The sequence below is a fragment of the Chrysoperla carnea genome, chromosome 1, assembly GCF_905475395.1.
Source record: "Chrysoperla carnea chromosome 1, inChrCarn1.1, whole genome shotgun sequence".
Taxonomy (NCBI): Eukaryota; Metazoa; Arthropoda; class Insecta; order Neuroptera; family Chrysopidae; genus Chrysoperla; species Chrysoperla carnea.
The window spans coordinates 119946506-120523221 of NC_058337.1; the positions used below are offsets into that span (position 1 = coordinate 119946506).

Below are 576716 nucleotides of genomic sequence, written 5' to 3' on the forward strand. Positions count from 1 at the left end.
TCTGTAAAAATTGTGTAGTGTCGAAAAAATTATACTCGAAAGAGTAACATTGATGCTGTGAAGAGACAGCGCCAAGAAGAAGAAGCTGGTTCATCAAAAATAAGTTCTCATATTTTTACTCGTATAACGGTTCAAAAATATATTACGAAAAAAATAATTTGTATGTTTGTTGTTGTTTGCTATATCACGAAAATGGCAATACTTATGAAAAAAGGTGTAGACACACTTTTGGTAGAGAATCGGACTATCTATAATTTTTGTCTGAACTATTTTTGCTGTGAAACTCATCGTTTTGCTGAAAAACGCGAAAAGCCTATTTTTGCAAACTTCCCCCTTCAATAAAATTTTTTGCACAAGTGGGATTGATGGGGACTTTTCACAATTCATTTATAATAGTATTCTGAACATTCATACCAATTTTTAGCTCTATGGGAATTTTTGTAAGCTTACTCATATTTTATGGACTAATTTGACTGGATAAATACTATCTTAAATAAAAATAAAAACGAATCATTTTAAAATGTAATATGTGTGACTGATTGGACATAAAACAAATGAATGACATTTTTCTTTCTATTTTTTTTTTATAAATAATGAATACATCTTTTTATGTTTTTTTGATTATTTTTTTCTATTTACATTTGAATAATTTGATTTTAAAAAATTCGTCCCATATATGTTCGACCCAATGAATTATCTTGAATAATTTCCACAAAACCTAATTTACTATATAGTGAATGTGTATATGTATCTGTTTGCGGAATTGACACGTGTACTCCAAACGACCCTGAAAATACATAAAAAATTAAGTTGTGTTTTTGAGTCTTTTCAATCAAAATTATAAAATAACGAAGCCTACATTGATGAAAACCTTAATTATGAAACTATGAAATTTGAACATGGGCGTATTGAAAAATCTATTATCTAAGTTTTCTTCACTTATTACTAAAATTGTTGCAAGCAAAATCAATGAGAACCATAAAAAAAAAACTAGGTAAATTTTTGAAACATTTAATGGATCGCTACCAATTTCTAGAAATGTTTGGTATTTTTCAAATTTTTTTTGGAATTTTTATCTGAATTCAGTTCTCGTTTAGCAATAAGTGAAAAAAATGAGCCTTATGATTATTATAATTAGTAATTAGTATCAAATTTATTAGGTCTAGTTTGACAATCGTTTAATTTTCACATTTCTAATTAAATGAGCGCTAAAAATGACATATTTATATGTTAAGGTCTCGTCATAAGTTTAACTAATTGAAATGTTACATAAGTGGCCAATTAAAGAGGATCGGTGTAAGTTATAAAATATTTTCGACGACCAGTTTCTCTAGTTATCATCTAATCATCTTGAAAAGGGGCTCTAATAGTTTTTTCCCTGCAACTCTGTAGTGGGTTTCTTACAAAACAAATTGTAGGTTTTGTTTATAATTAAATTCTTTTAACTTTTCGAAAACCGAATGATTAAACTCGTTAGAAATTAGCAGTTAAAGTTTTTATTCAACAGGCAGAATTGCAGTAATTTTTACTGAATCTATTTTAATCTAAATTTTTTGTAAAGACGTACTGGTGATGATGACTAAAAAAATTAATAAATTTAGTATTTTTATATGAACCAAATTGTTTTTTACTCAGATCACTTTTCCAAATACGTTTCGTTAAACTTAATAGTCCTTAACTATCTGTTTGACTTAATACTCACAGTTGAACTGCCAATTTGATATCTTCTCAGCGCTGTAAAATCCTTCAGAACAAACGAAATTTAAAAAGTTATAAATTATTGATTATGAATCTTCTACAAAAAAAAACATGCTTAAAAAATAATTTCTATCTCGATATTAGATAATCATTTTCAACAACAAAATCTCTACAATTTTTTTTGTAAGACGTGCTGCTGTAAAGTTACAGGGCAAACACTATTAGTAACCTAATTTTCAATATGGCAGCCTTTCCGAAAAAGTAATTTCAAACTTATCCAACCCCCTCTACACACAAAAACAAAAGTGTCCTACTCAAAATGCAAAATCTCCTAAAGTGGGAACAATTAAATGGATTTTCAATGGAAATGGAAATATGACATCGTTTTCGAACGAGTCTGTCAGGGACTTAGTTCATATTTATATTCCTCTTTATATGATCGTAGTATAATGTGATTCATAGATGTTTAGTATACTCGAAAAATATCGGGAAAATGGCCAATGGGTTATCGCCCTCAATTTGTTTCGTATTTGCAAGATTGATGGATTTATTATTTTCAACAGTAGTTCGTACCTCCCATGAACCCGATCCACTAGATAAATAAAATTTGTCTTAAGGTATCTTGAGACCATTATGAAAGAAATGAGAGAATGTGATAAAACCAATGAAAAATTGATAACAATTATATATGATAATGATGTCTATGTGATTGAAGCTAGATGACATAAAAATGATTGAATTCGCACGTGCTATATGTATTATATACAGATCGTTTTCAAAAGCATCTCTAATAGAGAATTAATGTTAAATCAATAAATATAATATTTACTATAAAACTATACATACATCTGGCCATAAGCTTATGATGTATAGTGTTTATTTGATATCATTTAAGAGTGGAGATGTTCTCTATTAGCAGTACTTTTCAACACAATCAGTATGTATTTAATTGCTACCAACTTTAAACAATAAAATATGTCGATAAAGAAAATTGCAATTAATTCTTTTACCGTCCTAAACTACCTTAAACCACCATTAAACAATTTATTTATGCTTACCATTAGCTCGTAACGCTGCTAATAAGCACGTAACCAATCGTTTCGATATTGATTGATCAAGTACACTTGGTAATAAACTGCAAATCATTTCGGATGGATGTTGTGGCGTTAGAATGTCCAAATCTTCTCGGAAATTGTGGAAATATAATAAGGATTCCTGAAAAAAAAATTATTAACGAAACAAATTCGATTTAAAATGTTAAAGTTACGTAAATAAATAAAAATACTAACTTGAACAAATTTTGATAATTCACTAATATCATCGGGTTTCGGATATTTTAAACACATCTCTGGTATCCATGAAAGAGATTGTTTTGTACGGAATTTTCTTGAATCTAAAGCTGCACATCCATAGCCCACAATACCACTTTCATCTTCAACTACCATACATAATTCTGGATTTAAGACAAGATATGGCCCTAGTATTCTAGAAAAGTAATACAATAAAGTATTAATTTTGCCTGTTAATTGTAGGAAAGAATTTTAGAAAAATGTAACAATTTTTGGCTTCCAAAGTCTGTTAACATTTCTGTAAATTGTATTTCCATTATGGCATTGATAATTCATTAATTCATTCACGGACTGGCTTATCATTGTTATCTCCGGACTGCCAAGAGGCGTAGCTAAGTATTCAAAGGCCCTGGTGAAGGAAGAAAAAAAAAAAAGGGTCCAAACTAAACGGTTTAGGTTTTATCAAGTAAATGGAATAACTGTCAAATCTTCTTCAGTGGGCCACATTATCTGAGTCATTATCAATAGAAATTTTTGGGCCAAAACTACTAGTGGAGGGCTGACTAAAAAATTTTGGGTAATTTTAACCACCACTATAATTTTCGTTGCAATAAGTTTTGATTTATTTAACGGATTATTTTTATTGACTGTTTCCTTATTGCCTTAATCTGCTAAATGTGACGGCGAATCTTTCAAGTTGGCAATACATCACAGCACAAACAACGGAAAAATACAGGGGAATTCCCAATAAGTTTCGAACAGAAGTCGATATTTGTTGGGAATTCTACTATATTCTTTCAAATGAGTTGTCATAATTAAAGTCATGTTGCAACCTATTTTATTTACATTCCGAAGATGGGATAATTTTTAGCTAGTTCAACACGAGGTTTTGCTGGTCAGGGCATCGACTCGACCTTCGGTAGCTACTGAATGCCAATATCTAGGAAGCTAAAATTTTACATCAAAGTTCCTGTCATGATCTAGATGTGTAATGAGAAACATTTTTTGAGAAATTCATCATCGTTACAACATGACCACTCTAATTTTTTTAATATTTACCCGACTACAGCGAGGGTTATGATTTTGACCAGTATGTATGTTCATCTGTTCCCTCATAACTTCTAAACTACTTATCATAATTCGAGGTATCGTTGGAAGCGTCTTGATCGTCCACTGGTTACAGACTATGTGACGTCAAATTTAATTAAATATGGCGCCCTCTAGAGGACATAAAATCATGAACTATAAAATTTTCTTAATGTAATGATACCTTGTTGGGTATCAAATGAAAGGGCTTAATAATCAAATTTCCAAAATATATATTATATAATTTATTACGAAATTAAGAAGGCTCAAAATTAATTTAAGGAAAAATAAAGTTAATAAACTAAAACCCGAATACTATAAAATCAGTCTCTAAGATTAAAAAGTGTTCCACAGAACGGTTCCCCTACTGTAAAGACAATTTTATTTGTTATAACACTTTCAGATGAGAATTTCAGAATTTGAACTTAATTTTTATTAAATATTATTTTATTTAATATTATAGTAAAATGCTTTATTTTTCCGGGATAACTTCGTACAAAGAGGTAAAGATTTTCAGATTTTGCTAATTCTAATTTCATAAAATTATTTATCAAATAAAGCTAATATCGATTTTTTTATGTGGAATGCTCTAGGAAATCTTGAAATACATTCATTTTTTTTACCTGTCAGCTGCCAAATCCTGATAAATTTCTGGTAAATTTTCAGTAATTTGTAAACCATCTTTACATGTTTTATGACACACTGCATAAACACCAGCTTCATCTGCATGTGTATACGGTCGTATCGTATAAATTTTACTCGATGGAACTTCCGGTGCTTTATAAATAAATAAATCGTTGCCCGAATCAACAGGTATCAATCTCTACAAAATTGCATAAAAGACATAAATTAGAAAATTTCCAAAATTCTATATTTAAAAAAATAAGTAAAATAATTCGATTTGGATATGATCTGAAACAATTTTACATGCACTTTTAGAAACCCATACAGCAAAACTTCTATCTTTCTCTCTGTCTAACAACTTGGCCAATACAAAATTTGTTTGTTTTATATTGATATTTGATTTGTTTTTGGACTGAAATTACCTGTAAATCGGAAGTAAGACCACCACGAAATACCCATGGTTCTTGTTCACCACTCATAAATGTTTCCTTCCAACCTTTGGAAAACCCTAACGAAATTGTGGAGAAAAAAACAAAAAATGTGAACCAAAATTCAAACACAAGAAACATACAAAAAAATTAATTAAAATGATGTGAACAATTTATTTACGCCAATTGCGAAAGAAAAAACATAGAAAATTTTACGCTCAAAACTTTACGCCTGTAATTTAACGCAATGCTACACAAAAATTTCTAAGAAAAATATGATTACGCAAGCGCATTCAAAATCATACGATGGATGCGTACATGTATAAGTTCCTTGAGTGAATGACGGCATTGTTGATGGAAATTTTCCCAAAGCTGTAGAAAAATATTTTACATTATTAATAATAATTAATTTGATCTTGAACACAAGTTTCCTAAATTTTGTAAATTATTTTTAATTTTTATAATTTTTTTATTAAGGACTTGAAAAGTTATCGTTGTTTCTCTCATTAGCAGATTAGCAGTTAAGTTCCAACATCATTCTCGAAATTTCATACTTATCATTCCGGAAAGTATACAATAATCAATTGATCATTATTTAGTATTAATTATGTCGAATTTCTTTGTTATAAAAAACACTTTTTTCAAGAAAAATCTTTCGGGTTTTACATGCTCCAAAAATAATTATTTTGAACTTGCAGAAATATTAGAATTTGTTCACTCATCAGTTTTGGAACAAATTAGGAATACTTTCATTGCATTTATTTTTATCCGAAAATAATGAAAACTTATTCAAGTTCCTAATATGTTTCTCACTTCAAAATATAATTTCGTTGCTCGAAAATTAATTTTATCTGTGAATTATTTGAATGTGAGAAACTTTTTCCCCAAAAAAGTGTTATCCAGATTAATTAAATTTTTTAATGAATCTAGGTAACAATTATTTGCCAAAACTTATAATTAAAGAATTAGTAAATACAGTAATACTCCATTTTACGCGTTCAAAAACGGATAAATAAAATATAACTTAGACACAAACTTTCAGAAGGAAAACTGCAAAAAACGACTTACAAATTGCCGAAAGAATCTTAAAACTGGCGGAAAATGTAATAGATCAACAAAAAATTGACATTAACACCGACGAAAGCACTGACGTCACTAAATCTGCACGTTTAGTTGTTTTTGCTCGATATTTCGTAGGAAACGCCATTAAGAAACAATTAATTTCGATAACATCGTTACTAAGAACTACAAAGAGCATAAATATTTGTACGGCAGTTAAAAAAAAAATATTTTACTTTTCCAATAATCAAAAATTATTTGACGCCACGGCACGTATATGGCCTCAAAAATATGATACGTTGAGACATAAAAGTCCGATACGCTTGCCCTAGGTCATTTAATAAACGACAAACTGAATAATTTGGTAAAGCACAAATTTCTTTTTGAAAAACTCAAAATGTTTAAATTCCTACAAAAAGGAAGATTGATAAAAGTCTAAATCTAATCAGTAATCGCATTTTTATTTACCATTTTTCACAGTTCTCGATCCGATTTGCGCTTAAGTATTGCTGTATTAACTTAAAAATCGGAAAATGAGTACTAAATTTGTGTAAACTTATTTGAATTCTTTGAGAAATATCACATATGGTCCAAATTTTATGTAGTTAAGATTTTTGGCTAATTACATATGATAGTGAAATAGCAATCTATAAAAGGGCAGTAAATTAAAAATAAATTTTATTCGGATAAAATAAGACCTATTTTTGATTTATTGTCGGTTAGTTTATAACCTTTCTCCCATCATACGAATTCACCTTTTATTTAAAATAAACAATAATATTCGCAAGCGCCTTGTAAAAATAGTTGCTGTTGTCCAAATTGGGTTGATCTCATAAATGTTGTCATCTCTCTGAAAGAAATTTCGCATAATAAATCGCCATTAAAATTTTTTTTGATTTATAAAACTCAAAAATTGAGAAAATTTTATTACGCCAAGCGCTCCTATCCTATTTTTTTATCAAACAATATCGTGAAAATAATTCATAAATTGTTTGATAAAAAAAATTTTCGCCACTCGTTTAAACACAATTACGCCAAACATTGCCTTAATTAGTAGAAAAATGAAAATTTATGACATGATAATTGTTCCCAATACCAATGTGACATTTCTCAAAGTTTGGAACTTTTATAGAGTTCGTTTTTAAAAATTTTCTATTCCAAAAAACCTTGTGAAACCTAAAATTATAAAATTCAAAATACACATCTACATAATGTAATTTACATGTCGCAGCCAAATAGCTTAATTAATCGTTCAATTAACAGGCTAGCCTTTTTACTAAACGGTGCCGTTCTACTAGCGGCCTGAACGATATTGAAACATTCAATCAAACAGCTTGTCAAATGAGTTGGATCCTAAAATTTTTCAGTACTCAGGCACAAACGATGTCAGTCACCTTTTGGTGGCCAGGGATTCTAAAATGTAGCTGCAAGTTTTCTGTCAATCAGTTCCGCAATAATAGATGTGCTTGTTTTAAAAACAAAATTTTTTGCGGATCCAAATGCCATGAAAGTTTAACTTGCGTTAACAAATAATATTTTAATTACTTCCATGTGTACTTTGTTATTGAGTTACGCTACTTTTGATCTCATGATTACCAAATAACAATATATTATATTTTAAATTACGTAAATAAACAATTTCTGTCAGATATTTCATCTTTTTTGTCAAATGGTCACTCTGTTAATATATGAATGGCCTAAGCGTCAGCCAGCCAGTTCATTAAATGTTGTATTAGACGCTACGACTGAATATCATTTAGGCCGCTATTTGAACGGCGCCATTTAGTTGGCTACGACATGTTCATTTTGGTGTTATTTTGAAAGTTTGAAATTTTCCATCGTCATGATGGTTCATCAAAAATAGGACGCATAAAATCATGACGAATGAATCTTTCTCGAAAAATTCTAAATCAAAATTTTATAAACACCGAAGTTTCATTACTTCACAAAATATAATTTTGCACAGGTTTAAGAATAGAGAAAATTTTCTTTAATAATTTAAAACATTTGTATAAACAAATTAGCGTACTCTTTGAGTGTGATTAAAGTTGACAAAAAAAAAACGCACAATAATTAAAACTAAATGTTAAATGAGATAAAATATAAAAAAGACGCACCAAGCCATTTAACATATGAATTCAATAATGAGACGACACCACGCATGTCCCATACATATGCATATAAATCGTATAATAATTCACGATTATTACAATATGTTAAATGTTCAAATAAGCGATTCACTGCCAAACACATTTCGTTCATTTTATTTGAACGCGCAAACCACTCTTGGACCTGAAGTAATAATAGACAAACATATATTCTTTAAATTATATTAAAATTAAAAAGTATACAATAAGGAATATTCATGAAATTTAAATTTGGTTCAAATATTTTTCTTGAATTTTGTACGTTTTCTAATGTGTACGTGTACGATTTAACTAAAATTGGGCGGTTTCCTCTTACAAATATGCTCATGTCTCTAAAACGAATAATCATACACATATGAAATTCTACTAGTATATTAATGTAGATTACTCCACTGTAAATTGATGTTTCGATTGAAGTTTGAAACTTACCTCCGGTTTATTTTGAGCGTTTGGATCATTAGACTGATTCGCTTGTATAACAACATGTGCATTTGATTTTAACCAATTAAATTCTTGTAATAGTTGTAAAGCTTGACCTCCATGTTCAAATGGTAAATAAAATAAATCACATAACAAACTTAAATCTTCTTCAGTCAGTTCTTTTCCACTTCTATGCACAAAAAAAATTTGTAGTGGTTTTAAAATGTTTAAAATGATTAGATTATTATACATTTCTGGCGATGTAAAAGTATTGGAAATTTAAGGGTCATTAAAAATTTCTCCACAAAAATTTGAAATATAGTCCTGTAAATGCAGCCATTTATGAAATGTATTTCCACTGGCTAGTTAGATCTTGAGACGGTTGACCATGAATATTCATCGCTAAAAAACGCGAAATCTTCGATGAATACAACATGGAAATGGTCGCATCAAAATAGACTAAACGCTCGAATGTAAAAACTGATTCAGTTGAAGATTATTTTCGGCACATTTACAGGATCGATTTTTGAATCATCGCATTATTTTATCAAATTTGGCTTGACCCAACAAGCAAAATGAAAAATTGTGATGAAGATTATTGTGCTTAACTTTGGCGAAAACGCATTGCCGAGCGCGACGTCAAAAATTCACTCGAAGAACTCGATATTGTAAAGAATATGCTTAGAAATTATTCGCATATTCATTTCAACTCAAACATTTAGAAAATGTCCCGACTTCTGGCAGATTTACCTGACAACAGCGACGAATGAATTAACTTAATGAAAAATAGTTACTAAATATCACATTTTGATTTAATAAAACGTCCTCTTACTCAAAAAAAGAGTTTCTTGTATTGACTTTATGACCTTACATGATGGACCAAAGTTTTAACCTGTTCCTTGGATGATTTGTGAGCACGGGACTGAATATTCGACTCGATAATTTCACAATTTGTTTTTATTAAGATACACTTTTGATTCAATAGGTAGGGTAGAAACAAAAAAAAGCATGTAAAAATTACTTACGTCTTATCGCCAGACGCCTCTACAATCATTGTATTTGATAAATTTGTATTCGACGGAGGTGTTGTATTTTCAGATGTTTCCACTTGCATACTTCCACTACAAGACTTGAAAATAAACAAAAATTAAAATAGATAAAACTTTAATAATAATAAAGAAGACTTTAATTCTATATAGAATCTTTTGAAACTTTCGAATAGTAAAGACATTCATAAAAAGGAAACACTTAATAATTTTCCCAATTAATGCACCCTCAAATCGTGCATTTTATGAAAATCTTTAATTCAAGCTCGACATTCCTTCAAAAGTACTTTGCCTACTTCCATTTAATAGAAACAAATTCTTGTAATCGATTTCAAAATTTTGCAAGATTAATTCTAACGAAAGTTATGATAATCATTTTATAAGAAATAATTTTCTAATTAAAATAACCCCGAGAGCGATCAAATGAAAAATACTGGATATTATTGAGTGTTTCCTATTTTTAAATTGCTTTTACGAAGCAGATCCCTAGCATCTAGATCAAGGGGTTCTCTGTGCCCTTTTTGAGAAAAAATTGTCACCCGATGGCAAGACGTCTCCAGCTAAGAGATGCTATTTTGAGATTCCACCTACAAGTGAGATCATCAGATATCTCCATGTTATGAAGGTGATAGTTCAATCGACAGTGTCCTGTCAAGAGACTCACCACCCTTTTCGACAGTACTCTAGTGAGTTTTGAGTGTGGATATTCGCAGTTTGGCCTGTCGCATGCCCTGCGCAAAGTTCTAATAATCAAAATGAGCCTGTCGTAGCCATTCTTTGCTTTGGTAAGTAATATCTATCTTTTTATTAAAACTTGTCATTATCCAATTTCATTTTTTCTCGATTGTAATGCTCGGATTACATTTTATACACCTATGAAAAGAAAATAAATAAAATTCTTACAGAAACATTTTCACTCATAGCAACATCCTCAGTTGACGACAAAACTTTCGTTACATGTGCTGGTGAACTCATGGGCGTTGAACTGTTACAATCCATTGGTTCTGTAGGACTTAAACTAGACGATGGACTTAATTCATCCGCACTATCATGTTGTCCATTATTTTTACCATTACATGCACTTGTTTCATTTGTTGCCGCATCCGTACTTTGTTGTGTTTCAATTAAACCATTTTTAGTTGCGTCATTGGTGGCGTCAGACTTATGATTCTCCAATTTGATATGTGTACCACTAATTATTGGTAATTTGGCAGTGGGATCTGGCGTGTTTGTTATTGCACTTAATGGTAATGGTATTACAGTGGGTGTTATTGGATTTGGAATGGAATCGTTACAAACAACTTTTGTTTCTGAGACTAGGGAATTCATTACAGGACCTGGTATTGGATTTATGAAACTATCGTTTCCTGTTACCTGAAAAAAACAAAAATCAACGATTTAACAAAGTGATTTTCTTAAGAAAGCCTAAAAAAGGTTTATTTTCTTTATAGGAATTACTTTTTGAAACTCTATATTTTCCAGGGGTAGAGATTGAATCTTCGAGTTAGTTTATCTCTTGAGCTCTTGAACGATTCAATCATTTGAGGATTGAATCCTTCATAGGAACTAGAAATATTACTCCTGAATGTATTGGCTAAAATTACTGACCGCCTACCTGAAATCATGTTGCGAGTCGGTTTCGTCCAGCATATACTCTTTTAGTAAAAAATTATATATACTAATTTATAAAAAATCTAGATGAGTTAAAAACGGTAGAGTTTTTTCTTAGCTACTCTTGTTTAACTCCCGAGTTAAACTACAGTGCCTACTCGATCTGAGGTTAAGCAAGGAGCGATACAGTAGTGACACCTTTCAGTTAAGTTGTTCCAACTGTTCAATCGTTGAAGGCTAAGATAAGGTTCGATCCTGAGTACATGTGACTGATTCAAATAAGTTAATATTCTTCTCTGGTTCAATTTTTGCTAAAATAATGTATGTTCTCATCGTCATGGTAAAGTACTTATAGATAATCGAAATGTACACTCGAAGATTTGAAGTTAAGAAAGATTTAATAGATCCCTACCCCTGATATTTTTAAAGACAACACTGGGATGCATCGAAAATTATTAAGTCAATAATCTTTTAAATAAGAAATATTACAGAGCAGCGAAAATGTAACTAAAACTATGGAATATCTATAACTATCGAGGGGGGATTTAGGACAGGACGTCTAGCTTAGGCATGTAATAAGTCTGAGCTTGGCTCAAGTAAATGTTTTGTTTTGATACGTTTCAAAGCTTTACAGATTTGACAAATGCATTTCTCCAGATAAAATTTTCCAAAAAAGAGTAGATGATATGGAAAAAGAAAAAAGTAGCATCTAAAATTTAGTCGTACATTTTAAACCAGAATTTACATGGATTCATAAGTGACTGGATCTAGTTAAAATGTGATGAAATATTTGACAATTAAGTGGGAAAATTTATGTAAAATTTACTATAAACAAACAGAAAATTAGATTTAAATAACATAAAGGTACTTGTACACCGTCATTGGAGAGGCCTGCAGTCTAGGATAATTTCTTTAGCTAGAGATGTAGAAAAAAATAATACGCCAATCTAGCTAAATTATTTATCTTCATAAACTTTGCTATTAGACGTTGCGTATTTGAAATTGAAATTTCTAAATATGAATTATTTGATGTCCTACAATAAATACGTATCGTACAGAGATCTAAGTAAATAAATTAAATCTAAACAGTCTGTTCTATTGATTATTAGACCACTCTCTAGCTAAATTTTATTCTACAGTGTACAAGTCCCTTAAAAATCTGACTTACATTGAACAGCGAGTAACTTACATTACTACAAACTTCAGCTAACGCATGTAATTGTGTAGTATTAACAACTGGCAAAGAAGTAATTGATGTAGTGTTTCCACCAGCCGATGATGTGCACGTTGTCGTGGTCGCAGTTGTTAAACTCATACACGTGTTTATGGACGGTATAATTGGTACTGGAACAGCGGCTGCAACAACAGGCTGTGGTTTTGCGATTGGACCCCATGCTGATTTTACACGTGAAAATTCTGTTAACCATTCTGTAATTGCATTACGAAGTGCACGACGTGGATGATACGTATTTGGTGATAGAGTTGTTGGGATGGCTTCACCACCATCTTCGGTTTCTGTTTCTAGTTTAATATCAGCAGAAACTGTATCGTCTGTTAAAAAAAACGAAATAAAATTAATCCTTACTAATATTATAATTGCGAAAGTAACTCTGTCCCCACTTGGAAAGTGCCTACAATTCAGGCTTCCAGACCAGAATACTCCTTTTAAATTAATATCTTTCAGAAAATAATTATACTCTAGTGATATTTCTATCAATTGGGAACTTTATTTTAAACAAAGACGACATATTATACTTACTTAGCGACAAATCCCGCTTTCCATCAACATTGCATCGTGACCATTGAGCCAATGTATGTATAGCCACAAAATTAGCACCATATTCACAATTTGGATTTGTAAGTACACCACGTAACTTAGGAATTAAATCCGGTGATCGACCACTATATGGACCCAAAAATACCCGTTTTTGATCATAATCATTTGCATGTAAATTATCCCATATGACTGGAGGACGTCGTAATACGTCTGTAATTTCTTGTATTGATTCTAAAGTTAATAGTCGCGATATGACTCGTGGTCCCGTCCACATTATATCAATTTCTTGTGCTAATTTCGATCCTAACGTATTTAAATATTCCGAATTTGTTACGTTTGGCATTGCTCGTGTCGAACAATATTGTGTTGGACATAATAAGAAACGTGGTTGTCCTAAATGTTGGAATACCTCGTTTGTGATGGATACTTGAGCATGTGCAAACGATTGAAAGACTTCTTTATCTGCTTCGGACATTTCTGGTTCAATATCATCGAATAATAAGGCAAATGCAGTACATCCAAATTGGGAAACTTGTTCTAATTTACGTTTGAGTGCTCCCACTTCTTTGATACTGCTATACGTAATATCTAAGCCGGGTGAAAGGGCATAATAAAATACAACGCCTTGTTCTTTGGCAGCATTTATTAAGCCAGTTAAATGTTCAGCTTCTTCAACGGTGTATAGTTCTCGCCAATATGCACGATGTTTGTAATCATCTTTTGGAGCATAGACATATGAATCCATACCCCATTTTTTTAACCTTAGAAAAGAAAAAAAATGTTTACGTGCCAAGTAACAACAATTCAAATTATTAAATCTACAGAACTAAACATTGCCAAGTTCGTATATTACAATTTTTTTCTGCGAAAATTTGCAGAGTCGTAAGTTTCTCCCACGTAGCCTGAAAAATTTGTAATTGCTTAACAGACTTAAAATTGATGAATATTGAGGACGGTACTCAAATAAGATAATAAAATAAGAACAGTGTCGAATGGCGGACATCCTTCTTTGCATAATGTCTAACTAAACCATGAGCGAACCGAGAGATAGAGAAGTTTCCTCCTTTCTTGGGCGTGGAATTACCATAGATTTTGTTTATTTACGATATATTCTTTAGGTAATTAGTCATAGGAATATTAAAGGTATATTCCTTCATCCAAGGGTAGTTAGTTAAAAAAAATTATATTTGTAATGAATTTTACTTTAAATAGAAAGATTTTGAGCTCGGACCAATCTACAACACACGCAAAATTCGCTACCCATTTAAATTTTCCCGCAATTGAGAGTGCGAACAGCCGCAGCCAATCAAAAGCAGGCATATTGCTTGAGGCAATCTAAAACCATGGATATAGAAATATTAAAATCTAAAACACACGAAATATTATCGTTCTATTTGAATTTACCGCAAATGAGAGCCGCAGCCAATCAAAAGTAGGCACATTGCTTCCCCCCTGAGTGATACACCCCCCTCGCCTAAAGTAGGACTTTATACGACAACCCTACTATAATTACTAGATCCGTGCTTAAGATGCTTAAGGAGGAAAAGGCTGTGCCTATTCCAGTAGGTTTTGAAATGACTAAAATAAAAAACTACACAGTAAAAGAATCAAGCAACCAAAATACTATGGTTAGTCCGAGGAAGATTGTAGTTATTTTGGTGAAAGGTGAATTTTTAATGTGACCCCTAATGTTTTATTATTATTCAATGTATTAAAAAAAATTTTTAACATTTTCAATTGCCTTAAATATAGCATCCAATAATCCTAAAAAATCACTAGACAAATGAAAAATTCCTAATGAATCGTAAAAAACATGGAAAATTCCAGAAAACCGACTATGCAAACGTATATAATTTAATATAAAATAAAAAATAAAAATCTTACTTTTGAAAAAGATCTTTTCGTTGTTCGGTAGTCCAAGGACGACCATAAAAGCCTACAAAAACAAAACAAAACAAATCAAAATATTTTCCAAATATGAAATTCCAATTTTTCTCATACAAAAACTTAAGTCCGCATTTAAATCATGCGTTCAAAATACAAAAGGAATCAAAATTCAATAAAATATACAAAAAGAAAATTACCTTCTACAACACCACAAATAAAATTTCCATTTTTCGTATTTAAATTTTCAACGGGTTGATTTGGCGTTTCGGCCATTTTTCACAAGATACCGTATTTTTTGTTAACAAGAATAAAATGGATAAATAAAAGTGATTATGGTACGTGTTTTTAATTTAAATGAATATCATTACTATAACGTTTATACTTAAAATATTGATGATTTTAGTCTTATTTTACAAATTTTCTAGATCCAAATTCTGTAAATGTAAATGGAAAAAAATATGCACTCAAAACGACGCAAGGAACAGGTTTTTTAATTTCTTTTTTGTGGTAGTATTTGATAAATATACGTGTACAGGCAGTCTTAATACAAACGTTACATACCGCAAACCACAGACGTTTATTTTAAAATTAGATAGATGACTTAATGTTTAGTTTGTTTTCAAAAACAAACCTCTCATTTGCAAACAGTTTACTTAGAAAGCATTCTAAACAGGAATTAATATCTGGTGAAAAGTTTTTTAGAAGAATACCCATCAAAAGTATAACAAGAAAAATTAATTTTAAACACAAAATTTTTCCTAAATTTTATACTGCTGTATCTTCTCGTAAAAACAAATATGAATCAGCTACAAGTCATTTGAAAGCTTATACTTTCCTACATTCAAAAAATTGAAAATTTTTATCGTCCCCTATCAATTTTTGCTGAGGATTGAATGGACTTTGAAAGCATTTAAAAATTATAACTATTGTTTTCACAAAATCATTTGAAGGCTTTTCTAATAATCTTGTGAATTTATTTCCAAAAAGGAATAGCTTTATAAATAAAGAGAAATTTCGCTGAAACATGTGTATCAGTCATTAATCTACGCACGTTTCAAGTCTTTCAAGCTTTATTTAATAAATATGTATCCACAAAGAAAGGGGAGTAATAAATACAACCCACTTGTTGTCAGTCAATTTATGTTCATAATACATAAAAAAATGATTTGCATAATGCATATTAATTGAACTTTGTTGGAAGAAAAATGGTCATTATATCTTGGCCCAACTATTTATAGTAAAAAAACAATAGCTAGAGTAAATAAAAATTTGGTGAATTCAAAGGTAAGCGAATCGTATTTGTTTTTTAATAATCCTTGCTAGTAATCTAGGTTGAATGCATATATTGTGACATATAAATTTTTTCAGCTCACCCAATATATTTAATGAAATGTCAATTAAACGTCATGTTTAGATAAGTAATAAGCACCAAATATTTGACATTTAATTTGTATCGAAAAGTTAATTTTTTTAACTAAAATGGGTTTATTTGGAAAAACACCGCAAAGAAATCCTAAAGAATTGGTACGCATTTTTTTAATTAAAAAATTTACATTTTTCTAATGACATCGGAAATTTTCAGGTAAATGAATGGTGTCATAAAATACGAAAGGAAGGTTATCAATTAGATCGACAAATTCGAGGTAACAATTATAAGTTTACGCTATTTTCGATAAAATTTATTATTTAATCGTACCTAATTTTGTAGGTATCGAAAGAGAGGAAGATAAAATAAAACGTTCGCTCAAAGAAGCAGCTAAAAAGGGCGATAGAGATGTGTGTGTAATGTTAGCTAAAGAGATTATCCGTTCCCGAAAAGCTATTAACAAAATTCATACAACAAAAGCGCATCTTAACTCTATTTCAATGCAAATGAAAAATCAATTAGGTAATCAATTATCTTTTTTTTTTTAAATTTCCAATATTTTAATTTTGATTGTTTTTAGCCACACTACGTGTTGCTGGATCGCTTGCCAAGTCAACTGAAGTCATGCAAGCCATGCAAAGTTTAGTGCGTATCCCACAAATTTCCCAAACTATGCAAGAAATGTCTCGAGAAATGATGAAAGCTGGAATTATTGAAGAAATGTTGGATGAAACTATGGAAGTTTTAGAAGATACCGAAGAAATGGAAGACCAAGCCCAAAGTGAAATTGATAAGGTATTATTATCAGTTTTTAAAAATAAGTCGCACCTTAATTATTACGTAATCATTATAAAGTGTTTCAAAAAATTGATGTAGGTATAGGTCGTTCAAATATAAAATGACTCCGAACAAGAGAGAGTGTATATAGTGTGTCCCCGGATAGAGGTAACTATACTTGTAAATTGGATGGATTATTAAATCCATATTTTGCATTTTAAGAAAAAAAGTCATTCTTTATAAGAAGTTTTGCTTATTCTGAAAAGTATGTAGGAATATTTCAAACTTCTAAATAATGTACAGGGTAGCCAAAAATTGGGAATCACTATTTTTATTTTTGGTAAACTACCCTTCCTTTTTATAAGTTGGCGAAATGTTACTAAGAAAAGTTACTCGCAGTTAAAAATTATGACTCTATACAAAATATCAAGAAGATCCGTGCACTTTAATTATAGCATCATTTTTTATTTGAACAAAAGCTCCAATTATAAAAAAACGTAACAAAGAAAATAATAATAAATAAACTAACATTTACTATCCGAGAGTGTATTTTTTTGTAGACTAGTTTAGAAAATTAAAGTTCACTAAGAATAGAATTGTCAAAGTTGGAAAGATCTTCTTGATATTTTGTATAGAGTCATAATTGTTAATTTCGAGTAACTTTTTTTTAGTAACATTTTGTCAACTTTTAAAAACGAAGGATAGTTTACCCAAAAAAAAAAAAAAAATAGTGATACCAAATTTTTGGCTACCCCGTACATTATTAAGAAGTTTTAAATATACCTACATAATTTTCGGAATAAGCAAAACTACTTATAAAGAATGACTTTTTTTCTTAAAATGCAAATGCGGGGACACACTGTATGTATATGTATTTGCACTCATATCTACACCCTCTCTTGTATGGTACCATTTCAGTTTGAACGACCTATATTAGTTAACCTGTGCGAAATTTACGCACATTTTATCTTTATTAAGTTAATATCTATCCTTAACAGGGTATCATCGTTAGTCAAAAATAAATCATGAAATTTGAAAAAAGTTAAAATTTATGTAAAAATATACTTAAATATTCTGATTATGAGTTACAAAAGCACTTTTTTCTTTTAAAATATTAAAATTAAAAATCGTAATTTTTAAACTGAATATCACGTGACCTAAAACGCGGGTAAACTCTGCTGTGATGTCATAGCGGTATGAGTCATAGATCATCAGTTAGTTCAGTGTAGACAGTTGGGTATAATATATACATAGATAAGTATTTATATTTATATTATAATCAGATGTCTATGAATATATCTGTCAAAATTATTTGTGTTATTTCGTATAGTGATACCGATATTATGTCATCAAATTGGATGACCGCGTTTTTGACAGTTTAAAAAAGGTTTAAAATTTAATTTAAGTTTTTGGCAAGAAAGCGTGTGTATTTTTCCGAAATAAATTTTTTGTGGCTTTTTATTAGCAAAATCAACATTTTGAAGTACTTTTTCAAAAATAGTAGAATACCCTATTTATCTATTTCCTTATTTAAAAAAAAAAAAAAATTATCCATTCAATGAATCTAAATTTATGTGGATTAACTGCGTAATTTTTCTAAAAGATATGAACAGTTGATCTTAAAGAGATAACTTGTATGGTAATTGTTTTTAGGTGTTGTGGGAATTAACTGAAGGTAAATTAGGGGAGGCTCCAGCTCCACCCGTGGCAACAACTGAAGGACCTTCAACAGCAGCAGAAACTGAACCAAATGTTTTACTTGAGGATAATCCAGAAGAATTAGAAGAAATGCAAAATAGGTTATCCGCCTTACGTTCGTAGTACAAGCTTTCAAAGCATCTATATTTTTTTATTAATTAAATGCACTCGATGTGAGCTTTTTTTAAATTAATTTATAAGTACTAAGATGTAAATAAGTATTTATGAAACACACTGTACTTTTTAAAAACGAATTATTAAGTTTAGATGTCGGCCATTTTTAAATGATGTAATATATCATAGATCCAAATTTAATTAGCCGTTCAGTTAACAGGCCAGCCATTTTAACAAACAGCGCCTCTGGTAGCGTTCAACTAGTGGCCTAAATGATATTCAGCCGTAGCATACAACATTTAAAGAATTGACTGACTACTACTTAGGCCATTCATATATCAATAGAGAATATTCATGAAATTTAAATTTGATTCAACAAAATATCGAAAATTAACACCATTTAATACTTCTTTTTTTTTAATTATTATTTTCAACGATAGATTAATGAAAAAATATTTTTATCCTGAAAATTATTAACTTTTCTAACTTTCTATGATATTTTGTAGCCACAAAGTTGTGAATTTGAATTTTTATCAATCTTTTGAATGTTCTTTGAGGCCTACCATTCTGCGTCATTTTAAAATGGCGAACAATCAATCAATTTTAAATGTATAAATATTTGTGTATTAATAAAATTAATTTATAACGGGTGTTCTAGGAGACACCTAAGAAAAGTGATAAATTTTTGATTAGAGAATGATGTATTCAAATCGATTCAAGTCAAATAAGTCAAAATGGAACAGTAATTTTGGACACGAAAAAATAATTAACAACTTGTATACACTTAATTATTTAAATTTTACTGAAACTAACTATGCTAATTTGTTAAATAAACGTTTAATACAAATTTTTGTGGATTTTTTTAGCGATTTACCTTGAGCTATTTTATGAATGTACATCCTTAAAATTACTCTAAATATATATATATATATATATATATATACAACAAAACTTAATTTTTTTAACCGACTTCGGCCATTTAGGCTCTGGTCCGTTATGTGTAATTATATGTTTCGCGAAATTAATTCTTTTGCTAAACATGTTATTACAAACATTACATACGGTTTACTCCAATATGTGTCAATTTATGATCAACTAAATTGGACCTTTGGGCAAATTTTTTATCACAAATATCGCAGGAATAAGGTTTTTCTCCAGTATGCAGTCGTTTATGTTGATCTAAATATTGCTTTCGTGCAAATTTTTTATCGCAAACATCACAGGAATAAGGTTTTTCTCCAGTATGCACTCGTTTGTGACGATTTAAACCGTCTGTATATTTAAATTTTTTATCGCAAATATCGCAGGAATAAGGCTTTTCTCCAGTATGAACACGTTTATGTTTAACTAAATGGGAACTTACTGTGAATTTCATATTACAAATATCGCAAGTATAAGGTCTTTCTCCAGTATGAAGTCGTATATGATAATTTAAACTTTGTCTGGTAGAAAATTTTTTATTACAAAAATCACATGTAGGTTTATCGACTGTATGGCAGTCAACCATTTTTTTAAAACTTTCAGTTTCTTCGGACATTCCATCATAATCCTCATCTTTTATTATAAGTTCTGAATGCATTTCATCACAATCCTCAGATTTATCGACTGTATGGCAGTCTTCCATTTTCTTAAAACTTTCAGTTTCTTCGAACGTTCCATCACACTTCTCAGCTTTTATTATAAGTTCTGAATGCATTCCATCACAATCCTCAGATTTATCGACTGTATGGCAGTCATCCATTTTCTTAAAACTTCCAGTTTCTTCGGACATTCCATCACAATCCTCAGATTTATCGACTGTATGGCAGTCATCCATTTTCTTAAAACTTCCAGTTTCTTCGGACATTTCATCACAAACCTCATCTTTTGTGATAAGTTCTGAATGCAATTCTTTTTCAATTTTGATTTTATTAGTCTCAACATTGTTACAAATTTCACTCACATACACACGGTTTACTCCAATATGTGTCCATTTGTGGTTAAGTAAATAGGACCTTTGGGCAAATTTTTTATCACAAATATCGCAGGAATAAGGTTTTTCTCCAGTATGCAGTCGTTTATGTTGATCTAAATATTGCTTTCGTGCAAATTTTTTATCGCAAACATCACAGGAATAAGGTTTTTCTCCAGTATGCACTCGTTTGTGACGATTTAAACCGTCTGTATATTTAAATTTTTTATCGCAAATATCGCAGGAATAAGGCTTTTCTCCAGTATGAACACGTTTATGTTTAACTAAATGGGAACTTACTGTGAATTTCATATTACAAATATCGCAAGTATAAGGTCTGTCTCCAGTATGAAGTCGTATATGATAATTTAAACCTGGTCTGGTAGAAAAATTTTTATTACAAAAATCACATGTATAAGGTTTATCGACCGTAAGGCAGTCATCCATTTTCTTAAAACTTTCAGTTTCTTCGGACATTCCATCATAATCCTCAGATTTATCGACTGTATGGCAGTCAATCATTTTCTTAAAACTTTCAGCTTCCTCGAACATTCCATCACACTCCTCATCTTTTATTATAAGTTCTGAATGCATTTCATCACAATCCTCAGATTTATCGACTGTATGGCAGTCATCCATTTTCTTAAAACTTTCAGTTTCTTCGAACGTTCCATCACACTTCTCAGCTTTTATTATAAGTTCTGAATGCATTCCATCACAATCCTCAGATTTATCGACTGTATGGCAGTCATCCATTTTCTTAAAACTTCCAGTTTCTTCGGACATTCCATCACAATCCTCAGATTTATCGACTGTATGGCAGTCATCCATTTTCTTAAAACTTCCAGTTTCTTCGGACATTCCATCACAATCCTCAGATTTATCGAGTGTATGGCAATCATCCATTTTCTTAAAACTTTCAGTTTCTTCGGACATTTCATCACAAACCTCATCTTTTGTGATAAGTTCTGAATGCAATTCTTTTTCAATTTTGATTTTATTAGTCTCAACATTGTTACAAATTTCACTCACATACACACGGTTTACTCCAATATGTGTCCATTTGTGGTTAAGTAAATAGGACCTTTGGGCAAATTTTTTATCACAAATATCGCAGGAATAAGGTTTTTCTCCAGTATGCAGTAGTTTATGTTGATCTAAATATTGCTTTCGTGCAAATTTTTTATCGCAAACATCGCAGGAATAAGGTTTTTCTCCAGTATGCACTCGTTTGTGACGATTTAAACCGTCTATATATTTAAATTTTTTATCGCAAATATCGCAGGAATAAGGCTTTTCTCCAGTATGAACACGTTTATGTTTAACTAAATGGGAACTTACTGTGAATTTCATATCACAGATATCGCAAGTATAAGGTCTGTCTCCAGTATGAAGTCGTATATGAATATTTAAAGTTTGTCTAGTAGAAAATTTTTTATTACAAAAGTCACATGTATAAGGTTTATCGACTGTATGGCAGTCATCCATTTTTTTAAAACTTTCAGTTTCTTCGGACATTCCATCATAATCCTCATCTTTTATTATAAGTTCTGAATGCAATTCTTTTTCAATTTTGATTTTATTAGTCTCAACATTGTTACACATTTCACTAACATCATTATTTGAATCAAATTCCTCCAGCACTTCATTATTATCTTCATGTTTAATTGTCAGTTCTGGGCATAAAAAAAAATGTTAATAGGATATATATACCAATTGCAATATAAAAATTTTAATACTTCCTTACCATTCATTTTTAATGGCTGTGCTCGTTTTCGTTACTATCGAAAAATAATAATAATCACGGTCTTTTAAGTTTTAACAATTAAAGACAGGAAGGGTCTGGGAACCGTAAAAACAATTAATTAAACTTGACAAATCAATCTCAACCACAGATTATAGTTTTTAATTTAAAACAGATCTACAACTCCTTGTAAAATTTTTACTATTTTCGTTCTCTGAAGGTGCCTTTCTCCAGGTGGCTCTACAAGCTTCGTATACTTAGCAGATAAAATTGTTATTTTTCACTCAAACTATTCCCATTCATTTGGGAATCGTTTGGGAGGATTTGGGAATATAATTTTAGAATTTGGGAATTATTAGTTTTCCTGTAATTAATGATTCTTTTTTCAGCGTATAGTTAGCAGGTAGCAAATTAAATCCACTTAATTTTTATGTTATTTGAAAGGAAATCATTTGGGAATTACGATAAAAGCGGTTTCAGAGTTTGGGAATGTATAATTAATTAATTACACATATTTTTTAGTTTATTTATAGGTTATGTTAATTAACCGTACACCTGAACCATTAATTGTTATATGGCAGTATGGCGCCAATATTCAAATATTACTGAATAATTTATTTTTTAATTTATGTACATGTTAAGTTTTATTTTGCATTAAAACTATTCTTATTGAATTGGGAATCGTATGGGAAGATTTAGGAATATAATTTTATTATTTAGGACTGATTAGTTTTCATGTAATTAATTAGTTTTTCAAAGCGTATACTTAGCAGGTCAAAAATTAAATTTTCACCTTTTTTACGTTATTTGATAATAATTTACATGGAGACTAATATAATTTATTTGAGAATTACATTAAACACGGTTTCATCATTTGGGACAGTATAATTATTTAATTAAATACATTTATTTTTTAGTAAATGTTTTATGGTTATATGGATGGCGGCAATATTCAAATGTTACTTCATTTAGAATAATTCGGTTTTTTAAATTTATTTAAATGTTAAGTTTTATTTTTCATTAAAACTATTCTTATTCAATTGGGAAGATTTAGGAATATAATTTTATTATTTAATAATTGAGTTAACTGTGACCCTCGATACTGCTATCTTACCTTAAAGGTCAACTAAGAATACAGCGGTCATGTTCGTGTGGCGATTTATAAATGTTAAATACATAAAAATGAATTAATACTTACCATAATAATCTTTAAAATTCTCGACATTTTATTTACAAACTTGAACAAAACATATTCGTAAATGTTTTCATTATAAGGAGAATTTCGAAAAGGAAGCTAATAGGTAGTAGGAATTTGAAAAAATAAAATAAATTGCAACGATCAAGTAAAAAAATCGGTCTTTATATAATTGTAAGAAATAAAGCACACTTGGTACAAAATATGCTTAAAAGCTGAAAGTAAATAGTGTATATGATTTGAAACGAAAAAAAAACCGAAGAGAAAAAAAAACCCAGAGTACAAATCAATTAAAAAATAAATGAAACATTAATTAAAAAGACTGCAATTATGTGTTTTTTTATTCTTATTTCACAATTATATATCGCTTTCTCATTTTTCTCACTATATTACCATCAGCCATTGTTTTTTTTATCTCATCATAAAATATATAACATTAGATAATCAAAAAATTGGAACAATTCATTATTACAAAATTCATTTTTTATACACAAATGGCACCGCAACGCACAGTACAATACATCACTAGAACGCATCCCATTTGCTAACGGGATACGTTATTTTTTATGTACTTTTTGCTTATTTTTTGTATAAATTTTAATTATTTTTTTAAGTTTTTTTGGTGGGTTTTGAGAATATTAAATTTTTTTTTTTTTTTTTTTTTTTTTTTTCTTTTTTAATTTTATTTTTAATATTTTTTCTATTTTATTTGTTTTATATTATAAATTTATGAAAAGTATTAATTAGGTACATACATGTGTGAATCAGTCTTTAGAATTAGTTTTTATTGTTCGAATCACACACCGCCACCATTGTTTAAACATGCACATAAAATTTAAACAGGAATATTTAACAAAACAAAAAAAATATAATAGAAATTCGATTTCGATTGTCGAATTCGAAACGTAATACAAAAATCATGTTTAAAAAGAGTTAACGTTTTTCTGGACTTAAGACTGATTCGCACAAAAGTTGTAATTATTATTTTTAATAGTTTTTTATATTTTTTTCGATATCAAAAACAAAAAAAAAAAAACTTTTTAAAAAAGTCATAAAAAGCTCAGGGTATATTTTTTTCTTTATTTCGGTATGTCATTCATACAATCAACAGATGTTTCTAGATCGCTAACGATTCAAGATATCTGCGATTATCTTAATACAAATATCAGTAGAGGGGGTCACATATATTATTAACATTACAGAGGGTGTTTAATGAATAATTTTTATATCATATTGTATGAAAAGATATCTGTCATATTTAGGCCCGTTCATTTATTATAACTTTGTCTTTCGTCAACAACCCTGAGAGATATCATTATAAATAAACAAATGAAATAGGATTTTTGATATAAAAACAAAACAAAACAATAAATGCAAGTTCAAAAATTATTCTTCGATAATCAAAAATCTTATTTTATTGCCTTCATTTCGAATGTTTCGATTAAAAAAATATACCGGATGATATTTTTAACTTAAAATGTCGTTTCTCACATATTAAATTTTAAATATACAAAAAAAAAAAAGTAAAGAGAAAATTGATTGAATGTTTTGAATTAATAATTATTCTAGTTTTCCTGAAACTAAAAAATTATTGAATCATAACATTTTTTGGAAGATTAAATACATACAAGAAATTTTATTGTATTTCTACACAGATTATTGTTTTTCAATACTTTACTAATAAAAATATAAAAAATTTTTACAAATTGTTAAGGAGAGGGGGATGTTAATGAAAAGAGGAAAATGATAATATTTACAAATTGAAAGGGTATGAATAATTAAATTAATGATCAATGATTCTGGAAGGATGGAAATTTATTTTGACACAAATCGACAACACATGACAGAGTGGGATCAGGGTGCATTTAATTTTTGCACAAGATGGTTTTGGCAGAAGTTACTACAGTCTTTTTCAATAGGTTGAATCCTCTTTGGTTTAGCATTGATCGCATGTTTAATAAGAACGTTATTACAACATGGGGAGATCATTATCTTGCATCATTGTACGATTGTATATTTCAGATTCACTTGATTACTATCCGCTTTGATAAGAATTTTCTCAGGCAATCATGAAGAAAAAAGTATTTTCCCTCTGTTCTACACTATGTGGCATTTTTGTCAAAAAAAGCCACATCAGGATAGACACAAAGCAAATATAATAATTCCCCATTTACATAGATGTAATACATGTTGCTTGAACTCTTTGAGGAAGATGCACACTATTAATTCCCGCTTTTATCGGATTTGAGTGATTTCTTATTATCATAGATAGGCAACAGACCAAGATTTTAAATTAATAAAATCTGGCAAGATTGCTTTCTGGAAACAGACCAAGATTTTAAATGCATAAAATATGGCAGACATGCTTTCTGTAGATGGAGTGTTCTGATAAAGCCCGATTTTGAAGCAAAAAGCTTGTGACTGCAACAAAATACAATAAATTTTGAAACCTGATGCTTACTATTTAGCGAGGAGTTTTACACAATTTAATGAATAAATTTCTTCATGTTCATTTACATGGTTTTGGAGACGAAATGTCCAAATACTGTCCGAATATGAAATACGATCGAAAAATCACACTTTGACGATAGTTGCCGAACGTGAAGCGTTTAAAAAATACCTTGACGATAATGTTTATCAGTCTAAAGCTTTTTAACGTGATTTAGCCTTCTATGTCATGACATTTAACAATCTATTTTTTTTTTAAACAAGTAACAAAAAACAAGGGAAGAGATACCTGAACGAGATGAAAAAACGTTTGGAGATTTCAGGTTGATATGAAGATGGGGGGTCGATAATTTGATGACGATGATGTTACTTTTATAATAATTAATAATATTAATAAGTTTTTTTGATATAAATCTAAAAGTGTGCCCCAAAAGTTGAATAAATGGTGAATTTTGTTTTTCACGTTTTTCTAATCAACTTTAGAGGCGCACCGCTTTTAGTAATGGACAACAAAGATATTTTTATTCAAAAAATTAGATTTTTTTTGAAAAACTTAATATTGCAGGTACATTTTGTATATCTTGATTCCTACATTTATTATTTTTTATATACATATAATATTTACGCGCATGTGCAGTGTGTTTTTAAACATGCGCAATCATCTAAACAAACAAAAAAATCGCCACTTCGTATTGCGCATGATTGGTATGTATACTAAATAGCACGCAAGACATATAAAAGACTTATTTCCAAAAAAATTAAAAGATGTACAATTTAAAATTTTTATAGACCCCAAAAAATGAAACATACCACCCACCACGGCACTGTTTTGTTATTCATAATCGAAAACACAGAAATTATTGTGCGTGAATATGGGAACCAAAAAAGATTTCCATTTTTTGATATCAGGGCCAGTGATGGAGCAATTTTCTTATTATTACTTGTTTAGGACACATGGTTACAAAAACCAATGTGGCTACCTTTGTTGCCTAAAAATATAAGTTATTTTTTTGGTAATAATTTTTAATGGTAGGTTTTTATAGTATTAAAAAAAATGAAAAAAAAAACTCGCTCATAAAGCTAAATTATTTTACACTTATAGATAACTTTGAGAATTATCGCAATCATTCCATTAATCGATCTTTTTCTTGAAAATTATAATAAAAATATATAATGGGCAATTATTTGTCCGATCTATCCGATTTTTAGTGAAAGTCACCAACTTAGCTCATTATGAAGAGATAATTAATATCTTTTTTTACGACTATCGGAAATAAGAACCATAATTTTGGTAATTTTGATTGTACTTGTGGACAAAAAAATGCGACACTTTGCTGTACCTTAAGATATATTTGGTGGTTCAAAATACACATTAATGAATATGTGTTTTAATGCCACCAAATATATCTGATATATAGCTTTGTCCGCAAGCAAATATACATTGTTAAGATCGTAGGGCATAGGAAAATTCGTTCAACCTGAAAATCGATTTTCTTCGATTTCACAGGTTTTTATTAATTGAATAATTGTGATAGCTTCTCCTTTCTAGAGTAGAGTAATATTTCTTCACATTTTGTTATTTATTTCCATATATTTCATGGTATTTTTTGTGTAATTTTTATTAATATATTTTTTATATAATATATATATTTATTTGTTTTATATGCAATTATCATTTAATAAATTTTTTTTTTTCATTTTTAAAAATTATTTTTTTTATCACAAAGTAGATTGTTTGTTTGAATTTTTGTTTTTTGATAAGATGTTTTGTGTGATTATCCCTGATTTCTAAGCCTAGTCAAACATGTACGTATGTTTATCAGTCAAACGATACAATGACGTCATCAAAAATTCAATATGGTGGATATATTAAATGTCAATTTCTAAAGAAACAATTTATAAATCGAGATATTATTCTAAATCAAAAGTTTTTCAGATAAATAATCTTTCAAAAAATTCTGATAAAAGAAAAATATTAATCTTATTAACATTTCTAGAATCATTGATTCCTAGTCCTTAAGACACATAATTAATGCCTCGAATTTACGAAAATGTTATATCGTAAAAAAAAAACACAAAATGACGTCTAATCGATTGGACTGAATATTCGAATGAAAATTCTTGTCAAGATCAAAATTTTAATTTGGTAGAAAATTGAATAATACATGACCTACACAAAACATCTAAATTACAAAAATTACAAATAACACAGAAAGAAATTTAAATTTAAAAAAAAACAAATTTTTCTCCCTCCCTCTTCTATTTTTATTTTGGCATTAGTAGTCAATAAAATTATTCTGGTTTTCTAAAGAGAAGGGAAAAATCTTGAAAAAAAAACATAATACGATGCGACTCAAAGTTAATTCTTTGAGAACACATCATTCACACAGACAAAATGTTTTTGAGCCAAAACTAAAGCTATAAAAATTTATAAAACCAACTGTTTTTCTTTAAAAGCACTTTCAAGGAATACGCAAGACTATGCTTACTTTTGATTAAAATGAGTCTTCTTAAACTAAGATTTAGTGAATTGTGTTATAAAATGTCTGTGTCCATAATCTTGGATCCATTCGCCTTAGGAAAGCGTTATGGACTTACTTTTTTAACTGTCTTCTAGAAGAAGACGGGTCGCATTGAGGGCGTGGCGAGTTCAGCCCAAGGAACTCGGAAATCGGATTCGATACATTTTATTGTTTTTTATTTATTTTATTGTTAGAATAAAGCTGATTTTATTGTTAGGGGCACCAAAGCTAGGCCATTCGACTGTGTTTGTCTGTAACTCACCAGAGCACAGTTGAGAATGGTGATGAGACTCTTGTCAGGATACTGTCAATTGAACTATCACCTCCATAACATGGAGATATCTGATGATTCCACTTTTAGGACGATGGCGATGAAATCTCCATACAATGTTATTTGAGAAATCTCGAACGAGAAGCTGTGGCTTCGACAGAACCCCACAGCTTCATCTACTTAAAATAACATTTCTTAGCCGGAGATGTCTCGCCTTCGAATTACACAGGTAATTCTTAAGGAGGGCAAACAGCACCCTTTGGTCTAGGTGCTAGGGACCCATATGCGGTACCCCTTTTATGTTTTATAATTATTATTGTTAGGGACTCAGTTAGATTAAGCTACTATAAAAGTTAGAAGGAATATTTTTAAATTTATTTAAAATTATAATGGAAGATTTATTAACTAGAATTTCTTACGACGAAAGGCTTAATTACGAGAAATTTGTAATTAAGGAAGACTCATTTTGGCTTACTTCGAAAAACCTTGTTAGTTTAATTAAAAAAACAGTTGTTGTACTTATTTTTATCGTCTTACTCACTCTCTCTCATTATTTTTATCTCACTTGTCATTAAAAAAAAAAAAAAAAATCAAAACAAAAAAATCTTAAACTTACTCGTTCTTTCGCATTTTGTTAATATAAATCTCAAATTGTACTCTCAATGTTTTTTCATAAAAATACAAAAATTATTATTAATAAATGATTTTTTTTTAAATATAAAAAAATATTTTTTTTTAATTTTATTTTTTTATTTATTTTTTATTATATTTTGAGTTGCAAAAAAATTTTGGATTTTTTTTTTGGAACATAAAATATAAACAAAAATGTTTATTTTACCACAGTGATATCGCAAAGTGTTCTTTGAGGAAGGATTTTTTTAAATTGATGTAGAACTATATTTGATGACGATGACAGTTTTTTTTATAGAACCACCGATTTGAAGTGCGCATATCATCAATAAGAAAATCGGTCATTTTAATATTATTAGTACGGAGCTTTACGAAGTAGTACGAAATACGGATAACAATCCGTCTCACGAAGACACAAGACATACAAAACGCGAACAATTTCTTTGACATATGTGCGTTTTGTTTTTTTTTTTTTTAAATGGCACAAATTTCGAAAGCATCCTTTAATACGATTTTCTTGGATTTTATGTGTACTTTTTTTTCGGAGAAAAGTAGTAACTGGTGGTTTTTAAGTGGCGGTGGTGATGAAAGTTCTCATCATGTTTTTAACACAGTAACACATTGAATTAAAAAAATTGTAGAAAAACAGAACTGTTTTTAATTTTAGCCACTAGGACTTGCAACAGCAATTGCTTGATTTGGTTGCACAATTTTCTGTTCATATTGACAAGAGTTACGCGTTTTCATACGCCGTTGTATTAAATTACTTTCACTTGGTGGACTTAATCCGAAAATTTTTGATGGTTTTTGGTAAGTTGGTATTAATTTTGGTGTTGATTCTAAATGTAAACTTCGTACCGAATCAATTAAATTTGTTTGTCTATGCTTATTTTCGCCATCGTCACCTGGATTTGTTGGTGCATAAATATTTGGACGTTCTTGTACCATATAATCCAAATTCATTGAGAAATGTTGCAATACCACGCGATTCACAGCCATTGCCGACTCAGCGAATTGTGATAATTCACGAGCAGAATTGTTACGTTTAATTACGCTTGGTGTGGTGAGAGGGCGTCCTATTTTAGAACCAGCGTCACCACTACGCTTTACTACGTTTGTTTGTTGTTCTTCTAAACACATACGTAGCCATGGATGTTGTAATACTTCCGCGGCACTAATACGTCCCATTGCGTTCTTTACAAGTAACGAACGTATTAAATCTTTTGCTTCTTCGGATATGGTTGACCATTCACGATCTGGGAATTCATAGCGGCCATCTTGTATTGATGTAAATAATTGATTTTGGCATTGTTGGCAATTGTCACCACGTTCCCAGCCACAATCTTTACCGCAATTCCCATAGAACGGGGGATAACCACATAATAGTATGTATGTGATGACACCTAAGCTCCATAGGTCACATCGTTTGTCGTAATGATTTGCTTCGCCAACAAATGCATCCACAACCTCTGGTGCCATAAATTCAGCACTTCCCACCTGTAAAAAAAAGTTACAATTAATTAAGCAGAATTGGATAGGTATACTTGTTCAAACACTGATACTATCGCGACGATTTTTAGGGCTGTGGGCTTTCTATATGGCGTTTGGTCTTCGCAGAATCCTATCTTCTTCTGATTAAAGTAGCAGTTCTTACTCGGAGAAGTCTGACCTTCGGGTGACAAGTTATTTTCAAGGAGGGCAGAAAGGACCCCTTGGTCTAAGTACTAAGGACCAACTTTCAGTACCTTTCTTTTGTATTATTATTATTAAGTAAAAATTATACGTCTGGAGCTGACATTTATTGTATTAACTCTATGATTTGAAATATCATAATGCATCTTGCAATAATTCACAAATGCATCGGCGAGAGGGGTGTTTGTTACGTCATTTAAAAATGCCCGCCCAATTGATTCCCTTTAACGTAGACAGTATTATTCGTTACTAGTGGATTCGATTCCTCGTTCATAAGCCATCCTTGATCAAAATCTTGAAGCCTCAATAGTTAGGAGTTGAATGAGAAATATGCTGATAACTTGGAAGGAGTAAATGAATCATTGCGATCTTAGCTTTAATTGGTTTTAAAAAATAATAATGAATTATATTTACCGGTGTCAGGAGTTGAGGTGTCGCAACTGGACTGGATAATGAGTTAAATTTAATTCCCGAACCCAAATCAAAATCACAAATTTTAATCGGACATAGTGTATCCTTGTTCACACATAAGATATTTTCTGGTTTTAAATCACGATGCGCTATTCCTTTTGCATGTAAGAAATTTAATGCACTGGCTACTTCACGTACAATTTGGGCAGCTTCAATTTCCGAAAATGCAACATGTTCTTGTATGCGTCTTAATAATTGACCTCCATTTATCTATAAAATAAAATCAAAATTAATAATTCAGTTTGAGAAGAAATTCCAGAAGTTCGTTGGTACAAAAACGGTAATTTTTTTTATTTTTTTCCAAAATATTACCTTTTCAAAAACTAAATAGAATTTTTCATCATCTTCAAAGAATTCTGTCAATTGAATGATATTTGGATGACCTTGGCAATGATGAAAGGTTTCTACTTCACGGAACACCTGTAACAAAAAAATTATAATACAATTAAAAAAAATGAGCAAATTCTTCTAGTTCTAAATCTAGGACAAAAGTATAAAAAATCAAAAAGCAAATATCCATCAGATTTGGCCTAGTGATTTTTGAATCGTTGAAGAGTTTTATTTAACAATTCCCCATTAACAAAAACCTGATGACCAGGACGACCTGGTTGTTGTACACCCCATCTCCAGGATTATCTATAAATTGTTATAAAATGCGTCCAAAATAATTACTCGGGAGTTTTCGAGATCGTTAACCGCGAATATGATGTCTAAAATACGCTTCGGTGTACCTGGAGATCAGAGAGCCGTGGTTGCAAAGCTCATCTCCAAGATTTTTCACAAAATTGGTCACGAAATGCAGCCAAAATCGGTGCTCGATGGTTTTCTAGGTCTTTGATGACGAATTTGATGTCAAAAATAAACCCATATTAAAAGATAAGATATACACAAATCTAAATCGTAGAGGAAAAAGTTATAGGATTTATTTGCATTTATTTTAATTCTCATGTGAATTTGCTGATGGAAGGATTTAATTCAATACAGCCCTGATGTTTCGTTTGAACGTCACAGAGAATCAATTTGTTGGAAATTTGATTTATATTCAAATTAATTCAAAATGCATATAAATTATCCTGCGGTTATAATTTACTGACCACCTACATTTGTCCGTCATGACTATATAAAGCTTAATAGAAATTCAGGCATCTCCTAGACTATCATTAAAATTTCAATTATATATTATAATATTACTAATTATATAATTGTAAAATTTCATTTTAAAAATAAAATATAATCATACATCATTTTATAGTAATGTCCTTGGCGAATGGAGAGAATTGTTCTAGAATTCAGTTTACCGGTCAATGAATCATATACAATATCCTCACCTCAATATGAGTGTTGTTTTTTTTTTAGTTAGTCATTTTTACAGCGTGTTTCGGAACATCTACTTTTAAATTCGAAAGAATTAAAAGATTCCTGCTAAACACTTACTTCGTTTACTTGCAATTGGCGTTCAGAGTTATAATGAGGATTTTTTTGTCACTTCAGGTGAAGAATTCTCACTGCACAGGTAGAAAAGTGAAATTGATTTTTGAGAATCTTAGAAGCACGTAAAATATGAACGTTTAAAACTTCTAATTAAACAAAGAGGAAGATTCTGCAAGAAAGAAACGGGCAACAATCTTTGAATGCTTATAACTTCTTCGTTTTTTAATCAATTTAACTTTCAAATTTTGTTATGGTATCAAGTCTACTTTTACATTTTTATGAGTAATGTGGCAAATTCGACAACAGTCATCTACCCATGTAGTCAAAATATAGGTCTTTGGAGAAGAAAATTGTCGGCTGAACTTCCGTCTTCATAATTTGAGGACCTCAAAGAATTCCACGTTTAGGACGATCTAGATTTGGATTGTTTCAATCGGAAAACCGACTTGAGAAATCTATCCCGAGAGTAATTCAAACAAAGAAATTGAATTTCGTAATTTTATTTGCTTGTTACAACATTTTCTCCATTAGTCAGATCTACCCAGAGTAGTGAGGGGTTGATAGGACTTTACCAAGAATTTAGAACGAATTTTTAAAAGAAATCGTGTATCTAATTTTTGATGAACTCTGTTTAACGGGTTTGGCCCCAAAAATATATAAAAATTTGTATTCCATTTTAAATCTTTGTCGTTGATCTAAACGATAATGAGATTCGAATTACAAGTTGAACATTTCTCAAAGTAATCGTAAAGAAAGAAAATTATTGACGTCCAGACCTGAGCCCTGACCCATATTTCAGACAAAATACTGGTCTATAAAGGTTTATAGGGCTGTATCCTCATCTCGTATCTTAGAGATATTTAATGATTATAGATTGGTAAAACATTGAGTAATACCAACATTTAATAATAATAATAATAATCATATACAAAATGCAGTTGATATTCATAATCAAAGTAAGTATATATATGATGGTATGTATGTATGTATGTTTATTATAAAATGTTACATAAGAGGTCGTTAACACTGTAAATCCCAGTCAAGGATCCCATTTATAACATAACACATACATTCAAACATGATACTAATATAAATAAATATATAACGTTGTATTTGTATATTCAAACTGAATATTATTTATTTAACTTTGCTAGTAATTTTTTTAGCTGATTTTATGCACGTATTTCTCTAGAAATTATTAGTTCTGTGAGTGAACATAGTACAAGGATTTATTTTTTTAAAAGGATAAGTATGTATATGGTAAACAAGTGAACAATTCACCTCATTCAGTTTAATTTGTTTACTCTGTGTATAGGTTTTATCTCAATTTAATGTGTATGTCGCAGCCAACTAGCGTAATTAGCTGTTCAATTAACAGGCTAGCCTTTTTACTAAACGACGCCGTTCGACTAGCGGTCTGAACCATAATCAATCATTCAATTAAGCAGCAAGGCAAAGGACTTGGATTGGACAACGTTTAATTATTTGCCTAGTTTAGTCATTTAAATTTAGTTACACTTTCTGCCACCTGGCGCTGAAATCTATACACTGTAAATTTGGCTTCGACAAGGGACAATATTGTTAGCATTTCTCAGAGCACACTGTAGACAACATATGAATGAATTTCATTTTAGTCTTGTTGGAGGTTTTTAAATTAGAACAAAACTCTATCAGTGACTTTTCTCATCAGGCAAATATGACTCCAAATTTAAGCTTCCAAAGACGTGTATTATACCTATATTTGTTCGATTCGATTTGCTCATAAAGAACTTTGAGTCAGAATTCATTGTTAAAGAAATTTTAAGAAAAAATAATTTTTACTTTTTTAACGTCTTTTAGGGAGATACGTAGAACAATAACTGCTAGAAAACTTGATATGCCTTTTTTTATACAACCATTATTTCTTGATTTTTTTCAAGAATAAAGTTTAAGTACAATTTGAGGCACTTTAATTTCAAATGAATTGCATATGCTGATAATGAGATAATCTTTTTTAAACCAGTGTACAAGGAAATTGGGAAATTTTGTACAGATTATCTAATATTATTTATCTAACTTGAAAACTGTCTGATTAAACAATTATTGTTTTTTGACTATCAACTTAAATCACCAGACCGTAGAGGAAAAGACAATTTTGATAAGAAATAACATGAATTTTGATAATAAAATTTGCTTAGTAGGCAATTTGTTTAAAACAAGATTCATAGCAACTAACACAATAAATTATTTCAATACACTGAATTTACGAAATAGTTTCAGTAAATTGTAAGAATCATCATTTTTTATCTTCTGACTCCAAGGAAGCGTATTTAAAGATTTAATTCGACAAAGTGAATTTTCTGGTTCGTAAATAAAAGTAATGAATTTTATGAGAAACATGGTTTAGTATTTTGTTTGAGACTTCTCTAAATTTCTTTGAGAAAAAAATGTTATCACATCAAGGAAACTGCAAAATACATTTCCTAGTGAATATTAAATATAAACACTAAGAATAATATAATTCTCGACAAAAATAAACATAAATAATCTATTTTCTCGAAGGTTCTAGAAATTTTATCTAATTTTTCGAAGACATACTAACTTATGAAAAAGAATCAAAGTTTCATTACGATTTCCTGGGTGGCAAAATTAAATGATGGTTTTATTAAGAATAACTTTAAGATATCGAAGTCTAATTAAAAATAGAAAACTTACCCTAGCACGAGCGTGTCCTGGAATTTTATCAATAATTTTAACAGCATACTCTTGATCCGTGTAGATATTAACACACGTTTGAACACTAGCATACGCTCCTTCGCCCAATATTTCACCAGTTAATTTGTACAATTCTGTAACACATAAAAAATAAAATCACATTGTATTAATAAAATAAATAAAAATCACCTGATTAAATTCTAAACATTGCACATTATATTATGTAGACTTCTTTTAGAACCAGCGCAGGCGCAGTACAAATATTTATAAAATTGTCTAATTTACATATTAATTATTTTATTTATTTAGTAAATATATTTATAAATTTAATAAATATTTTTTAATTTATGACAAAAAAAGAACAAATATTTGTTAATAATGTAATTGTCTTGCATATTCCCTGTCCTATATCTTTTCGTATATCAAAAAGAAAGCTAACATTGCATACGACCAAGGTAAATATTAGGTTTGTTTTGTATGTAAATTTAAAAAATTTGCTTTTTTCCACAACGAAAGTACAAAAGGTTTAGATCATAAACTAGTATCGATATTTTTTCAACAGGTTTTTCTGTCTTGTAATGAATAATGTATTTGTATTATTAGAATTTTGTGATCAAAAGTCAAGGTATTTTTTTTATTTAAAATGAAATAAACAACAAGTGGTCACATGGCCTTAATATAGACGATAATAAGATGAAATCACTTATTGTGACTTGAGAAAAACTATAGGGATAATTAGAGAAAATTTCAAATACGACGAGCCCTAAAAATCAAAAAATACTTAACGCTCTAAACATGCTTTTACAAGCTTTAATTTAGTTTTATTATTTGTGATTGTAATCAAATTTTGCAATTTAAGTTGGACCCACTTCCCGGTTTCTGATTGAAATTTTGAATGTATTACTTTTATGGTAGGTAAGCCCTGATTTTCCCATCAATTCCACCATATGCGACATACATACGTTCTTTAGTTTTAAATTAAAAATTTAAGTAAATATACTTTTTAGAGACACGCTCTTATTGTACTAAAATAATTTTTATATGAATCACTCATACCTGAGGCTGTTTGTAAAAGCTTGAGGCGCCTCGAATCATCTTTTTAATTGATTGCGTCTAGCTTTATAAAAAAAAAATTATTTTCTACTTTTTAGTACAATAAAAGCTTGTCCCCAAAAAAGTATTTTTTATTTTAAAGCGTGCTTTGTCCAATTTTAGTTATTTAAAGAGAATCAAAAGGAATTTTCTAATATATTAATTATTTATGAAACAATTGTAGACGATAATCTGAAATACTGAATATTTAATTCCGATTTGTAGGAAAATGTTTCATAGATTAAAAAATAAATCAATTCTTAATATGACTAATGGGGTTGGTTATAAATTTTTAATGTGAAAATAAAATTGAAGGTAAAATTTTTTATGCTAAAAGTAAAATTTTAAATATATGGTGTGAATAGCCTCCACACTACCTCTATATATAAACTCCGTCCTTATAATTTCCATATTATTTGTTTGAAATTGATATTAGTCTAAGAAACATAAAGTTGTAGGTAATTAATTTTTTGGGAACCGTACTCTGACAGCATCTGAAAAATTGCATACAAACTTTCATGTGTACCTCCTCCCCTAATTTTTTTTAGAAACGGTGACCTACTTAACGTTGAGAAATTGCTCGTTTCAGATTTTAAAGAAAATACACTAATGACCAATTACTAATGAAACGCTTGATATGAGTACGAGTTTAGAAGGCATTGATTCCAAAGCTCAACAATAGATATAGGATTTTCAAAAATTGGGTGACAAAAAATTCCTGACTGTTTTTGAAGTACCAGTTTTCTTCTATTCGAAAAATGTAGAAATCTGTATTTGGGTCATATTCTGATAAAAACGAAAACATTAAGGTAAATCGAACCTAAAAATGAAGATTTTGGAGTCAAAATTAATGCAGAATATGTAAATTGCGAAATATCGATGAAGAAAGAATAAGATCATTGGAATTCAATTCTAGAGATTTTATTTTTGTATCATTTTTCCTAGTGAAATTAACATGACTTTTTCAGAATCTTAAAACTTCTTGATATTATCTGAGATTTTCTGGATCGGCTAATTTGAAAGCGTAATGATTCGATAAAAACCGATAAAATTATCGAAACTTTCATATTACATATTCTATAATGAACATAGAGGTTAAAATTGTCATTTTTCAATATTCATCCCTTAAAAGAAGAAATAACATGAATAGCACGTTTAAAATTCACGTGGGCATCATCGCCTACGTTTTCACATTTAACAAAAAAAATATCCATGTTAAAAAAGACAATTATTTGTTTTATGAGGATTAAAATTTAACTCTTACATAAATGGAATTTCTCGATGATGCATGCGTGGGAGTATTTCGTGCTTATAAAACAAAAAACAAAATATTTTAATGCTATGAATAGAATTTGCTTTATTCGAGGAAAATTTAAGCAGATGAATATCACGAAATGTTAGGAAATAACCAATGTTTTGATTGCTTTTTAACCGACTTCAAACAAAAAATTAGGAGGTTATCAATTCGACTGTATTTTTTTTTTATTATTTGTTCTGCTACCTCAGAACTTTCGACTGGGTGAACCGATTTTGATGATTCTTTATCTATTTGAAAGCTGGTGCTTCCCGTGTGGTCCCATTTCATTTTGTACAGTTCTGACAACGGCATCCATGAGAAAATCATAAAAGTCTTAAATTTGCATTTAGTATGCACGAAAATAAAATTGTTGTATCTATCATTACCAACGTGACTAAAATAAAATTCGATATTTATTGCTAAAATTGAAAATCAAAATATTTAATAATGCTAACTTTGAATATTAAATTTCATGTGAAATTTTATATAATTTTATCGAAGTCATTTTTATGGAAGAAAATCTGATGTCGCTGTAATAAAATATCAAGTAACTATGCAAGAAAATGTATATTTTACCTTTTAATTTCAATTTGTTACAGACAGGAAATTTAGCCATAGCATATTTGTACCGAAAATATTTATGGAAGAATCAAATGTGTATCTCGAAATAGAATTAAATATCCCGAATGCCGTAAACTTTTCAATAATGAATGAATGATTCAATCAAAATTTGTGTTTTAGAGATATTTTTTCAAAAAATTATGCGATAATGATTCAAATTCGTTAATGATAAATTTTGACTATGAATTCTCTTGACTTGAAAAAGCTTGACGAGATATTCAGCAGCGACCCCATGAAATAAAAATTATTTTATTCTTTTTGAAAAATAAACCTAAATTTGATAATAAAAAGTATTAAGGTTTTAGCCGTGGCAGGAGTATTTCAGCTGATTTATAGAAGTCTCCAAAAATCGTTAAAATAAAATTATATTTTTACGAATTATTTTCATTTTCAAATACCTTGTGTGGGATATCCTTGAATAGAAAATCATAGAAATATTGAAAAATATAATTTTATTTACGGATGTGTCAATAAAAATTTAATATTTTGTTAGTCAAGCCCCTTATTCATTATGTTATTAATAATTTTATTATATTCAAAATAATAAATATTTATTTTAGAAATAATTTTCAAGTTTATAATACCATTCAAAAATAATATAATAATGTAATAAAAATTTTCATGCCTGTTTCCAAAACAAATTGTTAAAATATACTGCGCAATACAAAATATATTATAGGTCTTATGTACATAGTGGGGCTACAGAAGTGTGCGTTTTTGAAAACGATGTAAAACAAAAATCTATCAATTTTTCAAATCATATTTTATTTTAAAAAGCATAAAATTACTTCATAAATTGAATTTTTAACGAAATTAAGTTATAAATTAGTCGGATTTAATAACTTACGACTTTTTTGTGAGTTTAACTAAAATGAAAAGAAACAGGTGTACCAGGATAACCTCTTATCACTAAAAGAACGGAACTGATATTAAAAGGTTCAAATTTTGCGGAAAGTGATCAAGAACTTGGTTGTCTTCGAGATTGTGTTACCCTGAATCGACGTTATTTAAATGAAGTTATTTTTATACTATGTATATATTAAATATACATAGTATATTAAGTTTAGTCCCAAGTTTGTACGCTTAAAAATAATAATGCTAGGAAAAAAATTTTGTCATAGGTGTTCATAAAATCACCTAATTAGTGCATTTCCGGTTGTCCGTCCGTCCGTCTGTGGACACGATAACTAAAAAACGAAAAAAATATCGAGCTGAAATTTTTACAGCGTGCTCAGGACGTAAAAAGTGAGGTCAAGTTCGTAAATGAGCATCATAGGTCAATTGGGTCTTGGGTCCGTAGGACCCATCTTGTAAACCGTTAGAGATAGAACAAAAGTTTAAATGTAAAAAATGTTCCTTTACAAAAATTAAACAACTTTTGTTTGAAACATTTTTTCGTAAACATCACTGTTTACCTGTGAGGGCGCCAATTAGGCGGAAATTTTATAATATGTACTATACTTGATTATCAGTTATGTATGTGTCACATGTTTGTACGTGTAATGTGATAAAGAAATCAACACTGACTATGCATGGTATTTCAACAATTAACTCAGTCAATTGTTTGTTTTCACTTGTTTTAATTAAGTTACATTTAGTTAATTTTCTGGAAAGTTTTTTTTTCCAACAATTTGAGTAGCAAAACGCAATTTACTTAAAAACACAATAAAGGTGTAATTTTCGCAAATAATTTTTTTAAATGTATTCTAAGAAGGTAAAAAAATAATTTGAAAAAGTTAATTGATTTTTGTTTTGTAGAGTTTTCAAAATTGCACACTTCTCTATCCTACCCTGTGTAATAGAGTTATTATTTCATATAAAGCATAAAATGTACATTTTTAAAATAGGATCTCGCCAGTTGGCAACAATCTATAATTGTATAAATATTAAATACAGTAGTTTATTCAACGTTACGTTCAGAACACCTATGTTTATGTGTACAAAACTATTGAGATCAGATACCGAAAATTGTCATTCTATGCTGGAATATATCTAAAATAAGTTTAAAGTTACCCAATTGGGTTTAAATATCTTGAAAATATAATTTTTTCAATTGTAGCTAATCGATAGCCCCTATCAATCTTAAATTAAAGATTCAAACTTTTGTCAAATCCCCAAAAATTCTTAGAACTCGAAAAACAGCACAAGTCAGAAATAAATTTAAAAAAAAAGTAGATAATTCTTCATGAAAAGCGCAGCGCAATGCTTTTTAGCCCTTGGATACTAATTTGCATTCTTTAATTGAGATTTTTTTAAATGCAATTAAGTCTTTTACCATTGTCACGGTTTAATGAGATAGCATATTGGAAAAAAAATTATAGAGTATGAAAACAATTAACTTCTCGGTCAATTGTTTTTGCATCCCTCAACTCTTGTTCTTTTCATTTTGTGTATAACAATCAATCAATTTTTAATAATAAATATTGTCATTTAATTCTTAGTATGAAGGTCACTTTACTGACTCAGTCAAGCAGTTAGTAAAGTCACAAGTTTTAAAATTTTATGTATTTTTGATTACAATCATAAAATATTTCGTGGTGATAAGAACATTTTTTTGTATTAGCTAATATAATTTAATTACTTAACAACACAACTCATTTATGTATTTAACCAATTCGAATTTTATTGTGGATTATGTATTTTTTGAGTATTTTGCAATATTTCAGGGTCGTTTATTTAATAAACGAATTTTTCTCGATTTAGTATATAAATATTTTTTAAAGGATCAATTTATGCGGCAATCAAGGCACTTTTTAAAATTTTCAGAATTGATTTAGACTTAATCAAACTTCATATACAAAAAATCAAGCTTTTTCAATGAAAAATGGCTTGGTGCTCGTACATCCTTAAGTATATTGCAAAGTTAAGAGTTGGATTAAATTTTTTGCTTCGAGGCAATTTTATATAGTTTTATTTATTCATTGAATAGCAAGTGTATTCTCGACTTTATTTTAATCTTGATTACTTCTGATATTTTTCGAAATATACTCCAGACGCTAGAGGAAGGAAATATACTCCAGACTCTTTCACGACTACAGATCCCTTTCTGACGTTTGGAGTATAATATCGAAAATATGCTTTAAGTGCAATTGACATCCTGAGGGTTAGCAACCAAATGTGGGTATCGTAAAAGCTATGACAGCCGGTTAAATTTTTTCCTCGGAAAGATCGAGCCTTAAAAAACAACTAAATTTGAGCTTTGAAATAAAACTAACCTTGGAAACATGAAGATACCAATGATGAACCAGTACGTCGCTTCTTACGACGTTTCCTACGTGCTTCTTCCTTACGACGTGCAAGCTCTTTAGCGCGTGTCTCAGCATCCATACATTCACCACTATCACTTGCACTACCTGGTTCACTGCTACCACCACCATGAACCGCAATACAACCACCACTTCCAACACTACTACTATTACAACCCCCACCACTGCAACCATTCGAAGCACTCCCCTCAGCACTAGCTGTAGTAGCAGCTGTAGCTGTTGGATCGTCATTGTTGGCAGAATCTTTATTATTATTATTATTTGGGCCCATTATTGTGACTGTTGATGAGCCTCCGTCACTAGACGATCCAGTTCCAACGCCAGTAGTCACACCACCACGAGCTAAAGTTGACGAGTTCTCTGCAAAAAGAAACAAAAATATATAATTAATTTTTATTTTATTTTTGGGAACATCGAAAATATTGAGATCTATGTTTTTGTTTGTAATAGAGATCATTTAGTTAAAATGCTCACATGCACAATTGCCATCTTTTGGTACTTAAGTGAACTAAGTCGAACGGATGGACGGATTTTGATTTTGGCACAGAGATATATTTCTCAGAGAATAGAACATATACTACTTTTTATTCCGGTAAAATGTATGGTCCCGTGGGATAGATTTGTTTTAATTTTTCATAGAGCAAAGGATCGCATGATTTTTTTTGCATAGGTAGTGGGGTCAGAAAATGACAATAATCAGAAAATAATTAATTAGATTTTTTCGATAATATATCTATCATGACTGGTTATAATTTAGGTTTCAAATCAATAAATTTTACAACAAGTCATTGCATGTAGATATCTAATTGAGTCCTTTACATTAAAAAGAAAAAAACCACTAAAAAATGAATTCCCCCATTTTAACCCCTCCCATTGCCGACCGGTTACAATACACAAATACTTAAAGTATTTTATATTATCTGTCCTTGAATCTAACAATAAATATGAAATAACACGTTACATGCAGAAACCAAAATTTTTTTTTATTGCGTATTACATAAAAAAAAATATTCCAAACTGAAAAATAACTGTACAGTTTATGGCACGCCATTTTACTATTTAATAGGCTAATTTTTATCGAGAAGAAAATTAATTAATTATTTTTTTTCAATCAGAAATTTTATATTTTATATTTTATATTTTGTAAAATAAATCTTAGTAAAAGAGAGATTGATATAAGATAAGATGAGAAAAGAGAGATGAGAATTAAAATTATGATGATAACATAATAAAAATGTATTATTATTATGTATCATCATAATAATAATGTATTATTATTATGATGATACATAATAATAATACATTTTTATTATGTTATCATCATAATAAAAATGTATTATTATTATGATGATGCATAATAATAAATCAGTTAATTTTATTTGAATTAGATTAAAAAAAAATCATTGAATTAAAATTATGTACATAATGGAAATAGAGAATTAAAATTATGTACATAATAAAAATGATTGAATTAAAATTATGTACATAATGGAAATAGAGAATTAAAATTATGTACATAATAAAATGATTGAATTAAAATTATGTACATAATGGAAATAGAGAATTAAAATTATGTACATAATAAAAATTATTGAATTAAAATTATGTACATAATGGAAATATATGGCAGGCCGTTTTACTATTTAATATGAATTAAAATTATGTACATAATAAAAATGATTGAATTAAAATTATGTACATAATAAAAATGATTGAATTAAAATTATGTACATAATGAAAATGATTATTATTATGATGATAACATAATAATAATGTATTATTATTACGATCATTTTTTTTCGGACATTAAATAGTAAAATGGCGTGCCATAACAGTTTAAGGTAGTTCATTCGTGAAATGGATTTTCTAAGAAATTCAATAACTATAAAATAAAAAAAAGTATTCTGTATTTAATAAGAAAAAAAAAGAAATTTTTTCACCGTCAATAGAATGAGATATTAACCTGTAAAATAAACATGCTAGAGCTAACAAAATATGGATAATTTTCTATATATCTCGAAAACGGTTTTTACCATTTTTTTCAAAAACAATGCATTGAAACATTAATTAATGACAAATTTTTTGGTACCAAGAAAACGGCTCTTGCCCATTATGTTAAAAAAATAAAACACAAAAAACAATTTATAAATATGCAGCTGTGTGTGTACAATTTGTATATGTATATAGATACCTAAAATGTCTTAGTATATAATACAATGTTTTTCACCAATAGTGCATGTATATATAAGAACATAGTTTTTATGAACTTGACTTTAACGATCGAATTCCCTTAACAGAAAAATAAAACACCTACTAAGTTATATGCGTACCTAATTTTTTTCATCTTTGAATATGATAAGAAGCATTTTTTAAAAATTCTCAAGGATATCTAAATAAAAATTCTCTAATTAATTAAAACAGTATAAAAATAAACTACTTAATTATTATTCCTTCTAAACAAAGCCATTAATAAAATGAGTTTGTAAACAAAATTATTATTACAAAACAAATCGATTAAGTGAGAACTAGACTCACGTGGAAGGAGGTTACTAATACATTTGAAGGAATTCCTTAATTAAATATTTTGAAGAATATGATTGTGATTATGTTTTCCAATTTTGATAATGCATTTCCTTAGACATCGGCGAAATTGGAGTATAAAAAGATTGACTCCCTTAATAAAACCATAATAAAGGAAAGCTCTCGATAACTTCTAGCGATGTATTTAGCTTTAGACATAGATCCTTGATCAGTTAAAATTTAATAATTTATTATCAATAATACTTCGGAATTAAAAACATTAGCGATATGGAAAAAAACTCGTCACATGCTTAGGTATATTAATCTAAAGCTTCTGAAATTACTTCTGAATTTAAAAGAGCCATACGGGAAAGCCAAATGCTAACACGTGGGCTGTTTAAAAAACATTATCGAGGTACATTGATTGGCTAATTTCATTTTTATTTCTTTTTCTTGAAATTTACGATTTTTAAAAATAATTATTTTCTCAAAACTTTCAAAAAACTGATATTACTCTCAAAAAAATATGTCCAGCCATACGTTGAGAAGCTTGGATGTGAAAGCGCGTGGTCTGTTAGAAAATTATTATCGAGATATAATTTGAAATTTTTTCCTTTTCCTAATTTTATTTAATTACGCCGAAAACAATATTATTTTTAAAATTCAAGTCTGAAATTAACTCCACCATGCAAAAAAAGTTTCCGTATGTCGAAAACGTGGTCTACCAGAAAATAATTAACATTGTAGTACATTGATAAGACACATCAAATTTAAATTATCGACACATTTTTAGATAGAAATTTGTCTAAATTATCTCATAAAAACTTCAAAACATGATCAAGAGTTCGATTTATTGGATTAGAAAATTGATTGTTCACACTTTTTATTAAAAAGAAAACTGCTGTTATCATTATTTTTTTAAACATATAATTTACGTTAAAAGTAACGACTTTGGTTTTTTTTTCCATTTAAGCTACTGAACCTTAAAAATTTTAGCCTAAAATATGTAACAATTATAATTGAGAACCACGTGGTATTCAAAATTTTAAATAACAGAACGACAAGAAATTTATTATGAATTTCGAAGGAAAAAATATAATATTCTTAGAATGATTCAATATTTTCCATGGAAAATTTATTATATAGAATATTTGGCCTTGGAAAGAAAATTAAAATGTCGGTTCATAATGATTATTGTCGACGTCTACAAGTTAACAAAATTTTCTAAAAAAAAAAGCATTCTGGATCTTCTACGATTCTTTCTTTGACATTATCGTAATAATTATTGAAAAAAAAATTTCATTTATGAATATTTTACCGAAATTTTTCATAAAAATTAAATAAAATCACATACGTTATTGTTGCGTAAGTTTTTCCCATTCAAAATCAGTTCACATTGAACTAAAGATTAAGAATTTTGTTTGTTGTAATGTTATTTTGAAACACAAAATAATTACAATGTGCACCAAAAGTGTTCAACAATAATTTTATTAGATTACTTTTTTTCATGTTACTATCACAAATTTTAACAAACAACTAAATTCATTTATAATTCGAATTTTTTAAAATAAATATTTTTTTACAAAAAAAAAAAATTCTGTTTGTTTATCTGTTTTTAAGAAATTTTTAGCTTCTTTCTTGCTCCGTTCTCGTTCGTTCGCTCGCTTGCTCACTCAGTCTCAGTAAGCTAAGAAGTGAAATAAGAATTTTATAATAATATAAATATCCGGTAAGTGTGAGTTTAGCTTATGTATAATAGGGTTCAATATATCGCAAATGAATAATAATTTTTGGTTGATAAAATTAAATTTGCATACTCTAAAAAAAAGTTAAGGTAGTAGGAGCACCAAGGCAAGTTTAGACTTGTGGTTGAAATTATTTGTACCTTATTTTCAACTTTGATTATGACTTTTGTTATAACTTCATGAATATGGACGAAAAATAGAAGGACTCAAATTTTTCGACATCTTCCTTGATTTTTCGAAACATCGAAAGCTAAATAATTAAACAAAATTTTCTATTTTCAATATTTTGAAAATTACTCCAGATATCGAAAAATTTTATTCTTATTTTTCGTATTATATTGTCAAGTTATAACATAATTCACCATCAAAATTGAAAATATATAATTTTTTAAATTTGTGTCCCCACTACCATGCTCATACCTTCTTTATTAATCGGGCACAACGGTTTTTTTTTTTGTTTTGAAAAATTTATTAAAGTTTTAACTTTAATTTAAATAGTTTTTAATTTTCACCGATTAGTTTTGGAAAAATCTAAGAAAACATAACATCCATCTACCGTTTTCCCATAAGACCACTACTTTTGAAGTCATTTATTTATTTAAATAATCCGGCAACCCCCCCCCCCCAAACAATGTTATAAGGGTTCTTTTGTAAAGATGCTGAACCCTTTGAAAAAATGCTAAAAGTTAATATATTTTGATTTCTACCACCAATCATCAGTTAGTTTTAATATGAACCAGTTGTTTGTTACTTAACAATATTAAATGGCCTTCAAATCATCAAAATACCGGCCGGCCGGCTTACCACTCTCTCCCTCTCTACTTAACTCACGTGATCAATAATTTATCTCTATCTCATTCTAAATTCAAACACCATCTCTCAATATTACCTATTTTATTACGCAATAAGATATTAATTTTTGTTGTTACTTCTTAACAGTGTGTAATATTTGCAACTGTATTATGTAATTAACTATATAACATTGATTTTATTTGATTCACTCTGTACATATTAATAATTTTTTTTGCTCTTTTTGGTTATGCATTTTTAACCAGCATTTTACATGTTTTTCTTCGAAAACAGCTTAAATTTCGAACATGAACTTAAGGTAGTTTGGCCATTATAGAGAAGTTTATTAAATCATGCTCATATATACGTCCCCTTGTATGTTGTGACAATAGTTATGTTACTGTACATAATACTCAGACGTAGTGCGTATACACACACACAGAAACTGAACTCAAACCAAACAATCTGTAATTACTATTCAGAACTTGATAAAAAATGTTTAAAGATTTTGAAAAGCTCAAAAATTTAATTTTAAGCTTTGAAAATAACATTTCTGGAGTTTTCCAAACATTATAAACGGTTAATAATTCACAAACGGTGAACTTTAGGAAAAAATCACAAGGAACCTTTTTGACGTAAAATTACCGAACGAATTTCGGTTAGCTTTATTTGATTCAAAAAATTTACATTTGACTGTTTCTGTGAAAGGGGGTGGGTATACAAAAATTGGACCAATTTGGGTTTCTGGCAACATTCGGAATATTAATCTATAAGCTTTTCTGAACAGGAATCAACTGACAAAATTGGATTCTCGATTTTTGTACATTCAACTCTATCTAGCGCCTGCTTCTTGTATATGGTCAAAATCCCTCAATAATAAATGCTTCTAAAATCTAAAATGGATATTAAATTATTAACATTAACAACATATTTAACATTTCTAGTCTACTAGAAATTCCCCTATTGCAGGAGTGATAAAGAAAAAATTATCATACTTACTTGCTTTTAATTATATGTATTTAAAAAATAAATTATTTTTATTATCAATTGTTTTTAATTCTTGTGAATTTATTTAAGGATTGTTATTATAAATATTAGAATAATGATAATTTTTTATACTCTGTATAAATAAAATATATATCAAGGTATACTAATTTTAGTCCCAAGTTTGTAACGCTTAGAAATATTAATGGTACGAACAAAATTTTAGTATAGGTGTTCATAAAATCATCAAATTAGTTCATTTATATTAGTCAGTCCAGTCCGTCTGTGAGCGCGTTAACTGGTGTACTCAGCACGCACAAAAGAAGGCTGATTCGTAAATGAGCACCATGGGAATGGTCAATTGGGTTTTGTTCCGCAGGATCCATCTTGTAAAAGAGATAGAACAAAAGTTTGAATGTTTTTTTTAGGAAAAATAAACAACTTTCGTTTGGAACATTTTTTTTGTAAATATCATTGTTTTTCCGTTAGAGATCAAATTAGGCCAAATGTTGGTGTCCATTTTCTCCAAAACCATAAAATATAGAGAGTTGAAAATTTGTAGATAGCTGCAAACATTCAAATAGTTAGTCTTGCGTGAAAGGTCTTTGAAAAACGAAAAAAAAAAAGTATTCTAGACAATAATTCGACAGAGGGGATAATCCTGATGTCGAATTGGCCATATTATCCATAAAAATGTAAAACTAGACTTGATGCGATGAAAAAACTTGAAAGTGAAATTAAAATTGATTCAAAAACGAACAAGTTATAAGCAATCAAAGATTGCATTCAAAAGTTGCCCATCTCTCTTTAGCAAAACAAAGTTTTATATGTAATCTCTCTGGCGATATCCACGTATGACGTCCCTAGTGGGCATCTTCCTGTTTGTTTAATTAGCAATTTTAAACGTTCATATCTTGCATACTAGTAAAGATTTTTAAAAGCCAACTTCACTTTTCTATTCGTAAAATGAGAATTCTTCATCTGAAGTGATAAAAAAAAATTTAGTCCGATCCCCTTATTTTTAAAACTAGAACAAAGGTCGGATGGAAATGTGTTGATATTTTTAACTAACTGTCTATACAAGGTATTTCAACAATTAACTCATTCAATTATTTATTTTAATTTGTTTTTATATTTAAAAACGATAATAATTCTCTAAGCGATAATTAAGTTGGCATTTAAAATATAATGTTAGATGACATATCGCGTGTAAGCTATGGAACTAAATTAAACGGAAAGGAAACTATCTTATCGGTAAAAGTTGTTGTTTTTTTTTTATTTATAAATAAATAATGTTTTGTTTATAAACAATTACAAAACCACAATTGATTGTTATTTTATAAAAATTAATTAGATAAATTATATGGTTTTAATTTTTATTAGATAATTAAGTATGATAATATCATCGTATGCAATTTCTAGATTAGTTCTAAATGGCAAGTATTATTTAGCATAATTGGGTGTTAATAAACTTTTTCCAGGTTAAGCTTCCTACTTAGGGATTGTTCCTGTTACGAGATACTTATTATATCGTTAAAAATACACAACATAACACGCGGGGTGCGTCAGAACAATGAAATTTGATTATTTTGCAAATAGTCTTGAATTTTCAATTCCGCTGGGCATACTTTGAGTCTTAGAATATACTGGAGTAGGGCGCATCTTCAAATTTAATAATTTAACCTTAAAATTAACCCTGTGTATTTTTTTAAAGAAACTAAAAGTGTCGGGCTCTTATTTTCTCGAAGTGTGCTATAAACTGAAACCACTTTTGCTTCCAAGATTAAGTAATTGTTTAGTAAAACCGTCTGTTTCTTAGGCAAGAATTTAAAACAGTGATATATTCCATGTTTTCAAGGTTAAAAATGACAAATTTCCTAGCAATTAAATCGTTTTAAATTGATTTAGATATTTTCATGTACACTTAAACACAATTAAATTGCACCTAGCTGACTTATGCCACTAGTAAAATTCCATACAGCCATCGTGGTACAATTTTTTTGAATATCAGTGCACATGAAAAATAAAATAAATTGAGTGATTATTATATCGACCTTGATTTTTATAGGATGAATTTAGATCAAATTTTATTAACTAGAAATAAAGATCGTCAACCAAGTTTCTATCACGAAGTTCAATATTAATTTAAATTTATTTTAATTCAATTAATTTAATCATTTATCATACGGACATCTGGTGATAAATAATTTAACTATATTATTTATGATTTGTAAATTACAAAAATTGGGTGCATTTGACGCTTACTCGAGGTTTTTCTATAGCGTCACCTGATTTCCTCTATGAAATCCTAAATCAACGGGAATTTTTTTGGATTTTATTTTGATTTTCTTTACTATATACAGGGTGAACCATTTGAATATATTATGGCAAATATATCGTTTTGTAGTTAAACAATCAAAAAATAACTTAAACAAAAGTTTTGGAGAGTTTGATGGGGGACATCTCGTTCTGACATCAGATTGGACCTAGTTTTCCTAGTTCCTTTAATAGATAATTTAGATCGTAAAAGGTAAGAGATAGAATAACACTTTAAATCTGCATTTATTCGAAAGAAAACACGCTAGCTACAGAAAAATGATTTAGGCAGAAATTTTCAAGAGAAATTGAGGACTATGTCCTTGACTTTGATTTAAAATTCTAGTTTTATGGTCATTTAACCTTCATCTTCAAATGATCGTCAGAACATGATGTCCTCCATCAAACTCTCTCTGCAACTTTTGTTTAAGTTATTTTTTGATTGATTTCTGCTAATATTCCAGGCCACCCTAGTCTTGTAAAAATATTAGTGCTCAAACAATAGGGTATTCTACTATTTTTGAAAAAGTACTTCAAGATGTTGATTTTGCTAATAAAAAGCCACCAAAAATTTATTTCGGAAAAATACACACGCTTTCTTGGCAAAAACTTAAATTAAATTTTAAACATTTTTTAAACTGTCAAAAACGCGGGCATCTAATTTGATGTCTTAATATCGATATCATTATACGAAATAACACAAATAAGTTTGACAGATATATTCATGACATCTGATTATAATAAATATAAATACTTATTGTCTATGTATACATTATACCCAGCTGTCTACACTGAACTAATTGATGGTCTATGACTCATACCGATATGACATCACAGCAAGGATTGCCCGCGTTTTTGGTCACATGATATACAGTTTAAAAATTACGATTTTTAATTTTAATATTTAAAAAAAAAAGTGCTTTTATGACTCGAAATCAGAATATTTAAGTATATTTTTACATAAATTTTAACTTTTTTCCACTTTCATAATTTATTTTTGACTAACGATAATACCCTATAATTGAACACGGAATAATATAATCCAAATTTTGATTTGACTTATCTGATAAATTAAAATTAGAGCAACCATAAATATTAATGATCTAATTTAATCAAAATAAATTCTTTAAAATTTTCAATTTTATATTTTCACAACAATTGTGACAATACAGACATAACATAAAATTGTTAAATATTTTTAATAAATAATGTATTTAATAAATAAATGAAGTAAAAACATTTATTTTAAAACAAAATATTTATTTAAAATTTTGTTCAAATGTTATTGTTTCTGAAGATTTGTTGTAATAAGTAAAATTTACTAAGTTAAAAATAAAAGTGTAATTATTTTAAAATTTAGGTTAACTTTACAACGCACATAAGTAGAGTAAAATAATTAAATTAAATGTACGGAATAAAAAAAAATGCGAGCAGCAGACCTCTATTATTAGAGTAATATTTCCCTCTCATACTGTTACATGCTTTTTATTGAAATGGGATTTTTCAAAAAAGATAAATGTAAATTAGCAAGCTCCTCTAAATTGCTGAAATGAGCCCCCATTTAACAAGCTTTTATAAGCTTGGCATGTATCTATGCATGTGATTTTACAGGATAACTAAAAAGTAGAAAATAAGTAATAGTAAAAAAAACACACGCTTTTGTAGCTAAATGAACTAAAAAGTGGAAAATAATTTCTATAAATTCAACAACAAAATTATTTTATCGTAAAAAAGGGTGGGTTCTTTTGAAATCTAGCACCCCACGCTTTTTTTTCGATAAAATCATTTTTTCTTAATAATCTTTTTTTTTTAACTTGAACTAAAGAGTCTGGGATGCCCAAAATTAACGAGAAACAAATATATAACATTCTAAATTGTGTTTTAGGGGTCATTAAACGGATTTATAACACACTCCCATTTTTCTTTATTGACCTTCGATACAGTGCATAAGTATATATTTTTGGGAAAAATTAGACTGAAAACAACTGAAAATGATGTGACCGACATATTTTTGGCTTTCAACAAAATTAACATATCGTCTACTACTTAAACTGAAAAATTAGTTTTACCACCTATCAATTAATTATATGTAATTGTTATGCATATATACAGTGCTGTATTCAGAAACATATATCTATACCAATGTAACTTGAAATGATTTAACTAAAAAACTATTTGATGGATTTTGATTATATTGCTTTCTTTTTTTTATCGTTCCAGAATATGTTATGCGTGTACTTTATTCTCTGTATATATTGTGTTGAAAGAATTTAACCTAAAAACTATCTGATGGATTTTGACGAAATTTTAAAAAAAATGCTTTCTTTATAATTTCAGAAGACTATATTAACCTTTTTTAGAGTTAATTTTTAACTTAGATTGTTTTTTACAATATTTGAAAAAGAATAGCACGCTTATTAACTTGAAAAATTAAATATTTTATATTAAATTTTACTGATTCGTAATTTCGCCCATAACTATAAAATTTCATTTAGACACATTTGACCGAATTAGTTTCAATTCTTACTCGTAGAGCAGTGAAAAGTATTTTAGTGTAGATTAGAATAATAGAAAAATGCCGAGGTTTCTGGGTAGATAATATATTGAAAAATGACATTCCCTATTTTCAAGTCTTTAATATTTTGATGAATGCGTATAAGTACCTGCCTTCGTGTCATTTGATTGAAATATGTTTTTTTTAAAGCATTCGATCAAAAAATCCAAAGATAAACAAAGGGACGAAGAAGGGAGGTATACTTTTCCTCCTTAAATTATACCCTGTGTCACAAAAAATGCACATGTTTTAAATATACCATTATGAATCACATGTAATGTTATAGCCATAACACTTAGAATGATTTAAATTTGCGTTTATTTTGACTTAGAGTATATATTAATTTCATTTTATTTAAATAATAATAAATAGTTATCCGTTCCTGTAAAAACACTTTTTTTTTTTAATTTAGCCTTGAACTATATTAAAAATTGACTACTCCAAACACATTAGAATACATTTATTATAAAACATTGCTCTAATACATCTATTAATAAACTTCTATATCAATTTACCAGAAAAACAATACCCAAAAAAAAAACTCGTTTTTTATCAAACTTACACTTTTATTTTCAAAATATAAATATTTTCGTTTGATCTCTTTCTGCCAAGTATTCATAACATATCTACTATTTCTCATGATCCTTCCTTCCTTGATGATGTATTCAACATGTGAAGTACCTACATTTTTTTTTTATATTTGTATGCATGTTATTCGATCTTTTTTACAATGTTTGGATAGTTTGATGTGAAGTGTACGTGACTCATGACACGTTAACAAACAAGACACACACATACACATACGAATGTGTGACGTCAGTGTTGTTATTGTGTATAGTTTGTAATTAATTCTAAATAGAATTTGTTAGCGAAATTTCTGTTTAATTTGGTCGAATTAGTTTCAAGGTGCAAAATAAAATGTTACCAAACAAGTATGAACTCTGTTGATAACACAAGCGAAAATTTAGACTTTATGGAGTGATTAGTGCAAGCGTCAGAAGAAATAGTAAAGAGCCACACAATAAAGTTATAACAATGGTGACTTCGACTTAAAATAATTCACCATGCTTGGTTTTGAGATATCATTTTAATTTGAACTATACCGCCAATAATTAATAATAAAAATTGTAAACTATTGATCGGTACGGATTCCTAATGTTATAAAGTATGTGTACCATGTACCAATATTTTTACATTGTTGTTACTAAGTGTACATTATTTTTTTTATCATGTTTTATGTATTTTAATAATTATTATATTAAAAAGGTATTTACATATATTAGTCATGTAAAAATATTGTAAATTCTATGTACTTTTTAAAAATTATTATATTGTCAAGAAAGATTATAAAAAAATTATTTAAAAAAAAAGGATGATTTTTAAAATTTAAATAAAAACATAATGTATACAGGGTGTACCCAACTTTGGTATGCAAATTTGAATCGAATGGTTGATTCATTTTGTGATATGCCCAAGAAAGACAGTCTATAAACTACTTAATGACCAAAGACCTAAGTTTGAAATCGAAAATGAAATTTCAAACCACAACACGTGTAAACATACGAGTTATTAAAATTTAGAGAACGTTATCATCCAAGACGTGAAATATTACATTATTTCCATGATAAATGCCACTAAATTGATCATGTTGGGAAATGTTATCGAAAGTTTCGATTATTTATATTGATGTTCGTAAAACTAATGAATGTTAAAGACGTAATAAAAACAAGGGAAAACAAACAATTGACTGAGTTAATTGTTGAAATAACGTGTATAGACAATGATGATTACTATATCACATTACACATACATACATGTCAAACATACATAACTGATATACCCTTATAATATATACTATAAAATTTGCACTCTCACGAGTAAACAGTAATGTTTACAAAAAAATGTATCAAACAAAAGTTGTTTATTTCTTTATAAGGAACATTTTTTACATTTAAACTTTTGTTCTATCTCTAATGGTTTACAAGATAGATCCAACGGACCCAAGACCCAATTGACCTATGTTGCTGGTTTACGAACTCGGCCTCACTTTTTACGTTCTTAGCATGCTATAAAAATTTTGATATTTCTTTTCGTTTTTGAGTAATCGTGATGACAGACGGGCGCACGACAGTCAACCGGAAATGGACTAATTAGGTGATTTAATGAACACCTAGGTATACCAAAAAAATCAATATTTTTCAGCGTTACAAACTTGGGATTAAACTTAGTATACCTTCGTATATTTCATATATATGGTATAAAAAGACAAAAATCATAGAATAAAAATACAAAAATCATTTTTTCCGACACTTAAGAACAATATGTCCGTTGTTCGATACTTTATTTCATTATTTATAAAAATAAAGAGCAAAGTATTTCTATCTCTCACAAGTACTATATTCTACCCTTCATATTAAAAACTAAATATATGTTTTAGCATTAACTGACTAGTTTTTCAATCGTTATGTAGTAAAAATTTAATTTATCTATATTTAAAGCTTAATTTTTTGAAACAACCTGTATAAATTGAATGCTCACTAGAGAATTTAATATGTAAATCACATGACTGTTTGAGTGACTACACGGATATATAATAATAATATAAAATACAAAGATTTATTTAATAAATATAATCGATAAAAACATATTTACGGAATTAAGTCACGTCATTATTTACATACACACATATCACAAATTGATCTCTCTAATGGTGTTTGTGGAATCGAATCGCGATCCGATTGGTTAATGGAACTTTACATTTATTATACGAGACAAACAGACGGCCAAACAAACCAACACAGACAAAATTTACATTGTTACATGTTTCATTTATTTAAATAATTCTGTGTTTTTTTAACACTGTTTCGAATCTGTTTGGAGTTATGCCAATATTTGGGTTAAAATTACAGTTTTTTTAAATTTTGAAATATAAAATATAATGGAAAAGTTTTTAGTTTTCAAAATTCAACAATTGTAAAGGATGTATCAAGAATATTGCCGAATTTTCAAAAACTTTTTAATTTCATATTAATTTAATTTCATTGACATTTGTAGTAATTCAAGTTATTCGAAATGTATCTCTCTATAAACCGAACAATGGATTCTGACTGTTGCCAAAACGTACTACAAAATTTGACGAATGTAAAACTTAAAAATTTTTGCATTAAGAGCTCTGTAGTTTACATTCCATTTTAGTAAAAACTACGCACTTAATCCATGGATAGATTAGATTTGATATCAATATGTAAACACAGCAGTCCTGATAAATGGGATTCAATAAAAATTAGAAGTGTTCCGATAACTGGATTTATTCCAATTACTGGGATTGTATGAAAAAATTAATTTATATACATATAAAATGCTTTGTACTGAATGATTGACTGATGAAAGGGGTGAAAAACGGAGGAAAAGTTTGTATAAGACAACGTAGACATCATTTAAGAAAAATGTTTCGAAATTCATTCCCTAAAAGAGCGAAGTGGGGGGTTGGAAGTTATTTTTTGGATCTCAACTACCCTCGTTTGTTTTTGACTTTTTACATTTCAGTGATTTTTTTTTATGTAATTGATTAATCTTTTTAAATTAAAAACTGCGTTTTTATAATTATAAAAAAAAAAGTAAAAACAAAAAAACGTTTATGGTCTGTTGAATATTTCAACCTTGAATATGTCAAGGCTAATTTGAAAATAAAATAAAAAACACTGAGAAATTAAAATGTAAATTAAAATAAAAAAATTATTATTATTTCGTTATAATTTTATATTAAATATTTAATTTAAATAATTAAGTATCTTAAAAATAAAGTAAAATATTAAATTAATTTAAGAAGAATAATTGAATTATTTATAATATCTTGAACGATTTTTAGAAAAATTGAGTGGTATTTCCGCTGATTATTTCTACCTTCAATATTTCTAACCGTTACGTAAAACTAATCCATCATAGATAAAATTTTTACAACCACAATAAATACAACATGTGAAAACAAACAATTGACTGAATTAATTGTTGAAATACCATGTATAGACTGTGTTGATTACACTGTCACATTACACACACATACATGTCACACATACTACATAACTGATATTTCTATATAATACATACTATATAATTTGCGCTCTCACGGTTAAACAGTGATGTTTACGAAAAAATGTTTCCAACAAAAGTTGTTTATTTTTTTATAACAAACATTTTTTATATTTAAACTTTTGTTCTACCTCTAACGGTTTACAAGATGGGTCTTGCGAATATAAGACCTAACTGACCTATGTTGCTCATTTACGAACTAGACCTCAATTTTTACGTCCTAGCCACGCTCTAAATCAGAACAGCTAGATATCTCTTTTCGTTTTTCAGTAATCGTGATGACAGACGGACAGACGACAGACAACCGGAAATGGACTAACTAGGTGATTTTATGAACACCTATACCTACCAAAATTTTGTTCCTAGTATCATTATTTTTAAGCGTTACAAACTTAGGACTAAAGTTAGTATACCTTGGTATATTTCATATAGATGGTATAAAAACAGACTAATTCAGCATGAATACAAATTTTTTCTAAATTTAAATGAATATGACGTGACTTTTGTGTTACCCTGTATTTCACAATGTCAGAACAATTTAGTTTAATTGATTTTTTGTTACAATATAGCGACAATTTCAAATGTTTTTACATTTCTTAAATTCAATAATTGAAAAACGTGCTAATCGAAATATAATCGTTTAAAATATAACTGATTTTCGCGATAATTAAACGTTTCTAACAATATTTAAATAAAATTTTAGATTTTTGGATAAATAAATAATGGTACACGTGTGATTATAATTTTAAATTTTTAAAATAATTTTGCGATTCCAATCATGAATTAATTTATTTTATTCAACAAATTTTTAATTCACGAAATGTTTACATTTTGGAATATTTTCAATAATAATTTAAATATACATCAATTTTATCAATTAAATTCAAAACTTTTTAATCGGAATCGGATATAGTTTGATATTTCTTGGAAAAAATATTGTTGCTGATTGAATGGTATTAAAAAAATTGAATAAAATGGAAAATTTTTTTAAACAATAATATGTTTTATTGTGTTTTAAAACAATAAAACATATCATGTCCTAATTATCCTTGATCAATGAGGCATGTCCTTGTAATCATAAAATAATTTTACATATTATTACAGTTTGTTTCATGAGAGATGACCAGTATCATAATTTTTCAAAATCTAATTTAATGAATTTATCTTTCAATTAAAAAATTGTGCCACTCAAAATGAGGTAAAATTAATTTGTAAAAATTTTAGATGATTAAATTTTTCACTGTAGTTATAATTCCAATTTTTTAAAATTTAATCGGTAAATATTAAAAATTCTTGTTATTAAAAAAAGTTCCGAATTTCATAAAACCCAGTATATACAGTAATTTGCACGCAAAACATTAAAAAATGATATCGGCCGAAATATGTAGGCTGTATGTTTTGGTATCTCGATAACTGCAAACATAAAAATAACTAAAAATTTTAGAATCTTCTTTATTCTAAACACAATAGCCTTGATAATTGTACATTTTTTTAGTGGCTTTAGGTCTGCCTACTCGTATAAGTCTACATCTTAAAAACTCCGTAACTAATTTTGATGAAACACGGGAGCACATCGACTCTTTCAAGCAAAAATTAATTGAGAACATCTTCATTTTTTGTTAAGTTTATGAATATGTGCCCATTTATCTTGAAACATCCAGTAATTAAAATTATTTATTTATAAAACTATTGTTATTCATAAATTTAATCAAATATTAAAATAGAAATAGACAACAACACGACATTACGAACAAGTTGTTTTTGATGAGATTGAAGTGATGTGCATCTTTCCACGTGAATATGCCATGTGAGTTTGTGGTCAGGATTGTTAACATTGATATATACTCACTTTTTTAACTACTTTGTCGTGTAACTAATTAATTATATCATTATAAATTATGATTTTGTTAAATATTTTATGATAATGGAAAATTATCATCGAACTCATTTTTTATAGTCATTATAAAGAGAGTTTTCTTTTTTATAGACATTATAAATTTAAGGTTGATCGGACAGTATACTGGAGTTTTACAGAAAATCTAGATGGCATCTAACATCACTAGCAACCGGATTTATGTTATTATTTAATTACTACAAATAATAAATAATCATCATTTGATTCTGTTCGTCTTGGCGCACGAGGATAAGAAAGTAACGTAGTTTCTACCGGATGCCCACGACACATTTTCGTTTAAGGATGTACGAGCGCCATGACTGGTATGTGTTTGTAGTAACTAAATCCCACATTCCTAGGTAGTCAAATCTTACAGCAAAGGCAAAGAAATGTTCTTTTTATTTGTCGATTTGCTTTATTTACACGATAATATATTCCAACTAAGTACAATTTTATTTTTCATTAATAAAAATCAATCTCTTTCATAGAAGTAATGATTTTGTTTATTTAACTTCAGTGATTTTGTATCAATGAATTCATATTTTAAATTCAATCCCATTCTATTGTAAATACAAATATTTAGCTGCACTTAATCCAATCAACTTCGGGATGAGATTGTCATTATTATAATTTTATTTCCAGTGTAGCTCTATAAATTTTTATTTAGAAGGAGATTTCTAAAAATTGATATGAATGGCCCTCAGTTCAGCTTTTGGACCCATTTTTCGGGATATTCATCGATTTGATTGACCAAACCACTTCACACTTTTTCGATATTTTTTTATCAAGTTACACGTATGCTTTAAAAATAGATATCAACACACATAAAACCTAATAAATAGTGGTGACACAGTACCCCGATACAATGATGAGACTGATTATAATTGATGTTATTATTTAAACGGATGTTATTAATATCACTTGTATCATTTTATAGTCTTTATGATTAATGGGAGACTCCATTTTTTATTATTTAATTTTATTTCATCATTTAGATAACACCACACACACCGTATAATAATAAACAGGAGAAAAGTTATCAATGGAAGGTACATAATATTGCAAAGTCATAAATGCTACTAAATATGTTACTAATTAAATAAATTTATAAATCTATTTAATTAACGAAATGGCTATTAAAGCCACTGGCTAAATTTGAAATTTATCTGCACTCGGCTATAATGATTATGTTAAGGTAGTTTAGAGTTTAGTATAGTAATCGATACTGTATGGTAAATTATTAAGGCTCGTAGGGGAAGGTGGTCTAATACAAGTAAGCAGCCGTATGCTTCTGGGCCAAACAGAAGCGGAGTAACAACTCCGATGTGCGAGTTGTTTAAAACATAGGCGTTTTTATTAAATGAAAATCGAAAATTTGGCATAAACACTTTGCGTGCTTCATCCACCATTTTGAGGTTGTTTGTACATTATATAAATACGGAGATCTTGGGCAAAATACCTATCTACTCGTTTACCCTGAAATAAGATTTTTATTCATTAGGATCTTTGAATATTTTTTAGATGATAAACTACCAGTGAAAAACTAAAGGTGGGTCTCGAAGATATAATGCAATTAGCAATGGAAGAAGCTAAGATTTTTACAGTCTCTACAGTCTCTGCTGCAGCAAAAAATATATATAAATAACAATGGTGATTTCGACTTGAAATATCTCGAACATGCCTGCACTACCGTGTACATGTAATGATTACACTGTAAAATAAACTATCCTTTTTACTTCGTGTAAATATCAAAAACAAAAACCTTCCGTGAAATTACTTTTATTAGCGTCAATTCTCAGAAATATATAAACATTTACATCAAGCAATTTGAACTTCTATATCATGGCAAAAAATTTTTATTATTAGAATTTTTTATTTTCATATTAGACATCAAAATAAAATTATTAATAAAAAAAAGAACACTGAACAGATCAAATTAATCATTTGATCTTTTTTTATCATCTTTTTAAAATAATATAAACATAACATAGAATGTTTTTTTTTATTAAATATTTTTGTGATCTAATTTTTATAAAAATATGTTATCATACTATAAATTTTTATTTTTAGTTTATTTATTAAAAAATAAATTCGTCACGTAGGAGATACATAAACTAAGCGTATTTCCTCTTAAGAATAATTAAAAATAAGATTATCCTTTGATATGAAAATCTTAAACTTAATTATTATATAAACAATCTTAAGATAAAATTTGAAAAAAAATGGCAGGAGGTTTAATCAAGTTTTAATCAATATTTTATGTAGAAAGCCATGAAAAATATTTTTTAAAAAATTTACGCATATGACTTAGGATCGAACACCAGTCCTTACGATTGAGGTCCAATGTCATAAGCAATGACCTATATAACTCAGCTATTGATTCAAATCGAACTCTAGTACTTACGTCTTTTAGTTTATTCAATCATCGGAAAAAAATTAATAGTTTATTTTCTTTAAGAAAAGAAATTCGCAAAAAAATATAAATACATATATTAGAAATAAAATTTGAAAAGATAAAGATATTGTGATGTTTTCATTGGGCCAGGAAAAACAAAATTATTTATGAAATATTATCTTTAATAAAAAGTCTTAACCTTACCTAACCTAGACTTGGAGTCATTGTTACGTAGGTAAATATTTATTACATTAAAATACTCATTAAAACACGCAATTGTCAATATTATTAAAAATTTATAGTGTTTATCAAGACCCTTAGAATTGTTGATCTAAATTAAAATTAAAAACATAACACTCAAATGGTATCAGAGAAATGAAAACAAACTATAAATAAATTAAATTAAATTTTTCGATTATTTTATAAATACGTATTTGGACTGCCATGTAGTCATCATCAGTACGAATTAGCTAATCTCTAATTAATCTTATAAACAGTGTATGTTACTCGGTAGTAATTTGGTGATCGTGCATACAGAAGCTAATGTGACTGACACTATGTCCTAATCTGACACTAATCCACATGTGACTGACACTGCATTTGACTCAAAATGAACTTTATTTTGAGTCATATTGTTAATACTATTATGTTAACGATTTAAGTTTTATGGTTGATTCTACATTTATCTCTTTGTAGTACAAAACTTGCTCATAAAAACTTCATGATATATGATTTATTTAACAAAACGCAAATGTGACTGACACTACATGCAAAAGGAAGCCGCGTTCGAAAGTGTTTTTAAACTTCAAATATCTTCCTCTACGCAGGATTTATGATTTTAAATTGTATCTGGAGCCAAATTAATAAAACAAATTATTGGAAAATGGTGAAATCAAGAACTTAGTATTTTAGAATCAAATTTTTTAACCACAGAACAAAACGTGACTGACACGACCGTGATTTTGGATTGCAAAATAGTTGCTTTTTGGAATATTTTAAAAGAATATCTTAGAAATTAATATTACAGGATGCAAGATAGGAATATCGAACTCATTTTAAAGATATCAAGATATAAGAATCAAAAATCACTTTTTAAGCCCTAAGTGCGCTGTAAAAATTTCATCTAGATATCTTTTTTCGTTTTTGAGTAATCGTATTCACAGACGGACGGACGGACAACCGAAAATGGACTAATTAGATGATTCTGTGAACACCTATACCAAAATTTTTTTTGTAGCATCAATATTTTTAAGCGTTACAAGCTTGGGACTAAACTTACTATACTATGCATATTTCATATATTCATGGTATTAAAATGTGACGAAGTGGGTGCCCGGATGCGCACATAAGGGTTAAAATAGTAAATCCAACAGATAGGGTCTTCATAAAAAATGCATAATAATTCAATTAAAATCAAATAAGAATTTAATTGCATTTTAAAAGTGTTTTTCATCTAAATTAATAAAAAAAAATTAATTAATTACAATTTTATAACGATGAGTGTTCATAATTTATATAAGTGTATATATAACTCGGTACACTTGAACTAACCGATACGGTACAACCAGGTTGAAACGTAAATATACTTTATAAAATTAAAAATAATTATAAAATGTATATATTATTTATACATAAAATCAGCTGATTATAATTATCAGTTAATTATTAATTATATTTAAATTAAATATTTATAAAAATGTAAAAAAAAAAACGAAGTTAAATCAATAAAATAAAATATTAAATTGAAAATACATACAGAAAGAATTATATGAAACATCAAATGACTTCTGTAAATGTTTGAAATGATTTTGAATCAGATAAACGTATTTACACTTTGATTATTGAAAGTGTAAGTGCAAATGTATAGATAAGTGCCTTAATGTGAAATTAAGTATAATACAGAAAATTACTAAGTACATATCCCAAATGGATTTAACGCTATTACTAAGCACTTCCAGTAATCACTTAAAAAAATGTAAATGCGCCATTATAGGCTTCATTTCTTCATGGGCTTCCATAATAATGTAATCCCACTTTTCCCTGATTGTTTAGAAAATTCATATCGATTTAAGTCACAGTCAAATTCAACGTTACCGTTAAAAGATAGCCTTGTTGGTCAAATAAACAAGATTTTAATATTTTTCCTCGTAGAATTTCAGAAAAAAATTTTATTTTATATTCATTTTTAAAATTTTCTAGATTAGTTAGGATCAAAAAGTCGCAAAAAAATCGCATTCATTTTATTCAGAGAATATTTTTTGTTCAATTGCCTAAAATCGATCTGAGAAATCGTTCTTCATCAAATAAATTCGAGTTTTTAATTTTTGGGTCAAAATTTCCTTATGTACCAACTGAGTTTTGTTGAAAGTGAAATAAAAAATATAAAAATTTGACAGTAACATATACAGCATTTTGTCAAATATTTTCTGAAATCTTAAATGAAACACTCTAATTTGGAGAGATTTTCGTAGGTATTTCAAGAACTACTCTTAATTATTACATTATTAGATCTAGGACTGTATAAATTTGCTTTTTTTTTATATTTAAGCGTATAATAACCCTAAAAATTAAGTATCGGCATAATTAAAAATTTCATAGAAAGTTTGTGCTTTGGATAAAAATCTTTCTCTAGCTCTAAGGTAAAACTATAAAACTCAATTTACTATTGGAAAATTTTCGCCATTTTTTCCTACTTCTTAAGATTTTTCTAATTAATTCCATAATTATTCCTGGTTAGTCATATTCGGTGATAATTCCCAATTTTGGATTATTTGTAAAATAAAATCTAAAAATGTAATTCATTGTGAAATTCAATTGTTAAATCCTTTAAAAATTAATAATTTTTATTTTATTTAAAAAAATTATTGATTAATGATATTGATATTATTATTGATAAATATTTTATATTTTTTTATGATTTAATTTTACATTTTTTAAATGTATTTTCTATAATTTTTGCATAAATATTAATGAAATAATTAAAAATATTATTCATATTCATTATTTGAACATATTTACATTTATTTTCTATTGATAAAATAATTTGAAAATCAATATAGAAATAAATAAAACATAAAATCATTAGCCTTGTTATGAAAATTGGAATTTCAATTTTATAATTGATAAAATTATTCAAATATTTTGTAAAATTCGTGTAATTATTATTCGAAGAAAAAAAAAATATAAACAATTATTATACAAATGTTTGTTGTTTCTATTTTAGATTCATTTTCCATTTATTTTTTTAATACTGTATATAATTTCCTTATCTTCGTCGCCAAAATAAATCGATTTATAGAAACGCTCCGCGTCAGTCAAGTTGGTTTTGGTGAAATTGAATAATTTTTAGATATCCAGTACTTTACGACATTTTTTAAACGATTGATGGATTTTTCCCCAGGTTTAAATGAACGCCAACTGCTTGCTAAGTGTTTTTAAGTCAGTATTTAAACTTTACACCAAATTTTAATAGTTTGACTTTACACGGTGAGTTAGTTTTATTAAAAACTCGAGATTACGAGTGATGAAAAATGTTCAAAGAGGGTAAAATAGAGCAAAAAATATCTTATTAAGGTAGTTTTTGTCCTGTAGACATACAATGACCCGGCTAGCCAGAATTTTAAGAAGAAAATTGTTTGAAATTTGGAAAGGTCTCGAGCTTCGAGAGAGTTCAAAACGATGAAAAGTGGAAAATTAAAAAACACTTATTTTGTCAATACTTTTCAATATCCAGAAGTCAGACAGTAAGCAGCTGTACAGTTAGTCTGGTGCCATTACTCAAATTAATAATACAATTCATCAAACCGGTGCAAATTTAGAAAAAAATACGAAAATTCATTGATCAAGTATATGAAAATATCATCACATCTATTTTCATTAAATTTGGTTCCATTTGATTTGATTTTATTATCGAGACTAACACAGCCCCTAAATTTTATTTTACAAATCATCTGATCGAATTTATAAAATAAACGTTGAGTCGTTGAAGACAAAATTTTTTTCGATGGCTGAAAAAAGTTGTTAAGACGATTTTAGAAATAAAGTCTGGATAGTAGTCAATCGTTACAATGGGTCAGTACATTTAAATGTTTATAATTTTCCTAGATGAACTGACCTACATTAACAATATTATTGAAGTAATTTGTTGGCGGTAATAAGAAGACACAAAAATAAAATAATAATTATAATTTTGTCTTCAGCTTGTGTTTATTCCAAATTCTAATGACGTTGTCCACCCGAACACGTTTATTTTTTAAACCCTCTAGTGGTTACCAATTAAAACTAATCAGTTGATAATTAATAATTATTTTATTAATGTTAAGGCGCATTCTTACACTGTAAAGGTGCCTATAAGGTTATACATATTTAAAGGTAGTGACTCCCAGTGACATATTTTATTGACATCAATACTGATTTGAAGTTTAACCTACATATGAATATGTGAATCGAACCTCAGACGTCTAACATTCTTAACCACTCGAAATTCGAAAAAATAGTCGTTTCAAGTATGGAAGGGTTAAAATTAATCAATTATAAAAGTAAAATTTTATATAAAGTGTCTTGATATATTGCGCTTTAAAACTTGTTTATACGTTACCAATTTCTTCCATGAAAATATAATTATGGCAGAAAAATTTGGCACTCACCTGTAAATAAACAAAAATAAAAATTAAAAAATGATAAAATATCATAAAGGTTTAATATAAGAAATGACCAAGTGTTATAAATTCTAAAATAAACAAGTGAAAACAAACAATTGACTGAGTTAATTGTTGAAATACCATCCATAGTCAGTGTTGTTTTTTTTTTATCACATTTATCACATTACACATACAAACATGTGACACATACATAACTAATAAAGTATAGTACATATGTAAATGACTTTATAGGTTTCTGCATTACCGACCGACATTTAGTGTATAGTTTGTACACATATTATAAAATTTCCGCCTAATTGGCGCCCTCACGGGTAAACAGTGATGTTTACGAAAAAATGTTCCAAACAAAAGTTGTTTAATTTTTGATAAGGAACATTTTTTACATTTAAACTTTTGTTCTATCTCTAACGGTTTATAATGTGGGTCCTACGGACCCAAGACCCAATTGACCTATGATGCTCATTTACGAACTTGACCTCACTTTTTACGTCCTGAGTACGCTGTAAAAATTTCAGCTCGATATCTTTTTTCGTTTGTGAGTTATCGTGTCCACAGACGGACGGACGGACAACCGGAAATGGACTAATTAGGTGATTCTATGAACATCTATGACAAAATTTTTTTCCTAGCATCATTATTTTTAAGCGTTACAAACTTGGGACTAAACTTAATATACTATGTATATTTCATATGTGCATGGTATAAAAACCAACGGGCTGGATCCAAGTCGGGGACCAAGTACAGAAGTAAAACTTGACTCATTTTATATTAAAACAAAATTTTTAAAAAAGTATTATAATATGTGAGAGCCGCATATCCAGCCTCTTCAATTCGACTTTTCTATAATTTTTATATCCAATAGAATTCGACACAAGTTTCATAATATTCCGAAGTCATGTTATTTTACCGATTCACTCTCTGTATTTCTTTTTTGAGTGGTGCGCGTAAAGAAGTTTCACTATAAAAATTTAAAAATAATTTAATAAGATTTATTGGTATTTAGTTTCTAAATCTGATGATAAATTTTAAAATACTTAACATTCATACCAAGATATGAATGTAAAATTTATTTCTAATTTTCATCAATTATAAATTGCAAATAAATAGAGGGTTAAATTTTTCATTCTAAAACAACTGTTTTAAATATTCATTTAATTTTTATACAATTATTAATAGACATTACACTTATATCATTAAAATTAATTAATTTTGGCCATGAATCAAATTGTATTTTGATTTTTGCTTAAAAAAATTACTACGAAATACTTAATAATTATTGATTTGGTTTTATTAAGCACAGCTGGTTGTTGATTTGCGATATCTAAATTTAATTATGTACGTTTATTTATTAATCAAAAACTTTTTGAACTTTTAACTTTAACTCAGGAATAGGAAATTTTGGCTGTTCATTTCAATATTTATTCTATTATTACGATAGTACGTAAATTACGCGAATTTTATGTGAAATAAAATTTAATTAAATTCAAATACAATGGAGTTGTTGTGTTTTTAGTTACTGGAAAAACCCATATCATTTAAATGCCTTTTCTTTTTAAAGAAAAGAGATAAGGTTTTATTTAAATAAAATATAAAATAAATTTTTATTTGGTAAGAAACATAATCTTGGTAAGAATGTGAGCGAAATATATCTTTAAGGTAGGTTTTTTTTTCTCAATATTTCCAGTGTTTATTGTAAAACTACAAGGTAAGAAATTTTTGTAGGGATATCACTATGTCAGTATCAGTGTGACGCCATATTGTATGTATTGAGGGAATAGCAACATTAGCAATAGTTATGGCGGACGAGTTAATGCAGTATGGGGGACAGGCCTATACTGTTGACCTATTTAAACTGTAATATTACTTATACTAAGAAAGATACTATATGTATCTGTCTCTATACTATACCAGCATTGTAGTAAACGCCATATATTTCTTACCGTGTATAGTGTAAACAGTTTAGGCTAAAGGATTACTTGATCTTGATTTCATATACTAGTCCAAATACTAAAAACGTAGCGAAGAAAATTTTTACTTTAACAAAAATTTTATATTTAGCTCTTTTAGCAAGAAAAGAACGTCTTAATCGCAATTTGTTAAACCTTCACGCGGTTGCCCTTTTTGATCGCCCTCAATACATGCTCTATCGCAAAATCTTCAGTGCTTCTGTACCAGGTGTTTGTTGTACCAACTTTGTTTTTGATAAAAGTGTAATTGTCGATTAGTCTAAGCGCAATCGTAGAATAAAGACACGATTGACATTACCGTCTTCATTCTGATTTATTTAATAAAATATTTTAATAATTTTGCTTTAGTAGGCCGTTTTTTTTCATATTTACGTATGAAAGGAGGGTTAAAGTATTTTAATTTTAGTGATGATTTAATTTCCTTTGAAAAATAAAATACCAAAATTTTTATAAGCGATTAAAAATAATGTTATTTTCTTGTCTCGATTCCAATTATATTTTTTTATGATACAAATTAATAAAATACAAATAATAAAACCAAAAACACTTAAATTTTTTTTTTACATATTTAGCATAAAGTGAAAGTGAAAAATGAGATGAAAATAGCATACATTATATTTTTTTTGTATAAATGATTACACATACAAAACAGTGCTGCTGCTACTACAACGCAATTATATAAACTTAAATTGTCCTCTATACAGGACAATAAATATATTTAGTTATTTATTTATTTATATTTCTTGGTAATTTTCAAGCTATAATATTTACATACAACCATCTCATCCAATATGTGAGATAAACAAAAATAGATATATATACACACTAAAATAGTGAGTGGAACAATGGTGAACAAATATTTAGTTGATATGTTTAAAAAGAGATAGCAATAATAACAGTAATAACCAAATATAAATATAATTCACATATGAAATGCCGGTTCAGTGAAATAGTTTTTATTCTGTTTAAATACATGGTTAGAAGTGAGATCGAATGATAAACAAATGAAGAATGAGAGAAACATGGGACGAACCCTAATGTTTATGTTAAATTTCAAGGTGACTCTTTTTTGGTAAATTCGCAATATTTTTTTTTTATATTATATTTTTATTTATAAAACAATGGAGTGTATTTTTAGTAAATATTTCAATTCAATGGTATTCAAAGACCGGTAAGTGTTCATTAGTCGAGAATTTAAATTAAGTTATCCAGGAAAAAAACGTAAGCCGGCAAAAACACGTAGTTCAGTGTTTCAACTTCCCAAGTAGTTGGACGACTTCGAAGACTGCGAGTAATTCAGTTTCGGATCTATTCAAAATAACTTTAGAAGATTCGAAGCTTTTAGACAAAATTTTTTGGTGTTAATTGACAAAAATAATTTAGATAAGTTAAATTAGATTAAGTCTTAGATATTTTGTACTGCGATCAATTCAATCTAATATACCTCCTTGGCTTCAAAGGTGCTCCAGAATTAGAAGAGTTAATTTGATGTTTTTTTAGGTTAGAATCCAAAAAGCTTCGAGATAGTTGATGCGAATGTTATGGGACATTAGATTAGGGAAAAGAGCAAACTAAGAAAGTAAATCTTAACTTTTAGTTCAAAAAAATATCCAAAATAATAAATATTGTTTTAGGTTAGGATCCAAAAAGCTTCGAGAGCGTTGATGTGAATGTCATGGGGCATTAGATTAGAGATAAGGGCAAACTCAAAAAGTAATTTTTAACTTTTAGCCCTAAAAAAATCCACTGCATAAAAGAGTTATTGTATGTTTAATTTGAAGTTTGTAATGGTTAGGAATATCGAAATAAGAAAAATTATATTAATATAAAAGAGTTAATAAATGAAGAAATATTGAGCTAAAATACAAGCTGATCTTGTGATTTTGAGCTCCAAAACAAGCAAAATTTAATCATAAATCGAGATGAGTGCATTTTTTATTTTGCTAACTTTTAGAATATAAGAAATATTGCAAAAATCCAAAACTTTTGTATAAAACTTTTTTTCGTTTACTCAATTTTTATCGAGTATAAACAGGGTTTATAAACAATTAACGAATATTATGTATGGTGTTTTTATGCCACTATTTTATACTAATTTTAAAAAATACTTCGAAAATTGTGCAAAATTTAAGGCATTAAAATATCACAAAGACAGTGCAGGAGGAAGGACATAGCTTTCGATTTTCAAATCCTGCGTGATAAGAGAAGGATGGTTTAGGTGGTTAACAAATTTTTTTGTGCGTCTGGATATTTTTCTCAAGGTTAATTATAAGAAAAAAAATTTTCGAAATTTACTTACATGATAAAAATTATACGAAAAAAACTTAACATTTAAAACATTTAATAATTAATACAAAAATTAGATTTTTTCGAGAGAAAAAAATAATATCACATATTCGATATATTTCGATGATATCTTAGAAATTCTATATATTCATGTAAAGGACGTTTAACGTAAACTAAAACTATACGTACAAAACCTGAGGAGTCGAAGAGATAGATGAGATTTGTATGTTAGTGGGGTAGTTTTTACATATTACACACATCGCCTTGTTCTTTTCAACCCTTCCGTAGTACAACAGAAGTGTAAAGAGAACAGGATAGTGCTATTAAAGTAAAATACTCTTATTCTTTTCCTATTATACAAAAAGAACATATTTACATATTCCATTCGATTACAACCCCTTGTTTAATAATTACTGCGCATGATCAATTATCATATAATTTTCCTCTTTCATATAGTGTGTAGATGGTATACGTGCTCTGTACCACATCATCCATAATAAGAATTGTACGAAAATGAAAATTGGATGAAAATCATCATCACCATGGATACATTGTATGGATATATCTTCTCATAGAATAACGAATATCGAGATGAGATGCCTATTATTAATTCGAGGTATACATGAATGATATTATAACATGGGTTTATTTTTAAACATTTCAAAAGATTACTTTGAAAGTTTAACGATGTGTTTATTCGCTTGAATTCGATCTAGATTAGAGAAGATAGCATTAAGGAAAAATTGTCTAAATTAAATAATTCATAAAAAATTTAAAAAACAAGATTGTCCTGCCGCAAAACAAACTAAAAAGTAAAAAAGCAAGTTTTATTAATTAATCTGTACAGATAAAGTGAAAGGTCTTTTACTCGTTGACTAAATGTTAAATAAAATTGTTACCTCCTGGAAAAAATGTTCCACAGAACGATCCTCCGACTGCAATGGCAATATTATTTATTTGTTTACTCAGCGAGTAAATGAGATTTTTTTAAGATTCTTTTTATCTGTCTTTGGAGATAAGTTTCGTAAAACCGAAAATCGAGCTTCACTTCAATATGGACGGTTTATCATACCCTGTATTTATGAAATATATATCAAGGTATACTAAGTACAATCCCAAGTTTGTAACGCTTAAAAATATTGATGCTACGAACAAAATTTTGGCATAAGTGTTCATAAAATCACTTTATAAGTCCATTTCCGGTTGGCTGCTCGTCTATTCGGGAACACGATAACTCAAAAACGAAAATAGACACCTAGCTACTTGTTCAAGACGTAAAAAGTGAGTTAGGGTACGTAAACAGGTCAATTGGGTCTTGAAACATTTTTTTCGTTAACATCACTGTTTACCCGTGAAGGCGCAAATTAGGACAAAACTTTGGTGTCCATTTTCTCCAAAATTTCCTGAAACTCGTTACTTGATTTGATTTAAGTAAATGTCACGTAGCTTCACGTTTAGGTGAATTATTCTAGAAAAATTGTATTTCATGAGACAATCAACAAAGTAAAGCTTGAAATCTGTATTTATCGGTGAAATGTACTTATCGGTGGTGTACTCAAGTATAAACCGAATTGTAAAACATTTTAGATAAAAAATTTTTCAATTAATATTCAAATTTTTGTTTTAATCAAAAAAAAAATTCTTTAGATAAAAAATAATTGACGTAAATTTTTTTATATAAAAACAAAATATTTGAGATTAAATACTTCTGGTCACGTTGCTTAATTCATTCTGATAGCGAGAAAAAATTTTTAAAAATATTTTTTAGTCTAAGATTATCAACCTACGAAAAATAATACTTTGAATAGAAATATTAGTTTTCACGTGAGGGTTTTACAAGTTGTATTACTAATGCTTATCAATAGTACCTCCGTTCATTCATTTAATGCCACAAGGTTGTAAAAATTTGTTTGAACAAAAAAAAAATGAAGGTAATTCCAACCTACTAAGACTGGCTTTTTAGCTTTTTATCAACGAAACCAGATTAAATCGTTGTAAATCATAACTGTTAATTATAATTATTATTTGTGCCCATTGAAATAGCTTACACAAATTCGGACAGTTTAGCTGGAAGCCATTTCCTAAAAGATTTGTGATTCGTCTTAAGAATATATGAGCGTGTAAGATCTATTTATTTCAGGTAAACAAATTTAAAAAAATAGATTTTTAATTTTGATATTGAATTCTGTTTTAACTTGGCGATATAAGCCGATATAAAATTTTTCGATATCTGTTGTAATTTTCTAAATATTGAAAATGTCCCTTATTCATTCAGCTTTCGATAGTTCGAAAATAATCAAAGCAGATATCGAAATTTTTTTCTTATTTTTTGTCTAAGTTGGAAATAAGATAAAAATAATTTCAACCCTAAATCTACCGTGCTCGTACATTCCTTACATGAATGGAAGCACTTAGTTTTTGTTTTTCTATGTTTATTTTCTTTTAACAAGTCTTTTTTTCCATTTGTTTTTATTCGTTCCAAGTAAAAATTATCAAAAACTTTCAAAATATGTCGTTTTTTTGATATTTTTCCAAAGAGCAATGTATTTTATATCGATTTTCAATGATTTTTTTTTCTCAAAAATTTGCATGAATACCTAGGTTGAAATATTGCGGGATTCTTTGATAAAAAGCTTTTTCGTTAGCCTTGGTAACTCTCCAGAAAATTTACGGTTCTACGAACAATTTTAGAACATACAAAATCGACAGAAACTCAAAAGTTTTAATTAAAATTTTTATTGTTTAATTTTTTTTTTTTTTTGTTAACTCAGAACTTTGGACTTGGTGAACCGATTTTGATGATTTTATCTGTTTGAATGCTGTTGCTTCCCGTGTAGTCCCATTTAATTTTGGACCAGTTCTGACAACGGCATCCATAAGAAAATCATAAAATTTTTAAATTTGCATTAAGTATGCACAACAAGAGAACGAGTAACTCAATATCAAGCCAACCGATTTCGATGATTCTTTTTTTAGTGACAAATAATTTAGTGTTCTTCATATTCACTAAAAATTACAAAATAAAAAAAAACTTTTAACAAGAAGAAAACCGACTTAAAAAAAAAAACTTTTCCAAACTAAGTTAATATGCACTAAAAAGTAAAAAATAACGATAATATAATGTAGTTAAAATTATTGTTTTTTGGAGTCGGTGTCAGCCAAGCTAAAGTAGCAAACTGTTCTGTCAGAGTAGTTTCCTTGGCTGACACCGACTCCAAAAATAACAATAATTTTAAATACATTATATTATCGTTTTTTTTTTTTACTTTTTAGTTCATATTAATTTACTTTGGAAAAGTTTTTTCTTTTGAAGTCGGTTTTCTTTTTGTTAAAAGTTTTTTTTATGTATCTATTTTTTAGTGTTTAATTGATAAGATGAAGAATGATTAAACATCATCTATTTTTTTTTTTTTTTTATTATTATTAACATTAACAACAACGTATTAAATTCTCAAGGTTAGTAGTTTCGATGTAAATTCGTTAATAATACCCAATACCATCAAACAGCAACAAAAACATTATATCATTGAGTTGACCTTGAACTTGAAATGAAATACATACACTAACAAACCAAACTGACTGACTACAACATCTGGGACTAGGGATGTATAAATGGTTTGATAGTATACCATGTATAGAATATACCATCATACCATCAACCATCTCGTTTGGTAGGTAGTTAGATATGTTCTATGTTCGTTTCGTATGTTCACGTTCGGGTCGATCAACACACACAATCACGATATATACGACGACAACACATCATCGTGTACGGTTTGCTCTGTTTATTTTTTACAATGTTGGTATAGCTTATATGTTCTTTTTGTAGCTTAAAGTAAACTACACTATTTTACATTTAATCTGAAGTAAACAGTGATAGTGTTATTACATTGTAATAGCTCTATCACTGTTTACTTATACTTATGGTAGTACATCGAAGCAGAAAAGAACAAACTGTTTACGTATTTCATGGTTCGATTATATAGACATATTGAATACGGCAAGTCGATTGTAAGAAAGTGTTGTTAAATCCAATCTCTTCAACATGTAAAAAACACGAGACAGTGGAACCACTTTAAGACAATTTCTTCTTTGAATGAAAAAAAATTGATATAAACATTGGTATTATAACAAAGTATATTAAATTTAGTGCCAAGTTTGTAACGTTTAGAAATATTGATGCTACAAACAAAATTTTTGTGCTCATAAAATCACTTGAATTAATCTATTTCAGTTTTTTCGGAACTCTAATAGAAAAAGAGATCTAGCTGATATTGATATAGCGTCATAATTGGAAAGTTTAAATGTAAGAATGGTTTCTTATAAAAATGTTGAAAAATGACAACTTTTGTTTGAAACATTTTTTGGTAAAATAGCTTCAAAAAGTCTATTGATTAGATTTTTTACTAAACCCATCCGATAATATTAAGGGTGTGTTTCCTTCCGTCAATTTTCGGAAGGAAAGAGAGGTATATTTTATTATTTACGAAAATGAATTGGATATTCAACAATTCTTAAAGCCAAGGTCGTTGAAGTCGAATAACGGCTCTTAGGATCATTTTTCATCATTTTTTTTTTGTAAACAATTGTCAAAATTTTGTTTTATTATTTTAATAATATTAATTACAAGCTATGAGATTTTTTTTTAAATTTTTGTATTAATTAACAAAAAACTTGATAAGACTTTATTTTGAATTTTCCAAACCTCCAAATGTATCAGTTACATTAAAATGCAATTGAGTTTTAGGGTTCCGTGCCCGCAAGGTAATCAACGAAACTGTATTACTAAGATTCCGTAATTCGTCCGTCCTTCTGCCTGTCAGCGGGCTATATTTCATAAACGCAATAGTATCGTGTTTATTAATATTCCCGCTAAAACAAAAGAAGGGTTCCGTACTCGTTTTTGAATCCTTTACAAAAAGAATTTAATAAAAAGTACATAGTATGTATCTTGTACGTTGGTATAGAACCTTTCATATGCGAGTCCACCGCGCACTTGACTATTTTTTTATTTCTCAATGATTAATGATGAGCCATATCTATGAGCCACAGATGAGTAATCTCTTATCAAGCTATTTACAAGGTTTTAATATCAGACCATTTTTTTTAATCAAACCACCGTGAGCAATAAAGAATATGATTGACATATTTTTACGGTGTGTGGTTTAACCACAGTATTGACAAGTTTCAGATACAACTAACTGACCTACGCCAGGCATGGGCAAACGTGGCTTAGAGAAGACACTCATATTTCTGTATCTAAAATACGAGTAAGACAGTGACAACCTAACCAATGACAACCAAAAACAGACAGATACGGGTAAAACAAAGAGACAACATTTTTTTTCTACTTATCTCATTACTATAAGAGAAACTGAGATAGGTAGGCGAGTCGTATACCCGTCTCGCTTCCTCCTCTATGAGCAAGGCGGACTTGGATAAAGAGACACACAATCAAATTTATGGCACCAAATAAAGTTATAACAATGGTAACTTCGACTTAAAATAACTCGCAATGCCTGACCTACGCAATATTACAAATTTTCCTTGAATAAAAGTTAAAAATAATTTCCTTAGAATAACTAAAGATACTAAATTCCAACGTTTTATTATTACAAATAAAATAAATCCAAAAGATTTTCAATTTAATACATACACGCATTGATAAGAATAGTTTTTGTTGCCAATAATAAAAAATATTAAATACGCAATAAATTAATTAATTCGGAATTAATAATTAATAAATAATAGCAATAAAATAAAATGATTTGTTTTATTAGTTAGCATAGAATGACGTGACAAATTGTTTTGTTGTTTTGCTAAATATAAAAATTAAAATAACAAACAAACAAATAACAGTTAGCAGCAGCACAAATGTTTAAAAAGGAATTTATGATTCAAGGATTTATAATTATTTATTTATTTTAAAATGTGTACGTTTTATTTGCAATCGAATCACAATTCACAACAAGGATATCTACAATATATATAAACAATACAGTTAAACTTGGTTCTATTCATTCGCAAAATATATTTTGATTTGATATTTGTTTCCGGTACAGGCCCCTTTCTGACGCTAATACACACACCTCTTCATCATATTAATTAAGGTGGTAACGATATGCAAAAGTTTCAAGATGACTGAATTTAAGATTTTTCTTATTGATGTGAAACATTTTTAGTGGCGGGTTAGACCGACTGTTTTCATGGAGATGCTTTCACTACTCATGAAAATAATTTTATAGACAAATATAGATCAACGTTTGCTATAATGTCAATGTTTTTAAGTTTTTTTTTTTTAACTTCATGTGGTATAATATTCACAAAAACGAATGCTTATTATTCTTCTCACAAGCAGTATGTTAGGAATGTTCTTTATAACTAGAAAATCTGAAAATCGAAACAATGGAGATAAAACTATTAGCTGACCAGTCAATCTGTCAGTTTTTCGATGTTTTACGATTTTTAAATTTGTATTTAGGTTAGAATAAAGTACTTTTGGGACCTGCGACCGGTTGTAATTTACAGAGTGTTTTAGAGCGAGCCTGAATAAACTCACAAATTTATTCAACGCTAATTCGTTTGAAAGGTAATTTAATGAGGAGTGTTCTTTACTTTGTTTCAAGTTTAGGGTTCCGTACAACTAAAAATGGGCGATTATCCTCAAAATCGGTTCAGTTTGGTAAATTTTTCTTGCTAATAAAGGTATAAGTGATGCGAAATTTTTATGGTAAAAGGAAGAGGTTTTATTTTAGTTATTTATTATTGCATATAAATTTTCATAATTTTTAATTTTTATTAAATATCATTCTGTAAAACGTGACTCTGATTTTCTTTTCCTACATAGATTAATTTTGAAAGGTATCTTCAAAGGCTATTACTATATTCTATCAATTTTAAGAATCAAAGAAGAATTTTCAATAAAAAAAGAAGGAATATTAAAATTATAAAGACGCCTACGTTATACCAAGTCAAGTAAGTTTACCCCAAACCCTTGTTTTAATTCGAAAAAAAAGCCAAAGCTGCATTATAACAAAATAAACAAAGTTCTTTATATTTTTACATTTATAAATAAACAAATCGAAATGTTTACAGAAATAAACACGCAAACAAATGGATTCTAGAAATTTTGAATATAAATAGTAAAAAAAAAAACCAAAACATATTGTTGAATGAATAATAAAATTGTTGTTATTGCGTCGAAGCCAAACTTGTATATAACGAAGATAACCGAATTAAAAAGCAGACTTCGAAACTACCTATACTTTATTAATAGAATGGTGTACTCCTGTATGTTCCTGAATATGTACTAACTAGGGAACAGGATAATATCCCGAGTTAACAACACAAAACAAATTCATTCACAATGTTTAAAGTTTATTTATCTCTTTCTCTCCTGTATGTTCCTTCATTCTGGTTGACTTTAGTAAGGGATTAGTGTGTTGTTAATGAAGGGAAGGGGTTAGTAGTTTCTCATCTTTGTGTTTCTGGTACGCTGATAAACGAAAGGGTTTTTTTTATTGAAAATTATATTTCAATTGTGTTATTCATTAATGAAGAATTGAAATATTTTTTCCACCTGGAGTTCAAATTGGTTTTTGTATCCCGCTGACTTGTAATACAGGATGAGTAAGCTGATATGAATCTACATTTCAAGTTCAAAAGAATACGCTAAAAATTATGAATTTTAAAATTCGACAATTTCTTTGTTTGCCGTACTTTCATATCAAACCGGAATGGCTACATTTTATTTCGGGAATTGTTATTGAAATTTAAATATACCGATTCAATCCTTGCGGAATTCCGTAGTGCAGTTCCATGGCTAAAAACAGGCTAAGAAATAGTAAATAAGTGAGTAATTTGCTTGCTTTTGAACAAAATTATATCTTAATATTATTTATCTAGTCTGTTTTTTCCTAAGCGGTACATTTTTAGACCGTGAGTATATTTTCCCTTATAAGCCAGCTTGAGTTTTAAAATGACGGGTAAATCTTGGAACTTGCAAAAGGCATAAAGAAGACCTCGCGTGGGCAGGAAAAATAAGCTAGAGAAATAATATATTTATTTAGGTGAGAAGTAAACCAAATACGGGCAGGCGGTGGATTAGCAAATACAAAAATAATATCAAATTTAAAAAAACCTTCGACATAAAATTAGGTTTCATAGATTCGTTTATGGCACTGAAGCTCCTAAATAGTTATAACATAGCAAAAAACACTCTCGATCAAATTACCTTTCAAACAAAACAAAAATCAAAACCGGGTCATCCGTTTGGAACCTAAGATGCCACAGACAGACACGCAGTTACACGACATGATTCAAAAAACGATTTAACAACCTTTTTTGTCAACCGTCTCGATATCAGAAATTTTTTTTAGTTGTACAACAGAATTTTATCGAAATTGAAAATAAAACAAGTGAAAACAAACAATTGACTGAGTTAATTGTTGAAATACCATGTATAATCAGTGTTGATTTCTTTATCACATTACATATACCAACATGTGACACATACATAACTGATAACCAAGTATAGTACATATTATAAAATTTCCGCCCTAATTGTCGCCCTCACGGGTAAACAGTGATGTTTACGAAAAAATGTTTCAAACTAAAGTTGTTTAATTTTTTGTAAGGAACATTTTTTACATTTAAACTTTTATTCTATCTCTAACGGTTTACAAGATGGGTACTACGGACCCATGATCCAATTGACCCATGTTGCTCATTTACGAACTTGACCTCACTTTTTACGTCCTAAGCACGCTGTAAAAATTTCAACTTGATATCTCTTTTCGTTTTTGAGTAATCGTGACCACAGACGGACGGACGGGCGGACGGACAACCGGAAATGGATTAATTAGGTGATTTTATGAACACCTATACCAATTTTTTTTTTGTAGCATCAATATTTTTAGGCGTTACAAACTTGGGACTAAACTTATAATACTATGTATATTTCATATATACATGGTATAATTACAAACTTGGGACTAAACTTATAATACTATGTATATTTCATATATACATGGTATAATGAAAGTATTTTAGAGGGTTCATCTTATTCGGAATGCACTCTATAATAATTATACAGAGAACAATTAAAACATAATCTCAAAGAACGTAATTCAAAAATAAATAAATATTAAAAAAACGATAAAAAAGATTCTTGAGAAATCAATGAACAATTAAATTGTTTTATGTTGTTCTTACAAGTTAATCCCCCTTATTTTATCAAATTAGCCTGGATTTGTTATTATTCAGGATTAAATATTTTTCAAATCGGTCAAGTGTGGTTTTAGATTCCGTAAACACAAACTTAGCACAAAGGATTTGTGTTAAAAAAAATTAAAAATAAGTTAAACTCGATCTTCACAGAGAAATTTTGAGTATTTCCTTTGGAATTCCTTTGGAAAGGTTTACAGGGCAGTCGTTTTTCAATAACTAATCAAGCAGTAATCAATTTCGTTTTGCATTAACTAATCAAGCAGTAATCAATTAACCGAGTGGATTTTTGTGTTTTTTGAGTATTACCCTATTTATTACAAAAGAAGGCACGAAAACAAAAACATTTTAAAATCAGAAAAAATCACAAAAAGTTTTCCTGCGATTTCAATAAAATTATTGTCTAAGAACCCAAAAATTTTATTTTTTGGTACTTTAATTTTTATAATAATTCTCGGCCAATCTTATAACCCCATAAGTCTCGGTTGCATAAACCTGTAATGTTGCATAAACAGTGGCATACACTGTTTATGCCTGTGAAATGAAATTTTAGAAAAAAAGTAAGCATATATTCCGAGGTCGTTCAATAACATCTAGTTTGCTCAGCAATTGCAATGCTATAGTGATAATTTCATGGAGAAATTTTTTGATTAAAACATGATGTAGTCTGAAGGATCACGAAAAAAACTGATAGTGCATTGATCCGTTTCTGATATGTGCGAATGAACCTCTTAATAATCGCATTAAAACTTACATTAAACATCATTTCATATTCTGATATAAGGCATCCTTGACTGGGAATAAAATAATTCATTTCAACACAAATCTAAAAATATATTTTTGAACAAAATATATTTGCTTATTATTTTAAATGAATTTTCATTCGAATAAAGAGTATAATAATTTTCTCTGAGTAGTTAAAAAATGATAATAATACTTTTTTAAGTTATTTATACATAATTTTTTTTTTTAAAGAAATAAATTTAAAATGTAAGTAGTCTTAATTCTATAAAAAATTAAAACACGTGACTTTAACCAGTAATGAATTTAAGATAAACATAATACAATTATTATAATGCCTGATCTACATATGATAAAAGATATTTTTATTTTTATTTTGAAATGTTTATTATTGTTAAAACACAACCACTTAATAAAAATTAAAAAAAAAAATAATAGTCTTCATAAAATACACTAAAGATTATTTCGGCAAAACGAAAAAACCTAAGACTATTTCATAATTGGACACATTATGCCTTGTTTTTTTGAAATATCGTTCAAAATCCCCGTTGAGTTTGAGATTTTTCCCATTTTCAACAACATCATACAAGTGCGTCGACGAAATTTATTTTATAAAGTACGCATAGTGCCAATTAATTCAGCTTATGTTAATTATTTGAAATCAATGTTCAAAAATAAAATTAATCTCTTATTGTTAGATATACTAAGTTTAGTCCCAAGTATGTAACGCTTAAAAATAGTGCCGCTTCGAACAAAATTTTGGTATAGATGTTCATAAAATCACCTATTTAGTCCATTTCCAGTTGTCCGTCTATCAAGCTGAAGTTTTTATAGCGTGCTTAGGACGTAAAAAGTGAGGCAAGTACGTAAATGAGCAACATAGGTCTTGGGTCTGTAGGACACATCGTCTAAAACGTTAGAGATAGAACAAAAGTTAAAGAGTAAAAAATGTTTCTTATAAAAAAATAAACAACTTTTGTTTGAAACATTTTTTCGTAAACGTCACTGTTTATCCGTGCGGGCGCAAATTAGCACAAAACTTTGGTGTCCATTTTCTCAAAAACTATAAAAGATAAAGAGTTAAAAACTATTTCAACTAGAGGCCATGGGAAACATTATCGAAAAAAAAAATTCTAGAAAATATTTTCGAAAATGTTTGAAATTTTCGAAAACTAAATAAATAGCGATCGAAAAGCCGTTTTCTAATTGCAATTCAACCCCTAATATAAACTTATTCTTTTGAGGAAACTTTGTAAGCCTTCATCATCTCTCGTGTTTTATGAAATTAAAATAAAATAATTAATTTTAAAGTGAAATTAATATTTATTTTAAATCAAATTTCCACAGCATTATCCCCAACAACTAACATATAAGACTAGTGACTTGTAAATCACGTGGTGACATGATCAGTCACAATAATTATAAAGTTACACTGTGTGTAACGATAAGACATACACATCAAATGACGTATTTTTTTTCCTGTCTTGTCTTTCCAAGAACAGTTGTAAATAATAAAATTCCAAGATAAAAGATTGTCGATTCTGCATGAATTATTATTTATTATTGTAATTATTAATAATAATAATGATGATAACAAAATGTCTCCTCAGCACAATATATTATTATTTCATTTGTAAAGAGTGGTGTTAGTGGTGTTCTGTTATTGTTTTGTGTTTAAATAGCTATGTGATAATTGGGATGACATAAATTATACATTTTTTTTTTCTAAGTATTAGACATCAACAAAATAAATCACGATTTAATGAGCATAACAATTAGTTCGATTGACATATTGTAAATACGTATTCCAATGAAAAGATACATTAGGGGTTGCATAAGTCAGAGTACGCAATTTTATTTTTGGTCTCTACAACTTGGGTTCTGTCTACTAGTCGTAAAACCGAAAATAGCAAAGTTATTACAGACAAATGAAACCAACAATTGCCTGAGTTAATTGTTGAAATACCATGTATAGACGGTGTTGATAACGGAATCGTTTGTTTAAGTGAAGAGAGATAGGCACTCTTAGATAGCCAGGCATGCATACATGTCACACATACAGAACTGATATTCCTATATAATATATACTATAATTTGCGCCCTGACAGTGATGTTTACGAAAAAATGTTTGAAACAAAAATTGTTTATTATTTTATAAGGAACATTTTTTACATTTAACTCTTTTTTATATCTCTAACGGTTTACAATATTGGTCTTACCGATCCAAGACCTAATTGACCTATGTTGATCATTTACGAACTCGATCTCACTTTTTACGTCCTGATCACGCTGTAAAAATTTCAGCTTGGCATCTTTAGCTTGATATCGAAAGACAACCACGAATGCACTAAATAGGCGATTTTATGTACACCTATACCAAAATTTTGTTCTTACTATCAATATTTTTAAGCGTTACAAACTTTGGACTAAACTTAGTATACTTTGATATATTTCATATATACATAGTATAAAAATAGATAGAAAATTGGTAGAAAATTTTCTTTTGGTGACTTCTTCTATCTTATTTCGATAAATTTATAGGAAGATACCAGGGAAACCCAGCTTTTTCACGTTTTTATGGCTTCGCACAACTGTATAGCCGTCTATATTTAGCTAGATGGTTGAAATAAATACTAGGTTGGAGTTAGTGTCAAGGAAATCTCTTTTTCTTACGAGTTTTACATTTATTCCTAACATCTGAGATTCCTCTCGATCAAAATTCTTATGTCGAGGCACAATATACCCATTTAAAAATAAAATTCTGGGAGGAGCAAAAACTGTACATTTGCCGAACTTCAAATTTTAATTAACATTTATTTTAGTCATTGTTTTGATTTATAACCGATAATTCTAACCGTTGCAAACTAACAACCAATTAACATATTCCTACATCCTTTAAAAATACAAGATAATAAAAATATCTACACACGTTTTTTCCCCCTTTTACAATAAAAGTGATTTCTAAATTAACGTTCAACAACATACAATCCCCTTTTTTCAAAAAAATACCATTGATTTTTAAAAATAAATTGCAATTGTACTAACTACGCCTATGGAATCAAATGACAAACCCTTCTCTCTTCAAATTACACATATTTTTTTTGTTTGTTATTTTTTGCTCCTTCTTTACTCCACACAGTGTAAATAAAGAAGGAGGGTACTATTATAGTGTAATAAGACTATCTCTTGTTAATAACACTTAATGTAAATAGTGTGTGTACACTGAAGTATAAAAAGAACATATCAACGAACAAACATACATATTTAGTAGGTTAAGCGATTTGTTTGGTGTGCGTGGAGTCATTTAAAAAAATAAAAATAAAAAAAAGAGAAAACTTTCTCAAACAAAAATATAAATAATAAAAAAACGTATGATTCATCGAATGTTATTAATTTTAATAATTTTTATTATTATAAAATAATCAAATGTATTAAAGTTAATAATCGATTTATTGAGTTCCCCTAAGAAGTGTCTTAAAAGGTCGAAGTTCAATCATAGTGTACTTTGTAATTTTAATACAATTTACGGGTCATTCTACGATAAGAGATACTTTTTTCATATAATAAAGCGCCACGATAAAAATTTAAAAAAGTCTTTTCTTTATTGGTTAAATTTAATAGTGCACTTAGCTCCTTAATGATTAGGTTTGGGATAAATGTTTATGAGGCACTTTTGGACTTTTAAAATTTTCAAAAGAATGCGCTCTTAAACTATGGCCATCGAGAGATGAGGACACCCTATATAAGATTTTTATTAGAAACAACTCATTTGTGCGCGAGTCTCTCGCCTGGATTCTTCAAAAACAACCAAAAATGACTGGCTATCTTACAGATACGAGCAAATTAATATGTAATTATTAATTTAACCCGTATTTATATATTATAACAAAATATATAAATATCACTTTTTTGGGAACGTCCTCAAGTATACTTATTTAAATTCATCCCTACATATTATACATGTGAAAGTAATGATGTTTGTTAGTTTGTTTGTTACGCTTTCACGCAAAAACTACCAAATGTATTTGAATGAAACTGTACAATAATATAGTTCACATATCAGAATAACACATGAGCTATAATTTATAAAGATATATAAGTAAAGAAGTTTTAATTTAATCTAACATTTTACTGCTTCATCTATGATCATCATTTTGAACCATAAATTAAAGATTTCTGTAAAAATTTAAAATAATAAATATAAAACAATTTATGGCCATGATATACTCAATGAATTATGACTATTTTACACTTTCAAAAATTGAAAACTGCATATATTTTAGTTGTGTAAAACAATCCCTTCGAGTGTTATGAAAGGGGGATAGGTGAGATCAAGAGAGGTGAAGGCTATAAAGCCGAGGTTTTTACTTTTAATCCCAGTGAAGCGGGCGGGTATCAAGCTAGTAATAAATAAACTTTAAATTGACAAACAGGAAAAAAAGAAGCTTTTTTATCTTTCTTATATACTGTACGTGATATTTATAAAGAATTAATGATGCTGGATGTTTGATTTGTCCGGTTTAATATAAAGCATTTAAACAAGCGTTGAACTTAAAATGATATTAATTTTTTTCGTATTAATTACAACTCTTTTTAATAAATGAATTAAAAAAATTAATTGTACATTTCTTGTTATTTACTCATTATTATAATCTCAACAATAATTTTTACTCTTGTAGACTGTACAAGAGATATACAACAAAGCCATCTCACACAAAAATGACAATAAAAACATAAATAAATAATTAATAAGTATAAAATATAAAAAAATGTAGAACAAAATGTCACTATAATTCATAACAAAAAAAAAATCTATATTTAAAAATAAAAATAGCATTAAGTTCTTTTTTTTTTTTATCAATTTGATATATTTTTATCCTTTGTAATTAATTACTAAAAACATTATTATTTTGATATTAAAAAAAAAAACGGTAGTTAGTCAAGTCAGTCATGTGCTTTTAGATAACACCCATTATGACTGACACATCATGAAGTAATAATTAAAACTAGTCTATGTTTTTAAATTGATATATTAAGGTGTAACCTTTATTTAATATGCATTTTTTTTATATTAAATGCGACGCATTTTATAGAGAAAAGAATCCCATAGTCTTTGTACATTTAGATTAGGTGCAAAACAGATACTTAAAATTTTTTTTTTTTTTTAATGCCATTATGTACTAAACATTCTTTGATTAGCGTGAAACTTTGTAATTTTTAAACAAATTCTCTTAAATGGGTGGAAAAAAATTGTAAAGAAAAGCGGTTTTCCAGATTAGAATAGTTAAAGTTACAATTGGACTTCAAGCACTGCGATTATACACTTTACTCTATCCATTTGAAATTTGAATATGATATAGGTATTCATATTCCTAACTGCCCTGGGTACTTTTATTTTTCGAAAATTGTGTTAATTTTTCCAATTTTCTTTTTTCACACCCAGGTACCGGGAAATAATAAACGTTATATAGGGCCGGTAAAAGCATACAAAAAAAAATTGTCAAATTTTCTTTAGTTTGAGCGTAAAGTGTTCTTTTTTCTTTCACCATTTCAATGGGAGGATATTTTTACCTATTCTGAAGCTATAGAACTTTTTCTTATTCCGCTGTAACTGGGTGTGAAAAATGAAAATTGGGAAAATGAACACGATTTTCGAAAAATAAAAGTACCCAGGGCAGGTAGAATATGAATACCTATAATATACCCCAATTTCAAATCGATAGAATAAAGGGTATAATTGTAGTGCTTGAATTGTAATTTTAATCATTCTTATCTGGAAAACCGCTTTTCTTTATTAATTTTTTTTCCACCAGAGAATATTTAAGAGAATTTAAAAATAAATTTCAGGCTAATCAAAGAATGCAAAATAAAAATTTGTACATAACAACCTTAAGGCTGTATTGTCTCACTATGGCGATAGGGTCAGAAAATTTGAAATTATTTTATCCTTATTAAGGATATCATAATACCTAACCGCTTTTTAAGGATATCATAATACTCTCTGATCCGAGATAATCTTAATTAAATTTCAGAGCATTAACACGGAGAGAAGCATTGAAGAAAAAGTCTTTTTTTTTAAATTCTAGAATAAAATTTCAAAAAACTAGTTTAAACATTGATTGATACAGTATAGATAAAATTACACATTATTTCACTACAAGGTTATATACTGTGCCTATAATCCCAAATTTTTTTACAATATTGCAGGAAGACAATAACCTTAAAATATATATAATTTAAAAAAAAAAATTGCGTGAAAGTCTATTATTCAATAAAAAAATTATCTAATATTATCGTAGATGCGTACCGGTATCGCGATATCGTGTTGTGTCAATAAAAGGTTCGAGTTTGCACGGGTCTACGGGGTTTTTTTACCCCAGCTTTTACAAATACTCGAGTGAGCCATAGAAAAAATTATTTTCTACCTTTGAGTACAATAAAAGCTTGTCCCTTAAAAAGTATTTTTTTATTAAAATTTTTTTATGTTTAATAAATACGACGCAATTTATTGGGATAATTGATTAATATTGTTGAAAGAAAAACAATCTCTAGACGTGGCCTTTGCATGTTTTAGATAAGGTGCAAAATTGTAAATATTATTATAGTCAAAGTTTAAAACATTGAAAAGAAATGCTTCAGTAATTTCCGTATATTTTTAAAGTATTTAAAGAATTATATCACAAAAATTTTAAAACTCGTAACGCTAGAATACCTTTTTACATAATTTTTCCATTGAAACTTTAGCTTTTATAATTTTTATCTATATGTCACTCGAGATTGAATTCGACAAAGAACTTGACATCAAGTACGTGAAAAATTATCAATTTTTTGATAATTTCACTCAGATATTCCTCAGCAAATTAATGTATTCGCCCTTGATTAACAACACACTAGAAATGTAGGCTAAATTTTGAGTCAAATTTGATACATATTAAAATCACCTAACAATTTGGAATAAGGGAGTCCACAAGTTTTAATAACTTGTAGCGAACAGCAAATAATAGCTAATTTAATAGAATTAGCCAGCAAAAATATAAATAATTAGAATTTCTACCAGTTTGTTTCCTGTATTTGTTGCTTAAACTGATAAGTATTCAGATAATTGTTATTATCTTTTAATCTGGATTTCCAAAAAATTATAATCAAAATATTTTAATATATCCATTCTTGGGAAACAAAATTTTGATTACCAATAAATCAATTTCCAAGAGCAGAGAACAGTAACATGTTAAATAAACAAACACCCGATTTTATATCCAAAGTAATTGAAAAAATGCTTTACTTGGTAAATAAATAATCCCAAAACTGCGGGCATGCTCAATCTCTGATACCAATATAAAAGGAAAAAAAAATAGTGTGTTTCGAGAAATTATTTTACAAAACATCCATAAGCACATACTATAATGGAAGTAAAAAAAAAAACCATGTACCAAAAAAATACGTGTAACATTAAAAACAAGTCCAATTTTTAACTGCATTGACGCAACACACATGTACAATGTATTTAAAAATTACGATGACTTAAGATTTAAAAAAATAAATAATTGAAAGTCATAAATTACGCAGTATTTTTTTTTTGTCAAGTGGTTTTATGATATTTTTCAAGTATCGCCAACAAAATGATAAAAAAATTTAAAGTTCATGTAGATAACAAAGCCGAAATATTAATTAACATTTACAACATGATTTTTTTTTTTTTTTTTGGCAAAACGATTATTTGAAGGTCATTAAATTAATTCTTGCGCAATAAAAATACAAAAAAAAACAATAACCTAACACTTTTAATTCATGCTAATAATGATGAGAAATTGATTTTTATAATATCAGCTGTTTCTTTTTTCTAGTCCTATGATGCAACATTATATTTATTGTAAATGAGTCATAGAATCAGGTGAGGTATAAAAATTTTCCAAAGCAATCTTTGTTAAACATGTGCTTATGAAAATTTTTGAAACTCAAGTATATAGGAAGTAAAATTTCACTTTTAGTACATTTACACGATCGTAAACCAGAAAACGGTCATTTAGTCATTACAAAACGAAAATCAAGTCAGAAAACAAAAGAAATATATCCATCTCTTTATCACACTTACATGTAAATACATATGATTTGAGTGAGAGGTTAAATGTTAAAATGATTATTCACTTACCTAACTCAATAGAATGTTCCGTTTCTTCCAAAATTCGTTCAACCATGATGAAAAATTATTTTAGATTAGAAAAAATTAGTTAAAAATCACACCCCGTTTTTAATACAAAAAAAATTAGGAAGACACAGTTTTTATTTAAACTGTGCTGAGATAGTAGTTAAAGTAGCGTTTAAGCTACCTATTCCGGATGACACTCAAAAAATATAATTACAAAAATAACAACTTAAATATCACACTCAAAAATAAAATCCCGTATACCGTTGAATAAGTTACAAACAGGATAATATTATTTGTTTGTTTTGTAGAAAAAACCAATTTGGAAGAATTTATTGAGAGGAAAACTTTGCAAACAATGCTATGGCTCCATGTCATACACACGTCTTTCCAACACGATGTTAAAATTCCGACTGTATAAACTTATCACATACATATAGTGATGCAGCTGCTTTAGTCTACAGCCGGCACATACACACATACATCCATAATGCTAGGTCACATGGTATATACACGTATATCAACCATCTTGTTCAAACGGCTATACTTGTCACGGAAATTCACTCAGTTTATGTAGAATGATTCATTGTATTTTACAATATATTCATGTACTAAGAATCAATATTACATTGTATATATTTTTATGCAATGCAATGGCTAATTATTTCTATTTACTAATTATATTTTTTTATTTTTCAAAGCAAACTTAATTATAATTTATAAAACACAGTTATGATTTTAAATAAAACATGAAATGTAATTTAAGCTAAGAGAATATAAATGTTTACATACTATGTTAATATTGATATCAATTAAAAAAAGTGACTTGATTTTTCATCTTTAAATTTTGTGTCTATTCCTTACAAAATGAGTTAGAAATTATGTAAAGATTATTATATATAACATAAGTATCATAAAGAACCAGGTGGTACACACAATTAAAAACATTATAAAAAATCATGATTGCTTTATTAAAGATAATATTCGATTGAGATTGATTAAGTTACAGCCGGTTCGATGTTCGAAGGACAATCGACAACTTGTCTGTTGTAGCAGATAACTGTCTATGAGAATATGTCGCCAATTTTAATGATATTAGAAAAACAATTTATTTTTAACTTCCCAGAGGAAGTTAATGTAATGGGGCCGATTTTTAAAATCTCCAGTTTTACATATTTCCGCAGTTTCAAGGCTGCAATATCCGAATCCGTATTTGCTTATGTTCGTTCAGATATTTTCGCCGCGATTATCTCGCGTACCAGTGATGATATTAACACGTGACTTTGCTTATTCGACGCGTAATCGCGTATTTAAGAACTGAAAGAGTTTTCAGCAGAATTAGTTGAACCGTTTTTTAATGGTAATAAAAAACTGGAAAAAACTGAATAAACAGAATCTGAGAAGTGGATAAAACACATCATTTATCTATGGAGATAATGATCGTTCCACCATAAGCTGCAGAACATGTTCGAAGAATAATGTATGAAGGCTAACAAAACCTTTTTTTAATGTTTTTCCCCCTCTGGGAAGTTAGTCGCGTGGACTATAGGGGTCGCATTCACACGACTTCAGTACCACACCTACTATGTACTGCCAATTTTTTACTTTTCACGTTTTCGGGCCGTATACTCCTTTGTACGATTGTGAAATCATAACTCAATTCCTCAAGGATGAAACAATACAAACCGATTGCACAATAAAACTTTTTTTTGATTTACTCAATTTATTGTACAGTCATTTTCAATCTCAAATTGACAGTAGTTGATCGTTTATGGATAAACGTATCTTTGCAAAGCTAAAGAAAGTAGTGAAATTATAGAATCGCTTTATTATTATAAAATATATGGAATGAAACAATACAGATTGAAGGCTGTCAATTCCGAATTCGATCTACATTCTCGGGTATTCTAGGCGTACTTGTAATTTCAGGACAAAACTGTGAAAGTTGCGGATAAAATATACTTATAAGAGGAATTTCTTTATTTCTTGAAAAATTAAAAATCTAAAAAATTTTATAACTGAGGAATCCGTGTAGGTTCATGGTTCTATTTTTCATGAAAAATTAAAATATACTAAGTTTTGAAATTGAGGTATCCGTTTCTAAACGGATTGGAACGTTCATGGTTCAAAGTTGCTAACGAATTCGTTAAACATCATAAGCGAATCACATTGTATATCAAGTATAAATAAAACGTAAAATTACATCATCTATTGAATACACACGACAAATAAAACGAATATAAACGATTGACAACGTTGCATATGAAGTTCGTTGTAATACGATTATTATGATTATTATTATTATAAATATGTTGTTGTTCGTTTGTTTAGTAGGATAGTGGTGTGTCTTTATATTTATGTGTATATGTTTAACGCATGCGTATTACATATACCGGCTACGTGTATCATTTCTGGTTGTACAAAATAATAATCATAATAATACCTAATTTTTTTTAGTAACAACGAAATAAAAACGACTTATTTAATTTACTTGAAAACTTTGTAAACATTTAGTATTTTTTTTCTTCAATTTTTAAATGCGTTGTTGTTTAAACTTAAGTACTGCACTTAAAGTCAGTTAAGTGCTATCTTTTGTCAACAATCTGAACTATCTTGTCTTGATAGTTTTTAATAATTCTACACCTACCTTGATAAATAAATTAAAACTGGTTTTATTTTTCTTATTTTTATTAATTTATGATATTTTAAAATTATTAACTTTGTCATGGAAGCATAAACTTTCCTTAAACGTGATTTTGTTTTGATGTTATAAATTAATAACTAATGGCAGGCATATTAATTAATAATTTTAATAGTTATATTTAGAACTAATTTAATTTCGATTTTTTAAATAATGTATTGTTATTGTTTCTATTTCGCTTGTGGCATTTGTTATACAACGTGTTCTGTTATTAACTGCAGAAACCTAACTTTTCAAAATAAGCTCATCAAGAGCAACAAAAAAACTCTTTTCCAAATTTCGATCTGAGCTTTAATTTGGGAGCTACAGGTATGACAAAAATTGATAAATTTGATTATTCACTGACTGTCATTGGATAACCAGTAGCCAATAATAATCAAAAGATATTAATAAATTTTTTTTAAATAATATTCAACTGAGGTAGGGATTTTTAGAAATTATAACATGATTTGATTCGATTATATCATTTTGCAAAAACAATAAATTATTGTACTTAAACAAACAAACTATGTGACAATGGGTGTGGTTTGCTTGCTTAGGTCCAATGATAAGTTGTTTACTTATAAGTATTATTATTTTCTCAGAATAATAAAAAACAAAAAATGTAAAAAATTATTAAATTGTCCCACTTTTTATAATTTAAATATTTTTATTCTATTATTCTGAGAAAATAATAATAATTAGAAGTAAACAACTTATCATTGGACCTAAGCAAGCAAACCACACCCATTGTCACATAGTTTGTTTGTTTAAGTACAATAATTTATTGTTTTTGCAAAATGATATAATCGAATCAAATCATGTTATAATTTCTAAAAATCCCTACCTCAGTTGAATATTATTTAAAAAAAATTTATTAATATCTTTTGTTTATCATTGGCTACTGGTTATCCAATGACAGTCAGTGAATAATCAAATTTATCAATTTTTGTCATACCTGTAGCTCCCAAATTAAGGCTCAGATCGAAATTTGGAAAAGAGTTTTTTTGTTGCTCTTTATGAGCTTAATTTGAGAAGTTAGGTTTCTGCAGTTAATAACAGAACACGTTGTATACAATGTGATCTGATATTATTACAGATAAAATTATGATGAGTCTTCAAAATTAAATCAAGTTTGCTTTGTGTCTTATTGAAAAGTAAATAAATGTGGAAGGATACACAAATTTACTGATTTCAATATCAGTGGGGGGGGGGGGAATTTAACTGATACCTCTATTTGTTTTACCTGTTTAACACATGAACATATGGGGACATTACACCACGTATCCAATAATGTAATATCAGTCTATAATTAATATAGGTCTGTGAATGAGAAACGATTTTAATATGTGTCTGTGGAATTTTTTGTATATTTCACCCTCGTATAGATTAAAATTCTTCCTAATTTTGACTTTTCCAGAACAATTGCTTCTTTCGTAGTGTTCTTATATGTATGGTCATAGTGGTCGAACATATCTAGGGCCAACACTGTCTTCGGGTATCAAATAAAAGTTAATTATTTGTTTTAGAACACACGTTAAAAACTAACCAAGTCCAATTTAACCAAGAAACATGAACTATTCGGGATTCATAATTATATTTAAAAAAAAAAAAAATTAATTAATAAAAAGGTATTCCATCGAAAATGAGTGTCTTTTATTTCGTGAAAACTATAAAAAAAACATATTATAAAACTCTTCTATTCAGATTGATTATATTACTACTTTGTTATCAATATTTTTATACCATGTATATATGAAATATACATAGTATATCGAAAGATATCGAAAATTTTTATACCATGTATATATCATTAAGTTTAGTCCCAAGTTTGTAACGCTTAAAAATAATGATGCTAGGAAAAAAATTTTGTCATAGGTGTTCATAAAATCACCTAATTAGTCCATTTCCGGTTGTCCGTCCGTCCGTCTGTGGACACGATAACTCAAAAACGAAAAAAGATATCGAGCTGAAATTTTTACAGCGTACTCAGGACGTAAAAAGTGAGGTCAAGTTCGTAAATGAGCATCATAGGTCAATTGGGTCTTGGGTCCGTAGGACCCAGCTTGTAAACCGTTAGAGATAGAACAAAAGTTTAAATGTAAAAAATGTTCCTTATAATAAATAAATTAAACAACTTTTGTTTGAAAGATTTTTTCGTAAACATCACTGTTTACCCGTGAGGGCGCCAATTAGGCGGAAATTTTATAATATGTACTATACTTGATTATTAGTTATGTGTGTGTTACATGTTTGTATGTGTAATGTGATAAAGAAATCAACACTGACTATGAATGGTATTTCAACAATTAACTCAGTCAATTGTTTGTTTTCACTTGTTTATAAATAAAATTAATTTAATTCTTAGAAATTATTTGATATTAAATTTAATCGAATGAAATAATAAACTATGGTTTGTGTAATCAGAGAAAAAGAAATATAATTGTAAGTGACATCGTGAGTCTGTGACTCTGTGGCGATCAACTATTAAGTTTGGCGGCCTTTCCGGTGGCGAGGACTATCAACTAATAAGTTTGAAAGCCTTGCTGAGTAGAGGAGCTGAAACTTGACACTACGATTTTACATTAGTTCTTGGCGCTATTATAAATCAATTAGATCATGGGCCCGGAGGACCCATCTTGTAAACCGTTAGAGATAGAACAAAAGTTTAAAAATGAAAAATATCTTTTATAAAAAAATAAACAACTTTGTTTGAAACATTTTTTCGTAAACATCATTGTTTACCCGTGAGAGCGCAAATTAAGACTAAACTTTGGTGCCCACTTTCTCCAAAACTATAAAAGATAGGGAGTTGAAAATTTGCAAGTGCCTTCAACTAGTGTTTTTGTGAAATATTGACAGGCCGCCATGGATTGTGTTGGTTTTTTAAACTCTTCTAATTTATAAAAAAATAATCCAAGCACCGATATTCAACACTTTCTATACAGGGTATTTCAACAATTTACTCAGTCAATTGTTTGTTATCACTTTTTTTTTTCAATAATTTTACATTTACTATACTATTAGCATGCAAACTAATGAAAATTAGTCATATTTTAAATAAAACGCATGGTTTATTGCAAAATTTTATAAGATAACAGCCCTGCGGTCGATTTAACTATCCCTTCCGCCTACTGTGTTCCCTGCCGGTACTATTAGTGGTACATTATAAAGTAACAGCGCTGCGATCGATTTAGCTGCCCTCTCCTCTTACTACGATTCCCGCCAATACTACTAGTGGGACATGAACGTCCTTAATTTCCATTAAACAATGTACAAAGATATAAAATCCTAGACTTTAATTGACAGACTATTTTCTCTTGTTCACTCCTCTTACTCCCCGATTTAATTCGTTATAAACTATATAAAAACAAATAAGTTTTAAACAATATGTCATTTATTTAATTTGAACATCTGTTAATTAACAAATAATTATAAAAACATTTAATAATGTAAAATAAAACATTATATTTGTAGTAATATTTATAAAATGTTTTTATTTCAAGAAACCAAACAGACATTATTTTTTATTTAGACTTTGTAAAAACATCTGTACATAGCTTTGCTAGTGCTAACTGCTAGTGTATAGTACAAATTGTTATTTTAAAATCTTGAGTCAGTGGTTTTTTATCATACTCAGTATTTTAATATTATTAATTCGCAGTTAAAAAATGTATGACAATGCATTGTCATATTTAATATGTGTGTGTATTATTTTTGTATGTTAGAAAAATATTTAGGATTGTCCAAAATTTGAAGAAACAAGTGAAAACAAACAATTGACTGAGTTAATTGTTGAAATACCATGCATAGACAGTGTTGATGACTCTATCACATTACACATACATACATGTTACACATACATAACTGATATTCCCATAATTACATACTTTACAATCTACGCCTAATTTGCGCCCTCACGGATAAACAGTGATATTTACGAAAAAATGTTTCAAACAAAAGTTGGTAATTTTTTACATTTAAACTTTTGTTCTATCTCTAACGGTTTACAAAATGGGTCCTAAGGACCCAAGACCCAATTGACCTATTGACCTATGTTGCTCATTTACGAACTTGGCCTCAATTTTTATGTCCTCAGTACGCTAAAAAAATTTAAGCTTGATATCTCTTTTCGTTTTTGAGTAATCGTCATGATAGACGGACAGACAGACGACAGACAACCGGAAATGAACTAATTAGGTGATTTTATGAACATCTATACCAAAATTTTTTGCTTAGCATCAATATTTTTAAGCGTTATAAACTTGGGTTTAAACTTAGTATACCTTGCATATTTCATATATGCATGGTATAAATATAAAACTCGACCGACTCGACCAAATGTTATGAAAATCTTTTCAGATCATATTGCCGTTAATACGCTTTGCACACACACACACACACACACACACACACACACACACACACACATAGTTCTTCTCTAAATTGGTGTTAATGCCTTGCCCTGACCAAGAAAATCGGACTCCTTACAATAACATCGTATAGTGACATTACTGGGAATAGGGTTGCCACCTCGGCCAGGTTCCTTTCCCGGCACATTATGAAGGTGGTGCGTGGGGGGGGGGGATTCCAGTGAGAAGAGGGAAATTCAAAAAAGTCCAATTTCGTCATATTGAAGTATGAAGTAATATAAATATACATATTAGAAATTTGCACTTTTTGTTTGTTTTGGCATTAATTCTTAAGTATCTATCAACATTTAATAACAAGGCAAAAAATTTACACAAGCATGACTCGAACAAACATGAAAATTCTACACGAACTTGACTCAAATAGGATGAATATAAAAGTTTTACAACTGGCTTCTTATTCTGATACCAACAAAATAAGCTGAAGAGTCCTATAAACACTAACATTATGAACAAAGTCAATTCTTACTACTCTGGTTGCTGAGGTCATATCCATCGTGGTGGTGATTCAGCAATCATAATGGTAGTTTTTTCTTTTTTGACCCTGACCACGCGATAGCCTATCAAAATTTTCAAAAACTCGGCCGCCCGGCAAAACCTTCTAAGCCCGCCACTGTCGGGTGAGGCCCGAGAAAATTTTAATCGGTATTTTTTCCAATTTCTGGGAATATACTGAAGGATTTTCTTTCGCTGGTAGTTACCCAGTGGGTAAATTATAATTTTTGAAAACTTTTGTTTGAAATTTTTTTTTCATTTAATTCTTTGATGAGTAAATTTGAGAAATTTAACCTTTTCTGGTTACGCCGTGGTTTTTGAAAGAATTCAACTTTTCAGAGTTTTTTTTATGGCCACTATCGTAATCAGCGTAAAATTTTTAATTAGAATGTATATTTTGTCCAGAGTCTAGTTTATGAAAATCGTTTTTGCTTCGACTACTGAACGAAAAACTTACAAACTTGTTACGACGCATTTGTTGTTGTTGGTACATATGAAAGATGAATCACATTTTTATGATAGATAAATTAATAAGGATAACACCCTCAAAATTTTTTTTTTTTTTGTAAGAAACAGATGCATGTTGTAAAAACTTGTTATTACATGTTTAGATCCACAACAATATTTTAACTAAACACCAGTTGTTAATGCAAGAGTGCAGGTTGTAATTTCTAAAAACACAAAGAATTAAAAAGATCTCTTTAGTTTCTGAGCCAAAAAATCGACGTTTATTGGGTTGTTTTTTTTTGGAGAAACTTAGCCCCCCCCCCCTAAAATTTTCAGAATTGATTTAGATTTTCATCTAAATCATTGGTTGGTACATTAACTTTTTATAGTTAAGTGGCAGTTTTTGAAAACGTTTCATCCTAGTGGACATTTTTATGGCTACCATGTCTACCAGACGAATGCATATTTTGCCTTGAACATTTTCAAATAATTTTTCTCAATACTCGAAGAAAAATTCAAAATTTATTATTTAAAAAAAATATATTTTTAGTATTTTTATAATAAGATTGTATTTTTTTGTATTCAATAACTATAAATGGACATAAAATATAACTACCAAGTATTTAATTATAAAAAATTAATTAATAATGTAAATAACAATACCTATTAAAAAAAATCCACACATCTAATTAAAATAATGCATACAAAACAAGATCATCATTATATTAATATGTAATATCATTTGTAAACACTACACATATGGTTTTAAGGTAGTTGAGACGTAACAGCATTAATTTATTTTAATATTTCTGAAAGGAACACGCAAATTTAATACATGGGTTTTGTTTCATTTTATAAAAAATTAAGATTCCGTGCCAAAAAATTAAAATGAACTGGAGTTATGTGTGAGCGCAGTGAACTCCTCGGCAGAAGGCCAAAGCTAGACCGAAGGCAATCTAATTGACCAAGAGATGGAAGTAAAATACGTGCTGAGCGGTAATTGTTAAGAAGTAAGAGTAATAGCATAGTATAGCTATTTAGCTCTCTCATTATCTTAATTTTTGCATTAGAAATGTGTGAGGGTGGACAAATAAGGAGATCTGGGGATATATACATAGAGATACGATTTATTAACGTCAACATCTTCCGAGTCTTTATTTGAATGCTAAAATTTCCCGAGGATGATCCGTCATCCATGATCCACGTAGAGATAAACTGGATTGACAAAAATTGTTCCACCACACCAATCACAATACAGAACTGTGTTTGATCTATGTCGTCAAATTATCGAATAGGCGCTTATTTGATCCAAACTGTACGCAAAATTTTTATAATTATTCATTGGGTATACTTGCCATCAGGTTAACGTGAACATTTGGTTATCAATTATAGCTCTGATTCACTAGCATTATGTTCTAACATTTAAGAGCGTTAGCATATGAGGCAAAGTCTGTGGTCAATCACGAGGAAAGTTTGTAATCAATCAAACATTGATGAAAAGTCTGTAGTTGATCATTTCCTTGTTTATAAACGCATTATTGCGCGCGTAGATTGGATGCTGTTTGCTATTTAAACAATTGTTTATTAGATCTTATTTTCTAAATAGAACTACCATAAAATTATATATTTAAAAAAAGATGATTTAAATATAGTATTATTTATTTGATTACCTTGAGTTTTTTTTTATAAATAAATACGAATACGATTAATTAATGAATTCATAGAGTTTGTATTTGTAATACCTTAAAAGAGTTACATGAACTTTATTGAGGACTTATTATTTATTGAACATACATACACAGTCTAATCAATCTATTAATAAAAATCGAATTAATTATTAATTTTTTTTAAATGAAATTTATATTCGGAATATTCTGAAAAAATAACTTGATCAATTAGTTACGAGTTAAAAACTAATCGAAAGAAAATTTTACGGCCTGCAATTTTTTAACACAACGAATATTTACAAATTTTGTAAAAGCGCATATTTTCGGAGCTGTGGACCCGAAATAGTAAAAAAGGCTCACTTTCTAGTTCCAGCCAAAGACAAAGAGAGTGATTCTAAGAGATTTTCCGATCAGTTTTTGTTTTTCAATATCATTTCGACTTGTAGCCTGTACGAATTATTAATTTTCAATAGGAAATTTCATAGGCATACTTTCAAGTAGCAGAACACGGGGAACAAGTAAAACAAGAATTTTTTGAGAATTGTCAACATTTTGACAAAAAAAGTCAATTTCCGACGATGCTAAAGCTTCACGGCTTTTGATATAGCATTTTCCAAATACAGTGCAACCTTAATATAACGTACCTCAATATTACGAATTCCTCGATTTAACAAATTTTTCGTAATCCTCTTGAATTGCCCATAAAAGTCTATGTAAAATATACATTTACATTGCGAACATTTTTTGAGAACAACCTCTTTATAACGAATTCTCAACTATCCAAAAAAAGTGTAACAATTTTAAACTATCAAAAAAGTACAAAAATATCTCTAATTAACGAATACCAAACTAACCTCAATATAACAAGGCTCAGTTTAACGAATTACTTGATATAACGAATTTTTACTTGTTCCCTACCAATTTGTTATATCGAGGTTGCACTGTACCAATCAGTCCTACTATAGTAGTCCACATACGATTGTAAAATGCATTTTAAACCACTTTTTAATAGTGGCTGAAAAGGTAAGCTTGAAAATTTTCACGGTCAGATGCCATGTCATAAAAAGGCCATCAAACATTTGAACAAACTCAAGTTGTTTAGTTTAGTTAGCTTATAAAGTAGTGTATAAATGAGGCTTTATATTAAAAGGATTTGCATGCATCAAAATAAATTAAAAAATTAAAAATGAAGACATACAAATAATTGTGATGACTTTAAAAATAAATAAAAAAAAATTAAATATAAAAAAAGATTACTATAAAACCGGAACCGAATATATTGGTTTATTTTTATAAATAAATAAATAAAAATTAAATGAATATAGATATAGATGGACATACAGTCAGTGGACACACACAGACGACACATTCTGCTATATAATGCAGTGTGGATTTACTTAGCGTGACTGATAAACGGATCAAAATGTTATCGATCAATAAATACAATTATTATGTATACAGGCGCGATGTCATATAATAAGATACTTAAATTTGTAAAGTATTATAATTCAATAAAGTTAAAACACACATACAAAATGAGAAAATTATGCAAGCCATGACATAAAGTTCAAAAACTAAAACCCCGCCGACTACAAAATCACGCTCTTAAAAGTATGAAAACAAGAACAGAGTTTCATCTGAAATTATTATGATAAGAAAAATTGTCATTACAGTCGGGGTAAAAGTCCCCCGATTGGATTAAAAAGTTTTCCACAGGACGAAAAACATGTCCGCCGACTAATATGACGATTTTACCTATCATAACAATTTCAAATGAAAATATTTTTTTATTTTATCAAATCTGGGCAGTGCCGAAAAAAAAAAATTGTTTAAATACAAGCTTTTGTTGTACTTAATGGTAGGAAAATAATTATTTTTATGATTCACTCATACATGACTAATTGAAAAAGCTTGAGACGCTTCGAATCATCCTTGATAATTGAAATTGAGCTTTTACAAATAGTCTTATATGAGTGACTCATAGAAATCATTATTTTCTACTTTTTAGTACAATAAAATGTTGTTCCAATACAATAAAAGTATTATTTATTTATTTATTAACTTCCCAGAGGAATGTTTATGTAATGCGGCCGATTTTGAAAGTCTCCAGTTTTACATATTTTCAGCGGTTTCAAGGCCGCAATATCCGAATCAAACCTTTTCAATGTGGTGTATGTGTGTACGTATGTGCGTATGTTCGTATGTTCGTTCGGATTATTTCGCCTCGATTATCTCGTGAACCAGTGATGACATTAACACATGACTGGGATTATTCGAAAGGTAATCGCGTATTTAAGAACTGATCGAGTTTTCAGCAGAATAAGTTGAGCCGTTTTTTAATGGTAATAAAAAAACTGGAAAAACTGAATAAACAGAATCTGAAAAGTGCATAAAACACATCATTTATCTATGGAGAATGAGATCATTCCAGCTTACAAGACCCTTTTTTTTTTAATTTTTTCCCCCTCTGGGAAGTTAGTCGTGTGGACTGCAGGGGTCGCACTCAAACAACTTCAGTACCACACCGACTATGTACTGCCAATTTTTTAACTTCAGAATTTAAAAGGGCTACCATTAAACAAATTTTAAAATCAAATTCCATAAAAACAATCGTGCAATCGACAAAAAGTTACTAAATATTTTTGAGTTATTTTTATATATAGAATCTAGTACTACATAACTCGTATATTTGTAACACCCTGTAAAGTTCAGGGTGTTCGAAAAATCTCTAAATGTAAAGATACCATTTAAAGTTTTGATTTCAATTTTTAAGGCGAATACAATAAACTTTCTATTAGAATATTATCAAAAACTAGAAAAGTTTTTAAAGATAATTATCAAAATAGATAAAATTATTTTATAATGACGTAATAAAAATCTATATTTAAATAGATAAATAAAATATATAATAGCACATTGATAAGGTGAAATAATAAAGGTATGATTAGAATTTATATAGATGAGAGGGGGCAGAGTTTCTACGAGAGAGTAACCACGCAATATCACCATTCACTTACACTATACATATAATCAATCAATCAATATAGTAAATATTAACACCTACAGTTATACTCTAAATATAAACCTTTAGACTTTAATAATTAGGTACTATCGCATTAAATGAATAATGTCTCTTATTAGTTCCCAGTACTTCACGTAATTTTTTCAGTTATTACCACACGTTCTAAGCTTCGTAAGTGGCTTCGTTTTGACAAGTCTACCATACTTTACCATCGTGACAATAGGGTATTATCGTTAGTCAAAAATAAATCATGAAATTTGAAAAAAGTTAAAATTTATGTAAAAATATACCTAAATATTCTGATTTCGAGTCATAAAAGCACATTTTTCTTTTAAAATATTAAAATTAAAAATCGTAATTTTTAAACTGTATATCACGTGACCTAAAACGCGGGCAAGCCCTTCTGTGATGTCATAGCGGTATGAGTCATAGACCATCAGTTAGTTCAGTGTAGACAGTTGGGTATAATGTATACATAGATAATAAGTATTTATATTTATTTTAATCAAATGTCTATGAATATATCTGTCAAACTTATATGTGTTATTTCGTATGATGAGACCCATATTACGTCATCAAATTGGATGCCCGCGTTTTTGTCAGTTAAAAAAGGTTTAAAATTTAATTTAAGTTTTTGGCAAGAAAGAGTGTGTATTTTTCCGAAATAAATTTTTTGTGGCTTTTTATTAGCAAAATCAATATTTTGAAGTACTTTTTCAAAAATAGTGGAATACCCTATTCTCAGAAATGCTGCATTTTCGAGCTTGACGCTTTTATACATATGTCAATTTGATGACGTAATGATTATTACCTCATACTACTTATACTCCAATAAGCGAGGAGAAAAAAGAACGAAACCTCTAAATTTTGACCTATAGCACCGATTTCGATGAAAATGGTGATGAAAATTTGAGATTCAGCTTTGTTCACCCTCTAGATCAAAAGTTTTATGTTGCCTAGTTATGCTTTTGCCCAGAAGATGATAACTACCCCTTCTTAGGGTCGAAAAACAAAAAACATGTTTTTATCGTAAAATAACTCGAAAACTAATAAAATTACAAAAAAAAAGAGAGAGTAAAATATTCTGCGGGACAAGAGCTAAATTTTATCCAACGCAATTTTTTTTGTAACTTTATTATTTTTCGAGTTATTTAACGATAAAGAAAATTTTACAATGATTAAGTATGGTAAATTCGTCAAAACGAAGGCACCCAAAACGAAGTGTGAATAACTGATAAAATTACTTCATGTACTGGGGACTATGTTATTAAGATCTCACAAATCGATTTATTGTTTTTACGTAAATTTATTTATAATTTATTATAAAATAATAAATAAATAAAATTATTTATATAAATATTTAAGAAAAAAAAATTGTATAATTATTTTAAAACTATATAGCTGTGCCTGCGGCTTTGTTTGCGTGATTTAGAGTGATTATTTTTTTTAATGTTGTTATTATAAGCTTTTATTTAATTTGCTTCATAGTGTTTGTCTGTGTTTCCGCTTTAAATCATGTGTTTGAAAAATTAAGGCATTTCCTGCTGAAATAGACCTAAAAACTTTAGAAGATGTGTAAATTGGATAACAAAACAAAATTATAATCAAAATAGAAATATATTTATATCATACCAAAATATAAATATGATGGAAGCGACGAAAAACTTACTTTCTATACAAGCTTTTAAGCTCTGACTATATACGTAAACAAATTGTGGATTCCACTTTTAAATATGTTCAATATGAGCGATCTTAAGCTTTTATTTTAGACCATTAAGATGCATAGACAATTTTGAGCGTCAAACAATTTTAAGCCTGCCAGCATCTGAGGTAATTGCTTGGGTCAAATCCATCATGACGGCGGTGTAGAAATGTCAAAACAAAGTGTTGTAATTAATGGTCTAGAGCTTTTATGTATATATAGTATAGTCTGTGAATGGTTCAGGGAAAAAATGTGTTTTCTTTTAAAAACTAAGTTGAACTTTAGTATTTAGTATGTTAAAACCCCCAGAATCAGTTAAAATATTTGCGCAGAAATTTCTTTTTACCTACTAAAATGTGATTGATTGTTTCAAAATAATAGTTTGGAAACAATCAATTACCCTAAATATAATCTATAAAATTATAATCAACTTATAAGAAGAATTCATCACGCGGGAGACCGGGGTTCGATTCCCCGCCGGAGAGAAATTTTTTTTAATTTTTACTATTTTTATTATATTATTTCACACGTACAATCTGTATATCTGAATCTTTATCTAATTGTAATATATGTATAAAGGTAAAACGAAGTCACTTGACGAGTCTTGTTTTCATATACAAATAATGGAACAATGGAAGTGGCTTGATGTTAGAAAAGTTAATTATAAAACATTTTTCCGAGTTTTTTTTGCGTTTTAAAAATTATTTACAACATAATTATTAAAAAAACGTCAATTTATATTTACATAAAAATTTGTAAAAAAAAATGGAATTATAACCGCTATTAATAAAATGTATTCATTTATATTAATTTATTGCGAATATAAAAAATTGATCGATTTCGTCGATAAAATATAATTTAAAAGGACTTATATCATAAATGGCGCCAATTCGACTCAGTGAAAGATAATATATACTTAATTTCAGTTTACCTTTCCAAGTTCTACAATATCTTGTAGTGGAATATAGGGTTCTGCTTGAATTGTTTTAGATTTAAATAAGTAGAAAGAAAAACCAAGAAAGAAAACTTAAAACTAATTTTCAATGATTAAATAAAAATTGCTTAAATTGAAGCTAAACAATTATGAAATAGACATAGAAATGAAAAAATCATTTTCATTGGTAAAATCAGAACTCCAAAAAGTTATCAACTTTAATTTACAAAAATAGAATATTGTAAATATTATCAAAACTAAACTATCCCAAATTTTGTCTAGAGTTGAGATTCGGATACAAAAGAATCATGATAAAATTATTCGAAAATATGATACAAAAAGATATTTGTTAAAATTCACCAATAGAAATCTTTCGTGGCTTACTTTTGCTTAGCGTTTTTCTCATCGAAATTTCTCGTGAGTGAGGCTTTCACTTTCACGGGAAAATTAATGGGCTTGAATTCATTCTGACAAGAAAATTCATTAAAAAGAAAAATTTTTAATTTAAATTAATTAAAAAGTAAATTATAAAGTGAAACATGAAAGTAATTAGTAAATTATTAAAATTCTAGAATATATTATGATGTCAATGAGTTCCAAATAATATTTAATATACAATTTCGTGTTATATGTATGTAAAACATTGCCAATAAATTTTTAGTTAGACCATTATTTTTTTGGGAAAATAGTCAATTTAAAAGAATTAGCATGAGATGTATGTTTTATGTTTAAATCATTAAAAATTTAGGTTGCGCGAAAACTGACAAAAAATCTATAATATTCTATACATAAATAATATATGTATACACACATAATGTACAACGTCATTCGAAAATTAATGCGTTATGATAGATTTCATTTTTATACCATGCATATATGTAATATGCAAGGTATACTAAGTTTAGTCCCAAGTTTGTAACGCCTAAAAATATTAATGCTATGAACAAAATTTTGGTATAGGTGTTCATAAAATCACCTAATTAGTCCATTTTCGGTTGTCTGTCCGCCTGCCCGTCTGTCTGCCAACACGATAACTCAAAAACGAAAAAAGATATCAAGCTGAAATTTTTACAGCGCACTCAGGACGTAAAAAGTGAGTTCAAGTTCGTAAATGAGTAACATAGGTCAATTGGGTCTTGGCCTATGAGTCCGTAGGATCCATCTTGTAGCCCGTTAGAGATAGAACAAAAGTTTAAATGTAAAAAATCTTTCTTATCAAAAAATACAAATACAATACAATACTTTTGTTTGAAACATTTTTTCGTAAGCATCACTGTTTACCCGTCAGGGCGCAAATTAGGCGTAAATTATAGAGAATGTACTATGTATTATATGGGGATATCAGTTATATGTATGTGTGACATGTATGTATGTGTAATGTGATAGAGTTATCAACTCTGTCTATGCATGGTATTTCAATTGTTTGTTTTCACTTGTTTTAATATCATATATACGTATATTCACTGCAAACAAAAGCTAAAATTTGAAAATATATGTATTATGTAATTCGTTCCTCTCATATGGTGAGCCTGTATTTAGGTCTTATCTTCAAAATAAAGCGCCAAATAATATGTTATAACAAAACAGGAAGAGAATTTATCAAGGCTGCAAGAAGGAAGAAATATATACATAATAAAAGAAGACCAAATATTAATGCCGAAGTAAGCTTGGGTTTCTTACTAAATTTATATTTCTCTTATTTTACAAAAATCACATTAAAATGTTCAGAGAAAATCCTCCGCCAGTCAAATTCTATACTAAAATCACAAACCGCGACGTAAAGCTGCTGTTTTGGTATGTTATTTGGACCCTTTAGGGAAGTGTGAAACTATGGTTTCCGAGCAAAAAAAGTTGTTCTATCTGCGTAATCTGTGAAAAACTGCAAAATTTTTGGACTTTGTGCAGTAAACATCATTGTTTTCTCGTGGGGGTCAAATATTTAAAAGATAGAGAGATGAAAATATGTACGACATTGTTCGAATCTGCGCTTGCCTCTCTACTTAGAACAATGAACTGCTAAAAAGACCTTGGCAAAGTTCACGAGTTTTGAAGCTCGTGTGGTCGAAGCTAAAATAACACCAAAATAAAAAAAATTTGAACTACTTTATACCAAGAGAGATATATTTTAAAAATAATTTTTAAACTAACAAAAATTTTACGGAAATATGACGTTTTACGTTAATTAACAAAAAAAAAAATTAAAAATTTGTACGTCAATAGAAAGTTTTCCATGAGATGACTGAAAATAAAATTTCAGTGAACAAAAAAGTTGAATGTGCTTGCTGAAGTGCTTGTTTAAAATAGAATCATACAAATTGTATTTAAAGTATCTACTCATGCAAATTTAGTACACGGATTGTATGTACGTAATTTGTTGGTGGATTTAAAGATACATATGAATTGACCTTTATTTCACTTCACTCTGACCATGATTTTACAAAAATAAACGCATCTTTATTATCAAGCATATAAATAAAATTTTTGATTTTATTTCCTTCCGTATTTTTATTTTTGAATTTATAATTTTATTTTAAATTTATTTACAAAGGTTAAATCAATAATTTAAAATTTCATTCAAAATTTTGTTTAATATATTATATTGGAAGTAACAAATATAAAAATGTAATTGAATTTAACCCTTAAATGAAAACGTCAGGTTACTGCAGCACAATATTTTTTTAAATAGTTACTACATCTTCTTTAGTAGCCATGTAAATTTTTCAAGCATTATATCTCAAAAACTACTAGACATATGGATCTGTGTTGGCTTCAATTGCTCAAATTTAATATACTTTCAAAATGATAGTAGCAACGAATGTTAGAAGCTCATAGTTTTTGAACTGAACTGAAAAAAGTCCGAAAATTTTGCAGTTTTTCACGGATTACGCAGGTAGCATAATTTTTGTTTGTTTACGAAATGTAGTTTCATACATACCCCCTAAGGGGTTCAAATAACGCACCAAAAAAGCAGCTTCTCATCGCGTTTTGCGACACTAATGCCGGATTTGATTGGCGTAACTGTCAAATTTTTCAAAAAATAAAATTCGTTAAAAAAAATTTGATTTTGGTATTTTAACTGTGATTAAATCCCGCTGTGAGTCTTTGATAAATTGAAATTCTTCATAATTGGATATCCCACAATAACCGCCTTTGGGAAATATAGTAATACTCACTTTCTAAGTGGAATTCGAAAAGCTGCTAACGAGACAAGGTAGTTGATTTTATATTTTGGTAATTTTGAAAACTTTGAAAACTGTTTTAAACTTTTAAGTTTTTTTTGGGGGGGATTTCGCATTTGCAGCTGTCTTTCGATATTTAATGAAACCGATAAAGGGTAAAAACGTCATTGACACATGTTAATTTATAATTTTTTTTATTTTAATTTTACCAGGAAACATTAAATGATTTATTTGGCAAGTAGTGTACCTAGTTGTAAAGAATTTTTTCATGAAAATTTTCCGTGAAATAATAAATTTAGAACAAATGAAATGATTTTCAAAGTAAAAAAATGTATTGATCACTTACCGTTGTTGGTCATTGTACTATACGATATTAAAAAGCTTTTTGAAAAGGTTGTTGTACTGTAGATAATGATGTGGATGGTCACTGATTAAATTTTAATTAATCTGTTAAAACCATGTTGGTTTTTGTGGATTTCATGAAGGTAGCACCGGCTATGTGTAAAGCTAGCAGCTTCCTGTAAAAATAAATAGTATATTACACATCTAGGAAGCAAAAGTAAAGAATGTCTCAGATCTCATGTTTGTCATCCTCGGCTATGAGGATAATAAATTCGACCCTATAATTGAAAATAAGCGAATTTTTTGGTGATTTACGCATGCTTTGTGCATCATACAATAATTATAAATGAGCTTTATTAAAAATAATATAAGGCATTTTTTGATTCATAAAAAATAAGTGACTTTAAGACTGTAAAAAGAAAATTAAACAAATTTGTTCTCTTGAAAAATATAATATCTTAATTGTACCAAGGTTATAAATTTTTGATAATTTTAGCAAAAAAAGATTATTATTTTTATCAAAATTTGTATGATCTTAATGGTATGAGTGCTGGCAATTTCACAAAAGATTGGTTCCAAGACGGCGGAATTTTTGATTAAGAATGTAATTTTTTAATTTGCTAGGTATACAAAAACTGACGCACTTTACGTAAACTTCTAAAACTTGGAAAATTTACATGTTTCCTTCCAAAATGAGATTTTTATTTCAGCCACTTGTAATCCTGGCAAAAATGTAACAGACCTACATTTTGCTAAATCTTGATCTTCTTGCAACGCAACCATCGTCAGTAGCTAAATTTATTCATATAACATATTACAAACATTCTTTACAAAGTTAGGAAAGTATGAATATGTAAATCGTTACGATATTTAGCGAAATGCATAAGTCTGTTGTATGTTTTTTAATTATTTAAAAAAAAAATAGAATTTCTTAATACCTATACAATTTTATTTTGAGTATCGTGGTATTTATTTAACTCGAAGTCAACAAAAATGCATTCTTTCTAACAACAGTTTTTCGATCATCATAGGCTAAATCGGACTAATCGGAATTTTCTTTATCATTTCAGGTGAAGAATTCTCACTGGACGTGCAGAAAAATGAAGTTGGCTTTAAAAATTTTTACTAGTATGCAAGATATGAACGTTTAAAATTCCTAATTATACAGAGGAAGATACCCAGTAGTGACTTCATACGTGGGTATTCGTTGTGTGCGTAGTCATGGTAGGGACAATAAAATCGATGCCAGCGCTTTAAGTGAAAAATTTTGGAGTTAAAGGGCGCTGTTATGACTAATTTGCAATTCCTTACATGTTAATGAAATAGAAATGTCAAATTAAAATTATTGAAAAACACGAATGAATTAAACTTAATGCATTGAAAATTGTGAAAATAAGAAATCAAATTGAACAAATATTATTTTTCAAATGTAAATTATCATAATTATTTATTTAAATTTGTGAGACAAGAATATTAAATTTTAAATGTAAGTCTTAAATGCAATCCATACAATTATATATGCATCCATACAATTCTATAATTAAAGTAGTGTATCGTTACCATGGAAACGAAACTCACGCACGGAGCGAATAGCCATAGAGATTACATATAAAACTTTGTTTTGCTAAAAGGGAATGGGCAACCTTTGAATGCAATCTTCGATTGCTTATAACTTCTTCGTTTTTTAATCAATTTTAATTTCACTTTCAAATTTTGTCATGGTATCAAGTCTAGTTTTACATTTTTATGGGTAATATGACCAATTCGACATCAGGATTATCCATTATTCAATCTATAAACCGAAAAATCATGACTGTTTCAAAAAATAAAAAAGAATTTTTCTATCTGTCGCGCAAATCTTACAAATTTTCTCTCAATTTAGTTAAAACTGATATACTTTTCAGAAGTGGGAAAATGGAACATCAAGATTTCTCATTATCTTACGACGTATCGTTTTGAAGGAGCACAGAAAGTTGGGCAGAAACGATAGGAGTTCCAAAGTTTTTACTGTAGGAGGATGATATTGACATGCCCAGAAAGACGCAAGTTATTATTTTTATTGCTCTTTTTGCTTAGATTTGATTGATGTAATAAACTGCGTTATGACGTAAGTACAGTTCTATAAAAAAAAATTTTTATTCAAGTATGTTTTGTCAAAAATTCAAGATTAAATTCTTACAACTTTTTTGTTTTTAATCAAACGTAGAACAAAATTGACCACGTGGCGATAAAAAATTTACAATTTTTTTATAAAAATAAAATATTCTAAATATAATTTATACAACATAATATTAAATTGTATACGGCGTGGCATGGCGAAACGGGCCGATGGACGAACCGATAGACTAACATTAGACACACTCACATCGAATTCGAGAGTCTTAATAAAATTAACGACTGGCTTGTTTGTGCTAAATATAAAATTTATTTCCTGTATTATTTTTTTTTTTTGCATTTTGATATTTTTATCAAAGTCAACGGTGCCGCCACGATGAGGTGAAAATAAAAATGTAGTTTAGTTTTTAGGATACAGAACAGATATACAATAAAAAAATTAGTACATATTTCATTTCTAGGTCACAGAAAAAAAAGTAAACTTAGCCATTTCCTATATTTATTCTGGCAAGCCCCCTCCATCCCACTTATTTGTCGCACTTATAAAATTTTTTCAAATGCGTATTTTTGTTGAAAAATTTATCGATTCAAAATAATTAATTTATGAAGTGAATCCAAAGAATCGAATAGGTATACAACATGTAACAAGATTTCTTTTGGTACTTCCTCAAATCGGTTACTTCGATGCTCTAGTTTGTACATAAACAGGAAATACATTCAAAGAAATGACATCCAGATGTAGAGCTGAACAGAAAACAGGATGGTTCCGGGTATTTAGAGTCCTGAAACGATTCACAACATCTCTGAATAACACGAATTTGCCACAAATAGTCATGGCCAGAAATATAAGGAGGAAGGTAACTAGTTAACCGCGTGGCAAACAGATAAAATTGCAGTTGCCTGTAAGTTCATACTTAGTTTATAATATAATTTCTAATGCCATCTAAAGCTTACGGGTACGCGCATCGCGAATTTAAAGAAAAGTTGTCATACTTGATAAACCAAGTATGTAATCCTACTAATTTTGCTCTATCACATCCAAATTTTATCCAATTTTGATGAACCAAGCATGTAATCCTACTAAATTTGGGTCATACTTTTCAAATTCGTTATCAAAATTAACCTATCTCTAATATGTTTCAAGAATGTGGAGTCCTCGTCCCGGAATTAAGCACATAAGTAATAGCTAGCGAAACATTGACATCACATCTGAAAAGAATGACTCAAAATTATTGGGTTTCAAAAAAAAATCCAGTAAGATCGGGTCAAATTTGCCTGTGTTATAAAAAAAAAATCAAATTTTTTAACTTTGTGACGTCATCAGAACACAAAAAATTTAATTTTGCTCTATCACATCCAAATTTTATCCAATTTTGATGAACCAAGTATGTAATCCCACTAAATTTAGGCCAAACTTTTCAAATTTGTTATCAAAATTAACCTACCTCTAATAGGTTTCAAGAATGTGGAGGCCTAGTCCCGGAATTAAGCAAATAAGTGATAGCTAGCGAAAAACTGGCATCACAGCTGAAAAGAATAACCCGAAATTAGTGGGTTTCAAAAAAAATTCCAATAAAATCGGATCAAATTGGATTGTGTTATCAAAAAATCGAATTTTTTTCTTTAAGACTATGTAAATTAATGAGCGCCTTTTACATGATTCTTTAATAACTTTTTGGGCTTTTCTAGGCTCATTCTTTAATACCTTCTAAATTATGAAATAAAATACTCTGTATAAATTTATTATGAAAATAAAACTTGTACACCCAAATAAACAAAATTAGAAGTGCGAATTGAAGACTCATTGTAATTCGTACCAACTCTAACTTCATATTTATAGACAATAGATTTATTTAAACTGAAATTATCTCCACGATGATGTATTTAGTTGCGATGAACGTAAAGTAACGATATTATAATTATAACGCATCAAATTATAGTTAACTAGTGGTGGTAATGAACGTATTTCATTATTAAAAATAAACATAAACCACGTGGCTTAACATACAGCATGGAGACAGCCATAGCGCAACGTTTCGATTGATTTAATTACAGAATCGAAAACACATTGATCGTTGTGTGTTGTATCACATATAATTTCATTGTGGATTCGATGTACGATATTCAGTGTATCATGTGGATCTTAACATCACCATTTTAGCGGTAGATCCCACACTGAGCCTTGACATGTTTCGAAATTTTCGCCCACTTCTCTCTATAACGGCATAGTGTTCGCCAATTTCTCTTACTAAAATCTTGTGCATCTTTTAACCATCTAGCCTTGTCATCATCAGTTCGAAAATTGTAATATTTACTTCGCCGCAGAGTCTAGCCAACTCAAAGATATATCTTCTGCGCCAAATTCCTTGAACTGGCTCAATGCGGACCTGGTAAGATGAACTTATGGATATATTAGAGGCATTTTTAATTGAAGAGTTTAATAAACGAACAAAAACGTCTCACGATTTGAAAAAACATCTTGAACCCAGGATCTGAGTTTACCATTGATTTAGTTAGTAAAATATAAGTTTTTGCCAAAATACTGTTAAATTTATGAAATTTTTAAGCCAAAAATTTCTGATTTGAATATCTATGTTAGCATAAGTAATATTACAGTATTGAATAGGGCCACCCACCAGAAATTTTGTGAGTATCGTCAACCAGTATGAATCTGACGCCTATACTGCATTGACTCGTCCGCCATAACTGTTTCTAATATTACTATTCCCTCAATACAGTACACAGTATAATATCCTTCTTGCGAACAATCATATAATTCGTTAAATAAGGTCAAAGAGTTCAAACTTTATTCTCTGAGAGTGACGGGAATAGTTAGAAATAAATAACAAGCGGTTATTGTTTCTGTAAAAATACTGCACGAGGAAAAAATTTTGGCTCAACAAGTATTTAAACACTTCCTGAATCGTTTCCATTTTCATTAAATTATTTCTGAATTTCTGAAGTTCTGTACGATAGCAATTGATGAGGCAATTCATCTAAAACGTCTCGATTGAGACAGAAAATCATTCTTATACTTGATCTATGAAAAAAGTCCAAAATTTTCATTTTTCAATTTAAAAAAAAAACAAGTGAAAACAAACAATTGACTGAGTTAATTGTTGAAATACCATGTATAGGCAGTGTTGATAACTCTGTCACATTTCACATACATACATATCTGACATATTTAACTGATATTCTCATATAATGCGCAAGTGTTGATGCGCAATCGTTTGTTTTTTTGACGTCACGTAAATAACAAAAGATATTCAATTTGATATTCCTTAATACATATCATAAAATTTGCACCTAATTAACGCCCTCGTGGGTAAACAGTGATGTTTACAAAAAAATGTTTCAACCAAAGGTTTTTTATTTTTTTATAAGCAACATTTTTTACATTTAAACTTTTGTTCTATCTATAACGGTTTACAAGATGGGTCCTACGGACCCAAGACCCAGTTGACCTATGATGCTCATTTACGAACTTGACCTGACTTTTTACGTCCTGAGTACGCTGTAAAAATTTCAGATCGATATCTTTTTTCGTTTTTGAGTTATCGTGTCCACAGACGGACGGACGGACGGACGGACAACCGGAAATGGATTAATTAGGTGATTCTATGAACACCTATACCAAAATTTTGTTCGTAGCATCAATATTTTTAAGCGTTACAAACTTGGGACGAAACTTAATATACTATGTATATTTCATATATACATGGTATAAAAATAGGCATTTGTGTTCTTCAAGGATCTCATTTAAACCCACGAAGTCCGTGTTCCGTTTGTGAGAAAAAACGAGTATTGTTGATTTTTCAACGAGCTTTTCGATTGCCTATTAAAATAAATTACTAGTTAAAAGAACAAAGAAACAAAGAAATGTAGGTGTTTTTTTATAAATATTAATACGAATATTAACGAATGATTGCAGTATACAGAGTCTGTTAGTCTGTGTGTTTAGTTCGTTAAACGCGTACACTACTAATACCAAGAACTGTTATAAATATGATTCATGAAAAATTTTTCTTTTTTACAAATTACTAAGCAACTAGTTTCCTCAAATTAGTAGCAACTTGTTTAGGAATACGCAAAAAATCCATTTCAAGTGCAACAAAAAAGAATTGGACAAGATTGTGTGTCGATAATCTCGAAATTTCGATTCAGTAACAAAAAAAATCATAAAAATGCTTTTAAAATTTTCGGGAGTATTGGAATTATATACTGTAAGGTTCTTAGCTCCCGGGGTGAACCTGAAAGCTCGCACAAAGTATATACATCATCACTTGAAATTGTTTTATAATTTCATGAAAAATTGAGAATTTTTAATTTGATTAGAAGCTTCTTTGAACTGAATCAATTCGAATGTTTCGGAAGCAGTACAATCAAGTTGAAAAACATTGATTAAAATTTAGATAATTGTGAAGTAAAATTATTGGTAAAAGATGATAGAATAAGATAGGAATTATCTCAAATGACGTCAAAAACATAATTGAGACTCACGTTCTTTCAAGATATTTATGATTAATTATTATCAATACCAATTATTCGCATTTTTCTAATAAAATAGTCATTGACAATTTTATTTTCAAAAATTGTTATAATTTAATAGATATAAAAAAAAAACCAGAGCAAATTTTTGGACAGATCACTTTTTTGAAAACCAGACACATATTGAAAATTTGTTATATTTTCTTTGATGACCTTATATTTTTACGACATCTATATAATTTTTATTATTTTCTGAAGGTTTTAGTTGAATTTGGGTTAATAGCTCTCTAAGCTAGTAAAATAATAAGGATACTTGTTGAATAATTTCGCCACATATTTCCCTGAACCAGTTTAGTTTTTCAATCTTTATCAAAATTGCATGATTCATTTAAATGACGTTCAGGCTGATTGTTCAGAGAGTGACCTATGAATGACCCAATGATAAAGTCCAGGCAGATTACTAGCCAGAAAGAAAAATTTGGTCGTTTAGAAGAAAAATTTTAAGAAAAATTGCACTTAGTGCAAAACAAAACTTAATAAATCGGAAAAGTCGAAAAAACGGTTTTTCGCATTTATAAAAAAAAAAAGTTAAATGGCAAAGTTATAGAGAATAAAAAAACCTATCGAATGACATTAGCTGGATATGATTTCGTTGGTCATTCTCCGAGAAAATAGCGAAATTTCATCGAAAACCATCGTTTTTTGTTTTCGCATGCGAACGGTTGGTTCAATTAGTATTATAATTATTTGTAATTAACACAAAATGTTAGCACTGCCGAATAAAAAACTGTCGAGTTTTATAGCAAATTTTGGGAAGAAAAGGTCTTTTTCTAAATCAGCCATTTCCCAGAATTAAGATGGCCTAGAAAAACGATTCGGGACTTAAATTCTTCGTAAAGGATTATATTGTAACGTGCCACAAGAAAAGATTTTTGGTAGTAAACATTTTGACCTGTATGATTCCAATTATAAAGAATAGTTTTCAATTAAATAAAAATAATAGTTTTAAGTAATTACAGCAAAACGTTTTGTCTAACTACGTTTAAACTGCATCAGTGTGTGGCAGGCCTTAAGTCAGGTACCATAAACGATAACAAATATTTCAAACAGATTATCACAAATAAAAAATTTGTTTAAATAACAAATTTTGTGCATACAAATTGAATTTTTGTTTTTGGAGTTGTTAAATTGATTTCATAGTCAAATAATATTCAAAACTTTCTCAAGGTTGAACATTTTTATATAATGTATTGGTTTTGACTTAACAATAGCGAACAAAATAATAATTCAAGCAAATAAAATACATTGATAATTCTATTGAATTTTTAAAATTTCATCGAAGAAAAATGACACTTAAGGTCTAGCTTATTAGCTGACCAATATCATTTGCAAACACTTTTTTTAGGGACAAGCTTTTATTGTACTAAAAAGTAAGAAATAATTTGAACGAGCGCCAGGGCAATTTGGATAAACGGCTTCATTTTTTTTAATAGAAAGTTAGACTAAGTCTAAATCAATTCTGAAAATTTTAGAAGAGCGGGGCTTAAATAAATAAATGACTTTAAAAGTAAGCATATTTAACATTGGTCTTATGGGAAAACGATAGATGGATATGTTTTCATAGATTTCTCCAAAACCAGTTGGTGGAAAAGAAACTATTTAAAGTTAAAACCATAGCACGGTAGTGGGGACACAAATTAAAAAATTGTATATATTTCCAATTTTGATGGTGAATTATAATATAACTTGACAATGCAAGACGAAAAATAAGAATAAAATTTTTCGATATCGGAGGTAATTTTCAAAATATCGAAAATTGAAAATTTTGTTGAGTAATTTAGCTTTCGATATTTCGAAAACTAAGACAGATAACGAAAAATTTTTTTCTTATTTTTCGTCTACGTTCATGAAGTTATAACAGAATTCATCATCAAAGTTGATAATAAGGTACAAATAATTTCAACCACAAGTCTAAACTTGTCTTGATGCTCATACTACCTTAAGTATTGAGATCGTTGACTCTGAGATATATTTCCTTGTTATAAAAATATCAACAGTGGTTCGGTTATTTTGTATCAGTGTTCTTCATAATAAAGAAATAAGCACGTGTAACAATAATTTGAGCCACTTTGTAAATTATATATTTATCTGCTATTAATAAGTAATAAAACAAATTTTTTTTAATCATTTTGTTACCTTAAACAATTTTTAAAAATACATAAATTTTATACAAAATAATATGTATTCAAAAAGAAAATTTTCGTGCCAACTACGTCAAAATTTTACTACGTCTTGTAAAATATAATAATAAAAAAATATATATATTTTTTGTTGGTGGTTAATTTCATTGCTCGATCTATTTGTCTGTCTGATTTTCTACTTGTGTTAATGATTATAAAATTAATTTTATTATACGTGAAAAAGAGTGAAAAACACTTTTACTATGAAAATTATAAATAATATTTTTTGTTTAGAGTCAATTTCAAATAAAACGAGTCTTAGGTTAGGTTATATTGGCTGTCCACGAAGGAGACAGTTAGGCTATAGAACCCATTGTGATACCATATATGTGTTTTACCACCTTTTCCGTAGATAATTACATTTATCGGCTCCTCAATTATTTTCAGAGGCTGAGTGCACCTCCTTCATGTATATACCATGCACTACACCATCCCATCACAATCATCCATCTACCGTTTTCCCATAAGATCAATGTTAAATCTGCCTACTTTTGAAGTCATTAATTTATTTAAATAATCGGGCAACCTCCCCTAAAACTTTCGAATTGATTTAGACTTAGTCCAATTTTAAAAACTTAAAACTTATTTCCCATGCTTGAATATTCGAAGAAACTCGTAAATGTGAATATTATCCAAATTTTCTTTGTTTTCATTTTTCCGTCTTATGAACTGTACTATAAATATTACTATGTACTATAAATATTACGAAATTTTTACAAAATTTTTTCATTGAATAAATATTTTAACTAAATATTTATTTAAACAAAGAATTAAAAATTTGAAAAATCTATCGCCAACGAGACTAAATATAAATATTTTGCCAAAAATCGAAATTTTACAATAATATTTAATGAAAGGTAAAGTTGGTAAAGGTAATTTTTACCACAAAACCCGAAATTCTGGTCAATTTTTCTTACAACCAGGGACACTGTCTTTTTAGTACCCAAATTTTAAAGATGGTACGAGATTTTACAGTGCCCCTGTGTCCCTTTATACAGAGATTTATTCGTAATTAAGCTCCACATAGAAAATATTGTAAATATCAATTGGCTTGTTTATTCTTGCATATTTCGTTATCAGCTCGGTATCTACAAGTGAAAATTACAAAATTTTAAAAAAAAAACCGACAAATTTTCGGATACAGAACCCTAAACTCGCACTTGAAACATATACAAGAAAAATCTCCATTAAATTACCTTTTTCCCCAAAGCCTTTTCCAAACTGAACCGATTTAGAAGATCATCGCCAATTTTTTAGTTTTACCGGGGACAGAACCCTAAACTTGCACTTGAAACATAGCTAAGAACACTCTCCATAAAATTACCTTTTGAACGAAACAAAAAAATTAAAATAGGTTCAACCGCTACGATGCCATAGACAGACAGCCAGACACACACACACTGCGATCAAACTTATAACAACCCTTTTTTTAGTTTCGGAGGTTAAAAATGATCAGTATCATAAATGCTGACTGAAACCAACAAAAAGTTGTCAAATATTGATAAAATTTTAAAATTGTATTCATTTTAGGACCGCTTTTGTTGTATATATCCAACTTACGCAACTTTACCCTACATAAAATTAGAAGAAATAAGAAAACACGTTGCATGAAATGTGGTGTAAATGCGTGATTTCTTTTAATAAAACGTTTATTATAAAACAAATATTGCTTTATTTTCAATAAAATTATCATATTATGCTTGAAAATATATTTTTTTAAATTCGCTGATGTAATTTTTTGAATTAATTTCAACTTTTTTTTAAACACCGATATTCAAAATCTATTAATAGTTGGAAAAACCGATCAAAATCGAGGTGAGGTACTGAATAGGGTTCCGCCATAGCACTGCCTTGAAAATGAACTTACTGATTATGCTGTCGAATTCTATTTTGTCGTATTCATGAGAAAATGAACCTCGAAAATTAAAAGTTTTTTATATAAACAAATATTACATTATAAGAAGACTTTCTTTAATGTGAACCATGCTTCAAGTTTCGGCGGTAAAGGGGGTAGAATGGTCAATTTTTCAAACCATACTTTTAAAAATTATGTATACAAAGTAGGTAATCTATAATAGGGGATAATTCTGATGTCGAATTGGCCATATTCGATTTTAACACTACGATGTCAGCGCCAGGAGTAAATAAAATGGAAATCATACTTAAAAAAAGCCGATTTTTTCATTGAATTAAAAGGCAAAAGATACCTACTTTTTTTATACATTTTAATGTGCTGTATTCTTTTATACGTGCGTATGGTTTATCAGATTGTAAACAAGCATTTCCGTCAAATATTATGAATCTATGGGCGTTGCAAACAATAGTTCTTTTTTCTATCGCTAGATAGACTTTTTCTTAGTATTAAAATCCAATTACCCATAAAAATGTAAAACTAGACTTGATACTAAGACAAAATTTGGATGTGAACTTAAAATTGATTTAAAAACGAAGAAGTTATAAGCAATCAAAGATTGCCCATCTCTTTTTAGCAAAACAAAGTTTTATATGTAAACTCTATGGCGATACCAACGTATGACGTCACTTGTTGGTATCTTCCTCTTTGTTTGATTAGAAATTTTAAACGTTCATATTTTGTATAAAGATTTTTAAAAAATATCTTCAGTTTTCTGCACGTCCAGTGAGAATTTTTCACCAGAAGTGATAAAAAAAATTTACTCCAATTCCCTATTGACTGCAGAACTAAAGACGAACCGCAAAAGCTCTTTACCAAAGGATTTTTCATAACGATCTCTTTGACTGTTCAAAATTTCAGGCGCAATAGTCTCAGAGATAAGTAGGTAAATGGAGTTGCAATTTATGGAGTTGCAATTTATGGAGTTGCAATTTATGGAGTTGCAAAAATAAGAAACTGAAATTGTATCACTCTTTATTTCTCTTAATATAAATTATACTTATTATTAATCGCAAATTGTATAAATATTTTTTTATTTTGAATTCAATGTATAGTATCACAAATAGATTTAAATTCAAGGCCATGCAAATATTTTTTATCAAAAATATTTTATTCACACTTCCTTCCCCGTGAAAATATATTTTCTAAAAATAATCCAAAACACCGTCGACACAATTTTATCAAATGTAAATATTTTCATCTTTTAACCGTGTTACAGGAGATACATAATAAATCAGGAACGTATCTAGTAAATAATTACATCTATTACTTCCACCTTTATTTCAGGTTAGAATATATAATACAAGGTGGTCCAAGTTACAAAAAGACATCCCCGAGGACCCGGGTTCGAATCCAAAAGCTATTAAAAGTATCAAGCATGAGGTACTTTGACTTATAGAAAATATACTTCAGAAAAAATTGAAACAAATGTAAAAGTTTGGTTTCTTAATAAACTTATTGAACCACCCCGGATAATCAATCGTGGATCGCGAAAATTTTTTGGAAGGAAATGATAATTTTTCTTTCATGCTCCGGGATATCAATCTTGATGCCCAATTTTGAGTGACACTAAGCCTCGAATCCTTTTTTTCATTTTTTTAGGTGAAAATTACTGACAAAAATCTATTTTCATCCACATCGAAGACAAAAAAATTTGCTCAAATTTTTTTTTCAATTTTGACGTACCTACTTAAGTCTCATAATGGCTGGTAAAAAAACAAAAACATATAAATTATTTAATCAATTTAACATATTAATTAAATAAATTGTATGTTGTATCTACATAAAAAAAATTTGAGTATGCGTACCAAAAAATTATAATTGATGCTTCATTTTTGCCAATTCCAAAATGATTAAAATTATTTTACATAATTCAAGGTTAATTTTATCATAATAACAAAATAATCTCTATAAAACTCTCACATTACGTCTATACACAGACTATTAAACTAAATTTTTACATTTATTTCAAATTTTTAGATTGTAGTGAAAATTTTTATATTTGCACCTCCGTATCGCCAAAAAGCTTTCTTGGTAATTCGTTTTCTGGATTTACACACAATTGATAGAATATCACAATTGATAAAATAAGATGGAATAACTAACTAAAAAAATAACTATTAATAACTAGAATTATTAATATTGTGTAATTAAGTTTTTAGTAATTAAATTAAAGATATGTTTAACTTTTGAAATAAAAATTTTGAAGCTCTTTCCCCATTAACATTCGCATTCGCGAATATTAGAGATAAATATTTGCATTCGCATTCACATTTAAGAATGTACAAAATAAAACATTCGGCACATCACTAGTCTCTACAGCTCTATGATATTATCTCTATGATTTGTATAGAAGAAGGTAAGATTTGATGACAATTTCATTTTATAATCACATATAGGCAATTGATATAATATTTAAGTATAGATATTTACATAAAACTCTAATATTAAGTTTAATATGTCCTCCAATAATTATTAATTAGCACGTACATAATTAGGATCATTACAAATCAAAAAATAGACAATTATGTTAAAACAAAATATGATATTTATATTAATTTAATTTGAGTACCAGAAGATATTTTACATCTGATTGAGGTCCGTCTATGACTCTACATTTTCATGTATTTTTAGCTCTCGAATTCAAATTTTTAGGGTGAGAAGATACAAAAATATTTCTCGACCATTGAATTTTATAATAATTAAAATTTTTGCGAAAAGCTTCATGCATTTCTTCGTTTTTCAGTCATTCTTTTATTTTTACTTTTACTCATTGACTATTTTGTTAAAAACTTTTACCGATGCTGTTCCGAGTTGCTACTGAATGTAAATTTGAATTTGGAAATAAAGAAAATTAAAAATTATTTTATCCTTGATAATGCATTAAAATACTTTTATTAATTTACTAATTTAGAAGTATTTAATTTGGTATCCAGAATGGTAGGAACTTGCTTGTACACTCAAAGTGCCTAAAAATTAGTAAAATTCATTTTTATTGTATCTACGCAATATATTTGTTTATATTTTATAGTGAATTATTCATGAAATGTGTTAATTCTTAGCTCACAAATAAAGTAACAAAATGTGTGTCCTTGGCCTTCACCTGTTATGCAACAAAAAACTTAAAATAATACGCAGAAAAAGAAGATGGCTCGTGTATAATAAGAAGAATGGTACCTCCAATTTAACTATCTTAAATCATTAGAAATTTTAATTAAAAATTACAATACCATAACAAATTTTTTTAAATCTATTTTAATTTTAAATGAGTAAATATTTATCTAGAATTTTCCAAAATACATCCTATTTTCAACAAATTTTACATATTACATTACATATTGGCTATGCCTGAACCAACTGAGCTACTATAGTTACGCCTATATGTTTAAAATGATACTTTTTTAAATTTAATTGAAACTTTGCAGTGTATTATCAAAAAAAATGATATCCCAAATTGAAAATTTCTTAAATTAGATAAATTCTCAAAAAAATCCTAAATTCGATACTCAAAAGCATTTAAACTAACAAAGAAAATCAAATTATCGTCATAATAACAAAAATGGTGTAATCGATAAATTTGACGCAAATGGGAATAAATATTTGAGATATAAATAAACTTAAATATTATTTGCCAAAACATATTTAAAAAAATGTATAAAGTAAATATCATTTCCAAAATGGATGTTTACATCTTGCTAAAATTTAAATAATAAAAAAATATGTTGTGAGCATCACACAACCTCTATATATACCATTGACATTACAGCTACATAGACTGAGTGTCAAACGATTTTAAGCATGCCAACAACTGAGGTAATAGCTTAGGTCAAATCCATTGTAGATTCGTAAGAAAAAATGTAAAGTGATACGTGATCAATATTTTTTTAAGTCAAAAGCGAAAAAGTTCAGTAAAATCACGATGTTTTATGTAAAACATTTTGTGATATGAAAATTTGACATTCAATGTCAAATGGATTTGAATGGAACTGTTCAACAACATAGATCATACATCAAAATAACACATGAGCGAGCTATAATTTATAAAGAACGGTATTAAAAAAATTAAATTAAATTTGTCATTTTACTACTCCATCTATGATCATCATTTTGAACCATAAATTAAATCTTTCTGTACGAATTTAAAATATTAAATGTAAAACAATTCATGGCCATCTTTTCTGATTTTAATTTCTTTGTAAAACAATTCCTTCGAGAGTTATGGAAGCGGGATAAGTGTGATCAAGAGAAGTGGAGGCTATAAAGCGGTGGTTTTTACTTTTAAGCCCAGTGAAGCGGGCGAGAATCAAGGTAGTATACTATAAATTTATAAGTAAGGATGTTTGTTTGTTTGTTTTATAAAAAATATTTTTTCATACGACAAATTAAGTTTCAAGAAATACTGCTCTACAGTACACATACTTGATACTACGCCATTAATCTGTATATAGACGTAAAAAGAAAAACATTTTCCGAAAATAAATTTAATTGTATAAAATGTTTCAATGTCCTTGTGTATAAAACATTTATTATGTGTTCATTCACCTAAAGAGAAAATGAGTATATAAAATTGTCCTGTATATTTTCAAACGTTCGAATTCGTTCGTTGTTAATATACCGTGCGTTTGAGAAGCATCTAGGGATAGAACTTTATGTCTGTAGTATGACTGAATACAGAATACATTCGTTTAGTAATGCATCTAAAAGAGTAAGGACTACAGATACGATAAGTCAGTAGCACTGATGATTGAAAAAAAAATTGTATGCAACAAATCTCCCACTCTCTGGACGCATACAACAGCTTGACCTATCGTATCTGTTTATCGTATCTGTAGTCCTTACTCTTTTAGATGCATTACTAAACGAATGTATTCTGTATTCAGTCATACTACAGACATAAAGTTCTATCCCTAGATGCTTCTCAAACGCACGGTATATTCTGTGTTACGTTTGTATTTCTATGCTATGTTACGAGGACAAAGAACTGTAAAGAACACATTCACCGTATAACCTTATTTCCTATTTATAAATAAACACCATTAGTAATTATTTCGCTCATTGTTCTACAAACATTTTTACAAATCTAAAATATTTATATTTTTTAAAAATTGAAATTATAACTTGAATTCAATAATTTGAATTATTGACAATTCATAATAATTTTAATTCATATAATTTTCCTTTGGCAGCATGTCCGTAAAGCGCTAATAAAAGAAACTAGCTCGACCCGTGAGGAATTCCACTCCCATACTTACCGTAAACCGTGGCTAAAAACAACAAATTTCGTAGAAAAGTGGTAAAAAAAATCAAAAGTCCTTAAATAATTGTCAGTCGCATTTTGGGTTTTCGAAGTTTTTCGAAGCTATTTTCTAGAATTTTCTTTCATTTTTCGAGAATCTTTCACAAGACCACTAATTGAAATTACCTGCAAGTCTTCAACTCTCTATCTTTTATAGTTTTAGAGAAAATTTACACCAAAGTTTAGTTCTAAATTGCGCCCTCACGGTTAAACAATGATGTTTATGAAAAAATGTTTTAAACATAAGTTGTTTATTTTTTATAAGGAACATTTCTTACATTTAAACTTTTGTTCTATCTCTAACGGTTTATAATATGGGTCATACTCAACTCAACTTCACTTTTTTTTTGTCCTGATCACGCTATAAAAATTACAGCTTGATATCTCTTCAAGCATCAATATTTTTCAGCGTTATAAACTTGGGACTAAACTTAGTATAACTTGATATATATTTCATACATACAAGGCATAAAAACTTATGTATATCAAATATGGTGGAAGCAATGGGAAAATCAGGTTATACTTACTATAAAATGCATTGTCATCCGATTTAGTAGAGATAAAACTAAATCAAAGCTTGTAATAATTAAAATCATGGATCAATTACCTTATTTTATCGCTTTCTAATTGGAATGAAGGGAATAAAATGTGTACCAGTATTAGCTGAATATTAATACTGATTAATTATAAAATGCAAACTATGTGACTGACATGATACATTTTCCTTTTTTCGAAACAAGTATACTTTGCTACTTTTTGTCAGATTTCAAGATGATCTTCGAAAGTATAAAAATTGATATCGTAAGTAGTCGCGGATTTGACACATTCATAAACATAGGTAGAGAATGCCGAAGGAAGTTTTCATCATTTGAAAATTATTTCAATGTTGCAGAATATAAAATAAATAATAAACCTTTGTAGCAATGTATTTTCTAGAATAAATTTTATTTTAATGAAAAAATATTTAACAATTAAATACCTACAGCTTTTTTAAAATATAATAATAAACAGCTTTTATTATCAAAAAATATTAACTTTATTGTGTGATTTAAAAATTGGATAGGATTAAGATCAGTATGCATGAATTCTTGAAAAATGAGAGGTTTTTAAATTCAATATTTTTCGGAAAAACATCGTCAAATAAGTAAGCACCAACTCGATCAAAATTAGAATATTTTTTTCTTGTGAACATGGATATGAAAAATTTTTAGTTTTCAAAGTGGTAGTCCGAAGAAAATTAATCGATAGTTTTCGTCTTATCTTAGGAACCGTTTTTATGTACACTATATATGGACGAATAATATCGATTTCGACCCGTTTAATATAATCAAAAAAAAGAATAAATTTTAATCTTTTTTCAATTCATATTCCCTAAGTCATGTTTCTTATTTTGATGGGTTTCATAATCTTTCCCCGCAGATCTATATACAATTTTATATAATCAAAGATCCTTCATTTTCCAAGATTTATAGATACTGATATAAAATCATATTAAGATCGAATTACTCAGTAACGAACTTTTTTTCATCAAAAACGAAAATTAAGATAAAAGTCAAAAACATTCTTGTCCTAAATTATTCCTCATTTTAACGGGACAGATGTTTTAATCGATTATCGATAAAAATGAATCGGGAAATTAAAGTTTGGTACAGTAAAACCTGGTTTTATGAAATTAAATTTATATAAAAACTGAAATTTATTAGTCGGAGGTGATTATCAAAAACGAATTAATAAACCCTCTAGTTTTTGCTTAAAATTTAGTCAGATTTTCAAAATTGAACGAACGAACACTTTAGAATACTCTATATTTGAGATAAAATGAAAATCTATTAATGGTTCTATCAGTTTTCTCGACTGATCCTCACTGTGATTATTCAAAATGATCAGGTTTTACTGTATTACATTCTGAAATTAGTGAATTAATAATTTTATGCTTTATAATGCATTTTTCGTATAATTTACAATTTTTAAAATTCTTTTTGATTTTTAGATTGCATCCTTAAGTTATTCAAGGCACAATAATAACATTCCAGCCAGACAAAGTTTATGCTGTATTTTTTAAAGATTACTTCTTAAGGGATACTATTTGGCATTGGTCTTAGTTCACAATAAATTCTACAAAATTACTCATTTCTAAAACATAAAAAACTGAAATAAAAGTTTAAAATAAAGATATGTCTCAAATTTCGATCGAGAAATTTGTAATTCTCAATTTCTCAGCCAAAGCTTGTAATTAAATATTACTTAATATTAAAAAAATGAAAATAATTGATGGCGAATTTCACAGGGTACGAAGTAATCTCTATTAGGAGAGCCATCTTACGCATAAACTTTGTTTTTCAGTACAATTTTTATCAAAGAGTATTTTATAGAATGGAAAGTTAAAATATACAACGCGAAAAAAATCATCTTTTAAGAGGAGTCATATGACTAAAACAGCGAAGTTTAAAAATTAAAAAATTTATTTTAATAGGTCTAGAGTCACGTTTAGTACTTGACACATATCAGAAACTTTTCCCTTTAAAATTTTTCCAAGTTCCTACATGATTTTCCTAACATACGTCAGATAAAATGGTGATCAAAATTATAAAAAACATAGACAGCGTACACAACTTTCCACTCCTTCATATTCTCTTTGATATAACATAAAAAAAAACAATTGAATTAGGTACCTATTATGAAATAAAATTTTTAATTAAATTTCAATTTTCATTACAATGTTTTTTTTTCTTTTTCTTCTTTTTACTGAAGTTTTCTAGTTCGTTTATAAAAGCAACTGGAACACTAACTTCCTCATTACTTAAGTCTTTATGTTTATTTTTTTTGTGTTTCTTTTTGTTCGGAACAGATTCACTATCTTCTAAGCATTCTTCCACTTCTTCTACTTTTCGTTTCTTCTTTTTCTTTTTCTTAAAGTTATCTTCTGTTAATTGTACCCCACTATCCACACTATTATCAATCGAGTCTTTATCATCGTCCTCGGTTTTTAATGGGATACTAGGTATACTAAAATCAAATTTCATTTGTTTTTTCTTCGGTGATAACTCTTCATCCACATTTATCGAACGTTTACGTTTCTTCTTTTCTTTTTTAATTTCAGGACCTTCACTTAAATTATTTAAAAACTGACTAAACTCGAAATATCGTTCATTCTTTCCTGGTTGTTCGCTCTTTGAATCTTCAATTTCATATTTACTTGATTTCCGTTGTCGTTTTTTCTGTTTACGTAACATTTTCGCCTTTACGTAATCCGCTTCATTTAATTTATCCAAAATATTCGATTCTAAATTCACTTTTTTCAAATCACAACCAAATAATGGATGCCGAGTTTTTAATTGTTTTGGAAATTCAACTTTATCGTTGAATTTTTCGATTTTGGATCGTCTTTTTAAATTTGCATCCAAATTTTCACTGATTCGAACATGACCTGCAACGTTTAAATTGTACACTTTTGAACCACCGATTAAACATATATTACTTCGATTTTTTGAGACTGTTGAATCGAATTTTGTATCTTCGATATCAAGCGTCGTATTATTATCAAAATCAATTTTTAATCCTTTGAATTGTTCTGGATTTAAAAGTTTTGGACATTGTATGATAAATATTTCATCATCAGATTCAATTTCATCAAAATTATAATTTGTTTCATATTCGATTTCACGGTATTTTTTATTCTGTGCCCGAAATTCATCCATAGAACTTATTAATTTTGATGAATTTGAGTAATTAAAGTGTGTTTCATCATCGCTTTCTTCTTCGTCGCATACTGACTTTAATTTATCGTAAATTGTCGATGTTCTTAAAGTCTCATTTTTACTTTCGTTACTTACGTGCTCGATTTGAGCAGCTGTTGTAGTTTGATTAGTTTCATTTTCTGATTCTGAGGTGGTATCCTGTTTGCTTTGATGAACAGCTGTTATGGGACTTTTTTCTTTCAAAGATTTCGAATTCTTTGTTTTTTGTTTATTTTCATCATCCTTAATCTTTTTTGATTTAGTCTTTCGTGACGTATTCATACTTTTTGTCTGTTCAGTTTCAGTTTCAGATTGTGAATTGGGTTCGCTTTTTATCAATTTACTTAAATGTTCTATTTCGACGTTCGATGTTTTATCTTTTGCTGCTGAAGATTTTCTATTTGTTTTCTCAGATTCATCATCTTCACTTTCAGAAAAATGAACACCTCGTCGTTTTTTTGATGATGTTTTTTGTTTCTGAGGACTTGGCTCTCTGCTGTTCAAAGATTTCGAACTGCCTGAAACATTTTTATTTTTTTGATTTGGCTCTTTTTGTGAAGATTTTCTATCTTCTTGCTCACTATATGAATCATTATGCGCTTTTTGAATTGGTTTTTTGGGACTTGGATCTCTTTTCGAAGATTTTAAAATACTTTTCTGGGGACTCGGTATTATTTCTTCGTCATTGTCGGATTCACTATTTGATTTTTGAATATTTTTTTTAGACTTTGGATTTCCTTGCAAATTACTTTTTGAGAATTTTAAAATACTTTTTTGTGGGCTTGATTTCATTTCTTCTTCAATATCAGAATCGCTGTCCGAAATTTGAGTATTTCTTTTTGGGCTTGGATTTCTTTTCGAAGATTTTAAAATAGTTGTTTGCAGATTTGGTTTTGTTTTTTCTTCACTGTCAGAATCGCTATCTGATATTTGAGATTTTCCCTTAGGACTTAGATTTCCTTGCGAAGAATTGAAAACATTTTTTTGTTGGCTTGATTTCATTTCTTCTTCGCTGTCGGAATCGTTGTCTGAAACTTGAGGCTTTTTCTTTGGGCTTGGATTTCTTTTCGAAGATTTTAATATACTTGTTTGCAGATTTGGTTTTGTTTTTTCTTCGCTGTCAGAATCGCTATCTGATATTTGAGATTTTCCCTTAGGACTTGGATTTCTTTGCGTAGAATTGAAAACATTTTTTTGTTGGCTTGATTTCATGTCTTCTTCGCTGTCGGAATCGTTGTCTGAAATTTGAGGCTTTTTCTTTGGGCTTGGATTTCTTTTGGAAGATTTTAAAATACTTGTTTGCGGATTTGGTTTTGTTTTTTCTTCGCTGTCAGAATCGCTATGTGATATTTGAGCTTTTCCCTTAGGACTTGGATTTCTTTTCGAAGATTTTAAAACGTTTTTTGGTGGACTTGGTTTCATTTCTTCTTCACTATCGGATTCGCTGCCTAAAATTTGAGCCTTTTTCTTTGGACTTATATTTTCTTGCGAGGAATTTAAAATGCTTTTTTGCGGACTTGGTTTTCTTTTTTCTCCACTATCCGAATCACTGTCTGAGATTTGGGCTTTTTTCTTAGGACTTAGATTACCTGCCGAAGGTTTTACAGTTTTTTGTTGACTTGGTTTTGTTTCTTCATCACTTTCTGAACCGCTATCTGATATATCATCAGTTTTTTTCTTAGGATTTGAATTTTCTTGCGAAGATTTAAAAAAACTCTTTTGCGGAGTTGGTTTAATTTCTTCTTCGCTATCGGAATCGCTATCTGATTTATCAGTTTTTTTCTTAGAATTTGAATTTCCTGGTGTAGATTTTAAAATACTTTTTTGCGGAGTTGGTTTAATCTCTTCACCACTATCGGAATCACTCTCTGAGATTTGGGCTTTGTTCTTAGGGCGTTGATTACGTTGAGAATTTTTTAAAACACTTTGAGTCGGTTGAATTTCTCTTTCACTATCGGAATCACTTTCTGAGAATTGAGCTTTTTTCTTGGGACTTGGATTTCCTTGCGAAGATTTTAAAACATTTTGTTGTTGAGTTGGTTTTATTTCTTCGCTACTATCGGGTTCGCTATCTGATATTTGTGCTTTTCTGTTAGAACTTGGATTTTTCGAAGATATTAAAACACTTTTTCGCGAACTTGGAGTTCTTTCTTCGCTACTGTCAGAATCACTATCTGAGATTTGTGCTTTTTTAATAGGACTTGGATTTCCTTTCGAACATTTTAAAATACTTTTTTGTGGAGTTGATTTTATTTCATCGTCGCTATCAGAACCAGAGATTTTATCAGAATTTTTATGTTCTTGGCTAGCAGAGTCTTTGCCTTTTTGTGAACTAGAAGTAGTTTGAACATTTTTACGAGGACTATTAGAATCGCTATTCTGAATAACATACGTAGAACTAATGGGACTATTATCATCTAACATCGAATTATTTGCTACATTACTCGAAAATAATTTTTTATCTTCTTTAATAAATTCATTGATCTTTTTCAAATCATTTTCACCTTCTTCGATCGACGTATTCAAATTTTTTACTTGTTTTCTAACATTATTCGAAAATTCTAATTCATCGTCTGTATTGAATAACTTTTCTGATTGAGCTAACAGATCACATGATTTCGATTTGAAATTTGAATCAGAAAGTTCTTCATCTGATATTTTACCCAAAATTTGTGAGGAAGAAACTTTAGAATCATTAACTTTTTGGGATACATCGATCATAGTACTTTGCGCTAACGGTATATAGTCATCAATTTGTGATAATATTTCGGTATTGTTTTTCGGAGAACTTTTCTTTAACGACAAACTAATTGATTTTCGTCTTTGAGGAGTTTCATTTGAATCCACTTTATGATAAAAAGGTTTAGGTTTTTTTAACACTTGAGAGATAATTTTTTCTTCATCTGAATCTGAATCGAATGTCATTTTTCGTAATGTTGTGGTTTGGGCAAGTTTTGCCGCTGCTTCATTATTTGTCCCTTCAGAATTTTCATTTTTTGGAGTTTTTATTACGAATTTATCCATTTTGTATATCTAAAAGAAATTTTAACTATTAGGATATTATGGAATTAATTTTATGTTTTTATTAATAAGAATGTACTCACATTTATGAAATTTTTCACATTTTCATGAAAATTCGTTTTCTATAACTTATATCACACTCACACGTGTTTTGCACTTTGATTTAATTTGTAAGGTTAAATACAAAATTTCGAGTTATCAAATGCATATGTTCTCAATCTGCCGCCATTTTTAATAAAGGTACTTTCCCTTTACACTTAGATCATATTTGTATTCACTTCATTTATCAAAAATTCACTTCGCAAAAACTGTGTAGTCTTCGCAAATTTTGAAAAATGAAAGAGATATTAAGTATAATATTAATTACTACTATCTCTTAGTCATAAGATTTAATCCTTTTAAATATGATTAGTAACCATAGTAACGTTTGTTAGAACTAGAAAGAAATTCTAGTAAAATCCAAAATTTCTTATTTCCATTTTCATAAATATTTCTATTTTTAACCCCCGACACAAAAAGAGAGGTGTTATAAGTTTAATCACTATATGCGTGTCTATTGTCTATCTGTCTGTGGCACCTGTTCATCCTAAACAGATGAACCAATTTTGATATTGTTTATTTGTTTGAAAGGTAACATACATAATTGGAAGTGTTCTTAGCTATGATTAAGAAAATCGGTTCGGTTTGAAGAGGGCTGCAAGGAATAAACCTGGAGGGCTGCATTTTTCGAGATTTTTTAAATTTTGTAAATTTAACTTGTTCTAATATAATCTGAGAAAGTCTAAATTTGTTGTCCCTCTTCGCATTTCGAGGATGAGACAAATGGGAATAGTTTTCTCTAAAAAAATCACAGGACGCTTTTTATTCACTTAGATCTGACTTTCTAATACATAATATTTTTACATTTTTCGACAGGAAGTTCAACCAAACTGGAAAGGTATAATCTTACTGGAAAGGTAAAAAATAAATTGTTTTGTTTTTTTTAATTTCTTTATCAAAACCATTTTTATCCACTAAAAAATAGGATAATTTCCTTTTTTTGATATATGATCTGTAAGGATTAAACAATAGCCTTGTTTAGATTTAAAACAAGAGAGAGAATTCAATGAGAAGAAATTATTTACGTGTAAATGGAAAGCATCCTAAAAGCAATAGAATAATAATGCCCTCTACTTCAAACGGCGGTAAAATTTAAATAATTACCTTGTACTTGATTTATATTTAGATTAGTTCGAAAAATGCTATTTTTAAACTTGCTGAAAACCGGCGTAGTATCAAAATAAAACAAAAAAAATACATTAAAAATAAACTCATTATGCAGAAAGGATGCTGGAAAGTTAACGAAGATGATGAAGGTAACATGAAAAAAAATGAAAAATACATTTTTTTTTAAAGAAAAGTTTAATATTTAAAAATTTTTTGTAGCAATTTATATCGATATCGATTTAGCTGATGAAGAATCAATCGATGTTGAAGAGAAAGATGATGATTATTATTCGCACTGGTCAGAATTACCTGATTTATTATTGGAACGAATATTTTCACAATTAAATATACGTGAAAGATATTACGCAAGTTTAGTATGTCGTTCATGGTTTCGTGCATTTCATTTGCCTGGTGTGTGGTCGAATTTTTCACTTACGGATCAAACATTAACGCGTGGCCGATTCAATTATTATTCAGGATGGCAGGTACTTAAATGAAAGGTATATTTTTCGTGTATTTTATTACACAAAATATATACAAATTTTTTATTTTAACAAGAAAATACAACTAATATAATATGCTGTGTTTTTTTCAATACTCTGTATATACTGACATTTGCTGAGATTGGGAAAAGTTTCAAACAATTAAATTTTTTTGAAATTGGCATAGGAGGTTTAACGTCCTTTATATATATGTTCTTGCTAAAAAGTTTACATTATAAGCTTAAATTGCGCGCGAGATTTGAAAATGTAAAATTTAAATACATTTTTATGACATTATCGGTTGAACAAAATTTTGGCCATTTTTTTATTTTTAAAATTTGATTTTTGCGCCATGGGTGGGCACGGTGAAATTATAAGGGTACTTTTTTCATTTTTGATGACGGAACCCTAAAAAGAGAATGATATAAATGAAATGAAATAAATTTCTTTTTGCAGTATGTTTTAGACCATTTACGTACATCAGTATGCCTTACAAAAATTGGTCGGCATATACGTAACTTAAAATTCGATCCAATGTTAAATTTTTACAATCTATACGAATTTATGAACATGGTCTCATGGTTTACGGAACAAGCACAAGCTCTTGAAGAACCCCGTGGACAATTTGAAGGTGTTGGTATCAATATAAAAAGTTTAAAATTTATATTTCCATGTAATATGTTAGCTGGTAACGAAACGGAACGTATACGATTATTTGGAACGGGTGGTAAATTATTGGAAGCATTAAAACGTTTAATGTGTAATTTAATAAATATGCGTCGCTTAGAATTAGTTAATTTATTATTAGATCGAATTGAAGCACAACATTTATTGGATGAAGTATGTGCGAAATCATGTTCACAATTACGTACATTGGTTTTGATTAATACAACGAAAATTTTTTGTCCGTTACTACATGTTGGAGTTTTTTTAAATTTACAGGTAAATTTTTTTATTTAGTTTTATTTTTTTATAGCTAGAGTGCATTGCATTCAAATATATAAATTACGGTGTGCATACAAAATGTAAAGCATCGCAATTTTTTCATTCTGTCCAATTAGTTAGAAAAAAATCACGAAGAAATTTTGTAATTCCTAGCAATCGTGGATTTTCATACTGACCAGAGAATATATCGGTAAAATTTACTGATATAGTCTCTGTACTAACGCTTGACGCTAAGTTTAAGCGTCAAATTATGCCACGTGTTCAGTTAAGGACGTGCTGCCATCTGGAAAAAGAACTTAGGAGCGTCTTAGGCTCTATTTTGAATTGATAAATTTTAACTTTCAATTTACGTAAAAAAAGCTTTTTCAACATAATTATTTTTATTTTTTTTAAGACATTAATAATCAGTCCGCAAAATATTGATGATGATGTCATAGAATTATTAGGATATACTAGATTACGTAATTTACATCTTGTACAAAATCGTTATACACCTAGTGATTCGTCAACAATGCGACCAGTATCGGCTCGTGTATGGCGACAATGTCGTATGAATAATCGTCGATTAGCCGTACATTTAGAAGTGGAAGCTTTACGGGAAAAAGAATTGCTATGGCAAGAAGGAGCACCTGTACACTCAATTATATTTGAATCACCCTTAATTCGAGTAAGTTGTCAAGTCAGTGAAACCTGATTAAGTGCGGTAAATTATGACTACTTTTTTTAATTTATTTCAGCTACAGCCAGAGGTGATTATAATGGCTGCTCAACACTATAAAGATACCTTACGTAAATTTGGACATAAAACATTACCGCACTATTACCAACCCAAGAAGTTTCATGAACGTAACGACAGCCTTCTTTTACTAATGTGTCGTCAATGTTTCCTTTTAAACACGCTAATAGTACGCGAGAGGGTTTCTACAGCAACTGTACTATTATTAGCATTTAATGCAAAAAATTTAATACATTTTTATATTAGACGTAATGCTGTTATTTTACGAGCGGATTGGCCACAATCACCAGAATGGACATCGGAATTTTATAAATGGTTATGTACATCAAGTCGTTCATTTGATGCTGTGGAACGTGAAGTATCGCAAATTTTAGGTTATCGTTGGAAAATGTTAACGGATAAGGAATTTAAAAATATTACGGATATCAATGTCCATTCGAATGGTACAATGTTGTAAGAAGACGATATGGGAATGATTTTTTCCTAAGATGTATATACAAATTGTGTTCTTTTTTCAAAAATAATCGAATGAAAAATCACTATCATGTCCCCTCATCTAGGTCATTTATCGACCCATTTACTCAATTAATTATTGATTCAATCATTTTAAAATAGGCTTTATAACATAGAGCGTATACAGCTGCAGTCGTAGACTTTAATTACTGGACTGTGTAAATACAGTAAAACAAATTTGCCTGAAGAAAAACTGAGCTTTCAATCAAGAAGAAAGTCGTCGAGAGAAGGAGGCAGGGTTGGGGAAAATTCCAGAGTCCAATAATGAAAGTAATTTTAAGGTTTTAACGGTACGGGTAAAATGGCTGTACGGCTGAAAAATAATAATTTTGTTTTTTCCCTTTTTCAACAACATTAGTTTTGTATGCACTTGTGTTTCTATTCATTATTTTCTCCGTTCAGTTGTTCTGCAGTGAGATAATAATACTAAAAATAATAAAACATAAGAGGCGTGCCGCAAATGAATCCTCCTCCTTGAGAACAACCTGTCAATTGAAGGCCACATAGAATATCCACAGCTTCTCCGTCGAGTTTCAAGATTTCGGACCGAAACATTCTAAATCTAACGCCCTGCAGATGCAAATAACATGTACGGAGGTTTCACTGTCCTCCATACAGGCCCTACAAGTGGCGTCATCAGAGATCCCCATGCTATGAAGGTGGTAGTTCAATTTAAGTGTCAACAGTCCCACCACCCTTCTCAACTGTGCTCTATTAAGTTTCAGGTGAGCACAGTCGAGTTGCCTAGCTGTGGAAAGTCTATAATTCATCGCTCTGGTGTGAATTTAACATAAGATATATTTATCTGATTGATATAATAATCACAGCATGTGCCTTGACGATGTTAAGATGTCCTTTTTTTAAAGAAAAAGATGCAATGATTTGGAGTCATAGACTCCTCCCAGATAGCTCGGAACTTACGGGTCGTCTCACAGCTTTCGGTGGTACATTGACAGTGATTTTATTTCAGCAAAACTATTAGATGGGTTTACTTTTGAGCTTGATGGGATTTAGTTTTGTAATAGATAGAAAATTTCTAGTCAAAATGATTAAAATTAGTGTCAATAAATTTACAAATTTAGATGTGTGAAAAAATGGGATGTATTTTGTTAATTTTTATAAAATGATAAATATTTTCAAACAAACAACGGAAGAGCATGTAAAACTAAAATCATTGTAATTCTGTCGCTTTTTACAAAATCCTTTTTCGCCTGAAAAATGTATTTATATTTTTGCTTATAAAAAGGAAAATAAAAAATTTAATAAATTAATAAAATTATTTATTTTTAATGAAAATTTAAAATATCAAAAAAAGTTTTGTTTTATTTTTACCCATAATTTGTGGAAATTTGTTGTGTGGGCTCAGTTTTCTTATTCAATTGTTCTTCTTGTTCATTTGTGGATGTATCAAACATTAACCAAAATTGTTCACCCAAAGTATCAATATTCCGTTGTAATATTAAACGTAACGGATCTGTGTATTGTGCACCAGGTTTTATTGATTCGGGATCACGATAATATTGACCTTGAGAATTCACTTTAAACAGAGCGGGAGATGGTACATGTTCATTTGGACGCATGTAACTCCATACACATTCACGTAATAATTGCACAATCTATAACACAAAATTTATATAAAATTGGTCGCGTTCTGAAGTCTTAAAGTTGCAGTTTCACGAGCTCGAGACTTTAAAAAACACTTGATACAAGTTTTCAACGCGTCAACGCAAAATTTAAAAACTGCGACAAACGCGATTTTTGCTTGTGGCTCTTCAATTTTCATTTAATTATCTTTCAAGCAAACAAAAATTAAAATCGGTTCAACCGTTTAGGATCTACAGTACCACAGATATACATAGCGGTCAAACTTATACAACACCCCCTTTTTTTGATTCGATGGTTAAAATAGTTTCTGTTGATTGAAAAAAGTTTTAATGATTGGTGTCTGCTACTCTGGCTTCAATAACATTCTAAAGTTTTCTTCTAAGCAAGCATAAATCCAGATTATCAGCTGATAATATTTTATATAACCGCGGTTGATGGAGTTGGTTAATTCTAATTATAATATCTATAAATGCGGAACTAGGAGTAAAGCGCTTACTTAAAAGATTATAACCATTCAGATATCAATATCAAGCCCAAAGAACAAGAAACACCTTAGAGTCAGTCTAAAATTTACCCAGGAACACTTTATAAAAGCTAAAAATGAATAATGCAATATGCTGTTTTAAGGAAAAAAGATTTTCTTTGGAAGCGAAATCAAAACTACACGTATTTGATAAAGTTTTCCTTAAATTTAATACACCTCATCGTTCGAAGTCGAAGCCTAAATGAGGCGATGTGCTGAGATTTTAAAAGCGTGTTCTATAGCTTAAAATTGAACTCAGAAAGCAGCTAAAGATAGAAGATTCAAATACCAAACATAACTTTTTGTAAAACAAACAACTTTTTTATGAAATTCCTTTTTTTATGAGTATTGAAACAATTAACCTTTTCCGGACATTAAAATAAAATCTTACCTCAGTTGGTGTTAAAATTGTAATAATATCACGTATATTCGATAAAGGTCGTGGTAATAATTGTCCAATTGCCATTAAATCTAATAACTGTATCGTTTGTGCCGTTAATGAATCTAAATTAGATTGATCTTGATTGAATTGTAGTCCAGATCCACGATTTCCTAAACTATTCCACTGATGTAGCAATGTAGCAGTCAACGCCCGTAACAAAACCGAACAAAAACATAAAGATGGTGGATATTTACTTAACATAAACATTAATTCCCATAAAAGAGGAATATCGCTAAACATTCGTCGAATATGTAAATCTCGTTCAATTGTTACTTTCATATGTTCCTCTTCCGGCCATGGTAGACCATTATACATGACATCAGAACTGATATTTTCAACTAAAAATAATGAAACTTTTTCCATTGTCTCTAATGTAATTTTAGTATTAAAAATAATATTTTCATCTGTAATTTCATTTGAACTTTCTTCGTCAAATAAGGCAGGCATGCAACATGCTTCAATTGCATTGATTAGCCAAGTGGTATTCGCACTAATTGCATCTTTTTCGAGTTGATTGGAAGCACTTTGTTTACGACATCCAGAACCAATAACACCCGCATGAAATATTGATGAATCTCGTTGTAATAATGTTGAAGTACCTACAAAATTTAAACAACGGTCAAATCGAGGAAAGATCTGAAATTTTTAAAGTTATCTCAATAGGGAATATTCATGTATTTTTTTATATATTTTTAATTCATTGTTTACACCGTTATAAAAAAGTAAAAAATATAAATACTGTTTAAAAATCGGATCAATACTCAATACTCAAATAGCTAGCAAATAAAAACTTCGGATCAATACTCAAATAGCATTATCTATGTCTCTAGCTACCTGGGCTATTATTCCAAAGTGTGTTCAAAGAGTGGTAACTAAAAATTGGGAACAAATTTATGCATACATACCTTGTTTTAAATTTTGATATAACAACAAATCATCTGAATATGATTTATTTGGATTAAATTTTGCACCAAATAGCACTGATTGCGGTTTAAATAACGCATGTTCTAGTAATTCACGTATGGCCAAAGTTCGTGCTGCTCCCACAGATACACATAATCGATTCAACAATACACATGTACGATACGTGTATGTTGCACGTAAATGTGGATCATCCTCTAAACATGACTGGAAAAAATATTTCACTGTAACCGTTGTCAAATGTAACAGAAGTTCCAATGACGGTGGTTTTAAAATTGATTGTTGAGAAGGAACATTTAACAGTACTAGGAGTTCAGCTAAGATGTGCGAGACGTGAGAATGTCGTGTACAATCACCAAATATAAGTGAAACTTCCATAAGATTACTAAAAATTGCTTTAGAAATGCCATGGCTTGTTAATAATGAAGGTAAATTCTCTTGATCGAAACCTGTTTCGTTATCTTTATCACCATTGGTGCTGGATTTTTTAGAAGAACGATCAGTTCCGATAAAACTTTCGATTATATTAAATCTAAAAATTAGAAATTTTGACTTTTAATAATTATTGAATTTTGTTCAATTCAAAATGACTTTTCGAAAAAAATATTTGCAATAAAAGATGCATTTCGTAAGGAATAAATATCTGATTTAAAGTGTTCCTTTATCTATTCTGAGTGAACATAGACACTTAGGGCCCCTTATCTCGAAGCTATTTCGGAAAAGCGAATTAAATGCAATAGTACACATTCCAGGCAATTGTGAATCCGACCAGCTTTCTAGAAATGGCACAAGGCTGCCAAACACAAACATCAATAGACATCCGGGAGTTCCGTTTTCAAACTGCTAGCTGTTCCTGAATGAGGATATCTTTAAAAAGGCCAATCTTAGATAGAAGAGGGAACGGACTTGTGGTCTTACAAGACAGATATTGTCTTAGTACAATCGTAGGCATTCGAAGATCTTATATCGCTTCAAAGGCCCTCTTTAAACTCTAGGAGCTAATATCAAATTTAATTTAACAACTATGCCCATAGTTATTGATAGGCGACTTTCCGGACGAAATATTGGGATTTATTGAATACTTTAAAAGCCATTCAACTTACTCAGAAACTTTACTTTCATTGATCTTCTTTTGGACAGCTTTTTCCCACCTAAAAATAAATAACATAAAGGGATAATATTTCATAAAAAAACTGTGTGACTTAAAGCTCTACAATTTGAATCAAAGCTGGTACAGGCGATAAAAACTAAAGAGTTCAACGGTGAGTTACATGAGTTCAAGGACGCTTACAAGATACACGAGGAATTAAGGATGGGTCTTATTTATATCCGATTTGAAAATCTTGGAAAAAAAGACTCTCTTTGGACACTATAAAATTACTTACTTTAACAGTTTCAACATATTCGACCATAAAGTTTGAGCTTTAACGCTGTATGGCTCCGTAACAACTGTTGAAATATTATGTACCGACTTTGTTTCAGTAAATGATAACATATCATCTTTCATATCAATATCATCGCCATTATTATCAGCATTTTCATGATCAATGTCATTATTATCAACATATGAAAATAATTCATCTTCTTCTTCGATTGTCATTGTTGTATGACCTATAGCATGTTCTATGGCTTGACCCAAACAATCACCTTCATGGGCAAATTCAAACGAAAGGCTAAAAAATAATTAATTACTGCTATTAATTTTAAATCATTAGTAAAATATAATCCAGTTGAGATGATACAACCTCGTTTTATTCAAATCTCAAAGAAACAAAGTTAAAAATATTTTAACTTACCTACTTAAATTATCAGATAATATTTTCACTAATAATTTCAATTGATTATCAGTTTTCGATTTACGTATTAAGTAACTGCTAATTAACATGAAAGCTGGTGGATTTTTATTACCTAACAATATAATAATACGACATGCAACATCTTGCCGTAATAATGAAGCTGCAGATGTGGTATCATCTTCGAATAATAAAATTTGCTCTAAATGATGTAAATCTTTACCAATTGATGTTAAAAAATCGATATTATTTGTACCAGAACGTATTAATAAATCTAATTCCAGTAAAATATTCTCTAAAATAAAATTTAAAACACAAAAAGGTTAGACAATGATATAGATATGACCCTACTGGGCATGACCCTGTAGGCTAAGTTCAAATGCCTAAAAGATGTACACCATTGATCTAAAAATTTTTTGTTTGAAAAATTTATCCATATTTAAGATATCCTGGTTAATACTCTTTTTAACGTGAAATGATCCACGTTACCACGCAACAATAGACCTTTTTGGGCTAATTTTTTCCCCTGATTTTTGGAAGCCATATGACCGAGAAAACAATGAAAATCATTAAAATTCAAATTGGCGAAAACGATCCGGAAACACACGATGTTACACGAAGGTTGGTTTGACGTCATTTAAAGTTGATAATAGTGATATATTAATACAACTGTTGACACTGTTTTATTGTCATTGCTTATCGGATTGACATCACAGATCATGTGTGCGGTGGAGCCAAAAAAAATCGTTTTAAAATATTTCAAATATTGTGATTTTTTAACAATTTTTTTCATAGTGTTTTTATTGTTAAAAACGAGTAATTTTTGTTTTTCATAAAAAAGGTCTATTATATCCGGTTCAAAATTTTGAATGAATCACAACATAATGAATCGAAAATTTTATATCGATTCAAAATTGTATTGATTCTTCGATCGTGGACGATAGTGGATTAAAAAACTCAAGTTGACAAAATTGACTGTACCTAATATTAAGTGACAATTCTGTTGAATTGATGATGGTAATTGTTGTGATGTAATACAATCTAATAATAAATTAATAATTTGTATTCCACCATGTTCACAGCCAAGTGCTAATTGTACTACTAAATCCAAAAATGATTCAGATGATTGAAAATGTTTACACCATTCACTGATGTAATCATTGAATTGTGTTATCATATTTACATTAACTGCAAAAATAAAAAATTAATAATTTTTAAAATTATTTCTCTGATATCCGAAAAGCCAGTAATTTCATTGTTAAGTCAATTCTTTACCGTTCCAAACGAAACAGGTTCAAATTCTCTGTCTGATGTGTTTTGGTTTTTTTTTTTTACAAAGAATAGAAGGGAATAAATATATTAACCCTCAAACTGATCGTCTTTCGTATCACAATAATTACTCTTGCGATGAAAGAAAACCTCACGCTATTAAAAACACAGTAAGTACAGAGATAGCCGAAGTATAACGAAGCCATCTGAATTTCGGTTTTTTCCGACTTTACTGAAGTGGTAAAAAAAATATTTACTTTATATTTTGAGTTTTAAAAAAAATTTTTATTCATTATCCTGTAAAGCATGAAATTTTGTGAAGGTAAAATTTTATGATGGTAAAAGGTAGTAATTCCATTTGAAATTTAATAAACAGAAACAGTTTTAAAATAAGCGTGAGATAATCTCTCTACGCAACTGTTCTGAAAGATTAAGAAAGTATTAAGTACATTTTACTGACTCAAAATCAACTTTAAATTATGTGGAAATTTATTACTGGCTTCCGGAGTAAGATAGAAATAAAATTTACCAGTTTCTTGTATATTCATTGTTAACGCTTTACGTAACGTATGTGAAGTAGACGCCAACTGAAGTAAATATGGAACTGTTACACGTTTTTGTAATTTTACTTCTGGTTCCAATCCTTGATATTGAAGACTGCTCTATTGAATAAAAATAAAAATTTACATTTAGCTAATAATTAAGAAAATATTGAGGTCTGTCCACGACTTTTATTAATTTTTAAGCAGAAAGTAAAATGAATTTTGAAATTTTAAAATATTTGCTACAGCAATTCGACTGCAGGTCCATACGAACGTCATAAATAACGGGCGTCGACTTCATCCCACATGGATGTTAACACCTCGTTCTATCAATAGATTGCCATTTTTGTGGACAGACTTTCAATTATTAATTCCTAAACATACATGAAATAAATCCAATAATGCTGTACGAATATCATTAAAATGACTGGAAGCCAGGTGATCCAAAATACCAACAATTGAAGTTAAACGATTTGCTTTATCTGCATGTGGCGATGATTCACTAATGGATACACGAGAATGTTGAGCAAAATCTTTTAATCCACACGATAAGACACGTGTAATAACTGTATCCGGGAAACAATTACCAACATGCGCTACTACCCAATCGAAATGTGGCGAATGTTTAACAGATGAATCTAATAGCGCACTTATACATGTCTCGGTATCCGAATCCATTAAACATGAAAGACATTGTGTTGTAATATCCATGAGAGTACGGGTCGCACGACATCCCATCCATAAATGCATTTTTTCATTTAAACCTAAATAAATAACCGCAAAACTTTAATAACAATTGTAGCAAATTTTGAATTTTTAAAACTAACCAAATAGCCAGAGTCAAAAAATTAGGTTCATAATGTAAATCCGAGTTGGCTGGACATGAGGGCGCGAGCTTCAACCGCTAACTTGGAAAACACATTTTATTAAATATATGCTGAACCGTGCACCGTACGACCAAAATAACAGGCATCATTTTCGTAGGTAAAAACATTTCCTATAACTTTTATTTGAAACTTTTTTCTGTTTAATGCATGAGTTTTTATTTATAGCGCTCCAACTAATGATGATTTAACGTATCATTAACCGTTCACTATACATTTAGCAATAACCATATTGAACAAAGTTTGGAGGCTATAAATAAAAATCTTTGAATTATTCATAACTGGAAGTTGCAACTCGCCTACTGGCGATAATTATTCGAACCAAACAGAAAGTGGACCGCTTTTTCATTAGTTCCAATTTAGACCACCTGATTACTTACCATTTATCAAAAAATTTGAAATAAAAGTTATAGAAATTGTTAGTATCCACTATTTTTGTCGTACGATCCATGGTTTACGAGATAATTTATAAAACGCGTTTGCCAGGATTGCGGGTGAAGCTAGAGCCACCTCGTCCTGCCAACTTGGGTTTCAATTCGGGGGATGCCTCTGAACATTTTCCAACATGAAAAAAATTATGCAGTAAAAAGGACCCGGTTATTCATTCTCTGAACTTATTTGGGAAATTGATTTGTTTTACTGGACTAAAAATATCCTTGGAAAATTAATATAAGCACCTGAGTCGACAGGAATATGAGCTCGACCCGCATATCTTGTAGACAATTCACCTAACAACTGTAATGACCATGTACTAACAATTGGGGCCCATACTTCAGGATTTGCAGTTATGTAATTACAAAGCGCTGTATGTACTTCAGCAACAGAAGCTTCTTCTTCTTCGGCACTCGATTCACCTGGTCCAACAGTACGTCCTGTAGATATTTCTGTCTAAGGATCATACATAAATGTAATTTTGAAATTCAAAGTGTAAAATCATGTTAGTTTTACCTCAATATTTTGTAGATATGTTCGTACGGCCATATTAAATAAAGTACAATAGAATTCGAGGGCCGCATCTTTAATTGCCGGTGTACTTTTTAATAAGGTTAATGAAATTTTTGTCAATTCAAGTAAATTATCTGATGTGATTTTAGTTAAACCTTCAACAAAGGTTCGAATATTGACATTATCATCTTTGATATTCATCTTTTAATTATTCTTTAACATTATCATAAACAATTATCCAAAAATTTAGGTTAAGTATAACATATACAAACAAGTTCCTTAGTTGTCAATTGTCACAAATCGTAATAATCATAGGTGTTTATAATAAATTTGGATCACTGACATGACAAAATAGTTTCATAAGGGATCAGCCATTAACAAAAGTTTCAGAATGTCAAGTAAATGGCAGCATTAAAAGCGCATAACAATATACAGTTATGTTTTAGAAGTTTCTACCCATCTTTTAATAAAAAATACATAGGATTAGGATAAGCTAGATAAAGAAACATATGTATAGAAAGTGAAATATTTCAAAAAAACCTTAAATTTCACTTTGAATTTCTACAGTGACATCTAAAAGTCAACTTGAGTTCGAACCTGATAAGAGATAGAAGACCATTTTAAATTAAAAAATTACTCCTTAGTTTGAAATTGAAACATTTTTTCGAAATGTAAATAGTTTCGATAAAATTCAATTTCTGCAGAATCTATTTGGTTTATGATAAATGTTTCAAACAAATAATATAAATAATAAAAAATTATTTAAATTAAACAGTTACTAAGGAGATCTGGAACATGGAACGATTAGTAATACTTATTTCTTTTCTTTTACCTTATGCAAATGAGATCCATATGGCTACCATCTCGTATATATATATTATTTTGGTTACGCTGAATTACCCTCAGAAAGTGGACTTCAAGACTTCAATCAAGCTGTTTTCATTTCTCTCCACATTTCAGCGTCCTAATGTAAGAGCAAACCTTTACATTGTTTGTTCCGATACCGGGATTCGAACCCGAGCCTCCTGGGTGAAAGCCAGAAATCAGGCAGGCTTACAAACACTCTTAGAACGAATAAAAACTAGCCATCTAGGTATAGCGTTGACATTTGTGACAATATACATGAGTCATAAATATTGGCGGCGAAATAGACAGATATTCAGAATTCGTGGAATTTTGTTATCGTACGAAAAGTAGTTAAAAAGAAAATTAAAGAAAAATGAGCGGAGAAAGCGGATCGGAATCAAGTGGCGATGAATTTGAAGGCAAAGGATTCACACCCATTAATAAATACACAATTATATTATTGGATTCTACGACTTACATGAAGGAAGACTTGAAGCAATGCCTAACCGTAAAATTACCAAATTTAGTTAATCAAATAAATTTGTCATGAGAATTTAATGAGATTTTCTTTAATTATAGGATTTGCATACAATTTATGCTGCATTACAAACTAGCGCACATATTCGCCACTTTTCTACCGGGGTCATTACAATTGGTTGTAAATTTTTGGAAAATGAATCTGAAAATACAGTTTTGGTTCAACCGAAAACATTTGACATAACTAGGCTGGAATCAGTCGTACGTAATTTCAATCCAGACAAATGTGTCAATAAAATTTTACCTCTGAAAGATGGTATTGAAATGGCAACTGATTTAATTATGACTACATGTCGTGCAAAGCCTAAGGATATAAAGGATATTGTGCTTATAACAAATAATCCTGCACCAGAATTGGATGATCCGGATGACGCTACAAGTGCTGCTCGTACGTTATCAATGAACAAGATTGATTTTACTATTTTTCCAAGTCGTTTTTTTAGTTCGAGTAAATTTTATAGTGTAAGTCTAAGCTATAGCTCAGTAATTTTAACTATCAGTTTCTCGATTTTAATATCTTAACTTTTATTGTCTACGATTTCAATATAATTCATTTCCCAGAGTAATTTAGGATGAGTATTTTTTTATATAATTTTAAAATCGCATTTTACTCCTGAAAGAGGATATTCTGAAAAAGGCCAATCTTAGATGGAGGGAAGAACGTACTTGTGGTACTACAAGACAGATATGGTCTGAGTACAATCGCAGGCGTTCCGAAGTTCTCATATCACTTCCAAGGGCCTCTGTTCGCAAAGTTGTTGCGGCTATCACGGGACACTGGTTGGGCGACAAGCATGCTGAACGCTTAGGCCTGGCAGTGTATCACGACTACTGCAGGAGCCGTCACAGTGATGACGAAGAGGAGACAATGTCTCATCTTCTCTGTCACTGCCCAGCTCTCGTCATGCGGAGATGGACTTACTTGAGCCAGCCTCTCTTTCACTCTCTAAAGTCAGTCGACGTCAAAGCCCTCCTGCTGTTCTTAAACAGCTCCAAATGGTTCATGGAGTAGTGGCCGGGGATGGGCCAACCCATTTACGGTATCACAACCTATGGTCTAAGTGTGTCCCACCCCAGGACAGCCACTCTAATCTAACCTAACCTAATTGATTTCATTCGATAAACTTTCTGAATCCGATCTTGCGGCAAGCAGGGTACATTATACCTCGAGAACGGGAAGAGAAGTTAACACATTTATTCCATACAGCGGATACTCTCTAGGCATAAAAGAAGGAGATAAGTATTAAAATTATTTACATTTTTTTAGTCATTCTGCAAACAACTCCCAGATGATTCGTACACATTGTTACAAATAGAATCCACATTCCTAGAGACATTATGTCACTTATTAGAACCACATGTCAAATTACAAAGTACAAAATTTTATATTAACGAACATCATTGTTTTGAAATGAAAGCGTTGAAAATATTTCAAACTAAGTATCGTAGTTTAAGTAAAGTTGTCGATAGAGGCGATGGAAAAATTCAACGTGCACGATGGACACAAGGCGTAGATCAATCTGGTTTTACTACTACAAAATTACTTAAATTGGATGATGATAATAATGCTGTAGGAACTATGGCTCATGATGAAGGCAGTGTGTTGGTTCCTAAGACGGAATTTAATAAAATGTGTAAAATTGGTTTAAATGAGCAAGAAGCAGTTTTTACTAAGGTATGTGTATTTTTAAAGTTTCATTAAATAAAACCGCTGGTATAGGCTTTAAAAGAATATTATAATTTGCTACGACAGTAAATAAATCTTATATATATAAAAGAATGGAAGCTGGCTGATCGATCAACGCACAGCTGAAACCGCTGGGTCTAGAAGCCTGAAATTTTGTACACACGTTCTTAAAGTAACGTAAGTGAGCACTAAGAAGGGATTTTTGGAAATTCATTGTCTAAGGGGCTCAAAAGGAGATGCAAATTTTTTGTTCGAGAACTGCATGTTAATAATTTTATTGACAAATATAGATCAAATATAAATCAATTTTTTTGATCAATATAGATCAAAATAATCATTAAAAAATCTTTTTTATTTTGAAATTGGATTAAACTCGGTGGATGGGGTAATTTTGATCCAAAAAGTATAAAAATCAGGTTAATTTAATGATTGGATGCAGAGTTTCTGAGATATCGCAATATTTAGATCGATTTTAGTCCGTATCTCAAAAACTATCCGACCAGTCAGCAAATGCACCCGATTTTTGTACTTTTTGGATCAAAATTACCTTATATACTGATTTTTATCGAAATTGGAGATAACAAAAATTTCTCGATTTTTTGCAATTTTTTTAAGGGGTTTAAGGGGTAAAAATCGAGAAAAACGCAAAAAAAAATTTGTTTTGGAATTTGATGAAACTCGGTTTATGGGCTAATTTCGATCCAAAAAGTATAAAAATCAGGTTAATTTGATGATTGGATGCAGAGTTTCTGAGATATCGCAATATTTTGGTCGATTTTAGTCTATATAAAACTAAAACTATTCGACCAGTCATCAAATGCACCCAATTTTTGGACTTTTTGGATCAAAAATTATTAACTAAAAATTAACATTTTTTAGGAAGAACTTGCTAAAATAGAACAAAAATGTGGTGAACCAAAACCGAGGGCACTATATTTAATGTATCTAGGAAATATTGTGGATACTCATATTCCATCAGATGATGTTCGATCACGTTTACTCCTTCCTGGTAAAGCGGATACAGATAAAACAATGTTTTATTCATTTTGGCTTTATTGTATAGAAAATGATAAAGCTATTTATTGTAATTATCTAACGAAAATACGTCCATATTTGGTACTCAAACCGATTTTATTTAAAGATCAACCAATGTTTTTGCAATATTGTGTTGGTTACGTTAGTAAGTATATTTTTCGCATCAAAATTTCATCCTCATGTACATAATTAAATTTAACTGTACTAAAGTGGTTTCAAAAAAATTCGATGGGAATTTAAAATGGCGGTTGTTGTTTTAAAAGGATTTCAAATCCCCATTGAACAAAAGGTACTGAATTAGTTTTGGCGATAAAGCAAAGCCTTATCGCAAAGGCCAAAATCAAAGAGGTAGTGTTCGAATAACTGCCTCATTTTGAACAGTAGTTCTAATTAATCTCGAATTTGGACCTCCTTGGATTGTTTTCTCTCCCCAACCTTGAAAGTTAGATAATGTATTTCTGGAACTACTCTCGTTCATAAAACGATCTCAATAATAACCTTTTAAAATTTTCTTTTGAGATAACGTTACATTTTGTAGATAATTATCGATGTACAAAAATTCCAAATAATAATGCTGAAGAAAATAATATTCCTAATGAAAAATTAACAAATATAACGGGAAATATTTTGGAAAATTTAAAGAATACTGATAAAGGATTTTTGGATTTACGAGATAGTAAAGTTTTATTCGAGGAAGCATTACTTAACGCTAAAAGAACTAAAACAGAATTTGAATTTGATAATGATGGATTATGTAAGACACATTTTTTGAAATTTTCATATGAAATTTTATATTTTGATCAAATTTTCTATTTTCGTTATATTTTAGCTATGGAAGAGCATCATGTGGATAAAAGAATTGGTGATTTAGTTCAACAATTTGAATCCAATCTTTAAACAATCAAAAAATAATAATTTACAATTTAAGATACGTATATTCAGTAGGGTTCTTGAAGAAAATTCTAATGAAAATCTTTTTATAAAGAAAACTAAGGTGCGTCACAAAATTTTCACGGTTTTTACCATTCTAATTGATATTACTATAACAGTACATATAGCTATACCACTTAGAATGGTAAAACCTGTGCAAATTTTGTGATGCAGAGTATACAAGAAGCACTGAACAAGATTTTTCACGATATGAATCGTACTATTATCATCATATATTTATGTCCTATGATCCCGAGGGGGACGTAGGGCCTCTTTAAGGTTTCAGTAATGGTTGGGAATTTAAGGTAGGGCGAGCTATTAACACACCGCTACCCGATCTTGCTGGTGGAGCTGCCACCTTAAGGCCTGCTAGCTTGCCTGTGTGTGTGTGCAATACCCCGCCTGTATGGGGGTGTGGCTGCTAGCAAGAGTCTTGTTACCAAACCTAGATCAGCACCGCACCGATTACCAACCAAGCTGAGAAGGCCAGGATCTGGGTTGCCTAGACTGCACCTCCCAGCCCCCCTCATCTATTTTTACCTATAGACCGATACAATTACCCGGGATGTGGTAGCTTGGAACCATAGATGAGAGTTGGAATAGTTGTGGTGACCAGTCTCCTCCATCACTGACATATTCCAGTGCGGTCGTTTTGGATAAAAGGTGCTACACCTACTGACTACTCCCATACAACCCCATCATCATTATAAGAAGCGTTTATGTGTTTTATAATTTTATTAGAGTTCCTTAGTAAACATAATAACTTTGGTAAACATTAATTCTACCAAAAACAAATAAGTTGATGTATTTTTTTTAAAATATTTTTGTTGTTGTTTGAAATAAAATAAAAAACAAATAGACTGTGATTTAAAAAAAAAAAGGTTTTGTTTTTCTTTTATTGACACATAAAGTACTTATTGTAACATAAGTTTTTATTTATTAAATATAATATTTTATAAAATTTAAAAATTAAATTAAGAGTTGAAATATAAGAGAAGAAATAATAATAAACACATACACAATATGAGATGTGGAATGAACAACAAACTTGAATCTCAATACTTAAATTTGAGATTATTCTTTTTTTATTCTGTTCAAAATTTTAAATTCACTTCACTTTATAGTTGATTCGATGATGATATGATGGAACTGTTTGTTAGTGTTGTTTGGATGTTGCTGGTTTAGGCATGACGAGTGTATTTGCCCCAAATGTGTAACATAAATACAGATGCAATAAATAATAATGACATTACTAATACTGGAACTGGACCACTGGAACAAAATTAATTATTTATAAACTTAGTTTTCATATGGTTACTAACCTGGGTCAGCGAGAGTTTCAAGGAAACGAAAAATCCAGTTTTCACTTACACGTAAACAGTGTCAAACGCGTGGTAGATATCGCCATTAAATATTATAATACTCAAATCGGAGGCAGATTATTCATGAGCCAAAGCAGGCGCGACCTTACAAAGAGACACGCGTGTGGAAAACTTATATAATTGAAACTCTCAATAGTCAAAGAATACGAAAAATATACAAAGAAGATCCAGAAGAGAAAGTTCACAGTAAATAAATCTGCCGAAGATATTACTTCGAGAAACATTCAGAGACAGACTTGTGGTTAAACTTCAAAAGAGGCGAAAATTGTACAGCAATTTATGCAGTAAAATTTCGCTTTTAAGCAGTTGGATCAGTTTGAACAACGATAGCTCGAATCAAGGAAATACCCCGATCAAGTAATGCGATTTTACAGGTTCTAAGAAATAAAGAATTATTAAAAAAAGGTTATTTCGAGGGGCGCTAACTTTTGAAACTGCCTACTGACGCAAAATTTCTTAGTCCGTCTCTGACTAAAACATCCTATTACTGACCGAAGTTATACAATCTCTAAAAATTATTTAAATTCCCAAGCTAATTTATAACACCTTGAAATTTTCCGCTTTTAGTTTAAATTATACAAAAGCTATAATTAACCGTTAACAACCGTCAATTATTGTTAGCAGTCATAAGCTTGACATTGTTTTATTTTCCAAGAGTAACGGTAGTTGTCAGTTTTAGTAATCAATATGTGTTTGAAAAGCCATAACTTTCGAAATCGAGATAAACTTGTCTAATTAATTGTAAAACTATGTTGGATTAACAAGATTCATACATCATTCAAGATTTAAACAAAACTGTAAAACTTACACTTTGATTCCTGGTGAATCGTCTGTATAAAATCTCCACATACCACCGCTACTTGTTCCAGTATTACGATTTCTAGCTGATGTTGTTGGTGCTGTTTTACGTTGTCGAACAGTACCTCCACTAGCTGCTCTTGGTGCTATCACTTTTGATGGTGATCTGCTACCAGATCCCACAGAAGTTGAACTTGGTGCGGCTGGCTATTTTATTATTATAAAAGAATTATTATTTTTTATTTAATAATAATTAACATGAAAGTAATTAAAAATTACTTACCATTTTGTTATTTTTAAAATTATGTCTTTTAATTAAACAGTCTTTAACTATACATAAAACTTTACTAATCCAAAAATGTAGTAAATGTTTTTATTTAACCAACACTCGCTCCACGTCAATTAGCACCAGCTAAATTCAACTAAAATGTGAAAGACACGTTTGTCAACGTCATCCAAAAAATTGTATTCGTTACCGACTCACTTGTAAATTTACTTCAGAATTTCACCTGAAGGTGCATTGCTGTTGCTATAACATTGTTGATTTGATTGATGGCGCGTACTTAAGTAAAATTTTTAAAAAGAAACTACATGATTTGAAATAAATTTTCAAACATAAAATTTTAGTTAGACAAACAATTAATTACACAGGTCTGCAAAAAAAATTTTTTGTCAGCTACATGAGATATTTTTACTAAATTATATGTTTTAGAATGCGCTGATTTCAGAAGTGATGGCCATTTTTTTCTATCACGTAAGGTTTTTTTGCAAATTCAAACGTAACAAATTGGTAAAAGCACTCGTTTATTAAAAATTATACAGTAGCCTGCAAGCATAGTGACATCTCATCTTCCTTGGTACCGTCTCTAGATATCGCGGACATCCTGGTGAAACCGCTCCCCTGTTCTTTACTGTAAGCTCCCAGGTTTTCAGGAAAATATTCTATGTGGGAGTGTAAAAAATGGACCTTCAGGCTTATCTTGCAGCCTTGAGCTTCGTATGTTGCTAGTTTAACAATGGTTTGGTAGTCAGGATCCTTAATATTTCCTAAAAACTTTCGCACTACATCCTTGAACGATACCCAAGCTTTTTTTTCCTTCTCAATCATACTTTTCACAAAGAGGGTGTCAGTTAAAAGCCTTCTTATGTCGGGGCCAGTGAAACTCCCTTTTTCAACTTTGCTTCTGACAGCTTCGGGAATTTTGTACATAGATATTTAAAACAGTCTCCATCCTTTTGTCCAAATCCAAAGTGAAAAATAAAACGTTGTTGAAATAAAAACTGAGTAGAAATTAGTTTGAAGGAATCCCAACAATTGTTGTGAGTGGCATCAGGATCAGAGTTCAGACCCATTTTTTTGAAAAAAATACCGGTCTATAATAAAACAAAAAACTAGGTCACAGCTGGTTTTAAAAAAATAACCGGGAAATTATTAATAAACTGAAATTGATTTTTATAATGTAAAATGCTTAGAGTTTCTGATCAATTTTTTTCTAATTGTATTATTTTTTCAAATCTTTTGATTCAGAATATTATGTTTTTAAAACTTGGATACAAAGTTCTGTGGATTAAAATTGATTATAATCAACAAATCAACAGATTAACATAGGTTTAGGTTATGTAGTAAGAAAAATATTTCCAGTATTAATGCCATATTAGTATTCAAACTGTTGATATAAAAAATTTAATTCGGTGTTTGTTTAATAATTACAAAAACTTAATTAATCACACTTAAAAAAGTGTTAACTAAATATTTAAATGGCGTTTCGATCGAGAATAATTATAAATATATGGTTTTATTAGATTAAAAATTAAATCAATGACATATCCATATATACACAAAACACCCACACAATTTTGAAGTAAAACCCTTAAAAATTTCAAATAATTCGAATTATGGCCGTTTCAAGTAATTCAACATCACCAGTTAAAACTCGTAAACAATGGACTTTACATGGTAAATATATTTGTATTCATTTCATTTAGATATTGGTATTAAATTTAACATTTTCAAAAACAGATGGTCCGAGAGGATCTTTACAACGATTACGAAATCAATTGGCTGAAGATGGATGTCCAGAATCTCAAGTGATTTTAGCTAAACAATTATTAAATGAACAATGCGGTAAGTTTGCCAGGTTCTCTTCACATAAACTTGTGAAATATCCAAAAAGTTGAATTTTGAAATCGTTAAAGAATATAAAAAGTTACTTGTATACCAAAACGTGACGAAATAATCACAAAATTAAATAGACTATAGTCTTAGGGCCTTTAAAAATTTGCACCTTCTCTCGGTAACGATCAATATTTACTCAATTGTCATTAATTCAATAAATCGATTTTATTTAAAAAAACAAGTGAAAAGAAACAATTGAATGAGTTAATTGTTGAAATACCATGCATAGACAGTGTTGATTACTCTATCATATTAAACATACATACATGTCACACATACGTAACTGATATCTCCATATATGTAATACATAGTATATAATTTGCGCCCTCACGGGTAAACAGTGATGTTTACGAAAAAATGTTTCAAACAAAAGTTATTTATTTTTTGATAAGGAAGATTTTTTACATTTAAACTTTTGTTCTATCTCTAACGGTTTACAAGATGGATCCTATGGACCCATAGGTCAAAACCCAATGTTGCTCATTTACGAACTTGACCTCACTTTTTACGTCCTGAGTACGCTGTAAAAATTTCAGCTTGATATCTTTTTTCGTTTTTGAGTTATCGTGTTGTTGGCAGACAGACGGACAGATAACCCAAAATGGACTAATTAGGTGATTTAATAAACACCTATACCAAAATTTTGTTCATAGCATTAATATTTTTAAGCGTTACAAACTTGGAGCTAAACTTAGTATACCTTGCAAATTACATATATGTATGGTATAAAAAAATAAATCGCTGTATAAATTAGAATGATTAGAATCAGACTTTTCTAGTTATGGAGCTATTACATTATTATAGAAATATTTTGTATTATTTTATAAAAATTCTACCTTTTTTTTATAAATTTAACACGGCCTTGAACCATAAAATTCTCAATTCTCCATAAAGAGAAGATCATTTTTCGAATTTATTTCACAGTTGTTATATTATCTTACGAATTTCTTTTTATTACTTATGGTTTTTGGTTTAGAATTAGATGTGGATCGAGCAGAAAATGCTCGAATTGCCGTGTATTGGTTAATAAAATCCTCGGAGCAAGGGAATAAAGAAGCCACAGAATTGTTAATACAATGTTACAAGACATGTATTGGAATCAATGAACATAATTATATAGATGTCAATCGATGTATTAATATGCCATTAAATGAAAAATTATGTCGAAAAGCTGCACGGGATTTATTTATTAGGTAAAATTGTTTACAATTCTATTAGAAAAATTAAGAACTTTTAACAATTTTAAATATAATAACATTCTATGTCTTTTAGTTTATCAAACGGTGAAGAATTTATCACAACAAATCAATTAAAAAATCGGATATTAGAATTATATCGAAATCAAAAAGATAAAACTACAGCTTCAACATCGACAAGTAATAGATTTCGACAAATTGGTAAGTTCAAATGCAGAGATTCAGGGTTGTTCAATCTTCACATCGCGGTATATATTGAACGAGGCTAAATCGTTTAGCCGATCTTCAGATATTGTCGATCTAATGTATGTTTTGAGACGGTGCAATGTTGAAAAGGAGCCTTCATTCGTCGCTGATGTCACAGACAAAACTACCAGAACGCCAAGCATTTGGTAGACATTTGGAAACGCATCTTCATTGCAAAAAATTGCAAGCGTTTCGAGTGAATTTTTGACGCACTATTCGGAAATGCGTTTTCGCCAAAGTTGAACTTTGTGGGGCCAAATGTCACGCAAATCATCATTCTAGTTCAAAAAGTTGAGATTCTACATCAAAATTTTTCATTTTACTGAGATAGAAACAAGCAAAATTTGATTAAATATTGCGATGGTTGAAAAATCGATCTTGTAAAAGTGTCAGAAACAAATCGATGTACAGTATGTAGATTGTGAACTGGAAATAATCTTTAACTGAATCACACGGTACATTCGACCGTTAAGTCTGTTTTGACTGGGCGTTTTCTCTTCGTTCAATCAGTAGTCTGTGGAAATGCGTTTCATAAATGGATACATTTACAGGACTATATTATTGTTGGTTCAAATTTATATGGAGAGATTCTCAATGGGGGAGGGTGTTTCACCTCCAAGGTCCCTCCCTCGTGCGCACGGACTTGTAGAAATTACATTATAGTATTTTGTCTTCCATGAAACAATACTTTAAATTATTTCACAAGTTTTGGACCTCAATAACGCTGTGCGAAAAGAAAAGAGGATGGAAACTGCAAAATTTTCTACCTTCCTCCGGTTTTCTTTAATAAAAGCATCCCTTGGGTGGGGTACTAAGTTGTTGATTATAATTACAACAAAATTTCATCATAATTCGGGTATAATAGAAGAAATAAGGTGGAATTTTGCATTTATTGGGGTTTTTTGAAAAATAGCATATATTTGAAATTGTAGGAAATTTAACACTCTACAAAAAAGTATGGGCTGCTTTTACCGTAGGGCGTAAGAGAAAAAAGTTATCGACAACGAAACAGGAAGAAGGTAGAAAATTAAGCAGTTTTACGACCCTCCTTTTCTCGCACAGGATTCTCGAGGTCCAATACTTGAGAAAATGTTAATTACCATCTCCAAACAGCATCTCAAAGTTTCATTAACTTCCGACCTTTTTCCACCTAACCCCACTACTTCCAACCTGTCGACTGGATTAGACAGGAATGTTATTAATTTTTTTATTTAAAATTATAGAATGGCCAACAAAAATTGAAAAAAATAATAAAAAATTAACCGAAGAAAATTTGATTCGAGCCGCTATTCAATATTCAAATGGAGATCTACCAGATATTAATCATTCGTTATCATTATATCAATTAACAACAATCAATAATAATAATAACAACAATGAAATACCATTCATATATAAAACAATATTACATCCTATTACAACAATAAAATTATATTTATATTATATAATACAATATATAAGTTTAATATATAATATAACATTTAAACAATATAATATTTATAATGTTATATTATTATATATAATTTATATGTATAATGATATTAATATATTTATATATTTATTATATTATATTACAAAAATTATATTAGTAATGCAAACAATTAATATAATCAATAATAAATATTATAAATTTAATGATTATAATTTATGGGGTAAATTATTTTTATTAGATTCAAATAATTTAGAAGTAAATTATATAAATAAAAATATTACAAAATTATATTATATATATTTTTTAACATTAATTATACATGTTAATATATATTTATATATAATTGAAACAAATATATTAAATATATCATATTTAGAAATATCATTTACAGCATTTATATTAACAATTATATTATTTTTTAATAATATAATATCAAATAAAAATCATTATATAAATGTATTAATTATATTGAATACATTTTTAAATATATTTATTAAATATAATGTTATATTTTATGAATATAATTATCTATTATATATTGTTAATATAATACAATTATATATTATATATAAATATGGTGGATTTTATAAATATTTTCTACCACATTGTATGACTTTATCGTGGTTACAAATTTGTATTATACATTTAGAATATATAACATCGTTATATTATATATTTTATTTGTTTTTAACATCGTGTTCGATTTTATTTTTATTACCGATTACAATATGTACAACGATTTTATTACCGATTTATTCTGTTGTGAATTATATGTTGTTATATATAAATTTAATATATAATATATTTATAATTACGTGTATAATAGGATGTTTTATTGTATTATATATGTTATGGCGTTATAATATTATTATTTATGAATATCAACATTTTTATAAATGTCTGTATGTGTTTCAAGTAAGTACATTGATTTAAAAAATTTTAATCACATTTTCCTTGAAAAAATAAACTTGTGCAATGTATTTAAGACGAAGCGTGGGGGTGTATTAAAAGTCCGTTTCATCATCCTAGAACACAATTTATATTCAATTTTGTTAAAAAAAGAGAAAATTTTTATTGTGGGCCTCGATTCAGACATATTATAAAAATGCATAATGCAGTCTATAGAAATGCTTATTTTAATTTAAAATACAATTTATTTAGATGTCTAATGTATTATATATACAGAATATTCTATAATTGACTTTACTCTTTACCAAATTTCGATCTGAGGCCTAATTTCCGAGATAGATAGAAGACCCTGTATATATTTTTTTGGGTACTTTTAGACATCCACAACGGCCCTCTTTAATTCAAATGAACTGAAATTTAGTATGTACCATGTAGGATTGTTTACTAATAAAAGTGGGGACTGATTTAAGCAATTTGAGGGGATTCCCTTTTTTTGCTTTGATGCTCTGCACAGCCTCTACAAATAGCCTTTGGACGTGACCACTTACCATGTGCATAACCCCTCCTTTTCTACTACTTTCATTTTGCTCTAAAAAAAATTTTTAAAGCGAATTAACACAAAAACTTATTCTAATAATAATTATTCCATTTTAGATAATTTGTACGATTATAAGTATATTTATAATTTACAACATGATAAAAACATCATATCTCACAGCAGACGGTGAAGATGCCAGTGATCAAATCGAACCAGAACAATTAAAAACAATGATATCCTACAGTAAATACATGAACGAATGCGGCTACCACAAACAAATCGATCCAAATGAAGAGAGTTTAGTATCGAAACAAATCAAATGTTTAGAATACGATGGAGAAGAAATTTTATGGAATGGTTCAATTGAATTAATCAAAGTAAAATTTATAAAAAATACGTTAAAAACATTTTTAAATAAATTTATCAAAAATATTTGGTTAAAAAATACAATTTTATGTTTAATTGGTAACGGGAATTTATTAAATAAAAATAAATGTAATATAAATTATTTAAATAATTATATATTTGAAATAAAAATGCAAATGAGTGGCCATAATAATCATTTAATATTGTTAATTGATGATAATAAATTTTTAAATGTTACGAATTCATTAAAATCGCATGATCATATTTGGTTTAAAGGAACATTAATGTTTAATTCAAATAATAATTATTTAGTACCGTTTGTGAATGTTTTAGAAATTGGTTGTATTAAATGTCAACAGTTTGATATTAGTAATGATAGTGAAATTGTTTATAAATTTAGTAATACGTTTAGTAATTTTATATTAAAATGGTTGTATGATATTTATATTGATCTAGAATATATTGTCCATTCGAAAATTTTGTATTATATAAGTTGGTAGATATTTGTTTTATCATGTTTGTTTTTTTAATAGAACACTTTGTATAAATTGTAAATTAAATGTTTATTAATTTGTGTATAGAAATAAAGATTTATTCTATTTATCTTAATTTGAGCGTTTAATTTCGTCTTAAATGTCCCAAGTTTGTAACGCTTAATAATATTGATGCGACCGAGGACTAGACCTCGCCTAAGATGGGTGCCTTTTTTCCTGCTACCCTCTTCACTGGAGTTTCACGTCCTTATATATATAGTGTGTCCCCGGATAGAGGTAACTATACTTGTAAATTTCCTTATTTTGCATTTTAAGAAAAAAAGTCATCCTTTATAAGAAGTTTTGCTTATTATGAAAAGTATGCAGGAATATTTAACACTTCTAAACAATGTATAGGGTAGCTAAAAATTTGGAATCACCATTTTTATTTTTGGTAAACTACCCTTCTTTATTATAAGTTTTCACGGATAAATATTCACTAAGAATGGAATTGTCAAAGTTGGAAAAATCTTCTTGATATTTTGTATAGAGTCATAATTGTTAATTCCGAGTAACTTTTTTTAGTAACATTTGGTCAAGTTTTAAAAACGAAGGGTAGTTTACCAAAAAAAAAATATTGATACCAAATTTTTGGCTACCCTATACATTATTTAGAAGTTTCAAATATTCCTACATACTTTTCAAACAATGACTTTTTTACCTCTATCCGGGGACACACTGTATATACATGTTCTTGACTTATTATTAATAGAACACTTTTATGGCGTCGCTAGTATCAAAATTGAGTATTTATGACTTATATCTATTTAAAAAAATATTTATATTCATAATCAGTTTTTTAAGAGTTAGTACAAGATTCACCATGGAAATAAATGAAATCGAATATTAATGACTTATCAATATGTTAGAAAAATCGATATGAAGAAAAACAATAAAATTTTGATACTATATTTTCTTCACATACTATAAGAGTTTTTGTCATCTTTTATTTCAGCAAATCGTAATATTCGCATAAATAACAGCAAATCATTTTGTTTTATATTGTTAATTTGTATTCTCTTCGAATCGAATCGAATATCAAACAATTTGAATTTTGAACTAGTTCAATAAATTCTCGTTAAAGGGCAGCATCTCTGCCATCACATGAATACCGACATCTATCGAGATAGAAATCAAAGAATGAATTGTCAAATCTTAATGATGTGACAACTCTCGGAGTTTTTAATTATTTTTGTTATTTTGAAAAAAAATTTTAAATAAATATCTAGGTGCATTACAAAAATGGAGGCTGTACCGCGTTTACCGATGATATCATTTGATTTAAAATTAAGCCCAGAACGAGCTACATTTGGACCAAAATTAAAACAAGTATGTAAATAATAATGGGATTATCTCTCTCGTATGATTCATTTTATACGTCAAAGGTATTTTATTTGTTGCATTTTAATTATTTTTGTCTAGTATATTGCTGATGCATACAATGAAGATCCTGAAAGTTATGCAAATGAAATTCGACAATTGGAGACGTTACGTCGATCTGCGGTCCCACCAACGATTGATGTAACCGGCGTTCAAACTTTGAAACGCTATTTTTGTCAGTTACATTTTTTACAGTCACGATTTCCAATGGGTAAAGGAGATGTAGCTGCCGTTACATTTTCATGGTAAGCATTTTTTATTTATTTTAAGAGTTATACTTTTGAATTTTTCGCTCGAGGTAGCTCTTGTTAGTCATTTCATTCCCGAAGAATGGCTACTCGATTGAAGATATTGAAGTTCAAATTATTCCCTTTGAGTTTGATTTTAAAGGACATAAACACCTTGAATTGTTAATTTCATATATTTTTAACAAATTATTGTTTACTTTTTAGGCGTGACATTTATGCAAGTATGGTTTGTTCATTAGCGGATATCAAATTTGAGTTAGTATCGATATTGTACAACATTGGGGCGTTGCATACGCAATTGGGAGCAATGGATTCACGGACCACATCCGATGGCATGAAAATGACTTGTACTCATTTTCAATGTGCAGCTTGGGCTTTTCAAGTAAGTTTACTAATATGTGTGTGTATTTTGAATCTGTAATCGTGTTTTAGCGAAATACAATTCGGCACTAGGACTTCAGTCGATATTATAGAAAAAATCTACAAATTGTCAAATGAACCCGGTTATTTTTTAATTAACATGTTCTCAAGTTTTTGATTTTGAGGGTCCTGTGCGAAAAGAGGTAGGGAGGAAAGCTGTAAAATTTTTGCCTCCCTCTTACCTCCAAAACGACAAAAATATTTGTATGCTTTTTGTAGAGCGTTAAATTTCTTGATATTTTGACTATTCAAACATGTCTGTATGTCAATTCAATACCAAGATATGGTGCTTTGAAAAAAAGGACTTATCGTAGGATGTAAGGGAAAAAATTATTGATGAAAAACTGGGCAAAGGTTGAACATTTTGCAGTTTTCCCACTGTCAATTTACACAGGGTCCTCGAGGTCCAAAACTTGATTTTTTTATTTTTAAATAACCATCCCTGAACAACACCACAAAGTCTCATTGACTTCCGTCGTTTTTCCGCCTAACTCACTTGTTTAAATCTTTCGAGTGGCCTGTACAAATTAAATCTAAAAACTGGGTGTAATTAAAGTCGTTGAAATCGCAAAAAAAATTTGTTTTCGACTTGGATACAATTCTATATTAAGGGTAATTGCTAGCAAAAAAATATAAACATTTGACCATTTAACGTACAGATGATACTGGAAAATAGGGGATTATCAGGGAATTTGTAAGTTGAAGTCTTGTGGCAAAAAACGCTTCAAAAATGTTACTATATAACATTCAATTAATAAACCATTTTAATTTTGGCCACTCTAACGTTATAACGCTAAAGATAAAAATCATTTTTCTTATCCCATTACACCCAAAAAGTACGATTAAATTTTTTTTAAAACCACCATTTTCAGTTGTTTGTTTTTTACTTTTTTTGTAGCACTTACGTCAAAATTATCCACAACCAGCGGGTGTTGATTTAGCTCCTGAAGTTATGCAATATATGCATCAATTATGTTTAGCGCAAGCACAAGAATGTATCTTAGAAAAAAGTATGTTGGATAATCGTAAGGCAACAATTATCGCAAAAGTGGCCGTACAAGTTGTGGATTATTATAATCAAGCATTAAATACATTAAATATGGGTGGAGATGAAGGTTCTATTGCGGAAACTGTGGGAAGTAAAATTTTTAAAGAATGGACGAAATATTTAAAATTTAAAGTAAGTGATTTAAAATTTATTGTTGTACTTCATTTTAATTTTCATGTATTCCAATTCTTTCTGTTTTGAACTATAAAAAAATATCACCTTTCCTCTAGATGTGGGAGTTGGCGAGTTTGTATTTCTAGGTCAGAGGTGTCTGTCCTTTGTTTGTGTCAACATGCCATTTTTTCTAAAAAAATGTTTAATGTGGCCCAGAGGTGCCGAACCTTTACATGTCAACATGCCATTTTTTCTAAAGAAATGTATAATGAGGCCATAGACGTACCATCCAATAATTTTGTCTTCGTGATTTTGATTATTCATCATTTATTTCTCACTCTACCCAGTTTGAAATTCTCTGCTTCATTTATATCTTGCACCGTAAAGATATTATATGTAGAGTGCACGTATTCGCCATCATTGGTTCGCCATCCTTGTTCTAGGATACTAGCCTGATTACTTACTCTGTAACTAGGAGGCGGAATATCTGTGTTCACAAATATTCTCTTGAATGATTCATCAAGCAACTCGTCTTGTCACCAGTTACCCACCTAACCTGTGCTGATATGGCTGTGGCCTAGCAGTATAAACTGATCTTTAAAACTAGGACTGGCACTCTCTGTAGACTATTTTTAATTAATTCATTTTTATAATAGATAGCGTATCATACCTGTATTTCTCTACTATACCAAGGCCAACAATCTGAAGAACAACAAAAAATGGGTGAACGTGTTGCGTTCTACCACGCTGCCAGTCAAGAATTAGAAAATGCACGAAAATTATCAAAAGGCTTAGATAAGAACGATGCCATCATGGAAGCAATTGCATTTACAATGGACGTGGTCGAAGGTAAAAAGAAAGCAGCAACCAATGAAAATGAGTTCATTTACCACGAAGAAGTTCCGGAACGTGACACTTTACAATTAGTCAAAGGTGCATCACTTGTAAAAGGAATACCTTTTAATTTTAATGATATAGAAGTTTCCGGGCCGGATATATTTGGACGTTTAGTACCCATGCAAGCACATGAAGCATCGTCGATATACAGCGAAGAAAAAGCTCAGTTATTACGTAAAGTCACTCAACAATGTGAGGAAAAAGATCAAAGTTTAACTGCTTATGTGCAATCATTACAATTGGAGGCAATTGAACAAGCTGCGCAAATTATTATCAATGGAGCTAAAATGACTGATTTGCCACAAGAGGTTGTTGATCGTGCAGCGCAATTAAATGCCAATGCTGATGCCATAACACATCTTGTTCAAGCTATGGCCACACTTGCAAATTTATATCATGATGTGGAATCGATGCTGGATGAAATTCAGCAATATTTTAATGAAGAAGAACATCGAGAACAAGAGTATCAGAGCGCAGTGGGTACACGACCACCGAGTATGGTTGCAACTGAATTAAAACGTGAAGCGGGTAAATATCGAGAGGCACATACTAAAGCGAATGAGTCCAACCAAACGTTACATCGTGCCATGACTTTACATGTGAATAATCTTAAGTTGCTACAACTCCCATTGGATGAGCTGCGTCAACATATTCCAACTTTAAAAATGCCCGATCGTAAGTTTCTTATGTTGTTATAATAATTTGAATTGTTTACGAATCTAGATTATCTTTTTAGCTAATATTAATGTGGATGCTGTTAAGGAACTACATATGCTAATAAATAAAATTGATGAAATGCGGAAACAACGTGTTACATTATTAGCGCAACTACGTGAATCGATTACAAAAGATGATGTCACTGAACATATTGTTACAAAACCATCGGATCAACCATTGGATGCATTATTTGAGCAAGAAATGCAAAAACATCAACATATTGTAAGTACAAACGTTTAATTTTTGACCAATAGGGAATATTCATGAAATTTAAATTTGGTTCAAATATTTTTCTTCCATAACTTTAATGACTGGACATTTCAACTAAACCATTATTTTAGTAATTAATATCTTTTTAATTACTTAAAAATACTTAATAAAAGTACAAATTCAGTGAGGGCATTTAAAAATTTCTAAAACGGAAATTAAAATTTTTATACGGACGTGACATCATAGTACGGGCTTGTCAAATTTGTTGACATATTGTATGATATTAATTACTTACATTTTATATGATATTTCATTAAATTATACTATTCTACGGCTTTTTATTAGAAAACTTAATAATAACTAGTGTAAATTCTGTGTTGTAAATTTATTTTTTTAAAGTGTAAATTATACATTGAACTGTCAAAAATTGACAGATCACGTACTTATACGTCATCAACAGACAGCGCCAAAAACTGCGTTTAAATATCTCAAAATTATAATGTATTTTAAATATTTTTTTACACTTAAATACAGCATTTTTAAGCAGTATTTATATTTTTTTACTTTCTTACAACAGTGTTAACAATGAATTAAAAATATTAAAAAAAATACATGAATATTCCCTAATGTCTTGAGTAATTTTATAATATCAGTTTGAAATTTAATTTGTTTTTGGGACTAGGTCAAATTAATCGAACAGAATTTAGTGGCGCAAGATAATATAACGCAAGCAATGACGGATGCATATGCACGTCATAGTAACACACGGAAAACAATCATTGATTTGTTAAAACATCGTGAAACAACAGTACATGCTTTATCTTCGTCGTACGATGCATACGAAGATTTATTATCTAAAGCAAATAAGGGAATCGATTTTTATAAAAAATTAGAAACAAATGTATCCAAATTATTACAACGTGTAAAAAGTACATGCAAAGTACAGTCAGAAGAACGTGATACAATTTTGGCTAAAAATAAACCAACAACACCAGTGATAGAAAGAGAAAGTGGAGGAAGTACAATAAATACTAGTACTGGTGGAAGTGGTGGGGGCTATAAATTAAAAGATTATTTGGCATCAATGAAACGTGGTGGAGTAGATTCAACCACACCAACACCATACCCATATAATTATCCAGGAGTAATTCCACAAAATGTAGATGTACAACAAGTAGTACCATCAGTTAGACCTGCTCCAGTGGGATCAGAAGGAACAAATGAAGTTATGACAAAAGTTGATGATAAAACTACATACCCACCTTCGTCATATCCCACAAATTATTATTATCAAAACCAAACTGCAACAGATGCATCGAAAAAAAGTCTGGAAGAACGTATGGCAGCATTAATGTCAAAACCAAATACATATTATCAAAATTATTCTCAATATCCTGGAGCAACTGGTGCTAATCCATATTACGGACAACAACCTTATTCAACATCACAACTTTATAATCATTATGGACAAAATATTTCTACTTATACATCGACACAAACTACCCCCACTAATTACTCAACGACACCTTCCTCAGGTGGTGCAAATTTACAATCTCCGACAGGAAATGATTCCCAACAGTACAATTCTCTGGCAGCAACTCCACAACATTATCAAATTTCATCTCAGCGATACGCTACGTCACAGCCAAACTATGCTCCTTCAACTTCACAACCACAGTACGCTCCCTCAACTTCACAGGCGCAGTATGCTGCCCAAGCATCACAGCCTCAATATGCTCCCTCAACGTCACAGCCCCAGTACCCTCCATCAACATCACAGCCGCAATACTCACCATCTATGGGACAGTATCCATCACAATATTCGACGAATACGCCACAACCTCCGGCTGGAGGTCATCAAACGTCTACATCATTGCCTCAACAGTATCCTACAAATTACCCTTCAGGAAATCAATCACAATATCCCAGTAATTACCCAACAGTGACATCAGCCAATCAATCACAGTATCCTAATAATTATGCTACAATGAATCCTACCAATCAATCCCAATATCCAGCAAATTATGCTCCAAGTACATCAACAAATCAAACACAATATTCGAATAATTATCCGACGGTGACTTCTGCAAATCAATATCCTGGTAGCTATCCCACAGTGACATCAATAAATCAAACTCAATATCCTAACAGCTATCCTGTAGTTACATCTACAAATCAAGTACAATACCCTTCTAATTACCCTACAGGTACGTCAGCAAATCAAACACAATATCCTGCTAATTATGCCACAGGTACACCGGCCAATCAAACGCAATATCCCACGAATTATCCTACAGTAACATCAGCAAATCAAACACAGTACCCTACAAATTATTCCACAGGTACACCAGCAAATCAACAACCACAATACCCTGCCAATTATCCTACAGTTACAACACCCTCTAATTATTCTACAGGTACACCGGCTAATCAAACACAATACCCCGTTAATTACTCTACTGCTTCAACACCAAATCAAATGCAATATCCCAGTAATTATCCAACAGTTACATCAGCAAATCAAACTCAATATCCTGCTAATTATTCCACAGGAACGCCAACAAATCAAACACAGTATGCTGGAACTTATCCTACAGTGACTTCAGCAAATCAAACACAGCATCCTGCCAACTATCCTACCGTAACTTCAACAAATCAAACTCAATATCCTACAACTTATCCCACGGGTACTTCAGCAAATCAAACACAATATCCTGGAAGTTATCCATCAGTAACTGTAGCAAGCCAAACACAGTATCCTGCGAATTATCCTGCAACAACACAATATTCCAATACTGCTTATCCTACCACAAATAATGTGGGACAACAATATTATTATCAACAAAGTTATACACATCCAGGTTATGGATACGATTCAGCTACTGGTCAATATGTCTACAGCAGTGGATTTCAAAATACAAATTTAACAAATCAACAACAACCTTCCACGTCGGACGCTACACCTGGTGCAACGATATCCGCAACTCTTCAAAATAATTATGCAACAACACCTGGACAAATATATGCGAATGCTGGATCATATAACACAACACAAACTCCATCCGAACAATATACAGCAACCTCAACAGATGGTAATGGAACAACAGGCACATCAAATTATTACTCTCCGCCATATGGACAAAAGTATTTAACTAATGGAACACAACCTCAAACCCCGATGACCTACATGAATTCGAATACATCAAATATTAATAATACTGTGGCAGTAACCACGGTGGTTACATCAACACAAGAGGAGACTAATCGTGCTGTAAACAGAAAACAAGAATCAAATATTGATTTATTGGCTGATATTGATTTTAATATTCCATATACACCATTAACGCCCCAAAGTAAATATACGGTTATTGAACAACCAAAAGTTGAGCAACAACAATCATCGCAAAATATCGGTAAATAATCAACAATAAATTGTTTGTAATGAGAAAACAAAGCGAACGCTATGGGTGTTAGATGTGGAAGATGAGGATAATGAAATAGCGGGTAAACTTGCAATAAAAGGGACGGGTAAAATTTGGATGACTTATATAGAATTAGAATCGTTCGATGGCTTAGGAGATTCTCATCAGTGAGGAGTTGATGAAATTGACAAGCAAATGCAAGGAATCGACAAATAAATGCGGGGGGTATTGTAAGGGCATATTACATTTCAGGAGAAATATCAGGACAATTGCAGATTTTCTGGGAAGTTAGGTTAACTTCAGAGTCCTAGAAAAATAAATTGGGTAGCATATTTGAGACTGAAATTAGGTCTATGAATTTTATACAAGGTGTCTACATATGGAAAACTTTTTTATTACAAGGTTTACAAAAAAAAGTTATTCTTTATAAAAAAAATCTCTGCTTTCAAAAATATTAACATTCAGCTATTCACTTTTGACATTTAATGTACAGGTTGTCCACAAATTGAAAAAGTTCGATAGAAATTTTGAACTGATAATAAGGGAAACGTTTCAAGAAATCATTCCTGAGATATGTAGGAGTGAATTTAAAGAATTTTGTAAAAGAACAGTTGTATGTATGGAACGCGAAGCTGGATATGTTGAGGCAAAATCGAAATGTTTAGGAATAATTGTTAACGATGGGAATGTTTTGACCACTTCAATTTTAAATTAAATTTTGCAAATCCTACTTATAAAACACGTTATTTGTTATCTAAATTAACCAGTCATCGTACTTGTTTATTTGCTAATTTCAAACATTTATAACAAAATAATTAATACAGAACATTTATTTTTAATACATTACGTTCCAATTATTATTGTTGGCGTAAGTAAAAACCGTTATCTTCAGTTCGTTTAAGCCTCAACGTATCCACCTTCGCGTTCCATACGTTCTTTTACAAAATTCTTTCCGTTTCCCTTATGTTCTATTCTAAATGGTCTTCATTTCTAAACGACCATTAACATTCCTATCGAACTTTTTCAATTTGTGGGTTCACATTACAGGGTTGTGTTTACCCTGTACATTCGATATCAAAAGTGAATAGTTAAATGTTAATTTTTTTGCAAAGTAGAAATTTTTAAAAAGAATAACTTTTTTCGTAAAGCTTATAATAAAAAAGTTTTCCATATGTAGCCAACTTAAGTAGACACCCTGTATATCGTTTGCTTTGTTTTTTACACTACAAATGACTTAGGATTCTTTACGACTGTCAATCTAACGTGGATTAATATTTTTATGCAGACAGCACTTCGTCTTCTTCTATTGATAAGAAAACCGAACAAATTTTATCAACGACAACAATGAAAAAAGAAGAAACAAAATCAACAGTTCCACCAAAAGATCCATTAAATGATCCAGAAATATTAAATCAATTTACGCAAGAAGTGGAAAAATTTGAAAAATTTGTTGAAAATTTAACAAATAAAACGCTAAATGGACCAACACCCTTAGATTTGAAATGGAAAGAATTACAAGATTTACAGGATAAAGATTGTTTACAATTGAACATATCGGTTGCAAGATGTTATCCAATTAAAAATCGTTATCCAGATATTTTACCCTTTGATTATTCACGGGTGGAATTACCATCCACAAAAGATGATTATATTAATGCATCACATGTGAAGGTAAGTACGCGAGGTGAGGGAAATTTTTACAGAAGTTTGCAGAACAGGTCTTAAGTATTTCCTCTTTATAGCATAATCTAAGCTATGTTTGTGTTTAACTTGAAATGTGAATTCTTATTTGGAATTTTACAAAATTAACCTAATCTTGATCAATTTTTAGAATATTACTCCATATACACCGTCATTTATATTGACGCAAGCGCCATTACAAACAACATTATCTGATTTCTGGACAATGATTTGGGAACAACAGTGTGAGCTTATTGTTTGCTTACTGAATGATTCAGAGGTAAGCTATTTTTCAATTAAATTATTCTCCGAAATATTTTAGTTCAGAAGAATACTGTACCACATTTTTATGTTTAATTCTTAATTTTTAGCTACAAGATGTTTATTTCCCGAGAGGAAAAGGTGAAGATTTGATATTTGGACGTTTTCGATGCAGTTTAGAAAGTATTAATGTGAAAGCTCATTCAATTGAGCGTACGATTACAATGTGTATGCTTGAAACAAAAATGACTCGAGTTATCATACATCTACAATTTATTTCATGGCCTGGAATGTAAGTTACTGGAGTTAGGGAGTTAGTCTTACACGAAAGGATTTTTAGTAAATTTGTTTTTCTAATTGAATCTATTGAATTTCTAGATCATTCCCAGCATCTCCAGGACCGTTTTTATCATTTGTGTGTGAAGTATTAACATTCCATAATCATCAGCGATCAAAAGACCATCCTGTAGTTGTACACTGTGATTCGGGAATCGGTCGTAGTGGTTTATTATGTTTATTGGCTGCGTACATTATACAACCTGCACCATTACCAGATATCGTTAAGTTGGTGGCACGTATATCCCAACATCGTAAACAGTCGTTACGTGATCGTGAACATTTGAAATTCGCATATCAAGCGGTGCTATATCATGCACAAGATTTGCTAATGAAACGTGGCATTTTAACATCACGATCCAGTTTTGAAGAATCGATAACCAAAAAAACACATACACGTCATCCATCACAAGATTTATTATTGGGACCACAAAATATTGAACGTACGGGGTTAGACAATTTTGAAAATTCTTTACCCATACCTTAGTAATCCTTTTGTTTCCATAAAGAGTAGTTGATTGTTCCCAGAAATAAACAAGCAGAATTAACAGGCTAGTTTTCCATATTCTAACCTGTAAAGTAAATTTGTATACATTTTTCCTTATATTCAGTTAACTAAAGAAAGAATTCGGTCCTAGCTTTGCGTTAGTGGGGCTATTATTCTTTTGATCAGGGGTTACTGGTTAACCTTAATGGTAAAAGTCGTTATATCTTTCGAACTGCCTCCAGTATCCGCAAGATACGCTAGATAGATGTCAGTGTAATTAACTATGTTCAGTTTTTTGCTATTTCTGTATTGCGCTTCAAGAATTTGATTGCATTTCTTGGGAAAATGATAGAAGCATATAATCACAAAATTCTGCTACTGTTTGATATCATTAATTACCCTTTTTTCCTTGATCCTTGGTGTTAAATCAACTGCTCTCAACTCTTTTTAGAATGTTTCTATATTTTATAAATTGTGTTGCTTTTTTAGGTCCCAACAGTCAAGCCAGCAGTGAATATTCGTCAAAGCGCCGTGATAGTAATATTTCACAAACATCTACAACATTATCTGGTCGCAGCTCCCCAACAGATTTCCATAAGAAAGGAAAATTAAAAGATTTAAAATCGTCATCGTTAGATCCTTTAAGCTCATTAGATCCATTATGGAGTTTACGACAATCGGAGCAACAATAACAGTTTTTATAAAAAATATTCGCATTTTATCATCATCTATTTCATCTCTAGTTATTATGTTTTGTAATAAATATTTATTCGAAAATTTATAAGAGCTTTTATAATATTCTATCAATTTTTTGGTACGAAAATTTTGTTCAGTAATTTATTGTTGCCATATTTAACTTAGGGTGCATTCTAAGAGACAGAACCTATTGAGACTGGAAATTTTGATTGAGTGATAAATTTTTATACGTAAACTATTAAAGCATTTATTTTTTTAGATTAGGTTCACATCATCATCAATGTGTAGCCTTGTGGTAGACGCCTCAAGCTAGAACTTTATTGAAACGGTATGAAACACCCTTCAATCGTAGCGCGGAAATTTTTTTGTTCGATCAGCTGTATATTTAACTTTAAAAGATTTAAAAGTTGTCGTCCGCGCCAAACATTCATTGCCTTATAGTATCGTTATGAAAAATCTAGCTGAAAATATGCATCGATTTACATTTAAATTCCAGATAGTTTTAATTTATTTAACATTTTGGCAAATAGTTACTCCAAGATAATTGGCCTTAATGAAATAGAAAATCTGCCACGTACTTTTCAAGCGCTGTAATAAGCTTAGTTAAGATCAATTGAAATATGGTATTTTCTGTAACTTTTTGCCTCAAGTTAATGTAGTGTAATCCTTATTCTTAGGGTAAAAAGGGAGAAGGAAGTATATTATTTATTCATTTATGTTGTGATATTTTAAAAGGGAGGTACATTTGGAATGGTTAACAGGTTTTATTATTAATATTATGTGTAGATATATATTTTAAAGTATAAATAAAATGTAAAAATGCCATGCTTTTTATGAAGTGTGCGCGTTATGCTGAAATTTTGGGACTTAACCAAATTATTTGGCAAATGCCTTATTTTGTTTTCAATATAATATTATTAATGAACTTATGTACATCTTATTCACTTCTTTATATTTCAATAAAATATGACTATTTCATTTTATTCTATGATTCCCTTTTTTTTCTTTTTAAATCCTTATTACCCGAGGAACATGATTTTAGTTTTTCTTCACAGCTCCTAAATCCATAGACTTAACTTCTAAGACTGGTTGGATTTGAATAGAATATCTTTATATGTGTATTAAAAACCATCTTACTAGGGTAAAGTTAGTCTGAGGATCTCTTTTGATCGTATTTTGAGAAATTTTTATATTTATCCAATGCTTGATGAAGAATCCGCAAGAAGACAAGAGTGTAAGAGTTAGAAAGAAGTTGGTGACACGTAGAAAGCGATCAAAAATCAACTGTACTCATTTACCAAGGAGAAAAACTCAATTATTTTATGGATGGAATACTTTTTGACTGATTTTGTGTTGTCTAAAGTCACAAAGAGTAATCTGTCGCGAGAATTCTTAGCGATCGAAAATATGGGACACAATAAACACGACGATTACTTTTTGAAATACAATTAGATCCATTGCCTAGTCAAGAGCCTTTCTACCTTAAATGATCCTGTAAAGAACATCGTCACTAATACCAAATTGGCTTCGACAAGAATAAAGTGTCTGACACATCCAAACACATTTTCAGCAATTGTTTTAATTTCACCGCTCTCTTTCCTTCTTCTTTTACTTGTTTCTTGACTGTTATCTCTGACTTTCCTTGTTTTTCCTGCTCCGAGAATCTTTTAATTTCTCTTCACTACTTTATCTTTGCTGTATGGTTGGTTAATTTCATCTAAATTATTTTGTCTCGATAATTTGTAGTACAATAATCATTAGTGCAATATATATGGTGAGAATTTTCCAAAGCAAAGTTTAAGAAAACTAGCAATTTAGTTGTTATCAGTTGTTATCAGAAAAATTATCTTTGATGATTTTTCTTGTTAAGTTATTTTGATCTTCTTATTGGCTTCATTTGAGAAGTCAGTCTTAGCTTTATTGTGCTTTTTGCTCATTGCGGATATGTACCTTTTTTCGCAAGCTTTTCAGTTTTCGTACAATGTACATATATCTTCTTCATCTGTTCCTCATTCTGAAATTAATGTTTCCTTCCCTTTTCAAAGGAATAAAAATACTGATTCGTTTTTGTTCCTCAGTTATTTATTTTGGATACTTAAGGTAGACTAAGACCGCACGGAAACGGTCTGGAATGGAACACAAACGTTTAATAGTGTGAATGGATCTTAATTTTTGATATTTTCTGACAGTTTATGTAACCCAAGCAATAGACACACATTTTAGTTGTTTATTCAAAATTCATCGACAAAATATATCGGTTCTCTTCACTGGGTCTCCCAAAAAAATATTCAATTTGTTTTAGTTCAAATTATTACAAAAATTTACAACATTTTGGCTTATTTTTACTTTTTTAACAAAAAAAACACCCCGCTTCAAAGAAAAACAAACAAATTTCAAGTAAATATATTTAAATACCGAGTTCAACTTTCAACAATGAAATAAAACAAATTTAAAAAACGTGTTTAACAATAATAATAATAAAATATAAAACGGCATTTATCGCCATTACATAACGAATATATACGAAGTGCTCTACGAATATCAACGAAGTAGGAAATATCCCCACTCTTGATGAATTTCTGATGGTGGTAACGTGCATATGCGTTGAACTAATGCAAATTGAATACGATTATTCAGTTGAAACGGGAATATGGTGCAGTTGACGTTATTAGTGCACTTCTAAATGTTTTAAATGAATACAGTGTGTGAGATATTAGTTGATTCAAAAATAATCATCCCTGATTATACCTAGATGTGTTATTTCAAATAAAAATAAAAATATTCATGTCTAATAAAACACGTGCATGCTTGTTTGGCAAAACAATAAGGAGCAATCCTTTATATAAAAAATCATGCCGATCAAACAAGAGAACAACAATACAAAAGAATCAATGGTGATAAGGAGTGCTTTTGGTGATAACAATTTTAATAGTGGTAGTGATCATGTATTATCATTAAACGATGTTTTAACATCATTTAATGGACCAATTAGTGTTGAATTTGCATGGGCATTATGCTATCAATGTGCTAAGTGTTTTAATTATGCATTAAGTGAAAATCGTTCCAAGTGTTTATTAGTGTCCGATGTTGAACATGTGTTTATACAATCCGATGGTAATATTAGTTTAATGAGTATTTATGGTGATGAGCTTAAAAAATATGGTAAGTTATGGTTTTTTTACCTTTGATTTATTATCAATTACTTATCAGTTATTAATTTTATCTATAATATGACGTTAATCGATTGGAGTCCTTTCCAAGTGCTTTTGTATCAAAACACTTTATAGTACCATTCCTTTTTCTATCCTATCCGGAAGAAAAACATTAAACTTTGATATTCTTACAGCTGTCATGTGCGTACTCCAATAAGTGTATACATGAAAGCTATAAAATTTTATCCCATGTTAGGGAGTGAAAATCAATTTAGTTTGTACGCATAATTTCCTATTGATATGACTCAAGGATATTTTCCTTAACCATTTGTTTACTCCTTAAACCAAAGAAAAAAATATTGCGTAAGTATTATTTTTCTAAAAAAAAATGCCTTTAAAAGTAAACATGATTGTAGCCACTTTATCCCCACTTCTTGATATTTTTTTTTTTTGAAAATGATAAACAATGAAACTTCAAATTATGGTCGAAATTCACCATAGATGGCGTAAAAAGGTTTATAATTTTTAACCAATCAAAAAAAAAAACGGAGGAGGTTATCAATTCGACTGTATTTTTTGACTGGGTAATCCGATTGTGATGAATTCCGAATTTTTTATCTGTTTGAAAGCTGGTGCTTTCCGTGTGGTCTCTTTTCATTTTCGTCCAGTTCTGACAACGGCATCCATGGGAAAACCATAAAAGTCTTAAATTTGCATACTTAATGCACGGCAAGAGGTCGAATAACTCAATATCACGCCAACCGATTTCGATGATTCTATTTTTAGTGACAAATTAGTTAATGTACTTCAGATTCACTATAAATCAGAAAATAAAAAAAAAACTTTTAGCAAAAAGAAAACCGACTTCAAAAGACAAACTTTTCCAAAACAAATTAATATGCACTAAAAAGTAAAAAAATAACGTAATGTAGTTAAAATTATTGTTATTTTTGGAGTCGGTGTCAGCCAAGGGAACAACAGAACTGACAGAACAGTTTGCTACATTAGCTTGGCCGACACCGACTCCAAAAATAACAATAATTTTAACTACATTACGTTATTTTTTTACTTTTTAGTGCATATTAATTTGTTTTGGAAAAGTTTTTCTTTTGAAGTCAGTTTTCTTTTTGTTAAAAAAGTTTTTTTTTTAGCGTTTAAGTTCGTTAATCTTAATCGTTATTTTTCAAATTTAATGCTCACTTTAAAGATGATGGGCAAACACGATTAAATTTGTAAAAATAGCGATTCAGATAATGAATGAAAATTTTTGGATTACTTATTTTCTCAGAAAAGAAAACATATGCATGAAAGAAGATCAATATTAATGGTAAATCAATTTTGTACAGACCTTGACCCTTTGTTTTTTCTTTAGAAAATGTTTCAAAACGAATTATTCAGGGAAAATTGATATAAAATTTTTAAAAATTGACTAAATTGATGAGACTAAAATTGCCCCTTGCTTAAATCTAACCCAATATTAGTAAATAAAATCTTAGTTTATCAATTCTTGCTCTATAATTTTGTCCAAGGCTAATCAAACAAGGATTCGTTTTCCAACTCTTTCTCCAGACCTCTGGCCAAGGCTAATAAATTAAGTTCTGGATTGTTTTTACTAGCACGCATGGTGTTGTTTCGGTATAATGTAAGTTTTATTGATTAATAAACGTCCTAGGATATAGTTTTCATGTAACCTTGTTTATCATTTTTTCAATTGATTTATTCCTTATCTTAAAATTTGGGTTTAAAGAAAATAAAATTTGGCTACTTTGTAATTTCCGGTTGGATTAAAACATTTTGGGGATTATATAATACAAACTAATATAAAAAACACTTGAATTCGAGATAAGGAATAAATATAATACTATAATCTTTCTCTCCAAGGTTTCGGAAAACTAATTATTTTTTGTTAATGTGGGAAGAGGGAAGAGTTGTAACGTACATTTTTTTCGCGAACTCAAGCAAAAATGAATGGTGTAGGTTCTATCACACAACTTACTAATTCTAACTGTCACAATTCGAATAAGGAATATTCATGAAATTTAAATTTGGTTCAAATATTTTTCTTCCATAACTTTAATGACTGGACATTTCAACTAAACCATTATTTTAGTAGTTAATATCTTTTTAATTACTTAAAATTAATTAATAAAAGTACAAATTCAGTGAGGGTATTTAAAAATTTCTAAAACAGAAATTCAAATTTTTATACGGACGTGACATCATAGTACGGGTTTGTCAAATTTGTTGACCTACTATGATATTAATTACTTACATTTTATATGATATTTCATTAAATTATACTATTCTACGGCTTTTTATTAGAAAACTTAATAATAACTAGTGTAAATTCTGTGTTGTAAATTTATTTTTTTAAAGTGTAAATTATACATTGAACTGTCACCAACTGACAGATCACGTACTTATACGTCGTCAATAGAGAGCGCCAAAAAACTGCGTTTAAATATCTCAAAATTATAATGTATTTTAAATATTTTTTTACACTTAAATACAGCATTTTTATGCAGTATTTAAATTTTTTACTTTGTTATAACGGGTTTAAACAATGAATTAAAAATATAAAAAAAATACATGAATATTCCCTATTATTTAAAAGAGAAACTTGAGTAATGATTTGAAACCTGAATAATGTCAATTCTTCAAAAATCGACAGTTTGGACAAAGGCTTACAAAGACTTTGCGTCATTATTCTTAGCCTCGACTAAGGTTAAAATTAACAAGTGAAAATTGGAGACTTGAACTGTTAGACTGATAAAATGCAATATCTGATTTTTTATGAAAAGATGGGTAATCATATGGTTTGATTTATGAGGCTTGGCTGATGCTTGGAAATAGACTTCAAAAGCGCTTTTGAAATAGTGATGAGCACCAAGACCAGAACAAAGCTAATTTGATGTCTTTATCTTACTCACTTAAGCTTCAACTTTTGTGTGTGACATACGCTTTGATCTTGGTCCTGTTGTAATTTATTGCTCCTGTCTAGTATACTTGGTGATGTACTTAGATCTTGCTCTTACACATAGCCAAGACCAAGATCAATGAGTAAGATAAAGATGCTAAATCCATTACACTAATTTCGTTAAACAAAGATAGTCAAATACAGTCTTGGTTTTAGTCTGGTCCATCACTAATTAGGAACAATTTGAGCTTCCCTTGTATTTTTGGCTAATACTCAAAACTCAATGTTCAATTTCTCAATTCTGACCCAACCTAGATTCTTTTTTGTCAAACTTTTCTTTCTTTTGCAGTTATATTTTCAGGCAAATTTGACGCCATGTAAACATTTCCGAAGTTGTCAATTATTATCTATGGTTGATTTAAGATCCCATAATATTTCGGAAACAGTCTATGCGATTATGGAGCTATTTTATCAGAAAATTGTGTACAACTATAGTCATTTAGACTGGTGCCAAGTCCTTTCTAAAGCTTCATTCACTTGGCAATTTTTTTCGCTTACGTTTTTTTTTTTTTCATAAATGTTATAGATATATTTTTATATCAAAAATAATTTTTAATCAGAAGGAGTTTCTTTAAATAGCAGCTGGCAGACGTACTCTTGATTGACTGACTGACTTTGTGTATCATTATTATTAAATGAAGCGCAAATATCAACAAACAGCGGTATTTTTTTATTATTATTATTCTGTGCGCTTGGTAAATGTTATAAAAAAAAATAAAAAAACACAAATCCTCTCTCATTGAACATATTATCATTCACTGACAGATGAATTGTTGATGATCTCTGGGTATTTCTGACGACGTGATGACCTTAAATTAAATTAACCTAGATAATCAAAACATCACTGTGATTTTTTTTAAGATGAAATGTTTTGGTGTTTATATACGAATTAATTTATATATAGGGTGTCACTGAACTTTGCTATAAAAAATGTGGTTACCAAATTAGGATTTCCATTATTAGTGGTAGAAGTAGTTGAGAAAAGTTCGATGGGTAGAACGAAGGCCTTTATCATTTTTTCCGACCTTTAATGAACTTACCCTTCTCTTCTTCGTAGCTTCCTCTGTTCTTTACCATACCTGGTGCGTTTACTCCAGTTGTTGTACTTCAGAATGGAAGGGCAAGATCCTCCACATTACAGAATGAGGCAAAAAGGTTGGAGATATCAATAATCCCTAATCAGTGCATAATCAGTGTTTTTTCTCTCCGGTTCTTGCTATAAATACGGTTGACATGAGAGTATTGCTTCTTCATGGGTATTTTCATCAATGATTTCGATTGTGCATTGTCCAAGTACTCATATCAGAGTGGCCCCTTTAGTCCTTACTAAGTTCTCCGGTGATTCCACGCATTTGATTACCAGGAGAAATATTGTTTTCATAATATAAATGGCTTCGAGAATATCTTTGCTATCCAGTTAGATAAATAAAAACCCGCTGTTGAGTGTAATCAGCGGGTGGATACTGTACTGCCGATAAATCCTCTTCTAGCTTGTGATGAGCACCAAGACAAAAACAAGGGTAATTTGACTGTCTTCATCTTACACACTTAGGCCTGAACTTTGCTCTTTGTCTTACACATTGGTTTTGGTACTTTTGCAATTAAACTGTTTGGTGTTGAGCTTCGATCTCGCTCTTACACATATGCAAGACCAAACAAGACTTGGAAGACCAAGACCAATGAGTAACACAAAGATGCTAAACTCATTACACTTAATTCGTTAAACAAATATAGTCAAATACTGCCTAGGTTTTGGTCTCGCTCGCCACTACTTCTAGCTTAGACCTATTCGTGTATAGCGTTCTAGGAATTGTTTCAAGATGCAAATTCTTTCTTCAGTTCATTTTCCACGACAAGGACAGATATTTCTTACGTAATTATTTCTCCAATTCTCTATAAAGTCTAAGAATAACAAGTGAAAACACACAATTGACTGAACTAATTGTTGAAATACCATGCATAGACAGTGTTGATTTCTTTATCACATAACACATACATTCATGTGACACATACATAACTGATATTCAAGTATAGTACCTACGATAAAATTTCCGCCTAATTGGCGCCCTCACGGGTAAACAGTGATGTTAACGAAAAAATGTTTCAAACAAAAGTTGTTTATTTTTTTATAAGGAACATTTTTTACATTTAAACTTTTGTTCTATCTCTAACGGTTTACAAGATGGGTCCTACGGATCCAAGACCCAATTGACCCATGATGCTCATTTAAGAACTCGGCCTCGCTTTTTACGTCCTGAGTACGCTGTAAAAATTTCAGTTCGATATCTTTTTTCGTTTTTGAGCTATCGTGCCCACAGACGGACGGACGGACGGACAACCGGAAATGGACTAATTAGATGATTCTATGAACACCTATAGCAAAATTTTGTGCGTAGCATCAATATTTTTAAGCGTTACAAACTTTGGACTAAACTTAATATACCTTGTATATTTCATATATACATGGTATAAAAAGTCTGAAAATACAATAAAAACTTATTCTTTTTATACCATGTAGGTACATGAAATATACCAAATTACTGAAAGATGGAGCCACCCTATCCACATTTTCTTATTGTTTTAATATTACTATGAGAAATATTTTTAACAAGTCGAAGTCGATTGTGGGAATAATTAACTGTGCTCTCAAAGAGCAACCGATTGTTGTTTGAAATTTGCAAAAATATATATTTATTGTATGTATGTGTTTTATGAAACAATTAAAAACTGTTATGTTTTGTTTCAAATTATTAATTAAGAACAGTAACAGTTAATTAAGATTAAGTTACTTAAGTTATTTTATTTAAATCTTTTTAAAAATAGTGTTGTTATTTTTTATTAGTGTCCTTATTTTTTTAATAATATGTATAAAGTTTGTGTAATGCAGTCACATTTTAAGCATTAAATATTTATTATACTTTACTAGTAAGAGTAAAGCTCGTCAACATGTTGACTGACTTCTCTGCCTAAATGCGGTAAGCCGAAATTTGTCAGAGATATCTTTAATGTTGATTGTATACAGGATGCTTCTTTTTTGCTTCTTTTTTAAGTTGACATATGCTTGAAACTCAATAAATACACATCTTACATATTACAAAAAAAGTTTGGAAAAGAAATTTCTTCTCTTTACTTTTAGTCGTGTCATTTTAGCATTTCATAGAGAATTTTTTTGTACCTCAACCTATCGAGTCAGTTTTTTTTATTTTTTTTTTTTAAATGATCAGGAAGGTCCATATATCGGAATCTACATCTAACTTTTTGCCGCTGGAAAGTTTTGGTTTTTGCTATGGGCCATATAAGAAAATCATTAGAATCGATTTATGAGGTGATTTTTAAAAATTTTAAAACCTTGAAAATATGGGCCAGAAACGTATACTCGGAGATTTTCGGGGTCTCTGATCACTATTCCGAAATCAGAATTTCGATATAATCTCCCCTTCTTGGAATAATTTACCTTTCCTGGTCCAAAATTGCAATTTTCTGTAAATATTCAATTTGGAACAGCGGAGTGAATTACCCCATGGGGGGGTATATCGAAATTCTGACTTCAGAATAGTGATCAGCGATCCCGAAAACCCCCATTTGTACTTTTCTGGCCCATTTTGTTGCATATTTTCAAGGTTTTGAAATTTTCAAAAATCACCTCAAAAATGGATTATAATAATGGGGCTTTTTTGGCCCATAGCAATGGCCAAACTTTCTAGCGGCAAGAAGTTACATGTGATTTTGATATATGGACTTTTCTCTACATTTAAAAAAAAAAAAAAACTGATCCGATAGGTTGAAGTACATACAAATTCTTCATTTTAGATCTCATTATTTTTGATCTAAAATGATTCGTCTATTTACAGTTTACAATACTCAATATTTTAAGTTTTTAGGAACTTAACATTATATTATTTTATGCTCGTGTAAACTGTACTTTACAAGTTTACAATAAGGAGAGTAATAAAAGAAAATAACTTATAATTACAGTTTTAGTCATGTGTGTATAATCGATATATCAAATGACCTTTTTTTATTGTACCTAAATTTAATTTTTGTAGGTTTTAAATAATTTACCTGCTCAATTATGTGTATGTATAGTATTTTTAGGGGTTTAGACATGCAGGTAGTAACACATAATTTTGTGTACCCTATTGTTAAAAAGGGGGATGTTTATAATTTATACCACATGTTTTGCACTTGTATTGATTTATTGTACTTTTTGATAATTTTGTAATAATAATCATCATGTTTATTGCAAATGTATAAATTGAAATGGTACAGAAATGCTCATAAAATTTGAACAGAGTGGTTGTTTGCTTCTAACAAGGGAAATTTTCAAAATTTAAAAAAAACAGAAATTTTTCCGGTGCGGAACCCTAAACTTGCATTTGAAACGTATCTAGGAACACTCTCCATTAAATTACCTTTTACCTTGGAACCTTCCCCAAATTGAACCGATTTTGAGGGTCATCGACTATTTCTAGTTGTTCTGGATATGGAACCCTAAACTCGCACTTGAAACATGGCGAAGAATATTCCCCATTAAAAAAAATCCAAATCGGTTCATCCGTTCATCATTTTTTTTTTTGGATTCGGGGGTTAAAAATGTTTCAGTAAAATATATAAAAATATCATCGCCAAAAGTCTTTGAAATTGCGGTGTCTTTAAAAAACCGGTCAAGAGTGAGTTGGATTCGGACACGAAGGATTCCGTACCATCGTACAAGATAATTCTATGTACTTCTTAAATACTTTTGTAAAAGAAAAGTAGTAGAAAAGAAAGTAATTGTTCGATGGTACGGAATCTTTCTTGTGAACACCGACTTTCACTTGATCCCTTTTTCTTTTAAGTTATATCTTGTCTTTACGAAACCATTTTCGTGTTCGAATACGACTGGTACTTGATTGGATACCATAGAAAATATTCGACAAATCGTCGAATGATTACCAAATTTTCGTGTTTTGTGGGTAAAAATTATCCAATATACCGAGTTTTATCAAATTATAAAACAAAAATTCGAGAAAATTTTTTTGTCTCCGATTTGGGTTAAACTCAATACATTAATTCATTTTAACCCAAAATGAAAAATTGATTGGTTAAATTGGTTAAAATGAATTAATGTATTGAGTTTAACCCAAATCGGAGACAAAAAAATTTTCTCGAATTTTTGTTTTATAATTTGATAAAACTCGGTATATTGGATAATTTTTACCCACAAAACACGAAAATTTGGTAATCATTCGACGATTTGTCGAATATTTTCTATGGTATCCAGTCAAGTACCAGTCGTATTCGAACACGAAAATGGTTTCGTAAAGACAAGATATAACTTAAAAGAAAAAGGGATCAAGTGAAAGTCGGTGTTCACAAGAAAGATTCCGTACCATCGAACAATTACTTTCTTTTCTACTACTTTTCTTTTACAAAAGTATTTAAGAAGTACATAGATTTGGGTTAAACTCAATACATTAATTCATTTTAACCCAAAAAAATACATAAATCGGGTTCATTTGGTGATTCGATACATGGTTTCTAAGATATCGTCGAAAATCTTATACAAATAGTGTTTTCTGGGTCGATTTGTCGAATGTTTTCTCTGTCTGGGTAAATTTGCCGACAGGTAGTTTGTCTAATAGTCTTTGGAATTGGATTTTCGTGTAATTTTACAAATCGTATTTTTGGTTATTAAAGCTTTCCATGCTTACGTGAGGTGGTGTCAAAATAGATCAAATGTTCAAAATATTTTACAAAGTAAATTTTTGTGTAGACATATGACTTAAGTATTGTGTTATATTTAAGTAAGTAGTACAATACAGATTTACTTAAGTCAAATAAAAATATTTAGGACAAAAATTTGAATATTTTAATAATAATAAAAAGTTTTATTATAATTACCTTTTAAAATATAAAATTTTAAGATAAGTTTTATTTGACTTAAACTCTTAAAGTAGGTATTATGTGACAATCACTCATTTTGAAAATATTTTCTTTATATTTGTGTTTAAAAACATTTTTATTATTCAATCATCATCACAACTTTATATCAAGTGAAATATTTGAGAAAATATTACTTAAAAGAAAGTTATTCTTTTATGGTATTTTGGTTTGCACACAAAAAGTTATTTCCTTGCAATACATCGAAAAAGAACTTATGTTTGACTTTAAACAAAGTTTGCGTAAATTTTAAAGTTAGGTAATATCAGTTCAATAATTTTTCAAGGTTGAGACAATTTTAATAAAAAGGATATTTAGATATCAGAAATATCTTATTTCTCGCCAGAGAAGCCCTAATTGTTTATTAATTTCCTATTTGTTCCGGAAATAATCCTGTTTTGTTTTTTTCTTTCCACAAAAACGCATATCCAATTTTTTTCATTTTTGAATTATGATTTTAATTTAGACATGTAAGGACTAGAAGAATTTACTAAGAAATTTTGTTGTTGACAGAAGACTATGCTAGAGTAGGAACTGATTCGTATTCCATTTTAGAGCCATAACCGTCAAAGTGTTTTAAGTCGAAAAAATTTTTGTTACACTCTTTAAAAACTTGCATAATATTATGTAATACTTTTTCTTGCCATAAAAATTATGGAAGTTTCTCCTAAAAACAATCCAAAAAACGTAATTTTTTTCTATAAAACTGAAAAGAATTCTTAAAGATTCAGATAGTTTTTCATTATGGGATTACGGCCTATAATTTAATCTAAAATACTCTTGCAAGGGTACAAAGTGATTGAAAACGCCCAATATAAAATATTAGGTACCACCCACCACAGTTTATAACAACATACCATGCATGCATGCAGTGCAAATAATGAAAAATTGTGTTAAATAAAAAATGATCTCATATCATATTTCAATGACATTGTATCAGTAATTAAGTGACAAATAACATTATTAAAATAATATAATATACTTAAGTATATTTAATTACATTCACTTATGTACAGAGTGGGGTGTAAGTTGATATACAGTTATAAAAAGTATAAATTTATTTATTTTAAATTGTTGGCTTTTAAATCGAGTTCGTTCTTTTGATTTGTAAATTATTGAGGCTTTATTGAATGTTGAATGAGGCTTTATTGTTTATACTCTATACCTATATGAAATATAATTTTTTTTGTATAGGTATTCATGAAATCCCCTAATTAGTCCATTTCCGCTTGTCCGTCTGTCCGACATCGAGCGTCATCACGATAACTCAGTGCAAAACTTTTACCTAAGTATTTTACCTTATATTTAAGTACAAATACTTAAATATAAAAAATGTTTTTTACGAAAAAGTAAACAACTTTTGTTTGAAACATTTTTTCGTAGATATCTTTATTTTTCTTAAAAGCTATAAAAGATAGAAAGTTGAAAATTTGTAGGTTGGTTCAAATAGTGATAGTATTGATTCTAGTTTCATATTAAATTTATCCTATAATATAAGGGGGGTCAAAGGGGATAATTTGAGTGGGTAAATTTTTATATAAAAATAAATAATTAAAAAACAAAAATCCGATCGCGTTAAATAAAATTTGAAAAGAAAGAAACAAGTCCTGCAGTTTTTATAGCGACTTTAACAGTCGGGGCCCACTGTTGGGAAGATTTAAGCCGGTCTATTCATTTATAAAATATTCATTTATTTATTAGATATTTATAATTCGATCATCGAAGGTATATTTTACAAATCAGTGACTAATAATTGCATATATCTACTCATGCACCATTCTGTACACAACTTGACTTAAATATGTGTATCAATAATTATTATTTTATATTAAATTATATAAAATTTGATACGAATCAGGAACTTTTTAATGTTTTCATTTTATTTTTAAAAAAATATCAAACCACAAACGCTTTCTCTAAACGATCGATCTCAAAAATATGGTGTTTTTTTGGTTTTATTTATTTAAAAAAAAATCTTGTCTAGTCTAGTCACTAAGTCTGCTGAAAGAATTATTTCCTGGTTTAATTAGCATATTATGTTTACCATTTTGTTTAGTATAGAATATTTATGCAACAAATTTCATAAATACACTTTCATGGATTCCACATTTTGTACAATAAGTTAATGCTAGCGAATAACTACATGAAAACATGAAAAATGAAAAATATGATCCTAAATTAGATGGTTTCAAAAAACAATTAATTCAAATTGGATAAAATTTGGCCAAAATATCAAAAAAATTAATTTTTTATACTCTATGACGTCATCAAAATCCAAAATATTTGATTTTGCTCTATCACACTCAAATTTTATCCAATTTTTACGAACCAAACATGTAATCCCACTAATTTTGGGTCATATTTTTCAAATCTTTCATCAAATTTAACATATCTTCTACAAATTTCCTAATAACACTATCATCGGTTCCACATTTTGAACAAGGGTTAATGCTAGCGAATAACTAACATGAAAAATGAAAAATATGACCCCAAATTAGTAGGTTTCAAAAAAAATTTCATTCAAATTGGATAAAATTTGGCCAAAATAGCAAAAAAATGATTTTTTATACTCTATGACGTCATCAAAATCCAAAATATTTGATTTTGCTCTATCACACCCAGTTTTTATTCAATTTTTATAAACCAAACATGTAATTCCACTAATTTTGGGTCATATTTTTCAAATCTTTCATCAAATTTAACATATCTTCTACAAATTTCCTAATAACACTATCATGAGTTCCACATTTTGTACAAGAGTTATTGCTAGCGAATAAATAACATGAAAAATGAAAAATATGGCCCTAAATTAGTAGGTTTCAAAAAAAATTTCATTCAAATTGGATAAAATTTGGCAAAAATATCAGAAAAATAGATTTTTTATACACTATGACGTCATCAAAATCCAAAATATTTGATTTTGCTCTATCACACCTAAATTTTATCTAATTTTTATAAACCAAACATGTAATCCCACTAATTTTGGGTCATATTTTTCAAATCTTTCTTCAAATTTAACATATCTTCTACAAATTTCCTAATAACACTATCATGAGTTCCACATTTTGTACAAGGGTTATTGCTAGCGAATGACTAACATGAAAAATGAAAAATATGGCCCAAAATTAGTAGGTTTCAAAAAAAATTTCATTCAAAATGGATAAAATTTGGCCATAATAGCAAAAAAATTGATTTTTTATACTCGATGACGTCATCAAAATACAAAAAAATTGATTTTGCGTTATCACACCCAAATTTTATCCAATTTTTATAAACCAAACATGTAATTCCACTAATTTTGGGTCATATTTTTCAAATCTTTCATCAAATTTAACATATCTTCTAATAATTTCATAAATTCACTAGCATGGGTTCCACATTTTGCTTAAGGGTTAATATTAGCGAAAACATGAAAAATGAGATACAAGTGCTTAAAAAAACAAAATTTAATTTTGATGATAATTTTATATTGTTGAAATTTTAACGATTATTTTGTTGTGAATTCTATAAATATTTGATTTGAAACTTATTAGATCTAAAATTTATTTTATCTGATTTACTATTTGTTAGAAACCCACCCATTAATTTTGACAATATCAAATTTTCATCAAAATAAGGTTTTTTCTTTTTCAATTACTTGTCTCTCACAAACGATGAGTTTGAGGTAAAAATGTTACGTGGCAAACAAAAACTGCTTAGAATAGCCCAAAATATTAGATCCAATGACTTTTTTTTCAGATTTCATGATTTTTTAGCAGAAACTTCTCTGAGATAGCGCAAATGGTACAAGCACTTTTTCTAATCAATACGACTTTGTTCTACACAGTCATACGAGCATTTTGAAGCTTCATTTCCTACACAGTACATATCTTGGTAACGTGATAAACTAACCCTTATCTTTATATATTTTTTTAATCAATACTAATTGTTGATAATAATTTAATATGATCATTAAACATGGCATTGTCCTTAATATACTTTAATTAATTATTGTGAATTGATGAAGGTTAATCATTTAAATATGTTGTCTCCATAATACATTTGTTCGGCCTTTAATGTACTATAATAATAAATCAATATATTGATTTTCATATTATAAAGGTAGTATAGTATATTCTAAATACGTGAAGTGTTTATATATATTTATTTATACGAAAATATTTTTATTTCGAGGAGAGAGGGAATAGGGAGGGGGTATTCTTTGTTGGATTTCTCATATAGTTTTATTCCTTTGTGATTCTTTCAAATTCGAACAATGGTTTCATTTGTCATATCATAAATTTTCGATGATTTATACAAAAAATATTATTACGTCTAGGCTTAATATTTGACAGTTTGTTTTAGAATGGCAGGGAATTTGAGAGGTTTTTGAAAATGTCATGCCTATTTATTTTTCCACAAAAGTTTTCTTCGAATCGAGATTTGTTGCCAGTTTTGGAACTTATGCTGTGAATTTTTAACCCCCGAACCAAAAAATGGGTGTTATAAGTTTTGCCGCTATGTGTGTATCTGTCTGTCTGTCTGTGACATCGTAGCGCCTAAAAGAATGAACCGATTTTGATTTTTATTGTTTCATTTTAAAGGTAATTAAATGGAGAGTGTTGTTCTTAACTATGTTTCAAGTGCGAGTTTAGGGTTCCGTACCCCAAAAACCTAAAAAATTGGCGATGACCTTCAAAATCGGTTCAGTTTATCGGTTAAGCTTTAAGGAAAAAGGTAGTTCAATGGAGAGTATTTTTATATATGTTTCAATTGCGAGTTTAGGATTCCGCACTCGAAAAATTTGCCGGATTTTTATTATAATGCTGATATGGTTTATGGCGTTATTTACAATACACTATGATGTTGTTTACATTTCACTATGGTGTTATTTACAATACATATTCAGTGTTGTCAACTTAGTAGTTTTACCACTAAAACTAGTGGTTTTTTTCTACTATTTTTCTACCTTTAGTGGCAAATATTTTAAATAATTTTATATTTTAATATCATTTCTGGCAATATTATTGCTCTCTACTTGTTTTTTAGTGGTTTTCTGTCGCCTGTTTAGTGGGCCTTAGAGTTGAAAGTTGGCAACACTGTACATATTGTACTGTATTGTAAATAACGCCATATACCCTACCAGGGCGTGTTGTTTTAGATCGAAGTCACCATTGTTATAACTTTATTGTGTGCCATAAACTTTATTGTGAGACGGGTATACGACTCTTCTACCTATCTCAGTTTCTCTAATAGTAATGAGATAGGTAGAAAAAAAATGTTGTCTCTCTGTCTTACTCGTATGATTTGGTTGACACTGTCTTACTCGTATTTTAGTTAGGATTTCTGTAAGTCCCCTTTGCCCATGCCTGATATAGAGACAGACAATATATTATCTGATTTATGTTAACATAAGTAATATTACAGTATTGAAGAGGGCTTTCCATCAGAAGTATTGTGGGTATCGCCAACCAGTATGGGCTACCTGACGTCCACACTGCATGAACTCGTCCGCCATAACTATTGCTAATTCCCTCAATACAGTACACAATATGGTGCCCACAAAATATCCACATAAAATTTCTAACCGTGTATTAGGGATAGATTCCTAACTATTCCTTATCTCAGTACCTTGATCTAATTTCACATCTCGAATATTTAACAGAGCTTAAAAATTATTTACTCAAGATTTTAAAACCAAAATTTCGATAAATATTATGAATTCGTCTCGAAATTATCTAACATTTACTAATATTCCTCGTTGAAATAATAAAAAAATTTTTTAATATCTTAAAAATTAAATTATACTTCATTAATTTGTTCAACATCATAAAATTTCAAACAAATTTTTTCTATAAAATCATAAATAATTCATAATTAATTAAAAAAAAACATTTGAATTAAATTTTTTTTCCATTTGTTTATATTTCCTTCCTGGATAACGTTAAAAAAATTTAAATAATAATAACAAAACCACTACAAAACAAATAAATAAATTACAAAAAAAAAAAAAAAAACCGATATAAATCCTTGAACTTCATCATGAGCGCTGTGTTAAATTAAATAATAATAAAAAGTAAAAATTAAATTCACAACTCAATAAATTTATTTTATTTATTATTATTATTATTTATATTAAAGTTTTTTTTAAATATTATTTATAAAAAGTTTATAATAATAATTTTAAAATAAAAAGTGTGAAGTTGTTGTAAGTATAGTATTCGTGACTGACTTCAGTAATGTGTGTTCTATGTTGTTTTCAAACGTATAAACAAACGTACAAACACATCAATTAAATAAATTAATAATTAATATAAATTATATAATTATTAAATACTTTTATCACTTTTTTTTTGAAATTTTATAAGAAAAAAAAATTCAAGTCAACTGAACGACTTCTTATTGAATAAAGCTTGATTCACATTTATATCATATTAGAGTGTTAATACAGTGTGTTCATTTCAAAAGGATCCACCTTTAATAACTCTTGACCTGATGTCATAATTGATTATTAAGTTCAAAAATAGTTCCTAGATAATTTTATCCTATCGCTCCTAACCACCTCAACTTTTTTATTTCAAATCGTAATATGTAATGTAATCGTAATATCTACCCTAATTAACTCTTGACCTGTGTCATTTGATATTTCAAAATCGAGGTGGTTGGGGGTGAAGGGATGAGACATAAAATTTTCTAGATACCAATTTTGAACTTTCCCCTCGATATCTAAATCGACGTGTTTTCATTCAAAACATTAATCACTTCAGTTTAAGAGTTATTAAGGAGATATTCAAGGATTGGATAATATTGGGGATTTCAATAAAACTTTATAAATTCATTTTTTGATTAACTTGGTCATTATTGAGCTTTTTATTATTATTTTATCCTTCAAAGTTGGTTGAAAAAATGATGAAACATGTAGGTGAAACATATTTTTCAATTGGATATTTCTATATAAAAAAATCTAGAGAGTATGATAAAAAACGTTCTAAAATATTTAGGCAATCTTGCAGTTTATAATAATACCATAATTTTTAATTAAATTACGAGTTCATCGAAGATCCAACATTTGATGAACAGAGACGACTATAGTTAGAGTATTGATGATTGAAGAGCGATATCTATATTATCAAATTTATAAGCATCACTTGCACACAATATATTATAAAATTTTGTAGTTGCGTGGTATTGTAAAGCCAAAAATAACTCATGACTTGATTTCAAAGCATAAATTTGGTTTATATGTATGTACCGTGTAATAAACCAAAACTTTTTTACAATACTGTAGGCTTACAATCACCTTAAGGGTGATTGTAAGCCTTAGTAATAGATATAAGGGAACCAATATATCTATTTCATTTTTTTGTCATGATTGAATAGAGAAGCTTATGTCCTTTCTAATGAGGTGTCACAAGGTAGGGGGTATCATTTGAAATAACAAAGTTGGGGTGGCTAGGGGCGAAAAGATAAAACATAAAATTATAGCTGGCTCAATTTTTGTTGAAGGTTTTATAGTAAATGTTATGCTTCCTATACAATCTGCTGGCTGGGGCTAGTACCTCTGTAGGCAAAAAATCCTTATTAACATGTGAATAAGCCTTTAAATAAAATACGACAATTATTACGGTATGTGAATCAGGCATTAAAATTTATCAAGTATTTATTTTATTCACAAGAAATATTTAAAAGAAATAACACGACTCAATTAATTCTCTCTCATTTATATAAAATGCTTCTTCAACATCTGTTTTTTAATACGACACAAAGTTGACGCTATTTTATTTTATTTTTATTCATTTTAATAATTTTATATCATTTGATATATATTTATGAATAATTAATTCATTAATAATAAAAAATATTTTTCCGTTCTAAATTCTTGAATAAAAACGGATAAATATAATTTTTACATTATATAATTATATGTTTATTTATATTAATTATTAATATCCGATTAATATTAATAATGATATGGGTGGATTCATTTATAATATTTCATCTATTTTATTAATTTTATAACTTTTTTTTTTTGCAGATTCGACACGTACACCATTGAAATCGGAAAGAGAGGTAAGTGCTTATTTATTAATTGATTTTGCATGTTTTATCATAATTTGTTGTTAATTAATAATTTGTATGGTATTTTAATTGAATAATTAACAGGAATTTAATATTTCAAATTCAATATTGATTATTAATTCTTGTTCATAGCTTTTAAAAAAAGAACTCTTTTACATCCTCAGTACGCTGAAAAAATTTCAGCTTGATATCTTTTTTCGTTTTTGAGTTATCGAGTTGACAGACGGGCAGACGAACGGACGGACGGACAACCGGAAATGGACTAATTAGGTGATTTTATGAACATCTATACCAAAATTTCGTTCATAGTATCAATATTTTTAAGCGTTACAAACTTGGGATTAAACAATTAGTATACTTTGGTATATTTCATATACATGGTATAAAAATTTAGTATAATGGTAAAATTGCAGTGAACTATCCGATATTTTATCCATATTTACCCTATTAAAACATTTTTAAAGTGTAACAAATTTAATTATAAGCGAACAAATCACCATATATGAAGCGTATAATTGTATTAATTTATTAATAATAATAATTATTTTTTATTATGTAATTTATAAAATATAAATTTATTATGTAATTTATATATTTTTTGGCAAAAAAGAAATATTTGAACATATTAGACATACCAAATATAGTCTTAAATGTTTTTTAATAAATAATTTTTGTTTTGCTTAAAAATTTTATTTATTTTACTAAACTTTCATATTTAAGTAGTTTAGTAACAAATATTTTAATTAATCAAAGTAGTTTTTATTTGAAAAATATTAAAAATTAAAACGTTAATGAATGAAATGTTTATACATTGTAACACTAGGCTTGTAACAAAAGGTTTATTTACTACAGTTACATAATATTTGTGATAGCCAAATTAAAAGTAATACGTAAGCAATACAAATTCAAAACAAATTCATTTTGACTCTTTAAGTTTTGCCTGAAACTTCTTTTATACGTTGAACCGTTTTTGAAACAGAGGGCGCAGAAGATGAAGTACTCAGTTATACGTACCTAAGAACAGGGTCGATTATGAATCTCAGTTGATTATACGGTTTTTTTACTTAATTATTCATTAAATACTACTTAAATTACTATTTAAGGATGTAACTTAAAATAAATGCTTAATTTTTTTATTTGGAATTGGGCTAACTCTAAATCAATTCTGAAAATTTTAGGGGGAAGGGGATGTCCGATTATTTTAATATTTTAGATGACTTCAAAAATTACGCATATGATGAATGGATGGATGATATGTTTTCATAAATAAAAATCAAAAACTAATCGGTGGAAATTAAAAAAAAAAAACTATTTAAAACCTTAAAACCTTAATAAATTATTGAAAAAAACCCGTTGTGCCCGATTAATTAAGGATGTATGGGCACTTTAGTGAGGACACAAATTAAAAGAAATTTTATTTTCAATTTTGATGTGAATTATGTTATAACTTGACAATGTAAGACGAAAAGTAAGAATAAAATTTGTCGGTATCTGGAGTAATTTTCAAAACATCGAAAATTGAAAATTTTGTTTAATTATTTAGATTTGGATATTTCGAAAATCAAAGCAGTTTATTCTTATTTTTTGACTACATTCATGAAGTTATAACAATATTCATAATCAAAGTTGAAAGAAAATAAGAAACAAATAATTTCCCTTTAATCTAAAACTGCCTTGACACTCTTACTATCTTAAAGATTTAAATTTTACTATAGTTTAATATAAAATTGCATGTTTTTTGTTCGATCTACCTTAAGGTAGTTCCTCCGCGACAGTCCAGTCAAAAAGTTTTGGACTAATACTATCATTCAGTGCATTAACTGTGCTATGACTATTATACATATACCATATATTATTTTCACAAGACTGTAGTTACACACTAATTTATCTCCTATACGTATACACACACACACTATGATATATACCTTTACCATTAGTTTTTATATCCTCTCAAAAAAAAAACATCGCTAAAACGAGTTATTTATTTAAGTTTTTTATCGAAACTGTATGGTAAATAATTTTTATTTATTTTTATATATTTTCTAAATATAGTATTCTACATTATATTAGTTTTTCATAGAGATGGTAAACGTCATTCATTGATAAATAAATATAATATTTGTAAATTTGTGTATTTTTATACGCTTCTCCCATGTACACGTACAAATTGCGTCACTTTTAATTGCTAATATCGCATATATGGCATGGTAAATCATCTTCTAATTTTAACAGCATGTGTATTATGAATTAAATATTTTATATTCTGAGTTTTGAGAAATTCTTGAAATATCACTTTCGTGTAGGTACTACCTTAATAAGAAGAAATATTGTTTTATAACAAAACAGCAATAATTGCAGACGCTTGTTTTTTATCTACAAGACCAATGATAATTTTTTTTTTATAAAAATGATATTATAAAGTTCATCGAACATTTTTTAGCATCATTATTTGTAAATTAAGTTTAATAAGTAATTTGTGTTGTCTGCTGCTTAATATACCTACCTTTAGTGTTGTTTATTTAAGTTACATTTTTTTTATGTCAGCAATTTTAAATACATTTTAATTTGTTTTGTAAGACACAAAAACTACCAAAAAAATATTCATTCCAAGTTGAATAGACGAACGGATGGTTACAAGCACCAAAAAAAGTGTAAATGTAAAAATAATGGGCTTATAAAAAAAAAATTGTCCGAAAAAAAATCTCACACTTCAATCATTTGTTTGTTATAAATAAAAATTTGTGGTTAATATAGTTTTTATTATAAAATTATTAAAATCCGGTCTGATGACTTGTGAAATTTTTTTTTTAAGCTTGAGAAATGTTTCAGTGATCTAGAAGCTAGGTTTTAACTTAATATGGTAAAAAATTGTTCGAAAATTACAGTCGAGACTACTATTCTTCGTCGGACCGATACGAGTTTTTCTTCGTAAGCAATTTTACGAACCGTGATAGTCTTCATAAGTGATCAATAGACCATTCTATCTATAGATAGTCTTTGTATGGAAATTGTGAATTATGATAGTCTTCTAAGAAATTTTAAAACTATTCTATAAAAATTTCTAAATTTTTGGACTGATAGTCTTTGTAATAAATATCCCAGGGTTGTTTTGGATGAAATTTATGGATTTTGATAAATTATAATCATAATAATTAGTTGTGTTAATCTTCATAAAAGATCCAAAGTTAGTACCAGTCTTCGAAACAAATAAATGGATTATTCTTCTCAAAAAATTTTACGTGTTTTGTTAGTCTTTTTAAATCAGTTGTGCTTCTAGTAAACAGTTGGGTCGTATTAGCCTTTATAAGAAATAAACAAGCGATGCTAGTTTTTTAAGAACATGAAGTCTGTTAGAAATTGGGAAAAGAAATTAAAGGGAGAAATTTTATTCGATATATGCCACAGTTATCTCGAAATATTAAAGCCTGAAGATTTAGAGGAAATCGTTATTTAGAAAAAATACATTATTTACTTAACACAAATGACATTCCTTTAATCAAAAATGTCATCCCAATGAAGGATCTGTGAACAAAAGCCACAAAAAACTAGAATTTTTTGGTAATTTTGATAAAAAAAATAAATATACAAAAGATGAAAACGCTGACTTTAATGTATTTTTATAGAAAAACGAATTTGGCTAACGGTTATTTTCTTGTATGAAAAATATGTGTCATGTTTTTGCCTAATGAATATTAGTTTTTCAAATGAATCCTGAGGAATTTATCATTGTTACATAATAAAACAAATACAAAAAGGTAAGATCAGAAAATTTCTCACCGTAAGCAGAATTTTATCTGCTTATAAAGGACATTAATAAGAATATGTAGACATCATTTAAAGATGATCCTAAGAAAACAATTTTTAGAGAACCTTTATAAAAAACTTTGAAACGTCTTTCGATAGTTCGAAAACCAAGGCAGATATTGAAAAATTATTATTATTTTTCGTCTACATTTATAAAGTTATAATAAAATTCATCATCAAAGTTTAAAATAAGGTACAGATAATTTCAAACACAAGTCTAAACTTGCCTTGGCAAGAAACGCCTGCTTGTTTTCTTAAGAAATGGATTTGGGGTATTTTTTGCACGCTCTTTGAATAAAATAACTATGGAAAATAAAAGTTTAAAACCTTGATGACTACAACGGAACCATATACTCATCCTTCATGAAGCACACACTCTTGGCTATTTTTGATAATTAGCTCTTATTAAAAGTTGTGCAAGAAAAAACAGATGGACAATTTTTTATATAAAACTATTGGTAAAATTTTAATTATTTTACAACTGCTAATTGGCGATGAAACTGCTGTTTGCTAAATTATCAAGGCTGTTAGAATGAAAATTTTCCATGTTAGAAATGACGAGAATGATGCCGGAGGGAATTGTAGAGAAGAGAGATAATAGTCACAATCTCATATTAAAAAGAAAATGTAGCAGGCGTTTATTGCAATTTAAATAAAAATTTAGTTGTGCTGAAAACTAGAGTTGTTCTAAAAATACATGCTGGAGGTGACATTGTGCCTGGAGGCTTGAAAAAATTTCCAATTCTTATCATGTGTGTAATCGAAATTGTATCCATAACAATATCTATCGCCATGATTTGGGGTTTATTGGAAAGTTTATTTTACGACATTTTTTGGTTGAATATGATTTTAGTCTTAAGGGTACCGTGACTGGCTACAATAAAGCGTAATCTGAAAGTCTTGTATTGTCTGCCTTTTTATTGGGCAATTAGGGACGTATTCCAGCCATTCTTCTTGTTGCGTAGTATAATATTTTTGCTAAGCCGTCAGCACTCGCGTTTTTCGATTTAAAACATATATAATTATTATTTTTCAAATGGAATAAGTGGTTGAAACTTTTTTCTATCTTTATCGAATTTATCAATTTTCGATTTATGAATTTTTCATATTATTTCATTCTAATTACAGTTTAAAAAAATATTTCATTTTCAATTTCATTCTTTCAAGTCCTTCAGAAATTGTGAGAATTTCTCTCATCACGAGAGTAAAGATGTAATCAAAAAATATTAACTTCGGAAATTTTCGAGCCTGTTCGTGTACTCTCCTTAGTTTACTGTGATAGAAATATGATGAAATAAGTAAGAATGAATTTAATTATTTCGATTATTTCCCTGCTCTAATCTTTTCACCCTCAAACATCATTCGATAATCACGTATTCAAACTATTTATAATTAGCTAGTCCATTAAAATTTAATTTTATAGTAAAGAATACAGAGGTTATGATTTACAAAGTTAAAGAATATTTAACGAACAAAAAATTTGACGTATGTGCAGAACAAGTGAGCAAATCTCTCATCACGCAACTAAAGATTACCGATCGGCTGACGCGAGTACTGACGGGTTAATTCGCATACAAAAATTTCATTCGAGGATTGCTTCACACATCACCATGTACTTCCCGCCGGGTATGGAAATGCTCTTTAAAAGTTTAAACAGTTTGACAGATGCATTTAATAAAAATAAATCTTTTATAATATTTTGAAAAAAAAAATTTTTAGATGTGAGTGATTCATAAAATGAATGGAAATTTTTCAAATATATAATTAAGTTTTCCATTGATTTGCAGTGTCATTCATATTTAATTTAAATTAATTAACATAAAATTAAAAATATAATTAGCCTGAAGTCTTAAAAAAGGTTATATAAGATAAGTTGTAATCACTTTAAAAGGATATTCATCGCATATCTAGATATGAGATATCCGTACAGTTCAGCAGTTGTTCGCCTCTCATCTTGATCTGTGTATTCATATATAAAAATATATAACTAACCTTGTACTTGGTAAACTTGTATTATAAATATTTTTATTTTATATTAAATAATATTTCAAATTGTATATATTACTAATCATATTTTATTACATAACTTTTTAATTATTATTATGTAAAAATATTATAGTTTTATATTTTATGAATTATGTATTAAATATCGTTTTTATACTGGGTGTTTATAGAAAAAGTATCGGGAATCTTGAATTTGTGATTTGAAAACTGTTAGTAATGATAAGCCCGAGCGAAAATTGACATTTAGGTTTATGGTTTGATGAAGTTTTAGATGGAAGTTAGTAGGTAACGAATACTTATGTGTACGTCTAAAAAGTTGACAGTTTATATCATGTATAAATGTAATATATATCAAGGAATCCTAAGTTTAGTCCTAAGTTTGCAACGCTTAAAAATAATGATGCTACGAAAAAAATTTTAGTATAGGTGTTCATAAAATCACCAAATTAGTCCATTTTCGGTTGTCTGTCCGTAAGCACGATAACTCAAAAACGAAAAATGATATCAAGCTGAAATTATTACAGTGTGCTCATCAGGGCATAAAAAGTGAGGTCCAGTTCGTAAATGGACATCATAGGTCAAATGGGTCTTGGGCACGTAGGATCCTTATTGTAAACCGTTAGGGATAGAAAAAAGTTTAAATGTAAAATTCCTTATGAAAAAATAAACAACTTTTGTTTGAAACATTTTTTCGCAAATTAGTCGCAACTTATATAGTATGTATTATATGGGAATATCAGTTATGTATGTGCGACATGTATGTATGTGTAATCAACACAGTCTATACATGGTATTTTAACAATTAACTGAGTCAATTGTTTGCTTTCATTTGTTTTTATATAAGAAATAACTTTTATTTAAACTTTAGTTCTACCTCTAATGGGTTTACAAGATGGTTTTTTTTTTCATTCTAAAATGTTTTACAAAAGCACTAGTTGAAGCTACTTGCAAATTTTTAACTCTATTTATAAACAAAATAATTTGATAAGAAATTTATAATTTAAAGAATATTTTTCTAAACTTTCTGTATCATTTATGATTGTAAACCTTGAAATTAAATCTTATACAATACCTACCTATATTTTTCCATTTTCAATTATTCAATTCTATCGATGCGCATAAGCTAATATTTGGTCCCAAAATCAGAACTTTGTTTTTCATTTCATTAATTTGTACGGTTTTAGTAGAACCTAAACGAAACGCTTTACGCACCTACTAAAGAAAGCATAGAGAAACCTACTTCTGTCAGATGTAATTATATTTTCATAAAAGTCAGATTAAAATGACTATTGTAAATTAGAAAAAAGATAAATCTCGATATCTTCAGTATTTTTACGTGATGTATTTTAAGTGATGAATTTAAATATGATGGTGGTATAGACACAAAGACGATTGATTGTTAACCGTTAGTGCTTATCTGGTTATAGCTTTGCTAACCACAACCAAAACTTCTTCACTCGCTAAGCCAAGGCTTTTTGTTATTCGTGCTTCCATTTCCCAAGTTACATCGAATTACTCAAGTAACAAAGATAAAATGTCTAAAAATACTTAAACCATTCCTAATCACCCGGCTTTAGACAAATTTTTAGACTAAATATTAATGTAGTAAATTATTCCATAATAAAAAATAAATTAAAAAAAAAAGTTTTAAAAGTGAAAGATCTGCAATTAAGGGGTTAATTAATAGGAACTGTATGGATAAAAAAAAATTTAATATGTTATTTTAAAAATATTTCTGCATTACAAGGTTTAATCTCATCCAAAATATAAATATTTTAATTGTACAATTTATAATTAAAATTTTATAAAATTTAATTAATTATTTTAATTTTATTTTTGCGATTATTATTTAAGTATTTTTTATAATTTTGAATGTGTTTACTGATATACGCAAAATATTATGTATTACAAAATGATTTCAATTTTTTATTATAATATAATTTATACTGATACTAGCAGATACCCACCCACTTTGCTGGGCAATTTCTCCTTTAAAAACAATGACTATCATTTTATAGCTATCACTTATCCTCCCTTTTGTTCAAAATTTTATGGATTTTAATATTTTGGTGGGAAACTCTGTCTTTTTTGAAAATGAAGTTTTGCCCATGATAATCGCTGACTTTCTATAGGTCCAATTATTAAATTAACCTGATTTTTATACTTTTTGGATCAAAATTACCCCATCCACCGAGTTTCATCAAATTCCAAAACAAAATTTTTTTTGTGTTTTTCTCGATTTTTTTCAAAGGGGTAAAAAATTTTTCAAAAAAACGAGAAATTTTGTCTATCTCGAATTTCGATAAAATTCAGAATGTAAGGTAATTATGACCCAAAAAGTACCTTAGAGCATGAATTTCCTTCTTAGTGCTCACTCGCGTTACTTAAGGAACGTGTGTACAAAATTTCAAGCTTCTAGATCCAGCGATTTCAGCTGTGCGTTGTGCTATCAGTCAGCTTCCATTCTTATCTATCTATATATATATATATAGATAAAAAATTATTTTGAAAACAAATGAATTTTTATCAGTGTAAACTTATGTCTGTTTTATTTTAATTATCGAATCCACCCACCAAATGATCAAATTTATTTGCTGATAGTAACACCATCAGGATAATACAATGGGCCTCAGGCCTAACAGTGAGTTCGTCACTGCCTAAGAAGCCCTTCAATCCAACCTAACCTACATCGAAAATTGTTTTCGCCAATTTCAGTCGAAAGTATTCCGAAATTAATAAAAATGTAATAAAGACCCTTTAGTTTGAAATACTTTTTATTTTTATAGTTCGATTTTTTCGACTCTGAAATCTATTGTGGTGGTAAAAAAATGTGAATTTACAATAATCTACTAAAAAATAAATTAAAACAAGTGAGAACAAACAATTGACTGAGTCAATTGTTGAAACACCATGTATATACTGTGTTGATTACACTGTCACATTATACATACATACAAGTCACACATATACATATAACTGATATACCCATATAATACTATACAATTTGCGCATAATTTGCGATCTCACGGGTAAGCAGTGACGTTTACGAAAAAATGTTTCAAACAAAAGTTATTTTTTTATTAGGAACATTTTTCACATTTAAACTTTTGTTCTATCTTTAACGGTTTACAAGATGGGTCCTACGGATCAAAGACCCAATTGACCTATGTCGCTCTTTTATGAACTTGACCTCATTTTTTACGTCCTAGGCACGCTATATAAATTTCAGCTAGATATCTCTTTTCGTTTTTGAGTAATCGTGATGATAGGCGGGCAGACGACAGACAGATAGACAGACAGACAACCGGAAATGGACTAATTAGGTGATATTATGAACACCTATACGAAAATTTTTGTTCATAGCATCAATATTTAAGCGTTACAAACTTGGGAATAAACTTAGTATACCTTGGTATATTTCATATACATGGTATAACTAGTTATGTTCGAAAAAATTATACTTCATACGTGGTTCGATTTGATGTGAATATTTTTCTCATATTCCACAAATTAAAAAAAAATAATACATTTTTTTTATTATTTACAAATAATAAATAATATTTATAAATAAAAGAATTAAAGAAATAAATATATATGATAATGATAATTTCTAAGAAAATACAATTTTTATTAAAAAAATTTATATTTTAAATAAAAAAGTAATAAAAAATCCTGCTGTTAAAATATAATTTAAATATATGAGATGATGATTATTCTTATATTGGAAATTATTTGTAGTAGTAAATAAATTCTTTTGTTTAAACAAAAAAATAGAAATATTATAATTATAAATAATAATTACATTATTTTTTGAAATACAATGACATTGAAAAAAAAAATTTCATAATAATAATTATAAAATATAAAATGAAGCATTCAATAATACATACGTACTCTAGTAAATAGTAAGTATAAATAAATAAAAGAATTCTTTTCAAATTATTTATTGTTATTCCTATAATATTACATTACTCAGTTTGTTAGTTTTAAGGTAGTTTAGATGTGGCAGCCGTAACCCTTAATTTTAAAGAGCCAATGCATTAATCTGATTTAAATGTGAAGCAAAAAGTATTCTCATATGAATTGTTATAATAAATAAAATTGTCTTCACAGTCGGTGGACTTCTTAGATTAAGAAGCGTCCCACAGAACGGTCCCTCGACTGTAATGACAATATTTTTTATTACTAGAGTGATACTCACCCGCTTCGCTGGGTTTAAAAGTAAAGATTGATAAAGATTGTTCTCGCTTATCCCCTTTCTATAACACTTGAAATAATGGTAAGGATTTTAACAGGTAAAATATATGTATGGTTTTCTATTTTTTATATAGTCGTAATTATACATTGAGTATATCAGAAAAGATGGCCGTGAAATATTTTATATTGACTATTTTTACAGAAATCTGTTATTTATGGTAATGTCAAATGACTACTTTTACAGAAATCTGTAATTTATGGTAATGTCAAATTAAATTAATTTTAAAATTTTTGTTATTTTTTTATTAATATATCTTTATAAATTATATATCATGTGTTATTCTGATATATCAGCTATATTGATGTGCATTTTCATTAAAAACCATTCGCTAGTTTTAGCGTGAAAGCGTAACAAACAAACAAACATGCTTACTTTCGCATTTATAATATATAGAGATTTTAGTGCATTCAGTCACGTGACAGTAAACACCAATCAGAAAGTATTACGTCACGCCATGACAAATTCTATGTAAACATTACATTTCAATAGAACGGAGCAGACAACCTGATGACAACTGCTTAAACTTGCTTACACAAAAATGATTGTATTCCAAATCGTGATATCATTCAAGACACCATGACACTCTACATTGTTTTCGAGGTAAATTTGAATTGGCATTTAAAAATGTAAAACACAAAATGCAAATAGTGTTTTTTTTTTTAAAACAAACCACTTGATTGAATTTATTGGAATACTTTTTTGCGAAGAGTGCCTAAATTTCAGGATTTCTCATTTAGGAAGTAAGATTGAATGAATTTTCACACGATTCCTAAAATGGCCAACTAGCCTAGTTGTTAGTTTAATATCATTTTCATATTTTATAAATTCATCGAAAAATTTCTAATTTAAAACGAGAGAACTACTTTAATTAATGATTTTTGTTCTGATATTACTCAGTAAGTTAGTTACTTAGTTGAATATGCCTGTTATTTCTACTTATTAATAAATAGTTTTTAATTAACTAATTAACTATACAAAAAAACTTTAAATTATTTAAAAAAAATTAAAATGGAAAAATAATTATTATATTATATAATATGTATAATAATATTTTAATTATATGTTTTGTAATTAAATTATATTTTTGTTTAAATAGCTAATTATTTTGAAAACGAAAATAAGTCTAGTCTTCTTCTTTAGGGGATTAATATTACTTATTCACTCTCATATCAAAACCGATACACCTTTTGTTCATTTAAATTTAAAAAAAGGTGTTGTGCTACAGTTTAAAATTGCGCCCAATTTCCTGGGTAATTTAGGAACATTTGTTTTAACAGAAAAGCTTATCGAAATTAGAGGTATTTAAATAAAAAAAGTCAAATTTTTTCTCCAATTTTAAATACAATTTATGTATATTCGCAATTTGCACTTGACAGAAGAGTCAATTGAAGCTGTGAACTCTTTAAGTTTGCAGTGACGACGCGTGTGTGGTTTATCAAAGCTGGCTATCGGAAATTTAAAAAATTTCCAAATTTTTTTGTTATCTCAACAAAAATTATTAAATATATCAGAATGAGATTTGATGATGTGGCCGAGATGCATTTCGTTATATTTCACTGTACTGCGTTAAATCAGACGCATATACAGTCTTTCAAATCTTGACCAATCGTAACTACTGTGCCATTTAATTTCTTATCAATTCAAACATATTAAATTAAAAAACATTTATAGTTAAAAAACACCAAACTAGATTTAGGTCAATTAAAAATTGAGTAATAAAATGTAGTGTTTTTTAATTGTATTTGATTCTTCTAAGTGTACAAACTATATAAATCTTTTTAGTCATATTTACCATGAAGATATAGACTTATGTACTGTATCGAAAGCCAACAGGAAGGGATACATTTGCACATATTTAAACATAAAATTTCAGGTTAAATCTATAAATATATAGGAGACTTTCTATAGATATAGAATATAGATAGATAGATAGATAGATAGATAGATAGTCACTCATCACGATATCTCTGGAACTATAAGACCTAGAGACTTGAAATTTGGGAGGAATATTCCTTTTGCCAAGTAGAGGTCAGCTAAGAACGGATTTTACGAAATTCCACCCACAAGGGGGGTTGCGGGGGTGTTCATGAATAAAAAATTCATATTTTTCAATTATGGCTTTTAATAGTTCAAAACGTTAATGTCAGAATGTTTTAAATTACATTTAGAAATTTTTTTAACCTTCGGAGGGTAGAAAGGTGTAGCGAGAAAGTGGGAAGGAAATATCGAATATTCACAAATATACCTAAGTGGGGTATCAAATAAAAGAGCATGACGTGTACATTACAAAAATTTTATCCAACGCAAGGAAATGTGGAGGGAGGGGTGCAAGTGGGGATATAGCCCAGCAAAGCGGGCGGGTAACAGCTAGTTATATATAAATGAAATATAATTGGTTCTTGAAGTGAGCGGCAGACGAGATAAGTTTGAGAGTCTCTTTGGCTCTTGATAATTTATTTGAGAATGTAACTGAGAAAGGAGTAAATGTTAAGGAAGTGTCTTTTGAGGTGGTGGCTACTTCTCAATCGTGAATTGATAAAAATATCATTTCAATATAGATTCAATAATAAGAAGCATCTAATGATGAAGGAGAAATATAACCTTATTGATTCAGCTCCACTGCTCACAGAGTCTTTTTTTAGTGTATAACAAAGATAAATGTAAGTAAGTGTTAATAATGTTATTGGCAATAAATAAAATAAAAATATTGTATAAAATATGGAACCACCGTTATAACTCTTGTACACCATACCATACCTAGTGTTTTATCTTTGTCAGTTTTAAGGTAGTATGTCAAATCACCAATAATTTTTTCAATTTATTATAAAATTTTTTCCCATAATGTGTCTTTAAAATTTATAAGTTGAACCTAAAATAATTTTTTTTTTAAAATTACTTATTTAATTTATATGAATTAAATTGACTAGTATTAAGCAGGAAATCTTTCGTTAAATTGTATTAGTGTATTACTTGTAAACATAAGGTTAAAATATAAAATACTAGCTGTGAACTACCCGCTTTGCTGGGCAACATCCCCATTTGCACCCCTTCCTCCACATTTCCTTGCGTGGAATAACAGTTTTGTAATGTACACGTCATGCTCTTTTATTTGATACCCCACTTAGGTATATTTGTAAATATTCGATAATTCCTTCCCACTTTCTCGCTACACCTTTCTACCCTCCGAAGGTTAAAAGTAGATAAAAACAATAGATCTTTGAAGCTGGTTGTATATCGTGTCAATATTTAAGCTTAATCGATGCAGAACTTTTTTAGTTTTTGAACATATCCCTTTCAACCCCTATTTCAACCCCTTACTCTACTATAATATGGATGTATTATACATAAAAACCTTCCTCTTGAATCACTCTATCTATTAAAGAAAACAGCATCAAAATCCGTTGCGTAGTTTCAAAGATTTAAGCGTACAAAAGGACATAGGGACAGAAAAAGCGACTTTGTTTTATAATATGTAGTGATGTGTTACCGCTATATTTCCAATTATTTTGATAAACGACATAAGTGAAAAATTTGAATGATTTTCAATAACAAAAGTATGAAATAGTGAACGACAGTTGAAAATTATTTTTTAATGGTAAATATGCATAATTGATAAAAAAAATTGTACGGTAAACCATGTTGAAATTCAATAAAATTCGTTTTGAGTGCTCTCCTTAGTACATCGAGAATTTTTTTACTTTAGGTGAACTGTGCTAAATTTGCGAGTGTATTCTTGCATAATTTTAAAGTAATTATATTTCTTAAACGGTACTGTGAGCTTCGATACTGTCATACTATCTTAAAACACTTCGCATACATTGATTGTAAAAATGGTGATCTTCTGTTCAGGTTGTAAGTTGTAAGTTGTGTTATTGAAGATTATATTATCTTTATAGTTGATTGGTTTTGTGTAAGTTTTATTTTGTATCTGCTTTATGCATATTATTATTATATCATTTTTATGTGTATCAAATAATTACTTAAGATTGGATTTAAATGCTAAATGTGAGATTGATTGTATTATTCGATCGAGTAACTTTATTAAATAATGTTCGACTTTATTAATTAGAGTGGCCACAAATCGGAAATTTTAATAAAACTCTAATAAAAATACAAAGATCTGATTAATTTGATGCACAGTTTTTGAGATATTGTTCAAAATTCGACATGGAAATTGATTTCTTGGATCGAAATCTTTTTTCAGAAAATCTTTTTTTAGTTAAAATCAATTAAATAAAAAAAAAAAATTAAAAAAAAAAAAACGGCCGGAAATAATATTGTAAAAATAAGTTAAACCTAAACTTTTGCGAAGACTTTTTCAAGATATACGCGAACATGTCCTGCTAAAATTCGTTATCAAGCCAATATAGAGTGATTAATCAAAACGCCATTAACCAACTTCGTTTCAATTTTTCATACTTTAACCATGTTTAGGCAGTCAATGACTTATTTTTTCGGTATAAGTACGCGTCTGTCTATAAGCAATTATTATTTAAGACATTTTCCCAAAATTAAAATTTAATTGGAAATTACACAGAGAGGTATAATAATTATTTACAACGCTACAACCAACTTCATATTGTTACGTTTATTTTGAAATGCAAACCTAATTTCTAAATAATTAAAAGTTTAAATTACAACTAATTATTATTATCCCACAGAACAATCTTTGTGGTATAATAATAGTATGATTAATCCCAAAGGTTATTATCTTACTATAGTCTGAGTTATCCAACTATGGTTAGATCCAGTATACAGGATGGTCTAAGTTATAATAGCAAGACTTCATCATGATTATATTAAAATAATGATAATTCCCTTAGACCATTAAGTACATGGACTGAGCGTCAAACGATTTAATTTGTGTCAATATTTCAGGCAATTGCTTGGGTCAAATCCATCATGGCCGCGGTGTGGAAATGTCCAAACAAAGTGTTGTTGTCATACTTGTCATTGTAGATTCGTAAGAAAAAAGTGATATGTGATAAGAATTTTTTCAAAAAACGAAAAAGTTCAATGAAATCACGATGTTTTATTTTAAAAATTTTGTGATACGAAAATTTGACATCCAATGTATGTTTTTTTGATAAATGTCCTTATATTCAATTAATATTTTTTTGATAAATGCCCTTAACTGATCCAAGCAATTGCCTCAGATGTTGGCACACCTCTCATTGTATGGAAAGATAGGCGATGCTCAGTCTATTTACTTAATAATCTAAGCAATTCCTCAATACACTTATAGTGGGGATAGCGTCTTATAGGGTGTTGAAGTTTTGGAAGAAAAAGGTTTTTTTGTGAATATTGCCAAAACGTTTAATCAGAAAAAAAGAAAATTTACGTAAATGAGCTAAATATTTTTTATAATTTTATTCATATGGTGATAAAATACGAAAACTAGCGGTAGAGATGTGAGTGTGCCATCACAACGTTTCAAGAAATAATTATCTAGTGCCACCAAAATTTCGACCTAAAGCTAATTCTGATATGCTTTAAATCTTGTTAGTTGGTGTAAACGCGTTGTTTTTTTCTTTGCGTCGTCCATTTAAGAAATCTCTTCAATTTAAGATAGTATGAGCACCAAGGCAAGTTGTTTTGGAGAAATCTATGAAAACATATCATCCATCTACCGTTTCCCCATACGCAATGTTAAGTATGCTTAGTTAATTATGTTCCTTAAAATTTTCAGAATTGATTTAGACTTAGTCCAACTTTATATTAAAAAACAAGTGAAAACAAACAATTGGCTGAGTTAATTGTTGAAATACCATGCATAATCAGTGTTGATTTCTTTATCACATTACACATACAAACATGTGACACATACATAACTGATAATCAAGTATAGTACATACTATAAAATTTCCGCCTAATTGGCGTCCTCACGGGTAAACAGTGATGTTTACGAAAAAATGTTTCAAAAAAAAGTTGTTTGAAGATGAGGAACATTTTTTACATTTAAACTTTTGTTCTATCTCTAACGGTTTACAAGGTGGGTCCTACGGACCCAAGACCCAATTGACCTATGATGCTCATTTACGAACTTGACCTCACTTTTTACGTCTTGAGTACGCTTTAAAAATTTCAACTCGATATCTTTTTTCGTTTTTGAGTTATCGTGTCCACAGACGGACGGACGGACAACCGGAAATGGACTAATTAGGTGATTTTATGAACACCTATGACAAAATTTTTTTCCTAGCATCATTATTTTTAAGCGTTACAAACTTGGGACTAAACTTGATATACTATGTATATTTCATATATACATGGTATAAAAAATCAAACTTTTATCCAAAATTACCCTGGATGGCGGTCGTAAATGCTTAAAACTAATCGATTTTTATTTTTGCATTTTTGTATTATTTAGTCATCATCCCAATTCAAATCATGCGTTAATTTTGAGACATCTTTTATATTCACAAATGATTCTGAATATTGAATGAATCAGACTATATAATATACCTATATATTTAAATTTGAATCCAATCTTAAGTTCGTACAATATCACCCACCATCCACAATCTATAAGGCATAAATGAACCTGTTACGTTGTTACAATATAATAACCTGTATTTATATATTTTATATTATATTATCTACATTGTGACCGTGTAACATGTAACATGTAACATGTAACAACATGTATAGGTACCTCTAAATACTACAGTGAGAATCTTTTTTTATAAAATGCTGTAGGCTATAGGTGAAGTATTATACTTTATATTATTATTATTAAATGTACCTATATTATTTTTACATAAAACAGCTGTATATTTTGTATTTATTATTATTATTATACATATTGTCTCTTTTAGTATTAGCGACTTTGACTCTTGAAAAAATTTAGCTATTGTATCGATGCGCATAAGACAAATAACACGTTTTTGCTGAACAAAAATAATAACTACGATGACTTTAACCGTTTGTCTACTTAGACATAGGTTGCCGGTTCGAATCCAGGCAGCGGCAGTGTGAGTACAATTAAGAAGTGCCCGCCCACATCATAAATGTAATTGTACATATGGATGTTGTTTAATAAATAAAAGATTAACAAATAATGATGTGGTTGGGCTCTGTTATAGACGTATATGTCAGAGAAGCGGAGGTTAAACCCCCATTATTATTATTAATTAAGATGATTTATAAATTAACATGATATGATAATTAAGCTTGTTGAGGCTCTACAGAAAAAAAAAACACCATCCAAAAACTAAAAACTTAATAATTAACTTTAAATTTTGAGAAATTGTTTTTATTAAGAGTTCGAGTGCCAATGCAAGTTTAGACTTGTGGTTGAAATTATTTGTACTTTATTTTCAACTTGATGATGAATTTTGTTATAACTTAATGAATGTAGACGAAAAATAAGAATAAAATTTTTCGATATCTGCTTTGGTTTTCGAAATATCGAAAGCTAAATTATTAAACAATATTTTCAATTTTCGATAATTTGAAAACTATTATAGATATCGAAAAATTTTATTCTTGCTTATCGTCTTATATTGTCAAGTTATAACATAATTCACCATCAAAACTGACAATACATATTTTTTTTAAATTTTTGTCCCCACTACCGTGCTTATACATCCTTAATTAGTCGGATACAACGGGTTTTTTTTAATTTTAAATTATTTATTAATGGTTTAAATCGTTTTTTACGGGCTAGTTTTGGAGAAATATATGAAAACATATCATTCATCTACCGTTTTCCTTTAAGACCAATGTTAAATATCCCTAGTTTTGAAGTTATTTATTTATTTAGATAATCGGGCAACTCCTCTTAAAATTTTCAGGATTGATTTAGACTTAGTCAAACTACATATAAACAAATCAAGCCTTTTATCCAACTTTGCCCTGGCGCTCGTACATCCTTAAATTTTTAGAAGTCCTGAATCGTTTTAGTTTAAAAGGAATTCGGTTAGTTTGTGTAGCGCTTGCGTGATGAACTTGTATTATATATATTATTGTCTTATAATTAAATATAATTATAATAAATTGACAATTATTTTTAAATGGTAAAAAAAAAGTAATATCACTTGCTTTGCTGTAGTACTTGTGATATCTAAAATATAATTGTCTTGTGGGAAATTTTTGTATTTGTGTGTGATATATGTTATAATAATTATTATATGGCTAATTAATGGTGACATCGATATATTATTTACTAATTAATTTAAATATATATCATGTTTTGGATATAATTACATAGTACTTGTTTTAGAAATTTTGAAAAGAAATTAAAAACTTGTTAAAACACAATCCTCTTCTATACTCTCCATGTTAACTATCCGAATTCGAATTAATTTTATATCGAGTTAGAGACGATTTCAAATTTGCATTATAACAGGGTACTTTCGGTAGTGAAAAATAAATTATAAAATTGGATAAAAATTAATATTTATTTAGAAATATACTTAAAATTCTGATTTTGAGTCATAAAAGCACATTATTTTATTATTATATTAAAATTAAAAATCGTAAATCTGTATATCACGTGACCTAAAACATCAGCTGCCATGATGTGACATCATATAGGCAAAAATAATATGCATTTATTAATAATTTTTCGATGGCTGTCATAGTAATTGTAAGCTATGTTACCATCATTTTTATACCATGTATATATGAAATATACATAGTATATTAAGTTTAGTCCAAAGTTTGTAAAGCCTAAAAATATTCATGCTACGGAAAAAATTTTGGTATAGGTGTTCATAGAATTATCTAATTAGTCCATTTACGGTTGTCCGTCCGTCCGTCCGTCCGTCTGTGGACACGATAACTCAAAAACGAAAAGAGATATAAAGATGAAATTTTTATAGCGTACTAAGGACCTAAAAACTGAGGTCAAGTTCGTAAATGAGCAATATGGGTCAATTGGGTCTTGTAAACCGTTAGAGATAGAGCAAAAGTTTAAATGTAAAAAATGTTCTTTATAAAAAAATAAACAACTTTTGTTTGAAAATTTTTTTTGTAAACATCACTGTTTACCCACGAGGGCGCTTATTAGGTGCAAATTTTATAGTATGCATTAATATGGAAATATCAGTGTGTGTGTAGCTATTTAAAAGTGGATATCTTTTTTTATTAACGTGACGTCAAAAAACAAACGATTGCGTCATCAACACTGTCAATACATGGTATATCAACAATTAACTCAATCAATTGGTTGTTTTCGCTTGTTATTTTTACATATAATAATATTACAAACACGACTGTTCTTTTTACCAATATTACGTCACCAAAATGGTTGACAGCGTTTTTGCGAGAATAAAGAAGGTTTGAGATTTAATTTTATGACAAGAAAGCGTGTTATTTTGCCAAAATATATTTTTTTGTGGCTTTTATTAGAAAAATCGACATTTTGAAGAACTTTTTTTAATATAGTAGAATTTTCTAATATTTCCCAGAACGAAACAACAGTCTCAATGTCATCTGGTATTCTTACATCAAAGATGTAAACTTCTAAAATAAACATCCAATAAAAGTTCCTCAAGCTTTATAAAAAAAGATATGCATTTCATTATCAGTATTGATATTGATTTGAGTTAATGTCATCTGGTATTCATAAACATATTTAGAATCGAATATAGAAATAACTTCAATAAGTTTCATAGTCTAGTGAACATTTCTATATAAAACATATCATACCATTTTATAAATACAGTGCAACCTTAATATAACGAACCTCAATATAACGAATTCCTCGATTTAACAAATTTTTCGCAATCCCCTTGAATTGTCCATAAGAGTCAATATAAAATATACCTCTACATTACGAATATTTTTTGCGAACAGCCTCTTTATAACGAATTTTCAACTACATAAAAAATTTAAATACCTCTAAATAACGAAATTCGTCAATTCAAAACCTTTATATAACGTATAAAGTCCCACCAATATATGACAGTTAGTATACTCTATAGTATGTAATTCATGTCGCGAGAGGTTCCGACACTTTTTTCCTCTTTATAACGAATTTTAGACCAACTTAACCTCAATATAACAAACCTCAGTTTAACGAATTACTTGATATAACGAATATTTACTGGTTCCCTTCAGATTCGTTATATCGAGGTTGCACTGTAGTATATAATGTAATCTAACACTAATATAACCATATTAAGTGAATATAGTTGTTTAATTTGATTTACAAATAATACTAATAAAATCAAATACGATTTATATTTAATTGATTATTAAGGCAATACCTACAATTCTTATATATAGGATAGGTACTTTATATCTGTACACATTACTTAGAAGACAACAACGATTACACTACACTACCATTATTATCAAGCTGATGGAAGGTCAATTGAACTAATATTATCACATATTATAAGAGCATTATATTATTGATTGACATTTATAAAGGTGAGGTTTATCACAATCACAAGAGAAAAATATATACGAAGGCCGTTATATATGCTGCATTTATTATTAAATTAATGAAGATCGTTTGACCTCTTTGATTTTCTTATGATGTTAAACTCTGTTCAGTTTTTGTTTTAATTTTTTTTTTCAATCCTACTCAAATATTATACCATTATATAGCCATATTATACCAGTATATATGAAATATATCAAGGTATACTAAATTTAGTCCCAAGTTTGTAAAACTTAAAGATATTGATGCTAAATGGTATAGGTGTTCATAAAATCCATTTCCGGTTGTCCTTTAGTCTGTTCGTCTCTCGACACGATAACTCAAAAACGAAAAGAGATATAATTTTTATAGCATATTCAGGAAGTTAAGAGCCCAGTTCGTAAATGAGTAACATAAGCCCATTGGGTTTTGGGTACGTAGGACCCATCTTGTATACCGTTTGAGATTTTTGTGTTGAGAGAGGACAAAATTTTGGTGTCCAAAACTATAAAAGATATGGGCTTCGCAGGTAGCTTCACTTAGTGGTCTTGTGAAACATTCTCGGAAAATGACAAAAATTCTAGAAAATACTTTCAAAAATTCTAGAAAATACTTTCAAAAATTTTGGAAAACTGCAAAAAAATTATGCAAGCACTGATATTCGACACTTTATACACAAGGTATTTTAGAAACTAACTCAGTTAATTGTTTTCACTTGATTTGAATGCGGTTTTCGGCGTTCGATTCGTTAGGAGCCTTAGAAGGTTTTAAGACCTAAATGGATTTGTAAGAAATCAAAAATATGCAATTTGCATAATCAATATGCATTTTATAATTGCATTTTAATTAACCGTAAATATATTAAATTCACAATTCGGTTAATAGTGATAAAAATGATTCCAAAATTGCTACACGGAGGTTTCTTAAGCTTTAACAAATCGAATGCCGAAATTTTTGCCATCTATTGTCGGACATTTTTACAAATTTCAACGATATATTTAAATCGACATCAGGACAAAGGCAGGCTTCTTATGACAAAAAAAAAAAAAAAAAAATTAGTGTAACAGACTGATTGCCTATGAAGCTCCTGTTTTAGATTAAGTTCTACGTAAAAACATGTTTTTGTTCTTTTTAGTATAATTAATTGATTAATATCGGGCATTATTTTTTTCTAAACAAAATCAGTGCTTTTAACAATTGCATTAAGACAGAAAACTGATTACAACTGATATATTTTAGTAACATTTAATTGTAAAAAAAAAAAAAGAACAAAAAAAAAACAATTAAATGATTCATTTTATTATTAAAATGTCAAATGTCATAACCTACATATGTCATAAGTCATAAACAACACAAGCTAAAAGTAATGCGTCAAAATAATACAATATTATTACATTTCAGTGATCATTACATAATCTTAAAATATTATACAATATCATAATACTAATTATTGTTATTATTTTAAATAAATAAAAATAATATTAAATTTTTTTATAAATTATATGTGTAATATATTGATATTATTTTATATTTATTTATTCTTATCAATTTTACGTCATTTCAATACACCGGATTGTGTAAAATCATAAATAAAATTTTTTAATAACCATTATTGGTAAATTTAATTAAATGATTAGTTATCAGCGGACTTAGTTCAGAAAATAAAGTTTTACTTGCCTTAGTCCAAAGACTTTAATTATTTCGTTGATTGTATCCTGTGTATTGTAGCAGTGTAGCGTTAATGTTTAAAGAAAAATAAACAATAGGCAATGAATTCATCATAGTCTTAGACCATTAAGTCAGGCATGAGCGAGTTATTTTAAGTCAAAGTCACCATTGTTATAACTTTATTGTGTGCCATAAACTTTATTGTGTGTCTCTTTATCCAAGTCCGCAATTCTCATAGAAGAAGAAGCGAGACGGGTATACGACTCTTCTACCTATCTCAGTTTCTCTTATAGTAATGAGGTAGGTAGAAATAAAATGTTGTCCCTCTGTCTTACTCGTAATTTTTGTTGTCACTGTTTAGGTTGTCACGGTCTTACTCGTATTTTAGATACAAAAGTCTGAGATGTGTGACAAAATCTGCGGTGATTGCTTGGATCAGTTAGGGGTAGTTATCAAAAAAAATACATTTATTAAAGAATATAGATAGGGACATTTATCAAAAAAACATAAATTGAATTCAAATTTTCATATCACATCGTGATTTCACTAAACTTTTTCGCTTTTTGACTTAAAAAAATACTCATCACATATCACTTTACATTTTTTCTTACAAAGCTACAATAATAAGTAAGATAACGACACTTTGTTATGACATTTTCGCACCGCCGCCATGATGGATTTGACCCAAGCAATTACCTCAGTTGTTGGTACACTTTAAATCGGTTGACGCTCAGGCCATGTATTTCATGGTCTAAGATCATAGTCCGGTAATTAAGCGTCATGTTTTGAGAAAAGGATAGAAACCCCCGAATGTTAACCACACTGATACTCTCACAACTTCACCATTCCTCTCTTGACTACTTTAAACGCTGCCGCTATAAAGCTTCTTCCAAATATATTCTCATTTTTGTCGAAGTCCACGGTAGTTAAAAATTTTACCAGCGATCTTAAACGAAAACGCTTTACTTCATACAATTTTTTTAAATAAAATTTTCTTAAGCAGAAAATGAAAAGGTAGTTTCTTGAAGATATTCAATTCACATATGTTGGGATATATATGACATAAATGTTTATATCACATAGACCAAGAAATAGAAATTCAACTTCCTAGTCTACGGTCGTAAAATTTTTTAATTTTCATCTCCGAACATCGTTCCGTATTGCAAATCAAATAAAATTCCTGTTGATGTGTTCTTTTTTGAAACACAATTATCTTCTTGAAGTGAAAATAAAACCAACTGTACATAAAAATGTCGGTTTAGATATAAATGATTTTCCGCAGAAATAACAATGAATTGCACTATAAATTTGTTAAAATTGTCGTGACAATTCACAACAATAATATAATTTTATTTTATATTTTGATAAAGATTACAAATCTTTTTTAAAACTACATACAACTAAAACTGTTTTTAATATAAAACATTAAATTTTATCATCAAATAAATATGTATAAAGTATAATGTATACCTATTTACCTTTTGTTTGTGAACTATTTTCTTTTTAACTCTTAACTGCGCCATAATGTTTTTTTGTCAAGTTTAGTGCAAATTAATTATTAAATCTTTAACACGCTGTAATTAGCTAGACTTGTATGTATGAAAGTAACGGAATCCTTCAATGTAATCAACTTGTAGACGTCCTATTGACTTAAAAATTTACATTTGTATCACGGTCGGATGACAATACAATAATTTAATAACTTTATAGTAGTATTTTGACCAGGATTACTAGGATAAATCTTATTTTTATTACTTACTCTAAAAATTAATAAAATACCAAATTTTATATTTAATTTTTGTCTTTTAGCTTAGAAAGGGTTAGACTTGTAAAGCTATCGCTTATTGTTTGTATAAAAAAACAGATTCAATACATATTCTTTGCCACGTAAGAAATTGCAAGAATTAGTGCGGTCGGAGTGAACCTCCAAATGTTAAAAATCCCAATCGAATATTACTGCTAGAAATGAAACGAAAAGGTGGGGATAAGTAAACCCTGGCTGTATTTCGTTGGTAAACAAACGGTTTTCGATAATCAGAAACAGGAATGATTGAATCGTTATCGAAACCTTACATCTAGCCTTATTCCCCACTCACTAGAACACAGTTGAGAATTGTGGTGGGACTCTTGACAGGACACTGCTGATTGGAACTACCACTTTCATAAAAAGGAGATCTGTGATGATCACATTTGTAGGACCTCTACGGAGGAGGAAGAAATTTCCATACATGTTATTTTGACCTGCAGAATCCATCAATCCTGGAAACTCTGGATCCATAAATCCTGGGAGCAATCCCGACGAAAAAGCAGGGGGCTTTCTGTGTGGCGCCTGAAACACAGTGGATTTTTTGGCCTATGTGTGATTGGGACACATTGGTGGTACTCCTTTTGTGTATTATTAGTATTAGCTTTATTCCCTTATTCTAAAACTGAAAGTAATGGTTAATGCAATAAACTTTAAGTATTTGGATGTACGTATTCTTACAATGTTCAGTTTACATAACAGTACCTGGATGATCGAGATTTGCTCGTTATTTTTTTCGTTGGAGCTTTTTCCGAGATAAAACGAAGTTTTCTAAAAATGAAGTCAAGCTAGATCGATTTTCGCTCCAAAAACCCATTGCATACAAAATTTCTTAAAAATCGTTGGACCCGTTTTCGAGATTCAAGATATCTATATACAAGAACTGCTCGTTTAAATATATAAGATAAGATTACAGTGTTAGTTAAGGGTTAAATAAAATATTATAATTGTAATGTGTACGTAGTGAATTAAAAGATGATATTAAAACTGATTATATCACATACATACATACACACATAATACAGTAATAATGGTTATTTATAATAACTAAGTAAAAAAGACTGTAGGTATGTTTTTTGAAAGCTTCCGGCTACATTTATTATTTCACAACACAGTTTTATTAACTAAGTAACTAATAACTAACATGAATTAGTCTTTCAGTCAGTGTGTCTATCTATCTGCTAGCTTGTACACATCATGATGTTCAAAAACATCTGTATTCTGTACAGATAGTTAAGTTGATATTATTTAAATATTAATTATTATAGGTCATATTATAATACGTATATTAAAAGTTTATGTTACACTCTGTATTATAACTGTGTAGTGTGTCAACTGATGGCAACAGTTGACAAGGAGGATAAAAAACGATTTTAATTTTATGATAAAAAGTCACTTAATGCAATAACTTTTGCTTATCGAAAAATGTGATTATTATACATAAATCTTTCGTTGTTTTAAGGGGTGCCAAAAGTTAAATAAAACGGAAAACACCAAGAATTATCTATCATCTTATCCATCATAGAATATCCTACTGAGAAATCGGTGAGCATACTGTATGGTTTTCAGAAATTAATAAATAATAAATTATTGTTTAAAAAACTAAAACAAGCACGCTTTATTGCACTAACAAGTGGATAATAATTGTAATTGTAATGTAAAATTCAAAGCATGGGGTGCTTTTTACATTAGCTGATTTACAGATATAGACCACCTCACGCTTTGAATTTTACATTATAATTAAAATTATCATATTCTTTTTTGTGCAACAAAGCGAGAACCAAAGCCACTAAACCATTTATTCGTTGGAATTGCAATTAATATTTCAAAATAGTATCATTGAAGTGATAAAGATTATCCAGTCTATGATCCTGGCCAGTAAACAAGGGTAAAAACGTGCTCGCCCATGAAGGTACCCTCGAGATTTTTCACTCGGCTGTAAAGTTATCTCATACGTTTTCTATTTTTTCCTGGATCAAATAGGATAATCAAGCACCTTGCGTTACAATTAACTTCTTTAATTTTCACTTCCTTGTACAAGCTACAAAGTAAATGAAGTATAGATAGTAATAGCAAAAAATTATCTATTTTAAGTATTTTTAGAGATTTATTTAACTTCATTCAAATTTCAGCATGACGTCTTTATGTTCACAGTCAAAATAAGTTACTAGATTGAAGCAAACGAGTTTACTTGACTGTTGATGTTCTTATAGCAAGGAAATATTTCTTGAATCAATGATTCTTACTTTAAGAAACTAAGTATTTGACTGCGCTAATATTTCCTTAAACCAAGAACAAATTAATCTGCTACTATATCATCAGGAACATATTTTTTTGCATCTCATACTTTTTTTTTACTGTGAAGTTGTAGCAATATTGAAAATTTTCCATTTTCAGTTTCCACTAGAAGAAACTATAGTAGTGACAGGAAATTAAGTGTTGTCTTCAAGATATTTTTATGTTTTTGTCGACGAAATGCTATTTTTTCACACAAATTGCTGGTCGAAAGATGTCGAATTTATACCGGCTAAGAAAAGTTTTCTACTAATATTAAAACAATTGATTGAAGTTTCTCCTTTTTTAAAATTTTGAACACTAGCTGTTTTTTAAAGTAATGAATTGGCCTTATGTCGCAAAAAAAAGATTTGTCGTCATCTTTTGAATTGCATTCATGGACACTCTGTGTTATATGCAATAACAAAGGTATATTATTACTTTAAAAGTACAAAGAACATATTAATATGATTATTTATAAGTTTGTCAATGTTTTGGGTCAATGATTTTATATACATGTTTAATGTTGAGGCTATTATTAGAGTCTCAATATCAACAATTATTGATTTCAAACTTTTTTTTTTGTTGTTCTTAAAGTTTATTATTAATCATTTTAAAATTAAAAAAAAAAGGTATTATTTTCCTTGCTTTAATTTTATTACTCACTCTAGTAAGACAAATTTATAATTTCATTTATTGTTTATTTTATTAGTATCAAATATACTAATAATTTTAAAGTACCTACTCCAATCAATTTCCTTCCTTTTGAGAATTACGTTTTAAAGTAGACGCGAACTATATCCTTAGTTAACAAGTGAATTTAATAAATTAAAAAAATGCTTGACAAAATTTTCGGCTACGGAACCCTAAACTCGCACTTGAAACACTCTGCATTAAATTACCTTTCAAACAAAACCAAAAAAATTAAAATCGGTTCATCCGTTTAAGCACTACGATGCCAACGACAGACACACACACACCGGTCAAACTTATAGCACCCCTTTTTTGTATTTCGGGGGTTAAAAATGAATTCGTTGACGCCGATTTCAAAGCGTAATTGCTCACAAGGAAATAATTGATTGAAGTCGGCCAGTGACGGATCTAGGATTTCGTCCAAGGGGGAGAGGGTACTTTTATCGTTTTCTTCTTTGATTTTTTATATTTGTGAAATTTGTAACCATTTATTTTTTTTATGTTAAATTACCATTTGTGGAAATATTTCAGCAAATAAATTTAAAAATCTTACTATTTCTGAAAAACTTCTATTGTTTTTGAAAAACTTTCTTTTGTCTGAAATATTTCCACATGGGATATAAAATGGCATATTAATAATCCGTACGGGGATGGGGGGATTTGAGACACATTGTATATAGTATTATAATCGTAAAAGTTTGTGAGGATGATTATTTGTTTGTTACTTTTTCACGCAAAAACTACTGAATGGATTTTAATGAAATTTTACTATAATACATCCAAATGACAATAAACAAAATAACACACGTAGACTTTAATTTACTAGCAGTTGCCAGTTATAAGATACTAACAGTTACCCGTCCGTTTGGTTGGACGATTTTTAAAAGCAAATTAGTTTGGTTTCCAAATAGAAAGTAAGATATTTTTCGAGTTTAATGGATAGAGAGACATGTCAAGGCAAGGGAAGTTCAGCGAAGCGGGCGAGTAACTCCTAGTTAAAAGTAAATATGGCGGTAGCGCAAATAAACGTACAATTTAACTGAGTTCCCACCATTTACCACATAAGTTTTTTTTTGCACAATCAGTGTGCATTAAAATGTTTTTTCATTGCGTCAAAACGTATAAAAAAGTCTTTTCTTGCGTCAGTGCTTGTCAGTGAGTTTTACGATTTATTTGTATACAGAAAATATTTGAATTATGTTACATAACATAATAATTTTTAATACATTTTATACACATATATTGTAAAAGAATTTGAAATTTAATTTTCACTGTCAATCATTTTTTTTTTAAATATTATTTATTATTTTAACTTCATACACAAAAATATTACCCTTGACCCTTTCGAGAGTAGTGTAGTTTAGTTATTACTACTGGTTTAGTTACCTCAATGATGAATTCTATCTTATCCCAACTGAGTCAGTCAGTCAGTCAGTCAGCCGTCATGTCTACAAAGATTATTTATTTTAAATCTAATTTTCAACAAAAAAATAATTACAATTTAAATTGAATTGAAATTTTTTTATATAATAAGATTTTTTTTTACTATGTCTACTGATGTCTGAAAGTATCGTCGGATATTTTTATATGAATTTGATTGGAGTGTTATGTATTGATATTAAACCGACACTTGTCGGTGATTTATAATAAAAAGGGATGAAACGGGGATTTTTTATTTATTATTACCTTCTTCTATTGTATTTAAAATAACAATTGTTATTCTCAGGAATCAATTAAATTCAGGCAAATGCTAGTAAAGATAGTCTCTCTGAACTTAATATAAGAGAACCGAATCCACTTTGAATGTCTGGAGGACGTGATGGAGGCTTGTTCATGGAATGTTTTGACTTAAAGTAAGATTTATAAAGTCAAGGAAGTGTTTTAATCGTGAAAAAACGGATGTTGCCTTTTTAATGGAAATATCCATTTTGAGCAAACTTGAATCCATTTTGACTTGTATGTGTGTAATTTAATTACGTTTGCATGTGTCTACAAATCATTAGCTATAAATAATACTTGTTAAAGGGCAAGCTTTTATTGTATTAAAAAGTAGAAAATAATTATTTCGGTGAGTCACTCAAACATGACTATTTGTAAAAGCTGGAGACATTCAATTTAAAATACCAAAGGTGAATCGGAGCGCCTGAAGCTTTAACAATTAGACAATTATGAGTGATTGATAGAATTATTTTCTACTTTTTAAAACAATAAAAGCTTGCTCTTTAAAAAGTATTTTTACTAAGATAGGAAAAATAGATCATACCATTTAAAAAAAAAACCTTTCTATCACTTCAGACTTCCTTGTAAAATTCATTTTAAAAAGCCCAAAATCGAAAATTCGATTCATTGAAGAAAAAAGTAGAAATGATACTAACCAACAAATTGCTAATTGCTTTTAAATAGATATTCTTGTAGATGCTCCTGCACGCTTTCGCTTTTGATCTTTTGTTTCTGGCATGGGCTATCACAAACTAATCAGGTTTTATTAATTTATTGGGATATGACCCATTTTAATTTTTATGATTTTAAAGAAAGCTAGGTTCCCTCGACAGTCAGCATATCCCTATCTTTTCCCTAAATTCTTCGAATTTTGGATTTTTCCAGTTTCAAGGGGGGGGGGGGGGGTAAAATTCTATAAGCAGCTATAACAGCATTGCGATTGCGTTTCTATCGGATGTATGTATACTTAATTCCAAAAAAACTGCCACAGTTAAAACATTCTAAGCGTACTCATCATATGATATGTTATAATAGTAACACTTAAAATGTTTTAAAACGAGAATTTTTTTTGACATAGAGTATATATTCGATAGGTACGACATTGCTTTGTACTCCGTCTTTAGTGCTTGTCGTTTGTACACTATTATTGCGGATTAAGAAATTTAAAAAAAGTATTTCTTTTGATTTTATTCCGTTTTTAGCTTTCGGCATTTTCATACGTAGGAGCAAGATCTTACGAAGCAATTAAAAAATCCATAGAAGTTTTTTAGTTGCAGACTTTTGTTATCAATTAAAGTTTGTTTTTGATTTTAAAAATGATTTATAATTTTGCGGTGAAATTACAATTGTTTCATGCTTATCCATCTTTTACAAAATAGTTTAAGGTATCATTTTTATTAAATGATCAAAACCTTTTATTAAAAATAATAAAATATATAACATTTGTAATTTATTAATTTGTTTACTTTCTTTAAATGTTTCTATAATTTTATATTTTTTTTAATAATAAATTATAAAGCATAAAAAAAGAAAATTATTAAAAATGAAATATTAATGCATAATGAAAAACATTAACAAATTATATATTAAATAAAAATAAAAAAAACACTGTAACTAATTAATTACGTTGAAAGTAAGTTAAATATAATTACGTTACGAATTACACTACTTATGTTTAAACTAATATTAATATTTTTTATTTAATTCAATATTAATTCATAATTTCTAAAAAAGAATTATATGTTTGTTTATTAAACGTTTGTAAAATTCATTTCAAACGCTTCATGTAACATCTACAAATACAATCTTTATATTTGAGTCGCGCCGGTTTTAGTTTTCTGGTTTTTTTTATAGGTATTAGAGTCACCTCTAGAAACTGTTCTAGAAATTTGTAACCTCTTATTTTTTGAAGGTTTGGGAATAATATCTGAAAACTAAAATTTCGAATGCTGAACTGAAATTGCTATTTATTTTCGACTTCTACATCCTCTGAAATGCAAGTTAAAAAAATGCATTTGGAGATGTTTTGTTTATCTTTGATTTCTAACTAATCGATCTGATAATGCATATTAAGGGATTGAAACGAGGGTTGAATTCTTTCTTCCCCTAAAACTGATGGGATAGAAAGTTAATATTAATATTTAAGATTTTGGAAGTTTCTAGTTAATCTCTACTGCACTCAATTTCCTAAAACGTGATTTTTTCTATAGAATTAGGTTCTTAATTTCGAGGAAATTATGCAATTTTCTAAGGTTAATTTATGTAATACATAGCTGAATGCCTTGTTTTGTTTTTCTTCAAAAGTAATGGAAATGCAGAGGAAGAAAGTTTTCTCATCTTTCTTATTGGAATTTAGTCTTACATGGATAATAAGTTTCTTATTTTCAAAAGGAAAAAAGTATTTAGTTGTAGTAAATTTTAACATATTTTACCTTTTACGTATAGTAATTAAAATATTATTTAATTATTATTTATTAATATTAAATATTTGCATGACATTCCAAACATTTCATTATTTAACAATTTATCATCACCAAAAAGAATTTGTTTTCAATTGTACACGATGTTTCAAAATTACTTGGCACTTGGGATTTATTTAATACTAGCAGTTATCCGCTCGCGTCATTAGGAAATTTCAACTCTAAAAACAAAGACTACTACATTATAGCCTTCACTTCAATTTCCACAATTCCATAAGCTTTAATATTTTGGCGCGGAATCTTTTTTTTTTTTTTTTTTTGTAATTAAAATACAGTCCATGTTACTTAAAATTGGCTTAGTAGTGGATTCAAAAATGACGGATTTCCATATAAATTTCGTTCTGTTTTTCACCACTTTAGGAGTTAAATAATAAAAAATTCGTTCTTAGTGAGCCATCTACATCGCGAAATGAGTAATTATCTAAATTTCAAGTGAAAAAGGTGTATTTAAGAGATCTCGTGAAGAGTTAGTTAGTTGTGCTATTGCGCTTATGTTTAAAGTACTGCTTTTTGTAAATGAAATTGGAATCGAACTCGGAACGTAACGTTTCCTCGAAGTCTTCCTCTCTTTATGTCACACTTCGTTACTCTCTCGCTCCCTATTTGCCCTATCCCTTGCGATTAAGAACTAAAAAATAGTCATGCTCTTTTGAAAGCCACATTAAATACTATTCAAAGTTTTTTTAAAACATTGAATATTTCATATATTGGAAAAATCAATACAAATACCTTTCATAATAAATTAATGAATAATGATTTATACAATTATTTATTTATTGGTTATAATAAACATTGATTATTTATAATAATCGTTTTATCTATTAAATCATAGCCGCATACCATTCATAATTAATTGCTTAGAAAAGCATTTGCAAATATTTATTACTAATAACAATCAATATTACAACAATGTGTTGAATTAGATACTTTAATATTACTCATTAAATTTTTATTTCCGTTTTGAAAGTATATTTTAACAAGAATGAACCTTTGTACCATTAACGCCTTACTATTTACAAAAATACCCAAAATAAATTATGGTTTGGAATATTATATGGTTATGATTTTTACATTTATGGTACCTAGATGCATTATTTTTTATATAAAAGTCCTAACTATTTATTTGATGGTTAATAATTGGGGATCATGCTAGACTTGTTTCATCGAAACTTTGCTAGAAAACCCGGTATTTTCTGTGTAAGAGTTAATTTTTTGCCTAACCTTCTAGCACAGTGTTATTGAGTACTAAAAGTGAAACTTTGTTTTGACCCAAAGAAAAACAAAAACTAAATTCATTTAAGGACTGGATTAGTAGTTTTCGAGGTTTTGCCGAAACTTTAGTTTACAAAATATAGATTTTCATATGGGTAAAGATACCGTCGTTTCGACGATTCCGCCGAGAATACTCGGCCGATGAATTATTTTTTAATGGTCGAAATTACTCGATATATACCGAGGTTATCAAATTTTGAATCGAATAGTTCTTTTGAATCTTTTCGATTTTTTAACCAACTAAAGCTTCTAAACGGATGAACTGGTTTTTATTTTTGCTTGTTTGAAAGGTAATTTGATCAAGAGTGTTGCGTTTTGAGTGTCAGTTTAGGGTTCCGTATCTGAGACAACTAGGATAGATTCATCCGTTTAGGAGCTATGCGATATCACAAACGAATCGATTAGACCAGATTTCATATCAAGGGTTTCTTTAAATTTTTTATTTAATATTATTTAAACTTCATATACTTACGAAATAACTTTTTGGATTGACAGAAATTTGCAAAGAAAATATTTACTTATTTGAAAAATATTCTAGGTATACAGAATTCATTCTTATTACACACTTTTTTATTCGACCTAGGTTTACTTTTTTCTGCATACTTCATCTGTTTAATCTAATTTATGTCCAGTCTAGTCTAATTAATCACTCACTCGCTGATTACTATAAAAAAATATTCTTCTTTTCATTATAAAGATTCTTTTCTAGACATTCATTTTCATTTAATAAATATCGTAATATGTAGAATCGTTGTAATTTGTATGGTAAGTCTCGTCGCCTATTCATCATGTGTGAAGCCCTATTAGTGTCACATGTAACACATTAAAGTTATTCATGTTCTTACAATGTCATTCAATTTGTAAACAATTTTACACACATATATTATTATTTAATTACTCTTAAATATTTATTGCACTTGTAAATATTTATTAAGAAATTTTAAATTTTAGTAGCGCATACTAAAATGTTTTTGTTTAAATTTTAAAGTGTAGTTCATACATTTTAACATGGTTAATCATTAAGTTATGATAAAAATTGATTAAGGGGGCATTCTGGTTTCGCTGAATTATAAAAACGAAAAGTTTTAGGGGGAGGGGTGATTTGCCCGATTATTTATATAAATAAATGACTACAAAAGTAGACATATTTAATAACATTGGTTTTATGGTAAAACGGTAGATGGATGATATATTTTTTTTAGATTTCTCCAAAACTAGTCGGTGGAAATTTAAAAAAAAAGGCTATTTAAATCAAAATTAAAACCTTAATAAATAATTGATAACAAAAAAAAACGCGTTGTGTCGACCTTTTTAAAAACATACAATTGACAGAGTTAATTGTTGAAATACCATGTATAGACAGTGTTGATTACAGTGTAAAGTGAGATAGCCAGCCATTCATCCATGTCAAACACACATGACTGATATTCCCATATAATAAAAACTATACAGTATTTGAATCTAATTTGTGCCCTCACGGATAAACAGTGATATTTTCGTAAAAATGTTTCATACAAAAGTTTTTTTTTTTTTTTTATAAGGCACATTTCTTACATTATACTTTTGTTCTATCTCTAACGGTTTCCAAGATCCAATTGACCTATGTTACTAATTTACGAACTCCACCTCATTTTTTACGACCTGAGCACGCTGTAGCTACCGTGTATTCTTTTTTTAAGTTTTTTTATGAGGATCATTCTTTCTTATTTAAATTGTTGTTCTATTTGTTGCCTTTTAGGATCTGAATTGACTATTAAAGCAACCCGGATATCTAGGTCCAATATGATGTCTCCCATTAAATTTTACAACTTTTGTTTAAATTATTTTTTGATTGGTTAACTACAAAACATGCTATTATCCATAATAGATAAAAATGGCCCACCCTGTATAAAGATGAAAAATTAAAACACTTATAGAAAACTTTGGTGATAAATTATAACTCATAATTTATCATTCATTTCGAAATCTAGTCATATTCCTATGGGACAATATGTATCATTTTTCTATCTGGAGGCGTATCTAGATTATATAACACATAATAACTACCTCATAAAGAAAGTTAACAATAATGTAGATTCTCTCATAAATCATTTGAAACATTTTTAGTGTCTACGTTAAAATATTTGATGTGTATGTTTAAAGTAAACTTTCATAATGTATATTAAAAATTGCTATAGGAATTTTTATGATTTTGTGTTTGTCGCTTGAAGGTAAAAAATATTTGTAAAGAAAATAAAAATATTTTTGGTAAAAATTTGTGAATAGATTATTTAAATATTTACCTTATTTTATAGGTGAGTTTATTAGTGGGTATGTGGGTGTCTTTATTTATGTAAATTACTTGCAAAATTTATTAAGTTAATTAAGTCAAATTATTAATGTTTTCAATTTGATAACTTTATTTTTTAAATTTCTTTTTAAAATACTAGAATTTAATTTTGAATAAATTTCAATTTATTTAGATTTTGAATCAGTTTTTATTTATTAAAGTGATAATTATCATTTGATTTTTAAATTCCTTACTGTGTAACATAAAGGAAATTAAAGATTGATCCGGAATTTATTTTCCCTGAAGTTATGAAAAAATTAAGGTGATTTCTCGGCTTTTATATCTCAACCGAAAATTTTTTTTCCTTGGTAAATAGTTATGGGAAAGATAAGTCTAAATATTTGGGCATTGTCATTTGAAATTATGTACAAAATATGAAAAAATAGTCATCAATAATTTTGGGTAATTTGGTAAATAATGCTTAAACTCTTATAATTTAACTGTTGGATTGTTGTGTTTATTTGAAAGCTGATTGAATAATTGAGATGGTTATTACTTTATAAGCCTCGATAATTGAAAATATGAAAATCTATTAATTCCTTACAATTGCCAGTACTTGGGCTAATAATCGTATAGAGATAAGATGAAGATGGATTTTTTTATAAATATAAAATCGAAAAAATTTAGAGAATTTGAGAATGTTGGGTAACTTTATCTGTTACTTTGGCAGAAACCAATTAATTCCTGCCATTCGTTTCATGGGAGTAAATTATGCGATTGCATATTTAATGCTAGAGTACATCTTCAAGTTCAATGAAAATGGCAAACTTGACATGCAACAGTAATAGCCCAAGAAATGAAGGTTTGCCTGCTTAAGAAAATCCAAATGAAGTTTTTTCACCGGGATTATCTATATTCGGATGCAAGAAATGACCCATGAAAAGTTCATTGCAAAATCATGTGCCCAAAAAAAATATTCAACGTCAAAGGTCGTGAAAATAGGTTTTAAAATATCTCGTAAACTATTAAGTTTGTCTTAGATGTTTACACTTAGAATGTTTTAGACCTGCGCTTTTAATGACAAAGTATACATTCTAAGGGTAGGCGCTCCCAAATTATTTTTTCTTGATAGAAAGCATTATTTTCCGTTGCGAATAAAAATTTTAAATAGTTAAAAATATATATCGTGTGCTCTCTTGCACTAAATAATAATAATTCGTGTATCAAGTAATAATATCAAAGGTAAAATTATTATTAAATATTTAAAACAAACATTAACAAAGAGTTATGACATGAACTTCACGTCATGTTATTAAATAAATAAATAAAATGCGTGTTTGATTCAACTGTTTTTAATTTTATACATATTTTTAGAATATTTACGTATTCGCTCCGAGCGTGAATTTCGTTTCCATGACAACGATACACTACTTTAATTATAGAATTAATGGATGCATATATAATTGTGTGGATTGCATTGAAAACTTACATTTAAAATTTAATATTCTTGTTTCACAAATTTAAATAAATAATTACGATAATTAACATTTGAAAAATAATATTTGTACAATTTGATTTCTTATTTTCACAATTTTTAATGCATTAAGTTTAATTAATTAGTGTTTTTCAATCATTTTAATTTGACAGTTTCTATATCATTAACATGTAAAGAATTGCAAATTAGTCATAACAGCCCACTTTATCTCCAAAATTTTTCACTTAAAGCGCTGGCATCGATTTTATTATCCCTACCATGACTACGCACACAACGAATCGATTGCGTCAATATATTGTAGGTAATCCATTATTATTTAGAAATATTATATACCATTTCGAAATTAAATTTTATATTTTTATATATAAAAAATGAATATTTACTCACAAGAGAATATTTATTTTATATATGAAGAAGGATCTTGAGAAATGTGGTTTTTTAAAAGAATATAATACAATATGTGATTAGAGTTTACGTGAATTATTATTTTAAAATAATTTTAAACATATATGCATTAATTTGATTTTTGATAATTTTGTAAATATAGAAATTAGAAATTAAAACGCCTACAATTTTACTTAAAAGTCACATTACAAACACTTCTATTAGTAACGCACTAAAAAGTAGAATATAATTTTAATAGTTGAAAAAAATTGCTGCGTTAGCTAAGCGAATTGCCTCGGAGATTGAAAAAATAACACATGTTTCTTAAAATAGAATATTTTATTTTAATTTTTCAAAGACTATTATGTCGAAAACTAGGCGTCTAGAGAAAAAAATCATCAGAGATATCATTTTTGACATCTATTAGGTAAGATCGATGAACATTTGAAGAAACTGTTTCAAATTCCATCGTCAGTACAATAGCAATAGCTTCATTTCCTTCGGAAATTCACTAAAAAGCGTGGGACGGTTTGTAGTGAATTTTGAAAAATGGTTTTAATTAAAAATAAATGTCATCTTAAAGCAACTCTTTAGGATTTCTATTTTTTGAAAAGTATTGATTAATCTATGGGAATTAATGGGATAATATATTTAATCGTATGAGGCATAATCCAATTTTTTTAGTTTCAATTTCGTATTTCAGCGTTATTTTGTTTGTTTGTCGTATATATATTTAAAAAAAAGTATTGAAAAAACAATGCGTTAAAAAAATTTTAAGAAATTTGCAACTCTTCAAGGTATATATTTTTGTTTTTTTTTCTAAAAGTTTACTCAGTTTTTCAACTTTGTCAAGTATTTGAAACTTTAGCAAAAAAATTTTATAACATTAAAGATTCTAAACATATTCTTCTGGTTATTCTGAACAAATAACTCAAAGAGCTGAAATCTCACCGCTTTTGAAATATTCCAAATACATTGACGAAGCGTTATTGCTTTAAATTGTGGAATTCCGTTATCCTTTGTATTTATTATTTAGCAATTAAAATGATGACGATCGTTTCGGCTTGTTTAGCTAGTTCAAAAACAATTATTTTCGTTGCTCTAGACTTCCAAAATATATTCCCTGTGTAAACTTTTGTTTGGAAAATAAACTAAACTTGTGCAATGTTATTTGCTTTCAAAACTTTCTCCCATAGTTAATCGAAGTCGTAACTTAAAACATGAAAAATTATAGCATTATTAACTAATCTTAGGGCACAGTCTTTATAAGGTCTTTTTTTTTTTTTCAAATGGCTATGATTTTTTAGAACGTAGATAAAAAGATACGTTTTGTTTTTGAAATAATTAAATCTATTACGAAATAGAAAGTTTTTTTGAAAGATGTAACAACATAGAACAGACATAAACACACTACGCTATTACCTCGTTTACATGTATGTAGTTATTAAGTCAACTAACTTCATTGTCAGTCAAAGTTGTTGGAATTGAACTTGATCAGTCAATCAAAGTAAAAAAAGATGAGTTTTTAAATTTTATATAACTTGTTTGTATGTTTTAATAATCTTTTATACAAAATATAATCATAATTTTAAACAAAATATAAGACAAACTTAAGGTAGTTTGTTACCCAAATTACAAGGCATTTATTAATTAAAATAGTCGGGCAACCACCCCTCTCCTAAAATTTTCAGAATTGATTTATACTTAGTCCAACTTCATCTTCTTATAAAAAAAAATCAAGCTTTTTGTTTAAAATTGCCCGTATATTTAAGATCCGTAAAAACATTTTTTAAAACTGAGTTGATTAAAATTAACTGTCAAATTCAATGATAAGGGTTTAAATTCATAAACATTGCCTCAAAATATCCACCAATTATTTTCAAAAAAATGTAATACAGTAAACTTTTGTCTCAATGACTTCAAAACTTCGAATCGATCAGTCTGTCAGACAGTCAGGTTTTTCTTTTATATAAATAGACATAGATTGTATACTTTATGAATCTATAAAAAATTTAGAACTTTTAATTAAAAACATGTGTTTTCTATCCACTTTTTGCGTTAATTTTGGGACACCCTATATAAGGAATTTTCAAGGATTTTATCGATAATTTTGGGAAAATCATCACACAATAGCTTACAAATAAATAAGTAATGGCTGTTACTATAGCGGCGCGGGCCGCTTTCAAAGGCAATGAGAGCCGCGGGTTTGACAGACATGTTCACTTAAGTTATTTTGAGGTTCCAAATAAAGATTTTCTCCATAGATATATTACAAAATTAGTCAATAAAAATGATTTGGAACGTACACATTTGTAATAAAATTTATAAATTTAAAAATTACAATAAAATTAGAATAGAAATGTACATATTAGGTATGTAAGTGATGAGATAAATAAATAATGAATGTCATTGAACTATTTATATAATTTTTGTTGTAAACAACCCAACTATTACCATAGTATTATTATTATTACTGTACAATACTGTTGTACCTGTACTTTGTGTAAATTAAGAGTTGGTGTTGATATTATGATGATTGGTGGTCTGTTCTGTTCTGTTCTGTTGGTCACACATCACAAAATTTATGTAAAAAATAAAAAAAATAAATTAGTTGTGAAAAATAGAAAAAATATAATCATCTTTATGTAAATATATTTATCTAAATACAGTAGAACCTCGATAAGTTAAAACAAAGAAAATCTATCTATCTAGCTATACAGGGTGTCCCATGACTCGATGGAAATAGCTTAACAGCGTATTCTTTGGACAAGTTTAAGTCGAAAGTGTCTTGTATACTTTTGTCCAAAACCCAAGAGTTCAGAAGTTATGCACACTATTATGTCCCCAAAGTTAATAGTCAAGAGGAGTAAACTTAATACTAAATTAATCTGGTAGGCCATATATTTGTTTTGCCATATAAGATTAATTTAATGGCTACGTTTATAAATCAGGAATATACTGATATTCACTTTATTTACGGATATTGTGACGGGAATGCAAGAGCCTTAAAGCGGAAATATCAACGTTGGTTTCCTGATCCACGAATTTTTAATAAACAAGTGTTCTTAAACCTGTTTCGTCATTTGGCAGATAAAAGTAATTTTTTTGAAGCTAACGCAGATTGTCTCGCGCAGCTAGAACTTTCCGTCGAAGAAGCTATCCTTAACATTGTCGAAAATAGTATTCAATAGTAATCATAACTCCTTAAATATTGGGTTTTGGACAAAATTACTGTACTTTCCACTTAAAATTGTCAAAAAATTCGTTCTTAAGCTATGTCCGTCCAATGTCCCGACTGACATATCAACACCCAGCCTAGCCACTAATGATACAAGTTTGTATGAAAATTCGTCATTGTTGAGTCCACTTCTTAACCGATTTTAAAAATTCTCTCCCCTATAGAATGCTATATTATCAGCAAGTAAGTCTATCTGAATTCGGTGCCCGAGATGGATATGGATAACCAGATGGATACGAACTAAAAAACTTTCAAAATTTCATAACTTTCCAAATCTTACACTTATAGCCTCTCACCCGTTAAGCGGATAACGTGCGATAGGGAATTTCGAACCAATAATTAAAAAATATGGTTCAAATATCTGTTATAAAATTATATATGTCTTTACATCACACTCTGTACGGAATTAACTAATTTTCTTAATAGATAATTCCTTTGAGAATTTACACAGAAGATACCAAAAAGATTTAATAAATTGAAAAAAAAAAAGTTAGCAATATAAAATTTAAACTGAGTGTATTTATATTACATAGATAGTACGTGATATGATTTTAGTAACGTGATGTAAGTGAATGACCCTTCTAAAATTTAATTCACTTACCACAAGTCCACAATATATTTGATTTGATTTGAGTGGATTCAGGAAAAACAAAATACTGTTTTAAAGTAGCTCTTATCAAGTTGTATAAAGTTTTAAAAATATATGAAAACAATTTTATATTTTTACAATTTTTAAAGAACTTTTTTTAAGTATCACACGGGAATTGAGCATCATTTTTATATATTTATCTCGGGACATTCACTAACAAACATTGATTCTTCACTGAAAGAAGTGAAAATAAACAATTGATTGAGTTAATTGTTGAAATACCATCCCTATATAGATAACGTTCAATACCAGTGCTTGTATTATTTTTGTAAATAAGATAAGTTCAAAAAAGTAAAAGATTCATTTAAAGAAAATTTTATTAAAGAGTTTTGTATGGTTTCGCTCGTACAATCTAATGGTGGCCTTGTATTTGACCTTAACCTTGACGGTCGTTTCAAGGTTAAGTCGATTTTTTTTAAATGATTATTCAGTTCTTGATTATAAGAGTTCTCGCATGATTTGTATTTCATGAAATTAATGAAAATAATAACACGTATTACTCCAAAACAAAATATTCGATGCGAACAGTGACGTGGAAACAAAATCTTACAATTTTTGTCTTGGTCATATTTTTCAGTCATCTTTTTCTAAAATTCGGTGAGAGTCTCAAACTTTTTGAACACCGCGTATATGTCAATTTCCCTATTGAGTGGTAGTATAAATCGAAATATTTTGGTTTATAAAATAATTAAATTTTAATTGTTCCGATGATAAATTCTATTTTTAATATCAAATAATACAAATCATTGTCTCAACACTAAATCATTTTTTTCTTTAAATTTTGATTTATATATTACTTCCATTATTCTTTCTCAGAGATAATATACTATTAGAATATTAATTTAGTCGAAGAAAAAAAAAGTTATTTATGAGTTGACTTTTGTATATAATATAGGAGATCATTGCCTTTATTGCTGTTTTCAAGGTGATGTAATCATTATCTATATTTAACCGGTATTCAATAGTTAATCGTTGGTCTAAAGTTTGATTATAAAGATATTGAGAATTTAACTATTGGGAAAATCACTGATGATGACGTCAATCATTTAATATAGTAGTTAACAACGGCTCTTATCTAAGTTCATTCATAAATTTGAACTGTTTTATTGCTATAGTTTCTAAATATTCATCTATTGATGCAATTCGTGCTGAACCCCAATTTAAGATTTTTATCTGTTTTCTTTAAAGACTGCTGTAAACTAGTTTTACAAGTAAAATGAAAGCATTTAGTCGTGTTTCAAACCAAAACTGGCTCAGGCTTGAATTAACTCCAAATGAAAGCATCCCGCCTAATAGGTTTCAGTTATTAGCTCAGATTGCGGATGTTGGTATGTACCCATATTCTCTCGATTATTCCCTCTAAAATCATAATAGAAGAAAGTAGCCGAAAATTTGAATCATTAGATTGATATCTTAACGGTTTATGGTTGAGATTTGAGAAAGGGTTGGAGAATCAAGACTTGATATATGTTGGGAAATCGTGTGGAAATTTGAATTAAAACAATAGGGTATTCTACTATGTTTGAAAAAGTACTACAAAAAAATATATTTCGGCAAATTAAACACGCTTTCTTGCCATTAAATTAAATTAAATTTTAAACCTTTTTTATTCTGTCAAAAACGCTGTCAACCATTTTGATGACGTATTATTGGCATAACAACAGCCGTGTATGTAATTATTATATGTATGAACAAAGTTGATTGATTGAAGCCATCAACAAATTAGTAATGAATGCATATTATTTTTGCCTGTATGATGTCATATCATGGCGGCTCGTGTTGTAGTTCACGTGATATACAGATTAAAAATAACGGCCAAATAACCTGGAGTCTGCATTATGGACTCAAATAATTCCTTGTATTTTTAACACAGAAGTAATTTGAATGATGTATTGGATGCATAGATAGAATTTTTAATTAGATATTCATTTGATTTATTTGTTTCTTATCATATTTTAAAAATAGTCATCATTATATTTATTATTCATAAAAATAACTATCAATAAGAGATACTACTAATACTTACTACGTTATATGATGTAAGAAATAAAATTAATAATTTGATTTTGATTTGAAACAAAAATATGAAATGAAATGATAAAAATCTTTTATTACATACATAATAACTGATAGAAGACAATCATCATTTTTATATTATTTTCTAATTATATTTTTTTTAAATTTAATTTCTTAAAACTGACCTTGATTTTGAAATCAAAAATGGTATCTGAGGAATTATTTAAAAGTAATATTTATTTGTTACGATTCGAAACTTACATGATTTGTTGTGTTTATCTTTAGATTATACTCGTCTTCTTCGATGGAGCCTGTCTTTAACAAATGAGATATTTTAAAAAAAGTCTCCATATTCATGAACAAAGTAGATTAAAAACGCACAAACCTGACATGGTTGTAATAAATATTTCGCCTCCGTGGCACTGTAAGATGAACGAATTCTGATGAGTTTTTTTATAAACATTTGTTATATAACATTTTCTGCTTTCATGCATTGAAATTCCGACTAAGCAAAAAATGGTATAAACAAGTGAGTGAGTTAATTGTTGAAACACATTTTTAATAAAACGCTTCATCCTTATAAAAATGGTCATGCTCGTAATAGTATAGGAGCTCGCAACGTTTTCGAGAGAGAATTTTATTATTGCTGATTTTATGATATGTTGTTCCCCTTGCTCTTTCTGTTAGAGCTTGGGCGATCTGGCTGCAGGAAGTGGTTGCGTTTAGTACTGCGCAGCCTAAAAGTTATGAAAAATAAATGACATTTGTTGAATATATATCTTATGTTATGTCTTTTGTCAAGTGTGGTATGTGGCTGTGGCCGCTAAGACGCTAGCATAAATAATTTTATTGATAACTAGTTCCGAGTTCGAATCCAGCGGTAGTCAACAATTTTTTTTTTTTTTAATTTATTATATTATTTCTATTGAATTTTTTTTAATTTATTTAATTTTTCTATTGAACAAATTCAACCCAATAATTAAAACTTCGTAACTAAGACGATACAGAGTTATCACAAAATAAAATATGAAACGTTCAATACAATAAAAATTAAATAAATTAAAAAACTTAAATAAGATAATTGAAAAAAAATGGTGACCGCTGCTGGATTCGAACTCGGAACTAGAAATCACTAAAATAATTTAAGCTAGCGCCTTAACGGCCACAGCCATGTACCATACTTGACAAAAAAACATAACATAAGATATATATTCAACAATTCAGTCATTTTTCATAATTTTTAGGCTGCGCGGTACTAAACGCAACCACTTCCGGCAGCCAGACCGCCCAAGCTCTGACAGTAAAAGCAAGGAGAACAACTTATCATAAAATCAGAAATAATAAAATTCTTTTTTTGTCGACGTTGCGAGCTCCTGTACCATAAGATTTAAATTTTCTAAATTTTACATATATTGTTCATCTGTGCACAAAGTATAGTAAGCAGCACATGATCACAGCAGATAAATAAATTGAACAACGTTGCCGCTCGTACAATTCACTTCTGGGTTAAACTAAATATTCATCACAAAGTTATCTTTGTTTATTTTTCCTAAACTGAACTGTAAATTACATACTATTTAAGCACAAAGTATCTCCCATTACTTTCAGCCTCATGTAGGAAGAAATACCTTAAATTTACCACGAACAGATAATTCATAAAGCGTAATCTAACATTTCCTAGAATACATATTTACATATACAATTTTGTAACTCGATTCTAATCTCTAGTGATTTTAGAATAGAAATAAAAAACGTAATATTTTAAATCCATCTCCATCTAAATGGTAGGTCTTACTACAATTATTTAAATAAATGATATGATTCACGTAAATAATTTATAATAATATTTTAAAGTATATATAAAAAGATGATATGTGATGAATTATTTATAAAATCATTTACATGTAATTACTTTATTTATATTTATGTTTTATTATTCAACTTAAGTTTCAATCAATTATATATTACTTAAGTTGTTGTTAATACTTATAAAAACATATCATGTATAAAAACAATTTAAATTCATTATATATATAGTTTTTATAGTAATTATTTTAAATATTCTATGAATGTTATTTTTTATGAATCAAAAGAAAGATACAGCTGGATTTTTTTTATCTCGGGTATCTAAAAATATTTTAACATTTAAATAAGTTAAAATTTACTTAGAATTTTTATCTGTCATTGTGATCGAGTTTTGTGTTCAAATTTCTTCTTCTTCTGTTCTTCTAAAATTTAGAGAGAACCAAAAAACAAATTCCTTTTTCACATGGTAAATACAATCAGAAGATATAACAGAGATAATTTAAAGTAAGCACAATGAATTTTTATGTTATGTGATAATAAATATCCTGATCAAACCAAACGTATTGTAAGCACATATTGGGCTGATTAAAATAAATCATAAGTATGTCTTTTCTATACTAATACTACAAAAAATGCATACAGTAAAAACTAAAAGTAACTATAAAAGAAGTGAAAACAAACAATTGACTGGGTTAATTGTTGAAATACCATGCATAGACAGTGTTGATTACTCTATCTCTTTACACATACATACATGTCACACATACGTAACTGATATCCCCATATAATACATACTATACAATTTACGCCTACTTTGCGCCCTCACGAGTAAATAGTGATGTTTACAAAAAAATGTTTCAAACAAAAGTTAGTTATTTTTTGATAAGGAAGATTTTTTACATTTAAACTTTTGTTCAATCTATAACGGTTTACAAGATGGGTTCTACGGACCCATAGGTCAAGACCCAATTGACCTATGTTGCTCATTTACGAACTTAACCTCACTTTTTACGTCCTGAGTATGCTGTAAATATTGATATCCCTTTTTGAGTTATCGTGTTGGCAGACAGACGGACAGACAGCCGAAAATGGACTAATTAGGTGATTTTATAAACATCTATACCAAAATTTTGTTCATAGCTTTAATATTTTTAAGCGTTACAAACTTGGAACTAAACTTAGTATACCTTGCATATTACATATATGCATGGTATAATTAAATTATTTAAAGAATCAAACAAGTAAGTGTTTGACTTCTACAATTAATACCTTTAATTTTCAGAAAAATATCTTGTAAATAAAAAAAGTCAGCGCTACATTTTTAATGTACCAAGGTACGAAAGCGATATAGTTCCTACCAGGTGTCCCATGGCATCTCTTGTTCTTTTTTTTTTATTTGAACAAATTAGATTTTTATTTGTTTAAATAAATAAAATTATAGATATTATTTATAGTTGAAACTAAACGTAGATAATACCAACCTTTTTTAAATAAATAATAAAAAAATAGTGTTGATTTTTTAATTAAAAGATTTCCGTTACAAATGTAGGTTTTTTTTTTTTATTTAACTGAATTTTATTTTATTGTAGCTAATAATAGCGATGATGACATTACAGAGTCGTCAGTATAGTCAGGTGTATTATCTACCTCCTATAATAATATAACTTGTATTTTATATACTTTTGACAAGATCTAACATAAGGTGGATGGTTTTAAACAAAAAATTATCTATGTAAATACTTTTAATTTGCATAAATTGTTATTATTTTTGTTTTTTTCAAAAAGTGAAAATTTCTTAATAAATTTATTAAGGTAAATAGTTCAGTAAATTTTGAAATAAGTGGTTGAGTAAAATCAATTTTTTCTATTTTTTACTTTTAATTTGAAAAACAACTTTCAACAAACGTTGTAGCTTTTGCACTGGTGGTACTGTATGGATCCTAATTTGGAATAAAAGACAGTAGTCAATCCGTGTGGAAGTCCGCTGTACGTACCAAATCGTTTTGTTTTTGGAGAGATGTGATACATTCGTGTTTGTTCTCAAATTTAAGAGACACGGTCCGTAGGTCTAAACAGTAGTTCAGCAAGCTTTTACATACATAAAAGCAAGCATATAATAGTATATTTCTTAATCACATTGCTGAAAGTATATCTACTCTTTCATACTCTTGTATGTGAATGCGAAATGATTTATCAAACGAATTGCATAATCGTGAAGGAGAGATAATATGGTAGAAGGAGAGAGAATATATCCAATGCGCCCACAGTATTATATATATACTAAAGTAGATAGTGAGAAGAAGAAGAAGAACTGAAATTTAAAAATTTAAAAAACTCCCAAAAAATTTGTCGGGAACGGAATCCTAATTTCGCATTTGAAACGTATCTAAGAACATTCTCCATTAAATTACTTTTTTCCTTAGAGCCTTCACCTAACTGAACCGATTCCGTTGTTCCGGGTACGGAATCCTAAACTCACACTTGAACCATAGCTAAGAAGACTCCGCGTTTTATTATAACACCCCCACTAAAAAAAACCAAATCGGTTCATACGCTTAGGCGCTACGATACCACAGGCAGGTAGACAGACAGGCACACATAGTGTTCAAACTTAAAACATTACTTTTTTGGTTCGGAGGTTATAAAGGACGGAGTTGGGGCGGAGGAGATACGACACGCAAGTTTCGTAAGATACCAAAATAATAACGTCACATTTTTCTAACGATTTAGCTTCTGTATTTCTAGTGATGTGCGTAAAAAAGTTTCACTTAAAAAATTAGCTCAAATCAAACTCTCAAAGACCTGGTAATAATAAGCTTTTACCGTAGTCTTACGTTTTTACTGGGAAACTGTTTATTACCAACCAGAGACAACAAAATATAAAAAATTTGAAATTTTTGTATAGAATCTTGTTTATTATGAAATATGATCTTTAAATGATTTTAAATGACACTTTATATAAGAAAAGACGGCATCACTTTGTAAATTGTGACCTTTCCCTTTTTTTATTTTATTATTTTAAATAATTTATTAAACAAACTAATCGATAATATTGTTTTTCATTTCTACAAATAAGATCATTTCTATTTTTAACATATTTTATGAATAAACTAGTAATATCTGTAGACTGCAGAGACCATAATTTTATTCTTATGACACTTGATTTTTTATTGACGTAGGCTAGAGATTTTAGCAGTTCAAACTATTTGAAAGTCCAATTATACAAGACTTAAGTATATTAGAAGGTTTCTAAGTAAAGACAAGGGAGTAAAATTAACATGGAACTATCGCATGTCGACCCTAGTAGCTCAGTTGGTTAAATTGAACCAATTCCGTTCGCGGTATACCTAGGCTAGGTTCGATTCCCGTTGTCACAAAAAAATTAATTTAATTAATGGTTGTGATGGGCTTGGTGTAGTTTTTGGATGGTTCAACCTCTCGAAATAATTGAGGGGCTGATAAATGAATTATCATCGGAAAGGTAGCAAAACACATATGATATCACCATGGGCTCTATGGCCTAAGTGTGTCTCTAGTGGACAGCCAATATAAACTAACCTAATAATCGCATTTAATTTTTAATCGATTTTAATTCTCATTGGTTACACCGAAGATAAATTTTTTCTTTCATTCCGTTTAATTAAATGTTATCACGTCCAAAACGAAAAAGAGGGAAATATAATTTTTATTCGATTTTAATTCTTATTGACACCGAAGATAAATTTTTTCTTTCATTCTGTTTAAAAAATGTAATGTAAAAAAAGAGAGAAATAGGTATATAAACAAATTGAATCACAGGAAAGGACTAGGTATCAAATAAGAATATTAAAGTTAATTCACTTGGACGTTTCGTATCTTTATTGCAGTTGCTGAAGATGTCTCAATAAAGAGACGAAACGTCCAACTGGACCAAATGTAATGTTCTGATTTGATACCTAGTCCAACTTCCCTGTGATTAAATTTGTTTATATCATTCAATATTTGCTCTCAATGAAATAAAGCGCTCTTAATTTTTCTGTAAAATTGAATATATCTCGAGGCAAATCAAATGTGAATAAAAATTTCATTAAAATCGGATAAAAATAGTTATAACTGTTAACCTCCATATAAAATAATCGCACAAAAATCAATATTTGAATGTCTATGACGTCATCAACGTAAAATCTAGGTTTTTAGGCAATAACATTCAAATATTAAACAAGCTTGAGGAATTAATTTCTGTTTATGTGGTCTCATATCTCATCCGATTGTATTCAAGATCCGAAAACAGCCTTGTCTTGAAATGGTCGTTTCTCGCATACTACACGCATTTTGAGCGTAAAATACACATATAAAATAGCCAAATGATAATGTAATGACGTCATCAAGTTAAAACCAACCAACTTTTATTCGATTTTAAAGACACTTTTTTAAATTTTGGTTAACTGTATTCTATAAAAATTCTATACCGATAATCAATACCAAATTAATTATTTTTATATTGATATTAATTTCAAATTTAATAATTAATTATATTTAATTTTTTTTTTTTTTTTTTTTTGTTACAGTTAGTTCGTGGTCTGGGCTGTGTAATATATAACGCATTAGACTTTAAAAATGATACATCCGCAGAAGTTGAACTTGGACCACAATTGGAGGAACTTATTACATATATGACATCAAATGGTAAGTCATTCTTATATATTTATAATATTATTTATTATTTATTAATAATAAATTGATTGATGATTGATAAAAAAAAAATTAATATTATTATGACCTAATTATTTTATATATTTATTGATGAGAGCTGTGAGAAGAAATTAAATAAATAAAAATCACACTTCATATGGTTTCAAATAAATTAATAGTTATATAAACTAAAACCCGACTACGAAAAGGAGGAAAATAGACATAAAATACAGGATTGTTCAGTAAGATCTGACCACTTATATCTTGTTTGAGTATCTTTAACGCACTGACATCCGAGTATTAAAAAAATAGAGTCAAATATAAACGGTAACATCTTACTGAATAATCCCGTATATACTATGTGCCCAAAAAATACGGTGACATTGTATTTATTTTGAAAATTCTTTATTTATTTTTCCAAATCAATTTCATCCCCTTCAAAGTAATCCCCTCCCGATGCAATGCACTTATGCCAACGGATTTTTCAACCTTTGAAACACTGGTTGTAGTCACTTTCCGGGGTTGCCTTCAGTTCCGTCTTCGCTGCGGCTTGAATCTCCTCTATCGTATCAAAACGGAGTCCTCGGAGCGGTCTTTTGAGCTTGCTGAACAGCTAGAAGTCGCACGGTGTCAGATCAGGTGAATACGGTGGTTGCGGAACGATATGGGTTGAGTTTTTGACGAAATGATCACGAATTATCGGTGCAGTATGGGATGGTGCATTATCGTGGTGTAAAAACCATGAATTGTCTTCCCACAATTCCGGCCTTTTTAGGCGGATTGCGTTACGCAAATGACGCATAACGTTCAAATAATATTCCTTGTTTGCGAAGTAGTTAAAGTATTTTTTTTTCCATGCATACGGTGCAGGCGCTAAAATTATAACCCTTCTGTTTTAGTTTTGATGGTCGAGTTACTAATTAAATACCTATATTTTATAACTGTTAATAAATAAAAATTTTTAAATTGATTTAAAATGATTTGCATTACAACAAGTACACACACAAATATAATATAATAATCAAGCATTGCATGTCATTATTAAATATTTTTGAAATTATCATTTTGATTTGATGATTTGATATTTGAAATCAAACACATTGTGTCTACAATTACATTGATTTTATTGGTGTTATTGGTTTTAAAATATTTTACAAACTAATTATAAAACAGTCTGATCAGCATATTTTATACTGAATCTGTTCAATGAATAGACCTTTTCATCGATTTGCTTTTGTTTCGGACGGTTGTCAAAAAACTATTTAACCTAAGAAAGTTAAATATATTTTATCTTATTCAAGCATTGCTTTTTGACAATAATATAAAATAAAAGATATGTCGTTACTTGATGGAAAACAGTCCGAAACAAAAAAGAATCACTTTGTAAATGAAAAGCCCTATTAATTTAGTGACTTTTAATAGACGCCAGTCTTTTGAATGTAACGTGAAAATCAGTAAAATACTTTTTTATTACTATTTTGTTCTTTATTATTCTGAAAAATTAAACTATCGTACTTTTAACGATCATTTACTCTTAATACGCAGAAATTGCTTGCCAAGGTTTATCTATGTTTCAAACATATCAATCAAAATACAATGTAGAAACAGAGAATTTGCGGTGTTGAATATGGCGTTTTCGATGAACCTCAAATAAGTTACTTTACATTTGGTTTCGGATTTTAGCTCTTGATTTTGCTAAACTAAATCAAAATCAAAAAATTGAATTGAAAGAAATCTCCGACATTAAATCAGGTCTGATCAATTTGATTGTGTAGCTTCTAAACAAAAAGAAAAGTCAAAATCGGTTTATTTTACAGACAGACACACAGATACACAGATACGTTCAACTTATAACATTCCTCTTTGTAGTCGGGGATAAAAAATAATGCAAATTTTCTCAAATTTAAAATCCCCTAACTTTTAAATTTTCGACATTTAAAGTCAAGTAGACTCCTAGCAATAATTTTCTCTGCTGGATTCGAGAAAGGCAACTCTCTTTATTTGAGTGATGAGTTCCAAGAGAAGTGGTTAGTTAACCATAATATTTTTTGTTAGAATAGTTCCAAAACAACAGAACAATTTTTGTAAAACCTTTTCGAAAAACGTATTCTACTAAATGCATTTTTCTACTATACAAACCAACTTATTAATTAGAAAATTTTCTCTATAAATTTTTAGAATATATTCAATCTTTCAATATAATCGTAAAATAACATATTTTCTTGAGAACTACCTCAAAATATTAAATATAATTTTTTTTTTAACTGTTTATTGATTAGTATTTAAACATAAATAAAAACCACATAAAACATTGGAATTAAATTATAAAAATACTGTCAATATTTTTTGGTTTTCCTATAAGACAAAAACCCCCGGAAATATAAAATTATATTTGTGGTCTTTTAAAATAATTATAATTTGTGTGTAAAATATTCAATGACCACCACGATCATAATAATATATAATACCTTGAATAATCTTTGTGTCGGTGCAGTGGTTAAGAGTTAAGGATGTACGAGCGCCAAGTCAATTTTATATAAAAGACTTGATTTTTTATTGAAGTTGGACTAATACTAAATCAATTCTGAAAATTTTAGGGGTGATTGTCCGATTATTTAAATAAATAAATGACTTCAAAAGTTGACATATTAAACATTGGTTTTTATGGTGTAACGGCAGATGGATGATAAGTTTTCATAGATTTCTCGAAAACTATTCGATAGAAATTAAAAGAAAACTATTAAAATTAATGTTAATACCTTAATAAATTATTGAAAAAAAAAAAAAAAACAAAAAAAAAAAAAAAACCGTTGTGCCCGATTAAGGAAGGATATATGAGCACGACAGTGGGGACACAAATTAAGAAATATGTTTTCAATTTTGATGGTGAGTTATGTTATAACTTGACAGTATAAGACGAAAAGTAAGAATAAAATTTTTCGATATCTTGAGTAATTTTGAAAATATCGAAAATTCAAAATTTTGTTTAATTATATTTTGCTTTCGATAATTCGAAAACCAAGGCAGATATCGAAAATTTTTATTCTTATTTTTCGTCTACATTGATGAAGTTATAACAAAATTCATCATCAAAGTTGAAATTTCAATTACAAGTCTAAACCTGCCTTGGCGCTCATACTACCTTAAGAGTTAAGAGTTACATAGTTAGTTAATATTATTAGCACAATCATACAAAATAACACTTTTCTTGCGTGGTAAATCAATCTATCAATCAATCAGGAATCAATTGATGATGACGGTATTCAGTATCGGTATTATTGTTTGATTAAAGACTAGCTATGCATAATATGAATGAATGAATGGATATGTATGTATGATCAATACGTGATTGAGAATATTTTAAATTAATTATAATTAATAAACAATAACCTCAATAAAATAACTATTTTTTATTATATTACTTTTTAGTGTCAAATTTTAATATTATATCCATTTTTCAATTCAAATAAATAATATTTGTATAGACGCATGTTTTTACGCAGTATTTTCTTTCATAAGTCCATATTTATTTTGCTTTGAATAGTAAATTCAAGAACTCTTAGAGGTTATGGCTAATAGCTCGTTTTGTAGTTTACCAAACAAAAAATACCTTAATAAAAGTTGGAGAATTTGAAAATCGTTGCTTTCGGAGGTTTGTAAAAAAATAAAATCATTATTATGTTAAATAAAAAACTTTTAACAATAAAAAAACTGACTTCAAAAAGTAAATAAATAAAAATGCACTAAAAAGTAAAAAAAAATAACGATAATATAATGTAGTTATAATTATTGTTACTTTTGGAGTCGGTGTCAGCCAAGTAAATGTAGCAAACTATTCCATCGACTCCAAAAATAACAATAATTATAACTACATTTTTTACTTTTTAGTGCATTTTTATTTATTTAATTTTTGAAGTCGGTTTTTATTTTTTTTTATTTTTAGTGAATCTGAAGTGCACTTTCTATAACATTAAAATTACTCTTTTAAGGATGTTACTCGGGAAGGACCAAAAATCACGTTTTCTTATAATCATCTTCAAATTGTGTATATGCATTCTCATTAATGTCTTTTATAAGCAGGTAAATTTTATAAGTAAAGACTCTTACGGAGCTAAATTTTTAGATTTAAGCTGTTAAAGTTTGCGTTTTTAACATATAAATCCTATTTTGAAGTGATTTTTAAGGTACGTTTTATTGTGTAAAGCGGTACCTGTTTTTCCATAAAATACTTGTTTTTTCGTAAAATAGAAATGATGAAATTGCATGCATTTGTGTGTAATTTCTTCTATAAGTGATTTTTCTCGAATTCATTAAGCATCAATATTTCAAAAACTTTATGGTATATATCGAAAAATTTTACTCTTAATTTTGTCAATTTTCCCAAGTTCTAACGGAATCCACCCTGAAAATTTGAAACAGAGAGCTCAAATAATTTCATACTTAATAATTTCTAAAATATATACTTATATAAAATTACAATTAAAAGAAAATCGGCTCAATAGAAAAGAAATCAATATTCCATGAAACAACTGTATGCAAATACAAAAGATAAAAAATGTACATATGTGACACGCAGTGCAGAAAACTCTCATTTTTTATGAAAATGGCCACAGCATTAATGTTTAACATCGAAGTATTTAACAGCGAAGTAATTAAAGTTTTTTAAATGGTTTTATAACACTGCTCATTTTTCGCAATTGAATTATATGCCATCTGAGATATGCAGTTTTCGGCTATAACATTATTCATTTGTATTGAAAAGTGATTATTTTTTTGGTAATATAGCGAAATTCGTATCTATAAATTTTTATGGTGAACTAATCCATCGACACAAATAAAATGCCACAAAAGTATTACTTAAAATCAGTTTTATCCAAAAGTTTTATGATTAGTAGGAGGTAGAAATTCGCTGTGGGCCTTAAATTTTAACTTCATCCAATCAGCCAACCGCGTAATGGTTTAATTTATAGCACGAATGTGTGTTTTCGTTTTTCAATCTCAACTGATATATGTAAAATAAAACTCACGACAAAGTAATACACAATGAATTGATATATAAAAATAAAAGAACTTTTATTATCAATGATTATATATCATTCTACGAACTAAAGTAACTTTAGTGTTAGATACTTAAACTTAAGTTACAACTTAACTATATATGTTTATATGTTATTTAAGTATATATTTTGTATAAATAATAATAGAATATTGTTTTCAAATAACCTGAAAACTTAAATATTTTATATACAGTCTGATTATATCTAATCCAATAACAAATTATACTGCATATACCATCAATCCTTGAATTATTTTGTGCAATCAGCTTCCCTGGTAAACAAAAAGTTTCAAGGAGTGATTGCTCAAAGGCTTCAAAGGTTAGAAATGCTTAAAGAGCTACTGAACATCATTAAATGAGCTGACAGAACATATGAATGTAAACCTGTTATGGGTTAATCTTTCTTCTGTACCAATTTCGTACGGTATGAACAGGCAAGTTAACATAGGTAACTACATCTATCTGTTGAACAATCGAAATTGGTATCGGTTAAGTTAGGCTAGGTTATATTGGCTGTCCACGAAGTACACACTTAGGTTATAGAGCCCATTTTGATACCATATATGTATTTTACCACCTTTCCGCTGATAATTTCATTTATCAGTTCCTCCATTTCAGAGGCCTGAGTGCACCTTCTTCATGCATATACCATGCACTTCACCAGCCCTTCACAACTATTAATTAAATTAATTTTGTTGCGACGGCGGGAATAGAACCCGCTACCCTTAGCATACCGAGGACGGAATTAGTTACGACTTAATCAACTGAGCTAATAGGGCGGCGAAATTGATATCAGAAGAAAGATAATTTAATTACGAAAACAATGACATAGGTTTGCCTGTAAAAACCATTATGAAAAAAAAAATTGATTAAAGTTAATTAAAAACAAGTCAAAACAAACAATTGGCGAAGTTAATTGTTGAAATACCATGTATAGACAGTTTTGATTACGGAATCGTTTGTTTTTTCACGTCATGGAAGTAAAAAGAGAAGTCAGACATAGATACATGTCACACACACACATGATTGATATTCCCATATAGCACTTACATACTATACAATGTTTGAACCTATAATAACAAGAATATGCGCCCTCACGGATGAACAGTGCTGTTTTCGAAAAAATGTTTCAAGCAAAAGTTGTTTATTTATTTAAAAGGAACATTTCTTACATTTAAACTTTTGTTCTATCTCTAACGGTTTACAAGATTTGTCCTACGGACCCAAGATCCGATTGACCTATGCTGCTCATAGAAACCTTTGTTCCTATATTATCCTATGTTGTTCATACGAACTTGACCTCACTTTTTATGCTCTGAGCACGCTGTAAAAATTTTAACTTGATATATTTTTCGTTTTTGAGTTATCGTGTTGTCAGATGGACAGATAGACAGTCGGAAATGGACTAATTAGTTGATGTTATGATCACCTTTACCAAAATTTTGTTTATAGCATCAATATTTTTAAGCGTTACAAACTTGGAACAAAATTTAGTATACCTTGATATATTTTTCATATACATGGTATAATAAACACATTTGGATAGGCAAGCCATAGACGTGTTTATCATTCAGTAAAATTTCATAAAAAATATGTCTCATCTGATTCACTGATGAGTAAACGTCGATTTTATTCGTTGTGTGCGTAGTCATGGTAGGGACAATAAAATCGATGCCAGCGCTTTAAGTGAAAAATTTCGGAGTTAAAGGGGGCTGTTATGACTAATTTGCAATTTTTACATGTTAATGTAATAGAAATGTCAAATTATAATTAAAGTAGTGTATCGTTACCATGGAAACGAAACTCACGCACGGAGCGAATACCTCCTCTCTTAGACTATTAGTATTTTTGTACCAATTATTATATGTCAAACTTTATTACTGACCTAGAGAGAGTCTCCACCCTGTATATGGGTATATATTTAAAGTGTACTTATTTATTTAAGTAAAGTAGTTTTTTAAGTTGATTTCTAACTTATTATTAATAATAACTAACTATACTTAATACTGCACTATAGATGGGTATATAGATGCGTGGGAAGTATATTTTATTTGAATATGAAGAATAAGAGGATATACCTAAATCATCTTTAATAATTTTTATAATATCATTATTTTTATTTACATTGCAATTACTGTTCTTACTTACTTTGCTTTCAAGAGCGCATAACATATACAAGTATGTATGTATATACACATTATACAATTATTATTATTATTATTATTATTATTAGTGAAAGAAAAGAAAGGTCACTACTGATTTGTGTCATTTTTATTTAATAAATTATGGGATATTTAAAAGAATACTATTATAGTTGGTACCCGAGGAATCGCTTACGTGAATCTATATCCGTTTCATATTATCATATACTAGCGACTCGCCCCGGCTTCACACGGGTGCAATGCTGATACTAAATACACTACAGAAAAACTGTGAACGTTTTATTTACGACATCACATTAGAAACCTCAAAAATAGCAGTACTTCTCCACTATTTAATGGATGTTATTATAATATAAACCTTCCTCTTGAATCACTCTATCTATTAAAAAAAACCGCATTAAAATCAGTTGCGTAGTTTCAAAGATTTAAGCATACAAAGGGACATAGGGACAGAGAAAGCGACTTTGTTTTATACTATGTAGTGATTGAAACATATTTGGGAACTGAAAAACATATCAGTTTGAATGAGCTGTAACTATATAAATAGGAAAATTCCATGGATAAAATTGCATCTCGAAAACCTCTTCAACCAGGAAATTGAAAGCTCTGTACGAGAAATCTTGTTTTCTATGATGATTTCATGCCATAGCTTAGAATGAGTCTACCTTAGACCGTGGGAAAACTAACCATAAGAAATTAAAAAAATTCCATTCGTACATGGACGCAATTAGTGATGAGCAAAATTAGTTTCGATCTTGCTGTCTTGGTCTTGGCCTTGCACTTCGACAAGATCAATACCAAGACTCTATCTTAATTAATTTTAATCAACCCAGAACTAATAACAAGACTTTTACCAAACTGATTATTGAAAAGAATTAATGAACGCGCTAGATAATTTTTCCATGTGCTTTTTATTATACTTGAGCAAATTTTTCTTTCGTATTTTAAGTAAAACCGGAAAAATAAATTAAAAAACCTAATATGGTAACTTTCGATATAACACAGTTTGGGTAACAGACTTTAATTTTCTGTTCATTTTATATAAACAACCCGCTAGGCTGGGCTTAAAAGTAAAAATCACCGCGTTACAGCTCTCACCTCCCTTACTCTCACTTGGCCCCCTTTTTTCACGCTTTTACGCCTTTAAGGGTAAAATTTCTTATCGGATACCTACGTCATGCATAGAACATATCCTCCAAGTTTCGGTTAAGGTTGTGCGTTGATCCATCAGTCAGTCATTCAGGACAAAGCATTTTATAAGTTTAGATATATGTCGATAATTGATTAAAAGAAAGATTCCAATTCTTAAATAATATAATTAAACGAAATCGAAACTTAAAAGTTCAAAACATTGTTGATGCAAGATCAAAAACAAGACTCGGTTGATCAAGACCAAGACTGAGATTGTTTTTGCAAAACCTAGTAGATCCAACTATGCGAGATCAAGACTTAATTCTGCAAAACCAAGACTTATTTTTGTAAGATCAATACTGAGACTTAAACTAACCAATACCAAATTTAATCATCAAGATCCAGGCCAAGACCAAAATAGCTATAATCTTGGTCTCGCTCATCACTAGACGCAATTAAATGTTCTAAATACGCGTTTGCTCCCAACATTTTCGGTACATTATTTTGAACGCATTACGTTCGACGCAGCTTCCATAAATTCTCACATAAGTGCATTGAAAACAAGTGTTACGATAAAAAGTTATTCAACGATCGAATTCGTGGACTGTGAACAACATGCCTTATGTTTTATGTTTATTTCAAAAATACTAACTATTATACCAAAGCTAAAATGTTAATAATTTCAGAATTGTTTTTTGATAAAATCGTGGGAGTTAATAAATTTTTTTTTTCATTATTAATGAAATAATCTAATTTTTATTGTCTTGTTTCAATGTGTTACATGTTACCTTGAACTTTACAATAAAAAAGAATTCTTCGTACTATAAACTCCTGTAAACATTAATCACCGCATACATAAGTCATTATTTATTACAGTAGAAACTCGATAACTTAAACCTCGGTAACATAAAAACCTCTGTTACTTCAAAAAATACTATGTTCCCTTCCCATCAGAGCCCAAAACCTCTATAACTTAAAAGACGCAACCTCTATAACTTAAATAAATAATCTCTGTATAGGCCCTCAGTAACTACATAGAAACATGTATACTCAATGTCACAAAAAATGCTCGTTTTAAAACATTCTAAGTGTTACTATTATAACATAACATATGATGAGTACGCTTAGAATGTTTTAACTGTGGCACTTTTTTTGACAGTGAGTGTACATACCTCTATATTAACTAGGGTACATATAAACATGTACATACCTCTATATTAACTAGGGTACATAGAAACATGTACATACCTCTATATTAACCTTTACCTAACATAGACACTTGATAACTTAAAACCTCTATAACTTAAAATATTTTGTGTTTCCCTTGGACTTTAACTTATCGAGATTCTACTGTATAACAAAAAAAGCGTAACGATTATTTAAACAAATAACATTTTTGTTAAAGGGTTTATTTTTTATTTATATTGTTAATTAAAATTTTCTCATGATATAATTTTTAATAATTCATTAAATTTAAAGAGTATTTTTAAGTTTTTTATTTTGTGGTTTTTAGTAGTGTTTGATAGACAAGAAGAGTGGAAGGGAGAAATTAATAACAAGATAATTTAAAAATATGCATAATTATGACAAAATATTTTGTTTTTAAGTACATTGTTATATTATTTTCATCGTGTAAAATAATAACCGTGAGACAGAAACGTTAACCAAAAAGTCTACTTTACACCAAAACAGTGTTACATTCATTTTTCTTTAAATTACTTGAAAAGATGAAAAAATTGGGTTTATATTTTTTATTGTTTCGAAAAAAAATACTATATATTATTATTGAACTATGTTCTATCTAAATAATATTAAAATAACTCCCGACATAAAATAAAAATTTCAAATTAAAGAAACCTCGGACATAAAATCAGGTCTGATCGATTCGTTTGTGGCATCGTAGCTGCTGTACAGATAAACCAAACCGATTTTGATTTTTTTGTTCTGATATTTTGATCGGTAGTTCTTAGCTAGGATCGAAATCGGTTTTTCCGTTAAGGAGCTACGATGTCACAGACCGACACACAGACACGTAAAATTTATAACATTCCTATTTTTTTCACATAATTATTTTAACAATTATATGAAAAATTTTAAATTCCTTGTACAATTTATCATTGCATTAATCTCGGATATCTAAGTCACAAATTTTGAAGTTTTAAGATTATTTTCATATTAGTTTTTTTTCTTTTTAGTTTCATCAAATTCCGGAAAAATTTTTTTTTTGCGATTTTCTCGATTTTTTTAAAGGGGTACCCCTTAAAAAAATTGCAAAAATCGAAAAATTTTTTTAATCTCCAATTTGGATAAAACTCAGTATATAAGGTAATTTTGACCCAAAAAGTACAAAAATCGGATGCGTTTGATGACTGGTCGATTAGTTTTTGAGATACGGACTAAAATCCATCCAAATATTGCGATATCTCAGAAACTCTGCATACAATCATTATATTAACTGGATTTTTATACTTTTTGGATCAAAATTACCCCATCCACCGAGTTTCATCAAATTCCAGAACAAAGTTTTTTTTGCGATTTTCTAAGATCAAAGAAGAATAATTCAAAGTTCTACCTGCAGTGGTTTTGCCATCAATTAATCTTGCCGGTTTGAATTTTAAGTATATAGCTTCAAAACCATTACTTCAAATATTTCGTACAACGACTAAATATAGTTTCATATTTTCGAATTATAAAGAAACATTCATATCCTATCGCTTGGGAGAAGAATGATTATTTTTTATACATTGTAAATATTGTATATTAAAAAAACCTTTGTAACATTATAACATACGTTGATCTATATTTGTCAATAAAATTATTGGCATGCAGTTCCCGTATACAAAATTCACATCCTCTTTTGAGTCCCTTATGGGATGAATTTCCAAAAATTTCTCACTTACGTTACTTAAGAAAAGTGTGTACAAAATTTCAGGCTTCTAGACCCAGCGATTTCAGCTGTGCGTTGATCGATCAGTCAGCTTCCATTCTTATATATATATATATATATATATATATATATATATATATATATATATAAAATGTTTAACCATAGGAATAAATTTATTTATCTTGTGGCCATAATAAAATCATACCTAACACAGTTTTGCCATTACTCAAACCTTCGTCAATTCGTGGGTATAATAATATTGTATAATGGAAACCAATTTTGTTTTGTTTGTATGAAATGTTATTTTTTAAAACATTGCGTTTTTTGTTATATAAAACACAGCAGCGGTGAATTAGTAGATTAGAAGACTATAGATAAATAAAAAAATAATGATATGATAGTGAGTCTAGCTGGCGTTGTAGGTGATGCGTATATCCGGTCCAACATCATCAAACAAACAAAACAAAACTCACTTACAATTGTTGCATTTCCGTTTGCTTGTTTTATATCAAAATAAATGTGTAGCTATTGTACAGGAGGTCTCAATATATTTAGCCATGTTAGCAGCAGTACTAAAATCACGTTCTTGTTGTACTCATTACATGTAATGCTACAGTAATAATACTTAGAATGATTCAACTGGTTCGTTTTTAATGTTTGTGAATGTTTTTGACAATTTCAAAAAAATCCCGAGAAATTCTTCAGGTACGGAACCCTAAAATCGCATTTGAAACGTATCTCAGAATATTCTCCATTAAATTACCTTTTTTCATAGAGCCTTCGCCAAACTGAATCGATTTTGAGGATCATCGCCTATTTTCTAATCGTTCCGGGACCGGAACCCTAAACTCGCACTTGAAACATAGCTAAGAACACATCCCATTAATTACCTTTCAAACGAAACAAAAAAAAATCCAAATCGGTTCATCCGTTTAGGCGGTACGATGCCATAAACAGACACACATAGCGGTTAAATTTATTAAACATCTTTTTTTGGTTCGGGGGTTAAAAATGATAAAAAATATACGTTGGCAGTACTATTTTCTTATTTATTTCTTAATAAATGCAAAATTTGGGACTTTTAAAAGTCTCTGACTCTTTTTTACGAAATTCCCTGAATGTGGTTTCCAGGTTTTCCAGTAATGTGACTACCATTTTATTGTTATCAAGTAAAAGTAGTTGATGTGTTGAACCACTCTGTATACACATATACACTTTTATTTTTAGAATTATTTATCAAATTGTTGTAATTACTTTTAAACAACGAACACCTGGTTAGTTAAATTGATGGGTCGAGTCGGACCATACCCCTCTCTAGTACCAGCTTATCATCAGTGATTGTTATTATTATGTATCATCGGTCAGTCACACTTAGTTTTGTTAATGATATGAATGTTAATTAGAATTGGTTTTTTTTTACAATTCATGAATTTATCCACAAAAAACAATACGTGTTTGTTTTTTAATAAAAACAAGGAATTAATGAATTCAATAAGAATTATTTCTTTAAAATTTAATTGTATTCTAAATTTGATTTAATATTATTTATCGTTGTTTTAAAATATTGATTTTGTAACGCAGCCATGTAATATAATACATATAAGGTTGAGTTACAAAGCTTAAATTTGATGTCGTTATTCCAGTTTTCATTGAAAGCGCTAATGTAATAATTATTAAAAATTGAGATTAGTTACTAGTGATCGGTTAATAATGTTTCGGATATGAAGGAAGAACTGTCTGACTACCATCAATAAATCGCTTCAGAAAATAAAGTAACCAAATTTTTATAAATTTTACTAAAAAATCAACACCTTTGACTAGTAACAAGTAATTCTAAACATATCGCTAAAACCCTCCAAAACAGAGCGCTTCGTATTGGGCTCAAGGCAATATCATAGACATATTTTTTTAATCCAATTCTTAAACAGTGATTTACATGATTTTTGAAACCTCAGTGTGAAAGGCAATTTTGTCCAAAAAGTACAGAAATCAATCTTGTTTGATGATTGAATCCATAGTTCGTAAGTTGTCGTCTAGAAACCCGTACGCAGAACAAAGGACCCCGTACGATTAGCTAAGAAGATGGCTTTCTGGGAAACTTTTTCAATCCGACCGCTCTGATCAAAAGCTCTCACGGCCACAAAATGTTTTAACGAGTAGTTTGCGAGCTACGGACAATTCAAGCTACACATATACTATAGTTTATTATTTGACTACTGTCTTAATAATTATGCATCGTACAACGCACCAACTATCAAGACAATACAACACAATACAACTATACACAACACACACACGCATACATACCACACACGTTAGTCACATACTAAACTATAATATATATGTAGCTTTGATCGACTGTAGCTCGAAAACTACTTGTCAAAAGATTTTATGGCCATGAGAGCTTTCGATCGGAACAATCCAAAGAACATTTTGGGGGTAGTTTGAAAAAGTTTCCCAGAAAACCATTTTTCTATCTAATCGTGCGGGGTCCTTTCCGAATCGTATTTAGATGATATCTTAGAAATTTTTGGTTTAATAATCAATTAAAATGTGATATTTAACAAATAATTTTTAGTTATAAGATAAACTATACTGGAAAACATTAGATCATTTTGTAAAAGCACATTTTGGGGTTCTTTATAAATTGTTGGTGTACAAAACTGCGAACAATGCAAAATATTAAAAGTGAAGAGTAAAAAAAGAAATACATAAATAGACTCAGTTTTACATGGAGTGAAACCGCAGGGTACTAACACTTCTGGAAAAAAAAATTTACTAATTGTTATATAACCACTTTAAACAATCTTTCATATATTTTATTTAACAAAATATAATACATTTTTCATCTATTTAACTTCAGTGAGAAAAGTTTATGTTATTTTTGGTAGTTGAATCGATGATACTTGATATTGACGCATTTGAAGTACTACCATTCCCTTCATTTCCTTTATTCGCTTTTAATCGTGCGTTTATCAATAAGGTTTGTATATCTAATTGAGCTTTTAATGCTTGATTTAATGGTAATTTACGTAATTGGATTGCAACGCTTTTACCAAAAATATCAAATTCATCATCGTTATCTTCATATATGGATTTTAATGTTTTAGGGGTTATATTTTGATTCGTTGATGTTTGAGGTGTGGTATTTTGGGATGAGGTTGAAGCTTGTTGTTGGCGATACTGTTGGTGAGTTGTATTATTTTTAGGTTCGTTGCTCGTTTCACTTGAATGAAATTCTTCGTCTTCTATAATTCGAATATTTACTGGCGTATAAGTTTCGATAATCTCTTCGTTTTCAATTTTTATCATCGATGAATCGTATTCCTCAGATAAAGGATTTTTTTCCTCGTCCTGCAAGTGGAAAGGATTGTTAAATTTTTTGATCAAATAGCATTGTTTCTATATTCGCTCCGTGCGTGAGTTTCGTTTCCATGGTAACGATACACTACTTTAATTATAGAATTGTATGGATGCATATATAATTGTATGGATTGCATTGAAGACTTACATTTAAAATTTAATATTCTTGTCTCACAAATTTAAATAAATAATTATGATAATTTACATTTGAAAAATAATATTTGTTCAATTTGATTTCTTATTTTCACAATTTTTAATGCATTAAGTTTAATTAATTCGTGTTTTTCAATAATTTTAATTTGACATTTCTATTACATTAACATGTAAAGAATTGCAAATTAGTCATAACAGCCCCCTTTAACTCCAAAATTTTTCACTTAAAGCGCTGGCATCGATTTTATTGTCCCTACCATGACTACGCACACAACGAATAGACTTGGCTATAAACAGAATTTTATTCAACAGAGCTAACAGTTCTTCGAAGTCTGGCAAAAATGTTTAAATAGAAAAATGCTAGCAATAATTTGCAAGAACTGCAACTGGTTTGTAATGCTTGTTCTTTTAATATGTCCTATCACTAATCTTTCTTACATATTCGGAATCGGAATAGGTTCGCTTCATACAGCACGGAAATTCTGCGACCTCAGGAGTAGCTACCTCTTTGAACGTGTCTATATAACAGTCTTACTCAATTTTTTTTAGGTCTAAACTACAGTAAGTTGTTAAAGCTCATCCAAACCTGGCGAGAAGCAAAATTAAATTTGTCCCGCTAGTTATGGATTTTTTCAGTTCTCTGCAATCTTAATAAATATTATTAGGTACTTGGCAGTTGATTGAGTATCTAGTTGGAACCGGCTCGGTGGCCGAGCGAATAAAGACGCAAATCGCCTTTAACCGTTTGACTAATGACTGGGAGATTGAGGGTTCGATTTCAGGCAGTAGCAGTCCGATCAATTATTATTAATAAGGCGGTTAATTGATCACATTGCCGTCCCTCAGATAAGCACGCAGTAACCGATTCCATCCACATCATAAGTTTAATTGTCTATTCGGATGTAGTTTAACATAAATAAAGATTAAAAATAATTATGTGGATGGCCTCTGTTATAGATGGATGTCTGAAACGGGAGGTTAAACTCCATTATTATTATTTGAGTACCTATGAGGCATGCTTCGGCTGATTACGTTTTAAATAGAGGTGTGTCCGAGGCAAGGTTAAAATATGTATCTGTAATTAGGTAACCTCTCATGTATTATTTTTAATTTAATTGAATTTTCATATTTCTTTACTTTTATTAATTAATCGTTTTCCTTTGGGAATAAAAATAATAAACACCATAAAAATGCGCTGGGGGCAAATTACTTGTTGCTGAGGCCCTTCACTAACTAACTCTTCATATTTATCAATCTTTCAGAGGGTGACATTCCGTAAACTAAAACATATGGACGTAAGACGTGCTCGCTGATTTGGCAGGAAATTTATTCTTTACAAAAAACTTCTCGCACAATTTTGTTCCTTTCATGTCTTGGGTACAAACTGCAAATAAATAGCTCACTTTACCTTATGATTAATTTTCATCCTTTTAGCAGGCTTATAATTCATTTTTGTTCTGATCTAGAATTCAAAATTATAAATAATTAAAGTGTGGAAAATAAAAATTAAACTAAAATATTACAATTTGATCGCCATATCTTCTAACAAGATTATCCATAACCGGTGTATGTAATGCATTATCCATAATTGGAAACCATGATAACGTTGGAACATATGCTTGATTTTTCGAATTTTGTATTTTTTTCAATTCCATTAAGTAAGTTGATCGAAATCCTTTAATTTTATTACATACATCAGCCACCGAAAAATTCGGTTCATATTGTTGAACTAATTGTTGTAATATACCATAAGCTTTTTTACGTGCTTTTGGACTTTTTCGTAATGGATTATCGGTATTCCATAACACATCTAATTCTATATACTTTTTAACAAAATCATGCGCTAGTTGTCTATCCCATCTACCGACCATTTTGTACACAGCCTTTTTTCACAATATGGCGTCACTAGAACACAACTGTCAAAATAAATAACAGTTTTTTCACCACACTTGAATTAGTTATAACTGTTTTATGTTTAGTAATTAAATAATTAAAAATAAGTGTGTTTAGTAATTGATTTAAATAATTATTATCTAATTTCAAATATTAAATAAACTCAAAACACTTCATACATAGTTACTGTCTTCTTGCAACTATGACTAGAAAGAGTCAGTTCACAGTCATCTTGTTTGATAGCGATGTTATTCAATTGTTTTCATTACTGGTATATGTTTAAGTAGGATAACGATAGTGGGTATTTATATGTGTTAGATAGAGATGCATATAATTTATATTTAGTTCAAGTTGTATACGCATGTGCTGGCAATATTTTAGTGGTACAATATACAAACATACATGTTCAATCCACTTGAATGTCATTGGTATATAGGGTGTAAATTAAATGAATTCAAATAGTATAACTTGTGTTTGTACAAGCAATCAAATAGATGATGTAATGTAAAGCTTGGTATACACTAAGAGATACTAAAATGCACAATTTTTTGCATTACGTGGGGTTACCCTGTGTGATGGGTTTTTCAAAATCAATTTTTTTGCGTAAATTGATTTCTTAATATTCGCAAATTGATTTCTTAATAGACACAAATGTTAGCAAGTTCAGATAAGTACTTGAAAATTCAAACGCATTTTTCTCAAAACAGTGTTTTTTAAACTTTCCTCCATCATAACTCGAGAACGAATCATTCGAAATTTCTAAGGTAGACCATGTGCTGGCACATGTAATTGCACAAATCATTCAATAGTTCCGAGTATTTTTATTTGTTTCGTGACGAAAACGTAAAAAAAATGACGAGTTTCAAATTCATGAGAAGTCCAAAGTTATCGAGTTTCTGAGATTGATTCTGATCTTTGATATTTTCTGAAAGTCTACATCATGTAAAATTTTGCGTGTTTTTCCAACCGATCTGTATATCTTAAGGTAGTACTATCGGTAATAGACTTTGCATTCAGAATTTAATGAAACTTGGCATATACCCCAGGGAATGAAGGTTTTCACCTCCGAAATCCAAGTAACCGCATCGATTTTGATGAAATTTTGGGAATATGCTCTACTTACCACCCTATTCAAAATCTATATCACGCCGAAGGGCGCTTCCTACCTGGGGGTGGTTGCCACCCCTTCTCGGGGGTGGAAATAGTTTTGGTCAAAATAACTCCTGGAATCGATAGAGTGACCAATTTTGAGCAAAAAATGTCATATACACTTTTTTATTAACCAAATACTTTTTGAGCTATTTGCAATAGAAAGCGCACAGATTTGGCATAAAAAAAGCACGTTTTCAGTTGATTTTTCGTGAATTACTCAAAAACTAGGCGTTTTTTCGCCATAGTTGTAATGAACAAAATTGTAGCCAATAAAAAAATTAAAAGAATGATGGCTTAATCGATTTATTAAATAGAACGATCAGTAAGTAATACCGTATCAAAAAATCTTTTTTTTTATTCATTAGTTTTTTTTGGGTGTTTGACGTTTAAAAACGAGGAAAAAATGAAACTTTATAGCTTTATAAGCAGAATCTTTTTTGTAGTGCTTGAAAATACCTTCAAAATGAGCTGTGTTAAAAGTCGATCGGACAAAAATTGAGTGAGTTACAGTTGAAAGAACGTGGGCTATTCAAATTTTTAAAAGAAAAATCTCACATAGGATGGGTACCATTTCCACTTAAATTGTACTAAATCCATTTCCTTGCACAGTTCACTTCATTTGAGTCTCGTATATGTGATCAAGAAGTTACACTGGGTTTGAAGGCTTATTTTTAGAAATAGGCACGATCAACTTTTTTCAAATTTTCGAATATCAAAAAAAATTTGTTTTTTTTTTCGAAATAACTAAAAAACTACTGCAGTTACGAAAAACATACTCGGGAACAAAAATGTAGGCCTGCTTTTAACAAACATTTTCCTTTTTTGTTTGTTTTTCTAAGATGAAATTTAACGGAGATATTAACGTTCTAAGTTCGAATACCCGCGTGAACACCCCATGTTTTGAGCCTTTTGACCCTTCACTTTTTCAAAACTAACGGTTATAAAAAGATGAAACTTTCAGATGTTATTGTCCTTAAAATTACCTTCCAAATGCTTTTTGAAAAATCAAAATCGATAAAAAATTACAGAAGTTATCGCTAAAAAACAAAAAAAAATTTTTAAGCTTTTTGGAACAAAGTAAATTTATAGCACCTATATGATGACAAAACGTATACTATGTGTTTTTGTATCATATAGATATATGAATATCACTAGTATGACAGAATACATGCGTTAAGCAATGCATCTAAGTGAGAGGTATTGTACATATGTGTGCAACAAAACTCCCACTCTCTGCATGCACAAAACAGAAGATGGCAATTACATGCTAAACACATATATATAATACCTCACTTAGATGCATTGCTTAACGCATGTATTCTGCCATACTAGTGATATTCATATATCTAGAATCTAGATGGTACAAAAACACATAGTATAATACTCATATAACACACAGCACATGGACACAGACTAACACACACACACACATATTTTTGCAATTTTGTAATTAGGTTCTACTTACAATCTTCTTCAAAGCCAGGCTCTCCCAAAGTGTACTTTTTGCCCTTAGAGGGGAAAACTACCCCTTATAAAAAAAATGTATAAAAAATAAATAAAAAGTGGTCTAAATTGCTTTGCTGGATTAAGTAATAATAAATCTTTGATTTTTAAATAAAGATGCAATTTTTTTTTTGGGATTGAATGATGTTTCAAAGTATTTTTAACATAATTTATTATACTCAATCCTGCAAAGCACTTTGAAACACTTTTGAATTGTTTTTATTGCATTTTTCTAATAAGGGGTAGTTTTCTCCCTTAATTGAAAAAATAAAATATCGGCATAGAGTAGACTTTAAAGAGGATGGTTTGTAGAGCTTAATTACAAAATTTAAAAAAATTCCATGAATTTTAAGCATTGAATCTTGTGAAAATGTCGAAAAATCGTTTTTTTCATCGTAATTTATGGTAATTATTAAGGGTTGAAACATTCTGAAAATTATACTTGTAATGATAAATCATAGCACAACTCATATTCAACATAATTTATCATTCCCCACTCTTACAAAGTCCTTAAAACACTTTTTATTGCATTTTTGCACTAAGGGGTAGTTTTCACCCCCTTAGAATAAAAAGCGCCCTTCGGCATGATATAGATTTTGAAAAGGATGGTTTGTAGAGCTTAATTACAAAATTTCAAAAAATTCCATGAGTTTTAAGCATTGAATCTTGTGAAAATGTCGAAAAATCGTTTTTTTCATCGTAATTTATGGTAATTATTAAGGGTTGAAACATTCTGAAAATTATACTTATAATGATAAATCATAGCACAACTCATATTCAACATAATTTATTATTCCCCACTCTTCCAAAGTCCTTAAAACACTTTTTATTGCATTTTTGCACTAAGGGGTAGTTTTCACCCCCTTAGGATAAAAAGCGCCCTTCGGCATGATATAGATTTTGAATAGGATGGTAAGTAAAGCTTATTTCCAAAATTTCAACAAAATCGATGCAGTTACTTGGATTTCGGAGGTTGTACCCTATTTTCAGCTTCATTCCCCTGAGTAATAGTTGTCCATTATTATATCATAATTAACCAGCTAAAATTTTAGGGGCCTTCAGAGAACTGAAAATCTGAACGTCCAGTTTTGTGAAATAAAATAAAATCTATGATTTCCCATAAAGGTCAATGCTAAAATATCTTTAAATTATCTTTTTTTCAGTTCTCTGAGGGCCCCTAAAAATTTAACTGGTTAGTTATGATATAATAATGGACAACTATGCCAATTATCATCAAATTCTGAATGTAAAGTCTATTACCTATAGTACTACCTTAAGCATTTTCGGAAAAATTGATATTCAAATAAAATTTTCCGCGTTCTTCCGCAGTTTTTTAAAACTTAATCAAAAACTATGTACTTTGTGGAAAAAATAGTCCGGCCCACAAAATATTTAATTTTGCGGGTATGCATTTAATTTTATACATAGTAAAATTAGACAAGGTATGCTCGATGGTAGGACGAGTTTTGTTTCAGTTCGCGCACGTCTTAGCTTGACAACTTTTATTCCAAGTAAATTTCTATCATTTGTTAAATTTGTTTTCAACAATATTTAAAAGAATCAACCTGTAGATATTCAATAAATCGAAATGAGTATGATTGAATGATAATAATTGATTGAACACTTACTTGAAAAATCCTCACATACGTATTTATTTTTGTAATAAAATGTTGATTCCATTGGTACATCAGTTTTATGGTAATACATTTTATAAAAATGTTGTTTAGATAGATCATTCGTTTATTTTTATATTTAAATTTATAGTTTCTAGTGTTAATATATGTCACCGTCAGATTGTAAACGGGATATCAAAAATCACCCCAACTGGCTCTCAGTCAAACCCTATTAAGAAAATCAATTTATTGTTTTGGTTTGAGTTAATATGGGAAGAGCTTTTTTAACGAAGTTATTATCTAAGTAGTTGGTTTACAATTTGACGGAAAGTACAATTTTACCGTCACTTATACAGTGTGTCATATTTAAGATGAAGGCACTCTCATATTTTCGTTATTTATAGGAATATCGATTTAACACTTGGCACAGTCATACAGGGTTATGGGTCACATATAAGATCTGAATTAACCGAAACCTGAACTTTAAACTCAGCCTAATACGAATTAACAAATAGGGCCGATTCTTAATATTTTCTCTAGCGTCAAAAATGGTTAGAGATATCGAAAAAAATTATTAGAAAAAAGTTGCTTAGTTGCTTTTTTTATACCCATATATCGATTTTCATGACAAAATTCGCATTTGTAAATACATTACACTATCAAATTATAAATTTGTCCAGTTTTTACATTCCATAGCACACTAGTAACAAAAGTTTATTTTTAATTTTATAACTAGGGTGCAATGGAATGTAAAAACTGGACAAATTGATAATTTAATAGCGTTTATGTATTCAAGTATTTCAATAAACTGAGTGTAAGTATTTGAATCAGCACATGTACTTATTATTAGGAAAATCACGAATGATGTCAAGCAGTCTAAACGGAAGTCATAAGTAGGTTTAAAGCAGAAAAATCCACAGTTCTCTATGGAATGACTAGACTATTATAAGAGTAGGCTATTTTTTACTAGATATTTCATTGATAAGCAGTCTTGTTTTAAATTACTATGGTTTATAGGCTTGTGGTGTTGCAGTAATCAAACAAGCCAGTGAGAGTTTGCTTGTAATAGTGTGTATGTATATACAGGAGAGACCCTAACCTTTATCTTTATTCCTTTATTACGAAATATGTATAGTTAATTTAGTAATAATTTAGCATTTTTATCAATAATTTGGACAACAAAGTAACATTGTCTGTATCAAAGGTACAACTTTGAGAAGAAATGCTTAGTATCACAATGCTGGGCTAAGCAACAGAACTTGTCCATTATACCATGTATATGAAATATACCAAGGTATACTAAGTTTAGTCCCAAGTTTGTAACGCTTAAAAATATTGATGTTATGAACAAAATTTTCGTATAGGTGTTCATAAAATCATCTAATTAGTCCATTTACGGTTGCCTGTCTGTCTGTCGTCTGTCGTTTGTCCGTCTGTCTTCTCGATTACTCAAATTGTATAGTATGTATTATATGCGTGTATCAGTGTGACATGTATGTATTTGTAATGTAACAGAGTAATCAACACTGTCTCTACATGGTATTTCAACAGTTAACTCAACCAACTGCTTGTTTTCATTTGTTTTCTACTTGGAATGAGACGGAATCCAGATGTATTACTTATAGCATCATATTTTCCATTACATATGGTCATATGTCGTTATTACAATACTTGAAAATCAAAGTGGATCTTTTATACACAAATCGCATTCTATATCACTGTTCTCCCCTACTAATCGCGTCCAATGTAAAAAGGTCCTAAATATTTGCAATATATACTTTACCCAATGACTTCATACACGGACATTAAACAAACAATAAGCTTATTTATTATTTTAATTTAATGGTGGTATATTAAAGGTTCTTTTTGAAATGTATAATTTTTTTTCGACATTACATTACACCTTGCGGGCTTTACACGATTCCAATATAATTTTTTATTTGATTTGTTTGTTTTAAAACGAACTTTGCCTTCATTATTGTGAATATGTATTTTGTTTTGATAGTTTGAACTGTTAGGTGGACTTAAGTAGGTTAATTATATTATTTAACTTGATGTACGATTTTAGTTGTGAAAAAAGACATTATTTGTATTTAAAAAGAAATACTTTTATTTAATTTTAGGATTCTGTATCAATATACATACTTGCTAGGAAATTCAAAATTTTCGTTGTTTCTATTTTTGGAGTATCTGCAATAAAGAAGACCTTAAAAAGACAAAAATGTAGTTGAATTAACGATTAGACGAGTAATTCTCGAGATACCACCGAAAATTTCCAAAGTAAAGGGCTTTTCCTATAGGATTTTGGACGAATAATATGAAATAATCAGGAATTATCAGGGAAACGGTCATTTTACAATTAGATCAAATGGGTTTCATCAAATTCACAATGAAAGTTGATATGAAACCTTTTACACCGTAAGAAATGTATGGCGTTTACTACAATGCTGGCATGATATAGAGACAAATAGCATAGTATCTATGTTATCATAAGTAATATTACAGAATTGAATGGGGATATCCACCAGACGTATTGTGATATCGCCAACCAGTAGGGGCCTGACGCCCATAACGCATTGACTCGTCCGCCTTAACTATTGCTTATGTTACTATTCCCTCAATAAAGATCACAGTATGGCATTCACACCGATACTGGCATAATGATATCCACGAAAAATTTCTTACTGTATACATGAGTTGAACTCACACTAGCCGATTTTTTTAAAAGAATAATTTTGTAATAATTTAATTAATTCACTTATTTTTGAATGCAATGAAGTAATTTTTAAATTTGTTTGTATTTTTTTAAGTAATACTTTTACTATTTCTAAACTAAATACTTGATTTATCTATGATTTAACTGAGGTCATCCGCGTTTATTGTCTACAATGTTAATGCAAGTAATCTTCACTATTTTTCTTCCCATAAAGTTGAATGATTTAATGTTTTTTTTTTTTTTAATTTTGCAAATTTTGTTAAATAATTTTTATTTTTGGATATTTAGCTTCAATATTTTATTGAATTTATAGATTATAAAAATTTAAAAATAATTTTATCTTATCTACATTAAATTTTTGATAACTTCTTGTAATATTATCAGTGAATGTAAAATTTTCTTGTTTTCTTAAATAAATACTTAACTCAATTATAAGTAAATGTAATATTTCCCAACGATTTTCTTACAAACAATAGAAATTTTTCTTACAAACAATAGAAAGAAATTAAGTTGCATTCATTTTTCTCTAAATTATATTCAATTAGAAATTTAAAAAAATCATCAATTAAAAAAATTAATAAAGTTTAAAATAAGGTCAAGTTTCGATTAGAAATATTGATCGTTAAAACAAGTTGTTCTGTTCTAATTAGTACATTTTCATAAATCCTTTCGTTCACCGATAACTCGGTACTATCAAAATAACAGATGAAATTTTGATAGTGCTACAATTATATTAGCTGTTATATTTCTTGTTTTTAATTTAATTAATTAATAAGTTTTAGTTTGATTAACACTAATAATTGCATAGTATTTAATAATATTGATTCCAATTTTCTTTTTTTACAGGTAAGTCACCGATTATTAAAAATCTTCTAAACGTAAGAATTTCGTAAGTATTTCGTAAATAATTTAACTATTCTAAATCATATACAAGCTTGCCATAGCTAATCAAAAAACCCGTGCTCATTACTTATTAACTGTCCCTACCCGGCGCTATGCTCGTCAAAAATCCAATAGTTTTTTTTTTAAATGTTAGAGAAAGAGAATGTTCTATCCGGAAGTAGGGAATTTTGGCACTTGGGCGTTAATCGTTAAAGCACAAATTGGCATGAATATAATTTTGTTGAATAACGCAAATATTTTTCATCGGCTCACATAAAAATCTACTGACAAAAAGTCGATTCATGGGTAAAACTGTTTTTTCGATTTTATTTTCTCGATTAATAGTAATATGGTGGGCAGTGTTTACCAATAGAACTAATTTCCAATATAATTTCCACTACGCTATTTGTATGCGGTGTTCAAAAGCTTGAGGTAGCTAGGCTTAAAATGTTCAAACACTTTATAAAATGAAGAATAATGTAGAAATACTAATAACGTAGAATTTAGGTCTGTTTTATCTTTAAAGTTTGTAAAATATTAAAACAATTTATTCTTCATTCAAGTTTTATTCATAGATGATTTAAAAATTTTTATTTAACAATTAGATTAAAAAAACATGTCCATTAAAATACCGTAATAATTTGATTAATTACATAAATTAAAAATAATTAAAGTTTATTTTTTATTTTTGTAGAATTAAAATAATAAAAAGTAAAAACATATCTAATTCAAATGATAATAATATTCAACAATTCTAATGTGCATGACTAACTCATTGACTGAATGAGTGACTGATCATCAGATTCATTCATACAAACAAATATTTGCAAATGTTTGGAAAAAAAATTTAACTAAATTTTAATATTTGTAGAAGAAAAAAATTATTATTTATTATTAAAAAAAAAAATTATGTAACGCATCACTTATATTTTTAATAGAGTTCAAGTAAAAATATAATAAGGTTCAATCAGTACCGTTTTTAACCTTTTTGAGGCCTTGGATTACGAATTCCCCAAGCAAATGAAGTTTTTTGACTTAATTAGTGTGCTAATTAGATTATTATGTTATTACCGCATTTCGTCTCATTTTATTTGCGAATAAATTATTTTGACATTTAATTGTGTACTTACTGCTTAGAATGGAACGACGGTTGCAACTATTGATATCTTTGATGGAATATCGGTAACCCCGTCGATTGCGGGGCTCTGGGCACTTATCATACGATTGCCCAGTGTCATAGAGGGGCCTAGATTTAATTCATTATGTTGTTAACACAGCTAAATTTGGCATGCCGAACAACGGCAAACCTCCGGTTACCATTACTTTATACCAGCCTGGTTTTCCAATTGTATGCGGAATTCCGGTAATGTTATTGATTTCTCTAGTTACACCCAAATTTGGGAAGCCACACCTCGGAAAACTTCCGGTTACCGTTACTTTATACCAGTCAGCTTTTCCAATTGTATGCCGAACCTCGACAATGCTATAGGATTTCCCTAGTTACATGCAAATTTGGCAAGCCGAACTTCGGCAAACTCCGGTTACCGTTACTTTATAATAATCAGACTTTCCTATTGTATGCAAAACTTCGACAAACCTGTAATTGGGCAAGGCGAACTTCGACAAACTTCCGGTTGTCGTTACTTTATATCAGTCTGGCTTTCCAATTTTATGCCGCACTTCGGCAATGCTATAGATTTCTCGAGTTACACACAAATTTCCGGTTGCCATTACTTTAAACCAGTCAGGCATTTCCAATGTGTCAGTCTGTGGAATTTCGGAATCACAATCAAATTTGAAATTTCTTCGGCATGCCAATGTTCGTTTTGCCTACCGTGGATCCAATAAGTGACAAACTTAACTTGCGTAAGTTAAGCAAGCCAAACTTTGCCCTTACTGACTATTGGGCTTTCCTCACTACATTTCTAGTTGAAAGAAGCTGGCACTTCTCAAAAAGATTCCGCATCCTATTATAGTTTAGTATCGATATCGGAGGATGTAAATAATGTATTTCAAATTGGATCACTTTTATTGTGTGTTATTGTACAGATATAACAATTTCTATTTGTGTTAATTATTAAATAATTTGAAGTGAATCTTATTATTTATTCTTATTATTATTTTTCTATTTTTGCATTTATTGTTTGTATATTAGCCCATTCAGATCAATATGAAATTCATTTCTTAAGTTAACTTCAGAAACCGATAAACCAGGAATTCTCAGCATAGACCATCAGTTAGTTCAGTGTAGACAGCTGGGTATCATATATACATAGATAATAAGTATTTATATTTATTATAATCAGATGCCTATGATAATATTTGTCAAACTTATTTGTGTTATTTCGTATAGGCCCCTATTACGTCATCAAATTGGATGCCCGCGTTTTTGGCAGATTAAAAAACGTTTAAAATTTAATTTAAGTTTTTGGCAAGAAAGCGTGTGTATTTTTCCGAAATAAATTTTTGGTGGCTTTTTATTAGCAAAATCAACATTTTGAAGTACTTTTTCAAAAATAGTGGAATACCCTATTGGATCACTTTTCTTGTATGTAACTGTACAGATATAATAATTTCTATTTGTGGTAATTATTTAACAATTTGAAGTGAATCTTATTATTTATTCTTTTTATTTTTTGCATATATTGTTTGTATATTAAAATGTTTATTTAAAAAAAAAATAGAAGAGAGTTAAGTGAATTGAATGAATCTGATGGTTTTAGAAGTTTGTATTACAAAATCAAAATTAATGTACCACAAATATATAAACACAATTACTTTTTCCTACTTACTTTATTTTACTATTTTTGTTGTTAAATTTATTTTTCCTTTTTAAGAAATATTGTACATATATAAAATAATACGATTTATCTATTATCTGTTAGTTTTAACACAACTTTCTTCATTCAATTGTATTTTTTTTTTTATTTTGGAAGAAATCCTACTAAATCGTTATTTGTTATGTTTATATAACATTTAATAAAATTAGAATTAATTGATAATATTGACAATTTGTGGGAAATTTAAGTATAAAATTCAAAAATTACGCCTGACTTCGATTAGATTGACTCAGATGACATCGATTATAATTCCCATAAATTTTTAATCTTTTCTTTTTATATGTTAGCATATTTAGTCCAAATTTTCTTCAATTTGGGTCTTTTTTCGTTTTCCTAATAAACTGAAAGGGCATAACCCTCATAATAATCCTGACATCATAATAGGTAATATTGTGATTTTTTTTTTTGCTTTATTAAAAGCTCATTTATGTAACAAACAGGAGAGAAAATTTATTTTTCAACTAACTGTTAAAACAACCAAGATAAAAGCCATCAAAGATTTGTTTGTATCTCTTTCCAGTATAACAGAATTTAGGATGGAGTTCTTATGACAAACATAATATTTGATGTCAAATACGCCCGTCCGATCTCTATGCCTAATACCTGCCTAGTTAGTAGTTTTTAAAATTGAATTAAACATTTTCTGGTGCTTTTTGTTTAAGGAGATATGCAAAGATTGAATAATACTTGGAATTTCAATAAAACTTTATAAATACATTTTTTGATTAACAAAGTTTCCAAAAATCACAAAAAATTCCTAGGGCTTTTTATTATTAGTTTATCGTTCATAGTTGGATGAAAAAATGATGAATCATATAGGTCATTCTTTTCAATTGGATATTTCTATATCAAAAAATCTAGAGAGTGTGATAAAAACCTAACTAAAATATTTAGACAATCTTGCAGTTTATAATAATACCATAAAAATATAAGTTTACCGATGATATAAAAACAAAATTTTAATTAAATTATGAGTTCATCGAAGATCCATCATTTGATGAACAGAAACGACTATAGTTAGAGTATTGATGATTGAAGAGCGATATCTATATTATCAAATTTATAAGCAGCACTTAAACACAATATATTATACATTTTTGTAGTTGCGTGGTATTGTAAAGCCAAAAATAACTCATTACTTGACTACAAAGCATGTATTTGGTTTACATGTATGTACCGTGCAATAAACCAAAATTTTTTTTACAATACTTTAGGTTTACAATCACCTTAATTTCTATAAAAAATTTTAAATCTTGTATTTGAGACAAAAAAATATATATGATGATTATTAGATAACTTCGAATAAATTAATTGTGAATATAATTAAAATTAAAACAATTATAAATATTATTTTAAACAAATGTCCTATTTAAATATTTAAATAATTTATAATTTTTAACATAAAAAACAAGAAAATAGTTTTAAATACATATGATAGATATAGATAACCTCATTATTTACTAAAATTATAATAAAATTAACACTTAAGTCGTCTGTTATAAGTATACTTTTAAAAGTACACATTAATTTAAATAAATTGAATCGAAAATCATGACTTTGGTTTTATTTTAAATTTGAATTTTGAATTCTGTTCATAAACAATCGTTATGGCAAATCAATTATCGTTATTTATCGATCATTATCGGTACGATTTGAATAAAATTTCGAACCTTTTGATAACGAAAACACGTTTCACTATTTTCCGATTTATTCATGAATACTCTTGCATTTATGAATACCAGAGGACTTGGAGATGGTGAACCATAGTGATCCAAGTAACATTTTATATTTGCGAGAAATTTTTATTAAAAAAAAATAATACGGTACGTTCTAGTCCGCATAGATTTTATACAGCTAATCTTTGATACCTTGACCATGTTGGAATGTCTACGGCCAAGTTACATTAATTATTCCTGTAAAATTAATTTACAATCTTAATTTCCTCATATATTCACAATTAAAATAATTAACAATAATTCAACAACAATTGTTCACACTGTACTATTGTACCAATCATTCACAATGACTGTCGTTAGGGAACTCTTCATATGAACTGTTCACACAGACCTCTCCATATCGACTGACTTACTCCTTTATCAAATTTCATGTTTTATCTCTAATTTTGAAGCTTAAATAGACTCAAGATCTAAAAATATACCGCACCGAATTGGTTTTTAAGATATAATTTTGGTTCAGTATGTAATTTGTATATCATACCTGTTAAAAAATTGCCTATACACAAAAAAAGAAATGTCCGTTGTCGAGAAATTTCCGAATTTTTTGAAAAGTGACGACTATTTTAATGTTTGTTGCCTTGAATTTGTACACACAGATGCTTCGACATAATATTTACGAGCATACAGACTTCCAATTTTCTAGGTTTTATTTTTCGAAATATTTTTTTGTTAGTAGTTTTTCATGAACGAGAGTGTAATAAACTAAATAAAAAAAAAATTAAATAATAAAAAAAATTACATAATAAAAAAAACTTTAATATCTTATAATAATAATTATAATTAATAATCATTTATTTGTACAATTTTCTATATAAATATTTAGCTAAATAATTTTATTATAATAATTATAATTATAAATTTTTTTTGCTCTTTGATGTGAAGCCACACCACACGCCAGCTATCTTAGCCTCAGCTATTAGCTATATATTTAAGTGAAGTGTTATTTAATTTCATATAATTTATATAAAAAAAAATTATTTATTGTTATAATTTTATAATATTTATAAAAAAAAATAAAATATAAATTGTACCTCTTATGTTGGAGTCAGGTCAGGGTCTTGTCGTTGTTTTAATAACTTTTTTTTTTTTTGTATTTTTAACATAAAAATTATACGTGATTTTTGTTATTATGAAGGTCATATTTGATGCATTTATATAATAAAACATAAAAATGTATCGATCAATATTTTAACAAGTGAAAAAAAAACCAATTGACTGAGTTAATTGTGGAAATACCATGTATAGACAGTGTTAATTACGCAATCGTTTGTTTTTTGACGTCACGTAAATAAAAAAGATATCCACTTTTAAATAGCCACACAAACATAACTGATATTCCCATATTAATACATACCATAAAATTTGCACCTAATTAGCGCTCTCGTGGGTAAACAGTGGTGTTTCCAAGAAAATGTTTCAAACTAAAGTTCTTTATTCTTTTATAAGAAACATTTTTTACATTTAAACTTTCTGTATCTAACGGTTTACAAGATGGATCCTACAGACCCAAGACCCGATTGAGCTATATTTCTCACTTACAAACTCGACCTCACTTTTTACGTCCGGAGTACTCTATAACAATTTCATAGTGATATCTCTTTTCGTTTTTGAGGTATCGTGTTGACAGACAGGCGGACAGACAACCGGAAATGGACTAATTAGTTGATTCTATGAACTCCTATACCAAAATGTTTTTCGTAGCATCAATATTTTTAAGCATTACAAACTTGGGACTAAACTTAATATACTATGTATATTTCATATATACATGGTATAAAAATGTACATAATGTGATATTTAAACACTATTCGTGTTTGATAAAACATATGATAGTGTGGTATATTCGTTGCGTTAAAAATTTTTTTCGTTAATGCGGTTGATATTAATTTTTCCGCGTCAGTCGTACTCTTCACTATAAATACTAGTTGTTCGAAAGTTAACTAAAAAACTAAATTTTTTTTATATTGATTTTTTAATGAAAAATTTTTTTCGTTATATATATATTATATTTTTTTATTAATTTGTTTTTCTAAACTGTAATGAAATGGTTTGTCTCTCAACTGGTTTTCGATATATTATAACTTTACATGGAAAAAAGCCAAAAAATGTGAATTTAACGTGATTCCGATTGGCTCCTATAGTTTCAACTGATATCAAGACTTCACAACCAATCACAAGTCGCTTTTTTAACTTCCCGCTAAGAAAATAGGGAAGTTATTGTTTTCACCCCGTTTTGCCAAAATCGAGTTTTCATCAGATCTCGACGTTTTAAGGTGTCAGGAAGCTTCCCTGACTACTTCCGCGAGGGTGTCTGTATGGCTGTATGTATGTATGAGTGTGTGTGTGTGTGTGTGTGTGTGTGTGTGTGTAAACCTCTCATAAATTTTGAACGGCTTGTCCGATTTGATCGCGGTTGGTGCCATTCGAAAGGGCTTGACCAAACTTAGATTTTGAGGCCTATTTGGACCGATTCGATAGATTTCGAGAAATCTCAAAAAAACGGTTTTTTTTAATAACTTTTAAACGGCTGTATCGATCAATTCCAAAAACTAATCAGTTCTCAACATCAAAAACCACGTCGATCACCACCAGTCCGGTCAAAATCGGTTGATTCGTTCGTGAGTTATCGTTGACGAAAGAAAACCCAAAAAAGCGTTTTTTCGGAATAACCTCAAAATTTTTTGTTCTATCAATTGAAACTTAATGATTCTTCATGAAGCTTCTAAAACTGCGTCGAATGTCACCAACCGCGTGAAAATCGGTTTATTCATTCTAAAGTTATCGCGATTTGAAAATTTAAAAAATAGTGTTTTATCAAAAATTTTAGTATGATTGTAAAAATTTAATCAGATTTTATTCTAAGATCACATCTAATTACAATAAAATGCGAGTGGATATAACATCAGAATAGATAAAATTTTTTACACGTTATGAGTCAATACTCGCGGGAAGTTACAGGGATGACCTGCAGGGTCAACCGTTTTCCAAATTTTTTTTAATTCAAAAATTCTAAAAACTGTTGAGAGTATCATGTTTTGACTTTAGATTGGTCCTACCGGCATTCTTCGGGTTGCTGTAATAGCAAATTTAGATTCTAAACCTTAAGAGATCGAATTAACAACATTTTTACGAAAAACTTTAGCTTTCGGATAAAATGCGACTTAAAAATATGTCATTATTGCTTTTAATCGATAGAAAATACGCTTAAAGTTTATCGATAATTCTAGCTCAGTCAAAGCCCTTAAAAACTTTTGGCTAAAGCATTTTTTCGTAGTTCTTGTGTTTTCTTTTGATTAAATGCAATAATAACATATTTCTAAGTCGCATTTCCTTCGAAAGGGATTATCAACTTTCTAATTTGAAGGGTCATTCTGTTTCTTACCCTGTAGGATCTAAGTTGGCCTTTAAAACAACCCAAAGAACTGGGTGAAATCTGATATCAGAGCATGATGTCCTCCATCAAACTCAGTTTTGTTGAACTTATTCTTTATTATAACACAAACTAAGAAATTTTTCATTTGAAAGCGATCTGATAAAGAAATATATTTAGATCTTCTCAAATAAATTATTGGAGGTTTAAAGTATGAATTATGAATTCGGTTCTAGCCAATAATTTTTGCATATTTCAGCAAAATGCGTTTTTTATAAAATTTGTTTGATAGACCACCCACTTGGAAATGTAATCTTGACATGATCTTTCCACACTATATTTTTAATTCGACATTTTTATTACATTTCATTTTGAATAATTTATTGCTGGTTTTTTGAATTAAACTAAATATATTTTCACCTGAATAGATAAACATAATTTTAATAATTAATTAACAATTCAAAAATTTTACGCAAAATAAATGAATATTTAATAGAACTACTTTCAATTTTTTTAGTTTTTTTGGTTAATTTTTGCGAATAATTTATAAATGTTGATAAGAAGATTTGATTTGTATGAACTCTCTAAATATGTATATAATAGAATTTAAATAAATATTGATTTTAAATCAATAAATGAAATAATATACAATTTTTAATGATTCGTAACGTAGTTAATTGTAAATAAATATAAATAAGACTAGAGTTCTACCCACCCGTTTCGCTGGATTTAAAAGTAAAGATTGATAAAGATTGCTCTCGTTTATCCCCTTTCTATAACACTCGAAATAATGGTAAGGATTGTTTTTCATGGGTAAAATATGTTAATGGTTTTCTATTTTTGTAAATGTATAATAGTCGTAATTATTCATTGAGTATATCAGAAAAGATGGCTGTGAAATATTTTATATATTGACTTTTTTTACAGAAATCTGTAATTTATGGTAATGTCAAATTAAATTAATTTTTTTTTTTAAATATATCTTTATAAATTATATCTCATGTGTTATTCTGAAGTATGAGCTATATTGCTGTACAGTTTCATTAAAAACCATTCGCTAGTTTAAGCGTGAAAGCGTAACAAACAAACAAACAAACATCCTTACTTTCTCATTTATAATATGTATAGAAGATCATATATGGATGTTAGATGTGTTATTAGTTGTTATTTTCTAAATAAATAATCTTTGTTGATAACAACACAATGTGTTAATTATTCATTTGACGTGTGTACTGATATGCATGCATGTATGTTTGTTTATCAATTGTTTGTTAAATAAGATTAAAAATTGTATTTTTAACCCTTTACTAGTAGCGTGCTATTATTTTGATCTCATCAAAAGAGAAACCATTTCTTTTTACCATTAACTATAGTAGCGTAGGATTATTTTGGTCTCACAAAAGTAATAGGGTGACCTTCTGAGTGAAACAGCAACAGTTTAATGATAAGAATCAATAAATTCACTAATTGAAGCTACATACAAAATTTCAACTATCTTTCTTTTACAGTTTTGAGAAGGTGAAAACTTAAGTTTTGCCTAGATTTGAATTCTCTAGGAAAAATACAGATTTATACGAAAAAAAGTTTCAAATAAAAGTTGTTAATTTTTTTATAAGGTACACTTTTTGCATTTAAACTTTTTTTCTATATCTTAAAGTTTACAACATAGGTCCTACAGACCTAAGATCTACTTAACCTATGTTGAACACTTTCAAATCCATAACTTTTCTTTAGCACGCTATAAAAATTTTAGCTCGATAACTTGTTTCGTTTTTGAGTTATCGTGATGACGGGCAGATGAACGGACACACAAACAAAAATGGACTCAGTGGTGATTGTATGAACATTTATACCAAAATTTTGTGTTTAATATCGATATTTCTAAGCGTTACAAACTTGAGGCTAAATTTAATATACCTTGATATATTTCATATAAAAGTATAAATATGTTTTTTCCTAAAACAGATGATGGTGGAAACGCAAATAAGTTATATAATATATCAATACTTACTATGAACTTTGTATTTATTTGCGCTCCCACCATATTTATTAAACTTTTTTTTGAAAGATTTACCTCAAAAGTGTGAAAATTGGTTTGGACGGAATTGGTTACGGCTTATAATAAAACGTTAATATATACATTTATTTTGCAAAATGTACTTAAATGTTTTTTATAATTTTTTAAATGTTATTATTATTTATTCACACTTGTTTAAAGTATGTATATATGCTCAAGTTGTGCTGTGCTATGTGGTTGGATAGGATACTTAAAATATATGTTCTACAAACCTTGTGAAAACATTTATTCAGCTTATAAATATTTATTTATTTATTTATAAATAATATAAAATAAATAAATTATCATATGTTTCATAAATAATTACTAACAATCTATTTTCAATCTATCTATTCTTATAACATTTGTTTCTTGTTTTACTTTATTACAATCATAATTTAACGCCATCGTACGTACATAAAAATTGGTGCGAATTTATTTTTTTTTCTTGGAAATAGACTCGAATAAGAATAATAAAAGATTTAAAACTTGTAAATGACTTTACAACTGTTTCTATTAACTGTATATCGATGATTTTCCAAATCAAATATCATATTTGAAAGAAAATTCAATTAATTGGTTAAAATTTCTCGAGACTTCGTTTTAGAACTCGGTAGTTTCCAGGCCTAAGGTCAAAAACCGAAGTTTTTACAAAGCTGATGAACTTTCTTATTTTCTTCTATGCCTACACAGATTTTTAATAGGGTGCAAAAATTACATTCGAACTTAAGAATATTAAGTAATTGTAATGTCTAGAAATGGTAATCATGGAACCAAAATTGTATACAATCTTTATTTTCTCAGATCCCTCTCCAAACAATGATCTATCCCGTAAATTCAATGTCGTGTAGAAATTTTATCATTCTGTTCTTGTTGTTGTTCTGGAGATAAAATTTGTAGATTTCCATCAAAATTAAATAAATAAACCGGGCCTATTTGGAGGTAAAAATAGTAATTTCTGAGATATCGCATCGGAAGTGCATATCGCGTACCAATATTAGTTAATATCACGAAAATTAGCCATGCAATAGTTAAATGTACCCGATTTTTGTATTTTTTGGATCAAAATTAGCCTAGAAAAAGTTTCTGATTCAAATCAAAGACTCTATAAAAGAATATGTATTTGAATCGAGGCATAAGGCATTTGACCCAGGAATCGACTTCGCACTAGTAGTTTTTTGTGAAAACTAAAGTTTTTTTCGATTTTCACCCCTAAAATGGGGCAGATGTACTTTATATTCTTACACCACTTTTTTATTTATTTAACCTAACCTATTTTCACCTAACTTCGCCGTTTTTTAGATATAAACATTTGAAAAAAAATTTTATCCGAAAACTTGCTACTGGCAAAAATAAAGATTATTTTGTCAAAAGTTTCCGGTCAAAAATTTACTTTGAACAAATTAGATATTATATTTTGAACGATTCTTGAAATTTTTTGATTATTGACAATTTTGTACCAAACGTCATCCTTATCGATATATGGGCGTTTGAAAAAAATAGGGTTTTTTGCCGAAAATTCGTTAATGGCGAAGATAAAAGATTATTTTGTGGTTCTGGTCAAAAATTTGATTTGAAAACCGTATAATATATAATATTATATTTTGAACTATTCTCAACACTTTTTGGCTCTTGAAATTTTTTACTTAACCTCACCATTTTCGAAATATAAGCATTTGATATATAAGCAAAGCCTAAATGGCCGAGCGGTCTAAGGCGCTAGTTATAGAACGTTAGGCCATTTAGACTTAGGTTGCGGGTTCGAATCCAGGCAGCGGCAGTGTGAGCAATTTATAATTAATGGGAGTGCAGAATTGATCACATTGTCGTCGCTTGGATAAGAACGAAGTAACCGACTCCACCCACATCAAAAATGTAATTGTAAAAATGTATTGTAATGGAATAAATAAAGATAAACAAATAATGATGTGGGTGGCCTCTGTGATTAGGCATGCGTCACAAAAACGGAGGTTAAACCCCCATTATTATTATTATTATTATATAAGCATTTGAACAAAAAACGCGTCTTTTAGCCTCAATTTCTTCAACAAATCATGACATTAAGGATAATATAAGATATTTGGTAAATACTATCTTATACACTTAACCAATATTCGTTCATCGATACACTAAATGCGTCATTTTTACTCTATACATCATAAAATCTATCGTTCGTTAAAATCCGTGACTAAATTGATTTTAGAAGTAACAATATTTATCGTGACGAATCCATATGATATACTTATTGGTTGGGTTGTGGTAATACCATATTTTAATCGTGTCCTATATATCATTTTATAAAAATGTACATGATTTAGAATCATTGTTGGCTGCATTTATATATGTTTCATACTCGACTCATACTCGTATGGTAAATGAATGAGTGAGTGCTTAAGGCTAACACAAAACAACAATAAAATATCTCTTTATATTATAAATGCGAAAGTAAGCATGTTTGTTTGTTTGTTTGTTACGCTCTCACGCTAAAACTAGCTAATGATTTTTAATGACACTGGACATCATTATAGCTCACACTTCAAAATAACACATGAGATATAATTTATAAAGATATATTAATTAAAAATAAATAAAAAATTAATTTAATTTGACATTACCATAAATTACAGATTTCTGTAAAAATAGCCAATATAAAATATTTCACTTCCATACTTTTTGATATACTCAATGAGTAATTACGAATATTATACATTTAAAAAAATAGAAAACCATACATATATTTTACCTATGTAAAACAATCCTTACCATTATTTCGAGTGTTATAGAAAGGGGATAAGCGATATCTTTACTTTTATACCCAGCGAAACGGGTGGGTATCATTCTAGTACTTAATATAGTGACTTAAGTTAAGTTTTTTGTTGCAGTTAATAAATAAATAACATGACCTAATTATACTTAGACAAATATTACTTATAGTTAAAAAGTATTATGGGAATGACCACAAGCGACACATAACATAAGATAGTGTAGATACATGGTATGTATATATACATCCCTTTATTAATTTATTTATTCTTAATTATTAATCATTTCAATAACTTCAGTTAAAGTACTGTTTTTTATTATTATTAATAATAATCGTGATTATTTTTAAACAAACAATTTGATTTATAAACTTATATCAAACACACGTGTTAATGTGTTATACGTGTTTTTGATTATTATTGCTCAGTCAGTTCCGAAAAGAATATAAGTTTTAAAGAGAACTACTAGCTGTATACTTAGCCGGCGAGTCAATACTCGACATATCAATATGACCACTGACTTGAGAATCCTTCATACAAAATTTTAATTTGCTAAGTTTTGGCATTACTTAAGGACGTTCATGCGTCAACAATATTAGTAGAGAAATAAAAAACAATATGATAATGCGATAATTTAAATGATTTTCTATGATTTAAGACAGGAAAAATAACCTGTTATCAAATTAATTTAAATTGTTTTAAAGTTTAAAAAATGACTAAAAGTAAGTTTTAACATGGGACTAAATGAAAAATATAAATCGATATTTTTCAAAAATTATATGGATAACCATACTTGAAACTTTTACCAGTTAATAATTATTTGAACTTTTAATAGAATTTCAAAAAAAATTTCTATTTTCTATTAATTTAAAATTCTTTAAAATTTACATACTGTTTCCCTATGAACGCACATAGCAAAAAAGGTTGACGCATGAACGTCCTTAATCAAAAATCATTTTACTAAAATGACAAATTTTTCAGCACGTTCCCAAAAAACACAAAATCACCTTACGGTGATGAATTTATAGATTTGAGCTGTTAAAGTTTGCGTTTTTAACATGAAACATGTAAATCCTATTTTGAAGTGTTTTTTAATGTATGCTTTATTATTTAACAAAGCTAATTTTCTTCAAAATAATTCGAAAAACTATATATTCATTAGTTAAAAACATGATAATTATTTTTTTATAAAGAAAAAACAAGCGACATTCGTTTTTCCATAAAGTACATTTAAAGTGATGAAATGAATGGCATTTTTGTTAAGGTAAGTAGTATTTCTTATATAAGTGATTTTCTTTAAATCTTTAGGCATCAATATTTCAAGAACTATGGTATGTATCGAAAAATTTTGCTGTTAATTTTCGTCTGATTTTCCCAAGTATTCTAACAGAAGTCACCCTTAAAATTTGAAACGTAAGTCTCAAATATTTTCATACACAGTTTTTTGGGAACACCCTTAAATTTCTTAAAACTCCTTTCGCCTTGCATACCTAGGCCAGAAAACCACACTTGGATCCTTCGAATCACTTATAGTGAATTCATTCTCAGTATATTTTTAACCACCGACCTAACAGAGGGATTTTTTAAATTTAACTTATCTGTGTGTCTGTCTGTGGCATCGTAGCTCCTTAATTAATTTACCGATTTTGATTTATTTATTTATTAGAAAGGTTTAATTTCAAAACAACCTTATAATTAATAACATTTAGTAAACTTCACCTTCAATTTTTTAGTAATTTTACTATAGTTTAAATATTGTTTAATAAAAATTATTAAACAATTTTTAAATATGTTCAAATTATTTTTAAGATAAAATCTTCAAAAAAATAAAAATGGTATTTAGAGGTCACAAGTATAATAAATAAAATTCAAATATTCAATGTTCTTAAAAATTTTTGTATCCAAATTCTGTTTATCAATACAAGAAAATGCGTTTAAGGACAATTCCAAAAAAAAATTCATATTTTGACGGTAGAATCTGTTTCTGTAGAGCTGACGGTAGAGCTTGAGAAAATTAGATTAGGAAAATTAAAAATTTTTTCAAAATATACCATAGTTATAGTAATATAGATGCCTAAAGATCTATCGAGAAAATAACTTATGAAATTAGGACATTATCGTAACATCTTTAATTTATAATAAGTAAAGACAATGTGGTCGTAATTAATCAATATACGGTTAAATTGACATTTGTAGAGTCGGCGATATTCGAAAACGGATATGGTTCGATAATAGGGTACTCGGTAGTGAAAAATAAATTATGAAATTTGAAAAAAGTTAAAATTTATGTAAAAATATACTTAATTATTCTAATTTCGAGTCATAAAAGCAGATTTTTCTTTTATAATATTATAATTAAAAATTGTAATTTTTTAACTGTATATCACGTGACCTAAAACGCGGGCAAGCCCTGATGTGATGTCATGTCGGTATGAACCATAGACCATCAGTTAGTTCAGTGTAGACAGCTAGTTATAATATGTCCATAGATAATAAATATTTATATTTATTATAATTAGTTGTCTATGAATATATCTGTCAAACTTATCTGTGTTATTTCGAATGATAATGCCGATATTACGTCACCAAATTGGATGCTCGCGTTTTTGACAGTTGAAAAAAGGTTTAAAATTTAATTTAAATTTTTTGCAAGAAAGGTGTGTATTTTTCCGAAATAAATTTTTTGTGGCTTTTTTTTTAGCAAAATCAACATTTTGAAGTACTTTTTCAAATATAGTAGAATACCCTATAATAAAGTGTAGTAAACTAGTCAAAACGAAACCACTTACGAAGTTTAGAACATGTATAATAAGTAATAACTGAAAAAATCATGCGATGTACTGGGGAAATTTTTATACCAGGAAACAATTTTATTGAAGACATATCTACACCCAACATAATTTCATGATTAAAATTCTCACACACTTTTAAAATTTATATGCATAAATACCAGATTTAAATGATTGATAAATCAATAAACATAGTTGGCTATATGTTTTTATTATAATAAAAAGATTTATAATATATGTTACAATTTTATTACATTACAAAAATTCCGTTAAATTTTTATTACATTTTCAAATGTTAGATATATAAGTATTTTGTGTGCTAATATTTTATATACATATTTAAAATCGGTAGAAAATTGATTTTTGCACATATAAAAATAAAAGAGAAATAAATAAATTTATTTAATTAATTTATAACAAATAATTATAGATTATAAATAATAATTTTATGTGAACTCTCCACACGACTTCTATAAAAACTTAGCGTATGCCACACATTTTATGCGAAGTTATAAATTACGAGAAGATCTTAAGTTCTTATCTCTTATTTAAATGAATTTGGTAATAAAAAATTCAGAGCTCCATAACATACTTTTCCATCATTAGATGCGTCTGTATGGGATTCTAGCGATACGCAATTTCTTAAAAATCGCTAAAATTGATAATAGTTCGAAATGAAATGAGAAAGGCAGTACATATAGATTGTTAACTCATTAGATCGATTTGGAAAGGTTTTGGAAACGAACAGTTCCCTAAATACAGCAAAAATTCGTGATATTTCGCCAATAAAAAGGGGAAACCTAAATTTCAAAATCCTAGGCAATTTGGAGGGACTGCGCAGGTGCACAAAAAAACGTCGAAAATAGCGAATAATAAATATAATATTTTTACCCTAGATATCCCTTTGAAATTGCTAAAATTAATTGCAGCTTTAAAAACATCCATTTCCCTGGTATATGCATACCGAATTTCTTTGGTTGCTAGATGTGCTCAAATGTAGCGGAAGAAATCAATATACGTGTATATCAGACATTACCGAAACTCCTTAAATTGTGTTCTAGAGGCTTCAAAACGGATCGGTAACGTACCCAAACCCCTACTGTCATACCGTGCAAAATTCAGGGCGAATGGAAAAATTTTAATTGCGCAATCAGAATAATATTGAAGATGTTGAACTTGGATAGCTCGTTATTTCGAAGATTTCGAAGTTTCCATTATTTCGAAAGACAAATCTTTGCATTTTTGATTCATTTATCTTCTAATTTGAATGTTGTCCTCAACAAATATTCATCAATTTAATTGTTGTGCCACAAAAACTCTAAACCTCGTGCTATAGAAGTCCCTGGCCTTGAGAATTTTCATATAAGAAAAAATTGTTTGGCAGGACCTACAACTGGTCCTAGAATTAAGGTTCCCATCGTTTGGGTGAGTGATTTTGGGACATAATACAGGGACGACTTGTAACTTGTAAATCGATCATTTTCGTATTTTAAAAAAATGGATAAAAAATAATCGATTTTACTAATAAAAAATATCTTGTATATCTCACATACTTTATTCTGTATATGGAGGTACACATTTATTTTTATAAATTTATTTAATAAAAAAAAATCCCAAACAGTTTTATTATTTTTTATAAATAATTATTTTAATTAAATAACTTCCAAAAAAATTAAATTTAATTGAAAAGTTTTTAATAGTTATTTGTTTTAATAATAAAATTAAATTAAATCTTTTATTGAAATTGAAAGTACACACACATTCAGATTACACTGCATTGCAGGCAACTCGGCTCTATGATTTTAAAAAATTTTTTTAAATATAATTTTATTAAAAATTTCTAAAGAAATTTAAATATATTCAAATTAATGAAAGTATACTAATAAAAAAATTTTATTTTGATTGTTTTTAATTATAATCAATTATTATTTTTATTAAATAGTTTTTTTTTTTGTTCATTATTTATTTATTTTTAAATCACTTATTTTAAATTTAATTAAATTATAATAAATTGTTATTTAAATGAAGTATTTAAATTCATATATTTAATTGTGAGAAATTTAAATAGTTTTATAGTGCACAGTAAATTTGAAAATCATTTGTAAGTAGAGTCAGGACTTTTATGGCTGAAATCCTGAAAATATAAGCCTCAAAATATGAACGTTTAAATATTCCTACTACTACCTTTAAGATGATTGGACTAGGAGGACTACATAATCACATAATCTCTTCTCTATATATATTATAAATGAAAAAGTAAGCATGTTTGTTTGTTTGTTTGTTTGTTACGCTTTCACGCTAAAACTAGCGAATTGTTTTTATGAAACTGTACAGCAATATAGCTCATACTTCAGAATAACACATGAGATATAATTTATAAGGAGTTATGAATAAAAAAAAAAATTTAAAAATTAATTTAATTTGACATTACCATAAATTACAGATTTCTATAAAAATAGTCATTATAAAATATTTCACGGCCATTTTTCTGATATACTCAATGAATAATTACGACTATATAAAAAAATAGAAAACCATACATATATTTTACCTGTGTAAAACAATCCTTACCATTATTTAGTGTTAAAGAAAGGGGATAAGCAAGAGCAATCTTTATCAATCTTTACTTTTAAACCCAGCAAACGGGTGGGTATCATTCTAGTGTTAAATTAATTTTTTGATTCGAAAAATTTGTGAAAAATAAACTTTAAATTCATTGATTTTTTTAAATACAAATTCATTGAAACCATCAAGGATCTTATACGAAAAATCATAGGACTGGTAGAAAAGGAAAGAATCCAAGCTATCCTCTAAGGGTTGCAAACACATAAACATACAAATCTTGCCTCCAGTAATAAAATTGCTTAAAATTTGTAAACTGTTATTAGAAAGACTTTCAGAATTTGAAACACAATAAACGAACAAAACACAATGCGGCTTAAACTATTTAATAAAAAATTGAATTAAAAATGTTAAAATCATTTCATTTTTTAATTAATTTTCATAATATTTATGTGTGAATTTTATTTTTAAACATTTAATCCACAACACCAAATCAAATTTTATCTGCACTTAATTATCGAAAAATTAAGAAGAATATTTTGAATAGAGATTTTGTATGATTAAAAAAGAATAAAATTATAATTTGTAAGTGTAAATATACATAAATTAAACAGTGTCATTAAGTAAGTAATTATGTATTTAAATTAATTAATTATAGAACGGAATAAAATGGGATTAATAATATCTGCATAATATAATAATAAATTTATTTTCATAATTACTTTGTATTGAATACATTTTCGTTACAATATCACTCAATTTTGTTTAAAATAATTTCATATTTAAGCCCCGCACCTAAAAAAGGGGTGTTTTAAATTTGACTGCTATGTGTGTGTGTCTGTGTGTTTGTCTGTGGCATCGTAACGTCTAAACGGATAAACCGATTTTAATTTTTTTTAGTTTGAAAGGTAATTTAACTAAAAAAACTAAACAATTGGCGATGATCTTTAAAATCAATTCAGTTTGAAAAAGGCATGACATAATTTTAACATATAAATAATTACAATGGAAATGAATGGTCAAATAAAACTGGCTCAACTCATTTCGAAAAGTGAAATGGTAAAATAAGTAAATAATTCAAAACAATAATAAAAAAGAACAGTGTCAACTCGAATATTTCAATTTCAAATAAAATATTTCCAAAAATTTGTCCCAAAAAATGATAGCTCTCTAAGTATCCTTTTCATCTCTTCTGATGTTCTTGACCAATCACTTTTATATTGATTTAAGAAGGAGTGTTATAAGTTTAAAGTGTTTAGCTGTGCGTCTATGTGTTTCTCAGTGGCATCGTAGCCCCTAAACGGTCGAACCGACTTGATTGAGAACATTTTTTTAGCTAAGTTTCCAAAAATCGGTCTACAAGAATTAAATTTGTCGGGGGTTTTATAAATTTTGTAAATTTCACTTGTTTTGTTTAGAAAAAAATTCCTAAATCCTTGATTATTCTTGTAAAAAGTACAAGAATTAGTGAAAGGTTCACGTTAAAATGTTTTTATTCAGCTAACATTTTTCAGAGCTAAAATTTTGTCGAATTATTAGTTTATTTTTACTTAAGTCATTGTACTATCAACATTAATAAAACAATTTAAGGTAGAACTATTTATTTGATTGACAATTTAGACAGAGGTATTTTATACAATAATAATGCTTTTTGCATAATAATTTTGTAAATTCAAATTAAATAAATCACGAATTATTTATAGTACAAGAGGCTACTATATCAATTCTGTTCCCACATTCTTTAATTCCTCCTATTATTTGTACATATTTTTCTACACAATTTTAAATTATACTTTTTTCGGATTAATTTGTTGCCTTAGAATATAACGAAAAGATTTTTCAATTTTTTTTTTTTCAGTTGAGATGGAACTCGTTTTCTTAAGGTATCAAAATATCAAAAACAAGAGTAATGATTTTATTCAAAGTAATCGTTTTCTTTTCCGGATTTCTTGAAATTAAGGGTCATATACATTTTATCTACTGCCATTTTTAATTCCCGAAACAAAAAGAGGAAGGTTAAAAGTTTGACCGCTATGTGTGTCTGTCTGTTTATAGCATCGTAGTTCTTAACCGTATGAACCGTTTTTGATTTTTTTTGTTTTGTTGAAAGGTAATTTAATGGAGAGTCTTCTTAGCTAGGTTTCAGGTGCGAGTTTAAGATTCCGTACCCAAAACAACTAAAAAGAGACGAGGCTCTTCAAAATCGGTTCAGTTTGATGATGGCTATAAGGAAAAAGGTAATTTAATGAAGAGTGTTCTTAGCTATGTTTCAAATGCCAGTTTATAGTTCCATACCCGAAATATTTGTCGGGTTTCTTTGTTTTAAATTTTGTAAATTTCACTTTTTAAAAACTTTTCTCATACAAGTGAAATGAGCAAGCTTAAAAAACGTAAAACACCAAACCCGTGGCTACATTTTCCATATTTTCAATGCAATTATTTAGTTATGATTGTGGGAGCGCTGGATAAATTCATTTTTATGTAATTCTATGTATTTATTATTTATCTATGCTTTCAGCCATTTGGAAGCCGTTAAAATACAGTAGAACCTCGATAACTTAAACCTCGGTAACATAAAAACCTCTGTTACTTCAAAAAATACTATGTTCCCTTCCCATCAGAGCCCAAAACCTCTATAACTTAAAATACGCAACTTCTATAACTTAAATAAATAATCTCTGTATAGGCCCTCAGTAACTACATAGAAACATGTACATACCTCTATATTAACCTTTACCTAACATAGACCCTTGATAACTTAAAACCTCTATAACTTAAAATATTTTGTGTTTCCCTTGGACTTTAACTTATCGAGGTTCTACTGTACCTAGAAAAATCAAATTAGCTTAAAGCAGTTTTCATCAAACTAATGGAGTGCCTTGAGAATTAGGAATTGAATAATATGAGATCGATTAATTCCATGCGACCTCTCGTACTATTATTACTACTATTAAACAAAAAATTATGATAATTTAATAATAGACTGATCAATAATTTCTCTTCAATTTAAAAAGAGTAAACGAACATTATTACCTAATAAATATTATTTAATTTCAAATTATTCAACTTAATAATCGTCTTAAAATAATATTTTAATATCCATTGTTTATTAAAAAAAAAAAAATAAATAAATGAAACTTTTTAAACTGAAAAAATAGAACAAAATTGTTAAAAATAATTTTTTATAAAACAATTTTTTATTTACTGTTAGATTACTCATTCATTTAATGCTAATCTTATACAATTGTTGCTAATTTTATTCTAATATTATTAAAAATATTATAAAAAATAATGAGCTTCTTTTAATCGAATAAATGAATTTTTTTTATTTATTTATTTACTAAAGTGATACCCACCCGCTTCGTTGGGTTTAAAAGTATAGATTGATACTTCTATAACACTCGAAATAATGGTAAGGATTGTTTTTCACAGGCAAAATATATTTATGGTTTTCCATTTTGGTTAATGTATAATAGTCATTATTATTCAATGAGTATATCAGAAAAACTGGCCGTGAAATATTTTATATGGATTTTTTTTACAGAAATCTGTAATTTATGGTAAATTTTTTTTTTTTTTTTTATTAATATATCTTTTATAAATTATATTCATGTGTTATTCTGAAGCTATATTGCTGTACAATTTCATTAAAAACCATTTGCTAGTTTTAGCGTGATAGCGTAACAAACAAACAAACAAACAAACATGCTTTCTTCCGTATTTATAATATGTAGAGATTTAATTTGTTATATTTTTTTCTATAATTTAATTTTGAGATTTGAACTCTTCTTTGTTTGAGTTTATGAATCTAGAAAAACTTCTTATATCAACTTTAATATTTTATGTATTTTGAATCAATTTATCATCGCATTAAAATAAAAAAGGGTCATTGTGTGGCATTTTAATGATTCTATTAACTTGTTTTATGCACTTGTTACGCTGTGTTAAAATGTCGTAAACACAGTGTGGTCTCTAAATAAGATATGTTTAATTTGCTCTTTGTAGAAACAAGTATGTTTGAATGGGTTTATTTTATAATCAATTGAATAGATTTCGATGAAACTTTTAATTCTAGAATAATTCAATTTGTTAAATTTATTTTTGAGTTATTCAATTAAACTGAAACTATGATACCAAAATTTATTGCCATATAGAGATAAAGATTACCCTCCCAAAGTAATGGTTAAAGAAAAATTGTTAAACTTTATTTAACCATTTTTTTGAGGAATTTTGCAGTTAGTCTTTCATTATTTTAATGTGAGAGTATTTTTATCTACCCTGGGACTATAGAAAACTTTCTTATTCCACTGTACATGTCAAAAATGAAAAATAAGAAAATTAACTAAATTTTCGAATAATAAAGGTACTCACCGCAGGAATATGAATACCTATAACATATCCAAAGGCCATTTCTTAATTTAAAACAAGTGAAAAAAAACAATTTACTGAGTTAATTATTGAATTACCTTGTATAGAAAGTGTTGAATGTCAGTGCTTGCATTATTTTGGCGGCTTATCGGTAGCCATTTATTTGACTTTCGAATATTTCGATATTTTTCGAAAGTGTTTTCTAGAATTTTTTTTTCGAAATTGTTTCACAATACTACTGGTTTAACCTACTTGCAAATTTTCAACTTCCTATCCCTTATAGTTTTGGGGAAAAAAGACACAAAATTTTTATCTAATTTGCGCTCTCGCTTGAAAACAGTAATGTTTTCAAAAAAATATTTCAAACAAAAGTTTACCGATTTACAAGATGCATCCCATGGACTCAAAACCCAATTGACATTTATTGTTCAATTACAATCAACTCGACCGCACTTTTTTTACTCGCATGTGTAGTCCGTTTTATTCGTTGGATGACAAGATAAGTATCATCATTGCTGAAATACCGAGTGGCATGGTTGGAATTACAAAATGAATTCTTTTTTCGGCTCTTAGCTTTGCTTTTTAGAGCATTCCTAATTAAATCATATAATTTACAAAAATTCGCACTTGTTATCATTTAAACACTTATGGATGACATTCCTATCAATGTCAGGTTGCATTTACAGAAACACAGACCATATGTTTTTTGTTATATTTACCTCATTTTGCTTACAATTTATTTCAAGTTTAAAATGTGCAATAACATTCGGATAACTTCTTCTTTTTTTTTGTTGATTTTGAAATACAACACTATACATTACACATGCTCAAAAAACCTGTATTTTTGTATCTTGAATGGAATGTTTACGATTTTTTATTTATTTTTGTCTTGTCTCAATAATATTTTATGTATTGGATAAAGATAGAAAAACAATATTTGTGATTGAAAACTTGCTTAAGTACGTTTGCCTTTGTTGCATTCATTCACTGTAGTGTGGAAACTTATCGATATGGAACATGCAAAAAGCTATGAGTGTTTTTTTCCTTTTAAAGGTATTTCTACTATTACCATATTCCTTACAAATCCAACAGTCATGAATATTATTCCAAAAGATTTGGAACCATATTTCTTAAAATTACACTCAATCATCAAATGAATTCGATTTATGGGGTCAAAATTAGTTTTTGGGGTCAAAATTACCTTACCAAATGAATTTTATTGAAATTGAAGACAAAAAAATGTACTTGTTCATTTGATTGGTCCAATATTCTAAATGAAGTTCTTTATTTTGTAGAGCTTTTCGGTCGTATTTCAAAATTTCTTCTTTACCCTACATATTCCAAAAACAGCCCAAATTTTGAATTTAGTGATATTCTTCAGCTTAACGATAAAATCTTCAAAATCATATATTGGTAAAATCGAAAATTCATGAAGAGTTAATTGGTTATTTGGGTAAAAATGATTGTCTAAGATAATTAAAAGCACGAAAAACTATTTTAATGTTAGATAATTTTCATGTGTGCAACTTCAGGTGTTTCACTACCAAAACGAAAGTGCTATCAAAAAACTGAAATTTTGTTTGACAAGTAATGAGTTAAATACACCTTCAAATTTCAAATCGATTCTCCGTACGGATTATTAAATTACCTTATCCTTAGAGCCTTCTTCAACGGAATCGATTTTGAGGATCATCGCCTATTTTTTAGTTGTTCCGGGTACAGAACCCTAAACTTGCACTTGAAATATAGCTAAGAACACGCTGCATTAAATTATCTATTAAACGAAAATAAGAAAATCAAAATCAGACATACCGACAGACAGACACTCACACACATAGCGGTAAAATTTATAACACCCCTATTTTTTGTTCGAGGGTTCAAAAACACCACTCATAGATTTTTGTATACTCATAACTTGATCCATTCTACTATGGCTATTAAGCTGTGGTATCATTGGTGCCTAGTGCCTAGTGCCAGTAATGTTTGGTTGTGGGTCACATCACAACACAAATACATTTAAAATTAAGTCATATTCACATATAATATTACTTATATATTATATTGGTTTTATACAAAACTTGGTTATTATGCTAGTATGTTACTTAAGTCATTCAAACAAATGATTTATCTTCTTATAAAATAATGTTATATAGCTTAACTTAAGTAAATACAAGTTTAAGATGATGATGATGATGATGCTGCATGCTGATGGTATGCGCTATGCTGCTGATAATAGGAGCTAGTTCAATTATATGTTCACACCTGATGCGATACGATAACTTGAAAACTAAACCACCTACAACTTACTTACTTACAAAGTTACAAGTTTATTTTATCGCGATTTATTTATTTGATAAAAATTTATTGACTTAGTTATTTCTTTTATCAATTTATTGTTTTTGCACAGATTATTCGTACCGTGTATGAGTTTTAGTTCAAGATTTTCCATGGTAATGACACACTACTTTATTAATATAATTTTAAGGATTAAATTTCGATTTTGACCTAATTTCTAAATCAATTTTGTAAATTACCAACGAGTAATCCATTAAATAATTATCCATACTGATGATGAACATGGTAATCAAAATATGTATTTATATAATACAAAAATATTTTTATAGGAAATTAGGTCAAAATCGAAACTTTATTCGAAATATTCTAGAGTTCTCATTTATTGTCATTGATAATCTTTATATAAGTCTATGGTTTGTATATGTTGCAGCTAGTTTGTTTAATTAGCCGATCAATTAGTATCTTAACCTTTTCTGAACGATGCCGCTAAATATTAGTGATGGGTGACCTCGAAAACTACCAAATAAGAGTTTTGGATCTATTTTGTGACCACTTTTGTGAAAAATCCTGGAAATGAGCTCTACAACCAGGATACCCTGGTACCTAGGTACACCGAGAAGTATTTTATATATCATATTCGTGATCATCAACCTCGAAAAGCTCCGAGTAATTATTTTTTATACATTTTACAATAATTTAGAGATAAGCCTGAGGATGAAGTGTTCAACCAGGTCGTCCTGGTCACCAAATGCATCGAGGAACCTTTTTAAACTCATATTCGTGATCAGCAACTCCAAGAACCCCCGAGTAACAAAATTTGCCCGATTTCGTTAAGTATTTGCCATTAAGTAATAAATTTTTGAACTTACGAAAATTCATCCTGTGATGCCATAAAAATTTTCATAGATTGTATAGAATCAAAATAGGTCACTAATTTTATAATTGCCTTCCTGGATCGAATGCAAAAAACTACATCTCAATCTGTCTTGCCCGAAATCGATTTCAATTCATTTTTAGTGATATATCGTCTCGCCTGTCTGTAATTAAATGTGAAATAGAAAGACTTACGTTTACTGCGAGAATTTACAATTCTCAGGAAAACATACGTCTCGGTAGCGAAGCTGCTGGCACACCTATATTACATTAATAAACCAAAAAAAAAAAAAAAACAATATTAAATTAATTTTAAATTCAATTAAAATTTAAATACTGTCTTATTACTGCAGAACATTTCAATAATAGGTTCATTTTATTAAATTTATTCATTGATTTAATGAGACTACATGCGTGTATGATTGGCGGATAGACCACAAACTGACGGTCAACTATAAACAGTGAGTGCTTGTGCATGGAATTAAAACATGGGACACTACATGGGTCTAGAACCAGGTGTATTAATTGACAGTCATTGCATTATTTTATTTTAGTCTTTACTTATGTGTGACCTGGTTTGAGGACATTCCAAGTGGGTAGTTTGACTGGGACGGTAAATCTGTCAAATAATAACTCAGGTGTCTTAAGGCCAAAAACTCCTGTAGAGTAAAATAGCAAATACTGGCTTAATCTGAATGTTCAGTATGCGTAGAGACTGCGAAAGCACTACCTGTCGATTCTTTTTGCTTCAAGAGTTTTCAGCAAGAAGTGTTAGAAAACTTTCTTAGCAAAATTCGTCAAGCGTCGGACCGCACACCTGTCAATAGGGAACGTGAGACTATGCCGGAATGCTCTTAATTCCGTATCCTATTTAGTCATATGCAGCAATGATATTTTCTATGAGTCTATCAATTTACCATTGCCGCAAAGGCTCAAATCAATGTGATGTTATTAGGAAATAAATTTTGTCGCACGAGCCCTTTATTTACTGTATATTATAAATAGAATAACAACCAAATAGCATGTAGCTGTGAGTAAGAATTTTCCAAACCCACGAAAGAAAAGTACCCAAGAAGTTGTTAGACACATCTTGGACAATAATCTTTAAAATTGCAGGCTATTATAAAATAAAACGGTCAAATATCGCACTAGGACCTAGACCCATCATGAATGTAATAACAACTAATCATATTATTCACATATTTATTATTAAATTGTATGTTTAATAAGATTTAAAATAGATTACTTATACTTGCTGGTTGCTATAAAGTAAAGTAAAATACTTTTACCTCGTAAGTAAACATTACTTTTAATTAGATTTTTAAGTATTTTCCCACGATTTATTTGAATACAATAAACAGACCAAGACAACACCACGCTATCATCGTATATTCTTAATATAGGACACAATGTATTACGACGACGGGACCGTGTACAATCAAATTATTATTGATTTGATTTGATTTTAAATACAAGATGTCCTCTTTGCAATAAAATTCAAATCAAAATGCATAATTCAAAGTCCAAAGTGTTTCGAACTGGATGAACTGGATAAGTGGCTAAAAAAATTAATCGGGCAACATGATCGACAAATTATACATATATTTATTAAACATTTCCGCAAAAATCCGTCATGTGGTCATTAGTAATCAATACCCTGATAAATTGATGGACTGTGGACTCGCCAACGCTGCATTACAATTATCGGACAAAAATTATCTTAATACTAGCGACCCGCCCGGCTTCGCACGGGTGTAATGCTGATACTAAATATAGTACAGAATGTCTTTATATAAAAAAATGTGTTAATTTAGGACATCACATTATAAACCTCTAAAATTATCAGTATTTATTCTCTTCTTTATTATGCATGTATTATACATATATACTTCCTTCCTCTTGAAACACTATATCTATTAAAAAAACCGCATCAAAATCCGTTGCGTAGTTTTAAAGATCTAAGCATACATAGGGACAGACAGCTAGCGAGAAGCGACTTTGTTTTATTCGATGTAGCGATTAAAATCACATAATCTATCATTTACAATAAGTACAGAGTATGTACTCGTAAATAATCAATACACGGTTAAATTGACATATAATTTAGAGGCATCAAGCTCGAAAAAACGCAACATTTCTGAGAATCGTCACAATGGCAAGCCACTCCAAAGTTTGGAACGTGTGATAAAAATTGATCCAGATTAGATAATATTTAAGCTAGGATTTTCTCTTAGAAGATCTTTTGAACTGCAACCACTCCGATCTATTGTACTTTTCTTCAATGGTGCTCCTTTAGCTTTAACAAACTTCAGAATATTTTTGGCATATAAACATCATATCTTTGGAATAAGATAACTATGAATTAGGTGACCTTCTTTGACTAGGAAATCATACCTCTGACCTAAAGGCATTTACCTCTAAAATTTGCAAAGGTTGTTGGTATCATAAAAAATTAATTAAAAATCATGAAGGCGGGCAATTTAATATCGATAGGCTAGTTTCTCAAGTGTTGTTGTAGCTAAATATTAATTGAATGAATGACTTAATAAAATATTAGAAAAATTACTTCAACCCTATGATGGGGGATTAATTAGACCCCATTCCTCATATAACGTTGTTTTTTTTTTGAAATTTTCTAGTTTTAGAACCAATGTGAAACGGAATAATGACCACGGTAGTTATGTGGAACGGCTGAACAAATTTTTTGAGCGTTTTGCAGGCTTAGTGGAACGCACCCAAAATGAACAATTACTTATTCTACTTTCACGGCTATCACCAAAATCGTATGAAATAAATAATTATAAAAACGCTAAAAATATAAAAATAAATAAATTTAAAACGATTGCGAGCTCGTAATTAGCAAAAATCTTGTAAACAATTTGCATGGAAACTGGAAACATACAAATTTAAGAATATAAGAGTGCATTTTAAATCCACTTCTAACTGATCGTGTGAAATTTTTTTAAATATAAATAATTTTTGCATGTATAAAAATTTGAGATAAAATTGGATGACATTAAAAATGGAGAGTTGTGATTTAATATAAAAAGTAGGTACATATACATATATATTAATAAATAAATGGTGCGGAGGCATGAGGCGCATTATTATTATTTATTTAAATGATTTGTGTTATGAATAAGATATTAAAATAAATATGAATATTATTATTTTGAATGACATATAGTGTTATGACCCCATATACCTATATACTATCCAAAAGAATTTCCATTTAGAGTGTCCGAACAAGTTGTTAAATTCAAGTTTCAAGTTTGTTTTAAGATATGAGCCCTTGTGTATGTGTGTTTGAGGACATTTTTTCGTACACGATTTCTCGTGAATGAAAGCTAATATCTAACTAAAATTTACGTCAGTTTTTGTGTAATAACAACAAGATGAACTGAAGAGACTACCAAAAGTGGCGTGTTGAAATTGAAGCGTTGGGGAGAGAGGTGAATTAACCTGGAATTAATTTTTCTATTAATATTAAGAAATTGGTCATTTAGATCCCTATATCCTGATATATGATATATACATAATATCCTATCCCTATCCCTATAATATTTTGAATTGAAATTTGTACATATACTTGTGTAAAACAATCAGAGACCCGAGAGATGGAGGCTATAATGCGTTAGTCTTTCCTTTAAGCACAGCGAAGCGGTCGGGTATCAAGTTAATAACAGGTTGGCTGATAAGTCCCCGGTCTGACACATAAATGGCGTCGCTAGTATTAAATGCATATTATTTTTATATAGTACCAACCTTCAAATGATTCGTGTCAAAATTTGACGTCTGTAAGTCAATTAGTTTGTGAGATAGAGCGTCTTTTGTGAAGCAACTTTTGTTATTGTGAAAAAAATGGAAAAAATGGAATTTCGTGTTTTGATAAAATACTGTTTTCTGAAGGGAAAAAATACAGAGTCCGGAAACTCATTATCAAGCCAAGTTTTTGCTTCCACTGTATTTTTTCCCTTCAGAAAACAGTATTTTATCAAAACACGAAATTCCTTTTTTTCCATTTTTTTCACAATAACAAAAGTTGCTTCACAAAAGACGCTCTATCTCACAAACTAATTGACTTACAGACGTCAAATTTTGACACGAATCATTTGAAGGTTGGTACTATATAAAAATAATATGCATTTAATACTAGCGATGCCATTTATGTGTCAGACCGGGGACTTATCAGCCAACCTATTAATTCATGAACTGACTGGTTGTCATAACTGTTATCTATATGCAATATACAAGCTGTATAACAATTTTCAGCTTTAATAAATTCATTTAAATACCACGGAAATCATAAATAAATCTGATGTATTAATTGTTCATAAATAAGGGCTGACTGACCAGCCCTGTTCTAACACCTAACTGACTGATAATCATACTTGTTATTTATATACAATATACAATCTGTATAACAATTTTCAGTTTTAGTAAATTCATTTTAGTAGCACGTAAAACTGCACCGTTTCGATAGCATATATCTGACCTCTGTTCTATCGTTCGCTTGACTGACCGCAGTATGTGTGTATACACAACTACTATAACCAATCCTCAAATTTTCAGCTTTAGTAAATTCAACGAATTTTTTTGGCCTGGCTCTTAATCAATAAGGGTCGCACTCATATGCACAGCTTGTTTAATTTAAGTTTGATGTTCGGACATTCTTAATAGAAGACCTATTAAAAATGTTGAGCTGTGTCCGTGATGTGTCCACAATACACTACACAATATTATTATTATTAATAATAATCATAATACTTGTTTCAAAAACATTTTAGAAAGGGAATTTTTAAAACTCCACCTAATTATAATAAATAGAGTTGTTTTATTAAAAAGATACTGCGACTTATGTGCGAGTCTACTTTAAATCATAATAACCACAAAAACAACTGTTTATTTAAAAAAAATTGTTTATCTAATTTTACAATCGTAAAATTTAAATTTAGTTTAAAACAAATATTTATTTACAATTAATGCAAACAAGTGGCTCCTATTTAGGATTCCGTAATTGATTGCAGTGTCTTAAGGTATTTCTATCTGAGTGAGAGAGTATACGATCTTAGAAAGAGAAAAAATATAGTTCTCTAAATAGTAGTTGTTTAATGCAGTAAATCGATCCTTTGCTCTATGAAAAATTAAAACAAATCTACCCCACGAGAACCATACATTTTACCGAGATAAAACCAGATCATCAGACTATAATCTATCTCTGGGCCAAATTTCAGCTGTTCTGGCGTGATTGAGTAACATCCATCCATCCATCCATCCAAACTTTCACGATTATAATATATATCAGATTATACTGAGAATTCGGGTATTGTCAAGAAACAAAGCACCACCAAAATGTTCTTCAGATGGTTCTGATCAAAAATTCTTATATGACCACAAAACTTTTTAAGGAGTACCTATATGACTAGGACAATGGTTTTCTGCGAAACTTTTTCAAACCGCCTCAAAAATGTTCTTCGGATTGTTCTAATCAAAAACTCTAACGGCCACAAAATTTTTTAATGACTAGTTTCCGAGCTACGGATTATACATATTAACTATAATGAGACTCGAAAACTACTCGTTAAAAAGTTTTGTGGCAATGAAAGTTTTTGATCAGAACGATTTGAAGAACATTTTGGCAGTAAAAAAGTTTCACAGAAAGCCATTTTCCTAGCCATATACTAAGACTATAATATATTCGCAGCTTTTGCTGCCCATAGGTCGAAAACTACTCGTTAAAAAATTTGTGGCTGTGAGAGCTTTTGATCAGAATGGATCATAAAAATTTTCCCAAAAAGCCATTTTCTTAGCAAAGCTCTAACGCCGGAACTGTGTATTAAAATTTTGAATAGCTCATAGATCATTTTGAACTTTTCAATCGATAATAGAAACCGTTAAATTGATTTGAGTAATAATTATCGTCTAAACAGATTTATCGTTAAATATGATATCTTTCATCTTGTCATTTTTATTATGAGTGTCATAAATAAATTTATACAATTTTTCAATATTTATTTAATTGAAAAACTAATAAAAATATATAAGTAATGGACACAACAAGTGATTACAAAATTTTTATAAAAATAAATAAATTGTATACACAAATCCACCCACTCTTGTAATCGTTGTTGTTCCATGTTTACTGCAGTGTTCACATACAATATCATAAAATACTTTTAATAAACAAGTTCTGTGATTAGCTGTTGTAACTAATTCTATAATACTTCTTTACGGTTTAGCAAATATTTGATTTTGAGATCATTGCGACCATAGAGTCGAGTCAAGTCAATCATTTTATATTGGTATGTATTTTGTAGGCAGAATACATTTCGAAAAACGTTGGATTTGACTGAAAATAAAATAAGTCCATCATTAAGTTAAGTTGAATCGTGAAATGGATTTTCAAAGTAATTCAATAAAATTGGAATACAAGTTAATTGTTGAAATACCCTGTATAGGAAATTTTGAATGTCAGGGCTTGCATTATTATACTCTGTTTGTATGTTTGTATATCAAGATATACTAAATTTAGTCTCAAGTTTGTAACGCTTAAAAATATTGATGATAAGAACAAAATTTTGGCATAGCCCGCCCGTCTGTTAGTGGATTCGATAACTCAAAAGCGAAAAGAGAAATCAAGCTGAAATTTGCTTAGCGTGCTCAAGACGTTCAAAGTGAGGACGAGTTCGTAAATGGGCAACAAGACCTTAACCTATGTTGCTCATTTACGAACTCGTCCTCACTTTTAACGTCTTGACCACGCTATACAAATTTCAGCTTGATATCTCTTTTTGTTTTTGATTTTTCGTCCACAGACGAACAAAGGGAGATGGAGTAATATGGAGTAATAGTTGGTGATTTTATGAGCACCTATACCAAAATTTTGTTACTAACATCAATATTTTTAAGCGTTACAAACTTGGGACTAAACTTAACATAAAACTTAATATAAAAATTCAATTCTTAAAAAAAAGGTGTAAGTGCAGGTAAATTATTCTTAATATGAATTCTGTCTATACTTAACACATTTATTTGCGCTTCTACCATCATTATCAGACTGAATCTTTTTGAGAAATACATATTTTTACACAATGAGCACTACTTATCTCACTCATTTTGAGTGGAATAAATAGTTTATTATCGCACGCATTTTCAACCAATCAAATTAGCCAAAATATTGTTAAGGGGGGCATGTTTCTAAGATATAAAAAAGTTAGTCAGGATAACTCATGATTGCTTCATCGAAAATTAAAAAAGAAATCAAAGGGATTTCTTTAGTGCATTGAAAATTTTAGTTCCTTTTAAATTTGAACGAAGAAATTAACAAAAGTTTTGGTGAAAATGTATTTAAAAAAAAAAACACTCAGAAACTAGTATTTCATATGTAACTGAAGTGTTCAAAGTACAGGCAAAAATTTTGACTACCAAATTTAAAAGAAAAATTTTGAGAAAAACGCGATTTAAGTTTGATACATGAATAAAATTGAGAAAAAAGAGCGCCCGGAAACTCAATTGTCTGTCTATAGACGCATATAGTATCGCTGCTAGATAGTATCAGATAGTAGTATCAGAAAATAACAAATTACTATAGTACCTGTGATAACGCATTAGTAACGTACTTGTGCGATTACCCAACTCTTGCAATGCATTCGTCTTGCAAATTTCGCTCGCTTACGTTAATAATAATCTTATTCCCCAATTGTATCGTAAATAACTATTCTGTTAAATTTCTCAGCGAGAAAACATAGGCAAACGTCAGCTTATGATCTGAGTTCAGTCAAACAATTATTTACCTAAAATATAATAATAATAATGAGGTTTAACCTCCGTTTCTCTGACATATACGCCTATAACAGAGGGCACTCACATCATTATTTGTTAATCTTTATTTATTTAATTACAAACATATTTACAATTACATTTTGATGCGGGTGGAGTCGGTTACTACGTTCTTATCCAAGCGACGATAATGTGATCAATTCTGCACTATCATTATTTATAAATTGTTCACACTGCCGCTGCCTGGATTCGAACACGCAACCTAAGTCTAAATGGACAAACAGACAAAAGCAAACGCCTTAGACCGCTCGGCCATTTAGGCTATATACCTAAAATAGAATTCATACCTACGACGAATACAATTAATAATTTTATAAAGGATATATAAAATTATAAAATACATATAAGAATCATAATAAAAGTACCGTTTTCAAACAAAAATTAATACCTGGAAATAATGTCGTTAATATTATTAATTTATTAATAACTTTTTTTTTTTTACTTAAATATACAAACTAATAAATATTTATAAATATTATATTTTAAAGAGACCATATGTGTAGTGACTTAGTGAGTTTAGATTTAATGTGTGTAGGAGAAAGAGGAGCTGAAGAGGGGGGTTGTTGCTGATGCATGCTGTTTTGTGCTAAGTTCAAATACAACATTTTAAAAATATATGAATAATGGAAATAAATAGTCTTTTTTAATATTGTTGCAGCAGTTTTTTACAAGTCTAGAGTCAAACGTAGTATTTGAGAGTAAATAGTTTCATCACCACTTTTCTTCCAGAGTAATAGATCCAGGGAGATCGGATATAAAAAATGTTATCCAATTACCATGAAAAATGTTATCCAATTACCAAGCCGATATGTTCATTTGTGCTTTCAGTGCATCCTAGATTAATTGTTAATCTGTTGGAGACATAAATTATATAATCAATGCTACTACAGAGATAAAGTTAATTACGCGTGAATTTTACAAAATATGTCGGGTACTGAACCCTAAACTGGCACTTGAAACATATCTAAGAACACTCCCCATTAAATTTCCTTTTTTCTAAGAGCCTTCTCCAAACTGAACCTATTTTAAACACCATTGTCTATTTTTCAGTTGTTTCGGGTACGGAACCCTTAACTCGCACTTGAAACATAGCTAAGAATACACTCCATTACCTTTCAAACGAAACAAAATCAAAATCTGTTCATCCGTTTTGGCGCTACGATTCCACAGACAGACAAATACACATACATAGCGGTAACACCCTCTTTTTGATTCGGGGGTCAAAAATAACAAAATATGGTGTTTTTTCGTGGTAGATGGATAATATTATTTCATATTGTGTTCTAGGCCTTGCAGAACTTTTTATCAAGAAGTAACTTTTTTTCATATAACATAAAATAAAAAGGTTTTCCATATGGTGCGTTTTTAATTGGACACACTATATATTCATCAATTTGTGACAACCTTATCACGAATTTCAAAATTTCACAGGTCCTTTAAGAAAGATATTTTCATATTTTTTTCTAGGCCATGCAGAACTTTTTATCAAGAATAATTTTTTTTATATAACGAAGAATAAAAAAAGTTTTTTATATGGTGTCGATTTAATTGGATACACTGTATATTCCTTAATTTTAAGCTTGTCACAAATTTGAAAATTTTCCAAGTTCTTCTTTTTAGAGGAAAAAGTTGTTGACGGCATGATCTCAAATTTTCAGCGATTTTGGAATGACTGTTAAATACTATTGACTGGCCCTAAACCTTTTTTATTTAGTAGTAGTCGTGTTAATACCTTAATAACAGTATAAAATAATTAAAAATTGACTTTAGTAGCTAAGCTAATATACAAGTTTATTGCGAATATATTACAAACATTTATTTTTTATTTGATTTCCGTGATTCTATAAAATTGTATCTCATTATCTTAATAGTAGATTCACAGATGTTGGTTGTGATTAACATAGCAAACAAGCTTAAAAAAAACCGGCGTTGCTTATAAATCAGTGCTAGATTAATCGGTAGGCCGGTGATTTTGTAGTAGATTTTAGGGGCGGCATAATTTCTCATTGATGTGGTCAACAATAGGTAATATGGGTAAGATGACCGCCTGAAATTGGCAGCTGTTTCATATTGAAACAAAGTAAAAAATACTTTCAAACAATTTCTTTATGATTGGAACAAGTACAGCTAAATATTTGTATTTACAATAGAATGGGATTGAATTGAAAATATGAATTCATTGATACAAAATCACTGAAGTTAAATAAACAAAATCGTTACTTCTATGAAAGAGATTGATTTTAGTTTAAAGTCATGTATTTTATTGATGGAAAATAAAATTATACTTAGTTGGAACATATAATCGTGTAAATAAAGCGAATCGATGAATTAAAAGAAAATTTCTTAACGTTTGCTTTAAATATGGGATTTGGTTACCACGAACACATACCTGCCATGTTTAGCCGATGTGCGGTTGTTTGAACTACATGAAGATTGTTGTTACTAATTTAAAGAGAGTTTAAAATAAACTTGTTGATCATTTTTATAATATATAACATATTTTTATACATATATAACAACCATCGGTAGCCCAGTTTGTACAGTGATGGACTTAAGATACTAAAACCAATAGTAATTCATAAGTCGCTGATTCAAGTTCGATTCGCAGAAATCTAATTTTTTTAAAAATAAACCTAATAAAGCTACTCATGCGATTGTTTCAATCAAATCACCATTTTGTTATAATATTTTAGACAGTATATTACTTTCATACAAACGACACATGTGGTTGTGCCAACTTCACCACTCAGTCCCATACGGTAGTTCGTGGCCTCCATCACATTCGTGGCCTCATTCGCTATATTTGCTCTTGCGATAGGGTTGAGACAAGCTCATATCGGTTGATAATAAGAATTTTTTTCAATGTATTTCTTCCTGTTTACTGAAGATTTGATTGTATTTTAAATAATTAAATTTTTATGAACGAAAATGAAATTAAAATTTTTTTCTAGCCCAACCCAAAAAATTGTATATAATTATCCTTACACAAAAGTATTAATTTATTTAAATATATATTAATTAAATAAAAATTCAATATTATTATTAAGAATATCCAAAGCGGATACAAACTATTAAAGCTGAAGTCATCCACAAACAAAATCAAATCAATTGCATTCTTTTGAAAAAAATATTTAACTCTTATAAAATTATATAGTAAATTGATATAGCTACGAAAAAAAAATTAATAATAATATTAATGAATTAAAACAGGAAGTGATTTTTATATTATATTATTATAAAATAAATAATTATTTATTTAATTATTATAATTAACGATTTTTATCATTTCAATCACTCTTCTGTGCTTCTGCTGTAATAATGTGTCGTCTGAATTTTCAATAAAATTATAACTTAGCAAAGAAACGAACCAAATACAATAACAGTTATTATATGTTTTTAAATTATATTTAAAGATCAGGACGTCATTGTGCATGATTTGTGTATCTTGTTTATATAAATAAAAATGAATGTTTTTATGTTAGTGTTTGTATATTTTGTATACTTAACTTACTTGGTTTGGTCTTCTGAGGATGCCCACAAAGATTTCTGACCCAAAAATATATATAAATAAAAATGAATGTATGTTTGTTTGTATTTCTATACCTTCCTAAACCATTGATCAGATTTGTGATGAAATTTTAGCAGGGTCTTCTGAGGACATCGATGAAGATTTCTGGCCCACAAAAATGAGGGTGTCGATGAAGATTTTATACTTGGAGTTAGGAACAATGTTATCTCTTAGGAACAATGTTATCCTTACTTAGGAACAATGTTATCTCTTATACAGGGTGTTTGTGAGAACTTGACATGAGTTTGAAACTCAAAAAATAATTTTAATAAAGAAAAATACTTTATACGAAAAAAATGATGGGCACATCTTGTGAGGGTATTGAATTCGTCCAAGTCGTTAAGGATCAATTAAAATTTGAAGAATAGTTCAAGTATAAATTTAATTCAAAAATTCTACCTTTTTGTATGTTTAATTTAAATGCCAATTTTTTTTTATTACCAACTTTTCAAATAATCTTATCAAATACAATTACTATTTGTTTTATAAAATAGTGATATTTTGGCATATGGTATCCTGTTCTATAACTATTCATTGAATATTATTTAAAAAAATAACCATACAAAATTTATCTTTTAAAAAATAACCCAATTGTTATGGTTTATTATAAATTATTTAATTTTTAATTATAAATTATATGCTTTTATTAAAAATAATTACCATTTTATCAAGTTTAAACAAAAAAATTATTTTTTTGTAAATCTTACCATATGTGATTATATTTTACTGTTAAAAAAAATTTTTTTTAATAATTTTTTGATAGGCGATTCAAATCGATTTTGATTACATGTACAAAATGAAAAAATCTTTAAGTTTTGTTTGATATTGAATCAAATCAGCCGTAAATATATGTTTTATAATATATTGTATAGTTTTTGATAACTAAATCAGGAACTCTTTTCTAACACAAAAGTTCTAATTCTAAATCAAAAATCTTTTCTAGCACCTTTTTTAACACACGAGTTTTTGAGACAGAGAGTCAAAGTTATGGTAGTCAAACATCTTCAGGAGCGTGCATATGGCTTAATATTAACTTGATTTATCGATCGATTTCATTTTTTGTTATGTTGAATACAGAATTGTATGCCCTTTCAAATGATTTGTAACAAGGTAGGGGTACCATTTGAAATTTCAAATTTTTGCCGGCTAGGGGCGAAGGGGTGAAACTTAATATCCTCTTCCCCCTCGATATCTAAATCGACGTATTTTCACTAAAAACAGTAATCACATCAGGTCAAGAGTTGTTGAGGGTGGATACTTTTGAAATGATCATACTGTATAATGCGAAAATTGATGTAGTAAAATCGACGAACAAAACATGAATTATTTCAAAAAAATTAATGAAAATATATTTTCATTTGCAGATGATGATGAAGAGAAAGAAAATGAAGTTGATGAATTAGAACGACTAGATGGTACAGACGATGAAGGCATTGAACGGGATTCAGGTGATTATGATTGTGAGAATGCTGGTCCATCCTCATATTCCTCAGATATTTTATTATCATCGTCACATCATCACCATTCACACCATCATCACCATCATCATAGAACGTTGGCAAAAGTACAAAAGGTGAGTTTACTTTTTATGTTTCTGATATAATAAAAGGATATATTGATAAAGTGTGATCACATAAATGGAAAATCGGAAATTAAAGAATAGGTTTGACCGAGAAGTCCGGGATAAACGAGAAGTATCCACGTTGAGCACTTTTTGAGTGAACAAAAATCATTGAACTCGTGTCATCGTTGTTTGTAATTGAACTCCTCTTAAACAGATGGACCGATTTTGATGAAATGTTCTGTGTGTGTTCAAGTAAATTCGAAGATGGTTTAGATTCATAATTCTCTACTTCAAAATATTTTAAAGATTCCGCACCAAAAAATTAGAACTAATGAAATTAATGGTGGAAACGCACATAAATAATATATCATGTAATTATTTGCGCTCCCACCATATTTATCTAGAATTGTGAACAGCTATTTGAATAGTATTGAGGTGATATTTATTATTATTCACGTATTGCGAATAGGTATTTATTAGAGCTATATTCGAGCGCAGTGACCTCCACTGCCAAAGGTTCCAGCTCATCCGAAGGCCTGTTTTTCCAAAGAATTAAGTTTTTACTTCCGCCTTCCTTTCTTGACCATCTTTTTTTTGCCTCAGTACCTACTTCATTCACAATATAATTTCGGCCTAAAAATTGACAAAAAAAAAATTTCAATACTTAATTCATTAGATTATTATTACCCAAAATATTCAGAAATCAGAGAAATTTTTAATCCTCGATTAAAAAGAGGAATTAATCGGAAATTCCATACGAGATGATTACTCGGAACGATTTCAAAAAAGCTTTTATCTAATATTTGTCTAATACTCAAATGAACCGAATTTTCGGGATTTATGGATTCAAAATACTTTAGAAAATCTAATTATCATGAATCGGATTATTAATTTTTGTTTCTTTAAGGTAAGTGTGTCACTTTGTAAGTGCGATAAAAGATAAAAATAATAACAATTTGTAAAAATTTACAAAAGCAATGATTTGTTTGTTCCCTTGTCAACTCCATTCCAAGCACATAAATAAATATAACTATAAAAAAAGTGTTGAATAAAGATTAAAATATCAGTTACAAAGATTCTTATAGTTCCTGCCTAGATGACAATTTTTATTTTGTTGAAATAAATATGTACATAATATTATGACATCACATCATTTACACCCTACGTAAACTAGCTAATGTAATATATTTATCAACCTACTTAACTTGAGTAACTAATACTTTATTACTACTCAGTCACCACTAGTCACTTACATATTTAAGAATAAAAACAATGAATGTAAGGTACAACACGAATCATTATATTAATACTTATCTTAAATTTATTTTTATGTTACCGAAAATGGTTACTTTTTTATATATAAATACAAGTTGATTGATTTTGTCTCTATTATTTATAAATTTAAAATATATGAATTATTTTGAAGGTCCGTAACTAGGGCGTGGCTAAGTAAACACGCGCCACCGGCGTATAAGAAATACAGGCGCAAAATAAACGTATGTTTTATACGTAAAACAAAAAGTTAGTAGAGAATCATGTAAAAAGCGCTCATTTACATAGTCATAAAGTAAAAAAATTTCATTTTTTGATAAAACAGGCAAATTTGATCCTATTTTATTGGAATTTTTTTTGAAACCATCTAATTTTGGGTCAGTTTTTTCAACTGTGATGCCTATTTTTCGCTAGCTATCACTTATATGCTTAATTCAGGGACCAGGACTCCACATTCTTGAAAGCTATTATAGCTAGGTTAATTTTGGTCACAAATTTGAAAAGAATGGCCCAAATTTAGTAGGATTACATACTTGGTTGATCAAAATTCGATAAAATTTGGATGTGATAGAGCAAAATTTAATTTTTTGGATTCTAATGACGTCATTAAGTTAAAAAACTAAATTTTTTTGATAAAGCAGGCAATTTTGATCCGATCTTATTGGAGTTTTTTTTGAAACCCACTAACTTTTCAGCTGTGATGTAAATTTTTCGCTAGCTATCATTTATGTACTTAATTCCGGGACCAGGACTCCCAAATTCTTGAAACTTATTAGAGCTAGGTTAATTTTGATCCTAAATTTGAAAAAATCCTAAATTTTAAAAAGTATGACTCCAATTTAGTAGGGTTACATACTTGGTTTATCAAAATTGGATAAAATTTGGATATGATAGAACAAAATTTAAATTTTTGGATTTTGATGACGTCATAAAGTTACAAAATTAGATTTTTTTGATTAAACAGGCAATTTTGATCCGATCTTATTGGATTTTTTTTGAAATCCACTAACTTTTCAGCTGTGATGTAAATTTTTCGCTAGCTATCATTTATGTACTTAATTCCGGGACCAGGACTCCCAAATTCTTGAAACTTATTAGAGCTAGGTTAATTTTGATCCTAAATTTGAAAAAATCCTAAATTTTAAAAAGTATGACTCCAATTTAGTAGGGTTACATACTTGGTTTATCAAAATTGGATAAAATTTGGATATGATAGAACAAAATTTAAATTTTTGGATTTTGATGACGTCATAAAGTTACAAAATTAGATTTTTTTGATTAAACAGGCAAATTTGATCCGATCTTATTGGATTTTTTTTGAAATCCACTAATTTTGGGTCATTCTTTTCAGCTGCGATGTCAGTTTTTCGCTAGCTATCACTCATATGCTTAATTCCGGGACCAGGACTGCAAATTCTTGAAACCTATTAGACCTAGGTTATTTTTGATCTCAAATTTGAAAAGTAACACAGGCAAATTTGATCCGTTGTTTCAATATTTCTTGATCATATTAACAATATGTATGAATCGAATCATCGTGTTTGAAGCTTTAAGTATTCAAACTTTTCCAGACTTTTATCCATGCTTTATAACAAATAAATCAACTTGTACCATCATATGTGATTTACTTAAAAAATATGATTTATTAATAAAATATGACATCACATTATTGTTCAGGTACTACACATAATCATATAAAACATTAAATACGTATAAAGTGATATACTACTACTCACTACTCACTTGAAGTTGAAATGAAATTAAAAGTGATATTCATAAATAGCTTATTGTTATTGTTATTACTTACATACACTACCATAAGACACACACTGAATAACAAAAAAAAAAAATTTTAAAAACCTTTATTTATTTTTGAATATTTATTTACAAGTACGTGTGTATGTAATAATATTTTGTGGGTATACAAAGTCTTTTTATAATAATATTTATTGTCAAAATATTATACCATGGCTTACTTGACTCACACGACGCAGACGTGTGGAACTAATTAATTGTAATCACTATTTTTTTATATATATATTTATTTGGTCTAGATGTTGTTAGTTAATAATTTGGATCCGTAGAAAAATTTTTAAAAAAATTGAAAATAAATGACAGCTTTTTGTAGTAGTTAGTTTTGCTAGTTGGAGAAAATCTCGTTTTCCAACCAATGACCAACTCGCCATTATAACAATACTCCGGACCTGTAAAAGGTTCGGTCTATTCGGTTGTAGAACTTGTTATTTGTGTCATATTCTAAGAATCTTTTTCTTGGCTAAGAGTTTTTTATTATTTGTCAAGAGTTTTCTACGTATTGAATTGATTTTTCTTAAGTCGACCCTGAGAATCATATATTATTTGGTTTTTCTACTTATTTCACTATTTATTATACAATTCGAACAAAAAAATGGGAAACTAAAATATTAAATCACGAAAAAATGTGGAAATTTTTGCTGTTGTTATTATTAAAAGAGCTTTGCTTTGATTGCTTTGGTAATAGATCCGTCAGTCTGTTCTAAATTTTTTTGTGTTGTAATTTAAACCTACATACACAAGTTATGTATATATCGCAGCCAACTAGCTTAATTAGCCGTTCAATTAATAGCCTAGCCATTTTACTAAACTGGGTCGTTCAACTAAAAGCCGGAACGACATTCAGCCATTCAATTAAACAACTAGGCTAATGAGTTGAATCGATAAAGTTTAACATTTGCCTATCCTAATCATTTTAATTTAGTTCCACTTTCTGCCACATGACGCTGAATCCCGGACACTGATAATATGACGGACGAATAACAACAATATTATTGGTGTTTCTCATAGTTTATATGCGTTTACTCGAAATTTTAGGAAGTCTAATTTTTTGATAGAGGCTGTGGCAAGTCAGTCACATTTTCGTGGCTAGGGATTCCAATAATTCAAACCGTTAGTTGAATGGTGCTGTTTAGTAAAAAGGCTAGGATGTTAACTGAACGACTAATTAACTACTTATCTGCGACATGTATTTCAATAAACCTAAAACCAAATATAATCTTTGATGACAGACATAGTCAAACTAAATTTAATTATTTATTTACATAATTGTATGTGACATAATTCACTGCACCTCCTCCTTAGTCCCACAACACTCTCTTTTGTTATGTAATATGTATATAATTTTATCACACGTTAGCGTGATAATAGTTATTGAAAATCCCCTCACGTGAATAATTGATAGCAAGACTGACTTTTCGCGTGGTTTTCTCATAGTTGGAATAACATCCGAGTCAATACTGGTTCAAGCCTAAAAAGAATTCGTTGAGTACTGGGCTTGGAGTTCAAAACTAACGCTAAACTAAATTAATCAAAAATAAATTAACCTCAAATGAAAGTGAAAAAAAAAGTCTTCACTGTGTGAACTTACACATTTCCAACACTCTATCCCAATTTGGAAGAGCTATTGAGATGAGCAAGATCCTTAAAATGTCGAAAAATACAGTTTCTCACAAAATCACTGCCCAAAACAAAAAGACTTTATTTAAACGTAGGCTAAGAATATTTTCGATCATCAAGTCACCTTCCAAACAAAACAAAAAACCTAACCAAAATTGTTTCAACGCTTTTGGGGGTACGTTGCTCCATACAAAAACATTGAGATACACATTCTTTTGTAAAGACTCATTAATAAATGAGTTTGTCACAACCGGGGTTTGAATCAGTGTGAGCACTTGCGGTTATTTGGATGTTTTTACAATCACGCTCATAATCGCAACTGCCACAACAGCAAAAACCCTAAATTTAATTCAAAACTTGGTTCATTCTCATTGGATAAGGGTTTTAAATACGTAATTGGTCTAGGCCCTAGGCGTAGGCAGTAGCGAATTAAGGCTGAATGTCGACCTAGGCCCGGTTTGAATGCCGCCCTCTCAGCCGCTATTTATAAGGAAGATTTTTAACATTTAAACTTTTGTTCTATCTCTAACAGTTACAAGACCCCAATTGATCTATGTTGCTCGTTTACGAACTCAGACTCACTTATTACGTCCTGAGCACGCTATAGATTGATATCTCTTTTTGTTTTGAGTTATCGTGTTGACAGACGTACAGACAGAGAGACAGATAGACAACCGGAAGTAGATTAATTAGGTAAATTAATGAAGAACTATATAAATAAAAATTGTTTCAGGGTTCTGTACATTTTAAAATGAGATTAATTATACTGAAAATACAAAAATTTCACTGAAAATACAAAAAAGGTACATAAGTTCTCAAAATTTTTCAATTCAGCATTCTGTTTTTATTTTTTTTTAATAATCCATAATATTTATCGATAAAACTAATATTGATAAAAGCCAATTGATCTATTAAAAAATTAACATTGAGGCACATTAAAAAGTAACTTCAATCATTAGATTATTCAATAAATTTTATTGATTGCCCTTGAAATGGTTTGCTTTTAAAATTATGACGTTTCGAAAATTTTGCCGCCCCTAAAATTGTGCCGCCCTAGGCCCGGGCCTCACGGGCCTAAGCCTAAATCCAGGACTGGGCGTAGGTAAGAGCTGACAAACCAAGGCGCTTGGTACATTTGATTTAGTTTAGCTTGGACCAGAACTGAAATAACAAAGCTGAATTGACTACCCAATGCTGACCTAACCTCAATTTCATCGTCGGATATAAGGAATTTTTTAATTGGGTATAAATAAAACCACATTATTACGAAATTTTGTGAATTAATACAATTTTTTGAAAAATTTATTTTTTGTTGCAGTTGTGCGTGGAACATATTGGACCAGATGCTGAGAAACATTATAGAAAAGTAGTTAGCGCATTATATGCGGAAGCACGTGAATTAGCAACATTTTTACAAACCGTTTCATCAACTGGTGCACGAGATTTTCGTCCAAATCCAGACATATCATCATGTTCGGATTTAGACAAATTACAAACCATGGATTGGGTAAGTTTATCGATATTATTACTTTTCCGCGATATATATTTGGAAAAAAACTTATTGAAAAAATGTTAGTTGGGTGAGAATCATGCGCACATTATGTTACCATATACACATGGCGCGTGCGCGTGTGTGCATAAAAACCTTTTTTATTTATTGGCATTTGCGTGGTGGCAACAAATTATTGGCTTTAAATATATAAAAATAATCATCAAAATTTTCAATCAAATCCTTTTTTGCTGATCAAAAAAAATCCCAATTTCCAGTCAAGCCGTAGGATTTGGCGAGCGCTGCAAGTATGTAAATATTATTTTCAGAGCTTTGTTTTTTGATTCGAGCATGTGTGATCTTCGTTTTTTCATCCATCATCTATTTTTATTTTTCATTTTTCACATATTTTTTTTAAGCTCTGGCTTTAGTTTTTCATAATAGTTTTTCTCCACCTATTTTCCTTTTTTTACTAAAATCTATAATGTATTTTTCACAGTATTAGAGATAATGAAATTGTTTTTTTAAGGAGATTCTCCTACTGGCTAAAATTAAATTGCGCACTTTATATAAATATTTGTCTAGAGCGTATTTAAGAAAAAAAAATTCTGGAACGGATCGTAATATTCAAATCGACTGTAGTAGGAGGATCTCCTTAATATGTTTTATTCATTTGAATTTAGTATTTTTAAATTTCTCTGGGTCAATCTTTTTTGAAGTGAAACTTCTTTAAGTGTATCTCAAAAAACTTATCAGTAAAAATATATGATGCCATCACATTGTAATTTATCGAAACTAGAAACTCCGCTTCTTCATCTCACTGTCTAATATTAACCCGTTAGCACTCGCATTAAGAGTATTTTGCTGAAGACTAGAGATTACCGAACGGTTGACGCGAGTGCTGACTGACTAACAATAATTTCATTTCCTATTCACAGATGGGCGCTCATATTCTAAAATTTAACTAATAGTTCTATTCCCCATTCACAGATGGCTATTTATTGCCGTTTTACATAATCAATTATAAATATTTATATTTAATATAAATTTTGTTTCAATATAACGCGAGAGAAGTTTCACTTCCGTCCTGGAACCCCGACCCATACATTTTTTTTAAATAAATTTTCAATTTTATTCTTAGAATTTATTACTTCTTCCATGGTTTTCAGTTTTCTATAAAGAGAAATAGATAGAAATAAATTTCAATTGTATCTTCTACTCTGCCGCAGAGAAATATAATTTTCTTTATGTGTTTTATTTAACTCATATATTTTTTACATTACCAATAAATAGTTTAGACCGAGATATATTAGTAAGCATTATTTTCGAGTTCATTTCGGGTTCAGAAAAATTTCTAAAAAAGTTAACAAAATCTTATATTAAATTCTGTTAAATCTTTGATATCATAAGCTTAAAGAATGAAGATGATTCAACAGTGATGATGCAAGTCATTCATAAATCTTCCAAATTTTTTAATTCGCCAACTATTTTCACGAAAAAATGATTGCTAATATGCTTGTCGAATTTACTGAATTTTAATAAGCAATATCTTTTACTAATTTGAACTAATTTATTTATTTTATAGTCTCGATTTTGGGTACAAGTGATTGGTGAATTACGTATGGGTGTAAAATTAAAAAAAGTCGATTATAGTCGAACACCAATCGAGTACGAATTAACTCCATATGAAATTTTAATGGATGATATTCGTTCACGACGATATAAATTACGTAAGGTTATGATTGATGGCGATGTACCACCACGAGTCAAGAAAGATGCACATGCTGTTATTTTAGAATTTATAAGAAAACGTCCACCATTACGAAAAGTAAGTAATTTGTTTTTTAATTCAAATTTTATTTGCAATATTGATTCCTTCTAATCTAGAACCTGAATACGCTATATTCCCTCGATCGGTAGTAATTCCTGGACGCTATAATTCCTGGTGCCTCTCTATGACTAAATCTATCAATTCTCCTATATAAATGGCTCCAACGATTTTTATGAAATTGGATTGAAGCAGGGAGTTTTGAGGCGAAAAGTCGATGTAGCTAGGTTTTATTTTAAAAAAACGTCGTTTTATCAGTGTTTTCAGGAAAAAACATAAACTGCAAAATATGACTTTTCTTGACATCTATTGGTGTATGTCGTAGTTAACAAAATAAACTACACTGCCGGGACATTGTACATTGGTATTTGTTGGGAGACATTTTAAACGGTCTTATATGAGTGATAAAATTTGTGTCTTTTTAGCTAAAAAAAATACCGAGGAAAGGTCAAAAAATACTAGGTCATCCAGATATTGAATTTTTAATTAACAAATTTTAAAAACAATTGTGACATTAGTTAGATACCGAGGATATGCAAATTTTAAACGTTTCTTCAGTCTTTATTACAAATCTATTATTGTTTAACAATTAATATGCTAAAAATGTTAGACTATTAAGTTAACAAAATTTTCTTTATTTAAATTAAATTTGCCAACATATTATAAAATTTAAACAAATTACCAAAGATCCCTCAAATAACATCACATCCTATTTGTACAACAAAAAAATTATCCTACAAAATATTTAAAAATATACAAATTATTTAGACCATAATTGAATAATGAATTTTTAAAAGAAAGTGAATTTTTTAATGTTTTTTTAAACTTAATTTTAATAAATTTAATATTAAAATTTAAATAAAAAAATAGATCATAAAATAGATTTTTAATAAAAATATAAAAAAATAATATTATTCAATATTTCTTAAATCAAATAACAGGATTCACACTTTAGTAAATCTAAAATTCTAAATTCAAATAAAAACTAATATATTTTATATTACAATAGAATTACTAGACATATTCATTTTTATTTATTTTTGCAAGAAAAAAAAGTAAAAGTTATTATAAATTATTATTAGAAAATGTTTAGACGAATTATTTACTTAGGGATTTTCAGCTATAAAATTGGTTTATTGTTTATTGTAGTTAAATTTGCTGGTATTTAGTAAAAATACTAAGATTCTAAATAAAATAAATATTTTTAAGACGTTTTAAGAATTCTTCTTTTCCATTAATCAATTGGTTAATTTATTCAATAATTGCCATAGACATTTTTGTTTTACTCTTTTTAAGAATTAACCTTTCCCAAAAATTTAAATTTGACTAGAACCATTTTTTCATAAGAAATGATTGGAAAAATATATGATACATTGGTTTCAAGTTAATATAATAAAGAACCACCAATAGAAATATAATTCTTACCAGAATCTTCAGAGTAAATTGTCCATGGTTCCACCATTTGTCTATTTAAAAAACAGCCAATACCATTGTACATAATATTATTGATAATTGGAAATTGCAACCCCGCCAACTGGCGATAATAATTCGTACTAAATAAAAGAGAAAATGAACCGAATTTAAGTAGTTCTAATTTAGACTACCAGATGGCAATACCTGTACTTACCATTTTTAAAGGCCAATAAAAATATTCAAATTCAAATCAGATAAAACCCGCCAACTTGCGTTAATAATGCGTACTAATTAAAACCAGAAGAGGACTCGTCTTCAGTAGTTCCAATTTGGACTACCAGGTTACTTACCATTGATTAATACAAAAGCAAAAATCGGGTGAAGTCATAAGTTGTTAGTTTAAGCGTAGTATGGGAATTTCGTAATGCGGCTCGAATCCTATTTTTATTTGAGTGATTCGACTGACTCGAATTATTTTGTGAAAAATCCTGAAAAATGTTTAGGATTTTTCACTATACAAATCTTGCTAGAGTTTTCGGAGAGTATAAATAGTGACTCGAGTACGGCTCAAGTGACATAATAAACTTACTCGAGTTTTTCGAGTTACGATATCACTACATTGAAAACAAATTCGTTTATCGCATAAACTGAATGTTACCCTCTCTTCCATCATAATTGATTATTTTAATTGAAATTTAATTAATTAATTATTGTGCTTAATTATACTTCTTTTAATAGGTATCAGATAGAAAATTACCACCATTGGTGCGTTGTTTAACTCCTCATGAAAAATTATTGGATTCAATCAAGAAAGGGAAAAAATTACGACCTTCGATTCAGCAGAAACAATCCGGTAAGTTTTTTTTTTTGTATTAAATATTTAATGTATTGTTTTCCATAAAAATTCGATGCACTTTCATTTCAATTACTAGATCAATAATTTTGTGTTATAAAATCGCATTTCAATACAAAGTAGTCATCTTCAGTATGACTTATCTAATCGGTAATTTCCTTCGAAAACCGACGATTTTTTAGCGAAAGTGATTTTTTATTAGGAATTAAAATCTAGGACAAATTAAAATCGCTTTTTTAGTCTTGGGATATGAATTATTTGGTTCGAATTTTTTTTAATGTAATATATAAAAAGATAATTATTTGCATTTATATTTTTACTTTTATTTATTTTATTCAAAATAAAATAACATTATTTAAAGAATTCAATATAATAAATAATATTCTCACGGATAAATTTTTACAATTACCTGGTCTGGTAATAAGAGAGTTATGTTATGTGATTTTTATTTACAATTTCCGTATTTATTTAATTTTTTTATAATTTTTATAACAATTGTTTTTATTAATTAATTAAAATTAATTGATTATGTATAGGAAAATCATGTAATAATAATACTGCATTTCCTCAATTTAAACAAATTTTATTGCAATATTGTTGCACATTTTGACATCAGTTTATGTAATTTTAAATTTGGTGTAGTTTTGAGAAATAATTTTTCATTTAAGGTAACTCGTTCGTAAACCCACTTTTATTCGTAATTTGATGATATTTTAGTGTTAATGTAGGTGTATTTGATAATGAAATTTTTCCATCGATTGTGAAACGAGATATTTATATAATTAAAGTACACATAATTTAGAGACTTTTTGTCTCGCTATGAGCATTGTGTCAAAAAATCCTAAGTTAATTAATCATCTTAATTAAAGTTCGAACCATTAACATGGAGAACATCGTAGAGGTTATGTTTTTTCTTCTAAGAACAAGTTTTTTAATTCTAGAAACAAAACCAACTGTCAGAAACTTTAAAAAAATTAACTGAACACTGATGTATTTATTCTGAGTTAAAAAGACTAAAACCAAAATTATTAACCGTTTCCTTGTTGAGATATAATAATGCGAAATTAAAACATTTTATTGTTGAACAGAAACAACTATAGTTAGGATATTGTGGTTGAAAAGAAATAACTATATTAACGGAATTTTAAACAACTCATCGTACAACACAACAACAGTTGAGTTGTACAGAATAGATAAAAAATTAAACATTATTTCACTACAAGCTTATATACTCATACCGTGTATATAATCCAAAAGTAAAGGCAACCTTAAGTTAAAAACCAATGTTTAATAAAACAAAAATTTGGAAAATTTAGAAATAAAAACCATTTTTTTCGCCGATTTTTTGAAAAGATAGACAAAAAAAGGAAATTTATAAATATGCAATTGTGTGTGTGTGATTGTGTGTGTATTGAGTATATGTATACACACTTCGTCTTAGTACTATATACAGTAATTCTTGTTGTCCCAAATAGTGCACGTATATATCGAAGTACATGGAAATTTTCGATTCACCGATATCAATGTGCGGGTTCTTTAGCAATGAACAGAAAACTAAAACACAGAAAAACATTTTCAGTACCTACATTACGATTCCAGAAAAACATTACTCTGGATTTAATTTCCATTTAAAATAACCTTATTTACTCTCTTTATCCACATGGATAAAATTTAAATAGAAATGTAAAATTTATAACTAGAAATACCTACTAAATGCATTAGAATTTAATTAAAAAAGTAGTAAAATGTATTAAATTATTATCTTAACTAGAGTAAAATCACTTTTTTTTAGGATTCCATACCTGCAAATAATTCATACGATAACTAGCAGATACCCGCCCGCTTTGCTGATCAATTTCTCGACTAATCACGTTATAGCCCTACCTTATCCTCCCTTTTGTTCACAACTTTATGGATTTTAATTTTTTGGTGAGGAGCTTTTTTGAAAATGAAGTTTTGGCCATGATACTCGCTGATATTGTAACTTTTTATAGACCAATCATTAAATTAACCTTATTTTTATACTTTTTGGATCAAAATTAGCCCATCAACTGAGTGTCATCAAATTCCAAAACAAAAATATTTTTTGCGTTTTTCTCGATTTTTTTTAAAGGGTACCCCTTAAAAAAATTGCAAAAAATCGAAAAATTTTTTTTCTCTCCAATTTTGATAAAACTCAATATATAAGGTAATTTTGACCCAAAAAGTACAAAAATCGAGTGCATCTCATGACTTTTCGAATAGTTTTTGAGATACGGACTAAAATCGATCCAAATATTGCGATATCTCAGAAACTCTGCACCCAATCATTAAATTAACCTGATTTTTGTGTATATCACACTTACATTTTGATATATATCATTCTTGAAAAACGTTCTACAGGGAATAAAATTCAAGAAAATTAAGTCTTAAAAATTTTTAAAGATTCAAATTTATAATTTTAACAATTTTTAGTTCAAGTGAACCACCACACTTAACCGATTTTAAAAATTGACGTATAAACAAAATATAAACCACGAGTACAATAATATTTAAATATTAAATCTCAAATAAAACAAGTGAAAACAAACAATTGACTTAGTTAATTGTTGAAATACCATTCATAGACAGTGTTGATTACTCTATCACATTACACATACATAAATGTCACACATACATAACTGATATTCCCATATAATATAGACTATACAATTTAAGCCTAATTAGCGCCCTCACGGGTAAACAGCGATGTTTACGAAAAAATAATTCAAACAAAAGTTGTTTATTTTTTTATGAGGAACACTTTTTACATTTAAAATTTTGTTCTATCTCTAACGTTTACGAGATGGGTCCCACTTTTTACATCCTGAGTACGCTGTAAAAATTTCAGCTTTATATATTTTTTCGCTTTTAAGTTATCGAGTTGACAGGCGGACGAACGGACAATCGAAAATCGACTAATGATTTTATGAACACCTATACCAAAATTTTGTTCATAGCATGAATATTTTTAAGCGTTACAAACTTGGGACTAAACTTAGTATACCTTGCATATTACATATATGCAAGGTATAATAAAAAGTTAAATAATATTTAAATGTTATGTATGCTTGCTTGTTTTACCAGAATGCTAGCTTTAGTAGATGCCATGTCGTGTTATTTACTATACAGAACACACAACTAAATATTAAATACTATATTTTCGTTTACTACACATGCTAGTAAAATATTTCTCATATAGTATTTTTCAAGAATATTATAATCTTGACTTGAGGAGTATTAAATTTGATCTAGAACCAAACGCAGTATTTGTCAGTTATTTCATTAGAGCTGAGAGAATGCTGTGTCATTAAGATTGTGTCTTTTTCTTCCATGAAAATTTGTATAGCCGGGAACTTAAAGGGAAAAAATACTGGCATGTCATGGAAGAGATTGAAAATAAAATTGAAAAAACCATTTTTTCTAACACTTTAAGAATAGCACTTTTCATTCATGGTGTCGTCTTCAATGATTAGGGAAGAGTAGCGCTAATCGTACCACCTAACTTAAAAAAGAGTGTGCATTTATCTGATTTACTTTTTGAAGTAAATTTTCTTTACGCACACCACGGAAAATAATACCACAGAGAGAGAGTTGGTAAAGGAAAGTGACGTCATCAATTTAGTACTTATGTTACAAAACTTGAGTTTGGTTTCTTCTCCGCCCTCACTCTGTCCTCCTTCACACTGTCTACTCTAGCATAAATACAATACAACATACGCATTTTCCAGACCCCTTAAAAATTTTTGAATTTTTGTAGAAGAAAAAGTTTGTAGGAATGACCCTTGGGGCGTTTCAAATCGATGAAAGTTTATGAATGCTTCGAGGAGCTTAATTGCCTGGCACTGAACAACAAAGTCAGAGTGACCTTGGTATCGAGCCACTCAGGCGTTAAAGGAAAAGAAGCAACGGACTCTCAAAAGCCTTTTTCACCTGAGTTTATTATTCCCAGAACAAGATGCTCCGTAATTTACCGAATCAAGGAATGGCTACGACCAGCCTATATTGATTACAGGGGCTTTGCACACGGTATGCGACAGACCAAACTGTGTCTAACCACAGCTCGGCCATTCGACTGTGCTGGTCTGAAACTTATTAAAGCACTGTTGAGAAGGATGGTGGAACTCTTCACAAGACACTATCGATTGAACTATCACTTTCATTGCATGGAGATCTTTGACGATCCCACTTGTAGCGCCTGTACATGTTATTTGCACCTGCCTGTAGAAATCTCAAATCTCCGGCGGAGAACATGCCTTGACATCATGGTTTGGTTATGTTAGGTTAGAGTGACTGTCCTGGGGTGGGACACACTTAGACCATAGGGTTCGTTTTGATACCGTAAAGGGTTGGCCCATCCCCGGCCACTACTCCATGAACCATTTGGAGGTGTTTAAGAACAGCAGGAGTGCTTTGACATCAACGGACTTTATTTAGGTCACCTTGACAACATACATTCTAAATATTTCTAGCCGTTCTATCTATGACTATCAAATACAGTGCACTGCCCTAGTCATAATATAAAGCTATATTTTGTGCTATATGAATCAATATTACGAGTTTTTCCTACATATTATGTAGACGTATAGAGTAAAATTTTCTGCTTTCCTTTGTATGTGTAATATGTAGTCAGTGTACTGTATAGTGGAATATGGATAAAGAACTGTTGGTTGAGTCTCAAGTACTAGAAAATATATCACACAGAATAACCTAACCTCAAACACTTCTTTCATTCTGTATAACATTGAAAATAGAATACTAGATCTATCAGCAATGCAGTAGTTATTGTGCAAAATATATTTTTATTTTTGCTATATACAAGATTATAAAAAATATTATTCTACATTATAACACGGGATTATAACAATAAATAGGATAATAATTAGAGAGATTAAAAATAAAGATCACCGCGTTATATCTTCCACTTCTCTTACCCCTTCCATAACACTCGAAATAAGGGTAGGGATTGTTTTACACAAGTAAAATATATAAGTACTGATTTCAATTTTTTTTGGATATGTTATATAGTCTTGATTCATTGAGTGTATCAGAAAAGGTGGCCATGAGTTGTATCTAGTTCAGCATTTTTATTAGATATATTTAATTTATGGTTCAAAATAATGCTAATAGATTGCGTACTGAAAAGCCGTCGACTTAATTTAATTTTTTTTAATACATGATCTCATGTGTTATTTTGATGTATGAGCTATATTCTTGTTATGTTTTATTCAAATCCATTTATCAGTTTTTGCATGAAAGCATAACAAACACAATCAAACAAACATCCTTACTTTCACATTTATAATATATTAGAGTGATACCCACCCGCTTCGCTGGGTTTAAAAGTAAAGATTGATAAAGATTGCTCTCGCGTATTCCCTTAATAATACAAATACTGGTAAGGATTGTTTCACACAGGTAAAATATATGTATGGTTTTCTATTTTTTTAAATGTATAATAATCGTAATTATTCATTGAGTATATCAGAAAAGATGGCCGTGAAATATTTTATATCGACTATTTTTACAGAAATCTGTAATTTATGGTAATGTCAAATGACTATTTTTACAGAAATCTTTAATTTATGGTAATGTCAAATTAAATTAGTTTTTAATTTTTTTTTTTATTAATATATCTTTATAAATAATATCTCATGTGTTATGCTATATTGCTGTACAGTTTCATCTAAAACCATTCCCTAGTTTTAGCATGAAAGCGTAACAAACAAACAAACAAACATGCTTACTTTCGCATTTATAATATATAGAGGTAGTGATATCCCAATATTTTTATGTACGCTGTATGAAAAACCACATAATGGAAAAAGAATCACTTTAGGCAAAATAGTATATTTAAGATAAAACAAAATGTATAAATAGCTGCTAACTGTCTTATCAATACTACTTCCACATAGAAAATGATACAATGTATTCGTGGAAATCTAAAATTTCTAGAAAATTTATTTCATATAAACAATAGAACATTGGAATAATATATAGATCAGAACATGCATAAAAAATTCACGTTAGCGAAGTTGCGTATATTTGCATTTTCTACATGTTTTTTGACGTTGTAACGCTGACGCTGACGACCCCATAATTGCAGTTGACATTTCTAATAAACAAACACAAGATTATATTTCTTATTACAATATACGATATTACATTTTTATTTTATATAAGTAAATATTAAATTTTATTATATCCTGTGGGATTTCATTTGAAATTTTATCCGATATGACTCTATAATATCATTATTTGTCTTTTCTTATTTTTTTGAAATCAACAAAATTGTTTATTTATTACATCATAACTAGATATTAAACTTTTTGATTATACTCCGGTCGATGTCCTTTTTTATATCCGAAACTTTATAGCCTTGAAAGTTTATGCATAAAGCTCAAAATAAAACTAAAGTATACCTTGCAAGAAAATAAATCATTCTTTATTTTTACAAAAATTGCGTATTATGACTTAAGCATAGTGGAAATATTTCCACAGACTAAAACCCGTTTTGAATAATTGTTTTCATGATGTCATCTTCAAAGGTCTTAAAAATAAAATTTCGTTTTAAAATGCAACGAACTAAATAAGTAATGTCTTGAGATAGAATAACAATTGACATCTGACGATTTTGGTCATGACGCCTGGTGGTTAAAATTCTAACTATAATAAAGTTGCATCGGATTCTGTCAATATCAATTATAAATAAAAAACAATTAATTATTATCAAATTAAAATGGAAATACTCCGACAAACTGCTCGATCTCATTTTACTGCTAGATATATCGTCAAAAAACGCTTATAAAATACTTATAAAATAGTTAAACTAGCACGAACAGCAACGCCTATAACCGTTGGACTATTGACTGGGAGGTTGCGGATTTTAATTCAGGCAGCAACTTTATCACACTGTCGTCGCTTGGATAAGAACGAAGTAACCGACTCCACCCACATCATAAATTTAATTGTACAATCGGATGTAGTTTAAAATAAAGATCTAAAATAATGATGTGGATGGCCTCTGTTATAGGTGGATGTCTGAAAAACGGAGGTTAAAATCCATTATTATTATTATGTCATATTTCATATAAAACAAATGCATTGTTTTTATATTTGCAACCTAAAGTCAGCCATATTTATTAAGCCACGCCTTTATGTCAGTTGTCAATACGATTAAATAAATACGGACATAATTATTCGAAATCTTGGGATCATAAAATAATGATTTTCATTCAAACTGAAAAAAAAATATCTAGCTTTTCCCCTAAGACTTAAGATAAGCTCAAGAAAATCAAAAAAATTCTATTCAAATACAAATTAAAACGTTGATTTTTCAACGAGTTTTCTTGTCTCTTGTAAACATTAATTTGTTTAGTCTTTTCTTTCATAAATAAAAATTCAACAAAAATAATTTTTTATTTATTACAAAATATTTATAAATAAAATAATTTTAAACAATTAATATAAATTGTATTTCTTAAAATAATATATTTTTAATTGTTCAATATAAATCTTATTAAATCACACACACCTTAACAAAAGTAAACTTAACTTAACCATTACAATCTAAAGGTGTTTTAATATTTATTTTATACAAATATGTTGTTCATTAATTATTTAAAAAAAACCTACATTATTTATAACAATTTATTATTATTTTCAAAGAATTTTATTTATTTATATTAGAAATAAAAATTATTTATTTTAAATGCAATAAAAATACATAGATTTAAAGATAAAAAATCAACTCGGAACAAATTAAATAAATTCATTATTTATGTATCCTAACATGCGTCATTTTACATAAAATAACTCCAAAACTATTTAAGGTCCTTCCTGAAAATGGTGTTGGAAAAACTTAGCAAAACACGCACAGTATAACATGCACTCCATGCAAAAAATAGCAATCTGATGTCAGATTACATAAATACAAGAAAAATCACAGAAGTCGTTGTAAAGGCTTGAAAAATCATTATCTACTTTCATGAGAAATTAGCTTTATAGCTATGAAAATATATATCATGTATTTACTTTGTACAGTGAACCTTTTTTTTCGTACAAAGAAGTGGAACAAAAGAAATTTATAGAATAGAACAAAATTTGTCTTACCTGGTGAATAAAAAAGCTCTTTCAATTTTTTTCATTTTGTTCCTCGTTTGACAAAACAATTTCATGAGTTATAGCTAGAAACATATTTTTTGTTGTTAGGACTCCTTTTCTTGTCCTGTTATGAGCCCAAGTTATCATGAAGCTCCCTTTTTGCAGACCTCTCAATTTTTTAAAATATTGACATAAATGAACTTATGTCTTCAAAAATGTAGTACATATTTTTTTGAGTTAATTCTGATTTTTTTGTCTATTTCTGACACTGCAATCCCAAAAAATCTTTTACAGAATCCACTGACCCTTTCCGAACCCTCTGAGCACGGAATTCTACACTAGCACTTTAAACATAGCTAAGAACACTCTCAGTCAAGTTATCAATCAAACCAAAACAAAAATCAAAATCGTACAATTCGTCTAGGAGATATGATGCCACAGACAGGCAAACAGACACGTCAAACTTATACAACTCCTCTTTTTAATAGGGCGATAAAAATTAATAGTGTCCTGTTTTTGCTAGAAAGATGTATTCTAGGATTTCTGAAATCCTAAGTTAGCCCAAATAATTTAGCCACTCTTATTATCGGTATTTAATGTTTTGTTTTTGAAAATTATTGAACGTCCTATCATACAAAATTGGCTTTTTGGGTTTTCAATGCTCTCAAATATATTAATTTAACAGTAAAATTAATTTATTTAAAAAAAATTCAAATGTTTCATTCTCTTATTTTTTGTATATTTGCTAGGAATATATGCAATATAAACTGCAGCTATGTAGAACACATTGCCTTTGTTTTTAAACAAATAAATTTTAGAAACAATTTAGTAACAACTGTGAAAAATAATGTGAGCATAAAACGAATAGAATGTACAGTTCTTAAAAATTTATTATTCAAATATGGCTTTCATTTTTATTTAAATATATTAAACCCACAATAATCTCGTAAAAAATTTTGTTTAAAACGTAAACAAAACATTAAATGTGTCATACTTTTTGTCTACAGAATTTTTAATTAAATTTTTTGTATTTAATATTATGACTTAAAAACATCCATGTAATGTAAAGTCATCGCTTATTATAAATAATATTTATTATCTTTTATGTTTTTGTGATATAAATTACAGTAAAACATCATCATCATATCTGGGTATATATTGTCACACATAATGTTCGTGGGGGATTTACGTTAATCTAAAGTCCAGATAATTTTTCTTTTATTATTGTAATTGTATAAATATTGACCTTTGATTATAGATAAAAGCAAACAATTGAGATGTTACTAGGAATATAATTATCATATGACAACAATAATTATAAAAACTGTGATACATGTAGCGCCATGTAGTAGTGAATGGTATAACTAATAGTCTTGGTGTTTGTCTTGACTAAATATATAACTGCATGGTAAACAAGAAATAATTATATACAACTGTAATTTATCTGCATGCTACATGAAGATGTCGCTGTAACATTATATCTGATGTCCAATAATCAACGTATTCGAATAAAAAAGCTTATACAGGAGAAATTTCATCATTTTCAATGAAAATTCTGTATTGTTTTAGCGAAAACGAGAAGCAAGGAACTTTAATAAGAATAATTGCAAAACTCCGTCGTTTTTGTCTTGCAAACTTCTTCTTGAAGTAGAAATTTATATAATGAGAAGTTGTTTTCTTCTTCGAATCTTCGTCTATGTCTTTTATGATACCAAGGCATCCGCCTATGCCCGACGTTTCCGATTCGATTAAGAGTCTGTAGTTTTCGAAATTTGTCTTTGTGTATTTCTGCAGATTAAAGCGAAAAATATAATTTTTAAGGAAAGGAGGAGAGGTGAACATTATTTTCGTAGAAAATTCTGAAATATTTTTAATCGGAGAATCTTATTATTTGACATAATTTGTCAGACATATTATTGATTAATATCAATTGTTAAGAAAAGGCCGTTAATAACTCATCATTGTTGAGATATAATAATGCAAAGTGAATCAATTTTATTGTTGAACAGAAACGACTATAGTCAGAGTATTGTGGTTGAAGAGAGATAATTATATTAACAGAATTTGTAACTCTTCGTACACTATACATTGTATGATAACAGTTGAGTGGTACAGTAGAGATAAAAATTATTCATTATTTCACTACAAGCCATTATACCGTGCATATAATCCAAAACTTTTTTATAGTATTATGAGAAGACAACAGCCTTAATTTTCCTATATTCCTTTGTGTAATTTATTGCCCTCTGTTATGAAACACACTCAACTAGCTCATAAAATTGGATTAAATAAAAAGTTAATGTTTGTGAGCTTTTTCAATTTTTTTTATTGAGGATAGGTAATTAACATCTACCAGTAAAAGGTATGTGGGAGTATATGAAACCTTTCAAATGCCTATAAAACCATTTGGTTTGTATCGATTACTGCGTAATAGTAAAACTATTTGACCCTTAACTGGCATTATCGACCCTATTTATATCATTAGCAATACTTTTCTTTGTTATTGGAATTATTCGTTTAAAAACATTGAAAATTATTTAAAAAAAACTATGAACATACGAAGATGGACTTAAAGTATAAAATAATTTTTATATATAAGAGGGCTATATGTACTCAATAGATGAATTCAATATCGAAATGTCTATAAAAATCACGTCGATATTTTATTTAAAGAGTACTAACTTTTTTTTGCTTTCATTTTCATGCCACGATATTTAACGATGTTAGATAAAGGTTAAATTGCAAGTATGTGTACTAATTTAAACTCAATAAAATACCGGATGGATTCTTCAGAAAAATTTTCACCAATTACGTATATCCGCCTTCTATCAATAAATCAACTTGAATTATTGTTAGCACTTGGAGTAACTTACTTTTACATTTTATCCTTGGTTTATTTTAAAAAATTTATACAAATCAAAAAGTAGTAAAACTGGATTGATTTTGATATTATCATAATACATGATAATTTTGAATGTCCTATGTCCAATGTTTTTTCCTATTTAAAAATTTACAATACTAGCTTGACCCGTTTTATTTATAGGCAATTTTATTGCAGATATGATATAAAAATTAATGCAATTTGATTGATTTTTTTAAATATTTATATTCTATAATTTACTACAATAAATTTTTTCTATCGGACATCCTGTTATCGACTCTTGCTACCCTCCGGGCCATTGTCTTTATTGTCTTTACCGGGCATATGTGAAAATAACTTAAAGCCTTGCTGATACAGAATTAAAGTTTTGTTTTTCTCAATGAAAGTATAGAAAGTTTTTATACCGTTAATGTTTTCAACGGGTTAACTTACTTGTTTATTACATTAATTACCTATTTGTGATTGATTATTATTGTTATAAAAATCAAGGGCATAACATATAAATAAAAACAATAGGAATATATTTATAAATTTTATTGATTGGAGAGGGGAGATACATACCTACCACATGTGCAGACCGAACCGAAATTTTGATTTATAACTGAAGTTAATAACACTTAAAAAATGAATTTTTTACATATAATTAATTTTTGAACTATTTCAACATTAAAATGGCGGGGGAGATTATTTTTATAAATAATCGCACGATTTATGTAAAAATGATAAAATTCAATTCAATTAATTTAAGTATAAATCAACATTAATATTAGAAGTTTCGATTATTTTTATCTGTATTTTGGACTGCTGATAAAAGTATGTTTGGTGATACAGAACATTGAAATCTGGGCACTGAGATGGAAATCGTGTTTTCTTTTGTAGTAAACTGTCTTAGGCTAGCTAGGCTAGGTTAGAGTGGCTGTCCTGGGATGGGGCACACTTAGATCAAAGGGTCCGTTGTGAATCCAAAATGTGGTGGGATGGGGTGGATCGATCCATTCCCGGACACTACTTCATGAACCATTTGGAGCTGTTTAGAAACAGCATTAGTATTTTGACGTCAACGAACTACAGGTTGGAGAGATTGTCAAGGAAAGGCTGACTCAAGTGAGTCCAACTCCTCGTGGGAAGAGTTGGGTGACAGAGAAGATGAGACATAATTTCTTCCTCCGTACTTCTTGTCCATGATATTCTGTCTGGCCCATTGTTCTGTAGTAGAGGCCAAAATTTTGCTAATAGATGCCCTTGGAAGTGATATAAGATTTTCGGAATGCCTATCAGTGTACTCAGACCATATCTGTCCTGTAGTCCCACAAATACATTCCTCCCTCCATCTAAGATTGGCCTTTTTTTGGCCCGGAATGTCCCTGTGTCCAGGTACCCATACCAGGTTTACGTTAATTTATTCCGCCAGCTCGTTTAAGGACATTCGGCAGTACTGTGCTACTTTTGAGAAAACTGTCTTACAACTTACAGAAATTTGTAAATTTTTACAATTTTTATTCTTATTCAAAAACATTAGATGTGTTTCAGTGGAACACCTTATAGATAATAATAAAATCGTATTAATTAAGGATTAAATTAAATAATACAATTCGATTAATTTAATTTAATTAGTACTTACTTCTTGTTTTTAATACGATATACTTAACATGAAGGGTGAACGAATAAATATATTTTAATTACTTTAATTTTAATATTGTGATGAATGGTATTTCATGCGTGATTCGTACATTCAAATTTTATTAATTTTAATATTAGTGATAGTTTTTGCTGATTTAATTTCGTTATAAAAATTTTGGAATTTTTAAGTGAACGTAAAATTTTACTTGAAATAGTTTAGTAATGTTTGTTAACTTAAGTTAACGTAAAAAATACAAATATTTCTTTGTTACAAGTACATTTTTTATTTATTTATTGATTAAAACCGCGAATCAACAATAACTAGGTATATAACTTATAACAAGCTTACATTTTATAGTCAGGACAATAAAGGTAGATAATTTTTTGATTAAACGATTTATAACTAACGTAATGAATGAAAGTCAAACAAACCTCCCAAATTCGCATTCCAAGATCTTAGGCTGAGTGCGACGTGTTAAGTTAGAGTGACCTATCCTGGAAAAGTTTATAAAAAGTTCCACATTTTCGTCTTACAATTAAGATTCTCTGATTTTCTTGCGAGTTAATTATTTATTTTTGACCTATTATTCAAAATTTGAATTTGTGTACCTATACTAAAATATAACACTTTGCTATGGAGCGCATTCTTATGTGCATTCATTCCGAGCATGAAAAAAGTACTTTAGAGATTCCCCAGTCATTGATCTGAGGTACCTCTAAAAGTATAAATTTTTATCTCTGAGGTCTTGTATCTAAAAAAAGATTTGTGCCAAATATCAGCTTTGGATTCGAATTCGTGGACCAAAATCTTTATTCATTAGGCTGTAACTTGCTATGAACCTCACATTTTTGCGAGAGACTTGAAATTTTTTCCCATATTTGAATCTAGCATATTGCTTTATTTTAACCCCAAACCAAAAAAATGAGTATTATAAGTTTGATCGTTATGTGTGTCTGTCTGTCTGTGGCATCGTAGCCCCTAAACGGATGAACCGATTTGGATTTTTTTTGTTTTATTTTGAAAGGTAATTTAATGGGGAGTGTTCTAAGTTATATTTCAAATGTGAGTGTAGAGTTCCGTACCCGAAACAACTAAAAAATAGGTGATGATCCTCAAAATCGGTTCAATTTGGAGAATGCTCTAAGTAAAAGAGTAATTTAATGGATAATGTTCTTAGATACGTTTCAAGCGCGAGTTTAGGGTTCCGTACCTGAAACTTTTCTCGGTGATTTTTAAAATTTTGTAATTTTCACTTGTCATATTTTATTCATTATCTTTATGTGTCGTCACTATTCAAATTTCGAGATCGATTTAAGTGTGGACACATTTACTAACGAAATTAATCCATTTGTTCATCGGCTTGGACCCGAAACGCATATTTGGCATAAATTGTTAATTTAGACTTTGAATCGTTATCGAAACCCATCGATATACCACCACGTAATACTTTATCTTCGATTTTCGAAGTTTTCTTTCCAACCATGCATATTATTGTAATTAGAAAAATTATTTTTTACTTTATAAAGTTTAATTCGTCTGTCATCTAATTTGGGTTAGCAATCTTGATGCTTTCTTAAATACATGGATTTTTCTCTCATATTTTAAACTACATCCTTATCAGTTTTCTTTCTGGAATCTAGATTTATAAAAGAAATGATTACTTAGAAAAAGAACCTTAATTTTCCTGACTAGTATTATAGCGTAGTTTGTTGCTTGATCACGAAACAATTGACAGACAGACGATACGATATATCAAATAAAGTGAATGTTTTACTAGTTTAAGACCGTGTATATAATATCCCCAGAGACCCCACTTTACTTAAGTTACATACCATACTTGGTTAAGCTTAAAAAAATTCAATACAATACAAGTTTAGTTATATTTTAACTGTTGTAGAGTGTATATGTGTGTACCGGATATTAATAAGATAAGATTGTCGTGTCGCGATTGTTGTAAAAAAAACATAATAATAGTGCCCTGTCAGTGTGAAATGCAACAATAGATAGACCGTTTTGTGCTTTGTGAACTGAGTTTTTTTTATTGGATTTATTAAAATGAAACAAAAAACTTTAGAAATATCGTCAGGTAATTTTTGTTTATTGAATTTTCATTAATGAGTTATTGAAAATTTTCAATAGCGCAGTAGAACTAATTTATTTCATAATTAATTTTTCATGTTCAAAGTAATTTAATATTTTTGAAAGAAAATCATATTAATTTTTTTTTTTTAATATTTTGATTTTGGAATTCAAAATTTGTTATCAGTTTTCATTCTAGACAAAGTATGAGTACGACTGACAAAAATTAGTTAAATTAATTTAGTTCCGTGCTACGAAAAACAAACGTGAGATTTATCTAGCTCATGCAATTCAATATTTAAAGTGTCGAAATTATTGTTGGGAAAATGAATAAGGGACGGAGGAAGGTGGAAATAGCTCAATTTTTATATGAAGCATATGGTGAATTCAAAACTTGCTTCGAAATTACTAAAATTTAAACTAGAAATAGTTCCCTCATGAACTTTCTAAAGTATATGTAATAATACATGCCTTCGAGAGCGTATACACGATGTAATATTCGCCCGAGGAGAAACATTAGTGAAATATTTGTATTCTATTCTTAAAGATCTATAGAGCTAAATTCTTAAAGAATTAATATGGAACTCGTTGAACACTTGTAATAATAAATAATAATAATAATAATGGGGTTTAACCTCCGTTTCTCTGACATATACGCCTATAACAGAGGCCACCCACATCATTATTTGTAAATCTTTATTTATTTAATTACAAACATATTTACAATTACATTTTGGTGTGGGTGGAGTCGGCTACTTCGTTCTTATCCAAGCGACGACAATGTGATCAATTCTGCACTCCCATTAATTATAAATTGTTCACACTGCCGCTGCCTGGATTCGAACCCGCAACCTAAGTCTAAATGGACAAACAGACAGAGACAAACGCCTTAGATCGCTCGACCATTTAGGCTCTCAAACACTTGTAAGAATTCATAGTTTCGAAAGAGAAGACTGAAAGTTGTTTTCCAGGATTTAACGACGCTCATAATCATGTTCATAAATTTTGCTGTAATCATGTTAATTGATTTTACTTCCCCTATAATCGGTATAATAATAATAATAATGGGATTTAACCTCGGTTCCTCAGGAATACGTCTATAACAGAGGTCACCCACATTTACTATTTACTTAAACTACATCTGAATACATACAATTAAATTTTTATGATGTGGGTGGAGTCGGTCGTTTCATTCTTATCCAAGCCACAACAGTGTGATGAATTTACCGTTTCAATAATTATAATTGATCAGACTGCCGCTGCCTGGATTCGAACCCGTAACTTTTCAGTCTAAGTAGTCAAACGATTATAGGCGATTTTGCCTTCACTCCCTCGGCCCGGTTTACTGCTCCCTCTATTTTACTGCTTGAATGCCAATGTATTTTGCTGTAAAAAAAGAATGAATACTGAAAGAACTTTTTGCATAGGGAAAAATTACATTTTAAAATTATCAGTACATAGAAATTCAAATGTTGTTTTTCTTCCCAGCGCTTCTGTATGAACGACGATATAGAAAAAAATTAATTCTTTCTTATAAACTTTTTTGTATATAAGTATAATTTATACAAATTATAGTTCAAGGAAATCCACAAAAGGTCTTATTGGTGCATCTCTTTCAATGTTGATTGACCTCGGTCGTAAAACGATCTTTTATTGTGCTTCTATAATAAAATAGTGCTAACTTGGAAGCGTCCGTGTATCTATGGCATTGTACCTTCAAAATCGATGGAACGCTCTCATTGCAATTTTTTATAGCTTATTTAATGGGAATATTTCTTGGTTATGTTTGAAGAAAAGTTTTGTCCCATTAGCCCTTTTTCTTATATTTGTAAGAACAAAAGAAGTATTTTGCCCGATTACATGAACATTTTGCTAACAATGACTTTTTGCCATGTCGATTTTGATGTTAGTTATATTAGTATGATATTTGTCTTTTGTAAATACGTATTTCGATTACAATGTAGGCTTTGTAAGTAAGAATTAGCGAGTCTTAATTATTCTGCATATAAAAGATATATTATTACTTAAGTGTTGCTGATTTGGTAAAAAGACTTTAGTCTTTTGGTACCAAAATTTAAAAAATTGTTTTTTTTTTTTTTTTAATTTAATGTTATAAAACCCTCCACACACACAAACCCAACACACACTTTACCGATTTTTTAATGATTGTTTATAATGACTCATTTTGCTTCATGTTTGTTTTTTAGCTTATCAGCTGTATTTAAGTATATTGACTATTTTTATTTTTGAATTTTAAACGTTAATTTTCCAAATAAAAATAACAATATTTTTCCAAAAAAAATTAAAAACTGTTATCGGAAAGATAAAAATTAATAATAGTACATAATGCGGAACTAATAAGTGAGCGATTTTGAAAACGTTGTAAAAAGAAATATTACCAATTCTCTCAAATAATCTTTTTTCACCTTAAACTATATAGAAAAGTATTTATGAAAATTAAGTATTGAAAAAAAATTTTGTTTTCTCTTCTCCGGGCGGAAAATGTCAACTTTCGTCGCGCTCTGCTAAAAAAACAAGTTGGCGCTTTCCACCTCCGTCGAGTAAAAAAATAGAATACACACCACAATTCTTTACTTTTGTTTCCTAGATGTGTTATATACTATTTTAAGTCGATATTGTTAATTAAGCTGTATGGAAACGTTTTTATTAAAACAATATTGAGGCATTGAAAAACCAGATCCGTCAAGAAGTGGTTCAAATCCCTCAGACAAGCGGCATGGAGTGAATAACTTCAAGATTCAAGATTTAAAATAATTATTTATTTTTAATTTTGCAAAGAATGTTTGTAATATATTATACGAATAAATTTAGTTATTGACGATGGTTGCGTTGCAATCGATATATCGATAATTAGCGAAATGTAAGTTGTATGCTTTTTAATTATACTTTTAAATTTCTTAATATGCAATTTTGTTTCGTGTATCGTGGTTTTTATTGCAGTAACTCGACTCGAAGTCAACAAAAATTCATCCTTATATTGATTGGATTTATTTTTATAACGTTTTCAAAATCGCACATTTCTCTACACGGCCTGGTATTTAACTTCAATAGCGAGGTAATATAAAAATAAAGGTAATATTTACAATATTTACTTGAACGTCTATCTAAATGATGAATCAGTTATTTACCGGAAATTTAAAACTAGTTTACTTCACAAATAATTATTTTATACAAATATGGAACATATCGATCGAGACTGGTAAATGTTTTCAGTTATTACCTTTACTGGCTTTGCCGTTTTATTGTAGTATTTATATACATATTTGGGTGCTAAAGCAGAATACTTGATGAGAATTATTATATCAGAGTTTATGTAATAGTAAAAACTAATTATCAGGAAAATTAAAGGAAATTCACTGTTGAAAAAGGAACATAGTTCTTGTATTTTTACAATCAAAATAAAGAGTGATCCAAATTGAGTTTCCTAACTTAAAACAAACAAAGTGTAATATTATCTTAGTTATATTTTTATTAATCGAATATTAATATGAAAAATGACGTTATCCAAATGGCCCGCCTCTGGGAATTCTGCAGCAGTTTCGTTCGACGTAATTTTCAATGGCTTTTCGCAAGTTTCGAGGGGTTAATTCGACTATAACCTGGTGAATGTTACCTTTTTGGTGCTGCGACGTTTCAAGTTTGTAGATATAGATGTGCCTCTTAAGAAAACTCCACAAAAAGAAATCCAATGGCATATTCTTGACTGAAGGCATCCTACGATGATTCACACGCCTTATCCTATCTCCAATCTCGAATTATTCGCGCACTAGGACGAATGATTAAAATTAATCTTACCGTAAAATTCTATACACAGTTTTTAAAGAATTGTTATTTCTGTGGAACAAGTGATAAATTTAAGCAATGGAATGTTTCAAACTGTCATTTGACATTTGAAACAAGCAAAAGTATCCTCAAATTTACAGAGTTGCAAACTTAGGAAATTGAAATTGGATCACCCTTTATTATGCTTGATTTTTAATAGCTTTTATCAGTTACGAAATATCAAATGATTTGCATTTGATAATCATACATAATGGAATCACGTACAATTCATTTGGAACTAAGGTTATACGGGCATCACCGCCATACATTGTTTATAAATCTAATTTTTAATATTTGAATATATTGTCGATATGATCTTAGAGCCAGTCTATTGAAAAAATATGTCGGATTCAATTAATTTCCTATCTTAAACCTTTTCCGACCCGGTAAAGTAACTATAGAAAAGTATCTAAGAAAACAAACAACTCCTGGACCAGCTGAACCAGACTTTTTTTTTTTGCCAAAATCACAAAAGTCGAATTAAAGAATATTTAGAAGACTATTTTTCTATTATATAATATTAAGACATGCATTTCAAATGCTACATAATCATCATCAGTTACAATATTCATCTTATGTTTTGATCAATTGTCCGTCATATCTTTGTATTCATACTAAATAGTAATCTTTAAAAAAATATTCGTTTCATGATTGGTCACACAAATATAATGAAGTGTTGATTTATATAAAAAAAATTCTTTTTTAAATATATATTTCCTGTTTTCTCAATAAATACTAATTATAATTAGAAACACAACTGTAGAAAGATGACTTCGAATCAATTAAAATACATTATCATAATTAATTCATTTAATTTAATTTTATAATTAAAAAGTAGTTACCATTTAATTATCATTTATAAATAAATTAATTTTTTAAATAAAATATAAATTATTATTTTATATAAGATTAATCATTAAACAGAAGGACATATTTTTATTATTGAAATTATTATTAAAATTTCTTAATTTAATTCATATGTTTTTAATTTAATTAAAATGTAATGGAAATTATTATAAATTTGATAAAAATATAATATTTTTAAATTTGATAAAATTATTTCTAAATTGTTCTATCAATCATGAATAAACATATCTCCTCATTTAATTCGCTTAACCAAGCTCCCTCCCCAGATTTGATGATTATAAAAACAGCTGCGGATTAAGTAATATGTTTTTCTTATAATAATTATAAATTATTGATGAATTGGTTCATTAATTTTTATAGATCGTTAATTTGATATTAATTAAATTATTTTGATATGTTTGTTTAAAAAAATTAAAAATTATTTCTTTATTTTCTGTATTTGATAAAAAAAAGAAAACCTTCATACAAGAACTACAAATTTTTCCATATTTAATTAATATATAATTTTAATTGTTAATTGCGACGCATATGAACATTTATACATTCCTCAAATTTTTGGATAAATTAAAAATACACTATCATGAAAATTAGTGATTAAATTTTACTTATTATATTAGGTATACTTATCACGTTAGATATCGTTAATTCCATTTTAGCCATGTAGTTAGTTCCTTTCAGGGTAGGGATTCAAAAAGTTTAAATAGAAATTTGAACTATTGGCGTTTTAATATTTTGGTAAAGTTCTTATTAGGAAAAAATTACGTTTTCGGATTTTAAATACTCAATCTGAGAGCTATTGATTGATAACAGTTCAATAATTTCTGATTCAAAGGCATTATCATCTTTGATCTTTATAAAGCCCTACAATTCACAGTCTTTAAGCTAATTTAATGACTGAGTTAATTGTTGAAATGTATAGACAGTCATGTAAGTCAAGAAAAATAGCTACTTTGTTTTTACTTGTTCTAACCTAATTTGCGCCCTCACGGTTTTGTTCTCTAACGGTTTACAAAATGGATCCTACGTACCCAAGACCCAATTGACCTCTGTTACTCCTTTACGAACTCGACATCACTTTTGCCGCCCTAAGCACGCTATAAAAACTTTCAGATTGATATCTCTTTTCGTTTTTGAGTTATCGTGTTCACAGACAGACGGGCAACCGGAAATGAACCAATTATAATGTTACGAACACTTACATACCAAAATTTTGTTGGTAGCATCAATATTTTTAAGCGTTACAAACTTGGGACTAAACTTAGTACACGTATTTCATATATACATGGTATAAAAAGCATCTTTCTTTTTAAAATCATTGCCGGAATTTAAAGTTGCAGTTAATTTCAGCTAGTATTATATAAACCTGTTCATTTTACTATACAAATACAATCTTTCCTTGACTTTAGAGACACCAAACATGAGCCAAGATGATGATATTATTTTTGAAAATTACAAAATACATAATTCGTATTATGTTACATAATTATGTAAAATACCCACACGATTTAATAACAACAAAAAACAACTTAAAAAATAAAATAAATAAAACAATTACAAAAGTGTGTTCTAAATTGTTTAAAACATAAATTCCCACATACCTGTCTAGATAAAACAATAAATTTTGTAATCTAAAACATTTTATCTATTTTATTATGTAATATATATGCACACAAAAATTATGTACTTACATATTGTTAACAAACTGATTTTGATTGATTTAGAGTATTTTCGAATTACTGGTGTGTAAGGTAATTCTTTCCATTAAATGCTTCAGACAGGTAAAAAATTTAAGTCTAAATATTCTTTTAATTAGTGTTTTAACTGTTGATAGTGGCTTATCATAATATATGCCTCCGCCATTCCTCCTTCTTAATTAATTTAATTTCCTTTAAAATATCATTTACAATTTACATATTTAGAAATTTTTTTTATATTACTTCTTCTTAGTTTTTTATATAACTTGGGTGTTTTTATTTTCGAACGGTTCTACAAGTTCCTACAATCATTTCCATACCTCTAACCTTCTTCCAAATTGAGTAAAAATTAATTTGTGATAATTATAAAATTTATTCAAAGAAAAATAGCACAATTTTTTATACCATGTATATATGAAATGTATCAAGTTTAGTTATAATAAGTTTAGTCCCAAGTTTGTAACGCTTAAAAATATTGATGCTACTGCCGACAGAATACCTCAAAAACGAAAAAAGATATTAAGCTGATATTTTTATAGTGTGCTTAGGACGTAAACAGTAAGTTCGTGCTCGTAAATGAACAACATAGGTCGATTGGGTCTTTTGTTCGTAGGACCCATCTTGTAAACCGTTAGTAAACCCTTAGAGACAGAACAAAAGTTTAAATCTATAAAGTGTTCTTTATAAAAAAAATAAACAACTTTTGTTTGAAAATTTTTTTTGCAAGCGTCACTGTTTACCGGTGAGAGCGCAAATAAGCCAATAACATTTCATAGCATGTATTTTATGGGAATATCAACTATATGTGTGTGACATATATGTTTGTGTGGCTATCTAAGAGTGGCTATCTTTATTTACTCACATGACGTAAAAAAACAAACGATTGCGTCATCAACACTGTCTATACATGATATTTCAACAATTAACTCAGTCAATCGTTTTTTTCTCTTGTTTTTAAGTTGATCTTATACATAGGCTCAAATTTTTTCAAATATTTCTTTTATAATAATTATTGATTATGTTAATTATCGTTGAAATATTCTTAATATGCGTACCCAAAAAGTTGAGTCGTTTTTATGAATTTTTTGGACAAACTGATAAGATGTTTTTTACAGTCTTCACAAACAGTCTCTACGTTGTATTTCTTCTATTTTTCTGTCTTGAAAAAATTAAATATAGTTAAAAATTTGTAGGTTTACGTGGAGAGTTTTTCAAATGTTGTGTTATTTCACTTATTTAGAAAAGATCAAATTTTAAAAGGAAGAATAATTCAGTCTTATATAATTACTAGGAAAAAAAAGTTACAGCAGTTACTAAACGGACATTAGCCGATCGGATGCATAAAAACGCAGCATATTATGTTTTTAATAATTTTTATACATATTTAATGATTTAAAAAAGATCAATAAACTATAAATTTTGCAAAAAAAGCGACATTTCTATTTTTATACTCAACATTTTTATTTCTCTTCTTTTTTTTAATCAAAATTCATTAAAATTCTTTAAAATTAACTGTAAAAATATACCATTTTAAATATTTAAAAATAAAAATTTATATAAAATTTCTAATTTTTTTTTTTTTTAAATTACTCGATTAGATTCATATCCTGTGTATTATATAATTAATAAAAGGATCTTTAACTACATATATAATTTATTAATTAATCTAAAAAAAGTAGGTAAAAATATAACATGCAATTAAACCTGTTTAATAAATCCAATTGTTACATAAAATTATAAATGAGAAGAAGTTTTATTTATCTTTTTCACATAAAAATATTGTCTGTTACAATTAAATTAAATTATTTATTTATAGTGAAAGTTTTATATGAATTTTTTTTTCTTTATTTGCCATGAGAGATATCAATGAAATTAATAATAATAACAATAATTTTAAATTTCAATAATAACATGTATTTTTAATTTTGAAAAAAAAAATTATAACATTGTTTCAAATACAAACATGAAAATATATTAAGCCTAGCTTTATACATTTTACAAAACAAAGATGCTATCTATTTGATTGCTGCAGAACAGAGAATGTACTAACTTAACACCAAACATTTTAGTCACAGAAACACTAAAAACGGTCAAAGATCGAAAATTTTTAACAGTAAGTTGGATTTGAATGCGGTTTGTGCCAAATTGTAATACAAGAAATTAAAAAAAATGCAATTTTCTGGAATAATATGCATTTTATAACTGCATTTTAAATTAACCGTAAATAAACTAAACTAGAGTGATATCCACCCGCTTCGCTGGGTTTAAAAGTAAAGATTGATAAAGATTGCTCTCGCTTATCCCCTTTCTATAACACTCGAAATAATGGTAAGAATTGTTTCACACAGGTAAAATATATGTACGGTTTTCTATTTTTTTAAATGTATAATAGTAATTATTCATTGAGTATATCAGAGAAGATGGCTGTGAAATAATTTATGGTAATGTCAAATGACTACTTTAACAGAAATCTCCAATTTATGGTAATGTCAAATTAAATTAATTTTTAAATTTTTTTTAATTTTTTATTAATATATCTTTTTTAAATTATATCTCATGTGTTATTCTGATATATCAGCTATATTGCTGTACAGTTTCATTAAAAACCATTCGCTAGTTTTAGCGTGAAAGCGTAACAAACAAACAAACATGCTTAATTTGGCATTTATAATATATAGAGATTCACAATTCGGTTTATAGTGATGAAAATGATTCCAAACTTCAGAGTTGGTCTCCGAAGTACCTGGTGATCAGAGTAAACGGTATGCCGAAGTCTTCTGGAGTTTTCGAGAAATTCGTTATATAATCGGTCTAAACTCGTCACTCGGAGTTTTTGGGATCGCTGAGCACGATTATCTCAACAGAACTGATCCCCGAGGTACCTGATGCCCTGGGTACCTCGGTACCAGACACCTGGTGCCTGATTCTGTCGTGACATTCGTATTCAGCAACTTCAAAAACTCCCGAGTAACGAGTTTGGACAGATTATATAACAAATTTCCCGAAAACTTCAGGAGACAACGAGGATACCGTTTACCCTGGACACCAGGTACCTAAGAGACCCATTCTGACTGATATTCGTGTTCAGCAACCCCAAAAACTCCCGTGTAAAGTTGGGAATCATTTTCATCACTATTAACCGGATTGTGAATTTAATATATTTACGATTAATTTAAAATTCAATTATAAAATGCATATTTTTACCGTTTTTGGTAGCTTTGACCGTTTTTAATGTTTCGTTTCTGTGACTCTAACGCGCTTGTGTGCATCAAAAAGACCATAGCTCCATTCTTGGTATACGTGTATTTTTTTCAATTCTGTTTACTCGTATATTTGATGGTTGGTAACAATTTTGGCGACAATAGCAATCAATTCAATCAATCATATACTTAGAATATGAAATATTTAGTTCGAGTAGATAACAGATATGAATGCATATTTATTTATATGATTGAATTGAATGACGACGATGCGACGTAAAAAATTTCAAGAGGAAGTATTACATTATGTTCATTGATTGATAAATAATAATAATATTTTATGCATCATATAAAATAAATATATTAATATAAAATATAGAATAAAATATATATAATTTATAATTTTAAATTGTCTTTATTTAAGTGACATCATTAGTCAGTGGATATATTGATAAAAAATTCTATAATAATAATTATGATTAAAATATAAAATTTATAAACCTTATCATATTTCTCAGAGCCGTAACGAGGATACATAGCGCCGTTGGCATATATTTCTTCTCTAGACTATAACGATTTTGATAAAAAATTCATATACTCAAAAGAATGACCCAAAATTAGTGGGTTTCAAACAAATTTACATGTGTTAACAAACTAAATTTGGGTAATACTTTTCAAATTTGTGATGAAAATTAACCTAGCTCTAATACGTTTCAAGAATGCGGAGTAATGGTCCCGGAATTAAGCACATAAGTGATAGCTAGCGATAAAGTGACATCGCAGCTGAAACGAATGACCCAAAATTTTTGAGTTCCCAAAAAATTCCCATGAGATCGGATCAAATTTGCCTGTGTTATCAAAAAAATCGAATTTTTTAACTTTATGACGTCATCAGAATCCAAAAAATTTTGCTCTATCACATCCAAATGTTAACCTTATTTGATAAACCAAGCATGTAATCCTACTAAATTTGGGTCATATTTTTCAAATTTGTGTTCAAAATAAACCTGGTTCTAATAGGTTTCAAGAATGTGGGGTCCTCGTCCCGGAATTAAGCCCATAAGTGGTAGCTAGCGAAAAATTGACATCGTAGCTAAAAAAAATGATCCAAAATTAATGGGCTTAAAAAATAATTCCAATATGATCGGATCAAATTTGCATGTCTTATCAAAAAAATAGAATTTTTTAACTTTATGACGTATTCAGAATTCAAAAACATTTATTTTTCTCTATCACCAAATTATGATATTTATAATATTGTAAATAAATGAGCGCCTTTTACATGATTCTTTACTAAATTTATGTTTACGGGTGCCTCCTTTGCTTTGCCCTAGTTACGGACCTGTCTTTATCGTAAATACTGCTCGATATCTCGTTAGAATGTACATTTTACCGAAAAGTTAAATTTGTTTGCCTATTTTTATGTTTAACTTATATAAATTAAGAACACTTTCATTGCGATAATTTAATTTTTAAATTATCAAAATCTTTAAAAAAATAACAAATTATATATTTTTAGATGAAAATTCAATTTCTCATTAATAAATGATGCTCCCTTCAACTTAAAACGTGTCTATTTCTAATATAACTTTTTTTTTTTAAATAACCGTTACTATGTTATGATAGTTACAGTAATTTAACCACTAAATTATTTTTTTTTAAAAGATAAATTATAAAAAAAAATAATTATAATTTATTTTTAAATGTTAATAATACTACAAAAATACAGACCTAAAGTAAATACATATATGAATATATGACTGACTGACTGACATGAATACCTACTAAACACTTTTTAAGGGTAATTAAATTACATTTTGTTATGGTACAACTACCATCATATGGAGGTGATGGATACCATGACGTGTGACGTTCAATTAGCAACGAGTCATGTGTTATGATTATTATTGTTCACACTTTTAAATTAAATATTTTTATTATCCGTAAAATAAGTTATCAAAATAAATACATTCACAAATTTTGATTGAATAAAAAAAAAGGAAAGGTGCTGTCTTTTGGCGAAGAAGTACATAAAGTAATAATAGTTGGGGAAGGGGATGTAAAGTTCACGCTACGATTCATATAAAAGCTTCAAAATGACGAAATTAACTATTCCTTGTTCATGCCATGAAGTGAAAATATTCGATTTTTTTGATAGCACAGGCAAATTTGATCCGATCTTATTGAAATTTTTTTCAAACCCACTAATTTTGGGTAATTCTTTTCAGCTGCGATCAGTGGAGGATTTACACTAGGGGCAGTCGGGGCTAGTGCCCAGGGCGGCAAATTTTCTAGGGCGGCAAAATTTGGAATTTGAGAAAATATTTTCTATACAATATATAATTAACTAATTCTTTTAAATAAACATTTTATTTTTCAAGAAATATAATTTATGCATTATGTATCAAATCAAAATTTTGTATATTATAATATGGGAAATTTAAGTGAAAACTATTAAAATAGTTTAATTAATTTATTTCCATAAAGGTTTGCAAAAATAAAATTTGATATTTTTATTTTCTGGAATTGATAAATTAATATAGTTTCTTTGAAGAATTAAAAATATTTTCAAATTATGTATGTCTTTTTGATAACAGAAACTTTAATTGATCAAAGAATTTTCCTAAAATTGGAGAATTATCAAATAATACTAATTAATTTTAATTTAAAAGAACAGTAATAATAATATGTAATACATAATAAATTTTCTGCAATTAATTAGTTATTCTAATTTTTAAAAAATAAGGTATCAAAACTATTAAAATAAAATTTCAGTCATAGGGCGGCATTTTCTAAAGTGCCCCAGGGCGGCAGAAATTTAAATCAGGCCCTGGCTGCGATGCTATAAGAGCTAGGTTAATTTTGATCACAAATTTGAAAAGTATGACCCAAATTTAGTAGGATTACATACTTGGTTTATCAAAATTGGATAAAATTTTAATGTGATAGAGCAAAAAAAAATTGTTTGAATTTTGATGACGTCATAAAGTTAAAAAATTTGGTAACACGCTTTTACCAAATAATCGAGTATGAGTGACTCATAGATAAAATTATTTTCTACTTTTTAGTTCAATAACAACTTATCCCTTAAAAAGTATTTTAATTAAAATTTCAGAATTCAGATAGATCCATTCGATAGTTCTGAGGAACTTGTATTTTAAATTATTTGAAGAATATTTACTGAAATTTTAAATTATAGAAAAACCGGGTATGCGTAACTGTTTTAATTAGATTAATTTCACCATTTCCCAATTTACTTGTTTCTACCATGACTTCTCGGACCTTTAAGGTGGCAACTCACCCAAAACAGACCACAAGCTTCCGAAAAAAGTGACTTTGTACTTTTAAACCTAGCCTAATGAATGACTGATTTTTATACTTTCGGATTATGAAGAAATCGTCATTAGAAAGCAACATCAAATTATTGATAGATTAGTTTAATTTTTATTGAATTGAAATTTACAAAATTGATCCATGAATTGAAAAGAATGCCGATGGATGAACATTATTACATTAAGAGTACAATATTATTAAATCTTTGTTAAAGATAAAATAAAATAAATATTATAACGGTATTTATCTCATATTTTTTTATCTGTTTGTCTTGATATGACGTGACTAACAAACACTAGGTCTAATAATATGTAACTGACATGTAGTATGGATATAGAACCCATTTATGACGTAGCTAGTTGGTATAATATGAATGTTTCATTTTTTTTTCTAAAAAAATATATCTAAGCAATTTAAAAACTATTTAAAATTACATAACATTTATTATATCTATGTTCATATTTTATAAAGTTACACTTACAATGAATGTAACAAATTACTGACAGCCTAATCGATTTACGCTGAATGCTTGCCGATAGTACATCGACTGTTCCCGAACACCTACGATATCATTCCGAATGTATTATAAAATTTACATGTTTCGGGAATTTTTGCCAAATATGTTCGTAATCGTATCGTGAGTATTCGGAAACACTCTGGAAGAAACTAAATACGCTAGAATTAAAATACAAAAGGTAGAATTAGAAAGAAACTTGATCCTGGTCCCTGATAGCAGCATTTAATTTTAATAATTAATTTTTTCATTTATAACTTTTAGTGTACTTAAAAAGATACAAAGTTTTGTATGCTCCGATGAAAGTGTTTTAATATGAGTCACTCATACATTACTATTCGTAAAAGCTTGATGCGCTCGATTAAAAAAAACAAGGATGATTTGGAGCGTCATATTTGAATGACCCAAAAAAAAATTATTTTCTACTTTTTAGTACAATTAAAACTTGTCCCTAAAAAAGTATTTTTTATTTAAAATTAAAAATCGCCTATGTATCAAATATGGTGGGAGCGATAGAAAAATCAGGTCATACCATAAAAATGCATTGTGATTTAATTTTCATATGTATGCAGAATAATTTCAGCTCAATCGTAAACCAGGAAGTTGAACAAATTTAACTTGCAAAATTACCGGATATACATACGTGCCACATACGTACAAGTGAAATATGAGCTTGTAAAAAACTAATATCAATTTTTTCAACAAAATTATTTTTCTGGTTTTCAAAATTATTTTGTAAACTTTGAGATTTCCGAGAAAATGGTAATAAACAACATACAAAAATATTTTGTAAAAATAACTTCCTTGCACGTCCACCAACTAGGAATGTTTTTCATCACAAATATCAGCCAAAAAAACAAAACCTCGAAATAGTTTCCAATTCTTTCTTAATTCACGACTAATCACGATTACAATAATTGTAAATACAGCAGTTGAAAAAATTTAATAAATAACATAAAATCATTCTACATGAAATATTAATAATTGTTACATAATAAAGAGTACATTAACATTTAATATTTAGTAAAAATTAATTTAATTTTAATTTTTTTTAATTATGTAAAAATTATAATTATATGCATCATTACACCGTATGAAGAAATTTATTGAACTAGTCAAAAATAACATTTATTTCAAAAAATTATCTTTCTGTATGCAATATTCACAGTAATCACGACTCTAAACCAGATCATTAAATAATTAAAAATATGTTATTCTTGAGGTTTATTTATCGTAGCTGTAACCTGTAACTTCGCTTGCTTCTTCGAATGTATGTAATAAGATGGCTAATCTGGATCAGAGAAAGCGCGATATCTTAGAAAGAGAAAAATATATTTCTTAATAGTACTTGTAGAGTAAAATAGCGCTTTTTTTTCTTAAATACAGAATACTTTCGAATTTCACGAAGGGAAAAGACAGACCGTTAGGGAAAAACATATATTTGTTTATGATGAGCACTAGATTTCAATCTTAAATTTAACAAGTGAAAATAAACAATTTACTGAGTTAATTGTTGAAATACCATGTATAGACAGTGTTCATTACTCTGTCACATTAGACATACATACATGTCGCTCACATATAACTGATATACCCATATAATACTACAATTTGCGAATAATATGCGCTCTCACGGGTAAACAGTGATGTTTACGAAAAAATGTTTCAAACAAAAGTTGTTTATTTTTAAATAAGGAACATTTTGTACAATTAGACTTTTGTTCTATCTCTAACGGTTTACCAGATGGGTCCTACGGACCCAAGACCCAATTGACCTATGTTGCTCATTTACGAACTCGACCTTATTACGTCCTCAGTACGCTATAAAAAATTTCAGTTTGATATCTCTTTTCGTTTTTGAGTAATCGTGATGACAGACGGACAGACAAATAGACAACCCGAAATGGACTAATTAGGTGATTTTATGAACACCTATACCAAAATTTTGTTCATAGCATCAATATTTTTAAGCGTTACAAACTTGGGACTAAACTTAATATACCTTGGTATATTTCATATATACATGGTATAAAAAGCGTCGAACTAAAAGGTATCGAGTACACAAAAGCTTTTTATTTTAAGAACGTTTGCAATATAAAATTATTCGGTACTTTTTAGTCCATATTTCGTTATTTTTTTAGTTTTTAATAACTAAACTTAACAATTTTAACTATTTTAATACCATGTTTCATTAACATTGAATAGTTGGTTATTAACATTTAATACTTTGATACACGTGTCTGTTTCCCCGTGTTCATGTATCAAAATGTGTCCCGTGTACTTTTATTTACATTACTCTATTAATTTATAAATAAAAGTGAATTTATTTGAAGTCACGTACGTACCAATAAAAGTCTTAGGTGTACTTACATTTTAGATCGTGAGCCCATAAAATGGAGTGAAATTTCGATGATTATTCTATGATCATCATTATGAACAATAAATTTCTATAAAAATTTATAATAGTAAATGAAAAACAATTCATTGCCATCTTTTCTGATATATTCAATGATTATGACACAAAACTTTTACTTTACACTTACACACAAAAAAATTGAAAACTGTGCATATATTTTAGCTGTGTAAAACAATCTCTTCAAGTGTTATGGAAAGGGGATAAGTTAGATTTAGAGAGGTGGAGGCTATAAAGCAGTAGTTTTTACTTTTAAGCCCAGTAAAACGGACGTGTATCAAACTAGTAACTCCATAAATATCGATTTTTGCCCCAATTTCCTAGATCAATTTTTTATATTATATAAATACGCATTTCGACTACCATGAAGTCATCATCAGTATGAATTAGCTAATTGAAATTACTCTTATTATATATGTTACTCGTTGCTAATTTGGTGGCGGACTGCACAGTATTTTTATTTTATATTACATTTCCGTGCGAATTTTCGTTTTCAAAGCATAATCTTTTTAATCAATAATTGCATACTAGCTACTGTCTTAAACATACAAAAACACATATAAATCTTTGATCGCGTTTCTCTCGGGTCCTGTAAAAAAATGCGAAAAAGTTGATATGAAACTAATTTATAAAGAATTTCACATTATTTACAGCAACCATTGTTTTATTTCATATAGTTTTGGAGATACATATTTGCAATCGAAATTTATCTGGGAAGAAAAGGCCCAAAGTTTTTATGTTGAGCACGCGATATTGATAAGTATACTCTTTTTTTATTCCATGCAAGCAAAACTTTATCTTGTATGTAAAAATTGAGAAGTCAAATCTCAAAATGATTATACATACTATGACAGACAAAAAGACTCATAGTTTCTCTTCATTATGGGCTCACGGTCTAATACTGTTAGATCTACTTTAATAAATAATTGTTTTATAATAAAAAAAACCATTTTATAATACGTAAAAAAAATGTTTTATATGTTTCTACTCTACGTCATATTTTTTTAATATTAAATATTTGCATATAATTTTTTTTTCATTTTATGTTTTATACACGATGCGAACAGTATGATAGTAAAAAAACCTTGGAAACAAAATGTAGTCTATTTTAAAACAAAAACACCAGATATTATACTAAAGATAATAATTTTTGCACACCTACAGTATTTAACAATATGGTGCAGTATTATGTAAATATTTATGGTTTAAAAATTCAGGAAATCCTTATAATATAATGCTATTGTTTTTAAATGATACACTTTTTTATTTTATCAAAATTTTCCTAAATATCATAACTTCTCGAAAACTTACCATATTTCAAAATTTCTTACATCCATTTTAAATTTTGAAGTTATTGCCAGTTCTTTAAAGAGAATTTATTAAAGTTTGAACATAAACCTACCATAGAATATTATACATAAAGAACGCGAGGGATCTGCTAGCCTGTAAGTGGATGAGATATGATTAATGAGAGATAAGACTGCCAGTGAGTTTCACTGTGTCCTTGTCATGGACACAGTCATATGTCATAATTATATTATGCACAGAAATTTTTTGTCTCTCCAATAATGTAAACAATATGTAGCCAAAGATATAGATTAGACAAGGACACTGGGGAACTCACTGGCAGTCTTCTCTCTCATTCATCATATCGCAAGTTTTGGGCCATGTCGTTCTCTTTTCTAAATCACCAGAATACATCGTTATTAACATACTTGAACTTCTTCCGTATTCAAACTGATCAAATTGCTTAAAAACGAAAATTTACTGCAAAAATTGCTATACCACATTCTCGTTTCGTTTGAAGTTTTCTGGTCAGATAATGAAGAAGTAAAATCTTCGACAGATTCATCTGCATTGAGGTTTCTCTTTTGTATTCTGCTGTGTCATTTTCTTATTCTTTAACTATTGCGAGTTCCAAGGTCGGCTGTTTATTTTTATTAAAATTTTTCCTTTCAGCAGAAATTATGTGAATTACACTGTCATGCATTTAAATAACTGTACAAATGTCAATATCAATAGACTGTAATTTTTTGCATACTTACTTACACAATTAATTTTATGTTTGTTTAAAAACTCCCATGCACGCTCCCATTTGTAACCCCGCGCCTGCAGGTACGTGTCTCCTTTGCCTTATGGATAATCCACCTGTGTTCTGTGAAAAGTATCAGCAGTAAAATTATTATTAATTTTATAATTTAATTGTTTAAAGTGTTGTCAATTACTCTTACAATTTCTAAGGGAAAACTCTAACTCAATATTTTGGGAGAGTTTCCTCTGTTGATACATGGAATAAACGGAGGTAAATCTCACAAATTAAAGATTCTTTTAATCAATTTAGTTATATTTAACAAAACACGAGACTAAAAGTAGTTTTGAACGAAATTGTCTAAAGAGGTAATTTTCAACGACATTAAGTTTTTAAAAAAGTTGTAGAAGCATTCAAAGCCTCTGTTAGCTGCTATAAATTTTCTAAGTAATCGATATTTGTTTTATTTATTAGAAGACATTTTTGAATAAGGGAACAAATTAGGGATGCTTTGAGTCTAAATAGGATTTAATTGTCCATTCAGTTTACGAAAAAACAATAGACGAAAGATTCGTCAAAAGTGAATTGTACAAGCGGCAACGTTGTTCAATTTAGCTATGTGCTGTGGCCATGTGCGCTTGCTATACTGTGTGCACAGATGAGAAATATATGTGAGAATTCGTTGTAGCGTTGGCAGATTCACTGCACTAATACAACTACTATTTAAATATTTATATTTCTCTTTCTAAAATATCACGATCTCTCTTCACGATAGATATACCTTAAAGAATCGGTGAGGTTTTTGGTATTTTTAACCACCGAACTAAAAAAAGGGGTGTTATAAGTTTGATCGCTATGTGTGTCTGTCTGTCTATCTGTGGCATCGTAGCACTTAAACGGATGAACCGATTTTGATTTTTGTTTTGTTTCGTCTGGTAGGTAATTTAATGAAGAGTGTTCTTAGCTATGTTTCAAGTGCGAGTTTAGAGTTCCGTACCCGTAAAATTATTCGGGATTTTTTAAAGTTTGTAAATTTCACTTGTTATGGATTAAAATAAATCATTTTTTCGACATTTAGTTAGATTTCTGTGTTTTACCGTACATTCACATTTTGTCGTTGCGTTTTGCCCCACCTTGTAATTTACAATATGTTTCTTTTTTCTGAAATATTGTGGGTGTATTAGGTTATGTTTTAGACTAACTTTTTTTTGAATGATATGATAATATAAAATTCTCTATAGACCAAAAACAATACTGTATGACGTCGCGTCGTATGTATAACATTAGTTTTTTTTTTTTTTTATTATCAAATGTTTGTTATTTTGTTACGATATTTCGATAAAAATATTAATAATTCATACTTTTTTTCAATTAAAAAATAGCAACAAATATTTCTATAGGGAATTTTAAGTATGTTTTTCGACCTTTCATTATAAATATATGACATTTATGGAAATATAATATGTGACCTTTGAACAGTACATTATAAGCGTTAAGTATATTAAAATTTATTTACTTCATTGGGTAATGTGAGTGGTTTTATTTACATTCACGTCTATAGAAAATGATTACATAATATTTATATTGTAAATAGAAATCGTTTCAAATGGAAGTTATTATCAATTTCAAGGCATTGTCTCTCGCTAATAGAGTAATAAATAAACGAACTTTGAGAAAGAAAAAAACAATTATGGTATTTGCAGTACCAATACTAAAACTATGGCAAAACTTTTTTTCGACAGAAATTAACAAGAGATAAAATTTAAGCACTTGCATAAGGCTTGCTATTAAATCCCAAGGTTTCAGAAATTTGGTCCATTTAAACATGAAATTAATAAAATTATGCCTACGTTCTAATTTTGACCAATTTTGACCAACTAAAACATTTTTTTAACTCTCCTACTTTTTTTTTCAATTCTGCCGAGAGAATTTTTTAATATCGTTAAAAAAAGCTGGGAGGACAGTAAATTATACATGCTTTGAATCGTCCAAAAATTCTGTAACTTTCACAGTTAACATTATTCTGGGTCTGTGAAAAAAATTTTGCCAAATCTGTCAACAACTGCATTCATACAGGAAATTCCTTAAGTTTTAACGTTTTCGTAAACAGAGAAAGAAAGAGTTTAGTCTTGATACTCGCATACACACACACACACTCGTTTGTAGTCTGCTGAATATCACACGTGCACATATACACACAGCATAACTAACATATTTACGTGACGATTTCTACCAACTCGCTTACATCCGGAGGCCGGGACATGGAACTTCTTTCCTAAAATTCAAATGGGTCTAGGAGCTACGATGCTGCAAACTAATAGATCAGACCTTATTTTATGTCAGGGGTTTTCTTAGTAGAGGAAAAAAACTTTATTACTGTGTAATATCACTCTCTTTTTCTACTTACTTAATGTACTACATCAAATCAAAAAGAATAAAGCTATAGTTTCAATTCCATTATTATATCGTGTTACTAACACCACAAATAACACTCAGTTTAAAACGTATTTAATTTCATATTATCCAATGTCTTTGATTGAAACATATCAGTAATTAAACGTCACTAGCCTTTAATAGCCCTCAGCATACATTATTCACTATAATTTTATACGCGTGTTAAAAAAGCGGCAAAATTTTTATAATAAATACATCGATAAAATTACCAAATAAATGATAAATATTTCCGATACAATAAAAAAGATTTATTAAAAACTTTCAATTAACCGGATATTTAAATGTATAGAGGAAAAAAAATTTACTTTCCTTTCAACAAGAGTAAACCTCCTCTTTGGTGTAATCATATTCATAATAATGCTTAGAGCGATAAATTTTAATAATTTTTATTTAATCAATAATAATAAATAGTTATTATAATTATTATATTATTGGGGAAGGTGTTGTACCTATAATCAAAATTTACATTTATATGCATTTTTAAAAATATCACAATACAAATTGTCTCTGATTACAACGCTGTTATTGCTCAACACTATGTATTTTTTTAAATTAAAATATTAATCAACTATCGATACGTGTAAATCATGGTACAACAGCAAAATGTACCATGGTTCACACCCTAGTGTACCTAGAATCACCCTCACCGATTCACTATAAATAATAGCATCATAGAATGTATTTGATTGAAACATTGAAAACCTTATATGTTCCTCTTACAGGAATTATTTTCAGAGCCTCCAGCAATAGCTATGACTCGGGGTAAATGAGGTTTCTTTTACTCACTTATATTTTGCTTGTAACTATACTTGGGAACCCATAAAACACATGAGTAAAATTTTAAAATTTAATTAATTTATAGATATAATAACCATATTTAAATTGTTAGATTCAAGGTACATTATGTTGTTATATTCAAGATACCTACATCACTTTGCGTATTCGAAATTTTCGCAAAAAGTTATATTTTTAGTTTAATCGAAAATAAAACCACATCGACAATCAGTCTTCAGCCTACCTGCATTCTAATAAAATACCAACATTTCAATACAAATTTTATCCCATGAATATCAAAATCTGCGGAGAAACTACGAACAATTCAAGGTACATTTGAATCTTGGTACAAAATCTTACCATACTATTTTTAAATAAATCAATAATATAAAAAAGATAGTATATCAAAGGTTAAATAGAAAATATTTTCTTTAAAACACCCGTTATTAGATAAAATAAATAAACCGTTATGCATGTAGGCAACTTACATTACACTTTGCATTGTATATATTCGTTTCTCATCTGTAGTAAAATATATCGATTCATCATGCTTTAACTTTTATGGAATAAATTTCATTACATTTTCAACCTACACAAGATCTTTATAAATATTCAGATTCAACTTCTACGTATTTTAACCTCTTAGTATACCTCACCCACGACGATTATTTAGATTTCACACTCCTGTAGCGCGAGAAATATCATTTACAAAAGAAATGTCATACGATAAATCAAATTTATAGCATCGTTATTGCTGGATATGATATGAATTTCATGTACTTCTTAAGGTTTATTTAGAAATAAATTTGAAAAGTTTTTCACCACATTTTATAAAGTATGATATATTTTTATTTAATAAACACATAACTCAAAGAAAAAAATTTTTCTGGCGTTTGTGCTTCCTGAAAATGAGTATGTGAAAATTACAGTTGAATCCTTCTTACTCTTACGTAACCTAGTGGAATAATTGTGACAATCAAAACTGTTTTGATTTTTCATAAAATCTATCTTATTGTAAGAAAGAATTTTTTGATCCTACGTAGAAAAAATTCTCGCGTTTTGGAATTTTAATATTTTAGTAAAAGTTTAAAAAATATTTTTCACATATGCATATTTATTTTTACACACACATTCATATAAATGTTTATATCCATATATAAGCATTTCTTTTTACCTACATTACTGACCAAGATTTCTGAGAGCCTTGTTTAATTCACACATGGATGTCTATCATTTTTATCATTTTCATTTTAGAAATAACCTAATTTTCAAAGTAGTGTTAAAAAATCTATTGATTTAAATAGTCCTAAAATATGCTAATTTGAATGCGTGATAGATGGTTTTTTCGAATTGGTGGAAGCGCCAGGAAGATAAAATATTGTATTAGTAACATACACTAAAGCTTGTTTCGTTCGAATAGAATTTATTTTCCTTAAATACCCCTCGATTATAGTTTATTATCAAATGAATGATTTCAATACTAGGAAATATTAAAGTTTATTCTGCTATATTTGAAATAACGTGCAAAACTTGAGATTAATTCGCTCACCACATGATCAAGTTTGTTCAAACACACACCAAAGCTTTAACAAGATCCCCAAATAGTAATTAAATAGTGTTTAAATCAAAACTTCTTCGAGACCAATAGTGATTGTAGGAACTGCCCTCCCCTCTGGGCATAGGCTTGCCATATATTTTTTAAGTATGTGTTTATGTCGAAATAAAGTTCAATTTATGAAAAGTTTAGACCAAAACTTTCTGATTTACTCTTCGTTAATCTAAAAATTACTGTTTTGTCTCCCTCCTTGGACCAAAAGCTAGCCCAAGAAGTCCAATATACCAAACCAATTATTTTTGTAAGACTCTTGGGTAATAACTAAAGGTTTTTTAAGCGTGTATTACCAAATTGTGTTATTTAAAATTTGGGTACCATGATATGTTAAAAAACATATCCCAGGAATATATCCCATTTATTCTGGAAAATTTTTATCAGAATTATACTAAATTAATTAATCATTAAGTGTTTATGAATTCCATATCCATTCAGTATAAATTTTAAACAGTCCTTTTTCCGTCATCATCTATTCTATCAAAGCTTACAAGTTTTTATAAAATGAGAGAAGTCACATACAAAAGCTCGTTTTAAATAAAGCTTCCAACCACATTCAATCTTATATTTAAAGAAAAAAACCTTTTTTTTTTATCCCTTATTATACGTAAACTTTTATGAGAAAACATATTAAATTATGAAACTAGGTTAAAAATTTGTTATAATTTTAATGACATTTTAATTTGTCAATTAGAAAAAATTTAAGTCTCCACCAAACAAAATTATAAATATATCAAAGTTATTTTTTTGAAGAAGAAAAAAATTATTTTTAAAATCATTAAATAAAGTAAATCAACTTAATTTATTATTTTTATTGAAAAATTAAATTAATTTTTAATATCTGTAGAGTTTTTTTTAGTTTTTTTTTTTTTTTAATTTGAAAATATTTACTATAAAATAAATTCGTCTCAGATTGTATTATAAAGCCACATTTACACTATTCATTGTGTACCATTATTGACATAGACAGAAAAAATGTTAAGGATATATGAGCATGACAACAATGTTTGGTTTAAAGGCTCACAATTTTTGTATAGGCAGATTTTTACTCAAAGAATATGTGGTTAAAATTTCAGCTTAGGTATCCGTGCAAATTTTTAAGAAAAAAGTCATTAAAAATCGATATAAAATACATTGGCTCTTATGGAGGAATCTCAAAAAACGACATATTTTGGAAGTTTTTGATAATTTTCATTTGGAATGAATGAAAACAAATTTAAAAAAAACTTTTTAATAGAAAGTAAACATATTAGCAATGAATTAGAAAAGAAAAAAACTAAGTGTCTCCGTCCATATAAGGGATGTAAGAGCAGGGTAGATTAAGGGTTGAAATTATTTTTATCTTATTTTCAACTTTGATGATGAATTTTGTTATAACTTCATGAATGTAGACGAAAAATAAGAATAAAATTTTTCGATATGTGCCTTGGGTATCGAAATATCGAAAGCTGAATAATTAAACAAAATTTTCGATATTTCGAAAATAACGCCAGATATTCAAAAATTTTATTCTTATTTTTCGTCTTATATTGTCAAGTTATAATATAATTTATCATCATTAGAAAATATATATTTTTTAAATTTGTGCTCCCACTACCGTGCTCATACATCCTTAAGGGATCGAAAAAATGTAATTATATAATTCAGTTTTCTTTTTATCTTATTGCTGTAAAAAATAATATAGGTTAGGCTAGGTTGGGTTATATTGGCTACCCACGAAGGACAAGATTAGACTATAGAGCCCATTGTGATAATTTCATTTTCCGCTGATAATTTCATTTATCAGCTGCTCAATTTCAGAGGCTGAGTGCACCTCCTTCATGCTTATACCAATACACCAGCCCATCACAACTATTAATTAAATTAATTTTGTTGCGACGGTGGGAATTGAACCCGCTCCCCTAAGCATACCGCAGACGTAATTGGTTATGCCTTAACCAACTGAACTAATAGGGCGCCAAAAAAAAATAGAATAAAGATAAATATTTTAATGCCCGATAAAAAAATAAAATTTCCCACAGCAAAATTCGTTAAAAAACTTCCAAAACCAAAACTTGAAATGCGAAAAAATCCATCTGCAAAAAACGTAACTAAAATAACACATGACATAAAATGTAGTTAATTTTATGATTAACTTGATATCTCATGTTGTCTGTCAATGTCCAGTTGTTGCCACAAGGAGGTAGACTCACTTGAGCCAGCCTTTCTTGGACGATGCCTCCTATCTGAAGTCCGCTGAAATCAAAGCACTCCTGCTGTTCTTAAACAGCTCCAAATGGTTCATTTGAGTAATGATCGGGGATGGGTCAATCTTTTTCGGTATCTCAACGGACCCTATGATCTAAGTGTGTCCCACCCCACGACAGCCACTTTAACCAAACCTAATCTATGATTAACTTTTGGCAGGGAAATATAAAATATGGGATTTTTTTTCTTCTGTATTAATTATTATTTTTTTATACGATAATAATAATAAAAATCGCCTTATGAGCTGTATTAACATACTGTTTAATTATGTATGCCGTAATAGGACATGAAATGAAAGGCGCTAGATCATGACCCTGTAAGTGACTTCATACAAAATTCCTTTTCACAAAACAATGACATCTTCAAAACTCCAATCTTTCACGATTTTTATCAACGAGTTGTTGTTTTTTGAACTTAAAAAGGTGAAAGTTGTTTATTTTATTCATAAAACCACAAAAATATGATTAGTATATTATTATAGATAGATATAAGTAAGATGCACTATACTTTTAATATCAAGTGGGAGAAAGTAATCTTTACCGTTGATGTTTATTAAAAACGAAACGAAAAACTCGTTGTAAAATAAACAATATCTTTGTTTTAATCGAAACTTTAAGACCATCATGTCACCTGTACTACATATTATAAAGAGAACAATATTTAATTCTTTTTACTACCTTTCTTTTAACTCGCAGTGTCTGTGTGTCTGCTTGTTTGCTGAAAAAACTTTGTATCGATTTTTAACCCTTTCCCCGTTATTCATTAGAGCTGAAACTTTGCTGGCAGACTCGTGGCGAAAATGAAAATTTACAAAAAAATTTACATAAAGAAAGGGAGTATAATAAAAACTTGGTTTTTATGGGTTAATTTTTTACTCCCTTTTTTTTAACTCGTAGTGTCTGCTTGTCTGCCGAAAAAAAATTGTATCGATTTTTAACCGTTTCCCCGTGATCCAATCGAAATGAAATAAGGCAAGCAGACTCGTAGCGACGGTAAAAATTTAAAGAAAAAATATTATTAGACCCAGTCATATTTTAAAATAAATGGCTTAAAATTAGCTTTCCAAGTGTCCGGCGAAGAAAAGTGTCTGATACTGACCGATCATTGATCAATCGATACTGGTTGTCACTTTCTATGGTTCATAAAGAAGAAAAAAAATCTCAAAAAGGGCTTGGTCTTGTGGTTATAATGCCCACTCCTCATACGGAAGGTCATCAGATCGAAACCCATTCAAGTTTTATACATAATTTATAGTGAAATGCATAGTTCCTACCAGATGTTTCACGACAACCCTCGCACTTTTTTTATGTATTTAATTTTGAGAGTGTCCTCTACATACGAAAATCGAAATTGGTTTCCATTAACTCAACACTCCGGCAACGATTAAAATTTCAATTTTCCTAATTTCATAACTTATATACAGCAATCCTGTTATTACTATATAGTACCTATTTACTTTCTTGGGGCATGAGAGTCGATGCATTGTACATCGGATAAATTTCGAAATTAAAATTCATGCTACTATTCCCCCCTCCCTCTATTTATATGATAAATATGTCTGCATGTGTAAATAAATTTTTTTTAGTCTATTTTTAAAATTAATTGTAAATTATTGTAATGCATAAGTTATGTAGATTGTTAACATCGATATAAAAAATATGTGAAAAAAATACTTGATTCTGTTTAGAAATAAATAAAACCACAGTAATTATAATACTAAGTTTCGTATTAAGTTTTATTTGTGGTTTTAAAATTTTTATAAGTTACTTATATTATTAAGAAAGTTCTTTCTTGAACAACTAAATGAAAAATTCATGTATTTGTGTGAATCTGGTAGAAATAGCCTCGGAATTTTTATGCAAATTTTTACACTTAGGGTTGAAAGGATGAGAAATGGTCTCTAAATTTTATATAAAGTTTAGAAGCCTTCCAAAAATTTAAAAATTATTTTACAACTTTTATTTTTCTTGAAAATGAGGTATAACAAGTTTTTTGGTTCAAGATTGGCACCTTCCAAGCAAAATTGGCACTTCTGGACTTGGCACTTGACACTTCTGTAAAACGTTTGTTTTATACATACAACAAAAAATTATTAAAGAATCATGTAACTGGCGCTCATTAATTTATCTAACGTTAAATAACGTTAATGACGTTAAAAAATGAATTGATAACACAAGCAAATTTGATCCGATTTTATTGGAATTTTTTTTGTAGCCCACTAATTTTGCTTCATTCTTTTCAGCTGTGATGTCCATTTTTCCATAGCTATCATTAATTCCCGGACCGGGACTCCACATTCTTGTAACCTATTAGAGCTGTGTTAATTTTGATCACAAATTAATTTTTTTGGATTCTGATGACGTCATGAAGTTAAAAAATTCATTTTTTTTATAACACAAGCAAATTTGATCCGATCTTATTGGAATTTTTTTGAAACCCACTAATTTTGGGTCCTTCTTTCCAGCTGTGATGTTAATTTTTCGCTAACTATCACTTATGAACTGAATTCCGGAATCAGGATTCCATATTCTGGAAACCTATTAGAGCTAGGTTAACTTTGATCACAAATTTAAAAAGTATGACCCAAATTTAGTAGGATTACATACTTGGTTCATCGAAATTGGATAAAATTTGGATGTGATAGAGCAAAATTAAATTTTTTGGATTCTGATGACGTCACAAAGTTAAAAATTCGATTTTTTTTATAACACAGGCCTATTTGATCCGATCTTAGTGAAATTTTTTTTGAAACCCACTATTTTTGGGTCATTTATTTCAGCTGTGATGTCAATTTTTCGCTAGCTATTACTTATATGCTTAATTCCGGGACGAGGACTTCACATTTTTGGAACCTATTAGAGCTGAGTTAATTTTGATCTCAAATTTGAAAAGTATGACCCAAATTTAGTAGGATTACATACTTGGTTTATCAAAATTGGATAAAATTTGGAAGTGATAGAGCAAAGTTAAATTTTTTGGATTCTAATGACGTTATAAAGTTAAAAATTTCATTTTTTGATAACACAGGCAAATTTAATCCGATTTTATTAGAATTTTTTTGAAACCCAGTAATTTTGGGTCATTCTTTTCAACTGTGATATCTGTTTTTCGCTAGCTATCACTTATGTGTTTAATTCCGGGACCAGGACTCCACATTCTTGAAATCTATTAGAGCTAGGTTAATTTTGATCATAATTTTGAAAAGTATGACCCAAATTTAGTAGAATTACATACTTGAAAAGTGCTTTTTAAATATTGATATCACACTAAAATTGGAATTTTTTTTTTTTAAATATACGAGTTTTGTGTTCGATTTTTTTCAGTTTTTGTTTGTTATCCAATCAGTTTTAATGTTTTATGAAAAATATCTGAAAACATTTTTCTCGAGGGAATTAAATAAATATTTTTTTTAGGAAAACGATAAATTTTTAATAAAACTAAAAGCAGAGAAAATATTTTCTTTCTTTAATAAAAAAAGAAAGTAAGTATTTATATTAAGTATTAAGAACATAATCCATCGCTGTTAGTTTATTTACCATCGACACCATAGTACACCCCCGCAACTCCCTAGTGGTAACATTCAATCCTTATTACATTTCAACGAATAAATATGCAACGTGACCCACGACAACACAAAACTACCCTCGACTCTCTAGAAGGTGGTTGTGTAGGGGTATCACAATATCACTGAACGCAAGTCAACAACAGTAAACCGAACTACCCGAACTCAATTCACGAACAGAGTATACCTTCCTTCTAACATAGAAAAAAAAACGACGATATTCAACTAATATCGTATACGCTTTGGGGTTGGTTTAATGTTCGTGAATGAAGTGAGTTTGTGTGAAGTTTTTCCGCCGTTTCCTCGTGTTCTCAATAACTAAAATGGTTGATTCTATTATTTTCCTGTGAAAATTGTGTTAAAATATGTGTTTGATTAAAATTAAAGTGAAAATTTAATCGCTAAAAATGATCCAATTTATTCAATTACGTAAATACAAATAGCGTTCAAAAATTAGGGGAAAAAATGATCCAATTTGCTGTTGGAGGAAAACCTCGTTCAATTGTTGGAATTGTTCCACCGCCTCAAACAACAAAAGATTCAAAAACATCGACGAATATTCGAAAAAAGGGTGCTATATCCCAAAATAATGATGGTTCATCGGACGGTTCATCCTCATTTGATAATCGAAATAGTTCGGATGTGGAAGATGTGATACAAGATTCGAAATATTGGGATAATCAAATTAATTCGATTACCATAGCACAGAAAGGTATCTAAAAATAAAGTTTTAAATTCGAAATGAGATGACTCATATCCGTTATGTTAACAAAAGAGAAGGTAGGGGGGTATTAACAATCGATTTGTACCATCAGCTGACTTAGAAAATACATGGTACAAATATATGAAAGAATTTTAAAAATTAGGTTTCAAAACAAATGATTGTTTTCACCAATTATTTCTAAAAATAATTTCGAAGAATCAATCAATACTTGCCTATTGTTTTGATGTTTATTTGCTAGAATTACTTTTGTATTTCATTTAAGAGAAAATGTTTAAAATAAAAGTTGTTTGTTTTTCAAGAGAAACTATAAGAAAATAATTCATATTTTTAATAAAATTTGGTCAAAGATTTAAACTTTTAGCTCTTATTTTCTTTAATATTTTCAAAACTTTAAATTTCCATTTAAAGTTTTGATTAAGTCTTGATTTGTCAAGATTTTGGTTTTGAATGTATTCAAGCAGCATTGGATGTCGAATAGATTATTTGGGTCATTCTAGACGGTAGTTGCCATAATGATCTTTTTGTCCCTGTGGACTGATTTTAATGCGGATTTTTTTTTTTGAGACTGAGTGAACCGGAATTGTTCTTAACATGTTTGATAACAAGTCGGTAGTCCCTTTGAATATCATTAACTCTTTTATGCTTTTTTTGACCCCCGAACCAAAAAAATGGGTGTTATATCTTTTAACGCTATGTGTGTATGTCTGTCTGTCTGTCTGTGGCATCATAGCGCCAAATAGATGAATTGATTTGGATTTTTTTGTTTCGTTTGAAATGTAGTTTAATGGGAAGGGTTCTTAGCTATGTTTCAAGTGTGAATTTAGGGTTCCGTGCTCGGAACAACTAAAGATAGACGATGATCCTCAAAAACGGTTCATTTTGGAGAAGGCTCTAAGGAAAAAGATATTTTAGTGGAAAGTGTTCTTAAGTACGTTACAAGTGCGAGTTTAGGATTCCGTATCCGAAAAATTTCTCGGGTGTTTTTCAATAAGCCGTATGATAATCTGAGTACGTATGTAGAGGGGATGCTGCTACATTCTTACATAATCTAACCTCAATTTTTTTTTCCGAATTTCCCTAATTTTTCTTAATGTAGCCTTTATACGTATTAGAACTTTAAATACAGAAGCCGTAGAAATAATTTGAATTAAAATCTGTCTTCCTGTCAACAAAATAACTAACAAATTTCAAAAAACATGCTAGATCCAAAAATTAAATTCTTGATTGGACAGAATTGAAGTATATAGGTTTTTCTACAAAAATCTGGCATTCAAATCAAAAGAACTAAGGAATTTCAAACATTAAAAGTTTTTTTTTCAAAAACAAACAACTTTTGTTAAGAATTTAATATATTTGCGGTAATTTAAGCTCAAAATCAATTGCGAATTTTCAGCTCAAAATATGCGAGGTGTTTACAGTAACAACCGTTTATTTATTGTTTTTTTGAAAACTAACAATCACAAAGGACTATTAAAATTTTTAATAAAAGCAGCATTTGATATAATTCCACCGTACTGCGCATAATTTTGTGAATGAAATTTAGTTTTTAACTAATAAAAACGAGGTCATTTTGGGAAAGGTTAATGAAACATATTTTAACTTTACAAAATAAAAGTATTATGGGTAAAAAATAAATATAAATTCAATAATTATCCAAGAATCCTATTATTGATTGAATACATTGTGAATTTAATTGACCATAATTATAGTTAGAAAAATTTTAATGGAATGGCCTCGGATATAAATAAATAAAATGCATTATTTATGTTTTTTTTTAATAAACAAAGAAGTTTTATCTGAATTCTTTGCAATTTTGTAAAATAATTAAAAAAATAAATCAAGTAATTATCAATCTAAAATAATTTTTGTAAAACTATATCGTTTCAAAGATGAGTTTGTTTACTTTCATTCCTCATAACTTTATTAAGGAATCTTTAAACATACGTACACTATTTATGACATCAGTCGTGTAACTGTACATAATATTTAGACGTAGTGAGTATACATATACTCAATACGCCCACACAACTGCATATTTTTAAGTTATTTTGCATATGTTATAGTGTAAACAAGTTGAGAGGCAAACCATTTATCTTCCTGCATGTTATTTTATCATTTTTCAGTTGGGAATTATCATACCAGACAGGGATGATAAAAGCTCATTCAGAATAACTGAGAATTTATTCCAGGATAGCTGGGAATTAATCATAATAGTGATTAAAATAAAAACAGAGTTCCAACGGATAATCGAGTTCGAACAAACATAATTCATTTATTGTTGATTTAGAATGGCTTAGCAAAATGTTCCATTTAAACCAGTTTTGTAATTTTAGAAAATAAACGTAGGTTTTGAAATTACTTTAAAAAAAAATTATGCGTTCAAGTAGGCAGGAATAAAATAATAAGTTTGATTCATGTTTCATAAAATATTTATCAATAGTGATGGCCGCACCCAATATTGTCTGTCAACGCACAGAGACACCCAAATACATATTTATTTGATCTCATTTCCTCATAACAAAAATTAAAAAGTATTAAAACTAAGTTATTAGGTATACAATTGATTTTTAACTCAAACTAATTAATAATTCACAATACGAAGGGTAATTGACCTTTAAATGTTAATAAATTAATTATTTATTTCACGTAAAATTGCATGTTTTACTCTTTTTTTTTTGTTAATAACTGATATTAATCTTTCAAGCTATACACCCGGTATATGGAAAATATGTTTTATATAAAGTTTTTACTTTGTATTTGAACGTGAAAGAATTATTAAAAGAAAAATACTATTTTAAAGTACAGAACAATTCAGGCTTCAATTAGTTTCTAAAGATTTTAGGATGATTTTCTTCTGATTTTATCATCAATAACTGGTGAAAATTAGAAAATATTCTTTGAAACACTTATATATATTTAAAAATAATTTAAATACCTAGTATTTGAAATGTATTTATACTTAATTAAAAATAATTATGAGAAAATTTCCAAAGATAATTTCAATAGGATGTACATTATGTATATTTTTTAAATCAAGGACTTTCTATTTATTTATGTACTAATTGACTTTTTTTTTGTTGCAGTATTAGCTGACACAACACCTCCAGATTCACCGAAATATCGAGATGAATCCGATAATAATTCTACACAAATCAATTCACAACCACCAAAAAGACGTTTAATTAAAGTTGATTTTTCAGCGATTAATGTAAGTTTCAATCCAAATTGTGATTAATAAGATATAGGAATAGTGACTACATAGCAGAATTATCTATCGAATATTCGAACAGGAGACTCTCAAATTTCATTGGAAAAATTTCCAAATTAATTTTTTTAAGAACTTTACGAGACTAATAAAATTTTTTATGGCCACAATCTTCTATAATTAACAGAGTTTTTGCAACTGGCGTTTGAAAACCAGAAAATCTAGAAATATTAAAATCGATCTTTTGTACCCCCTTAAAAAATCTCAAAAAAGTGTTTTTATTTTGGATTATGATCAAACTTGGTAAAATATAGTAAGTTTTTCTTTAAAAACTACAAAAATTGGGATCGTTTTCATAAATAAGGGCAGACTGACCAGCCCTGTTCTAACACCTAACTGACTGAGAATCATAACTGTTATTTATATGCAATATACAATCTGTATAACAGTTTTCAGCTTTAGTAAATTCATTTTAGTACCACGTAAAACTTAACCATTTCGATTGCATATATCTGACCCTTGTTCTATCGTTCGCTTGACTAACCGCAGTATGTGTGTGTACACAACTACTATAACCAATCCTCAAATTATCAACTTTAGTAAATTCAACGAATTTTTTTTGGCCTTGCTCTTCCATTAAAATTTTGACTTATTTTCCATGGAAAAACGCCCCTATGAAAAAATTAAGAAAATTATACAAAAGTTTGTTTCTGCCATTCGATAAAACTTATTGGGTAATTTTAACTCCTTACAATTGTAGTCAATTTTATTCTCTGCAAAACACCAATTACGATAAAAATACTTACATTAATACAAATTACATTGCATCGAATAATAGTTATGCAATTTATGGAAAGAGGTCATCACTTAAGTTACGCAAATTACCCATATATTTCCCACATTTCAATAATTAGAATTAATTGTATATTTTATATTATATACCTTAATATAAATGATATTATTTAGGTCAAGTTTATAACCTAGTTAGATAATGCGCATATCTAGTACATATCTGCGCAGCAGTGGAAAACTGATATCATGTGTGTTACGAATAACGACGTTACCTATATATCCGTTATTATTGATATTTTTGTTATAATTTAAATACCGTAAGAACGATGGCACACGACATCCACGATTCAAAACAATAACACATTATGATCAATTGTTTTTGTAACATACATTTTCTTTGATTTATTTATATAATGATAATTTACATAAATTTCCATATAATTTCCCTGTAATAAATATCTAAAATATTTTTAATACAATATTTCTTATACCCGCTTATTAATTAATATGCTAGTATGATAATAACAATAAGTTTCTCTCACGCGAATAAAGAGATTGTCTTTTGGTGATAGTAAGGGGTCCCTAAAAATAGAAATAATACAATCCGGTTGGAACTTGTGATTGGTTGTGACGTATTTTTACCCGTTGAAATTATGACTCAATCAGAATCACGCTAAATTCACATTTTTCGGCTTGTTTCTATGGAAAATTGCGTGATAATATAGTAAAAGCAAGTTGAGAGACAAACTCATTTATCTACTACGTTACTAAAACTGTTGATATCATTGGCATTTGAATTTATAGTTTAAAGATAAAAAAAAATCCTCTAGATGGCAGGATATATTTGTACACCCTCCCCCCTAGTGTTGCCAACTAGCGGATCTTTTTTTAATCTTCAGAGGAAAAAGGCCTGATATTATTAATTATTGTATGTCCGAATTTAATGATAATATGATAATGTTTATAATTTGTCTTATGTAGTTAGTTAAAAAATTTTATTAGTATTATTTAAAAAATAACATGCTTTAATTAGCCTTTTTACTCAGAAGATTAAAAAAAGATATGTTAGATGGCAACACTAGAGGCGGTACAAATATATCCTGCCATCTAGAGGATCTTTTTTTAATCTTCAGAGGAAAAGCCCTAATTGTAAAATTACATAAAAAATTTTAATTTTTCTTAATTACTTTCGAAAAAAAATGCAACTTCTCTATTATTTATAATTTAAACATTTTAATTTATACAGCCGTATGACGTAATAACACGGCGGCTACTATTTCATAGTGCTAAAAACTGATTAAAACAAGTGAAAACAAACAATTGACTGAGTTAATTGTTGAAATACCATGCATAGTCAGTGTTGATTTCTTTATCACATTACACATATAAACATGTGACACATACATAACTAATAAAGTATAGTACATATGTAAATGACTTTATAGGTTTCTGCATTACCGACCGACATTTAGTGTATAGTTTGTACATATATTATAAAATTTCCGCCTAATTGGCGCCCTCACGGGTAAACAGTGATGTTTACGAAAAAATGTTTCAAACAAAAGTTGTTTAATTTTTGATAAGGAACATTTTTTACATTTAAACTTTTGTTCTATCTCTAACGGTTTATAAGATGGGTCCTACGGACCCAAGACCCAATTGACCTATGATGCTCATTTACGAACTTGACCTCACTTTTTACGTCCTGAGTACGCTGTAAAAATTTCAGCTCGATATCTTTTTTCGTTTTTGAGTTATCGTGTCCACAGACGGGCGGACGGACGGACGGACAACCGGAAATGGACTAATTAGGTGATTCTATGAACACCTATGACAAAATTTTTTTCCTAGCATCATTATTTTTAAGCGTTACAAACTTGGGACTAAACTTAATATACTATGTATATTTCATATATGCATGGTATAAAAACTGAAAACTTCTGACATTTCCGACTGCTTTTTGCCTAAGCTATCTCAATAATATATTTTTAGACTGTCTCATATAGAGTAAAATATCCTATTTGGAAAAAAGAAAAATTTCTTTAGGAAAAATTTTTGCCTAAAATATTTTTTAATAAAATTATATTAACATTGTGATTATTTTTACAGTTGGATGATGACGACGACGAAGATTTAGATTCACCAACGACAACAACCGATACATGCGATCATGGATTTTTGGATTCAAGTTATGTATATCCAAAATCACAACAGTCATCAACAACAAACAATACACCACAAAGAACTGTAACACAACAATCGTCAACAACAAATCCATGGAAGCGTACAGGTAGTCATGGCCCAGCAGCCACAATCACCAATGACGAGTATCACCACTTTTGTGACAACGCGCTAGAGTGTACGATCCTTTAAAACAATCCAAATTACTCAATTTTTATTTTGGAATGTTGAATGTTTAAATATTTCGATTGTTGTTTAATTTATTTAAATTTTCTTATTTATTTACCCTGTTCTGTTGCTGTTAGCCGAAGAAAACAAAATTATGTTCATCAAACATGAGCTTTCCATGCGCGATAAATTTTGAATAATAAACAGGGGAATTTGAAATAATCAATACTAAAATCACTGAAATTTTCAGTCAAAAGGTAAGAACCATCCTAAATCAATCATAATATGTTTATTTTGCCGCTTTCAAAATAAGCATTGCCAGCTAATTTCTTGCCTTCGAAACACTTGTCATATGAAAAAGTTTTCCAATATAGCCATCATCTTCTCGAGAGCAATATTGATGTCATTCTTAAGCTTTTTCGCTTTAAACTCTGTGATAATTGCTAAACTCATTGTGATGGTGTATATTATTAAAAAATTCAAAAATATTGTTAATCCTTGCCGTTTTTTATGAATGTTACCATAAACGCTTTAATAATTCCATGTGACAGGGATGGAGAACAAATGGCACGCGACACTAAATTTTGAGCATGCCACCGATAACATAGTTCGCTATGAAGTATTATACTACGAACGAACGTGAGTGGGCTTACGAACACGCGCTCGTTTGTTATTGGTAGTTACATCTTGGACTACAATATTGAAACATCTACAATAAGTTTACTACACTTGGTTCACAAATCCGTTACTCAAAAAAGCAAACCAGTACAAAAGGAATTAATTGTAAGTGCAATGAAAGACAGAAATAAACAGTTGACATCTATGATCAAATATGTTGCTAAAAATTGTCATACGAGCGCGACAAGTTACTCGGCTGCAAATATAATTGCTCGGCATAGTAAACCTTTTCAAGAGGGAGAGTTTTTGATGGAAGTCTGGTCAGCATGCACGCCCTCACTTTTCGTTAATTTCGATAACAATGATAAAATAATTCAGCGCATCGAAGATACTTCTCTATCTAGAAACATAATAAAAGAAAGAATCCTAAAACTGGTCGGAAATGTAAAATTGACATTAACACCGCTCCTTTTATATCGCTATGTCTTGGCGAAAGTACTGATGTCATTAAATCTGCACGTTTAGCGGTTTTTGCTCGATATTGCGTAGGAAACGTCATTGAGGATGAATTAACTGAGAATACCAATAATAACGAAGTCAAAATTATTTGACGGCACGTCTATTGCCTCACTAAACATTTCTTTAGAAAAAATGATACGTTGATACGTAAAGATTCGCCACCCCTGCCATATGTGATCGAAAAAACAGTGAATATCGATGAAAGTAGTAAGTTTTGTCTTGTCTTTTGAGTGTTTTCTCAAATCTTCATCTTAGCGACTTCACACTTTTTTGCAGCGGAGTGAAAATCAAAACGTCGTTAAATTACAAACTCTTACTTTTTGACAGAATAACATTGGCAAAGATTACTTGAGTTGATCCATTCGAATTTGATTCAATATTGTGAAAGCTCATGTTTCTTGGAAGTAAATTTCAAAGTACACCAAGAGCACGAAAATTTTTATTTTGTATTTAGTAATTAATTACATGTGTCCTTTTTTTGTTTGTTTTAGATTTTAGTTTGTAAAAAAGAAAAACTATTATTATTTGTGTGTGTACTTACAAAAGCATCCATCCATTGTAGATGGACCAATTTATTTTTGTTGTAAAATTTGAAAATATAATTTTAATTTAAAAAAAAAAAACAATTAACTAAAAACGTAATGTTAATTTAACTTAAGTATAAATAAAAATACATTTTTATACTTATTTTTTAATTTTCTTTTATTTAAATAATATGTACAGTCACAGAAATAAAAAATTATTCATCATATTATGTTATTAAATTTTTCTGTCTGTGACTATACATACATTAAAATCATTTTTGCATGCGTTTTTTTTTTTCATAATTTTTTTTTTGCATGGTTCTCTAATATTTGTTGCATAAGTGGTGTTATTTTATTTTTTTTAGTTTTAATTTTGCTAATTTTTAATTTAATTTTTTTTAATTAACGCATTATTCTCACTAAAATCGCAATTAATTCATTTTTTGTTCATTCAGTGTATTTCTTTTTTTTCAAATAATTACGCTTCATATCCAATAAATATTCTAAATTTTTTCGAAGCAACTCTTTGAGCAAAATTCCATTCTAATTATCGAAGATTATTTTCGAATATTTTTCTCTCTAAATAACTGCTGGAAATAACTCATTTTTAGTAAATTGAAGCGAGAATTAATTGATCGCTATTATTTTTAGCCAGATTAATTTCCAAATAACTCATCTATTTTGTGTTTCACTCATCATTGCTTTAAAATATTTATTAATAATTGACATACCTACTCATTGACATAAATGTTTGTAAAGAAGAAGGTACTCAAGATAAAAACTATTTCCAAGATTGATAAAACTCTTTTCCTAAAATATAGCGGAAACTATGTTGGATATGCCAGAAATTTCTACTAATCGAAATTTGTTTTAAAATGAAAATTTTAAAAGAATATTTCGAAAATGAAAATACAGATTTATACTATTTTCTAGAACAAATCCTCACAAAATTTTCTGATAATTTGTGTAGTTTTCAATCACTTTTTGTTTTCGATTTTTTAAGATAGGGATATATTTAAACTTTGAATCTCCCCTCCATAAGATTTTTAATAATTTGAAACTCGAATTTTTCAATACTTGAAGCCTTTGAAGATATTTTACCTATTAATCTAGTAGGATTCGTAGGGTTTTTTTTAATCAACGGATATCTCGAAAACAAAAAAAAAATAAATAAATACAGTTCCGGGGCATTTTTGTAGGAAAGTTTCATCTCTAATAATAATGCGTATGAAAATTGTTCATATCTGGCACAGTTTTCGCAGAATATTTCTGAAGGGAAAATTAGTTTATTTTTCATCCCATTGTGGTATTTATTTTTTTTAATTTCTACGGAATTTCTCCGAATCATAGTCTGTTTTAGCATTCTATCTCAACAACGTAGCTAATTTTATCTCAAAAAAGTTTGTTTGATTTTCATCTCAAGAGAGGTTGAAATTATCTGATATTCCGAGATATTTCGAGAAAAATATAGTGTTCTTAGTTTCCGAAGGATTTCAGTGAGAATTAATGTTTGTTTATTGAAAAATACACAAGTTTAGTCTAACAAAAAAATATTTAGTTATTCAAATAAGCAATTTTGTGTTATAGCATATGATTTAGCAACACAATGTCCCAGTCGTCGTGCATCCATGCGACGTCATACGGTAGTCGCATGCGCACCAGAATTACCAGTAAGCATACAGCATCAATCATCCGCGTACAGTAGCAGTCATTATCAACATCATCATAATAATTGTTATTCCGTACCGCAATCACAACCGGGATCACGTCCTGGTTCACGATTATCACATACAAGTAACGATACCACGGATTCAAATCATTTGGGTACAACTTTACCAGAGATGTCATGGTCGCGTAGTTCGTTACAAGATGAATTAATGCAGTCAAAACAATGGCAAGAGGCGATGTCATTGGATGATCGTTTATCGTTAACATTGGAGGAGATTGTACATATACGGTCAGTGCTAACAAAAGCCGAGTTGGAAGGCTTGCCGGTTGAGGGTCATGTTAAAGAAGATGTGGAGAAGAGAAAAGTAATTTTATTTTCAAATATTTATATGCATGATATAGGATTTATGCTTAACTACAGCGAACAAGTCTATAGTTAATTATTGTCTGATTCGAGATTTTTTCAAAAAGCTTAGGCCAAATAGAGTAGCTTGTATATAGGCCGATTTTGTGGCTTCTCTAATATTTTAGTGTAAGTGCCGAAATAAAAAAACTTGGCTCACAGATATAATTCTGTGGTTATCCGATACACATTGAACTATTTTTTACTACGATACACATATGTACAGAATAGACTTTTTTACATTTTTTTTTCTTTTTTTTTTAAATGAAAGTAAATGTCTTGATAAATGGGCTAATTTTTTTCCCCGATTTTTTTGGAGCCATATGACCAAGAAAACAGACAATGAAAATCATTAAAATTCAAATTGGCGAAAAAATACCCGGAAACACACGATGTTACACGAAGGTAGATTTGACGTCATTTAAATTTGATAATAATGATATATTAATACAACTGTTGACACTGTTTTATTGTCATTGCTTGTCGGATTGACATCACAGATCACGTGTGCGGTGGAGCCAAAAAAAATCGTTTGAAATTATTTCAAATATTGTGACTTTTACAATTTTTTTCATAGTGTTTTTATTGTTAAAAATGCGTAATTTTCGATTTACAGGCTCTACTCGACCTATATTTTCATAAAAAATTATCAAAAAGCATTTCTGTTTTTCATGAAAAAGGTCTATTTGGTTTAAGCTTTCTCACATAGGTTTATATTGCCAAGAAACTTTGAATTTGTTTCTAATTAATTGATTTTGTTCCAGGTGTGCTTTTTATGCTTAAAAACACGATTTGGTATATTTGGTCCTTGGGGTCAACGATGTAAATTGTGTAAGAGGACTGTGTGCGCTAAGTGTCACTCAAAGGTGAGCATTTTTAAAATTAATTCTTATTGAACTTTTGCGAAAGGTGAAAGGCGGACACCTAAAGAAAGACGTTGATTTAGTTCGCGATCTTCATGAATCATTTAAAAATCAACTTGAAGTGTTTCTCTATCAGCCACGAACAAGAATTAAAATTTAAGTAGCACTGCAGATCAAGATAAAATTTAATATCACCATCAAATCTCTTACTTTGACCTTAACAACTTTCATTCAACTGAATACTATATTTTATGTTTATAAATTTCAGATGCGAATACCCACAGAGCATTTTTCAAATGTACCCGTTGTATTATTAAGCCCAACGTTAATGTCCTCGCCGGAAGATGATAACCATAAAGACACATTCCCACGCTCATTAATGGCACGTTTAATGATACCTGACCAACAGCAGCAACAGCAGCAACAACCGTCATTACAGAATCAACGGAATAATATAGTACGGAATAATAGTGTGGGTAGTGCTCCAAGTAGTCCGAATTTTCAACGTGCTGCTAATGGAGTTGGTGTGAATAATGGCATTGAATCATCAAATTCAGCACCTGGATCACGTGTTGAATCACGTATGGCTACAAGTATGGAAGGCCCTACAAGTTTACCAGCTGAAAGTCCTGCATCTACAATTAGTGAACGAAGGTTTGTAATATGTCTGTTGTTGTTGAGATTTCACTCGTTTTAGATCAGACATATAGTTCTTCTAGATTTATGTTAAAGCGGAGTCCAACCAAATTTTAGAGGCAGGTGGTAAAATCTCGGTAAATGTTGATTTTACGGATAAAAAATCGTTAAGATGTGTATTTTTCCATGCGTTTTTTTGAATTTTCAAAATCGTTTTCACTACAGTGTGTATGTAGTGAAAATGGCAAGTTTTTCAGAGTAAACACTTCAGCCTTCTTTACTCTCAGACTTAAATTTTTTAATATAAAATACTGTGTCATCGGGATAATCGAATTCCGTCGTATTCTGTTACTAAGGTTTCCTAAGGAAGAACTTCTACAAAACATGAGCATTCTTATCATGCGTCCACATCCAAAGTGGAATAACATTGAAGTTTTTATAAATATTAAATTACAAGCTATTTCATTCAGATCCAATCATTTTTCACCGAAATATACTTGTTTAAACTTTGTTTGCGGGGCATTATATAAGAGTAGTGAAACCAGATCCAAAAAATCAAAAATTAATTAACTAATAAAAAAAATTTTTTTAGGTCACGAATGGCGCGTGCAAAAACACAACTAAATCGCTTCGATGATAAATCCTCCACAGCTGATAAGCTAAAAGGTATGCAAATGATTGTATGCCATGATTGTAAGACAATGGTCATACAAATTATCAAATCATCGCGTACAAATCGCACAGCTATACGCAACAATGCTCTACGTAATCTAACATTAAATTTATCACCTGTTTATTAAACAAAACAGAACAATATTTTTTGTTACATTATTTCTCCTTTATCCATATATTAACACCCCCCCCCCTCAACCCTTCCTACTCCAACTATATCAAAATCATTCATTTCCCCGTATCACATCCTCTGGACATTTATCAAATTTTTCCATTTCATTTTTTTAATTTTTTTTTTTGTTAAAAGAAAATGATTTTTTTTATGCAATAAAAAAATCATTTTGAAAAATTTGTTTTTTACTGTGATATTAATTTTTTTTTTGTTATAATTAATCATTTATTTTTATGAGTATACAGGATGATTCAGTATAAATGAAATGTTTTCCATGCTCATACCATGATTCATCCTGTATGTATGTATAATTAAGATTGTATATCAATTCCGTATTAGAGAAAATTCCAAATAAAATTAATTGCTCGTCTTTATTGGTCGAGAAGGGAGAATACTTTACCAAAAATCAAGCATACATATGTTTCAAAGAAAAACGCTTGATTTTTCATAGATTTTTCTCTAATCTGTTTTAAGAAATTTGACTAAAAAGCCAGTCAACTTTTTATCACTAGAATTATCACACAAAATCTTTGAAAACACTTTCGTGTAAGTGACTTTTTTCTGTTAAAAATAACGAGTGATGTTCAAACCGTTTTCATGAAACTACTATACGCAAAACATCAACTGTTTCTCGAGTCTTGAAAAATCGTTTTGTCAAACACAAACAAACTTTTTTATACAAATTGGTTCACCATGATAGTATAATTATCAAATATCGAAAAGAAAGGCATGTAGGACTCATTTAAGTACGAAAGTTTATTTTATTTGGAATTTATTCTAATTAATTCAAATATCGTATGTATAAACAGAAACCGGTGTTGTCTAAAATATATTTAAAAAAAACTTCCACGGTGAGTAATTCCTAGTGAAGATGAACACAATTTTTTTAAATACTATCAAATAAAATTTATTGTTGACGAACTGAAAACCAAACTTGTAAAATATTTTTACTTGTAAAATTCTATGTAAAAACACTTTACGTAAACTTTATAAACCTGGCAACACTGCGTGTGCAGTAAAATATTTAATTCTTTCTCAAAATATATTTGGGATTGATATTTAAAAAAAAAAAATATTTTGAATTTAATTTTTTTCGTTTTTTTCTTTAAAGTGTAATTTTTAAGCATGTGTAAATATTTGTAGAAACTATTTTATTTCTTAGAAAATAATGTAATTTAAACAAAACAAAACAATTTATTATTAATTATTATTATTATTTTTGTTTATTTTTCAAAATATTTATGTAATGTAGAAATAAGAAAAACTAGGAAAAAAAGCAGCAAAATTATTTAAACTCAAAATACAATTAACACGAATTAAGAGAAAGAACTGTAATAATATTTTTTTTAAATTTTCGTTTCGTTAATTTTGTGAATAATTAAAAAAAAATCCCTATACATATATATATTTGTATTTAATAATGTGATATCAAAGAGAGAAAAAACATGGTGGTCACACTGCATTTGAGAGAAATTTGTTTAGGTTAGAGGTCTTTTCATAAACAATGAGTCTTCGCCTCCTTACTTTTTTTTTTTTGTGGAAGACAGTTAAAATTTTATTTATACACGTCGAAATTTATTAAAGACTGTCGTCAAAATTAAATCAAACGAAAAATAAAAGCCAATACCTAGACGTTACGGTATAGGTTACGGTTAGTGACTGCCCTGAAGTAGAACACACTTAGGTAAAAGGGTCCATTGTGATATCGAAAAGGGCTGGCCCAGTTCCGACCACTATTCGATGAACTAATTAAAGCTGTTTAAGAATAGCAGGAGACCTTTGACGTCAACGGATTTCTGGTTGGAGAGGTCGTCAAAAAAAGCCTACTCAAGTGGATATCTATTGTCCAGCAGCCTTTTGCCATTTCTAGGAAGCTTGTCGATTCCACAATTTACTTTTATGTCCCTGTGTCATGGAACCCATACTAGGTATACATTCATTTGTTCCGCCAGCTCATTTAAGGACGTTTGTCTTTTTCTACCTTCGAGGTTAGGTAGACCCAGCTGAAGTTTTTTAGCGCTTTTATGCTGTCGGTCAAAATAATAATGTCTTTGCACATGGGAGTATTCAATCTTGTACATTCACATGCCTTGTAAATAGCCATCACTTCCGCTAAATACACGCTACAATGATCTCGCATCTGAAATTATATCCGTAAATCTAGCTAGATTATTGGAGGAATCCCCACATCCTACCTTCTTCTCTAAGAACTTGTTCCCGAAGTTAGGAGAAGATAGGGTGTAGTCGACGGATCTCGGAAGTGAGTACCTTCGTAAGATCCGTGCATGACTGCTTGACGCAATGATATTATTTTTGAAAGAATTTTCGGAGTTCTTTGCTTCTACCATCAATAAATTTCTAACGAGCTTTAATCTGGTAACAAACTACTGTATTTTGATAGTTATGTCACTTATGACCTATAATTGCTTCTATTCAAATTTTCGATATTTTTGATAGAATATAATATCTAATTTTTCCCACCTTAAATTAATTTTAAAAACAAGCTAATTCATCCGCAATTTTGAAGGCTAATTTTTTCTGAAAACAACTCTATGTAAAAGATTGAAATGAAATGCAATAAAAATTATATTAATTTTTATCATGATGAGAGATGGAGTGAGACCACTCTGTATATAAAATTTAATAATATATAAAGACAAATAAAAAACAGAATTTTTTTGATTTTCTTGCACAATTCCAAAATAAAATTTTAAAAATTATTAATAACAAAAAAAAAAAAAATTCCAAAAATTTGCTATTTAATAAAAAATTTAGGCGCGTATAATTAAATTAATTTTTTAATACAAATTTTGACCTATAATTTCAAAATTTGAGACTCTTTTCAAAAATTTTAGTAAAATTCAAGTTTTTTTAAAATGCCTCAAATATCCCATAATAATTCTTAAGTACAAAAAAAATAAATTATTGCTCATTTCTTAAAATAATTCTTGAATTTTTTATTTAAGACAATCAAATTTGTTGTTTTTAAATGATGGGACACTTAAGAAATAAATAAATTTCGTTGTCCCAACCCAATAATTCTTTCTTTTTTCCTTTTTTATTGATTATATAAAGAATAAAACGGTGCCTAATAAATAGTATAAATTCTCAAATCATTTCAAAATTTAATAAAAAATACTAAATATTTAAAAAATACTACCAATAATGGCAACTAAAAAAAATTATATTTTTGAAAAATAAAAAGAGAGAAAACTATATTGATTTTTTTAATAAAAATGAGAAGATATCATATAATAGAGATATTTAATAATATGTTGTATATTTTGTTAAATATTTTATTATTGGATAAAAAACTGTAGATTTTTATTTACCCTCATCTACCCTAACATCCACATTAGTTGTGACGGATTTATACACGATGACAGTTTGGTCAAAATACGATTCTATGGGATAAAATTGTCAAATATAACTTCGAAACAAATTACAACATTACTTCATATAAATTTATCTAATAGGGTATTATCGTTAGTCAAAAATAAATCATGAAATTTGAAAAAAGTTAAAATTTATGTAAAAATATACTTAAATATTCTGATTTCGAGTCATAAAAGCACTTTTTTCTTTTAAAATATTAAAATTAAAAATCGTAATTTTTAAACTGTATATCACGTGACCTAAAACGCGGTAAAGCCCTGTTGTGATGTCATAGCGGTATGAGTCATGGTGGTGGCTTTTTATTAGCAAAATCAACATTTTGAAGTACTTTTTCAAAAATAGTGGAATACCCTATTACTTCCTAAACTATTCGGTTTTATAAAAAATGTTTGTGTATTTATAATGAACAACTTTCTAATTTAAAGCGTTCATCTAATGTTTGTCAGTTATGAATCAGTGAGATTTTAATTGAACCTCAGAACTTAGATCGAACTCAATGCATACTATATGATGTGTGCCTTTGAAATAAACCTCGTTTGATGCATTTTCCAAGACAAAATCTCCATATTACTCTCTCTTAATTTCTGTCATACAAAATAAATTCGTCACACAACATTTTAACCTCCTACTTTTTAACCAGCCTTCCTCTATTTGAAAACAAATATAATTGGCATCAATTTTTCAAAATCTAAAAAATTATTGTTAAATTTACTTATTTCAAATATTTATTTTTCTAAATTCTTAAATAATAATAATATAATTCTACTGTAAAAAAAATGTGATTGATGTTAACACCACTATAGTTTCCCAAACAATTCGCTAAGATAAATCTACTATCTCCTTCAATTTTACTGTTTGAATAAAAATCATAATATTAATTACGCACGTTCCTTTTCGTGGGGTGCAGTAATATTGATTTTTAATATTTTTTCAAACCCTTGTACTTTATTCCACATAGTGACGTAAATAGAGAAGTTACATGTTTTTTAATTTTATTTTTTCGAAAGTTTTTAGATTTTTTATGAAATTGAAAATGGTTTTTCTAAACTGTAAATTCAAATGCCAGTGACGTTATCAGATCGCTTTATTAACGCCACCGCGTGGAGAAATGATAAAATAACATGGATAATGATGATAAATGGTTTGCTCCCAACTTTTTTCACTATAGTATAACATAATTTTACATGATTAGTGTATACCGTGATCATAGATAAAATATAGTAGTGGGAAACCGTGATTCCGATTGGCTCCCAGCCTCAACGGATATCTTCACGTCACAACTAATCGCAAGTAGTTTTTTTATTCAAAAATGTAACCACTTTTTTTTTTTTTAAATAACTAATAAAAAAAATTGGAATTGTTCATATAAAAAATTAGTTAAGATTAGTTAATTAATTATAATTACTTTAGTTGAATTATTCCTTCATTTATATAGTGTGTCCCCGGATAGAGGTAACTATACGTGTCAATTTCCTTATTTTGCATTTTAAGGTAGTACCTACACGAAAGTGATATTCCAAGAATTTCTCAAAACTCAGAATATAAAATATTTAATTCATAATACACTTGCTGTTAAAATTAGAAGATGATTTACCATGCCATACATGAGATATTAGCAATTAAAAGTGACGCAATTTGTACGTGTACATGGGAGAAGTGTATAAAAATACACAAATTTACAAATATTATATTTATTTACCAATGAATGACGTCCACCATCTCTATGAAAAACTAATATAATGTAGAATACTATATTTAGAAAATATATAAATAAAAATAAAAATTATTTACCATATAGTTTCGATAAAAAACTTAAATAAATAACTCGTTTTAGCAATGATTTTTGTGGAAAAGATATGAAGACTAATGTTAAAGGCATATGTCATAGTGTGTGTGTTTATATGTATACTAGAAACAGTAGTGAGGAACTACAGTCTTGTGAAAATAATATATGGTATATGTATAATAGTCATAGCACAGTTAATGCACTGAATGATAGTATTAGTCCAAAACTTTTTGACTGGACGGTCGCGGAGGAACTACCTTAAGAAAAAAAGTCATTCTTTATAAGAAGTTTTGCTTATTCTGAAAAGTATGTAGGAATATTTAAAACTTCTTAATGTACAGGGTAGCTATACATTTGGAATCACTATTTTTATTTTTGGTAAACTACCCTTCTTTTTTACAAGTTGGCGAAATGTTACTAAGAAAAGTTACTTACAATTAAAAATTATGACTCTATACAAAATATCAAGAAGATCCGTGTACTTTAATTATAGCATCATTATTTATTTGAACAAAATCTCTAATTATAAAAAAACGTAAGAAAGAAAATAATAATAAATCAATTAACATGTATTATCCGAGAGTGTAATTTTTTGTGGACTAGTTTAGAAAATTAAAAAGAAAATTTATTTTCTCGGATAAACATTCACAAAGAATGGAATTGCCAAAGTTGGAAAGATCTTCTTGATATTTTGTATAGAGTCATGATTGTTAATTTCGAGTAACTTTTTTTAGTAACATTTTGTCAACTTTTAAAAACAAAGGGTAGTTTACCCAAAAAAAAAAAAAAAAATAGCGATACCAAATTTTTGGCTACCCTATACATTATTTAGAAGTTTTAAATATTCCTACATACTTTTCATAATAAGCAAAACTTCTTATAAAGAATGACTTTTTCTTAAAATGCAAAATAAGAAAATTTACAAGTATAGTGTAGTCCCCTCTATCCGGGGACACACTGTATATGAATTTGTGGCAAAAAAAATTAATGAAACTTCTCTATTACACATCCCTACAACTGTCTGAGTTTAAAGCTGATACTATAAAGCGTGCAGCCATATGAGACAAAGAAACATATTTATTTTCAGGCAATTTAAGTTTCGGATACAAGAAAAAATCACGTAAACACCAAAATCGGTCAAATGAACACATCATTGATTATGAGTTATCGAGATTTATCTCTTAAGATAGAATGGTAATTATCGAGCACAATTTCCTTTATATTTTTTCTAAGTAATCGAAGAATGGAAAGGTCTTCCGAAACGAAGTGTTGCCTTCGACGCTCTTTTAATCTTGTTTGTACGTTTTAAATCATTCCCCATAAGTTTGTGTTTTTGATAAAACGGATCGATCATAAAATTTTTTCTATTTATTTATACTCACTCGAAAGATCATCTGATCTTGTTGAAATAACCTATTATTTAAAAGAAAATAAATCCATTTCAAATTCTATCTTCTACAATTCCTTTTTCCGGTATCTACTTGTTTGAGGTACTAATATTTTATTACTAAAAATATTTCTACAATTTGATCATACAAAATTATCCTCTTTAAAAATGAATTAATAAATCGTAAAATCTTTGTTATTCATAAAAATAAAAATTAATTATAAACAAAAGAATACAAAAAAAAACCGATATATAAATAAAAATAAAATATGTATTGTAATTAATTAGGTAAATAATAATGATAATTTAAAGAAACAAACAAAAAATAGTTATTGTAATTAAAGAAAAAATCAAAATATATTTGTCAAAAAAAATAATATTATTATAAACAATAAAATTCTCCAGTAATAAAATACGAAATGTTAATTGTAAACGAATCTTTTATTTTTTTAATTCCTTTTTAAAATTAAAGACCGGTATTTTATTCGGAAAATGGGTCGTGGTTATGACCCAGATACCAAACTCAATAATCAATCATTCTTTCATTTTAGTTTGTTTCGAAAGCTCGTGAGCTAATAGCACTGCACCTTTGGTTTAAAATGAAGAAAATTTGATTCATTTTGAGATTGAACGACAAGTGTTTGATATTTCGATGTTAACAAAGACAAACGCGATGGTTTGTCTTAGAAAATCATTCGGCATTGCATTGTCTCCGAGATGATTTGTAGAGTCGGCACAAGCGTGATAGCTTATAATTAGGAATACTTAGACCTTAAATAATTCAACTGCCCATGTCTGTCAGTATATCATGTCATCATATCATTGATAAATACATTTTTAGAAATCTTTGTATTAAATATTTGTTCCGATATACACTGTGACCACTGTAAGATGTGAGATTTATTCAGTATACTGCAAAGCCGTTCCTTGATAGTCAGCTATACTGGTTACTGTTAAAAACGGAACGCAGTCCAGTACACTGTCACCCCGTTTTTGACATCGTTGTCAAACGAAAATAATTTTCATTAAAATGTTCTCTGTTCAACGAAATAAATTATTGTTTGAATATTGTTATAATTAAATATTTGAAGAATATTTATAACTAGCTGTGAAATACCCGCTTCGCTGGGCAACATCCCCATTTTCACCCCTCTCCCAATATCCCCTTGCTCTTTTATTTGATACCCCATTTGGGTATATTTGAAAATATTCGATTATTCATCCTCACTTTCTCGCTCCACCTTTCTACCCCCTCCCCCGAAGGTTAAAAATAGATAAAAACAATCCTTGAAGCTGGTTTAATATCTTGACAATAATTGAGCTTAAAGTTTTTGAAGCAAATCGCTTTCAACCCCTTACTCTACTATATTATGCATGTATTATACATATAAAAAACTTCCTCTTGAATCACTCTATCAGAATCTATTAGAAAAAATCGCATCAAAATCCGTTGCGTAGTTTTAAAGATCTAAGCATATAGATTTTGTTTGTTGTAAAAAAAAAAACAGAAAATGAGTTTTCCGGTTTTGGAACGATTCATGCAAACTTCTGCCAACGGTTTTATCTCAACATGGTTTTTTTTTTTGTTTGGTACGTTTTCTTAAATATCTTTGCTTCTATTGATCTAATTAAGACGAATAAAAAAAAAAATTGTTTATTAAGAATTTCTGCATCGACCTTGCCTGCTATCGAACCTTGAACATAGTAAAATAATCTCAAGAAAACCGCTGTCACCACATATTTTCAACTTTGTCTGATAACTTTTCGAAAAATGAAGCAATTGAGTTGAAATTCTCGGAAAAAAGATGTAACTTATGATCATAAAAAAGGGTGATAAATTTTAGCCTGATACATAACTTCAATTTTGATGATTGATGATTTGAAAATGGATGATTCTATTGAAATCTAAAAATTCTCGATGGCGTTACACGCAAGTACAAAAGAAGTGCATGATTATTCGCTCTGTGCGTGAGTTTCGTTTCCATGACAACGATACACTACTTTAATTATAGAATTGTATGGATGCATATATAATTGTATGGATTGCATTGAAAACTTACATTTAAAATTTAATATTCTTGTTTCACAAATTTAAATAAATAAATATGATAATTTACATTTGAAAAATAGTATTTGTACAATTTGATTTCTTATTTTCACAATTTTTAATGCATTAAGTTTAATTAATTAGTGTTTTTCAATCATTTTAATTTGACAGTTTCTATAATATTAACATGTAAAGAATTGCAAATTAGTCATAACAGCCCCCTTTATCTCCAAAATTTTTCACTTAAAGCGCTGGCATCGATTTTATTATCCCTACCATGACTACGCACACAACGAATACGAGTTATGTTCGTAAAGGGGCTAACTAATCGGAATGGATTCGGGGATGTTCAAATAAGATATTACGATCTTCCAAAAATGTAGTTTTAAAATAAACACATGTTTTTCCCAGAAAAGGTTAACGTGTTACACAGATGTTCAGAAATTACGAGTGAAAATTCAGACGCCACAAAAATGTATACAACATTTCTAATTTGTGCCGAATCCGATTGTTTATTGGTGATTTTTAATGCCCGAACCAAAAAGAGGGGTGCTATAAGTTTAACCGCTATGTGTGTTTGTGCGTGTCTGCCGGTATGCGGCACCGTAACTCCTAAACGGATGAACCGATTTTAATTTTTATTTGAAAGGTAATTTAATGGAGAGTGTTCTTCGCTATGTTTCAAAAAAATCGGTTCTGTTTGGAGGCAGCTACAAGGAAAAAACCGCATTAGTCAGGGGATTATAAATTTTGTAAATTTCACTTGTATGAGACATATTTTTAAAATTTATTTTTAACTGTTTTGTATGTTAGCTATTAGCTAGTGTTATGCAGATCCGGCGAGCCTAATTTTCTGAACTCTTGAGCATCTCAAGTTTTAATAGAAGATCTGACCCTTACAAACAAATTTCAAGTGAAATCAAATAAAAGTTTGTAATTTTAAAGGATTTTCTAAAAGAAATGGTAAAATGAAAATAAAGACAAATTAAATATTGAAAATAAAATTATATACAAATTTTTTACATTTTTATTTTTTTTTCATTAAAATTTCATGAAACCTAAATTGATGGAACTACAGTTTCAATAAACAACGATCGATCTCTTGTCTCAATAAATATAATTTTATTTACTTAAATTAAAATTCATTTAAATAAATTTGATTAATTAACCAACAATTAGTAAACCTTCATCTGGGAATACATAAGGTGGTACTTCTAAATTCAATGGAGCTGGACCTTTACGAATACGTCCGGATCCGTCATAATGTGAACCGTGACATGGGCAATAGTAACCACCGAAATCACCAGCATTTGCAATTGGTACACAACCTAAATGTGTGCAAACTCCAATGACTACAAGCCATTCTGGTCTCTGTACACGATCTGTATCGGGTTCAGGATCACGTAATTCGGATACATTTACAGAGCGTTCATTTGAAATTTCTTCTTCAGTTCTACAAAAATAAAAATGAATAAATAGTGGAATCAGAGAACAGTTTTATTTATAAATACGGAGCAACTATTCTGATTTTAATTTTTTTATATATCAACAATCGAATATATAATAACTTTTATGAATAGGGAATATTGTATTTTTTTTATATTATTAATCCATTGTTTACACCGTTATAACAAAGTCAAAAATATAAATACTGTTTAAAAATGCTGTATTTAACTGTAAAAAAATATTTAAAATACATTATAATTTAAACGTAGTTTTTTGGCGCTCTCTGTTGATGACGTATAAGTGCGTGATCTGTCAATTGGTGACAGTTCAATGTATAATTTACACTTTAAAAAAAATGAATTTACAACACAGAATTTACACTCGTTATTATTAAGTTTTCTAATAAAAAGTCGTAGAATAGTATAATTTAATGAAATACCATATAAAATGTAAGTAATTAATATCATACAGTATGTCAACAAATTTGACAAGCGCGTACTATGATGTCACGTCCGTTATAAAATTTGAATTTCCGTTTTAGAAATTTTTAAATTATCTCACTGAATTTGTACTTTTATTAATTAATTTTAAGTAATTAACAAGTTAAAACAAACAATTGACTGAGTTAGTTGTTGAAATACCATGTATAGACAGTGTTGATGCGCAATCGTTTGTTTTTTTGACGTCACGTAAATAACAAAAGATATTCACTTTTAAATAGACACACACACAACTGATATTCCTATATTAATACATACTATAAAATTTGCACCTAATTAACGCCCTCGTGGATAAACAGTGATGTTTACAAAAAAATGTTTCAAACAAAAGTTTTTTATTTTTTTATAAGGAACATTTTTTACATTTAAACTTTTGTTCTATCTCTAACGGTTTACAAGATGGGTCCTCCGGACCCAAGACCCAATTGACCTATGATGCTCATTTACGAACTTGACCTCACTTTTTATGTCCTGAGTACGCTGTAAAAATTTCAGCTCGATATCTTTTTTCGTTTTTGAGTTATCGTGCCCACAGACAGACGGACGGACGGACAACCGGAAATGGATTAATTAGGTGATTCTATGAACACCTATACCAAAATTTTTTTCGTAGCATCAATATTTTTAAGCGTTACAAACGACGAAACTTAATATACTATGTATATTTCATATATATACTCAATGTAAAAAAAAATGCTTGGTTTAAAACATTCTAAGTGTTACTATCATAACATAACATATGATGAGTACGCTTAGAATGTTTTAACTGTGGCATTTTTTTTGACAGTGAGATACATGGTATAAAAACTTAATATACTATGTATATTTCATATATACATGGTATAAAAAGATATTAATTACTAAAATAATGGTTTAGTTGAAATGTCCAGTCATTAAAGTTACGGAAGAAAAATATTTGAACCAAATTTAAATTTCATGAATATTCCCTATTGTTCTGAATTTTTTCCAAGTTGATAAAATACTTAAAAACAAATATAAATATACCTGTGACGAATGAAAAGTGGTTTGCCACGCCATTTGAATGTAACATTCTTTCCTTCAGGGATATCAGCTAATTTAATTTCAATTTTAGCCATAGCCAAAACATCAGCTGATGCACTCATAGAACTGATAAATTCAGTTACAACTGTTTTAGCTGCGTAGGCTCCTGCCACAGCAGAACCTAAACAAATTTAATCAATGATAAGTATACTCATCGTCAAAAAATTTGCACGGTTTTTACCATTCTAATTGATATTACTATAGCAGCACATATTATCCAGTCAAATTAGGCCATAAAATATAAGTAAGATTACAAAAATTCCCATAGAGCTAAAAATTGGTATTAATGTTCAGAATACTATTATAAATGAATTGTAAAAAGTCCCCATCAATCCTCCTTGTGCAAAAAAATTTATTGAGGGGGGAAGTTTGCAAAAATAGGCTTTTCGCGTTTTTCAGCAAAACGATGGGTTTTACAGCAAAAGTTCAGACAAAAATTATAGATCTACCCCTTTTTTCATAAGTATTGTCATTTTCGTGATATAGCGGTTCAAAGAATTGAACAAATTATTTTTTTCGTAATACATTTTTGAACCATTACACGAGTAAAAGTATGAGGACTTATTTTTGATGAACCAGCTTCTTCTTCTTGGCGCTGTCTTTTCACAGCATCAATGCTACGCTTTCGAGTATAATTTTTTCGACATTGCACATGAATTTTTACAGATGTCTGGTCTTTCAGGTACTCCGAAAATTCACCACCTCTTTCAATACTTACGACTAATAGTATTTTGTGGAGTATGAGACCTTTGAAACGGGGCAGGTATACGAGAATCACCACGCTGACAATTGAATGGAAGACAGATGTTACTCAGGCCATGTTACTAAATAAAAATAGGGACAGATTTCTTGACGTTGATTTATATTCTAAAAATTTTAAAATTGTGTATGTATAACATATAGGAACTCATATTTTTACTCGCATAACGGTTCAACGAATAAAATAATTTTTTCAATTCTTTGAACCGCTATATCACGAAAATGGCAGCACTTATGAAAAAAGATGCAGAGACACATTTTGTAGCAAATTGAATGATCTACAATTTTTGCTGTTAAACTCACCGTTTGGTGAAAAACGCGAAAAACCTATTTTTGAAAACTTCTCCCATCAATAAAATTTTTTGCACAAGGGGGATTGATGGGGACTTTTCACAATTCCTTTATAATAGTATTCTGAACATTCATACCAATTTTAGGCTCTATGGGAACTTTTGTAACCTTCAAAGTGTAATTTGACTGGATAAATATAGCTATATCATTTAGAATCGTAAAACCTGTGCAAATTTTGTGACGCAGAGGTATACATAATAATTACGCATTACATTAAAAAAAATTTGGCAAGTTACCTCCAACTAATAAATATGAAAAACTTTTCCGTGCTTCTTCGGAATCTGCACTTGTAGCATTTGGATTTTTAACAGATTCTCGACGATATGCTGAGAAATCTGGTATCTTAATATCAGTATGGGCATATCGTACTTGAGTTGTTACTACAAAAATCATTTCAGAAATGTTATTACATAATCAAAATTATTATATTAAATATTATATCAAAACACAAACCTGCAGGTCCTGAACTCACACGAAGTTTCCCCGTAATTGGTGGAGGAATTCGAATTTGATCACTAATATTAAGACTTTGTTGAGCAGCAGCCACAACCACTGGTTTAGAAGACGTACTAGCTACGAACGATAAATTGGGTAGCCCATTAGATACAACTTGTGTAGTACCTTTTAAATAGGCAGATAAATTGCTAGATTTTGCAATCACGTTCATCGTGATGTTTTTGTGGACACTAAAATTAATAAATAAGTATTAAAAATAATTTTTTGCAAATATTTAAGATATGGCACCAACCTTGCTGTCTATGAAGTCGATTACGACACTTGATAAGAAATGCTACCAACCCAACACTGACCTATCTAATTTTAAAATTATTGGTATACACCTAAATAGAAATTTAATTCATTTTAATTAATAGATTTAATTTATTTAAATAAAATTCTCTTAAATATATTTAAAATATATACAATTTTAAATTTAAAATAGTAGTTTATAAATGTTGGTCAACCTGTTTATAAAAAATGGAAGGATGCTTCAAGTGCGTGCTTTCGCCGATAGGCGCCAATACATTGAATGTCAAAGGAATAATTTGATTTTAAAAATAGTACAAAAAAATTAAATACATAGCAAAATAAATTAATGTCATAATATCATTATAAATAATTAAAAATTAAAAGATTCAATTCGAGGAAAATACGACTTCTGAATGACAAACAATTATTTATTTCCGGTTTAGCATAGTTTAGGAAAATTGAAAAAAAAGTTTTTAAAATGAAAATACCGTGGCATTAAAAATTTTTGTGTTAATTGTGTCTTCAATTGAAAGGTAAAATTAAATTAAAAAAAATATAAGCACTTTCGTCTTTAGATGCTTTTTGTCCTATTTTTTTTTTACAATAATGCAATTATTTCATTTTGCATGCAGTGTTGCAACATGTATTACATATATGTGACAAAGATTGCATAAATCGATTCACTTTCGTTTTCATTTATGTATTTCCTTACTAAGGTAGTTTATTAATAAAAAGGGTATGAGTTGGAGAATAAATATTTATATATCTACATTTAAATAATAAAATATAGTTTTTACTTTCGTTATCATTCAGCAATCAAGTGTAATATTTTATATGTTCAAGTTTGCATGCAAACAAAAGAGCGAAGAGGGAGTTTTGGGGGGTGATGAAAATAACTGGGTGCATGCACATTCAGTTCTGTTGTACACATGCCCTAGCTCGACACACTCACTCTGTGACTCACATATAGTGCGAGCTATATTATTATTATTTGAGTTGAGAGTTGAATTTGAGGTGGTGTGTTTTACCTGCCGACTACCGTGGAGGAGGACTACACTTGACTATCGATTGAATTGTCAAGGCACTACTAAATAGCACATTAAACGTATGTCATGTAAGTATCGCTGTTGGTAACATGTCACACACTTCTCTATATACTATATCTTTTATCAATCCCATCTGCACCACATCTCTTTCATACCCATACCCACTTCAAAGGCATCCCCCATCACCCAACATATATTGATGGATAGATGGAATGTGGAGTTTAAAATGAACAATATACTTTTAGAAGATGACTATCCTGTTTATTTGTACAGAATGTTATTGCTTACAAGCTTAGATCTAGGCTAAAAGAAGAAGCTGTTTCTCAATATTAAAATGAATGATTTGATTATGCTTTATGCGCCAGATATTTCCAAAAATGAGGTATTCGAATCATCTTAGCGGGGATTTAATTTTAATATGATGTAGTTTTATAATATTTTTAATTTGCCAGGTAGAAATAAGTTTGATTTACTAGCACATATTTGCGTTAATTATCGCAATCGCTCTCAAATTCTAAACTCTCGAAAAGGTTAACTAGATTGTTATGGACACAAGAATATATCTATGGAAAATCATTATTGACTAATTACTCTAGGAATTGGGATAAATTAGAAAATATTAGCAATTAGTTATTTTCCATGCCACGAAATTTGTGCTAAGAATTATTTTGATAAAATGGTATTTAAAAGGTTGAAAAGACCAGTAATACGTTTTCTATATTTTTCGCCTTTTCGGTTTGCTGGTTTTGATAATTTTTTTCTATGAAGTACATGTAAATTTACATGTCAAACTCTCAAAGTCTTGTTTCGTATTTAATAATAACTGCGTCAGAGTTTAGGATATTCCGGTTCGAGCACTGGTAATGTTTTCGGGAGTTTATTGTGTAAAAATTTGAAACCGATAATTCGAGCCGTTTCGGAGAAATCTTGCTCTCCAACTTTGAAAAAACGTTTGCACTTAGTTAAATTTATTTTTTAATGCGCTTATCTTCGTGAATATTTCTCGGATAAACTTGGATATATTGCTTTCCTTGTTGAATTTAGATAGATCCACGAGCGGCTGCGTTAATTAACGCCGAGTTAAAGCTAGTAAAGCAACCGAATTTCTGCCTGATGAATTAAAATTGCATTCTTAAAATGATTTATCTGGCCTGGTGCTAGCAACGACAAAACTGTGTTCAATTATAATCTATTTTGATATAAAGACATGAAAATGATAAAAAAAAGAGTGCGGTCGTAGACCTACGTCAGGGACGAATTTAGGTTTTTCTTCAACCAAATTAATGACGTTTTGTTTACACCCACACACATATACTACCTCACACTCTTACGTGACGATTGCTACCAGTTTGCTCGTCGCCGCAAGCCGCGTTAAGAAATTTCATTCAAATAACAAGGTCTTAAAATAATTTAAAAAATTAACAATTTTCGCAATTTATTAGGAAATTCACACTAGTAGACCTAGTCGATTTCAGGTGTCAAAAGTATTTCTTCGCTACATAATTTCAATAAGAAAATAAAATATCCAAAATCTGGTGGTCTTGAAACAATTCTTTCGTGAAGTTGATTAACTACCTCTTATCCCATTCGAATACTTTTCTCCTGTGACTAAGTATTAGACAGCAAATGGCTTCTTACAGATTTGAAATTTATACGACCTATCTGTGCAGCCGTGGTGAGATTCTGTATTTTGTATGTAAGCAATGTATTAAATGAAAGTGATAGTTGGATCAAGGAGTTGATGGTTTTTCATTTCAATATTATTACGTAATGTAAATGTCGCAGATGGATTGCAGAATCAGTTTTATAAAACAATTCCGTAATGCATAACTGCTGAAAGATGTTAATCTAGATTGCTATTGCGTTTCTTTTAACAAAACTAGTACCCTAGTTTATCTGTAGTCACATAATATGCATGGTCTTAATATCCCTATGATTTAAGTTCAGTAATTATGAAACACCGTTAAACGTCTTTCAGTTGTTTTGCATAACGGAAATGTTTTGTTACACAACTAACGGTTACGTAAAACAGCTGATTCGGCAATCCATCTGCGACATAGATCTAACTTATATGAAGTGTAGTAAGTAGCTAGAAAATGAAATACACTCCACAAAAATTAAAACGGGATACTATTTCTTTCGTTAAAAATACACAATATTTGTAGACATGTAACTTTTTTATCCTTCGTCCTTTTAGGCTCTACCAGGGCTAATTCTATGATCAAAGTGATGATTTTGATGAAACGCTATACCTTAGGTACTTTAAGACTCGAAATCTTGTCATGCCAGTTGGAAATTCAAGTATATTTGTAAAAAAAAAACAAGTTCGTTGTTTGTGCTGATACAGAACACGCACCACGCCCTATTTATGAAAACTGTTATGCTCTTTAGAGAGTACTATTTTGCTCCTCCAATTTTATGAGCATTTCATAGCCATTTGATGTTCCGTTGTCAAAAAAAACTTTGAAAATATGTCAAGATGCTCAGATCTCGAGAATGAAAAGTTATACGGCTGTGAAATGCTCATCAAATTGGAATGGGAAAATAGTTCTCTCCTCTAAAGGGCATAACAGTTTTCTTAAAGCACGTAAGTCCATCACTTTACTCTTAAAATGACCCCTGACAGAGCCTGAAATGGATCCAGAGCAAATATTTAGTATTTTTAACGGAACAATGTGTTGCGTTTTTATCTTTGTGGAGTGTATAGGTTTGATGTAGTTTTGCAAAGTACAAAATAAATTAGTGTTACAAAATACAACACTATTCGGCATGTTTATGTTTCAGTGGCGGATTATTGTTTTTATTTTAATAAGCTATTTTCAGTAGGGGAAAGTTGTTTATTTTTCGAGAATATGTTTTCTTTCTAAAGTAAAATATTTTTACGAACTAGTTTTTTTTTTTGAAACCTCTTTCAGATTTCGTGATTTTACAAGACTTTCCAAGAAAAACTAAGTTTAACTCAAGAGCGAGTCTATACCTACCTGCGGTAACAATATCAAGAGACGATACTAAAGGCTGGGCCCAGCACTTTTTTAAATTTTCTTATAGATATATGCTTTTGTGAATATATTCTTCTTAATTTAACAAATTTTTTCCCGATTTCAATTTGGGACAGAAAGTTTCGAATTAGGTATCCTACCAACCTTGAAGTGTTGCAAATCTCAATCCTCTTGGATTTCCCCTCTCACTTTTTGCAAACCAGATAAACTTTTGCCGACATGTGGAATTTGATGCGTAGAATTCAATAAAAAAAAAATTAACACATATTTTACAACATTTTTACAACAAGAACGAGATGAAAGTTCTTTATCCAAATTTTCGTATTATTTACTGACTTGTATGTATTTTTGTATGTTTAAGACTTCACTTAATGTTTTCTAAAATATTGTGAGATCATAACTTACAAAAACTCTTATTGCTTGAAGAGGAAACATCGCAAGGAAATGAAATATAAACTACATTTTAGAAGAAAAACACTGCTTTTTAAGGATTGCAATTTAGTTCGAAGTTTTTTATTTCTTGTTACAGAAAAATTTACTTTTAATGTTACCGAGTTGGATTTTACATGTGATCAAGTACAAATGATTGCAAATAATTAAAAAATAATTTCTATGAATAAAATTTTTTGTAAACTTGCACAACTTGTACAATGAAAACTGTTTTTACGACTGAAGACAAACAATATTTTAATAAAAACTAGTCGAGTTATTTTGAGGTGTTTCAAATTCAGTATTTTAATTCCTCAAGTCAGCTACTTTTCTATCTTATTCTTGTATAACTTCGCCACTGTTGTACGCATTTCCTTTATCATTTATATCCACACATGAATACATATGTATATCTATTTGTTTGTTTGTTAGATAGATAGGCAACACAACATACAAACAAGCAATGCTACTTTAATGATGTTATTTCCATTACAAAATTATTATCTATCTAAAATAAATAATATGTTCTCGTTGAGTTGATTCGTATTCGTTCTCATCTTCATTATTCCTTTGTGAATATTATTATTAATGTTTATTCTTACATAATATTATTATGATTATCTAACATAGATGTTTACAACTATACTATAGCAAAGCGAAAGTAACGTAAAGCTCTTAATCAGCAATAAATATTCAATAGTTATCATAGATGTTGGTCTATAAATGGATGGCCAGCTTTCTATTCAATTCATATTTCAAAACTGTGTTCTTTTAAACTTAGAAAATCTCAACAAGGATACTTTAAAATTAAGAAAAAGCTTAGCACTTCACACGATGATGCTTTTGCCTAAAAAATTCATCTCCTAAAAGGGATTTAAAAGAGCGTTGACACTTGGCCAATTTTGAAGCGAGAAATGTAAAGAAATTTTATTCTTCAAGGGCGTAAAATATTGGGTGTAAGTTTATATGAAACTTTGTCATTTTTGAAGTTAGAAAAATGTATTTGTAAAAATAAATATATGTGCTCATGGTTCAAAACAAAAGTTTTCTGAATCACTTTTTTATCTGATTATTTAATCGAACCCAGCGAGTTCCATGGCCGAGGGATGCGTTATTTTCATTGAAATTTGTTTAATCTCTATTTTAAAATGTATGCTCATTGGCGTTTCCAAAAAAAAAAATTGTAATAATTGTTAATGATCGAAACAAAAATATACTGTTTCACGTTGTTTATCAATTTCAAAAGTTCCTCGAAAAGGACCTTTCCTAGTAGCTCATATTTTCGAATACCTTTTGGAAACACTCTGTAAAATAAAATAGTTAATGGAGATTCAATTATTCACAAATTATTTAACCTAATTTCGTACATTAAAGAAAGAGAAATAAAAAAAAAATAAGGTTAGTAAGAAAAACATATTACATATAATAATTTTTGTGTGTCTATTATTTTTCGTCACAAACTTGTGTTTTTACCAACAAATTGTAATCATCTCCTTCCTATTAACCCCCACTCCACTCCCCACTCTTCTTTTTCATAAGACAAACATAAATACATACATACATATACATATTTATCTACTATCCCTTATTACTTTGTTCCACTTCTAATATTTATTATCCCTTTTTATATATTTTCAAGGACAATTGTTGAAAGTATATGTAGATATTCAAGTTCACTGTTATTTGTAATAATTACAAATACAGTGGAACTTAGTTAAGTGGGACCTGGATAAGTGAGAAACCTCCATAACTAGAACTAATGCTGTCGCCTCGGTAGCTCAGTTGGTTAAGGAGTAACCAATTTCGTCCGCGGTATGCCCAGGGTAGCGAGTTCGATTCCCGCCATTGCAACAAAAATTAATTTAATTAATAGTTGTAATAGGCTGGTGTAGTGCATGGTATATGCATAAAGGAGGTGCACTCAGCCCCTGAAATTGAGGAGCTGATAAATGAAATTATCAGCGGAAAAGGTGGTAAAACACATATATGGTATCACAATGGGCTGTGTAGCCTAAATGTGTCTTTCGTGGACAGAGCACTGAATTACCTCTGTTAGTGGAACGAAGCAAACCTATATATTTGGGATTTGTTCTTTCGATTTTATCGTCATAGTTATCTCTATGTTTCTGTTATCTCATCGTTTTGTTTGTTTACTTCCTTATTCTTATTCTACGCGCTGATTCCGAACTAATTTTGAGCCTCAATGATCTTCAGTTTTAGTTTTGTTCTACTATCATTATTCATTAGGATGTTTATTTGAAAAATACCTAAACGAAGGCTCAAATCATTTTATCAGTACATGAAAAACTGAAGTTAATATCCGTGAAAGTGGGAAGACACGCGATAAAATCTGTGTCGAATTTAATGTTCCAAAATCTACTCTTTGTAGAATAATTCTGAATAAGGATAAAATTCAATTATAATGTTCTGAAGGACAAGGAAAACTTAAACGTGTACGTTTATCAGAATATCCTAAACTTGAACAGTGTTTGCTAACATGGGTCAAGCAACTTCTTAACGAAAAACGTTCCAGTAAGTGGACCAATGATTAATGAAAAAGCACAAGGTTTTGCGCGAAGGCTCGGTGTTCATAAAATTTGTCTTCACGCCTCTATAACTGAAATAACCTGTATTTTGACCTCTATTAATGGAACCCTCTGCAAATGAGACAGATATTTATTTATACCTGATTATCTGGGACCCTGGGTAAATGGAATACCTCTATAAGTGAGACAAATTTGCAGGTCCGTTGATGTTTCACTTAACCAGGTTCCACTGTAATTACAAATAACAGTTTATTTTATAGCGTTTTGTCATTAGAAGAAACCTTGAAGGTATCGACAGATAGTAAAAAGTATACCCAGAAATCCAAGACTTTCTTTCTTAGTCGTAAATTTTTGGGCCTAAGGAAGGCTGCAACTAACTGCTTTTCCGTTAGTTTTAGTTTTTTACTTCTATTTCTCGCAGTATTATTTTTTAACACTGTTTTGAAATATGACTTGTGTCCGCATTTGTAAGTTGGACAAAATGGATTTAGGTTTAGTCAAGAACGGCTTGTCCAATGAAACTTGAAAATTTTCGGTATCTTTACCTTCAAGGAAGCTTAGATGCTGGTGCACAATTACAAGTTAAAATAGTCCAAAATTCAAAGTTATATGACTTATGATTTTTGAGCTATGCTAAATACATATACCGAAACTGGTCAAATTCGATTCAGAGATTCCGAATATAAAGATTTCCGTTGAAGGAAATAAAAAGAAGAGTAAAAAATTCGACGCAATTGTGTTTATGTGACTTTATCTGTGGTATCATTGCTTCAAAGCGAATTTAGTATACTTGCTGAATATCCAAAAAATAAAAAATGTCGGGTCTAAATGGAATAAGCAAATTTTAAAGCCCGATAATAATTTCAAAATGATATGAACTTTCTTTTCCGAAGAATTCATTTTATAAAAATTACCTTTTTTCGATAATCTGGAGTTATTTTCAATATATCGAAAATTTTATTTAATTATTAAGCTTTCAATATTTCGAAAACCAAGGCAGATATCGAAAATTTTTATTCTTATTTTTCGTCTACATTGATGAAGTTATAACAAAATTCAACATCAAAGTTGAAAATAAGGTACATGTTATTTCAATCACAAGTCTAAACATGCCTTGGCGCTCGTACTACCTTAATCAGCAGTTGTAATGAGTGACAGGCAGATCGTACTCATTTCAGGCGTAATAAGAGTAGAGAGGCGAAGAATTCAACAATGACGCCGAAAACAGAGTTGAAAGAGATTATATTCTGAAGTATTATTCTTCCAGGTTACTTTTGCTGTGCATTAAAATAATTTTTAATCTTTCGATCTGATATTGCTATTGAATAGTTATTTTTTATTACTGATGATTCAACAAATATTGAATTTGGTAAACTATTAATATCTTGAAAAAAGGAAAAACCACAAGTAAATCAAAGTTGTAGAAAAAAAAAAACACGGAACAACCACGTGTCAAGAGCACCGCCCGCCCCTTTTATAAGGATTTCTATATGTATTTTTTTGTATTTATTTAATATCATCGACAAACGGACAATATGATAGACGAACAGACATATTGGGTAGAAGCAGTTATTATGTAGGTCTAGCCGCCTCCTTTTTGCGTTGGTTATTATATTAAAAATCTACCCTCATTTTGAAATGGTATGATGAAGATACGACCGACGCCGAAGAATAGTTGTTGGATGTGTGTATATGGTTCGATGTGGTGGTGGGCCTAACGTCACAAATGAGACGCGTCGCTACTGCACTGCCGCCTCTGCACTGATGATGGCAGTGGTGTCAGTTGAGCACAGCATATTAGCTGTACTTCTGCTTGCTCCTGCTGGGAACGGCACACATATATTAGAGCTTGTGTGCTTGTTGCCAGCCAGCAGCCAGCCACGACGCGCGTTATGCGTGTATGTGAGTGCTGTAAGCACCCATTCTACCACCCACCCAATGTCCTTGTAACGTGAAGATCCATTCTCTTGTATAACAAAAACGAACGCACACACACATATATAATACCTAGTGACTGAACTAGGTACTCTTGAAGTAGTTAATGTTCCGTCGTGTATGTATGTATGTTAAATTCGTTTTTGATATTTATATTCCTATGTAATAAAATGTCTGGAGGACAAATTTTATTTTCTAACTCTCAACTCCCCATCATCGTGGAATATTGTAACCACCATTCTAACTATGCTATGTGTTTTTAAGCTCTGCTGTTATAATCAAGTTATATGAACTGTATTATATAAATGTTTTATAAAAAAAAACAATAATGTTACAAATATTAGTTTTATTTATCGATAAATTTCCCGTTAAATTGTCCAAAACCATCTAGAATGTAACTGTGAATTAGAAATGGGGGCGTTTTTGTATTTGAAAGTTGCTATTCAGGTTCAATTCACAAACTAAGGAAGAAAATGAATCAGATTTCGCCTCGATATTTTTTTTATCATTCTAGCTCTGAAATACAGTCTATTATCAAGAATACAACGTCTTTTGGCGTCACTTAGTACAAAGTTAATACTTGGAACAATTTTATATGTACGTTTTCTCAGAAATGGAAAACATAGAAAACGGTTTTTATAGACGCAGGAAACCTATTAACAACTTATAGAAAAAGATTCGAAAACAGAAAAGTTAACACTGAAAGGCCATTGTCAAAGAATTGAAAAAGGGGAACTTTCCAAAAAAGATAATTCCAGTAAAAGTGAAACTAAAAGCCACCAATGAAAAAACATGGATGGAAGAGGAAAAGAAGAAGTAAAATTTATGGTTCCAAAAGTTTATTATTTAATAAAAAAATAATAAATCTAATAAAATTATACACTTTCGAATATATAGATAGATATTTAAATCGATTATCTGGAAGAAATTACCGCATAGTTTTTGCTTAGAATTGCATATTTTAAACACATATAGGCAATATTTATTACATTCTTGTTAGTATGCTAAATGAATAAATGGATAAATGTGTACTTAATAATCATAAATGTTTATATAAAACGTAGATCGCTACTATAGATATATTCTAAATGATAAAATTTGTTTTGTTTTCAACTATAAATAAACCTATTTGTCCTATTTTAATGATTCTAATCTAATGTATAATAATATTTTTATTAATGTTGTACATAATAATCCAAATTTTAGTATGCTCTTGACATTAATAACTTGTGGACAACACAATACAATGAGATAATTACACTTTTCTAAAATGAATTTTTGACATATCTAGGAGATTAGAGATATTAAGTCTTTAGAGACATTATTTTATCATATTACAGACGGTGCCATATAATTTTATTTTAGAACCAGAGCAAAAGGAATTAATTCCAAATGTAATGAAAGACAGAAATAAGTAGTCGACGTTTACGCTTAAATATAATGACAAAAATTGCCGTACGAGCGTGGCAAGTTAGTCGATTGCAAATGTCACTGCTCGGCATAGTAAACCTTCTCAAGAGGGAGAATTTTTGAAGTAAGCTTGGTTAGCATACGCGCCCTCACTTTTTGATGATTTCGATAATAAAGAAAAGATAATTCAGCGAATCAAAGATACTCCTCTACCTAGAAACACAATGAAAGAAAGAATCTTAAAACTGGCCGGAAATAGAACAGATCAACAAAAAATTGACATTAACTCCGCTTCTTTTATATCGCTATGTCTTGACCAAAGCACTGACGTCACTAAATCTTCTCTGAATTTGGACGTAGCTGTTTTTGCTAGATGTTGCGTAAGAAACATCATTAAAAAAGAAATACTTGCGTATCCCAATAATCACGAGGTCAAAATTATTTGATGGCACGTCTATGGCTTCATTAACCATTTCTTTAAAAAAATATGGCACGTTGTTACATAAAGGTTCGCCACCCCCTGTTCTAGATGAATTTTCAAAGAGCATCCAGTATATGTGTATGCTGGAACTGGTATAAAAGAACTTGATAATAAAATATATATGTGAAAGTTAAGTCGTATGCAATCCAAGGACATAGAAACCAACTGAACTGAATGTTTCTAACTCTTCACTTTCATCCACATACACATATAATATATAATACTCCCTAATCTCCTGCCGGGAATGTGTGCTCTGGCATACTTTTACTGTTCACATACATGAGTCGTTAGTAGTCATTTGTTTTACATACTCCCGACGCGCTCAGCTTGTTAATATATATCTATATATATGTATTATATACTTACCCAGACAGGGTGGTTCATTTTATATACCGAAAAAAATTTTGGGTCGTAAAAATCATTTTAAAATACAAATTTTATGGAACAATTTAAAAAAATAAGGATGAGATTTGAGGGAGAAATGTTTTAATGAGTACCGACGGATGATTATTGAAAAATTTAAAACAAAGGAAATCGGTGAAAATTAATACTGTTTTATTCGAGCATCAGTTACAGATTAATATCAGTGGGGATAACTTTGAAGTTTGATAACTGAATTATTTGATACCTTTTCAAGAAGTTTTTAAAGTAGACTAAATTTGTTACAATGTGAGACTAGAATTGCCTTTGTAGACTCAATAGTTTCCGAGATAAAGCCTTTCAAAGTTTATCTTTTTTTCGAACTTTGCGACCCTGATTCTTCTTAGCCCCGCGTAAATCTGAAAGAAAGCCGAAATTTTATTACAGAACGACAGGTTATTGAAAAAAGTTTCGAACAAATGATAAACTTTGATAGAATTTATCTCGGAAACTATTGTAGCTAATTTAGACTTCTTTAAAAAAAAAACCTGAAAAGTACTATAAAAAACAAGCCATTTAGGGTTATAATCGCCAAAATCTGAAAAGTTCCGAAATTTTCACGTTTTTTTTCGATTTTTGACGAAGATGCGTTCGGCTCTCGAGTTCACAAACTTGGATTCTTAATTGGTACAAAAATCTAATTACCGGATTTTACGCAGACTGTAATGTATAAAGTTATTGGACAAAGTGTGTTATGACCTATAGTAAATCATCCTGTAATAAATATCCTATATAATTGACGTAACGTACGTTTTCTTTTATAAAAAACACCACGACCACCATTTGATCATATAACATTTAACGAAACAACGAACGACTAGTGACGACGTCGATGTTTTTCCCCGTTTGCGTTAGTCCATCTATCCACACTCATACTATTGTAGTAACGTTGTCTGTTCGTCGTTGTATGTCTGCTATTGCTTCTCTGAAAACTAACTAACACGCCTATCTTTTCCTAATAAATGTATTTCCATTTTACTTTCCATTTCGAATTGCACTCACTTTACTTTTACTTTTCATTTCACTTTCACTTCATACTGTTCTATTTATTACCATCCATTCTCTTTCTCTCTCTCATTCACTCATCTAATACGCATGCGTACTATATTAATGTTCTTTATATAATGTTATATACATTACATGTATGTAATGCATGGTTGCCTACAATGTATATATATATATATTATGTATATTATTTAATTCATTCTCATACCATACTCTTTTAACAATAATCACCCACATCATTATTCTTTTATATATTGTTTTTCCTATAAAATAATTTTTGTTGTGTTGTCTTTTGTTTTTGAGTTTTATTTAATAAAAATATTTTTGTGTGATATTTAATGTTTTGTGAAAAATGGATGCAAATTTATTGTATCGAATATCCACAAAAATGTGTTTCTTTTGGTAACCTTGAAGTTTTTGTTCTATTGAACCTGTTATTTTATGAAAAAAAAAAAAAAATTAGAAACGAAACCAGTTCTAAATCAACTACAATGGAACAGTGATATCTATACATATTTAATTTGGATTGCTTTTTTTCTTAGTGAAGAAGAGTTCATTGTTGTCAATCTTAACTGTATAGAAAGATTTGGTTGGCATTCTTAATATACTTCAGAGTTAGTCTTTTGCGGATTATGTTTCGTTTGTTTAAACAATTTTGATTAAATTTAAACAATTTTCAACTCTAATAGCACTCATATTTTTAATTAAAGGCTTTATGTAACAAAACAATCAAAGGCTGATATTTACAATGAATGTTAAAACACAAAAAACAAAGATAATTATCTGGATTTGAAATTTTGGTCTAAAATATGGGATAAAATATCAGTTTACTGACGATTCTATAAATAAATTGGTTTGAATTTGAGATTCTTTTAGTCGAAAGCTTCCTAATTCAAGAATCATAATTTTTCTTCTAAAGTTTTATCAACACTTGTCTTGGTAAACACTCAATTTTAGTGACTTGTACATTTAATAAAAAAGTAAATATTTAAAATTATTCGAGACTGAAAAAATAACAATAAATTTTAGAGCCAAAAACGAACATCGATGAGCTGAAAGATCACCAAGCAGTGTTGACATGAATTTTCTATGGTTTTCCAAATTAAATGAGAGATTTACCAGTAGACTTTAATGAAAAATCATTGGATAAAAATTTTTAGAGATCAGCCATTATTATTCTTTTTTTGCGTAGCCTAATATAAATACAGTGGAATCTCGATAACTCCAAAGTCAAGGGAAATGTAAAAAATTTCGAGTTAATGAGTTTTCGACTTAACAAGTTGCTTGAGATACAGAGGATTTAATTGCTAAAATTTTGACTTAGAAAAGCGCAATTATATTTTACTAACTACGACGTCATTATATTTTACTAGCTACGACTTACGGAGTCTGCGTTTTGAAATTCGAGCTACAGTGTAAGAATATGCACTATAAACTTCCTAGGGAAACAGAACATATCGTTCGAGTTACAAAGTCTAAATAATTCGAGATACGCATATTTAGGGATCCAGCGGAAGGGAATGGCATTTTTTTTCGACTTACTGAGGATTGCGATTTAACGAGGTTCGAGTTATAGAGATTCTACCGTATTATACTTTCACCGACTGCATAGTAGCACCCCTTTGTAATCTCTCGTTATGGCCTATCCTAGATATTATAAGAAAAATGAATGAAAAATAGGGAACATTTTACGAATATGAATCTATCCGTAAGATCATAAACTAAAAATCCTGTTACACAATTTATTTCTGTTGCTGTAAGCAATCTTGCTGTAGTAATAAATATCGTTGTAATGAATTTAATATACGCATATTATATTGATGCGTTGACATTTTTCTTTTTACAAAAGTCCGGTTCTTTGATTTCATGAGTTAAATATAATTTTTAACAAAAAAAAATTCAGTCATTTGAGTTATTTATGAGTTGAATATTAGATAAAGATCGGAATAAATAAATAAAAAGAAAGTTAAGTATGTGAACATTTTTTTTTCTATTGCCACTATTAGGTTTGCATGCTATTAATAAAACAATATTTTTATTCATAATTCTACAGTATAGGCAACTTATTTTGCATAATAATGATAACACTTGCCAATAAATAATATATATTACGATTATATTCTGTATATAGAGGCTGTGAGGTAGTTTACACCAGTTTTATTTATATATTATGTTATAGTGAATTGATTTAGCTTACCCGATGTATGCGAAAATGTCTTAAAAATATTGGAACCCATCATATTTGTTGCGCCAGAAAACACATTTTGCAACGTTCGCGGAAATATTTATAGCTTCTATATCTATCTATTATATGATTAAAACGAGTTTTCACATGAAAGTTTCATCATTTATGTAGTAATATTGCCTATATTATATTATTAATAATATAAGAGATGTGGATGTTACAAATATTTCCGTGCGCCAAATTCGATTCCGCACACAACTCATGCGTGATATATGAGAGAATTATAAACTTAAGATGAGAAATAATAATTGAAAAATATTTATTTTACTAAAGATAAACAACTTTTGTTTCAAACATTTTTTCGTAGTACACATTCAATAGTTCAGAATCAAGATGGCTATATATAAAGTATAAAACTTTGATTTGCATATCATTTCTATAAATATCCGCCATTTGTTTATGTTTTCGAAAGTTTCAAAAATTTTCAAAAGTATTTTCTAAATTTTTTTCGTCTTTTGAGAATCTTTCACAAGTTCGCTAGTTGAATCACCCTACAAAGTATCAATTGCATATCCTATCGTTTATGGTTTTGGAGAAAACGAACAACAAAATTTTGTCCTAATCTGCGATCTCACGAGTAAACAGTGATGCTGAAGAAAATATGTTTCAAACAAAAGTTGTTTTATAAGGAATAGTATGTTTTTAACATTATTTCTATTTAAACTTTTGATTTATCTCTAACATTTTACAGGATGGGTCTAACGGATCCATGACCTTGACTTATGTTACTCATTTACAAACTCAATCTCACTTTTTACGTCCTGGGCACGCTATACAAATTTCAGCTTGATATCTTTTTAGGTTTTTGAGTTATGGCGTCCACAAACGGACAAACGGGCAGGCAGGCAACCGGAAATGGATTAATTAGATGATTTTATGAACATCCATACCATAATTTTGTTCACACCATCAATATTTTTAAGGATTAGAAACTTGGGACTAAACTTAGTATACCTTGATATGTATTACATATATACAGGGCATAAAAAGTATTTAAATCTTGAAAGGAAAGAGAAGTGGGCAGTGATTTAACAGTAACATAATGCCTAGATTTATTTTACGTTTTAGTCTGTGCACGGAGGATATATCTGCATACTATATATAGCATAGGCAACTTATTATGCGTAAAAATAATTACACTTGCGTTTCAGCATTTGTGAACCACGCAGAAATCACGAAATTAAATTATAAACGAAAAAATTTTTTTTGGCAAAGTAGAAAAAATTTTTATTTGAAAATTATATAAAACAATTTTTTGATTTGTTTATATAAAAATTTTTCTAAGAATAAAACAGGTGCCTCTTTGCATTTGTTTTGTATGTATGTATGTATACTTTAGAGGTGTAGGCAAATAGCCAGAATTTGTATGTAGAGAGTGGAATGACCCTCCAAACAGTCGTTCTGCACTTTTGCCAATTTTTTTTGTTTTAATTTTAGCAAAAAAAAAAAACTTTGTTTTTGATATATACAAATGAAATGAATTTTGTGTGTGTGTTATTTTTTTAATTGAAATGCGTCGTAATATTCAGGTTATCTGAATATATCTTTTAGATTAGAATTGATTTTATATTTTTAAAGCAAAATCGGTAGCACAATTTTTTATTCACATAAAAATGTACTTTTTTTGAGAGGAACTAACTATATTTTAAGAAATAATTTATAGAATTTTGAATAAATTATGTTTCTCTTCAAAAATTATTTGATTTTATTTATTTTTTAATTTTTGGTAAGCTATAATAAGCTAAAGCCCTAACTTTAGTAGGCTAAAATTTTTCATGAAGAAAAATTGTGGTAGAAAATAAGTTAATCAAGTTTTATTTTGTGATGTGTTATTTTGATAATCGTTACCTCAGTAATGATAATAGTTTAGACTAAAATAAATCTTTTCGAAGATAAAAAATATTCCGATTTTGAAAAGCTTTTTTTATATTATATAATATATTATTACTTTTTGTTTTTGTTTACTTTTAATGATGTATACGATATTTATTTACATCATATGGTCTCTCGATTATAATTGATGATTTTTTAATATGATACATACAGCGTAAACTAAATATTGACAAATATCTTGTTTAGTAATCTTAATTAAAGATAATTGAAAAAAATACACTCGAATTTTTTCTCGCATAGCGGATGCAAAAGACAGAAAGCGGTGAAGAATGAAAAATTTTTTCACTTTCGTATTCAAAAACTCCAAAGTACAATCTTTCGAATTAATTGTAGATTATCCGGATTAGTCCATTTTTAACGCGCTTATACTAATTTCATCTGTAACTAACAAGGAATGTTATAAAATCTTAGAAGTCAATTTTGACCTACTTCTAATTGCCCGTTAATAATTTTATCCTTTTGTCCTGATCAGGATCATCAGGGTTTATCTTTATTACTTAAATAATATTATATTGAAATATTGATAATATTCTCAAGGGTATGGTGTCTTACTCACTTCTCATGCAGATAACCTTCTGGTCGAAACCCAGTTACGTAAATTGATTTTCTTGAATTCTATTTTGTTAGCCAAAAAGTATACAATTTTTGTGGGGATGTGTGTCTGGATGTCTGAATGTTTGTTATTCTTTTACACAAAAACTACTGAATGAATTTCAATGAAACTATACAATAATATAGCTCATACATCAGAATAATACATAGGCTAGCATTTATAAAGATACTAGCAGTTATCCGCTTACTTCGCTGAATGATTTCGAAAAGTACTAAATAGATTTTAACGAAACTTTACAATAATATAGCTCATACATCAGAATAACACCCAGGCTATAATTTATAAGGAAACTAGTAGTGACTCGGCTGTTAGTTGATTTCAATTTTAAAAGCTATATTTTTGTAAAGTTTCATTAAAATCCATTAAGTAGTTTTCGAAATCGTCTAGGGAAGCGCGCGGATAACTACTAGTAAATTATAGTTTAAATAACTAAAAAACATGCTTTGTTGCACTAAAAAGTGGATAATAATTTTAATTGTAATATCCAATTTAAAACGTGGGGTGGTCAATATCTGTCAAATTAACCACGCTTTGAATTTTACATTACCATTAAAATTACTATCCACTTTTTAGACCAACGAAGCGTATTTTTTTTTAACTAATTAAATCTAGGAAAAGCAGCGATGTTTTTATGGCAAGTGAAAAAATTTACCTCCTTCACTTACATGAATGAAAATAAGTGCAGCAATATGCAATCAAGGCACGCCTAACTCATTGAAAGTCTACGGTTCCTACCATTTTTTTTTTCATTTATGTATGAAAAGATTAATGGCGCCACTGTAATAAGTAATTTTGCATTCAATGCATGAAATTATTACTAAAAAAATGTACTTATATTTGAAAATGTACACTTGAATTTTTTTTATTAAGTGTACAGTAAAACTGATTCTAAACAAACATATATAACTATATATAGACACATAAATAAATTGGGTTTAATAAATAGTTTTTTACTGTATCTATTCTCTATTTAAACGAATTATTATTAAAGATGGCATTGAAAGCATGAAGGTCAAATAATTAGGTAATTATCTAACTAATATAAAATAATAATGTTAATGTTACTAAGTGTACTTAAATTAACACACATTTTTAAGTGTATTATGAATTGCCTTAATTAATTTGACTCCCTTTTTATTAAATGTTTAAAATGTACCTGAGAATATTTTTATTTTGTGTTAAATGACTTTTTTATCTGTCGTTTTTGGCTGGATTCTAATACGAACAAGGGGGAATATTGATGAAAAATTAAAGGTGCGATTTACTATTTGATTAACTGAGTAATATGCAGTTAGTCTAGGTGCTGCAGTTAGTCTAGGTTGCTTACTAGAAAAAATCATGAAGACGCCTTCTAAAATCATTAAAAAAAAACTAAGAAAATTTCAAACAATCCTAGATTGGCAATCATTATCATACCATGTCTATATGAAATATATCAAAGCATACTAAGTTGAGTCCTAAGTTTGTAATGCTAAAAATAGTGTTGCTACGAACTAAATTTTGGTAAAGGTGTTCATAAAATCACCTAAAGAATCCATTTCCGGCTGTTCGTCTGTGTGTCTGTGATCAAGATAACTCAAAAACGAAAAGAGATAACAAGCTAAAATTTTTATAGCGGACTCAGGACGTAAAAAGTGAGAATGAGTTCGCAAATTAGCAACATAAGCCAATTGAGTCTTGGATCCGTAGGACCCATCTTGCAAGAGATAGAATTTTATAACATTATATAGGATGTATTATATGGGAATATCTGCTATGTGTGTTTGACACAACAGTCGTGTTATGTACACACGATTGTTACTATCTAAGAGTGACTATCTTTCTTTACTTACATTACGTAAAAAAACAATCGATTGCGTAATCAAAACTGTCTATACATGGTATTTCAACAGTTTTTTCATTCAATTGTTTGTTTTCACTTGTTTTTTACGAATGTTTGGTATTTTCTAATATTTTTAGGAACTTTTTTTTATTGATTTTTAAATTCCGTTCTCGGTTATCAATAATTGAAGAAATTTGGTGTCAGTAATATTAACTAAGTGATTGACGACTTCTTGACGGCTTAGTTTAGTTGGAGGAAATGCAATAAATTTATTTTACGAACGCTTATCGAAAAATTTTGTGTTTTAGAATTTTAAAATTGCAATTATGTCGGTAAAACCCTTTTTTAGAGGGGAGTTTAAAAAGTATAAAAAAGTTTGCTGCATTTTTTGCGCGGCATTATTGAATTAATATTCTAATTCATTCACTTGTTTGAAAATTTGGCTTAGTAATCGTGAAAAACAAAAAAACAACAACTAATAAAATGCGATTTAATAAATAAATATTTGTTAGATATTATTTATAATTTCATGATATAATTTATAATGAAATAGAAAAAAAAAATACCAAAGATCAAAGACCGCTTTTGTTAATGAACCTATTTATCCTTGGCTTTACTTTAAATGTATGTGTGAAAATATATGTTGTATGTTGTTCTCTATAACTTGCAATGTATATAATAAAAATAATACATAATATTATGTACATGCATTATTTAATAAAAATGTTTTTCTGTATAAAACTAAATAAGAGTATGATCTCATTTTTTTACCCAAAAATAAAAATGCGGAAATCATTAACACAACTCTCTGTTATTCATTCTTACTAAAAGTCTTTTAAAAAAAATATATTTTCGATTGTTTAAATTTTAATGAATCATATTTAGGTTAAAGGATCTTTCACTAGAAATTCCTCATAGTTCGTCATGGTGAGTTAGATTAGATTAGAGTGGCTGTTCTGGGGTGGGACACACTTAGACCAAAGGATCCTTTGTGATAGTAAATAGAGAGTGGGAAAATCCTCTCCCACTACTTAAGAGTGGAATTCAGATCGTCCAAGAAAGGTTGTCTCAAGTCCATCTCCTCATAACAGAGCTAGATAGTGAGTTATCGTTTCCTCCTTTACCCATCATTGGTAGGCCCATTCATTCAGCCTGTAATAGTCCCAACGAGTTTGCTACTAGAGGCTTCTTGAAGCGAGATAGGATGTTCGGAACGCCTACTATTGTACAAAGACCATTTCCGTCTTTTAGTATCACAAGGGCGTTCTTCCTTCCATCTGGCCTTTCTTAAGATTTCCTCATACAGAATCAGCTTGTAGTTCGCAAAGATAAATTCTGGATGCCTGTTAAGGCTTTTGTTCGAATGCCTCGGGTCACTTCTAGTCAGGTTACCGATTTCACAATTCTCTGGAAAGTCCTGTGTCCTGGAACCCATTGTCAGGATTACAGGGAAAAACTCCAATTCATAGGTAATATTTTCCTCTCATGAGACGTTTCTCATTGAAAGAAAAAATTGCTTTTTATGGTAATGAGATTTTTGTTTTTTCATGTTTTGTGGGACTGAAAGGTACACAAAGCCTTAAAAGCATTGAAACTCGTAGTATTTCAGTATTAAGAAGGAGAAAGGGTATCCGAGAAATTGATTCCGCCAAAAGATACTTTCTTGACCCTAACTCAACTTACAGATACTGATTTTCAATCCTCTAGCACAATTTGGAAAGGCTTTGAAAGTGCACAAGGCTAAAAAACTGCGAAAATCAATGATATTTTTGAATAAGAAGAGTGGCTGGAATTTTGACACTTGCCAAAATTCAATTCCCGACTTCAAATTAACCTTCATACTCAATCATTTTCCATCCCGTTGGACAATTTGGAGGTCTATTGCAATTGATCAAAGTTTTCGATGGAGTTATCTTCAAAATTGCTGAAATCAATTCATGCCTAAATAACTTCGATCTACCTAGTATATAATTTCCTAATTTCTTAAAACTTACTTTCTTTTCCACCATAATGTTAAATAAAAGTTTGCCTTTAAAAAATATTTTTACTGACTGGAATAAATAAATAATATTATACAAAAGTATATACCAGCTATAATACAAAAATGGTGGTGGCGCAAGGTAGAATGCATTTGATATCCTTTAACATGTAATGCAATATATGCAATAACTCTTCCCTGCACCTTATTTTCATATATACAATTTGCCAAACTCAAACAGTTTTGTTTTTTAATTTTGTTTGTGTAGTATAATAGTTTTTATAAAAGTTCGATTCATTATTGATTTTTGTCTATTTTTTCCCTTGATCATTCGCGTGTACTTCATAAAAAAGCAAAAACAGAAGCTTTTATTCCGTAGCCATTAATTTTTAACCGATTTCAAACAAAAACAGAGGAGGTTATCAATTCGACTGAATTTTTTTTTTTTTTGTTACCTCATAACTTTCGATTGGGTGAACCGATTTTGATGATTCTTTATCTGTTTGAAAGCTAGTGCTTTCCGTGGGGTCCCATTTAATTTTGTTTAAGTTCTGACAACGGCAACCATGAGAAAACCATAAAAGTCTTAAATTTGCATTAAGTATGCACGACAAGAGGACGAATAACTCAATATCAAGCCAACCGATTTCGATGATTCTTTTTTTAGTGACAAATTAGTTAGTGTACTTCAAATTCACTAAAAATAACAAAATAAAAAAAACTTTTAACAAAAAGAAAACCGACTTCAAAAGAAAATCTTTTCCAAAATAAATTAATATGCACTAAAAAGTAAAAAAATAACGTAATATAATTTTAACTACATTATATTACGTTATTTTTTTACTTTTTAGTGCATATTAATTTATTTTGGAAAAGATTTTCTTTTGAAGTCGGTTTTCTTTTTGTTAAAAGTTTTTTTTATACATATCAAATGTTGTTTGTCATTTTTATAGATTTGCTTAATATTTAGTTTTAGTTAAAGTAATTAAGTTAAATTTATTTAATATTAGATGTGGATACCTTTTTTGGTATAGGACACATGAAATATTTTCCACCATTTCTACCCTTACTATAGTGGATTTAACCCCTCCCCACTGTCTGTACGATGTCGTCCCCATCGCTGGTTTTAGTTTGCCAGTTTTTCTTTTGCTTGATGGTCCTTTCCATTTGGATTGTCCTTTTGTCTGTGCAGCGCATTGTGACTTTATTGTTAGTGCTTGCCTCAGTGCATCCGTAATCATTGTCTTTTATTTTATCTTCTCGGTTCGTACTTATGTATTTTTCTGATTCCTAGTAATTCTCTTTCCATTGCTTTTTGTGTATTCTCGATTTTTTGTTTGATACTTTTAATGTATAACTAACGATCGTAATATTATGGTAAAAAAATAAATGTAATTCGAATATATTCTGAATGTTCACGTAAGCAAAGCCGTCAGATACAATTAATTGAACATAAAAATTATACGAATCGATCAATGTAACAACCTATTTTGTTAAAATTGAACATTAAAAACATATATACTTCTTATATAGTAAAAACACATGTACAACCCAGCCTGGCCATTCCAGACCCATGATGGTATGGTACATATAGTAGTATATCCTGAAGGTATTATATTATGTCTGTACCAACAACAGAAAACAGTAAAAATAAAATAAATAAAAAGTAATAAAATAAACGTTAAGGTTGGCCCATAAAAAAGGGAAGAAGAAAGTAAAAAAAAAAAAACTTTTTATATCTCGTTCGGTGTATATGTAACATGAAGAGAAAGTATTTTCTCTTTTTTAAAACCGTAAAGAAAAAAAAGAAAAGTTTTATGTGAGCACTTTTTCTCTGTGTATGTATGTATGTATGCCGGCCGAAGTGAGAGTAGGTGATGATTTCGTCTGCATTTTTATGTGCGTAGACACACGTGGTATGAGTTACTTATTAGGTGTGACACTTTTCTTCGTTTTCGTTATTTTGTGTCGACTTATTTACGTCGAATAAGATGTATTCAGTGGCGGTTATGTATATTTTTTTTACAAAAAGTTTTAACGCGTAATGATAATATTTTTATTTCCATTGTCCGCGATGAAAGACGATTTGTCCGAAACAAATGAAAGGGAAACGGTAATTTCCGGAAGGGATGAAATATTCTTTTATTATCGTAAAATTGTCCTCCATTTCTTCAACCGTTTTGGCGAATGTAAACTTTCTAATTTAGTTCCATTTTGTAACGCTTAGAAATATTGAAGATACTAACAAAATTTTGGTGTTCATAAAATCACCAATTAGTCCATTTCCATTTGTTCTTTCGTTTGTCTGTCACCGTGATAACAAAAACGAAAAGAAATATCAAACTGAAATTTTTAAAGCGTGTTCAAGATGCAAAAAGTGAGTTTTAAATCGTAAATGAGCAATATAAGTTAATTAAGACAAAACTTCGATGTCCATTTTCACTATAAAAGACTTGCAAAATTTACAAGTAGCTTCAACTAGTGGTCTTGAACGATTCCTGTAGTATTCTTTTCCCCTCACATCTGAGGTGTGCTTCATACTCGCAAAAGTTCCCGTTGACTGGATATGAGCGATTTTGTAAGCGGTGATTATTTAGGCCTAAAATCTTTATATTACAGTCGTGAAAGTTTGTCATGATGGATATCTGGATGTTTATTACATATATTTCGAGTTTTATGGATAGGGGGTAAATGAGGTTTAGGGATTACCCACGAGCGTGTTAGATTTTTAACAGGAATCAAGTAAAATGTAATTGAATCTTGTAAATTTTTTGGAATATATAAGTTTGGTAAATACAATTTAACTAAAATCATACGATTGTCCTTACAAATATGCTCATATCTTGAGAACGAAAAATTATACTACTATGAAACTGGCATCTAATTTGAGGGAAAATATAGAGCTTATTATAGATCACTTTATAAAAAAAAGCATGGCTAGAGCTTGAGAATAATTTGATCATTTCTTTCTATACAAAAAGTCTTGAATTTCGGTTTGTCACGACGACGAGTTTTAGAGTATATTTATAAGGAACGTAAGAGCAAAAGTTTTTAGTAGAGAAAGAAAAATTACGACATTTTTAGAAAACTTTTGGGTGTATGTTTTTGAAAATATAATTCAAATTATTTAGAAAAATTACATCGAGGTTTCTAATTGAACTAGCGTATCTTTAAACTCACATGTTAAAATGAGCCCTTTCAGATCCTAATACAAGGAATTTTTAGAAAGCTAGATGTAATTTTTCAAAATAATTTGAATTATATTTCCATAAATGAATACACACCCAAAAGTGTTCTTAAAATGTCGTAAGTTTTTTTCTTCTACTAAAAACTTTTACGTTTACATTTCTTCTAAGTATGAGTGATACATTTTTCTAAGCTTTTAAAATATTCTTTTTATTTACGGGAAAAGCAGAAGAAATTGAAAGTACATACATATATATAATTATATGTACATATAATTCGGGTGGTGTATAAATATTTAGGGCATAATAGGGAAGGTCAGACAACGGTCGGGCGGACAGTGGAACAGACGATCATATCCATCCATGTCGGTGCGTCGTTGCTGTTGCTGGTGAAATGCTGCGCTAGATGAGCGACGCGCGTTATTAATATGTATATTACATACCGGGTGTTTAAATCACCCGAATACTTCCTCTAACATTCAAAGTATGCAGCAAAATGTCAGGAGTACGCCTGGACAGGCTTAGCCTCCCCTAGAAAATCTAAAACCTTCCCTAACCGATAGCTAGAGCTTTCCAAAGATTTCATAATTTCGAGTTAATAATAAGGACGAAACTAATAAGTATATTATTTAACAGAACAATGTTTCGTAGCATAAATATTTAATGAGAGTGGTTTTTAGTTTTGAGTTTAAATTTTTAGTTAAATAATTTTTATGCTAAAAAGAAGTTGGTATCTCTTTTAAACAAGGAAGTTTTTCAAAGTTTTGCGATGAACATTATTGGAAAATTATCTAGGATGGATGATATTCATGAAAAAAGCATCATAAACTATCCAACCTGCTGATAAAATTCAGACTCACGAAGCAAGTTCGAGAGAATCGGTGGTTATCATAATATCAGTAGTGAATTCTCTTATTTCATACAGAAATGATGACGTTTACAGAGAAATTGATGCCAAAATCAACATCGATTATAAAGTCTTTAAAGATGACATTCCCAGAAAAAGACATAGAAAGACAAACACCATGCTTGCGGATACCTACCTAATATATGATAAAGGTGGAAGATCAAAAGACGTTATGTAACACTCGATGTCATCTTGGTCGAAATGAAAATTAGATTTAACGATAACTACCTAATTGCAGTTTCTATAGTGCTAAAGAGGAAAAAATTAATTTAGAAAAGTAAATTATTTACAAATTTTAGTGGATACAGAATATCTTGACTTTTCCTGAGCTTCTCCTGATTACACAGCCTGGCTACGACCCTGACAGAATAGAAACCTGAAATCTTTCATTAGTAAATCGGCCCATAGAAAATCGATTGGATATATGTTAATTCGAGCATTTAGCTACAAAATATCAAACCACTTTTGTTGGTTATATTTTTTAGAAAATCGAATACATTCAACTGAAATTGAACGAAAAAAAAGTGTTTCTCTATCTCTTAACTATTATGAAAACGAGTTCAAATAGGTCACTTCCGGTTAAAATTCGTTTTAAAATCTAAAATATTTCATTCAATTAATTATTTCACCGGAAGTGAATTATTTAGATCCGTTCCCATACAATTCTCTGATTAAAAGTGTTCACTACCTCATATCAGTTACGAGACTCGAAAACTCCATTTCCGAGTAGAACTGAAAATATGTCGAATCGATTCACTATAGTCAATTTCCACATTTCCTTGGTCACTTTAGATTTTAAAAGGGGTGTATGGGTGATCTAAAACACCCGTTATTTATACATATAAATTGTTTGTTGCTGTCGATGCTATTCTTCTAATGGTACATGGATGGCCTTGTTATTTTCGATAACCGGCGTCTCGTCGACATATACAACACGAGTCGACATCATAATAGCATACTGACTTCCCACTCTTCCACTTTATTTGTTAATCCCCCCCCCCCCCCCCCACATATAAATACATGTAACAACCCTATTATTATTTGTATCCAGAAATTGGTAAATCTATGTTTTATATCATTTGGTATTTACAAATTTTAATACAAATCGATATTGAAATTTTCTGGTTTAGACAGTATCTTCAGGGATATTATTTTGAATTAATCCTAAAGCTTTTGCTTTTTTTTTTACTTCCTGATAAATAAGGAAGTATTTAATTTTTAAAATAAAATATGAAATTTTGTTTGTAGCAAGATATGTTGATTATCGTTGTTTTTAACCCCCAAACTAAAAAAAGGGGTGTTATAAGTTTGACCACTATGTGTGTGTGTCTGTGTGTTTGTCAGTCTGTGGCATCGTAGCGCCTAAACGGATGAACCGATTTTGGATTCGTTTGAAAGGTAATTTAACGGAGAGTTTTCTTAGGTATGTTTCATGTGCGAGCTTAGAGTTTTGTACTCGAATAAACTAAAAAATTGTCGATGATCTTCAAAATCAATTCAAATCAATTTGGAAAAGGCATGACCTTGTGACGACATTGTAATTGCGTTTCTATCGAATGTATGTACATTCGATAGATACGACTTTGCTTTGTATACAAACATTACCTTAGCAACGCCTGTTGTTTTGTACTCCAGATAATTGCGGAATATATTCTCAAATATAGTTCTTTTGGTTTTATTTCGTATTTTATTTCAGCATTTTCAGATGTAAGAGCAACATCTTACAACCTATAATTTTAACATATAAATAATAACTATGGATATTAATGATCGAACCTAATAATAAACCTGGCTCAATTCATATCGATAAGTGAAATGGTAAAATAATTAAGTAATTCAAAACAATAATTAAAAGAACAAAGTCAAGTCAAATATTTCAATTTTAATTAAAATATTTCCAAAAAATTGTCCCAAAAAATGATAGCTCTCTAGGTATACTTTTCATCTCATCTGATGTCCTTGAGTATCACTTTGATATTGATTTGAGAAGGAGTGTTATAAGATTAAAGCGTTTATCTGTGCGTCTGTGTGTTTCTCAGTGGCATCGTATCCTCTAAACGGTCGAATCGACTTGATTAAGAACATTTTATAGCTAATTTGCCAAAAATCGGTTTACAAGAATTAAATTGCATTTGTCGGGGGTTTTTAAATTTTGCAAATTTCACTTGTTGAATCTTGGTACTAATTAGAATGGAGAAAATGTTTTCAAAAAGGATAGAAAGGTTTTACCATACATTTGTTATTTCGAAAGTCAATACAAAGAAAATGAAATATAATTATTTTAGAAAAAATTCGAAAATGTAGCATTTTCCATTTACGGTGACCTGAAATTTTCAATTTATTAAAAAGCTAAAAATTAATAAATATATTTTCGCAATTCTAAAGAAAACATGTTATCCAATCAAAACAACTTCTAATAGATTAATAAAAATCTGATATTTCTGAATTTATGCCCTGTTCATAAATTAAAAATGTTTCGGGCAGCATTTTTTTAACTGTTCCTCAAAAAAATGTCGTAGATTTGCTCTAATGAAGTCAAATTTTGTTCAAATTTTCAAATAAATGTCATTAACAATGTATGTAAGCTTAAGAGTATTAAAGAATTTAAAATAATAACTGCTTAAATTTTTATCGAAAATAATTATGATCATTTAAGGAAAGAGATTGTAGTGAGCCATTAATGTTCATTAAAAATTAAAGTTTAATGAAATTATTAATCAAGCTTTTTGCTATTACCTAAGTTTGACAAATACACTAAAACCTTGAGAGCTTGATAAAGTATTAATCAAATTCGAAAAGTTTTTTCAATTATATCAAACAGTTCATTCATTTTCAGCGATCTTTTGCCATAGTAATTTTCTTTTTCCTATTTTTAACATTTTTGTCAACTACATAACGGAAATATTACAACCAAAAATTTAACGAAAAAATGGAAACATACCCTGTTTCAAGGTATACTAATTTTAGTCTTAGTAAGTTTGTAACGCTTAAAAATATTGACGATACGAACAAAATTTCTATATAGGTGTTCATAAAATTACCTAATTAAACCATGTCCGTCCGTCTGTCAACACGATAACTCAAAAACGGAAAGATATCAACTTCTCAGGGCCTAAAAAGTTAGTTTGAGTTTGTATCATCTTGTAAACTGTTAGAGATAAAACAAAAGTTTAAATGTCAACATTTTTAAAAAATGCCTCACTGTTTACCGGTAAGGGCTCAAACTATGACAAAAGTTTGATGTCCATTTTTTTCCAAAACTGTAAAAGATTTGATGTTGAAAATTTGCACGTAGCTTCAAATAGTGGTCTCGTGAAAGATTCTCGTAAAACTAAAAAAAAAAATTATAGAAAATATTTTCTGTTTAATTATTAAACTATTCTACTTTAATAAAAATAGTGCAAGCACTGACATTCAACACTTTCTATATAGAGTATTTCAACCATTCACTCAGTCAATTGTTTGTTTTCACTTGTTTTTTCATTATAACTTGCTGTTTGACTTTTTATCGGAATTTGTAATGTAAAATTGTTAATGTATTTTCCGAGTAATTGTGATCGGAAATGGATAAATGGATAAAATGGATAAACTGGTAAATTCTTATTAGAACTTGTTAAATGATTCATCTAAATTTTAAGTAATTTCTATCACAAACTTGGACTTCTATGAAAAAGGTGAACATAAATTTGTTATAAATACAATCTATTAGAAATAAAGTTTTAAAAGCATTAGGGAAGTCTCCGCGAAACTCGTTTTCTCACAATAATGTTTAACGAATTTTAAATTTAATTGAATTACCTTTTATTTAAGGGACCTATTGAACAGGTACTCCTTGCCAAAATATTGTAGATTTGCAGCTTACTAGAATTTTTCTTTGCTAAATTTGCTAAAGAAACGAATTTTAAAAATTGTCTCTCTGACTAGGCCCGATTGAAATCAGATTGGAAAATTTTCATAAAAATTTATTGACATAAGAACACCCTTAAATTTATAAAAATGCCCAAGAAATTAAATCGAATAGTCTTTTTTTTTACAAGGGAAATGATTTCCTTTTAAACCATTTCACCATAAAAATTTTAAGGTATTTTTTTTCTACCTTATATTGTTAATTTTATGAGATATATATTCTGACAGAGCGTAAAAAGTATAGCAATACGCTTACTCGCTTGCTGCTTGACGCTCGTATGTGAAAATAAAAATGTACTTAAAACAGGCGAGCTGATAGTGGGTATGAGTTAACACAGCTCTGTGACTTATCCTGAGTATAAAAAAAAAAATAGGGAGTTATTTGTAACAGTTAAATCCCGAATGACCTATATTATTTATATATGAGAAAATTTTGTGGTACAAAGTACTCATGAGACGTCCATGCTTTAGGTAAAGATTTGTTAGTCCCTATTTATTTTATTTTAAGGACATTATTACGGTGGTGTTTTCGATATTGAAAGAGGCACACCAAAAAATTGTTTAATAGTTCCATGTCTTATCTCTGAACTTTATTTTTTTTTCATTTATTTCAACTTAATGAATTTGTACTGATCTTCAAGATCGGAAAAAAAGATCCGCCAGAAATAGACAACAAAGAACCGAAGTATTGTTTTAATTACGAGTTGGTTGGGTTGAGTTTGTCGACTGTAGAGGCGATGGTTGGGTTCTGAATATTTTATTTAGCCCTTACATTAAAAAATGGGAAGGTCTACCTTTTCCGGTATAATTTTTCCTAAATCCGAATTGGATATTTATGTTTCGAAAACGAATTAAAAATTGTCTATCGAGTTTCTAGTAAATTACCTAACTGAAACCTTCCTTTCGTGAAGCTGTAATTTTTTAAGAAAAACGATTACCAATGGAAAACGTTTTCCTTCCCATTTCTTTCACTATTATGCTTTTGAAGAAAATTAACAGAATTTACGGAGGTATTTTCGAAATCTAAACTAAGAAAAGTAAAAACTCGGTAAATATTTTAATTTATTACCTTTATATAATTAGACTGTGAGCCCATAATAAATCGAAATTTGATAATTTTTGTTTACTTTCTTAAGGTTTGATATGTAAGTTTGGTTAAAAAGAAAATTGAGGTTTGGACCATGGCTCAAGTGTCGAAATTATTGTATTTGAGTCTTTCGAATTTCTATGTCTGTCTGTTTGTTAAAACAAAACTGTTACGTGAAAAATACATCCTAAGTCTACAGAAACAGATATCGCATCGAATATTAAAAAACAAAAGAGTGCGAGATGACGTGGGACACTCGGTAGAAACTATATTCCCTTCGGACCTTGGTACATTATAAATGTAGCGCTTATTTTTATGATTTACAAGATATTTTTCTGAAAATTTAAGTTTTAGAAGTCAAATAAATGTTTGATTCTTTAAAGAATTTCATTTTATAGCTACTTTTAGTTTTTACTATATGAAATAGTTGTAGAATTAGTTTAAAAAAGACATCCTTATGATTTAGTAGTCAACCCAATTTGTGCAATTACGTTTGGTTTGATTAGGATATTTACTATGGCATAACATAAAAATTGCATTGTACTTACTTTATATTATCTCTGTGTTCTTTAAATTTTGATAAATTTCACAACTCAAAATAAATTATTGGCAAAAAATACAAATTGACAGTTATAAAAAGATTTTTACATTTTCTCAAAATTCATGCCAACCTGAATTCCAATTTATAGTTCCAATAATCATAAATCCAACATGAAAAATACGCAATCGTCAACTATTTTGAATTAATAAACGTATAAAACCTCATTAAAATAAGTACCTGTCATAACAACAGCGCTTGCAAGATGGGCGAGCTTTTAATGAGTGCGACATTTAAGTGAATAAGACAGAAAACTTGTTTCTTCAGTTATTTCTTTTAGAAAAATGGGTATTCCAATTACAGGATACTATTCCATTTTTGGCTGCTTTCCAGTGGAAGTCTTTCAAGGAGAAAAAGTGAATCATATTTTTGATTAATTATGAGATTACGGTCTAATATATAGACGTAAAGAATAAACTTTATAATGGCTTTTTATTATTGACAATGTCAGTTTTCTAAGTCTTTATACAAAATGTATATACGTTAAGACTCATACCCCGATATAAAACAGAGATGCTTGACTACACATCGTTGAGTAATAATACAGCTCCCCCTCCCTCCTCCTACTTTTAAATAACTCAAACCATTGTATGCTCATGACTTCCTCTATACCTATCAAAAACTCTCCTATATAAAATAATAATAATATATATGATATTCTAACTTTATATATTCATTCTATATCGCCTGGATTTATTTTTACGAGGATAATGTTTATAGCATTGTCTAAGATCATCTTTATTATTATTATAAAGATATACATTATTATTTATATATATATATTTCAACATTGAATTCAAGTCGAAAAGATTCTCGACATTTCTAATATATTTCATATTATATCTAATATACTCAACTCATACAAAATATCTTTGAAAGTTAAGTGCGTATCATTAAAATATTGAAATGATTTATATAGTTGGTATTTCATATTCATAGCGTTCCAATGATATTTTTATTGATACTTTTAACAGTTTTTGTTATCTTAACACATTATACCACTTAGCATATGGTGTGGGACTGGGACTTGAACCCGTGTCTTCTAGATATCCGGTCTAGGACGTAACTAACTCCGCCACGCCTGTTGAACTTCTTCGTGTCTTTTTATACCATGTATATATGAAATATATCATGGTATACTAAGTTTAGTACCAAGTTTGTAACGCTTAAAAATATTGATGCAACGCATAAAATTTTGGTATAGAGTTGGTATAGAGTTCATAAAATCACCGAATTATTCATTTTCGGCTGTCCGCCCAGCTAAAAAAAGAAATCAAGCTGAATTTTTTATAGCGTACTCAGAACGTAAAAAGTGAGCTCGAGTTCGTAAATGAGTAACGTAGGCCAATTGGGTCGTGGATCCGTAGGACCCATCTTGTAACCCGTGAGAACAAAAATTTAAACTAAACAAACAACTTTTGTTTGAAACATTTTTTCGTAAGCATCGCTTTTTACACGTCAGGGAGCAAATAAGGCACACAATTATATAGTATGTATTATATGGGAATATCAGTTATGTGTGTGTGACATGTATGTATGTGTAACTATCTAAGAGTGGATATCTTTATTTACTTACATGACGTAAAAAAACAAACGATTTCGTAATCAACACTGTCTAATTATCTGTTTAGGAGCTACGATGTCACAGACAGACACGCAGATATAGAGACACGTTAAAGTTATAGCATCCTTCTTTTTAGTCGGGGGTTAAAAACAATTGAATAATAATTATTGTGATAAAATTGTCATTGGTTTTATAAATTTTAAATTTAGTCTTAAAACAAATCATGTTAAATCGATACAGTTTTAAAATTTATTAAGTTATATTCATTAATATTAGAAAATTTCTAACTAGAAAATAGAATGATTTTATTGGAAAAATTATTATTTTAATAAAATAATATGTTCTTAATACACGCAATATTATTATAAATAAGTAATTGACAATTAACTGAATAAAAAATAGTGGAAATGCACATAATAAGAATTGGATATGGTGGGAATAAACTCATGTGTTTATGAAATAGGAAAAATTTTTAATACTGGGTGACGAAGACTTTTTCCTTCCAAGAAAACCCACTCTTTTCGTAAATACTTTTGTTAATCTTTTGGTTTGGATTGCAATAAGTACACCAAAATTACTCGATTTTGTAGCAAATTTTGTCATGAAATTTTTTGATAAAAAGATCTGAAGATATTGAAAAATACTAGGAAAACGATAATAAAAAAGAAGATTAAGCCAAACAGTTTTTGTAAAAACTACCATATCCAAAAAATTTTCTTCCAAATTTTAAAAAATGTCGTACAAACATGGAAATGCACGCAAAAATAATACGGAAAATTTTAGAAATAAACAATTTTAATTTAATTATACTCTAAAAATCCTAATACAAACATTAAAATTTTTATAACAAAAACAAAATTATTGCAATAAAAATTGAAATAGAAGATAAGATTAAAGTGAATCAAAAATAATATATTATATTTACAACAACAACAACAACAAAAAAGTGAAAAATTCAAGGTTAAATGAATGTAAAAGATCAATAACCGCAATAATTTAAAATTGCGTGGACCACCAAATATATATTATATAGAGAATATAATGAATGTAATATATTATTACTATATTACATAGCAGCAAGAATTATTATTAAATATATGATGATGATGCATTAGAAAAAAAATTTGCAATTTTATATATCAGGAGCGTATATCAAATATCCATGACGGAAATATTACACAACTGTTCTGATTAGTGTCTTTAAAGCAACTCGCAAATTTTTTTAAATGATTCTTCATGCTGGTTTTTGTAGCGTAGTTCTTGCCAAAAGATTCTGAATGTTCGTAAATAAAGACTTAGGAATTTTTCAATAGGAATTACAGATTATTATTTTTTTTTTTTTGCTTTAATAAAAGCTCATTCATTAAAAAGGAGAAGAGAAAAATTATAATTCGAATAACTATAAAACCAATCAAGATAAAAGCCAGCAAAGATATGTTGGTATCTCCTTTTAGGAAAACAAAATTTAACATGGAGTTCTTATGGCAAATATACATAATATATAACGTCAAATACAATGTCCGATCTCTCTGTCTAATATCTGTCTAATTGGTAGTTTAAAATGCTTATATTATCCGTATTGCTTGGCCGATTTTAATTTTAATTTCACTTTTTGCATTTTTGTTACGATATTTTCATAATTTGTTAAGAAATGCGAACAAAATATCGCTATTTCTGTCAAAAGATTGATTTTATTATACCATGCATATATGAAATATACATAGTATATTAAGTTTAGTCCCAAGTTTGTAACGCTTAAAAATAATGATGCTAGGAAAAAAATTTTGTCATAGGTGTTCATAGAATTACCTAATTAGTCCATTTCCGGTTGTCCGTCCGTCCGTCTGTGGACACGATAACTCAAAAACGAAAAAAGATATCGAGCTGAAATTTGTACAGCGTACTCAGGACGTAAAAAGTGAGGTCAAGTTCGTAAATGAGCATCATAGGTCAATTGGGTCTTGGGTCCGTAGGACCCATCTTGTAAACCGTTAGAGATAGAACAAAAGTTTAAATGTAAAAAATGTTCCTTACAAAAAAATAAATAACTTTTGTTTGAAACATTTTTTTGTAAACATCACTGTTTACCCACGAGGGCGTTAAATAGGTGCAAATTTTATAATATGTGTACAAACTATACACTAAATGTCGGTCGGTAATGCAGAAACCTATAAAGTCATTTACATATGTACTATACTTTATTAGTTATGTATCTGTCACATGTTTGTATGCGTGTAATGTGATAAAGAAATCAATACTGACTATGCATGGTATTTCAACAATTAACTCAGTCAATTGTTTGTTTTCACTTGTTTTTATATTATTTTACAGTAGAAAGGAAAATATTATTCAATGTTTTTATACTAATAACCACAAATGAGTTTCATACATTGTTTGATAGGCGATTTCTGATGAGTTTGGTAATACATACTTGCTACGAGATTATAAAACAAGCAGCAAAAGCAGCTTTACATTCTGAAAGATACAGCAAAGCATAAGAGAAAACATTAGCAATTAATTGCAAAATATTTTACGAATGAAACTTGATGACTCGAAACCCGATGTCGATTTCAATGTATTTTTATTTAAAATTTAAAAATGTGCGAGAATAGATGACAAGATCTAAAATTAATATTAAAATCGATTGATAAACACGAAAGATATAAGCAATTTTATCTATCTTTTTCTTCCAAAACAACTTTAGATATGTAGTTTGTATGGCAGTCGCAAGCTATGACGTCACCACGTGCCTTTTTATACCATGTATATATGAAATATACATAGTATAATAAGTTTAGTCCCAAGTTTGTAACGCTTAAAAATAATGATGCTAGGAAAAAAATTTTGTCATAGGTGTTCATAAAATCACCTAATTAGTCCATTTCCGGTTGTCCGTCCGTCCGTCTGTGGACACGATAACTCAAAAACGAAAAAAGATATTGAGCTGAAATTTGTACAGCGTACTCAGGACGTAAAAAGTGAGGTCAAGTTCGTAAATGAGCATCATAGGTCAATTGGGTCTTGGGTCCGTAGGACCCATCTTGCAAACCGTTAGAGATAGAACAAAAGTTTAAATGTAAAAAATGTTCCTTATCAAAAATTAAACAACTTTTGTTTGAAAGATTTTTTCGTAAGCATCACTGTTTACCCGTGAGGGCGCCAATTAGGCGGAAATTTTATAATATGTACTATACTTGATTAACAGTTATGTGTGTGACTATGCACACTGACTATGCATGGTATTTCAACAATTAACTCAGTCAATTGTTTGTTTTCTTTCTATTTAAATGTTTTAGGTGCATAACGAGCGTCGATTGAGGCAATCAAAAAATTTAAAAAACAACCGACTTGTATTTTTAAAAAAATTATGAAAAGGTGCTGTTATCAATTTTCTGTACTTCTGAAAATTGAAATATTGTCTTTCCAGCGACTCCCTAGTGAATACAGCACTGTATAGTATTTATTTCTAAGCTGAATTTAGACAAAGATAAAAAATAAAGATGTATAAAATATACAAGTTCATTTGTCAGTTTCTGAACATATTGGACCTACAAGATGGACCAAAATAATTGAACCTGAACTGATCGAATGAATGGACCAAAAATGTTCTAATGGCTATTTTATCATGTATTTTCTGACCATTCTATTTACCGTAAACGATTACGTGAATTGTGTGGATAAATTTGTACAAGGATTGTGAATACTGGATTGTAGCTTGCCTTAGTTAAATTTTTATACCCTGTATATATGAAATTTTTGCTCTAGCCAGTTACTTCTCGAAATAAAAATTGTTGGAAAACTAAAAATGCAATATTCGATATTAAGAAAAATGTGTTATTTCTTTTTTCAATCTCTGAGGGAATTCGCTTAGGTAACGCAACTCTTGCGCTACGAATTTTCTTTTAATTTGGGTTTCACAGCCTTACATACATTATCGTTATAATAATGTAAAGGCATATTTACACTTGTAAGTGTTCTGTGAACAGCCTTAAGCCCATTCAAAGCTTCAAAAAGAGTTTTCAAGTGTAAATCATTTCAGATTGGTGTAATTTTTTTAATTTGAAGTGTATAATTTTTGTCAGTTGTGTTTCTTTGCTGAACTTTTTTATTAGAAGTGATTAGAAAAAAAACTACATCTATTAATGTATTAGTTATGTTTTTTGTATTTTATGTATGTACAATTTTTCAAGGACACTACATTTGAAAACTACATTTTTATTTCAACAAAAACACATACAACTTAGCAAGCGAATATAGCATTGACAAGCTAAACTGAACTTATACACACTCACACAAACAAGAATCTAATCAAATACCCATGACGTTATTTCGCATTTTTATTACCTAAAAATTTATTAACTACATTAGTTTTAACTTCCTTGTGCAATATACTTATATATAAAGAAAGTTTTGAATTATTTTTTTTATACCATGTATATATGAAATATACATAGTATATTAAGTTTCGTCCTAAGTTTGTAACGCTTAAAAATATTGATGCTACGAAAAAAATTTTGGTATAGGTGTTCATAGAATCACCTAATTAATCCATTTCCGGTTGTCCGTCCGTCCGTCCGTCTGTGGACACGATAACTCAAAAACGAAAAAGATATCGTGCTGAAATTTTTACAGCGTACTCAGGACGTAAAAAGTGAGGTCAAGTTCGTAAATGAGCATCATAGGTCAATTGGGTCTTGGGTCCGTAGGACCCATCTTGTAAACCGTTAGAGATAGAACAAAAGTTTAAATGTAAAAAATGTTCCTTACAAAAAAATAAATAACTTTTGTTTGAAACATTTTTTTGTAAACATCACTGTTTACCCACGAGGGCGTTAAATAGGTGCAAATTTTATAGTATGCATTAATATAGGAATATCAGTTGTGTGTGTGTTGTGTATTTAAAAGTGAATATCTTTTGTTATTTACGTGACGTCAAAAAAACAAACGATTGCGCATCAACACTGTCTATACGATTGCGCATCAACACTGTCTATACATGGTATTTCAACAGTTAACTCAGTCAATTGTTTGTTTTCACTTGTTGTTTGCTAAATTTTGTATACGAATTTAAACATCAGTGTCTTCCGACTACTATCAATGTCTATGATAAAATATCGTAAACTATATAAAAACAAATACACTGTTGAGATTTGATGATTGCAAAAAGATGTTAACATGAAAAAAAAGGTTTGGGTAATCAATACCATAATTCCGTTCTTCTTCAGTTAGTGTATGGTCTTTATGATCGCCATTTTCTTTAAAAGCTCCACGTGACAGTGAATTAAGTATATTATTTTACCCTTTCAATCATTTCAACTACAAGCTCAATAGTAGCAGTGATTATATTTCTCTTGCTCAAAGGTAGCACGAACTGCAAAATTTTCTTAAATGAGCTTGCAGAACGAGTCAATGTAAACCTGGTACCGGGACATTAGGACATTCCAAGGAATTGGAAAACTGACGAGCTTGCTAGAAGTGACACAAGGCTATTTGATATCCTCATCACCAGCCATCTGGAAGCTCCCTTTGCGAACTGAATGAATAAATCTTAAGAAAGACAATTTTTGATGGAAGGAGAAGCAAACTTGTGGTGCCAGAAGACAGATATGGTCGGTGTTTAATCGTAGGTGTTCCGGGGATCTTATCTCGCTTCAAAGGGCCTATATAATAAAACCATTACGGTTATTATAGTACACTGAAAGGGCGTCAGGCACGCTGAACGACTGAACTTTCCAATGCATCACGATTATTGTAGGAGCTGTCACAGTATGAGGAAAGAAAAGGAGAATTAGAATCGTAAATAACTATTTTGTAAATCTCTGAATCTTTTCTGATTTGTAACTTTACAAGTAGTCATGTGGTGTTCACTTGAGATTTTTGTTGTTGTTCAAACTAATACATTATTTAGTTTTAAAATTAGTTATTCGTTAATTATTATTTTTGTTTGAAAAATTTGCATTCTAATTTACATTTTAGCATCGTAAAAAAAATGTGAATTGAAAAAATTATATTAATGACACGTTTTTGTTGGTTTGTCCGGTTTTGCCCCACTTTAAGATGACAAAAAAATTTTAATTTTGCTTCAGGAAAGAAATTATAAAATTAAGCCTTGATTTTTTATTAAAAGCTTGAAAAAATAAACTCTTTCTAACGTAGACTCTGAAATATTTGCATTCAAATATAATTTACATTTAACAAGCAAATAAAATAGAGAAAATAACTATTAAAAACTATGTAATCAAGACTTTTGGCGTACACATTTTAGAAAGATGAAAAGCTTTAGTTTTGATTAAGACATACATTTGGTATTCAAATCTTGACTTGAATTGAATTGTAATTTTCTTGCGAATCTACTAAATGAAAACCAGGAAATCGGTTTTAAATTTTAGAAAATCAAATATATTATTTTGCTAGAAATATTAATGACACCAACAATCAGAGGTCGGTCATTTCGGGGCAGTGCTATTTAACTTAACTTAATTGGTTTGAACTACTTATAACAAGATTTAAAATTATTCGTTAATTATAATTTTTGTTTGCAAAATTTACATGCTCATTTACATTTTAACAAAACAAACATGACAATAAGGCAAAAGGGTGACAAAAATAGTCTTGTTTCAGGTCTTAATTTTAAATAAAAAGTTTGAAAATGCAATAAACGGAATAGCTATAGACCGTATGAAAGAAAGGATGCTTTGTTAAATGATCAATACATACTTCCTGAGTGGCTTCCTTTTGACGAGTATACCAAACTTTCTCTCAACGACTTTTTTCAAGAGTGCTGGGTTTTCAAATGAGGATGATAACGTCAAGCTACCGGTCTGACAAAAAGCTGCAGGGAATTTTTCAGACACTATGACCACTTGATAACGACAAGGCTGAGGCTGTGAGATCAATTCCTGTTTGAGTGTATTATTCCTTACACCTAGCATTGATACCAAAAAATGATAAATTGAGCTTGTTTCTACGTTTTTGCAAGTTTATTTTCTTGTGCTATAAGAGAATAGTTGCTTTAAAGATGGCTGGATTTTTTTAAAATTGAAATTTGGTAGAGATGAAGTATATAACCGCTAGCGTCTTAGAGCGATTGTGTAAGCTACTGTCCGTCCTTGAAATAAAAACTGAAGATTTTAAAATAATTTTCGTGTGCTTTCTGCAATATAAATAATAATTGTCAGACAGTTTTGCCCTTGCAGGCACTGCGGCAGATACTATCCAAATAATTAAAAAAGAATGTCGTCAAATAATTTGAGTCTTTCAGTAATTTTAATATAATTTAGTTTTTTAACTTAAGTATGTAATTTTAATTTGCTGAACAAAAATTCGGTTGCGATAATAACGCGAATCATTCTGCATTCTCTACTTAATTTTGTCAACTTACTCATCATTGATGAATTATAATGACATTTGTGACTAGATTTATTAATTCCGTTATTAATTACATAATTTTTTTGTTCCATATCATATTGATAATTTGATAAACAAGTTTACAGGTGTAGCTAAATACATATTCTAACGTTATCAGTTACACAACACGATACACATATCGTTCGTTTACAACACAAGCTCTCTACTCAAAATCTCTAAAGATATTATCAATATTCATTTCAAACATTAATTTCAATTGGAATTCCCGGGGTTGCCTGGGTGACAGCAACCGATTCAGAGGAGGTTTCATTTTATAACAAGTTAGATGTTGTTATGTTGTTATATATATATATATATATATATGTTATTTGTATGTCGGGTAAAGTGTAGTACCTCGGATCCACTTTCCACACTCTTTTTTACCAATCAATCAAAAATGATATTGATTGTTTGTATATATACCTAATATGATTCATTGATACGATTCTAAAAACACAAACGCATCACAATATCATATTTAATGCTGTGCGTACAGTTTCGATTAAATACATACATTTCAGAACTATTTTTGCAATGAATTTTCCCATTTAATCCTAGTAATCAGGATAAATCCAATAATTGGAACATCCCTGGTTTTTATTGAGTCCCGATTATTGAGACTCTATTGAATAGGTAATCTTTGTAAAAATGGAAAAAAGTACCACCCCCACCCCTCATCAGAAATACTATTTGAAAACGTTTTCGTTAATTGAGAAACGAGCATGTCTCTAAGAGAAACTTGCATGGTTTTCCAAAGGTAAAGATTTCATATTCCAGAGAGTTTCTTCAGTTATAATCAAATGGAGGTGATTGCAGGTAAAGTAGGTTATGAAACATAGCACATCTTGTACCATGGATCACACGTTTATATTGTTTGCTGTTTAAATTATCAAAAATTGTTTTATGTATTTTGATCCCTGGCAGTGCACTCTCCTTTATATATATATATGTATCACAAACTCCCCCCATGTCATATGTGTTATTTTGTATATGTAATACAAGGAAAGGCGTTATATAATATGTGTTGTCAGTCAATCAGCTTTGATACACAAGTCTGTTTATTTGTTACCTTATAACTTTATAAACTATACAGAAGGAAGAAGAACATATACGCACATGCCTAGAAAATGTATGTGTGTGTGTGTGTGTGTGTGTGTGTGTATGAGGAAAGTAAAGCTTTAGAATAGTTTCCCAGTAATTTAAATTATCCCTTTTACGCAGCTTGCCCAATTTTAGAAACTGTCCAACTTACACTTGTAACAAACATTTATGAATAATTGTTAAAATATATAGTAGAATCGAACCTTTCTTGGAATTATTTGCTTCAAGTAACAAAGGGCAATAGAATGGGCAATTGCGTTGATAGATCGAAATTAGTTAATATCGGATTTTTTTTCTTATTAGATACATTAAAAACAAGTGAAATCAAACAATTGACTGAGTTAATTGTTAAAATACCATGCATAGACAGTGTTGATTACTCTATCACATTACAAATACATACATGTCACACATACATAACTGATATTCCAATATAATACATTCTAAACAATTTGCGCCATCACGAGTAATCAATAATTCAAACTTTTGTTCTATCTCTAACGGTTTACAAGACCCAAATAACCTATGTTGCTCATTTACGAACTCGACCTCACTTTTTACGTCCTGAGTACGCTCTAAAAATTTCAGCTTGATATCTTTTTTCGTAGCATCAATATTTTTAAGCGTTACAAACTTGGGACTAAACTTCGTATACCTTGATATATATTACATAGCATATAGTATAAAAAACTGAAAAAGATACGAGACAAAAATCTTTGTCTATAATTTTTTATCGACCGAACCCATCTCTTAATGCAATAAACAATTTGTAATTGATAAATTTAATCAAATACTTTAATTAAAAATTCGATGGCTGCCAAAAATAATCACCTGGTGTATTCTGCGTATAGAAACATAATAAAATTTTATGATTTAGCCTAAAAAAAAAACTTGTAAAGTAAAACTAAGAAAAAAAAAACTAGTCAGACTGGTTATGCGTGTTTTAGTCGTGTACGCATACATAAACACACACATTATATATCTACACACATACGTAAATATAAATTATTAAGCGAAAAATTTCTTCTTCGCAATTTTTATAACCATCAATTATATAAAAATTATATTTAATATTCAAAATTTCAAAAACATAAATGATATTATAAAACACGATAGGATATATAGTTATAATATAAAAATGGTGTTGGCGCAAGGTAGAATGCATTGGATATCCTTTAACATGTAATGCAGTATATGCAAGAACACTTCCTTGCACCGTATTTTGATATGCAACTTGTTAGACAAATGCATTTAATAGATTGCATATGTGCAATGTAAGAATGAGTATTTGTTTAAAAGTTGAGTATACTAAGTTGTTTAAGGAATGTATTTGAATCAGGTTTATTCAGTAAATTAATATTATTAAAATTTTTGGCAGTTAAAATAGAAAGTAGTTTTGTTTAAAACAACCTGCAACCTTCTATCTTTATTTCGGTCGTATTTTAAACTCAAATAAACTTTGCTAAATAATTTTAAACTTTTTAATTTTTACTATATGTATTTATGAAATATATCAAGGTATACTAAGTTTAGTCCCAAGTTTGATGCTACGAACAAAATTTTATTATAGATGTTCATAAAATCACCTAATTAGACAAATTTCGGTTGTCTGCCCGTCTGTCTGTCTGTCTGATCGTCTGTCTATCAACACGTCAACACGTCAACTCAAAAACGAAAAAATATATCAAGTTGAAACCTTTATAGCGTGCTCAGGACGTAAAAAGTGGGGTTCGTAAATGAGCAACATAGGTCAACTGGGTCTTGAGTCCGTAGAACCCATCTTGTAAACCGTTAGAGGTAGAACAAAGTTTAAATGTAAAAAATGTTTCTTTTAAAAAAATAAACAATCTCTGTTTAGACTTGAGGGAGCAAATCAGGTGCAAATTATATAGTATACTTTTTATATAGGAATATCAGTTCTGTGTGGCTATCTAAGAGTGACTATCTTTTTTAATTACACGACGTAAAAAAACAAACGATTCCGTAATCAAAACTGTCTATATATGGTATTTCAACAATTAACTGTTTTCGCCAGTTTTTTTTTTTTTTTTTTTTTTTGTAATTTGATGTATATTTTATTTAGGAAGTCCTAAAATATTTTTAAGGAATTTACCTGGATAAATTTTGACAAAACTTTTCAGTAATTGGTGAAAAACCGAAAAGGATATTTTTAATTCTCAATTAAACTTAAATTTAACTAATGAGGATTTGAATCGAATTGAATCGAATTTATTTTTTTCTGATTTTGAAAAAAAATGAATCTTCAGTGATATTTGAAGATTTACAATAAATTTTGGTGGAGATGGTAAGAATAATAGACTAAACAAAAGCTTGTTATTGTTCAAGGAACTAAAATATAATAAATCTAAAAAGAAAGTGAAGTGTAGTCAAAATAAATTTTTTCATAAAATTTTACAATAAATTTCTAACACCAATTAATGGATAGATTTTCGATATACATCGACATTAATCGATGGCTATTGTTTCCTAAAAACCATGGTGTTTTTCAACCATTCAGTGTATATTTTTGAAGTTGGTATTTCTATTATTTCTCTAATTTTCTTTGTTTTAAATTAGACATTTTCTTCGATTGTTTTATGAAAGTTGAATGTTCTCATTAAAAAAAAATTTTTACTCTTAATATTATAATTACAATTTATTTTAATTGAATGCGATAAATGAGAGATTATTTCGTGGAATTATTTTAATGATGCTTCTCAATTCATCGTTTTTATTTTTTAATCTTTTGTATAACTTGAGAAAAATTTCGATGCACGTGCTTTAACATTTTGGCTACGATAGACACGACATTTTAATAGACTTAGTCCTACACATTAATTACTATTTAAAAATAAAATTAGAGAAAAAAAAAATCAAGAATTTTTTTATTTTTGTAATAAAAATTTATTTTAAGTTTTTTTTTATTGCAGGCTTTTTCTAAATAATTTTTGATAATTTTAAGTATTAAGCTCCAGATTCGCAATAATTCTAATTTTTATGCTGAAAACCGACCTCTGTTAAATATGATTGTATGTTTTAGAATCTCGTTTGTTTAAGTCCGTAGATGATCATTCTTTCAAAATCTTAGTAGATTTTAAGATTCATTAACATATTAATTCCTTTTTGCCTAAACCATAGTAGCCAACTGTCAGCTGAATTTCCAACAAAATGAAAAACCTATGTTTGTCTGATCATATTATTACTGATATATTATAAATGTGAATGTAAGGTTGTTTGTTTGTCACGCTTTCACGCAAAAATACTGAATGGATTTTAATGAAATTTTACAATAATATTGCACATAAATTAGACTAACACATGAGCTATAATTTATAAAGATATATTTTTAAAAATATTAAATTTGTCTTTATAATTTCACTGCTCCATTTGAAAGAGTTACAACTTATGGCCATCTCTTCTGATATACTTAATGAATTATGATTAATTTACATTTTCAAAAGAAATTGAAAACTTTATATTTGTTTTACCTGTATAAAACAATCACTATCCCTATTTCCAGTGTTATGAAAGGAAGATGAGTGAGAACAAGGACGGTGAAAGCTATATAGCGTCGGTTTTTACTTCTAGCCAAGCGAAGCGGGTGGGAATTAAGCTAGTATTTAGATAATTTGAATGTCTCACTCGCTTTCTTTGCTTAATAGAATTACTTAAATTATTCAAAATGTCTTGGGAAAATTTTGGTGAGAATATGTCTGTTTAATAGAAAATTTTTATTTAAATTTTTATTAGAAAATGGCTTTGGAGAAATCGTTTTCAGAGATAAAGTTTTTTTGATAAAAAGTTTTGGATATAAGCTAAAGAACAAAATAGGAGAATCTTTGAACAGTTTATTTTCTTCTCAATTAATTAATTCTTGAAATGTTCAAGAAACAAGTGAAGTAAAGAAAAAGGAGGTTATTTTACCCTTCCTTCGATTACAACCAATTTAGACGATCAAAACTCTTCATACGTTAATAATTATAATCAAAAAATTAGATTACAATCTAATACAAAAGAAATATCTAAGTAAGGAAATAGTTTTAATTCACTTCTCTATATATGTATTCACAAAAAGATGTGTTTCAAATAATTTGTTAGCATGGCCTTGCTATTGCGTTCGCACAGCAAAAAATTTTTTTATAAAGTTTATTTGAAGGATAAAATTATTTAGTCATTCACATTTCATATTTTAAGCAAACGAATCAGCGCGACCGAACTGCCGCGTATGAGTGAGTGAATAAGACAATGCTGTACAGGTTGGCTAACCAAAACAGTGGCTTGATTTTTTTAAATTATATATAATGTACAAGGTTTGTTTCTTTTTCGTTTAAGGTGGCATAAGACTGTCGATCTTCTTTGAGTAAGCAATTTGCAAGAGCCAAAGACAGACTGTTATGAATTACGGGCGATAGTTCCATGAAATTGTGGGCTCTAGTTAAGCTCACTTGTAAAGTCAAGATGAGTACTGCAAGATAGTTATGGTCAAAGTATAAACAGAGGCATTCCAAATATATTATGTCTAGTTGGGTCTTGAGTCTACCATTACAAGGTTATTGTAGGAGCTGAGGAAGGAGCTGTGGACAATGGCGAAGAAGATGAAAAGATGGCTTTGTTTAGCTATTGCTATGACTTGACGAATTTTATAATTGAAGTCTGTTGACGTTAAAGCTCTTTTGCTTCTCTTGAACAACTCCAAATGGCTCATAGAGTTGTGGTTCCAGGATACCCAAACAACCTATGTAATCTGACCTTACCCAGAATCAAATGCAGTTCTAAAAGTAGATAGATAGATAGGATTTTTTAATTCGATTTAAAAAAAAATTGAGAGGACACCCAATGTTCACAAATTACTGATAGTCAAAAGTAATATTAGCGGCAGGCTAGCAGCAGCAATGGTGAGGTAATATTTTAAATAACACCCGCGAGAGCATTAGCCGCGTTTAAGGCCATCACAATAATATTATGGCCGCAACAAACTACATTCACTCCTATACAAACTAACACAACATACAGCAAGCAAAACACATGCTGCAAAATAGCATTAGATGCGTATATATGTATTTATTATTTCTTATGCGTTCACTTGTACATACATATATACTATGATGCGGGGGGGTACTAGGGACGTGTAGCGGGGGGACACTTATGTTACAAACTTGTTTATTGGTTGGCTTTTTCAGAAAATCTATTTTACCAAGGTCATTTCTATATAGCATTAGAATTATATTAGAGATAGATATGTGACTCTGCTGTAGTTGTACTCTGTGACCACCTATTTAGGATTCCGTTATCAAAAATGAAAAAAGGAAACTCTTAGCGAGTTACTCTCGTACCCTTTAGTTTGTCTGACTGTCACAGTCTATTTTCTTTACAAAGAAAGCTGAAATTTTATATATAAACAAACTTTGATGAACCCAGATTTTAGGAGTTCGTTTCAGAGTGTAAAATTCCAAACTCGAGAAGCACCACCCTGGATTTTAAAAATTAAGTCAATTATCTCGAGAAATATCGATTTCTGACAACTTTTGTTTGAAACATTTCCTCAAATTTGAAATATTTAAAAGGATGCATAGTTTCAACAGTAATCGTCCATCAAAGTTGAAACACACCAGAAACCTTCCACAGACAAACTGTCATCTTTGAGATTCTTTAATTTTTAAAACATGAACAATTTGATTTCTCTTAAACTTCAAGAAGGGCTACAATTTTCAAAATCTGAGGGTTAAACTGAAGTAAAATGTTCTTAGTGAACCTTAATTTAACACAAACCTGGATGTAATATTGCCCAAAAATATTAATTCTGCAAGGCAAGGCAAGGCAAAATTTGATTTTTTGATATGTTGTAGATATTTAGCGATACTTTGACCTGAGAGGGTTCATTTTGGTTGCTATCCCCTCAATTGTCATCGGCGGTCCATCAATTTTCAAAAACAAACAGGTATAGCCCCGTTTCTAAAATATCGTAAATAGTACATAAAAAGTGTTACCTTTTCGAACTATTACTATTCCCCCACTTGCACCGTTTTCTAGAAAAAATTTGTCAATTTCAAAACTTCAATTGCTTATAACTAGAGAATAGATAAAGATACAGGGTCGATTCTTGGTTCTATATACGTATTTTTGAATTTTCTCCAACTTTCTTATTTAATGGTATAAGCGAAAATCAATAGTTTTCCCAAAAAACCTGCCATAAAAGTTCGTTTCGGTGCAAATTTTTGTGCAACTTTTTTGGATTTTTGTTTTTCATAACATTTCGAATCCATCTCCCATGATCACGAAGTGTAAACCTCAAAACAGTTTATTTTCTAATAAAGGGCTTGAACTATGAAATCCAGTTTGAGACTGTTATCTAAGTTTACGGTTGTCGTATAGAAAAATGATTTTCCCAATACAAAAAATTCAATAGTCTATAGCATATTCATGGCGATCCGATGATTCATGGAGGAACCTTGCCCACGTGGGTCTAACTCACACTTGACCAATTTGTTTTTTTGTTATGTTGATTTAAACGGCCAGCACTGGCGTCCCACTGCTCTGTATAAGTTTGTGTTGTTTGCTGTTTCAATGTATTTGTGCAGTTCGTTGTTATGCTGCTAAATAAGAGTGCTATATTTCAAAGAACACACACACTACACTAGTCCTACTTATTTTCATCGCAACCGTGCACAATTGCTTGCTAATATCATATTATATTTTAATTTGGTATGAAGTTAACTTCAATAACAATAATTTTTTATCTTTGGTATTTTTTTATTGTCTAATCTCTAAGGTTGCAAAAAAAAAAAAATCTTATCGTATTAATTTATAAAAATAGGTTTTTTGTAATCAGTCTTGAAAAATAGTTCACTTAAATTAAATCCAGTTGGAAATTAGTTTATGATTTATAAATTGTTATGCTATTTTATTATTTGTATAAAGCTTTTGTTCTTAATTTTCACTTGTTTTCAACAGCTCAATAATTTTTCTAGGTATTCGTAGTCCTTAGTTAGTTTTACAACACCGATAAAGAGCATATTGAGAAAACAAAACATTTTAAGCTATAGGTTTAAGCTAATCGACTCTGAAACAGTGTTGCAAGACAGTGAGATAAACTCCTATGTTGAGAGTCGGACCAAACTGTGCTCATAGATACGTATGTACAGTATTTGTGATAACATGTAACTGTACATAATACTTAGACGTAGTGTGTATACATATACCTACTCAATGAAAATACACAGCATATTTATTAAGTTGTTTTTATACTATGTATATATAGATTATACTGGGTGTACCAAAAGTAACGCATGCCTTTGTTGCATCAGGTAAAAAATAAAATTCCAAGATGAAAAGTCCCATTTCATTTTTTGATCCTTTGCACTTCTATTTTCCCTCTCTTCTACTGTCTTGTCTTGTTTTTAACGAGATTCTGATTAACTGATTTATCCGTGCATCGGATAAAAAACTGAAAGAGAATTTTTCGTCTTATAATTGTATTTTCTACCTGATGTAACAAGGGCGTACTTTTCTTTTGGAACACCTAGTATATCAAGGCATACTAATTTAAGTCCTAAGTTTGTAACGCTTTGAAATATTGACGCTACGAACAAAATTTCGGAATAGGTGTTAATAAAAATCATCAATAAAGTCTATTTCCGCATGTCAGTCCGTCTGTCTATTAATCTGATTACTCAATAATGAAAAAAGATATCAAGCTGAAGTTTTTATAGCCTGCTCAGAACGTAAAAGAGTTCGTAAATGAGCAACATAGGTCAATTGAGTCTTCCAATGCAGTCAATTGAGTCCGTAGAACTTTTATTAAACATTTTTTCAAATATTAGTGGTGAGGGCGCAAGTTGGGACAAAACTTTGGTGTTCATTTTCTCGAAAACTATAAAAGATAGGAAGTTTGCAAGTAGCTTTAAGCAGTACCTTTGTGAAAAATTATCGAAAAACGAAATACTTTCTAGGAAATACTTTCGAAAATTTTCGAACTTTGCAAATAACCAAGCAAATGGTGGCCGCCATAATTGTGTTGATTTTTTAAGCTTTGCTACTTTATTAAAAATAATGCAAGCCTTTACACAATACTTTCTATACAGGGTATTTCAATAATTAGTTGTTGATAGTTCTACGATTATGAGTTTGATTTCCCGTACGCGTACATAGTTTTTATAATCAGGATTTAATATCGAAATATTTAAAAAAACATTTGAAGTCGAATTGATGTCTAGTCTAATTATTTTTGAAAATAAAACACAAATGTTTTTCCTTACCTTATAATATTTTCACAAATAATTAGATTTGGCAATGAATATTTTATAATATAAATTTTATGTACATTCAGTAATAGCATGTACATTGTACATCTTATGATAGGTCATTGACCTAGCTAGCAGCGGCATGGCATAGAGCATTTAGCATAGCAGCAGGATTATTAATAATATTTAGAAGTAAACGCATTTGAATGACATCATAGGCTAAGCTAAACAGCAATGTTATATTTGCAATAATATAATTTAAATATTGATTTATATATATTATAAACACTGCAGGGATACTTTAAACAAAATAGTAACCGCTATAGAAACTTTCCGTATACAAATATTTTATTCTCATTGACTATTTAACCCTTAACTAGCCTCTATTTGTTTGAATATAATAAGATTTGTTCAAATATTTGGATGGTTTCTCATAAAAAGGATTTCTAAAGTTCATAATTGGTCAGTGATTTAAAGTATAATTAATACAGAGTTTAATATTGAGATAATTTTAAAGTTACTTCTTAGGATTTTGTTTACACGATGAAAAATCGGAATCATTATGAAGGGTTTGTGTAATATATGATATCAGCCAAATGAAACCCATAAGTATTGCAGAGAACAGATATGCGAAAACTTTTTCGATAATGACCTCAAGGATGAGGTCGATATCTTGATAACTTGAACAAAACTCGGGTTCCGACAACGTTCGCATGAAAAACTTCTAAATTACATATATCTCGCTGCCCAACGAAGCTACGATTATCTTCCCTCGCAAAAACTTTCATAAAATAGTCTCTCAAATTTTTTGACCTACGGGTGATTAAAGCTGCGAATATATTATAGTTTTGCTATATGAAACCACCCCCAAAATATTCTGCAGATCGTTCTGATCAAAAACTCTCACGGCTACAAAACATATAACTCAATGTATGTTTAGCTTTGATAGCTCGTAGCTCGAGAATTAGCAGTTAAAAAATGTTGTACTTGTGAGAGCTTTTGATCGAAACAATCCGAAAACTCTTTGGAGGTGGTCTGAAAAAGTTTCACAGAAAGCCATTTTCCTATCTAATACATATTGCGATATCCTTTGCTACATATTCAAATGAAATGCTTAGTCAAGAAATAAAAGTGAATATAAATTCATTGTTTAAAGACTGATACGAGACGATAAGTAACATACAGATATTATAAAAAATATCAGATTTCATTTCCGAAACTCATCTATCAACTTGTGATTTTAGGACAAAATTTTTAAATACACTTCTGATTCATAATTTAATTAGGTTTAATTAGTTCATGCTAATAATGCCTGCGATAAACCCAACAATTTTTGGAATGTGCCTAAATTATATATAAATTTAGTCCCAAAAAAAACTTTTCGGTTTGTACAAAATAACTATCAAAGTTCCCTTCTACTTACAGAATAAATATAATTATACAGTAACCTTAAAATTACGGTCAACTTTTGGCGTATCCATTCTGCTAATGTGAAAAATTCTTCGAAAAATAATATTTGAGAAGTATGCAAACTAAAAAAAATGTTTTTGTCTGTTTATGCCAATATCTACATTTAGTCTAGTTATTTTTTTTAGGAAACAGTTTTATTATTAATTCTAATAAAAAGTAATTATTTTTACCTTTACTTTCATATAAAATAAAATCATAATAAAAAATGGGGTTTTCTATAAAAAAATAATAACAAATGACCTTGGAAGTGTAAATAAAACCATATAGAAAAATATACTAACAATACATTGTATATGATATATTATATTAGTTGTAATATAAAAATGGTGTTGGCGCAGGGTTGAATGCATTTGATATCCTTTAACATGTAATGCAATATATGCATCAACACTTCCCTGCACCGTATTTTCATATGCAACTTGTTAGACATATGCAGTTTATAGATTGCATACAATATTATGTTTATACAATACAATAATATTGTATGCAATCTATCGACTGCTTTTGTTTAATTAGTTGCATATAGAAATAAGGTGTTAGAATATTCTACGGAATTGTATACTAAAGGATTGTTATATGCTTTTTTTCTCTGTAACAACACAATTTTATTTTTTATAGGGCGTTAATTCTGCAATATTTTTTCTCTCTACTTAATTGTTTTATGTAAATATTTCGTGTGTTAAAAATACCGTGATTTTGTTTTTCAGGCATGCGATAATTGTAAATACGTATGTACGATTTTCGCAAGCCGCATGTTTTAAAAACAAAAAACAAAAACGTATAATTTCGATTATTTCATAGGGAAATATCTATTCCTGTGTAAACGTACACGGTATGAAATGTTTGGCGTTTACTACAATGCTGGTATGATATAGAGACAGGCACTATAGTATCTATGTTTGAATAAGTTATATTACAGTATTGAGCCTGGCTATTCACCAGAAGCATTGTCATATCAGCCAACCAATTTGGGCCTGACGCCCACACAGCATTATCTCGTCCGCCATAACTATTGCTAATGTTACTATTCCCTCGATGTTCAATTAGTATGGCGTTCGTATCGATACCGACATAGTGATATCCACAAAAAATTTCTCACCGTTTAGGGATAGATTTGAAATATCTATCTGCGGATATGTACGAAAAACTTAGGGATTGTTATTCTGACTGTAAGCAATACTCATCCTTTGCAACTACGAAAATTCCTTTCACTTTACACACGGAAGTAAAAATATTGTAAGTTCAAGGTCCACTGATGATTTACAAGACAGTTTTGATTTGAATATAAAAATAATAGAAACAATTTAATTTTTATTTTGCTCGAAAATTATGACATTATATTTACTTTTATGCAATATAACGAATGCATTTGTTCTAACAATTGCATATATTACTAGGAGACAGTGAGTGCAATGCATGTATGAGCACAATTCATTGAATAAAGCATAATAATAATAATTTATTGATAAATTTCGATGTAAAAAAACCTTGTTATTTATTTAATTTTACTAATTAGAAAAAGAAAGTTTATTAATATATAACTTTCTTTTTCTATTATGTTCGATACTAATGTTCAATAATATTTATATGAGTGCATACATGTTATCAAACAAATTTTAATAGAACAACATACTATTTTTTTAATCTATAAATAATATAGATTACAATATTGTATACGCATAGTATTAGACCTATTTAGCGACTACAAAATGGTATGCTTGAAGAGGAGGTTGCCTTACTGATGTCTAAAGTTGAATTTTCGCTGGGAATCGCCACAAAATTACTCAGGGGAACTTACACTTTTAATTTATGAAAATTAGGAAGAAATTTATCGAAAATTTTTTAACAACAATAAATCGAACTTTGAGTTATTAAACAATTGAAATTTAGCCAAAGAGCTGATGATGGTGAGTTGTATCGTGTAGAGGGTACTCGGACAATTAAGCCGTTAACGTTAAAAAGAATTAAATTCGAAGTTGAAAAGTTTAATTTTGAGAATTTCTCCAAAAATTAAGTAAAATTAAAATTTTTACAGGGAAGTGAAATATTCACAGTGTTTGATTTCTTGATTATTTTCTCACACAAGCCTTTAATATCCTTCTTCCGGTGCATAAGCCTTCCTTTTATTTTATAGTATGGTAGGAAAATAAAAGTGATAAACATTAAAGAATGAATACTTATCTGGTTTTTCAAGAATTTCCTAACTTGCTATTCTTGATTCAATTATGGGGCTGGCCATGTTACATAGATATCAGTGTTTTAACTATTTCGATACCATGCATAATGATATATATATATATAAAACATATGAAGGTATATTAAGTTTAGTCCCAAGTTTGCAACGCGTTTAAGAATATTGATGAACAAAATATTTTATAGGTGTTCATAAAATCACCTAGTTAGTCCATTTTCGGTTGTCAGTCCGTCCGTCTGCATGTCGACACGATAACTCAAAAACGAAAAGAGACATCAGGCTGAAATTTTTATAGCGTGATTAGGAAATAAACAGTGAGGTCGAATTTGTAAATGAGAAACATAGGCCAAGATCTGGGATCCGTAGGACCCATCTTGAAAACCGTTAGAGATAGAAGAAAAGTTTAAATAAAAAAAATGTTTCTTATAAAAAATAAACAACTTTTGTTTGAAACATATATTATCTATGTGTTTGTTTACCATTCTTTGCTTACATGACGTAAAAAAACAAACGAATGTGTTTATACATAGTATTTTAACAATTAACTCAGTCAGTTATTTGTTTTTAATTGTTATTATCAATAATAAGCATTTATTTTGACGACGACGTAAATATTATTTCCTTGAAATATTCCACAAAAAAAACCACACGTTTACTATCAATAAATGAACTTACATATCGTCTGTCTATCTGTCCGTAGTAAAACTTAAAAAAAATTTGTTATTGCAATGATTAAAAAATTTATTATTTTTGTTCAAAAATTTGTTTTTGATTTTTATCTTAATTACTACTAATTAATATTATTTCATTGATTTCTAAAAACTAATAAATATCCTTTACTTTTATGAAACGTATCAAAAGACTCTTCAATACTTGTCAAAGTTCAAAAATAAGTAATAACTAGCTCGACCCGTGAATACCCTGTATCCGAAACTAAAAGCAAAAAACAACAAGTGAAAACAAACAATTGACTGAGTTAATTGTTGAAATACCATGTAAAGACAGACCGTGTTGATTACTTTATCACGTTACACATATACCTTACATGTCACACATACACAACTGATAATCCCATATTAATACATATTACATACTATAAAATTTACATCTAATGTATGCCCTCGTGAGTAAACAGTGAAGTTTACAAAAAAATGTTTGAAACAAAAGTTGTTTATTTTTTGATAAGGAACATTTAAACTTTTGTTCTATCTCTAACGGTTTACAAGATGGGTCCAAAGGAACTAAGACCCAATTCACCTATGTTGCTCATTTACGAACTCGACCTCACTTTTTACGTCCTGGGTGCGCTGTAAGAATTGTAGCTCAATATTAGATGATCCTATGAAAACCTACACAAATTTTTTTTTGTAGCATCAATATTTTTAAGCGTTACATACTTGGGACTAAACTTAATATACTATGTATATTTCATATATACATGGTATAATAAACAAATTTCGTAGACAAGTGGTGGAAAAAACCAAAAGTTCTTAAATATTTGGAGAAATATAGTAATTATATGTCTAGATTATTAGGAGAACATCTGTAAAAATTAACATGTTTGCCTAATAAACTTATCATTTAAATTTATTAAAATTAATTGTTAAGCGTGTTTTTCTATAAGCGGTACATTTCTAGATCGTGCGTATATGTTTCATCAAACTTAGACATAATAAGCTAGAAAATGAGGGGTGAATCATGGAATTTGATAAAGGAATAAAGAAGATAAGGGTACGACAGAAAAAAATTGCTAGAGTAATATAACATACTGGAAAAATAATATCTAGAAATTACTGAAAAAAGCCACTGGACACATTTAATTTTTTAAGCTTTTTATTATACTATGCATTTATATATTTATATATATGTAATATGCAAGGTATACTAAGTTTAGTCCCAAGTTTGTAACGCTTAAAAATATTGATGCCACGCACAAAATTTTGCTATAGGTGTTCATAGAATCACCGAATTAGTCCATTTCCGGTTGTCCGCCCGTCCGTCTGTGGACACGATAACTCAAAAACGAAAAAAGCGTACTCAGGACGTTAAAAGTGAGGTCGAGTTCGTAAATGAGCATCATAGGTCAATTGGGTCTTGGGTCCGTAGGATCCATCTTGTAAACCGTTAGAGATAGAACAAAAGTTTTAATGTAAAAAATTTTCCTTATCAAAAATTAAACAACTTTTGTTTGAAACATTTTTTCGTAAACATCACTGTTTACCCGTGAGGGCGCCAATTAGGCAGAAATTTTATAGTATGTACTATACTTGAATATCAGTTATGTATGTGTCACATGTATGTATGTGTTATGTGATAAAGAAATCTACACTGACTATGCATGGTACTTCAACAATTAATTCAGTCAATTGTTTGTTTTCACTTGTTTTTTATTTAGTTTCACCTGTCTGTTGTTTGTACTTGTTGTAATTGAGATAGAGCTGTACTCATTTTGTATTTAGGACTGTTGTTCTAACTTTTAATTTTATCTATGAGTCACTCATACCCCACTATTTGTAAAAGCTTGAGGCGCTTAATATCAAGAATGAATCTAAAAATAATTAGGCATGTGGAGTAGATAAGGCGTTCCGATTCATTTTTGATATTTTAAATTGAGCGCCTCAAGCTTTTACAAATATTCGGGTATGAATAACTCATAAAGTTTTAATACAATAAAAGCTTGTCCCTTAAAAAAGTATTTTTATTAAAATTTTTAATTTAAGACTAAAAAAAATGATGTATATATATATATATATATATATATATATATATATATATATATATATATATATATATATATATATATATATATATATATATATATATATAATATGGTGGAAGTGATGGGAAAACCAGGACGCCAAACTTTATGTGCATGCAAAATTTCAGCTCAATCGGAAACCGGGAAGTGGATTAAATTTGACTTGCAAGATTAGATAACAGACAGACAAGGGGACAGGTGAAACTAAATAAATGCTTGTAAAAAAATTGGAAATGAATTTTTATTTCTGTACTATAAGATTACGGTCTCATTTTGTAGTACTACTCTTATAAAAAGAACTTATTATCAGTGATTATTATGAATTCTTCCAATTTTTTTCTATTGAACCAGAACATCTAAAACTTTACAGATACATATCTCCATTCTCGATACACATAATTAATAATTACATATAGATTTGATGATTTCCTTGATAACATTTTAATTTGATGAAACTCATTATTAATAGCAATAAAAATGCACGACCAATGACCACCATTCTAATACCTAATACCAGTAATACTTAAACAGGTTTAGAATTAAATATTAACACAAAATATATTTGAAAAAGAATTAAGGTGATTTCAGTAAGGAAAGTTTTGAAAATCTCTTTGTAATAACTGAATTCGATTTTTCATTTCGTAAGCTGTCGTTTTTTAATTTTAAGAATTTTCGAATTAATTTATTAATTCTATAAATTGTCTTTATATATACGATTAGGATGTTAGATATACCTCCAATTTGAAAGACCTAGACATTCAGGATCTTTGACTTGGTTTTGTGCCTGTTTGATGTAAAGATAATTTGATTGGAGTGTTTTTAACTATTCGGTTCTTTTCTGTTCGTTACTATGCGAAGTATTTTTAACTATGAGGATTTTCGTGTGTGTATACATGGGAAATCTACGATTTAGGGTGTATACATGGGAAATCTACGATTTTATTTTATAAATTTTCGGTTATACCCGATCACTTACCCAGAAAGAACACGAAAACAGCAATTTTTGATTCAATTTTAAAGTCTTTTACAAACGATAAATTATTTTTAGACAAAAAAAAAAACACTGTGTGATTTCTTTTGGAAAATTTACTTTTAATCAAATAATTTGGTAATATCTCCGCTTAGCTAAGAAAATTGTGGTAAATCTAAAAACTTCTTCATCTCAAAAACTGTTCACTAAAAAATTTAGCGACCATTGAAAACTTTAAATAGCTTACTAAAAATGTCTTCCACAAAATTTTCAACCAATAGGGAATATCGGTAAAGTTTTTTTTTTGTGCGTTAATAAAAGCTCATTTGCCTCTCTTTCTAGCAAAATAGAATTCAGGATATTATTGTATATGTCGTCAAATACCATTTTTCTGTCTATTTAGTAGTTTAAAACTTATACCTGTGATCCATATTTCTTTCAGCCGTATTGAATTTTCGATTGAATGTCGATATTCTGATATCCGTCTATATTTTGTATTTAAGCGTATAAACCATTTCCGATAAAAATTCTACAGTTTCCTTTGAATCTACTGTAAAAATATGTACATGAACTACCTTAGAATGTGTATTCAAATATAAATATAGCATATATAGAGATACCAGGAAATGGTTTGCATCAATTTAGCTAATTTTATTAAAAGTTTACTGTTTAGTTAGCATATACTTACCTATAGTATAGTAATAGCATCATATAGCTGATATTATAAGCTTGTTAAAGACCCGCATTGCTTATACATTCATATAAGTATACCTATAGGTGTATTATATGCATCTGTATGTGTTGAATGCCATAGAAATGTTTTCTCTTTGCAAATTATTTGCGTATTTATTCAGGGCTTTGTAAATTAATTAAAAATTCACTACAAGATTAGAAGAAATGAAATGAACCATGAAGATTGCAAGTTTTCCAATTTTGAAGACCGAATTTGATTCAAACTAGTCAAAATTAAATGAAAATTAAAATAAATTTTTTTAAATGTAGGAATACATAAAAAGTTTTCGATATATAGCGAATAATGAATAAATTACAGCCTAGCAAGCAATACACTATTTCGATGCACAAAACAACGCGATTTTGAACATTTTGATAAATAGTACCGATGAGAACAATCAGTTTACACATATTTTATGGAAAAATATGAATTTCGCTTTAAATAGAAGGAAATATTTGTGGCTATGACTTTGTTAAGCTAGTGTTTCAAAATAGGTTAGTGTGCTTGAACTGCAAATATTATCAGTTCAAATATCATAATTTACTACCTTTGTGAGAATTATAAATTTTGCCAGCATATAAAGAATATTAATAAATAATTGATAAATTGTCCTGAAAATAAAAAAATTAATTTTCTCGATGTACAAAAAATGCGATTTTGATCATTTTGATAAATAGTAGCGATGAAAATTATCAGTTTAAACGTGTTTTATGGAAAAACAAGTTTCGCTTTTAATAGAAGGAAATATTTGTCATACCCTTCGCTCTTGCTTTGTTAAGCTTGTGTTTCAAAATAGGTTAGTGTGCTTGAAATGCAAATATTATCAGTTCAAACATCGTAGTATAGTAGGTACCCTTGGTATTGATTTTTGGTAAATTATCCTTAAAATAAATAAATAGGTAAATTTTTCTGAATATATTTTGTTTTTGTAAAATAAGTTAAACGGACAAAGGTGGTAAATTATAGCTTGTTTTAACAGAGAATTCTGTGTTGAAAGAGTACAAATATCTTAAAGAAATAATTAGAAGGTTGTTGTGAACTTATTTTCTCTCGTAAAAAGAAAGCAAAGGAAACTTCAAACTTGCTACGTTCTTAGAAATAATCGTGAAGTGTTTTAGTGAAGTGAAGATTTAAGTCAATTTGGTCTTGGATCCGTGGGATCCATCATGTAAACCGTTAAGGATAGAACAAAAGTTTAAATGTGAAAAAATTTCCTTTTAAAAAAATAAACAACTTTTGTTTGAAACATTTTGTCGTAAACATTACTGTTTACCCTTTAAGGGGCAAATTATATAGTACGTTTATTTGGAAATATCAGGTATGTGTTTGTATGTGTGTCCATCTAAGAGTGGCTATATTTTTTACTTACTAGACGTAAAAAGCAAACGATTGCGTAATCAACACTATCTGTAAATGGTGTTTCAATAATTAACTCAGTCAATTGTTTATTTTCACTTATTTAGCTTAAATTAGTAACAACGGATAATTTTGAACGACTATTTCTAGAATTTCTATCATTTCTTAACCAACTTCAAACAAAAACGAAGGAGGTTATCAATTCGACTGTATTTTTTTTTTATTGTTTGTTACTTCAGAACTTTTGACTGGTGAACCGATTTTGATGATTATTTATCTGTTTGAAAGCTGATGCTTCCCGTGTGGTTCCATTTCATTTTGGTTTAGTTCTGACAACGGCTTCAATGCGATAAAAGTCTTAAATTTGCATTAAGAATGCATCACAAGAGGACGAATAACTCAATATTAAGCCAACCGATTTCGATGATTTTTTTTAGTAACAAATTAGTTAGTGTATTGACTAAAAATCAAAAAATAAAAAAATTTTAACAAAAACAAAACCTTCAAAAGAAAAACTTTTCCAAAACAAATTAATACCACTAAAAAGTGAAAAAATAACGATAATATAATGTAGTTAAAATTATTGTTACTTTTGGAGTCTGTGTCAGCCAAGCAAACAACTCTGACAGAACAGTTTGCTACATTAGCTTTGCTGACACCGACTCCAAAAGTAACAATAATTTTAACTATACATTATATTGTCGTTATTTTTTCACTTTTTAGTGCATATTAATTTGTTTGGAAAAGTTTTTCTTTTGAAATCGGTTTTATTTTTGTTAAAATTTTTTTTATTGTGTATATGGTTCATGTATTTGTATAGCCCTTATATAATATCAAAAAACTACATTGAACTTGTAACATGTAATGTGATTATAATATACAGTGCAACCTTAATATAACGAACCTCAATATAACGATTTCCTCGATTTAACGAATTTTTCGTAATCCCCTTGAATTGTCCATAAGAGTCAATATAAAATATACCTCTACATTACGAATATTCTTTGCGTACAACCTCTATATAACGAATTTTCAACTATCAAGAAATAGTATAAATACATAGCAAACACATATACATATGTAGTAATTTGATAAAAATGTGTTATCATTTATTAGTATAAGTACGTAATACATATTGAGGTGAATAAAACTATTCTTTTACCTCTTTATAACGAATTTTAGACCAATCTAACCTCAACATAACGAACCTCAGTTCAACGAATTACTTGATATAACGAATATTTACTGGTTCCCTTCAGATTCGTTATATCGAGGTTGCACTGTATTTATATATGTATGTATATATTTAGTATTATAATATTGTTATATCTAAGGTGTATTTATATTATATATACATTTATACATATAGATTATCTTTATTCAATAAGTGGGTGGTTTTTGTTTTCATATATTTATTATTAGGATGTGTTTAGTGTTATATAGAGTACAATTGTATGTTTTACAGGTTTAGGACTTGTTATTACAACATTATTGGGATATAAGGGATCATTTTGGTAATCATTTTTAACCATTGAGAAAAAATAGGAGTGATATAAGTTTGAAGACCAATGTTTTACAAGTTTAGGATATTTTATTACAACATTATTGGAGTGTATATCACTTTGTAGACCATTTTAAGCCATTGAGAAGAAAACGGAGTGATATAGCTTGAAGTTTTTCCCTGGTTCTCTCGGTTGAAGTTTCTAATTCGTTTTTAATGTGTATATTAAATACAAATGAAACAAATATTTCCCGCTGATGAGTACTTTATTTTCAAGAGTAAACATTTCATTTCTTTCACTGGGAATAAAATACTGAATTTCTGTCACATGAACGACAATCTTAGAGCTGAGAGTGGCAAAAATATATGATAGTGGCATGAAGATATTTTCAAGAGATTTATATTTTTATCTGAAGGATCCTTCGTCGCATTTAGTGAAAATCTTCTCAGATTATATGATCTTTAAAGCGTAGACATCTGGAAAATGGTGTATACTTACGAAAAAGTATGTCATAAAAGGTTCCAATTATTAAGCAAATTGCGCTACCTTCTCCTGTTAAATTTTTTAATCGTTCCAGGAACTTCGTGTATCATAAAAATTCCATGGATTTATGACACTATTCAACATTGCGTTTGTATTATTGATGAAAATTCTATGGATGTATTGGAATTCTATAAAACAAAAAGATCGAGAGGTGTCGTGAGACACCCGGTAGGAACTATATTTCTTTCATAACTTGACAAATTATAAATGTAGCGGTTACTTTTTATATTTACAAGATATTTTTCTGAAAATTTAAGGTATTAATTTTAGAAGCAAATACTTGTTTGATTAAAGAATTTAATTTTACAGCTACTTTTAGTTTTTACTGTATGAAATAGTTATATTATTATTAGTTAAAAAAGACATATTTCTGATTTAGTTCTCAACCCAACCCTGTGACTACATTACGTTTGGCTTAATAAGGATATTTATTATGACATAACATAAAAACTGCATTGTACTTACTTTAAATCATCTCTATTTTCTTTAACTTCTGATAAAACTTATCCTAAGTAACCTAGATGCCGGTTTTTGGTGTCTGTTACAATTCTTTTGGTTTTAACTTCCATCCAGCAAACAAATATCGTGCGACAAAGACCATAGTTCCAAAAACCATTATCGAAATTTGGACTGAAAAAAACTCATAATCGAATAGTCGGAAGTAAACATTAGCTTTATATTACTAGATATAAATATAAGCAAAAATGCACGTTGGATATATGTCTTTTCCATATGCATATCAGATTTCCTATTATCATAAATGTTCACGGATACTAAACATTATTCAATTCCGGTTCATATCAAAATTCAGTGATTTTATGATTATTTTTTTTTTTAAATAAATTATGCAATATTTACTTAATTCGAGCAAATTTTATTTATAATACGTTACAATTCGCTAGTTCATACTAATTATTATTCGAAACACGTATTCATTACTTGATCTATCTCTACTATTAAAGAATTGAGCTAGGAATTGGAGCAAATTAAAAAACACTTGGAAAAAAAATTAAAAAGCTAATACTAATATAGTAGTTATGTAGTATATTTTTATAACTAATTTATCGATAAAAAATCAATATCAATAATTAATATTTTTTATAGTGTTATTAAAAATGATATTAGTTGGACCTTTATACATGTCGTATAATGGTGGTTTAGTGATTAGTGAAGGTAGTGATTAGGAAATTACCTATACGCATTGATGTAAGTTACTGATTTTGGAATGTCAGTTATTTTATGTATTAGATCCTGACTTAGGAATAATTATAATATTCCTAAAGCCGCTCGGCACCCGGTATAATTCTTTTTTGGAATAATTTTGTATATAGGCTATTTTGATATGGTTTTCTACAGTTTCCTAATATGCTGCTAAGGTAAATACCGAAATAGTTCCTTTAAAAGTCGACCGTAGACATATATGCCCCCTTTTATTGACGCATTATTATGCAAAATGTATATTTAATATTTTTAGGTTTTATATTTATTAGGCAATACTTGAGGGTAATATTCAGAGAACTGTAATACTTAAATTGTGGGCCCAGTAATCTGTTTTGACTTCGTCATCTTAAAATTAATAAAAATAAAAAAAAATTTTGAAAATTTTATATTCCAAATGTTGGACTAAAGGTGCGCAGCTTTGTTGAATCTTCACAAAGTCATCAGTATAGGAGGTTCCGCCTAATAAAATAAGAGAAAAAACAGATATTCAGCAATTTTCGTAGCAATCGAAGACCTATAACTTAAGTAGCCTAGTTCTCTCAATATCGGTGTTGGATTACTTAATAATTTCGACTGTGAAATTAATTTTAGAAAATGATCTATTCCGGCTATAGAACTATAAGGCCTAAGTCTATCAGTACTAGGTACTCAAAATTTTGTTTAAAATACTATTTAAAAGTTTATTCCTAACATTTTAATTTCAGGTGAGTGTTCCAATAGGATGTCCTATGAAGCAGATACCTTTTGAATTTGGGTAAGACATAATGTTAACTAAAATGATAAATGATGTGTTTCTAAAAAACGTTTTTTATTATTTAAATAAAGCTCAAGTTTGTATAGGTATGTGTTCTTACAATAATATATAGCGCGGTTACTATAAAGTTATAAAATCTTTTAACTAACCTAAGATGATAAAAAGTAAATTTAGATAAAAAGTAAATAGATAGTTTTCAAAATTACACTTCTCTACTCCGTCATGTACTTTTTAACTCTCCCCTTCATTATTTCAAATACTTTCAGTATTTTAATTGCCAAAAAATAGATACAAGTGTATGTATGTATGATATTTATTAAACACATATGTTTGCGATGCGTTCGCTTAGCTTATGATATCATGCAATATAACATACCTCTATAAACCCCCCTCTCACCCACTTCTCTTATACAATCATATCTAAACTACTATTAGCAAGTTTTTTTTTAGCTAACATATAAGCTGAATAGGATAGATACATAATAATATTCATATTATTATCATTAGACTTACGATTTTTATGTGTGTTCCATACTCTAAAATATGAAATTAAGGTAGTATGTTTATAAATCCACTTTGAGTAGATGTTAAGAGTAATAGTCTCCTTGAAAATTGCAAAGTACAAAATTTTTTACCCATCCATTAAAAAAGAGTTGGTGCGCAACAAACAATTGACTGAGTTAAATGTTGAAATACCATGTATAGACAGTGTTGATTATACTGTCACATTACACATACATACATGTTCCACTATACAATTTGCACCTAATTTTAGCCCTCACGGGTAAACAGTGATGTTTACGAAAAAATGTTTTAAACAAAAGTTGTTTATTTTTATATAAGGAACATTTTTTACACTTAAATTTTTGTTCTATCTCTAGCGGTTTACCTTAGAACTATGTTGCTCATTTACGAACTCGAGCTCACTTTTTTTACGTGCTTAACACGCTGTAAAAATTTCACCTTGAAATTTCTTTTCGTTTTTGAGTTATTGTGTTGCAAGACCACCTACCTATACCAAATTTTTTTCGTATCATCAATATTTTTAAACGTTACAAACTTGGGATAAAACTTAGTATACCTTGATATATATTACATATATACATGGTATAAAAAGAAAGGGTTTCTTATATGCGCTCTCTAGAAAAAAAATTGAAATGTTACTGAATACCTAACATTTTGAGCAAAAATTTTAGTGAAGTTCTCATCAGTAAGGAGAAATTCTTATGAGTACTATTAATTGTATTTTTATACCATGCATATATGTAATATGCAAGGTATACTAAGTTTAGTCTCAAGTTTGTAACGCTTAAAAATATTGATGCTACGAACAAAATTTTGGTATAGGTGTTCATAAAATCACCTAATTAGTCCATTTCCGGTTGTCCGTCCACCCGTCCGTCCGTCTGTGGGCACGATAACTCAAAAATGAAAAAAGATATCAAGCTGAAATTTTTACAGCGTACTCAGAACCTAAAAAGTGAGGTCGAGTTCGTAAATGAGCAACATAGGTCAATTGGGTCTTGACAACTTTTGTTTGAAACATTTTTTCGTAAACATCACTGTTTACCCGTGAGAGCGCAAATTAGGCGTAAATTGTATAGTATGTATCATATAAATTGTATATGTATGTGCAATGTGATAGAGTAATCAGCACTATTTATGCATGGTATTTCAACAATTAACTCAGTCAATTGTTTGTTTTCACTTGTTTTTTATGAAAATATATTTTTTCATTATGCACACATTTTTTCATTATGTCTCCTTTCAGAATATAGAAGGTGGGCCATTTTAATCTATGCATCTGAATATCGCGCCTTTTATTAAAAAATGACCTCAAAAAAAATTGTAGAGTTTGATGGGGAATATCATGTTCTGGCATTAGATTTAACAAAAGTCTTCTGGTTTCTTTAATGAACAATTTACATCCTAAACGATAAAAGAAAGAAAAACATTTTAAATTAGAAAGCTGATTCTCATAAAATAAACTAACATTCTTCATACAAACCATTTTTTCAAAAGTCGCCAGCTTTCGGAGGAAGTACGACTTAAATATAGGTTATTATTCCATTTAATCGGAAGAAAACGCGCTAACTGCAGAAAATACTTAAGTCGAAAGTTGTCAAGGGCAATAGAGGACATTTTCTTGTGTCCCCCACTTTGACCTACAATTATCGATAAACTTCAAGCATATTTCGTCGCATTTCCTCCGAAAGATAAAATTTTTCGAAAAATTGTTTTGATTAAAATTTGTAACTTTTCTTATGACGATGAACTTTCTAATTTAAAGTGTTATTCTATCTCTTACCGCTTAGAATCTAAATTGGCTATTAAACAAAAAAAAAGAACAAGGTCCAATATGATGCAGAACATTATGTCTTCCATCAAACTCTACAATTTTTGTTCAGGTCATTTTTTTAATAGATGGGCGCCTCTGGCCAGGTATTAATATGCATAAATAGCACACCCTGTATAAAGAAAAAACACGTTTTGTATTTTTAGTGAAAAAAAAAATTTTTGTTCTCATTAAAAACATAAAAATCCTATACCTAATTATTATTATTGCTAATAGAGAATATTATAAAATCGCAAGCCATCACGATGTGCGCCGCGCCATGCTGTGCTATTTTGTTGAAGTTTTTGTTATGTATGTATGTTCATATGTATTGGACGCCCGCATTTTCATCGCAATCATAAGTCCCCCCACTCCACACCGCGTTCATTTGCACACACACACACACACACAACATATTATAATAATAATAATCCTCTTATCGTTGTTGTATATTTGGTAGCCCGTTTGGTCCTATCCCCCTCAACACCCCGTTACTATTTTGGCCCCCCCTTATTACCAAATAATATATACACAAATTAAACATATACACACTAATACTAATACAAATCGCAAACATTAGAAGTTCATCAGTGAATTTTTTCCTGGTTTGATGACAGAATTAGTTAACAAGTCAACTTATACGGAATTGAGTTTATTTTTTTAGGGAAAAACGAAAATTTTTTTCTTTTTGGATGCAATTTTTTTTTTAAGTTTAAGTTTTTTGAGTTGTTTTTTTGAGTTTGATTCAATTTTTTTTTTTGGATTGAGTGAGTGAAAAATTTCTATAGTTTTCAATGAATTTTTTACAAATTCACCAAAGTTTCGGCTTCGTTTGAAAAGCCGTAAACGTGGGCGTTTTTTTTTTGGATTTTTGTTCTTTTTGTTGTTGTTGGATAAGTGTGATCTGTTGTGTTAAACCCAAACGGCATGGAAATGAGAGGTAAGTTTATGGTTTAAAAATTCACCTTCAAAACTATTAAAATTGATCTTGACCTAAACTTGACCAAAATTTTAATGAATTATGTATCTATAACAAATACTGTTTGACAATTCCAAATAAAATTTACTTGGCCTCATTTGTTGATTATTCTTAACATTTATTTAAAATTTGAATTAAAAATATCCTACAGGATAAAAGTATATATTTTACTTAAAAACTTTGAGATCTTTTAAGTTGTTGGATATTTCTGTTGAAGCCGGTTTTATGAGAACATATTTATTTTTAAGTAGGAAGTGCGTATGCTACTCGCACAAAGAAACAACTTTTGTTTGAAACATTTTTAACGAAATATGCATACGGCAGTAAAAGAGAGAAAGATTGTTGTAATCAACTATCAAGTTAGTTATTTTTCTCAATTCAATGTAACCATTTCCTGTTCTTGAAAATTTTTGTTATCACCGTCCGTTGGTCGGAATGTATGTCAAGCAATTGCTACAGGTTATAAATAATTTATTTTTTAACGACGAAAACGAATTTACCATTTCTGCACAAAGGTGGAAATTTTGTCAACCATGACAACACTTACGTGTGCAAGCGTACTAAGATGCAAAAATAGTTTGAAATTGAAAGTTTTCTTGAATCCCATTATCCCTTTTGTCCATTAATACCAAAGGAGAAGTTGATTAAACTGTTGCTGCATAAATAAGAGCAAAACAACCGGCTATGTATGGAAAAAATTCTGTCAGTTTCCCTTCATGAATCACAGACAAATGCCGGTATACCTACCATAAAAGCCGGCTTTTTCCCCTACCCACATTATGTATGCTAAGTAGTAGAGATGCATTTAAGGATAAAATCAAAATTAACTAGAAAAAACGCTGGTAAAACGGCTTTTTTGGTATAAAGGTACTGTAGATTTTCAGGCTTATTTACAAGTCAAAAAATTGTTGGGACATAGCTCTAAGATAGTCTAAAAATTCTAAACAACCACTATATTGAAAGAGCTACCCTTTTTAAATTACGGGTCCGGTAAGTTCTTAATTGTTTTGATAAGTTAGAAATGATGGATATTTGCTTTTTCCTTGTTCTGATGATAAAATACTCGGTTCGTCGACACTCTCAACGTTAGCTCGACATCAAACAAAGCATTCCTGACCTCCGACAGATCGAAAATTTCTATTTTTAGTGCCGGATGAAAACTTACAGTTTCGGAAAGTTGATTATCTTTAAAATTAGAAAAAAGCAAATATTCATTAATTTTTGACCGGTGAGGCAAAATTAAACATTAGCTGGGTCCATAATTTACAAAAGGTAGCTCTCTCAATTTCACCCTTGCTTGGTCTTACTGCAAATAATTCAAAAAATGAAGAGACAATATGTACCTATTTATTATTAAAGGATAAAGTTTAATAAACACATAATTTATTGAAAGGCCAACATTTTTTGACATTTTTGAACACTTTTTGATCAATAATTGGATAAGTTTACATTTTATTTACATTAAGCTGATCAAAAACAAGATATTGAATATATTTCTAAGAAGTAACGAATGCTTTGCCGGTTCTTCTATTATATTTCGACTATATGTTACTTATATAATAAATTTGCTTGGTTTCTTAAGTAGGAAATGCGTATAATATTTACACACGGGCAAAGCAGCTTAAACATACTCATTAATAACTCGAAAAGCTTACATTTTATTTACATTAATTTAATCAAAGAAAAGATACTGAATATTTATTTCTAAGAAGTAACGATCGCTATTTTTCCTAAGCCGGTTTTTAAAACAAATCGACTTTATGTTAACTTATAAAAAATAAAATGTACTTAGTTTTTTTTTTTAAGTAGGAAATGCGTATAAAATTTACGCGCAGACAAGGCAGCCTAAACACTTACACACACACAGAATATCGCGTAGTATTCTACACAGCGCAATAAAAATGAATTGTATATTGTTATGCTATTGTTAATAATAAAATATAATTTGTGTGTTAGATTAGAGAAGAGATTTGAAACTCTGACAATAATTTATATGTTATGTATTCGTTATTATGTTGGAGGAGAGAGACCTTGACAGTTCACAAAATATTTTTAAGTAAATGTTTTTTAGTTAGCTTAGCTGTGTGCTCTCAATGTCGAATCTGTTAATAAATAGATGTATAAAGTGTGTATTCAAATATATTTTACTGATACACACATTCACATACACACGTGAAAATTAATTCTAATCGGTAATGATCTCCCACTTTGTTTTTAAAAAAACCGAAATGCAACCAGGAAAACATATCTCTTTAAAAGCACATTAAAAACTGATTAAAGAGCTGATCTAAAAGGCTGATCCAAATTCAGTTTCGTAGCTTTAATTTAAAGTACAAAAGAACACACAAAATGTAAAATTATCTTAGATATATTTTATTAAGGTTCTACGAGCGTCAGGGCAATTTTGGATAGAAGGCTTTTTTTTATATGAAGTTGAACCGAAGTCTTAATCAATACTGAAAGTTTAAGAGGGGATTTCCCGACTATTTAAATAAATAAATGACTTCAAAAGTAGGCATATTTAACATTGGTCTTATGAGATCAACGAAAAAAAATTAGTTTCCGAATTACCGGGGTAGACGGTATCCCCGTCGTCTCCTGATGCCAAGGGGAAACCGTGGTATCCCGTCGTCTATTGGACTTTTCGGGAAATTGGTTATATAATCGATCCAAACTCGTTACACGGGAGTTTTTAGAGGCACTGAGTAGGAATATCGCGACAGAATTGATCTCTGAGGTGTCTGGTGCCCCGAGTACACAGAGTACCTGAGGTACCTTGGGTGACCAGAGTATCTGAAGTACTCTAGGCACCAGGTACCTCGGAGATCAATTCTGCTCAGCGAACCCAAATTATCCCGACATACGAATTTGAACCAATAATTTAACGAATTTCCCAAAAAATCCAGTTGACGACGGAGAAACCGTTTACTCTGTTCACCAGATACTTTGGAGATTAATATTCGTGCTCAGCGACTTCAAAAATCTCCGAGTAAGAAGCTTTTAATAATTTTCACCACTAATAACCGTATTGTGACTTTCATATATTTACGGTTAATTTAAAATGCAATTATAAAATGCATATTATTTATCCAAATTGCATATTTTTAATTTCTTATAAATCAATTTAGGTCACAAAATTTCCTGATACTTTAACGAACCCAATGCCGAAAACCGCATTCAAATTCAACTTACTGTTCAAATTTTTCGAGCTCCATTGCATCGTTTCTTCGACTAACCTGTGAATTGATAAAACAGAAAAATGAACGTATCATTACAAATTATGTCAATGATTCAATCTTTACTCATCATTCATTCACATGCTACAATGAAATCCTAAAATAAACCAAGTAATTTATGATAATCAAAAATAATAAACCTTCTTGTAATGATTTATTTACATTCAAAATTCATATCAAAACAAATACTTAAAAAATATAAATTAAAACCCAAGGTTCCGTTTTTTTTTTACAAAATAACAATAATTATTTAGCTTAAATAACTAGTAATATTTATGCGTTAAACTTGCGCAAATGCATATTATCTCATTACATGATGACGTAATTAATCACTTTTACTACATATTTTTGGTGGGCTGATAAGATTTTTAAGCGTATGTGTATACATACAATATGTACTTAAAGTATTTGTTCATTTTTTTTTATTGCGTATAAAAATTATTTCCTGAAAAACTGATTTTTGGAAAAAAAAAAGTTAAACCAAACTATTGACTGAGTTAATTGTTCAACTACCATACACAGACAGTGTTGATTACTCTATCACATTATACATACATACATGTCACACATACATAACTGATGACCCCATATAATACATACTATACAATTTACGGGTAAACAATGATGTTTACGAAAAAATGTTTCAAACATAAGTTGGTTATTTTTTTTATAAGGAATATTTTTTACATTTAAACTTTTGTTGTATCTTTAACGGTTTACAAGATAGGTCCTACGGAAGACCCAATTGACCTATGTTGCTCATTTCGACCAACTCGACCTCACTTTTTACGCCCTGAGTACGCTGTAAAAATTTCAGCTTGATATCTTTTTTCGTTTTATCGTGTTGACAGACAGACGGACAGACAACCGAAAATGGATTAATAAGGTGATTTTATAAACACCTATACTAAAATTTTGTTCATAGCATCAATATTTTTTAGCGTTACAAACTTGGGACTAAAGTTAGTATACCTTGCATATTACATTTATGCATGGTATAAAAATACAATCTGTAATGACAAAGTTCTTTCAATATGTGCCGTTTTAGAAAATTTTCAACAAATAATGTAAAAGAATTTAAGTTTTTGCCTGCGGTTTTGCCTTATTTAACAATTATTTGTTAACTAATATTATGTCTATTATAAAGAAATATAAATCGAAAAATTCCATGAATAATTTAATCATCAATTTACTATCTGGACGAAAATATTTCTCAGAAAACGTCAATTCTTTGAATAAAACATGATACTAATATATATTTACCTATTAAGGCGTAGAAAGTTGTAACCGACCTTTCTTAGTAAAGAGACGTTCAACTTGGAAAATCAGTAAGATACTAGAAAGCTTGGAGGTATCATTTAAAATATAAGTCTTTTCCTATGATTTTTTGACAAATTGAATCAATTAGCCTTTTCATGCAATTTTTATCGGAAATTCCATAAGACGAATATTAGTCCAAGCGGATCAGTCTCAATCTATCAATAATCCATTTAATGGGCCAAAAACTTAATGAAAAATTGACCTGTACCGTTTGCGTTTTTAACATATAAAATTTATACCGAAGTGCTTTCAATGTTATGCTTCTTGATGTAATAAGGCGAATTTAACTTAAGATTAATTTGGAAAATTAATATTCATTAGTTAACTCGTTTTTCCATAAAATGCACTCACTTAAAGTGAAGAAATGAATGGCATTTGTGTGTTATTTCTTCCATAAGTGATTTAATCTAAATCTTTAGGCATCAATATTTCAAAAACTATTGTTTATATCGAAAAATTTTACTTTTAATTTTTGTCTAACTTTTCCAAGTTCTAACAGAATTCACCCTCATATTTTGAAACGTAAGCCTCAAATATTTTCTTAAACTTATTTTTTTGGGAGCGTCCTTAAGTTTTCGAAAGATAGTTCATAACTAAAATTGATAATTGTTAGGAATTATTTTCCAATTTTTATTTAACTATAAATATGCAGTGAATTTAATGTGACTCTTAAGGTTAAGATCAAATTCAAGGCCATCTTAAAAAACCAACAACTTTTACATAGGTCATTTATTCATTGCGGACATTCCTCATAAAATTTTGGTGGTGATCATAGTGGCGACTGATTAAATTGGAACACGTGAATTTTTAAATTAAATATAAAGTTATTTATTTAAATATCTTGTATATACTGAAACTAAGTTGCGTTACAATTTCAATCTTGGAATGTGGTCTACAATTTTAGAGTTAAGTTAATTTTGTGGCAAAATCAATGGTTCGATCGGAGTAATAACAAATTCAGTTATTTTCTCCTCTGAAGCATACAGGCTCGTTTTGTAGTTAAAAGTATCTCAAACAAAAATTGTAGTGTTTGATGGGAACATCATATGTTCTCACATCAGATTGGACCTAGTTTTTCCTCTCGTGCTTTCGGAGGAAATGCTTGAAAACTTTACTTGAAAATATGTCATTATTGCATTTAATCGATAGAAAATTGAAGATCTTAAACTTTATCGATAATTGCAGATCAAAGTCGTGTACACAGGTGAATATCCTCTATTGCTCTTGATAACTTTTAGCTAAAGCATAAGTGTTATTCTATCTCTTATATTACCGTTTAGGATCCTATTTGAGAAACCCGAAGAACTAGGTTCAATCTGATATCAGAACATGATGGACTCTCAAACTCTGCAACTTTTAGTTAAGTTATTTTTTGATTGGTTAACTACAAAACGAGCTAGATAATTATAGATTGAAATGGCAAACCCTATATACCTACACAATATTTCAATGCTACCTCTTTCTATTTATGCGCTCTCGTAATAAAATCAGTATGGATTTGTGGAAATGTTCTAAATAAAAGATTTTATATACCTACATATGACTTCCCTTAATAATATTATATAGAGAAAAAGTGAAAGTTGAAAAATTAATATAAACCATATTATAAATAGTTATATAACTGGCATATAACTATCATGTTTATGTGATAGTCATATCATTACTACGATACAAGTTGCCGAATACATAACTAAGTATAGATAAAAATGTGTGAAGATTAGTTTTATTTTTTTTAATATTTACTTTTTTTTTGCACACAAAAATAAATTGTGATCTAATCATATTTAATTCCTTAAATCACAATAATTAGTGATTTTTTTTTGTTAATAACTTGACAAATATTTATAAATGCATCCAAAAAATCGTCGCACAACGAACGCAATCGATGAATCATTAATTAATTTCAAGTATTGTTTTTGTCAGTGAACATATTCATATTTAAAAAAAAATGGCAAGTGGAGGCCGAGTACATTGGCTGTATGCATCACATTTTTTTGTTAAATAAAAAAATTCGTTATATCATATTATGTAATGGCCTCCATCCTCTTATAAGTGTGTTAAGTAAGTCAGGACGAAAAAAAAAAATGGATCGTAACACCCCCTCATATTCAATAAAAAATCGTTTTCTCTAAAATGCAACTGCGCCATCCGAATGTATAACGATTGTATGCGAGTAAGTTTCGTAAAGTATATTATGATCCGCATTATGTTTGTTGCATTCACAGCAGTTGTATGTAAGTATATACCTTCAGTGACTTAAGTCATTATTGAATCAAACATTTGAGCATTGTTGTCTATAAATTGAAACTGATTTAAAGTAAATTTTCACTGCTATTATGATTCTTCAAGCACAAATCGAGGATATTTATTTTGAGCGCTGAGCCTTTTTGTATTTTGCCAAGAATTAAACAGTGGCAGAAAATTTTTGATACAGTTTTATTACTGTTCTCAGAAGTGCTCATTACAAATTATTATAAGGTGTTGTACCCCATTTTGTAGTTAGACAATGAAATTTTGGTTAAATGTTTGGAGTTCCGAAAATTTTACAAAGCTTCAAAGGTCCTCTATAAATAAAATCTTTGCGGCTATTATAGGACACTCGCCAGGCGGCAAACACGCTGAACGACTAGGCTCTACCAGTAAATCAAGATTATTTGCTGGTAGGAGAGCTGTCACAGTAGAGAGGACGAGGAAACGATGTCTCATATTCTCGGTCTCTGCCCAGCTCTTGCCATGGGGAAATGGACATATTTGACGTTCTCTCCGACCTAAAGTCCGATGAAGTCAAAGCACTTCCGCTGTTCTTAACCAGATCTAAATGGTTCATGGATTAGTGGCAGGGAAAGGGAAAACCCTCTTTTCGTGATCAAAACGGATAATGTTGTCTAACCCCAGAACAGCCACTCTCACCTAAAAATTAAGTACTGGTAGAAAATTCTTGATGCAGTTTATATTCTCAAAGATGCTCATTAAAACCACTATAAAGTATTCGATAAATTTTGGTTTTTCGACATGCTCACATTGTTAACAATTTGTTGACCGAAATCGCGAGAGTTTTATCGAAATAGTAGAAACAATATCTAAAGCTTAATTATACAACTAATCTATAAACCGGGTTAGTCCATCAAAAGTCAGTTGCTGCACGCAGTTGGATATTGTAAAGATTATAATAATCAATAACTATATTTTAATTTTACATAACTTCAATTAAGGTTTTCCATTAAAACGGAGATAGAAAACAATTAATTTGACATTCCCTACATTAAATATTGCGAATATCGTCGAATATCGCCGGAATAAAAATGTATCAAACAAATTTGGCATTTTTATCGTAGGATACCTTATTTGTCGCAAATGATTGGGCATTTGGCAATTTGTCAGATTGTTTAGTTCTGGGTAGAAGGTTTTTAATGTGTGCGGAAAAAATTGGCGTAAACGATGATGTGCTATATCTATGATTGTACCTATGATTTTTCAATGAGATTCAACTAGTTTTTTTCTATATTTGAAAAAAAATAAATTTTTTTTGTTCTCAAGGCTATCCTAATTTGCATTTAATTTTTTGTTTTGTTTGATGAATTTCGTGTGTTCGCCCGCTTCACCTCTACGTCCCACCACCCCTCACCTAAATTACGTCAATATTTGTTCATCAAAAATAATATTTGAATGCATTTTTAATTAAGGTCATAATATTATACAATTAATGGCATGCATTTATTTATAACCAATTTTTTTGTCCTCACTAAATTTTGATTTCTAATCATATATGTTGTTTTGAATTTTGATATTAGCTTTGTTGTATTATACAGAATTTTTCCATATTTTCCATGTGGTATATTTAAATAACGGAAGTTAGCTGTCACAAATTATATTATAGTCAATTTTCTACGCTATTTATATAATTTTTTCTAAAAACTATTATCCAGAGTGGGCAGGGAATGTAGTTTCAAATTATGAAAAAATTACATTTCAAAGATTTCTTTGTGAAAAATAGTCGTTCATTTGATAGAATCTAGTATTCGAATTTAGGGGATCGGACTGAATTTTTTTATCACTGATGAAGAATTCTCACTTTACGAATAGAAAAGAGAAGTTGGTTTTTAAAATCCTTAAAAGCATGCAAGATACGAACGTTTAAAATTCCTAATTAAGCAAAGAGGAAGATATCGATCAGTGACGTCATACATGGGTATCGCCATAGAGATTAAAGAAAAAACTTTGTTTTGCGATGGAAAAAAGATGGACAACCTTTGAATGCAATCTTTGATTGCTTTTAACTTTTAAGTTTTAAATTTTTTCATGGTATCAAGCCTAGTTTTACATTTTTATTCATAATATGGCCAATTCGACATCAGGATTATGCCTTCTATGAGCTTATAATGAAGAAAACATTTCTGTAGCAGTTTATTCATTCGAGGTAATATTCGCTGCCTTTTCGGGTAGTTGTTTCGGTGGATGTTAGCTTTAAAGTGCTCCAACGTTGTAGGCTTGTTGTATATAGACGCGACTCTTAAGAAAGTCCCTCAAAAAAATTCCAACGGTGTATTCTTGGCTGAACAGATGGCGCGATGATACACACGCCTTATCTTATCTTCAAATCTTACAGGTTCCTCGAACTTTTGCACAATGCTCTTGCACAAATTATACTCTTACTAGAATGATTAAATTGACCATAATCTTCCCGTAAAAGTCTCAAGACAGTTCTTACAGAATTGTCATTTCTGCGTAGAACAAGTGAACAATTTGAAGTTAATTAAACGACTTCGCTTATGGAAACAAGGAAAAGTATTCACTTTACAAACATAGGAAACTAAAAAATTGGATCACTTTTTATTTAATGAGCATGATGATTCATGACACGAGACAGCATCTTAATTATCTTAAATGATACTATTTTTTATCTTCTGTTTTAAAGGAAAATAAAAAAATCAATTAAATTGCGACCTTTTTAGTGAGCCGGATCAAATTGGTTTAATACATTTATGCTTGTGTTCAACAAAAATAAATTCGACAAAATTAAAAATTACATTAAAAAAAAAAAAGGGAATACACAAAACCGGAGTAGGAACAACAAGGAAAAAAAAAGGTACTCCGAAATGGTATGATGAAGTAGAATGAGAGTGGGTGGTAGAATTATATGATTCGTCTGGATAAGATTTATATCCGTCTAGGGTGTACATAAACACACATACACACACACAGACACACAGACCTAGTGTCTATGTTCGACGATGTACTTGTAAGTCACATAAAACGCCTTTGTTGCAAATTGTCCATCGACTTTTGTATGAAAATTGTTGTATATAACACATTCTCACAACTCCTTCCTTAAATTGGGTTAGACATTTGCATTCTGTTCGCATGACCTATTTTCATTCGAACACCACTTTCACCATTTTATTCTCTCTCTACACAGACTCTTTTTGTCTCCACGTTTTCATACTCTTTTCTGTACACCTACAACCATAGTGAGAGTTATTTTTCCATTGTATATAGGAAAGTCTGTCTATATATCTATATATGTGTCTGTTTAAAATGTTATCTTTTGAACATTGGTTTGAACTTATTAGTGTAGGACGTAGCCGCGAACTTGGTTGGAAAGTTATTTGGGGTTAATTTTATTTGGATTAAATTTCGCACAAGTCAAATAGGGGATCCGATTAAATTTTTGTTAACACTTCAGATGAAGAATTCTCACTTCACGAATAGAAAAGTGAAGTTGGGTTTTAAAAATCTTAACTAGTATGCATGATATGAACGGTTAAAATTCCTAATGAAACAAACAGGAAGATACTACCTACTTGTGACGTCATACGTGGGGATCGCCATAGAGATTATATATAAAACTTTGTTTTATTAAAAGAAGATGGGCAATCTATGAATGCAATCTTCGATTGCTTATATAACTTCTGCGTTTTTTAATCAGTTTTAATTTCACTTTCAAATTTTGTCATGGTATCAAGTCTAGTTTTACATTTTTATGGATAATATGGTCAAGTCGACATCAGGATTATCTCTTATTGTCAAAATTAAAAAATTAGTCCCCAATTCGTGATAATAACAATTTTTATCGATAACCATTCCTTTGAAACTTCTTCCACTTTATTCCACAATCATAAGGCAGTCATAAGCAAGCTTAAATTAAAACAAAACTTCAGTGGTCTATTTAAATTTAACAGTATTATTGTAAATTACTATCATTTTAAAATGAAAATCTATTTATTCAACATTTGAAATGTATTTGAACTCCAGTTTAAGCATGTTATCGTAGTTTTTTATTAAGTCATCAACTGTTGCATGGCAAAATCATGTTCCCAATATGAAAAGAGCTGAAGATTTTTTACTTGCAGATCAGATTTTCGCTTCAAAGTTTTGCGATACCCACAATTTACCACCGGGAACAAGAAAAGCTACAAATTTACTATCGAGAAAATCATTTTGCTATGCGACAATCGGAAGACAAGTGTAAAATTTACAATCTTTAAAAAACCTCCCGAAAAATGCCGTTTTTTCCTTGTTGCTTTCTCTAAACTGAACCGATTTTCTTGAATCATAGCTAAGAACACTCTCCATTTAATTACCTTTCAAGCAAACAACAAATCAGAATTGGTTGTTCCGTTTAGGAGCAACGATGCCACAGATAGACACATACACGGGCGTACAAACTCTTAGGATTTCTCTTTTGGTTCGGGGATTAATAAAAATATACTACGATCACAGACTTAAACAGCAGGCGTTGAACAAATCGATAGATATTAAGAAACCATATAGGAATATGCAAAATTGTTCAATTTGCCTGCTTGACAGTGATTTTTCCAAAAGTCGATTTTTGGATTATTTATAACTGACTTTCCAAATGACTTCACGCTTTTATTCTAAACTAAACACTACTTGGATATTCCCGTATTTTTATTTGTCAGACACATGTCTATCTGTCTATATATTTGGATGGTGGCAGATATGTCGGTATAATTCGGTTTGTTAGCTAGTTCTGTCTACTGATGTATATTGTCTAGAATTATTATCATTTTGAGCACCAGGATACAGAGTATATAGGCAAAGCAACAACGACAACATGTAGATAGATATACATTTACAGGATAGAGTTACATAGAATGCGCAACGAATATTTTCGACTTTCATATCATTGCGATGGCAACGATTGGAAGAATGAACATAATAATATTACACATATATACAAAAAATCGATTTTCCCTCCCGGTTTTTTTTTTTTTGGTGCGTAGTTACAATTTTGTGTCAGTAGTTAGATTTTCATTTGATCTCGTTTTCCATGAATGTACAAGTGTATATTGTATTGTAACATACCGCCTACATTGGTCTTTTTACGTAAGTGAGCTTTCGAATTTCGACTTGTCCATTATCAGAACAAAAAAAATTCTCTTTTACTCCATAGATCTATTACACAGAGTGATTTTTTAAAAAGTTTCCACTCCTTTATTTCAATGAAAACTAAAATCACATTTCACATTTTTTAAACGGGGACGTCTTCTTCAAATTTGATTTTTTTGAATGGAACTAAACATTTTTGTCCTTTATAAAAAAAAAAATGAGTGTGTAAAAATATTTGAAACTTGCGTTTCAAATTTTGAGGGTGGATTACTTGAACTTGGGAAAAATTAGACGAAAATTAAGAGTGAAATTCTACAATATCTACCATAGTTTTTGAAATATTGATGCCTAAGGATTTAGAAAAAATCACTTATAGAAGAAATATCACAAAAATGCCATTTATTTCATCACTTTAAATATATTTTACGGAAAAACGATTGCCACTTGCTACAATTTTCTTTATAGGAAAATATTTGTCACGTTTTTAACTAGTTAATAATAGTTTGCCAAACTAATCTTAGGAAATTTAGCCTTGTTACACAATAAAGGATGTCTTTTAAAACACTTCAATATAGAATTTATATGTCAAAACTTTAAGAGCTAAAATCTATAAATTTAACACCGTAAGGGTTAAAATTAAAAAATAAATTAAATTAAAAAATATACCAGCTTATAAAGGGCATTAATGAAAATGCATTTTGATTTAAAGATAATCCTAAGAAAGCGTGATTTAAAAACGTCCTGAAAGCAACAAAAAAGTTACTTTTGTTTGAAAAATTTTGTTCCTAGACCTCAATTTTCAGCACCAGATTTTACGATATTCTGAAACTGTAAGAATATAGCTAGAGACACAAATTTTTTTGGACTAATTTTTTGTTTGTTTAGAATTATAAAGCGTGTGCTTTTTTTTCTAGAATTCAAAAGAGTTAAAAACGCAAGCTCACCTATTTGTGTTAATGATCCGAAATTTAGTTAAATTTATCTGAAGTTAGAGACGGTCAATCGATTTTAGTGTTTTCTGATATTATGACCATAACGAGACAACTACCTTAAGCTTAAGAATCTACGAACAAGTTACAAGTACGTCTTAAACAACTACTACAAATAAACTTTTGTCTCTTCTACGAACTTTGTCTATCGATCAGATTTATTTTACGAAAATTGTTTATTCCAAAACTTTATATATATATATACAACAAAATGAAGATTTTCTAACTTGGTTTCCATGCCATTTGTTTTCTTCGATCATAACAAGAACCAAATTCTGATTGGTTGATATTTCACTCTTTCATCTGGGAGCATCGTTAAGTTAATAATTCGACATCGAAATTATTATCAATACATAATACAATGTTGAATATTTTATTATTATACAGAGAATTTAAAATTAATTGAAGATGATGCTTTATGTCATTCTTCATCATTCTTAGCACATGGATGAAGAGAAATGGTGAAACAAATACATTTTTATTAACTTGATGCAATCAATTTGAAAAAAAGGTTTTATCAAGAGAAGTGTTTCAAACAAAAGTTGTTGAATTTGAAAATTTGTGACTGCCTGTAATTTGATCTTGATCTTGATAAAGTAATGCTAAGTATACTAAAATGGAGTAAATCCCACAAGGAAAGGCGGGACGCATAAGTTGATATACAGTTAGAAATAGTATTTGTTTCTCTGTTATTACTATAACCTTTAAATGGATAACCTTAATGATTTTCGTGGTAATTTAACCCTCAGGTAAAAAATTTCTAATGAAGAAATAGCACATATTGTGTTGTTTTGATATTAGGAAATCTTTTATTATTTCGTTGATTTTCGTACTGTAAATCTGATTATTCATCCTCCTGTATTCTAGACATAAGTAGAATTTTTCAAAATTATATATTTTACAAATATTTCTTTATTTTTCATAAAAATTCTCTTTTATTTTAGTGTTAAATTCCTTTTAATGAATTCTCATGAGTTTGTCTTAAGCTATCATAGTTTTTATATTCTGGTCAAATATTGTGTATATAATTCTACCTTCAATATTTTCAATTTACACTGTATTATTAGTAAAGTATCAGGTATTATCAATATTTATAATAATAGGTTGATTTTATACAGATACGGATTAAGAAATTTTAAGTCTTTTGAGCAAAAGTTAAAATGTAAAAATTGTTCCTTATGAAAAAATAAACAACTTTTGTTTGAAACATTTTTTCGTAAACATCACTGTTTACCCGTTAGGGCCCAAATAAGGTTAGAACAATGTATAGAATGTATTATTTGGGAATATCAGTTCTATGTGTGTGACACCTCAGTCGGGTTTTATATATACACGACTGTGGTTATCTACGAGTGACTATCTTTCTTTACATACACGACGTAATATTTTATTTCAACAATTAACTCAGTCAATTATTTGTTTTCACTTGTTTTGACCTGTAATACATTGTATAATTACCTAACATATATTTATTAATTATTTTATGTTAATTATTTTTTGTTTTGTTTAAAAAATGCCACACGCGCTCCCCTTTGCAACCTTGCGGCTGTAGACACGTGTCTACTTTACGGATAATCCACCTCTGATTTTATCTTAGTTCAAGGTTTGTACAGGGTTCGTTTATATTAATAACAACACTTTAAACGTACCTTTTATGTACAAACACAGCATACCTACATTTATTACACAAAGTAATTCAATATCTTCATGAATTAGAATTTAAATCGACAAAATATTATTTTAAAAAAAATGCAAATTCATGTATAAATAATCAAAAATTTATAGACAACCTTTATATTAACGCTAATTAGTATTTTGCATTCAAATTTTTGCATCGATAAAAAAAAACTGTATAATTTAAAACAATCAATTTCATTTTTTTTTATTTGAATTAATTTAAATAATCTTTTACCAGACAGTTTAATGACAAGTGAAATTTACAAAATTTAAAAAACCCCCGATAAATGCGATTAATTCCTTGTAAACCAATTTTTGAAAACTTAGCTATAAAATGTTCTCAATCAAGTCGGTTCGACCGTTTAAGGGCTAAGATGTCACTGAGAAACACACAGACGTACAGATAAACACTATAAACTTATAACCCTCCTTCTGAAATCAATATCATAGTGTTAGTCAAAGAAATTAGATTGACAAATTTTTGGCAATTTTTTTATTGAATTTGAAATATTTGAGTTGACTTTGTTCTTTTGAATTATTGTTTTGACTTACTTAAATATTTTACCATTTCACTTTTCGAAATTAATGGAGCCAGGTTTATTTGACCATTCATTTCCAACGTAATTATTTATATGTTAAAATTATATTATAGGTCATGCTTTTTCCAAACTGAATCAATTTTGAAGATCATCACAAATTTTTAGCTTTTTCGGGTACGGAACACAGTTGAAACATAGCTAGTTTGTTGTTTAAATATGTATTTAATTGTAATTATTTATTACATATTATGAGAAAAACCCAAAAATATGTTTGTAAATTCCGATATCCTAAATACTGTGGATTTCCACACAACGATTTAAACATTTATGTCATAATGTTGCCTATATTATTTAATAAATCAATTTAATTTAAAATAACTGAATAAATTTTCTTTAAAAAAAATCATTTTTAAATTAAAAGTTTATTAAACTTTATGGAAAAATTTTCGTTATTATAACTAAAAATAGTAAATATATTTTCAAAGAGTTATTTAATCTTTATTTCAAAATCGCAATGATGTATTTTGCACGCAATGTTTGAACTAGCTTGCTTTATTAAACTAAATGAAAAAAGCACAAGTGCTTATCATAATATTTTAAATGTTTTTAGTGACGTATTTAATGAAATAAAAAAAATTCGCTTTTGGAATTTCGAATTTAAAATATCAAAAAGCTTGTAAAAGCTTGAGGCGCTCAATTTAAAATATCGAAAATGAATCGGAATGCCTCATCTACTCCACATGCCTAATTATTCGATTTTCGATTCATTCTTGATAATAAGCGGATCAAGCTTTTACAAATAGTCGGGTATTGAGTGACTCATAGATAAAATTATTTTCTACTTTTTAGTATAGTAAAAGCTTGTCTCTTAAAAAGTATTTTTTATTAAAATTTTTAATTTAAGACTTAAAAAAATTTATATATGGTGGAAGCGATGAGAAAATCAGGACGCCAAACTAAATGTCCATGCAAAATTTCAACTCAATCTGAAATCGGGAAGTAGATCAAATTTGACTTGCAAGATTTGATTACAGACAGACAACGGGACAGCTGAAACTAAATAAAAACTTGTAAAAAGCCGTTCATGGAGAAAATTGATTAAAATTAATTAAATCAAAAAACCCCATGAACACTTTTTGATAGAAAAACTATGATAGTGTTTAAAAATTAATTAAAAATCATAAAAAATTTGTCTCATCAGATGGGTGAAGATCGACCTTATACCATCTCTTGTACTATAATAAAATATATTATCAATTAATCGTAAATTACTCGATGTTCGGTCTACCTTTCCTAAAAGTTCTCAATTTTCCCATTATATTTGTATAGGTTTTTTTTTCACGAGACATACAACCTACTCATTTTCAGTCAGTCAGTAAGACGTGTTCTATATATCTTTAGAATACTCTGGACGAAATGAGAATAACTTTTCTATATATACACCCATATACATACAAAAACACAAACTCGAATATTCTATGTACATATTATTCTACATTTGTTGTTTATTATATTATCAACAACTATGATGAATGCTTAACAACTACCTGCTTTGTGTGTTTCCCGTGTGTGTGTGTGTTCCTGTAGGTTTTGGAAGATTGTGTTTGTGTAAGCCTCCTGGATGTCTGTCTCATTCATTAATACACCGTTAACTTTATGAATATGAAAGTATATGTATCTAACTTTACAAAAGATAATAGCTACATATTATTATTATATACACAAGCTCAACAAATTTTCTCTTTCTCGGTTAGTAACAACCGAATTTTACTTCATATAATATGAAGAACGATAAACGAGTCATTTTAGATCAAAAAAGGCTAAAATGAAGAATTTTTAATAGAATAGAATAGAATATTTTTCGTACTTTCAATGCCGCTGTATCCAACTACTCAAAAGTAGCATTGTTTGTTTGTATATATATCTAAAATGATTCATTTTTATGCTTTTAAAAACTGCATCACGATAGCACCCTTGATTTTTATTGAATCTCGATTATCGCGATTATTGTACATCATAGCAAAATTAAATTTGGACGTATTTTTAACGATGGTTAATACCCTCAGTTCCTGCAATTCAACTTTATTTTGTATAAAAATCGTTTCCATAGAAAAATAAGGAAGCAGATTAATCAAAAGACCACGCGAAGAAAGTCACAGGGAAAAACTACAATCTTGCTAGTTCATTAATCTGCTTGTAATCACCCTTCAAACATACAGAGAAAATAGTTATAATCGAGAAAAATGTTTCAGAGAAAAATTGTTAAGCTTTAAAAGGAAAATTTTATTGTGACCTTGTATTTGACCTTGACCTATAAAAAGTCCACTCATGTTTCTAACTGATAAGATACAGAAGAATATTCGCATGCAAGTATATTTTTGAACAGTGGTAATAATGGTACCAGTTACAGAAAAAACTAAATTAGAAAGTTTCTCAATTCAATTAAGGCTTGTAATTTCCTCTTGTTTTAAGTTAGTCACTTATTTTATAAGAAACAGCTTTCAAAAATTAATATAATTGGATATTTTTTGTATATTGTTCGTCTAATAGAACTTAAAACAACTTTATTGAAAACTTTTTCTAAAAAATAATAATTTTCATCCATTTTCATTAGCTTAAATAGTATTAATGTCTGTATTGGGATTTTCAATCCAGTTTTCATCCACTTCCGGCTGTCAAAATGATTTTAAATTATGCAAATTTATTACCTTCGACTCGAAAGCTAGGTTTGCTTACGGTAAGCTTGGAGATCGATACTAACTGTACTTTTTAACTAAACTTTTTACAACTATGACAGCAGAAAGCGTCTTAAATTTTACAACGTTGAGCTTTATATTAAAATAAAAATACTTTGTACTTTTTAGGTCACCTGTTAATAAAGCGTGCTTTATGAATATTTTAAAACTGTATTTTATAATACTGAATAAAAAGTTATTTATAAAATTAATATAGAATTTTCTTTTTAAGAATTATACAATTTTTTTTATTTTTCGAATTCTATATGTTTCTCTATATCCACTACGTAAATGATATAAAATGATACTTCCTTACCGTGTATAATTATTTTTGGAATAATAAATTAATCGTTCTATTTTTGTTATTCAAAATAGAAACGGCCATTTAAAAAAATCGATATCTAGAAACATATATTATTATTATATATTACTGTATGTATACATACATAATATATGTCGGAATTTCCAGAAAAACAAAAACGAAAAAAAAAAAAAAAATTAAAAACAACCTAAATATACTGCTAGAAATATGAGGTCAAGATTTTTATGATTTTAGTTTTTGAGTTTTGTCAGGAAAGGCTTCAACGTGCAGCTCTTTAAAAATTATGCAATTCTACTTCCGATTTGTGAAGTTTTAAACTTTTTTTTGTATAGTTTTTAAAATCTTTAAAAAAATTCAGAATGGGCAACTGCAGGCAGAGGCTAATTTTTGTTGGAGGTCCTTTTAATTGGATTGAAATCCTCATAAATTTAAAAAGGGAAAAATTTGTAAATTGATCTATGACTCCATCATAGTCGAGATCTTTTCATGGATTTCTTTCAATAGTCATGACCATTAAAGAGTTTAACCAACCTTGTAGCATTGAAAAGCGAAGTTTGTTTTTAGTCAACTTCAATTGCGAAAGAGATGGTACGTTTCTACAATTCGTTGTCATCATGACCAAATATATTCTGAATAAGATTTCAATGTCATAAAACACATTAAACACTTGTTAGCTAATAACTAGTATAATTTAGCTTTATAGCTTTATCGCATCTGATTTTTTGTGTTAAAAAATTTTCTCGAATTTCATTTTAATTTTTTCAATTGAAAGGCATTGCAGTTTCCTGAAAGAGCTGAAATGCACATCAACTTCTTCATTACCAGATAATCTTTGATATAAAAGTACAATGATTAGCTGGTATGCATAGCAAAAGTAGGGAAACAGCACCCCAAGGAACATTCATCCAACTTAAACAGGGAAGGGGGTGCATATGTAGCCCAAATTTTTTTGAAATGTTGATTTTGGCTTATAATTCTCGTGTAGTAAGTATTTTGGTCGCGGAATACGAATCCGATGTCAGATTACATGAATTCTGTCACGTATTCAAAAAATGACACGTTTTTGTGTAATCTGAAATTGGATTCGTAATCAGCGACCAAAAATACCTCCTAGATAACAGTTTGGACGATAAATACTTAGTTTTCCGTCAAAAAGTGAAATTTCATGTAAAAAGGCATCATTTTTTGAGGAGGTTCTGTCTTATTGGATGTCCCTAAGGCTGCCTAAACGTTAAATACGGCACTAGTTCTTGGCGTTCATTACTCATTTGGCTATAGCATCGTTTTTACCGATTTGATTGTTGATAAATGACAGTTTTTGCTTACATCTTCAAATCGTTTGTTGAAGAAACCATACTTCATTTATCCCAAGGTTCCAAAGCGAACTTAATGCATACATATCCTTTGCCTATTAACATACAAGTAAGTATATATTAGAGAAATTTGAAACGAAAAATAAAAGCATCGTGGCACCAGTAGAATATTTTATTACAGTCTCAACTAAAATAATGATGTCACGCATATCGCTGTATCTACTATAGTGCTTTCATATCAAAGTAAATAGCTTTGTAAGTTTGGCTATACGACTTTTAATATATATATAAGCATACAAAGAATGAAGTGTGTATATACGTATCATGTAATATATTATTAACAAGGAGACTATAAAGCTCTTTCCTAAATAAAAGGAGAGAGGGTCATAGACCTAGCACAAAATAAACCTTATTGAGTTCACATTTTCTTCTTGTATATATTTCATAACGTTGTTCGTTTGGTGAGGTTAGCGAGGCAACAAAACAAGTGAGTGGTGGCTATGGCTTATAGTATTTTATGATAATCACGTTATGAAAATTTTTATCAATATATTTATAAAACTAAAATATATATAATGTGATTTATTTTATTTAATAAATCACTTGTATGTTTACCTTAAATTATATTTAAATAACTTTTATATATGGTGAACATTTTCAATTACCTTGAGCACTTGTTGGGTATGAATAAGTAGAGAATTTTACGAGGCATGATTAATCAAAATCATTTCGTTGAGAGGAACATATGCCACCTGTATTTTTGGTTGATTTTTTTGTTTTACTTTTAGTACCTACTTAGTCTAGAGGGTGTTTTATGTCAAAATAAGCTCTATTATCTGCCAAAATAAGTCCTATAGTAGTAGACTCGTGTGGAATTATCCTTGGGTAAATACAGGCTAAAGAAATAATATATAAGTGATAATGAACAGTAATTTTCTTTATGTTTATTGTGTATAGGCAATTTCATTACAGATATGATATAAAAATTACATACTGAACAAAATTATGTCATAAAAATCAAACCGGTGCGGTACATTTTTAAACCATGAGTTCATCTTTATAGGTAAAATTAATTTTGATCCATTTTTCTGAAATATCAACTATAGTGTCGCTAAAGAGCTCCTTAATAACTCGTAGGGCCGATTAAACAAAACACAAGATAAAATCACCTGGTGAACAACAATCTATAAAAAGGCAGAGATCATTCAAGATGGCAAGAATTCAATGAGAGAAATTCTCAATCGAGTAGTTTCCATATTCTGTCTAGTTAGTTAGAATATAGGAGCACTAACGTTCCCTTAGCAATCAATTACATTCAAAATTGTAATAGGCAAATGACTTTAGCTTTGTTGCTTTCTCTGCTTTATCTAAAAGAATTTGGTCAAAGTTCTGGGAAGTGAATTTTTATTTTGTATAGATTTTCAGTTTCGTAATTTTATTATTTTTCGGATATAATACGAAAATATTGAGTGCACATATAAACCTGAAAAAATTTACCTGGAAGTGATGAAACACTATGATCAGCTATATACTTAAATAAATATATTTCCAACATGAAAGCACTTGTCGACATATTTGGCTTATTTTTTTTCACAAGCTCAGAATAATGTAAGATCCCGAAATTGCAAAATTTTTGATAGTTCAAATCACGATCTTATCAGCTTCAAAGATCGCACTTTCGTTGGTCAAAGCATGTAAAACTCACTGTCCTACCAGCTATTTTTGACGATATTAAAAAATTCTCTCGACAGAATTGAAAAATAAGTTGGATATTTGGGAACTGGGAACTTAGGCATTAATTATCTCGTATTTTAAATTTTCAAAATTTCTGAAACTTTGGGATTTAATAGTGAGCCCTATTCTTAATCTGTGAAAAATTAATTCGTTAAATTCTGTCGAAATGTAGGTTTTACCACAGTTTCCTGCCTTAAAGAGACGGGTGATGTTAGAATTTTGAAAATTCAATGCTTCTGGAGAATAAAGATAAATGTATAACTTGTTATAATTTTATACGTTGTTAGTCATTTGACCCCGAATTTTGTTCTGATGCGATCGCGGTCACCAGCCTAAAATTCGTTTGTATACAAAATTAATAACAACAACGTAATTCGTTACTAACAAAATATATAATTTCATTTCTTCGTTCGAAGCAACAAACTCTTTGCACACTAAAAGTTTTCAAGGATAATAAGAAATGACATGAATTTATACCCATAACTACACGTGTTTTTTTTATAGGAAATAGATACGCAATAGTTCAATGACCTCATTTAGAAAAAAATACATATATTATGTATAAAAACTACCCCATTATAAAGAACTATAACAAACTATAAAATACAACACTAAATTATAAAATAGGGTAAACTGTTATACCATGATGGTAATGTACCGTGCATCACGTTTTTATTTCTTGAAAACAAAGAAAAACAAGTGAAAACAAACAATTGAATGAGTTAATTGTTGAAATACCATGCATAGTCAGTGTTGATTTCTTTATCACATTACACATACAAACATGTGACACATACATAACTGATAATCAAGTATAGTACATATTATAAAATTTCCGCCCTAATTGTCGCCCTCACGGGTAAACAGTGATGTTTACGAAAAAATGTTTCAAACTAAAGTTATTTATTTTTTGATAAGGAACATTTTTTACATTTAAACTTTTCTTCTATCTCTAACGGTTTACAAGATGGGTCCTACGGACCCAAGTCCCAATTGACCTATGATGCTCATTTACGAACTTGACCTCACTTTTTACGTCCTGAGTACGCTGTAAAAATTTCAGCTCGATATCTTTTTTCGCTTTTCAGTTATCGTGTCCACAGACGGACAATCGGAAATGGACTAATTAGGTGATTTTATGAACAGCTATGACAAAATTTTTTTCCTAGCATCATTATTTTTAAGCGTTACAAACTTAGGACTAAACTTAATATACTATGTATATTTCATATATACATGGTATAAAATCATATGAACACAAGAGAAAACAAACAATTGACTGAGTTATTTGTTGAAAAACTCTGTAAAGAAAGTGTTGAATGTCAGTGCATGTATTTTTTTCATTTTACGAGAATCTTTCACCAAATCACTAGTTGAAGCTACCTGCTTAAATTTTCCCTATCTTTTATAGTTTTGGAGAAAATGGACAATCAAAGTTTTGTGCTAATTTGCATCCTCATGGGTAAACAATGATGTTTACGAAAAAATGTTTGAAACAAAAGTTGTTGAATTTTTTATAAGAAACATTTCTTATATTCAAACTTTTGTTCTATCTCTAACGGTTTACAAGATGGGTCCTGCGATCAAGATCCAATTGACCTATGCCCAAAGCTCATTTACGAACTCAACCTCACTTTTTACGACTTGAGCACCCTATAGGTAAAAATTTCAGCTTAATATTTTTGTTTTGGTTTTTGAGACGGGCAGACGGAAAAACGGGAATGGAATTATTACGTGATGTTATGACCATCAATACCAATATTTTGTTTGTAGCATCAATATTTCTAAGCGGTACAAACTTTGGACTAAAATAAAGTATACCTTGATATAGATTTCTCATATACAAGATATAACAAAGTTTACGTATCAAAAGACAAGCAACCAGGAAAGTGAGTGTCCACGTTTCTTGGTAAAATAGAAATAAAGATTTTTAATACAAAGAGCAAACATGTCTCAACGATACAGGCATTGAATAAATAGATGAATATTAAGAAATTATCGTAATTTACATCAATAATGTTTAAATATATGGTTGGACTGTCTAATTAAAAAAATAGCTTTAATTGAAGTCAAGAGACAAAAATTTCAAATTTTGAATAACCGACATTTTGAAAATATAGTGCCGATATTTAAAAACAGGCTTCAAAAGAAACACATAGATTGATATTCAAGGTACAACAATTTCTCATATATAACACAAACTGCGTATTTAAAAAACTTTATATAAGGAAATATATTTACATGAACCCTTAAAACCAATTGGTGGTAGGTACTGTAAAACCACCTCATACTCTATATGTTATATACGGATATGACATCATCCATGGGTCACCAATCACACTACCACTGAAAACTTTGTGTTGCAATATTTTAAACAGCAACATTTTTATTTATTTTTTGAAATAAAAATGCAAGGATTTAAAAATATAAAATGTAATTTTCATTCTGCCATGACCATAGTTGTAGAGTAATAATAGTTGTGTATATGCAATAGGTGCTGACAGTTTTGTTATAACTATTGTCTATAGTGATTTGCAGATAGAGATACTCATTGTTACAATATTAAGAATTCTTTACTAAGGACGTTCCCAAAAATTCATGTTTTATTAGAATTATCTTTAAATCTTGTATGTGCATTCACATTAATGCACTTTATAAGGAGGTAAAATTCTTAAATTTGCGTTTTTAACATATAAACTCTATATTTAAGTGTTTTTAAAGGAATGCTTCATTATGTAAGGCTAATTTCTCTAAGATTAATTTGAAAAACTATTAGTCCTTAGTTAAAAGCATGACAAATATTTTGCTATAAAGAAAATTATAACAAGCGGCACTCGTTTTTCCATAAAATACGCATTTAAAGCGATGAAATGAATGGAATTTGTGAGTTATTTCTTCTATAAGTGATTTTTTCTACATTTGGGCATTAATATTGTAAGAGTAATGGTATATATAGAAAAATTTTAAACTTAATTTTCTACTAAATTTCCCAAATTCGAACAAACTCCTCGCTCAAAATTTGAAACGGTAGCCTTAATATTTTCATAAACTCATTGTTTTGGGAACGTCTTTAAGGAAAGCGGGTCTGTAAATTATTTACGAATAAATTAACTCATTTTTATAACTAATTAAAAATTTTTTTTTTCAATTTCAGGTGAGTTTTCTAATATGATTTGAAACAGAACTTGAGTGAATACGGGTAAGATAAAATTACAAGAACTTGTTTATAATTTATTAAATGACCTAAAAGGCCTTCTGTTTTGATAAAATTATATATATTCAAAATATAACGCTGATCGAGAAAATTTTTTTAATTTTTCCCATATTAATGCGATAGAACATCTATTATAGTTTTAGCTTGAAGTTCAATTTGAACTTTAACCATTCTTAACTGGAAAACTGATTTTCTTTATAGATATAGTTTTCCATCAATGAATATTTAAGAGAATTCTTAAAAAAGTTTCAAAGATTATTTAAAATTTGTACATAACAACCTTTAAGCATAAAAAAAAACCATTCCATCAATTTTATTAATCGATTGGAGTATATGGAACAGGCATTATAATCGTTTAATGTAAACTGGTCATGTTGTCAAATATTACACACGGAACTGTGGACACGTTAATATGTAATACTTTGGTCAATTGCCTCCCTTCCTTATTTGCTCGAATATTTTTATATTCTTTTGATAAATCAATTCTTTAAGAGAATTTAAAAAAAAACTTGTAGTACTATACATTTTTACAGTATAAATACAAACACAACGTAATACACAAGGAGTGTTTCTCAATTTTTTTTCCTTCAATTCCGGTTCCTTGTTTTGTCCCCCTTTAATATTTTTTTTTTTATATTGCGCGAATTATTCACTGACTATGCAATGTTTCTTATATACAATGAAGAACAACATTTTATAAGTGGTTAATCTTTATATAGGTACATTATTGACCTCAAATTATTTATTCTGCATGTTTGAAGGGTGCGATTACATGCAGATTAAAGGACTAAACAGGAGTGTAGTGTTTGCGCTTGTAACTTTATTCGCGTGGTCTTTTTATTAATCTATTTCCTTAGTTTTCTTACGGAAACGATTTTTATTCATATAAAATATAGTTGAATTTCAGCATCTGAGGTTATTGACCATCGTTCAAAATACCTTCAAAATTTAGTTTTGTGGTTATTTGATATGATATACAGTAGAGTCACAATAATCGGGATTCAATAAAAAATAGGGGTATTGCGATTTTTGGATTTGCTCCAATTACTGGGATTATATGGCAAAATTTATTATAAAATTGTGAGAAACATCATTGAAATGTATTCATTTAAGCGAGACTATGCGCACAGTATTAAACCCGTGTTTTTGTGATGATTTTATGGTTTTTAGAATGATAATAATGAGTCATATTACATGTATATACAAATAAACAATATCATTATTGAGTGATTAGTGTAGGTAGACGATAAGTGTTTCGATTACTGGACATTTTTGATTATCGAATGTTTCGATTACCGAGATTCTACTGTAATAGATTAATTCAAATCGGAACTGAAATTACGCCAGTCTAGTATTTAATGGATTTCCCTGCAAACACCCGAAGAACTAGATTGTATAATTGGTTAGATGTATAAATTAAAATAGCCCAAAAAGACCAAGTGGCAATGTTGTCTGCGATGATACTTAAAATTGGTTTTATAACAATCAATCTTAGAAAGGGACACATTTGTGGTACTGCAGTACAAATTATAAGCTTTTCAAAAATCTTATCTTGCTTCAAAGGACCTCTTTAAGAAAAATTGTTGCAGAAACGATTGGCTTTGTCAGTGCATCAGGATTATTGCAGGAGCTGTCACATTGCGGATGAGGAGGAAACGATGTTTTATCTTCTCTGTCACTGTACAGCTCTTGCCACGAAAAGATGAGAAGCATTCTTACTTACTATGTTTAAACAGTTCCAAATGGTTCATGGATTAACAGCCGAGAATGGGCCAACCCTCTTTTTGGTATAATAAAGAACTCTATAGTCTAAGTGGGTTCCAGCCCAAAACAGCCACTCTCCCTGAAGTGGCTGTTTTGGCCACTCTCCCTAGCCTAACCTAACCCTGAAGTAGTGAATACATTCACATAATATCCCTTTTCTTTTAATATTGATTCATATGAAGTTTTAATATTGATCCAGATATCCAAAAATATTCCTTACTCGAAATAAATAAGAAAGTTGTTTGATAAGAGTTCAAAAACATTTCTAATATTAAATTATTTGTTTTGTGTTCCAAAGAACAGAATCAAAAAACTTTTTTAAAAGGACTTGTAAACAACATTTATAATATTATCTATAATCTGAATATAGTGTTCTCTATATGTGTCGTTGTCGAAGGCCACCCACACCATTAAAAATATTGTGTGAAGTATTTATGGTTGTTACTAAGTGAAATAGTTCTCGACCATACTCCAACTAAGATCTATTAAGATGGTAACTGTAACTAAGAATGGAAGAATATAAAGAAACTTTTTTGAAGGGCCCCCATTAAAAGAAAAAGTATTCTAAATCATATTAAATAATGCTCTTTTTAAGACAGGGTGTATCATACGTCACGAAGATTAAAAAATCACTGACTAAAATATGCTGAAAAATTCATAGAAGCTTTTTGATTCGATGCATCGAGATTAACGAGATATGGATCGGTAATTAAATGAATTTTGTTATTATAACTTCATGAATGTATACTGAAGGAGCTGTCACAGTGGTGACGAGGAGGAGACAATGTCTCATCTTCTCTGTCACTGTCCAGCTTTTGTCATGAGGAGATGGATTTACTTGAGCTAGCCTCTCTTTGACGACCTCTCCGACCTAAAGTCAAAGCCCTCCTGCTGTTCTTAAACGGGATGGACCAACCGCTTTTACGGTATCACAATGGACCCTATGGTCTAAGTGTGTCCCACCCCAGGACAGCCACTCTAACCGAACCTAACCTAACCTTCATGAATGTAGACGAAAAATAAGAATAAATTCCATATCTGCCTTTATTTTTGAAATATCGAAAGCTAAATGACTAATCAAAATTTTCAATTTTTCGATATTTTGAAAATTACTCCAGATTTCGAAAAATTGTATTCTTAGTTTTCGTCTTGGTGAATTATGTTAAATATTGTCAAGTTTTAACATAATTCACCATTAAAATTGAAAAAAAAATATTTTTTTAAATTTTTGTCCCCACTGTCGTGCTTATACATCCTTAATTAGCCGGGCACAACGATTTTTTTTGGTTTCAATAATTTATTAAGGTTTTAACTTTGTTTAAATAGTTTTTTTTTTTTAAATTTCTACCGGTTAGTTTTGGAGAAATCTATGAAATTGTATCATCCACCTACGGTTTTCCCATAAGGCAATTGTTAAATACGCTTACTTTTGAAGTTATTTATTTATTTAAATAATCGAGCATTGCCATCAAAACTAAAATTTAATCAAAATAGCTAAATCCAAGGCCAGTCACTATGTCAATATCGGTGTTAACGCCATAATGTATATTGTATTAAGGGAATTGTACCTTTAGCAATGTGTGGGGGTCAGGTCCATACTTGTTGACGATAACCACAATACTTCTGGTGTATATCCCTATCTACAGCATACCAGCATTGTAGTAAGAGCCATTCTTACCACATATGAAAAATCATTGCTTGTAAGTTCAATAAAGCTTGTAAAACGAAACAAAAAAATACCTCTTCTGTCATAATAATATGTAGAAGCTCATTAAACAGCTTAAAGTATTTTAAAATAATTCAATGAAATCTTAAGGCTTCCCTTTAAGGTATATATTTTGTATATTTTCTTTAAAAATATCATCACTTTAGTAACGTCGCCATACAAACGATTATTTTGTAGATTTTCTGTAGACAATAAGGCGAAAAAAAGAGCACAAACACATAAGCACACTCCCATTCCATCTCTTTTGACATAGTATATGTAGACTTTTCCGCTCAATTGTACGTAAAACATAAAATTAGAGTTTGTTTTTCACTCGAAAGAAATAAGTTAGAAATATTTTCTTTCTATCAAAAATTTTATCAAAAGAATAAAAAACTTTAACATGTTAACAAGCCGTAATTAAATTTTTTTAATTATGCTAGTTTTTGGAAATTAAGTTACCGAAAATTAACATTAGTTCTAATGGTAATTAATTAAATTACGATTTTTTTCATGAAGTTTTTCCGAAATATTAATTGTACATAACAAAATAAAACAGTGGCAACCGTATTAATATAATGTTAATATCAACTTTAAAGGGGTATTGTCTATGTTATTTCACTTCTGAAAGTGAAGAATAAAATGTATCCAAAAATCGATCCGGGGGTTTTCAAAGGCAGATCAAGGAAATCTACCGAAAATAACTAATTTTATGGATGGGGATTTTTAGTGCAAGATGCCAGGTTTAATGCACCCGAAGTTCGTGGAGTAAAAGCAATTTTGTGAGTACTAATTTTAATAAAAAAATACGTAACATTCTAGAAAAAAAAATTTGAATAGTAAAATTTCATTAAAAAATTGTTAGGTCTTCGAAGAAGAGCTATAGGGACACTGCAATTGGATGGGTTTCTGTCAAACGAGAAAATCACCTTTACATAGTACGAGGTAAAATGTGCCCTGATTATCGATAATTTGCAATCCATATATGTATGATAATTAGTCAAAGTCAACTGACGAACTGACGTCACAGCGCTATTCGTATAACTTCGTGAGTTTCCGGATCGTTTTCGTCAATTTGAATTTTAATGATTTTCAATACTTCTTTTCTCGGTCATATGGCTCAACAAAAATCGGGGAAAAAATTAGCCCATTCATCGAGACATTCATTTAAAAGACAAAACAATTTACTTCCTGCCAGCGTAACGACCTCCTTAAGAAAAACAAATGAATAAATATTACACCAAGTATTGACATAACCATTTTATTTATTACATTATGATATCCTGATTACATTTTTGTTTATGATTATGATTATTATTGTCCGTCTCTATGATTGGCGGTGGGTTTGATGGTGGTGGCAGTTTGTTGATGGGTGCTTTATGTTTGTCGATTCGACTCGACTTCACTTGTGACTCGCCAGCCAGCCGTCACCCACAACCACCTTGCTCTCGGACAGAATATCTATATATGTGTAAGGTCAGTACGCACTATATATACATACACTCTACAGATATATCCGTGGTGTACGTGGTGTCATTATGTCTTTGTATGTTGTTTTTTATTTTTTTTATGTTGTATTCTCTAATTTTTATGTAGTACTGTTGTTTATTTCGATGGTATCAGTGGTATGATGCGTATTCGGTGGTGTTAGTCGGAAAATACATCCAACCATCACTACTGTTTTGCCTTGGTAACGATATACTGAACGACGCACTGATGGTCGTGGTGACATAACGTCGGTGGTGGTGTGCGTATATGTGTGTGTGTAGTAAAATTAGAAACATCACGTCCATCACACTACCACTAACTGCTAACTAACCGAACTATTGCTTATACAGTGATTCCTATGATATTTATATTGTATAAAAGTTACAGCAAGTATCAGATACAAAGTGGTACACTAAAATGTATCCAGTTCATACTAGTCCTCAGTACATCACATAATTTTCCCAGTTATTAATTCCACACGCACCAAACTTCGTGTGTGGCTTCGTTTTGACGAGTCAACCATACTTGACCATGATTGTTACGATTCTCAGAAAAGTTTTTTTTTTCGAGCTTGACTCCTCTAAACATGTCAACTTAATCGTGTAATGATTATTTACGATAACATACCCCTTGCTTATTGAAAATGAAAGATTATGTGGTCTATTATCAGCTTTAATAGAAGTAATCTAAAGTTTCGAAATGACACGATGCCGCGGGACACAAGCATCAATAGATATCCGAGAGTTCCATTTGCGAACTGGAAGTTGTTCATATTGTATATCACTTAAAAGTGCCTCTATAAGCAAAATTTCTACAGGACACTAGCTAGGCGGCTGACACGTTGAACGCCCGGGCTTAATGGTGTATCATGAACACTGCAGAAGCTGTCATAGCAAGGAGAAAGGAGAAACGATGTCTCATCTTCCCTGTCACTGCTCAGTTCTTGCCACGAAGGGATGGACTCACTCGATCCTGTCTTTCAGCCTCTCTGATCTGCTGACATGAAGCCCGTTAACGTCAAAGCATCCCTGTTGTTCTTAAATAGATCCAAATGGTTCCTAGAATAGTGGTCGGAGATGGGCCAACCCTTTTTCGATATCACAACGGACCGTATGGTCTAAGTGTGTTCCTCCAAAAGAACCACTGTTAAATCGTTATATTTTGAAATAAACGAGAATTATAATAATCGGAGTTGGCTAGGAATTTTTTTTTTTTTTATCGGAAAGGATTCGGATTCCTTCACTATCAAATCTCTATTTCAAAGACAAATTGCTATGCTCGATTATGCGATTGCTAGAACGTTTGAATAGACCACTATGTTTATTAATTCACATAATAATATTTTACCTTCGTCAATCAGCCGATCGGCTGTTCACTAGAACTTCGTGAAATGTGTTATGTGTTCCTCATCACACACACTAACACAGCCAACCAATGCGTGTGCAGGCAGCATTGACTGTGTGGTGCGAGTAAAATACAACCAACATACAAAAAAAAAACAGCAAAACGCGCTCTCTGTTTTGCTCGCACAGTGCGAGATACTTGCGTGCGAGTGTGTGTATATTATATTCAGCTCCACACACTATATTAAATAAAATTCGCTCTGATCCATCCGTGCGCTCTATAGTGTTGTATGTGTGTATTAGTGTATGTATGGCATTGGTGCACGACGACTTAAAACCGACGGACAACGAATTGAAATCGACGACGCGCACCCAAAATATTGTATGTGTGTGTGTGTGTGTATATGTGAACGCAACGCAACGCAGTAACGCATTTTATATTAGACAGACAGACAGACGCACAATCAGTCAGTCAGTCACAGTGTGTATTTGTTGGCAGTGTGTAGAGCACTGTTTGTCTATCAGCAGTAATAAGAAGAACTTGAAGCGAAAAGAACGACAAAAAAAAAACTACACTCAAAGCATCAGCAGCGAATCAAAAAAAAAAAAGTAGTGAATGCGTCTCTAAATTTATGTGCTCTATCTCGTTATCTAGCCCATGTTTCTGTCAGAAATAGTACAAAATTAACACACACTTTTTCAAACGCCACCTACAACAAGGAAGAGAAAAGAAAATGTGTCAGCGGATGACTAAATTGTGTCATCATCAAGTTTAAAACTCGCGCGAAAATTTTGCAAAAAAATTAAAAGTGACTTGTGGTTTATAAATTATTTTTTTGGAACACAATTTGGTTTTGCGTTTATTTCTAAAAGAAATTTTCCAATTAAGTGAATTAATTTTCGTGTCTTTCATTCGTTTTTTTTTTGTTTTTTTATTTTTTAGTTTTTTTTTTTTTGTTTGTTTGAAAAGTGTTTGTTTTGTTACGGAATTTTCTATGAATTTCATGAATTTTGTACATTGGTGTCGAATATCACATCTCTATACTTAATTTGGTATGTAAAAAAATTTTCCCTTTATTACATAAATTAGAATTAATGGGATCAGAAAAAAAAATAATGAAGATTGAAAAGTTTTTTGTTGCTGGGACAGAGCCAAATTTTAAAACACTTCCTATGCCAAGAGGATCCCAGAAAAATTTGTGGCATTTGAACGCTGTTTTTGCTTATGAATCTATGCTCCAAAACAGGAAGTAAAAAATAACACAAACGCATTGAAATCTTCAGGAAAATAAATTTAAAGTGGGTTTTTCCAAAAAACCCACGCCCTAAGATTTAAGCATCTACTCTTCCGCATATTCCAAATTTCCTGATAATCTACAATTAATCATTTTCCTAAATTAAAATTAAATTTGTGGTATTTTGAAAATAAGAAAGTATCCTTTATAAATGTTTTGATCAAAAAATAATTGCATAAAATTACATAATTTAAAAAATAATATAAATAACACAAATATTTTCGCTTGTATACAACAAAAAATTTTTAGGTGGAATATTTTTGCATTTTTCAAGTATTTATTTAAATAAATTTACAAAAATAATATTTAGAAAGTAAGGTCAAAATTTAAACAAAGATTTTTTTTGTCTGTTTAATTTTTTTTTAATGTCATTTCAATTTAGCGAAAAAATTTAAAGAAAAAAATTTTTTTTTGTTTAACTCAAATATGCGTGGCATAAATTAACGCCACTTAGCAACAAATATTTTATATATATATATATATATATATATAATATACACACACCGGTATATTTAATTTAAATAATTTTTTTTATAAATAATATATAATTTGTTATGTGTTCTACGCATGCTCGTTAATAATCATTTTTGACTGGTGGTTTGAAATATGTAATAAATTTTCACTTTTTATTTGATTATTTTTAGTATTTCATACGGAAAAGTTTTTTAAAGGATAATATTTTTTGTGACTAGACAACTTTAATTTTCTTCTTTTTTTTTTTTGGTGGTTTAACTTACTTTCAATTGTATATATACTTGATTAAGGGTGGGGGCAAGATTTCTGCATTTTCTTTGAAATGAAATGCAAGAACAAGATATTTTTATTTTGATAATCAATTCGGCAAGATTTTAAATGCTTTGCAAAAGGAAAATAAAATTACACTTAAATCGAATTCCTATTTATGAATACAGGAAACTGATTTATCGAAATCAATTAATTATATGCTTTATAATTGCTGTCAATAATTCAAGATTTTAAATAATAAATATACTAGCTAAAATTATAACTTTGAAATGGCTCGCGAATGGTATCATATAAAATATATATTTCTAAAATAAAATTATACTTCAATTATTGACAAATATTTTTAATTTAGTTGTTCCTCAACAAACGTTAATTTCTTTAAAACATCAGGTTGTAAATCAGGATCCATGTTATTATCCGCTGTGAAAATATTCAATTCATTTTTGATTTTAAATTGATGACAAATACAACAAAACCAATCTTTATTAATTTGTAAATCAAACCAATGACGATGACATACATTACATACTTCAAAATTCAAATTCTTTTGAGCAATCTCAAAATTTTCTGCATACATTTTAAAATGAATATCATCTCGATTAAGATATAATTCTTCTTGATCTTGTTTTCGTCGTTTCCGATGATCACGCATTAATGATCGAATACGATCACGCTCTTTACGACCCGTCAACGTGCGACGTCGTGGCATTGTATTGCTATAATAACTATAATTAAAATTTTTTCATTACTTGTATTAATATCATTTAATTTGTTTAGTTATTCATCTGTAGAAATGCAAAAATTAATTGTTTATGTTTTGTAATCACGTTGTTTGTATTTTTCATTATGACGTTTTTTAATATTTGAAAGAATCTACAGATGGCCACTCAATTAAAATTAATATTTAATGTAGCCAATAATATATTAGTATTAGATGTAGCTCATAGATGGTGTCACTGTCTCTGCATATATTATATTGACATATATATTGTAATAAATAAAAAATACTGTTGTTTTTTATTATTTATTATTTATATAATTTTTTCTAAAAATAATTAATGATAACACATCTAGCCATAAATATGGAACTACAACATTTCATTTCATGTCTAAATCTTTTGTATTTTTTTTTGTAAAGTTGACCACCAAAAAGTTACATTTTAACCTAGTAGAGACACGCTTCGCTCGCCTAATAATATTGATTTTATTCCCTTTATTCATCCGTGGGCTAAGTACTTCCTTGATGGACCTTGTTCCATTTGAAAAGTAACAGAAATTTTCTTTTATTTATAATTTTGAAAGCACAATTAAAGTACATTTTTTGTAATTCAAGCGAAGAATCTTTATTTTTGGAAACAGATTTACAGGGCTTCGATTGGAATTATATATGATGTTCCGTAATCGCCACGTTAAAACCAAAACATGGAATGTAAAAAACCAAGAAATGAGCCTACTCAGTTGTCAACAACATAAATCTTCCGACTCATTGATAAAATTTTTAGTTTTCTACGCGTTTTTTAACTGACAAAAAATTTTTATGAATGATTTTTTTACACAAAAAAATTTGTATAAATCGTAGATAACCTTTAAATTTATTTATTTAAATTTTTTTTTTGTTAATATTAAAATAAGGTCAATTTATTTTTTTGATAATTTTTGTGTGTTCCAAAAATTTGTTTTGCATTAAAAAATATCAAAATAATTTAATTTGATGAATTAAACTTTTTATAATTTATATGTATTTGTCTTTTTCAAATTAATATTCTAGCGTGGTTTTCCTAAGCGGTACATTTTTTGACCGTGAGTGTATTTTTCTTCAAATTTAGACATAATAAGCTTCAGAACGAGGAATAAATCATGTAATTTGATTCATATACAGAATGTTTGATTTACATCTAGGCATATAAATATCACGGGTATGTCAGAATACATGCATTAAGCAATGTATCTAAATGAGAGATATTATATACATGTGTTGAAGCTTCGATATGCGATGAGATAGTTGTAAGACGCTCAGAGAGTGGGAATTTCTTAGTTGAATAGATGAACTACAACAGATAACTCTCTGTCATACTCGTGATATTTATATGCCTAGATGTAAATCGAACATTCTGTATAATCAGATCATTATACATTGTATAAAATCTCATGTGTATTCAGTTTTAAAATTCACGTGTAAAGCCTCGAGTTACAATTTACACACATTATTAAAACGTTAATTAAACGTATAAAATATGCATTAATAAATTACACGTGCAACAAAAACCTGCAAGATATTAAAACAAACATGCATTCACACTGACAGTTATAAAAAAACTATAGAAGGATGTTTAAAATTAAATTAAACTAAAATTATATATTTTAATTATAAATATTTTATATATTAAAATCAATATTAATTATTAAATAATCAAATTATTATTAATAACTACAATTAATATGTCATTTCCGGTTTCCTGTTATATATATACATATTTTTATATAGATGGATATATTTCCAAAAACAGTTAATTTGCATTTATTTTAAATATTTGTGTGTTTAAAGCAAAATTTTTGCATTGAACAAATATGTCATCTTCTTTCTGAATTTGTGTTTGAAAAGTTATTATTTGTAATTAAATAAAAAATATGTAAAATTTTAATTTGAATATCAGTGAAACACTTTCACTTGTTTTGGATATGTGATTTTGTGATGTGGGGAAAGTGAGATAACTCTATTAAATCAGTTTTGGGTGAGTACGTGCCAGTTTTATGTAGATGTTCATGTTTTTGGTTATAATATCGGTCATATTTAGGCGTTTCCATTATATCCAGGCCATTGGTTAAATGGCCGAGCGGTCTAAGGCGTTTGTCTTTGTCTGTTTGTACATTTAGTCTTTGGTTGCGGGTTCGAATCCAGGCAGCGGCAGTGTGAACCGACTACACCCACACCAAAATGTAATTGTAAATATGTTTGTAATTAAATAAATAAAGATTAACAAATAATGATGTGGGTGGCCTCTGTTATAGGCGTATATGTGAGAGAAACGGAGGTTAAACTCCATTATTATTATTATTAATATTATTATCATTATTATATTCAGGCGTTTCGATATCAAAATGACTGTGTTATCAAAAACCAGAAATTTTGTGTGCCAGTTAATGAGCTAATACGTCACCTGTATATAAATTTCAAGTCGATTCTCTGTTGGATTTATGAGAAAAAATAGCCTTTTTTACATGGTCGTAATAAATGTTGGTTTTTTAGTTAAAAAGTGGTTTCAAAAATGTTACCGTTTACATAAAAAACTTTTATCAATATTCCGCAAATTTTAAGCTTCATAATCACCAAAATTATAAGAACTTTGTCAGTCTCAGTGCAAAAAAAAAAAAGAAAAGAAAAATCAATACTCAATTAAAAACAAACGAAAAACCATTCTAAGTGCTATTACTATAACATTACATGTGATATCACATATATTGTTATAGTTATAGCACTTAAAACACGTGTATCATAAAACACGTGTATTGTTTTTGTTTTGTTTTTTTTTTTTTTCATAAAGAGTGCAATTTAAAATTTTGTTGATCAATCATCCTTTTATACGCCTTTTGTGAAAAATTATAACGATTCTCTGTTCGGTTTATGAGAAATGTCCTCTTTCTTTGATAAAAACACTGACGTTGATAGTTCATTTTCCATAAACCGCATAGCGAATCGGTATGAATTTTCCACAAAGCACGTATAAAAAGGATTGATTGATAAAAAAAATTAAAAAATTTTTGTATCATGTTCATTTTTCCGGTATCGAAATACCTTAATACCGAATTTTTGTGAAAGGTTAGACATTAAGACATATCAGTTTAAGGCGAATTAAAAAAAACTTGCCCACTTTCAAAATCTGATACTTATAAACGTTTGAAACAAGTATAAATTTCACGCTATTGTTCGGTTAGTGCGATTGATAAAACTGCAAATTCATATCAAAGGTAAAGAGCCACCACTTTTGTAGTGGTTGACAGTTTGACAGTTACATTGCAAATTGCCTGCGATTTGTAACGTCATGCACAAAAGCTACTTATGCTCATGATAATTCCTTAGAAGAAGTGTTGCTGTTTGTGGGAAAAGTTCCTATAAAGGCACATCAAACGGGTTTTTCAGATGGCCCACCGACATGGTAACGAAAGAAGGCCCAAAGACCCTTAGAAATTGTAACAAAAATTATTGTATTGATTTGCAAAATTGTTCTTATTTTCACATTAAAAAATTGTTAGAATACGAAAGAAAATGTAGCTAATACTTAGTGATCTACTTTATAAAGTTTTCTTATCGTGGTACGGGATCCTATAAAATATTTACAATAATTTGACACTATTAATAACTATTTCTTTTTCTTTTCCTTTAAACGTCAATATTATAAATTTTATAAATAATTTAAATTCACTTTTATGTTATTACATATTTAAATAAAATACAAAAATTGCATAGATCAACATGATTTAAAATTTTTTGTTAGATAATGATAGAAACATGTATTTTAATTTTATCTTTTATAATTAATTTATTATTTATTAATAAAAAAATATTATGCGTGTACTGACTTTCTTTCCACTGCTTGCATATTTTTAATTTGAATAATTTTTTTTGACAATTTAAATATTTTATAAGTATTTATCTATAGTTTATTTTATGAGAATTGACCCACTTTTAATTATAATTTTGAATTTTAAATCTTGATATTGTCGGGTTGATTTTTCATACGGATAACCCAAAATTATCGCATTAAAAATCTAGTAGAGTGATATGTTTATTCTACGGTAGTATTGTGAGAAAGAAATGGCTTTGCAGTGTTTCATTAATTATCGTTTGTAGCTCAGAGAATTTCTCATTTGATACCTAGTCAATAACTTATATATTTTCATTTCTTGCATATTTTTAATTTGAATAGTTGATGATCTGAAAAATTAAAAATGATTTTAAAATCAGTAAATTTTGTCAATTTTCGGGCATGGATACTAATATATTCGTGTTCTTAGTCATGGTAGGGACAATAAAATCGATGCCAGCGCTTCCAGTGAAAAATTTTGGCGATAAAAGAGGCTGTTATGACTAATTTGCAATTCTTTACATGTTAATGTTATTGAAAACGACAAATTAAAATTATTGAAAAACACTAATTAATTAAACTTAATGCATTGAAAATTTGAAAATAAGAAATCAAATTGCACAAATATTATTTTTCAAATATAAATTATCATAATTATTTATTTAAATTTGTGAGACAATAATATTAAATTTTCAATGTAAGTGATAAATGCAATCCATACAATTATATATGCATTCATACAATTCTATAATTAATGTATCGTTACCATCGTCTCCAAAAATACTCACGCACGGGGCAAATATCAAACATTATCTGATGTTCCTTGCTCTTATAAATCCATGAAAGGTTCATTACAGGACGTCATGGCTCTAGACATGTAATATAAATTATTAAATTTTGAATTGAATTTTAGTAAATATTTACTTTAATCAATGACAAATTTTGTTTATAATAATATTTTAATCGATTTGTTTATGCATTTATTTGATAATTATTTTAAATTATGACATAGATTTTTTTTTCATTATAATTCAAAATATGTTTACAAAGTTTGAATATTTGGAACCGATAACAAATGGGATTATGCATCGTCCTAAAAAAAATAATATATACTTGAATGTTACGAATGTTATTGAAAACGCGGTGAGTATGAACCGTAGAAATTATACAATTCATTTCTATATTAAGTATTTTATTAATTTATAAATTATAATGAAACTTATTTTCTATATCTTTGCTTATTATAATAATATATCAAGTTTTCTAAAACGACACCATTTATATTAATTATAATTAGACAATTTGAAGGAAAATGGTAAGACGATGAATTTTAAAAATAATTATATGCATATTTATTTCATTTTTAATCGACGAATAAGAAGGCTTTCAAGTCAACACGTATATATTTTTTATGTTTAATTTTCGATTACGATAATTCTCTCTCATTACATAGAGTATACTTTGAAGTTGGTACCATATAAATTTGAAAATTTTACTCTTAAAGAAAAGTGCACAAGATTTTTAGATCTAAAGTCCAAAAGCTTTAGGGCCGTTAGTCCAAATTTTGATCTAATAGAAAATGTACGAGATTTATAGTTAAAAGTTTTTCGAATTCAAGAGTTTTTTGAGTATCATTCAGTGATTCCAACGCGAATTTGGGTATATACTCAAGCTAACTGTTTATACTCCCTGAAACTCGAACAAGATTTGCTTAAACATTTTTCAGAAATTTTCCCACAAGGATAATAAGATGATAATTAGGAAGAAATTGCTATTGAGAAAAAAATTAGAAGAAAATTTCTACCAATTCAATAACTAATTGTAGAAATCTCAAAATATTCTTACTGATAGAATAAATTGTGGATACCCTCATTGAATTATATTAATCTGATATATATTATAATCGTGAAAGTTTGGATGAATGGATAGTTGTTACTTTTTCGCGCAGCAAACTACTGAATGGATTTGAATGAAATTTGGCACATAGATAGATTAAAGTCTCGAATACCACGTGAGCTACTTTTTAGCTTTGTAAAATGTATGGTTCCCGTGGGATAGATTTATATTAATTTTTCAAAGAGCAAAGGATCGATATGATTTTTTGCATAGATAATGGTAGTTTATCGATCAGAAATTGACATAGGCTAATTTTTATCCCAGAAAAACGCACGGTTTCTATGGGATAGCATACAGGAACCGTATTTTACAAAACGTTTTGTAAGAGTTCGTGAAATAGATTTTTAGCGCATTTTTCTCTTTTAGCGAAGTTTTGATTTATCTACCCAGAAACAATAAAAACACTCGAAATATCTCGGGCAACTCTGTGGGGCGCAGCTAGTTACTAAGAAATATGAAATAAAATACAAAAACTTAGTTAAACATTACTTATTTGTTTTCACCAAATATATTCGGGTGTATGAGTTGACTCGATTTATATTTCATTCGGGTTTGAAAAATTCACTTGAATCACTCGAGTAAAAATTGGTTTCGAATCGAATCACTATTCAGGAATACCAATTGGATTTCAGTTAAGTTTTTCCCGATTATATTAATTTATTTTCTCTGAATCCAGTTATATTGAATCCAACACTGTATCCAACAAGATATATTTCAAACCAACAAATTAACAGTAATTTTTCAGTGAAAAAAAAGTAACCGACAAAAATACACAAAAAAAAAAATAAAAAAATTGACACGGAAGAAGTAAAAATTGTACAGTAAACTTATACCTACTAAAACTCTATATAATAATAAGGTTCAATGCCCTACAATTCATTTTTTGATGATAATAATACCTGTGATGCGTTGTGTTGCGTTTTTTATGTACGAACGCATCATATAGCATTTATTTTATTGTACGCATAGCACCTGATGAATAAAGTTGCATGCATAAAACTATAATAATATTTTATTTATTAGTGTAGAGTGCAGTACCAGAGATTTATATTTACAATAGGGTATTATCGTTAGTCAAAAATAAATCATGAAATTTGAAAAAAGTTAAAATTTATGTAAAAATATACTTAAATATTCTGATTTCGAGTCATAAAAGCATTTTTTTCTTTTAAAATATTAAAATTAAAAATCGTAATTTTTAAACTGTATATCACGTGACCTAAAACGCGGGTAAGCCCTGCTATGATGTCATAGCGGTATGAGTTATAGACCATCAGTTAGTTCAGTGTAGACAGTTGGTTATAATCTATACATAGATAATAAGTATTTATATTTATTATAATCAGATGTCTATGAATATATCTGTCAAACTAATTAGTGTTATTTCGTATAGTGATACCCATATTATGTCATCAAATTGGATGCCCGCGTTTTTGACAGTTTAAAAAAGGTTTAAAATTTAATTTAAGTTTCTGGCTAGAAAGCGTGTGTATTTTTCCGAAATAAATTTTTGGTGCCTTTTATTAGCAAAATCAACATTTTGAAGTACTTTTTCAAAAATAGTGGAATACCCTATTATGTGTTTTTTAAAAGTATTTAAGGATGTACGTGCGCCATGAAATTTTTGATAAAATGATTGATTTTTTTTATATGGAAGTTGGATTAAGTCTAAATCAATTTTAAAAATTTTAGGGGGTTGCTCGATTATTTAAATAAATAAATGACTTCAAGAGTAGGCATAATTAACATTGGTCTTATGGGAAAACGGTAGATGGATGATATGTTTTCATATATTTCTCCAAAACTAGTTGGTGGAAATTAAAAAAAAAAAAACTATTTAAATTAAAGTTAAAACCTGAATAAATTTTTGATAGCAAGAAACGCCTTGTGCTCGACTAATTCAGGATGTTTGAGCACGGTAGTGAGGACACAAATTTAAAAAAATATACATTTTTTCAATTTTCATGGTGAATTACGTTTTATCTTGACAATATAAGACGAAAAGAAAGAATACAATTTTTCGATATCTGGAGTTATTTTCAATATATTGAAAATTGAAAATTTAGTTTAATTATTTAGCTTTCGATATTTTAAAAACCAAGGCAGATATCGAAAAATTTTATTCTTATTTTTCGTCTACATTCATGAAGTTTTTATTAAATTCATCATCAAAGTTGAAAATTGTATACAAATAATTTCAATCACAAGTCTAAATTTGCCTTGGCGATCGAGTATCGTGTCTTTTCGCTTTCAATTTAAATTTTTTGTCGCATACATTTTCTAGGCGAGAAACTAGAGAATGAATTAAAGTATATTATATTTTTGGTACTAAATCTTACCCTACCAAGCGATAGTTTTTTTGTATGCATAGGCCATAGACTCTCTCACATTGCTTGCTTACTTAAATTTACTATCACAAACAAAACGAAAAAAAAAAATGTATTATTACTTTTAAAAATGCATATGCAATCAATGGAACCAAAAATATAATATGCGTGTACACTGAAGTGTAAATAAATTGAGCTAATTTAAATTGATAGCCAGCTTACATTTTAGAAATATTTATATGGTTACTGATGGGTCAACAACTGACCTATAGATTCTTGATCCGTTAAAAAAATTGGATTGAATGAAACAATTTTTCAGTGTGCGACTTGTAGAAGATCTAGTGATAAGGAAATTTTAACCACAAAAATGAAATGTGCTGAATCGCTGTAAAATTAAATATTGTACAGGATTTTAGAAAAATTCGGGAATATTTTCTTCTTTTGATATGGATAATAATCATGTTTAAAAGTATTTTGACCCAAAAAAAATCATCAATCGGTTTCAGTAGACGAAAGGACGTGTAGTTTTTGAGATATTGTCCAAAATCGTGTGAACAAAACAGATTTTCGTGTCTTTTTTTATTGTAATCAACGTTTGTCAGTAAGCAACGCAAAAAAAAGTTGTAACAACGCAACAACAGACTTGATTTTGGTCATATAGATGCAATGATTTTGATCAATAGTGTACAATATTAAAAATAAAATTGAAATTATAATTTGTATGTATGGGAATGTAAATTTTTGTTAATATCCACCATTATCTATATAATTTTATATAATGACATTCTTCATTCGAAAAAAATATTATTATCTATTAAAACTGTACCGAATTTGATTTTATGCGTAGAAACTATTATTCTCTGGTACCTAGTTTTGATCAAGTGCGTGAAAAAGTTGATACTATGATCACAAAATAGCATAGAGTCATACACTAAAAACTGTTCCAATATGATAAATTAAAATTTATATATGTTGTTAATCAATGGAAAATTCATGAATTATGGATAGTTTCAAAAAGCGATATTTCGTCCACTTTTTTCCCTGGGGCACTGTGAGCCAGGATCCACGACCTTGCAATTCAAAGGGCCTCTATTCTTCGTAACAAGGCTGGACGAAGATGGTTGAGTTTGTATTGCATAAACCTTTGAAAGCCAGGTTCCATACTATAGAAAAATAAAGCCATGGAACATAAAATATAGAAAAATTATACAACAAAGTGTTATCACAAGTATTTTTGAAACTATACATTTCTAAGTATAACCAAAAATTTGAGTTGATAAAATTGATTGTGATTGAAAATTAATTCTTCAACTACGTCTAGTTGAAATATTAATATTTAATGCTATGGGTTTCGAATCACTGATATGGAACACTTTATTCGATCTATTTAATTCAATAAAACATACACATTCAAATTCATTAGAGCCTTAAAAACTTCTTTATCACGTTTCCTCTTGATAGTTATGGTAAAAGATAAAAAAAAATTTATTTTTAAAGAAAAATTAATATTTAATATGTCTAAAACTTTAAAAAGTAACTTAAGTTTTTTCCTGCAACTTATATAAAAATCTTCGTGTGGGTGGGAGCGCAGGTTACTGTATTCTAGATATCATTTTTGTAACAAATTTGATTTTAACTGCGCTTCCACCATAATTATATTATAATAATTGTATTAAGGGTGTCTAGGAGCTTTTCTCAATAATTCAGTTTCCAGTAACATTATTAAAGATATTTCTACAAATTTTGGTAATGTTTCAAAAGTTATCGCGGTTTTTGCTAAACAAGAAATCTTAATTTTTCGAAAATTAAATGTAATTTTGTGTTTATTTAATATAACCAAATTTTACTTGCATATTCTGTCCTAAACAAAACCTTACGACTATATTTACACGACAGGCGTTAATGCATGAGTGTTAAATGTAGGTTTTCACATGTCGACTCCTTTTTACAGACCTTTGATGACCTACATAAACAATCTCGTAGTAGGGAATAGATTTTCTTTTCGCATTTCTTAACAAAATATACCGTAACAAAAATGGCAAAAGGTGAAATTAAAATTAAAATCGGCCTAGAAATACGAATGATATAAGCATTTTAAACTACTAATTAGACAGAGAGATCGGACATAGATTTTGACGTCATGTACTATGTTTGCTATAACAATTATCTGTTATATTCTGTTTGTAACATAAATGAGCTTTTATTAGAGCAAACAAAATAATCGTCAATATTCAGTATTAAGCTCACGTACGCACAAGCAAAACTGAATTTCTTTGTTTCATATTTGAAAAATTATATTCGAAAAAAATAATAATGTTTAATATTAAAAACTAATGATTTAAATTAAATAACAATGCCTAAAATAATAATAATAATAATTGAACAACAATTTTTTTTGTATATAATACAAGAAAAAACAGTACTTTTTTTCAATGTACTTTAAAGAGTACTTAAAATAAAGTGAGTGTAATAATAAAATGAATGCTTCAATGATTGTGAAATATTTTGGTCATTGCACATTTAACAAAAAAAATTATATATAATATAATACTTATATTTAAAGTGAAATAGTGAAATGAAAGAATAAAACTTATGTATTGTTATTTCACTTACTTACTTAACTCATAAGTCATATTAGACGTAGGGCCAGGTGAACTGATTTTTGAGAAAGGAAGGTTTTGCCTCACAGCTTTCTCCTATATATGAAAATATTCCTCAATCTGGTTCCTTAGAAAACTTTTAACACTTTTAAGAATGTACTACCGTCAGGATAATTTTGGATAAAAAGCTTGACCTTTTTTATATAAAGTTGGACTAAGTTTCAATCAATTCTGAAAATTTTAGAGGGGATTGCCCTATTATTTAAATAAATATGATTTGGTACATTTAACATTGGTTTTACGGGAAAACGGTAGATGGGTGATATGTTGTCATAGATTTCTCCAAAACTAGAAAATTAAAAAAAAAAAAACTATTTAAATTAAAGTTTAAACTTTAGTAAATTATTTAAATAGAAAAAAACCCGTTGTGACCGACTAATTAAGGGTGTATGAGCACGGTAGTGAGGACACAAATTATAAAATTTGTTTTTTTTTGAAGTTTGAATTATGTTTTATAACTTGACAATATAAGACGAAAAGTAAGAATTTTTCGATATCTGGATTAATTTTCAATATATCGAAAATTGAAAATTTTGTTTAGTTATTTATTTTTCGATATTTCGAAAACCAAGACAGATATCGAAAAGTTTTATTCTTATTTTTCTTCTATATTCATGAGGCTATAACAAAATTCATCATCAAAGTTTAAAATAATGTACAAATAATTTCAACCACAAGTCTAAACTTGCCTGGGTGCTCGTACTTTCTTAAGGTTGTGTCTCACAGCCTTTTTCTCTATGAATGTTTTCCTTTTCTGGAAGTTTAGAAAAGTGTTAATCGCTTTAAAACTAAAGAATATTAATTGAGGAATATATGTACAAAAAGTGAAAAGTACTAAACTTTTTACAGAACATTCACACTTCGACTAAACTTTGTTAGAACCGATCTTGACAAGATTCTCTCAAATTTTCATGCGTTTCAAAATGATTTTCGTACACTATACCTGGCCCATAACCTATGATAATAAAAGTGAGGTGTACGTATAGTACGTACTTGTATTTTAAATTTTAAATAAAAAGAAACAGCTGCAATATTTAATTAGCGGTATTTCTAGTTTTTTTTTTTTACTTTTCTTAAGTATTAAGTATATAAGTATGTATACCATACCACCTATATTTTAGTTTTTACTTTAAAGTCACACACAGTAATAAAAGTAATTTATTTTGAGTACTGACTGATCTAAAGTAAGTCTAGAAGTAATCTGATGTGTTATATGATTCTAAATAATCAAATAAATTACTTATTTACGCATAATCATAGAGTATTCGTTGTAGTATAGACAGAATTACTGCACTAATACAACTTCTATTTACAAAACTATATTTTTCTCTTTCTAAGATATAACGTCCCTTTCCTTACGATATAATACCTTGACACCACTTAAAAGTTACTACTTGTAACAGCAGAAATGCAGAAATGGAAGAAATTGTTATAAGATCGATTTTAAATTTGACTGCTACTACGAGAAAGTCATTAAAAACAAATGTCACAAGAATTTTACTAAATAGTTTTAATAAAATGTTTTCTTTTCTACAATTTTATACCATTTTTCAACTTTTTTGAAATTTGGGCAAATTTGAGACACTTGATTTCCACTATAAAGACATCCAGGCCAACTGCTTGTAAAATATTAATATTCTTTGATTAAAAGAGACGGGACAAGAACCTTTGAATGCTTATAGCTTCTTCGTTTCTTAATCAATTTTAATTACACTTTCAAATTTCATGGAATCAAGCCTTGTTTTATATTTTTATGCGTAATATGGCAAATTCGACATCAGGAAACTACCGTATTTCTGCTATTAAAACTTGGACCACAAAATTATAAAGGTAGAGGTATATTGAAAATATTTTAAATTTTATGAACAAAATATAAAAATAAATTGAGTTTTCCAGTCTTTTAATCATATTTGTACCATATTTAAAACCTCTTCCAATCGCTTCCACCATAATTTTACATTACCGAATATGATTTCGAATTCCCTTCTGCGCTCAGGTAAATCATATTTTTATTCTCATAAGAATCAAAGCTGTTTTCAAAAATCGGGTCAATTTGAAAATGTTCAAACACGAATTCCCTTCTGGGCTCAGGTAAATCATATTTTTATTCTCATAAGAATCAAAGCTGTTTTCAAAAATCGGGTCAATTTGAAAATGTTCAAACAAGTTCTTTCGAATTTTAATGAAAATTTGATTCTCGTATACGTTCGAACTTGTAAGTCTAGTAAAATCTTATCAAGTGTTAAACCTGATCGAAGTGCCAAATTTCGATGCTTCGATAATACTGTTTTTCTTTTGAGAGTTACAGGAATAGAATTATAAACCAATTATTTCCTCCGTTGTGCGTTTTTGGGTGTTTTTGAATGACCTACAACACCATTCCTAAACAAATGTAATATATCATTTGCATTGTTAGTATATTTAATTTTTGGAAAGTCAATTGTATGTGTTGTTTTTTGTTGCGTTTTTGTGTACTGTACGTACATACAAAGTGGATCAAGTTTAAAGTCCATTCTATTATTAGTACTTTAGCTTAGAAAGACGTCATATTAACTAAACGGTATAACAATTAATCAATATATTATTTATAGGAACCACGAAACTGTAAAAGACCTGAGTAATTGTTCTAATTCAAAATTGTTCAAGTTTTAGATATTAATCAAATTCATTTGTTTATAGGTTTTTTCCTCACCTTTCTAACGTACAAAATTTGGGATATGTTCGCCCGATCCGGACAAAAAAAGTGCAGGACAAACAAAATAAATTTACTTAGCAACATTATAAAAAATTAGAATTTTCGAATTCGAAATAGAGCAAACGTTTATTATGTCAAATATGTTCCTCTTAAAAATAAAGAACTTTTTGAAATATTTTTTCTTACTTACCCGTGAGGGTGCAAATTATATAGTATGAAGTCGTTCTTTTTAAATGAAGTAGAAGTCTAAATCAATTATGAAAATTTTAAGGGGGGAGGGTCTTATGGGAAAACGGTATATAGATGATACGTTTTCAAAGATTTCAAATTAAAGTTAAAACCCGACTTATTAAGAATGTATGAGCAATTTATGGGGACACAAATTAAACAAAAAATATATATTTTCAATTTTGATGGTGAATTATGGTTATAACTTGACAATGTAAGACAAAAAGTAAGAATAAAATTTTTGGACATCTGGAGTAATTTTCGAAATATCAAAAACTGAAAATTTTATTTAATTATTTAGCTTTCGATGTTTCGAAAACCAAGGCAGATATCGAAAAATTATATTATTATTTTGCGTGTACATTCACGAAGTTATAACAAAATTCATCAACAAAGTTGAAAATAAGGTACAAATAATTTCAACCTTAATTCTAAACGTGCCTTGGCACTCGTACTACCTAAATACAATATGTAGGAACAAATTGTCCAAAGTTGACAATTTTTCTGGACCACTATGCAATATTTGATATATAATATTGCGTTTTAAAACTAAACAAAAATTTTTTGTAGTAAATTTATTAAAAATGCAAAGTGAAAGGCTAAAAAAAATATTTGTTAAATTTCCTGACTAACAAAAAAATTAACAAAACGCATTGCGTTTGCTATATTCTTTACTGGGGGGCCACATAACTACTTACAACACAATACCAGAGTGCACAGAAAGAAGAAGGGGGCCAACACTATAGCTTAGCAATTCTCTTTCTTTTTTTCTTTTTTTTTTTAAATGTGTGTTTTTTACATAATAATAATTAATGCATGGTGCGCGGTGCGCGAACGGCATTGAATATAGAAGATATCTTTTTTATATTTTGGTGGACGAATGTGAATAGACGGACGGACTACGGTGACGATATGACGCGTTTTGTTCCACTGGCTGACTGTGTAGCTGTTGTGTGTATTAGTTAATGCAATTTATTGACCTACATTTTTGGTTTTTTTATTTGGTAGTTTTTGTGAATAGAATTTTTGTTTTAGAAATTTTTATTTAATATTAAAAATATTCTTCTGTTATTTAAATTTAGATTTTGTATCATTCGGGAAGTATAAGTTTAAATTCTAATCTAAACTCAAGTTTAAATTTAATAATAAAGTCGTAGTTTTGTTGCTATTACATATAAAGATATTTCCAAGAAAATTTTAGGACCATTTGCCGTTTCTGTAAACTTCTATAAACTTTCAACATTCAAACTAGCAATGGGGTTTTAACCTCCGTTTCTCTGACATATACTGTAGCAGAGGCCACCCTCATCATTATTTGTTAATCTTTATTTATTTAATTACAAACATATTTACAATTACATTTTGATGTGGGTGGAGTCGGTTACTTCGTTCTTATCCAAGCGACGACAATGTGATCAATTCTGCACTCCCATTAATTAAAAATTGTTCACACTGCCGCTGCCTGGATTCGAATCCGCAACCTAAGTCTAAACGGACAAACAGTCGAAGACAAACGCCTTAGACCGCTCGGCCATTTACGCTCTCAATTCATACTATTAGGAAGACATTTTTGAACATTTTTAGTTCGTGTTTTTGCTACAGAATGTAATTGACCGAAAAAACAATAAGCAAAGATTACTTTTCGGCGAATATTTAATTTCATCTAAAAGTGAATTGTACAAGTGGCATCGTTGTTCAATTTATATATGAGCTACAACTGTGTGCTGCTTGCTATACTGTGTGCACGAATAAGAAAGGCACAACAGAACTATATTTTTGCTCTTTCTACGATATCACTTACAATTTTATTTCGTTTGAAATACCATAATACAAATTTTTGAGCTCAAAATACATTTTAGAAGCAAAAAAGAAGCTAGAACTTGTAAAAAGAAAATTATCTGGATTTGAACTAATCATTTTTCAATTATTGGGGAAAATTGTCCGTAGTTTAACTCTTTCTTTCTCGAAGGCTTCGATGAAATTTCCTTTACAGCATCGACCTGTTCATCGGCGTATCCATACTCTTAATCGTTTATATTTTTGTGATTATATAAATAAGAACTAAATAAGGTCAATACTATTTAATCAATGATAAATTTTAACCACAGTTTATAAGTTTATGTTCTTTATTGCGCTTCTACCATAATTTCGAAGCGCATCATCGATTTTTATTAGTAAGATCAAATTGGATGCTGGCAAAATTGTGTGATAAGATTGTTAGCAACAAAAATACAACAAATCTAGTGAAATTAAATTTAACTAAATTACGAAATCAATGAATTAGACTATTAAAAAATGCTTGTGCTTTGAAAAAACAGCCGTACAATGAAAGCTTCAACGTTTATAAAACGAACAATATATAAAAATAGTAATTAAAAATTTGACGCTCAAAGTTTTCTTCTTTGTAGTACTGTTAACCAGATTTGAGACATTCATTGACAAAAAAGAAACATAATGTTATAGCTATGACCCTTAATAAACGATTGTTTAATTTGTTTAATTTTAAAATTCATGGATAAATTTATAAAAATCGATCGTTGTGTTATTATTCAGGGTTAGATTAATCATATATTTTTAAGTTTTTTTTAATTAATTGTCAAGGTAATAACTCAAACTGCTTCCTTTAATTTATTTGCTTTTGTCTATAATAGATGTACTTATATATTCAATCGATTTTTTATTGATGACGTTCGTTAAACTTGAAAAGATACATTAGAAAATTTTTACTATAGTTTTTTCTTGATTTTTAATTTTATTAATTTTGTTAACAGTCAAAATCACCTATAATGACCTCGGTTATAACGAGGAGCAGTCTATAATGACGAAAATAAAAGATCCCACCTGAATTCCTATAAAAATACATACATGAATGTATATGCTATAACAATATCGGCTATAACGACATATCGGCTGTAGTAATCAATATTTATTGAAATTATAAGCAAATATATCGCTATAACGACCAACGTCTCTAAAACCACATTTTCTGAGATATACATATTTTTTCAGTTGGCACAATCGTTCTGCTATTTTGAATCACATTTTGAGTCATATTTGATTGGCTCAATGAGACTGAAGAAAAATTGAACCAATTTTCTTGAAACATATCAATGTTTCCATGCGCTTCCACATTTTTATCATAATATTTAACAATTCACTCAGGGTATAAGGGCAGAACATCCTGAAAAAGTTGATTGCAAGACGTCTAAATTCTGATTATTTCTTATCTTATTAAAATTAAGTAAGAGTGCAGTACGCCTGGCTTCTGAAAGCATTTAATTTACTGCATTTACTACTGCAGATTTCCGAAAAATATTTGATTTTTTTTAAATAATATACCTACTTCCATGCGCTTCCGCAATTTTGTTTTTGTTTTTTTTTTTCTTTTTAAAATTAGATAAGAATGAAGTACGCCTTTTTATCAATTCAAGGCGAAACTTTATCCCCACCTAAAATCAATAAGCAGATAAATATCCGAAATTAAGCTCTCTTAAAATTGATTCCCGAAAATTTTGTCAGCTCTTGTACAAGAAAGCTTTACTCTTAAAAGATTTGAAAATTTTAATTGTGTAAACTAATCTTTTTACGCATGTCAGCTTGTTTCTTTCTTCGGTCCTAGCTCGAAACTAATGCATTTAACGTCATCAGCTGTTTTTTTTTAACTTTATAAATCCAGGCAATAGGTATTACGATCAAGTAAATATTTTACATAAAAGTATCTACAAGCGATAAATAATAATTTATATTTTTAGCCTTTTAAAAGTAAAAAACCAGATTTTTCGTTGAGTAGTCTATGCGTGTCCTATAAAAAATAAAAACATCAAAAAAATACATATTTATGAAAATAGGTCCTTCTATTTCAAAATTTATAAATAAATAAAAATAGTTATAACATTTAAAAATTTATGCCAAGGTCTAAACGCATATCCGATGATGTTGATGATTTTATAAACAAAATTAAACTACTGAACTAAACTGTAATAATAAATAATACGCTTATTATATTTGCTGACTGAAGGAGCTGACATTACTAATAACTTACGCATAATATTTTTATATGTATTTTTGTTTGAATATGTGTGTGTGTGTATAAGTGCGTATGTGTGCAATATATATGCTACATTCATATCTATAAAAAAAAAACCTTTTAACTAAGCATATAATAAACCACACTTAAGTTTGTTCTAATTTTAAGTGTAATTATAAGACCGCTGCACGCAATTTAGATTTTTATTACCATGACGACATATGGATTTATACAGGGTGTTTATTCATTGATCTTGGAAAATTATACTACTAGATTAAGCACATCAAGACAAATGAAAAAGCTCTCTACCAAATTTAGATCATGTGGGTATTTTCCAAGTTATTGTTAATTGAAAAATCAATAAATTCATTATCGTTTAGAGTCAGGAGGTGGCTACTTCCTAAGAACGCAGGGAAAGGTCTCCTGTGACATGCTCTTTTATCCATCCTTCTCCAAAATGTACAGTTAAGTAGATTTCTCGCTGCGCTACAAAGTGCTCGCGTCCTGATACTAATTGCTCTCTGATTCGATGAATTTATTGATTTTTCATTAAAAAATATCTCGGAAAGTACGTATCAGATTTAAATTTGCTTAAGAATTTTTTCGTTCGTCTTGATAAGCTTAATCTCGTTGTCTAGTTTATCAGGACCGATCAAAAAACAGCCTGTTTATGCTATGAGTATCTATAGAATGTACAGGAACGTTGATTAAAGATGTTCAAAATTATTGATTGAAAACATTAAAATAAAAGACCAATGTCTAGCCCGGAAATGGGTTGGGATTATTAACTATGACGTCGTTCACACCAATTTTTGAACTTTGAACGAATTTTTCTACTTCAATAATTCTCAATTACTTTGAAAAGTGAAAATACGGTCATTATAGGCTCAGTCTAAAGTTTATTCGGTGAGAAAGATTAATGAAAATACAATTTTCGTACAGTATTAAACAGTATTTGGTCCATTCGCAAGAATTCTATTCAACAATATCATTAAATTCCCTTGAATCTATCTTTTATGTTGTAAATATCACGAGAACCAAATATTTTAGTTAGCGGTGCCGCGTAATGAAACAAGATAAAAGAAGCGTATTTATGCAAACCATGTATCTATGTAAAAAATATCACTAATAATGATCGATTGATATGTTTCTTGAAAAAAAAGATTATTCGTACCGTGCATGAGATTCATTTCAGGAGTTCATTTCATGAGATTCAATAACTTTTATTCGACAATTTCTATATTAATTACATGTAAAAAATTGAAAAATGGTTATATTTGAAATAAAACATGTGATTTATTGTAAATTTCATAAGAGAAACGCCGCTGTGATCGGTTCAGTTCAGCCCCCTCCACCTACTTTGAACACAAAAAATAGACAAATTTTAATTATCGCACAAAATAAATTCCTTTTTTGTTGTTAGCATAAAAATTTCTAGAGGGTCTTATTTGAATAATTATTGAAAATAGTTGACCATATTTTTTCAGACCTGTCACTAATCTATTCTCGCCTCGTTTTATTTCTTTCGTTTTTCCCGGCGTCACTAATATCAGTATATTCTACATTATATATAGGTCATGCAAATAGTTAACCATGTTAAACACAGCGTGTGGTTAAACTCCAGATGTATATAATAATTAATTACGTATATTAATAATTATGTTATAATCACGACAATTTTTTCTTTTTATAATGCCAATTCAATTATGTTAGTTATTCCGATACACTGTAATGCAAGTGTTTAATACAGCTAATAGCTTCCTCCAATGGGTGGAAAAATTACTATCCACCTACATTGATTGTTCTACATATTCTAAAACTTCTAGCATGCTTAATCACGTTGGTCATGTTTTACAATCTTTTTTTTCTAACTTGCATTGTAGTACAGTAAAAGATGTTACAAAAATCGGCTAATAAAGGAAAATGAAAGAAACCGCTCGAATTTTGTTAAAACCTCATGGAATGTGTTTCTTAGGTGTCAAATATCTTCAGTAACGCATAAGTTAGTGGCGAAAATGTTTCTATTTGTTAATAAACAATAAATTTTTAATTCAATGAAACGATCAATGTTAAAATTCACTTAAAAAATTAGTAATTAGGTGACTTGTATGACGTAAATGTTAAGTGTTTGTCAAATAATCGAAAACTATCATACATGTATAACGTATACGTAGTTCAATTTGCCTATTTATTAATCTTGAAAGTCAACTTTAACATTAACCGTGCTCTTGAATTAACAATTTATTCTTTATTAGCAAATAGAAACATTTGCGCCACTAACTCATGAGTTACTAATGATATTTGATACCAAAGAAACACATTCCATGTGGTTTTAGAAAAATGCAAGCGATTTCTTTCATTTTCCTTTATTTGTGACATCTTTAACTGTAGGTACTATTGTTTGTATGTATGTTGTCTTAACGATATATTAAATTGTTTTAAAATTTTCTATTTGACGAACAGACATGCGTACGTTTTCCTGTCTATGCAACGTAAACGATATACGTCAAAAATTTCTTAATCAAGAGAAATAACCAAAAGATATTCTTTCTAAGGCTTTATTTTTAAGTTTTTAATCAATTATTCTGAAAATTGAACCTAAAAAGTCTTCAATACATTTATATAAATTTACCTGAATAGAACAAAGTTAAATATAATGAAATGCATTTTAATTAAAAAAATAAATATAATTTTATTAATTTAAAACTTTTTTTTTTGGTGGGCCTCTTAAGATAATATTTAACAAAAAAATAATATTTTTCACATAATATTTAGAATAATAAAATATTTCCTTCTAAAAAAAAATAAAAATAAAAATAAATATTTTATCACGCATAAATGCAATGACATATCATTAACGCGTAAACTTATATAATCCTTTGTAACCTTGTATGTGCGTTTATATTGTTAATTTTCTGATATAAAATTCTTGCATTCGCCCCGATAATTGAAAAAAATTAAATAAACGATGTCTTTACGCTCTGAAGTGTCTAAAATTTTTTTATACCCTGTATATATGAAATATATATCAAGGTATACTAAGTTTGGTCCCAAGCTTAAAAAATTTCATGCTACTAACAAAATATTGTTATAAGTATTTATAAAATCACTTCGTTAGTCCATTTCCGTCTGTCTGTCTGTCTGTCATCTGTCAGTCTGTCATCACGATAACTCAAAAACAAAAAGAGATATCAAGCTGCAACTTTTATTTACTTAGAATTTACGATTTTTTACAGATCAACTTTTTCATTACAGTCAAAATTGCTCATAACCGATAGTTGCTATAAGCAATATTGTGTTTTAAGCAAAAAAGTACTCTTGTAATTTTTTCCCTAGGCGCTTACTTTTCGAAATAAAACTTCTTGAAAAACTAAAAATGCAATAATATTCGATTTTAAGAAAACTGTGCTTTTTTTCAATCTCTGAGGGAATTCGCTTAGCTAACGCAGCTCCTGTGCTCCAAATTTTGTTTATATAGAGATTAATCTTGGGTCTTTCATTTTCGTCGATAAAACGAGTTCGTCATTATAACCAATTTTGACGATAGATATAAATGACAAAATGATCATACTATGGATTTGAAACTTTCAAGTATGATTTAGTTTTATGAGATTTTCATTCCGAAAATTTTTCTGTTATATTTCGCCGTGTAAACGCATATGCGAGGAACAGTTTTAAGCAAAGTTATGTTTGGTTTGTGGCGATTCAGAGTTTAATTTGGGTCAGAACAACAAAATTTTGTAATTTGTTATTCATAAAGTGGATATCACAGAATTTACAATAAATGTAATAATTTAGTAAACTTGGAACTTACTGATCTAACTCACCACGGATTGTAATATTTTGGTGATCAAAATTCACTTTTCTTGATTAAAAAATAAAATAAAAATTTTTGTTGTTTTTTTATCTAAAAACACAATTTTTAAGTGCGATAAAATTAGAATAACATTTTTTTTTAAAATGTAAAATATTGTATTTTTTGATTCTTCAATGCAAGGTCAATCAAACATATTAAATTGTGACTTGTAATAAATTTTGGCTGATTATATTTGTGTTCAAAACAAGCGGAGCGGAGCCAATACGGAAACATACGAAATGCGTGTATTTTAGGGTTCATTACCATTAATACGTTATCTCAATTTAACGAAATATTAAGGACAAAAGTTAATCATGAACTTAAAAAAATTAAAACATCAAATCCCAAGTTCTTATTTCTGTGTTTTAAAATCATACTTAGAAGACAGATACTTCCAAGTCAAAATTAAAGAAGAACTTTCTGACTTGTTTCCTATCCAATCTGGTGTACCTCAGGGCAGTGTTCTGGGCCCAACTCTTTATTTAATTTTTACCGCGGATCTACCAGACAAACGTAACAGCTACATTTGCGGATGATACTGCGATTCTATCGATTGATGTAGATCCAAATTCAGCTACTCAAAAACTGCAGACAAGTATCGATAAAATACAACATTGGTTGAATAAGTGGCGTATTCAAGTTAACGAGATGAAATCCGTTCAAGTAACGTTCACTTTGAGAAAAGAAACGTGTCCAGCTGTTATAATGAACGGTGTCAGTTTTCCACAGTCAAATGAAGTCAAATATCTAGGTATACACCTTGATAGAAGACTTACCTGGCGTAAACACATCTGGTCGAAAAGAAAACAGCTAAACTTGAAATTTTCTAATTTATACTGGCTCTTGGGTCAAAATTCTAAGCTGTCATTGAACAATAAAGTGTTAGTGTATAGAACAATACTTAAACCTGTGTGGACTTATGGCATTCAGCTATGGCGATGTGCTAGCAATAGTAATATCGAAATCCTGCAAAGATTTCAATCAAAAGTGTTGCGAACAATTAGTGATTCTCCGTGGTATGTACGTAATGACGATATTCACCGAAGTCTCGAAGTGACCACAGTGCGTGAAGAAATTGCGCGTTTCAGTGATAGATCCTGACGTGATCAAACTCTTGGACAAGTGTGACAGTGTGAACAGACTAAAGAGACAAAACGTGCTAGATTTAAAATTTAGGTTTTAACAGTCATTGTGAACAGACTAAACAGACAAAATGTGCTAGATTTAAAATTTAGTTATACTTAATATTATCACTAGATTAAGGCTATTCATATACTTAGTTTAAGCATACTAAGGTGATCACCAGTGGGTAGATTTTAGTCACCAGATCTATTTATAGTTCTTTTAAGAACTGATAATAGAAAATTAGGAATTATTTAAAAAAAAAAAAAAAAAATTTATATTGCAAAAAGGTAATGGAAAATGAATTTTTTTCAATAGCCTTAAATTGGATTGAAAATCAGCAACTTTTGCAGTTTTCTAACTGGAATGCGTTATAAGGATAACGCATCCCTACTTAAAATACAGTCGTCGTAAACTGAATCATTTGCCTTCATTTAAATTTAAAAAACACATTTATTTACGCTCCCACCATATTTATTAATCTACTTTGTTTGAGAGACGCATTCAATGTTGACTTGTTTTAAGTTTTAAAAATTTGTTTTAATTACAATTTATTCTCATATCATTTTTAAACTTCCAATGTTTATAGCTCATATAAAATTTTAGACTTTTTTTCAAGTTTTAAAATACACACTCTATGAATGCCGCCGTGTTTTCTATGAAAGCTCGACGATTTCTACTTTCTACTACGGAACCCTTTCCTATGCGTGTTGAAAACTAACTATATTGTCTATGTTTTTCAATAACCTCCAATATTAATGTATTTTAATTTAGAAATTAATTTTTTTTCAAGTATTCTAACAAATTATTAAGTGATAAGATGATAACATTGATAATTTATTGGCTGGCTCCTACTTTTAATGCAGTAGAACCTCGATAAGTAAAAAATCCAAGGGAAATGTTGAAATGATTTTAGTTATCGTGTTTTCAACTTACCAAGGGTTTCAGTTAAGGAATTTTTAATGGTGCATATTTTTATACCATGCATATATGTAATATGCAAGGTATACTAAGTTTAGTCCCAAGTTTGTAACTCTTAAAAATATTGATGCCACGCACAAAATTTTGCTATAGGTGTTCATAGAATCACCTAATTAGTCCATTTCCGGTTGTCCGTCCGTCTGTGGACACGATAACTCAAAAACGAAAAAAGATATCGAGCTGAAATTTTTACAGCGTACTCAGGACGTAAATTGAGGTCGAGTTCGTAAATGAGCGTCATAGGTCAATTGGGTCTTGGGTTCGTAGGATCCATCTTGTAAACCGTTAGAGATAGAACAAAAGTTTAAATTTTAAAAAATTCCTTATAAAAAAATAAACAACTTTTGCTTGAAACATTTTTTCGTAAACAGCACTGTTTACGCGTGAGGGCGCCAATTAGACGGAAATTTTATAGTATGTACCATGCTTGAATATCAGTTATGTATGTGTCACAGGTATGTATGTGTTATTTGATAAAGAAATCAACACTGACTATGCATGGTATTTCAACAATTAACTCAGTCAATTGTTTGTTTTCACTTGTTGTTTGTAAACTCAGTTTATATTAAGCAAATTTGAAACTATCTTTTCTACGAGATGAAAAAATAAATCAATATCAAATTAATGTCAATTCACAACGACAATAGCAGATCGACAGATCCCACTTACGATATATCACTCAACTCTTTATGCAACTTGAATTTTAGTATGTATTTTTTTTCTTTTGTTCCACTTTCTTTTCTATTTCATACATATACACTTTTAATTTCAATAAATCCCTTCCTCAAACTCTGTTGTTTGCTATGATTGATGTGCAACATAATTCAAGGAGAATGTGAAAGGTGGACAAAGGAAATGGGAGTTTAGATTTATGGAAAATATATGCAGCAAAGCTTTGTTTTATATAAAAAAGCATACACTGTTATTTTTTTAGGAACGCGAGCCGCGTGTTTTAAATATTAAGCCAGCATACATTTTTAGGAATTATTTTCAATAAGTCAAACACATCTGTAGTTCCATAGATAATAATATAACAACACTGAGCAATGGTGCTATTGTGAGTGCGCTTTTAAAGTTCGGAACTTGAGAAATTTCCGGAGCTCGAAACTGTGACACGATTATTGATAAATATTCTTAAGTAAATAAATCAAAAAAATAATTATCGATATTTAACACGAAAAAGACATGCATCGTAGGATACCCGGTAGGAACTATATTCCTGAAAATTTAAAGGTATTAATTTTAGAAGTTAAACACTTGTTTGATTGTTTAAGGAATTTAATTTTATAGCTACTTTTATGTTTTTACTGTATGAATTCATTGTATAATATTAGTTTAAAAAAGACATGCTTCTGATTTAGTAGTCAACTCAATATGTGCGTATATTACGTTCGGTGTAATCAGAGTATTTATTATGACATAATATAATAATTTCATTGTGCTTACTTAAATTATCTCTATTAGCTTTAACTTCTGATAACTTTCACAACTCAATTTACCTATATTCTGTGAACACGTGCTTGTTACACTATGTGCATAGATGAACAATATATTAGAGTATTGACAGATTTACTGCAGTAATACAACTACTATTTACAGAACTTAATATTTCCCTTTTCTAAGATATTTCATTCTCTCCCACTTTCATAAAAATAAATGCAATTTTGAGCTACTTGGAGGCACTATTTTTCGACTTGTTGAAACTTCCAAAAATATACCCTAGCTTTTTACCTAAATGGATGATGATGGTAAGTTGCAGAATTTAGTATATAGAAAGCAACAAAAAACACATATTATAGAACATCAGAACCGAATACGATCAATAAAAGCATGCATGCGTTGCCTTTATATGTATGCCATGTATAGCCTTGGTGCGTATAATATGCGTTCCCTATATACATATCTACATTTGTGTGTAAGTGTGTTTGAATATAAACCTTGGTATTTGGTGTTGTATTTAGTTTTACATAATATTGCATATACAAGGCTGACAAGAGTGACGCCATTCACTTACACACCGTTATTACTATATACTACCGTGTACCATGTTTTTAGCCAATAGAAAACCGATGTTTTTTTATCTATAGATTTATTTATAATATTCCCTTTTCCTCGTTGCAATAACCCTTTATTGTTTAATGCAAACGAAATTACCCAAAAAGAGGTCAAAGTTAAATAGCAATTTTTTGACTACTTTACCTAATTTTCGACTAAAACAATAGTAAACTAGCTAAAAGTATACATATTCATATATTCATATATTCAATTATTGACAAATATTTTTACTTAATTGTCCCTCAACAAACGTTAATTTCTTTAAAACATCAGGTTGTAAACCAGGATCCATGTTATTATCCGCTGTGAAAATATTCAATTCATTTTTGATTTTAAATTTATAACAAATACAACAAAACCCATCTTTATTAATTTGTAAATCAAACCAACGACGATGACATACATTACATACTTCAAAATTCAAATTCTTTTGAGCAATCTCAAAATTTTCTGCATACATTTTAAAATTGATATCAACTCGATAAAGATATAATTCTTCTTGATCTTGTTTTCGTCGTTTCCGATGATCACGCATTAATGATCGATTACGATCACGCTCTTTACGACCCGTCAACGTACGACGTTGTGGCATTTTATGGCTAAAAACGTTTTTTGTATTTTTCATTATGACGTTTTTTAATACTTGAAAGAATCTACAGATGGCCACTCAATTAAAATTAATATTAAATGTAGCCAATTATATATTAGTATTAGATGTAGCTCACAGATGGTGCCACTGTCTCTGCATATATATAGATTGTATACATACATGTAATAAATAAAAAATACTGTTGTTTTTTATTATTTTTTATTTATATAATCTCTCCTCTACTCGTCTTCTCTACTTTTCTACATTGTGTCTTCGATCAAAGACAATCAATCGAGGAAATCGATTTGTTGCACGACATGAAACAAGAAACGGAGAAGTTAAAAAAAGACGAGAAATCAAAGTTTTCTTGCTAGTCGCAAAGCAAGGTAATACGAGATTAAATTAGAAATATTGAAGACAATTTTAGATTGATAAACGCCAGAAATAGGCAGAATTATTTTATTAGTTAGGGCATGTCTACATCGTTTATTAAGAGATACAAAATGGCACTCCTTATACCTCGAACCAACATTCCAAAGCAAATCAAATTAGATCGAGCTATGTTTGTTTTGGTTGATGTGAATGTTTTTGACACGTGGATAATAATTACTTTCCAATGATATTTAACATCTCGTAAAATGGTTAGATCGACATATTCGAGGGAAAATGATGAATTATCTCGAATTTTAAATTTCGAATTTATTTATGAATTATTTAAATTTGTAAATAACAACACGATAAAACAATAATTACGCGATATGTCGTCAATACTGTTGAAGAAATTAACAGTTAATTTTTTTTGGGTTAAATTTAAGAACAACTCACAGAAAAATATTATAATAACAAAGAACAAAGATTATTTCTTTGTTTGTAAACAAAAATAACAAAAACAAAAAAAATAAAGATGAGATAATGATGGTTGAAAGAAAAAAAAAATTGGGAAAAAGTGAAAAAAATTATATATAATTGCTTTTTTTTTATACTTGAGTGTGTAATAATTATATGTTCCGGTATTTTGAACATTTTCAAATATATATACGCATCAAGCTAAAATCTATTTTGCATTGTTTTTTTATTTATGTTTTTTATAGTTTTTTTTTTTTTTTTCATTAATTATTTGTCGATTTAAAACGCATCATAATTCACGTGACCTCCAATCAAACCTTAATATATTCTTTTTTTATAAAGGTGAAGGTGAAAACAGTCATAATAGTTTTTCACTTTACTCTAAATGCTTTTAAAACTTTAAGATTTTTCTGCCCTTCATCCCAAAATTTGATAAGAAAATCAAAATGTATGAAAAGTTTACATTTTGTACATCTACATTCGAAAAAATGTAATGAATATATAAATGAAAATTTTTAGACATTTTCAAACTCAGTAGCTTTTCTAGAAAGACTCAAATTCATCCGACCTCCATCTCGAAGGAGTTGATCTGATACTCATGTTTAAGAATGAAGTTCAGAATTGAAGAACAGAATTCATCAACAAAGTTGAAAATAAGGTGCAAATAATTTCAACTCGCATTATCTTTATGAATATTGTTTTATACTCGACATTTTATAATAAATTAAATATATTAAATTAAAATTGTATGTATATCTTCATAAATGCAAAAATAAAATGGTGGAAACGCAATTAAATTATGCAATATAGCAAATCTTACCATGTCCTATGTATTTATTTGCACCTCCAACATATATTTTAAACTGATTCATCTTCTAAATCCACAGTTTTTTAATCTCCGGCTAACAAAGATGGGGTATTACAAGTTTAACGTGCCAGTGTAGCTCTGTATCTGTGTGTCTGTTAGTGGCATCATAGCACCAAAATTGATGAACCGACTTTAATTTTTGTTTGTTTTAAAGATAATTTGATTAAAAGTGTTTTTAACTATGATTTTATATCGAGAGCTTTATTCGATAACTGTCAAAATTTCAATGTCCAAGTATTACATCGCTAGTAGTTTTTTTCGGTGTGGGTCTACGGACTATATTCTAATTATGCCTTCTTACCTCCTTCTTAATTTACCTGATTTACCTCCTTACAACAATATAAACGGGTGTTTATCAATCAATTCTAGCCTGGTCTTGCATTTAAAAATTTATCAGGGCAGGATTTTGATTCAATTTAATTTAATTAACGTGTACGTGCGTTAAAATAAGATTTTTTTTTACTGCACACAATAAAATTAGTATTCAGAAATAAAATATAGGCACACAACGAAATTCATTCAAATATCAAGGTCAATTTACATACACTTTACTCCTAAATTCGATGAGTGTACTTTAACAATATTGTTTAAGGTTTACTTCTTTTGACGAAAATTTTTAACTCACCGGATTTTTGACGAAACAATAGAAGATTTAGACTCAAACGCAATTGTCTCTTAAGAAGTGGATATCGAAAAATTGTATTTTTATTTTTCATCAACATTCATGAAGTTATAACAAAATTCATCATCAAAGTTGAAAATAAGGAAACAAATAATTTCAACCACAAGTCTAAACTTGCCCTAGCGCTCGTACTATCTAAGCAATGCTAAGTATTCATTTGTATCCCCTTTGGAGTTAAAGAAACGTTGCCCCATCTATTAATGTTTATGACAGAAAAACAAATATATAAAGTGAAAGTGTTTAAGTTTATTTTACCTTTTCACAAATATCGAATTTTTAGCATATACATATAAGGGAAAAGATAAAACAGACTTTAAACGTATGTTTGACAATGAAAATGCTAAAGACAGGAAAATATAGATTTGTTATATTGTGAAAATGGTCTATATAAATAATATGTACAAATATACGGGGTGTTCCAAACCACCCGTCCAGGCTGATTATTCTGAATAGTTTTCAAAAAAAATTGAAACGAAAAAACACTTATCGAATATTTTTTGAAACTCTATCTAACCATACCAAAAACACCCTCCACCCTCAACCCCTGTTAGGGGTAGGGGGTGTAACTTGAAAAAATCAAATGGAAACCCCTATTTTTTTCTGCAGATTTGGATTCTTCAGAAGAAAAGACAAACATTTTGTCTAAGAAATTTTTCCCGATTTTCGGTAGATCACGCTACAATCGACAAAAATCGTTCTTTTAGATTTGGCATTAGAATTGCAGTTCAAGTGAAGGCGAGAAAAGTTTTTTGAGTCGAGAATAGTTATTTTCAATTTTGTTTTTGTTTTTTTGAAGAAAAGACTATTCTGTTTTTGTTTTTCATATTTTATTATGATTTAGAAAAATTATTTTTGTAAAAATGTTTTTTTTTTTATTTTGGAAAGTCTGAAAAAAAATTAAATCTAAAATGATTCATATCTAATTCTTTCTAAGAGCTTTATTTAGCATCCTCCCAATTGTCTAGTGGTTTACCTCAATTACCGCAATTCGACATTTTCGCTTCTCTTTTATTTTCGTTGAATTTCTAACTTTTGTGTTGCTTTTGTTTTGTTTTTGTTTTGGTTCTGTGTGTTTGTGTTTTTATTTTTATTTTTACTTTTTCGTTTTGATTTTTGTCATTGAACGGCGCAATTCTTATGCCAAATCTAAAAGAACGATTTTTGTCGATTGTAGCGCGATCTACCGAAAATCGGAAAAAATTTCTTAGACAAAATGTTTGTCTTTTCTTCTGAAGAATCCAAATCTGCAGAAAAAAATAGGGGTTTCCATTTGATTTTTTCAAGTTACACCCCCTACCCCTAACAGGGATTGAGGGTGGAGGGTGTTTTTGGTATGGTTAGATAGAGTTTCAAAAAATATTCGATACGTGTTTTTTCGTTTCAATTTTTTTTAAAAACTATTCAGAATAATCAGCCTGGACGGGTGGTTTGGAACACCCCGTATATACAGATTGTTCGATTTACATCTAGGCTTATAAATATAACAAGTATGATAGAGTAAATGCATTAAGCAATGCATCTAAGTAAGAGGTATTTGGGTTGTTATATGAAATTGCAAAAGTGACTTGTTTCGTGGCTTATTTCTTGTAGTTGTAGTCTATTGAACTAAGAAACTCCCACTCTCCAAGCATCTTACAACTATCTCAACGCACATCGAAGCTTCAACACATTTATATAATACCTCTCACTTAGATGCATTGCGTAACGTATGTATTCTGTCATACTCGTGATATTTATATGCCTAGATGTAAATCGAACATTCTGTATATATATATATATATATATTGTATATACCGGATATAAACTAGTACAAAGCAACGCATTTCACTTCACTTTCACTCATTTTTATCTACGCTCTTCTCTATTTGACAAACTCTCTTATAGTTTTCCCACTCGACCATGATTATATCTCGCAATAAATGTTTGTGTCTATCTATCTATCTCTCATTGTCTGTTCGTTTTCAAATCGAATAATATATATTACATATATAAAACAGACTTCAGAGAATAAATACTGTACTATTTACTTGTCATACACACATTTATTACCCCTTTCATCCTCGCATTGGGAAAATGTCCCTTTTATTCGTTTCAAATAAACATATGCACAAAAGATACTACTTATATATAGAGTGATTCAAAATTGTAGGGCACTTATTTCAAGATGGATGTTCTCTGGCACAAAATAAACAAAACAGTTACTGAGATATTGGAACAAAAAATTGTTTCTTTACCAATAAAACAATCCTAGACATTTTTCAAAGTAGCTTATTAGTACAGTTAAAGATGCTACAAATAAAGGAAAAAGGCAGAAACCCCTCGCATTTTGTTAAAACCTCATGGAAGGTATTTCTTAGGTGTCAAATATCATTAATGACGCATGAGTTAGTAGGGCAAATATTTCTATTTGTTAATAAGTAACAAATTTTAAATTCGATGGAACTGTTAATGTTAAAGTTGACTTACAAAATTAATAATAAGGCAACTTGAATTACGTATACGTTATACATGTATAATTGTTTTTGATTATTTGACAAAAACTTTACATTGACGTCATACAAGTTGCATAATAACTAATTTTTTAAGTGAACTTTATTGGTCGTTTCATCGAATTAAAAATTTATTGTTTATTAACAAATAAAAATATTTGCGCCACTAACTCATGCGTTACTAATGATATTTGACACCTAAGAAACACAATCCATGAGGTTTTAGCAAAATACGAACGGTTTCTTTTATTTTCCTTTATTAGCCGATTTTTGTAACATCTTTTACTGTACTATTATATATTTTGTTAAATGATGCATTCAGTATGAAGAATTCGTACTTTTTCGGAACTTGGTACAATATCAGGTCGATTCTTGAACGTTGTTGCAGCATTTACGATCGAATTTCTAAAATTTCATAATGTTATCTTCGAAGAGCCGCAGCATTATAACAGAAACAACCTGTATAAGAGAAATAAATTTATAAACATTTTATCTCTATTTACAACTGAAGTTCGATTATCGATATAAATTTTATGTTTCGAACAGTTTCTATTTGTACTTGTTTTAAGGTAGTACCTACACGAAAGTGATATTCCAAGAATTTCTCAAAACTCAGAATATAAAATATTTAATTCATAATACACTTGCTGTTAAAATTAGAAGATGATTTACCATGCCATACATGAGATATTAGCAATTAAAAGTGACGCAATTTGTACGTGTACATGGGAGAAGTGTATAAAAATACACAAATTTACAAATATTATATTTATTTACCAATGAATGACGTCCACCATCTCTATGAAAAACTAATATAATGTAGAATACTATATTTAGAAAATATATAAATAAAAATAAAAATTATTTACCATATAGTTTCGATAAAAAACTTAAATAAATAACTCGTTTTAGCGATGATTTTTGTGGAAAAGATATGAAGACTAATGTTAAAGGCATATGTCATAGTGTGTGTGCTTATATGTATACTAGAAACAGTAGTGAGGAACTACAGTCTTTTGAAAATAATATATGGTATATGTATAATAGTCATAGCACAGTTAATGCACTGAATGATAGTATTAGTCCAAAACTTTTTGACTGGACGGTCGCGGAGGAACTACCTTAATAGGAAAGTTAAAGTTATAATGTACATTTGAGGATTAAGGTTTATGTTATATATATATAGTCAATTCACAAAATTCTACAAAATGCAAATTCCATCAAAGTTCCATTCATTATTTTTGTTTCAAATACAAATTTTTTATTTTTTATTAGCTGTGGGTTAAATTTTTTTAATACATTTTATGTTGGCTAGGCCAAATGCCCGAGAAAACTTCCCGATTCATTTAACAGTTTGTTTAAAATTTATATCTAATTTCGATTTCTTTTTTATTTCAGGTGAGTGTTTCAAAATTATCTTATTTGAGGCAGAAAAAAAATAACTGTAAGTAAATAGTTGTCTGTATGTAAGTAAATAAAATCTATCGACAAGTATTTGGTCGAAAAAAATCTTTAAGGAAAGAAATCAAGACAAAATAGAATAAGACCCGAAGAGGTTACATATAATTTGAGTTACTTACATATTACATCAGAACATAAATGCCGTTGTTTGCGTCCTAGACCGGATATCTGGAAGACACGGGTTTTAGCCTCGGCATCTGTGAAATGTTTTCGTTTCTTTCTACTATTTAAAATAAATAATATGGCTTTTTAAAGACCTTCGATGAGGTTTACAAAAAAATACCATCCTATATTTGATAAGTTGATACAATTTCCATTCATAATTAATGAATCCTTCTTGAAAAGTTTTCCAACTAATAAAACTAACTACACATGCACATAAACACACACACACAACATAAGTTCAAAAGTTCTTCGATAAATAAGATTAATTAGTTATAGAACGCAGCCTTGTCTAATGCCTTACAACAGCCTTAATTAACTTATAAACAAATCAACCTACTTATATTAATAATTTAATTATCCATTAAACATATATGTTAAGTTTCTTCTACAGTGTCTTCAATTTTTTTAATACATAAAAAATTCAAATGTCCTATTTCCAATACTTTTAATATGTAACACAAAAATGCACAATTTAGCACAGAGCAAAAAAAATATATAAATTATATGTAATACATAATAAATGATATGATTAATAATAGTAATATATGAGCTATTAATAAGCTCACCTTCAAAATATATATATAACATATGAGATAGAATTACGTAGCAAACGAGCACCAGGGAGCTATATATACCTAACATATACATACTGTGTGATCGTTTATCACTTACAATATATATTTTACCTAACCATATAATAAAATACTATCATCAATCAATCATAGTTTGAACAACAGACAGACAAGCTCTATGGCTACATCGAGCGGAGCTGCTGTGATGAGTTTCCCAGTGCCTTGTTATATGAACATTATGAGTTTACAACAAACTAATTCCCTAAGCGGCTTACTTTATACTGTGCGTATATCAGTTGCTATCATCACTCATCGAATAGAGTTTTTTTTTTACAGTACTGTGTGTATAAAATCGAACTGGCTATCTCTTTGAGGGTGATAAATTAGATATCTTGTTTGAAAGATTAATCGGAATTATCAAATCAAATGTGAATAATTGTTAGAAAGAAAATTTGTGTACAAAAAATTGTATTAAGAGTTAGGTCATCTGATATATATTATATGGATAATAAATCTTAAAAACACATCACATCAAAATCTCATTCGACACCATCTTGTGAGCAATAGTAATACCGATGTATTTATGATAGTTTTTGTTTCACTGTTTTTCGTACAAATAGATTAGTAATTGATGTACCACAGAAGAAAATTCTGGTGAATATTCCATAAACTTTGGTAACCAGTTTTATCGCTTCGAACTATTTTCAAAAATATTCACTCGATCAAATGAACACCGGATTATTATTAAAATGCTGGTGAAATTGTTCATATGGAAAAGTTTAACATTTTTCCTTTTTATATAAAGCTCTTTGTCATATCGAAGCTTCTAGATTTTTTCGACAGAAATAAGAGCTTGGCTATTATTGAAAATTTTCTTAAATGGAGATCGATTCATTTCTTAGCTAACTCCAGGTGAAAATACGACTATTAAAAGCTTCCTGCAGCTACCTTGACCTGAAGGCTTTGACCTGAAATTTTAGTTTCAAGGTCATTTAATCGGATGATTTTGAAAATTTACCTGTTATGACCCTATTTTTTACGATTAAATACAATAATGACATATATTTCAGTTGGGTTTCCTCCGAAAGCTAACGTTTTTCGAGAAAATGTTTTAGATAAGAAAATTTTAGTTTTTTTATGAGAATCAATCTAATTTAAAGTGTTATTCTATCTCTTACCTTGAAGGACCTAAATTGACTAATAAAGCAACCCGGAGAACTAGGACGAATCTGATGCTGAAACATAATGCCCCCCATCAAACGCTGCAACTTTTGTTTGAGTTATTTTTTGATTGGTTAACAACAAAACGAGCTATTAGCTAGAATGTAATAAAAGAGTTCACCCTGTATGTTTTTGGACCATCTAAGTACTCTGACTTCGGGGAAAAACGAAAGTTTACTTTATTGAAGATTGACCCTTTTTTTGGTCGTTTGTAGAAATGTAACTAACGAAATTTAGATGATATTCTATAAAATACATTTGTCTCTATGTACAAAATACCTATACAGGGTGGACGGGAGGGATGATTAGGAGGGCACTCGATATATCTTCATCAATTCAAATGAATAGAAATGTTTTGTAATATATAAATACGCATGCGTATAGAAACCACACATAATACATACACTTGCATAACACTTTTAGTTAGAATTCTAATTCCTGCATGGCAATGCTATTTCTTCGTTCTCGCATATATACGCACACACAACACACATTTTATAAAATTCATCCCAACCCCACCCATCCATTATACATTACTTTCACTCATTTATATATCCTCTTACACACTACCACCACCCTCCCACTCATCCCCCAAAACCATGCTGATGCTCTAGTCACACAACCCTCTTGCAATCAACCCTTATGTTGTTTGTATGCTATTTCACTCGCTTTCAATTTCACCTGATGATCGGTTAGTCGATGTTAGTACGGTATGATGATGGTGGTGGTGTCTCTTGCACACTATAAACTTTCGCTCTCTCTCGTTTCATGCCACCCACTACCTTCTCTCTCTCGAAACCCATATAGTACGTACACACAGCATAGTACAGTAAAAGATGTTACAAATAGAGGAAAATGAAAGAAACCGCTCGCATTTTGCTAAAACCTGATGGAATGTGTTTCTTAAGTGTCAAATATCATTAATAATGCATGAGTTAGTGGCGCAAATGTTTCTATTTGTTAATAAACAATAAATTTTTAATTCAATGAAACGATCAATGTTAAAATTCACTTAAAAAATTAGTAAATAGGCAACTTGTATGACGTAAATGTTAAATGTTTGTCAAATAATCGAAAACTATTGTACATGTTTAACGTATACGTAATTCAAGTTGCCTATTTATTAATTTTGTTAAGTCAACTTTAACATTCACCGTTTCATTGAATTAACAATTTATTGTTTATTAACAAATAGAAACATTTGCACCATTAACTCATGCCTTACTAATGATATTTGACACCTTAGAAACACATTCCATGAAGTTTTAGCAAAATGCGAGCGGTTTCTTTCATTTTCCTTCAATTGTAACATCTTTAACTGTACTATCAATGTTTGATAATTTATTTCTACTTGTACATCATAGTAGTGTTGTATAATGGTTACTAGAATGTATGGCGTTATGACGTCATGATTTATTACTTATTTAGATGATGATGATTCTAATAGAAAGGTTGGAAGGGGTGGGGGGACGAGTATAGAGCGGGATATTTGATGAATCGATCACTTTTTGTACAGTATATATAGATATGAGATATTAAATATTTAATGCGTAAATTGTATGTGTATCGGTTAACAAAAGTAAATTTATGTTATTATATATTTTAAATCGATTGAATTTTGAAAATTTATTGAAAATTTTACCGAAGCGAAACAATTACTAAACTTGGTTTATTTTATGTTGAACCTTACAAACAAAGAGAGTATTGTATTATAATTTATTCTTTGTTTGTAAGGTCCAACATAAAATAAACCAACTCTATCAGTACAACGAATTCAAATTTTTATCCTTCTGACATTATCACATTTGTCGTATTTACTTATATGTATAACAAAAATATACACTGTATACGCCATACTGTATACTGTACTGAGGAAATAATAATATTAGCAATAGTTATGGCGGATGCATCATTGCAGTATGGCCGTCAGGCCTATACTGGTTGGCGATATTCACAATACTTCTTGTGGATGGTCCCATTCAATACTGTAATATTACTTATGCTAACATAGGTACTATATGTATATATCTTTATACCATACCAGCATTGTAGTAAACGCCATGCATTTCTTATCGTGTTGATTCGCACTTAGAACAGAAAAGACTAATCATGTCTCACATCTAAGATCCGTATGAATCAGCCATGACTGAGTAGTTACAGATAAAATAAATCACTATTTTCTATGCTTATCTACTTTTTTCGTGGAAGCTATTTACGTTGTAGAATCTATTAGTCTCTCATTGTAGCATACGTATAGGCCTAAACAATAAGAATGCTTGTCTCAAGCACTGTCTTCTTATGACTGCTATTATGTTACCAGTTCCCTTCAAAACGAGATAGTCAAACTGCATAAATATATTTCTTTCCTATTTTATCATGATTTTATTACCCTCATAGAAAAAAATAGTACATCTGGACGACTAGCAATGCTTGTGCAATTTGTGACTTTTCTAGAAAGCTTCCTAGGTATCCTATTCTGGCCTAGATTACTCCTGTGAAATTTCCCAACACTCCCAAGAAATTGAAATTATTATTAGTTGACAACTCTTTGGAAAAGATCGACAGTACAGTGTTATCAAATTTTGCATTAGATTATAGAAAAACTTTTGTTTTCTAGGCTGCTTTCCCCCATTTTGCACCATTTCTGAGAATCCTGCTGGATCTTCAATTCTCTAAAAAGAAGAAATGCTAGATCCCTAATTTCTTAGATCAATTTTTGTATTATATAAATACGTATTTCGATTACCAAGTAGTTATCATCAGCTAATCGTAATTACTCTTATTGTGTATGTTACTCGAGTGCAGATCGCAATTACGATTAGCTAATTCATACCGATGATGACTACTTGGTAGTCGAAATACATATTTATATAATACAAAAATTGATTTAGGAAATTGGGGTAAATCAAAATTAAATTTGAAATATTCTATCGAATTCTCATTGATTATCCTTGATAATATTTATAGTTCTTTTAGAGAAGAGCTATAGCCTTGTGGCACAATGAAGGAACGGTTAAAAGATAAATTACGATGGAAGACAAAATCATACATATTTAACTTTATATGCGATATTATTATTTGAAAAGTAATACTTAAGGACCATATTACACAACATCTAAATGTATTTTTTAAAGGATCCAATAACATAAATTGTTATCACGTATACATCTTACCTAGCGATATCACTCACTAAAGGCAAACATATGCCTATACACACAAAAGTGGAAAACGCCCCATTTTTAGCTGCATTATTATTATATAACAAAATATTACTATTACTTTTACTCTACATTTTTAGTCATATTTCCCCGAAAATATAAACTTATATGCACTGCCTATAGAAGGTCATTTAGAGTGGGGTAGTAGAGGCGCACTAAAAATTCGTTTTACAACCCATATAAAACGATTTATGAGGTTTTTGAAAAGTCAGTATCTATATATTTTCCGCTCCTTTTGCGCACCTCTAGCTATCTCCTTTTGTCCAAATGTCATATTCGATTTAAGAATTTGAAACAAACAATTGACTGAATTAATTATTGAAATACCATGTATGGACAGTATTGATGACAGTTTTTTTTTTTGACGTCACGTAAAAAAAAAGAGATATCCAAAAAAAAGATATCCACACATTCTTAACTGATATTCCCGTATAAAACATACTATAAAATTTGCGCCCTCGTGGATGGATAACGAGGATGTTCACAAAAAAAAGTTTCAAATAAAAGTTGTTTATTTTTTTATAAGGAACAATTTAACTTTAATTTTATTTTTTACAATTTTTGTTCTATCTCTAACATCTTTTGTTCTATCTCTAACGGTTTATAAGATGGGTCCTACGGTTTATAAGACTCAATTGACATATGTTCCGCATTTACGAACATGACCACACTTTTTATGTCCTGAACACGCTGTAAAAATTTCAGCTTCATATCTCTTTTCGTTTTTGAGTTATCGTGTACATATACGGACAGATGGACAGACAGACAACCAGAAATGGACTAATTAGGTGATTTTATGAACACCTATACTAAAATTTTTTGGTAGCATCAATATTTTTAAGCGTTACAAACTTGGGACTAAACTTGATATACTATATGATATGTTTCATGTATACATGGTACAAAAACCTCTAATAATATTGAGATACATGTAATGAAGGGGAAATATTACCTTAGTGATGAAGTTTTTCTTTCTTGCTCACGTGCTTTTCTCTTCTAAAGTGGAAATTCTAAATTATTATTATTATTATTATTATTATTACTATTATGGTAGTCATATCTACTAACAGCAAAGTAGAAATGCTGAGTGCGTCTTATACCGATGTATCCTTACATATAAGTAAAGTAAATATTATATAGGATACACAAGGATATACAAGGTATGTAGAGAAGGTATAGGGATAGACAAGGATAGATTGAGTTTCTTTTATTCCCTGACATTGCATTTGTAATACTTGACATAAGGTTTCTTCATTTCATCTACATTCATTCCTCCCTCCGTTCCCTTCTCGTTCATACTTCGGTTTTGTGTGCTTGAAATGAAGCTTTATATATGAAAATGCTTTCAAGCTTTGCAAAGCACAATATTATACTCATATAACATATATACAATTTTCAGCATTATATTCAAAATGTTGTATTTATGTAATTGTAAAGCTTATTTTATATGATACAATAAGCTTTTTGATCAAAGACTCAAACTTTTCACTCAATCACATTTGAAATATAGGAAAACGTTCATGCTTTCGAGGCCCTATTATATTTGGCGTTATAGTTGCCTGAAGATAAAAAACAGTCAAAATTTTGATTCCATTTTAAAAGTAAAGATTAATACTTTTACACGGTAAGAAATGCATGGCATTTACTACAATGCTGGTATGGTATAGATACAGATACATATAGTATCGATGTTAGCAAAAGTAATATTACAGTGTTGAATAAGGTTATCCACCAGAAGTGGATATTGCATTGACTCGTCCGCCTTGACTCGTGCATTGATTCGTCCGCCATAACTATTGCTGATGTTATTATTCCCTCAATACAGTATACAGTATGGCGTTCACTCCGATACTGACATAGTGATATCCACAAAACATTTCCTATCGTGTAGTTGGAAATAAATTATTTAAACTAAGCTAAGAAAGAAAGCGTAGAGATAAAGTTTTCCATAGCTTTTTCAACAAATAATTTAAATTTTATCAATGACTATTCTTGCCCTACTGAGAATACTTTCGCCCTAATCCCCCCGAGTAAAAAGAGGGGTGTTAAACTTCAACGTGCCTGTGTATTTGTACGTCTGTCTGTGGTATCGTAGCTCCTAAATGTATGAACCGATTTTTGATTTTGATTGGTTTGAAAGGTGCTTTGCTCGAAAATAATCTTAGCTATGTTTCACGGGTTTGGGGTTCCGGATAAAGACTAAAAAACAGGAGATAATTTTCTAAATTATTAGACTTTCTTGAAACATAGTTAAGAACTCTCTCGATAAAATTGAGTTTTAAACAACAATAACAACAAAAATCAAAATTGGTTCATCCATTTAAGAACTTCGATGAAAAATCGAATCGATTTATTATCAATCAATTAAATTTCAAACTATGTTGAAACTAATCAACCAATTCTTGCTCGCTTCCATTCTTGACCTATTTAGATATAAATATTCTTTGGTGATAGAATTATTTAAATTTATTTGGGATAACAACCCTATTTTTTGAAAAATTCATCTTATGTTAATAAAATCTATCAGAGGTCAGTAGTTACAAATAAAGCTTAATCGAACCTTTATTTTAAAATAAAAAAAGGTCACAAAACATTTTATGATCATATAAACTATGACCTTTTTTCCATATGAAAAAGTCTATATATTGCAAAACACAGTATATAGTGAAAATGAATGACAGTGAAAACCTTGACATTTTCTTTATATACATACACAGATACATACATGTATATAAATGAGAGAAAATACAATTTTCATCGTGCTATAAGATTTTCTTTCCTTATATATAGAGTAAATAAACGTATGAAAAATTATTTTACATTTGGTGCGTAAAGAAACGTATTATTATGGTTTTTGCATTTAGTTTTTCGTTTAGTCAACATGAAATCGTCATTCTTTATACTTTTTTATGTCATATATATTTTTTTCTAAATTTGCTTTGCATAGTTTTGCATTTTTATAAACGCATAATTTTTCGTTTTCTTGGGTCAATATTACCTTATATCCTGAGTTTTATCGAAATTGAAGATACAAAAAAATTTTCCGATTTTTTTTTTTTTAAGAGTAAATAAAAAATCGATAAAATCGCAAAAAAAAATTTTACATTTAAATTTGATGAAACTCAGTGGATGGGGTAATTTTGATCCAAAAAGTATAAAAATCAGGTTAATTGAATGATTGGACCTATAGAAAGTTACAATTTCAGCGAGTATCGTGGGCAAAACTTCATTTTCAAAAAAATTAAAATCCATAAAATTGTGAACAAAAGGGAGGAAAAATGAGGGCTATTACGTGATATTCTTTGTTTTTAAAATCATTTCTTATCACTTTCCTCATAAAATATGAAAAGATTTTCAACCGGAAAATCGAAAAAATCCCACAAAATTACATATTTCAGTTCTATGGCAATGAACAATTCGATGTCAAATCTTATAAAAGATATTTGTTTATTGCAAATATCTCGGAATCTATTACAAATACGTCAAAAGTGATTACAATTGATTTTATAGAAAATTTTGATATCTACATTTTTTTTTCAAAATATCGGACAACCGAAAATGGACTAATTAGGTGATTCTATGAACAACTATATCAAAATTTTGTTCGTAGCATCAATATTTTTAAGCGTTACAAACTTGGGACTAAACTTAATATACCTTGGTATATATTACGTATATACAGGATATAAAAATCTTATTGTTTATTTGATCTCTACTTCCAACCAGACAAGCTAAGAAAAGTACTTCATTCAGCTAAGAAAATATTGAACGTTTAGTTCAAGTTAAACTAATGCTACGCATGTTAAAATTTCTGAACAGATAATCAATGTCAAACGTTACTTGTTATAAAAGCTACAAATGACAGAACTAATTCTTAAATTAGTATGAATAGATTCTGATATACATAATATATACTTATATGTATTTTAAGCACCCCTTGTTATCAACTTACCCAACTCCCTTAAAAACTTACACACATATCAAGCTATCACATCATCATCTAATGTGAATGTTTTACGTTTCAATACACTTATGCTTTCGCAATGCTGACAATGTAACATGAGATGGTTTTGTGTAGTACGCACAAATGTATGTATGCTAAAACAAAGCGACACAAGGTCTTATATTTAGATCATTATTATTAGAATACATCTAGTTAACAAACACAAAACCTTCCCTTCTCTTTCTCTTTTAAATACTCACACCCTTGTAAATTAATTCTTGTCAAAATGTTTCAAAAACTATTTGAGGGGTTTTAAGTTTAAACCTAGAAATTTAAATCTGTTGGTTTAAGCAAATTGTATATTGTTATAGTTCCGCGTTTTGCAAAAATCTAGTTTGCTGATTTTAGAGATTTATTACGTTTAGAGGTTGATAAAGCTTAGAAAAGATGATGAAAGAAACAAAACTTTGGTACAAGCGCTCATAAAATGATAAACCCCAGACTACATAATAAATCACTAAAGAAAAATAGCCTGTTAAAGTATGAAAAACGATTAATATTCCAAACAGGAAGCCCAAGAACAAGCAATATGAAAGAATCAAGGGTTCCTTATTAAGGATTGATGAAAAGTTCAAAAACAAAAATGGTTTTAGAAACAAAGTTTTGTTTGAAATATTTGCAAACATCTTCTCATTGTGCCGTCTCTCTTCAGAGGTTGGCGATCCAACTGGCAATAGTCACTTGTGACACGGCTGCTCTGAAGATTTCGTAAAATGATTTACTGAGCCATGGGCGTAGATCCTTGAGCCAGGAATTCTGTCTTCTCCCTATTGACCTTTTCCCCAGAATCTTTCCCTCGATGATCAACCGAAGTATTTCATATCTATCTCCTCTCATTATATGTCCAGTCTTAGTTTGTGATCTTTGATTGTAAGCAGCAATTTGTTTTTCTGCATTCTATTTAGAACTTCGGTGCTTCTAACTCTTTTGATACTGGCTATGCAAACATAGGAAACTAAAATTGAATCACCCTTTCCTAATAAATGTAATAATTACATATATTCAAAAAAAAATCCCCATATATTATAAATGTGCTCGTTTGTTTGTTACGCTTTCACGCGAAAACTACTGAATGGATTTGAATAAAACTTTACAATAATATCGCTCATTCAACAGAATTATTAAGATATATTTTTAAAAAATCGAAAAAAATGATATTTATTGTTTTGACATTTCATAAAACAGGATGAAGGAGATACAATTTATGGACATCTGTTCAAGCAAGGTTAACAGACATGCTTCTGACATTTAAAAAACAAATTGAAAACTAATTTATCTGTGTAAATCAATCGAGGAAGCTCTTTTGATTATTGAATATTAATTGAAAAGAATTAGTTTAAAAGAAATAATCGTTTTTACATAATACAAAAAAGAATTGTTTGTTTAACGGTTAGTTTTATTGCGATTTTCTCTTTAATGCGATTTATTTCCATTTTTTTTAACTAAAAGTTAATATGTTTCCAAACAAATTCTTTGCCAGCTAGAACAAAAATGTGATCAAAGCCGCGGGTTAAAGCTAGTAAAGTAATAAAACTTCTCCAACATTATCGGGTTATCAGATATTCTTCAATAACGCATATTTTGAAGAATTGGAATGCAATATCTTGAGGGTATACACAGCAAAGTGTATAAAGTTATAACGGTGTTTAAATCAATGTAATTTTCGCTTTCATTTCTTTATTTAATAAATAATTCAAAAAAATAAAAACTAAAAAATGAAATTATAATTAAAATAGCCAATAAATTTATTAATGAAATGTTTCTGACCTACTAAGACATTTTTTTTTTTTTGTAATAAAATAATATTCAATTAGCGAAAGTTTTTTTTTTTTAATATTGTGTTACTTGTAGCACATCACTCGATGAAAGTATATTTAAATATAAAATTTTTGAATGAGATTTGTATAGTTAAAAACTAAGAATGTAGGGTCGGTCAAGATTTATTGTTATAATAAAAAATTTGCGTAAATATGTGTTTATGATAATTTCTTTTCAAATTAAAGACGACACAATGTACTTTTTTACTCATCACTAAAAAAAACAATAAAATCAAATATTTTACTGCTAGAAGGTCTATGCATTGAAGCATCATCCTCTATCATTGTGACCTCGGAATAAAAAAAAAAAAAAAAAATACAAGAAAACTTCAAAAAACATTATCTGTGGAATGGTGACATTTTCAATTTTAATTGCAATATGACCTCGGATTACTCTTTAATTCATTTTGACTTTCAAGGTCAAGGTCAATATCCAGATTTTTATCCCTTAGAACCAAATAGATTTCACATTGGTATTTTATTTATAATTTTTGATTTTTACTGTTTCCTACTTGTTTTGTAAAACTTAACGACTATCCATCCACTAATAGTAAGAATGCATTTTAATGTAAAAGATTAATCTCTAGTCCAGAATCCCTCGAATCGAATCTTGATGCCACTCATATCAATTGTTTAGAAAAACATTTTTAGCATGCTCTCTTAATTTTAATTCACATTTACTTCGAAATATAACGATCAAAAATTTTTTTCCCTGAGTACTATTCATGTCAGCACAAATCTTAGAGCACTTGATAAATTGCATATGGGTTAGTTATTTTACTTAAATTAAGAAAGAATTTGAAAAAGGTACCAGAATTATAGTAGGGGTGCTGGCGAGTCAAAGAAAATTTCGAAAAATATTGTAACATGCATCTTCTCAGACATTGCACAGTTTAAAATTATTTTTGCAATGTCTGGGAAGACGCATTTTACAACATGTTTCGAATGGAAGCATTACATTTCTTTGACTTTAATTAATTATTTAAAATAGGTTTCGTCCTTGGTCGAATTGTACATTTAAAATTTTTCTTACAACGTTTCGGGTTCTGGGGCCGGTAACATATTCGGCTTGGAAGACTAATCGCTTACTCAAGTATTGGGTCCATATCGATTAAATGTGTTCTAAACTTTGGTCAAATTGTGCGAAAATTTGTATCAATAGCTCTCGGTACTATTAGGTAATCTTGCCCTAAAATACGTGAAAATCTCGAGGCCGTTTATAACTTTTGTTTCAGTTTTGCATCGTTTATCGATTGTAAATATGAATTCATTATCTAATTTGCGTTATTTTTCGAATAATCGAAGTATTTTTTGAGGATGATTATCTGCCGCGTTTAAATCATAGTCCTGAATCACTTTTCAGGCTAGGAACCTGTCATAATATGTTCTTATTTGAGGATTCGGATTTATTTTATAAAATGAAATAGAAGATGAAAAATGATTTTGTTAAAACAGCTCCATCCTATTCGGATTTGGTTCCCAGCTACATGTTCTCATTAGATAAAGTGCACTTGTTTTCTCAATGCTGATAATGCTATTCATCAAAATCCCTCCATACTCACATATACACACATACTACATACCATACGTGTAGAATAGTCGAACGAGTTGTTGTGTGTGGTGTTTTCATTTCGAGAATAGCACACAGCCTACTCGAAATAATGATGGGTAATGTGAGAAGGGGAGTATGTATCTCGTTTAGAACGTACACTCTTATTATTGCTTTACAAGGCATCTCTGTATATTATAAATGCGAAAGTAAGCATGTTTGTTTGTTTGTTTAAAAAAACAAAAAAAATTAAAAATCAGTTTAATTTGACATTACCATAAATTACAGATTTCTGTAAAAGTAGTCTTTTGACATTACCATTAATTACAGATTTCTGTAAAAATAGTCAATATAAAATATTTCACGGCCTTCTTTTCTGATATACTCAATGAATAATTACGACAATTATACATTTAAAAAAATAGAAAACCAGAGATATATTTTACCTGTGTAAAACAATCCTTACCATTATTTCGTGTGTTATAGAAAGGGTATAAGCGAGAGCAATCTTTATCAATCTTTACTTTTAACCCAGCGAAGCGGGTGGGTATCACTCTAGTACATATATATGTGTATAGTAGTAGAACAATGCACCATCATTATCACAGATAAAACATTCGAGGAATGAGGAATTGAGGCTGATGATGAAACTGAATATTGTGCACAAAACCAGTTCGTTTAATACGACTACCATTATTTCATTATATGATGCGATGTGATCTCGTTTTGTGTATGAACTGTAATACTATATACAGTTTAAAAATATTTTGTATATATAGGATGTTTTTGTTTAAGTTCAAGGACATTTATCACTTTCAATAGAAGTTGTCATTTTCGTGTGGGTACCAATACGCATAAGTGTGTACAAGTGAAATTTTATATTTCAAGCTCTAGTACAAAAGGACGAGATTATATAATTAATGTGATGAGAAACAATTTTTTTTTAATTACTACTAATACGGAAATAATGCCTTTTTTTACAAACCACGAATCAAATTTGGATTCATGCCAAGAGCCTTTACCAAATAGCCCATATGTGCTCTAGGCACAATGTGTGATTTTTTCACTCATGGAATTTTTTGATTGTTTGTCTCATAATTTGTGAAGTCCGCATAGATTATGAGTTCTAAAATAAACTTACCGTAATCTGACAAAAAAAATAAATTTTTTTAGCTTCTATCATGTAATTGAAAACGATTTGGGTTAACTGTCGCCATCACGAAATAAATCATTAATAATTAAATATTAGAGTGAGAGTTAACTCAATACAAATCAGTTCGTGCTTTCTGATTGTTTGGTCAAATATATCACAAGACCATGCTGAAACACACCAGGAATCATGTTTTACGGTACAGATGAGTACAGGTGAGAATATGAATGTCACACCCTTTGGTATCTCATCCCTCCTCCAGAAAATATAGGTACGGCGTTGCTGGATGCTAGCTCTGCATTAGTATTTGAAGCGAATTACATAAATGCCGTACAGAAATAAACACGTAAAGCTTCGGAAATCGACGAGGAGTAGTCAAACAGTTAAAGGCTATAGCGCCTACACTCGCTCCAACGCTGAGTCTAGTCCGTTTTAGTAAGATCCTAGAACAAAACTTTATTTTGGATTTTTTCTATTGTTCTGGAGATGGATATGAAAACAGAAAAGTGTTCGAAATTAGCCCATTGTCTAAGTTTCAAACTGTGAATCAAAAAAATTTTGCTAATCAAAGAAGCTTTTGTTAACAATCTAGACATTATTGTAAAATCAGTAAAACCTCGGGAACGTAAGTTCCAAAATAACTGTGCAGTCAATCTAAAATAGCAAAATAGAACAATGAGTAATGAATTCTAATTCGAGCTAGGAGGAATGAAAAATAGCGTTAGAACGCATAATAAATAGTTTATAAATTAATTAAGGTTTGGAACATCGTACATCAGTGGCGGGGAGTTGCATGTTAAAATTTTGGCAGGCTCTAAGCTTTTATTGGTATTTTTTCCCATTATAAATGCATTTGCAGAATTTTTTACTTCAAAGGCATCATATAAATGATCATATGGGTGGCATTTGTTGTAGATGATATCAGAGAACTAAATAACTGTTGTAGACGATATCAGAGAACTAGAAGACTGACTTAAAAAAAAAAAACAGATATACGCCTGTATTAATCTACGGATGTGACCTGTTGACACAATTTAGAAGAAAATTAAGCTCGAGGGAAGTTTAACGAAAAAATCATTTCATTATGTTATTTGGTATCAATGACATAACGAAATAAACCCAATTATCATCCCAATTCCAATATATATGGGTGTCTGATTGATTGATACAAAAATCACCCAAGGCATACACGAAATCAGTCAGCATAGAGATATACACCCGGTATTTAATGATATTATATGGTTGAAAAGATCCCCAGGATACCAACCGAACAATTCTCATCATCACACAAAACTGGTATATAGTACACAGTATATAATAATAATATCGAGGCCTCTTTTACTCCAAGGTTCACAATTTTCGATCGATATTATGCCATTTCCTAGCTCCCACTGTGTGTGTATGTATGTATGTATGTATGTACCTGCTGCATACAGTGGAGTGCGTGTTGGAAAAGGAGCTACATCCTGTGTGTGTGTGTGTGTGTGTGCTATTCTACGAACGCATCATTAGTAAGACGACTACGTGCGTGCGTGCGTATATATGTTATATACGTATGTGTGCGTAAATAACTGGTTCAATATGATTTTCTCTGTCTTGCATTATGCGTTTAGTCTATGATATGTAAAGCTCTATCTCTGTTCTATGAAGATATCTGCAACAAATAATAATGTACTATGTGGCTCGTGTCAGACGGATAGACTAACGAACGCACTACTTATAACAATAACAACAACATCAACAACAACAAAAAACCTACATTTATTTCCCATTTTGATCCTCTTTCTATCTTTGCCTTGCATCTTTGTCTGTTTGAAAAATCCTTGAAGGATTTTGTATTGTACATGTTATAATATACAATCATACCTTTATTTAAATCTGAGGGAATATAAGGCAAGAGTATAATGTACTTATCAACCTACAAATAAAAGACTCAAATAATATGGCATTGGTAAAATGACTGCCCTTTAATCCCGGAGTATCGGAAATTTGCAAGCTGGTTTACAATTTCATTATAAGCAAATTGATTAACTGTTTAAATCCTACAAAAAAAAGATCATTACAAAAATAGTATAAACTAGCTTAATACCCGCTTCGTTGAGCTTAAAAGTGAAGACCACGACGTTATAGCCTTCACCTCCGTTGCTCTCACTTTAGTTCAATTCCATACAACTCAAAATAGGGGGTAAGAATTGTTTTACACAGATAAAATATAGGTACAGATTTCATTTTTTTTAAATATTATAAAGTCTTGATTTATTGAGTGTATCATCAGAACAGGTGGCCATGCATTGTATCTCGTTCACCATTTTTATAGAAATCTTTAATTTATGGTTAAAAATGATGGATGCTCATAGATGGCGCAGTGAAATGACAGACTAAATTTAACTTTTTAAATTTTTTTTTTACAAATATATTTTTATCAATTATAGCTCATGTGTTATTCTGATGTATGAGCTGTTTTATTGTATAGTTTCATTCAAATTCATTTAGTTGTTGTCTTTATCATTCTTTTTCTTGTCTACGTCATTTCGAATTCAGAGCGCTTCGTGTTAAGAGAAAATAATTTCACAAATAGAATTATTTTCATTAATTTTTTATGTATTATAATATTAAAGAATGAAATATTTGGTGGACTAGCTCATTAAAAGTGGTTATTATTAATAAATTTATTAAATATTTATCTTAGATTGAATCCATTATTTGTACCTTACAATTAATTATTATCTAATAGACTTCACGTGAATTTTTTACTACTAAATTAAACCTATAAATTTTTCTATCTAATCTATTTCATGCACTTAACGAGACATTTCAAAGAGACTTGATATTGTCCAATCGATACTAAATACAAAAAAAAAAATAATAATTAATGAATTTTTATCAATTATTCACAGATAAAACAACAAATGTAGATAGTTTTAGTTTAAGGAAACTTGACAGGTGTATTATTAATACAAATATATATTAATGTTTGTTTTATAATATCTTTATATAAACCTATACAATTATTTCTTACATGCATGCAAACAGAATGTGCTATCGAAAGTATATCGAGTGTATTATTTTATATTCAAATAAATATATAAAGCCTTACTAAATTATTCAAATAATCAGTGAATTTGAACAAAAAAAAATTTTAAGATATTTACTATACTCAAACTAAGAACAATAACCTAACGAAAAGTTTATATTTACTTCGAAGCAAATCAAATATATAGAGATGTACATTCATATAACGCGGTAAATAGTTCTTAAATCAATTTGAGGTCAGAGACAGAATTTTTCTGGCCCTACGCCAAGGCTAATACTGTCGGCTTTTACGAGCGGCCCAAGCGGGAGTTCTTTGATCAAAAGTTTGTCCGCTTTCTTCTACATTCTTTCTATATTTGTACATTTTGTTTAGTCCTCATAAATCTACCTGGTGCGTCACCTGAGAGCCCTTTGATTTGAAAATTTGTCGCTCCTATTTAACTACTGAATCTACTCCATGAAGTTGTTGGCATAGGCCACAGTCCACCACTGATTAGGATTCAAATTAAGCCTATATGGTCGCTTTCGTCATTAAACATAAAAAATGTAAGAGATCGAAGTTTCCTATTTAAGATCTTTAGCTATTATATGTATTTTACTTTTATACCTTACGCCAGTTTTCCACTAAACGGACAGTTGAGTTTTTGTTGAAAAAAAACAAAAACTGTAAAGGCTCTTACATTGCCATTCTTCAAAAAGTTTGTAAAAAGTTGCAGTTTTGTTTTTTCAACGGGAGTTTCTGATTTATTTTTGTTTGTTCGCTTTAGTCGAAAACCTGCATTATATAAATATTTTGTAGATCAATTTGACACAACCTATTTTTCTAATGTTTTGATCAATTTTTACGAAATTTACGTTTTTATTTGGTAATATTTAGATTATTGGCAAAAGTCTCATTTATCTGAGAAAATGTAATAACGAATTGTTTTTAGTTTTGAAGTAATCTCAACTAATTTTTGAAATACTATTTTGTGGATACAAGCAATAAATATTTCTTTAAAATGATCCAAAATATTAATTCGTTGTGTGCAAAGAAGGTCTAGGGAATATCTGAATTGTTCGCAGCGCTATTTTTCCGACTTCTCTTATTGATTACAAACAGTGATGTTCCGAAATGTTTATTTCCAATATACGCAAGTATACAAATTTAAATAATTTACTGTTCTAATTGCTTCCATCTTTTTGATTTTTCAAATCATTAATTATTACACTGTGAACTCATCGATTAAGTTAAAATTTTTGCATCTTTTGTCTGCATGTTAGAGAATTCATATAAAAGTAAGATTTGAAATAAAGAAAATTGATTTGATATAGAAAGTTTTAACTGACTGTTACTGTAAATATTCTGACTATCTGCACAGACAGTCAAGCAGCACTCAAAGCGCTATCAAACTGTACAGTGTCATCGCGACTCGTCAAGGAGACTAGAAACAATCTTAACAACCTGGCGAGGCACAATAAAGTCAATATTACCTGGATCCCCGGACACTGCGGTTGGAACGGTAATGAGAGAGCAGACAAGCTGGCCAAACTGGGAACCACCATGGCTTCCACTCAAGAAAAGCTTGCGAGGATGCCATACCAAGAAGGTCTTAACAGATTAGGAGATAATCTGAAAAACTAACAATTAAAGGCATGGACCAGCTACGAGGGAGGGCGAATCGCCAAAAGCCTGTTGGGTGAAGGAAACTCGCTCGGTAACAGAGTCGAGGAGATCTTGAAACTAAACAGAGCTGATATTAGAGTCATCGTAGAGTTACTCACAGGGCATGATAACCTGAACAAGTTCCAACATCAGATTGGAAAAAGACAATCTCCCGCGTGTGACAGATGTGGAGATAATTCAGAAGAAACATCGATTCACTTTCTCTGTTACTGCCCGGCGCTCATACAGCAGCGAAGGAAACGGTTTGGTCCGGCCATAGTCGAACCAGAAGAAATTAGGAAACTCAGCTCTAGGTAAATCCTGGGTTTCAGTACATCAGTTGGTTATAATAACCACTGAAAATTGTAGCGGGGATAGAGTACAAGGGTCTATTTGGCTAGGTGCTCTGAACCATTGCTTCGAGGCGCGATGCTCTAGCATGGCCCGCTAACCTCCATACCCATACCACCATACCATACTGTAAATATTGATTTTTTATGACAATGTTATTTTGCCTGTCATTTATGTTAAAACAAAGTGATAATTATATGAAAATGAATAGATTTAACTGATTAATTTAACACTATACGAGTTCTGGTTACCAGGATCGTGTTATACAGGTGGTTACCTGTATATATATATAAAATAAATATATAAGTCCATCTTTTTGATATAATTATAAGTATATAAATAAAAGTACCTCTAATTTAATGTATTTTAAACATGCAATCTATAGAATTAGTTGAAATAGTGGGTAATGTATTTTAACTAGGAGGTTTGTACTAAAAACTAAAAAAAATATCTGACAAGCCAAAACAATCCATGCATTTATTATTAAGTAAACATTACCTAAACTTACCTAAGTTATAGGTCGTGAGTTCATAACGAAGGGGACGAAATATTTATGATATATTCTTTTTGATTGTCTTTTTCCGGATTGATAAAGGTAAATTTGTAAAAGAAAATCGTGCCTTTAACTATAACATTGTATGGTAGGTGGAAAAAACTGAATTTTCATGTACTCGAGCCGTGGTTATAACCTAAATTTTTTGCACTTTTTTATTATGAGACCAAATGTACATCTATATACCATGTGTGTTTGTACCATCTAGGCATATACGTATCTGTAGTATGACAGAATACATCCGTTTAGTAATGCATCTAAGCGAGAGGTATTATATACATGTATTGAACATTAGTTGGAAGACGCTTGGAGAGTGGAGAGTGAGTTTTTTAGTTACAGATAACTAGTAAGTATGCAACAAAACTGTCGTATGGTATCTGTAGTCTTACAACACATGAATTTAATACCTCTCGCTTAGATGCATTACTAAACGGATGTATTCTGTCACACTACAAATATGTATATGCCTAGATGGTACAAACACACATGGTATATAAGAATGGAAGCTGACTTTTGTATTTTTTGGATCAAAATTAAATTTTTTAATGAATTTTATCGAAATTAGAGATACCAAAAATTTTTCGATTTTTTGCAATTTTTTAAGGGGAATTTGATGAAACCCAGTGAATTGGGTAATTTTGATTCAAAAAGTATAAAAATTACAATTCAGCGAGTATCATGGTATCATGGGCAAAACTTCATTTTCAAAAAGGCTAGAGTTCCTCACCAAAAAATTAAAATCCATATTAACACATATTGCATATGAAAGAGGGACTGTAAACTTTAATGGATGAACGCACACTACATACGTTTATTTAAACAAATAGAAAGAAACCAAAATGTACCCAGATGTTGAGGCTCGAATCCAAATTCTCTAGACATTCTAACCAACTCCGCCACTTCTTTTAAACGATGAAAGGACTCAATTATGTCTAACATCTTCGTGTCTAATTACAAAATTTACCTTCATCAATCCTAAAAATTCGAAACAAAAAGAATCATAGAAATTTTGCTTCATTGTAAGCTCACGGTCTATGATAGGTACAAAATATATGTATTATTATTATTAAAAATTTAAGTAATAAGTAAACCATGAAATAATTATTATTTATTATTTATACTATTATTAAATATTTATTATTATTATTCATTGTAAATTTGATGTTTGTTTAAATAAATTAGTTACAATTGGTTTAATTTTATTCTACTAAAATATGTGTTCGGGAATAAATTATCCCAAAATTAAAATACGGCCAACTGTTTAAAATTTTGTTTCTCTAAGGTCTTCCTAAAGTCAATTTTGTGGTAACTATAGAAATTCAGGAATGTGTTATTATCGTGAATTTCAAAAATATTAAAAAGTGATGTCCGATTAAGTAGTTTATTTTCTTGAATTAAGCAATGAGATCGCTGATTCAAGAAATATTTAAAATAGATTGAAATAAACATGTTTACTACCTTTTTTTACTGTATGTACTATCGAAATTTTCGCCAATTTTACGTTTCATTCCTAGGGGTTTTAAGATACTGATTTCTCAAACGGAATGAAAGATTTTTCTAAAATTAGCAACAACTCTAAAAATATTTCGAAATATCTGAAGACTTGTCTCCCTTCTGAAAATCACTTGTTATTGATAGACAAATCTTTTGTTATTGATAGACTCGTACAGATTTTTTGATAAAATTTAGTAATTTTTATTGGAAGCAAATTTCGGATTGTGTGGTTTTGTGCTTTTTTTACTCTATTTTTACATAGCAAACAACGATAAGTAAGATCACCGCTAAAATTGACCCTAAATAATTAATTGTTCTCTAGAAAGAAATTCCTTTTTACTTTTTGTTTTGTTTTTCAGCTAGTCTTGAAGGCATCTTCTTAAACACCAAATTTCTATTTCGAATGATATTTTGGTAATCCATTATGCTATCTTGTAGAAGATGCCATGTTCATCGATTCTTGTAACGCTTTCAAAATTTCAGAATATCCATGCATTTATGAAGCTAAAAAATCGTGTTGATAACTTCAAATTTTTTCACGCTTCTCTTGAACATTAACTTAATCAAGGTTCTACTTCATATCCGCAACCCTCATTTTTCCTTCATTTCTCCTATCATATTCTTGTGGCATGTTCTGTAGGTACATCCTATGTATTGTTCAAAAAAGGAATGAATTAGGATTGAATTAAATTGAATAGAATCTTTAGTTTGTGGAACGATTAAGGACTATAATTTTTCACTATTTAAAACATTAATTAAATAACAGCAACAAAACCCATCACTCCTCTTTAATTCCCATCATAAATCAATAAATTACTAGGTTTGCATTGCAAGAGGGAAATAAATATATCGGAAATGTTTTTATGTATGTCCGTGTGTCCGTTCAACGTTTATCAATGATAACGTTAAAATGCGTGCAACACGATAAAGACCACATAAAAGCATGATCACTTTTCTCGGTGAACAAACTCTACGTATATCTATCTATCTATCTCAACCTGTACGGTTGGGGGAGGGGGTTCTACTTTTTCAATTGGATATCAGAGGCGGACACTGAACTTATTGCATTAAAATCAATAATGTAAATAAAAACTTTGAAATTATAACAAGCTTTTAAATGTCATTACAAGCCTGTTTTTCATAACATTTTTTCCCCCTGAATATGCTTCTTATACGGGACGTCATTCTTGGAAAGAAGATAAAGGTAGATTGTAGAGCACATTTGATAGTGCTTAGTAGCTCCTTGTGCTACCCTTTAGTTGTTTTACCAAAGTTTTTGCTGATTATTTCAGCTCCTCAATTATTGAGGCTGGTGTAGCTGGCGTCATTGTGACGGCCAAACAGAAAATAGCTGTTGTGGCCGAGTAAATTTTTTCCATGTTTACATTTTTGTACACTGAATCAATATGAGCTTTAGGCACCTATACAGGGTGAGCCATTTTAATAAAATATGGTTAATAGCTCGTTTTATGGTAAACCAATCAAAAAGAACTTAATAGCAAAAGTAGCTATTAAAAATTAAAAATTTTGTTGGGGGACATCATGTTCTGGAATCAAATTGACCCTTGGGCTTCGGGTTGTTTTAGTAATCAATTTATTTGAAACATTTTTTTGAATATCGTTAGCTTTCGGAGGAAATGCAACTTAAAAATAAGTCATTCTTGCATTTAATCGAAAGAAAGCACGCTAGCTTTACCAAAAAATTGTCTGGCATAATAGAGGGCATTCACCTGTCTTCTATTGTCCTAACCTGAAATACAATGAAATTGACTTTGACCTGAAATGCTAGTTTCAAGGTCATTTGACTGTGATCTTCTTCTTTATTCTTTATTGCCCTTAATAACTTTTGCTTAAACAATTTTTCTAAAGCTCGCATATTTTCCTATCGATTTTCGAAAAAAAATTTAGAGTAAAATTGTTTGCTGTTTTACATGGGTCAACTTTCTAATATAAAGTGTTAATCTGTTACGGCTTAAGATCTAAATTGGCTATTAAAGAAACTTGAAGAACTAGGTTCAATCTGATATCAGTACATGACATCCCACATAAAACACTGCAACTTGGCCTTAAGCGGCAAATAACGCGCCTATTTTGTTTTATGGTTATAAGGATTTTAAAAACCGTCGAATATTAGATTTCCGGCAAAAATGATGCCTGGTTAAGCAATATTAAGCCTTCTTAGAAGATAAGCGTTGCAAATAGAGGTGAAATGTAGATTACTGAATTCAATTAAGTCAACCGGAAATCAAGGAAATCGACTCATATATTTGGAAGTTGCAATGCCACAAATTGAGTTCCATCACAATTGTGCCGACAATAGAATTACAATCACTCCAGCAAAAAAAATGCAATTTTCTATAAAAGTAAACAAAAGTAGTGCACTTCAAAAAAATATTCATAAACGCATTTGTGCGTAAACAAAAATCAGCTGATTTAAGGGTTTTATTTACTCACACATACACATAAATATATATTTAGGGAGAAAAAAAACGCACACATACAGGATAACAGACAGCAGAGAAGGAAGAGTGTATGAATCGGGAATTTATGTTTATGAGCCACCTGCTGGAGCCTCTGTCTGTGTGTGTGTGTGTGTGTGTGTGTGTGTGTATGTATGTATATGTGAGTGTTATTTATATAAAAGTAAAAAAAAAATATACAAACAGGAATAAAAAGGAATAAAAAGGACAATATGCGTACGAATACGTAAGGTAGTCACAAGATGAAAAACTGAAAGCATATTCTCCACTCTTACTTCAGTCAGTCAGTCAGTCAGTTCGTCTGTTTGTCTATCTACCTATCAGTGAGAATGCTATGCATGCAAAAAAGTATATGCGAAAAAGAAATAGAATGAAAAAAATAAGGAATATAGATATATATATTTTTAAAAAAGGGAACAAAGAACAAAAACACAGTGTACGGTAACAATTCACTTGGGACGACAATCTACAACAATATGTGTATGTCGAACTTGAAGATGAGAACGTTTTCTTGTTTTTTGTACCAGGGGTTTGTTGGAAAATGAAATTGGATTTGTTGTTTGTGTGAAGGATTTATTTATTACTAGCTTGATACCCACCCGTTTCACTAGGCTTAAAAGTAAAAAACACCGCTTGATAGCCTCCACTTCTCTTGATGAGCACAGTTTTCAATTTTGTTAAATGTAAAATAGTCATAATTCATTGAGTGAGTATATCAGAAAAGTAGTCCATGAATGGTTTGACATTTACTATTTTAAATTTTTACAGGGTACTTCAATTTAGATCTACTCCATCTATAATCATCATTTTGAACCATAAATTACAGATTTCTGTAAAAATTTTAAATTGTAAATGTCAGATTAAATTTTATTTTTTTTAAATATATTTTTATAAATTATTGCTCATGTGTTATTCTGAAGTATGAGCTATATTGCTGTATATTTTCATTAAAAACAATTCGCCAATTTTAGCGTGAAACCGTAATAAACAAACATCCTAACTTTCGCATATATAATACATAGAGATTAAATCATCTTATATATGCATTAAATTTGGATTATCATATTTTTGTAATAATTGAAAATATATAAAAAATTTTATGAAAAATGATTACTTGAAATTCGTTTTAAATTTCAATTTTAATTCAAATAAAGAAAATGAGACGTTAAAAAGATTATTTTTTTAATCTTTATATCAAATAATGATCATGGCTGAACTAAATTTTCCTTAGTTATACTTTTTACAGAGTTGCAAGCATAGGAAACTGAAAGTGGATCACCTCTTATTTAGATTGATGTCAAATTTTTTTTGATGAATTTGTTCAGATTTTCTTTGTGGATAAAACTCGACGAGTAAAATAATTTAAACCATTGATATAAATTATTCTAGTCATTCTAAAATTTACATATCTAACTTTTAGTTTTCTTGAATTTCAGGTGAGTTTCCAGTATCCATTTCATTTGAAGAAGAAATTAATGAATGCAGTTACGGTAAAGTCATTAGAAAATCAACTTAGATAGTTGCAGTAGATAATAATAAAACTCGATTTCTAATTGAAACTAACATAACCACTCAAATTTATAAAACTGTTACATAACAGAAAACATTTGTACACCCTCTGTAATTTTTTCATTAAATCATAATTAAAAAATGTTTAGTAAAATAAAATGCACAAATTATTAAAAAAATCGACCTTTAATAATGCGTATAGTAGTAAATAGATAGACACACGGATATAATTATTAAATTAATAAATATAAAAAAGGTATTATTAATAATTAATACCTAAAAATAAAAATCTATAATAACATACAACCTTTATAAAAACAAAACTCTACTGCTAGTACAAGCTAAATAAACAAAGTAAAAATAACAATAATAATAATAATAAAATTCAATGTCAAATTATTTATATACACATAATATGTATTATATTATTAATACGGAAATACACTTAAATTGTTTATGATATGGAGGCAAGTTGAAAAATAATTTTGTTAATAGATTTAGATACAAACAAAAAACAAAAAACCAATTTAATATTGAAAACGCATTGCAGAAAAAAGAATATTAATTTTTGATATTGGAAAAATCCATGTATGGTCATGATCGAAATTACTGAACTATCGTGATCAAATTATCTCAATATGCCTGTAAACTATCTATTTTTTCAAATGCAATGCCATTTGTTGTTAACTTAGTTAGGTGTTAAATTTTACGCCCGTAGGAAATAAAAACCTCCTGTAATAAAAAACTATCAATAAAGAACTTTTTTTTCTCGTCATTGCTTGACAGATGATTATGTGTTATCACTAATTATGTATGTTAGGTTAGGTTAGGTTATGTTGGCTGTCCACGAAGCACACACTTAGACTATAGAGCCCATTGTCATACCATATATGGGTTTTACCACCTTTCCGCTGATAATTTCATTTCTCAGCTCCTCAATTTCAGAGTGCACCTCCTTCATACATATACCATGCACTACACCAGCCCATCACAACTATTAATCAAATTAATTTTGTTGCGACGACAGGAATCAAACCAGCTACCCTAAGCATACAGCGGACGGAGTTGGTTACGCTATAACCAACTGAGCTAATAGAGCGTATTTTAATTATGTAAAAGCTTAGAAAAATTTATATAAATTTGGATAAATTATAGCTATGAATTATTTATTTAAAAATTTAGTACTAATCACATTCATAACAATTGTTAAACAAAATTTTAAAATGAAAATTAATTAATTAATTAATGTTATGTAAATTAGTTTTTTCTTTGTTTATAAACTTCCACGCGCTTGCTTTTTTGCAACCTTGCACCTATAGGCACGTGTCTATTTTGCTATACGGATAATCCGCATCTGTTTGATTCAAAATTTTATTTACACTTTTATCAAAATATTTAAATTCACCAAATAATACATTAAGACCGTTTAAGAATGTACGAGCGCCAGGATGATTTTGGGCGGGGTATGGTTTGGCCGACTATTCAAATAAATAAATGACTTCAAAAAAGGCATATTTAACATTGGGCTTATGGGAAAAGGGTTGATGGATGATATATTTTCATAGATTTCGCCAAAACTATTCAGTGGAAATTAAAAAAAAAACTATTTAAATGAAAGTTAAAACCATATTAAATTATTGAAAACAAAATAAACCCGTTGTGCCCGAGTAATTAAGGATGCATGAGCACGGTAGTGAGGACACTTAAAATTTATAAATTTTCAATTTTGATGGTGAATAATGTTATAACTTGAAAATAAAAGACGAAAATTAGGAATACAATTTTTCGAAACCTGGAGTAATTTAGAAAATTTCCAAAATTGCAAAAATTTTGTTTAATTATTTAGCTTTCGTTATTCCGAAAACCACGGCAGATATCGAAAAATTGTATTCTTATTTTTCGTCTGCATTCATGAATTTTTTTATTCATTGAAAAATGTAAATACTGGATAGGAAATTAATAATACATAATTTTGGACTTGATGATTTTTTCTTTAGATTGTATATTGCACTCGTGGGATCTCGTGAGATTGGGGGTCTAGACCCACGAATCTTCTTTTTAGGAGTGTTGCTTTATACTTAAGACATTTTCTTATAAATTTAATATTAAAATATAATTGTATACATATTTTCATAGATGCAAAAATTAAATGGTGGAAACGCAGTTAAATTATGCAATATAGCAAATCTTACCATGTCCAATGTATTTTTTTGCACCTCCACCATATATTTTAAACTGATTCATCTTCTAAATTCACAGTTTTTTAATCTCCGGCTAACAAAGATGGGGTATTACAAGTTTAACGTGCCTGTGTAGCTCTGTATCTGTGTGTCTGTTAGTGGCATCATAGCACCAAAATTGATGAACCGACTTTGATTTTTGTTTGTTTAAAAGATAATTTGATTAAAAGTGTTTTTAACTATGATTTTATATCGAGAGCTGTCAAATTTTCAATGTCCAAGTATTTCGTCACTAGTAGTTTTTTTCGGTATGGGTCTGCGGACTATATTCTAATTATGCCTTCTTACCTCCTTCTTAATTTACCTGATTTACCTTCTTACAACAATATAAACGTCTATTTATCAATCAATTCTAGCCTGGTCTTGCATTTAAAAATTTATCAAAGCAGGAGTTTGATTCAATTTAATTTAATTAACGTGTACATGCGTTAAAATAAGATTTTTTTTACTGCACACAACAAAATTAGTATTAAGAAATAAATTATAGTCACACAACGAAATTCATTCAAATATCAAGGTCAATTTACGTACACTTTACTCCTAAATTCGATGAGTGTATTTTTAAAGTGAATTTTAATTCTACAATTACTTAACATTTTTTTAAAGGTTAGGTACTATTTTTGCGAAAACTCTGAGCTCAGGATTTTAGACGAAACAATAAAAGATTTGGACTTACACATGAGCATCTTTTAAGTGGATTGCAATTTCAAATGACATTTGTTAATTTCAAACAGTATTCATATTTTCTCCGAAACTTTCGTCAATCGGCAAATAGATTAAAGACGAAAATAATAAAAAGCCAAATCCGTGATAAAAGCTTAATGCTCTAATTACGATATCGTTACAATAACTAATAATTCAAAAATATTTTGTTATATAACTTTATAAGATGCGATAACAGAACCTCAAAAATTAAAAATTAAAACAAATAAAAACGGAAGTTATAAATCCGTTTTTTAATGGTTCAGTAGTCCCTTAATGGTTCAGTAGATCATTGTAGTCCTAGAGGCGATCAAACGAAAATAATTTCATAAGATATTTTTGTTTGAGATTTTTTACGAATAAAAGATACCACTTTTTGGACTTTTAAAGTCGATTAAAAAGCAGAAGCCTCTTAAAAAATGTAATGCCTTCTATTATATATATAAATAACTAGCAATTATCAACTGACCACTACGGTCATGACGTCTGGTGGATAAAATTCTAACTATAATAAAGTTGCATGGTATGCTGTCAATATATAGGATAAATTATATAATTATAAATAAAAACAATTAGTTATTATCAAATTAAAATGGAAATAGTCCCTCGACAGTTCGAAATCCTTCTACAGCTGACTCTCTTCTAGAAAACTTTCATTCTAATAATTACTGTCTTAATTGATAACTAAGCGGAAAAAGACGATGCCAATTTTTTGAATATCGGAACCTGTCAATTTTAATATAAATGAGTTTGATATCCGTTTATTGATGACAATAATACAATTTGTTTCCTACTTTTTTCGCCTAAGCCAAGTATTATAAGGATTCCCCGTCAAACTTTCTCGGAGAGTTCTATCTCTTACCGTTAAGGATCTCAATTGGCTATTTAAGAAACCCGAAAAACTAAGTCCAATCTGATGTCATAACATAATGTCCCCTATCAAACTCTGCAACTTTTCTTTGAATTATTTTTTTATTTGTTAGTTACAAAACGAGATATTTAGGTGTATAGATTAAAATGGCCCACCCTGTCTTTTCTTGAACCCTTCATATATTAACTATCTAATTTCATTCACATTTTCTTTTTTTGAACCACATTTGAACTGATCCAATTAAAAATTTCTCTTAAAGAAATCATTATAAAAATCTACCATTCATATAAAACAATGTATTGTTTTTAAATTTGCAACCTAAAGTCGGCCATATTTATTAAGCCTCTATGTCAGTTGTCAATCGCAAGACTTTGGATCATGTATGAAATATCACAGCAGAGACATGAATCTCCTCACAATAGTACAAGTTTTTATCGTATTGTCGCTCATGTATTTCAAATAGATTGAACTCTCATTTATTTAAAATTTAAACTATTTCTAAACAATTCTACACACAAAAACATTAAAACATGACGGTTAATTTTCAAGGTGAATCTAATGGTTGAGTACTACGAAGGTATATTCTAAAACTTTAACTAATTTCAAGTATAAATAAAACGCATTGTGAATTATTACTCTACACATAATAAAATAATGATTCAAAAAATAATATGAAAAAAAAAAATGTAATGTCATTGAAATTTTAATGAACTCTTAAATAAAAATGATGAAATGAGTGAATGAGTGAACCATCAGCAAACGAACGTTTTGTTGTACAGTGTGATGATTTCAAAAGTATCCACCCTTAATAACTCTTGATCCGATATGATTATTTTTTTGAGTGAAAACAAGTCGATTTAGATATCGAGGTGGAAGTTCAAAAATGTTACCTGGATTATTTTAAGTTTCACTTATTCGCCCCTAGCCACAACAACTTTGAAATTTCAAATCGCACCCCATACCTTGTTATACAACATTTGAATGAGCATAAAATTATCTCGACACCATTATAAAAAAAAAAAAAGAAATCGATCGATTTGTTCTTAAAATAGACTACACAGAAGATGGAGGATATGAATTCAATTTTGTGGGTAGTCTATTTTAAGAACCAATCGATCGATTTCTTTTTTTTATCATGGTTAAAGAGAGAATTTTATGTCCTTTCAAATGTGCCATTTGAAATTTCAAAGTTGAGGTGGATGGTGGTGAAGAAATGAAACGAAAAAAAGTTCCATTTTTGAATTTTCATGTCGATACCTAAATGGACGTGTAATTAAGGATGGATACTTTTGAAATGATCACACTGTATGTAATGTGTTGTTGATGACGCGAACAAAAGAATAATAAAAATGTGCGATGGTGTAGGTAATGAAAATATTAAAAACCGCGCACACGTGTTTTATTGAATTATCTTTTTGAAATTATATAATAAAGTATTAAAAATTGATTAATAAAAATTTCGGAAATTTTTTTTAAAAATAATTTGATTTATACCAATTTTGGAAAATATTTGCTGTTTTTTTTTTTTTTTTTTTTTTGTATAGTTCCTAATAAATTTTTATGACGAATTTATTTATACTTGATTCATATTTTTAGTGGGTATAATTCTTTGAAAAATAATTAATCGCTTTTTCAAACTTTTTAGCAAAAAAATAAATAAATTTATTATATATTTAAAACATTTAATTAAATGAAATATTTTATTTTGATAAAGTTTAGGAGATAATCTCAATAATTTTGTTTTAAAGCTTAGTTTGAAATTATCCATTAGATGAATTCTTAGAATTCTTTGTAAATTTTTAATCACCTGGTTTTTTTACAACTTTCCTCTATGATACATACTTAACAAAATAGGGGAGCCAAGTTTGGAAATAAACAAGAGCTAACTACCACATGCCTTAAAAAATCTAGGATCTGTAGAAAGTATTGTGGTATAAGTGGTTTTCAAGAGTTTTTTGACGGAATAAGAATTGTGAAAATTCACACTTTTTTGGAATAGAGCATACTTAAAATATCCAAACGAAATGAAATCTAAATAAAGACCTTTCAGTGTGAAGAATTCCTTGCAGATCAATTACTACAGTCAGCAAAAACAAAACAGTTTCAAATTACTTTGGAATTAAGTTCTTTCTGTGGTTTCAAGCGCAGCACACATTGTTAATACAATAGCGAATGCACTTGAAGAAAGACCCTGACCACAGGTTTAGTACCTATGTATATTCTCTGATTTAGATTAGCTTAGGTTATGGCGACTACCCAAAGGATACGCAAATAAGGCCTGTTGTGATGCCTAACGGGGGGCTACTCTAGCCTATACAGCTAACAGCTGCTCCAGAAGTCGAAATACATAGATAGGTTCAAATTTTCAATATGTTTTGGGGTTCCTAAAAGTTGTTTGCTCAGTCTTTGAATAGGTTTCATCTGAATCCTTTACCGGATACGATTACTAAAATGCAGCACCAAAGTACACCCAAAAAATTCACTTTAGAAATGTTCAGCCTGGTCATAATACTTACTCTGAACAAAGAATACGCCGTTTGTAGAATGATGCTTGAATGTTTATAGAATGAATTCGTATTAAAATACATACTTTATATTGAAAATGTTTGCATGTTCCTTGATTGTACACTAATAAACAGAATGTTTAAAAAAGCAAGTAAAAACGAAGAATTGACTGAGTTAATTGTTGAAATACCATGTATAGAAAGTGTTGAATGTCAGCATTAAATTAGAAGAGCATAAAAAACAACGAAATTATAGCGGCCAAATGGCCGCCATTTGTTTTGATTTTCGAAAATTTCTGAAAGTATATTCTCAATTTTTTGTTTTTCGAAAATCTTTCACAAGATCACTAGTTGAATCTACCTGCAAATTTTCAACCCCCTACCTTTAATAGTTTTGGAGTAAATGCACACCATTGAAACTTTCGTTCTATCACCAACTGTATACAAGAGAAGTCCTACGGACTCAAGGCCCAATTGACTTATGTTGCTCATTTACGAACTCAAACTCACTTTTCATGTCCAGTGCACACTAAATCGTTATCGTGAACAACGAACAGGTGGATCGACGGACAGACAACCGGAAATACATTAATATATGAACACTTTTACCAAAATTTTGTTCGTATCGTCAATATTTCTAAGCGTCATAAACTTGAGACTAAAATTAGTATACCTTGATATATATTTCATGTATACAGGGTATAATAATATAATAAAGGTTAAACTTTTAGATAGTTTACAGATAAACATTATTTATTTAAATGATTAGAACTCTAAATAAATTTATTTTTTTGTTAACTGTTAACTTATTGTGTTAATTAGCAAATAAGTGGTGAGTATCGTTGATAGAATAGGCTTGGCTAGGCTTGTTTCAAGCTTATAAGCTATTTATTTTAACTACTGAAGCAAATGTGTATACGCATAAATTAATACATATACATATATAAATAATGAATAAAATAATACCATGTATGTTTTTTTTTTTTTTTTAAATACAATAGAAATACTTTTATAATATGACCTTAATAAATATTCGTTAAACATGCAAGCAAGGTACCAACCTACCAAAAAATTTAATAAATATTTAATACAATTATTTCTATTTATATTTTGTACTATAAGTATAAAGTGTACCAAAACTTCATGTGTTATGTAAATAAAATTCAAGTAGTTTGAAACAAGTGAAATTTACTAAATTAAAAAAAAAAAAAAACTTTAAACGTATAACACTCCTTCTTAAATCATTATCAAAGTTGATGGTCAAGGACATCAGATGAGATGAAAAGGATACTTACGAGAGCTATCATTTTTTGGGACAAATTTTTGGAAATATTTTAATTGAAATTGAAATATTTGAGTTGAGTTTGTTCTTTTGAATTATTGTTTTGAATTACCTAATTATTTTACCATTTCACTTTTCAAAACGAATTGAGCTACGTTTATATGATCATTCATTTCCATAGTAATTATTTATATGTCATGCCTTTTCCAAACTAAATCGATTTTGAAGATCATCGCCAATTTTTTAGTTTTTTCGAGAACAGAACTCTAAATTCGCACAACAATTAAAATCAGTTCATCCGTTTAGGCGCGATGCCATAGGCAGACAAACACACAGACACACACATAGCGATCAAACTTATAATACCCCTTTTTTTAATTCGGGGGTTAAAAATTCAAGTAGGACTTATGTCGAAAAAATTAGTTTATTCCCAGATAACACGTATAACCTTATATCAAAATAGCACTCTCTGTGTTATCAGTCGTTTTTGTGGGTGAATATCAATCAAATTTTAGTCGTAGCTTGAAGAATTTTGTGAAAACAAGCAACTAACTCCACGGAGATTCTATTTGAACAGTTATTGAATTTCTTTTAAATTTCTTCTTGTAACCATTTTCAGTGTGGCAGAATTTAGCACGCCAGAAAGTTCTCTTTCTTCATTTCGTAAATTAAAAATCAACTGTTGTTTGAAATACATTTGTCAGTCAAATATTGAAATTTTTCAAAATATTGAAAAGATACTTAAACTTCTCTCTTTTGAAAGAAAAATTTAACTCATTACTTTTTTTAAATTTTACTAAAACATTGCCCCGTACTCATCAGGCCAGTATTTCAAATAAGGAAGCCAGTTAAACTGGCTTCATATAAACAACATGGTCTTAGTTTTTAAATCAGCAAGCCAGGAAAAAAATCAAGCCAGCTTTCCAAGAAATCACAAAAAAAAGTTACTTTAACTTATTTTTAATCCTCGCGTAAAAAGCACTATCGCGAAGTCAGCAAAATAAAACCAATCCAGTTCGCTGTAATACTGGCTTTACATACTGTCCTGCTTGCCGGAAGTAATAAAGACTAACTGAAGGTATATTTAAGTTATATAACATGAGCACTTAATATGTACATTTTCCTAAAGTACACTTTGTACATTAATTATAAATAATATAATATTGTTAATTCATTAATAAACACACACATGCTTGCTCCCACTACTTTTAAAAACAAAATATGAAATAATATGCAAATTATTATTCAAAACAAAATATACATATAAAGTTTAGTATGATGATTCTAAAATTATCTAAATCTTTTTAATTTTTCTTTCATTATTTTTATAAAAAAATTTTGAATAGAGAAGATAATCATTTTCTTCTACTCAGATAAATTAAATACTCTTCAATTTATAATTTGTGTAAAAATGCATGCAAATTATTATTAGAAACAAAATCCAAAGACAATAATTTCATTTTTTATTATGCTTTATCCCTGGAAATCGCGAACTTTGCGGCTGATTATCTCGCGATCTAAATGGATAAAAAATTCTGCAACTTCGTGATCTTGCAGCTAACATTATTCTGAGTCTAGAGCTAGAAATACCTTAATAAAAGTATATCCAACTTAAAGATATTTATTAAAAATTTGAATAAAAACGAAGTATATACAGGATGATTTATTAAAAAGTTTCCACCCTTATTTTTTCATGCGATGGCGTCATTTTCAAGGATAAAGAAGTTTAAACTTTAATGAATACAGTACAGTATTTAGTTTTTTTTATATGGAAATGTCTTGATGATCAAACAGGTATCAATTTTCTTTTATTTAAATGGAACTGCATACTTTTTATGGCATATTCTTATTCTTGTTCCGGAAAAAAAATATTTTTTGTTTGAAAATGTTTTTCCTATGACTCAATTTAAGATCCCTGCGTGTTTTTACAAATTAATATTAGTTATATTCAAATTTCAACACCAAATCCCAACATTTCCCTGAAATGTAAGATGCACACTTTTCAAAAAATCACCTTTATATTTAACAACTTTTTTTTTCATACAATGTAAAATTAAATTTGATATTTAAATGATCATCGAATTTAATTATAATAGTGTTTAGATTGAATTTTTTTGGCTATAACTAGCTAGCTACAATAGAAGAACCTTGAACTCTAATAACTTAAGTACAGTGACATATTGATTGCAATATTTAAATAATATATACATAATTAATAATAAAATATAATATAATAATGTGACTGACTTAAGTTATGTATAATATGGCCATGAAAACGATTATTATTATAAGTCTATTATAAAATTGTTGGCTAAAAATTTGTATTATACAGGGAGTGACGTGAGCGGATATACAGTTATAAAAATTATTTGTTTCTTTATCCTGTCGTCGTTCATCTATCGATTTGAAAACTATCTGAAAATAATTTTTATGAATTTACGCAATGATTTGACTCGTAAACTAGAATGATAAATTAAAAATATTAAAGAGACCCCTGACACAAAATCATGTTTTATCGATTCATTTGTGGCATCGTAGCTCCTAAATGGATAAACCGATTTTAATTTTAGGTTTGTTTCAAAGATAATTTGATCGAGTATGTTTTTAGCTACGTTTCAAGAAAATCTGATCAGCCGTTTTAAAATCATACCTTTTTTCTAGCTATTATCAGATATGGAACTTTATACTTGAACTTGAAAAATAGCTAAAAACACTCGAAACAAACAAAAAGTCAATATCGGTTCATCCATTTAAAAGCTACGATGCTACAGACTGATATTAGCCTTGTTAGCCGGGGGTTAAAACTTATAAATACTTTACTTGTAGTGTGTTTATCATGAAAATTCATGGAATAATTTTCCAATACAAGTTTAAAAATGAATGAAACCAAGAGAGACAAGTAAAAACGTGAATTTTTTTATTTTATTCACTTTCTTGTATCCCTACTTATGCTCCAGCCTGTATATATCTATCTATACACAATCAAAAAACTAACTTACACTTTTATTTTTTTGAAGTCATACTTATTTTTAGCAACCACATAAAAACCACATTTTGTGTTCGTTAATTATGTAAAAAATTTTAAACATGCATTAGTTGATTGATTTTTTTTTTTTAATTGAAAATTGAATTGATTCATATTCGTTTATATGGAGTATATAGTTGCGAAATTTTGGATTAAATTCTCTTAGAAAAGCTTCTAGGCAGAGAAGTTATTATAAACAAGTGAAAACAAACAATTTACTGAATTAATTGTTGAAATACCATGCATAGTCAGTGTTGATTTCTTTATCACATAACACATATATACATGTGACACAAACATAACTGATATTCAAGTATGGTACATACTATAAAATTTCCGCCTAATTGGCGCCCTCACGGGTAAACAGTGATGATTACGAAAAAATGTTTCAAACAAAAGTTGTTTATTTTTTTATAAGGAACATTTTTTATACTGAAGATGAACTTTTGTTCTATCTCTAACGGTTTACAAGATGAATCCTACGGGCCAAAGACCCAATTGACCTATGATGCTCATTTACGAACTCGACCTCACTTTTTACGTCCTGAGTACGCTGTATTTCAGCTCGATATCTTTTTTCGTTTTTGAGTTATCGTGTCCACAGACGGCCGGACGGACGGACAAACGGAAATGGACTAATTAGGTGATTCTATGAACACCTATAGCAAAATTTTGTGCGTGGCATCAATATTTTTAAGCGTTACAAACTTGGGACTAAACTTAGTATACCTTGCATATTACATATATGCATGGTATAAAAACTATATGAATGTCAAAATAAAATAATAACAGCTCGCTTATAAAAATATTCTGTTGAAAATCGCAAATTTAACTATGTTAACTTTTACCGGCTTTTCATATTTTGTGAAAGTGAGTGCGGATTTTATGACCTTATACAAAAGTAAAAAATTGACTTTAAGCTCGTAAATTAGGCCTATTAGTTTACAAAATTGACCTATTAAACCGTAATAACTAGAAAAAATATTTAAATTATATAAAGCTAAAAGTTTTTAGTTGAAAATCAAACAACTTTTGCTTGAAAACTATTGATATATATTTCAGTACTATACATTGAAATATACTGTATATTGAAAAATAATTACCTAAGTATGATAGCTGTTTTATCTCTAGGTTTTTATTATCATTAGTATTGTAAACATATGCATATGCAGTTTTAAAGAATCAGCAAATGATAGAATTTGATTATCGATTCCTAATATTTATTTGAATTATTTCTGTAAATTAATTTATGTATCAGTCAACGCATTTTGAAAACTTCAAACGCACTCTTGAAAGACTTATATTTTTGTATTATGTATATTTTTTTGTATTTTTAGAAGGTAAAATTAAGGATGTATGCGCAGGAAAACAATGTTTGATTTAAAGGCTCAAAATTATATTATAAGTAGACTTTTACTCAAAGAATATTTGGTTAAAAATTTCAGCTTAGAAAAAAAACCATTGAAAATCGATATAAAATATAAAATTGCTTTTATGGAGAAATCTCAAAAACGATATATTTTGAAAGTTTTTGATAATTTTCACTTGGAACGAAAAAAACACAAATTAAAAAAACAAATTAATAGAAAGTAAACATATAAGCAATGACATAGAAAATAAAAAAACCAAGTATCTCCAACCATATAAGGGATGTACGCGAGCACGATATATTTAGGGTTGAATTTGTTTTTATCTGATTTTCAACTTTGATGATGAACTTTCATGAATTTAGACGAAATATAAGAATAAAATTTTTCGGTATAATACCTTGGTTTTTGAAGTATCGAAAGCAGAATAATTGAGAAAAAATTTTTCAATATTTTGAAAATTACGCCAAATATCGACCAAAATTTCCTTACTTTTCGTCTTATATCGTCCAGTTATAACATAATTCACAATCAAAATTGGATCTGTTTAAAATGACTGTAGAATTCTTACACTAACAAAATTGAATATCAAAATAACGTAGTTTTTCTTTGTATATAGAAGTAACATGATAATATGAGATTCCCAGACTTTTGTAAACAGTTATATGCACTATATGCAAAATTTTATTAATCGGAAAAATTGATGATTGATGAAAATTTTACATTGCATATATCACACAAATTTGATTAGCCATAATTAAAATTTGTTTAAATTTATCAATAATAAGTTTTATTTAAATTATATAAAGAACTTTTTAAATAATTTTATTTAGTGCTGATTTTATGAAAAATTTATTATTTCAAATTTGTTTTCTTCTATTTAAAAGAAAAATTTTACTTAAGCGTAATATTTTTCTAAAAAAAAAATGTTTCCTAATTTTATTTTTCAAACAAGATTATTTTAATGCCATAACCATCCGGCACAACTAAATTAAATTTTTTTGAAAAATTAAATCATTTTCTTGGAAAACTTATAAAAGAAAAATAATTTTATTATTTATGAAAATTAAAAGTAAATATTATGTTTTCAGAAAGTCATTAATTTTCCGCATGAGTAAAATTTTTTTACTTTTTTTAAACTATCAAAGACTTTAGTTTATTTTTATGAAAAATTTGTTTTTCTTGTTTGTTCCAGCTAATTCATTTCAACCAGGCCTGGGAATGGATTCACAACAGCAGTTCTGTCTTAAGTGGAACAGTTTTGGTAGTAATCTCGCAACATCGTTTAGTAACTTATTCAAATCCGAAAGTTTAGCTGATGTTACATTATTTTGTGAAGGTTAGTAATATCATTATTATTATCAGCGATCATTATAAGCTAGTCAGCAAGTGCAAATTGGTTAAATGTACAGATAATGGTGGTAAAAATACATCTGATAGCTCGTGAGATTCGAATGACATCAAAAGTGTTTAAAAAAATTTAATACTTTGTTTATAATAATTTTTTTAAATCTACAAAAAAGCAAGATTTTGTCGTGATCAAAATCATGACACTCTTTTGACGTGATCTTTGAACTATATACATATAAGAAGGGCTCCATGAAGCCAAAACAATTTTGCACCAAACAATAGGGTTGGTTTTTAAAAATCTTTACTAGAATGCGAGATATAAACGTTTAAAATTCCTAATTAAACAAAGAGGAAGATACCCACTAGTGACGTCATACGTGGATATCGCCATAAAGATTACATATAAAACTTTGGTTTGCTAATAGGAGATGGACAACCTTTGAATGCAATCTTTGATTGCTAATAACTTCTTCGTTTTTTAATCAATTTTAATTTGACTTTCAATTTTGCCATAGTATCGAGTCTAATTTTACATATTTATGGGTAATATGGCCAATTCGAAATCAGGATTACCAACTGCTTTCCAAGAGACAGGTTAAAAGAATCATAGAATCCTTTTCGTTATCGAAATATGATCTATACATTGAATTCCTTGTTAAAATAGAATTTCTATTTCCCATACTTGTTAAACAACTTATTGAACATAGAAAAGAGGGAGGTTTCGAGTAAGAGGAATGAGAACACAATGGAAGTTGTATTTGCCTACCTTGTTTTAAAGGTAGTATTATATATTTATACCTAAAATTCTATTGTTCTTCGATTAATAACTAGCTGTATGTTTTAGTGAATGAGTCAGAATTTAAAGGGGGGTTGTTAGTAAAAGGTTTTTCATTTAAAATGATAGATCTATGAACTTGGGGTAACGACATGAGAGTAAAAGTAGTTTGACTTAAAATATGTCATTATTGAATTTAATCGAAAGAAAACACGCTAATTACGGAAAAATACTTTTGCCAAAAGTTGTCAAGGACAATACAGGACAATCGCCTGTGTCCATAACTTTCACCTACAGTTATCGATAAACTTTAAGCGTATTTTGTTTTGATTAAATGCAATAATGGCATATTTTTAAGTCTCATTTCCTCCGAAAGCTAACGTTTTTCGAAAAATTGTTTTAAACAAAAACTATTCTTTTTTTTAGTGAGTTTAACTTTCTAATTTAAAGTTTTCTTCTATCTCTTACAGTGTAGAATCTTAATTGGCTATTAACGAAACCCGAAGAACTAGGTCTAATCTGATAACAAAACAGGATGCATTTTATCAAATTCTATAATTTTAGTTCAAGTTATTTTTTGATTGGTTAACTATAAAACGAGTTGTTTAAAATAAGTATAAAAGGTCTATCATTTTAAATGGAAAACCTTGTAGAGTTTAATATAGAATTCGAAATGAAGAACCCTTTAAAACTACAAACCATACTACACAGGTAACTAAGGCAACCTGTATGAATCTAGCTCTACTCACTTTATTCGATATTATCCATAGATGTTAAAGTTTAGTTCAAAATTCGTAATAGAGAAAACTAGAGAATACAAATACTCGAAACTTTTAAAATTCAACCTGTTCATATAAACATTCGATATGTACGAATTCTTTCAAATTGTGGTTTTTAGGGCCTCATGGTATTTCTAACGACATGAAACTAAGAGTTAGTTTTGCTCGAAATTATGCAAAGTGGTAGTTTTCAACGACATAAAGTTGAAGAAAAATTGGCGAAGCGTTGATCGCCTCTCTTAGCTGCTATAAATGTTGAAAGTTGTCGATATTTAACACGTAAAGGATAGAAATTCATACTATTTTGAAGACATTTTTGAGCTTTTGAATCCATGTTTTTGCTACAGTAAGTAGGTTTAGGTTTAGGTTATATACACTTAGGCTATAGATCCCATTGTGATGCCATATATGTGTTTTACCACCTTTCCGCTGATAATTTCATTTATCAGCTCCTCAATTTCAGAGGCTGAGTGCACCTCCTTCATGCATATACCATGCATTACACCAGCCTATCACAATTATAAGCATACCGCGGACGGAATTGGTTACGCCTTAACCAACTGAGCTAATAGGGCGACTTTGCAACAAAAATTAGATGTATGTAAATAAACAAATTAGAGATGCTTTGAGCTTTAAAAGGGTATAATTGACCGTTAATTTTACGAAAAACAATAAACAAAGATTACTTGTCGAATATGTTGTCTAATCCAGAAGTGAATTCTATTCAGCTGTTCTGAAATGCCTGTCAAATACTTCACCTGGCCGTAAACCTACCTACGTACAAAATAATCGCATTTTATAAAAATTAAAATAAAAATAGAATTAATTAACTAATTCGTACAAAAATTATGACGCATTAATAAATAATTATTTGAAACAAACTAATAATTATTTACACTGATACTAAAAAAAAAATAATAAAAATGCAAATAGAAAAAAAAAACTTGAAAGGAAATAATCAAGGACAAGAAATTTGATAATTTACCCAAAAAAACAAATCATACGAACTCACACACGCACAACACAATAAAAAGTACAGGGCGAGGCATCTTTTAAGTCATTTTAAATATGTACATTAAATGAAAATATTTTCTGATAATTATTTTCACAAGAAAACCTTCTCTCTGAAAACAAAATAGTGAAAAGTAAAACAAATCACTATTTTGTAGTTCACTATTTTCACTATTTCAAATTTGAGAAAGTTCCGATTAAGGTTTGAGGCACGAGTATTAAGAGGCCATCATTTGAATTTTTGAAGTCCAATAAAAAAGCGTCTGCCATTTAAAGAAGAATTATTTCTATAGATAATTCCTCTTAAGGTGTTTCTATCGGAGTGAAAGAGAATGTGATATCTTAGAAAGAGAAAATTATAGTACTACTACAAAATATAGTACTAAATAGTAGTTGTATTAGTGCAGTAAATCTGTCAACGCTACAACCAATACTCTATATATATTGCTCATCTGTGCACCCAGTATAGTAAGTAGCGCATAATACGCCGGAAAATGTGAAAAAGTGGTGGAACAGCTCCGATTTAAAACAATTCTTGTTTGTAAGTGTTCCTTAGACCTTCACGAACATTCAGTCGCACTAACCTCGGAGTGTTTTGGGGGTGGAAAAACTACTCCCAGTTTCTCCTTTTTCGTTACTATACAGAGATTAGTACGGCTGAAATTCTAAGGAACACGTACAAACTTTTCTCTTATTAATAATATTTCCGGCTTATTTACATTCGAACTTGACTCACAGCAAATAATAGTCAAACGGAGTACAAGTTTTTTATATTTTGATGCATCAAATTTAATTGGCATAAGCATTGACCATTTTAATATCTTTGATAATCAAAATTTATGTCACTTGAAGGGCGAAATAGCTTTTTCATAAACGAACCAAAATCATTCTATACATACGCGTATAATTCCAAAAAAAAATTATATAACGATTAATTTTATTTTGGCTATAAAAAATAAATTAATAAATATACTTAATTTTTTTTTTTTTAATGCTATTTATGAGTTGATAAAATATGCAAGTCAATGAACTAATTGCAAAGAAAATAAAATTTTTTTAAATAATCATGGCCACATTAAATTTGGTGATAATTTGATATTTTTTTATATATATTTTGTTTGTCTTATCTTAAATAAACATTGTACTTAAGATAAGTCAAATATACTTTTTTTTTCCTTGCAATTATATAATGCGTTTTTATTTTTATTAAATTTATTTCCTTGATGTTTAAAAAAATGTGCCATTCAAAAAAATATAATGAATTTTAATAAAAAAACTAATTCGATCGAGAAATGTATTTATCTTCAAGATTTTTCTATTTCAGTCTCTCAAATTATCTTTGATGATGGTTTCATATTAATAGCTTCTGGCGAGGTTACTTTACAGGATCTTTGTAGATATGCAACCCTCTTATCATTAACACTCCAAAATTTTTTGATCAATAGATAGATAATATGACTAAAGTCCTTGACCACTCCTGTAACAATTATTCTCCGCTATTTTTATATTTTTTCAAGAGTTATATTTCGTTGTTAGATCTAAAATCTAATTCTTCAATAGTTCAATTGCGTTGTTAAGTTTTAAGCTTAAAACTTAATAAGTTTTAGGAAATTTCGAATTCATAAGACAGAAGACCAGAGATATAACTGACATAGTCTCGTCTAAATAGACTCTTGGCGAATACTGGATATAATTTAATCACGATAAGTTTATCATTTTTAAAAATTCTCAAATAGTTTCTGATTTAAAATCAAAAATTCATTGCTTTATTTTTTCCAATTGACTTGGAGAGCACTCCAGGTCCTTTCAAAGGTGGGCTGGCCATGTGATGATTTGGGGAGAATTTTCGGTGGGCCGCTGGCCTTTGAAATTCGGACCCGGTGGCAGAAACATTGAAAAAAATATATTCTGTGAATTTATTTAATTACAATCTTTCGTTCTTTCTCAATTTCTTCAATTCTTTTATCTGTCAGCTATTCACTATACATTTCAAACGTCGGCAGCGCCTTTACTTAAAATTTAAGGCCCAACGTTGTATAGACGAAAAATCTCTATATGATCACCGAAAAGTGAGTACCTTTTTGCAATACAAAATCTGGTAAATACTTAGAAGTTATACTAAACTAGACCCTTCTATAAGTTTCCGCTGGGCCGCTTACCCCCAGTCTCCCAGTCTACTCCTGGGTCCTCTTAGCAATATTTTTTAATGCTCTCATAATCTGCTTATGCGTATATAAACGATTGACATCAATAGCCTAGGGGAATTTAGAATTATCATAAAAAGAATTACAACGATGCTCAAAAATTTACCGGAAATTAAGTACAATATTTGAAAGACATTATAAATCTCAATTATCAAGAGGCTCTAATAGTCTAGGAATAACGAGAAATTATAATAATTTAGAAAATCAGTCTCATGTTTATTGAGATTTCTAATTGGGATCCTGTAAGATTATGTAAGATGTAAGATACAGAAGATTGTAATTTCACTCAATTTCAATTTTAAATATGCGGTGTAAATAAATTAAGTTAAAAAAATTTTTATCAAAATTTCCATAGCTAAAAAAATACACTAATCATGCAGTCATAAAAAAACTTATCTATTTATTTCTGTAATTTTTAATTTTTTTTTTAAATTGCACAAAAAAAAAATTTATTTATCGGTTATTCAACCCTACAAGGTCTTACCAAAAAAAATTAAATGCGAATAATTTTCTTGGATAAATATTCGAATAATTTTTTTCTTTTCTTTTTTCTAGGTGTATCATTTCGAGCACATAAACTTATATTAGCAGCATGTAGTAAACATTTAGCTGATTTATTTGAAACAGCACCATTATTCCAAAATGTTTTGGTTATATTGGATGGAACATCTGCAGCTAATATGTCAGCGTTGCTTGAATTTATGTACAAAGGCGAGGTTCATGTTTCACAAGAATCATTGAGTAGTTTTTTAAAAGCAGCCGAATATCTTCAGGTTTGTATTTCTATTTTTTTAAAAGCCCAGCTTTAACTTCCTTTGAAATTGAATTGAAATGACACGGATTTGCGAACTACATAGCATTCTTGCCTAATACAAAAACGCTATGTGATTCCTTAATAGTTATTCCTTAATATTTCTTGAATTTTTCTTGAAAAATTAGTGAAACTTTTATCCTTTTTTTAGGTAAAAGGTTTAAGTATTGAGCATGAAAAATTAGCAGCCCAAAGTCAACACGGTGTACAAGATACATCCGCACTAGATTCACCTACATCACGACCAAAACATGGACGATTATCTTCATCAGGTAGTAAAGAAGATTGTGGCGATACACCCATCTATCATCCTGTTCCATCACCCTCCTCGTCATATCCTACAGGAATTCAATCATATATGCAACCACCTTATAGAAACCATGAACAACGGGTAAATTCACAATCACAAAATAATGTCAATCAAACACGATACGATGAGTGTTCGTCACAGCAACAACGGAAACAACAGCGACCATTACGTAGTCCAAATGAAATGTTACAAGAGGCCGCTGCACTTCAACGTGCTTCAGTGCTACGTGATGGAAGTATTCTACGTGCGGATGGAAGTAAACAATGTGGTAGCCGATCAGGCTCGCCAAATGGTGGTGCAATGGATTATCGTCCATCATCAAGTTCCTCATCCTCATTACCACCTGGAGGGCATAAGGATTCTAACATGCTCAATAGTTCTGACCATAATAAATATGGAAATGAAACACCTGAAGGTAATAACGGCTCATCAACGACGGGTGGACAACCCACATCTACTTTTGATAGAACTGCTGTTGTAAAAACCGAACAGACAACACCAGAACACAGACGACATTCTGGCGATGATGCAAGTTTTCCTGAAGGTAATTTACCAAAAAACTCTACTCTAAAATCGTTATTCACAAAACAAAAACGATTTTTAGATTTACGAATGAAAATGGATACGACACCATCGTCAGGAGGAGGAAACCAGCAAGATGAACAAACAAACATGGTGACGAATAGTACAGGTAGTAATATTGTAAATTCAAGTGGTAATAATGGCGGACGTGATACAGGGAATAATTATTTATCGAATGGTACAGCTGGAAATAATAATGGAAGTGGTGTTTTATCATCACCAGGCGGTGGTGGACAAAATGCTATTCACATTAAATATGATTGTGACAGGGATACCACAAAAATTACAACGGGACCGGATGGATTATTACCAAATATATGGCAATCTGTTGGGAAATTGAGTCATAAAGCTGGCTCGGTTACAACACCTGACGGTAAGCCAAATTTTTTATATCTCCAGAAAGTAAATAGACTATTTTACACTCCCTTTGCCAAAAGACGATCTTATAGCTAGAAACAGATTCTCTATCTATAAACTTATTAGATATTTACTTTTTCTTAGTGTCTTCCAATTTCAAGGTCATTTCCAAAGTGAAGGGTAAGAATCTGCCCTCTTATACACGATTAAAATTTGCAAAATTAGAAAAACTTTGACCTGAAACAAAAAACCCATAAACCAAATATAAAAATTCGAAACTTGAACATCAGATGGTCTTCAAACGGCTGACACAGAAGCTAACATAGCAAAGATCGCACTTTTATTCCTTTTTCTTTCCAGCGGTCCATGCCACCCATTAAGCATGTACGTATTCATTAAAGTCTAATCTTGTATCTACTTTTTGGAAATTGTTTGCCTCATTTTGCATAAAAGCACCAAGTACAAAACTTTATGAAAAACTTCTGATAAGTTCAGTACTTTTTATTACTTTTTCACTACCCATGTTGTTTTTCCCAGGAAATTTTATCTTATTCTAATAAAGCGTTTGTTTCCCAACGCAGAGAAGTGAAATAGTCAGTTAACTTCAATTATCTTCTCCTTGTTGCATTCTTTGCAATAATTGTCACTAATTTTCTTCTATGTTTGAAGGTTCATTGCGCTTATTCAGTTTCTGGTTTTTTCCTACCAGATCTTTCTTCTTATCTCACTCTCAAAGTCTCAACCTAGCATTTGACCGTAAAATGGAGGCGTATGAACATATCAACCACTAACCATCTAAATAAACAGGAAATTCCCGAGTCAACGACAATGAACTTTAGACACCACTGAAATATTTTTCTCCCTTATGACGCGCCTTACCGTCTTACCGTCTTTACATGGCCGTACCGAAGGGAATCTAAGTTAGGACTGTCTCCCCTGAAGATTCGTTGTCAATGGATTTAATTTACTTAGTGTGGTTATGCCGAATTACTGTTGAATTTATCAAATTTTGAAGCCAATTTCTGATTTACTATCCTCTATGCCAAAATTTCTTGTTATGACCCCCCCCCCCTCTAAGAGCATTCGTCTATATTTTTCTAAGAATGTTGTTCGATTTTCAATATTTTACAACTAATCATGATTCCAGAAATTCATTTTTATTTGTATTTTTATAGGAAAAAAATTAAAATGTCCATTCTGTGAACGATTATATGGCTACGAAACAAACTTACGTGCACATATACGACAAAGGCATCAAGGTATACGTGTACCATGTCCGTTTTGTTCACGTACATTTACACGTAACAACACAGTGCGCAGACATATAGCACGTGAACATAAAACTGAATTGAGCCTGAAAACATTTCAACAAACTCAACAGGCTGCTCAACAACAGCAACAAGCCCAGCAAGTACATAACAATCATAATACACAATAGAGATTTCCACCTCTCTGTTACATGTGGCCGCCGCCATCTTCAATTGTAGCTCAAACAGCTGCCGCATCATTACAAGCTGGCCTAATGTAATAGAGATCGGAGTATTGGAATGAATATGTTATTATTTGATTTTATGTCTTGATTTTTTATAAATCAACAATCCAACATGGCCAAATTTATTTACCAAAAAAACAAGTATAAACAATGAATGGCCATTAAAATCTCATCCATCTTGGAATAAAAGAAAAAAACAAACTTCAACAATGCACCCACGATACAAAGCAAATTCAGGATTTTTAAACAAAATATACCTCAAAAACATTAGTTAAGTATAATTTTTTAATAATTAATAAGAAAAAAATGTAAATGTAATTAATTTTTAGTAACTATTATTGTTAAGTTGTCGTCATTATTAGAATTTAAATTAATTAATTATTACAGAACAAAAGAAAATCGATTCGACTTTTTTTTTTTAATATCAAAACACATGGATCGATTTAGATCACTACTCAACGAAATTAACACAATTTTTGCGATGTTGAGATCATTTCAAGTCTCTAAAATAACATTATTTCAGCCAATTAAAGAATATTTCCCAAAATTTTTTTGTCTCATTTTAAAGGCCTTCACAGTAATTTCGGTTTACTACACAAAAATTTTCCAGAACAAATTCTCGCTTTGCAATGAATCCAATAAGAAAATATAAGTTTCAGTATTTTATTTAATGTCCAAAAACTGTTGACCTCAGAATCGCAAAATGTTGAGTATTGATCATTAAAACAATGTTTTTATAAACGATTTGGTGGTCTGACTCAATCTACCTCAAACTATTGATCTCACAGAATATGATATTTTATTATTGTACATATTTATAGGCGTTTTTTCGAAATATCATATGAATTCAACGTTCATGTTTGAGCAATAACTACCTCAAAGTAACCAGTAATATAGATAAATGAAGTAAAATGCTCGCTTATTTTCAATTTCCACCATATTGACTTGTTCGTGACATTACACATTCTACGATATCAGAAATGTGGATGGAATGTCTTTTAAAAGAGTAAATTCTTTTACTTTTTATATTTTTGCATTTACTTCCTCCTACCTTGAAACATTTTATTAAGATCCATGACGAAGAAACGAAAATTATTATAAAATTAATATATTTATTTATTATTTATTTTAGGAGTACTTTATATTATTAATTTTATAATAATTTTAATATTTATTTAAATACATCACAAGAAACATAACCTTTAATTATTTATGACATGAGCTGGACTTATTGTCATACACACAGACTAATGCTGCCACCATTCGGATATAAAACAAACAACACTTATTCATTTGTTTCTTTATTAACGTATACAGTATGTACCAAATTAATTGTGTAACAATTTAAAAATAATTTTATATATAAATTTTAGTGGACATGCTGTATATTTAATTTTAATAATTGTATATAAAAAAAAATTAAGTTAAATATCTTTTATTAACGAACATCAAACTACGAAACGTGTTTTGTGCTTTGATGAACGTGAATAAACGGATATAAACCAAGCGAAAAGCAAAAAAATCGTGATCCCTATGTTATTTGTTAATAATTATTGAAAAAGTGTCATGTTGATGAGAGCGCGTGCGCATGAATGTTGTGTGAATAAATGTTTCATAGTGTGAGAGTGTTTATCCAAAAAAAAAAATATCTTCTGCTTCTAATTACGTACTCAATATTTTAGAAAACACAATAAAATATTTTTCTTTTTAAATAAAAAATACCAATCGTCGATATGAAAACTAGTCAAAATATGTGCAAGATTGATTAAAAAAACTTGTTTTTATTGTTTGTTTATAGTATGTAAGAAATATTTACACAAAATACAAAATAATCACTCAGGAATCAAACAAATTTTTTTGGTAAATATGAAGCAGTAAAATAAATACCTCATTCATTAAATTTAAAATAAATAAAAAAAAACACTTATTAGATTAAATATATAATTAATCAAATCAGGGATTAGCTTTTTATGTTTCGTTTTTTTTTTTCTATCATCTTTTTTGTTTTTTAAATCTTATTTACGACATTTTTTTTACGAAGTACATGGTTTGTGCCAAATATCAAACAAATAACCTCGTCTTAATTTTTAGTAACTAACTTATATGTCCAGAATTTTAGAAACATAACTCAGAATAAATATCTATTGTAAGCATTCTTAAAATATATCTTATTCTTAAACCACAAATGGTCTGGAGAATCAAGATTTTTGCTAGAACTGAACTTCTCCCATACTTTAGGATCAAAATCACGTTTAATTCGAAGCAGATCATACTTCTAAAGTTTCTAAAAACTGGCATATATGTTGTAAGATATCCACAAACATACCATAGAAGTCTACATTTGGGATTTAAATACTTTCGTGTATACAGTATACGAATTCTTACATAGTACCTTACTAGTCAGTGATCAACCCTTACCTCAACCCCCCCCCCCTATTAAACAAGAATACCTCCACCCATTTAACGTTTATACCTCAATATTTATTTATTTAAGAAGATTTCAATTCTCTATTTCAAATTTTATTTCTATAGATACAATTTTAGAAATATACACCACGGTTTTTAAGCAAAAGTAATTGTAAAGTTATCTTAATTGACCGAAAATGAAATAACTTTTCTTTTTCGATTTCAAGGTCATTGAATATTCGAACAAAATGATGTCGTACTACATTTTGCAAAAAACTGTGGTCAAACATACATGACAATGTTGTTGTAACTCAAGATATATAATATTCATAAAAATATATCACAGTCTACCTCTTTACAATGTACAATTATTACAATAATACAGTATTTTTAATTATTTGTGTAGTTTAAAGAAAAATAACAAAAATATTTATATAAAAAAAACACTTCCAAATGAAAAGACATTTAAAAAACAATCAAACAATACAATTCAGATACAAATGAATCTCAGGTAAAAATAATATATTAAATCGGTGCAATAGTTGTTTGTCTTAAATGTTGTGTCTAAAACACTGCCATAAAAAAACAAACACGTACGAAAATATACATATACACAAAAAGCACTATGAATATGACGGTTATATCAGCTGTCATTATTTCTACGTGGAAAGAGACTTCTTACGGAATCAAAGAAAATTGACAGTTGATAAAGCTCTTATTATTTATGGTGTTAACTGCAATAGTTGGTACAAATTGTATTTTTTGTACAGTTAAAATAGTAATTATGTAATAGGATACAAATTATACATAGATATATATTTTCGACAATAGATTTTATTTTCTTTTATACAACAAAAAAAAACAATAGTATGTAAAATAACTCAGGATTTTTATTTATTTAAGTTTCATTTATTATAAAAACGCCATGATTGAGTAAACAAAAGCAGCGTAAAACTGTACAATGAAGGTCTTATAAATTATGAATTAAATAAGACACGTCAGTCGTATTCAGCAAGCATCATTGAAAGAATTCTATTGACCTATGTTCAATTATATAAAGTAATAAAATTTTCTCTCAGTTTTAAGTGCTCGTATAACTGTTCGAGCAACAAAGGTTTTCTGAGGGCTTCAATAGGTCTAGAAAAATGCTTGAGGTTCCAAGGGTACAACAGTGATACTGTCCAAATAAAGATACTTTTAGAAGCGAAGAAGTATTACGACCTAGTGAAGAATTAACTATTATAGGCGCGAATCATTGTATAGTGGCCTATTTTGTAACTCACATGATTTACAGCAAATGTACACAGCTAAGTCAATCATTATAATTCATATAATTTTTTAACTCCACCAGAAATTTGGAATAATGTTAAATATTATCCGGAACCATAACCAAAAGTGTAAGGAATGTTGAACAAAGATGAATATGTATGAATGCTAAAATTTTGTTGTATGGCGCATGAGTAAAAAATTTAAGTATGTGATTGCGAGAGCTGTTTAATGAAGAATGTTGTGATAGCTAAATAACCCGATCCGAATTATTAAAATTGTAAGCAGATTTGTGAATGTTTTTCGATTATTTTTTGAAAAAAAATAATATAAAATATTTTTATTAATTATGTGACGACCAAATTTGTGGTAAAAAAAAATTATTTGGGGTTATTTTTGTGTCAAGCTTCAATTGTTTCTTTTGTAAAAAAAAAATTTTTATTTTCTTATTTCTCTTTTTATTATTGGGCAAAGGTTTTTGTTTTTTTGAAACTAACTCTTTTCTCTAAATATTTTATCAGTCAAAAAGTTTTTTGACTCTAAACAAATAATAAGTGTAAAAAAAAATTTAGCATTAAAAATGTCTTTTTGTTATCCATTTTTGAAAATGTTTATGAAAAAAAATTTATTAATTAATATTGTAAGTAACCAATAATTAGGGAAAATAATTTTCAATTATTTTATAGTTTTTATTCAATTTTTATGTTAAGTTTTATGTAGTTAAAAAGAGAAGAGGTATGAATTAGCACTAAGTGCGAATTTAATTTCATTTAATTTTTTTTTTTTAGAAAAAAAAAGAATAAAACGGGTAATTAATTAATTATTAAACTAAACGCGGTTGTGTTTTAATGTTTAAAATTTAATACAAAAAAATACAAAAGAAAATCAGTTACGTAATAATATCCCACCATATTGAAAAACAAATACGTGGATATTCATGTTAAAAAATTCAATGCAAGGTAATAAGTTTATTTTCTGTTTTTATATTTTCAAAAGAGGTGAAAAATAAAATTCAGCAAACGATTCAATCAAGATTTGAATCCAAGTTTTATTCATAGATGTCCTTATTTGTTAAATTAATTACCATTATTTTTGATGGTTTAAACAGAGACATCTGTGGATTTATTACTGTTACAACAAAAAACTTTGATTAATATAGATTAATCGAAGTTTTACTGTAATATATTTTTTTCTAAGTATAATTCACTGTAAATATATCTCAGGTATTTCAATTCAGAGGAATCATAATAATATTTCAAGTCATAAAGCAATATAACTTTGTTTTTAACAAAAAACAAATGAACAACGAAACTATTTTAACAGTTGTGTTAACATTAACCTAAAAAAAAAATGTAAACAGTCGCAACCAAAGCTTTATATATATATTAAAAAGAAAAGAAAACTATATTTTAAGTACAAATAATTAATCAAATCTACCTCATTTTTATGTTTTTTTTTATTTTTTATTTGTTTTATAATTTAATGCAATAAATTAGTCGTTCAATTTAAAATAATTATAATTTTTAAACACCATTATCTACCTCACAATGTGTTTTTTTTTTTTTTTATATTTTTTTTTCTTAATTTAATATTTTTTAATTATTACAAACTTAATTACTTTTGTCTTTGTGTTAGTAAGTGTAAGATTTTTATAAGTTTATTTTTTTTTTCAAAGTGTGTTTGTTCCTTTTATGAGTTGTATCACAGTTTACAAGTACAAGCATTTGTAAAGCATTGAAGTATTTCATTATACTGAAGGGCCTTTACTTAAATTCGTATTGCCCGTATTCTTAAACTCATTGCTCAGTTTATATTTGTAAACGGTGATAATATTACCTTGCATTGTGTGACGAAGTACAAATTTTATACCGATTAGAAAAATCGGTTCATTTGTTTCGAAATATACGTAACACTCATATATTAAGAGGGTTTTTTTTTTAGTAAAAAAGAAACCTGTATATGAATCCAGTGATTTGAATTATTATTTTTTGTCAAAAAATTTAAATAAACTTTTATTTTTAAATGTTTTTATTTTATTTTATTTTTTAAGTTTTCCAACTTTTTTTTTTTTTTTGCTAGCAATATGAAAAAAATTAGTACAAGAATTTTACCACTTAAAGAAAAAAAATCGTACAAATTTTGTAAGCGTAAGTATTAATTATATAGATGTGTGCTTGATGTGTATGACTGAAGTGAGCTACGTGTACAAAAAAAATTCGAAATTCATGATATCAAAAACATTACTACCCTTACATGTCCGAGATCTCCTACTGTTTCAATCCAAAATTCCATAGAAAATCGTTTCAGAACATTTCCAGATATAATATATTTGGATATAATATCCCGTCCATTTCATACGGTTATTTTAAACAAATTTTTCAACAACATATCACCAATTTTCCGGTTTTCGATTTTCGACAAAAACAATCATCAAAAATATGTTTTTGAAAAATAATACAGGAGTATACTAAAATAAAAAAAAATAAATAATTCATTTAAATGTTGTGAAATCTATATGACTTAAAAAGTAATAATATTATATAAATAAATATAATATAATATTTGTTTCTGCACTTTTCGATGTTTTTCACACACACACAAAATTTCACACAAAAGTTGTAATAAAATAGTAATTATTAATTATAAATAATCACAATATATATTAACAAGAAAATGCTCAATTAAAATTGCGTACAAGTGATACGAGAATAATAAAAAAAAAAAAAAAATAATTAAAGATCGATGTCTTCACATTGTATTTTGTTTTCAATTAACTGGACTCTCTTCGAAGTTTTCAAATATTGTTTTTAAAAGAGATATATACAGATATTTTTCTATATATTCTCTATGACATATTCTTATATTGCGTACACGTTATCGTTTTTATTTTGACAACTAGATGGGAGACATGTCCACTTAATAAAGTAATTAATTTAACTGTAAGACTTTATATATAGTTTTATCGATATTTTCGGCTTTAAAAGATATTTAAACTTAATTTGACATTCTCAAATCAAAAATATCTTAAAAAAGACTTTAAGTTCAATTATTTATCATATTAAGTGGTCACGTCCTCCATCTAGTATTGGAAATTTAAACGAAAACAAGTATGCATTATAAAAATATGTTATTGCCAATATATTGGTAATTCTAAGGTTGGTAGCGAACTCACAATCATGAAAGTTGCTAATTACATAGTCAATCGTTATATTATTTTGATTAACTTTATAAACTCTTTCCATACGAATTAGCAGAGTTCTTCAGTATACCTACGTCATTTTGAAATACAATCAATGTGAAGAATTTGGACAAAAGTCAATCTATTATTTTTAATTACAAATGAGTAAGAATTAATTAAAAACAAACTAATTTTTGATTCTGGATTCAAAATATCACAGAAATTGTTAAAAACCTGAAGTCAGTTTTTCTATTACCCATTCTGTTGCTTCGATTTTATTCACCTGTTTATCGTTGACGGAGGTAAAGAAAAATTTCGGCAGTAAATAAACTGAATCGCTGTAAAAATAGTTACTAATAATTTTATAAGGAATTATAAAATAAATATAAAATACATAATTAAATTTGTAAAAAATAAAAGCTATGATCAAATGTTGAGAAAATCACTAATGATGTCAAACAGTGAGTATGGCAGCCATAAGCAGGTTTAAATCTTGAAAATAGTAGTGGGCAATGGAATAACTAGATCATTAAATGTGTCAGCTATTTGTTATTAGACAATGCATTCGTATCTTTGAACAATATTGTTATAAGTTACTATGGTTTCTTAGTATCTACCTTGCTGAAACGCTTGCAGACACCCAAAACATCTGTTGCCACATAGCAAAATGATACACATAGAAAAAAATGATGCCAAACTTTTTCTAGAGAAACTAAATATTAGCTTTCATATGCGCAAAAAATATTAATATTAAATATAATACGATTGACTTAAATTATTTACGCGAAAATTTCGAATTTTACGAATGAATACATAGTAAAAAATTTTAATCAATTTTGAATAAAAAAAATTGCCTCATTTCTTCAAACTGGAATAAAAAAAATCAGGTTAACTCACATAAAAGTACAAAATAAAAAGCTATATAATAAATGTAATGAAAAATCAAAAAAGATAAATATTTTAAAAATATATTTAAAAAAAATTATTAAAATATTTTGAAATTTTCAAAAAATTATTTAAAAATATTTAAAAAAAAATAAAAAAAATTGGAACTATATGAAAAATCTGTATTTGTATGTAAAAAATAAAATTAAAAAAAAAAAAAATATCTTACAATTAAGAAAAAATTGATGTTGATTGCAGAAATATATTATTCCGAAAAAAATGTTTGATCTGCACGTGTAATTGGTGTTAAAAAAAATTTCAAAATTTACTAAAAACAATTTCACCAAATTTCACTTGACACTAAAACTTCTCCCTCGTAATTTAATTTTGGGACAGTTTGCAATCACAGATGTTAATATTAGAAAGCTAGTCTTAATATATTCAATGGCTATTTGCCGATAATTCGATCTTTATCGCAAAGAAAATATTTGTAATTCATGGTAATTTCTATAGGGAAATAAATTTACAATATGTAAGTAATTTTTTACTGTGTAATAACAATATGCCCTTTTCGGAGGTAAAATTACATACCTTATTAATACTAGATGAAAAACGTTCAATTAAAATAAATAAATCCGAAAAGTTTTAAAATTCGACGAATAATGTATTTTAAGATAATGAAGTATCCCTTAATTCTTTAAAAACCTGACTATCTTAAAATCACTCCAAACGCACACCTTTCTAGTTTTGTAATTTTAGCTCTTAATCTGAGAATTTTGTTCTTCTCTTGGATTTGCCAACCTTGAAATTCAAATTGAAAGTGCAATACTGTTGAATACTCTTAAATTTAGGGCAATTATCGAAAACTATCCGGCAGTTGTTCACGTGATTCAAAAATCTGATAAAATTAAAGATGCTTAGTCATAAAAACTATCGCTTATTCATATAAAACAGTCACCAAAGTTCTAAAAATTATGAAATTATGAGGGTTTCTGGCAAAAGAGCCCTTAAAAAGGAATGGTAGTTCATTTCGAGTACAGCGTTGTCAAGCTTACCGTAGGTCCATCTATGTTTTATCATTTGAACTATATTTAATTATGATTTATAAATTAAACTGTTTTATTTTTGTGATATTATGTGGTTACAAATCTACTTTGAGGTTTTGTAACCAAGGTAATTAATGTTTTTATTAATTATTTCTAAGAAATTATCTTTGAATAATTATATTTAAATTTTCAAACGGGATTTTTTTTAATTTTCTATAAAAGTCAATAAAATAATTGTTTATATTTTGATCGATAAAAAGTCTCGATATAGATCGATAAAATTGTAATTTTTGATGTTTAAATCAGCGCATTTATAAACTGCCAACTTGTGCGAAACTCTGTGCGAAAATTTCATGCAAGGGTCGAAATGTTATATAGATTAATTTAATTTTAATGCGATAAATAGCGAGGCAAAGATGTTAGAATTCTATTTAGAGATATCAGCCACTAATATAATTGAGGGACATTTTTCCACGCTAAATTTTATAAGCTTAAATTTTTCGGATATATTTATGACTAAAATATAGAACGGCTCTTGTTAATGATCTAGAAATAGTATAAACATCTGGGTTTGTAAAATACATAACTTAGTTTTACCTATTCATATTTTAGTTATGAAACAAAAAATTGTAAAAAAATTATTTTTGCATTAAATAAAATACGATATTTCACGAATATTAACGATTAAGAGTAGATATTGCGCGCGAAGTACGAATTAAAAAAATAGTAATATAATAGTCAAGAATAGTAGAATGCAAAAACAAACAAAAAATTGTTCTGCAAATGTGTGATATTTAATAAAACAAAACAAAAATTGTGTAAAAATCTTAGTGATAAATAAGTTAATTCTCGAATAGAATTTAGAAAAAATAACAATTTCGAGATCAGAGTCATATTGTGTAGTGTATAATAAAAAAATATGATAAGATTCACGAAATTTAGGATAAAATTGAATACCTGATAGCAGGCGTATTGTGAGCAAATTGTATGAATAACAAATTCGAAAGATGATGAATCGGGATTGATTGATTTGGAAAAATTCATTGAAAAAAAAAACAACCGTGGGGCTGAATTTTTGTGGTACAAAAATATTTTGATCACGATATGAATTTTTAAATTTATTAATTATTATGATTAGTATTTAATTTTCAATTAATTAAGTATTGGTAGAATCTTTTATAAAAAAGTAAAAATTATACAAAAATTAAAAAAAAAAATTAAATTATGAAAAATTCCAAGAAAATTTAATTGGGACTTTGTACGTTTGATATTGTTTGTTATATTATTAAAAAAACAACCACCTTGTCTGTAAAATTGTAGAGGCCTGAATGAAACGATATGTAGATACCGGGAAAAAATTTCGAGTGAAATATCAAAACAAAATTATTTAAAAATTAGTTCGAAATCATCCATGTAATATTTTAGAATATTTGCAACTTGTAATATTTGCAATAATTTACTAGCTTGATACCCGACCGGTTCATTGGACTTAAAAGTAAAAAAACCACTTTATAGCCTCCAGTTTTCAATTTTTTAAATTGTAAAATAGTCATAATTCATTGAGTATATCAAAAAGGTGGTCATGAATTGTGGCATTTACTGAACCATTAATTAAAGATTTCTGTAAAAATTTAAAATAGTAAATGTCAGATTAAATTTAATTTTTTTTTTAATATCTATATCTATATAATTTATAGCTCATGTGTTTCATTAAAAAGGAAAAAAATTTTCTGTACAGGCTCAGCTATTTAAAAAAAATAATTTGTCAAACAAGTTGCATATATTAAAAAAGAATATTACACTTCAAAATTTAGTAAACGAATCCTATATGTAATTTTTTTTTTAGATTAAAAAAAAATTATAATAAATTATTAAAATTATTTTCTTGTTGAAATGTTTTAATTAATTATTAATTATTATTGGTGGTATTTAAAAATTGTAAGTGTATGGTTAAAAACAAACAAAATTTTTAAATAAAAAAAATATTATGTCTGTGATTTTTGAGTAACCTTTTACAGTCGTCGAGTTGATGTAATTAATTAATATGAAATTATTATTAATTATGATTATTATTATTATTATTAAATTCTTAAATAAATGAAAAATTAAAAATACAAGAAAATTATTCATAAGGAAATTTGATAAAAAATGAAAAAAAAAATACATGGGAATAACATAAAAAAACTGATAGCTAGCTAGAATTTATTGTCCACTGATTAGAAATGATCACAAAATTATTTTTTATTATAACTTTTTTTTGGTTATGATTGGAACACTTCCAAATACTTGGATGAAGTTTTGAAATGTTTTGCGTTATTTATTCAAATATTGCAAACACTGTGCTCATGACGTCATATAAAACCATTTAGGAGTTTTCTAAATCAGGTACTCTAAAATGTTTATTGCAATGAAATTTGGCGTTCATTGCAGCATAATTGAAAAAGAATTTAATTTCAGCAATTTTGGAACTTCAGTTCAAAAGTATTGGATTGGATGATAAAAAATAACATAAAAAATGATCTTAATTTTACTTAAATTTATTAATTTTTTTTTTTTTGGTTGATTATTTCATTTAAAATTAATAATGTAGATATTATATATTAATTAGTTATTAATAAATAAACCAAGGAATTTCAAATATTTGTATTATATTGTAAAAACTTATCTGAAATTATTTATTAAAAAAAGTATACTTATAATTGTAAAAAAATGGGAAAAATTAAAAAAAAAAAATTGAAACGAGCTTTGTTGAATTTAAGCAGAATAATTGTTTAATGCTCATCTCTAATTAAAAAAAATTGAATTTATCTCAAACCTTAACAATACGAATTAGATATTCAATGAAGACAGTACTATTTTATTTATAGGTGTTTTCTTCAAGGTACTTTGACTTACATAAAGAGACTTACATTGTTACGTGACGATTTCTACCACTTCGCTCAACCAGCGCAAGCCGCGTTAAGGAACTTCTTTCCAAAAACTCTTCATTGCAATATTCTAATTTTCAAAATTTATTTTTGAAAAGTCGATTCTATTTTAAAAGCTGTAAGTGACATGTTTCGCGGTATTGATTAAACCATTTTCCAAACGAACATCTTAAAAATGTTTTTTATTTACGATTGTCAAATAAGGAGGAGAGTAAATTTCGAACGCTCATAGCTTTTAAATCGCATCAGACACAAAGGTGACCATACTTATCGATTTATTATATCGTCAGATGTTTTTGGAACATAAATTCATGGATTTGATACTTATTGAAACAATTTTAAAATCTTGTAGTCCTAATTATTTCCACTATATTGGCTTGGATTGAGGTAGGATCAATTAATTTGATCAAAGATATACAATTGTTACAGGGGCATGTTCCAATCATAAACATCATTACAAAATCTTTTTTAGTTATTTTCATTTATTTATTAAAAATACTTAAATATATTATTGATATACATAAATAGGGTAAAAATAAAAACTACAAACCATAATTTGCACACGAAAATTGTAAATGTAAAAAAAAAAAAATAAATGAAAAATTATGAATAGTACCTTCTCTTAACTTATAAATGAAAAAAAAAAAAAAAAATGAAAATTACATGTTAAAGAAACAAAAAATTATATAAAGCATATAATGATGTGTAATAAAACATAAATAATAACGATTTTAAAAATTTAAAAACATGGAAAAATAAAAATCTTTTAAATTCGTTTGTTTTTGAACAGACATATGTTTCACAAAAAAAAAAAAAATAAAGAATTCATTTGTTGCTAAAAAATAATCCAGACTATTTATTATTAGCAGCCCACTTCCTCGAATTCCCATCCTCGAAAAAGTGTAAGTATATGACAGATATTTCAAAATTTTTTAGTTTATTATCTATATTTATGATCACATTGGGTAAATTTTGTCCCAGTAGTTTTAGGAACGCTAAAAAAAGCTGAAAAGCTAACAAAATAAATGAATTAAAACTTGAGTTTTATGTAAATTTTTTTATTAAAATACATGTAAAATTATAATAATCTCTAAACATTTTTCTTCATTTCATTTTCAATTTTCTGTTTAATCGCTTCTTCGTTTAAATCAACCTTAAAAAGAAATGTATAAAAATTAGCCAGTAACATTTCTTCTCAAAGACAATGAAAACTTACCGTTGAATTCAGTTGTAAAAACTTTGGATTAATTTCAGATTTATTTAAAGAATTTAAATATTGTTTTCGGACATATAATACCGTATCGATATGACTTTTATGCTTTAAGGCAAGATCTAAGGCACTAAAATGAAAAATAAACAAGTTTAGGAGAGATATTCTTAAAATATTAAAAATTTGGAATAATTTATACCGATTCCATGAATATAAATTTAAATTATTATTAATTGCATGAAATAATAAACCATTATGCAATAATGTAGATTCCGCTTGGGCAACGGAGCCTTTTAATAGAGCTGCTCCAGCTATTTGTTGAGCACGATTTGGTAACTCCTAAAAATATTCAAGGATTATGAAAAAAGGTTATCAAGAAAAACTGTAGAAATAATACCTTAATGTATTGAATGTAAGTAACTTTATCATGTTGCTGAATTGCAGCAAAAGCTTCTTCAGCTATTTCTAACATTTTAGCATGTACAGCTAACGCTGCCATTGTTGCCCACAATACTTCATCCTAGAAAAATGAAACAAGCTATGAAAAATTTGCTTTGAATCTTTTGGGTGATCAACAAGTCCAGTTCCAAATCTTCGCAATAATGGGTCCCAACTGTTAAAAGTAGCTATGTAAACTGCTGGACTTGTTTTTTTCTTTTCAGTTATTATTTAACGCAATTGGGTTTTTTGATATTTTTTTTATTTATATGCCTCCCCTAACATAGTTCGTCGACTTTCATTTTCAGCCTAAGTGTGTATGTTGGATCTTTGGTGGCGCCCTAGAGAGCCGAAACGCGAGGGTCGATTTAAGGGATTCTTACAAAAATCGATTAGTCCATTTAATAGCTATTAAATGAAACCCCACTTAACCTAGTTCACCGACTTTACCTGTATTGTACGACATAATTTTAAACCTCTATCCCATTTGTTCTCCATGACATCTTTATGTAAGGCAAATATATATGGTGATATTAATATTGTAACCAAAGATCCATCAGAGCGACGAATGTACACTGTTGTATCCTGAAATGTATGTACACGTGGATTTCTTCCTAATTCTGCATCCCGTTCCATTGATGATAGTTTTAGCATTCGTGGATTATATGCTGATGCAATTGGACTATACCAAACAACTAATCGCCCGTCTTGTATTACAGCTAAAATATCTACATCGATATTCCATTGCAAGGATTTGATTTGTGAACCTGAAATTTTAGAAAATATGGTGTTAAATTTATTTAATTTTTTTCTTGCTTGATTTTGATAAAACGGCAGTTCAATGCAGACCGAATATTAAAGGGGGCTCAAATTGAGTTTCCTACCTTTAATTTAAAAAAACTACACACAAACTGTTTAATGACAGACTTTCAGCGCTAGCGGCCTAGTGATTAGTTCTCTTCTTAACTCAGAAAATACAAGACAGCAGCATTCTTATAAGACTACGAATTCTTTTCTCAAATTCATTTTGATTGATATTTACCTATTTTTAAAAATTGTTTTGGTCCAAATTCTCGCACTGGTATTAAATATAAGTCACGATTTACATCAATGACAGCTAATTGACGATCATTTGCAACTCCGGCTTGACTTAGTGCTAGCTCAATAACTACTGTCGTATGCTGAATATGTGTTCCAGTATCCGTATTTGTTCGAACACCACCTCCACTAGTCGAGCTACTTAGTTCGAAAATATGAATTACTGAAACAAATCGAAAAATTATGTTAAAATTCATAAGCGATAATATGGAATAATTTACGATACCTCTTTGGTCTAATGTGTCCCTGGTTACTAACATATCTCCACATAAAGAAATCGTTGCACGACTTAAACTTTCTGAATACATTCCAGGCCATCGTGGAGATGCTATTAAACGTCCTTGATAATTGTAGACACTTATATTTGAACGCTCAACAATTGTTATATATCTAAAAACAGAAAAGGACTTCAATTATTGATGAACGTTTGGACCAATTGCTTCAAATTGCGTACTTCTCACTCGACAACAGCATACAAACAGCCCCTTCTTTTAAATCAAATATTACCGGAGTATTCCAATTATTTGTATTATAAACGTGACATTGTGCTGGAGTTGCCACCACTAAATGATTAAATCCTAGAGTTACTTGAATCACACGATCAGGAAAATCTAATTGTTCAATTGTCTCGCTTAAACTATCTGTCACTAAAATTGTACGTTTGTCTTGAACAAGTGCAGAAAAATGTTTCCAATCAAAAACTCTAAAAAAAAAAATAAACAAAATGTTAGAATACAAATTTTAATTAAGCTCTAGATCAAAGGAATTTGACGTTTCGGTAATTTCTTCGTAGTTAATTAGCTAATCTTTTCGTTTTCTACGTACAGTCTTTTGGTTTCTCTAAATCTAGATTTTCATTGCATATTTCATTCACTTACTTGCCAACTACGTGCGCATAAAGAATATGACCATTTGCACAAGCAGCCGCAATTTGAGTACCATCGATAGACCAATTTAATTGATATAAACTACCAGATTGTGGTTTTTCCAATGATTGAGACCACTAAAAATTTAATTTTTTTAATTAAAAATTGTTTACGGAAAAATAGAAACCGAAAATTTACCCCAGTTGAATCACAAACTCGTATTGTATTAAAGCCACCAATAGTAAACATATCACCCGATGGGGACCAAGCTACAGATGTAATTGGATAATCATGATATCCACTAACATATAACGGATGTCCAACAGAATCCCAGACACGATAACGACAATCTTCACCACCCGATACAATTAAACCATTAGTGTGACACCATGCAATTTTTAATATTAAACCTTCATGAGCTTTCCACTGAAAGTTAATGAAAAGGTTGTTAAATCGAGAAAATTTTTAAATTATAAATCAAAGAGAATGCGATGGAGACTTAGGGAATGAAACAGTAATGTAACACAGCCAAATTTGATCCGATCTTATTCGAATTTTTTTTTGTAGCTATGACTTATATGCTTAATTCCGGGACCAGGACTCCATATACTTGGAATCTATTAGAGCTAGGTTAATTTTGAATACAAATTTGAAATCTATGAGCCAAATTTAGTAGGATTACATACTGGGTTTATCAAAATTGGATAAAATTTGGATGTGATAGAGCAAAATTAAATTTTTTGGATTCTGATGACGTCATAAAGTTAAAAAATTCCATTTTTTTGATAACACAAGCAAATTTGTTTCGATCTTGTTGGATTTTTTTTTGAAACCCAATTTTTCGCTAGCTATCGCTTATGTGCTTAATTCCGGGATCAGAACTCTTCATTCTTGAAATATATTAGAGCTAGGCTAATTTTGATCACAAATTTGAAAAGTATGATCCAAATTTAGTAGGATTACATATTTGGTTTATCAAAATTGGATAAAATTTGGATGCGTTAGAGCAAAATTAAAATTTTTGGATTCTGATGACGTCATATAGTTAAAAAATTAGATTTTTTGATAACACAGATATTGATCCAAGATATTGTAACTATATTTGATCTATTTCGCATTCTCTCTGCTCTACTATCCTCGGACTGTCGAATGAAAAAAAAGAAATATTTATATATTACCCTTATTGGTTTAGTGTTTGCTGCTAATGATCGAACACATAAGATACGTCCATTA

General features: G+C 29.0%; 16 protein-coding genes across 25 annotated transcripts in view; 7 read left to right on the forward strand and 9 right to left on the reverse strand.

Annotated features, from left to right (window-relative positions):
- Positions 1–618: 618 nt before the first annotated feature.
- LOC123290602 (protein O-GlcNAcase) lies at positions 619–15538 on the reverse strand. Of its 4 annotated transcripts, none has more exons than XM_044870850.1 (15): positions 15270–15538; positions 15070–15121; positions 13168–13946; positions 12577–12959; positions 10701–11171; positions 9777–9880; positions 8761–8941; positions 8302–8476; positions 5444–5497; positions 5120–5205; positions 4697–4896; positions 2988–3183; positions 2757–2913; positions 1703–1744; positions 619–787 (listed from the first exon to the last, which is right to left on the reverse strand). In XM_044870850.1, exons 1-15 carry the CDS (start codon positions 15343–15345, stop codon positions 657–659), a joined length of 3087 nt encoding a protein of 1028 aa, XP_044726785.1. In that variant the 5' UTR covers positions 15346–15538; the 3' UTR covers positions 619–656. The 4 variants fall into 4 exon arrangements, with proteins under 4 accessions (XP_044726785.1, XP_044726786.1, XP_044726789.1 ...); XM_044870851.1 differs by having other exon boundaries at positions 12598–12959; positions 15270–15536; XM_044870854.1 differs by lacking the exon at positions 5444–5497.
- Positions 15539–16464: 926 nt separating this feature from the next.
- On the forward strand, positions 16465–19805 carry LOC123290612 (charged multivesicular body protein 3). Its single transcript, XM_044870867.1, has 5 exons — positions 16465–16596; positions 16655–16715; positions 16781–16960; positions 17019–17233; positions 18869–19805. The coding sequence occupies exons 1-5, from the start codon at positions 16552–16554 to the stop codon at positions 19034–19036; spliced, it is 669 nt and encodes a 222-aa protein (XP_044726802.1). The 5' UTR covers positions 16465–16551; the 3' UTR covers positions 19037–19805.
- Positions 19806–20009: 204 nt separating this feature from the next.
- On the reverse strand, positions 20010–21314 carry LOC123290609 (zinc finger protein 271-like). The gene is made up of 2 exons (XM_044870863.1): positions 20886–21314; positions 20010–20810 (listed from the first exon to the last, which is right to left on the reverse strand). Exons 1-2 carry the CDS (start codon positions 21288–21290, stop codon positions 20082–20084), a joined length of 1134 nt encoding a protein of 377 aa, XP_044726798.1. The 5' UTR covers positions 21291–21314; the 3' UTR covers positions 20010–20081.
- Positions 21315–29975: 8661 nt separating this feature from the next.
- Positions 29976–89080, reverse strand: LOC123290604 (MAP kinase-interacting serine/threonine-protein kinase 1-like). Of its 3 annotated transcripts, XM_044870858.1 has the most exons (7): positions 88668–89080; positions 42302–42712; positions 36077–36210; positions 32264–32371; positions 31895–32161; positions 30688–31285; positions 29976–30606 (listed from the first exon to the last, which is right to left on the reverse strand). In XM_044870858.1, the coding sequence occupies exons 1-7, from the start codon at positions 88711–88713 to the stop codon at positions 30452–30454; spliced, it is 1719 nt and encodes a 572-aa protein (XP_044726793.1). In that variant the 5' UTR covers positions 88714–89080; the 3' UTR covers positions 29976–30451. The 3 variants fall into 3 exon arrangements, with proteins under 3 accessions (XP_044726793.1, XP_044726792.1, XP_044726794.1); XM_044870857.1 differs by having other exon boundaries at positions 29978–31285; positions 88668–89078; XM_044870859.1 differs by lacking the exon at positions 88668–89080 and adding an exon at positions 46227–46394 and having other exon boundaries at positions 29978–31285.
- Positions 89081–126165: 37085 nt separating this feature from the next.
- Positions 126166–130593, reverse strand: LOC123290599 (nucleolar protein dao-5-like). Its single transcript, XM_044870848.1, has 2 exons — positions 130455–130593; positions 126166–130383 (listed from the first exon to the last, which is right to left on the reverse strand). The coding sequence occupies exon 2, from the start codon at positions 130372–130374 to the stop codon at positions 126316–126318; it is 4059 nt and encodes a 1352-aa protein (XP_044726783.1). The 5' UTR covers positions 130375–130383; positions 130455–130593; the 3' UTR covers positions 126166–126315.
- A 1047-nt stretch (positions 130594–131640) lies between these two features.
- On the forward strand, positions 131641–135155 carry LOC123290606. Its single transcript, XM_044870861.1, has 5 exons — positions 131641–131726; positions 131797–132062; positions 132516–133001; positions 133399–133671; positions 133742–135155. The coding sequence occupies exons 1-5, from the start codon at positions 131687–131689 to the stop codon at positions 134195–134197; spliced, it is 1521 nt and encodes a 506-aa protein (XP_044726796.1). The 5' UTR covers positions 131641–131686; the 3' UTR covers positions 134198–135155.
- A 426-nt stretch (positions 135156–135581) lies between these two features.
- Positions 135582–143397, reverse strand: LOC123293988 (integrator complex subunit 5). The gene is made up of 11 exons (XM_044875032.1): positions 143181–143397; positions 142910–143120; positions 141733–142112; positions 141336–141468; positions 140519–140725; positions 139541–139832; positions 139130–139417; positions 138848–138895; positions 137729–138276; positions 136773–137422; positions 135582–135869 (listed from the first exon to the last, which is right to left on the reverse strand). Exons 1-11 carry the CDS (start codon positions 143376–143378, stop codon positions 135582–135584), a joined length of 3243 nt encoding a protein of 1080 aa, XP_044730967.1. The 5' UTR covers positions 143379–143397.
- Positions 143398–144313: 916 nt separating this feature from the next.
- On the forward strand, positions 144314–148179 carry LOC123293996. Its single transcript, XM_044875044.1, has 7 exons — positions 144314–144531; positions 144603–145022; positions 145828–146235; positions 147127–147427; positions 147821–147855; positions 147925–148036; positions 148112–148179. The coding sequence occupies exons 1-7, from the start codon at positions 144397–144399 to the stop codon at positions 148177–148179; spliced, it is 1479 nt and encodes a 492-aa protein (XP_044730979.1). The 5' UTR covers positions 144314–144396.
- A 902-nt stretch (positions 148180–149081) lies between these two features.
- LOC123290616 (protein transport protein Sec61 subunit beta) lies at positions 149082–150841 on the reverse strand. Its single transcript, XM_044870871.1, has 3 exons — positions 150676–150841; positions 150403–150599; positions 149082–149484 (listed from the first exon to the last, which is right to left on the reverse strand). Exons 1-3 carry the CDS (start codon positions 150676–150678, stop codon positions 149394–149396), a joined length of 291 nt encoding a protein of 96 aa, XP_044726806.1. The 5' UTR covers positions 150679–150841; the 3' UTR covers positions 149082–149393.
- Positions 150842–152181: 1340 nt separating this feature from the next.
- LOC123294004 (wolframin) lies at positions 152182–157842 on the forward strand. Its single transcript, XM_044875057.1, has 7 exons — positions 152182–152349; positions 152413–152517; positions 153545–153761; positions 153841–153965; positions 155234–155386; positions 157070–157266; positions 157837–157842. The coding sequence occupies exons 1-7, from the start codon at positions 152289–152291 to the stop codon at positions 157840–157842; spliced, it is 864 nt and encodes a 287-aa protein (XP_044730992.1). The 5' UTR covers positions 152182–152288.
- Positions 157843–158941: 1099 nt separating this feature from the next.
- LOC123290597 (tyrosine-protein phosphatase non-receptor type 23) lies at positions 158942–170562 on the forward strand. 2 transcript variants are annotated; one of them, XM_044870845.1, is made up of 12 exons: positions 158942–159117; positions 159211–159413; positions 159621–159798; positions 160735–161016; positions 161655–162570; positions 162632–162834; positions 163505–166235; positions 167530–167915; positions 168076–168204; positions 168296–168477; positions 168564–168964; positions 169498–170562. In XM_044870845.1, the coding sequence occupies exons 1-12, from the start codon at positions 159031–159033 to the stop codon at positions 169698–169700; spliced, it is 5901 nt and encodes a 1966-aa protein (XP_044726780.1). In that variant the 5' UTR covers positions 158942–159030; the 3' UTR covers positions 169701–170562. The 2 variants fall into 2 exon arrangements, with proteins under 2 accessions (XP_044726780.1, XP_044726781.1); XM_044870846.1 differs by having other exon boundaries at positions 168564–168971; positions 169498–169657.
- A 1789-nt stretch (positions 170563–172351) lies between these two features.
- LOC123290603 (protein spire) lies at positions 172352–368595 on the forward strand. Of its 2 annotated transcripts, none has more exons than XM_044870855.1 (13): positions 172352–172866; positions 189770–189804; positions 238566–238683; positions 301623–301831; positions 307845–308033; positions 309601–309843; positions 311995–312109; positions 359158–359282; positions 362181–362430; positions 365669–366114; positions 366917–367018; positions 367284–367669; positions 368244–368595. In XM_044870855.1, exons 1-13 carry the CDS (start codon positions 172557–172559, stop codon positions 368449–368451), a joined length of 2736 nt encoding a protein of 911 aa, XP_044726790.1. In that variant the 5' UTR covers positions 172352–172556; the 3' UTR covers positions 368452–368595. The 2 variants fall into 2 exon arrangements, with proteins under 2 accessions (XP_044726790.1, XP_044726791.1); XM_044870856.1 differs by having other exon boundaries at positions 362181–362361.
- LOC123290610 lies at positions 252784–255444 on the reverse strand. Its single transcript, XM_044870864.1, has 3 exons — positions 254965–255444; positions 254850–254903; positions 252784–253279 (listed from the first exon to the last, which is right to left on the reverse strand). Exons 1-3 carry the CDS (start codon positions 255310–255312, stop codon positions 252785–252787), a joined length of 897 nt encoding a protein of 298 aa, XP_044726799.1. The 5' UTR covers positions 255313–255444; the 3' UTR covers position 252784.
- Positions 368596–378120: 9525 nt separating the features above from the next.
- LOC123290611 (cytochrome b-c1 complex subunit Rieske, mitochondrial) lies at positions 378121–382083 on the reverse strand. Its single transcript, XM_044870866.1, has 5 exons — positions 381978–382083; positions 381683–381915; positions 381466–381609; positions 380063–380240; positions 378121–378564 (listed from the first exon to the last, which is right to left on the reverse strand). The coding sequence occupies exons 2-5, from the start codon at positions 381894–381896 to the stop codon at positions 378276–378278; spliced, it is 825 nt and encodes a 274-aa protein (XP_044726801.1). The 5' UTR covers positions 381897–381915; positions 381978–382083; the 3' UTR covers positions 378121–378275.
- Positions 382084–447408: 65325 nt separating this feature from the next.
- On the forward strand, positions 447409–560347 carry LOC123306221 (zinc finger protein chinmo). Of its 3 annotated transcripts, none has more exons than XM_044888148.1 (6): positions 447409–447569; positions 551688–551831; positions 557167–557384; positions 557574–558276; positions 558337–558687; positions 559847–560347. In XM_044888148.1, the coding sequence occupies exons 1-6, from the start codon at positions 447557–447559 to the stop codon at positions 560107–560109; spliced, it is 1692 nt and encodes a 563-aa protein (XP_044744083.1). In that variant the 5' UTR covers positions 447409–447556; the 3' UTR covers positions 560110–560347. The 3 variants fall into 3 exon arrangements, with proteins under 3 accessions (XP_044744083.1, XP_044744084.1, XP_044744085.1); XM_044888149.1 differs by lacking the exon at positions 447409–447569 and adding an exon at positions 479295–479390; XM_044888150.1 differs by lacking the exon at positions 447409–447569 and adding an exon at positions 538463–538482.
- Positions 560348–572976: 12629 nt separating this feature from the next.
- The window catches only part of LOC123306214 (intraflagellar transport protein 80 homolog), a gene marked incomplete at its 3' end in the record, with an annotated part of 6870 nt that continues 3130 nt past the window's right edge, over positions 572977–576716 (reverse strand). The window contains exons 3-13 of the mRNA XM_044888139.1: positions 576662–576716; positions 575682–575909; positions 575496–575620; positions 575072–575320; positions 574844–575007; positions 574562–574780; positions 573970–574286; positions 573479–573601; positions 573281–573420; positions 573088–573211; positions 572977–573024 (exon numbers count right to left, since the gene is read on the reverse strand). The exon at positions 576662–576716 is cut by the window's right edge and continues 124 nt beyond it. Of these exons, the coding sequence (XP_044744074.1) occupies positions 572977–573024; positions 573088–573211; positions 573281–573420; positions 573479–573601; positions 573970–574286; positions 574562–574780; positions 574844–575007; positions 575072–575320; positions 575496–575620; positions 575682–575909; positions 576662–576716 (1792 nt within the window). The remainder of the gene's footprint in view (positions 573025–573087; positions 573212–573280; positions 573421–573478; positions 573602–573969; positions 574287–574561; positions 574781–574843; positions 575008–575071; positions 575321–575495; positions 575621–575681; positions 575910–576661) is intronic.

Bases quoted from the DNA above. Each gene is read 5' to 3' on its own strand.
- LOC123290610 (XM_044870864.1), bottom strand. From the start codon at position 255,312: ATGGTCGGTAGATGGGATAGACAACTAGCGCATGATTTTGTTAAAAAG. The intron at 254,904-254,964 runs GTAATATTTTAG...TTTGAATTCTAG, and splicing joins GAAGATATGGCGATCAAATT to ATCAGAACAAAAATGAATTA. The intron at 253,280-254,849 runs GTAAAGTGAGCT...TTCCACTTGCAG, and splicing joins GGATGAAAATTAATCATAAG to GACGAGGAAAAAAATCCTTT.
- LOC123293988 (XM_044875032.1), bottom strand. From the start codon at position 143,378: ATGAATATCAAAGATGATAATGTCAATATTCGAACCTTTGTTGAAGGT. The intron at 138,896-139,129 runs GTAAGTAATTTT...ATTTATTTTTAG, and splicing joins AATATGTTGAAACTGTTAAA to GTGGGAAAAAGCTGTCCAAA. The intron at 138,277-138,847 runs GTAAGTTGAATG...TCTAATTTTTAG, and splicing joins AATGAAAGTAAAGTTTCTGA to ATTTAATATAATCGAAAGTT.
- LOC123290604 (XM_044870857.1), bottom strand. From the start codon at position 88,713: ATGGTTGAACGAATTTTGGAAGAAACGGAACATTCTATTGAGTTAG. The intron at 36,211-42,301 runs GTTAGTTTTATT...TATGTGTTACAG, and splicing joins GGTATCTTCATGTTTCCAAG to AATTGTACAAATTAACTGGT. The intron at 32,162-32,263 runs GTAATATTTTGG...TTTATTTTATAG, and splicing joins TCTATTTAGTTTTTGAAAAG to ATAAATGGAGGTCAATTATT.
- LOC123290612 (XM_044870867.1), top strand. From the start codon at position 16,552: ATGGGTTTATTTGGAAAAACACCGCAAAGAAATCCTAAAGAATTG. The intron at 16,961-17,018 runs GTAATCAATTAT...GATTGTTTTTAG, and splicing joins GCAAATGAAAAATCAATTAG to CCACACTACGTGTTGCTGGA. The intron at 17,234-18,868 runs GTATTATTATCA...AATTGTTTTTAG, and splicing joins CCCAAAGTGAAATTGATAAG to GTGTTGTGGGAATTAACTGA.
- LOC123290609 (XM_044870863.1), bottom strand. From the start codon at position 21,290: ATGAAATTCACAGTAAGTTCCCATTTAGTTAAACATAAACGTGTTCAT. The intron at 20,811-20,885 runs GTTTGTGATGAA...GATAAATCTGAG, and splicing joins AACTTATCACAAAAGATGAG to GATTGTGATGGAATGTCCGA.
- LOC123290611 (XM_044870866.1), bottom strand. From the start codon at position 381,896: ATGAACGTGATTGCAAAATCTAGCAATTTATCTGCCTATTTAAAAGGT. The intron at 381,610-381,682 runs GTTTGTGTTTTG...TGATTTTTGTAG, and splicing joins TGTGAGTTCAGGACCTGCAG to TAACAACTCAAGTACGATAT. The intron at 378,565-380,062 runs GTATATTTATAT...TTATTTTTGTAG, and splicing joins CCACTTTTCATTCGTCACAG to AACTGAAGAAGAAATTTCAA.
- LOC123290599 (XM_044870848.1), bottom strand. From the start codon at position 130,374: ATGGATAAATTCGTAATAAAAACTCCAAAAAATGAAAATTCTGAAGGG.
- LOC123293996 (XM_044875044.1), top strand. From the start codon at position 144,397: ATGAGCGGAGAAAGCGGATCGGAATCAAGTGGCGATGAATTTGAAGGC. The intron at 144,532-144,602 runs GTAAAATTACCA...CTTTAATTATAG, and splicing joins ACTTGAAGCAATGCCTAACC to GATTTGCATACAATTTATGC. The intron at 147,428-147,820 runs GTAAGTATATTT...TACATTTTGTAG, and splicing joins ATATTGTGTTGGTTACGTTA to ATAATTATCGATGTACAAAA.
- LOC123290597 (XM_044870845.1), top strand. From the start codon at position 159,031: ATGGAGGCTGTACCGCGTTTACCGATGATATCATTTGATTTAAAATTA. The intron at 161,017-161,654 runs GTAAGTGATTTA...TTTTTATAATAG, and splicing joins CGAAATATTTAAAATTTAAA to ATAGCGTATCATACCTGTAT. The intron at 168,478-168,563 runs GTAAGTTACTGG...TTGAATTTCTAG, and splicing joins TTTATTTCATGGCCTGGAAT to ATCATTCCCAGCATCTCCAG.
- LOC123290602 (XM_044870850.1), bottom strand. From the start codon at position 15,345: ATGGCCGAAACGCCAAATCAACCCGTTGAAAATTTAAATACGAAAAAT. The intron at 13,947-15,069 runs GTAAGATTTTTA...TTCTTTTCTAAG, and splicing joins CGAAAAGATCTTTTTCAAAA to GTTAAAAAAATGGGGTATGG. The intron at 788-1,702 runs GTGAGTATTAAG...ATGTATTTTCAG, and splicing joins ATCAAATTGGCAGTTCAACT to GGTCGTTTGGAGTACACGTG.
- LOC123290606 (XM_044870861.1), top strand. From the start codon at position 131,687: ATGCAGAAAGGATGCTGGAAAGTTAACGAAGATGATGAAG. The intron at 131,727-131,796 runs GTAACATGAAAA...AATTTTTTGTAG, and splicing joins AGTTAACGAAGATGATGAAG to CAATTTATATCGATATCGAT. The intron at 132,063-132,515 runs GTACTTAAATGA...TTCTTTTTGCAG, and splicing joins ATTATTATTCAGGATGGCAG to TATGTTTTAGACCATTTACG.
- LOC123306221 (XM_044888148.1), top strand. The intron at 558,277-558,336 runs GTAATTTACCAA...AACGATTTTTAG, and splicing joins TGATGCAAGTTTTCCTGAAG to ATTTACGAATGAAAATGGAT. The intron at 558,688-559,846 runs GTAAGCCAAATT...GTATTTTTATAG, and splicing joins CTCGGTTACAACACCTGACG to GAAAAAAATTAAAATGTCCA.
- LOC123290616 (XM_044870871.1), bottom strand. The intron at 149,485-150,402 runs GTAAGTTTTACA...ATTTTGTTCCAG, and splicing joins GATTCACCAGGAATCAAAGT to TGGTCCAGTTCCAGTATTAG.
- LOC123294004 (XM_044875057.1), top strand. From the start codon at position 152,289: ATGGCCGTTTCAAGTAATTCAACATCACCAGTTAAAACTCGTAAACAA. The intron at 152,518-153,544 runs GTAAGTTTGCCA...TTTTTGGTTTAG, and splicing joins ATTATTAAATGAACAATGCG to AATTAGATGTGGATCGAGCA. The intron at 153,966-155,233 runs GTAAGTTCAAAT...TTAAAATTATAG, and splicing joins TAATAGATTTCGACAAATTG to AATGGCCAACAAAAATTGAA.
- LOC123290603 (XM_044870855.1), top strand. From the start codon at position 172,557: ATGCCGATCAAACAAGAGAACAACAATACAAAAGAATCAATGGTGATA. The intron at 366,115-366,916 runs GTAATTTTATTT...ATTTTGTTCCAG, and splicing joins AAGATGTGGAGAAGAGAAAA to GTGTGCTTTTTATGCTTAAA. The intron at 367,670-368,243 runs GTTTGTAATATG...AAATTTTTTTAG, and splicing joins TCTACAATTAGTGAACGAAG to GTCACGAATGGCGCGTGCAA.